The 576,716-nt window shown below is 44.7% G+C and overlaps 4 protein-coding genes, 1 non-coding gene and 1 pseudogene across 30 annotated transcripts; 2 read left to right on the forward strand and 4 right to left on the reverse strand.

Moving 5' to 3' along the window:
* Positions 1–1,683: 1,683 nt before the first annotated feature.
* Positions 1,684–9,793, reverse strand: SH2D5 (SH2 domain containing 5). 2 transcript variants are annotated; one of them, XM_056123340.1, is made up of 10 exons: positions 9,714–9,793; positions 7,540–7,665; positions 7,250–7,330; positions 6,797–6,871; positions 5,937–6,083; positions 4,174–4,422; positions 3,826–4,000; positions 3,366–3,474; positions 2,747–2,906; positions 1,684–2,141 (listed from the first exon to the last, which is right to left on the reverse strand). In XM_056123340.1, the coding sequence occupies exons 2-10, from the start codon at positions 7,624–7,626 to the stop codon at positions 1,938–1,940; spliced, it is 1,287 nt and encodes a 428-aa protein (XP_055979315.1). In that variant the 5' UTR covers positions 7,627–7,665; positions 9,714–9,793; the 3' UTR covers positions 1,684–1,937. The 2 variants fall into 2 exon arrangements, with proteins under 2 accessions (XP_055979315.1, XP_055979316.1); XM_056123341.1 differs by lacking the exon at positions 7,250–7,330.
* Positions 9,794–16,951: 7,158 nt separating this feature from the next.
* Positions 16,952–50,655, reverse strand: HP1BP3 (heterochromatin protein 1 binding protein 3). 5 transcript variants are annotated; one of them, XM_056123199.1, is made up of 13 exons: positions 50,525–50,655; positions 44,691–44,887; positions 44,145–44,244; positions 40,504–40,657; positions 37,995–38,154; positions 35,801–35,944; positions 34,195–34,269; positions 32,372–32,526; positions 29,922–30,012; positions 25,457–25,616; positions 23,105–23,216; positions 20,305–20,433; positions 16,952–18,715 (listed from the first exon to the last, which is right to left on the reverse strand). In XM_056123199.1, exons 2-13 carry the CDS (start codon positions 44,784–44,786, stop codon positions 18,442–18,444), a joined length of 1,650 nt encoding a protein of 549 aa, XP_055979174.1. In that variant the 5' UTR covers positions 44,787–44,887; positions 50,525–50,655; the 3' UTR covers positions 16,952–18,441. The 5 variants fall into 5 exon arrangements, with proteins under 5 accessions (XP_055979174.1, XP_055979175.1, XP_055979177.1 ...); XM_056123200.1 differs by lacking the exon at positions 50,525–50,655 and adding an exon at positions 49,945–50,053; XM_056123202.1 differs by lacking the exon at positions 44,691–44,887 and having other exon boundaries at positions 44,145–44,241.
* A 12,471-nt stretch (positions 50,656–63,126) lies between these two features.
* EIF4G3 (eukaryotic translation initiation factor 4 gamma 3) lies at positions 63,127–419,100 on the reverse strand. 20 transcript variants are annotated; one of them, XM_056122555.1, is made up of 38 exons: positions 418,667–419,033; positions 418,555–418,636; positions 341,462–341,537; positions 293,526–293,654; positions 262,424–262,519; positions 260,972–261,085; positions 257,506–257,538; positions 244,471–244,491; positions 243,072–243,251; positions 241,873–241,987; positions 229,149–229,246; positions 225,729–225,851; positions 200,580–200,688; positions 192,927–193,754; positions 161,658–161,746; positions 151,439–151,685; positions 149,708–149,841; positions 147,117–147,236; positions 146,622–146,732; positions 139,701–139,871; positions 133,993–134,190; positions 119,075–119,221; positions 118,137–118,373; positions 116,909–117,013; positions 114,702–114,834; positions 108,499–108,593; positions 104,264–104,357; positions 101,698–101,815; positions 97,485–97,705; positions 95,043–95,158; positions 93,854–94,026; positions 86,198–86,323; positions 82,920–83,001; positions 80,485–80,583; positions 73,952–74,098; positions 72,157–72,238; positions 67,816–67,962; positions 63,127–63,754 (listed from the first exon to the last, which is right to left on the reverse strand). In XM_056122555.1, the coding sequence occupies exons 1-38, from the start codon at positions 418,764–418,766 to the stop codon at positions 63,573–63,575; spliced, it is 5,478 nt and encodes a 1,825-aa protein (XP_055978530.1). In that variant the 5' UTR covers positions 418,767–419,033; the 3' UTR covers positions 63,127–63,572. The 20 variants fall into 20 exon arrangements, with proteins under 20 accessions (XP_055978530.1, XP_055978531.1, XP_055978527.1 ...); XM_056122556.1 differs by having other exon boundaries at positions 101,698–101,758; positions 418,555–419,035; XM_056122552.1 differs by having other exon boundaries at positions 200,580–200,685; positions 418,555–419,033.
* On the forward strand, positions 387,292–387,584 carry LOC130031340 (peptidyl-prolyl cis-trans isomerase A-like; annotated as a pseudogene).
* Positions 400,283–400,420, forward strand: LOC130032256 (small nucleolar RNA U109). The gene has a single exon (XR_008793800.1). It is a non-coding gene; the product is annotated as a small nucleolar RNA U109 (small nucleolar RNA).
* Positions 419,101–448,727: 29,627 nt separating the features above from the next.
* Positions 448,728–559,139, reverse strand: ECE1 (endothelin converting enzyme 1). Of its 2 annotated transcripts, XM_056123310.1 has the most exons (19): positions 559,017–559,139; positions 500,674–500,760; positions 491,826–491,971; positions 485,706–485,914; positions 475,237–475,358; positions 473,898–474,044; positions 472,076–472,141; positions 470,449–470,640; positions 466,320–466,462; positions 464,544–464,658; positions 463,019–463,129; positions 461,856–461,954; positions 461,362–461,439; positions 459,771–459,874; positions 458,281–458,391; positions 456,326–456,393; positions 455,370–455,560; positions 451,558–451,653; positions 448,728–450,833 (listed from the first exon to the last, which is right to left on the reverse strand). In XM_056123310.1, the coding sequence occupies exons 1-19, from the start codon at positions 559,017–559,019 to the stop codon at positions 450,657–450,659; spliced, it is 2,265 nt and encodes a 754-aa protein (XP_055979285.1). In that variant the 5' UTR covers positions 559,020–559,139; the 3' UTR covers positions 448,728–450,656. The 2 variants fall into 2 exon arrangements, with proteins under 2 accessions (XP_055979285.1, XP_055979284.1); XM_056123309.1 differs by lacking the exon at positions 559,017–559,139 and having other exon boundaries at positions 485,706–485,918; positions 491,830–491,971; positions 500,674–500,802.
* Between the last annotated feature and the right edge of the window lie 17,577 nt (positions 559,140–576,716).

The raw sequence follows: 576,716 nt of genomic DNA on the forward strand, positions 1-576,716 counted from the left end.
GAAAGTCTGTATTAGACAATCTGAAGAGATGGATTTTCTTTGTTTCAAGCCCGACAGTAAGGAGAGCAAGGTTACCCAGGTGGCGCTGGTTTGGCACAAAGAGAAGACTGATCTCCACAGAACAAGGGCTGAGGCATCTACACGGGTGGGTCAAAGATCTCACTATTTGTACCATGGAATCTTTAAAGGTATCAAGGAATGTTAAAGTGCTCTGGGAATATTCCCCATACCTTGTCCACATAGAGGACTTGCACAGCAAAACTAATCGCTTCTAAGGGGAGAAAATTTTGGCCTAAACCCAGCCCATTGAAGTGTGAATCTCTGGTGGTGTGTGCCCCAGCCCAATTCCAAGCCCCCTCTGTGAGAAATGTGGGGGTGAGGCCTCCCACCAGGAAGCAGACCTTTGTCTAGGGAGATGGATTCCTACAGGGCTCACTGGCAGTGGGGACCAGATTCCCGCCTGTGCATGACCAGTATAAAATGGTCTTCAGAAGAATGTGTCTGAGGGCATCAGAATTTCCTCCTGTCCCTTTGAGCAAGTGTCAAGGTTCCTAGCCAGGGCCATTTCCAGATCAGGAGGGCTGTAAGATGGATGAGGCCTGAACTCTTGGAGGCCCTCCCCTCCTCCTCTAGAAGTTCCAAAATCACTCCTTAGAAGGTCCTTGGCAGTGGATCCCCACTCCTCTGCTGGTGGTAGGGCAACCTCCAGACTCATATCCAAGAATCAACTTGAACGTGAAACTGCTAATAAGTTAACTCAGTATGCTTTCTTATAAAGGGGCTGTCCCACAGGACCACCCTAGATGAGCGCTGTCCCCATGAGTCCCCTGCTCCCTGACGACAAGCCTCCTCTGGCCAGACCCACATCAGTTTTCTCCTTGGATGGGTCTTCTCAGACCCCATTTCCCATGGGGCTGGTCTGGGGCCATGGCTTCCGACGGGCAGCATCACTGTGCACTGCCCCTCCACCCACCCCAAGAAAATGCCAGCACTGGATGATTTCACAAACAGCCCCAAAGCGAGTATGCTGGTAGAATGTGTGGGTCAGGGCCCCAGTCACCCCTTTAAGCCTACTGCTCACCACCGGCTCTTCCCATAGGACTAAATAAATATGGCTGGAGCACACGTATTCAGAGTGTGTGTGTGTGTGTGTGTGTGTGTGTATGTGTGTGTGTGGTGAGGGTTATGTGGGAGGTTAAGAGGTAAAAAGAGACACACACATGTATGTGTGTGTCTGTCTGTCTGTCCGTCTGTTCCTGGGCTATGCAGGAGGGAATGAGGTGAGTTCCTCTCTGGTCTCTGGCTTTCACTTGACATGGGCTTTGGGCCCCGTGGCTCCATCCCTGCTGCCTTTTGCTGTCCCCAGGACTCAGGGACTCCTTTAATCTCAGATGACCTAAGCAACCAGTCATATTCTATCCAGCAGCCTGGAGAGTGCATCCCAGTAGTCATGCTTGCCCACGAACTCTGAGATTTCTCTTGCGGAGAGACACTGTCCCTGGGCCTTTGCCCAAAGTGAGCCCTCTCTCTTGCCTCCCCAAACACCACTCCCCTAAGGACCTGGCTGTTCTGTTAGAAGTGCTTTCAAGATGCCCACCAGGGCCCCAATCCTGGCCACCCCACGACTATCCTTCAGAATAGAAATATCCTGCCTCTGCCACCAGAAACTCTGCCCAGGGGCCCAACGCTGCCCAGAGGTGACGCACGTCCAAAGTGGCCTGGCCCTTCATGGGAAGTGCTGGTGGGCCATGTGTGTGAGAAGTGACCGGCAAACCCCCATCTCAGGGCTGCCCCCACAGGCAGGGAAGCGATGGAAGGTGGATCTGAGGGGCACACTGACAGGGGTAAGCAACCAGCAGGGTGGACAAAGGTCAGAGTGGCCTGCTGAGGCCCTAGGACCAGGGTGAGGTGGGGCCTGTGGGCACGGGGCCTGCCCCCTAGCCCAGGCCCTGCAGTTCTGCCTCGGACTTGGCATGGCCAAGTGGCCGGAGTGTCCGGGAAGGCCTGCCTGGAGGTCCATAGTCCTGCTCCTCATAGCCGGGATTCAGACGGCCCATGTCCAGGGAGCAGAAGAGGCTGCGCTCGGTCCCGGCGTGATGCTCCACCAGTGCCTCCAGGCTGGGGAACTCAGCCGGCAGGTGCTAGGGGAGAAGGAAGGAGCATCTGTTGCAGCCACCCATCGCTGCATGGGCAAGGTGCCCACCGTCCCCTCACATGGGTCCCCCACCCCCAGCCCCCTTCAGAGAGAGGGATCTTTGTCCTAGCAGGGCCAAATACCATTTCCTCTTTTCCTCCAACTCTGGTCTGGGCTGAGGTCTTCCGCACCGCTGGTCCCCTGCCCAGGTCCCCAGAAAACCTGTGGTCAGGTCTCCAGACCTGGAGACTTAGCAGCGGTGCTAGCTTAGGAAAGCCCCAGCCCTGAGTCACTTTCCGCCTCAACTGGAAGACAGATTAGGGTGTGGGAAAGCAAGGCTTCAAGACTGGGTGCCTACAGAAATGAAGGATACGCCCCATGCCCAGCTATAAGCATACCGGTGCTGTAAGCATTTTCTAAAGGGCGGCAGGGATGACAGTCAAGAGGGCACACACAGGGTGGGGCCAAAGAGAGTCAATGAGGGGGCAGGAAGGCGACGGGACCAAAGAGCTAATGATGGGAGGGGGAGGGGGAGGTGGGAAACGTGTAAGGGGCAGAGGCACAGGAGCTGCTCTGCCCCTGGAGGGTTTTCCGGGAGGGGTGCAGCTTTACCTCCACGCAGTAGCGACCCAGGTGGTTCCTGAAGACCTGGTGAGGCACCACCCCACACTGGGTCCGCACAGACAGGCACCACTGGCCACTGGCACCTGGCTCCGGCCACATCAGGAAGGCCCCAAGCACATCTCTCCGCAGCAGGGCGAGGGCGCAGGGCCTGCAGGGCAACGGGGCAGGCTGAGGTCGGCAGCCAGCCTCAAGGGGAGAACAGCCCCGACAGCAAGGGGACACCAAGGGCTGGCTAGGGATGCTCCCCGGGGAAGGAAGCCTTTACATGCCTTTCCTAAATGCTTCCAGGGCGCCAGGTGCCAAGGGCTGTGCCCAGGACCTCATTTGTGCTCTCCTCAGCCCCGAGAGGGAGGTTCTGTTCTTACCTGACATGAACACTGAGACCCAGGGACCGGCGTGTGACCTGGCCTAAGTGAGGCCCTGAGTTCCCTCCACGGCACCACATTTCCCCACCCTCACGTGTACCAACAGGCGTGAGCCTGGTGATCCCTGAGCACTGCTGGGTATGACCCCCATACCCACCCACAACAACTGCAAACAAAAACCAGACCTGAGGCCCAGAACGACAGAGTCCCAGGGGGGTTGAGCCAGGCCGAGGGCCTCCTACCTGGAGAGGCCTGCAAAGGCCCAGATGTTCTCCATCAGGCTGCCGTCTGTCTCCACCAGGCCCGAGGGCCCACTGGTCCCATGGGGCCAGGCGTCCCATGCAGCAGGAACTGTGGAGAGCACCCAGAGGTCAGAGGAGCTGTCCCCTCTGTCCTCAGCCTCCCCCACCCCCACCCCAAGGGTCCCAGCTCCCCTGCCAGTCCCACAGGCATTCACCCCACGCCCCAAAGACGCACCCACGCACAGGCACCCCCCCACCCCCCGCTCACTGCCACCCACGGGTGAGGCACCCCTGCAGCTCTGTGGTGGCCCAGGAACCCCCAGTCTCAGGCCTGATGTCTCAGGCACTGTCATCACTTTGCAGACATGGACTCTTGGGCCCAGGCGCCCGACACACTCCAGGGAGGGCACCCGGGAGCCAGGCTGGGTGCCCGGGGGACAGGCACGGCCCTGCCACTCACGGGCCTCCCGAGCTGACAGCTGCAGTTGGGTCTCGTAGGTGCAGCAGCGGTAGGCCCCCGAGCGGATCACCTTGCTCCGAATGGCCTTCTTCCGCACCAGCGTGGGGGAGCAGTAGGGGTTCCCCAGGCGGGCGTGGCGGGTGCCCCCTCGGCCTTCTGACTCCAACAGCTCCTTCTAGAGCACGGAAAAGGGGGTCCACGGGAGAAGGGGCTCAGGCCTGGCTCTGCCAGGTCATGCAGAGTCCCCCCTCCCCACTGAAATCCAGCAGCCCCCACCTCAGGCCAGCCCGAATACTGGCCCAGCTGCCTTGTCTCATGCCCACCCCTGACTGGGGGAGGACTGCGTACCCCACTGCCCGCAGGCCCTTCTGCTGGGAGCCGCCGGAAGGAGACCAGTGCGTGCACGTTCTGTGAGAGCTGATCCCGGCCGAAAGGTTCCCGGATAAGGCCTGGGGGGCCCTCAGGGCTGGACAGTGGTTTTGGAGGCGTCTCCCCTGCAGGCCCTGGGCTGGGCTCAGGTTGTGCCCGCTCCTCAGGGTGCTGCAAGAGGTAGGAGAGCTGGAAGGAGCGGCAGAGCAGCAGGTGCAGGAGCTGGACCTAGGGAGGAGGGGGGAGGGAGTGGGAGACACAAGAGGGAACTCCTGAGACAGCATCCCGCACCCCACTTGCCACGGCATTGTTGTTCCAGGCCTGGGGCGCTCCCCTCTGCTCTTCCAGGACAAACTCCCACTTAGCCCTCAAAACCTCACCACCTTGCAGCCTTTCCTACCAGCTTCCGCAGTCATTTTAACAAATACCGAATGAGGACCTGTTCCGTTCCTGGCCCCATGCCACAGAGATGGGAATGAGGAGCTAAATGCCCTGCTGCCATGATGCTCCACCAGCCCCGCTCAGGGGCAGCTAAGTGTCCAGCCCTGGCGTCGCAGAACCTGGCGCGCAATCCTGGTTTGGTCACCGAGGAATTGCCATGTGACTCCGGGCACAGCACAGCATCCCTGTACGTACATGTCCCCACCTCCAACTACCCGCGCTGCTTCAGTGAAATGGAACACAGGAGAGGCCGGTACACTGGGGCCGGCACATTTGACCTATGACACACACCCGCCCGCCCTCACATGTCAGCACCATGCGTTCCAGGGGTCAGTAGTAGGGCAGGGGAGGTAGTTCAAAGGGCAGGAACAGGTATGCACAAGTCTCAGGTAAGTCCCTGACACTGCCTGAGGGGAAGCCTCGACCCTCCCCAAAAACAAAACCCAGAAGATCAAGGACCATGTCTCGGCAGCCTGTCACCCAGAGGGGGTGATGGTGAATGTTTGCTGGACAGAACCAAACCTTCTGCTCCCCAGAGACAGGATCCTGGAGCCTGCGGTAAGTGGTGGTGCGCTGGCTTTAACTGTCCACTCCCCCTGCCCAGCTGTTGGCCTCGCCCCCGCCCAGTTCAAGATGTGGGCCCCACATGTGCCCTCAGAGGACTCCAGGTTCCATGCTGAGGAGCGGATGGAGGATGGAGTCAGTGCAACTCACATCTCAGGACCCCAGGGGGAAGGGGTGCCCTAATATCCTAAACTGTCGGTCCTGAGAAATTTGTCAATAGTAAAAGTTTTCTGGACATGCAAGGATCCAAAATGAATTCAAAGACAAGTGCATGATAAATCTGGAGAGCTTCTGGTAGCCCTCACCTGGGGTTTCATTTGTTTGTTCTGAAGGGCTTGGGACTACCTTGTAATCCGGACTCTGTGCTCAGGGATTACACCTGGCAGGCTCGGGGGAACATATGGGGTGCTGGGGATTGAACCTGGGTCTGCTGCATGCAAGGTAAGCACCCTTCCTGTTGGATTATCACTTTGGCCTCTCAAAACCCAAGTTTCTTAATTTTCTTCCACTCACACTCCCTTTTTGTTGCAACATGGGCCACCAGTCCCAGAAACACCTTGGGTTCATGATGCTTTTAGTTTAATTTCTGGCCACTGCAAAGGCCACTGACTCGCTTTTGTGACAACCTCAGTGGGCAAAGCCAAAGAAGAAGCCACTGGTGGTGAGGGGGTCCAGGCCTTAGCCCAGCACTGCCCCCCCAATCTTCAGGGACGGTCCCCTGAAGAGGCCCCACATACCTCTCCAGGCTGGCTGCCCACAAAGAGGTGGCAGAAGAGGCTGCTGGGCGGGCTCCGCGGGTTCCGGGCCAGGACAGCAAACTGGCAATCGGCCGGGCACCAGGTGGAGAAGAGGATGCGCCGCAGGGCGTGGGCCATCAGCAGCACCTGAAGGGGCAACAGCCTCAGCCCTGGGGAACCCCCTGCCCACAGCGCCCCTCCCCCACACACACACTGCTGGGCCTCCCGGGGTGCCAGCCCCCCAAAGCTCTTCAGGTAAAGTAAGTTTTCTCTCCCAAGCTTTGCCCAAATCCCACTGTCAATTGGAACCCGCACAATCCCAGGGCTGCTGGGTTCCCCCTGCCTCGGCCAGGGAACTTGGGGCAGGGCAGAGTACCCACGGGCACAGGGCCACCAAGAAAGGCAACGGCAGCAGGTCCCTGCTCACACGCCCGCGCTCTGGCGTTGGCTGAGCGGGGTTCGGATGCTCCCTGTCTAGCTGGGGTGAGCACTGCCCCATGCATGCGTGGAGATGAGTGTCGAGGGGCAGTGCCTCACGGGGGGTGGCGGGTGGTCAGTGAGTCTGCCTGCACCCATCTCTGGGGGTGGCTCGGGAAATGGGGGTCCACTGTCAGACATGCACACAGCGTGGGGTGGGGGCAGCATCTAAGCAGGGGCAGAGGTCTTAGAGGAGGGGGAGGTGCAACTTGTCAAGAGCTTGCCTGGGAGGTGGGGAGAGAGAGAGAGCACCCCAAAGCCATAGCTTCCTGGACGCCAGGGAGACGCCTAGGGCAGCAGGGCGAGAGGCTGGGGCTGAGCTGGGGTCCCTAGGAGGGGAAGGTATCCGTCCTGCCAGTCAGCAGCTGCACCCAAGCTCCTACCTCGCCCTCCCCACTGTAGATCTTGAGACCCTGAAGACTGAATTTCAGGATGACAGCCCGGCGTCGGGGACAATCCTAGGTGGGAGAGACGGGGCAGGGGTGGCATTAGCTTCCAGGGCCTCAGCACCGCCTCTCCTCCCCACCCTCCGGGCAGGCCCCCTGAACTGGGGAAGCATGCGTGGCTCCCCCACCCCGCTGGGCCCACAGGAAGCTGTGAATAAACACCCTCTGCCTAAACCCGGGGGCACAGGTCACTGCTCCCAAGGTAAGGGGGTCTGGGAGCCTGGCGGAGGGGTTCACCTCTTGACCTGCCTCTCCTGCGCCTCACGGGAGCCCTGCCTGTCTTTATTCCATGACTGGTGGAGACAGGTGAGACCGTCTCCAGGGACAGGCCCCCTGACATTTCCAGGTCTGTGCTCCCCACCAGGAGCGCCCCCGTGGCACAGCCCCTACCTTCAGCGCCCACAGCTGCTGCTGCACCAGCCACACACTCTCCTGCGTGCCCAGGTCGTGCACAGGGAAGGAGCCCACGTACTGCATGAACGAGGAGATGCTGGGCTTGGTTCCAGGGCCCGTGCTCCAAGTTCATCCCCCCTCCCCCGCAAACACACAGACAGGTACCCCAGGCAAGCCACGAAGCCCCTCTGAGCATGCTCAAACCCCAGAGTCTGGTCAAAGGAGGGAAGATGCAGAAACAGGTCCCTCCACCCCCCACACACTCTCTGCAGGGGGAGCCCACTCACCTGGGCAAACTTGGTGATGCACCGGGGGCGGAGAGTAACAGGCCCGCAGTCGGATGCCCTCCGGGCCCCTGCCCCCGGCCTCTGCATGGCCCCTAAAGCCAGGGTTCACGCCCTCACAGGAGACGCCTGCAGGGCGGCAGAGGACAAGAGGAGAGATGCTAGAGCAGCTGACCACAGAGCCCAGTGCGTCCCTGGACATGCACGTGCCAGGCTGGGTCCAGGCCCTGGAGATGTGGGGATGGCAGCCCTCTGGCCCTCCCGAGACCACATTCAGACAGGAAGTGGGAGGACAAGGGGGCTACTGAGGCTCAGAAGCTCTGAAGGAAAGAGCCCGGCAGCCAGGCTCCCGTCACTGGCAGCACCTCTGTGTTCTGGGCTGGGAAGAGGGGAGGAATGCATGCAGCCAGCTTGGGCGCAGGAGGGCAGCCTGGGAGGTACCCCGAGAGGAGAGAGGGGTCTACAGCGCTGGGAAGTCGGAGCAGGTTCCTAAGGGTGGTCGGCTCAGCCTGACCCCGCCAAATGCAACACTGGTGAATTGGGGTGGGAGGGAAGGGCAAGAGTGGTGCTTCCTGGGGTCCCCTCTCCCCGAGGTACTGGTGAAAGGGAGGTGCCCTCCCTTGCTGGACTGGGCCAGGCAGGGACCCCACCCCCAGTGGGTCTCTACATACACTGAGGAGGGGCACCAGGAGGAAGATTTCCCCCACTCCCCCCGCCGCCCCGTTGCTCCTACTGGCCACCTCTGTCTCACTGCACGTGGGGCCAAACAATCCTGCAGCTCCTGTCAAGCCCCTCACTATTCTGCACTCCACCAGGGAGGACTGACAGGAAGGGCAGGTGTCCAGCATGCTGCCAGCAGGATTCTGGGACTGGGGCTTCCAGAGGCCAGGTTCCATCCCCAGCAAAGCACAGTGTCGCTGAGCGATCCCTGAGCACCAAACCGGGAGCAGCTCTCAATACCACCAGGTCCCAAAACTAAACACAGATTCACAGGAGAGAAGGACCCCCCTGTGTCTTCATTCAGGAGGGTGCTGGGGAAAACAGGGCAGACCAATTTCAGGGTACTCCTGTAGCAAGTCATACTGACAGGAGACCCTCCCCACCCCAGCTCAGAGGCCTGCCAGGAGAACGCAGGGGTCACACAGGGTAGGGGGAGGAAATGGGGGAGTCCTAGATCATCTGCCTTCAGGAGCCCTGAGAGCAGGCAGGGGGCCTTTCAGGCTGACATACAGAACCCGGGGAACATGAACTCTGCTGGCCATGGCCTTCAGCCTTAGGCTCAGAGCAGCAGGACACATGAAGTGACAAGCATAGAAAGAGCCAGAAAAATAAAGGCTGCACTGTCCTCCGGCAAACTTGCTGGTTTCCGGTTTCCGTCCCATGTGCCCTTATTCCTGTTTCCTGCCTAGGTTGGCCTGTTCCCCGACACACACACACACACACACACACACACACACACACACAGACACACACACGTGCTGCAGGTAAGGGAGGCATTTAACTGGCATGGCAGCTCTGTGACCCCCTTCCAGGGATGTGAAGGGGGTCCCAGTGAACTGGGTGTCCCCTGTCCCTTTAGGAACAGGGTTGTCCAGTAAGGATCAGAAAACTTGCTAGACAAATCTTCAAAGCACTGCAGTGCTTGAACTCACCCTCTCACTACAAAGTCACATCAGGGGTTGCCCTGTACCTGCGGGCACAGGGGACAGAGGAGGCAAAGACTGGCAGAGAGTAGAAGCGGGGCTGGAGAGTGAGTGCAGCAGGCAGGGCACTTGCCTTACATGGAGCTGACCCCAGTGTGATCCCTGGCTCCACACATGGCCCCCTGAGCACTGCCAGGAGTGATCCCTGAGTGTGCAGAGCCAGGTGTAAGCTCTGAGCACTGGCACAGGTGGCCCGAGGAGACGAGAGAGAGATGGGGTGGCAGGAAGAAGGCAGAGGGGATGTGCAGGCACATCCTGGGGACAGCCTGTAACTAGGTGGAAGGGATGGGGCGGACCCTCACCTGAGAAGGCAGAGAATCTCTCTTCCTTCCCCGCCCTCCCAAGCCTGAGGGACACAAACCTTCAGGCTCAGACCTGCCGCCAATGGGAGCAGGAGCCACCCGGGGCCACTCAGCCCTGAACAGACACTATCGGCACTTTCTCACCAACCACTTCTCTCTGGGGGGGCCAGACCTGGCTTTCTGTAACTCTGCCAGGAGCACAGCGGGGCCAGCGGTGTCCCAAGGGGGCAGGTTTGAATTGTGGCTCTTCTCCGGCTGCTCAGAGCTAGAATGGCTGGGTGCACTGCTCCGGACCTTTGTGTGCGCAGAGCAGAGCCGCCGGCACTTCACAGCCCTGCAAAGAGGAGTGGGGGTGACATTGGATGACATCGCTTGTCCAGAAACACACAGCATGGGGGCAAGGGGGATGGGGGGATCTGGGATGGACACTCTGCTCTCGCCCCAGGGCAGGGAATGCCTTCTGCCCAGACCTCCTTCCCTCAGTAGGCTCCTCGTGCCCACCGGGGGCACGCAGGTGAGGGGGCATCCAGGTGAGGAGCACCCAGGTGAGAGAACATCACAGTTGAGGGAGCACCCAGGCGCTGGGGAGCATCCAGGCGAAGGACATTCAGATGGGGGGAGCACCGCAGGTGAAGGGGCACCCTGGAGAGGGGCGCTGCAGTCTGCCGGGACAGCTGGGGAGGGGCTGCCGCTGCCACTGACTCCCCAGCATTCATTTCCTTCCCCGCAGCTCCACGAGGGGCCCTCCTGCCACCCCCACCTGCACTGCCACCCCCACCTGCACCAGAACACGAGGAGCTGGTACCGCTCGCAAGTGACGCGGGGTGGGGGCGGGAAGGGGTGCCGTTGGGCAAGTTCCTTAACCTCTGGGCTCCTGCTCCGAGCCAGTAAGCGGGGCAGGATGGGGCCAGCGGAGGGGTTCAGCGACCTCCAGAGGGATATTGCCCTGCGTCAAACCAGGTGCCCGAGTCCAAATCCGCCTCCCCATCCCGGCAGAGCCCCGAGCCAGGGCTGCCCCGGAAACCAGCCTCTCGGGGTCGCCGGGACCGTGGAGGGCGACACAAAGGGGCGCGGAGGCCGGCCGGCGCGTGCAGGGAGGTGGCGACAGCGAGCACCAAGTGCCGATCACAGGCCGAAGCCCCGCACGGGACCAGCGCCCCCGCCCTGGGCCGAGCAACTCCGCGCAGCGACCCAGACCGCGGCCGGGCGACACGCACCGAAGGGCCCGGCCCCAGGGGGCCCCGCGCCGGGTCGCCCCCGCCCGCGTCACCCACTCACCGCGCCCGCACCGCGCCGGTCCCGCCGCCGCCGCCGCTCCTGCCGCGACCCCCGCGCGTCCCAGCCGGCCGCCCCGCCCCCCGCCGCCCCCGCGCCCCGCGCCCCCCACGTGGCCGCGGGAACCAGCTCCCCGCATCACCTGGTGGCGGCGCCGGGCCGCGCCCACCAATCGGCGTCCGCGATGCGGCTCCCCGGGGGCGGGACGGGGACGCCTCCCCAATCAGCGGCCGCGAGCAGCCGTGGCCCCGCCCCTGCCTGCTCGGGCCCGGGCGCGCCGCCGCAAGGGGTCGGAAAGCGGTGCCTGGCGCCGCTGCCCAGGCTGGGGGTATCCTTCGCGGGTCGGGGCTTAGCCGAGGGGTCCCTCCTTTTGAAGAGCCCTTCCCTCCCGCTCCTTGGCTTGCTGCGTTTAGACGACACAGTGCGATTCCAGAAGCTCCTCCTCTGAGTAGCCCTCCCGGCTCACCAGCCACTCCACTCCCTGCAGCCCGGTGTGGGCTCTTGGCTGGGGTTCTCGCCCTCACTGCAGCGCGAGCAGCGTTGCCCAGAAAGCACCGAGGCAAGCCCGGGTCCAGGTCCAGCCAAGTACCCAGGATAGTACCCCGGCTCGTCAGTCCGCAGGCATTCAGTGATATCTTGGTGGGGGCGGGGTGGGGTGGGGTGTTTGAGCCACATCTGGCTGTGCTCAGTTTACTCCTGGCTCCGCGTTCGGCTGTCACTGCTTGTGAGGTTCAGGGACAGCGAGAGGGCAGGTCTGCTGACACCGATTTGTCTCCCTGAGCATCTGTCGCGGCCAGCAGAGTGCCGGCCACGTTAAACACCTGGTCCCAAATCTGGCTGGGGCCTGGAGCAAACGCCTTCCTTGATCAGGTACATCAGTCCTCCGGTGCCTCACCTGTGTTACTAACACCCGACTCACGATGTGAGGATTCCCATGAGCTACTGCGGGCAGCGTGCTGGGCACTGTGCCTGCTTGCAAGTCAGTGGATGTTCATCAGAGTGTTACCTAACGGGAGGTTTAGGTTTACCCCTGAGTTTCCGGGAAACTCTTCTCATGAGGCCATTTGAGCCTCGAACCCTATGGTGAGAAGGATCCAGATTGTCCTGCTTCCCCCAACTCTCATTCATGAAACTCACAAAGAATAAAGGGCTCCTTCTTACCAACTTTCTTAAGGAGCTGGAGCCATAGATATAGCACAGGGGTTAAGACTTGCTTTGCATCCCACTGTGAATTCCAGCACCACAAATGGTCCCCCCAGAACTGCCAGGGGTGACCTGGCACAGAGCACAGAGCCAGGAATAGTAGACCCTGAGCACCACTGGGTTCAGTCAGGAAAATCAATAAGTGACTATATAATTTTTCTAGTAGAGGAATTTCGGACTAGTGGATTCATACTTCTCATTCTGACAAAATTGTGAGAAAACAAAGCAATCCCATAGTCTTAACTACTGGCTCTACAGGGTCCACTCCCGGTTAGACTCAGCCAACTGGGCCAGCTGTTCAATACAATGGCCCAAAGATAAGGTGCTGCTCAGGTCCTGTGATGCCAGGGATTACCCTGGCCATTCAGGCAGTGCTTGGGGTGCGCCCTTAGCTACACCAGGCAATGCTCAGGCAGCCATGTAGTACTGGGGATAGAACCAGATTGGTTGGAGGCAAGAAATGCACCTTAATCCTTATACTCTCTCCCTGGCTCCCAAAGACCCATCTTTATTTATTTTCATCATACACAGGAACACAATGCTTTCACCCCAAATGCGCTTACACAACCTTCACTTCTATTTATACATCAAAGTTCAGTAAGGCAAACTTAGTCCTATACTAAGTTCCTTCCCACAGGGGGAGTTACTTTTCCTCTGTCTCTTCCAGTTTCTAATCAATTTTCCTATTAATAAAAAAAAAAGTTCAGTAAGTTCAAAAAGGAGAGATAATAAAGGCCAATTTTACCAATGACTAATTGATATAAAGAGTTAAAGGCTGGCACAGTAGTACAGCAGGTAGAGCACTTATCTTGCAAATGGCCAACCTGGGTTCGATCTCTGTTCGAGCTCATGTCTCTGAGCTTACCAGAACTAATCCCTGAGCATTTCCGGGTCTGGCCCCAAACAAAAACAAACAACAACAGCAGCAACAAAAACAAAAAAATTTAAGTTCCTATGACATCTCTCAAAACAAAATCATACTGTTAAATGAAGATCAAAATAATATGGAACATGGTTTGGAGGCCAGCCACACATGCTAGGGGAAAAGGTAGCTCAGATAAAGAAGCTAGCACCAAATAAAGGGTGTTGGGAGGATCTTCCCAGGATGGGAGAAGCATGCTGAAAGTGAACTATAGACCAAACATGATTGCCACTCAATGCCTCTCTTGCAAAACCACAACACCCAAAAGGAGAGAGAGAACAAAAGGGAATGCCCTGCCACAGAGGCAGGGTGGGGCGGGGGGATGGGGGGTGGGAGGGATACTGGGATCCATGGTGGTGGGAAATGGGCACTGGTGGAGGGATGGGTATTAGATAATTGTATAATTGAAACCCAAGCACAAAAATTGTAAGTCTACAACTGTACCTCATGATGTCTCACTAGTAAAAAGAAAAATAACATGGAACAGTATGCAATAACTAGCATTCATTCATTCATCTTGCAGCATAGAGGGCAGAGGCCTACGCGGCACAAGGTGAAACAAGGGGAACCAAGCTTGAGCCACAGCCTATAACTGCCAATGCTCTCACACATCTGCCCACCCTCACTCAGAACGGGACAAGTTAGACCCACAAAATGAAACAACTGCACTTCTTTAGGATGTGGGAGGCAACCTGCCCTTGTTGAAGAAAAAGCCAACTCCACATAGCCTGGGGCCCTGGCTGCAGCCTTCTTTCTTCCATCATCCGTAGAGAATGCAGTGCTAAATGTAAGGACCGGAGAACCTGCTCAAGTGTGATTGCCCTCCTGAGCTAGTCTCTAATTCTATGGAAAGCACAGAAACTCTAGGTTCCTACTCTGCACATGTAAACTTATTAAAGGTACACAAGCTCAGAAATTTGTGTCAAATTAAAAAAAAAAAACTTAAAAACTTTTTTTGTCAGCCACCTGGGCAGCGAGTGGGGGGATGGAGAAGGCTCAAAGGACTAGTGTATGATAGCTGGAAAAGATCACTCTGGCCAAAAGCTGAGTGCTGAAAGGAGGTAAAGTGATATACATGATAACCTTTCAGTACCTGTATTGCGAATCACCATGTCTAAAAGGAAAGGGAGGGAAAGGGAGAGGAGGTGTGGGGGGAAAAGTGTTTGCTATAGAGGCAGGCTGGGGTTTGGTGGTGGGAGGGAAACTGAGAACCTTGGTGGTAGGAAATGTACACTGGTGAAGGAATGGATGTTGGAACATTCTATGACTGAAACCCAATCGTGAACAAGTTTGTAACTGTGTATCTCCATTGATTCAATTAAAAAAATCTTTTTAAATAAAGTACTAGTATGCACGCTTTACACACAGGAAGTCTGGTGAGAGCATCACATGATCCCCCAAGTACTGTCAGGTGTGACCCCCCAAAACCCTACAAGCTCCACTAAAGAAAAGGCAACAACTATTTCCCTAGCAAAGCCAGACCTTAAAATAACCATGCCCTTCCCTGCCTCCTGCAGGTAACCACACCCAAGACAGCACAGCCCTGTGAGCCATTCTCGCAACTTCCATCAAGTCTCGACTGACTCACTTTTTGCCAGAAGCCCAATAAGTTCCTCTATTAAGCAGCAAATGGGGTGAAAGGAACAAACAAAAAAAAAATGGGGTGCAGTTGGGGGGTGGTCCTGAACATGCTAGGGCACATGGTCATGTCAGGCATTTCCTGATGAGTCAATGACAATGACTAAATCCCACAGGTGAGAGTGTTAGTCATTTACTCAAAGCTAACCAGCTTTTCTCTTAAATCCAGAATCTGGTACTAGTGCTGCCAGCTGACGAATGTGAGTGGGAAAGAACACCTCATCGTTTCTAAGCTTCTGTCCCAAAAGAGGACTGCAAGCTGCCAGGCTGACGAGCTAGGACCAGGCTTCGGCACCGTGCTGGCCACATCCGGTGTTCCTGCTTCGCACACGCCCCTCATTTCCTCAATAATGCCCCACTCACGGTGCAGTTACTTTACACCTGAGCAATTTCATTGTCTTAGGTGTCCCTGCGGCTGACCATGCAAGGTATCCTAATACTCCAACTCCCCAACAAAAGGGACTTAAGAGAAAATTGCTTATTTAGGGCTGCCCAATGGTAGCTAAAACCCTTGGGTCACTCTCTCTTATGGATGCCTTATCATGCAAGCATGAGTCTGACAGTTTAGTGCCTGGACCTAGCGATGGTCATGTCCTACTTGTGGGATTGGGCCACACCTGGAGGTGCTCAGGGGTTATTCCTGGCTGTTAGCAGTGACCTCTAGAGGTGCTTGGTAACTATGTGTGGTACCTGAGATTTGAACTTGGGTCAGGGCAAAGCAAATGCCTTAACCCCTGTACTGTTCACTTTGCCCCTAAAGTTCTTCTGTACTCCGATGTTTTTGCAAATAGGAATTTTAAAGAATTCAGATTAAGTCACTAGTGGGTTCTAATCCAGTGTGATTGGTGTTTTCCTAACAAGGGGAAATTTGGGCTCTGTGAACATACAGGGAAGAGAAAGTCATCCACAGCTAGGGAGAGGCAAGGGACAGAGCTTTCCTGCATGGCCCAAAGGTGCTGCTTCACCTTCATCTCTGACTTTTTTTGTCACACCCAACGACATTCAGAGGTTACTCCTGGCTCTGCACTCAGGAATTATTCCTGGCAATGCTTGGGGGACCATGTGGAATGCTGGGAATAGAACCCAGGTCGGCACATGCAAGGCAAACAACCTACCTGCTGTGCTACCACTCCGGCCCCATCATCTCTGACTCCTAGACTTCAGAATTATGAGAAAATTTATTTGCTTTTTGAGGGGTGAGATTCACAAGTGGTGCTCAGGAGGTCCTGGAGCCCCACTGGGCATTGATTCAATACAGGACCCACAGGTGCAATACTATTTAGGACCCCAGTACTGCTGAATACCCAGCTCATCCTGGAGGTACTGGGAGTGATGCCTATGGGAACATATGATAGTAGGAATCGAAGTGGGGTTTGGGACTAAGTTAGTGGCTTATTAAGCCACTAACAATATTGAAGTTACTGGTTCATGCTGGAAATCGCTAGGATTATTCCTTGGGTTTGCATTTTTCCCTTCTGGAACACAGATGTGAAACCTGTTTTCTATTCCTTCAGAATAACCAGAAAGAAAAAAACATTCCTCATCTCAGCCTAAATAAAGTCCGTCTTTTTTGCAGCTGTTATTTATAGAGGGTGGGGGGAAACACCTGGAGGTGCTCAGGGCTTACTCTGCACTGAAGGACCACTCCTAGTGGAGCTCAAGGGACCATGAGATACTGGTGATCAAATCCACCTCAGCTGCACGCAAAAAAAGCGCATAACCTGTTATACTACCTCTCCATCCCAAATCTTTTGTGGTACCGCATTTATTTTCTAGTCGAAAAGCGTGTTAGATCAAACAACAACAACAAAAACCCCCTGAAATCTATGATCTAAAAATTAAGGACCCTTTAAATCCCAAATGCTTTTAGAAGGTGGGGTTTTGGGTCACACCCAAACAGAGTTCAACAGTGTGCAAGGCAAGCACCTGAGCCCTTATATTATCTCTCTGATCCTACTAAAGGACTTTCTACACTTCTTATTCATTAAATAAGGTTCAATGCATCTTGAAGACATCTATCCATATTAACATTCAAAAGCAAACTGGAGAGGCTAGAGCAATGGCACAGCGGGTAGGGCGTTTGCCTTGCATGTGGCCGACCCGGGTTCGATCCCCAGCATCCAATATGGTCCCCTGAGCACCGCCAGGAGTAATTCCTGAGTGCGTGAACCAGGAGGAACCCCTGTGCACCACCAGGTGTGACCCAAAAAGCAAACACATCAGAACAAAACAAAAAAGCAAACTGGAGCTTATTATTTAACCAGGAAGTACACAGTGGCTATTGCGAGGAACAGTAAAGACCCACAGTGGGGGCAACATCTAGCTACCTCTGAGGATATACTAGAGACTTTATAACATAAGCTACAGTTCAGCAGCTTTTAAAATTTCATGTTTATTTGTATTTTTCAAAATATATGTACATAAAAAAAGGAAGATTTACAACAGGAAAGATTGCCTTACATGCAACACAAATTCCAATGAAGTCATGATGGGATCACACATGATTATGGATCTAGTTTAAGCGAATCTTCTTAAGTCCATTTTCCAGCAACACTTTGAGGCTGCAGTCGGGATCCCAGGAGACAATGCAAGTGGAATGAATGAAACAAACATCTTTTACTCTGGCAGCACTGAAGAGGCCAGAAGTACACCGAAAATTTTAAGACAATTAAAATGTCAAGTGCCACAGGGAGGATAAATGATAACCGCAAATCAGTATTTCTCAAGTAGAAAGCTAATACTATTTAACACAACTTCACAATACTAAAACAAATACAAATATGAAAGGGTTAGGTAGTTGGGCTTCAACTGCTTTTCTTTTTTTAATATCTCGAAAAAAGGAAGCCACTTGCTTGATATCAAAAGTGCTATGGAAAGAAAGGAGGGAAAAACCCAGATGAATCTGGAATCATTTATTTTAACAAATTGCATATTTTTCCACTTAACATTTCTACATAAACAATGATGTTGACTCTCCAACTTTTCCTTATAAAAAAGGTAAATAGGAAGAAACAACTCATGCTCCAAATATTAAAAAATATATTTAAACATTTTTATCGAGACAATTTTATATGGTTTTGATTCTTGGTAACATAGGTGACACCAGAAACCACAAATTCAATATATTCTTATTTTTCCCCCTTCAGTCAAAAAACCAAGTGATGAAGAGAACTTGTGCTTGCTGTAGAGGGAATGCAATGCCCTGGGCCAGTGAAAAATGCCTGGAAACCGAGCAATGTGGAAAGTAGCCTAAAAGAGTGGTGCAACTTTAGAATCTAATGTGATGTTTTTTGTTGTTGTTGTTGTTCTTACTCCCAAAGCTACGATGTCTCTGTGTTCACAGCTGGAGAGAAAGGATTAGTAGAGTGGTTTTATAAATAAGATGAACCGTCATAGCTAAAATTCAAGCCTCCAAGCAGGAGGCATTACAATTTAGTCAGTTCTATCTTAACCCCTTTCTACTTATAGCATCTGACCTGACCAGCATCTTAAGTCTTGATGCTTTCTACAAATATAAAAACCTTTGCAACCGTTTAGATACAACTCAAAGTCGGGGGTGGGGGGAGGGCTAAAGGGATTGGTGGAGGGAGAAAAAAAGGCAATTATAGATTATACAGTTCAGGAAAGACCCAAATTATCGCAGTAACTTAAATGAACAAGGAAAAAAAGCAGGTACCAAGAATAGCACCTAAAGCTAAAAAATGCCTAAAATGGTTTATTTATATTCCTTCCCCACGATGTTCACAGGTGAGGAAAAAAACAAAAAAGTAACTTTAAGAGCATCAAAACTACAACAAATGCACGCTGACCTCAGAAAATAAAATTTTCAATTTTCTCATGATACCCTTTTCTCCTATAAAATTTACTTTTTTGCTCTGAAGGATTTTTTCATGGTGGATTCCACTACCTTTCTCACACTACCAGGCTTCTTTGAAGAGCCACCACTAGGTTTCTTGATGACAGAGGGTGAGGGTCTGGCTTTTTTGGCGGGAGTTTTGGCCTTAGGAGGGGCTTTCTTCGGGAGAGGCCTAGCTTTCCCTCGCTGGGCAGCTGGGACTTTAGGTGCAGGCTTGGACCCTCTCTGCTTCACTGCTGCAGCTCTCCCAGATGCCTTGGCTGGGGTTTTCTTCTGCAACCTGTGAGAACCAAAGAGGAAAAGCAATCACTTAGGTCAGGAGATACTCGCTTTGCCAAAAGAATATGCTGAGAGTACAAAAAGACTATTTAAAAACTCTGTGTATGTCTTCCCCTTGTTGTCACTGTGATGACTGGGGGGAGAGGGGTGCGACACATTTGGCTACAGTGCTTGCATCTGACTGTAGTGCATTGGAGATCACACCTTTTTATTTTTTGAAATTTGCCTGGCGCTCCATATGCAGGAAAGTGCCAGGTACTGAACTTGTGCCCTCAGGTGGGCAAAGCAGGAAATCTATGACCAAGTCATCCCTGGGCCCTAGTATTTTTTAATTTTTGTTTTTTTTTTGGGCCACATGGTGGTGCTCATCAGGGCTTACTCCTGGCAGAGCCCAGGGGACCACAGGGGGCACTAGGGATCAAAGGGCGATCACCACATGCAAGGCAAGGTTCCTATCCGCTGTACTATTGCTCCAAATCCCAAGATTTTTTATTTCTTGATTAGAAGCTTCACTGAAATCACATTTAAAATAAAATCAGTTTTACTACAGAATTGAGCTTGAAAGAGGGGCTAGAGCAGTAGTATAGAAGGTTGGGCACTTGCCCTGCACAGGCCTAACCTAGACTGAATCCCCAGCATTGCATAAGGTCCCCTGAGCCCGCGAGGAGTGATCCCTGAGCACACAGCCAGTAGTAAGCCCTGAGCACAGCTCCCACACCACCCAAAAGAACTGAACCTGTGGGAGTGACTGAGAGGGGTCTCTGGGATGAATGCCGGAGGGACGTGCATACTCTGGTAACAGGTATGGTGTTGGAATGATGCATGCATGATATTATCATTAAAAAGGTAAAGGTAAAGGCCCTCCCATTGATCGTCGATTTGCTCGAGCGGGCCCAGTAACGTCTCCATTGGAGACTTTGTTGTTACTGTGTCTGGCATATCGAATACTCTCGGTAGCTTGCCGGGCTCTCCGAGAGGGGCAGAGGAATCGAACTCGGGTCGGCCATGTTGGCCGCTTGTAAGGCGAACGCCCTACCCGCTGTGCTATTGCTCCAGCCCTTATCATTAACAGTATTATATATTATGGTGCTTCAATAAAAATGGGGGAAAAGAACGAAACCAGGTTCAGGGATAGTTCAAGACTTGAGCACATGCTTTGCATCTAGAAAGTGCTAGGAATTGAACCTTAGCACTGCATGGCCCGTTGAGCACTGTCATGAATGACACCTGAGCAATGAACCTAAACTAGTGTGTGCCACCCAACCCCCCATGCCGGATGTAACTGAACCTCATCCAATCTTCTCAGGAAAGGAACCAATTCATAGAAGCCCACAAGTAATCCCATCCTGTTATTCCTAAGAACTCTACGAGCTTATTTTCTCTAAATAACCAAAATATGAATAGATGTTTATATGTTTCACCAAAGTGTTAACTAATGTTCATAGTACCTCCTGATATTTTAGTTAAGCTCCCAAATATTCAAAGATAAGTTCTCATGTTAAAGAATTTGAGTTGCTAAGAGGGCTTGAGTTATTCAAAGTCTCTTACTAATGCCATTGTCAGCTCTAATAATTGAGGTTCTTCACATACCTTCTCTTAGGTGGTGGTTCTTCATCTTCAGACTCCTCTTCTGATGAGTCTTCATCTTCATCATCATCTTCGTCTTCATCTTCATCTTCAGAATCATCTAGCTCTTTTTTTGGAAATAGAACTCCTGGGCTATGAAGAAATTTTAAAAGTCCATGAAATAAAACACACATTTCATAGAAGAAAATAGAATGACCCTTGATGCTCTCCCCCAGACTTTTCTACTTCTTTCAACCCTCCTCCTCTCTCAAACTTTCAAGTTACTACAAGGTTATAATCTATTTTGAACACACAAGTTTCTAAAAATTCCAAACCAAATCTTATCCTCTTCCCTTTTAAAACTTTATTTTTCTGGTTTTGGGGCTACACCTGACAATGCTTGGGAATTGTTCTGCACTCACAATTTTTTCCTGGCTGACTATGGGGAGCTGGAGATCAAAGCTGGGTCATCTGTACTGAGCATAGCTACACAGTAGTGAATGGTTGAGTGAATGGTCTGTAAAATAGTTACATTTTGCCCTCATGATATTGGCAAAACAATACAAAGTATTCAAAAGTGTGAATTCCTTCAAACTTTGAGAGCGCATGCCTAGCACATGTGAAGCCCTGGGTTTGATCCCCAACACTCAGAAATTCAAAAGGATCTCGATTTAACTGTCTAACAAGTCTTTAAATTATGACATGTTATGTGACGACTTTGAGGTTTACTGTCTGAAAAATTCAATAAATATACGTACAATCATTTTATATTTGCACATAGAGACTATGGGCTTGGATGATAGCATAGCGGGTAGGGCATTCGCCTTGCACGCGGTCGGCCTGGTTTCGATTCCTCCGCCCCTCTCGGACAGCTTGGCAAGCTGCGGAGAGTATCCCGCCCACACGGCAGCCTGGCAAGCTACCCATGACTTATTTGATATGCCAAAAACAGTAACAAGTCTTCCACTGGAGACATAACTGGTGCCCGCCTAAGCAAACTGATGAACATTGGGATGACAGTGCAGTGCAGTGCTACAAATAGAGTATATATTTTTAAAAAAGATATTATTCTCTTGCTAACAATGGTCGTGGGGAAGGTGTGTGTTATTTAGCCCACACGTGGTGGTGCCCATGGGCTACTCTCAGCTCCATTCCCTAGTGGTGCTTAAGAGACCATGAAGTGTTGGGAATCTAAGTAAGGTCAACAGCAGGCAAATAAGGGCCTTAACTCCTGTACTATCTCTCCAACTCTAAAACACTGTTGTAATGGTACATGTTATGACACTACTGACATTAAAATATAAGAAGGCTATAATGTTAGATCATAGAACAATGGCTGGTTCAATGCTAGGAGGTGCTCAACATTTTTTTAGGAATCAATGAATAAAGTATGTGTAAGAAAAAGATTTTCAAATAAATGTTTCTATAGTAGCACTGTCCTCCTGTTGTTCATGGATTTGCTCGAGCGGGCACCAGTAACATCTCCATTGTGAGACTTGTTACTGTTTTTGGCATATCCAATACCCCACAGGGAGCTTGCCAGACTCTGCTGTGAGGGCGGGATACTCTTGGTAGCTTGCTGAGCTCTCTGAGAGGAACGGAGGAATCAAACCTGGGTCGGCCGTGTGCAAGGCAAACGCCCTACCTGCTGTGAAGAATAAAATTAACTTATAGAATATAGATCTGCCTTAAATATATTCACATATGGAAAAGTTAAAGTTGAAAAAGAGTCGATCTATCTAAAATGTCACTGTACTACTGTCTACTTTAAAAAGCTCAAATGCTTCAGAATTTTTTTTTTCGTAAATAAATCCTTAAAAAAATAGTTCAGGTGTAAACAATATATTATTGTTTAAAATTCAAATTTAACTGAAGTCCTACACTTAATCTCCTACATACGTATAAATAACATCAAGCAATCTATTCATGTTGACTTGCATATTCTGATACACAAATTTCAGTCACTGTGATGACAAACACCTCATTACAACATATAGTATGAAGGTGAACAAAGGTTGGAAAATTACAACATACAGAATTACAAAATATAATGTATTTAATGATTCAGAATAACAAATAATCACCAATTTTATCATTATTATTTACTTAAAAGGAAGGAATAAACACAAAAACTGGCCAAAGATTCCAATGTCTTAAATTTCAGGGATGGAAGGCAAAAAATGAGTTTTAAAAAAATCTTTTCTTTTGGGCCACACCCGGCAATGCTCAGCGCTTACCCCTGACCTGGCGGTGCTCAGGGAACCATATAGAGTGCCAGGAACTGCACCTGGGACTGCCACATATAAGACAAATGCCCTACCCGCTGTATTAATTGCTCCAATCTCAAAACCTTTTTTTGGGGTGTGTGTGTGTGGGGGGGAATGCCCACATCTGGTGGTACTTAGGGGCCGCTCCAGGTAGTGCTAGGGGATCATGTGATACGGGGTTCAAACCCATCTCTCTCACAGGACAGCATGTGCTCCAGTCCTCTGAGCTATCTTCCTGGCCCAAACCCCTCTTGTTCTTACATGAAAAACTTTTTTGCTCTAAAATAATGCTTTGCCAAAAGATAGACTAGAAATAAGTGCTGTAAATGGTTTTTGGCCCACTGGTAGTAATGAAGATGGAAAAACCTTGTACAATGAAAATATAAAACTAACATTATTGTAAATTGAAAGTAGAAAATAAAACTTTAAAAAAATAAAAGCTCAACAATGTCCAGTTCGATGTAATTTTAGAAAGGTAAACTCATTCAGTTCTATAAAGTACAATCAAATCTTAAATTTACCAGGACCAGTATTTCACATTGTGGCTAAGTGCTTACCTGGGATAATAGGGAAAACAAAGCTGGAAGGTACCACTGAACCCTTTACCAGAGATCTGTTCCATCCAACCATTCTTTTCACATTTCTGCAGGGTTTTCTTCAGCAAATGCACTGAATAAAAAAATTTAAATAATGAATTCATCAAAGTATCTCAATCACAATCAGTTGTACATTAATGTAGTGTCCCATCACATATAGTAATTGACATGGGCTAAATGACTCCTTTGAGGTCAAAGGGATAATTCATTATGCAATTAATTTAACAAGAATGACAAGGACTTCAGAGATCACTGAGTCAAGTTCTTCATTTCACAGAAAAGGAAATAGGGGCCCAGTGTGGTTTCGAAACTTGCCCTATGAGCCACTACAGTAGTACAGTAGGTAGGGCAGTTGCCTTGCACTTGGCCAGCTCAGTTGGATCCCCTATATGGCCCCCCGAGCACCTCCAGGAGTGATTCCTGAGTGCAGGGTCAGGAATAACCCTTGGCATCAATGGGTGTGGTCCAATCCCCCTCCCACCCCACAAAGAGAAACAAATTTGTCTTATAGCTGCATGTAAACAGTTAAGCATGACCTAAGTCTAAATCACTCATTATTTCTATTTATCAATTAATGAGTTTCTGTAAGCATTACTAATAAACAAGAACATCTATAAAGATATATGGAATCAGTTTCTAATGAATCAACACAAATTTCAAAGCTTTGAAATAACAACCCCCAAAACACAAGCCCCAACAATTTTCAAGGTTTTTAAAAGATCTCACCAGCTCGCAATCTTTCCTACAAAAATCACATTAATACAAGTGCATACATATTAGCCCCTTTTTGTTTTTCTAGGCCATACCATGTGATGGCGTTCATGGGTTTCTCCCTGTGGTGCTGAGGGATGGGGGGAATGACTATATGGTGCTAAGGTTCAAAATGTAATTTATCATATGCAAGTCAATCACCTATGACTGCAGCCCCTCAAAAATACATTTTACAATTCAATGTCTAGGGAAATAGACTGAAAAATGAGGGAAATTAAAAATATTAATAACTAAATCCATCTCTCTTAAAATAGAAGAGAAAATCATGGATCAAATCTCTAATAGTCAATATACAATACTGAACAAATTTTTTTTTTCTTTTTTGGGTCACACCTGACGATGCACAGTGGCTACTCCTGGCTCTGCACTCAGGAATTACTCCTGGTGGTGCTCAGGGGACTGTATGGGATGCTGGAAATCGAAGCCGGGTCGGCCACGTTCAAGGGAAACGTCCTACCCGCTGTGCTATAGCTCCAGCCCCATGAACAAATTATTTTAACTAAGGAAAGATAAAAGATCACTCAGTTTTCAAAGAACATAAGGATACAATGAGAAAAATCTTCAGAAAGTAAAAAAAATTACCCTGAATATAAATTATTAAATTTCCAAACTGTATACTTATAATGCTCTAAGCGTATTTTTATTTTTTAATTACCGTATTTCTGATACTATACCACTGCACCTATTCTAGCAGTCAGTCAAGAAACAATCTCCCTAATGTGATGTGATTACGTTGCTTATAAAGAAAGGTTTCAGATCTCAAACCTTCATCTCACAGGGTAAACATATTTCAGAGGGGGGAAGCATTTTTGCTACAAAGTGAACAGAGAAAGAGAAAGGCTGCTCTCATGCAAGAGGCCCAGGTTCTATCCCTAGTAGTGCTAGGGATAATACATGGTCCAACTACATGGTCTCCGGAGCACCAATGGAGGTGACTTCCACTCACAGACGTGATCCCCAAGCACAGAGCTACTAGTATTCTTCCAGCAACACCTGGGTGTGGCCCAAAAGCCAAAAGAAGAATCTAAGTAGCAGCAGAAATACACAAAAAGTATTATACTGAAAAAAAAAAAAAAAAGTATTATACTGATATTAAACGGTAATAAAAATACCATGAAACTATAGTAAAGTAAAATCAACTTCTGATCTTCAGCAAACATTTAAATGAAGATAAACCTTGATTATGTGTTATTGTTTCTGTAAATAATGTTTTCATTTTGTAAACCAATTGTTTCATTTTTCAGTCTAGTTAAAATGCTTTGTGAACAGCATGATCTTTATATATCCCCTTTGGTCCCCCCCACCCAAACAATTCTCTGCACTGCACTGAAGCACTGTCCTCCCATTGTTCATCAATTTGCTCGAGCAGGCACCAGTAACATCTCCATTGTGAGATTTATTACTGTTTTTGGTATATCAAATACAACACGGGGAGCTTGCTAGGCTCTGCTGTGTGGGCAGGATACTCTCGGTAGCTTGCCAAGCTCTCCAAGAAGGATGGAGGAATAATCCAGGTTAAATACACACAACTCTGACTCTTACTTTGATAGTTAGAATTGGTCCCTGGGTGGTTCTCCAGGACATACTTCTTCAGAGCAGTGGTAGAGCAGGTCTTCGGCTCATTCATGGCAGCAATGGCAGATAAGATTGCATATTCCATCAGGCTTCCACCAAGCAGGGGTTTCTCCCCTGTCTTCTTCAGCTGTTTTCCAAGGAGGAAGAGAAAAGCATCAAGACAACACTCTCCCAAAGCAGGTCAAGACAAGACTCCTCTGCACCAGGTGGGTCGGAGTTCCTGCATTAGCACAGATATGTTTTACAGTAAATTGTCAGGTTAGGGACTTTCTCTTCCAATTACCAGGTCTTCGATCTAACTGAGGAGTCCCAACCCTCCTATGGATATTTCTTCCACCTACCCCTCCGTTCAGTCTAGTGCATGCTAACCCAAAGAGAACAACTGCCCTTCCACAATAAACGATTTACTGTTATATACCCAATCAAGACATAAAGGTACTTTTGAGGATATTTCCGTTTTCTGAATCTGGAAAACAGTTTAAAAAATAATAGCTGCAAAGGGAAAGGACAAAGAAAAAGGTTGCCAAATATTTAGTGCAACATACAACAGTTGTACAGCATGTTTCTACAACAAAAGGCTGAAGAGCGAAGATTAGCACCAGAAGGCATGACAGTGTAAAAAGATTAAACCAATTATTGCCTAAAATAGTGGTTCTCAAAGCATAATCAACAAATCTGTGGGAGTTTCCAGAGATACTTCTGGAAAACTTACAAGGTCAAAATTATTTTCATAGTAACTCTAATATTTAACTTTCACTCGGATGACATATTGATGAACAAAAACTGCTACCACCTTAACATATGAGAGGACAAAAATGTACCACACTTGTTTCTTTTTAATTTTTTTAAGGTTTTTGGGTCACACCTGACGATGGTCAGGGGTTATTCTTGGCTCTGTACTCAGAAAATCACTCCTGATAAGCTTGGGGTACCATATGGGATGCTGGGTATTGAACCTGGGTTGGCTGCATGCAAGGCAAAAGCCTTATGTGCCGTACAATCACTCAGGCCCAGCTATTTTATTCTTTACTGTTATGAAGTTAAAGGGAAAAACTGAGTTTCACTTAGGAATGTGTCTCTGATGTGGCAATAATTACTTTTAAGGGGGCCAGAGAGATAGTACAGAGGGAAGCGTGTTTGATGGGCATGCCATCACTGACCTGGTTTTGATCCTTAGTAACCCATGTCACCCTGAGTCCGCCAGGACTGATTCCTGCACACAGAGCCCTGCGCACCACTAGGTGTGACCAAACACCAAAACATATACATGTATGTTTTATTAAATTTCAACTGAGTAGTTATGTCTTTTCAGTCCTTTATGAACAAAACCACAAAACTGGAAGCATGATAAAGCACACACTAGCTCTATATGGAGGTAAGATTTGAATGCTGGGCTAAAAACTAGCCAAATTTTTCAAGAAATACCCTTTTTTACCTGGAGGAGCAACAGATAAAGATGGCTTATTCAAACGGGCATCTGTTAGAGACTTCTTGAAAAGGAATTAAACAAGCATGTCCTTTCAAGGAAAACACTAGCAGAATTTGTTAAAGGAAATACCTAATTTTTCAATGGTAAAATTAAGATAATGTGAAATTTGTAAATACACTAAGCTTACTTCTTAGTATTTAAATATTCTGATGCAATTAAAGGTGATATATAATTTTTGTTATTTGATGAAATATGTCAATTATTAAAAAAAAACTCTTGAGGGGGTCTGGTGCCGCCAGCAGGTCAATCTGTACCTGTGAGGCGAGTGCATCTGCAGCCTGATGGCGCCTTCAGACTTCCAGATACCCCAAAATTGCTGCTGTGCCTTTGGCCAGATCCCAAAAACTTGGGGCCAAGTTTACCAAGAAAGTAAATGGCCAAAAGTTAGGTATGTGGGAGATACACCCACAAACCACCTCCGGCTCAGCTATATAATTGGAGGCAAGGCCTCTCTGGTTCCTGATCAAACTGCTTAAGGGCCATGATCCTAGAGACTCAGACAAATCTCGGAACCCAGTGGCTTTTGGCAGAGATGCGTCCGGTCCCCACAATGGGTTACCAGCACCGGTCCACCCCAGGGGGGAAGGGTACTGTCCTTCTGCCTACTCTCCCTTGGTGGCTCGGTGGTCGCCATCCTCCAGAGGCCATTGAATGGACCCACAATGATGAGACACACAGGACCTCGTGGGATGAGGGTGGAGCTGGCCCTTCCCTCCCTGCCTCTCTGGCTCCTGATCAAGCTGGTTAATGGCCATGATCCAAGAGACTCAGGAACAAATCTCGGAACCCAGCAGGTTTTGGCAGAAATCCTTTCAGAGTTAATTGTTAGAATTTCGGAATTCCAAAATTGCACGGCCACTACTGCGGCTGTGTGACATCATGTTATTCACAACCAGCAACAGAAAACAAATTGTCTACGGTTGCCTTTTCGGCATATCTGAGTATTGGGGTAAAATCCCAAATAATAATGGTGGGTCTGGTGTCGAAATATTGAATGTAATCAAAGCAGAGAGAGAGTAATGTGGAAATCATCTGCCCCACAGGTAGGGGGAGGTTGTGGGATGGGGGTATACTAGGGTTTTTGGTGGTGGGAAATGGACACTGGTGAAGGGACAGATGTTTCATTGTATGACCGAGACTTAAACCCCAAAGTTTTGTAACTGCTCTCACGGTGATTCAATAAATAAAATTATAAAAAAAGGAAAAAATAAAAAAATATATATACAAAAAAACTCTTCAGGCTGGTGAGACAGTTTAGCAGTCACATTCAGGAACACAGGTTCTGCATCAGACTTGAGTTTGAACCCCAGCACAGTACCACATGGGACCCCCCTGAGCATCACTGAATGTGATCTTGGTAGCCCACCGCACCACAGAGCATAAGCAGCTATGCCTATTATAGCTAATATTAGGCCTAACCACAATATTTCAGCTATCAAGTATCACTAGGAGTAGCTCCTGGGTCTACTGGGCACTATATGGGAGCTGCTCATCCAACCCGCTTCCCTACACCCACCTCATCTGTGATTCAGTAAACCTCTTATTTTTCACATGACAGTGGTACAAACATGACTAAATCAGGCGCTGGAGTGATAGCACAACGGTCACGGTTGCCTTACTTGACCAACCCGGTGTTCATCGATTTGCTTGAGCGGGCATCTGTAATGTCTCCATTGTGAGACCTGTTGTTACTGTTTTTGACATATCGAATACGCCCACAGGGAGCTTGCCAGGCTCTGTTGTGAGGGCAGGATACGCTCGGTAGATCACAGGGCTCTCTGAGAGGGATGGAGGAATCGAATCTGGGTTGGCCGCATGCAAGGCAAACGCCCTACCCGCTGTGCTATCACTACAGCCTAACGGCACAAGTAATTTTAAAAAATTCAACTTTATCTAACTCAAACACATATGCTTCAAAAGACATCACCGAGGTGGTCAGAGAGATAATATAGAAGTTCAATCCCTGGCACCACATTGTCTGCCCCAAGCACTGCAGAGCTGATTTGACACTGCATCCTTGGGCCCACTAGCCCGGCTGAGTCTCTAGAAGTGCTGTGTATACCTAAGCACTGCTTGAGATGTCTCTGCTTTCTCCCACCACCCCTCCATCCCCGCAAACAAACAAATATTTTAAAGACTGATTAAGTGGGAGCATGAGTCACAGGAAGAAACATTTATCAATCCTGTATCTCCTGAGGAATGTCTATTTATCTGGGGGCTGGAGAAACAGCTCACTGCATGATTTTTGCTGTTTTGTTTGGGGGCCACACCCAGCTGTACTAGGGGTACTCCTGGCTCTGAACGCAGAGATCACTCCTGGAGGTCGCAGAGAATCACTTGGGGTGCTGAGGATCATAACTGGGTCAGCAGCTTACAAGTCAAGTGCCCCACCTATTATTCTATCTCTCCAGTCCTAATTTCCATTTGTGCTGAATTTTCATCACAGATTAATCCAGACTATACAGTAATACTCTTATTAAACTAGACAACACTTCTGCAAATAGGTAATAGTACCCCCTTTCTCATTAAAATTTGCTTTGAAAATATATTTTCCATTAAAAATGTTACTTAACATGTATAAGGTTTATCATCATTCGTATTTAAAAATAAGTAATAAATTTTTTTTTGGCTTTTTTAGTTTTGGGCCACACCCAGGGAAACTCCAGTCTTATTCCTGTCTGTGCTTAGGGATCACTACTGGAGGGGGTTGGGGGAACACGACACATTGGGCACTGAACCGAAATCACCTGTGTTTAAGGCAAACGACCAACTTCTCTACTAGCTTTCCAGCCCCACTTTAATATCTAATAAGTTAATATTAATAGGCAGAACCACATAAACAGAAGTTTTTGATGTCCTTAGAAGTTTTTATAGTACAATGAGGTCTGAAATAAAAACTTTTGAGAACAAATTCTCTATAAACAAGCTTTTCTGGCCTCTAACCTGGAATGTCCCAGAAGCACCTTTGCCAGTTATTTGTTCTAACTGGCCTCTCTCTACTGCTCTCTGCAGAGCATTCTTCAACAGCTGAGGCCTGCAGAGAAAACAGAAAATAGTGACACATTTTAACAATTACTAACAATTACTAGATTAATGTCCAAGGAGCAGGGATATAATCAGCCCATTTAAAATTGTCCAGATAGGCCAAAAACCAGTGGGGCAGCCCAATCGGGGCAGAATCAAGAGAGTCAAAACTATTAGCAACAGAAGTGTTTCATTCAGCTTTGGTATTTTTCTTCAGAGAAGAAACTGAAATTTTTTTGTTTGGGTGCCAAATCTGGTAATGTTCAAGGGTCCCTGGCTCTGCACTCAGGGATCATTATGGTGGGGCTTGGGGGACCATATGGAATACTGGAAATTGAACCCGGGTCTATCGTGTATAAAACAAATGCCCTACCTGCTGTACTATCTTTCTGGCCCCAGAATTTAAAATTTTTTTATGTAACCACTAAAAGTATTACAGGCTGAAATGGCAGTGGAGTTATTAAATACATCATCTGTATGCTTAAGAGGGAGAACAGGGTGGGTCTGGTTCCATATTACAACTATAAGCCAAAGAATAAAAACTATATGATCAAATTTTTACATTCCTAACACTCCAAATAAAAAAACTCCCAATAAAAATTTTTCTAGGTCAGAGCTATTCCACTCAGGATATAATTTATGCCATGACCCTCCTTAAAGAGTCACTTTGTAAACATACACTACTGTGATTAAACAAAATTAAATATATAAACCTGACATTAAACTCAAATTTAAAGATAATGAATGTAAAAATAATTACTGAGTCATAAGAAAGAAAAGAGCTGGGAAAGGAAAGTTGTCTCTAGACACCAAATAAAGAGTAAACAAAAACAAGAGTGAGTGTAACTCCATCTGTGTGTCTAACGGGAGGTGAAGTGGGGGTGCACAACTGGAAGAACTAAGGGTCTCCGACATTGTTGGGTTATCAAAACCTATGCTCCCAAAAGCAAAGCATCAGCATTAGTCCTCTGAGCTATCTCTTCATTTTTGTGTTTCTACCCTGAGCACCGCTGGGTGTAGCCCCAAAACAACCCACCCCCACCCCCCAGACAACCAAACCAAAAAACAAACCAAAAATAAAACCCCAAAAGGTCCAGGAGGCCTAAGAGAGCACATAGTAGGTAAGGCACTTGCCATGCTTCTGACGGGGGTTTGATGCCTTGCAGGACATACGGTTCCCCTAGCACTGCCAGGAATGATCTTTAGATACAGTCAGGGGTAAGTCCTGAGCACCTTTGGGTATACTTTCACTCCAAAAAAGATCCCAGGCTGGAGAAATTTGCACAGGAGGGAAGGAGTTTAATTTGCACGCTGCTGACCCCACACTACATGTCCTCCAGCATTGCCAGGAGTCACTCTTGAGCATGTGGTCAAAGAGCCCTAAACTGGGGCTGGAGAGACAGTGCAGCAGGTAGGGCGTTTGCCTTGCACGCGGCCGACCCGGGTTCAATTCCCAGCATTCCATATGGTCCCCTGAGCACCACTATGAGTAACAACCTCTGTGCATCGCCAGGTGTGACCCAAAAAGAAAAAAAAAAGAGCACTGTGTGTGTGTCCTAAACAACCCCACACAAACACCACACTTTTTTGGGCTGGAGCATAATACAGTAAGGTGCTTGCCTTGCACATGGCCAACTTGGGTTTGATCTTTGCATCCCTCTGTGCTCTTCTAGCACCTCTAGGAATAATTCCTGTGTATGAGTACAGAGCTGGAGTAAACCCTGAGTATCAACAGGAATGGTTCCCCCCCCCAAAAAAAAAATTAACCCTCACCCCCTGAAAATGAGGCACCAATGGTAAAAGCTGATGTGTACTGGGGCTGGAGTGGTAGTATGGCAGGCAGCAGTGCTTGCCTCGAATGTGGCCAACCTGGACTCAACCTGAGTGCAATCCCTGGCATCCCATCTGATTCCTTGAGTACCACCAGGAGTAACTGCTGAGTACAGAGCCAGGAGCAAGCCCTGAGGACCACTGGATGTGACCCCAAAACAAAATCAAAAATTTTAATTACAATAACTAATGATGTAAGAGTTTAATGGCAAAATTTTGGCAGCTGACAAAAATAATTACTCTATGGGAATCTATAAAAATGTACATAATTTGGGTTTCAACAAGAAATTCTATATGAACATATGAAAAGGAAACCACTGGGCTGGAGATACAGTACGTGTGTAAGGTGTTTGCCTTGTATGTAGCCATTTGATCCCTGGTAATATTTATGGTCTTGACTAGCAAGAGAAATCCCTGAGTCCAGAGCCAGTCATGAGCATTGCCAGGTGTGGCCAAACACTCAATACGAAGAAAACAGAAAAGAAAAAAGGAAATAACAAACGTGTTTGTACTTTCAAATACAAGTCAACAGCTCATACCTGATGTCCACTCTAAGTTTAGGATAATACTGAGATACATATTTTCTGATGAGACTGTAGGAAGCTTCTTTAGGTTCACAAAGGCGAGTAAAGGCCAGTGGAAGGATATCCTCCAATTTTACTTGTGGTTCTGGCTGCACTGCAGAGCTCCTGTTCTGAAAAGTAGTATCAAAAATTTCATTATTACAGGATATACAGTTTTCTATTCAAATGCTTCTACATTTAAGTTGACTACCAAACCAATTACCTATCAGAAGACTATTATTTTCCCCCACATTCTTATCATGATGGTACAAACTGTGATGTGTGGCAGTTTCTTTGGTAAGAATTTCAGACTGAGGGGCTGGAGCAATAGCACAGCAGTTAGGGCGTTTGCCTTGTTCGCCGCCAACCTAGGTTCAATTCCCAGCAAACCAAATGGTCCCCCGAGCACTGCCAGGAGTAATTCTTGAGTGCATGAACCAGGAGTAACTTCTGTGTATCTCTGGGTGTGACCCAAAAAGCAAAAAAAAAAAATTCAGAATGAGGGGAGCTAAAAATTAAATGAGGAAGGTGCCTGCCTTGCATTTAGTAGACCTGGGTCCGACCCCCATTACCCCATATGATCCCTTGAGCTCCTCCAGGAATGATCTCTGATCAGAGCCAGGAGTAAGCCCCAAGGAAGGCTGGATGTGGCCTCAAAACTTAAAACAAAAACACCACCCCCCCCCCCAAAAAAATGAAGAATTTCATGCCGAGTTTAAAATATTATATAAACAGAAATGGTTGGAGGCTGGAAAGAATAGTACAGCAGATTAGGGCGCCTGCCTTATAGGCAGCCAACCTGATTTTGATTCTTGAGCAGAGCCAGGCGTTAGCCTTGAGCCCCGCTGGAGCGGATGAAACGTACTAAACATTTTATTACTTTGTGTTTTAAAACATTTTTAGATTTTAAAAACAATAAAAGAACCAAGTAGCACCAAAGCACTACATTAAAGTTCCATTTTGAGTAAGTTTGGAAGTTTTATGGAAAAAAAAAAGTACAAGTTCAAATTTATAGAAATACGCGTTTCAATTCCTGACATGGGAGAAATACTAGACACTGCATTTTCAAAAATAAAACATTCAGGGATGAGAAGTGTTACCACTAAAAAACAAACAAACAAACAAAACCTACATGTACATTTTGGGGATCTAATCAATGCGTATTTCTGTGCTGCTTCTAGTTTAAAAGATACCTCAGGGTAGGGGAAGGGGCAGAGAACTCGCTAGCACAGGAGTCAAAGTGCTTGCTTTGCATGCAGCCAACGCCAGTTTGATCCCAAGCATCACACACGATCTCTTGAGCACTGCCAGGAGCCCTGAGCACTGCTTGGTGTGGGCCAAGCTGTTCTCCCTCCAAAATAACAAACAGAAAAACAATGAAGGATACTCTGGGCTTGGAATATGGTTCAGGAAGCAGAATAAATGACATATATGAAAGGCCCTAGGTTCACTTGTCAGCACTGTAATGGACTCTTCTTAAGCACAGCCACGTGTGGCCTATATGATGAACACTTAACACAAAGCAGTGTATTTCATAGGGCTGCCCATAACTTGTTACTTAAACAGATTAAAGTAATAAAAAGCACGAAATATGGGGCTAGAGAGTCTGGGATTGTACATTGTCTAGACTACGCACTTTGTGTGTTAATGTGCTAGTTAATACGAACTTACTAATACTTCTCTGGGTCAGCAGAAAGGCTGCACTTTGCGCAGGTCCCTGACACACTTCAATCACTCAACACTATTTTCAGGAATAAGAGTATTATATAGTGTGCAAACTATGGCATAGATTTGCTTACCTTTCTGGACTTCTGCGATGTTTTTCTTGATTTTTGAACTACAACAAAACTCCCAGAAGCACCTTTCCCTTTTACCTAAAGTAAATTAATTTTAGTTGTAATAGGCAGTTTTTTATTGTAAATTATTCTATATTCATATCTACAAGCTGATTTTGCTATAACCTTATACTAGCTTTAGAGTATGTGAACTGTAAGAGATGGTGATGCCAAATGGGCTGAACGTCATGTAATGCATGAACTCTTCAGATGAAAATGAGCAATCACTGGTGGAGGGATGGGTATCTGATCATTGTATAACTGAAACCAAAGCACAAAAAATTGTAAATCTACAACTTAAAAAAAAAATAAAATAAAATAAAGGGAAAAAAAAAAAGAAAATGAGCAATCAAAGAAAGAGTCAACAACTTGGGGTCAAATCGTACTTAGGGTACCATCTGGTTATTCAATATAAGATGAGTCTCTAAGCCTTTTTACCTGTTTTACACTATCTTCAAAATTGGGGAAGAATGATACTGTGTTTGTGTATGGTTGAAGAGTCTACTAAAATGGCTACTTGATCTCACGTGACTAAGATTACAATGTATCCCAAGGTTACAATATATCCCACTGTTTACCTTTTACTGATTACTGTATTTAGAAAAGTTATCAAAAGATTTTCTTTAGATAAAGCACATAAAGATGTGTAAGGCTTACCACGTTTCCAGTCTACAATGCACTTTCCTTGAACTTTTTTAAGGTTGATCTGAAATTACCTTACTTCCCCACTTCAATGAATAAGGCAATTTTCAAGCTGAAAAACTGTCTATTAACTGAGGGCAGACTAGGAAGCAATGAAGTCACAAAATATATTTTTATGAAGGAAAACATGAAGTCAGCCTATAAACTATGATGAATAAACCATGACACAAAAAAGGACTTTGTTTTCAATTATACTGATTAGTAAACTTTTTTCACTCACAACCCAGGTATTTAGGCATATTAAATTGGTATATATTCACTTATAAATCACAAATTCATTTAAAAAATATTTTAAAAGTTACTCCACCTGGGGTCATGATCTACAGTTTACGAAAGAAAGGGCTAGGGGACTGGAGAGACAGTGTTGTATGCAAGGAAGGCTCTTGCCGTGCAAACAGCTGACAAAGATTTAATTTAATCTCTGGTGGTTCCAGACCCACCAGGAGTGGTATCTGAGCGCAGACCCAGGAGTAAGCCCTGAACACGCACTGCTGTAAGTGCCTAAACCCTTTGTACCCAACCTCCTAAAAAGAAAGTAAGTTGGTATGAAGAGATAGTACAACAGGTCAGATGCTTTCACCTTTCATACAACTGACCTGAATTAGATCCCTGACACCCCATATTGTTCTCCCCAACCTTAGGACCCCTGCCCCCCTACAGAGCATAGCTGGGTGTGGCCCAATAAAAATAAAAAGCAAAACAATTCTCCTCCCCATAATAATAGTAATTTTGTAATCCAGACAGAAACTAGGCTAAACATTTCACCATCTTAATTTTAACAAAAATGATACAAAAAAAAACCCGTTACTAAATACAGACTTATACAATTAGCACTATTAGTGATCTTATTATAACAACTCTTTAATACCTGTTTGATGACACCTCTATTTAATTCTCTTTTCAGTGCCTGTTTAAGGAGGTAGCCCCTTCTCTCCAGTTCCAGAGAAGGGTACTTGTGGATAATATATTTCCGAATAGCAACCACTGAGGCACCACTCTTCTGGAAGCATGCCTAGGTAAGAGGTATCAAACCATACATGTTACTTGAATTCTTTCTCATTAATTAACCTGACAATTTATTTTAAAAACAACATGTAATATTATTTTTGAACATGATCATTGATAAACATGGCAGGAAGAAGGAATAGTATTTCAGGTACAGTATTTTATCTTGGCTGTGCAGAAGAGAATCAGAGAATTATTCCAGGGAAGAGTTCCCATGTGAACATCTTATGTGTTAATGAAGTACCTTTTTCCATTTAAATCCTACTTTATATCTGAAGACAGATCTGTAGTGTTTACATGAGTAAAGCAGAACATTTCTAACACTTGTAGGATAATGGAATTTGTTCCATTTTATGTAAGCTTTGTCTGACATACCACAATCAACATTTTTTCTACACTCTCACTGCCTAAATGTCACTGGAGAACATAAGCAAAAGTAATCTGAATAAATGAATACTGGGTTTACAGATGGTAAAGTCTTAAGATTCTGCATAACAATGAGGGCACCTAATTGCCCAATTCTATTTCCATTTAACTTATCTATATTCCATTTATCTAATGCCAATGGAAGATTAAGCAGGTCACTATGTCATAAAGGCAGTCACAAAAGCATCTGCTTTTTCAAATGCTTTACTGAAGCACATTACAGTTATTAAATCTAATTGGCCAGAACAAATTTTACACTATAATTGAATTTAAAATAAAATTTACTCACAATGAATTAAGAATTGAATGTTATTTTATACAATGACAATAAAAAAAAAAACACCCAAAAAACCCCACAAAAACACCTCAGTCTGATTTACCAGGAAAGACACAAAAGTAGTTGTGTCATATTGGGTATTTGCTTCAAACCAATGCCCTGAATGAATTATCCTGCCCTTAAAACAAAAAGGAAAAAATCCACAGAAAAGAACTTTCTAATTCTGTAACTATCCCTTCTAATAACTGACTACACAGAAGTAGGCAGCAGGAAAACAATGGTATAAAATATTAAGTACTCTACATGACATATATCATATATATCATACTGTACATGACATATATCATACAAATGTTCGTATTATACTCAAACCATGCATTATGTCTAATTTACATTGTTTTAACATTTTAAAATTTAGTCCATTTGCTATCCCCACAGTAATCATACAGTCATGAAGTGAAGTTCTTGAAAAAAACTTACAGAAAGGTAAGAGATCTCACCGGCTACAGCTAAGCTATCTGGACCAAGAAAGAAGGCGCAGAGGGGCCAGAGACAGTACAGTGGGTACTTGCCTTGCAAGTTGCAAATCCAGATTTGATTCCTAGTACCCCATATGGTTCCCTGAGCCCGCCAGGAATGATCCCTGAGCACTGCCAGGTGTGTTCAAAAACCAAATACAAAGCCAAACAAAAATAGGGTCGGAGAGATAGAACATATGATTTGCATGCAGATGAACCCAGCTGGCTTCCTGGCACTGTGTGGGGAAGCACCAATGGGAGTGACCACTGAGCATCAAGTCAGAAGTAGCCCCTAAGCACTTTAGGATGTGACCCAATACCAAACACAGTAAAAAGGAGAACCTCTTAAAGGGCTAGAAATAAAGTATGGGGATTAACTTGCCTTGCATGCAGCTAATTCCATTTGGATCCTGGCACTACATATGATTGATTGCTTAGTACTGCCAGGAGCACTGAGTTCTGAGCACTACTGGGTATGGCCCCCAAACCAAACAACATCAAAAAACACAAACTTCCAAATGGGTTTCCTCTATTTAAGTATCTTGAGAGCCAGAGAGATAGTACCAGGTCTTGCAGAAAACTGACACTTGTCTGACTGCAAGCACCACGAGTCTCTCAACACTATTGGGAATGACCCCAAATATAGAGCCAGCAGTAGCCCCTAAGCACCACCAGCTATGGTCCCCAAACCAAACCCATCCACTCTTCCTTTCCTCCCAAAACAAACTATTAGGAAGCTGAACAGTATTTCTGATGTCTGGATAAGAGTATGCCTTTTAAATAAACAAAAGATGAAGTGAATAAATATAAGATGAATTGTCTGAAATAAAACTTGCCTTAATGGCCTCAGTCAGGATTGCATCCATCTTGGGACGTGGAGAGGAAGCCATCGTGGTTTGCTTCTGGGCCCTGGCAAGTTGGCTGGCAGAAAGAGTAGCCCAGGAAGGTATTGTTTTTTTCACTTTCTTCTCTTTCTCTTTAACTTGATCCTTCTCACTATAAAATAAAGAATTATTTTTATGCAAAATAAATTCTCCAGGAGGAGGCATGAAAGCAGAAACAGAAAAAGATAAGGGGATTAAAAACTGCATTTACACGCCAAGAGCGAAGTTTAAGATGTGTTCTAGTAACAACTACAACAGGTACAATTTTTGGTATAATGGAAAGAACTCAAGGTTAATGAAAGGAAACCTGAGTTTGAGTTGCAGCTCTGACACTATCTATAATGATCTTAAGCAAAGAATCTGAGTCTCTGCAACTGTAAAATAATAACAAACACCACTAAGTAATAGTTTTTCACAAATTTGTTATACATAGGCTAAGTTTACGTTTATCAAAACACTTGTTTATAAGTTTATCAAAAACTTGCATTTATACATTCCACACACCTAAATACAGGGTAGCTGCTAAAAATTCCTTAGACTTTACTTATTAAACTTAAAAAAAAAAAAAGATTCTTTGAGAAATATATCTAGAAAGTACAATTTCTACTAAGTTACTTTTATTTAAAAAGTCACTAATGTTCTGACCAATTATAAAGAAAAATGAAATAGGGCTGGAGCAGTAGTATAGTGGATAGGGCATTTGCCTTGCATGCAGATGACCTGGGTCTGATCCCCGGCATCCCTTATGGCTGTCTGTTCTGGCCCCATGAACCTCCAGGAGTAATTCCTGCATGCAGTCAGGACTAACCCCTGAGCACTGCCGGGTGTGATCCAAAAAATAAAAGAAATGAACGCTAACATCTGGGTTGCCCCCCCTCCCCAAAATTGGGGCATTTTAGGCCACACCTGGTAGGGCTTGGTAGCCACTCTTGTATCTGTGGTCAGAAGGTACCCCTGGTGGCCTGGGTGACCATCTGCAGTGCTATGGTCAAACTGGAATCAGTAGCAAGGCAAGCACCCTATTACCTATACCATCTCTCTGGCTCTGGAAATCAAACTTTAGTAACAAATTACTGGGCTGGAGAGATAGTATAGTGAGCCCGGTGCTTGTCTTGCATATGGCCAGCCCACGTTCAGTCCCTTGCAACCCATAAAGTTCCCTGAGCACTGGTAGGAATAATTCTTGACTGTATAACCAGGAATAAGATCTGAGTACTGACAGTATGCCCTCTGCAAAAACAAAACTAAACAAACAATGTCCTCCCGTTGTTCATCAATTTGCTCGAGTGGGCCCAGTAACATCTCCATTTTGAGACATGTTGTTACTGTGTTTGACATACTTAATTTGTCATGGGTATCTTGCCAGAATTTACCGTGCAGGCGAGATACTCTTGGTAGCTTGCTGGGCTCTCCAAGAGGGGTAGAGGAACGGAACCCGCGGCCGGGCTGGCTGCGCGCAAGGCAAACGCCCTACTGCTGTGCTATTGCTCCAGCACAAACCAAAAAACAACAAAACCAAACAAATAAAAAAACACCAAAAAAACACCACCAGGACAGTAGGACAGTGAGGTGCCCACTTCAGGCAGTGCTCAGGGCTTACTCCTGGTGGGCTCAGGAGGCCATATGGGACACTGAAGATTGAATCTGGTTGGCAAGGCAAGTGCCCTACCCACTGTACTATCTCTCCAGCCTCTAGAGTATTTGTCTTACAGGTCTGACACTGTAGGTTCAATACCTAGCAAAGTAATTCTGGACACTTTAGCCATGGCCTGTTATAGACTAGTGTTTCTTAAATAGGTATGTAAGTACCTAATGAACTCTTTTTTTATTTTTTGGCAGGGGGTGGGTGGTGTGTGGCACATGTGGCAATACTCAGGGGTTATTCCCAGCTCTGCAGGGATCATTCCTGGTGCTGCTCTGGGATCAAATGGGATGCCAAGGATTAAAACCCAGGTGAGCCATGTATAAGGCAAGTGCCTTACCTGCTGTACTATCACTCTGGCTCCAACTCACTCTTGGGGCTGGGAATATGGCTCTGTGATAGAGCAAGTATCTTATATTAGAGATTCTGGGTTCAGTTCCCGGAACCACAAAATAAAAAAAGCAAAAACTTAAACATTACTCAATCGAGGCACAATGGTAAATAAAATGGTAAGGTCTTCCAAGTCAAAATTTCACCTCTTAGTGAAATTTTGTCAATGCTTAATATTAGATACACCCAAAATGAATTCTAAGCACAAAAACACATTCCAAATTTAACTTTCAAATCACTGCTGTGCTGAATACTACAAATTCTAACATGCCATGCAATTCTGTAATAAACTGACCTCAAATAATTTTGAAAAGTATATTCAAACAGAAAATATCTAGCATAGCCAATTTCAAACTTGGTAAAATACTGATCTAAGTTCTTTCATATAGTCTTCAACAATAAACAATAGCAAGAAAGCTAACTCCTTACTCCTTTTTGGTATCTTCAGAAGATTTGTTTTCTTCCTTCTCTTCATTTTCAGGTTCTCCCTTCGGCTGCTCTGTCTCACTTGATGTAGCAGGTGGAGTTTCATTCTCTTGTTCTTCTACAGTGGAGACAGATTCCTCTGAACTTACATCTGGCTCTAAAAAAAAAGCAGGTGGGCAGAATTACATCAAATACATATATTAATGCCCAAGTCAACAAAAGGGTAAAATGTGATCTTACTAAAACAAATTAAATCAAATGCTTTATCAGATAAGTTAAAAAATGAATAACAACCGAGCATTAGTTTTCTTTCACTTTTTGTCAAGATGCCTTTTCTAGTGATTGTTTACTCAGAACATAAAGGAGATGAACAAAGACACTACAGAAAAGAAACTCATTCTACCCAAACCAAGTCCCTTGAGTTTTACTCTAAATGTTTTTGGAGATTGGGGGCCTCACATCCAGTGGTGCTCAGAGCTTACTCATGGCTTTGCACTCAGGCATCACTTTTGGTGAGGCCCACATATGTGGCACAGGGGACTGAATCCAGTCCCTTATGATGAGATTCATAACTAATAAATTATCTGCTTTATTACTTGACAGACAAATCTCAGTAACAGAAAATTAGTATGTATTTTCTAAGTGAAACGACTGGGGTAAAGGTAGAATATGAAAATAAAAATACTGTGGTTTGCAGTTATTTTTAATCTTGTCTGCATGTTCTCCCAGCAACTATAAAAACAAAGTTTCAGAAATGGTTACACTGTGACTTTAGAAAAAGGACTATGGGGGGGCAGAGCGAAAGTACATATGCAGCCAACCTGGGTTCAACTGTCTACACCACATTAATGGTCCCCCAGCATAAAAATTTTGTTCATTTGGGGCTGGAGCAATAGTACAGCGGGTAGGGTGTTTGCCTTGCATGCGGCTGACCCGCGTTCAATTCCCAGCATCCTATTCGGTCCCCTGAGCACCGCCAGGGGTAATTCCTGAGTGCAGAGCCGGGGGTAACCCCTGTGCATCTGCTGGGTGTGACCCAAAAAGAAAGAAAAAGTTTGGTCATTAAATTCTGTGAATAACAAGAACAATGTATTTTTAGAAGTTGGTGAGGTCAGAAAGATCATACAGATGGTAAGGAGGCTGAGATGGCACCAAAGAGGAGCCCCCCCACCCCCACCCCATCTCCAAGCACCACCAGGAATAATCCCTGTGCACAGAACCAAGAGTGACCATTGCTGGAAGTGATTTAACGCCTCACTCCACTTCCCCCGACTCCCCCTTTAAAAAAACTGTAAATTTCAGTATGGTCAACTATCCTTTGTGAGCTTCATCCTGGATTATGCTCTACAACCAGATTTATACATGTATTTAAAATCCCCTCATTGTGTTCAGCCAAAATCAAGGTTTGAGATTTGACAATACACCTGGATTCAAGTTAGTCTTTTATTATTTCTCTGCTTATCTCAGGGCAAGTTACTTGACATCCTCAAGTCTTACTAATCTGAGCTCATAGATGGAGATTATATAAAATCTTTAAGGGATGACTGTATGTAAGGCAGCCCTTTTACTATGTGATTATCATCTCAGGGCTTCTAAACTGCTTCAAAACTATTTTGCAAAGTATTAAGCTAAAATTTCAGCCTAACAATGCCACCTGAAAATACAGATAATTGTTAAAAATTATTTATATTTCACTGTCTCTTATCCCAAATGATTTGACCTAATTGGCTGTGTGGGTGTAAGAATTCACTATTACTCATGATTATTTACTGCTTTATTTCTTCTTGAGCATAATTGCTTAACGGTTTATAGTTTAAATAAAGGCAGTCACTCAAGTTATTAATTATGTAGTATGTATAAGACAGTTCTCAATTCATTAAACTGAGTGTACCTGCTCTAATTTTAGAATTGACAAATTATTAAAAAATGAGTAAAATACTATTATTTCCACACACAAAATATTGTGATGGGAAGAAAGATTAAAAACACATACAGGGGCTGGAGCGATAGCACAGCGGGTAGGGCATTTTCCTTGCATGCAGCCAACATGGCCGACCCAGGTTCGATTCCAGCATCCCATATGGTCCCCCAAGCACCACCAAGAGTAATTCCTGAGTGCATGAGCCAGGAGTAACCCCTGAGCATCACCGGGTGTGACCCAAAAAGCAAAAAAAAATAAAAAATAAAAACACATAAAACCTGCAAAGTACTTTACTGGTCTCTTCCCAATTCTGGTTTACAATCTGATATTTGCACCCTTTAGTATGTATATAATCTAAAACTGGTATTATTCATAACTTAGTGGTTTCAACTGGCTATTAAATACATGGAAAAAGATGGGCCATTGAGTGGCTTATCACACTGCTGAACAAGATGACTCATCTTTCAGTTCACCAGTACTTATTTTTTCAATATGATGGTTCTTACATCTCCCAACTACCTCAGGCCAGGCTATCCAAACTGCTTCCTCATTTGAGGATTTTGAGATAAAACCCAGACTTAGTTGGATAAGTCATATCCCCAGAACACCCAAGGAATAAGAACAGAAGCTGCATGTTCATCTTATTAATAATCTATGTGCGTCAGTAATGCTTCTAAAATCCCTGACAGAGAGTACAGTGAGACTGGAGAGAGTAGGGCCATGCATATGACTGATCAGGAGTTCAATCCCTAGCATCCCAAATGGTTCCCAGAGCCCCGCCAGGAGTGATCCCTTAGCACAGAGCCAAGAGTAAGCCTTGAGCACAGATGGAGTTGCCTGCCACCCCACCCCCTTGCACTTAGCTGATGCTGGTTAAACTTCCAGCACCCCATGGTCCTCTGGCGCTGCCAGAAACAACCATGAGCATCTGACTAATGGCTCAGGTATGCTCAAACCTTCCTTTTCTGCCCAGCCCAAAAGGCAAGAAAGGAAAAGGTAAGGATAGAAGGACAGAGAGCAGAAAAAAGGAGGTCGTGAGAAAAAAAAGCAAAACAAGGAAAAAGAAAAGTGGTTAGAGGTGCCTTAAAGGAACATTAATACTCCAGGCTGGTGTTCTACATTCATTATGTTCCATCTGCTACCAGCTACCAGACCAATCTTCTCTCCACCTACAACGAAAGTCATAAACCAACATTCTAACTTGCTCCATTAAGGTCTCTGGATGGGGGCTGGAGTGACAGCACAGCAGGTAGGGCATTTGCCTTGTATGCGGCTGACCCGGGTTCAATTCCCAGCATCCCGTATGGTCCCCTGAGCACTTCCAGAAGTAATTTCTGAGTGTAGTCAGAAGTAACCCCTGAGCATCACCAGGTGTTGTGACCCAAAAAGCAAAAAACAAAACAAAAAAAAGGTCTCTGGATGAATTCTGGATGTGCCTTTCTCTACTAAATCTCTTCTCTGCACTGTACTATCAACAAGCTATTTTGCTGCTGTTGTTAACCCCTTTTATTTTCTTCAAACACACTACGCTATTTAATTCCAAGAACACTGAAATTTCTACCTTCCTTTACCTATCCACAAGGTCTGAAGATAAACCAGCCAGTTTATCTCTTAAAACACTCCTCCCAAACAGCCAGAACAAAATAATTAAATGAAAAGGAATTTACAGGATACTTCAGAGTAGAAATCTGCCATTTAAAGTTGTGCCACTGCTTTACTTTACCTGGTTTTTCTTCCTTCCCTTCAGCAAGTTTGCTTTTGGGAGGCGTTTCCCGGGTAGAATTCATAGATCGACGAATCGGCATGGTGCTATCCTCTACCTTCTAAGAAAAAAGATGGCCATGATCATACAGGAATAAAAAATTATTTTTTCTCCCTCGGGGGTGGGGGGATTGGGGAGGTGGGGCCCGAACTGGGTGTCAGGAGATATAGGAGAATTTGTCAAGTTGACTCCAGAATATGATACAAATGATCTTTAACACTTTTTTGGGGAAGTAAAACGTGATAATTTTAAAGAATTTTTCAAAACATTTAGGCTAGATTTTCAAACGGGAACAAGCAATTACACTTGATTTGAAATAAATTTCAAGGTTTTTTTTTTCCAGGAACTTGAGGGGAAAGGAAAGCAGAAAAGAACATTTAGATATTTTTCAGAATCATAACCCAGAATCCCCAAAGAAGGGAAAGGAAATGTACCAAGAAGGACCCAGCAGGGCCTGAAGTCAGGGACTGATCCAGAAGTGAGCTTCAAGAATGTGTCAGCCCCTACCTCACCTAACTTGTCCGTGTGGATCAGCTGAGGTCCTACTGTAAGAGGGAATGCCTTAGGATGGATGAGTTCACCTTGAGACGTATCAGTTGCCATTTTAAAATAATTTTTGGGCCTGAATACAGGTTACACTCTGAAGCCTCTGCTGTTTACCACAAGAATTTTTCCTAATGTTTTCAGTGTGGTGAAGAGGCAACCTAAAGCACAGAAAAGACCTGGTGTGAAGATTAACAGAAACAAAACTAAATTTAAACGTCTAAATTTAATACACATCCAAAGGAGAAAAAAACGTAAATAAAATTTAAAGTTACTTGGTTAGTTATCATTTAGAAAGACACAATTACTAACAAAATAATGAGCTATATAAAGCAGCGACTAAGACAAATGCACAAGCCACAGCAGCTATAGCACCTTCCCATGAATAAAGGACAAGAAAGCTCGTAAGGAACCCTATTCCCTCCTGCTACCATCAGGAACTTAGAATGGGTAGGAGGATAGTAAGAAACACTTCAGTCAAATGTTTACTGAAGATCAACTTTGAAGACTTTTGTTGTTAATGATAATCTCAAAGGAATCAGGAAAATGAACTGTAACCATAACTCTATCTCTGCTAAAGAAGTATATCAAGGACAAAAAAAAAAAAAAAAAACCTGCTGTGGAACATGGCATGCTAGAAGCCTCCAGACCCAGAGAAGCAAATTTAGACAATGTCTTGGAAGAAAAGTACGCTTGTCTTTGTTTTAACGCAAGCAAAACCAGTACAAAACAAAGAAATAAGTATTCAAAAACAAAACCCATAGTCACACAAATTTACCTATTTTAATACCCACACCCCTCAAAAATCTAATCTGGAACTTGGTGATATTTTATAAGAACATGAAAACATCGAAGTATGTAGATTTCAGTGCTAATGTTTACAAAGAGGCGGGGAATGGTAGATTAGTCATTCAATTTGTAATTTCGGATCTATACCTGTGTAGGACTTGCAGTTTTCAACTTCTCAGACAATAATTCCAAGCAATAATAAGTGGGGGTGGCAGGAAAATCAAATGTATTTAAGGTTTTCAGGAGACCAGAGAGAAAGCACAGTGAGTTATGCGCTTGCTCTCTATGTGCTGGCCTGGGTTTGAGCCCGGGCACCGCGTATGGTCCCCTGAGCATAGTAAACCCTGAGAACCGCTAATAAAAACAAATCTAACAAATTTAAATGGGCTTTCATATACACAGGAAAAATCTTTTTATGACCAAGACTTTTATGCCAAGACTCCTGAACTGTTTGTTAATCAGCTGCAAGGAAAGGCAACTGGAAAGACTGAAGATAGTGTGGCACACTAAAACTTATGGAAAAGAGTAAGGCCAACAGATAGTACAGGAGACAAGTTGCTTGCCTTGCAAGGACACAACCCTGGTTTGATCCCCAGGCCCAGAGAGCTCCCTCAAGCACTGCCTGATGTGATCCCTCAGCACAAGCCAGGAGTAAGGCCTGAGCGCTGGGCTGAGTGTGGCTCCCAAGCTAACAAACCCCCAGAGAAGAAAATCTTTTAAGAGTAAATCAGGAATAGCATGGATATTTAAAAATTATCAGAGGCCAGATAGTACTGCCAGTAGGGTGCTTGCCTTGCATGTGGCAGACCCAGATTCAATTCCTGACAACCCGTATGTCCTGAGCACCTCCAGGAGCAATTCCTGAGCACAGAACCAGGAGTCAGTCCTAAGCATCACCAGACGTGGTCTCAAAAACAACAACAACCACAACAAACCCAACAGCTATAAAACTACTTAAAACTAAGAAGTTGTCTGTGCTACAAAGGACCATGATGGATTGAAGGGCACAATTTAAAGTCCAAGTGTTGGTTTAATTTCAATATAATAAAACTGCTCATTCATCCAACCACCATCACAAACTGAACCTGCTGATGTTACATAACTATGCTGTACAGTCACAATATGAACATTATGCAAAAATGAAACAATCACAATCAGGTGATTCTTGGTACAGTGATGCTAATCTTAACCCACAGCACTAGCTAGGCTGAAACGCTACTCTGATACCAATAGAAATTTCAGGAGTTCCTGTTCATCTCAGATTTTCTCAGCGTGCATGTGTTGCCAGTTCATGCTGCCCATGTCCATGCTGCCCGAACACACACATGCCACCAGCATCTCCCCTCTTGAGATGTGGACCCTCAGCTTTCTCCACCTCTGGAGAAACCCATGTTCTCTCTTGAGTACGTTACTCTCTCTCTCACTCAAAAATTCAAAATAAAACAAAAGCTATTTTCACTTAAAAGACAGACCTTCTTCCCAGTTTGGCCTGGAGATTGAAGCATAAACTTTGCATGTAGAAGACCTGAATTCAATCCCTGGCCCCACATGGCCCCTGATTATCTCTGGGAGTGACCCCTATGGGTTAAACACTATAGGTGCAGCTCCCAGGTGTACCATTAACCCAAAGACAAAAAACGGTAAATTTAAATGAGCCCACCTTAAAAATATACTCAGATTGGAATAACTGAGAAGTTTGTTTGCCAATCTTTTGGAGGTTCTGGCATTCTCCTAAACTTTTTTTAAACCACCATTCCACTCTGGCTCCAGACACAGACCACCTACCTGTGATAACCCTGGGACCATGATGCAATACCCCTGCCTTAGGTTTGAACTTTTTTTTTTTTTAAACTGGGGTCCTTTTCAACCCGGTTTCTGATCAGTATCCCACCCTACTCCTGTGCACTCATCCTTACTTCAGGTTTCTTTGAACACTTAATACTATCTGAAATTCAACATACATGTTTTCATGTTGAGTTTGTCTCTTCCAATGAAGTGAATGTAGGCATTACAGGGGCTACCAACAAATTCCCTGCATCTATATCACTAATATATAAATGGACATTTAACAAACAATGGGAAAAGAAAAAAAGGCTGATGGGGAGGGATAGTATAGGGGTTAAGGTGCTCGCTTTGCATGCTGCAGACCATGATCCAAATCCTGGGTATTTTGGGGGTGAGGGTGGGGGAAGGCTGTCATTCCTGAGTACAGGGTCAGAAACAGCCCAGGTCCCTCTGGATGTGGTCCAGACCTCATCCTGAAAAGAAAGTTGAAGAAACAATGGCGGGGCTGGAGCAATAGCACAATAGTTTGCCTTATATGTCGCCAACCTGGGTTTGATTCCCAGCATCCCATATAGTCTCCCCAGCACCGCCAGGAGTGATTACTGAATGCAGAGCCAGCAGTAGCCCCTGAGCATCGTGGAGTGTGACTCAAACAGAAGAAAAAAAAGAAAAATAAAAAATGGCATTTGCAGTACAACTTAACATATTCAGTGTTCATGAAAAATAAGGAAATGATTGTGGGTCAGGAGGTGGCTTCAAAGGCATGTTTTGCCTTCAGGAGTCCCTAGTTTGATCCTTCAAGCACTACACAGGGAATTGTAGGAGGAAAAAGGTAAAGTAATAAATGTTCTGCCTCAGCTCTGAATTTCATAAAGGTCATGGATCTTAAAACACTGACTTTGTACATGAGTCTTTAAATATGTCCACTTCACAGAAGGGCTAACCAAACTACAGGATGGTTAACTCACGACTTTAACACCATCAAGTATCTATTCTTTGTTGTTGCACATCTGACTGATTACTTTTAGGTTCCCACAGTTGATCCTACCAAAAACGTTAAGTAGCTTGTTCACCGGGTAAGTATTTGGTGCCTAAGAACACAAGAGGTGCTCAATGATGGTCAAGTCTAGTGAAGAGATGACACTTAATGGAAAAGTTTATCACTTGGGTTCCTGTTTGTGCCTGAAGTAATCTGAATCAGAGTTTATCTGCTGAGGGGTGTGTACGCTGGGACTAATTCCCAGTGATGTTTAAGCCAGCCACTAATGAGATCTGTTTAAGAGGGATCCAACAGAGGGTCTTGCCACATGAATCCCATAACCTCTTATTTCATTTTAAATTCTATTGGAATAACAGTACAAAAATTTGCTTACATCAAGAAAAATGCTTAAATTGCTTTTATGTAGGTGACTTTAGAAATTTAAAAAGTTTCAGCATTTTAACGTGCTTTCTTTTCATCAAGAAGGCAACAGAAAAAAGTTAAACAACGCATTTCAGCTTTAAAATATATTTGATAACATGCAATTTAGGTAAAAGTACTTAGATAAGTTTTTTTATTTTGGGGTGTGACTGGGATTTGGGCCACACCTGGAAGTGTTCACGGGCCATTTCTGGCAGTGCTCGAATTTCAAGTGGGATTGGCTGCATGCATGCATGGCAAGGGCCTGAACTCCTGCACTATCGCCTTGGTTCATCATTTCACATTTACCATAAAAATAGATGCGATCTATTACTATGCCACCAGCGATGCAGCGAAGACATCATCAACTGCTACCAATCCGATGTTTCACAATTCTCATCCCTGATGGGTCACGTCACTCAAAGCACACCCGATCAGTCCTAGCCGCTTTCCTCCCAGATTCCTATGTCAACACTGGAGTGTGAGTCTAACTCCTGTCCACCCTGGGCACAGGGTACGACAGGGAGACGACTGAGCCCTCTTGTGCCGGACCACACGGGCAAAACTGGCCAAGACTTTCTTCCCTCTATCTACCTTTTAAGTGCGGCTTCACGCCCTTCTCCGACTTCAACTGTCCTCAAGCTTTCAAATACGCTTTAAAAGAAAAACACAACTAAACTACAGAAGCACAAAAAAGAATACTCGACACCGAAACCCACTAGGCTGCGTTGCGGGCCACACCCGCGGGCGCCCGGGCCTCGCTCCCGGAGGCGGAGGGGACCGGGAGCCGCGTGGGTCGGGCGCAGGAGCGGTCTCGGGCCCCGCACGCGCCGACGGGCCGAGCGCCGGGGCCGGTCCCCGCGGGCCGCCTCGCACAAAGCGCGGCCGGCCGACTCGGCCCCGCGTCCCCGGGCCACCCCCGGCGGCCTCCCGCGACCGGGCACCCGCCCCCCACCCGGGGGCCTATCCGGAGGGACCCCGGCCCGGGTCCTCGCTCCTTCGGCAAGGGCGGGGAGACGCGCCCTGGGCCGTCACCTCGCGGCTCCCGCCTCCCACCCTCCACCCGCGAGCGGACAGACCCCCTCGCCTGAGCGGCGGCGGCAGCAGCGGCGGCGGCGGCGGCGGCGAAGCCCACCCGGTGCCCAGCGGGAAGCGGAGACAAAGCGGCAGCGCGAGGCCGGCGCGCGGCGCGGTTGGGCGGGCGGGCGGGGGCGGCCGGGGCTCCGGGCCGGGCGGCGCACTCACCCCCGGGAGCTCCGTAATGGCGGCGGCGGGGGCGGGGAGCCGGGGGGCGGGGAGGCGGGCCCGCCGCAGCCACTCACGGCCGCCGGCATCCTTCAAACCGGCTGCGGGGAGCGCCGAGGGCCTGGGGGGCGGGGCGGGGCGGGGGCGGCGGCAGGGCCGGCGGAGCGCTCGAGCGCATGCGCCGGGCCTCGGCCAATCGCAGCGCGGCGGAGGGACGCCGGCGCAGGCGCGCTGGGCCGCGGGGTCGGGCCCCGGGGAAGGCGCCCCCCCACCCGCCTCCCCGCTCCCTCCCCCCTCCCCCCGGGTCCAAACAAAACAAGGGAGGGAGCGCGCGCCGCGGGGCCCCGGAGCGGGCGCCAGCGAGGGGGCAGGGGGTTCGGCGGCGGCGGGGCAGGGGAGGGGAGGCGGAACGGCCGGGGGCGGCAGACAAAAGGCGCCACCTCCAGGGACCGCGCGCCCCGCCCCCTCCTCTCGAGGAGCGGCGTCGGCAGCCCCGGGCGAGCGGCCTCGTCCGCCGCTCGTCGGCGGGGCCCGGCGACCCCGCACCCACTCCCTGCCCGTCGGCTCCGCAGCGCGTTACCTCTGCGCTCCCTGTCGCCCGGGTCCCGCAAGGCCGCTCGCCGCTGCGCGCACCGACGCTCGCTGCCTTCGCAGCCGCTGTCCTCCAGGCCCAGCCGCTGAGCTCTGCCGCCCCGCCCCCCTGCCCGCGGCCCCGCGCGCGCGACCCCGCGCAACGGCCCCGCCCCCGCCCCCCCCACCGCCGCGCGCGCGCGCGCGCTCACGCGGGCCAGCGGCCGCGCCCCCAGCCCGCCCGAGCCGAGGGAGCGCGGGAGGCGCGCCGCCCCGGCCGGGCGCGCGGGGGCGCTCGAGGGCGCTCCGGGACGGGCTGCGGCCCCGGGCACGGCCGGCCCAGCTCGGCGGCGGCGGCGGCGGGAGTCGGGATGCCTGGGCGAGGACGCTGTTTCGCACTCCTCGCCCACTTTCCACTCTCCATCCCCGTCTCCGGTCTCCACCAGGTGACCACTGGAGCCACCCCTCTGCCTCCAGCAGGCTTGGCGGTTCCCGCTTCCAGCCGCGGGCCCCAGACCACCCTCTTGGAGGATGCTGTTAGAACTGCAAAAGCAGATAGCGGGTAATTCAGCTGTACCTCGACTCGTTCCCATTCAGTAGTCCTGAACGTCCAGAGTACAGGACTGAGTCAGGAGAAGAAACGGAAAAGTTGCTTTTCCAGCCTATGAAACCGTCTTTCCTTACCTTGCCCTATGCAGTGTGTTCTCAAAAGGATAACCCTGGGATCCGGAGTGATAGATAGTACAGCAGGGAGGGCACTTGCCTTGCATGCAGCCCCCCTCCCCGGGTTCGATTCCCGGTACCCCACACGATACGTTTCCCCGAGCCCCTCCAGAAGTGAGCCCTGAGCACTGTTCGGTGTGCCCCTCTAGCCCTGGTAAAGGTAACCCTGGAGTTAGAATTCCCTATGAAATTGTTGTATTGGTGCCAGGGTACTTAGGCACCCACCTATATATATTACTGGTAAAAGCTGGTCTGGAAAAGTTCTAATTGAAATAGTCTTCTTTTTTTCCGTGGTGGGTGTGGTGTCTAGAGGTGCTAGTCACAAATCCAGGGAAATACGCACTGCAATTGCCTCCACACTCACATCATGCCAGTATGTCTGAAGATTTATTATGAAATCATCCAGGTCCTTGCTAGCCCAGATGCCAACCAGCTCTTAACAGAATATATGGAGGTAACCGTCAGGGGCCAGGAAAATAAGGTCCTTTAACTCAAAGCCTCTGGCACTGATACCCAAGTCCCTGAAATGCCACCATTCAGAGACTTGATTTAAGCCTCTCTAGTTTTTTAAAAGTGTTAATACTAAGGAGAGCTAACAATTATCAAATTATCATTGAGAATTTTTTTAACCTCTAAATTTGAGAATCTAAAGTTTCCCAGTTTATGTCGGGGACCAGATGTGTAAGAGCCCTACATGTCACCTAAAGGAGGAACTTCTAGGAGAGAGAAAAGGGGGTAAAAAAAAAAGTCAGTGATGACTGCATAGCTCTGTCCAAGGTCTCACAGGTTACCGGAGTGACTAGGGAATATTAGAAACATGAGCAACTGAAGGGTTTTGCACAGTGAAAATTTATCTTCTTTAGTTTTCAACACGGCTGGAGCAGATAGCACAGCGGGTAGGGCGTTTGCCTTGCAGGCAGCCCACCCAGGTACGATTCCTCCCCCCTCTCAAAGAGCCCGGAAGCTACTGAGAGTATCTCATCCACACAGCAAAGCCTTGGCAAGCTTCCCATGATGTATTCCATATGCCAAAAACAGTAACAAGTCTTACAATTTGTTGTGAGACGTGACTGGTGCCCGCTAGAGCAAAACGATGAACAATGGGAGGACAGTGCTACAACGCTACAGTGCTACAGTTTTCAACAACACTAACAACAAATATCCCACCTTTCAAAACTCAAGTTTCTCTGAAAACCTGAGCACACAGTGACAAGATTTGGCAGGTTTCACAGACTATTTTTTGTAATAGGTTGGTTGTTTTCTGCTATTCCTCAAATTTAATGTCAACAAAGAGGTCTTATTTTGCATGGGAAAGCAAAATATGTGACTTTGGAGTTTTAAGTGTAAGGAGAGAGGAAGTCGAAGCAGATTGGAAGTTTCCTAGGCAAGAGCCAGAACATGGCAGTCCCCGGGCTAAGCAATGCAAGATCTCCTGACTTGACTCACCTCCCACCTTTGTTTTAGCCCGGAGAAAGCTGAAGAATAATTCTGGACTGTTGGAATGGGAAGGAATGTTTCTGTTCTTGCTAAGTCTAATCTTTATTTCCCCCACAAATCAAAGTTGAGAAACTGCAGTGTCAGACAGAACCAAAAGCCAGACCAGGTTTTGGAGCCTTTGCATGTTCTGGTAGGGACTGGAGTCACTTGCCTTTTCTGGTTTCCAGCCAGAGAGACTGGAAATAACTCTCGACTTAGCTCAGTTTGGAAAGGGATAGCAATAGAGTGAGTGATTACATTATTGGGCAAAAAAACTAAACAAAAACACAACCTTTACAGTGGAGGCTGATGATAGGAATTTCAGTTTTGGGGTTACCTGGCAGTGCTTGGTGGCTACTCAGGCTCACTGCTGGCTGGGCAAGGGGGCGGGCGGTCACTTCTGCTGGTTTTGGCCGAGGATCAAACCCAGCCTCCTGTATGCAAAACACGTGTTCCAGCACATTGAGCTCTCTCTCTGACCTACTGATTTAAAATTACTTCTCTGGGGTTACCATTTTGGATAAAATGTTGTGGCCCAGTATATAAAAACCAAGAAAGCTTTACTAACTTTATGTTCTATTCATCATCATTATTATTGTTTTGGGGTGTGGGTCACAGGGTGCTCAGGATCAGTAGAAGGTATCTTGGGGACCATGCAGTGCCAGGGATCTAACCTGGGCCTCACACATACCTTCACAGCATACAGTCACAGCTCTCTGTCTCTGTCTCTCTCTCTGACCACCATTGTTATTTTTTTAATGCTATTTACAGCCCACTAATCTTACCATTCAGTTTGAGACCTCTGTCCTAGGTGTCATTATTCCTTTAGTATTCTGTTGGAGTTCACATTTCCAGCCACTGGAGGGGATCTAATGTTAGTGACAAGAGTTTTTGTAAGAAGGGTTTTAAATAACAATTGTCCCTTGGTTGGAAACTTCTGACCTGTTGGGTGCAGTTAAAATTCAGCCCTCAGGGGAACAAAAGCATCTGGAATGTTGTTACAGGTGTCTTAGACTTGGGAATAAACTTGGAAAACCAAATTAAGGTATTTAGTCCTGGCGTCTTGGGGAGAGGGGAGAAGGCGGGAAGCAGGATTGACTTTCCAACCGGTTTTCATGTCCTGTTCTAGGATTTTTATGTATCGAATTACCTCTTCTCCCTGTTTTGCTGTGGTTTTGGGGCCACACAAGCAGCGCTCAGAACTTACTCCTGGCTCTGAACTCAAGGATCATTCTTGGTGGGGCTCAGGGGAACAAATGAGATTCCTGAGGTGGAACCCAGGTTGGCCAAATGCAAGGCAAGTGCCCCCTCCGGCCTCTCTCTTTTTTAACACCCAAATACAGACTACATTGCAGATGGACAGAAAGCAAATAATTGCCAGGTTTACAAAAAATAAAAAAAGCAATATAGTTGTTAGTTTTGGGGTCACAACAGGCAATGCTCAAGGCTTACTCCTGGTTCTGTGCTCAGGTGCCATTCTTGGGGGATGCTGCAGGATCATACTGTGGTGCTAGGGATCAAACAAGAGTTGGCCATAAGCAAGGCAAATGTCATAACCCCTGTGTTCTCCCCCGCATTGTGCCCTTCGGTTTTTAAACCCGAAAATTCCCAGGAATGTGAGTTGGTCACTGGAAGGCATCTCTTCTTGTGGTTACGAGGAAGAAAACATCTGACATCTTAAAAAGGTTTAAGTACGAAGGAGATTATACTTTTCAAGTCATAATTATGAAATTGAATCCATTTGTTTAAGAAAAAAAGAAAAATGAAGTTCCAAAAAGGTGGTGGTGATAGAAAGGAGTCTTTCCTTTTCATAATTAAATCTTTAAAAATTGTTTCTAAAAAAATTGTTTCTTTGGCAGGAGATGGAGGGGGCGGAGGAGAGGGGTGCATTCTTGGGGATTCTTGGTCTTTCCACTTACAAAGCAAAGTAAAACTGTATGAGAAAATGGAATCTTTTCCAAAAGGAAAAGCCAAGAAATATTGGCTTTGAGTATTCTTGAAGTGCTCTTATTCTTAAAATACTTGACTGTAAAAGTTTTAATTTAAAGTGTAGAAAAAGTAGCATAGTTTTTGAGAGCTATACAGATAAAGACTTAAGATTGTTAGTTTAACTTTAAAAATTATTCACTTTACCATCAGTGATGCTCCTGCTCTTCTCATTAGATAAAATATTTTGACTGAAATGACCCTAAATGGTGATATTCAAATTGAACAATTTTGTTTTATCTTCTTCTGTTTTATCTTCTGCTTCTATCTTCTGTTTGGTTCAGGCTATTGGACTTCAGGGAAAATAAAAACCTGAAGCTAGCTTTAAGGAAAAAAATTGGGGTCAGGATGTAGTTGAATTATTAGAGCATTTGCATTGAATGTGTGAGGTGGTAAGTTTAACAGCACCACCAAAAATAAATAAAAAGTCTAATCAACTGGAAAGTTTCTTTGGTAGGACTGTCTTGTTACCTAAAGTAGTTGCCATTCCCTATATTAGAAAAAAGATCAGAGATGGATGTAACAAAATATACATTTTAAAGTTCTTAGTTCATGATTTTATAGTAAAAGCTAGATAATTTTTTTCCTTTTTTAAATTTTTTTTTAGCCACACCCAGCAGTGCTCAGGGCTCACTCCTGGTTCTGTGCTTAGGGGACTCTCCTGGTGGTACTTGGAGAACCGTATCAAACCCCAGAGGATAACATGTAAGGCAAGTGTCTTACCTATGTATTGCCTCTCTGGTCTTCAAATATTTTTCTATGTAGGGCAATACATAAATGATAAAGGATACTAATTGTTAGTCCTGTGCAAAATAGGATTTGGCAATGTCTTACTGCAAATCCTAGCAAAAGTGGCCACTAAAAGCTTCACTCGGGTCTAGTAGCTGTTTCAGACTTCAGAATGTGTTAGGAAAAACAATAATTAAGATGTTTTTAACAATACAAAGAATATTAAAGAGTTCTCGACCACAGCACCATCTTCCTAGAAGCTTCCACACCGTGAGCCAAGTGGAGGAGGCTAAGAGTAAAAGCTAAAAGACGAGGCAGAGGCCAACTGCTAGCCTGTCCAATGGGCACAGAAGTGGACACAAGGAATGAGAGGTCAGGGATGCTGGTACAAACCAATACTGCACGCTGTCCAAAATGTGTCTCTGTGGCTCTGGAAAACATCATCTCATCGGATCTCTGTGACAACCTTTGAGAGACTCTCCTTGCTTATATCAAAGCAGTTCCTTTTTGGTCCTTTGCCCTGGACCTGACTTTCTGGATGAATATGTCCTTGATTGTGGCTGAAGATAAGACAAGAACAATAAATGATCCCTTCTGTGTTGGCTGAAATAAGGAGAAATTTGCAGATAAGCTATGATCCCCTATAGTTCTGGAGATGGTGTAATCAATTATATGTGGCTGAATATGACAAAGTCAGACAGTGATAGAAAAAGAACACTGGACAGCAACAGAATGTGTCATAGATATTCTAGGCAGCATGCTGAGTGCTTGCTCAGACGCCTTTAGTAAATCCTCACAACTCAACTGAACCTGGACTGGCCACACTACACACTACCCTGCCCTCGCCGGTAGTAACATTTTGTTTAAGATGAAGCTTATTAAAGTATGAGTCTTAGGCCAGCAGCAACATTTGCATCTGTGAAATCATGAGAAATTCAGATTCACAGATCTCCAACCTACTAAACCAGAACCTGAAGGAATTGGGACAAGAAAGAGAAACATTTGACAAGTGTTTCAGTTGATTTTTCGGCACACTGGAGTTTGAGTACCATTGCCTAGGAGTATTCATCTCCCTGCCAGTTTACAGTTTTTTCAAAAGTTAACTAAAATTTGCTCGAGCGGGCCCAGTAACGTCTACATTGGAGACTTTGTTGTTACTGTGTCTGGCATATCGAATACTCTCGGTAGCTTGCTGGGCTCTCCGAGAGGGGCGGAGGAATCGAACTCGGGTCGGCCATGTTGGCTGCGTGCAAGGCAGACGCCCTACCCGCTGTGCTTAAAGAACCTTTTTTGAGCAGGTCATGCTCTTCAGTGGTAGAGCTCATGCTCATGGTTTTTTTTTTGTGTATGATGTCTGGAGTCTGATCCTCAGCACCACAAAAAAAAACCCTTTCATTTTCTAATCTATAATCCAGAAACAAGTGCCTCCTACATAAGTATCCAGTAAGAATACACATTATGGGCCCAAGCGATAGTACAATGGCTAAGGCTCCTGCTTTCCTTGCACGCTGCTGACCCCTGTTCTATCCCCAGAACCACGTATGATTCCCTAGGCAGTGTCATAATGATCCCTGAGGGCAGAGCCAGGAGTAAGCCCTGAGCACCAGTGACCCCCAAACCAACCAACCAAACAAAAAGAACAAGAAGTTAAAGACAGAAAATTTTTGAGTCTCTGTTTCTGATACTGTAAACACCAATGGGGTTTGCTAAGTGCTGGGTTGGAGTTCAAAGTGAAAAGTAATTCCATGTATGAGTTCACTTATTTGAAATAACCACAACAGACAATCCACAGAAAGAAAACAGTAGATGTTTATTTCTCAGGTTAAGGAGAGTGGCCAGACAAGGAGCGGCTGCTCAGGGGCATGTTCTCCCCTTGGCCCTCTAAGATGAAAATATTCTGGAATCAGATAGCGGTGATGACTGTTTACTGAAACTTCTGATGTGCACACTGTATTCTCTAAGAGGATGCCTTTCATAGAATGTGGAAAAAGAAAAAGAAGAAAAAGAAAAAAAAGAAGAAATGCAAAGGAAAAAGAAAGAAAAAAGGAAAAAAAGCAAAAAAACAATACAAGAAAGCAATACAAATGTTATTTTCTACAACATGGGGATTATCAGGGTAGTTAAAAAAATCAATGGCTGTTGGCACTGGTGGAGGGATGGGTACTGGATCATTGTATAACTGAAACCCAAGCACAAAAATTTGTAAGTCTACAACTGTACCTCATGGTGTTTCACTAATAAAAATTTTAAAAAAATCAATGGCAAGGTCAAATTGGAAAACTGGATCCTCATTGTATTATCATCTTGGGAGGTGGTATGGGGTCCTACCCAGGGGTGCTTGGCGGGGGAAGCATACCAAGTGATGCCCAGGAACTGTTCCCAGGTACTGGGATCAAACCCGAGTCAGCAGCATGTGAAACAAGCTCCTTTACTCCTGTACTAATTCTCCAGCCATGTGTCTTTCTTTCTTTCTTTTTCTTTCTTTCTTTCTTTCTTTCTTTCTTTCTTTCTTTCTTTTCTTTCTTTCTCTCTCTCTCTTTCTCTCTTTCTCTCTTTCTCTCTTTCTTTCTTTCTTTCTTTCTTTCTTTCTTTCTTTCTTTCTTTCTTTCTTTCTTTCTTTCTTTCTGGCATATCCAGCAGTGTTCAGGGCTTACTCCTGGATCTGTTCTCAGTAATCACTTCTGGCAGGTTCAGGGGAATTTATGAGTTGCAGGGAACCGAACTCGGGTTGGCTGTGTGCAAGGCAAGTACTCCACTGGCTGTACTATCATTCTGACCGACGGATGTATTTAAAAAAAAAAAACATGTATTTTTATAATGGAAATACATAATTAGATCTGATAGGTGGAGTATTTTGCTGTCTAGAATTCTTTTGATTTAAATGTAGCAGTGTGAAACCAAATATGAATAAAAGTCCAAGGGCGAGAGAAAACCATGTCGGTTCCTTTGTGCCTTGAGCACAGCCAAAGTTCCTCTTTGAAGCCACTAGAAGAAACTCAGGGAGAGCTCCACATGGAGAGCCTGGAGCCAGCCCCAAACATGGAAGCTTCCACATGCAGGGATGTGGCCATACAATCCTCAGTCCCAGTAGGATTTGTACAGGATGTGCAGGTGGAGAACCAAGGACATCTAGTTGCCGTGGGTATCGCTAAATGTAAGCAATATCGAGTTATTTTCTTGGAACAAATTCAGGATCCTTTGGATGTGAAGAGAAAGGAAAAGGTAGCCGGATACTCAGGAGTGTTTTCCCGGTGGCTGCCACTTTGTCTGGTGAGAGAGACTGAATGTGCAAATAGCCTATTTCACCATCAAGATGACATCAGCCCTCTATGATAACTATGTGAGCTAAAAGAAATATTTTCTGTGTGCATTCTTTAAAATACATTCCAAAAATCTGGACTTAGATATGTTGATTTCTTTTTATTAATATTTTGGAAAGGGTTTGGATTTACTAGTTTCTTGTTATCCTACTAATATGTTCCTATTTTTCTTAGTGTTTGCATATGTATTTAAAACATCCCATCCTTTTATTTTTTGAGGAAAAGGCACCCAAGAATAGCAAATTCTTTGGAGAGTATATGGAGGTTAGATAAGACTACCTTTGGATTTCATTGTTGCAAACAAGTCTACAATGGTTCTAAAATAGAATAAGACAACCACTAAATCAAAGATTAACGAGGGCAACTGGAGCAGACTCTTCTGAGACGCCTAGCATGCCATTTTTTTCCATAAAAACATGTGCCTGAGAGAGTAGTGGCTGATTCACTGCTACGCTCCCTAGGCAGTTGATGCTCATGATTTTAATCAGTGAATTAACCAAGTTCATGAAGTCCAGGCAAGAATTGAAATCGGTTTATTTTTAGTTTGTTTTTGGGCCACACATAGCTGTGCTCAGGATTTACTCCTGGCACTGTGCTCAAGGGATCAGTCTTGACAGGCTCAGGGGACCATCTGGGATGCTTGGGATTGAACCTGGCTTGGCTGTGTGCCAGGCAAGCACCCTACCCACTGCACTACCAGTCTGGCTCCCTGGGTTTATTTTTAAAACTGACATGTTTCTTTGCTAGAAGAGGAAGAATTCAAATTATTTTACCAGACAGTTTACTGACTGACTAGAACAATTTGATCAATTTAACCTCCAGTGATGAACCTGCTTCTAAAATTTAAATGGGAGTTTTCATGATACATTGAAAGACTTCAGACATGTCCACGGAGCCTATGCATTTTTCTTTCCCTCTTTGCGTGAGGAGAGAACTCCCAAGCAGCACTCAGGAAGCACTAAGGGGCCAACTCCTGTCATTATACAGTTAACTGGCAATGTTGGGGCCCAGGGATGTGCTGGAGCTGGTTGGGCCGGCAGTGCTCAAACCTTCAGGGTTACAATGGGGCTATATGATACTGGGGGTGGATACCAAATAGGGCTTTTTTTTTTTTAAATCCCTGAGCTATCTTCTGGGTCTCAGATAACCCATTTTAAAACAAAAAATAGTAAGCCAAACTTTGCTTTCTAGTAAGAAGACTGTGAAGAGGGTATCATGACAATGTTCTGCAGGTCAGTTGTCATTAGTAGCGGTCACTGGTCCCTTTATGCTTATATTTTGTCCTTAGATTCTTATTGTTGTCTTATCCAACATTTCATGTATAAAAACTAGGCATTTTCAAAATTATTTTGTGGTCCATTACATTCATGCTGTGTGTCTGATTTCAAACTATTTTTTGGTTGTTTTGTTTTGGGCCACACCAGGTGGTGCTCAGGACTTTCTCCTTACTCTTGGCTCTGAGCTCAGGGATCACTCTACCCAACTGTACTATTGCTCCAGCCCGTCAAACACCATTACTGTTATTGAACTGTATATTTATAGCTAAAGTTTCTTTCAGCCCTTATAAATTCCCCTCCCCAACCCCGCCCTGCCCCCAAGAGTCCTTGCTCTCCAGGGCTGATTGCTCAAAGCTAGAGTGCATGCTTGCATGCAGAAGCCAAGGGTTTGACCACCAGCCCCACATGGTCTCCTGTGCAACACACACGGAGTCTGGAATGGCACTCCCCGCCCCATGTCTAAGATTCTTTCTCCAATTCCTTATTTTGAAGAATATAAATGAAGAGAATATAAAGAATATAAAAGTTATATGTGTTTTGTATTTGGACCACACTGGGCTGTGCTCAGGGCTTACTCTTGGCTCTGGGGTTATTCTTGGTGGTGCTCAATTGGCCGTAAGTCATACTAGAGATTGAACCCTGGGGTAGCCGCTTACAAGGCAAGCATTCTACCTGCTTTATCCTCTCTGGTCCTTACTTGTTCACATTTAGAATACCACGAACAGATTCTCCCTACCACTTTAAACTTTTTCCAAGTGAGATCTCTGCAAACAGCTTCGAGGAGGCAGCCATCACCCTTTCCTCGGCCTCACCACCCTTCACCTCTTGACAGTGCTGTCACCCCCTAAAAACCTCCATGCTCAGCAGGGATCAGAATTCTTGGCATCACAATTCTTGGATTCTGGTAGCTGCTACAAACCAGGGAAATCAATTCTTCCAAATCAAAGACCCAGGCAGAGCTTGTAGCCAAATCCCTGAGTAGTGTCCCATTTTTTATGACAGATACTGTCACAAGACTGTCAGAAGGCTTTCAGGACGTGGGTCTTCAAGAATGGCTCTTTTTCACTCACAACATCTATGTGGGCTCAAGCAGGGGAAATCTTGAAGCTACTACACTCTGAGGATACTTTTTTTTCTGCTATGGAAAATTTGTCCTTGCGCTTCGGAAATCTTGCCAAGTCTGTTATTTTGGAAACTTCATTGCAGATGGAAGACAGAAGCACTCTTTGGTTACTCAGATAAGTTTATTTGGGAGCAGCCTGGCTTTCTTCAGAAACACATTTTATAGGGTGAAGGCTGCAAACAACTAAAATGGAAAACTATCTGTAAAAACTGCAATTTCATTTAAAAAAAATCAAAGAACCAAAAAACTAAAGTCAAAATCCAAACACAGCATGCCATTGTCTGGAGGAGAAAAAGGCCCAAATCAGAGCCTGTTTTATACTCACCAGAATGACCTGAGTGAAAATGAAGACAGGAAACAATGTGATTTTCACACACATGGTATTGGTTTGGTTTAAACCATGCTGACTTTCACGGAAGTGTAATTTAGGGCTGTGGTTTTCAGCTTTATACACCAGCACCCATCCATGGAAAAGTGAAAGCCACCGACTCAGAAGGCCTAGAGACAGCGGAGTGGCGAGAGTGTGCTGCATCAGGGAGTCAGTGAAGCCATTAATACGATCCCTGCACACCCCATGAGCCTGAGTGTGACCTCAGCAGCTGTATTCTCTGTGCTCCCTGGTGCCAAGACAAAGGATGCAATCTCTGAAGTCCCACTCCTAAAGTGTGCAAACCACAGTGAGCCCCACAATCAGAAGCATGTGGACCCTCAACCCAGTGTGTGTGAGAACCCTGGCCCTCGCACAAACAACAACAAAGGGAAAGAATGGAGAAAAAAAGAACTCGGTGTATTTTAGCCTGTTTCTTTTATTCTTCTTCTGGCCACTATTGTTGTGGAGGACACACCTGGTGATGGTCTGGGGGCCCAGGACCTTCCAGGGTTGCCCTGGAGACCCTGAAGCGTGGAGGATTCAATTCAGCACCACCCACAGGCACTGTGTGTCCTTGACCGCATGAGCCACATATCCTGGGCTATGTTTCTTTCACTCGTTTTTGTTTTCTTGGCCACACCGGGTAGAGCTCAGGGCTTGCGGCTCTGCACTCGGGGATCACTCCTGGCAGGAACTGGGGGATCAAATGGGGTGCTGGGGATTGAATCTAGGTTGGCTGTGTACAAGGCAAGTGTCCTACCTGCTGTATATGGCTCCAGCCCAGGTTTCCTTGGACTCTAAGGCGTGGGTGGCAACTGATGACTTTAAAAGCAGTGGTGGTAGTGGACTTAAAGTGAACTGGTGTCCTGATCTCTGACACGTCAGGGGGAGCACTTGCTCACTTAAAACTTAGCACTTAGTCTTCCTCCCACGCTAAAGGTATTCCTAGCAGGCTGGAAAGAAGCTACTCCCAGATTTCCAGAGACGCTTCCCCCAGGGTCCCCCTCCCAACAAGAAACTTTGCCTTTTCCAAGTGACGGCACATAGATGAATACAAGTTCACACCACATGCGTACACACACGTGCATGCACACACACGCCTCAACAAGTGACCTGGATTAGACCACGAGTAGCCGGCAGCACCCCCAGGAATGGTGCCCAGGCAGCAGCTGTCAAAAGGAGAAGTCACTTTACTTGCTTTTAAACTTGCAATGTTTGTCTTTATTTTGTTCTTTATATTTTGAAAGTGAAAAGAAATAGTACTGAGTCAATTTCTTTTTTGTTTTTTTTTTTAAATATTTGTTCTATGTATTTACAAGCCTTAAAGTTGCTCTAAAGTTTTCAAAAGTATTAAGAGTACTTTTCCCCGGGTAGCACTTTTTTTTTTTTTAAACAATTCTTGGAGTTCTCTGGTCCACAGCATTTCCTTCTGTTCCAAGGTTATGTATATTTTGATTACTATTGTGATTTTAAATTTTCTGAAGCAAGCTGAGAGGCAGGCAGAAAGACTTGATGCCCCCCCCCAAAAAATCTTTCTTACCTTGTTCACCCCAAGCCTTCTTAAATCTGGACTAACTACTATGCTTTAAAACAAACGTGAGGTGCATCTGAAGGGGAGGGAAATTTATTTCTCTGCTTTTCTATTATACAAGTTGTTTACAGAAACTGCAAATTAAAAAATTACACTGACATTTGCAGTCCTTAAAATAAATTAAAAAGTTCTCAACTTTTTTTTCTTTTTTCTTTTTGCTAAACGGATGTGTTTTTTAAAGTATGAGTCCTTGTTTAAAAAGAAAAGATTAAAACAAAATATTTTCTATAAATAATACATGTATTTTGGTTTTGGTGCCCCCGCCCTCAGGTCTGAAGTTTGCTTTTTTCCAGTACCTTTTTCCTCCATGATCACCTTTGTTCTCTTTCCCCTCTCCCACTCGTGCACTCGTGGGGGTTTCTGCGAGAATTGGCCTTGCTGCACTGTGATTGGCGAAGACGTGAAACTTTTTAAAAAAATACTTAAATTGTTTCTTTCGTTTCTTTTTTGTGTATTTGAAGACTTAGTTATCCTCAGACTCCTCTTCTGCTTCCCGCAGCCACGTGAAGAATGCGGTGACAGATTTCAGAGCCACACCCTTCCCGTTCTGCTCTGCAGGGTCCTTGCTGCTTTCCCATTTGTAGAAGGCATCCTCGGAGATCACCTCCTCGTCATACAGGCAATCAAAGAACATCCGCAGCAAATCTGCAAGGGAGGAGGGGGAAACACAAAAAGCCGTCAGCCTGGGGGGCACGTGAGGGAAAGACTGCATTTCCAAGCAATGACTGAACGCTACGGTCATTCCCATGGAGGAGAGTGCCCGGGAGAATTCATCACACTTCCCCTCTTAAAGGGATGATAGCGAAACACCCTGTTGAAAGAAAGGGAAACAGAACATAATTGGATGACTGTAACGTTGTTGTATGAGAAACAGAAAGTCAGTAAGAGAATAAATTTCAGGGCAGGGAGATAGTAACAGTGGTAAGGGCACACGCTTAGCAGGGGTGCCTGACCCAGTCTGGCTTCAACCCCAGCACCACAGTCTCCTGAACATTGCTGTGTGCAGCCTTGGAGGTCCTCCAGCACTGTCAAGGGTGGCTCCAAAGGCCCTTGGCATCCCCAGGGTAGCCTGGTATCACCAGCGTTGCAGAGCCCCATACCATAGCATCCTCCAGGCCTTGTAATGACCTGTTGGGAACTGCTGGTGGGGTTCACAGGCCTCCTGAGCACTACACAGTAGTCCTCTGCAACCTCACAAAAAGGAGTAAATCCTAAGGGTTCTTTTTTGGGGGGGGCGGGCTTTTGGAGGGAGGCCTCACTCGGCGATGCTTAGGGGTTACTCCTGGCTCTGCACTCAGAAGTTACTCCTGGTGGTGTTCAGGGAACCATATGAGATGCCAGGGAATGAAACTGGATCGGCTATGTTCAAGGAAAACGCTCTACCTGCTATACTATCACTCTGGCCCAATTCTAAGAGTTCCTGTCTCTGAGAATTTTAAAATCCTTTTAATTCTTCTCTTATTCTGGCTATATGAGAATGTGTAAGTTACAAAATGTGGCCACCATTTCATAATGTATATAAATCAAACCATCAGGGTAAGTACCTAAAACACACAGACTAATGTATGCCGATTATTTCTCAATAAAACTAAGAGGACTGGAGAGACAGTATGGCTCATGCCACTGACGCTTCTTGAATCCCATCATGAATCCGTGGAACCATGTATGGTCCTGTGTGTACTGAAAGAGGTCCCTCCTGAGCACTGAGCCAGGAATAGCTCCCAAGTACCATCGGGTGTGGCCCATCTCCTCTCCTATCGCAAATAAACAGTGAACTAAACCTTAGAAGAAAAATTTTTAAGTCTATGTTTAAATTACTTTTTAATTTCTACTTTATTCAGTTTCAACTATTTTCTGGTAATGTTGATATGCAACTTTCAACCTAAACACTTCAAAAATTAAATATAGGAGGGCCAGTTGAATAGTGCTGCTGGTAGGGCATTTGTCTTGCTTGTGGCCAACCCAGGTTTAATCCCCAGCACTTCTTATGGTCCCCTGAGTCTGCCAGGAGTGATCTCTGAGCACAGAGCCAGGAGTAAGCTCTGAGCACTGCCAGGCATGGCCCCAAAACAAACCAAAAAAACCCAAATGTGAGTAACTTTCTACTTGTGTCTTTATACATTTTTCCATTTGGAGTTTATAATAAAAGCATATTATTTACATAAATTTGGAGGAAAAGGCAGGACATACTTAATCCACCTTTGAATGTATTTTCAAATGAGGAGTAATAGCACATGTGGAAAAGAAGGATAAGCCTCTCTCCAGATTGCATCTAGTGAAATGACAAATGTTGACGTATTTAATTTTTGTGCCAAACCCAGTGGTGCTCAGGGCTTCCTCCTGTCTCTGGGTCAGGCATCCCTCTTAACAGGAACTGAACCTGGTTGGAAACATGCAAGGCTTTACCAGCTGTACTATCTCTCCAGCCCTGATTGTTTATCATTATCAGTGACCAGACTATCTGGATATTTTGTAATATTCTCACAATATAAGCCTACCTTACATTATTGTCAAAAAGGGAAAGTTTACTAGTAGAGATATTAAGACTGGATAGAATTTTATATTCTTTTTATTGTGAGGTGAGGTTTGGGACACACATGGCAATGCTCTGGGGTTATTCCCAACAGTGCTCAGGGAGAACAAGTAATGCCGGGATCCAACCCAGATTTCTGATAAACAAAGCATGTGTGTAGATTTTTGACTGTCTCTACTGCCCTTTGTTCTCTTTTTAAAGAAATTCCTCGACTGGGAACATAGCTCTGCAATAGAATGCACGCTTTGCTATATATAAGGTCTGAGTTTCAAATTCCAGAACCAAAACACAGCAAAATAAAAGGCAACAGAAAAAGGGGAGGAGAAATAGTATATCTGGCAGGATACTAGCCTTGCATGTGGCTGACCCAGGTTCGAGTCCTAGCACTCCATATGGTCGCCAAGTCTCCCTAGAAATGATCCCTGTCTGAGTCCAGAGCCAGGAGTAAGTTCTGGCCACTGTCCTGAGCACAGCTGTGGCCCAAAAACAAAAGCAATGGAAACCTTCGAAACTCCAAACCTTTACTTATTATGGGCTCTAAAAGATCACTTAATGTCAACTCACTGATCATTCACGTTAATGGAAAGAAGTGGAACAAACAATAATTTCAAATAAATACTGGTTTAGATAGTCACGTTGAAATTTTTCTTCAGATTTAGCTATGTAATTGTATTAGTCAATCAAACACTAAAGTTAGTTTTTGTTCTCTCTAATCCTTAGTTTACGGAGAAATAAAAGCAAGTAGCCAGGATCCTGTGGGTGATAAATCTAGGATTAAGAATCTTTCTAGAGATTACTGAAGCGGATAATTAAGGACAATGTTTCAATTTGGCTAAACAAACAGCACCAACTTCATTCAATAGCTAAACCATCTTTTTCTAAAATGGTGCTCAGGGCTTACTCTTGGCTCTGTACTCAGAAGCCAATCTTGGTGGGCTTATGGGTGCTGAAGATTGAACCCAGGTTGGCTGTGTGCAAGACAAGCGCCCTATCTGCCGTACTCTTACTCTGGCCCCAACGAAGATAATGTTCTGATTCAGATTTAGATGTCTGGTCAATTATATCCTAAAAATTGCTTGTTTCAATATTTACCTTTTTCTCTCAGAGATGGATTCATTGACATTAGGAGAGAAGAAAAACTTGCAAATGCCGTAACTTGAAAAAGTGCCAAAGAATTACTTCAGGGCCATCTCTCCAAGAGTTATGTGCCTTTTCACAAGTTTATTACTTTTTATATTTCTGGCTTAAGGGCCACACCTGGCTGTGCTCAGGACTTACTCCTGGTGCTATGCTCATGGATCCCTAATCCTGGCAGGACTCAGGGAACACATGTGATGCTGGGACTAGATCCACATAGGTGATTTGCAAGTTCAATTCCATAACCTTTGTATTATCTATCTGGCCCCTGAATTTTCAAGATGTAACGAAATACAGTTAATTTACTGATATTACTAAGACTTGGGTGTTTGTAAAGATTACTTTATCTAGCTAGCCAATTAATTATAGACCTTAAATTAAAACTAATTTATAATTACTTCATGTATTTGTTATATCTCTAAGGATTCTGATGAGTACCATCCTGTTTCATGACTAAGACCGATATCAAAGGAGGTCAGACTAATGTCAACAAGTTAAGTACTAGCTGCATGTGGCTATTTAAATTTTATTTATTTATATATTCATTTATTTTGGATTTTTGGATCACACTTGGCGATGCCCAGGACTCTGCACTCAGGAAATCACTCCTGACCATATGGGTTGCCAGGGATCGAACTTGGGTTGGCTGTGTGCTAGGCAAACACCTTACCTGCTGTACTGGCCCCTTAAATTTTAATAAAATTTCAAACTTAATCCCTTAGTCACAACAGTCACATTCAAGTAATCAACTGCCACATATCATTTTATTGACACCTTACTGCAGGACACTTATTTCCATTGTTGTAGACAGCACTGAAATTAGTGCTAGAATGAGGTTAAATGTCTATTCCAAACCAGCATCATTTTTTCATAAAAGTTCATGCAAAACTCAGGTTTATTAAAGTTACTGACTGTCTGTTACTGGTGATGTTTTATTATTACCCACCATGGATGCCTGAAACCATCTCTAAGGTTGAGCCTGGTGAAATCGCACCTATAGTCTGATTAACTGTTTCAAGAGGTCAACTCAACTTACTGGCAGGTTGATCAAGTTTTACTATGGATGCTTGTAGTGCATAAAGTGCTTGTAGCTCCTTCTCTGTGTCAGAGTCTAGGTACTTGAGTAAGATCGGCACTCTCTGCTTGATCACAGTAGTGTCCACTCGGAAGGTAGAGCAGTCAGCTAGAGGTGACAGAAAAGCAAAGTAGGATATTTAAGGAGTTCATCCAAAAAGTTCACACAATCTGTTTGAGTTGATGGGACACAATGACTGTCAGTGGAAGTAATGAAAAGAATTTGAAACCCGGATGTTCTGAAGTTTGTAAAGAGGCATTTTCTCTGAAATATGAATAAAACATGGAGAGTAATGTGTTTTTAAAAAAGGTGGGTTCTCGTCAAGACTATGAATCCCATCCTTTACCTCTAGTCATAACAAAACAGAGACCGTGGTTTTATAACATTCCAAACTACAAAAGGAACACTGAAAAGGAAGATTAAAGCAGTAGTTCATGGTCCTCTTTTCTAAAGTTTAAAATATTCAAATCCACTTTATTTTCACTAGGACGGTGAGGACTGACAGTGGTAAACAGGGCTAATCATAAATCAAACATATATGAGTATAAGGCAAAAATTCTAAAGAAACAATTATTAGTCTTATTAGTCCACGAAGGTCAAATGGATACCAAAAAACACATAGAAGAACAAGTGAGCATTCTTTATGCCAAGACGCATAAAGTTTGGGGCCTTAGAGATACAGCACAGTGGGTAGGGTGCTTGCTTTGCACATGACCGACCTGGGTTCGATCCTTTATATCCCATGTGGTCCCCAGAGTCTGTCAGGGGTGATCCCTGAGCACAAGCCAGGAGTAAATCCTGAGCACAGCTCGTTGTATGGCCCCAAAACAACAACGATAAAAAGCATAAGGTATAAGTTCTTCTTTAAGTTAGCATTAGGACACAAAATGGTTCTTCTGTAAGTTAATACTAGACCACAATATATTTTTCTGGGGGGGAGGTGGTACACCCGGCAATGCTCAGAGGTTACTCCTGGTTCTGTACTCAGGAATTACTCCTTGTGATGCTCGGGGGACCATATGAGATGCTGGGGATCGAACCTGGGTTGGTTGTATGTAAAGCAAACGCCCTACCCACTACACTTTCACGCTGGCCCAAACACAATTTTTTTTTTTTGCTTTTTGGGTCACACCTGGCGATGTACAGGGGTTACTCCTGGCTCTGCACTCAGGAGTTACTCCTGGCGGTGCTCAGGGGACCATGTGGGATGCTGGAAATCGAACCCGGGTCAGCCGTGTGCAAGGCAAATGCCCTACCCTCTGTGCTATCTCTCCAGCCCAAACACAACTTATTTTTTTTATTTTTTAATTTTTTTTGCTTTTTGGGTCACACCCAGCAATGCACAGGGGATCCTCCTGGCTCTGCGCTCAGGAATTACCCCTGGCGGTGCTCAGGGGACCATATGGGATGCTGGGAATCGAACCCGGGTTGGTCGCGTGCAAGGCAAACGCCCTACCTGCTGTGCTACTGCTCCAGCCCAAACACAACTTATTTTTAAAAGCAACTTTTAAACCTTGATTTTAAAAACACCTAAGTTTCAAAAATCTGAACTAGCTTTGAGCTGATGGAATTTTTCCTCATCACGTTTATTAACAGAAATATAGATTCTACCTAGATTGAGTGGTCTAGAATGAATAATTTCATTAAAAACTATTGAAGACTATATTCAGTTAGAATATTTAGGATTTTCACCAATCCTAATCCCCTTTCCATATATATAAAACGCATAAACATTTAATCATATAAGAAATCAAATTACCTTAGCATACAATCAGTATTAAGCAGGGAAGCAGTTTTGGTATTTTCATTCCTCACTTTTGTATTTGTATTAAAATGAATTTTGCTGAAATTAACCTTTAAATATCAGGTTAATAATATTCATTACATTCACTCTAAGTCTTGAAAGGAAGAAGGCGGCTTCAAAAAAGTGAAGGTGAACAGTTGTATGGTGCCACTAGGTCAACCTGTACCTATGGGCTGAGCATCTGCAGCCTGATGGGGCTTTCAGGCTTCCTAATACTGCAAAACTGCCGCTGTGCCTTTGGCCACTCCCGAACAACTTGGGATCAAGTTTACCAAGAAATTAAATGGCCAAAAGTTAAGGTATGTGAGAATCATGCCCACAAACCACTTCCAGCTCAGCTATACAAGCTCATTTATCAGCCTCATTTTGAGGACCCATAAATAAATAAAGCTGCAGTTAATCTTGGACCCGTGCATGGCTGAATAAAAACAACTGTCCTGTCCTCCCGTTGTTCATCGATTTGCTCGAGCAGGCCCAGTAACGTCTCCATTGTGAGACTTCTTGTTACTGTGTTTGGCATACTGAATACTCTCGGTAGCTTGCCAGGCTCTCCGAGAGGGGCAGAGGAATCGAACTTGGCTTGGCCGGGCTGGCTGTGTGCAAGGCAAATGCCCTACCACTGTGCTATCACTCCAGCCCACATGGCTGAACAAACCCGGTTAAATGAGAGCGGGGCGGGTCAGCCTGGAACCCACCCAAGCAGAACCCCTGGCAGAAGCTTGCTCTCACAATCCAAAAGTCGCAGCCACACTCCCAGCCTGACTCCATCATCTCCGGACGATCTCACTGAGACATAATCTGCTGAAAATTCTGGTATGCGGGTTTTGTGATTAAGATCTCCAGGCTTTCTCAGGGTCTGGATGGGCTACCTCCCCCCAAGCTCCCTGTACTTCTGGAACTTTGACAGTCACATCCACACCCCAAAGCTGCCATCCAATTGAAAAGCTACTCCAGACTTACCGTCCTGATAAAAATACCGAATGCCCTGAACAAACCATAACCTCTTCGCGCCTGTATTGCAAATCGTAATGCATAAAAGGAAAAGGAAAGAGAGAGAGCAAGACGGAAAGTGCCTCCCATAGAGGGAGTCTGGGGTGGAGGTTGGGATGCTGGGGGATGGCGGGAGGGAAACAGGGGGCATTGGTGGTGGGAAATGTACACCGGTGGAGGGATGGGTGCTGGATCATTGTATGATTGAAACTGAATTATGAACAGCTTTGTAATGGTCTATCTCATGGATATTCAATTAAAGAAAAGTCATGTGGAGTTCATGCTGAATTCAGTCAGCTTAATCAATGGGTGAATAAACAGCAGTACATTATAAAAAAAAGAAGGGGCTGGAGTGATAGCACAGTGGGTAGGGCGGTTACTTTGCACTTGCCCGACCCGGGTTTGATTCCCAGCATCCCATTTGGTCCCCTGAGCACTGCCAGGGTTAATTCCTGAGTGCAGAGTCAGGAGTGACCCCGGTGCATCACCAGGTATGACCCAAAAAGCAAAAAAAACAAAACAAAACAAAAGAAAAAAAAGAGAGAAATATGTGTATTTCTTTTTCTTTTTCTCTTTCTTTCTTTTTTGCTTTTTGGGTCACACCCAGCAATGCTGAGGGGTCACTTCTGGCTCTGCACTCAGGAACTACTCCTGGCGGTGCTTGGGGGACCATATGAGATGCCGGGGATCAAACTCGGGTCGGCCGCGTGGAAGGCAAATGCCCTACCCGCTGTGCTATCGCTCCGGCCTCAATACGTGTGTTTTTGAAGTCTGTGTTGTTATGAAAGAGAAAGATTTGATAAACAGATTTCACTTTTATTTTTTAAAAAAAGTTAAGGTGAAAAGGAAAGAAAAGGGGCGGGAGCAATAGTACATAGGGTAGGGTAATTGCCTTGCAAGTCGCCCTCTTGGGTTCGATCCCTGATACCCCATATGGTCCTCTGAGTACTGCCAGGATTGATTCCTGAGTACAGAGCTAGGAGTAACCCCTGAGCATTGCTGGGTGTGGCCCCAAAATCAAAACAAAAACAAAAGTAAAGGAAAAAGCACAAACAATAGAGTATAAAACCACCCAAGAAGCATCACGATCCTTCTGCTAAGAGCTCAGGGCATGCAGTAGCTGCTCAGATAGGGTTCTATGCAAGAAAAACAGTTACATTTGCCTCCCTGATCAAGACAGCCAGGCTGAAAAGAAAGAAACTGTATCCAATAGTACATAAACCTAAGAAATTTTGTTATCTTTTTTTTTTGGAGGGGGGGAGAGGAGCGGGGTACAACTGGCTCTGTGTTCAGGAATTACTCCTGGCTCTGCATAAGGGACATATGGGATGCCAGGGATTGAACCCAGGTAGGCTGTGTGAAAGGCAGCACCCTACCCGCTGTACTACTGCTCCATTCCCAGAAACCCAAGAAGTTCGAAAGACAATATGAAGTCAGACCTGTAACATCAGGAGTTGACATACTAGGACTTCGGATGTTAAAGAACTGCTTTCAGAAATGTTACTTACCTATGATAGCTGCTTTACAAACCGCTGTCATTAAAGCTCTAAGGAATGTAGGTGAACTCATCTGGCTTTCATCTAAATTAGCCTGAAATCAAAAGTAAAGTAATAGTTAAAGTTTCCCTTGCATACAAGAGAAATTAAACCCTTTAAATAAATTTCCATCTGGCACTAGGACAAACAGGGCCTATTTTAACCTTCTTGCAAAAATCAGTTTTCCTAGTCAGTGAAAAATACTTGAGGGCTGGAGAGAGGCTACAGGAGATAAGGTGAGAAGCAGAAACCCCAGTTCAATCCCCAGAACTGAATATTGCAAGCACTGCTAGGGACTGTTCCCTGAGCGCAGCAGAGTCATGACTGAGCCCTGAGCACTGTTATGGGTGGTCCCCAAACAACCCTCCAGTTTGAGCTCAGTATGGTAAGTCTGCTAGCAGTTTCCAACCACTGCCTGGTATGGCCCTAACACCCCTCCCAACTATTTTAAGAACGAATGAAAGATCCTAGAAATGGAGACAAGAGGAGAAAATGGATCCTAGAAAAGGAGACAGACTATTATGGACAAGCGGAGAGGGCCCTTGCCTTGCATGTGGCCGACCTGAGTTTGATCCCCAGCATCCCACATGGTTCCCTGAGCATCACCAGGAGTAATTCCTGAGTGAAGAGCCAGAGTAACCTCTGAGTATCACTGGGTGTGGCCCAAAAAACAAACAAAAATAAAACAGACTATTTCAATTAAACTATTTCCAACTAGGTAAAAATATTATTATCCACAATAGACATAGAAAAATATTTTGAAACCCTCACAAACCATCAGATGTTTTATTGTTCCTCCATGCTTGGAAGTGTTAAAAACAACAACAACAACAGGGCCAGAGATTTAAGTCAATAAGCTGAGTGCATGCTTTGCATGTGGGAGGCCTGTGTTTAATACCTGGTACCACAGAGTCTCCCAATACTATAGGGAACAACCCCGAGCACAGAGCTGGGCATAGTCCCCAAGCACAAGTTTGGGGTGGTTCAAACCCCCAAACAAACAAATAAATAACCTATCATAAATACTACAAAAGATTTATGTAACTAGACGAGTCCTCCAGGGCTTTAAAAAACAAATTTGTACAATTAATGAAAACAAAAGAACTGTACACAAACCACAGAAACCTACATAAAACCTACATAAAAAAATTTAAGGGACTATAATCACAGATTGAAAATGAACATAATAAACAGATTCTACAAGATAAATCTGGAACAAAAAAGTTTTCAGAAAGGAGTGTTATAAAAATGTATTTTTATAACATATTTTATAACTACATATATATATACACACTGCTTATTAATTTTTAATGAAACCCTCAGAAAAATGGCTTAAAGTTCTGAACATTTTTACCTAATTTCATAAAATACTGTGAATTTTTTAGAAGTAGGAAAATAATGAGTTTTAAAAACCCATGTAAAAATGAAAAGAAAACCCATGTAAGAATAAAAAATTCATTAAAGCTTAATGAAAAAGCTTTAGGTTAAGAATGTGAATTATGGGGTCGGAGCAATAGCATAGTGGATCGGGCATTTGTCTTGCACACGGCCGACTTCAGTTTGATCCCGGCATCCCATATGGTCCCCTGAGCACTGGCAGGAGTAATTCCTGAGTGCAGATCCAGGAGTAACTTCGGACCACTGCTGGTGTGAACCAAAAAAGCAAAATAAAATAAATAAATAAAAGACGAAAAGGAATGTGAATTAAGGGAATCCCACTTGAGTCTTTCTTGCAGAGATATTACTGAAGGTGACATAGTCTTTATACCTCTACCCAGTCAAAGATCTGTTCATCATTTGCTTTGTCCTCAGTAATGAGCTTCTCAAGTCGCTTATATAGCTCTTCAGCAGAGAGTTCTTTCTTCAAAAGTGCTTCAGAGGAACAGGAACTGTCAGACTCGATAAAGTCCAACTTCTGAAATTTAATTATGTTAAAAATATTAATATAATTCAATATCATTATCACCATGGGAGGACAGAAGATCTTTATCCCAGGTATCTTATTTACCTGGGATTAAAAATAATCAGAAATCATTTTACATTTATCGTTTTGAAGGATCCTCATTTCATTACCCTCCTGAAAGTTTCTACAACTTATGCCACAGATCTTAAAAAAAATTTTTCTTAAAAACAAAACAGAGACACCAGCAGCTGAGTTATCTCAGGAGGGCCTTGTCACCACTTGGCCAAGATCTTTGGACCCTAGGCCAGATGGGGGAAGACCGAGTCCCTGCCCTGCAAAGGCCGGGAGCTTGGTCACCCGCATCAGGCTCCTGCTGCTGCTGCTGCCAGAGAAATAGCCCAGCTTCACGACTGATCTCAAGAGAAATCAGAGAGACACCTGCAGTTGATCGTCCCAGCTCCAAGGAACAAGAAAATGTGATGGAAAGCACACTAAGCTCAGTGGGTGAAAACAGTAACACAGAAGGCCCAACTTGCACCTAAAAGCTCAGTAAATCTTCAGGCCAGGACTTTAGCGACATCATTATGAGATATATGCTGTAATAAGCAATGTAAAGTAACTTAGTTAGTGCCTGCTAAGGGAGTAGGGCGTGGAGGGTGAGTAGGAACCTAGGGAGGGAAGAGTCCACACTGGTGGTGAGGCTGGTGCTGGAATACTGAATACCTGAAACAAGTGTATTGTGAACAACTTTGTAAATCATGGTGAGTAAAGTCAAAAAAACTCAAAACTAACCAGGGGTCCTGAGATGTGGCTCAGTGATGGTAACTGCCTTGCATGCATGAGGCCTCTTCAAGTCTAGTCCCTGGCACTACACCATACTGTTACTAATACCAGAGTAGTGATGAAAAGGCAAGGAAATGGAATAAAATAAATTAAAACAACTCCTCCAGTATGATTTATCTGGCCATATTTACCTCCATATCCCTGAGTTTCAATCTAGCTTTTAGCTCTGACATAGCCCTAAAGAAAGGCAGAAATACTGTAATAAATTAATTCCTTCTGTAGCCCATGGTTTAGTTTAATATCAATACTGCCACAGGGAATCTGTCAAAATTCTGTAGTTTTTATTTTTTTAATCCTTTCAAATACCTCCTAACCATTCTGAATCGAAATGTGAAATTGTATTTTTGGGTTTACTCCTGGCTCTGTGCTCAGGGATCACTGTTGGAGGACTTTGGGGAACCATATAGAGTGCTTGGGATTGAACCAGAGTTAGCCGTGTGCTAGGCAAGTACCAGACTCATTACTAGAGCTCCAGTCCTCTCATTTTTCAAGGACTTTTCAATGGACAGACACAAAATCTGGGTTGACATTTTTCAGAGGGAGACTGTCACACCCTATGGTGAATAGGGGCTATTATTCCTGGCTTTGCACTTGGGGGCACCCCTGGTAGCGCTCAGAGAAAGAATGAAGCTGGGGATTAAAATGAGTCTCCTGCATGCCAAGCATAGGTGCTAGCCCTCTAAGCTATCTCTCTGGTCCTGGGTTGACATTTTTAAAATTTCTTTTGACCACAATGGTTTTTGATGAAAAGTTCCCTGTTAATCTTATTGAGAAATCTCTGGATGGGAGAAATCATTTTTCTCTTGCTGTTTTTAAGGTTTTTCTTTGTCTTTGAATAATTTAATACAACTTGATTGTATGGACTTATTAGACTTAGTAAGTAGGGCTCTTGACTTGCACAGTGGTCCCAGGTTCGGTTCGATCCCTGGCACCACAAATGGTCCCTAGAGTCTTGCCAGGAGTGATCCCTGAGCACAGAGCAAGAAGGCAGCCCTGAGCACTGCTGGGTGTGGCCCCAAAACAGAACAAAAAACTATACACACGCACACACACAATTACATGTCTCTCTCTCTCTATACTGGCTGTGAATCTCTTATTTTATTCTTCTTGGGCCAATGGGAGGTTCAATGGGCTAGGGCATGATTGCATGTAGGCGAACTGAGTATGAGTCTCAGCACCACACGGTTCCCCAACTATTGCCAGGAGCAACCCCTGACTATTGTTGAGTGTGAGCCCCTTCAAAAACAAACAAAAAAACAAACAAATAAATTCATCCTGTTTATAGAGTTCAATAAAATCCTGGATGTGCAGATTCAGATCTCTGAATAATCCTGCGACGTTTTCAGCAATTACCTCTTCCAATACTTTCTTCTGTCCCACTCCACAGGCTCCATGATGTAAGGTAGAATGTTTGACAAGTGTCCCGCAGGTCTCTAGGTGGGATTCACTTCTGTTTGTTTTTGGGCAACATCTGGGGCTGCTTAGGGTTTCTCCTGGCTCTGTACACAGGGATCACTTTGGGCTGGGCTCAGGGGACCACACAGGGTGCCAGGAATAGAATCTGGGTCAGCCATGTATAAGGCAATTGCCCTACTTGCTGAACTATCTGGCTCCTGGCTTTTTCTTGTACTCTTTGTACTCTTTGTTTCTCAAAATGAACAATTTATTCTTTTAAAATCAAAAAAATGAGATACTACCTCACACTAGAGAGACTGGCACTCATCAAAAAGAACAAAAACAACCAGTGTTGGCAATGACGTGGGGAGAAAAGAGACCCTTCTTCAATTCTGGTAGGAATGTTGACTGGTCCAGCCTTTTTGGAAAATAATATGTACATTCCTCAAAAAGTTAGGGATTGATCTTCAAATGATCCGGCAATTTCACTTCTTGAAATATACCTCAAGAGACCAAAAACACTGTGCAGAAAAAATATTTGCAACCCTATGTTCATTGCAGCACTACTCACAAAAAACAGTGAAACAGTGAACTGGGTTAAAAAAAAAGTATGGTACATATACATAATGGTATACTACACAGTCATCAGAAAAGATTAACCCCTTACTTTCTCGGCACTTTGAGATATTCCATCGTCTTTGACTTTTATTGTTACTACTTGCCCTTTTAGGCAATGTTCTTTAGCTCTCCTGCTACTTTAAAAGGATTTGTCTTTAATGTTATGCAGTTTCATTAAATGTAATCACCCTCTGTGGTTTCTAGCTAGATCATATACTTGATCAGTTAAGGAAGTCTCTGATTCTTCTTCTCAAATATGACCTCTTCTCCATTCTATTTTCTCTTCTGGGACTTCAACTGATCTGTACTGTTGTTCATTCTTAGAATTTACATAGTTTCCCTGCTTACCCCAACTACCACCTTATCCTTTGCCTTCCCCCATACCGCTAAATCATGTAACTAACCTTTTCTTGATTGGTCAATTTTGTGATGCCCATTATGCGGGAGGGGCTGGGCCATACCTGGAGTGCTCAGGGGCTCAGTGCTCAGGAGTGACTCCTGGCTATACTTGGGGGTCCATATTGTGATGCTGGGACCCTTACCACAGTGGCTGGAGGGATTAAGTGCCTTAATTTCTGCACCATTTCTCTATTCCAGTGATTCTCATTTTAAAAAAATGTATTATTTTATATTGAGTGACAATCCAATACACTGATCTCAAATCTCTGCACTTATTATTTAACCCTATCATTTATTGTTTGTTTACTCTCAGTTATGGTTATTTTATTACATGTCCAATGAATCCTTAAGTATTATCTCAACTTAGTAATTTACAGAAAACAAAGGGATAAATGTTCAGGATGCATAAAGCATTTGGTTTCTTCACTGAGAAATACTGAATCTCTAACAATTTTATCAATTCCAAGATGTCTGATATTAAGGTAAAGGTAAAGGCCCTCCCGTTGATCGTCGATTTGCTCGAGCGGGCCCAGTAACGTCTCCATTGGAGACTTTTGTTGTTACTGTGTTTGGCATATCGAATACTCTCGGTAGCTTGCCGGGCTCTCCGAGAGGGGCAGAGGAATCGAACTCGGGTCGGCCATGTTGGCCGCTTGTAAGGCGAACGCCCTACCCGCTGTGCTATCGCTCCAGCCAATTCCAATTTATCAATTCCAAGATGTCTGATATTATATGACCAAATATATGACACTTGCCCACTGGGCATCAGGTCCTTCAAACATGCTTGCTGTTTATAATAAGGGTTTTCTCTTGTTCCTCCCTCTCCCTACTATTCTTACCGTTCTTAGGAAATGTTGCCCACTTCTTGTATGCCCAATAATACAAGATAAAATATTCTTTATTGGTAAATTCTTAAATTTTGTTTCTTTCTGGGCTACATCCAGCAGACCTAAAAGGCTATTCCCAACTCTGTGCCTGGCGGCTGCTTCCAGTTTTGGGGTTGAACCCAGGCCTCTTTGCATGCAAAACATGTTCTCAGTTCTTTGTGCTGGCTCTTTGACCCCTTAATTTTTTTCATTCGTTTTTCCCATTTAAATAAAAAATAAGAGGGCACATCAGGGGTGGGGAGGCTCCATGCCTGGCCTGTGCTCACTCCTCTGAGCTGTATCACCAGCCCCTTTGTAAAAGGATCTGATTGTAGCAGGAGCAATGTGTGTTGCAATATATCTAAACTGCAATTAAAAGGCAAGCAAAATTCATAGTAATCTACTATAATGCCTTCATCCACTGACTTTAAAATCATTTTCAAATTTCTTTACTATCATTTGCACTTTGAGTGATTTTCCCTTCTATCAATGCTGATTTCACTGGCTGTCTCACCTCTGATCTCCCTCAAATGTCTGACGTTTTGATTTGTAGGACTGTTGTACAAGTGAGCTGGCGTCCTGTTACTCTTCCTGCCTAACAGTTTTATTGTTGCCTCTGATGCCCCAGGTTCTGCATCTCGCTCCCAAGTTGTCAGGTCTCCTAGCTAAGGTTCTTCTGCCCTCTCTCAAAAGGACACATGCGTACACCATTGCTCACTGATGCACTCAGTACAGTAGCTACGATACGGAATCAACCTAGGCGGTCAACAGCAAATGAATGGATTATGAAGATGTGGTATAAATATACAATGGATACTATGCAGTTGCAAGGAACGATGAAATCATGCAATTTGCTGCAGTGTGGTTGGAACTGGATGATATGTTGAGTGAAATAAGACAGGAAAGAAAGACAAACACAGGATGATCTCACATATCTATAGTATACGGAATATTGGAAGGGGAAATGCACTGTAGTAAAAAGGGGGATGTCTAGATTCCCCTTGATGCCAGTGTTTAGAGAGGAGACGGATAAAGAAAGAAATCAAGGGGGGAAGAAGAGAATGGGAAGCAGTGGATGACCAGGCATCAAGGCTTTAGTTATTCAGTTACACAGGTGATATGGGTGAGGGGTATAGTCATACATCCAAATCATAAACTCAGCAAAACCGGAAACATGAGATCTAAGCTGCAACCAATGGAACTCTGTAATGTGCCTGTCAAGTTGACGTGGGGGGGGGAGTGGTGTGTGGAGAGGGAGGGAAGGGTGGGAAGAGAATATGGGAACAATGGTGGAAAGAAGTTGACGATATGCCTAAAGCTCAACTTTCAATAACTTTGTAAATCACAATTCTTTAATAAAAAAAATTAAAAAATTAAAGAACTGTTAGGAATAAAGGTTGTTTTCATATCCTTGTACTTATCTGTGGCCTATACTGACAAATGAAACAGTTTCATGCATTGAAGCTATCTACAATCTGCTACCCTGAAAGGCACATTCTATCTTCTGTAACAATGTAGAAAAAAAACTATCACTACTGACAAACCTACAGAAAAAAATCCTAGCTATCTCTACTTACTTTTAAGCTCAGAGTGCTGAAGAATTTCAGCTTTAGCTTATTACTCCTTTGTTTATTAATTTCATTTCAGGTTCATGGAGATATGTAGTTCATTTTCTAAATGTGGTTAAGTATCCTTTTTTAAAAGTAAAGTAAGTAAAGGCCCTCCCGTTGATCATCGATTTGCTCGAGCGGGCCCAGTAACGTCTCCACTGGAGACTTTGTTGTTACTGTGTCTGACATATCGAATACTCTCGGTAGCTTGCCGGGCTCTCCGAGAGGGGCGGAGGAATCGAACTCGGGTCGGCCATGTTGGCTGCGTGCAAGGCAGACGCCCTACCCGCTGTGCTAATTTACTTATTTTTGTGTTTCGGGCTACACTGGTAGTGCTCTGGGCTTACTCCTGGCTCTGTGTTTAGGGATCACTCCTGGTAGGGCTCAGGAGAACATATAGGGTATTGGGGTTCAAACTGGGGTCAGCCATGTACAAGGCAAGCACCCTATTTGCTGTATTATTGCTCTGGCCTTTTAATCACTTAAAAAAATCATCCAGTAAGTGCATACCAAGAGAGGCCTCAAAGCATAGACTTTAAATGACATTTTACCTCAATTCCTATTTTTGTGTATAATAATAATAATAATAATAGTAATAAAATTGTCTTAACATCCTCTATGAAACAGACCAATTGCTATAAAACATAAAGGCATGAGTCTTACTCACCTGCTCCAAGAGAAAATTATGTACATCTTCTCCTTCTGGTAGAAAGTCCTTCCAGCTCAGGTCAGCCTCCCTCCATAAGGCTCCCACTTTCTTATGGCTCTAAAAGAGAGAAGAGCTGAAATCATTGGAGGAACAGAAAACAGATTTGTCTGAAGATGAGTATAGAACAGTACAAAATAAAAAATTATAAAATTTCCATTGTTGATAAAAAATAATTTCTTAGGACCCAGCCTTCCAACTAAGATGTCTAAATGTGCATGAAACGTAATGGAGAGTGACTGGAGTATAATTACCTAAGGCTCAATTATTTATTTACCAGAGACTGATTTGGGATTTATAATTACAATGAGCCAAAATGTCCAATGCATTGAGTTTATAACTTTTATTTATAACTTATAAATTATATAGTAAATGTTTTTTCCCTACATACTGCTGTATTCATTTGTTGTTAATGTAATTCAGTAATCCTTAATGAAATCCTTCATCTTTGTTGAAGATGACAACTATATTGCCCAATAGGAGAATGACTAAGGAAGTTTTGCTTATCTGGAACTAGCGACAAATAGCATTTCAAGGGCAAGATGCACAAATTGAGCTCAACAGTCAGTACAGAAAAGATATGCTTGTTGATAAACTTATGAGGAAATGCAAATTCACTGCCTCAACAAGGTCACAGTGATGAGGAAATTCACAAGCTTTGAGGCTGAAAATGTTACTAATTATGCATTAATGACTTCACAGAATAATTTGCCTATGACACAGGTAATAATTTGAAAGAGCTAAGTTGATTTAAACTCAGGTTGTCTGACACCGGAGTTTATGCTGTATGGCAATTTACTTTTGGATAGGAGAAGTAAAAATTTGGTTTCTGTTCTTACAAATAAAGTTAAGAAGAATTTGGGTTTTAAATAAGGATTAAAGTCAAATAAGCTAGAGAGCGAATTTTGGATCTACAAATTAGGGGTCAACAGAAGTACTAGTGCCATAATTCTAAGGGCATTAATAACAGCTATCAACCAGAACTAGAGACCAGTCTATTTAATATACCTCTATGAAAGAGCATGGTATAGGACTTCTGTACAGGATTTAGAGGAAGAAATAAAACAGTGAATCCTTTTTAAATGAATGATTTTATAAAATCTATCATATCAATATTTTGGGCTCTGATTTAAATAAGTCAAAAAACATTCCCAGGGGCCGGAGTTGATAGGGCATTTTCCTTATACCACAGCCAGAGTTTGATCCCCAGCATCCCATATGGTCCCCTGAGCACCACCAGGAATAATTCCTGAGTGCAGAGACCAGAAGTAATTCCTTAGCAATACTGAGTTTGACCCCCCCTCCAAAAAAAAATCATTCCCACATTCTCATGGATGATTGTTCTGATTTGTCATCTCATGGCCCATGCATTATTTCACCTTTATGAAGCTACATAGTTTTACCAAAACCTTCTGACCTCAGTAGAGCACCGATACACTCTTTTGAAATTACTGGTTTAGATTCCACCCCCCCCTACTTTATAAACTTAATTTTTGGTGGTGGGGGTCAGGAGGCCTGGAATGTTTCTGTGACAACTGGCAATGCTTGGGGGGCTACTTCTAGCTCTGTGCTCTAAGCTTGCTGCTGGTGGTTCCTGGAGCCTATGTGGTGCCAAGGATCTCAAGAGGGTCTGCTGCATGAAAGGTAGCAACTTAATCCCTAGTGCTATTTCTCTGGCTCTCCAATTCAGTTCAAGAATTGAACTCAGTAAATTCTTTAAAGACTTAGATATCTTCATAGACTTTTGCTGAAAATTGTGAACTATTCATTAAACTAAAATAAATTTGACTTTAACATAAACATGCAATCCAGAACAATTTTTAACACCTTTTTCTACCACAGCCAAGATCAAGGAAAAGAAAGAAACTAACAATTCTATAAATTCTGCCTTTCTGTGAAAGTAGTTTTCACTAAAATGAACACAAAGTATAAATAGGGCCGGAGAGATAGTACAGGAGGTTAAGTCCTTGCCTTGTACATAGCTGACCTTGGGGTTCAATTCACACTGCATTATGGTTCCTCAGGAACTTCTAGGGGTCATCCTGGATACAATGTTAGGAACAGTTCCTGAGAATTGCTGGGTGTGACCCTCCCCACAAAAGCATGAATAATAAAGTTATTTTGTACATAATATTACTAGTCATAAATAAAAAAATGTTTTGAGAGTCACTAGAATACACAAAATCCAGGCACTCAGATAATTACTTCCTAAGTAAAAAGAAGGGTGAATATATGTCTAGAAGAAATAAGGCTGAAACAGAAAATTAATCTTTTCTTTCTAATAATAAAATGAACATAAAATTGCACAGGGATACTTATGCCATTTACAGATAATCCAAGATCAAAATTACTGTGTTTCTAACATGCTTGAGTCTGGCACTCAGTTCAACACTCACCATTTGTTTGCATAGAAGGTGCAATATTTCAGAAAGCAAGACCCCAGCTCTTCCAACAGGAAGCAAAGGTTTGCTAAATTCTCTGTAAGATATAGAAGTGATTGAGTACCTCTGAACAAAATTCACTTTTGTACAACAGTAACAACGAATACTGAAACAACAGATACTGTGCAACATAAACAGTATGTCAGGCCAACTCTAGGATATGTGTGAAACAATTTTCAGCAGAAGCAGATCAGGGATTTCAGGTTTACTTCATATTGCAGGAGACACCGAAAAGGGACTTGAAGACTACAATTTTCTTCAGTGCTTCAGTGACAGAAGCAATCCAAGAAGCAGTCTCAGCCAGCACCCACCCAAACAAAGCCCTGGCAGCTGCTGGCTTTCACACCCCAAAACTGCCGCCATGCCTCCAGCAGGACTCCGTCACCTCAGGACTACTGAGCCTCACTGTGAACTTAATCCTGCTGAAACCTCAGGTACACAGATCCCTGTGGCTGAAAGCCCTGCACCTTCTTGAAATGGGATGCGCTACCTTCCCCCACTACCCTGAACTTCCAGAAGCCCCAGCAGTCACACCCATGAACCATCTCCACTGTCATGTAAATTCAGCAGAAAAAAGAAATTAACTCCAGCTGTTAAAAACTGGATTTTCTGGAGCACACAGCCACATTTGCAGCTGAGCAACATCTCTAAACTCTACAACACTGAAAATTTGGTAGCTGCTCACCAGACTGGGTGAGATGTAATGTAGAGGCCAACTCACCTCGACTAACAAAAACTCAACTACTACAGAAGCTTAACTTGCAACAACATTTTAGTAATTCCTCAGACAAGGACTTACTATCCACATGGTGATGGACAACAATTTTCACTAATTTTCTTCTAAGGAAATATTTTTTGATCATTCTTTTAGCCATTTAGTAGTAATAAGCAATATAAAATAAATTACTGTGAGCCTGCCAGGTCGGAGGGGTGGTGGGAAAACAGAGACAGTGGTGGAGGGAAGGTGACAGTGGTGAATTGGTGTTGGAATATTGAATGCCTGTAACAATCATAAACAGCGTTGTAAATCATGGCGATTAAAGTGGGTGGGGAGAAGAAACAGTTTCAATAAAAATATTTGTCTACTGGTGCTGAAAGATAGTGCCAAGGGCTGGAATGCAGACTTTGCCTGCAGGCAGCCTGACTTTGAGTGCCAAGATTAGAAGTCCTCCAGGTGCTGCCAGGAGCTACCCCCTGAACAGAGCTGGGAAAAGGCACCTGAGCACCTGCAGGTGTGGCCCCTGAACAAGAATAACACACACACACACACACACACACACACACACACACACACACACACAGAAAAAAAAAGAAAGAAAAAAATCCTATTTACATGAACTTAAATTTGAAGGAAGAAAAGCACCTTAGGTAAAAAAAAGAGTTGTGAAAATAAGTTATGAAGTGTTTTTAAGAAATAAAATGCTATTTTAGATTACAAATAAAAAACAAAGGGAGAATTAAAAAAATCAGCATTTCCAAAATTGCATCTCATAGATTATCAATTCCTCAAAACAGAATTCTACAATCAAATTAAGTGAAACACTGCTGAATTTAATAAAGCCAAATAAATTTTGCTTCTATTTAGGATTCCTATAACCTCCGTTGTGCTATAATTTGTGAATCTCAAAGAAAAGAAACATAATAGTATACAGTTTGACTACATTTTTTTTCCTTTTTGCTTTTGGGGTTATATCCAGCGATGTTCAGGGGATACTCCTGGCAGTGCTCAGGGAACAATGTGGGATGCTGGGGTTTGAACCTCGGTTGCTTGCATGCAAGGCAAATGCCCTACCTGCTGTGCTACTGTTCTGGCCCATTGACTACTTTTTTTTTGGTCACACTCTATGTTGCTCATGGGGTACTCCTGGCTCTGCACTCAGTCAGGAATCACTCCTGGTGGTGCTTGGGGGACCACATGGAATGCTGGGGATTGAACCTGGGTCAGCTGTGTGTGTCAAGGAAAACATCCTACCTGCTGTACTCTTGTCTCAGCTACTTTTTTTTAAACATCATTTTTTGTGGGGGGAGGGGAGAATCATAGCTGGTGATGGGGGGGATTATTTCCAGAACTGCCTGGGGACTATGGGGGTACTGAGGAGCAAGGTGTGCAAAACAGCACTTTTGAGCCATCTTCTCAGTTCAAATACCAACATTTTTTTTGTGGATTTGATTTTGGGGCCCTACCAGGCAGTACTTAAAGGCTACTCCCAATTTAATGTTGTAGTGGCATGCAATCTTGGGGAGTGAACCTGGGCCTCTGGCATGCAAATCATACACTTCAGTCCCTTTTAACTAGCTCCCCAGTTCCCATATATCAATGTTTTAAGGAAATGTTTGAGAAATACTATTCTATCAATATAGCAACAATGTCCCGTTCAAGTTCCAATCTTGAAATGTCCAACATCTCATTTTCCAGTATTATAACCCAGGTGTGGGCCAGAAAGATAGTACAGCAAGGCTCTTGCTTTGCATGTGGTTGACCGGGATTCAATCCCTGGCATTCCATATGCTTCCCTAGCACTCCCAGAAATGATTCCTTAGCACAGAGCCAGGAATAAGCCCTGAGCACCACCAGGTATGGCCCAAACAGTCCCCCCTTCACCTTAATAATAACAACTCAGGCATTCACCATGCAGGTGATAAAACAGAACTTCTCATGGGGCCGGATTGATCAAAGTCAGGTTAAACTTTCCAGTTATGTGATTCTGGAGCCCTACAGTCACTGTTAACTTCAGTGTACCATAAAGGGGATACCAGAAGTACCCCATAATCCATCTAGTGTAAATCCAGTACAGTGAAACTTTTTTGGGGAAGAGGATATTCCCCAGTAGTACTCAAGAGGGTCTGGCGGCTACTCCCGGCCATTCTTGAACAACAGGGCTATCAGTTGAAAACTAAAGCCTGAGGATGTAGTGCTGCTACTCAGGGCCTGTGGTACTAGAGACCTCAGGGCTGTGCTCAGGTGCCTCCAGGGCCACACTTGGGAGGTGCTCAGGGGACCATGTGGCACTGGTGATCAAATCAGGATCAGGTACATAAAAGAAATGTGTTATCATTCCTACTCACATAGTATCACCCTGGGTCCAAATATAACATTTTTATAACTGAATATGGAAGTATTAGAGCGTCAAGTTCCAACCATGACTCTCAAAAAGGCACTTAGACGAGAGTCAGTTGGAGTGTTCTGTACCAGTTTAATTTGATACACACCAAAATTAATTAGCAGCACTTACGTGATAAGTTCTCTCATGGAGATTCCGCCTTCTTTTAACATGGGAGTCACTAGTTCAGCAAGGTACAACCAAATATGGGGAATATCAATGGCCATATCATCTGCCAGTTCCAATGTTTCTGAAAAACTAAAGAACAAGAGAAAAACTCACATGCAAAGGTAATTCAGAAGATTGAAAAAAAAAGTCAACAAATACTGATTAAGCATCTGTTACATACTGTTCTATAGTGTGGAGAGAAAGAGAAAGTTTAAAAAAAATGCTATTTGCCGACAGGACTAATACTACTATGTAAAGAACAAAGCATGATGAATCACAGTATCAGGACATCCCAAAACAGAGGATGATCAGAAAATACCTGAGTAAGAAGGTGGTATTTGAAAGACTAATGAAGAAAATGAGGCAGTCATGTCAAGGTATTTTTTGAAGGGATACAGCAATTTAATCTTTATGTTCTTTCATAAAGGTTTTTTTTTTTTTTTTGGCTGAGGGTGGGGGCACACCCAGCAATGCTCAGGAGTTAGTCCTGGCTCTGCATTCAGGAATTACTCCTGGCGGTGCTCGGGGACCACATGGGATGCTGGATCAAACCTGGGTCAGTAGCATGCAAGGCGAACATCCTCCCCACTGTACAACTGCTCCAGCCCTTTCACCTTATTTTGTATTATTCTGTTCTGTAGTTTTCAATAGCATAACAAGGTGTACATTTAGATTTATTTTGAGGCTTAAAAAGAAAGTGTGACTTTTCACAATGACCAGGGGCCACACATGCTTCTGGCTCCGGTGCTTGCTGTTGGTTGCTGTGCTCACCTACTGTTGTACTCTTTACTCTGCTAACACAATCTGGGCACACTGTATGCCAGGCTGTGGTACTCAAAAGGCATTTTAGTTTTGGTGCTCTCTGGGTTACATTCCTGTGATGTGGTGCTTGCACACCATAACTGGAAATCACTTGCAGTGTCCGGGATCCCAGACAGCCCTGTTCCAAGCACAAAGACATACCACGGGGACCCTTGGCACACGCAGTGGCACTTGGGATTGCGTTCACAGCCATATGCCTACGAGGCAGCTGTTCGACTCCCCTGAGCTATTTGAGCCACACCCAGCTATGCTCAGGGCTTACTCCTGGCTCTGTGCTAAAGGGACCATACAGCGGACCAGGGATCAAATCTGGGTTGGCCACGTGCAAGGCAAGCACCCTATCTGCTGTACTATCTTTCAGGTCCTTTATGACCTTTAATATTTGGGTGGGGTGGAGCGATAGCACAGTGGGTAGGGCGTTTGCCGTGCACGCAGCCAACATGGCCGACCCGAGTTCGATTCCTCCGCCCCTCTCAGAGAGCCCGGCAAGCTACTGAGAGTATCTCGCCCGCACGGCAGAGCCTGGCAAGCTACCCGTGATGTATTCTATATGCCAAACAAGTAACAAGTTTCACGATGGAGATGTTACTGGGCCCACTCGAGAAAATCGATGAACAACGGGAGGACTGTGACCGTGACCGTGAATATTTGGGTATTTAGTTCTGTGCCTAAGTTAAGAAAGTTCTCACATTTTTGTTGTTTTGGTTTCCAGGCCACAACTGACTGTGCTCTGGGCTTACTCCTGGCTCTGGGCTTACGGGGAGAGGCTGGGGTGCCAAGGATCAAACCCGGGTTGAAGATCTGCAAGGCAAGCACCTTACCCACTGTACTGTCTCTTCAGTTCCTCTCACATATATATTTTAAGTAGGGGTTTTTTGATCCCACATAGAAGTTTTACTTTCTCTTCCTCCTTCTTGAACTCTTATAAGGCAATATCGATCCTGCTTTTTATTCTTCGAGTGGGGTCAAACTTGTGTTGTTTGGAATTGGGGTATGAAGTGCTGAGGACTTACTGAACTCACAGACTTTTTAATGGGGTGGTGTTCTGGGTTACTCCTGGCTTAGTGCTCAGGCAAGACCCCTAGTAGTAACAGGGATTAAACAGGGTCTGCTGCATGCAAGATAAGAACCTTACTTCCTGTATTATCTCTCTGGCCCCTGAACTAACAGTCTTACTTAAGCTACTTCCCTGGCCCCTCATGCCTCTTAATATTTATTGTTCCGTAGGCTCTTTTGTTTTTACTTTTACAATTCTATTTCAATTTGCTGTTCTATGTGCATATTTTACACTACTATAATTTTTTTGGGGAGGTCACACCTGGCAATGCACAGCAGTTACTTCTGACTCTGCACTCAGGAATTACTCCTGGCGGTGCTCGGGGGACAATATGGGATGCTGGGAATCGAACTCAATGATCGGGGAGATGGACAACATCTGGTTTTGATGCTTGCACTTTTTTTTTTCTGAAATAAGCTGGGAAGCTTCTGGAGGTCCCACCCCAGGTCAGGGCGCTTGCACAGTGGGCTGCAGAGCTTACTGAGGCTTATCCTCCTTTAGGAGAGGGCTCTGCTGTCCCAGTCTCACACACGTGCTTGTCACAGGCCCTACTTGGTCACAGCACTCCACATGCTGCTGCTAGAGGTTAAACCCTTTTTTTGTGGTACTGCAGTGATGCAGATCAGACAGCAGACTGCCAGGCACAAACAACAGAGCTGCCCAGATCTGGGGCAGGAGGGGCGGACAGCAGGCAGGGTATTTGCCTTACGTGTGGCTGACCCAGATTTGATCCCTGCATCCGTGCAGTCCCCATAGCCTGCCAGGAATGATCCCTGACCACTCCGGACGTGGCCCCCAAACCAAACCAAACCAAACCAACAAACAAAAAAACTACTGTTTTATGTTAGTCTGAAACTCATGACCACAAGCTTCCAAGGAAGGTGCTCTAAAGCTCTGTACTATTCCTCTAATTTTATAAAGTGGTATATTAACAACCGTGTTTTGAGTTGAGCCACGACTGTTCTTTGCTTGCTGCATAGACCTTGTTACAGGGAAGCTGACTTTAGGATGTGGTTCTAGGACAGTCACTCAGGATACTGTGGTGTAGTCCAGACTGACATACTACACCTGTTTAGATGAGCAGAGGCTAGTGCTCACACAGGAAAGAAGCCCAGATGTTGGAGTTTATGACTAGTGCGGACAGGGACAAGCACTCAGGCCTCCCTTGAGGTCACTAGCTACCGAGCTCCCTGTCCAGTTCTACAATGATCTGTGCTTGCCCAGCTGCTTCGTGTCACTGCTCGTCTCTCGGCTGCAGCCTTCTCCCGGTCTGTAGGTATTGCGGCCCGGTTCTTCCAGAGATGCACACAAGAGCTAGAAGCTGGGGGCGCAATCTCTGATGCAGTAGGCATCTACAAATCTGTAGATGGCCTCACAGAGTTCAGGTGCTTTACAGCACTGTTTCCCAAGGTGGGCACTACTGCCCCTGGGGGACTCTGGAATGAAGGAGGGCGCAGTCTTAGCCTCGGCTGTGACTGGGAGGGGCAGTTTGTTAGCTTAAAGAAGATACTGGGGGGTGGATATCGAGGCCAATATTGGGGAAGAATTCAAGAGTGGAACCTGTTCAGGGGCCACCCCTAGGCTCCAGGGGCATCCCGAGGCCAATGGGTCATTCCACACTGGCAGCTGGAGCAATGTCAGTTCCCCCACCCCACCCCCAGCACCTGGGGTTATCAGTGTCTCCCAGTGGTAGTAGCCTGCTACAGTGTCCAGCTGCTCTCTGTGTACTCGACTCAACCATGCTGGCTCAGCTCCTCCACTGCCTGCTTCTTTGTCAGGGCGTATATTTATTTCTTTCTAAAACCTTTTTATTTTCAGTACCACGCACTGTAGCACTGTCCTCCCGTTGTTCATCAATTTGCTCGAGTGGGCACCAGTAACGTCTCCATTATGAGACTTGTTACTGTTTTAGGCAAATCAAACCATGGTTTACAATATTGTTGGTGGTAGGGTTTCATGCATAACAGAACCCAGCACCACGCCCTCACCCACAGTGTCCACTTTCCTTCACTATTGTTCCAGTGTCCCCATCCATCCTTGGCCCCCTCCTAACCCTCCCTGTGGTCAGTTTCCTAGTGGAGACCAGTTCCCGGTTTCTGCTGCCTTTGGGCATTTGTTATTCCCCTACTTTGTTTCTTTATGTGTCACATATGAGAGATCTTTCTATGTCTGCCCCTCTCCTTCTGAGTATACTCAGGGTCTATATTTCACTTTCTTTTTTTGCCGGGGGTGGGGGGGCTACAGCCAATGATGTTCAGAGGTTATTCCTGGCTCTAGCTCAGACCATGCACGGCATGCCCTACCCTCTGTACTATCTCTCCAGCTCCCATATTACACTTTCTGATCACTGAATAGAAGCAGGAAGGAGGAGAATCTGGCCTCACTACCTGTTTGCGATTTGGCTTTTCTTGTTCATGGCAACTCTGGGGTAAACAAGTCTTTCAAGCACCAGTTATACAACTGGTATGTGGCAAATCATTTAACTAAGTAACTTTACAGGCAGTGCTGTTGCACTTAATCTATTACAATGTAAGTAACTTTCACATACAGTGGAGAACAAAAAATTTACTGTGGGGTCCGGAGTGATAAGATAGTACAGCGGGTAGGGCGTTTGCTTTGCATGCAGCCAACCCAGGTTTGATCCCTGGCATCCCATATTATCTCCCAAGCACCGCCAGGTGTAATTCTTTATTTTGCTTTTTGGGTCACACCCGGCGATGCACAGGGGTTACTCCTGGCTCTGCACTCAGGAATTACTCCTGGCGGTGCTCAGGGGACCATATGGGATGCTGGGAATCGAACCTGGGTCGGCCGCGTGCAAGGCAAACGCCCTACCCGCTGTGCTTTCACTCCAGTTCTGCAGGTGTAATTCTTGAGTGCAGAGCCAGGAGTAACCCCTGCACACTGCTGAGTATGATCCAAAAAAGAAAAAAAATTATTGTGACATCCTTTTTTCGTGGTGGCCTAGAATGGATTTCACAGTTTCTCTAAGAGGCACCTATACTATATTGGTATAATAGATAGTCTAAATTTTCTGTTGACTGACTGAAATAGAGCTACACCATCAATTTGCTTATACCCATTCCCTCAACCTAGTTAAACTACAAGTGTTTAAGGGTCCAGGGCGTATAGGGGGTAAAGTGTTTGCCTTGGGTGCCGTCAACTCCAGTATGAATCCTGACACCACTTATGGTCTGAGCACCACCAGGAGTGATCCCTAAGCACAGAGGCAGGAGTAAAAATTGAACACTGCTGAGCATGGCAAAAAAAAAAAAAGTCAGAATCAACTACAAAAATTCTTTTATTTATATACTGGCTTCTGAGCTAAAATAAATATGTATAAGTTAAAATTAAATAATTTATTTCAGAGATAGCACAGCGGGTAGGGCGTTCGCCTTACAAGCGGCCAACATGGCCGACCCGAGTTCGATTCCTCCGCCCCTCTCAGAGAGCCCGGCAAGCTACCGAGAGTATCTCGCCCGCACGGCAGAGCCTGGCAAGCTCCCCGTGACGTATTCGTTATGCCAGACACGGTAACAACAAAGTCTCCAATGGAGACGTTACTGGGCCTGCTCGAGCAAATCGACGATCAACGGGAGGGCCTTTACCTTTACCTTTAATTTATATTTAGGTGCTAGGGACTTAACCCAGAATCTCATACATGAGAAGCATACATTTTATCTTTGGCCTACATCCCAAAAATTTAAAAGAAAAATGTGCATGTTTTAAAAAATAATTCATATCACTAATGTGATAAGAAGGTAAAATAATCTACCACGACAGAATTAGACTAGTCGCAGCTTCTAAAATTTGCATTATATTACAAATTAAAATATAAATCTTATAAGATAAACAAGTAAAGCTATTTAATTTTTTTTTTTAAATTTTTGCTCGAGCGGGCCAGTAACGTCTCCATTGGAGATTTTATTGTTAATGTGTTTGGCATATCGAATACATCACGGGTGGCTTGCCAGGCTCTGCCGTGCGGGCGAGATACTCTCGGTAGCTTGCCGGGCTCTCCGAGAGGGGTGGAGGAATTGAACTCGGGTCGGCCATGTTGGCTGCGTGCTCAGGGGACCATATGGGATGCTGGGAATCAAACCCGCGTCGGCTGCATGCAAGGCAAACGCCCTACCCGCTGTGCTATCACTCCAGCCCCAACTGAAGCTATTTAAAAATCGTATTGGTCAAGTATGACCATTCGTAATAGAACCTACACATGTGTAGAAACAAAAGGTTAAATGTACTCTTGTACGCTAGTCTTCAAAGAATTACTAAGAAAAAGAACTAAATTGGCTCTTAGGTAGGTGAGCAAATTGGGTTTTCTCTGTTAGTAAGTACCCATGCAATTTTTTTTTCTTTTTGCGTCACACCAGGAGATGCACAGGGGTTACTCCTGGCTCTGTACTCAGGAATTATTCCTGGTGGTGCCCAGGGGACCATATGGGATGCTGGGAATCAAAGCCGGGTTGGCCACATGCAAGGCAAATGCCCTACCTGCTGTGCTACTGCTCCAGCTCCACCCAGGCAATTTTTACACTTGAAATTTTATTTCTGTATAAGCACAAAATACTGTCCCTTCTTTAAATCAAGATGCAGTACCACCTTTGAATAGATGTTTGGAGCACCAAACCAAATCCACATGATGCTGATGTAGCATTGTTCATGTGCCACCAGGATTAAATCTCCAAGTGCTCAGGGGTCATACAGTGCCAGAAATCAACTCCAGGGTTTCATGTATTCTCACCTGATGAGTTATCTCTTCCTGGACCAGAATAATACCTTCTGAACTAAAACAGAATTATCTTAAGTACCAAGGAAAATTTAAAATAAGGAGAATTTGTTCTCCAAGAAACATCTCCCAAAGAGAAATGCTCATGTATGCAATGTGGTTCCTGAGACAATTTTTTTTTTTTTGCCTTAAACTCTTAAACTCTTTAAATCTAAAACTGGGTACAGTTCGGATTCTGTGACTGCTATGACCAGGATATCAGAACTTGAATAAATGAAGAGTACAGCACAGCAGCCAGACTATCAGATAAACTAGTCATCCATGGCAGTAGCAAAACAACTTGAAACAAAATGTCATTAGCAATTTGGAGTTACTATCCGTTTATATGGTTTGAGTGGACAGACCTGTTTCATAGATTGTTTCTTGGCTAACCATAATCATGGTTTACTGAAAAGATAGGCTTCTAGATTTATTATTTATTTTTTTGCTTTTTGGGTCATACCTGGCGATGCACAGGGGTTACTCCTGGCTCTGCACTCAGGAATTACTCCTGGTGGTGCTTGGGGACCATATGGGATGCTGGGAATTGAACTCAGGTCGGCCGCGTGCAAGGCAAATCCTACCTGCTGTGCTATCGCTCCAGCCCCAGGCTTTTAGTTTTAAATCTCCATGTCCATATTCCAGGGTTTCCTACCCTCAGTCCCTCCCTTCCTCCTTCCCCCAGAAAAATTTTATTTAAAGGAACATGCATGGGTGCTCATGTAAATGACCTGGTGACCCCCTTCACTGTAGCTAAGGGGTCTCTGCTTCTTTAAAATAGAAGAGAATCTTTATGCCCTTGTACAATCTACAAAATACCATCATACCAACCAGCATATTATCAATGTATTATCAAAGGCACAATTTAATGTGTGACAAAAGCTACATACTTAAAATGGTTTGTACTTTAAAAATTAACTGGTATTCAAAAACCTAGGCACTGAAGACCACTCTGGAGGAGGATACTGACCCTCGGAAAAAGTCCTGCTTGCTGAGTTTTTCTGACTGCACAAGCTGATACAGTAACTGGCCCATGTGGTCCCTGGTGATCTGGCTCCTTTCCAGGGTGGACTCCACTCCCATTCTCACAAACACATGTAGCAGGCCTTGGGCATTCAGTTCTTCTACACACTGCATGGCTTCCTGTTCAAATAGCAAATAAAATCTTACTCCAAAATCTAGATAATGGTTTTACTGAGACCGACCTGTAAGGGAGGGATATGATGGGTGTCATGCTTAGAATATAGTTACCCTTTCACCCAACTACTGTTGATTGTGGGAACCAGACAGCTATTAGGAAATCAGATGACATGACACTTTGGAGAGCCTCATGTTACCTAGAGAGCCAGATTACTTCCTGGGCTAAGCTACCTTTACATGTGAGAGTATACTTTTCACAATAGCAATCTCTGCATTGGGATCTGTCCTGGCATTAAGTATATCATGAACAAAACTGTGTCATATTAATGACTGGTGTTTTCCTCTGAATTATTCAAACAAAAAAAGGTAATCCTTTAATCTCATTCTGTACATATTTTGGAAATTTTATAGTGTCTGGCTGGCTTGAATTAATCTAGTTGGAATTTATTTTGAAGAATAATTCACAAGTTAACTTCCATTTAGTCCATTATCCTTTATTTTACTGAAATGTTTAACTTAAAGAAACAATTGTTCTTGGGAGTATGTTATCAAAACATTTAAAGAGATTTCCCTTAATTTAATCTAAATTACTGTTTTATAGTCTAGTCTCCATATTTCTGCGTATTTGTCATTATAGGACTTGAATCCTACTTGAATAAACTTTCCATTTAAAACAAAAACAGTGTGTTTAGTTACCCTGAAGTGGGGATAGATTGGCTTCTAGTCTCTCTTCCTACCACTTGATCTTGTGCATTACATTATCAACGGAAAAGAGAGTACTTGGCAGAAACTCATCAGATTTGTGTAAACTGAAGTTGTAGGATTTGAATCAGTCTCTTTTAGTCTTATCAGTTCAAGTACAAGTGAATGTAGACCACTTTTGTTTTAAGATTTTTTTTGCCTATTGACCTCTGCTAGGCCAGCAATTAAAAAGACCCATTGATTAGACCTTAATCAAGTTACTATGTCTCTCTGTCACAAAACTGTACTGTTACTTCCTTTTTGTAAAGAACATTTACCTTGAAATCATTAATGTGTAGAAATTCATCAATAATGGATTTGGACTTTCTCTCCATCTCCTCTTCTGTCAAGGTAGGCTTGTCAGAGGCTGATGTCACTGGAATTTCTGGTTTCACTACTAATTTTAAAAGGTGAGAAAGTAAAAATGACAGAGTATCAATGAATATGGTACAATTATGATTGATATTAAATGTGTTATATTTTCAGTAAGGGCATTTGAAATAGACACAAAATTGATGATGCAAAAACCAGAACACAGAAACATTAAAATTTTAAAATGGTAAGCACTGGGCCTAAGGGGGCAGGTTGGGATTGGGAAGGGAACAGGGACACTGGTGAAGGCAAAGTCACATTGATGGTGTTGGAAGACTCAATGCTTGAAATAACTGTATAATGAACAACTGTGTAAATCATGGTGTTTTTAATAAAAAAAAAGGAATCACTAAACTTCGTAGTGTGCAACAATCAAAAAGATATAAACTTTCCAAAATGATATTTTTAACTAAAAAATATTTTTGTTGGGTGGGCACACCTGGCAATATGGTGCTAGGAACTGAACCCAGGTCTGCCACATGCCAAGCATGCGCTTTAGTCTGCTGCACAGAGATATCATGGTTCTCCCCTGGGCTTCAATGATACAGATACAATAAGAAACAAAATGATAAAGACGTTTTGGCCACGTTAGCCTCTGGCAACTGCCTGACCATGCCAATTTGACAATGGCGATCCTCCTCCTTATTGAAAAGCTTTAAAATTCCAGGCTGGAGAAACAGTATAGGTAGCAGGGGCTTGCAGGGCCCAGCACCTGCCACCAGGGTCGGTCCCTGAGCACCGAGCCAGGAACCAGCCCCAGCACCACTGGTGTGGCCCAAAAAACAAAACACAGAAACTTTTCTTTCATCTTCTCTTGAAAATTCTTTCCTTGTGTTCTCTTACTGTCCCTCCCTGTTCTAATCTCTATTTTAATTTTTTTTATCGAGTCACCCTGAGATACAGCGTTACAAAGCTTATCACGGTTGGGGTTCAGTCACACAGTGTTCCAACACCCATTCCTCCACCAGTGTATGTTTCCCTCCCTACCCCCTCCCCTCAGCCTGTCTCTATGGCAGGCACTTTCCCTCTTTCTCTATCTTTCTCCCCCTATGCCCCTTGGGGCATTATAGTTTGCAATACAGGTACTAAGAGGTTATTATGCTTGTTCCTTTACCTCCAATCTCCATTGATAAGTTGTAACTGTCTTAATTTCTATTTGTCCTCAGGACTGAGAGTCTTCTTCAGTGATCAGCCTTCTGAACTAATTCTAGTGTTCCTTTAAGTACTCATGGATCTTGCTCCTTTCCTTCAGAGCATTTTTCTAAGTTTTACCTTTCAGCCTTGTGGCATTATATTTTACTTACAAAATTAATTTCCTCTTTATTGTTGTGGGGGCCATATTCAGTGATCTGGGGCCCGGAGGTGCTCAGGGGCCACCAGGGACACACGGTGTGCTAAGGGAAGAAGTATGGGATCATCCTAAGAGTCTCATACAATGGAGGCACATGCTCTATTGCTTGAACCACATTACATCCCTTTGTGGAATTTCTTGCTGAGAGTCTTCATGACCTCAGCAAACTGAGGCTGAGTGAAAAGATGGGATACCCAGAAGCAACCAAATGCTCGGTAGGTGTGTAGTCAATGCACAAATGACCCCGACAATACAGACACAAAAGAGTGGCCGGTCTACACTGTTAATACAAGGTATTATTATAGTAAACTAGTTAATTTTGAGAAATGTGATGAAGAGGAAGCAAGAAGGAGGAACACACCTCAGGTAGAATTGTGGGCGAATCTCTAGGTAGAGAATGTGCCACAGGTATTTAAATGATCAACTTAGTGATCCAAAGTCTTTATCAGTTGAGGAACTGGTAAGAAATTCAGAATGCTTAATAGACACGTGCACCATCTCATTGTAAGTTCCAATAGTAAAGTAAAAGTAAAGGCCCTCCCGTTGATCATCGATTTGCTCGAGCGGGCCCAGTAACGTCTCCATCATGAGACTTGTTGTTACTGTGTTTGGCATATCAAATACGCCACGGGGAGCTTGCCAGGCTCTGCCGTGTGGGCGAGATACTCTCGGTAGCTTGCGGGGCTCTCTGAGAGGGGCGGAGGAATCGAACGCGGGTTGGCCATGTTGGCTGTGTGCAAGGCAAACGCCCTACCGCTGTGCTATCGGATAAGTTCCAATAAGAAAGAAGAAAAAATTACCAGCTGCTAAATAGGTTTTCATTCAGGGGAATCAGAACTACATTCTATAAATCTGTGAAGATGCCTTTTCACTTTTCATGCACTGGGGGATATGTTGTTGCAGCACACTGACTGTGAATTCACCCAGGCATAATGTCTCCTCTGCACTTTTCCTTCTGAATGTAAGGCACCAGTCTTTATCTGCATGTGAATCTCACCGGACTCCCTGGCTTTGCTCCGGTCCGCGTCGGCGCTGTTCCTTTCCATGTCCATGCCTCCTGTGAGTTGTTTCACTGTCTCTAGCATCTCTCTCCGCTGCTCTTCTTGAGACTGATTGTCTAACAGATCTTTACTGCTACTGCCCCTCATGAAAGTGTTTGGACGAGCTGCTGCAGATGGAAGGGGCTTGTCATTCTTCTCCCTGCCCATGCTTCCACGACTTAAAAGATAAAACAACACTTTTCAAAAGAACGACCACCCTATCCCCAGAGTATAAAGAAAGCAGCACTAGAGATTTCTAAAAGTACACAGAATAGGTTTTCACAGAAAACTTTAATATGTGAGGCACCAATTGCATCCCAAAGTGTAATTATTTATATAAACAAAATGGGTGCTTTAAAGGGAATACTGAATACTAAGATATGATAACACTTTCTCCATAGATATTAAAGTGAATACGTAGAAAGTCAAATGTCAATGGCAATTCCTTATTTATTATTTACTCATTTGATGGAGGGGTCAAATCCAGGAATTCATAAATGCAAGACGAGTGCTCTACTGACACATTCCTAGTCTTTATTTAGAATAGATGGATGAGGACATGCAATGGTGTAAGGAGCGGGGGGATGCCTAGATCACCCTTGGTCCCCGAGTATATGGAGGATAAGGAAAGAAATAGAGTGAAGAAAAAGGGAAAGAAAAGGTAGACAAGAAGCAACGGGGGCAGGAGTCAGGAGGATTCAGGCACATCAGTGGTGGCAAGGAAAGACACAGCTGTATATATATAAACCAGAGTCAACAACACTAAAATCCCGAGACCCAAACTTTATAAAAGGTGCCTGTCAAGATGGCAGGCTGGGGGGGCTGGAACGATAGTACAGCCGATAGGGCATTTGCCCTGCACGCGGCCGACCCGGGATCGATCCCCAGTATCCCATATGGTACCCCAAGCATCACCAGGAGTGATTCCTGAGTGCAGAGCCAGGAGTAATCCCTGAGCATTGCTGGGTGTGACCCAAAAAGGAAAAAAAAAAGATGGCAGGCTAGGGCTGGGGCAGGGGGAGGGCAGTAGGAGAGGGAACCTAGGAACACTGGTGGAGGAAAGTTGACACTGGTGGCAGGATCAATACTAAGATGCTGTATATCTAAAACTCCACTATGAATAACTGTAAGTAATGGTGCTTAAATAAAATAAAAATTTAAAAAATTTAAAGAAAAAAATGGGATGGGGGCACCATTGCTTACTCTTGGCTCTCTGCTCAGGGATCACTCCTGACAGTGCTTGGGGACCATTTAGGTCGCTGGGGATCAAACCTGGGTCAGCTGTATTATATCTCTGCCCCATCCCACCCCCATTTAATGTTTTAGAGGTCACACTTGTCTGGGTTATTCCATAGATGCCGGGGACTGGAGACATATGATTCTAGGGAAGTCAAACTTGAAGCCTCAACCACTTAAACTATAACCTTTTAATTATGGTCTTGGGCCACACCTTGTGGTGTTTAGGAGCTACTCCTGGCTCTGTCCTCATGGTTAGTCCTCAGTCACAAGAAAGGCAAGTCTTAATGCCGGTACTATCTTTTTGGCATAAGCTAACTTTTTAAAATTTGTGGTACCAGTGATAAAAGAGAAAAACAAAAGTCTCACACAGGCAAAGCCTGTGTTGTCCTACTACTTAGTCACACCCAGGACCTGTTAAGCTTTTAAAAATCAACTAAGAACACATGGGGCGGGGGCAATATACAGTAGGGAGGATGCTTGCCTTGCATGGAGCTGACCCAGGTTTGATCCCTTACATTCCATATGGCTCCCTGACTGAGCACCATCTGTTGTGATCCTTGAGCATAGACCCAGGAATGAGCTCCAAACACTGCCAGGTGTGACCAAGAGAAAAAAAATCACTTAACACAAAAGTGGGGCCTGGATGTTAGTATGTTAGTACAGAGGGTAGGGCTGACAGGATTGAATCCCTGGCACCCCAGATGGTTCCCTGAGCCTTGCCAGGAGAGATTTTTGAGTACAGAATCAGGAGGAACCTTTGAGTATCACCAAATGGGTGACCTCAAAATAGAAAATAGAAAACACAAAAAATCAAAAACAACAACAAAAAAAGAAATTTAGAAAACAAACACAGAGGGCAGTTATGGCTATATGAACTAAATGAGTGAATGGGAAACAATACCAAAAGAACATGGAATTGCTATTTTAGAAATTATATAAATTTACTCAGAAACCTCAAATATATAAAAAATATCTGAGAAAGAGTAGAAGTAGTCTCTGATTAGTCAAGTTACACTTTTCAAGCTCATTTTACATTATTTACACACCGTGTTTTCACACTGTTCATTTTAAGGGAGAATCTTCCTGTATTTCTTTTTAGTGTCCTTTTAGACACTTCTAATTCCACAGTTTCTTGATTCTCATTATTGAAGAGGAACAACAAATTAAGGAACGAGAGAGGAAAGAATTGGACAAAGGACAACTGTGTAACCCTTGTGAAAGAATGCTCACAGGTATATAAGAAGTAGAGCCACCAGTGGGAAATTTGCCTGCTAGGCAGTGAATCACAAAAACTTCTATAGCACAACTAATGGCATCAACAGCAATCTCATTATTATCACTGAAATCTGACCTGTGGAAAATATAGACAATCTTGGGCAGGAGAGAAAGATCAGCAATAGGGAGCTTGCCTTGCACATCACAGAACCAGGTTTGATCCCCTGCACCACATATGGTTTCCTGAGTCCTACCCTGAGTGATCCTTGAATAAAGAGTAAGCCCTGTGCACTCTGTGTACAATGGGTGTGGCCCAAATACAAATGTTATTTGAACAACCAAAAAAGACAAAGTCTGCAACTGGCCACACTGATTACAAAAATCAAAAATGGGCTAGAGAGCATTCAATGGGCTGAAAACATGCTTTGCATGAAGGAAGTCTGGGTTTGACCCTGGTACCATTTTGGTCCACCATATACTCCTCGGAGCAATCCCCAAACACTGAGTCAGGAGGAGTCCCAGAAAACTGCTAGGCGTGGCGCACAAAACAAGATAAAAAAAAATCTGAAAGTAAATTAAAACAAAAAACAAAAAGCTTAAGAAATCTTAAAGAAATTTCAGCTTTGAAAGTACTTATATAACAAATTTTGTTTTCTGCCAACTACTACATGTCCTCATCCATTCTCCACAAGCCAGCCGATAGAAAACTTGACTATATCAATTCTACAACAAATGGAAGACAGATGTATTTAACAAGTAGTGAAAAACATCAAGATATGCTCAAATATAACTTCAAGAATGTAACAGAGAAGTATAGCATGACACTACACTCAACACAGTGTTATTCTAATATTGAGAGAAAAGAAATCCAGTAACACTGAACAAGTGTTATTTGCAAGTGCTGAATCCTAGCCATTTGACTACCAGGCAGTACCAAAATGATATTGGAGATTCTGCTTCTGTATCATTTTGCTTAAATTCACAGTTTCTGAAAAACTATCATGGATTCCATGAGAACTGATTGTACTGAGCTGCCATGCCCTTCAAGTAAATGCCTGAGTATCTTCAGCTTTAGTTTGGACAGTTCTACATATGTCTCCACAGCTCTTTGGGTAGGCCTGATATTCATAAGGAACAGACTATTAGACATTTGCCAGGTAATTTATTTCCCTTCAATTCCAGTTCAAATCCACCAATCCACCAAGGCTTGTTTGCTTTTTTTGTGGAGCCTGGGATTGAACCCAAGGCTTCACAAACAAAACGAATGATACACCTCTATACCATAGCCCTACTCCCAAATCATGTAATCTTGGAAAGAAGTGTGGAGATTAAATGTCACAAAGGTAATCAGGGGCTGCAGAGATAGAACAGTAGATAAGGCACTTTGTCTTGCATATGGCTGACCTGGGTATAAACCCTGGCATCCCATCTAGTCCCCCAGAGTCTTCCAGGAGTGATCACTCAGTACAGAGCCTGAAGTAAGCTCTGAGCACAGCTCAGCATGGCCCCAATTCAACAAAACAAAACCTTTAGAGATTTAAAAAATTCATTTGCAGAGATTATCATTTTAATCTGAATGAATGCAAGAAGAGGGAAAGGTGGAGAGAGGGAGTGGGAGAGAGAAGGGAGCAGGAGAAGTGGAGAGAAGGAGAGGGAGCGGGAGAAAGATGGGCTAGCAGAACAGACTTGTGCTAACAAAGAGAATCAGTTTCTCACCTGGTTAAGGTCCTTCTGGAATCAAACTCTAAAGGTGTGGATGATGCAGAGCCTGAGGGTGCTGGTGGTTGTAAAGCAGAGAATCTGTTTAAACTGGAAGCACTTGATCGTAAAGCATCTATAGTTATTAAGGATTGAGAAAAAATATATAAATCACATGACTAAAGTGAAGCTTTTAATTACTCTGACTCTCTGAGGTGGGGCCCGTGGCTAGGCATTTCCTACAAGTCTACAAAAGTGATGCAAATCTCCTTGTCCACAGACTACTTTAAGAAATGAAACACTGAAAGTAATTTATAAAAGAGAGTTTAGAAACCTTTGTTCATTGTAACCATTTACAACCCTTTGAAAATTATTTTGGTAAGCAGGGGTCAGAGCAATAGTACAGTAGTTAGGGTGCTTGCCTAGCACATGGCTGACCTGGGTTTGATCCCCAGGATGCCATATGGTTTCCCAGTTCAGCCGGGAACGATTCCTAAGTGCAAAACCAGGAGTAACCTCTGAGCATCACTCATTGTGGCCCCAAAACAAACACGATCTATTCTAGGTGCGCATGGTAAGTGGAAAGGAGAGAGGCAAGTGAAAACAAAATAATTTAACTTAAAAAGCTGGTTAATAAAAAGGTTATGATCTCATTTATATAAAAGCACATGGGGGGTCTGGAGTAATAGCACAGCAGGTAGAGCGTTCGCCTTGCATGTGGATGACCTGGGTTCAATTCCCATACGGTCCCCCCGAGCACTGCGAGGAGTAATTCCTGATTGCATGAGCCAGGAATAACCCATGTGCATTGTGGGTGTGACCCAAAAAGAAAAAAAAAGCACCTAAATTTAAGCGAAAAAGGTTTATTAAAAGAAAAAAAGGTCAGAATTACACAGTAGAAGGGAAACATGGGAATGAGAATAACATTTAAGTTTCCTCCCACTGGATAATTTTATCAAAAATAACTGTAAGGGGCTGGGGAAAGAGATAGTAAGTAGGTAAGGCACTTGCCTTTCACGTAGATGACCAGTGTTTGAACCCCAGCACAGCATCTGGTCCCCCCAGCCTCTCCATTGATGCAAACATGAGTTAAGTTTCTATTGTGTCCACCAAAAAATGAAAAAATGATTACAAACGTAATCACATTACTCTCCAGGAGTAATCTCTGAGTACAGAGCCAAGGATAATTTCTAAGCTCAGCCAGGTGTGCCCCCAGAGAAACAAAAAGCCAAAACATTTTGGCGTGGGCATTGTCAATGGAACTCAGTGCAGAGCTTATGTTTTGTATGTTTAAGACCTTGGGTTTGGACTGGAGAGATACTACAGTGGGTAAGGCACTTGCCCTGTTTACAGCCCCCTGGAGTTCAATTCCTGGCATTCCACCTGGTCCCTCGAGCACAGCCAGGAATGATTCCTAAGCATAAAACCAGGAGTAACCCCTCAACATCACTTGGGGGTGGTGGTGCCTTCCCCCCAGGAAAAAAAAACAAAAGAAAAAAGACCCTGGGCTTAAGGGAAGACAGAATAATGTGTAAGTACTGGCCTGATGCTGCAAACCCTGTTTTAAATCCCCAGCACCAGATATGGTCCCTGATCCACACCAGGAGTGATCCCTGAGCACGGAGTCAGGAATAGGCCTTGAGCAAGGAGGGGTATGCAACACCTCCCTGAAGGAAAAAAAAAAAAAGAAAGAAAAAGAAAAAAGAAAAAAGGAATACACTGGGACTATGGGGGACACAGATTGATTTTTCCTGACACACATCTGAAAGTTGCTTTCAATGCAGTATTACTTAAGTGTGAAATGTTCTGGGAAAGTGGTATTTCTGTGCATGTGTTTCTGGGTACAATTGTGGTTGTGTTGGTGGTGGTCTTTGTGTGCTTTGCTAAGGAAAGTAGGCAAGGTCTGAGCTCTGCCACTGAGCCACATCTCAATCCCCAAATGTTATGCTTTAATGAAATGCTTGTGATGATACAGGCATGATACTGTCTTCAGGACAAGGTCCCTAAAACCTGACATTCAACAAAGATTTTAATCCAGGTCGAGGGCGACAGTGCAAACGCTACCGTACATGATTCACATTAAGGAGTTCCAAGTTTGATTCTTGACATCACATGGTCCAAGGAACACTGCTGGGAGTCACCTCCAAGCACTGAGCCACGCTCAACCCCACTGCCAAAATGATTTTTATCCAATTATTTATCTTTTTAAAACTCCCTGAAATGAAACAGTTCTGGGTATTCACATTCTTTTTCTCAGTAAAGTGAATTTTCTCTTTTTAAATTTCAGGTACCAGGAGTCTCTTTAATTACACCTAATTTGTGATTAAAAAGGATTCCATCAGATCAAAGTTTTAAACAGCTTAACTGAATTGAATTTTAAAAAACCACTTAAAATATCTAAGAACCTTATTGAGAAGGAAACTCTCAACTAATGTTAGTCAAAGACCCTGGGCCATTAATATACTCCACATGATTAGTCTATAGGTCTTTTCTAAAATCACTAAGAAGTGAGCGTGGGCACACAGTGTAAGGTGAATGGGAGCAGCAACAGGCAGGCCTCTGAGGAGAGATGTGCCCAACTCACCAGTCTCGCTCGCCTTTGCTCCACCACTACTGCCTTTCCCCCAGCTGCCCAGCTGTGCCTTAGGTACCAGTTGAATTTTCTCATCAATTGTGGGCTGCAACAAAAGTGGCCATAATTCAATCACAGGAAATATTCTAGAGCAATCTATCTTTCATTTTTTTTAATGCAGCAGAACTAATTTTACAAATACAGTTTTGCTTACAATGTCGATTTATGAAACTTAACTCAGCTATTCATGCTAAAGAGGACGCTCTGTGGCTCCTGAAGCACTTTCTTCAAATCCAGCTCCCAAAAGAACAGTCTGAAACCACTGGAATAGTGCATGCATTTGGGTGGTCCCATTAATACTCAGCAAGGTTTGCTGACTGTGAGCTGTCTATTCCTCGTTTATGATAATGTCCAATTATTTGAAAAACAAACAATACTCTATTACTATAAAATGTGCCCATTAATCTCTTCATATTACTATCAGGATGAAGGTTAAAAGATATGAACATGTCACTTTTCACGCTGGGGATGGGGATTAAGGTGCCCGAGCTTAAATCTTTAAACCAAGGTTTAATGCAAATGAAGAGTTACTACAGTACCATACAACACAAAAAGTTTATAATGCAGCTCTTTAAAACAAAAGATTTCTTGCTCTCTCTCATCTGTGAAATATAAAGAACTTTAGAATAAGAAAATGACAAATGGCCATTGGTAACAGACCTGAGAGCCGATCTATAGAACTGAGTTTGCCTGGAGGTGGGGTAGAGTAGGTGATTTTGAGACACTGGTGGAGGAATGCAGACACATGGTAGGGAGTGTGGAATGGAACACTAGTAGAACAACAGTTTTTGAAAGTATTATAAACAGTAATAGTTATCCGGCACCTGATTATAAACTGAAATAAAAAGAAGAGAAAGAAGGAACCTCAAAGATATTTCTATCTTCTGATGATGCTGGCCTTGTTATAATGACATGCAATTCACACAAATCTCTTCTAGTTAACAATGAATTTCACTGATGATTTTGAACTACATCTATATACTCACATTGAATAATTATAGTTTAAATATCTTAAATTTTATTAACTAAATATATGTGTATATATATATATATATATATATATGGTTATATATATATAAGTTGGTCTGGTTGTGCTCATCGTCTCTTGAGTTCTGTATTATTCCTAGAGGGGATTAGATGACCATATGCGGTGCTGGGGACTGAACCCAGGTCGGCTGCCTATCAGGCACTCTAGCCAACAATTTACATATTTAAAAATATTAAGAAAATAATGTTTTAGGTTTAATAGCACTGTTCCACAGGAACAATATTTAAAAATATTTCAAGTATTAGTGGGTACGACGTTTGCCTTGCACATGGCCGACCTGGGCTCAATTCCTCCGCCCCTCTCAGAAAGTCCAACAAGCTACTGAGAGTATCTCGCCCGCACGGCAAAGCCTGGCAAGCTCCCGTGACATATTTGATATGCCAAAAACAGTAACAACAAGTCTCACAATTTGTTGTGAGACGTTACTGGTGCCTGCTTGGGCAAATCGATGAACAACGGGAGGACAGTGCTACAGTGCTACAGTATAGATATAATTTTCAAAATGTTGGAGGAATTAAGTATAGCATTTTGGTTAAAATTCTTGGTTCAGAAGCGAGAGTGCTTGCCTTGCGGTGGCCAATCCATGTTGGATCCCCAGCACCACATGTGGTCCCATTTGGTCCCCTGAGACTGCCATGAGTGATTTCTGAGAGCAGAGCCAGGAGGAACCCCTGAGCACTGCCCGGTGTAGCTCCCAAACTAAAAACAAAACCAAAAGATTTTTGGTTAAATTTCCCTCAAAAAAAGTACAAGGGAGATAGCTCAAAGAGCTGGATCACATGGATTGCATGTGGGAACTGCATGGGTGCCCTAAGTACTGCCAGGAGTTACCCCCAAGCATTACACTGGGAATAGCCTCGAGGCATAACTAGGTGTGCCTCAAAACTAACAAAAATGGAGGAAACTAAAAGACCAACAAAAATGAAATCCATAAAAAAGTGTATTATAGGTAAGGAACAAACTAGCAAATGATTCAAAAAATTACTGAATCACAATGAATTACAATGTTTCAAAATTATTCATGAATAGGGCTGGAGCAATAGCACAGCGGGTAGGGTGTTAGCCTTGCACGCGGCTGACCCAGGTTCGATTCCCAGCATCCCATCCCTGAGCACCGCCAGTGGTAATTTCTGAGTGTAGAGCCAGGAGTGACCCCGGGTGTAATCCAAAAACCAAAAAACAAACAAACAAACAAACAAAACCCCCCAAATTATTCATGATTGAGTTCAAGTGCTACAATGTTTGAGCACCCATTCCTTCACTAGTGCCCAGTTCCTTCCACCAATGTCCCTAGTCTCTCAAGACCCCCAGCCAGCAGGCACTTTTTTCTTCTTTCCCTTTAAGCACTTTGTTTTTGGATCACACCTGGTTCTGCACTCAGGAATTAATCCTGGTGGTGCTCAGGGGAACATTTGGCAGGTGCAAGGCAAGCAAGCACCTTGTGCCCTATAATATCTCTCCAGGCCTCCTCTAGGCACTTCAGCAAAGGATTTTCATTTGACATCTACATTTTTTTGGTGTGTAATGTTAGGATTCAAACCCTAGGGCCTCACTCATACATGGCGAATACTCTAAAAGTTAAGCCCATTCTCAACCTTAAATGACTTTAAAAACCGACTGGTCCACTGACTTGTGGGTCTGTCTTTATTCCAATACCAAGCTGTTTTAATTACTACCGCTTTGTAGTAGTTTGAAGTTGGGGAAGGTGATGCCTCCCATCTTCTTTTTCCCAAGGATTGCTTTAGCTATTCACGGGGGTTTGTTGTTCCACATGAATTTCAGAAGTAGTCGATCTATTTCTTTGAAAAATGTCATGGGTATTCTTATAGTGACTACACTGAATCTGTATAATGCTTTGGGGAGTATTGCCACATTGACAACGTTAATCTGCCCAATCCATAAGCAGAAGATGTGTTTCCATTTTCTCTTGTCCTCTTATTTTTTGAAGCAGTAACTCTGCATCTCATGGTGATTCAACCGAAACATACAAACAACAACAACAAAAAAAACCAAATCACCGGGCTGTTTTCAACAGATTCCTTTTGTTTTGTTTGGGGGTCACATCAGGTAGTGTCTGGGGACTAATCCTGGCTCAGTACCAGGGAGCTCCTTGATTGAACTAGGGCTTCTACACGCTCTAGCCCTTTGAGCTACCTCCCTAGTCCAGAAGTTTCTCACTTTTACAAAATCACTTCTACTGCTAGGAGAAATATCTACTAGGAGAAGTTTTTCCTTCTTACTGGAGTCTCAAGAGAGAGAAATAGAATATTAAAGCTCTTCTGTCACAGAACGGTTTCTAGCAGGTTCTCTGTGCTTTCTTTTATGTACTGGTTATGGCAAACCATTAATCCTTTTACAGACAGACAGAGGTTAGCTGTTGCTTCTCCAGCGCTAAGAGAACACTGTATAACAGCTTCCAAATGACCCTGACTTCTGAAATATCTTTATTATGCCTCTTAAAGGAGCTCAAAATTTGAAGAATTAACTGATTCACTTTCTCTTTAGTACACATACACTTGTAGAAATAAAAAGAACTCCAGGAAAAGTATCGATTGATAATTTAAAAAATCTGCATTAAAATACAACCAAGCCCTAAATCATATCATATAGCTATTTTGTATGACCAGGGAGTTATTTTGAGATTCTTCTAAGATATTTTAAGGTTCTTACACATTTGTTTTATTTTTAATTATTTTATGTATATATATATATATATATATATATATATATATATATACACACACATAGGCTTTGGGGATCACACCCAATGATGCTCAGGGCTGACGCCTGGCTCTGCACTCAGGAATTACTCCTGGTGGTGCTGGGGGACCACATGAGATGCTGGGGATCAAACCCACACCAGCCGCATGCAAGGCAAATAAATGCCCTACCCGCTGTACTATCGCTCTGGCTCCACAAGTTTTATTTTAAATATCATACTGGGTCCAGGGAAGTAGTACGGGGTAAGCTACTTGCATTTCATGCGGTCAACCAGGGTTCAATCCCCAGCACCACATATGGTTCTCCGAGCACAGCCAGGAGAGATTCTTGAGTGCAGAGCCTGAGTAACCCCGGAGCACTGCCGGGTATGGCACAAAAATAAAAACAAAACAAAAAAAGAAAAAAATGTTATACTCACCTTAGTAATTTTCAAGAATTTTGAGGGGTCCAGGACACGGCTGTTCTTGGCCCCTTGTACGGTATTCCACCCGCCTTCATCTACTCTCTGAACACCTGCAGGAAGAAGAGTCAGTCAGAATGGAGGAGCAGAGTACACTGGTGCAGTGCAGGGTGCTGAAATCCAGGCACGAAACCCTGTTAACAACAGTACTGCAAATCATGCCACTTCAGATTAAAAAATATGGTTAAAAAGGGAAAAAATATGTCACTTTAGTGTTTCATGTTTTAAGAAAACTTGACAATGAAATGGTGAACAATTTTTTTTGGTTTGACTTTTGGATTTTGGGCCATATCATGCTGGGCTCAGGGCTTATTCTAGGCTCAGTGTTCAGGGGACATTTTCAAGTCTGGTCTTTTAATAAAAATCAAAGAACACCCACCCTCCACCCCACACTCAAAAAGGTGTCATAGCATTGCTGACGATTTCTTTAAGAGACACAGATTATAAAACAAATTTGGCTCTATTGTGTTTCTCACAAACATTACTGATGGAGAAGAATCTAATTGACACAAATGAATAGATCTGGTGCCAACAGGAGCATGCAAAATTTAAAGCTTGTAGAGTTAATGATTAGAACATTTGGGGAGAAACCAGATGGAAATAATTTATTCCAAAGTTTACTTCATATGAGGACCAGAGAGCACAGGAGCCAAGAAGCTTGCTGTGCATCCTACTGCTCCTGTTTTTTTTTTTTATAAATTGAATCATTGTGAGATACAGTTACAACCTTTCATGATTAAGTTTCAGTCACACAATGACAGAGCACTCATCCCTCCATCAGTGTGCATTTTCCACCACCAATGTTCCCAGTATCCCTCCTGCAGCCCCCCCCCCCCCCCATCCTACCCCCTGCCTCTGTGGTAGGAACCTTCTTTCTTACTCTCTTCTTTTGGACATCATGGTTTGCAATACAGATACTGAGAGGACGTCATGTTTGATCCTTAGTCTACATTCAGCATGCATCTCCATTCCCAAGCGATTCCTCCAACCATCATTTTCTTAGTGGTCCCTTCTCCATCCCAATTGCCTCTTCCCCCATCATGTGAGGCAGGCTTCCAAACAGTGGAGTGATCTTCCTGGCCCTTATCTCTACTGTCCTTAAAGAGTTAGTCTCATGTTATGTTACCCACTGGTTCTGGTTGGATCCCAAGCACCACAATATGGTCCTCTGAGTAAAGTCATTGGTTATTCCTAACCATAGAGCCAGGAATAGCCTCCGAACACTGTGGGGTGTGCCCTGCCTCTAAAAATAAAAACAAACACAAAAAAGCCCACAAAATTTACTTCACATAATGGTTTCAAAGGGCAGTTTGTTTCAATCATTTTCTGGTGGAAAATACTGAATCTTCTTTTCTTATACTTCATATCCAATTTGTCAGCAAATCCTATTATATTAATATTTATATTTTATTCAACATCTGACCCTACTATCAATATATGTGACTAAAATATATATATACGTATATATATATATATTTTGCTTTTTGGGTCACACCCGGCGATGCACAGGAGTTACTCCTGGCTCTGCACTCAGGAATCACTCCTGGCGGTGCTCAGGGGACCATATGGGATGCTGGGAATCGAACCTGGGTCTGCTGTGCGCAAGACAAATACCCTACCTGCTGTGCTATCACTCCAGCCCCTAAAAATATTTTTGATATACAAAATATATTTATCAATATAAAATAATTGTATTGGTAATACTTATATTATAATTGACAGTTATATTAATAACGTAATATAAAGTATCAATATAACTACCTTATATTATATTCAAAACATATTTATTAATATATTTTATTCAGCATCTAGCCCTAATTGATGCCAGATAATGTAGCACCTACTACCTACTATCAATACTACCAATTTTATTTAAGACAGCAATATTTCCTGGATTGGTACACAAATTTCATTGGATTTTTTTGCTTCTACTCTTAACCTATTTGCATCATGACAGTCACCATGATCCTAATAAAGTTTGAGTTAGGTCCTGTCACTTCTGTTCAAAAAGCTTCTAATGTGTCAGCATCTGACTCAGAGAAAAAGCAGATTATTTATAAAAGGTACACAAACTACATTATCTGTTTCCCTACCACTCAGAGTTCCATCTTGTTCAAATCTTCTCCTATTCCCTTTGCTCTATCCATATTTGCCCACTGCTATTTCTTGAAGATGTCACTTCAGAGTCTTTGTACTAAATATCTCTTTACTAAAACCTTCTTCAGTCAGATAGCCACATGACTTATTTACCTCAACCACTTCAGTTCACTTTTCAAGCAACATCAATTTCTCTGGGCTCCCAAATCCGTTTGAAATTGTAACCTCAACCACAAAGCTTTTTCTCACTTCCTCTCTCTGCTCTTCCCCCCACTGCAGTACAAATTTCCCTGACAAATCATGCATTTATTACCTTTCCCTCTGGCAGGTGTAACAAGACGCAAAGGACTTTGACATTCAATATGCTTGTTGAATAAATGAATGAAAAACCATGAAACTTTCTATCCAAAAGCCTTTCTCATCTCCAGGTTAACGTTTTGCTTTTCTCCATGCTACCTGGTCTTACTATTATAAATAGAGGCTGTTTCTTTGTATATTTCACTTGTGTCCTATTCCTTTCTGCTTGCTCATCTGTTACTCCTCTAAGAGTTATTTCCTTATCTGTGGACATCTTCATGGGCTAGATTTTCATCCTTTCCTCTCATCCATTTCACGATAAGTCATTTATATATTTTTTTAGTTACAGAGGAAGGATTCAAATCCTACTTTTGTGATATTAGATTTGAGAGCTCATTTTTGTTGTAGTTTTGGGACCATATCTGGAGTAGGCTGAGGGCTGAGCTCATGGATCACTCTTGGTGGGCTCAGGGGACTGTACGGGGTGCTGGGGATTAAATTCGGATCATCCACATGCAAGGTCTGCTGTACTAGACCTTGTGCTCTAAATACTTCAGTTACAACTTTCTGTCTGTTACTTACAAGAAGCTGTTACTAAAATGACTTCATTAGATGGATGCTTGAAGTTGCACTATATATATATATATATATATATATATATATATATAGCACAGCGGTAGGGCATTTGCCTTGTGTGCAGCTAGCCCAGCTGAGCTGGGTTCGATTCCTCCGCCCCTCTCGGAGAGCCTGGCAAGCTACCGAGAGTATTCAATATGCCAAACACAGTAACAAAAAGTCTCACAATGGAGACGTTACTGGGCCCACTCGAGCAAATTGATGAACAACGAGAGGATAGTGTTAGTGATAGTGTTATATGTGTATATGTATGTATGTGTGTGTGTGTGTGTGTGTATATATATATATATATATATATATATATATATATATATATATATCCTCCCATGTTCTGGATGATGACTCTAAACTTGGGTTGAGACAATTGCCTTCAGGCCAGGAAGAGAGTTTAAAGGGTTCAAGCATATGCTTTCCAGGGGAGAAGGCAGCTGGAATAGAGAAGGGATCACTAAGAAAATGATGGCTTGAGGAACCGGTCTGGATGGGAGATGTGTGCAGAAAGTAGATAAAGGACCAAACATGATAACCTCTCAGGGTCTGTATTGAAAGCCATAATGCCCCAAAGTAGAGAGAGATTATGGGAAATCATGTCTGCCCTGGAGGCAGGGGGAGGGTGGGAAAGGGGGGGAAATACCTGGCATATTGGTGGTGGGGAATGTGCACTGGTGGAGTGATGGGTGATAATTGTGTGACTGTAACCCAAACGTGAAATCTTGTAAGTATCTCATGGTGATTCAATAAAATAAAAAAAAAATTAAAACTAAAATCCTCAAGCTCCAGCCCTAGCACTGCAGTCTCATCTTATCTCCCCCTGCTCATGCCACCTCCAGCACCACTGGGTAAAGCTCTGAATATCCCAAACCCTGTTGGGGGCTCCTTCTTAAAAAAAAAAAAAGACATCATCTGAGAAAGAATGTGTGTAAGGAGTAAGGAAGGTGTGTAAGCAAAAGTACATTTTTCTTGCTGAAGGAATAATCCCACAGGAGTAGAATATAAACTCTATATATATTATAAACACATAATAAATAATTATAAACTATTATGTATTATATTAATTCATATGTAATGAATAGTATGAGCTAATGGTTATGGTTATTAAACACTGACTACATAGTAGAGTATGTGGAACTTTTTATATATAACTTCATTTTATAGTCACATAAATCCTAGGTACTATTATTAGATCTACTGTATAAAATTGGTTTGTCTTTGATCCTCCCTCATGACTCCCACCACAGTGCTCCCAAGGCACACTCAATTCTGTCAGACACTTCTAAATCCTATATTGCTTTTCTCTCTCCTCTTATGTCCTTTGCATGGTCTAGCAATGTCCTTTTTGTATAGACATAGGCATAGTTGATGCTATGCATTTGTAAGATGGAAGTTATACCATAGTTTGGTTGCAGGAGAGCTGAAAATCCAACAGCTGGATTCAGAGATTATGCTCTAAACCAATATTTATCATCTTAAGTTATCTGTCCCTCTGTGCACCCCCAAGTTTTTTAAAGGGGGCCAGAAGCGAAAATCATAACAATAAGTAAGCACATAAGGAGCTAAAAAAAAGAAAGAAAACAAAAAAGAAACAAGGTCGGACAGGGCCAAACCCTAGATTCTAAAGACCAGGAGACATTAACCTGGGTTCCTAAGTGCACAGTGGGTATAGGAGCATTCCAATGTCATTGAAAAAGAAACAGACTTAAGGAAAATTTATCATTGCTCTTCCAAAAGTTTTCCTATACTATTGTTTCTAGTCGGAACTCAACTCAAGTTAAGATGTCATGGGTGGGTTTTCTGGTTTGTTTTTGGCCATACCCAGCAGTGTTCAGAGCTTAAGCCAGAGAATGCATGAGGGACCATACTGGTGCTGGGGAAAGAACCTGGCTCAGCCAAATACAATTTACCCACTCTATTATCTTTGGCGCCTAAATGTCTTGTTTAATCTTTCATATTGAAAAAAGTTTCTTCCTTTCTGTCCTTACCTGCTACTACGTCTCAACACCTTTAATGCAGGCTCTCAGCAGTTATAATACTGCTGAGTTTAGTGTGCTCCCTTGATTGGAAGAACAGGCTGATCACATACCTCTAGCATATTACCGTTTTACTCCAACACTTACCCTGTATCTTTAATGCCTATCAAGTCAAAAGTTCTTAATCTCATGTCATTCTTCTAGACAGACATTTCCTACTTGTTCTAAACACGTCAATTTTACCATCAAGTTTGTTCACTCATCTTTAAAATATATATTTAATTTCATGATTAAAATTCTTCCTTCTCCAAGTAGCCGCTAAAATCCTCTAAGAGACAGTGTAAGTGCTGCCCAATTCTGAAACAAAGGTCTATTTTTTATCTCTCTATCCTGAAAAGAATTCAAGAGGGATTTGCATCACAACCAGTGGGTCTCACTCCTGATGGTGTTGGGGGGCCATATGTGGTGCTGAGAATCAATGAAACCAGGGTCAGCTGCATGCAAGGCAAGTGTCTTACCTCCTGTACTTTCTCTCCTGCTCTTTATGAATTTTAGTAACATTAATGGAGAATGTCGTTTTCTTTTTTCTTTTTTTGGCTTTTTGGGTCACACCTGGCAATGCAGAGGGATTACTCCTGGCTCTGCACTCAGGAATTACCTCTGGAGGTGCTCAGGGGACAATATGGGATGTTGGGAATCGAACCCAGGTCTGCTGCTTGTAGGGCAAATGCCCTACCCGCTGTGCCATCACCCCAGCCTCCAATGGAGAATATATTTTATAATCTATCATCTCTCCCAAATGTTTCTACATGTTCCCTTTAAAAGTTTTACATCTCCAGATAAATTAAGCTTTTGGAGGGAAGGAACTATATCTTCTGATTCTTTTTTATTGAGTACACTAAGAATACAGCAGATTCTCAGAATTTTATTCAGAATAAAACCTTGATTACTGACTTTGCAGTTGTGGATAAAATCATGTCTAGTCCCCAAATTCTCTTTTTATTCAATGACCCACGTCTCCAGGTGTAACTCTATCACTTAAATTACCGCTCTGTTCTCTGGGCTATTCATTCTGATAACATTTTACATTCAAATACAAGTCTTAGACATCTGTCATGAGTAACACCCAACTTCTCCAATGTTCCTGTGGATCCCACCCCTCACCTGGTCTTCTCTTTTCTTTGGTCATGAGCTGCTGGACCTTTCTCTGTTCTTCTTGTTCTTCTATTTTAGCTTCTTTGTGAATCTGTTCAATAGTTTTAGGCCCTTGATCTGCTCTTCGAGATACCCAATTACACTATAAAAGAAAAAAAATGAGGTTACAACCTAGTTAACTATGAGTTTTCTCTTTTTCTTTTACTTTTTGGGTCATACCCGGTGATACTGGCTCAGGGGCTACTCCTGGCTCTGCACTCAGGAATTACTCCTGATGGTGCTTGGAGGACCATATGGGATGCCAGGGATTGAACCCAGGTTGACCATGTGCAAAGCAAACACCTTACTTGCTGTACTATCACTCCAGCCCCGATAACTATTAATTAAAAAAAATTTAAACTGTTATATCTCTACAGGAGAGATTAGAATATAATAGGTATATGGCTGTTTTTCATCCATTTCTAAATGCTACAGTGTGCAGTTTGGAAACTAGTGATCATTAAAATCTCAATGAACCTTGAGGTACTCTATACAAAGCATTTCAATAGTCAATGAATTAAAAGACAAGGTCAAATACTGGTTATAAGGTTTTATTTTAGAGATTTCCTAATTTCAAATATTTGCAAAGAGAGAAGAGGAATAAATACTGATTAAGATTCTCTGGTCTTGCCTTAATCTTCATTAAAAGCTTGTGGCTGAGCTGCTGTTTAGTTCCTATCATCCTTGACAAGTATTATAAATAGAAGATGACTAGCATTTTTCTTTCTTCCATATTCTGCTTTTGGTTATTCTTTCTACTAAGGAGAAAACAAACCATCTCCTTATTATACCTCCTAATTACTTCACTGAATCTTTACACTCTCTGTAAGTAAGCAACATTTCCATTTTAAGACATTAAAAATGTCAAGTTCAGGCATAGGAGGTGGCTCAAAGGGCTGGACTGCATGCTCTGCATGCAGGAGCCCTGGGCTTAGTCCTTGGTGCCACACAGATCCCTAAGCACTGAAGAGAGTGAGGTCTAAGCACTGTGCTGGGAATAGCAGTCCCCAATTACCTCCAGGTATGGCCCCAAAACAAACAAACAACAAAAAAACTAAGGCTCAAGAAAGTTAAAAGAATTTACTGAGAACATGAGACTTTCTGAATATTTAGCATACTCATACTAAATGCAATTGATAAATTTGCATTCAAAATGACTGATCTGAAATTGCAATGTGGTTGATAATCAGAAGAAACACCTAGCAGCAGCTATGAAAAACTTTCTATCTTTTTTTTTAATTGGGGGTCATACCTGGTGGTGCTCAGGGATTACTCCTGGTTCTGTTCTCAGGGGTCATTCCTCGAAGGGCTCAGGGAACCTAATGTGGAGCTGGAGCCTGAGCTGACTACGTGCAAGGCAAGAGCCTTACCCACAATCCTGCCTCTCTCTGGCCCTCACTTCTATCTTTTTTTCTTTTTGGGTCACACCTGGCGATGCACAGGGGTTATTCCTGGCTCATGCACTCAGGAATTACTCCTGGCGGTGCTCGGGGGACCATATGGGATGCTGGGAATCAAACCCGGGTCGGCTGCCTGCAAGGCAAACGCCCTACCCGCTGTGCTATCGCTCCAGCCCCCACTTTTATCTTTTGACACTCCTCATGAAAGCCTGCCAGTTTAAGTCCTGAGAGTCCTAGAGCGAAAGCATTGCTTTTATACATGAAAATACTAGAGGTCCTTCTTACCCAATTCTTTATTTTTTAAATTTTTTTAAATTTATTTTTTATTAGTGAAACACCATGAGGTACAGTTGTAGATTTACAAATTTTTGTGCTTGGATTTCGGTCATACCATGATCAAATACCCATCCCTCCACCAGTGCCCATTTTCCACCTCCAGGATAATATCCCTCCCCCCCATCCCCCCCCATCCTCCCCTGCCACTGTGGCAGGGCATTCTTTTGTTCTCTCTCTCCTTTTGGGTGTTGTGATCAGCAAAAGTGGCATTGAGTGGCAAACATGTTCAGTCCAGTCTACTTTCAACCTGCATCTCCCCTCCTGGGAGGATCCTCCAAACACCCTCCATTTGGTGCTCCCTTCTCTATCTGAGCTGCCCTTTCCCCTAGAATACCCGGCTGGCCTCTAAGCTATGGAGTAATCCTCCTGGTGTTGATCTCAGCTATTCTTGTTACCCAATTCTTTAAAAGAACAGTAAACATATTATTTTATTCTACTTACAAGCCTTAAGTCTATCACATCCTGAAGCATAAATCGAATCCTAGATGAGGTCTTCCTTTCTTTAACAATCTTTTCCATCTGATTAAAATACTGGTCCATACGTGGCTATGAAAGAGGAAAACATTAGTATTACTACCAGAGGAATTCTGATGCAATTTTATCAGGAACATTTTTAAAAGTGAACAGGAGTACAATTTACAGCCAAAAGGCACTGTGTTCAAATTTTTTTTCTTTCTTTTGGTGTTTGAGGGGAGGCCTCAGGTGTTATTCCTGGCTCGGTGCTCCTAAGTGACCCTCTTGGTGCACTTGGGGGTTGTATGCGGTACCAAACCAGTGATTGGGATGCAAGACAAGCACCTCACCATCTGTACAATCTCTCTGGTCCTCACATTGTCTCTCTGAAATCTTACTTACAGGAGGGAAGAAAAAGCCTCGATCTTGTATAAATTTAGTATGTGGGGCTTTCCTGTCATAGTAATATATTGTTCCTTGCAGATTCAGATGCTAAGATATATATCTGATGTATTTCTTTGAAAATTTCTAATTTTCCACCACTTAATCTGAAGAGTACCACATTATATCATAATTACAGTATTTTGAATACTGTTTAAATTGTGTCATTTTTTAGAGTAAAGGTTGTCAAAATTGGCCTAAAGACTCTTTTCAGAAAAAAAACTACTCACGATTACTCCCAGAAATCTACCTTCTTCTTTTTTTCCCTCTGTATGTGTGTGTGTGTGGAGGCCACAACTGCAATGCTCAGGGGTTATTCCTGGAGGGCTCAGGGGAACCATATAGAATGCCGGGGATTGAACTGGGTTGGCCGTGTGCAAGGCAGGCACCCTTCCACTGTACTCTCTCATAGGTCACTCAACAGGGCTTTTTAATATATCACCTTCAGGCCTGACGCACACATGACAGCCGTTTTCTCTTATGTTGGGTCCAACAACTTGCCACAAATAAAAATGACCCGTGACATGGTCATGCAGAAAACAGATAAGGGACAACTGAACAACTGATGAATAGGCTTTCACGTAATTTGAGACCCTCTTCACCTCTGAATCCAATGGAAATATGTAAGGAGTATGACAGTCAGCCACTGACAGTGAGAAGTACATAAGAAGAAAATAAGCAGCTTTGACTGCGGGGGCAGTCTGTTAGTGGTTCTATTTATTTTGCAGCTTCAGCACAGAGTCACTTGGCTGGAGGTTTGAATTTGCGATTTTACCTTTGCTTTTTCAAAGTCCAGGTCTTTGCCAATGGTGGTGAGCAGACGACACAGGCACTCGAGGGATTCTTCATCATGGTTCTTTAGCAGCTTCACCACACAGTCATGCATGATGGCCTCAGTCAGCATTTTGAGTTTAAAGAGTTCGCCAATAAACTTGATGTTACCTATGGATCTCCGCCGGGCTTTGTCCTTGGCTTCTTCCAGTTCATCGTGAAGTCTCGTCCTCTCCTCTGGCTGTTTTATAGGGAGAACAACAGTATTTTGATGATGAAAAATCCACTACATCAAAGGTTTTAAGAACATCTCCTTAAATTCATGGTCCTTACTGTACCTTTCTTGGAGTCAGGGATACTCTTTGCTGGTCTGATAGTAACAACAGATCTAAGTCTTGTCAAAAGAACTAAACATATCCCCAAATTTGCATTCATCTGAGGCGGTATCTGGAACTTCAGACTTCTCTGAAGGTTCTGAATACCTTAAAAGGTTGAGTTGCAGCACACTAAAAGGAATGATGCATTCCTCAAAATATCAATATGTGATCTGCATGTCATAAAAGGACACAGGGGCGGAGAGACAGTACAGTGAGTAGGGTGCTTGCTTTGTATGTAGCCAACCCGGGTTGAATCCCTAGCACCCCAATCCACACCAGGAGTAAGCCCTGAATACTGCAAGGTGTGGTCCCAAAACAAACCAAACCAAAAGAAAAAAAAAACCCAAAAACCAAAAAAAAAAAAAAAAAACCCAAGCCCCCAAACCCAAAAAGCTATAGACTGAATTAACAGAGGGTACTGAAGAAAATATCTAAAAAAAATTATATACTTATAATTGTCAATAATATTGTAAATACGTCACCTTAACTATAATAAATCAATCATTTTTAATTAAAAATGTTAGTAACTTTACAGAGCATAAACACTTTATGTAAAAATACTTACAGCACTGGCAGCCTCAAGTTCTTTCTGCTTCTTCTCAAAGACATCATCATCTGCTTTATCTTTTTCAAACTCCTTCTGGCAACGGTTCAGTAGTAGCTTCCGGAAATTCACTGTGTTACCAGGTTTGTCTGCCATGGGTACTTTCAGCTGCATCCAAACAGGAAATGCAAAAGCAGTACAATTTAAGATATTCTATAGTTTTTTCAAATATATATATATTTTTTATTGTACAAAATATTGCTGATTGAGCCACAAGGAAGAATTCTTCAAGAGGCAGACAATATAGTTTTAGATATTTCATGACTTGATGTGTAAAGATGTCTCACATTTTATTTCTTTGAAGAGACACATATTTCTCTCATACAATGTACTCTATTTTTATGGAAGGATGTGCCTTAAGTTCACCTCAAAATCCTTGAAATATTTCTATAATTATAACCACACACTTTTTTCTTGACCTTTAAAACAATAATTATACTCTGTAGGGTAATTAGTTTTGGTTTTCTTACTACTGTTATAGGTAATTTGATTTAAAGGAACATATGGAAAGACCATAAAACAGAGAAGAATTAAATGATAATTGAAAGACTATTAGTGTTGAGATTCTTATTCTAAGAAAAAGCCGAAGGGTGAACACATTTGGGGATTTTTGAGATCTCTTTTCCTCAAGGCAATATCATAATGCAGTAATGCCAGTATTTACCCTGACTATCAATAGTTTGTTAAGCATTTCCTATGTGTCAAAAGGCAACACTAGCTTTCCAAAAGTTCAGTATAAGAAATGTTCACCTTAGAAATATTCTTTTGATATACAGAAAGACCCAGAGAGGAGGGAGAAACCACAGGAAGGCAAGATGTATATAAGGTTCCATTCAAATCCAGTAACAATTGCTTTCACTTAATTATTGCAGATCGTATCTTCAAGGTTACTTGTAACCAGATAAATTCTTATGACATGTTTAGAATATAAAAAAAAAGAGATTGGGGTAATGACAGACAAAATCCCCAAGTACCATTTTGAACAATTATTCTATAACATGATAAATGGTTTTTCTGAAATTATCCAGTAGCTCCCAAAGTTCTGAGAAGTATGCATGGTCTTTGCTAGATTTAGTGGGAGAACTTGGTAAAAAAAAGTAACAATGCATTGTTTATATTTACAAAATAGTAAATGTTATCAACTGTTTGAACAAATGCTCATCAAGATTAAGTGCTAGAGAAACATTTTGAGAACTGAAGACCACGATATCATGATATAGTTGTACTAGAACACACGCTGTGCGTGACTGATGGCAAATTCTCCAACATACTGCCTATGACATATGAAAGATCATTTAACAATGATCTCATCAACCAAGGGACTAAATAGTTTCATTACACAATTTTTTTCAGCAGGAAACACTAATTTAGAAAAAGAGAAAGACTGTCAAATACTTCTACAGACAACAAATGAAAAGCTAAAATGCCCAACTCTAATTTCAGACTGTAAAAAAGTGAGCAATTACAGATAATTTTATAGTCAGGTCTCCAAATAGCTTTCAAGAAAAAAAAAACTACATGAAAACAAAGACTTTCAAAAGCAAAAAACAAAAGCAGACACTATCTCTTGCATACAGAATCCAAAATGCACAGCAAGTAAAATGCACCACAAATGAGAAGCAAAAAGCATATCCATGAAAAAGATGGTATACAAGAGTACCAACATGACATTACATTCCAAAATAAACTATAAGCTTCACTTATAGCTGCTAAAAATCAGCATCTGTATTCAACTTGCTCTTCTCCAAGAATTACTAAGTCCTATTCAGCTTCTTGGTATATTCATCAGCACCATCAATTGTAACACTCTGGACAAAATGATCCAATAAGATAAAAATTACTTGACTACAATCTATATTAGGCCTAAGGAGATGTTCCCTAATTACGAGTTTAATCTATAGAAAAGGCAAAGATTGTGGACAATTTGAAAAGCAACGTGACTATCTTATGGGGAGAAGAACCAAGTTTGAAATAAGACCAGGGATATGGCTCAGTGGAAAAGCACATGGTTAAGGACCTGTACTTGATTCCTGGGACTTAAAAAAAAAAAAAGAAAAAGAAAATGCCCGACAAGCAAACAATGAGCTGGAGAGAGAGTCCAGCTTGCCTTGCAAGTAGTTTACTTGGGTTTGATCCCTGGTACCACATATAGTCCCCTGAGCAACACCAGGAGTGACCCCTGGGCACAGAGCCAAGAGGTAGCCCCGAGTACAGCCAGATACAGCCCCCAAATAGAAACGAAACAAACAAACTAACAAATGAGCCACAGAGAAAGATAAATAAATACATGTCAGGGCTGGGAGATAATTCAAAGGGCTAGAGCCCATGCTTTGCACTTGTGAGAACAAGGTTTAATTTCCAGCACCACATGCACCCCAGGAAGCAGTCCCAGAACAGAGATACAGTAGTCTCCAAGTGGCACTGGATGTAGTTCAAAAACAAACTCTTTCTACCACACACTGAAGCCCTACATACATGGACTGCTAAAAGACATTGATAAGTGGAAGGCTGTGGCCCAAAGCCATTTTTGCTGACTCTAAATGGGTCTCCAGAACCAGAGGGAATACATACTTCTTAAAAATGAAGGTATCTGGGGCCAGAGAGCTAGTATAGTGGGGTAAGGCACTTGCCTTACATGTGGCTGACCCTAGTTCCTGGCACCACATATGGTCGGTCACCCTGCTGGAAGTTTGTGCCCACCTCCCTCTCCCCCCAAAGAAAAGCTGAAGATATTCATGCTCAGGATGAAACTGAACTGAATTCTGTCTGAAACAGAGATGTGCTTATGTGTACACACACACATACACATACACACATCCCGGGAGATTTTGGTGGCAAATCAAACAAAACCAGAGCAATCTGGGGAAAGGTAACTTGTGCCCAAGGAAACACTAGCATGGTTTAAACCAAATTCTGAAGCAACCTTATTGCTAAAGTCATAAGACATAAAGTTCTTGTGATCCTGTATTCCTCAGCCATTTAAATGCAATTAAAAAGTAGATAAAGTGCAGATTTTTTTCCCCAACAAACAAAGAAAACACCCCAACCCCCAACTAGTGATAGTTTGATTTATAGAAATAACATAAGGGATAATTTCTTAAAATCAAAGGTATAACTGAAACATATTAAGAGACAGCTTTTTCACCTTCTGTGCAGCTAATATTGTGTTTAACTGGCTATGTTACATCAAGATCAAGAGATTCTCTTGAGGGCTGGAGCCTCAAGAGCAGGTAGGTTGCTTGCCTTGCATGTGGCTGACCCGGGTTCGATTCTCAGCATCCCATATGGTCCCCCAAGCACTGCCAGAAGTAATTCCTGAGTGCAGAGTCAGGAGTAACCGCTGAGCATCACTCGGTGTGATCCAAAAAGAAAAAAAAAAAAGATTCTCTTGCGAGATACTTCAGACCTTGCTCCAGGCTGAGCCTACTACCTACCCAAACAGCCCCAGCAGCTGAAAAGCTCCACACTCCACAGTCTCTTCCATGCTCATGGCTGGAATTCATTGCTAGGGTAAGTCTCATCAAGAAATTGATATGCTGAAAAACTCAGGTATGCAGATTTTTTTGACTGAAATCTCCAGACTCTCAGAGTTGGGGATGGGCTACCTCCCCATCTCCCTGTTCTTCAGGAAGCCTGGCAGTCACACCCAAAAGTGCTTCTGGGCCAAATAAGTTCACTAACTAGCCATGACTCAGAGACTCATAAATAATTCTCAAAAGAGATCAACAAGTTGCAGAGATGCTGCTGGACCCCATGCCAGGATCTACTGCCCAGGACACCCAAAGTCACCCACCATCCAGTTAGAAATTTAACTCCACTGTATTACCCCATTCAAAAAATTTGAATTCCTGTATTACAAATGTGGCTGCACAACATTTCAAACTCTTCACGACTGATGAACCAGGAGTAGCACCACATTGCATGGGATTTAAAGTAGAAGGCAACCAATCTCTATTAGGAAGATATAAACACACAAGGGACTGGAGCAATAGCACAGCGGGTAAGGTGTTTAGCTTGCATGAGGCTGACCTGGCCGACCTGACCAACCCAGCTTCGATTCCTCCGCCCATCTCAGAGAGCCTGGCAAGCTACCAAGTGTATCTCGCCCACATGGCAAAACCTGCCAGGCTACCCGTGACATATTCGATATGCCAAACACAGTAACAAGTGTCACGAGGGAGACTTTACTGGGCCCGCTGGAGTAAATCGATGAACAACAGGAGGACAGAGACAGTGAAACACACAAGGCCTAATGAGTAACATGTTAGTAATCTCTTCTACAAAGGTTTAATTGCTCCATGATAAGATACAACAAAATCCACACACCTCCTTCTAAGGAAATATTTTTTGATCATTTTTAGTGAATTATAATAAGCAGAATAAAATATTCAGAGCCTGCTACAGGTGCAGGCTTGAGGGGTAGTTCAGAAAATTGGAAATAATGGTTGTGGGAAGATGTACTGGTGGTGGGATTGGTGTTGGAATAGTAAATGCAGTAAATCATGAACGTTATAACAATTAATAAAGTGGGGGAAAAGATATGCTTACTTGCTTTATAAACAAAGGTTTATAAAGGTTTCAGTCTCATCCATAACAAGGGAGGCACAATACCTGGATCTAACCTGGAATGCAACTTTAAATATCCAATGAAATAATTTTGGTGAAATGTCCTTGTAAGTCACAGACAAAAGTTGTAACTGTAATATTTAGAACACAGAAATTAAAAGAGCACTTGAACCTAGAGTAACAGAATCAAGGTCTGAATTCTAGCTCTATAATTGATAATGTAAATTTGAGCAAGTTGCCTCACTGAGCTTCAGTACCCTCATCTGCAAAAGGAGACATTCCAGTGATTGTAGATTGAGGGGCATTATTTAGTAGCTCTTGAAATAGGAGCAAGTTCAAGACAGTGTTAATCCTAGCTCTGTCACGTGACTGGCAACCTTATTTAGCTTCACCAATCTGAGTTTCTTTGCAAAATGGGAATGGTAACATCTATCTCTTAGGATTGCTGGAAGGATTAAATGAGATTCTAAGTAAAGCAAGGAATAGTGATTGGCACAAAGTAAAAGGTCAAGCAAATAATACAGATATAGTTGAACAATTAGAGCTATAGTATTCAATGTTTCTGATTAAAATTAGAGCGATAGCACAGCATTAGGGCGCTTGCCTTGCACGCAGCCAACATGGCCGACCCGAGTTCGATTCCTCCGCCCCTCTCGGAGAGTCCGGCAAGCTACCGAGAGTATCTCGCCCGCCCGGCAGAGCCTGGCAAGCTTCCCGTGACGTATTCGATATGCCAGACACAGTAACAACAAAGTCTCCAATGGAGACGTTACTGGGCCCGCTCGAGCAAATCGATGATCAATGGGAGGGCCTTTACTTTACTTTCTTGGTGCTAAAGTGATAACACAGCAGATAGGGCATTTGCCTTGCATGTGGCTGACCTGGGTTTGATCCCCAGCACTCTATATGGTTACCTGACCCACCAGGAGTAATTCCTGAGCATAGCCGAGTGTGGCCAAAAAATATATATATATAACAACCAAAACATTGATTCATTTATATTATAATGTATATAAATCAAAGTAGCTTACAAATAGGAAGAAAATCACAAAAGGCAAGAAAAATGAGTATCTGCTATCCCAAAATGATGGTCATACAGAACACATGAAGAATGTGATCATGTATAAACTTTTCAGATAAATTCACTTGGAAATATTAAAATGAAATAATTAGCAGAATGAGCATGTATCCATAGTTAAATGTGTCTCTAAATGAATGCCTAGCTCAATAATTCCCTAAAGTCTTGGGTGTTATGTGTATGTGGAGTGATGGGGGGTGGGTAGGTCACACCTGGCAGTCTTAAGGTGTACTTCTGGTTCTTATTTAGGGTATTGTACATGGTACTAAGGATCAAACTCTTGTATCTCTGTCCCTAAAGTCTTGCTTTGGATTATGGTTTTTATGTCATCTGGGGATGGTTAACAGGGTTGTGGAAATAAGGAAATAGGCCTATGAGATCATATATTTTGGGATGAGAGATGCGTGGTAATTTTTTTCTTCTAAAGAGATGGCAAATTCATCAAGGTTATATTAAGTCAGCACAGGCCTGCTGGATATTGACTGGGCAGGAGAGCCAATAAAACTGTTTCATTAGAACTGTACATGGAGAGTGATGTCTTAGTCTGCTAGGGATGCAATAATATTAGGGACTGGTGACTTAACACACACTTCTCACACTCAAATGTAGGAATATAACATATGAATTTTAGGGAAACACATACCTGAGAGATATGGCCACAGGTAAGAGAAAAAAAGAAAAGGGCCATGTGTAACAGTGAGAAAAATAACCCCTTTAATTGCTATGATTTTCATCTACTGGTAGTCTATGACCAAAACTATGTTATATGTTTCCCAATGGTTGGTTGACTTACTGCCCCCATACTAACTTCCTCCAGGGAGTGAGGGAGTCACTGGAAACCAGTGGAAACAAATAAGGCAGCCTGGTAACTTGAGATTCATTAGAGAAGTTCTAAATCTGTATTTTTATGGTTAGTAAATGAACAGGGTAACATGACATGCCCTATAAACCAGCAGTTTATCATGCCATACTGTGATGGTGATAGGTCAGTCAACACTAGACATGAACACTGACACAAGCAGGTAGTTCTGTTCTTCAGAAACATAACTATTTTCTGCTAAAAAATTTATTAATGTTGAGGGCAGATACTTCCTATAGGTAAAAAGACCACATTTCCAAGGAATCATTAAGAGAAGTCAGTGGTATTGAGTACTCAAACAGAATGCTAGAATCGGGAAGAACAAGCCATGGCTTTGGCTCGCAAACTCAGATTTTTCAATGCTACTGGTTGGGCTGGAGAGCTAGGACAATGGGTAATGTACTTGCCTTGCATGTAGCTTACCTGGGTTTGTTGTCTGGCACTGCATGTGATTCCCTGAGCACCACCAGGAGCTGAGTGTGCTGACTCCCCCAAAAAGATGTTAGTGGTGACGTATGCTAACTTTCCTTCAGAAGCTTTACCAAAACAAGTGGCGTCTCCACATAAACCCTAAAATTCTGGTTTGTTCTTAAATGTTAACAGCAATAGATCCACTAAAATGTGCATGTCTATGGTGTCATTAAGATTCTAAGTGGATGGTCTTGGTCTTAGCAAATCATTTGATATACATGATTATAATATATTCTATACACTATGAACACATCTAGCAAAATCATCTCCTTCAGATGCAAATGAAGTGGCATGGAGTGCCGAGGGATTCAAAAGAGGATGACAAAGGTACAAAAGGGTAAGTCATTTCCCACAATCTTTTCTTCAAAATATTTTTCATCTTTCATCAGATAAACTGCAATCCTTCTTCCTACAGTTGATTCCAGCCATGTGCTGTTGCACAGAGAGGACTCTGTGCTTGTAATTCCAGATTTCTTTTCTGGTGAGATTCAACTGGGTCCTCCTTTCTCTACTGTTTTTGCTTCTTTTGGCCCACAGCCAGGTTAAATGGGGAGTTGCCCCTAATGTTGCTCGGCGACCATGCAGTGCCAGGGTTGGAACCCAGGCCTCTGTTGTATGCAAAGTAGACTTTCTAGCCATGGTGCACTCGCCAGCTGTAGCGCCCTTATTTTCCTAGTGTGTCTAAACTCCATTCTAGCACTCTTTTCAATCTTGCTTTAAAGCACTGAAAAAGTGGTGACAGTGAAAAGCTCTGGATCCTATAACAAAGAATACTAAAAAAAAAATCTATCTTCACTGCTCTTCTTAGTAGCTGAGGAATTCATGCCTGATGCAACAGAGATTTAAAAAAAGGCAATGAAGTACAGTCTGAGTACATAAAACTCTTTAAATTTCATTCTTTCATTCATGCATTAACTGTTTACTCATATCATGTGTTGTGCCAGGAGCCATTCCAGATATCACAGATGGAGAAAGGAGAATAAACAGGATGAAGTCATTGTCTTGGAAGCAAGCATTATGGTAGGGTACTAGGATAAGGGTTTTCAATGAAGTCATGATTAAATAAAGAAAACACAGTTAGTTAAAGCTACCAATAATGAGATTCAAAATTTTATTAGGGTACAGTATATCAGTCTCTCATGTACTCTTCATTAGTCGCTTAATTCATATGTCCTTCTAAGAGCAATATTGAATTCTAGTAAGTGTTTCACAGTTTGTAAAAATCCTAAAGGACTTCAGGTCTCTTTAGTGACTCTGAGTTAAAGTAGTAGGAGGAGGGGCCAGGTGATAGTACAAAAGGGCCGGAGTGCTGCTTGGACCTGAAGCCCCAGGATCATCCCTGGAGTCTCATAGCTTGCTCCTCCCCACTGCCCTTGAGCACTGGGTATATCGCCCCCCCCCTTCAGAGTGTTGGGGTGATAGCACAGCAGTAGGATGTTTTTGCCTTGCATGCAGCTGACCTGGTTCGATTCCTCTGCCCCTCTCAGAGAGCCAGGCAAGCTACTGAGAGTATTTCGCCCTCATGGCAGAGCCTGGCAAGCTACCTACCCATGATGTATTCGATATGCCAAACACAGTAACAACAAGTCTCACAATGAAGACGTTACTGGGCCCGTCAAGCAAACCGATGAACAATGGAGGACAGTGCTACAGTGCTACAGTCCTTAGAATTTAGATAATCATGGAAAATAAAGGAGCTTTTATTTTGTATTTATTGGAGAACTGCATGTCCATCCAGGAAATTCTCAGTCAACTGGGTTAGCAGTTCAAGGTGAGGGCATAAATGCGATGCTAGGAATCACCAGAGTCACTCTGACAGTGCTGGAGGGGTGGGGTCTTCAGGGCGACACCCAGCAATGCTCGGGAACATATAATGCCAGGGATAAAACAGCTGGTCACACACAAAGTATGCATCTTAAGTTCTATACTTTCTTTCTGGCTCCATGAAAGAGGTTATAATTATTTTTTTTGTATTTTTGGGTTACATCCGGCAATGTTCAGGAATCACTCCTGGTAGGGCTCAGGGAACCATACGTAGTGCAACTGAACCCCTGGTGGCCATGTGCATGACAAGCACTGACCCACTATTCTGGCCCCAAATGGTGGTGTGTGATGAAGGTGAATGGCATGGAAGTATAAAATACAGATTTGAACCTGCTATAAAGAACGAGAAAGATATTCAAAATCTCAACAATCTGAGTCTGTTTCTCAGCCTCAAAACTACTGACATTGTGGGAGGATAATTATTTGTTGTGGGAGGACGCCAATGCCTTGTGCTTTAGAGCGTCCTGGGCCTATATGACCCAATAGTGATTAATTGAAACATCCCTGGGCCTGAGTATCCCCAAAGAAATAAAACTGTCCCTGGTTTAGAATCATTAAACACCACTGTTTGCTCTAACAAGTAGTGGGAAAAAACATTATCTCAAGCCACAGAGACTGGTACACATCAAAAAGAACAAGAATCAATGCTGGTGCAGATGTGGGGAGAAAGGAACTTTCATGCATTGCTGGTGGGAATGCTGACTGGTCCAGCCTTTTTGAAAAAATAATATAGACATTCCTCAAAAAACTAGAAATTGAGCTTCAATATAACTCAGCAAAAACCACTCATGGGAATATACCAAAAGGGCCAGAAAACATAATGCAGAAAAGCCACCTACACTTCTATGTTCATTGTAACCGCCAGAATCTCGAAATAATCCAAGTGCCTGAGAACAGATGACTGGATAAAGAAACTACAGTACAAATACACAATGAAATACTACACAGCAATCAGAAAAAATGAAGTATGAAATTTGCTTATAGGTGGATGAGCTTATTACTGCTGAGTAAAATGAGTCAAAGGGGGAGGGACAGACATAGAACGATTGCACTCATTTGTGGAATATTAAAAAAGGAACATAATGAGAAAGGTTCCCAAAGATAGTAGAAATGAGTGCCAAGGCTGGTCCATGGTAGGAAGTCTGTCCCAAGGTGGGGAGTGCAGTTAGGACAAAAAAGAATCACTATGACAATGGTAAATGGAAATGATTGCTCTGACAAGAATAGTAAAGCCATGAAATTTACATACAAGTGGTACTACATGGAAAGTATCATGCTAAGTGAAATGAGTCAGAAAGAGAGGGACAGACATAGAAAGATTGCATTCGGGGCTGGAGCGATAGATAGCACAGCGGGTAGGGCATGTCTTGCATGCGGCTGACCTGGGTTCGATTCCCAGCATCCCATATGGTTCCCTGAGCACCGCCAGGAGTCATTCCTGTGTGAAGAGCCAGGAGTAACCCCTGTGCATTGCCGGGTGTGACCCAAAAAGCAAAAAAAAAAAAAGATTGCATTTATCTGGGGAACATAAAGTAACAAAATAGGAGATCAACATCCTAGAATAGTCGAGATAAGTTACAGGAGGTTGACTCCATGGCTTGAAGGCCAACCGCACATGCTACAGCAAAGGACAGCTCAAACGGAGAAGGGAACACCAAGCAAAGGGTGTTGCGAGGATTCTCCCAGGATGGGAGATACATGCTAAAAGTAGACTATAGACCGAACGTTTGCCACTCAATGCCTCTTTTGCAAACCTCAGCATCCAAAACGAGAGAAAGAACAAAAGGGAATGCCCTGCCACAGAGGCGAGATGGGATGGGTGTATGGGAGGGTTACTGGGACCATCGGTGGTGGAGAATGGGCACTGGTGGAGGGATGGGTACTCGATCATTGTATAACCAAAACCCAAGTACAAACACTTGTAAGGTCAACAACTGTACCACATGGTGTTTCGCTAAAAAAAAAAATAGTAAAGTGATGTATATAATAACCTTTCTGTAGCAGTCAGTATTGTAAATCATAGTGCCTAAAAGTGGGGGTGGGAGAGAGAGAAAGACAAAGAGGGGAGACAAACTGGGGGTAAGTGGGTGGGGATGGGGCGGGGGGGGAAACTGGGGACATTGGTGGGGGGAATGTACACTGGTGAAAGAATGGGGATTGGAACATTGTATGACTGAAATCCAATCACGAAAGAAAATATACTTATCACCTCTGTAAGTATAGAATCTTTATTAAAATAACACCTCTATAAAATCCTTATGAAAATAACACCTCTGTAAGTATAAAATCCTTATTAAAACAATTTCCTCCCTTTCAGAGAAGTTATGAAACTAAAATAAGAGAATGGTTCAAAGGATTGTATGAGTTTGCTGTGACCAGTTAGTATCTAAAATATATATATAATGCTGTGACTTCTATAATTACTCTTACTTTTGTGGTGGTTGTTGCTTATGGCCTGCACCCCACAGTGCTCAGGGATTATTGCTAGCTCTGTGCTTAGGGATCATTCTTGGCGGTGCTCTGAGAACCATGTGCAGTACCTAGGTATCAAAGCAGGGTTGGCTCTACGCAAGGCAAGTACTATCTCTGTGCTATCTCTCTGGCCCTCACTTAAAATTTTTAACAATGCTTTGTTATAAACAGTTACTGTTATTAGTATGAAACCTTTAATTTTTACCTTTGTATTTAAAAATCTAAAATTCAAGCTTAATGTCTGCAAAAAGAATCTGAATCTGTTGTTTTGGCACGTGACCAGTTTTCCTATTGTGATCCATGGAGGAGCAGTTCCAGTGACATACCTATCAATACCAGAAGCCCCAAACTTAACCTATGTACTTTTCCTTAGTTTTCTTCTTTCTCTTTGACTTTGACTTTTTCTTATCATCTCCAAATTGTATAAGCTTATTATACGTGTATGTAATGAATACTTCTATTCAGCAGAATATAAAATTTCATTAAGTGGTAGCACTGTAGCTCTGTCCTCCCGTTGTTCATCAATCTGCTTGAGTGGGCACCAGTAACGTCTCACAACAAATTGTGAGACTTGTTGTTACTATTTTTGGCATATCAAATACGCCACAGGGAGCTTGCCAGGCTCTGCCGTGTGGGCGAGATACTGTTGGCAGCTTGCCAAGTCACAGCATTAAGTATATTGCTGTGCTATTGCTCCAGCTCTCTGAGAGGGACAGAGGAATCGAACCTGGATCGGCCACATGCAAGGCAACGTCCTACCCACTGTGCTATTGCTCCAGCCCATTATGTGGCGTCATCTAATAGTATTCAATTCTAGTTTTTGCTACTGAAAGCATTACATACCTCTGAGTGCCACAAGGTGTGACTCAGACCCACTGCCTTCCAATCCAAAAAAGAGGGGAGGGGTTAGAAATGAAAACCATTACATTCTTTTCCCCCGTTTTTGGAGATAGAATCCAGGACCTTCCACATGTAATCCAATTGTTCCAGCACTGAGTTACTCCTTGGCCAAATAAACATCCATATATATGATTTACTGTATACATCTAATAATTTCTCTGTGTCATAAACCAAGAAGTGAATGCTATGCAATGACTAAAAAGTATTAGCAAATCTATCTGTAATTACTCAGGAGAACACCCAAAACAAGTGGGGAAAACAAAAGCCATACAAAATAATGTATGTAATTCAATTAATGCAAAGCCAATATCTGTTTTTATAAATGTAAAAAATACAATGGGAGAACACCCAAACCATTCACACCAACTGCCTTAGAAGGAAGGGATGCTCAACAGGTCACCAGTGAAGAATATTAGCTCTTTTTCTGTGTATACCTCTAAATTGTCTGACTTATTCCACTGCATTATTTTATAATCTAAAATAATCCAATAGAGTTTAAATATGTTATTTAGGGCTGAAGCAATAGTACAATGCGTAGGGCACTTCCATAGATCCCCAGCATTCCATATCGTCCTCCGAGCACTGCTAGGAGTGATCCCTGAGCGAAGAGACAGGAGTAAGTCAAGCACAGCCAGATGTGGCCCAGAAATCAAAAACATAATAAAATATTGTTTAAAACTGGGTAGATCACTACAACCATCACAAATGTGAATGACTTGTCTATAATTTCATTTTACTCCAATCCAACATAATTATTCCGATGTCTTTTAACAAAGTTCAGTTTCATCAAGATATTCCTCTATTAACAAATACTAACACTGGGAACTAGAGAGATAGTACATCAGGTAAGGTTTTTGCCTTGCATGTTACTGACCTGGGTTCGATCCCTGGCACTTCATGTAGTACCCTGAGTACACAGTGAGGAGTAAGCCCTGAGCACAACAGTTGTGGCCCCAAACCAGAAAAACAAATCCCCCCTCCCCCCACAAAAAATCAAAACAATAACCAAAACACTAACACTACTTCTCAGCCTAATTAGCTAAATACAAACTGGTACATATGTGAATAAGAAGATCTGCAACTTGCAGCCAGTTCTAAAGAGTGACTATCGGATATCATGGCTGCCACAATGAAACCATGTGGGAAGCGTAAGAAAGAGAATCAGCTTTTTTTTCAGATTCTAGGATTAGAGTTCACTCAATCATGTGCTATATTGCCTTCTGTAAAATTCCAGTCAAATTCCAGTACATAAGAATGCAGTATGGCACGACTGAGGGAAACATAACCCTAGATATGTAACAATGGCACTTAACTAGTACCAGCTTGGCTTAACTAGTACCAGCATGGCTGTGATATAAACTGTAAGTTCTAAGTCACTTAACAAATTACTTATCCTTGGTTAGGCCTCAGTTTCTGAAACCCATGAAGGAGAGTAATGATAATTGAACATTCATGGTTGTAAGAACCATTACAAACAATATACAGAGGAGGAGATGGTGCAGGCTGGAGAACGCGTGTACCTCCCACGAGGAACACTAGAAAGCAACTGTACGTTACTACAACCCAGTAGTTACTGAAAAGACAGATTCTGCTGTAATCATCTTCATTCTTTAGTCATTTAAAAAGCAGCAATCTTTTCCACCAACAATATTTACTGCTTACTATATGCCAAATATTGAACTAGGAATTTTACAATCGCATTTAATCTTACTATTATAATAATAATAAATTGTACGAGCTGATCTTACTTTATGGATTACAAAAATCCCTAAGCTTAAAGAGGTTATGAAACTGAGATTATAATAACTGTAAGGTACAGAGTAAGAATTGAAATGGAAATTTTAGGATGTAACTATGTTCGCTGCTCCCAGACTTACAACTGCCCTTACGGATAATGCTGATCTCTTTTGTAAGATGAACTTTTAGTTCCTTAAAGACAGAAGAGTCAACTTTTTCAAGTCTCACCAAACTCACCTACCTCTGACAAAGATATTCAAAGAAATCTGTAGAATGACCGAATTTTGCATTTTCACAGTGAAGCATGATGAAGAATTGTGGTGAGAAAAAGCTCACATATTAAAGGACACATACTTCAAACACAAGTACCTTGGTAATGGTAACAGAGAAAACAGATGGTACATGGCAGTTTAGTGACTGCGAAATAGAAGACAATGAACACTAACCAGGACTTCTTTGGTCTCTTGTACTGTCTTGCCCTAGATTTGACAGGCTGTGGAGATTAAACAGTAATGGAAAATTTAAAGAGAGAGAATCTAATAGTTTCTAAGAGCTGATCAGTTTTGAACACTTTGGGCCACAACTATACTATCATTTCAACAGAGGATAGACTTAGATAGGTCTTTTGAGTCTGAATTTAATTAAGTTTAATAAGTATCCGTTTAATATTAATTAAGTAACATTCAAGAAAGCTGATTTCTCACAACAATAATTTCACGGTGAAGTTTAATGAGACATTCTTATATTGGATGGGACCGTATCAAGTCCACTTCAGACTAGTCTTTTTGTCCCCTCCACAGGAGAATGTGTACTTTTAATAAGGCATGGTTCTTTTCATATGAAGATATTTTATGTGCTAAAAATATATTCTCCCCTGTCCATTGCCCCAATAACACTTCTGGGAAGAATGTGTAGAGCGGGGAGAATATACCTCTTGGAGATTTCTGGTTTTACTCCTTCCTCTCTTCTTACCGTTACTAGACATCGACACATGTTTGCGTAAGCCACAGAGAAACTCGGTTCATCAATAGCCTTCTCAAAGACCAAGTCGATGACTCCTTTCAGCCGCTCCTCTGTGTCAACAGTAAGTCCTGAAACTTGCTTCATCAGTTGGTTGAACATCTGTGGCGTCAATTTATTTAAGATACTACGAACTTTTCTAAAAAGTTCCTGGAAGGGTAAAAAATAAAATAAAAAAGCATTAATTATGTAATTACTACAGCATATGATGCTTTTTCTAAGTGTGGTGTTTTTCTTATAATTTATACATTCAACTTCCACAGAAATAAATACATCTACTAGACAAACTCTTCTCAATACAGCTGAAAATTATGAACTAGGAATATTAACACTTTACCAGTGGCTATATCATGCTTTAGTTTTTATTTTCGTTTTACTTGAGATATTGATTTATCTGGGACATATCTGTGGGAAGCTCAGAAATTTCTGCAGGTGTAATACAAAAAAATTGATTTGAACAAACACTTCTCAAATACTACATAAAGTCAACAGTCATATGTGAAAATGCTCTTTACCAATGATCAGGGATATTAAATTAAGAACACAATGAGACTCCTAGGATTGTGAGAATGGCTTACATTAAAACTTTAAAATGACAAATGTTTTAGAAGGGGTGGAGGAAAAAACCTCTTATGCATTAATGGTGGGAGGGTTAGCTTGATGCAATAATTTTGGAAAATGCTATGAACCCCCCCTCAAGAAGATAAAGACAGGTGAGACGAGGGGCAGAGATAGAACAGGTGGTAGAGAATGTGCCGTATTAGATTCTGGGACCCCATATGATTCCTGAGCCCCACCAGATATGATCCCTACGCAAAGTACCAAGAGTAAGATCTAAGCACCTCAGGAACTTCATAGACTCAAAACCACGGTTACAAGAATAAGTAAATGGGCTACTTTAAGACAACACAGGCCCCTCAAATACACAAAATTTCAACAGAAAAATGGGACAAAACCCCATAACAATAATTTCTCTCAACGTCAATGGGCTAAACAAACCAATTAAAAGACAGAGTGGCAGGATGGATTAGAAAATTGAACCCAACATTCTGCTGACTGCAAGAAACACATCTCAATAGTCAGAGCAAACACAGGCTCAAAGTCAAAGGCTGGAAAACAATCCTTCAGACAAATAACTCCCATAAAAAAGCCGGGGTAGCAATCCTAGTATCAGACCACATTGATTTCAGACTGAAGAAAATCACAAGAGACAGTGAAGGCCATTTCTTATTGATCAAGGGATCTGTACAACAGGAAGAACTTACAATACTAAATGTATATGCACCTAGTAAGGGACCAGCAAAGTACTTAACACAACTACTCATAGACTTGGAGAAAGACATCAATAGCAACACAATACTAGTGAGAGACTTCAACACCACTTTATCACCTCTTGATAGATCAACCAGACTCAAGCTTAGCAAGGACATACTTCATCTGAGGGAAAAAAAATGGAAGAAAGGGACTTAGTAGATATATACAGGACACTTCATCCTCAAAAAGCTGAATACACATTCTTCTCAAGAGTGCATGGAACATTCTCCAAGACAGACCACATGCTGAGCCACAAAATGCCTCCTCAAAATTAAGAAGACAAGAGATTGTATCAACAATCTTTTCAGACCACAATGCACTGAAATTAGAAGTAAATCACACACACAAACAGAAAACTAAATCAAACAGCTGGAAATGAAACAGCTCGCTATTGGACAACGAGTGGCTTAGAAAGGAAATCAAAGAGGAAATCAAAAGATTCCTGGAAACGAATGAAAATGAGGACATGAGTTACCAAAACTTATGGGACACAGCAAAAGCTGTGTTAAGAGGAAAGTTTATCACTCTACAAGCATTCCTCAGGAAGGAGGAGCGAGTCCACATAAGTAACCTAACCTCCCAGCTTAAGAGCTTGGAGAATGACCAACAAAAGGAGCCCAATTCGAATTGGAGGAAGGAAATAATAAAACTCAGAGCAGAGATTAATGAGATGGAAACCCAAAAAACAATCCGAAAGATCAATGAAACCAAGAGCTGGTTCTTCGAGAAAATAAACAAGATCGATAAGCCCCTAGCAAAACTCACAAAGGGAGAGAGAAAACCCTAATAAACCAAATCAGAAATGAAAAGGGGGTCATTACAACAGAAAATACAGAAATTCAAAGGATCCTCAGGGAGTATCTGAGAAGCTTTATGCCACGGAAAACGAAAACCTCGAGGAAATGGATAAATTCCTAGATTCCTATAGCCTCCCAAGGCTGAATCAAGAAGACCTGGAATACCTGAACAGACCTATCACCATCAAGGAAATTGAAACAGTAATAAAAAGTATCCCCAAGCACAAAAGTCCTGGCCCAGATGGATTCACTAGTGAATTCTTCCAAATCTTTAAAGAGGACTTACTCCCAATCCTCTTTAAGCTTTTCCATGAAATTGAAGTATCAAAAACACTTCCAAACAGTTTATATCACCCTGATACCAAAAGCAGGCAGAAATACCACAAAAAAAAAAGAGACTTACAGGCCGATATCCCTGATGAACACAGATGCAAAGATCCTCAACAAACTATTAGCAAATAGAATCCAATGACTCATCAAAAAGATCATACACCATGACCAAGTAGGATTCATCCCAGGGATGCAAGGATGATTTAACATTCGGAAACCGATCAACATAATTCATCATATCAAAAGATAAAAACCATTATGATCATATCAAAAGACACAGAGAAAGCATTTGACAAGATCCAGCACCCGTTTATGATGAAAACTCTCAGCAAAATAGGCATTGAAGGAGCTTTGCTAAATAAAGTCAAAGCCATATACCACAAGCCCACAGCAGGTATCATTCTCTATGGAGAATAACTCAAAGCCTTCCCTCTAAAATCAGGCACAAGACAAGGTTGCCCACTTTTGCCACTCCTATTCAATATAGTATTGGAAGTCCTGGCCATTGCAGTTAGGCAGGAGAAAGGTATCAAGGGAATACAGATAGGAAAGGAAGCGGTCAAACTATCACTATTTGCAGATGATATGATACTATACTTAGGAAACCCTAAAGATTCTACAGAAAAAACTCCTAGAAATAATAGGTCAGTTTAGTAAAGTGACAGGCTACAAAATCAACACCCAAACGTCCACGGCTTTCTTATATACAAATAACAAAAGAGAAGAAATAGACTTTAAAAAAAAATCCCATTCACAATAGTACCTTAGAAAATCAAGTATCTCGGAATCAGCTTAACCAAAGAGGTGACGGACCTATACAAGGAAAATTACAAAACACTGTAGCACTGTCCTCCCATTGTTCATCGATTTGCTCAAGTGGGCACCAGTAACGTCTCCACTGTGAGACTTGTTACTGTTTTTGGCATATCGAATATGCCACGGGGAGCTTGCCAGGCTCTTCCCTGCGAGCAAGATACTCTTGGTAGCTTGCCAGGCTCTCTGAGAGGGATGGAGGAATCGAACCCGGGTCAACCACGTGCAAGGCAAACACTCTACCCGCTGTGCTATCGCTCCAGCTAAGAAGTAAAAAGAGAAATTATGCACCCTAATACAGGATCAACCTCAGAATAAAATATGCCTAACTCCTTTTCTTGTTTTAGTGTTTGGGGCACCAAATCAGCAGTCCTCAGTAACTATTCATTATTCTGTTCTCAGGAGGGATTCTGCCAGTGATAGTACGTGATGCTGAAGGTCAAACAGGAGTCAGCCACATGCAAGGAAAGTGCCTCTTACCTGCTATCCTATCTTTCCAGTCTTCTCTCTCTCTCTCTCTTTCTCTCTCTCTCTCTCTCTCTCTCTCTCAAAAGTAGAATCATTTTATGTGAAACTGATTTTTTAATTGTAGCAATTAATTTTATTTTAAACTGTAGAGATCACAAAACACTACTTCAAGAAATAAAAGAGGACACTAGGAAATGGAGACACATCCCCTGCTCATGGAAAGGGAGGACTAACATTAAAAAAATGGCAATACTACCCAAAGCACTATACAAATTCAATGCGGTCCCTATCAGGATACCCATGACATTTTTCAAAGAAATAGACAAAACACTCCTGAAATTCATATGGAACAATAAACCCCCACAAACAGCTAAAACAATCCTTGGGAAAAAGAAGATGGGTGGCATCACCCTCCCCAACTTCAAACTGTACTAGAAAGCAGTACTAATTAAGACAGCATGGTACTGGGCTAGAAACAGACCTTCAGACCAACGGAAAAGAGTTGAATATTCTGTCACAGACCCCCAAATATATGACCACTTAATCTTTGACAAAGGAGCAAGAAATGTGAAGTGGAACAAGGAAAGCCTCTTCAACAAGTGGCGCTGGGAAAACTGGATAGCTACCTGCAAAAAAAATACCTGGTTCGAATACTGGCACCATATATAGTCTCTACTTCTGCTAGGCACCCCTGAATACTGAGCACAGAGCTAGTAATAGCCCCTGGGCACTGCCAGGTCTTCCCTTTCCTACACAAGAACTAATCTAATAGTCAGCACCTTGTCTCCTCCAGAGGCGAAGTTTTGACTACTACAGTGAACTCTTGTAAGATTAAAGGTATACAAGAATCACACATTTCAAAGTCAGTATGTAATCTGTATATATAGGTGCAAATTTCAAGAAGAAACTCTAGTGAATGTTGTCTAAAAACATAAATATTAAAAGGAGAACTAATGCTGTGTATACAGCAAAACATAAATAAAGGGACGAGGAAAATAGTACAGCGGGTAGGGTGCTTCCCTGGCATGTTCAACCCAAGTTCAATCCCCAGCACCCTTTATGGTATCCTGAGCTCGCCAAGAGGGATCCCCACGTGAAAAGACAGGAGTATACCCTGAGCACTCTGGGTTATGACCCAAAACCAAAACATAAAACTACAAGATAAATAAAGGTTTTTCATCATTTAACATAAGGAATTTAAAGGAATTCAGTTTACCCTAAGGAGGTCTGTGCACAGGGGAAAAAAAGCTGCAATATTTCACTTTCATTTCAAAAGAACATAAAATAAGATGGGTTGCTACACTCTAAATAAAGCACTGGTGTCATAAAGCATGACTACAGAAATTCTTAAAAAGGCAAAAATTTACTAAACTAAAAGTTTAATTACTGAGCCTCTAAAAGTACACTTTTTAAAGAATAAAAATGATCTGTGCCTGAATAATACACATCCATCACATACGAACTCTCTAGAAAATAACTCTTCTTTGAAGAAACACACAGAATGTAATTTTGTTGCTGCTGCTTTCGGGGTCTCCTTGCAGCAGTGCTCAGAGGACCATGTGGTACCAGGGCTACTACCTAGGTTTCCTCCCAGGCCCCAGAGAGCAACTGTAAGAAAAAAAAATAGGCTGTCTGGCATTCAGGGTAGCTGTTAGAATAATGCTTTTAGTAAGAAAAAATGATTTAAAAAAATCTTAACCTATGGGCTGAAGTGATTGTACATTTGCCATAAACGTGGCCAACCAAGATTCAATTCCTGGCATTCCACATGGTCCCCTGAGCACCACCAGGAATAATTTCCAAGTATAGAGCCAGGATATGGTCCCCAAATAAACAAAATTTTAGCCTAAGATCCTACAAATATCAATCAGTAGAATAGATGACCAAAAAAAAAAAATCAAAATAGTGGGATAAATCTAGCATTTTTTCTACTCTTACCTGTGTTTTAATGTTTTCAGGATCCTCAGCTTGGCTGTCTCGTTTCTGGCTGGGCTTCCAGGCATTCTCTGCCTTCTTCAGGTGGACGTCTTCTTTGACAGAGACTGTGATGATCTTCCTGGGCTCTCTCCTCTGGCCAGGTTGCGATCTTCGTGGTCCAACGTTTAACAGCTAGGACAAGAAATTCTTTATTATACCTACACAGAGTACTTACAATTTATTGTCTCTGCTGTGCTGCTGAAGTCAAGCCTGATGGTCACACCAAACGCTTCTAGAGGCAAAGATGGGCATTCAGTAGTACGCTTATTAGAAATTATCTTCTTAGGTGAGGAGCAAGTTAGAGAATGAGACACGCCAGCAATAGAATTTAATATTCTGCATTGCTACGGACGTTTCTGGTATGGCAGGGATCAAACCCAAGGTACATAAGGCATATACTCCTAATTGAAGCTACACTCCCAGAAGGAAAATTACGCTTGACAGTTAATTTTCCTAACAATGAAAGACTACCCCAAGCTAAAACTAGTTGTTTAATTTTGCACTGGTCAAATAACTACAATTGAGAGCAGTAACCATCAGTTATATACATGTTTCAAAAATTAGGTTTCTTTGACTGGAGAGACAGGTATGGCACCTGCTGCACATGGCAGACCTGGGTTTGGTTACTGGCACCCGATATGATTCGGAGTCAACCAGGAATGACCCCTGAGCACAGGGCCAGGAGTAAGCCCTAAGCACCACCAGGTGTGGCCTCCAAACAAAACAAAACAAAGTAGGTTTCTAAACATGTTCTGCAAAATGGAAATTTAACATTATGAAAAATTTTTGAAGCATAGATCCAAACCTTCCTTAGATCGCACAGCGGGTAGGGCGTTCACCTTACAAGCGGCCAACATGGCCGACCCGAGTTCGATTCCTCCGCCCCTCTTGGAGAGCCCGGCAAGCTACCGAGAGTATTCGATATGCCAGACACAGTAACAACAAAGTCTCCAATGGAGACGTTACTGGGCCCGCTCGAGCAAATCGACGATCAACGGGAGGGCCTTTACCTTTTACCTTTACCCTCTAATAAATGTGCTGGGACAGAAACCCTACCATGTCGTTTTCATAAGGAACAGTCAAAAAACTGCTCCTTGAAAATAGGTTTTCCTTTCTTTGTCAGCTATTTGCTGCTACTGGAGGCCCACTACACTCATTCTATGAAAACCAATGTATGGTGGCTTGTTACACTGTTTATCAAATTAAGTATTGCTGTTGTAAGAACTAATAGAGAACTAATAGAGAATTAAAAGCCATATTCTGTATATAAAATTACTTTAAATGCTTGAAAATATTTTTAACACATTTAACATTTGGGTTGATACTAAGTTCTTTACTTCCCAGCTCTGCTTAATATGTCAATTCCTAAATGCGGAATAAATGTTGCAGAATAAATATTAGATCTCAAGACAAAGAAAAAATACACATAGTTTACAGATAAGAATCACATTTCACTTAATATTCCACTACTGCCTCTTTTTTCGGTTTTGGGGAGTCACACCTGGTGGTGTCACGACTTACACCTAACTCTGTGCTCCGGGCTTAAATCCTGGCTGTGCTCAGGGGACTATACGAGGTGCCATGGATCAAACCCACGTTGGCCAGATGCAATGCAAGAGCCCTATCTGCGCTATTGTCTCTTCAGCCCCAATATTTCCCTTATAACTCACAAAAAGCTTCTAAGAACTAGAAATTTAAAATACCGTATTTTAATAAAAGACAGGTTCTAAGAGACATACTCTATGGATTAGGCTGAAGAGATTCAATGTATTTTACACATGGCTTGAATTCTAAGACTTATTCACTTGCACTTCAACATTTCCCCTAATTATAAATGGTGTTATCAAATAAGCATTAGGATCAGAAGCTAAATTTCTGGACAATGGGGCCAGAGCATAGTACAGTAAGTAAGGTTTTTGCCTTCTATGTGGTCAATCCGGGTCTGATCCCTGGCATACCCTATGGCTCCCCGAGCCTGCCAAGAGTGATCCCTGGGTGCTGAGTCAGGTAAGTCCTGAGCGCCACTGGGTGTGGCCCCAAAACAAAACAAAACAAAAATTTCTGCACAATACTCATTAATCTTTCAAATGTATCTAGTTTTAAGTATTTGATTTTTTAAATATGATCTTAAATGATTTGACAAACATTAAAAAAACAAAACAACATGGGGGTCACATAAACCCAGATACATCAGTCATGGAATAAGTGATGGAAATAAAAAAGATTTTAAGACTGAATAAGTACCAGGAGGGAAGTTACTAGACCAGACAGTACCACATTCTGTAAGGGCACTGAGTAATACAGAAACTTTAATATATAGCCTAGAAAAAAAACAAATTCTGTTACAAAAAATGCAGTGCAACAACTGTTCCCTAGCTTCAGTAGTCTGGGTCTGAGGGTGGAGATGACTTTAAGAACAAGCGTGCATAGCTATCTGCTGAGCACAAGCTGGAAGTATCCCTAACCAATGTTGGGTGTGCCCCTGCACCCCAACCCCCGAAAAGAAAGCATAAAACAGAATTCAGGCTTATCTTACTGACTTATATGGGTTAATTAATTTTGATTTTGGGTCATCCTCGGCAGTGCTCAGAGTTATACTCTTAACTCTGCGCTTAGGGGTCATTACTGGCAGTGATTGGGGGACCATATACAGTGCCATGGACTGAGTCCAGTCTGCAGTGTGCAAGGCAAGAGCCCTACCCACTATACTATCTCCCTGGCCCCTGGGTTAATTTTTTTAATGTTTCAATAAATTTCAAATAAATTAACACAAAACATGCAACTTAAGCCACACTATCTAAACATTCAATTTTTGTCAAAAAGGTTGCTAAGCATAACAAAAGGTAATAATGCCAAATTAATATGAACCATAATATGTGTAATTTGGAAATGTAATTTTAATAATGTTTGAAATAAATGTCCAGTTCCAAAAAGTACTATAAATACCAGCGAGTGAGCTTTTCAGATTTAAATAGCAAAGTAATGGGGCTGAGGAGACAGCGCTGCAAAGGACTGGAGCACATGTTTTGCCACTGGAGCCTAGCTTCAAGCTCCAGCACTGCATAATGCCCTGAGCATAAATGGGAGTAGTCCCCAAGCACTGTACTGGGAGCAAGGTCCTGAGCACCGCGAGTTGTTGGCCCTCAAACAAAACAAACAAATTAACAAAAAAGATTTACGCCACATGTTTCTCTTCCTTCCCACTTGGTGATATGAAAAGTAGTAATAAATTAGTAACAGATGTAGGTCCAGAATTAAAATAATAAAGCTGAAAATAAAATCCAGGTGTAAATTCCCAAAACAAATCCAAAAACTGTATTTTATCTCTGGATATAATTAAGATGTTACTGACAAATAGCTATCCAAGCTTACTGAGTTCTCAATAGAAACGCTTAAAATGATTAATTAATGTCTAAAGTTTACGCTCTGTTTACACTCCGAATAAATTCACTATCTGGAACATCAATGCCTGGAAGGACTATGGTGCTCTGGAGAAAAAGGCATATTCGAAGATGAAAGAAATGGACTCATAAGTCCAATACTGTAACTTATACGTGAAGTTACTGTAAACAAACCTCAATTTTGTTGAACTTAAGCTTCATTATATATATACATATATACATACATATATATATACACACATATATATACGTATGCATATATATACACACACACTCACACATATAAATTTGTCCCACCTACAAGAGTTGTAAGGATTATGGGACACAAGGCAGGTAAGAGGACCTGAAAAGTAGACAATGTAGGGGGCTGGAGAGATGGTACAGCGGGTAGGGGGCTTGCCTTGCATGTGGCTGACCCAGGTTTCATCTCTGGCATCCTGGATGGTCCCCCAAGCACCACCAGGAGCAATTCCTTAGCACAGAGCCAGGAGTAACCCCTGAGCATCTCTGGGTGTGACCCAAAAACTAAAAAACAAACAAACAAAACAAAACTAGGCAATGTATCACCGTCAATACCAAAACAAAAATGAACTTTTAAGCTGCAAATGGTATAAAATCACTAACCATTTCATTTCCTCTTTGTGTGTGAGAAAAAATAGTTGATTTACAGTATCCTCCAAAAGTTGTAACATACCAAGAGTGACCTATTTACAGTGGTTAAGGCACTTGCCTTGCATGTAGCTGACCCAGGTTTGATCCCCAGTAGCCCACCTAGTTCCCTCAGCCTGCTAGCAGTGAGTGCAGAAAAGGGTTAATCACTGAGTACCACCTGGTGTGGCCCTCAAACAAAAACAAAAATATTGGGGTAAACGAGGTGTTTTTTAAAAATTTAGTTTTAGGTAAACGGAAAGTTCCAATATTTTAACCATTCTATTTTATTTTTTCTTAAATGTACTAAGTAATGAATTATACTCATCTCTTTTAGAATTTGATATACATTTGGTTCTATCTCATTCAAAGACAAACCTGAAACTTGTCTGCTTATCTAGGTAATCAAAAAAAGAAAACAGGATTAATATTCCTTCTAGTAAGTTTTCGTCCAATGTTCATTCTAGCAAATAGAAGGAAAGGGAAAAAAAGGCAGGGAGATAACTCACAAAAGGCAGGAGTGCACCTTTCGTTGACCCCAGGTTTGATCCCTAGTACCACACAGTTCCCACAGCACCACAACGAGAGACCTCCAACCAAGCACTGAGCCAGTAGACCCCAAGCCCTGCCAGATGTGACCCTCACCACCAACCCCCTCCCTCGCCTTAAAAGAAGGGATGGATGAATAATGTGATTTCAGGAAATCTTTTACTCCTAGGACTTCAACAGGTCAGCTAAACTCAAAGTTAGCTAAAATGGAATAAATGTCAAACTGTGTCCAGGAACACAGACCCTTTCACAGTACATTTCTTTGGAAACACTTCCTGTGATTTCTGTCAACAAATTACTACTAGAATTAATGCCACGACTGCAAAGTAATTTGACTTTTAAACACTCAGAAAAATGATGCTGTTTGGAAAATATTATTATTGTACTTGATTTTTAAAAAAAATTTCTTTGTATTAAAAATATTTTGTACTGGGGGGACAGAGAGATAGTACAGTGGGCAGGGTGCTTGTTTTGGATATGGCTGATTCCTGGCACACCATATATTCCTCCAAGCCTCTCCAGGAGTGCTCTCTGAGCACAGAGCCAGGAGCAAGCTCTGAGCAAAGATGAGTGTGACCCAAAAGCCAAACCAAAATAAAAAATTGCACCTAAAAATATTCATGCTATTTCATATTATAAATTATAGCTATTTAAGCCATATTATGAAGCATTACTGAGATATATTAATTAGTATCTTTGGGTGGTAATAATTTGTAAGCTTTTTTTTAAAGAAAATATGATTAGAACCAGAAGCTTTGAAAAATAGGGTTCTTTTTTCTTGTAACAAACAGCACTATTTATTGTTTCTATGGATGTCTGATATATATGTCCTACAAAATTCCCATTTTTATTTACACAAACATACCAAATTAAGTGGAGGACGTTAGTTATGAATGACGAGATTATAAGAATAATATGCTTTAAAGCCTTACAAAATCAATATTACCATGATAAATCATAATTTCAGTTAAAAATTAGCTTGTGAAACGTGAAACATTTTAAGAGTGCATTAAATAAAGCTGAACTTTTCTGGAGGCAATACTAATTCAAAATAATTAGTTTCATTGAACAAAAAAATGAACTCATTTGATGTATGTAGGCATTTAGATTAGTGAGCATTTTTTGTGATAATGGCTTTCAAATTCATTTTTATAATTTCCGTATTCTATGACAGTGTATCATCAATTCACATTTCCTTTTGCTATCCCTTATTACAAGAGAATGGCAAGCAGATAATTAAGAAGTGACAAAATACACTAGTAGAGAAGATGCGGCAATGCAAACCTACTCAGTAACATGAACAAAATTAATATGATAATCAAAGTTTCTGTTTCAGAATAATCAAGCTGGCATCAAAATTACTTCAAATGCTTGGGAAAACACATGTAAACCAGAACCAAAACTAAAATTTAAACAACATAAATTAAAGCCATCAAAAAGGGGAATAATGCTAAGAAGACAAATTACAAAATGGTTTCTAGAAAGCTGCTTTCTAAGACTTTATGGTGAGGCAACACAAACTTTAGAAACATTTTAATTTTGTACTTAGAGAAAATAAAGGTCAAATTTCAAACCTGTGTGAGAACAAACTACTTCACACAGGACCTTAGGACGGTAAGCTTAGAAACAAGTAAACTTCAAATTAATAAAATTTTCTGTAGTTTTTACAAAAGCCTCCAACATAATGCAGGTGTTCAAGTATTTTTCAATAAGTTTCAATCAACTAACTGAAATGTCCACACAGTGACATTTGTTTGCTTTCAGATGGTGTAGAGTCTTATTTCAAAGCAGGTTTCAAAAGCTGCTATTCCAGAAATAAAAAGGTGACGGGAAAATAAGAAAGTGCCACTTATGTAATATTTTTACATGCAAAAATAAAATGGTCTTAACAGGGTGATCTGCAAATGTTCATCAAACCCCAAGATCCTCCTGTCCTTTAAAGTATTCTCTGTGCCATTTCACCTGGGAAGAGGAGGTATTAACATCATTGGCAACTTTCCTCCATGCTTTCTGCAAGTCTGCGAAGCACGGAGTAGGCAGAGCCTGCCCTATCCTGCACAGTGCAGTGCCCCAGCGTAACTCCATTGGTGATGTCACGTCCACCGCTGAAGAGCCTGCCACTGGGGGTGTAAAAGGCAAAAAGCATTTTACCAGTACTGCACTCTCTAATACGGGTCATTTGTACATATTTTGACTTCACAGCCTATCATAAGCGAGGAGAGCAAAACAGAAAATATTAGAACACCAGAGATTATTGTTTAAAAAAAAAAAGGATTCAGCGCACCCCTAGAGGCAGGCTCTTCAGGGGGGGGTGCGACATCGCCAGTGGAGTGCAAGCTGGGGCTTTGCTCTGTTCCAGAATTGGCAATCCATGCCTGCTCTGCACTTTACAAATCTGTAGAAACAAAGACAAAGAGGTGACCATTAGCTGAAGGCCATCGGAGATCTCTAGGAAATCAGGACACCTCACACAAAATAGTCCTATTCAAGTGTTGGCTCTATTTTAAACCCATTTGCAGGTCATTTCAACTGAAAAACTAAGGGGGGGTGGGGGGAAAACAAGACCAAATTAATGCAGACCAGCTTTGTTCAAATAAAAACAACTCAGATACGTTCTTTATTTGTTTTAATGTTAATACGGAAAAGATAGTCTTTGCCTCTTCTAATTCTTCTTCTTGGTTAGAGGACTCAATGGATAAATGATGCTGCCTTTAGACAGGGTGTCACCAGAGTCTATGACAGTTTCTAATTAATTGGGTTGGAGGGAACTTGCACTTACAGGTACACCTCTTCCACCAGGGGTTTGCCTTCCAAAATCTGCAAAGGCTGGAGTAAAGTCTGGTCCACGAGGCAAAATCCGAGGATCTAGAGTTCGCATTGGCAATTTGGGTTGGTTGATCTGCAATTTAAAAAAAGTAAAACTTAATACAAGTTCAGCGCCACAAAGATAACAACAAAAACAAAAGAAATTGAAAACTTGTGATACCTAAGAAGGTAAACACTGACTTCCAGCACAATACAAGTCAAATCCAATTCTGGGTAGCTTCTACTGGGTTAGTCTTTTTTGTTCTCAAGTCAACAATGTTTCTTTTTTTCCTTTTAAATTTGGTTCAGGGGACTAATTAGTTCTAAAATTCCCAAAAGGAAGACTGACACAATCAGAAGACAGGGAAATTAGATACTTAATAGCCACAGAATGAACCAAGAAAAATTATACTGAGATCCTATGCATTACTGACAAATATTACAATTTTCCGTAGGATATTCACAGGATGTCTGAGCACCTGTCTTGAATTATGGTTAGTAACATAATTATTTTGAGTTGGATATCAGGTCTCAAAAGAATACATTACAATTCTTACTTTGCCTTGCATATAGCCAACCCTGGTTCAACCTTGGCGTTGTTCCCTGGAGCACCTCCAGAATAATCCATGAGCATGGAACCAGCAGTAAGAACTGAGCAGTGCTGGGTGCTGGCTCTCAAAACAAAAAACAAACAAAATTTTGTCTGCCTGTTCACTTCTGCTCTTATAGGCATATAATGTGACTCAGGAGACTCAGTTAGCAAATGGTCCAAGTCAGAAAGAATATTGGCTGGGAAACAGAAGAAAAAAAATTTTATTTTCTGTTTCTTTTTGGATCATACCAGAATGGAAGAATGGGGGTGGAGGGTGGGAATTCTGGGGGACAGATCATGTGGTTTTGGGATAAAATGGGAATCAGTGACAGGTAAGGCAAACACCATAACCTGGTACTATTTCTAGGCCCTCAGAAATGTTTTAGGAGGACAATCTAATTCAGTGGATACTACACTGTCCTCCGAAGCACTGAAGTCAGTCCAAATGATCACCACCATTATTCAGTTGCCCTGACATTAAATACCTAAAAGAGAAGACTTTGATATCACGAGAATTAAGACCTGTAGTTGAGCTATCAAAGAGTAAACAACAGAGAGAGGGTTTAGATGGCTGGCTGGTATAAATCTCAGGAAGATGTGGCTCTAAGGCCACAGAGATAGTACAGGGATTAAGGTAAATGCCCTGCATGCAGTCCATTCTGGCTCAATCTCTGGCACCACATGATCTCCCCAATATCCCAGGGTGCAGCCCTGCAGGCCTCTGAGCTGTCTGGGGCGATCCCTGGCACTGAAAGACCCTCACAGTAGCACTGCGTCCTTGAGTCTTTTACTGAATTGTTGGCCCAATTGATTGAGAATCACTGGCAGGGGATCCTAGGCCTCCTGAGCACTACCCAGGAAACCACACTCCCCCCACCCCCCCCCCCCAAAAAGGTCTCATCCTATAAGTTATACTCCATATTTATTTATTTATTTATTTATGCTTTGGGGATCACACCTGATCATGCTCAGGGGTTATTCCTGGTTCTGCGCTCAGAATTACTCCCGGTGGTGATCAGGGGACCATATGGGATGCTGGGGATTGAACCCGTGTTGGCCATATGCAAGGCAAATGCCTTATGTGCTGTACTACCGCTCCAGCCCCACCCTTAATATTTTTAACTGGAGACTTATAGTGGCTCTTCAAAGCAGACTTCAAGTTTAGTTACCATCTCTAGTCCATCTTTTATTTACAGGACGATGCTTGAGTATTTACACATCTTATTTATCCCTTCTACATTTAATAAGTGCTGGAACGATAACACAGTGGGTAGGGCATTTGCTTTGCATGCGGCCCACCCTGCTGACCCATTTTCGATTCCTCTGCCCCTCTCGGAGAGCCCGGCAAGCTACAGAGAGTATCTTGCCCACATGGCAAAGGCTGGCAAGCTACCCGGGACGTATTTGATATGCCAAACAAAGTAACAAGTCTCACAATGTAGACGTTACTGGGTCCACTCGAGCAAATCAATGAACAATGGGAGGACAGTGCTACAGTACATTTAATAAAAAAAAAAAGTAACACTTCTGTTTGCACCATTAAGATAAGAAATAGAGAAAGGGTGCTCACCTATTTGCAGAACTAAAATTAATTCTACAATTAACAGAAAAAAATCGCTAATTACGGAGATTCTGAGATCTACAGAATTTAAGAATTCTACTACAGAATTAAGCAGACTCCCACTTAAACACCTCCTAGGTCTCAGACCTATCTTCAATGCAATACTAATTCCATACTTAAAATTTCAGAATAGTGAGGAAAGAACTATGCATTTCTCTAGCCATATTAGTCAATGTCTCCACTCCAATTTTCACCACATCATTAGGAAATTTTCTTAACAGGCAGATGTTTAAATTTAATTCAAATACCAGCTGGTCTAACTCTTGCTAAAAATTGCTGAAACTTCATGCATTTGAACTGAAAAAAAAAAAGTTCTACCACAAAATCAGTTTTCTTTAGTCATGCAGCTTACTTTGTCAAGAACAACATCACTGATGGGAGGCAGGCCCTCTGGTTTCTGAATACAGGCTGGCATGAACTGGAAGTCTAGTAGAAACTCTCTATCATATTGCTTCTTGCCTTCAGTATCAGAAGGCTTCCAGGAATCTAGAAAGAAGGATGTTTGTAGGCAACTGTACATAGAACCACAAATTTATACACAGTAAGAGTACAAAATGCATCCCAATTAACCTCGACATAAGCAAATGAAATCACGACTAGTGAGCAATGATCAGAAAATGTCAGGGTGAGAGACATGGACTGGTCCTCACTAAATAAACTATCAAGTCTTTAAACACCTTAGAAGTAACGAATTTGATATTTTTCGTTTCACAGCAATAGATCACTATTTGAAGTAGAAAGGCAAGGGGCACAAAAGCAACTTATAACTGATAATAAAAGTTTAACAACAAATAACATGTAAGATTGTGAAAATCGGAGAACCTATGTATAAAATTCCCCAGCCTCTAAGTAGTATCTGCTTGCTGACTGGGCCAACTAAAGTAGAATGCACATTATCTTTTCCAAACAGTAACTGTACTCTTAACTAATATTTTCAATATAAATTTAAAATTAGTTTCTTGCTACACTACTTTGCTGGTTATGACTTCTCAAAATCCTACTTATTACATAAAATATTTATAAAATAACAACTTAAAAAATTAACAAAATTATCTTATTAGGCCTCCATATCACTTCTGACAGCATCCTAGATCCTTCCATGTATTAGTGGTTCTTATGCATAAGTCAGTCATAGCCTTTGATAATTCTGCAAATATTTTTAACTAAATCTTTTATTATTTTAAAGAATATTTTTTAAAAGTTTATTGGGATCTAATCATATCCGTCAAAATCAACCACAGTTCACATAGTATTGGACAGGAGGTTTAATGCATTTAATCTACCTCAAGATGCAATATCCTCCAGGATTTATCATATATTTCACAGGCATTTCCCATACTGCAGGAGTTCAACAACTCAGACATAAGGCTTGTGATTATTAGAGTCCAGTCCTACAAAACAATTTCTGTCAACAAACTGAGTTCAAGGCTTGTGTCATGATGAATATTATCTCAAAGGACATGATCATGGAGCGGAAAGATAGTACAGGGGTTATGGCAAGTGCCTTGCATGTGGCTGACTCTGGTTCAAATCCCCACCACCACACGTGGTCCTCAGAGTGTTGCCAAGATCACTCCTGAGCAGGGCCAGGAAAAGCCTCTAAGCCCCAACGGGGGTGGCCCCAAAGTAAAACAACATAAAGAAGTGAAAGAAAACGACATGATCATACCTGAAACAGAACCCTTTCAATTAAAATGAATAAAATAAATCCCAGTCTAGCATAGACCGACACTCTTTGACAGTTTCAGTTCCAATGTCTGTAAAGGCAGAATTCTTTTTTATTTTTTTATCCTTAATGCTATTTTTATTTTAACATTAAAATAATGTTTTGTTTTGTTTTTTGATTTACCGTGAGATAGTTACACAGCTTTCATGGTTGAGCTTTGGTCATACTAAGGCAGAATTCTTGACTGGTATACATGATTATCATTTCCACTAACACAGAATACTCTAGATGTGCTAATCTGTTCTGCACATATTATACTACCATTGACCCTTTCTTCCACTTATGAGGCAGCAACACTTTGCAATACAGTCAAGGGAAGAAAGGAAAAGGTACATAGGAAGAGAGTGATAAGCTTACCTGGTTTAAATGGGAACACGACCCCTTCACCAGAACTATCAGTGGAGCCTGAATTAGCATCTATGCCTTCGCTCTCAGAAACACTCTCAGCACCGTTATGCACAGGCTCAGCTTCTTCTCCATTTTCTTCCACAGCTTTCACTTTTTTCAGGTCAGAGGGTTCTCTGTCAGGATGAAACCCTTGGTTCATTTTATCATTTTCAGATTCAAGTACTTTGTCACCTGAAAGCTCCTCTTCAGCTTTAGGCTAAAACATAAATTAAACACAGATTTTATTTTATTTTCACTACCTGTAATACATAAGTAATACAATATATACCTATTTCTCCCCTGGGGCTGGAGCGATAGCACAGCAGGTAAGGCATTTTGCCTTGCACACGGCCAACATGGTTGACCCAGGTTCGATTCTTCCACCCCTCTCAGAGAGCCTGGCAAGCTACCGAGAGTATCTCGCCTGCACGGTTAAGCTCCCTGGTTAAGCTCCCTGTGATGTTTTCAATATGCCAAAAACAGTAATAACAAGTCTCACAATTTGTTGTGAGATGTTACTGGTGCCTGCTCGAGAAAATCAATGAACAACAGGAGGACAGTGCTACAGTGCTACCTATTTCCCCCCAAAGCATAGGAAGTCACTCAAGAATGTCTTTGTTCAGCATATGTACTAGGTTGGTAAGTTTTAAGACACATATCTCTGGCTGAGGATGTGGCTCAATAGTAAAGCACACACCCTGCATGCTTATGGGCTGGATCCGAGGCACTGACTCCCCTGCATCCCCAACCAAAAGTCACATATCCTGAGTCAGAGCTAGAGCATGTGCTTCGCACTGGGTGCACCCTGCCAGGAATGACCCCTGTGCAATGAGCTGGAAATGGTCCCTGAGCACAACTGGGTGTGGCCACCACCCACCCCTGAAATAAACAAAACCACTATGTTCACTTCAACTCAAGGAATAGAGCAACAATTCCCTTAATATAAATAAAATAATAAATAAAGGCCCTCCCGTTAATCATCGATTTGCTCGAGCTGGCCCAGTAATGTCTCCATTGGAGACTTTGTTGTTACTGTGTTTGGCATATCGAATACATCACAGGGAGCTTGCCAGGCTCTGCCGTGCGGGCGAGATACTCTCGGTAGCTTGCCGGGCTCTCCAAGAGGGGCGGAGGAATCGAACTTGGGTTGGCCATGTTGGCTGTGTGCAAGGCAAACGCCCTACCGCTGTGCTATTGCTCCAGCCCTTTAATATAACTATGACTAATATAATCTAAATAAACCAAAGATTAAAATGGGAAAATGTAATCCATGGAATTTAATGAACAGAAGCGAATCCTAGTGAGGAATCTAAATCGAGCACTCCTACCCTTGCAACTGAACTTCTGCAAGTAAAGACACCAGAGGGTTATCTTTTATAATGTACTATAGCTGAGAAAGAAAATTCAATAATGGTTTCAATACACAAGGTTAATCATCTACCATTTTACAAGGAGACCACTAGGTAGTTAATATCAATTTTGCTTACTGGTTTGTAGAATCCTGAGGATGCAATTTTATTGAATACAGAAATCATTTATGGAAAAATGCTTGTAATATATTCACCTAGAGACAGCTAGGTTCTAGCATAGTTTTTTTTAAATGATTAAAATAGAATTAGAGTTATTCATCAGAAAATTTGTAACCATCTCAGTTTCAGATATCAAATATGGATTTTTTTTGGCTTTCTGGGTCACACCTGGCGATGCACAGGTGTTACTCCTGGCTTTGCACTCAGGATTTACTCCTGGTGATGCTCGGGGGACCATATGAGATGCTGGGAATAGAACTCAGGATGGCTGTGTGCAAAGGCAAACATGCTACCTGCTGTACAATCTATCGCTCCAGTCCCTCAAATGTGGATTTAAGAGTCACATAAACACTAAAATTCCCTGAGGCAAAATTAACCATGACCTTTAAAGTAAACATTCTGAAAACAATCCTTAAGAAGAAGCACTCAGAAGAAATAGACTTCCCAATGGACAAATTCATGCAAAGGGGGGAAAATATTGTTGAATTTGCTTAAAAGGACTGCATCTGAGTACCACACATGGGTACTCAGATTCTGGAGTCACTTGCATCCCCAGTTTGGGGTGTGTAACTGCTCTCTCTTTACTGCACAGGACTTGCTCCTCTCATGGTTCATAAATAACAGGCTTAGTAGACCAGAGAGACCAGAGCTGAGGCCAGGCTGCCGGCTGGACTGTGGAGAGGACTCTGGAAAGGGCTCGCTTCTCCCCTTTCCAACAAAGTTGCTGGTCAGTGAAAACTAATGCTGATTTCAAATCTTTTAAAAATATACTGAGACTTTTTATAGCTGAAATCAAAAAGAACATGCTATTGGATAAAAAGAGATTACATTAATTGAAAATTCAATTTCTAAGTGGAAAAAGAATTAAAAATCCTGTCCCATGAATGACAAATATAATTCAGAACATAAATAATCACTGAGGTATATGTGAGGCTGCATTAAATAATTATGATGATTTTTTACCAGCAGAAGAATCGCAATTCAACTATTTTGTATCAAATAGTTCCTTCTTATAAGAAAGCTTATCAGAAAATTTTCAGAAATTTATCATGAAATCAGTTTATCAGAAAATTAGACTGAGGAAAGGCCTAATTGGGTGTTTCCTTCAAGATGAACCTTTTATCAGCACCATTTAAGCAATAATTTGGCAGGCTGGAGAGACCGTAAAGTGGGTAGAGAGCTTGCCTTGCAAGTGTCTGACTCAGGTTCCATCCATGGCATCCCTTATGGTCCCCTGAGCACCATCAGGAGTAATTCCTGAGCACAGAGCCAAGAACAGCCCCTGAGCATTACCGGGTGTAGCTCAAAAACCAAACCAAACCAAACCAAACCTAACCAACAAAAATTTTGGGCAAAAATGTTAAGGTGCCAAATTAAATTGTCTTAGGCAGACGGGTCTCAAGGTTGACAACTCTGAGGTCTTCTTGGAAAGGAGATGGGCCGATTCTACCTCTCCCAGGAAAGTCCAATAGTCTCTGGTATTTAAATGGCACAGTTCAAAAAGAAGGACACTCTTTCACTGTTGGTGGGAATGCTAACTGGTCCAACCTTTCTGGAAAGCATTATGGACATTCCTTCAAAAACTAGAAATTGAACTTCCATATGACCCTGCAATACCACTTCTGGGAATATATCCCAAGGGTACAAAAAAGCACAGGAGAAATGACATCTGTGTCTATATGTTCATTGCAGCACTGTTCCCAATAGCCAGAATCTGGAAACAACCGAGTGCCCGAGAACAGATGACTAGTTAAAGAAACTTTGGTATATCTAAACAATGGAATAGTATGCAGTTGTAAGGAGAGATGAATCATGAAATTTGCTTGTAAGTGGACAGACATGGAGAGTATCATGCTAAGTGAATTAGTCAGAGAGGGACAGACATAGAAGGACTGCATTCATTTGTAGAGTATGAAATAATATGAGACTGACACCCAAGAACAGTAGATACAAGGGCCAGGAAGACTGCTCCATAGTTGGAAGCCTGCCTCATGGCAGGGGTGGGGGGGTGGGGGGGTGGGGAGAAGGCAGGTGGAATAGAGAAGGGTAAAGTAAAGTAAAAGTAAAGGCCCTCCCGTTGATCATCGATTTGCTCGAGTGGGCCCAGTAACGTCTCCATTGGAGACTTTGTTGTTATTGTGTTTGGCATATCGAATATGTCATGGGGAGCTTGCCAGGCTCTGCCGTGCAGAGCGATAGCACAGTGGTAGGGCGTTTGCCTTGCATGTAGCCAACATGGCCGACCCGAGAGAAGGGACCATTAAGAAAATGATGGTTGGAGAGATAGGTTGGGATGGGAGATGTGTGCTGAAAGTAGATAAAGGGCCAAACATAAGAGCCTCTCAGCATCTGTATTGCAAATCATAATGCCTCAAAGAAGAGGGAGGGTATGGGGGAAATTGTTTGCCATGGAAGTGGGGAGAGGGTGGGAAAGGAGTATATTGGGGAGATCAGTGGTGGGGAATGTGTTTGGTGGAGGGATGGGTGTTTGATCATTGTTATGATCGTAACTCAAACATGAAAGCTAGCAACTGTATCTCATGGGGATTCAATAAAAATAAATAAATAAATAAATAAATGGCCCAGCTCCACAACCAATCTCAAAAAGATGCCAAGCCACTAAATCGTCCCAGGTAGACTGGTCTCTGGGCTGAGAACTCTGGGGCCTTCTCATCCTAGCTCCACAGTTCCTGGTGCACGTGGCCGATACCTCCAAATTTCATAGTGCTACTATCCATTCGTTTGAACGTCCTGTTTGGCTAGAGCTTCAGTGACCACTTCAATCTCAACAGAATCAAAGGCCTTCTTTAAAATGATGAACATTAGACAGAGTGGCATCTTGAACTCCCAAGAAACTTCAATGAGCTTGGTGACCATGTGGATATGGTCAATTGTGCTGAATCCTTTTCGGATCCTGGCTTGATCGCATGGTTGACCCTCATCTAGTGTTCTGCCAATCCTATTCAGGATGACTCAAGTGAACAGCTTGTAGACGATGCATAATAGGCAGGTCAGGCGATAGTTGCCAATGTCATGGATGTCTTCTTTCTTGTACATTGGAACGGTGCTGCTGGTTTTCCATTGGGACAGAACCTTGCATTCAGACCGATAGTGTGTGAAGAGCCGAGCCAGTGTATTGATGAATACTGATGGCAGATCCTTCAGGTGTTCAGGTCTGAGCTTGTCTGGACTGGGTGCTGTACGCTTCTTTACCAATGAAATAGCACGTCGGATTTCAGAAGGGAGAACATTGGGAATAACGTATCCATCCTGCGGAATTTAGTAAGTGTGCAGGTGGACGTGGCTATGGAAGAGATCCGAGAAGAAGTCCTGGATAATCTTCTCCATTGCTCTTCTGGAAGATGTGATAGATCCATCAGGACATTGGAGGGCAGTCATCTTGGTCTTGTAGTTGGTGAAGGACAGGCGGGTGTTGTGAATACTTTTCCCGGCTTCTGCCGCATCTGCCAGCACTGCTGCTCTTCTCTCTTTGAGGTCTTCCTTTATTGCTTCTCTGCACTGCTTTGAGAACTCTGACATTAGCTTGTGGTTGCCCGAGTGTCGTGCCGAGCCACATTGGCAAATGAGCTCAAGAGTTTCCGAAAACTGGCGTCTTTTTGTGGCTATCTCTCTCACGGCATTCCTTGCACAATCACGGAGGTGCTGAACCAGTCAATTGTATTCCTCATCGATGTTATCTTCCCATGTTGCCATAATAGTGCCAAAGAGCTCCCAATTGGCGGTCATTCTGGGAGTTCTCTACTTAAACTTTGCAACCTTTTCTCAACAATTCGTGAAGTAGAATTTTGCATGAAGGAGATGGTGGTCCGATCCCACTTGGAATTTTTGGACAACAGCGACATTGGTCAGGCAAACCATCGATTGCATATGATGTGGTCAGTTTTGTTGTGGAACTGTCCACCAGGAGACTCCCATGTCCAAAGTTTAGATTCGGCCTTCTGGAACTGTAAGTTACCATGGATGGTCTTGGTCGACATGATGAACTCGGATAGTCTTCTCACCCTGTTTGTTCCATTCTAGGCCATGAGTCCTGATGTGGAATTCTTTGGGAAATCTTCTCGGTCCTATCTTGGCATTAAAATCACCAACAATGATCTTGTAGAAGGTGTGGTCTTCTTTATAGAACTTCTCCAGCTCCATGCAGAATTTCTCAATTTCTTCTTCATTGTAGTTGGATGTTGGTGCGTAGATAACAAAGATAGAAACTGCCAGCAGTGAGCCACATCTATTCAAGTGTAAGTGTCTGATTCAAGATGTTGGGCATTTAAATGAATCAATGCTCATGGCCAAGTTCATGTTGACGAGGACACCGACACCAACAGCGCCTCTTCTGTTGCATATTCTGAGGAATAGTTCTTCTCTAGTGTCAAAAGTGGCGTGATGTGGTTGATGCCATCTTGTTTCGGTCAGACCAATGATGTCGTACTTGATCTTCTGTGCTTGTACCATCAGGTCCTCGATGGATGCACCAATGCCAGCGTACGTGATTGAAAGTACAGACAGTCATTTTAGTCCTTCTTCATTTTGGCAGCCTAGTTCAGCCCTGAGATTTTATCAGCCTCTCCTTCCTCATCCTTGTTAACACTGCCATATTGGGGGCTCTTTCAGAGTCAGGGGAATGAGGTCCATTGTTTTTACTGGTTTTGGCATGTCAAATACACCACGGATAGCTTGCCATGCTCTGCTGTGTGGGCAGGATCAGGATCCTCTGTGAGCTGTATTACCATTCTACAAGAAAGTGATCATCGAAGAAAAGAGAGTGGTTTGGCAGGGCGATACCATTTCACCAAAACTCTTCAATGCCACCTTCGAGAATGTCATGCGATGACTGGAATGGGAAGGAATGGGAATGAAGATAGACTGTTGGCAACTACACCACGTCCGTTTCGCTGATGACATCATTCTAATTACACCAAACATTACACCAAGCGGCACAAATGCTGGTTGACTTCAACCGTGAGTATGGAAAGATCGGACTGCAGCTGAATCTCATGAAGACAATGTTTATGAAAAACAAACTAGTTCCTGACATTCCATTTGCTCTCAATGGAATGAACATCTCCGAATGCAGCAGTTATGTGTACCTAGGTCGAGAACTCAAGATGACAAACGACCTGGCATCTGAGCTGTGCAGGAGGAAGAGAGCAGTGTGGAATGCCTTCAAGAGCGTTGAAGAAATAGCCAAGAGGATGAAGAACCTACAGCGCCGGGGACATCTCTTCAACTCCACCATTATCCCTGCACTAACATATGCCTCAGGGACCTGGGCCCTACGAAAACAGGATGAGAACGCTATTTGGGTCACCCAAAGAGGAAACAAAAGAGCTATGCTTGGAGTATCATGCTTCACTCAAGTGAGAGAAGGAATCCGGAGTTCTGACGTCCATCAGTGATCGAGAATCAGGGATGCTGTCTCGTTTGCCAAGGCATGAAAAACTAGAGCTGTTACTCATTGGATTCCATATGTCTTCAAAAGAACGCATGCCCGCCCACCTACAAGATGTTCAGACTTCTTCGTCAAGACCCTGAATGACTGGTTTGAGGCTCTTTGTGTTCCTGTAGTGAGCAGACACCACTGGGCTACACTAGCACGTGACAGGGACAGATGGAGACGTTACTGACACCTGCTCGAGCAAATCAATGAGTAATGGCACATCAAGTGATCAAGTGACCACCCATTAGAAGCACAGCCAACCTGAAGGGAAAGTGCCTAGAAAACCACAAGCTCAGTGAATAAAAATAGTAACACAGAATGCTTAATTAGCATCAACCGTCTCAGTAAATCTTCAATGCCATTAGTAACATTATTGTGAGATACAGTAATGATCACAAATCAATTTTTATTGATCTATTTTATTGTTGTTTTTTTGTTCATACCCAGCAATACGCAGGAGTTGCTCTTGGCTCTCCACTTATGAATTACTTCTGGTGGTGAGCAGGGGATCATCAGGTATGCCAGGGATTGAACCAAGGTCAGCTGTGTGCAAGGCAAGTGCCCTACCCACTGTACTATCAGTTCCAGCCCTGATCTATTTTTTGACAGTTCCATTTGCCATGCTGTTTTAACCAGCAATATGAAATAAATTTGTGCCTTCTAAGGGGGTAGGTTTCGGGGGTGGGTGGGAAGCTGGGAACACTGGTAGAGGGAAAGGTCACACTGGTGGTGAGATTGATTTAGAACAGTGAATGCCTGAAACTGTATTATAAATAAGTTTGCAAATCATGGTGTTCAAATAAAATCACAGAATGTTTAAAAAAATAATAATTGGGGAGTCTGGAGAGGGTAAAATGCACGATTTGTGTGTATGAGGCTAAGTTGAATCTTCAGAACCAAAATGAAAAAAAAAGCTAGAAATCACATAGATAATTATTCGTGTGTTGATAAACTATGCTAAAAATTTAAACAAATTTCAAGGTAAGTTATTCTTGATTTTGTGTAGTGATAAAGAATCTACATATTTGTATTGATGTAACAACACAATATATACGCTAAAATGCTGATAACTAGAACACTTTTTAATTAGTAGGGTTGAAGATGCTGGGGACTATGGGGGCCACTCTGGTGGTGCTTGTGCTAAGGGATGCTGGAGACTAAATTCCTGGTCTCATACATGCAAAGCATATGATCCACCAATTGAAACACATACTGGTCCCTGAAACATAGGCTTTCTTTTTAAAGACATAGAAAAATCTAGGTAAAGGAGACCTTGTGAAAATGACAGCGAATATATTAACAAGACAAGGTATGTCTTTATATTTTTTACACTAAAAGATAATTTTTGTATTTTTACACTAAAAATTTAAGAAAAAGCGATTGCTTTCAAGTGAGTCAAAATAAATCTTAAGTGCAAAGAATAATAAAATGTGAGTTTCAGGAAAATATGATCTGTAGACCAAATCTGTTGTAATCCTGTTTCTCTCTAGTGTGCATGGTATGGATAATTTCTACATTTTGCAGCAGATGTTAAGAATTTCAAAGAAGAATATTTAATGATGTGGCTATGATATAAAATTCAAGTTTTAATAACAACGTTTTATGAGAATACAGCTATACACATTTATTCTCCTTCTAATTAATAGCAGCAGATTTGGAAAGCTGTGACAGTTATATATAATCCCCAAAGTCCAAACCATGTATTATATAAACCATTATAGGAGAAGTTTGATAACCTGTGATATAAAGAACAGAATGAGTATCTGAAGGCACAGGAGCAATGGCTAATCCATTTAACATTCAATAGCACTGTAGCACTGTCCTCCCGTAGTTTATCGATTTGCTCAAGTGGGCACCAGTAACGTCTTCATTGTGAGGCTTGTTACTGTTTTTGGCTATCGAATATGCCACGGGGAGCTTGCCAGGCTCTGCCGTGCAGGCAGGATACTCTTGGTAGCTTGCTGGGCTCTCCAAGAGGGACTGAGGAATCGAACCCGGGTCAGCCATGTGCAAGGCAAACGCCCTACCTGCTCCAGCCCCTAACATTCAGTAATACCTAAAAATCTACTGAAAGAAAAAATGAATATGAAGCATGATAGAATAAAACAAAAAACTAGTTAAATCTAAAGAGAAATCAATTCATGAGGATCTTACAGCCATACCAGAAATGTACGTGAGTCCCCTGTCTCTGGAAGATATTTTATTCTCTGCAGGAGCAACATTTTCTTGTTCAGCAACAAGAAGAGTGCAGTAACCGTCTGCACCCCTGCAACTTACTGCTAATTCTTACTCCAAATAATCACAATGAAATAACACCTGTGCAAATGTTTAATGGTTGCCATGGGAGGAACTGTGACATCAATGAAGCATCATGAAAAAATAATGGCAGAAGAGAGTACAAGAAACAAAAGGACACTGGGAGCTACTTAACAAAGGTAAGAATTATAACCAGCCAGAAAAGGCTTGTAGTAAATGCACTTAAATTTTTTTACAAAGAACTTCTGTTTTAATATTTTAAACATCAATTATTTCAGCAAGATAGGAGTTAAAAAAACAGAATCATAAATACTAGATTATCCTCATTTATAAATTTCAGCATGTAATATTAAGAGTATTAACTCTATAAAGTTGCTACAGTATTCGTCAGACTAAATCTGTACTTGTTTTGTCTTCTTATCACTTTCTGAATGTACTATTCTGTAACCTACAGCAAATTCTGGTATGGCTTAATTCTGACAGACATACTTATGTGAGAAGTTGCTACTGGATTACAGTTTAAAGATGACAAATTAAAATAAAATTCAAAATACTTTCCCCTAAAATGTACTTTACTAATGGTTATTTGAAAAGGCAGTTTCCATTTTTCTTTATAAATGTCTTTTCTTTTTCTTTCTTTTTTTTTTTAGATGTCTTTCATTCTAGTTCACAAGCGAAAACTCAATGACAGGTCTTGATTAAGAACTGTTAAACCAAAGTTAAAAAGCTATTAACTTAAAGCCTTTGTTTTTGTCATTAGAAAAGCTATTTTGAGAGTAAGAAGAATACTGTGTTAATTTTTAAAAGTATGCTTAAAAAAATTCAGACTCTGAGTTGGCTGTATCAACTTAGACTCAGAAGACATACTAAAGAGTATAAACTCATTTGTTTTAAGGAAAGGTATTAATACTCCAAGGTTATGAGAAAGGTATTTACTGATGCCCCTTACCTCCAATTCTGCCTCTAACACCTCTTCAGTGGCTCGGTTTCGATCTTTTGGTTTCTTCCACATCTTTGGTGCGGTTACAGCTGTCTGAGCTGAAATATAAGATCAAGTACATTATTTCCCACTGTGAAGTTATGTTTGGAAATATTAGGTCTAAACGATACTTGTTATATAAACGTATCAGAGCAAAATGGGATTCACCTATACTGAGGCAAAGACGGCTGATAAAATGAACAACTGTGTCACTGTGGCCCAGAGGCTACAATAGCAAATGACTTGGGGAGATACCTGTTGGCATCAGTTCTTCCAACCCGTGTTCTTCCTGTTATTGTCAGGCAGACCTAGGCACATAATTCTGCATGTGGTGAGTATCTAAAAAGGAAACTGCTCTCACAGCAAGCTGGAAACCTGCTTCTGTTTCTAAGGTTAAACAACCATGTGATCTTAAGTAAATCATACTTCTCAGATCTCTAACATCTTCAACTTTTGATTTGAAATGAGACCAGATATAAGATTCTAGTAAGCTAGAAAACATTTTAATATTCAAGTTAGACAAAATGATACTTCAAAATTTTCAGAGATGGTCATTCCATTGAGAGCAAATGGAACGTCAGGAACGAGACTGTTTCTCATAAACATTGTCTTCGTGAGATTCAGCTGGAGTCTGACCTTTCCACACTCACAGTCGAAGTTGGCCAGCATTTGTGCCGCTTAGCTAATGTTTGGTGTTATCAGAACAATGTCATCAGCAAAGCGGAGATGGTATAGTTGCCGACTGTCTATCTTCACTCCCATTCCTTCCCATTCCAGTCGTCGCATGATGTTCTCGAGGGTGGCACTGAAGAGTTTTGGTGAAATGGAATCACTCTGCCGAACGACCATCTCCGAATGCAACAGTTAGTGTACCTAGGTTGAGAAGTCATCATGACGAATGACCTGGCACCTGAGTTGCGCAGGAGGAATAGAGCGGCTTGGACCGCCTTCAAGAGTGTCGAAGAAATAGCTAAGAGGACGAAGAACCTCCAGCTCCGGGCACATCTCTTCGATTCCACTGTTCTTCCTGCATTAACATATGCCTCAGGGACCTGGGCCCTACGAAAACAGGATAAGAACTCTATTCGGGTCTCCCAAAGAGGAATTGAAAGAGCTATGCTTGGAGTATCACGTTTCATTCAAATGAGAAAAAGAATTTGGAGTTCTGATCTCCGATCTCCGTTGACAGTCAAGAATCAGGGACGCTGTCTCATTTGCCAAGGTGTTGAAAATCAGATGGGCTGGTCACGTAATGAGACCTGGAGATGACCGCTGGACTAGAGCCGTTACTGACTGGATTCCACAGGATGTCAAAAGACCACGTGACCACCCACATACCAGATGGTCAGACTTCTTTGACAAGACCCTGAATGATCAGTTTGAGGCTCTTCATGTTCCTAGAACGAACAGATGCCATTGGGCTACACTAGCACACGATAGGGACGAATGGAGATGTTACTGGCGCCTGCTCGAGCAAACTGATGAGTAACGGGAAGTCAAGTGATCAAGTGATCAAAATTTTACTGAATAGAAAGCTCTTGTGACACCTGGTGATTCCTGGGGGTTACTCCTGGCTCTTCACTCAGCAATTACCTCTGGCGGTGCTCAGGGGACATTATGGGATTGAACCTGGTTTGGTTGCGTGCAAGTCAAATGCCCTACCCACTGATTATCACTCCAGCCCCTAGCTCTCATTTCTGATTGATAGTGTTGGCCTGACCTCCCGTTGTTCATCGATGTTCTCGAGTGGGCCCAATAACTTCTCCATTGTGAGACTTTGTTGTTACTGTGTTTGGCATATTGAATACATCACGGGTAGCTCGCCAGGCTTTGCTGTGTGGGTGAGATACTCTCGGTAGCTTGCCGGGCTCTCCGAGAGCGGTGGAGGAATCGAACTCGGGTTGGCCATGTTGGCTGCGTGCAAGACAAACGCCCTACCTGCTGTGCTATCGCTCTAGCCCTCTATAATATCAGAAGTTCTAAAACAAAAATTGAGCTTACAGATTATTTTCTTCAGGGGCTGCTTCCCAAGTAAAAAGGTTAAAAAAAAACCCTTTTTTTCTCATTAAAGTTATGTTATTTGAACAAAATGGCATGATCCAAGGACAGACTGTACAAAGGGAATAGTCTCTTCTTACATGTCTTCTGATTTTATATAAGCAGTCAGTTTATGTGCCTCTCTCCAAAATACTTCTTGTTCTTTTTATACTCTCGGCAAGCTACCGAGAGTATTTAAAAAATTTAAAAAAAATTTTTAGGGCATAGAGAAACAGTAAAGTGGGCAAAATGCTTGCTGTGCATGTGGCCAAACCAAGTTTGATCACTGGCGACCCAAAGGGTTCCCTCCCCCTCACCCCTGCACCATCAGGAATGATTCCTGAACACAGAGCCAGGAGTAAACCCCTGACCAACCACAGGGGGTGGAGGCCAAACAAACAAACAAAAATCAACAACAACACAACTTAGGAGGAACTCCCAAGCAATACTCATGAGTTTTCTTGGGGCTGTTCCTGGCAATAATTAGGTTGGGGCAAGAGAGACAGTAACAGTAAGCACTCAGATAAGGCACTTGTCTTGCATGCTACTGACTCTCAACACTGTGTATGGTTTCCTGAGCACTGCCAGAGGCCACTCCTGAGTACAGAGCAGAAACAGCCCCTCACCTTCCACTGAGTGTGGCTCAAAAAACAAAAATAAACAGAAACAATCAGTCAGATTATCCAGGCCTGACAGTTCAAGCATGGTCCTGTTGATGTGGTGAAGCTTAGGCCCAGTGGTACTATGGTGATCTGGGTGAACCCAGCAGTCTCAGCCCAACAGTTTGGGTCTGATGGCTCAGTACTGAATGCCTCAAGGTCCATAACTTGCTTGAGAGAGGGGGCTACAAGGGCTCTACCTGGAGGTGCTCAGGGGAAACCGTGTGCATGAAAGGCATGCGCTCCAGCCCCGAGTTATCTTCCTGGCCCTTAGCAGAATCCTTTAAAGAGTTACAGAGTTTGGGGCTGGGAGCTAGCCCAACGACAAAGCAACTGGCTGGGAAGTTTGAGGCTATACCAAATCTGATGCCAGGAGCAGCCCTCATGTACTAAGCATGGTGCAGGTGACTGTGGTCTAGTCTGGGATCCTTGTATTACGGGATTCCCATAACAGGGTATGTGATCTTCAGTATATTACAGTCAGGTGTGTGTCACCACCAGCAAGTAAAGGTAAAGGTAAAGGCCCTCCCGTTGATCGTCGATTTGCTCGAGCGGGCCCAGTAACGTCTCCATTGGAGACTTTGTTGTTACTGTGTCTGGCATATCGAATACTCTTGGTAGCTTGCCGGGCTCTCCGAGAGGGGCGGAGGAATCGAACTCGGGTCGGCCATGTTGGCCGTGTGTAAGGCGAACGCCCTACCCGCTGTGCTATCGCTCCAGCCCCAAAAAGGCCCTCCCGTTGATCATCGATTTGCTCGAGCGGGCCCAGTAACGTCTCCATTGGAGACTTTGTTGTTACTGTGTCTGGCATATCGAATACTCTCGGTAGCTTGCCGGGCTCTCTGAGAGGGGCAGAGGAATCGAACTCGGGTCGGCCATGTTGGCTGTGTGCAAGGCAAACGCCCTACCCGCTGTGCTATCGCTCCACCAGCAAGTAGTGCAATTAAAAATATACAAGCACAAGTAGACAGTAGACAAGTGAACCTCATGAGGACAAATGTGTGAACCTTAGCGATAGCATATAAACTCAGGAAGTTTTCTCTTAATGACAAACACCAGAGACAGAATCATAAACTTTTCCTTTTAAAAATATACAAAATGGGCGCATATGCTGCCTGAGCCCTTGTGCTGCTTGCGCCCACGTGGCCGAGCACATGTGGGCTGAGCACATGTGTCGCCCACATCTCCCCTCTTGAGATGTGTACTTTCATGCTTTTGTGTCTAATGCTAGGATGTGTGTAGGGGCTCTCTCCGCCCTTGGAGAAGCCCGTGTTCTCCCTTGAGTACGTAACTCTCTCATTCTCTTCCTCTCCAAAACCCCCTAATAAAATCTATTTACTTCAAAAAATATATACAAAATGTACCAAATCCAAAAATATTAAACATTACCTCAGAACATGGGTATCATAACAAATCTGGAAAAAACCTGAGTGCTCAAGAACAGATGACTGGTCAAGGAAACTTAGGTACATCTACACAATGTAATACTATGCAGCTGTTAGGAAAGATGAAATCATGAAATTTGCATTGAAGTGGGTCAACCTGGAGAGTATCATGCTAAGTGAAATGAGTCAGAGAGAGAGGGACAGACATAGAATGACTACACTCATTTGTGGAATATAAAGTAACATAATGGGAGACTAACATCCAAGAATAGTAGAGATAAGGGCCAGGAGTATTGCTCCACAGCTTGGAAGCCGGCCTCACATGCTCGGGGAAAAGGCAGCCGGCCTCACATGCTGGGATAGAGAAGGAATCACTAAGTAAAGGATGCTTGGACGGCAAACTCGGGATGGGAGATGTGTGCTGAAAGTAGACTATGGACCAAACATGATGGCTACATATTACCTTTATTGCAAACCATAACACCCAAAAGGAGAGAGTAAAACAGAATGTGCTTGCCACAGAGGCAGGGGTGGGGTGGGGTGGAGGAGAGGATGCTGTGGGGGTGGCAGGAGGTGGCGGGAGGGGATACCGCGAACACTGGTGGTGGCGCATTGGTGGAGGGATGGGTACGAGATCATTGTATGACTGAAACGTAATCATGAAAGTCTGTAAGTCTGTAACTGTATCTCATGGTGATTCATTAAAAAAAAAAAAGAATTTCAAGTAGGAAAAAAAACACATTCATTTTTGAAACATCTTTTTTTCCCGCCTTTGGGGTCACACCTGGCAATGCTCAGGAATTACTCCTGGCAGTGGTCGCGAAGGACCATATGGGATGCCGGGATCAAACCTGGGCAGATCACGTGCAAGGCAAATGCCCGAACTGCTGTACTACTGCTCTGCCCCCCCAAACAGCTTTTTTAAAGTCAGGGAGATGGCTCAAAGGATTGGATCACATGCTTCACATGTGGGAACATCAAAGGGTTGGACCCCCAGCACTGCATGGTCTTCTGAGCACTGACAGAGGGGTGAAACCCTTCAGGAAGTAGCCCCTGAACACTATCTGGAATAGTGAAAAACAAAAGCAAAAGCTTTTGACCAAGGATACAACTTCCTAGTATAGTACATGCTTTCTATTTATGAGAACCTGGGTTTCAATGTGGTGGTGTTCTACTTACAGCAGCAGTGCCCTGTAAATTATCACTAACTTTCACCCCACCCCAAAGATATGCCAGTCCTATGAGACCCATGTTAATACACTACAGGACGAGTGATACTCTGCATGTGACTCATAATTATCTGAATCTGAGGTGCTTATGTAAAACAGTCTTCCCTGTAAGAATTCAACTCTTTAAAAGAATTTTTAGAAATTCAAACTAGGTCAGTGGTTCAGTGCAAAGATACCCAAAGAAAAATTACTCAGGAACCTCCCAAGGCTCAACAAAAAAATGCTTGTGGCACCATGTGGTGCTGGGGATAAAACTGGGATCTCCTCCCAGGAGGGGAGATGCATGTCGAAAGTAGACTATGGACTGAACATGTTTGCCACTCAATGCCTCTTTTGCAGACCACAACACCCAAAAGGAGAGAGAGAACACAGGGGATTGCCCTGCCACAGAGACAGGGGGGATGGGGGGATGGGGGTGGGAGGGATATTATCCATGGTGGTGGAAAATGGGCACTGGTGGAGGGATGGGTATCTGATCATTGTATAATTGAAACCAACGCACAAAAAATTGTAAATCTACAACTTTAAAAGGTAAAAAGGTAAAGGCCCTCCCGTTGATCGTCGATTTGCTCGAGCGGGCCCAGTAACGTCTCCATTGGAGACTTTGTTGTTACTGTGTCTGGCATATCGAATACTCTCGGTAGCTTGCCGGGCTCTCCGAGAGGGGCAGAGGAATCGAACTCGGGTCGGCCATGTTGGCCGCTTGTAAGGCGAACGCCCTACCCGCTGTGCTATCGCTCCAGCCCAACTTTAAAAAAAAAATAAAATAAAATAAAGGGGGGAAAAATAAAAAATATGAATGAATAAAAAAAAAAAACAAAAAAAACCTGGGATCTCCTGTATGTAAAGCGTGGACCTTAACCCCTGTGCTACCTCTTCACCTCAACTCTGAAAAGCAAACTTCTACTACATGAGATTTCTAAATTGAGAGGAAAAAAATACCAAGTTTTCCTTTAGAGTTCTCTTTATGAAATGACTAAAGCATAAAGTTAGATACTGGGTTCATAAATAAATCTAATCTCTGGGTTTTGAGAGATTTGTTGTCTTCTTTCTGACAGGGGTTTTAAAAGTTAAGTCAGGGATTGTATTAAGTTAGAAATACTTCCATTATATTTTTTCCGTTGTTCATTGATTTGCTTGAGTGGGCACCAGTAATGTCTCCATTGTGAGACTTGTTGTTACTGTTTTTGGCATATCAAATATGCCTCGTGGAGCTTGCCAGGCTCTGCCGTGTGAGATACTCTTGGTAGTTTGCCGGGCTCTCCAAGAGGGGCGAAGGAATCAAACCCAGGTTGGCCACATGCAAGGCAAACGCCCTACCTTCTGTGCTATTGCTCCAGCCCTGCTATCACTCCAGCCCATAAAGATATATATATATATATATATATATATATATGTATATAATGTTACTGTTCCCAATTTCAATTCTCTCCTCCTGAATGGAATCCAGACCATAAAACTAAACATTAAAAAAGTGTTACAACTGGTGGGGCCAAGAGATAGTGAGCAGGTAGGGTGCTTGTCTTGCATGCTTGTCTTGCACGCCAGTATTCAAACTCAGGTTTGAATGCTGGCACCTCCATATATTCCTGAGAGTCCCACCAGGAGTGAATCCTGAATGCAGAGCCATAAGTAGGCCCTGAGCACTACTGGTTGTGGTGGCCCAAACACAAGAAAAAATTTAAATAAGTTACAACTCATAATTTTATTAAAGGAAGTACATGCAGTTACATTTTCCACGTATGCGTAAGCTATCTGATAAATCATCCCTCTAAGTAAGCATACTTTATTTTTCATGTATCTTTTATTTATTTTTAGTGAAGCAAGAGAGTTTCAATGGAACAGAACTTAGATGCTGGGGGGGGGGGGGGGCAGGCAGTGTGGGGAAGAGGAAATAAATACATGTTCAAGAGAGAGCATGGGTTTCTCCAGAGCAGGAAAGGCAAAGAAAGACAGAGACAAGCAAAAAAAAGGTACGTGTTGAAGGGAGCATATAGGCTTGAAAAACAAGCCTTCATTTACCTTTTAATATGAGCTGTACTGGAGTTAAGTTGCAAAGTAAGTACTAACAATTTTCTCTCTGTTATCTAAAGTTATAGCTGCTGGACCTGAAGAAGAGGCTAATACAAAACATCCATAAATGTATTAAGTGTTATTAAACTCATGTGAGTTTGCAGAAAAAGTTTCCCAAAGCCCAAGGCAACTGGAATATACTGAGAAAAATTACTAATTAAAATGAATGAGAAAAATTACTAATTAAAATGGTAGGGACAGTATCTCATGGTGATTCAATAAATAAATAAATGAACGAATAATAAAATGGTAGCGACAGAAAACTCTGGAGTATTTAAGAGACAGTGATAAAATGCTACAACGAGGAACTGTTTTCGTAAAAATACCTAAAACATATATTCTTTTGTTCTCTGGAAGAATATTAGCTATAAGTAGTTTAGTAATGACTTACAGTCTGAAATCTTTACTCTGAGAGTTGGAAAAGATGTTGTAGTTAACACAAGATCTAGATCATTAACACAAGTTCTAGCTTCTCTTCATTATTCTTTCTTTTCTTTCTCTCTCACACACACATACACACATACATAGAAGCAGGGCAAAGGACCATATACTTAGAACAGGAAGTGATTAGCTGGTTTACATGCTTTCTAACAAGCAGCCTTTTTAGAAAAAATATTTATGATATTAAATTCTTCTAATCACTGGGCTGGAGAGATAGTACAGCAGTTACAGAGGATAAGGCGCTTGCCTTGCGTGTCGTTGGCCCAGGTTCAATCATGCAGTCAAGTCTATGATTTTTAGGTGCTGGGATCAAATTAAGGCCTCATGCATGCAAGACATGTACTCTACTACTGAGACATATTCCCAGTCCTTAAAAATGAAAAGCCTATAAGAGCAATTTTTCACTGACTCTGTAGTTGTTTTAATTTCTTTGGGGGGGGGGGGGGCGTGCATAGGGGTGGCGGTGCTGAGGATGAGACTGAAGTTGCGCATATACAGGACAACTGAATCATTAGCTTAGCCACATCCCCCACCTTTCTTTTTCCCTGGCCATTCCTGAAAATAGTGAGCCGTGCCTTCGAGTTTGAGTGAGAGTTTAGCCGGATAGAGTATTCTTGGTGAAGCATTCATTTCAGTGAGTTTTTTCACTATATCCCACCATTGCCTCCATTGCCTTCGGGCTTGGAGGGTTTTCTCTGATAGGTCTGCTGTGAATCTAAGGGGTGTTCCTTTGTATGTGATTTCCTTCTTTGACCTCGCTGTTTGCAGTATTGTGTCTCTATCCGTGGTATCTATCATTCTAACTATGATATGTCTTGGAGTGATTTTGTTAGGGTCTATTTTAGCTGGCACCCTTCGGGTTCTTTGAATTTGGATGCCTGCATTGTCCAGCTCTGGGAATTTTTCAGCAATGATTTGTTTGACCGTGGCTTTTTCATTGGGACTGTTTCCCTAACCTTCTGGTACTCCAATGATTCTAATGTTGTTCCTCTTGGAATCATCCCCTAGGAATCTGATTCGCTCTAGGGCTATTCTGAGGTCTCTTGCCATTGTTTGTTGTTGCCTGTAGGCTTCCTGCAGCTGATCTTCCAGCTCACTGATTCTGTCTTCAGCTGTAGCCATTCTACTGTTGAGGGCACAGACTGAGTTTTTTATTTCCTCTACCGAATCTTTTATTTGTGACATTTCTGTCCATAGCTTTCCAATTTCTGCTCTCATTTCTTCCTGTATTTTCTCGATTGTTTCTTTCATATCCTACTTTAATTTACTGGATATTTCTCTCACTGTTTCATTGAATTCATTGAACATCTTCATTACTTCATATCTGAATTCTTTATCAGAGAGCTCCCTTAGGTAAGTAACACCTAATGAGGCTTCTGGTCTTTTTTTTTTTTTAATTTTTATTAGTGAGACACCATGAGGTGCAGTTGTAGATCTACAAATTTTTGTGCTTGGGTTTCAATTTTACAATGATCAAATACCCATCCATGTATCCCAGAGAGGCAAAAAAAAAAGCGTTCATTGCAGCACTCTTTACAATAGCCAGAATCTGGAAAAAACCTGAGTGCCTGAGAACAGATGACTAGTTCTGGTCTCTTTTCATCGTCCTCTCCTTGTGGTGGGGATTTTCACTGTTTTTTCATGTTGGTGTGGTGCTATGGAGACTGAGACTGCTGGGTATGAGTAATTGGTATGAGTAAATGGGTATGAGGTGGCCTCGAGAGCGCCCGCAGGCCCAAAATTAGGGCACGCCCACTTCTGCAGAGGCAACACCCCCTACAGATACCTGGAATGTGTGGGGGAGTAGAACCTGGGGGAGGAGAAAGCCAGCCACAGTGTTGGCAACGAACAGGAAGAGGTTCAGGGATGGAGGGCAGCCCAGGGTCCTAGAGGACGTCTGGGGCGCCTGCGCAGGGAAATTGGAGTCCCAGTTTCAAATAATGTCCCTGGCCATTCCTAATAGTGTTCAGAGAATGATACGTGTTATAGGGGATTTAAACTAAAGTCTCAGCAGATAAAACTGTTCAAGGCAAGAGTCTGACCTTGTGGACCATCTCCCTGGCCCCATTACATCCCTGACCTCTCATTTTACTTTGTATGACTTAAGTATTAGTATTTTGTCCCATATTTTAGGTCTGGAGCGATAGTACAGCCGGTAGGGCATTTACCTTGCACGCAGCCGACCCAGGTTCGATTCCTCCATCCCTCTCGGAGAGCCCGGCAAGCTACCAAGAGTATCCCGTCCATATAGTAAGCTCCCCATGGCCTATTTGATATGCCAAAAACACTGACAAGAAGTCTCACAATGGAGGCATTACTGGTGCCCATTCGAGCGAATCAATGAACAACGGGAGGACAGTACTATAGTGCATTTTAGGTTAAACTAATGTGTATAAAAATATTACGGAATATTTTAATGTAGTAACTCTGCTGGGAATATTATAATTTTGGATTTTTTTATATCCACAAGAATTGGAGAGCTTACAGAACTCTTATAAGTTTTGCAGCAAAAATGAAAACTACCATTTCACATGGGTTAAAAAGACAAGGAATTCACTACATATGAGGTACTCTAATAAGCAACTATTCTAGGCTGGAGAGGGAGTGGGGCATTTGCTTTGCATATGGCGGGCTTGCTTTCAATCGCCAGAACTCTGGAGAGTTCCCTGAGAATAGCCAGGAGTGATCCCTGAGTGCAGAGCCAGGAGCAACCTGAGCGTCACGGGGTGTGGCTCAAAAATCAAACCAAAACAAACTGTTCTTCTAACTATGCAACATAAAATTTTTACTAATGATAATATTGGCAAACTAATGCTGCTTCTCTTTATTGAATCATGTCCCTTTTTTACTTATTCTACACTAATCAGGGAGGTGCCAAGTAAATTTTCTAATGAAAGTTTCTAAGTTTAAATCCTCCTATACTTTTTTGATGTGTGAGGCTCGTCCGAACGTGTGGAGAGTGGTCTTAAGCATGGCTGTGGCTAGAACCGGAGGTCTTCAGCTGCAGGGGCTCTGCTTGGGGTGGGGAGGGAAACTCAAGCCGCCCTCCTCCAAGGGGCCCCAGTGAGGACAGCCAGGCGTGGAGGCAGAAGACTCTGCGCTGTTCTCTTCTGGGAGCGGGGTTTTATAGGCTCTGGGTCTTGGCCGTTGATGGGATTACACAGCACCAGGGGCAGTTGGTGGGTGTTAACACCTACACACTGGAAGATGGGGGATCTGGGTGGAGGAGGCCCAGTCCTGATCTGAGCATTCTATTATCTAGTTCTTACTCTGGAGAACCTGGCAGGCTACCGAAAGTATCCTGCCTGCACGGCAGAGTCTGGCGAACTCCCCATGGTGTATTCAATATGCCAAAAACCAGTAACAATGATGTCTCATTCTCCTGACCCTCAAAGAACCTCGAATGTGGCACTTTCTAAAATCTCAGGGCTAGGACGAAGGAGACGTTACTGGTGCCTGCTCGAGGAAATTGATGAACAGCAGGATGACAGTGATACAGTGATACTTTTTGATATATGTGTCAGTTATTTTTTGTTTTGGGGCCACATCTGGCTGTGTTCAGGGCTTATTCTTGGCTCTGTGCTCAGGAATTACTTCTGGCAGGGTTCAGGGGACCATATAGAATATCAGGGATCAAACCTGAGTTGGCTATGTGCAAGGACAGCCCCTACCTGCTGCTCTATCTCTCCTTTACGTGTGAGTCAATTTCATTAAAAAGTGAAAGGGTCAGGGGGTAGATAGCATAGGGGCTAAGGGGCTTGGATGGCAGACAGCTGACCCTGGTTCAATCCTGCTCACTTGTAGAACCCATCCCACTGAATACCCAGGGCACTGCAGGATATGGTACACACCACTCTTCTCCCTCCCCCAAATAGAATGTGAAAGAAGCCTTGGACCAAGAGCCAGGAAGGAAGCTGTTGCAGTCACCATGAGCATTTTGCCTAATAACTGTTTCCTCTAACTCCCTGTTTGCCATAAAACAAAATGGTTGATTTTTTTCCCTTTGGGTAAAGGCAATTAAAATAGAAAAACACCCCAATAAAAAGGAGAATTTAGGATGTACTAGATATAAAATCAACAGGTACTGAAAGTCTGATTACACGGGAACAAATTATCATTAGCCTGAGAACTGGTATGCAAAGGACTATATATGCCTGACTCTCAAGGTTCAGCTATTCTTTGCAAATTCATAAGTGGGCTGCCTGAATTCCTCACTGGAGTCTTGGTTAAAGCCTATTCAACAATAACGACTTTCTTTCCCATCTACTTTTGTAAAGGTGATTTTCTGGATCAGAAGAAGACTTTAATGTTTTTCCACAACAATCTGTTATCAAGGATTAAATGATCTGAAGAGACCAAAATCAACAAACAAGCTGAACACAGTGTGGCAACAAGGAGCTCAGGTAAGAAACAGAATTACAGACTCGTCTAATTCTTTACACTTTTGTAATGTAACATAAACTAATCTTCAGGATTTAATTTGTATTTTTGTTTTTGGCTCACACCCATTGGTGTTCAGAGACTACTATTGACTCTGAGGTCATTCCAGGTGCTGCTTAAAGGACCACTCGGGGTTAGGAACAAACCAGGGACTCCCTCATACAAAGCATGTGCTTCATTCTGTTGAGTTCTCTTCCTGACAGAATTTACATGTCTGGGTCCGCAGCCTGGATCTCTTGACTAAACTGACACAAAACAAGTTATGAGATTTATTAAGAATATTAACTTCACAGGACAGAAGATAATACAGCAGTTTAGAGGATATGCCTAGCATGTGCTTGACCTGAGCTCAATCCCTGGTACCACACCACCAGGTGCTACCTTGGGACTCCCCATATACTGCCAAGGGTGGCCCTAGAGTCCCCTGAGCACTGCCAGGATGGCCTGGGTAACCCTCAGCGGCAAGGGACCTGAGCAGCACTGCATCTTCAAAACCTTGCACTGAACCACCAGCCTGGTTTGTCAAGAATTTCTGGTGGGCCCTCGTCCTCCTGAGCACTGCTTGGGAGTCTGCCTCTTGCCAACAAAAAGGAAAAAGTTAAGAGAAGAAACTTGACACTGGTAAGGGATGGCCGAAGTACATTGTTCCAAGATCGTAAACAAAAAATGAGAAAATGTTTCAATAATGGACATTCAGTTGGAATTTCCACTCTTAACACAATGTAATTCCTTCTCTTACATTTATTTCATTAATTACTCTTTTTCTCCTGGCTTTGATATCCTAAAAGTTGGCATTAAATCATTCTTTCTGGTGATTATACTCAAGAATTTTGTATAAGGGGCAGCAAGATGGCAGCCGCCTTGGAGCTTGTTGGAAAGCCAGGTATGAGCCAGAGGTGACGGGGTAACTGATACCTCATGGGAAGGGGGGCATTCCTGTCTCGTCCTTCACGCCCTACCGAGGTCAGGAGTTGCCCCCTACGAATGGCTCTCTGGCACGGCCATGGCTCCAGAGGCACAAGGACTTAATGCAGAGCCCAACAGCTTGCAGCAGAAAAGTGAATGGACTATGCGTTAATCCATGGTAACATGCCTCCCCGGGACGGAAGGGGTGTTGCTCCCTTCCACCTCTTTCCCCCTGGGTAGCGAGATGGTGGCCGCCACAGAGCTTTATGGAAAGCCAGGTATGAGCCGGTGGTGATGGGGCAACTGGAACCTCATGGGAAGGGGGGCGTTTCCAGCTCGCCCTTCATGCCCTACTGAGGTCAAGAGTTGCCCCCCACGAGCGGCTCTCCAGCACGGCCATGGCTCTAGAGCCACAGAAACCAATCTTGGAGCTATCTGGCTCTTGGCAGAAATCCTCCAGGCTTAATAAGTAAAATATCAGAAATCCAAAATCACATGGTCGCAACAGTGGCCGCGTGACATCATATGGTTCTCATAACCAGCTGTAGAGAACAAATTATTTCACAATGTCTTTTCAGCAGTTCTAATTGTTGGGTGTAAACTCTAAACAATAATGGTGCATCTTTTGTCGAAATTATGAATATAATCAAAGTAGATAGAGTGCTAAGTAGAATTCATCTGCCTCACAGGCACTGGGAGGGGTGAGAGGGGGGTATATTGGGGTTCTTGGTGGTGAAAAATAAGTACTGGTGAAGGGAAAGGTGTCTGATCATTGCATGACTGAGACTTAAACCTGAAAGCTTTGTAAGTTTTCCCACAGTGATTCAATAAATAAATATAAAAAAAGATGAAAAAAATAAGAATTTTGTATAGCTAGAAATCCTCTTTTATCCTTTTTATCTTTCCACAGAACCTAAAGGAATCTAATAACATCTCAAACAAGAAACTGCACCATAGCAAAGACACTAAAAGAACTTCATTTTTTAATAACAGATATGTAAATAACTGGGAAAGGATATTGATGATGATGAAATATATTAGCGTTATGTTACTGAAGTAAAGCTATAGAAAAAGTATCAGAACTTTCCAAGATGTTGACTTGAGATACCTTCAATAAGTCAAGTCAGCTAGCAAAGAAAACAGGAGTGAGTCCTGAGAGCAGAGCCAGCAGTAACTCCTGAACATTGCTGGGTGTGACCCAAAAAGCAAAAAAAAAAAACATTTAGCGTAAAACCCTAAGCATTGTCAGGTATGGCAACAAAACAAAACCAAACCGAGCCCAATAATTTGTCAGGCCAAGCTTCACACTATACCTTGGAAGTTTATGAGCCTTCACTGCACAAAGTATCATATTTCCTTCCGTACGAGTAAGCAATCTGACAAATGATGTCCCTTTTGGTTATGCAAGACTGTCATCCAGTATTTTGGTATGTTGAACTTATTTTTATCCTGGATTACCAAATGTTTCTGAGCATAGTAATCAGTTTTGCTTTCTCACTGACTTCTAAAGTACACGTGGTATGCCTAATTCCTTGACAACTCTAATAAACCCTGTCCTGCTGTAGACTACTGTCCGTGGCTTGACACAGACCTGTTTTAAATTTTTAAAGAAACTTTCGTTCTTTTTCCCATAGAGTTTGTTTGGATTTTCCTTCCCACTGACAGTGAACTTGGGTTCTACTGATAGTGCACTTGGGTTCTTTTTTCTCCACACCGTCATCCAACTCTTGTTGTTTCTAGTCTTTTTTGGGCCAGGCTATTCTCACAGGTAAGAGATAGTGCCTCACATTATTTGTTTTGTTTTGGGGTCACACCATGGTGCTTTAGAGCTTACTTCTGACTCTGCTCAAGGGTCTCTCCTGGCAGTGCTCAAGGGACCATAGGTGGTCATTGGGATTGAACTTCTGTCAGCCAAGTGCCCTCCCTGCTTTATTTATTCTCCAGTCCCTCATTTTGATTTTTTGAGATGTCTTTCTACTGTTTCCCACAGAAGCTAGTTAGACGACATTCCCACCAGCACGGATGAGGGTTGCTTTTTCACAGCATCCCTCCCAGTACCAGTGGTTTCCAAATTTTTTTTTATATATAGACCAGCACTGGCGGTGCTTGAGGACCATATAGGATGGTGGGGATCTAACCTGGATCGGCACATGCAAGGCACATGCCCTATCTGCTGTACTATTGCTCTGGCCCCAGCACTAAGTTTTACTAAGGTTTTACACCCAGCTCTACACTCAGGAATCACTCCTAGTGGTGCTAAGGGGACAATATGGGATGCCAGGTATTGAACACAGGTCAGCCAGGTGCAAGTCACTCCCGGTCACTTACATGCTATATTATCTCTCCAGCCCCCAGGAACTGAAACAGTATGCTTCAGTTTATTGTTATGGCCTGCTTCTAGCCTGCAGGATTCTGAACCCACACCAAGCTGAGCCTATCACCCACCCAAACAGAGCCCCAACAGCTGACAACCTCGACACTCCACAATCTCCTCCATACTCACAGCTAGAGTTCATTGCTAGGAATAATCCTCACCAAGAAATTGATCTGCTGAAAAAGTCAGGTATGCAGGTTTTGTGACTGAAATCTCCAGGAGCTCATGGAGTCAGGAATGGGCCACCTCCCCCATCCCCCTGTTCTTCTGGAAGCCTGGCAGTTATGCCCAAAATTGCCTATGGGCCAAATAAGCCCATTAACTGGCCATCACTCAGAGACTCATAAATAAATCTCAAAAGAGATCAACAAGTTGCAGAGATGCTTCTGGACCCTGTGCCAGGTTCTACTGTCTGGGGCACCCAAAGTCACCATCCAGTTAAAAATTTAACTCCAGCTGTATTATCCCATTCAAAAAGTTTGAATTCCTGGATAGCAAATGTGGCTGCACAACATTTCAAAGTCTACATGATTGATGAACCAGGATTAGCACCACAATGGATGGATGTAAAGTAGAAGGCAAGCAATCTCAATTAAGAAAATATAAACACACAAGGGCTTAATGACTAAATCACTCTCATCACTGGTGACTCTTATCACCCCTGGACAGTGCAGGACAATTTGACGCTTTACTACAAGCACTGCTCTGGGTCCAGAGTTGGACTGAAATCTAATGAGACAGTTTTGTGTTTGGAATTGTTCCTCTGTTTCAAATTTTGTGCTTTTGTAAAAAGAAAAAAGGGGAGATGTAAGATAACACTGTTTTTGTCCTTCCTGCATAGCCTCAGGTAGTTTAGGTTTATTGGGTTGCTCCCATCACAGTGCTCCCATTCCTCCAGAGCAATCAACAGAGCACAAAGAAAGAAGTTACAAATAAACACGGAGGAATGGGAGCACTGTGATGGGAGCAACCCAATAAACCTAAACTACCTGAGGTTATGCAGGAAGGACAAAAACAGTGTTATCCTACAAATGGGTAACATGTTTAGTAATCTCTTCTACAAAGGCTTAATGGCTCCATGGTGAGATACAACAATATTCACACACCCTCTTCTAAGGAAATATTTTTTGACCATTTTTAGTGAATTATAAAAAGCATTTATAAAATAAATTATTCAGGGTCTGCTATAGGGGCAGGCATTGGGAAAATTAGAAATAATGGTGGTGGGAAGGTGCACTGGTGGTGGGATTGGTGTTGGAATATTAGCACTGTAGAACTGTCCTCCTGTTGTTCATTTATTTGCTCGAGCAGGCACCAGTAACATCTTCATTGTGAGACTTGTTGTTACTGTTTTTGGCATATTGAATATGCCATGGGGAGCTTGCCAGGCTCTGCTGTGTGGGCGGGATACTCTCGGTAGCTTGCTGTGCTCTCCGAGAGGGATGGAGAAATCGAACCTGGGTAGGCCGCGTGCAAGGCAAATGCCCTACCCGTTTTGCTATCGCTCCAGCCCAGTGTTGGAATACTGAATGTAATAAATCATGAACAACTTTATAAAACTAAATAAATAACCAAGAAAAACCCAAATGACCTTTAAGGCTAACCTGAGACTCTTATATCTCTGAAATAAATGTATAAAAAACAACTCTTTGTAAAAATCTTTGGACAAATACATACATATTTTTCTTTGAAAGACTTCTGCAAAATGTACAGTGAGAAAATATTTTTTTCCTTTGGACCACTTTCTCAGGAGAACATACTGGGCCAGGAATAATGCATGCTCTATCCCATTCAGTCATCACAATGGCACCTGAAAATACTGTTTATTTGTGTTGCTTTGGGGCCACACCAGGGGCTCTGGGGACCATAGGTGGTGCGAAGGATCAAACCAGGATTGGCCAAGTGGAAGGTAAGTGCCCTAACCTCTGTACCATCTTTTCAGCCCTGAAAATACTTTTAAGTAGAAGTTTCAGAGAGAACTGCTGGAGCTAATGTCTATAAAAGACAATTAGAAAAAAAGTGGTTTGAATAGATGGGTGGATTAAATGAATGAGACAGACAGTAGGAAGAACATTGGCCCCTGATCAGAAGTTGTAGTATGATTTAAAAGAGGAAGACTTAACTGAGCTAAAAACAAAAAAAACCCAAGAACTGAGTTACAGAGAAAGAAAATGCTGTAATGACTAAAACACAAATCTATGACGTGTTTCAACTACAAAAAAAACAAAATGAAATAAAATAAAAAAAGCCATGCTGTCAAGTGTTCCACAATTGTGACATCAAACAATGCTCTTAGAATGGTTACTAACATGCACATTCACTACCTAGCTGAGAATACCCTCTCAAACACCGGTAAGATTCAGTAAATAGTAAGATAAAATTTAATACACAAAATATTTCAAAAGACAATCTGCTATATCCAATGCTGCTATACCAAACACTCCTCCAATACTTGTTGAGACTTGTTGTTACTGTTTCTGGCATATCGAATATGCCACGGGGAGCTTGCCAGGCTCCGTCGTATGGGCAGGATACTCTTGGTAGCTTGCTGGGCTCTTGGAGAGGGACGGAGGAATCGAACTCGGGTAGGCCGTATGCAAGGCAAACACCCTACCCATCAATTATGTGTGTGTGTGTGTTTTTTTTAAAAAACCCTGAAATCTAGTCACTAAATTTATCAGTTTTAACTTAGACTAATTTATTTCTACAGTTGGGATTTTCAGTATTAAATTTTTTAACGGATGTCTTTAACAGAACCTTGTACATAAGCCGCCAGCCCAGCCACTGAGTCTTGTTCAAGTTTTTAAAATGACAGTTATATTGAGATACAATTTGTGTATTATTACTAACCCTTTAAATATTTAAAATTTAGTAGTTTACAGCATTTTAAAGAATATGCAACACTTACCATTAAGTTTGGAACATTTTCATCACCTCCAGAAGAAATCCTGTATCCTTTAGTACTTCCTTCCCTTACTCCTCTTTTACAACTAATGTGCTTTGTAACCACAGATCTGCCTTTTGTGGAAATTTTATATAAACTGAATCATACTATATGTGTTTTCTTGTAGTTGTTTTTTCAATTCCCATAGTGTTTTCAAAGCTCAGTTACAGTGTAACAAATTAATTTTTTTCAATTCCTTTTCATGACCAAATAATTTTTCATAGTTTATACATACACAAATACCACACTGGTCATCTGATCATCTGCTGATTCATATTTAGGCTACTTCCATTTTCAGAGCCCTATTCTTTATTTATTCTTATTACTGTTTTCATTTTGTCTTTCCCCGTAATTTTTACTCCCGAACTAACCAGGAAGCTATGTTACTACTGTTTTCCCTCCATAGTAATGAACACTGAGTTACGTCTCTAGCCCTGTCCTTGAGAAGTTTTGATGAGAGGAGAAAGTGTAATGGTAGCTAAGTAGACCTGTAGAATTATGGGAGCGCTTCTAGTATATGAAAGAATCTAATGTACTTACAGGTCTGGGGTATGGCAATGAAAATAATTGGGTTGCAGGAAATAATAGAAACGGATGAATATTTGAAGAGAGACAGGTTGTAGCTCAAGCAGAAGGCTGAAAGGCATATTTGGTACTCTTGTTTCTCTTAAATAGAGACAAGGTCATTGGTCAGGTGTAAGGGTAGGCTGAGTGAAAGGTTTTATAACAGCATAAAGAAAGGAATGGGTAGGGGTGGAGAACATGAATTTATTGAGGCACTTAATTCAGTGTTGTGCTCTTGTCCTGTAGTGCTCTGTCTATTGGAATTCAAGAAATAAGATCAGGCATGGCACTGTGTTTCAAGAGGAAAAACGGAAAGGAAAAAAATTACCATTTTTGTTAAGAAGGTAGCTCTGTATTCTTCTTTTTCTCCCCTAATTTTAATATACATTGGTTTATTCTTTCTCTAGTCTCCTTAAAAAAGGAATAAATTATTGAAAAGAAGGAGGCAAAGCATCAATTTCTTTTGCCTCTGCCTTTTTCAGTGTATTTAAAAGTTGTAGATGCTGGACTTAAATGGACAGTCAACATGAAAGAGAATAGGGAGATCTTTCCATGATCAAATCCCTCAGCATTCAAATGAAATGCAAGACTTGTACTAACAAGGTGTATTTCAGTGAATACAATAACATGAGATGAATGCAGTTCTGTCACCTAATTGTGTAAATCCTGGATTACCTTAATTCATTGATATGCTTTATTGAAATGGGCACATAATTTTTTAATTTTAATTTTTCAGTCACTGTGCGACAGAGTTACAAAGCTGATCACGGCTGGGACTCTGTATTTTTCATCTCTGCTTAATCTCCCCCTCTGTGAATACTTATAATTTTAATCATGTTATTAAAACATTACACCCTGTTCCCCTTACAGCATTCCTTATTCCGCTTATTATTTTGGCTGGTAAGGGAACGCAGGCAGGTTGGGGACATTTCTTGGCTCTATGCTCAGGAATGACCCCTGCTGGTGCTTAGGGGACCACATGAAGTGCCAAAGACAGAAGTGTCAACCACAAGCAAGTCTTACCTCCCTGTACTCTCTGTCTGGCCCACACGACTTGACTATTGTTACAGCATTTGAAAATTTTAAATATACAACTAAGGGAAGGTCTTGGATTCTTCATTGCTGAATTGCAAGTCCCCAGAACTAAGACTGACTCAATCTAAAGAACCCAGAAATAAGATCCACCAGCTATAGAAACTCATAAACTATTTGGGGTGGAAAGTAGGGGGCTTCCACACTTCTTTGAACCTGGATCATATATAAAAATGCAATATAGCACTCCATGGATTTTTGTTATTGAAATATGAGTATGTCCCAGGAATAATTACTTAAATTATAAGATAAATACTGGAGATGCCAGAGGAAAAAATTTTATATGAACATAAAAAAAGTAACCTGAATATTTTGAGTACGACTAAGTTACCAAGGAGTGTTATAAACACAGCAGCTGAAAATAAAGGCATATTAAAGAAAATGTATTTTGAACATTTGCTTGCACTGTTTTCTTGCTAAAGGTACTGGAAATAATTCTTAAGACTACCACGTGCAAAGTGAAAATAGATAGTGAAAAAAGAGAAAAAGCTTTGTTTGGGAGCCACATCTGGAAATGCTCAGGGCTCACTCCTGGTGTGCATGGCTGGGGTAACTATATATGGTGCCAGGGACTGAACCGAGGTCAGCTGCATGCAAGGCACACATCCTACCAGCTGTAATATTTCTTTTACTGAAAGAAAAAAGACTTAGCAAGACTAGGTTTTACTGAAATGACTTTTTGCGGTGTGTGTGTGTGTATGTCGGAGGTGGGGGGGTATGCACCTGGCAGTGCTTTGGGGGACCATATATGGTGCCAAGAATGAATCAGGGTCAGTTACATGTAAGGTTACTGCTCCAGACTCAACCTTTTCCTTGATTTTCTCTAGGAGCATTTATCCTTTGGTTTGATCAGCTGAACTCAAAAGGGTTGAAACCTATAGTGACAACTCTTATTGGATTGCACCTGGGAAATGCAATCCTAGAAAAGATAAATTTTAAAGAAAGTGGCTTAAAAAATGAAAAAAAAAATTAGTTAAAAAAATAAAAAGATTAGGTCCAGAGAGCGTGACATATTTTGCATGCAGCAGGACTGGGCTCAATTCCTAGCACTGCCAGGAGTAGGCCCCTGAGCACCTCCAGGTATGGCCCCAAAACTTTAAAAATTAAAAACAAGCAAATAAGTAAAATTTTGCACAAAGGAGACGGTGGGCTGGACATGTAATGCGATTTGGAGATGACTGCTGGACAAGAGCCATTACTGACTGGATTCCACAGGACATCAAAAGATCGTGTGACCGCCCACCTATGAGATGGTCAGACTTCTTTGTCAAGACCCTGAATGATTGGTTTGAAGCTCTTCATATTCCTAGAACGAGCAGACGCCATTGGGCTACACTAGCACGCGACAGGGACAAATGGAGACATTACTGGCGCCTGCGCAAGCAAATCGATGAGTAATGGGATGTCAAGTGATCAAGTGAAATAAGGTTTTCAAGGAAACATTCTATCTTCCAATTTCCTGAAAGAATACTGCCCTGTGAAGACCTTACTTTTAGAAAGTGTGATCTTGGGGCTGGAGCAGTATTATAGCAAGTAGGGCACTTGCTTTGCATGTGGCCAATCCAGGTTTGATCCCCAGCAATCCATGTAGTCCTCCTGAGCCAGCCAGGTGTGATCCCTGAGCACAGAGACAGGACTAAGCCCTGAGCACTGCTGGGTATGGCCCCAAATCCAAAAATATTAAATTAGATTAAAATAATATTCCTGGGGTTGAAGAGATAGTGCAGCAGGTCAGGCACTTGCCTTTTACCTGGCTGACGTAGGTTCAATCTCCAACACCGTGTAAGGTTTCCTGAGCACTTCCATGAGTGATCCTTGGGCACAGAGCAGAAGACAGGCTTGGGTACCAATGGGTGTTCGACAAAGCAAAAACGAAACAAATACAACATTCCTTAAACTGGACAGCCCAGTCTGGAAGTAGGTAAGTACAATGGTTATTTTAATTTGGGGAGGTAGTTTAATTACTGAGACTGGGGGAAAATTTAATCTGAAATTTAATTTTTAGAAAAGAACGGTTTAGATAATGGTTAGGTAACATGCTTATAGGGCTGGAGCGATAGCACAGTGGGTAGGGCGTTCGCCTTACAAGCGGCCAACATGGCCGACCCGAGTTCGATTCCTCCGCCCCTCTCGGAGAGCCCGGCAAGCTACCGAGAGTATTCGATATGCCAGACACTGTAACAACAAAGTCTCCAATGGAGACGTTACTGGGCCCGCTCGAGCAAATCGACGATCAACGGGAGGGCCTTTACCTTACCTTAACATGCTTGTAACTGTTGGGCTAAATTTTTGAACAAAAACTCTATCCATGGAGACATTTGTGCTTAAGTTACTATCCAATGAATGAAGTATAGAGGTTCATTCTTAGAAGAATGGGCAAGGACATGTCATATTTCAAGGCAAGAAAACACTATGTCAGGTGCTTGGCATGTAACCTGGCATCTGGGCCTGTGAGGTCCGACTATCTGCTGGAATCATTCTGCTGTCTGTGAAGGACATAATTTGACCCAGTACTGGTATTCTTTAAGGAACAGAACCCTTAGAATTCCCCTGTGGAAAGTGACAAGGAAACAGGAATATCTAGAACCCTACCTCTCAGGCAGCTCTCTTGATACTATTTTTTACAAATGAGATGGAAAGGAAACAATAATTTTAACTTACTCATACAGATTACTCTAATACCACCCTCTGAATAAGTAAGTCACAAGTTCTTGGGTCTTCTGTTGTTGTTTATTTTTGTTTTGGGGCCACACAGATGCGCAGGGGTAGCTCCTGACTCTGCATTCAGGAATCACTCCTGGAGGGCTTAGGGCTTAGGGTGCTGGGGATCGAACCTGAGTGGATCACGTGCAATGGAAACACCCTAGTGCTGTACTATCACTCTGGCCCAAAAGATTTTGTTTTAAGGATTGCTCTGACGTTTTTGATAAATGACATTAAACCAGGAATATGTAAAAAATTCTGTCCCCAAGATTCCAAAAGTTTTACTTAAAAGAATCTAAAAACTAAATGTAAGGGTGCATACAGAGGGAGGGATTAGGTTTATGGGACACTCAACCACTGTTGATCTATTTTTATCCCCAGTAACTAAATCTTCCAGGGACATTTTAAATGGTTTATATAATATGCAAGTGAAACAAAAGTGAAAATGTTAAATTCTCTATTCCCAATGCTGACCTTCACATCGTTTTAAAAATAAGTGATTTTTATATTAGAGTACACAAAGTGAAAGACCTTTATTTCTCTAGTTTCATATTTACTTATTTGATCTCTTTTAAAATACTTTTAATATTCTCAAAGGTAGAATCAAAGGTACTATTATCACGCTTTCCCTGAATTAAACTTTGTTGCCTTTACACTAAAGTAAACTGAAATGGAAAGAATGGCAATTTGCTTTATGGGTCAATTTTATTACTATCTTGCAAAATGTACAATTATATCTTCATTCAAGGAATAGAAGTCTCATCTTGCAGCCTGTAGACTCTGGATTGCCACCTTCCCTGAGCTTACAAGAATATAAAGGTACATGAGATCAGCTGCAGTAGCCATCTATCAAGAATATGGGTACTATTGGGGTTGGAGCGATAGCACAGCAGGTAGAGGATCTGCCTTGCATGTGGCCGACCCGGGTTTGATTCCCAGCATCCCATATGTGCTCCCCCCTCCCCACCCCCAGCACTGCCAGGAGTACAGGAGTAATTCCTAAATGTAGAGCCAGGAGTAACCCCTGAGCATCGCTGGGTGTGACCCAAAAAGCAAAAAAAAAAAAAATGGGTACTGAGTGAGCCAACATCTCTAACTGCTGACTTTATATGTTATTAGCCATGTGGGAAGATAGAAGTTCCTGGATCCATGCAAAGTGAGGACTTGGGACTAAGATGACTACAAAAAGCCCAACTTATTTAAGAGACAGCTTCAGAAACTAGAACAAAGTAAGACAGCCAACACAGTGATGACTACGTAGAACGGTTTCAGCTATTTTGAAAATCAGTATACACTATGAACCTAGACTTAGGACATTAACTCAGATTTAGTTCCAGCTAAAACTCAGATTTACTTCATCTACATCGATTCCACTGTTCTTCCTGCATTAACATATGCCTCAGAGACCTGGGCCCCACACAAACAGGATGAGAAAGCTATTTGGGTCTCCCAAAGAGGAATTGAAAGAGCTATGCTTGGAGTATCACGTTTCACTCAAAAGAGAGAAAGAATCCTGAGTTCTGAACTCCGATGATGCCTCTTTTGCAGACCACAACACCCAAAAGGAGAGAGAGAACACAGGGGATTGCCCTGCCACAGAGACAGGGGGGATGGGGGGGATGGGGGTGGGAGGGATATTATCCATGGTGGTGGAAAATGGGCACTGGTGGAGGGATGGGTATCTGATCATTGTATAATTGAAACCAAAGCACAAAAAATTGTAAATCTACAACTTTAAAAAAAAATAAAATAAAATAAAGGGGGAAAAAAAAAAAAAGAATCAGGGACGCTGTCTTGTTTGCCAAGGCGTCAAAAACCAGATGGGTTGGACACGTCATGAAATTTAGAGATGACCGCTGGACTAGAGCAGTTACCAACTGGATTCCACGGGATGTCAAAAGACCACATGGCTGCCCACCTACCAGATGGTCAGACTTCTTCATCAAGATCCTGAACGATCAGTTTGAGGCTCTTCGTGTTCCTAGAACGAACAGATGCCATTGGGCTACACTAGCACACAACAGGGACAAATGGAGACGTTACTGGCGCCCACTCGAGCAAATCGATGATTAACGGAAAGTCAAGTGATCAAGTGACTCTCATAGTAAACAAGGCAAAGAAAATGACTGCAAATACAACTGTAGTTATTAAGAATGTAATTTCAGGGCCAAAGTGATAGTTAAAAGTAGTGGGGCACATATGCTTGGATCCCATCCCCAATACTGCATGGTCCCTTGAGCACGAGAGGGACAACCTCCTCGCACTGAACTGAGGTGGCCTGAACACTGCTAGAAGCCCAAAAAATAAAACACAATTTATAACATTAACAATACTAACAATATAGCTCAGAGAGATAGTATAGGGATTAAGGTGCCTATCTTATATGTGTTTTGACCCAAGATACGATCTCTAGCACTGCATGTGGTCTGAGAAATGCCAGCAGTAATCCTTGAGTACAAAAGCAGAAGTAAGCACTGAGAATCACCAGTGAGGCCTCCAACAAAACAAAACCCCAATACTGATATTAGATATTGTTATATATTATTTAGTGTCAATATACTATACATCATGTTATATATTAAATATTAACAATATAATAACCAAAAGGGCTGGAGCGATAGCACAGTGGTTGGGCGTTTGCCTTGCGCGCAGCCAGCCAGGCCGAGCTGGGTTCGATTCCTCCACCCCTCTCGGAGAGCCCGGCAAGCTACTGAGAGTACCTTGCCCGCATGGCAAAGCCTGGCAAGCTACCTGTGACGTATTCAATATGCCAAACACAGTAACAAGAAGTCTCAAAATGGAGATGTTACTGGGCCTGCTCAAGCAAATCGATGAACAACGGGAGGACAGTGCAATAACCAAAAAGAAAATTCCAGGTTATTGCCTTCCCACGAAAGAAAGTTCCCGAAATAGTGATAGTAATATGAATGCTGATATAAAAAGGGCTGGTCAACAGAGAGAGGTCTGTCTGTTTAAGAACCTGATGATTTATAAACATCTATTGATAGATTTCCAAATTCAAACTTTCCTGCACTATTTGTTTTTCTCTTGTAGTTGACTATGTTGAATTAGATCAGAAGTTCTACAATTCCAAAAAACAAGACATCTCCCAAATATTCAGAAAACTGTTGTGATAACTGAGCTGGATAAGAATGCTACATCTTATAAGTAAAGATATGCAAAAATACAAAGTGGTTGGACTGATCAGGAAACAAAACCCAATCATCTGCTATCCTAGGAGACTTACACTTGAATTCCAATAAACATAGGCTTGAAGAGAAAGGCTGAAAAAAGCAAAACAAAACACAAAACACAATCACAGAGGCAAAAAATAGCCTAAGAAAGGCAAGAATGGCCATAGTACATCGGAGAAAATAAATTTCAAACTAATAAAGGAAATGATAGAGATGGACAGTATATAATAATTATCGATACGTAAAGGAACTTAATACTCATTAACAAATAGACACCCAACGAAAGGGTATCAAAATATAAAAACCTACTACTGGGCCTGGAAAGAGACAATGTCAAGAAACTAGTAGCTAACACTTCACTCTAACCAAAATAAATAAATAAAAATTAAAAAATTAGCAAGGATATATAGCTTTAAATAAAGAGTTGGAAAATGTGTCAACTACAGTCCTCTCTCGTGTACATGAAAAACATTACTGAGAACAGATAACATGCTGGGATGCAAAACAAGTGTCAAAATCATGAAGATTGAAATGTTATCAAGTTTTTTTCAGACCACAATAAAAAATAAAGAGAAATCAACCATTAAAAGAATGTGTGAAAATCCAACCATCTGGAGACTAACCAACAAGCTATGAAATTCAGTAAGTGAAGAAATCAGAGAGGAAATAAGTCCTGGGAACAAGAAAGAAACTCCAATAAGCTTTCAGAAAGCATGAGGTTCAGCAAAAGCAATACTAAGAAGGAAGTTAAATGCATCATAAGCTTACATAAAGAAACAAAGCTAAAATAAAAACCTAACCTTAAAAATCAATGAAACCAAGAGTTTTTTCTGGAGGAAAAAAAAAAAACCCAAAAAGCAAAACTAAGTTGGACAAATCCTTATCAAGGCTCTAAAAGGAAAAAAGGAAAAGAAAACCTTCATAAATACGATCAGAAATGAAAGGGACGATGTAACAGATATCACCAAAATTACCATGGATCATAAAGACTACAATAAACAATTTTATGCTACTACATTGGAGAAACTAAGTTGAATAATTTTTTAGAATCATGAAAACACTGAAGATTGAATCAAGAGGAAATAGTAAATTTCAATATGCAACAAAACTGAAAGATCAAATTAATCCTCAAATAAAATCTTGGGTTCCTGATTCAACTAGTCAGTTCTACCACGCTTTGAAAGGTGACATCCTTCTTATTCTTTCAAAATAGTTGAAGAAACAATTTTCCCAGATAGTTTCTATGACATTGAAGGCTGAGGTGTCACAAAAAATGAAAATCACAGATTTTCAAGTACAGATATGGAAAGCCTCAACAAATCTTAAGAGAACAAAATTCAACAATATATTAAAAGAATAATGACCAAGAGGGATTTAGAACAAGGAGACAGGATGGTTCAATATATAAATCATCGTAAACAAACCACACATCAGAAAAATGAAAGATAAAAATCATATGGCCATATAAATAGCTGCAGAGAAAGTTTTAGTCAACACTGAACTTTATGATAAAAACTTTCAACAAAATGGAAACAGGAGGAAGCTAACATAGTAAAGGCCGTATACAAAAAACCCACAGCTAACACCATACTCAAGGGCAAAAAAATTAAAGTTTTCCCTCTAAGATCAGTCTCAAGACAAGAAGGTCAACTTTCAATGCTATACTTAATAGCACTACAAGTCCTAACTAAAGCAGGTAGGGAAGAAAAAAATACAAGGGGTCAACATTGGAAAAGGTATACTATCACTTTTTGCAAATGATCAGATTATTATTACAGAAAAATACTAGACTTCACCAAAAACCTTTAAAAAAAGGCAAGGTGTACAGTAAGGTAAGGTGAGAGGCTACAAACCTATACATAAAAATCTGTTGCATTTCTATCTGCAAATGAGTGCAAGAAAAATTAAAAGAACAATTATAATTATAAATGTGTCAAAATAAATTAAGTACTTAACTACAAAAACACATAGATTCTATGTGGAATTATATGTAGAGTCCATGTAATATAAAATAAAACACAAGGACATGAAAAGTATTCACATTCACAGTAGAAAGAATTGGAAGAATTAACAAGGTACCATGACCATCCTCCCCAAATCATTGTTTAGATTCACTGAAATTTCTATCAAAATTCCAATGGCATTCTTCAAGAACATAGAACAAACATTACTAAATTTCTATGGAGCCACAAAGTTCCTGAATAGCTAAGCAACTCTGAGAAAAGAGAAGGGTGGCATCACATTCCCCAACATTAAAATACATTATAAAAGCTGTATTAAACATACATACATGAAAGTAATCAAAACAATATGATATTAGAATAAAAGTACTGAGATTAATGAAAATTCTGAATCCATACATAAATAAACCCACACATAAATAGACCATTAATTTATGACAAAAGAGCCAAGGGCAAAGTCTCTTCAACTACTGGTATGGGAAAACTACACAACCATGTGCAGAAGACTATGAAATTGGACAACTATGTCATACCATACATAAGACTTAATACAAATGGGACCAAAGACTTAGATATTAGGTCCAAGCCCAGAAAGCACACTAAAGAAAAGACAGGCAGAATACTACACGATAATGGCTTCATGATGTATTCAGGAGTTTGATGACAAGAACCAGGGAAGCTAAAGCAAAAAATAAAGGGATTATGTCAAGTAAGAAGCTTCTGTACTGTGAAATAAACTACTGTTGAAACTATAAAGACATCCTACCGAACAGGAGAAATTATTTACACACCATACTTTATTAGATGTATCCCATCTAATTAGAAGTATTCCCATACTTCAATAGATACAAAGATCTAAAACAACTCCATAAAAAAATGGGGAGACATAAACAGACATTTCTTCAATGACTTAGAGATGATCAACAGGCATATGTAAAAATAACCATAGATTATCAAGAAAATGCAAATCAAAATGACAAATGAGATATCACTATACAGCAGTAATAAGAATGGCTTTTTTTGGTGGGGGGAGAGGGTTGGGTCACATCCAGCAGTGCTCAGAGCTCTACACCCAGGAATCATTCCTGGCAGGCTCTGGGGGACCATATGGAATGCCAGGGATTGAACCCAGGTTGGCCACATGCAAGGCAAATTCCCTACTCATTGTATTATCTCTCCATCCCCCAAGAATGGCTTTTTTAAAAAAAAATGTTTTTCTAGTTTGTTTTTGGGCCATACCTGGTGATGCTCAGAAGTTACTTCTGGCAGTACTTGAGGGACCATATGGGATGCTGGAGATTGAACCCAGGTTGGCCACGTGGCAAGGCAAATATCCTACCCACTGTACTATTGTTCTGGTCCCCAAGAATGGCTTTTGGGTTGTCTTGAGAATGGCTTTCATCAGAATGTCTAGAAACAACCAGTGGTGATGTGGATGTAAAGAAAAAAACTCTCCATTGCTGGTGAAGATGTAAACCAAAAATAAATTTTCCAGATTTTGCTTGCATGTCATTAACCCTGGGTTTGAGCCTTAGCACCCTGAGCATAGAGTTAGGAGTGGCCCCGGAGTACCACTGGCTATGGCCCCCAAACCCAACCATTAAACCCTCAAAATAATATTTTTAAAGTAGGAGGGTCAGGGTCAATAATACAGTGGTTACTGGGTTCAAACCCTGTTATCCCACTGCCAAGAGTAACTCCTGAACACCAGTGGGTGTAGCCCCAAAACTAAAAAACAAAACAGAAAACAAAAAACAACCCATAAAGTGGGAAGGTCAGAGAGATAATGCCCCAGTTCAATCTTAGGCACTATGTGGTCCTAGGTGCAGCCCTGGAGACATCTACCACTTGCTAGATGTGGCCTTTATGGCCCTAGAGCAAGCCAGGGTGGGTCAAGTAATCCCCAGCACTGCTCAACCCAGCCAGCACTGCTCGACCCAAGCAGCCTCACATATATTTGAGCCTTTGCATCCCTAGGAAGGGCCTCCAGGCTTTCCGAACATCACTGGACAGGCCCCCTGGGCATGGCTACTTACTAGTCATGTTTTTCTGTTAGACAGCTAGAAACAGACACATACAGAGGATGATAGTGGCTAAAACTTTATCCTAGGGCACATCCAGATAAACTACCAGGGGAGCACTCATTTGCCGAAGAGTGTAACTTAGCCTGGCAGATATATAGAAACTAGAGCGTATAGGCAATGTTCCAGAAGGTGGGCTACGCTACCTGCTAAAAAGACATATTCTCTCTCTCTCCCACTCCGCCCCCCACCCTTGCCACCACCCACCTCTCTCCCACACCTGGTGGTGCTGAGGTGCTACTCTGGGCACTGTCTGAGGGACCATGCAGTGCCAAGGATCGAACCTGCAAAGCATGTGCTCCGCCGCCCAGGGTACACTCTTTCCAGCCCAAGACATTCTCACTGTTATTGACTCTAAAACATGGATAAGCCATACATGACTCATTAAAATTATGAAAAGAGAGTGGCTAGTTCCTCAGGTACGAAGTGATTAAAATAATTTTGAACTTTCAAGAATGTTTGGAAATATAAATATAATATTGAGGGGAAAAACTTGTAAAATTTATAACTTATCTAGATATGCAGTATGTGTGGTGCGGGGGCTAGAACCAAGGACATCATTCATGCAAAGCACATTTTCTACCTCTTAGTTGTATCCCCAACCCAAAACTCTTTTAAAAGAAAAGAATAAAACGGAATTAAATTTATCTGCAAATTAAGTAAGCCACTTTTATAGAACTAGGAATTTTTGACATTCTGATGGTTATTTTCCCAAATCCTAGATTAAAGGAGAAGTACAGGAGTATCCCTTAAATTGAGGATTAGCTGGATTTTAAAATTCTGAGAAAACAAGATTAGGGACCACAGAACACGCTGATTTGACTGTTTTCTAGCCCCAAAGCAAGAAAAGCAACAGTTTAGGAACCACTTCATATGAACAAGCCAAAAACAAAAACAAAAACACATGTACAGTGACATATACCTTGGAGGCATTTTGTATATTTGAAAGTTTCATTTGCAATTTTTAGACAATGTAGTAACTTTTGCAGGTTGCACTAAAACTTAAACACACCATTGAAGAAATCAGACTAGGAATTTCAGCATTCATTTGACGTTTCTGGAAGTTAAGGAAAGTAGCCAATTAAAAATTTACTCAAGCACTGCTTCTTTTTTATGTTCAGAAAGCATACAATCATTAATAGCAAAAACAGCTTACCTGGGAGAGGGCTCTTTCGTGAACTTATGTTCTGAGAATCCGTAATATCTTCTGTTTGCCCATCTGCTTCTACCTCTACTTTGTTTGGAATCTCTTTTGCATCCTCACTAAGGCAAGTTCTTATGTTATCATCCTCTTCTAAGACTCTCTGCACTGTGATGGGGGTACTAGTAGTACCAGCATTAGTGGAAGCAGCAGGAATGATGACTGAAATGGAAGGAGAAGCTGGAGGAGATGGAGGAAAGGAAGGAACTGCAGATGGGGTGATGGGGACTGGAATATGCTCCAAGTTCATGTCTTCTGGGGTACTTTCCAGAATCTCCAATTCAAGAGTCAATGGCAATACTTCCTGTTTTTCTATTTCTACAACGCTTTCCATGGCTGGTAATTTTTCACTCACTCCATTCATTTCATTTATTAGGTTAGTACTAGCAATCAGTGGAATATCATTAGGAGCTACATCACACGGTTTCTTGAATATGTCATCATCAGTTTTATCTGTTGGGGAAGAATCTGACGTTTCTCTGCAAGATGCTGGGCTGGGTACAGAAAATGCATCTTCTTTTGAGGAAGGAAGTTCACATCTGTCATCTATTGCAGTGGTGAATACAGGTTGGTTGCTGAGAGCAGCAGAGATGGGAGAAGTAACTGTATTTCTAGCAAGTGGAGAAACAGTGGCAGGTGACGAAGGCAGAGGAAGCTCTGGTAATGGTTCTACTGCAGCAGCATCAGATGTCTGGCCTGCTTGTTCTTTCTTCTCTCCACTAAGGACTAGCCTAAGGACTGGGGAAGGAGACTTTAACACTGCATCTAGTTTTGTCTTCTCTTCTGGGAAAGGAAAAAAAAAACAACTCTTGAATCACAGATATTGTATAGCATTATCTTACAAGTCAACTATTTTCATTTCTTGCCCTAAACTATAGACAATAAGAGACAAAAATATTGCACTTAATATTTAAAGAATACAATACATAAAAATCGTATTTTTGAGCAGGAGCAAAACTCAGTTTACCACTTAGAATACAACAGATAAAGTGAATCAAAATGGAAGTTAAAACCATACTTGGGATGAAACTGCGTTTTGTCCGTAAGTTAGACACTAGTTTTCTACCAATGTCATGTTACAATGACAGAACAGATACAAGGAAAATAACAAGATGACATCATTTATTATCTCCATGTCTGCCACTGTGGCACCTTCTTTTAATGAGCACATATTGCTTACATTGAAATTCTTTTTCTTTGGGGTCAGGAGGATTGGGCCACTCCTGACAATGCTTAGGACTTACTCCTCTGTGCTCAGGGATCACTCCTGCCAGATTTGAGGGAAAATATGGGGTGCTGGGGATCAAACCCAGGCTGCCACATGCAAGGCAAATGCTCAACCCACTGTACTAGCTTTTTGGCCCTGAACAGAAATTCTTATTAGAAGTTTCTTAACATAAAAATTTTAAATGAACTTTTAATTTCTCAAACAGGACATGTAAACAGTAATAATGTTAAGGTAATAAAAATGGAATTCTATCTTTTTTGGTCTACTTTGTGCGGGAGGCCATATCCAACCGTACTTAGGGACTAACTCCTGGGTCAGTGCTCGGGGATCACTCCAGCAGTGCTTGGAGATCATGTAGTGTTAAGAGATCAAATCCAGGTCTTCCCTATGCAAAGTATGTGCTCCAGCCCAAGGAGCTATCTCCCTTGTCTTTATTCTGTATTTACTTAAAAAATAAAATGCATTAAGGGGAACACACACACACACACACACACACACAAGCACATAACATATATGACTCAAATATCTGATAACAATACATGTGTTTTTATAGACAAAGAGTCATAATTAAGGTGCCAGATAATACAAAGAATATTAATTCATGAATATTTGCATATTTTGAAAATTCTAGGAAATCTGATATAATGATTCATTCCTGGTAAGATGAAATCAAAAAAGATTTAAACTGGTCTCCAGCCTTTTGCACAGCATGATAAAATCCACAAATACTCAGCAGTATGCCCATCTAATGAAAACAAAATTTAAGCACTACTAAAAGAGACTTTATTTTCTTTACCAAAAGTATCTTTACGCCTCAAAGAAAATGAGTTTTTACAATGAGTGTTAAGTAAATTTGTAACAGATTTTTTGGGGGAGGGAGTCATACCCAGTTATGCTCAGAATTTACTCCTGGTAGGTTCAGGGAACCATATGGGATGTTGGGGATCAAACTTGGGACGGCTGCATGCAAAGCAAGCGCTTTACTACTGCTCCAGAATATTTTCTTTTAAGCAGAGAAATAGTACATAATTCTATTAGTCTATTCTATTCTATTCTATTCTATTCTATTCTATTCTATTCTATTCTTTAACCTTTCTAATTAAGTGGTTAAATTAAAGGTTAACTTACTGCAACTACATTTGCTCCAACTACATTTACTGATCTTAAAATTCACTTTAATTTATGAAAATAAATAAGGATAGGCTCTCACTGCCAAATCCCTCACACTAAGAAATAAAACTATCTCACAGAAACACATGTCTATGAATTACACATCTGTGACATACATGTAATAAAAATATAAAGATAGCCCTGGTAAATATTATTTTAAGCTTTCTGGAGTAACTTCTACAGCGGTCACCCGGGGTACATGATACCCCTATGAAACACATCAGAATAACACCCTTTATGACCACTGAATGAGGCCTAGGTGCATTAAAGAGCAGAAAACAATGATTTTCTCATTAACATTCTTCAGTTATTAATTTGGGGAAATAAAAAATAGGTTGCTATAAAAAATAAGCACATCTAGAACTGAAATTCTATACATTCTCAGAGAAACTACCACTAGTGAAGAAATAAGAAACCAATAAAGTCAATTATTTTGAGAGCTTCTCACACTAAAACAACTCCTTTACAATTTCGTAAACCTTTAATATAGAAATCTGAAAATTCTTATATAGAGTAAATCTAAATAAAGAACATTTAATTTACCTCCCTAAAAGTTCTATGATTATGAATAGGCTCTGTAGGGTCAGGCATGTGATTCAGTGATAGAGCGCTTTGCATTTGTGAAGCTCTAGGTTTGATTCCTGGTACCACGTGGTATCCTGAGCACTGTCAAGAACAATCCCTCCCCATCAAGCTGGGAGTAGTTACCAAACATATGTGAAACAACAAAAAATGAGTATATTTTGCAGATACACTGATATACTATACTGTAGTGTTCTAGAATCTTAACATTCTGCATTTGTTTATATCATTTGGTCATCTTTAGGAATGTATGGAAATTTCATCCTTGAGAATATTTTTCTAATATTGTAGTCATGAAGAATGAATAAAGATGGAGGCTAGAATATTTGAGGCAATACTAGCTCTAACAGCAAAGAAGGGGAGAAATAAATGTTTAACAATGAGGGCTTCAGCACAATGTTGTATTATGCAATCACAGAAAACGGGTTTTTGAAAGAGTCATTAAAGATAGAAAAATCAGTTGAAATGTGTTCTCTAAAAAATGATACAAAATTGCATGCAGAGAATAAACAATTTACTAACAATAAAAACTAGCTTATATGTATATGAAAAAGTTTGAAATTATATAGTTTATTATAACAGCTCTGACTAGCAGTAATTTTTTTCTTCTTAACTTATCCTCAACTTCTCTAATGAATGTTGTAAGAAAGAAGGACTGGGGGTGTGGCTCAATGGTAACATGAATGTCCTAGGTCTGATACCCAGGAGGAGGAAAATTCTACTCCCATTAGTATCTTCTGATACTGAAACCAACCATCTGATGGGTGTCTTTTGGCTACCATTAGTCTCACAATTCAGTGGGACCAACTGTCACTTAATGGGGAGAGACCAAGAATGCTAAGAATATAGGCCTGTCCTGAATGCCAGAAGAGCCCCAACTGAACTACATTACAAAAATTGATTGAATTAAAACAGAAAGCAGTTGTTGAATATTTCATGAATTTTTAAATCACTGAATATTTAAATTACACCAAGTGATTTCAAAAGGCACTCAGACTAAGGTACAAATAATACTGATTTGAATTTAATTCCATATTATATCAGTATACTACGCTGAATACATTTTTCTCAAATAATACCTGAACAATTATCATCTTTAACTATCTACACATAATCAGTATTAATTGAAGATTTTATAATTCATTCAGTAATCTTTTTATTAACTAATATGCGGTCTCCTTGTGTCTTCATAAAGAAATGAATGGATTAATGTTACATTTGTTTGGAAATTTGATATCCATGCAGCCATTACAGCTGTTCATTATTAAAAATTCTGAGAAAACCAGAAGCCTTAAAATGGCAGATAACAAGGACAGAGAGAGTGGAGAGTTTAGGGCGCTTGTCTTGCATGCGGTCAATTCTGGGTACCCCATTATGGTCCCTCAAGCACTACTAAGTATTATGTACTCTTGAAGTACACTTGAAGTACTTTTGAAGTATACCCAGGAAGAATCTCTGAGCATCACTGGGTGTGTCCTCAACACTCCCCCAATAATAATGTGAGATAATAGTTATTAAGCATGTAAGTACAACGAATTAGGTTAAGCAACATACACACAGAGCCTCCTATAATTTTTAGAACCACCACTATGGTAGAAACTACTATGGAGTTGGGGAAGTTTATGGAATAAAGGAGGATAAAATGGAATTCTGATACCCAGTACAAACCTTTTCACTGAAAGTGAAAAATACCATCTTACTGCTTTCTGCAGTGTTTCTAGGGGAGTAATAAAGGAAACTTTTAAAAGTGCATTTTTTATCCTACTTTAATTTCCAAAGTAATCTACAATTAAAAATATAAAAAAATTCTTAACTATAAAATAAATTGGAAAATGTAAGACCTTTCTAATGAGGTATGAATCCTTCCTTCCTTCCTTCCTTCCTTCCTTCCTTCCTCCCTCCCTCCCTCCCTCCCTCCCTCTCTCCTCCTTCCCTTATTTACTTTCTTTTATAAAGCAATCTGGGTCAGAGAAAAGAGAGTGCAGAGGTTACGGGGCCTGCTCTGCATGCAGTTGATACCAGTTCAATTACATTCATTACATGTGCTCTTCCCAGCTCTGAAAGGAGTGACCCATAAGCACAGAGTCAGGAATTAAACCCTAAGCACAAGTAGGTGTGGCACCCCCAAAGTAAACAATTAATAATCAAAAATAGCCTAACTTTGAAAACAATTCTATATTACCATAATTAGAAGAAAAGCTTTCTGGAGTAAAGCTGGTACTAAAAAGACAAAATAGTCTCAAACATTACTTATAAGTTTTATAAAATACAATATATAAGTTTTTCATCAAGATAACCTGGAATATTTTCTAATTCTCATATCTATATCATAATCAATTTTAAATATTCATCATTTAAATTTCCACTAGGCATAAAAAACTGAGAGAAACCTAAACTGCATTCTTCACTGTAGAAACCTAGACTTAAATATAACAAAATCTAGAATGCCTAATCATATAAAAATCTTGGCAAGTCAAAGCTAGGATCATCGAGGCACATTATAAATTATTTAAACTCTGGTCTGGTGACACAGAAAGTCTTTGTAGATATAAGTCAAGTCCTTTCTGCATAAAAAGTATTCAGTATGTTTAGCATAATTCTACCTTCATAAGGACTGCAAAATCAATGAAATAAAGTTTTGAAGGAAAACCCTGAAAATTATTCTCCACTCATCTGAAAACATTCTTAATTTTGACAAAAACTGCTTAATCACTGGGATTAGAAACTGGCTTTCCACTTTAAACAGTAGTCCTGTTAATAAATCATTTTAGTATAAAAAATTTAGAAGGTAGTTTGTTAACTCAGTTGTTACTAATAAAGGGATGTAGCTCAATGGCAGAGCACATGCTTCACATGTTTGGGACACTGGGTTTGATTCCAGGTTTTATTCGGTTTTGTTTTTTTGGTTTTTGTCTTAAAGCAGTCACCTCCAACTCTGAAGACCACCAAAAGAGGTATTTGACAGAGCAACTTTTAGAAGCATGCCAAATTAGGATTCAGTGTCCTATACAACAAAAATAACATACAATTTGCCTCTGGTTCAAATTTACTAGGCTCCTCAGTACTCAAGGAAACAATGTATTATCTTGATTATGTTAAAGAGCATTGAAATCATACTTTAAACATTTTAAAGTGTGATTAATTTAAATACCTCCACTCTGATTTTGTGGCAATTCCCCGATTCTTTTCATAAAACAATTCTTAGAAAATATATTTACTAATAATAGCCAGTTACAGAACTTTGAGTTCTGGAGGAAAGATTAGTTCAAGAAAATAGAAAATATATATTACTTCTACTCAGTCTTAGAATGAAATCAGAAACACTATAAAACCATGTTGAAAGTCACTTGTGTTCCCCTACACCGAGTGAGCCATATTCCTCAAATTTAGCTGAGATAAATCTAAATCCAACTGATCAATAAGAAGAGACCGCGATATCCTACTTTCTGGCATGAAATTTCCCTTAAGAGTTTTCTATTTGTAGTCCAAGAGGAAGTGTGTGCCCTTAATTTCAGTAAGGAGTGAAAAATCATACTGTTTTTACACCTGCTGACAGTGACACTTCAAATGTTCACGGTCAACAGGAGTGGGGAAAAGGTATGATTCTTGCAACAACAATAATGGCTACAATTTACTAAACACTTTTCATTTCCTAGGCATATCCCCACAATAGCTCTGTGAGGTAGGTCTTCTATCTGTAAGTAAAGAAACTGAGATAGACAATATGAGAATTCACTCAAGACAAAACATCTTGATGGAGCAAGAATGTGAACTCAATACTTAACTGAGGCTATATACAAGCCAAATTCATAAAAAGAAATAAATATAAATTTGTTTAATGGCAAGACAACACAGGGCCACATTGAATCCATCAATAAAAGCATGCTGTTCTTTGTAAAGCAACACATACTTCAAGTGGTTCCCCAAACCATGTCCTTTATTTTTAATTGACTTTTTGGACCAAACCCAGTGGTACTCTGGGGTCACTCCAGGTGGTGCACAGAGAGACATGCAGTGCCACGGTTTGAACCTGGGTCTCCGGCATGCACTGTGCTCTTGCTCTGTCCCCCAACCTGGTTTTGTGATTTTCCAGTTTAATGCAGCTGAACTTTTACCTGTAAGTACATATTGGTAGTAAGGCTTTAATGCAATAGGGAATGATTTTACTTTGACTTTCCATCTCAAAGATTTAATTTAATTTTCAATTGAGGGCTTCCCCAGCAGACCATTTGGGGATGCCACACCACGCCAGCAGTGCTGGGAGGCCACTAGAGTTAACACCCGGAGGTGCTCAGGAGGCCATGTGGTCTGGGTCCTGTGCACTAGCCAGTGTTGTTCAACCACTGGTCTGCAGACCAGTGTGCTGTCCTGCAGATGAAGAAGGCTGAAAACCACGGAGTCCACCGCCTTGGCTGTAACTACCGGTCCACGAACAGGGCAGATATCCACAGGTGTAAAAAGGCTGAAGAATTCTGTCTAGCCCTTTGAACTACCTCACCAGTCTCCAAGTCTTGTTTACAAGTGGGTACCTAAAGAGTTTTCAAATGCTTTACTCTTAAAATCTGAGGGCAACATATTAATTAATAAAGAGACTAAAGGTAAGAGGGAGGAAACAGTCATACACAAACCTTGCTTCTGGTCGCTAGCTGCAGTGACAGGGGTGCTGGCAGCAAGATGAGCGCTCTCCACAGTCCCATAAACCACAGGGCTGTGCTCAGGGACCTGGCTGGGCAGCTGCTGGGATTTGAAGTACAAAAAAGGGTGATAATGAGCGTGCGAACATAAAAACTAGCAACATGGAACCCAAGCAAGTGGGGAAGACAGAGTAGGGCAAGAGATTAAAAAAAATTTAAAGGAAAGCAAGGGGAAAAAAACAGACAGACCAATTTAATAAATTCAAAAGTACAATGAAAAGACAGGGAAGAAAAGGAAAGTAGCAGCAGGAAAGGGGAAGGAAAAGAAATGATTACTATTAACCACAGCAAGAGAAGACAGCACAACAATCATTAGTACAATGCATCTTCAGGTGTTCCTTCTAAGGACAAACATTTAAGCTAACATAAGTGTCTCCTCTGAGAGGGAATATAACATCCTCAAAGGGATTTGGTCAATTTCACTTATAAATTATCCAGCAGAGTAATCTGCTGAATGAAAAAACAAGAAAATGTGGTAGGTTCTAAAACCACTTATTCAAGAAAATAATAATGAAGTGAGATTCCTTTCATTTGCCCATATAATCACAGGTGAAAAGCAACTTGGATAGAATAATTAAAGGTACTTTCACCTTAAATTGTTAGACTTTGGGTCAAGAATAGTATCTTTTCATTGACAGAAATCTAAGAATAATGTCCTTTTTTTCAACACTAAGAGGAAACTCTTGTTTTCCCTCAGCCAGTATAATGTAATAAAAAATTCCCATAAAACTCCTAGCAAAATAGGTTGAAAAAATTAGTCACTGTTCAACTTAGAGGGAACAAGTATAACACAAGAAAGGACAGGAACATTCACGTTTATCACATTCCAGGCAGGTATCTGTACAGGATTTGAGGGTTACACAAAAGCCACAAAACAAAGCAGTGTCTCTCCTCGGAGATCTAAGGTCAGTATCTGAATAGCTAGACCCTTCCATTTATTGAATTATATCAGTGCTATCAAAGCAAATTTCCCGTACACTTATAATTTTGGCTTGTTTTTGTTTTAGACAGGAGGGGAAAATTAAGGTCTGGGTAACGGGGTGAAAAGGGCAATTTAAAATTAGAAACTGACAAAAATGTTTTTATCAGTAGAAACAACATTCTCCATGTCACCAAATTAACAAAAAAATGTTTTCCAAAATGTACAAGCAATTTGTAATTGACTATATATATGCAACTTATACTCAACTATATACATGAGGAATAGAGAAATGCTATTTCATCTATTAGCAAATCACTAAAGTACTCATTCCCACAACTTTTTATAAATATTACAAAAATTTTATTTTCACATAAAAATACTGGTTATTTTAAAATTTTGAATCATGGAAAAATAATTAGTACTGACATTGTTATTCTACTTTGAATCCTTAGTTCCAGTGGAAAATTATTAAAATGCAAATCTATAAATGAAAATACAGACTTACTTCAAGTCTAAAACAGCTCTAGAAGAAAAAACTTTAAATTGGTAAATTAGTATTTGTTTAGCAATTATTCGCATTTCAGGGAAAATGTTCTGTAAAGTATCATTTAACTGAAATAAAGGAAATATTATCAATTCCAACTGCTTGGGAAAATAACCAAAAAATGGGTAATGACTAAGACAAGATATCAAAATGATGCCTATATAGCTAAGGTATATATCTATATATATACACCTGGCAAGCTCCCTGTGGTGGTTTCGATATGCCCAAAACAGTAACAACAAGTCTCACAATGGAGACATTACTGGTGCCTGCTCGAGCAAAACTTTTTGTTTTTGAGCCATATCTGGGGGTGCTCAGAAATGACTCCTGACTTGAGTGCTCAGGGGGGTCACTCCTGGTGATGTTTGCGAGATCATGCAGAGTCAAAGATCAAACAAGGCTTCTGACTATAAAACATGCACTCAGTCTGTTGAGCTATTCTCTCTCTGGCTCTGGACAAACATTCTTAGATTAGCAAAATACTGAATCTATATAATATAGATTCACAGAGGATATAACAAGGTTAAATCATAGTTCCAAATCCAAGTACACAGTATATAGTTAAATAGCCACAAAATGCTCAGTTTCCTTGACCATGGAATGAAAAGGAACTAAATCCCTATGTCGCCTTTCAGTGATCTTTTTCTATTTTTGGTGGTGCTGGGCATCAAACCCAAATCAATTTTACCCCTGCTAAGCGTGTGCTCCACCGTTGAGCCACAACCTCTAGTTCTCTTTCAACTTAGACATTCTAAAAGTCCATGCAACCAAAAATGATAGTATAAACATACACTTTAATACTTTTAAACTAATTTAAACTTAAAATATATTCTCAAATATTAGCTTATCCTTTGATTTTTGAGTCATACTAGCACTGCTCAAGGGATCACTCCTGGAGGAGACTAGGAACCACCTGTAGTACCAGGAATAGAACCCAGGCTGGTCACAGGCAGGGCAAGGCCTACCTTGCTGTATCATTTCTCTGACTCCAGTTTATCCTCTAATTTCATCTCTGCTACTTAATGAAATAATAAGAAGTCACTAATAAAAGACTTATTATTACAAAGCAGAATCATTATTTATCAGTTAAGTTAAGAACAAATCAGAAAACACTGATACTATGACTGAAAACATCACATCCAATGTTGTATGCATTTTGAATCTTATAAGGAATAAAGCTTTTGGGAAGCTAGACAATTTAGAGGTAAACTAGCTACACCATCAGGGATATGCTTAATGGATTTCTATGGCACTACAGTTCAGTCACAACCATTAATGGTGGGAACAAAATTCACAAAATTTGGAAATAAAAATTTACAAAATCCTGAAGGAGCAATTAGTATCAGAATAAAAAATAAGTCAACAAAGATGGGAAGCCAGAGTTAAAAGGATAGAATTGATGCTGCAACTCCATGTTGATAAAGCAGTTCGTAATTCATTTTAATGATATTCTCTACTCCCTAATGTTTTCAAAATCAAGGCTTTGATTTGCCAAAGAAAAGAAAAACCCATCACTTTTCAACTACAGAGATAAAACTGCTTAATATATGGCATGAGGTTAGAATCTAAGACATGGATTTTCTTTATAAATTCTACCTGAATCTATATAAGGATACAGAATCTATATAGAAACAGAATCTATTGAAGATATATATGTTAACTTGGAGTACTGACTTAAAGGGTTATAGATCTAAGACCAAACACTGAAAGATTCTTCTTTCAAGAATACTGGTAAGTATCTATTGGCAAATAGATAAAACTGGCAACCTTTAAATACTGCTCAGCCCAAGTTAACATCCAGATCTTTCTATGGCCCACACTGTTTCTGCCCAAAAGGGGGCCTCTTCCCTTTACTATCAATTTTGATCTACTATGACAGATGCTTAACTACATAGGAAGACTCAGCAAACTGAACCAGAGACTATATTTATTTTTTTACTGCCTTTGTTACCTTTCACTTACATTTAAAAATAATTATGGGAAGGAATCAAATCATAAACTTGATATATGAAGATTATATTAAATTCAAATTTTAAAGTCCATAAGTACTTAATGGAACAGCCACACCCATGCATGTACATACTCTCTATGGCTGCCTTCACGTTAAAGTGGCAGATTAGAAAAATGAGAGAGAGAGAGAGAGAGAGAGAGGCTGCAAAGTTAAAAGTAGCTATTATTGAAACCGGAGTGATAGTACAGTGGGTAAGGCATTTGCCTTGCACGCAGCCGACCAAAGTTCAATCCCCAACATCCCATATGGTCCCCCGAGTACGGCTAGGAGTGATACCTGAGTGTAGAGACAGGAGTAACCCCTGAGCACTGCATGGTATGGCCCAAAAAGCCAAAAAAATAAAAAATAAATAGTTATTATCTGGTCCTTTACAAAGTCTTCTGGGTGGGAAAGTAGTTCAACAGCAGAGCACTTTTTGCATGTGTAAGGCCCTCAGTTCCATCCATTTGTAATTCACCGAGAACCAGAGGTTAAAAATAGTTATAATACCATGGCAGTAACCCTACTGCCTCTTAGTAGAAGAGGTTATTTGAATGCTTCACTTTAATTTTAGGTATAACAGACTTTTCAGAATGCCAGTGACTATGAAATAATCCTTATAAATAACTCATGAGTTTACACATATAAGACTAAAGTGTTTATCAATGAGAGATTTCTCCCAATTCATCCCTTAGTGGTATGTGTGGACTTGTACTTTATCAAGGGATACATAAGAAAGAGTACACTACCAAGTTTATCATTTAATCAATAAAAACAATAGGAATACAGGGATTACAAATATTGGTTGTTGTTTTTTTCTTGATTTTGTGCTGGAATTGAATGCAACGCTTCACAAATGCAACACAAGTGCCCTACCACTGAGCCCCAGCCCCAGTGTATTCTGGGGTTTTCCCCTTTATGTGCAGGAGTATTTTGAAGAAGCAACAATAAGCTTTCAAAGAACCAATGTGCATATGGGCATAAGGCAGGCACAAAAGAAAACAGTGGAGAGAAGCATTTCAGGCGAAAGGAACAGCACACATGGAAGGCCAATGGAAAAATGGGAAAATTATACTATAGGATCAACCAGGTGGAGGCTTGGGGAGAGGAACAGAGAGATGGTTGGGGAACCTAGTTCAGAACAAGGCAAGCAGGCATTAGGGTCGACAGTGTATTACAGGCCACACCAAGGGATTTACTTTTTGTTCCTACAGTTATGAGAAGCCCAGAGACAGGTTTTAAATAGCACCGTGACATGATTCCATTTATGTTTTTAAAAGACCATTCTTCTCAATCAAATGTGCTGTATAAAGAAACATACTGAATAAACAATGGGATCAACCATGGCTGATGATATATGGGAATAAACCATGGCCTAAGAATCTGGTTGTAGAACTGAGTCCATGGGGGCGGGGGGGGGGGGGGGTGGACCAGAGGACCTAAGCGAGAGATGCAGGTTAGTTAGTGAGTTCTGTGGAGAAACAACACTGTACTCTTGAAACAAATATTCGAAGTGAGCACTATTCTAAATACTTAGAAGCTTTTGCCTAAATAATTAAAAAATAAATCCTGGGGCTGGAGTGATAGCACAACGGTTAGGGCATTTGCGATCCCCCGGCATCCCATATGGTCCCCTCTAGCACCGCCAGAGTAATTCCTGAGTGCAGTGCCAGTGCTTTTTTGACCCAAAAAAGCAAAAATAAAAGAAAATAAAACAAAAAATAAAAAATAAATCCTTTGTGGGTGCGGGGGTGGTTGGGTGTTGGGTCATACCTGGAGGGCTCTGTGTTCGGGGGAACATATGCAGTGCTGGGGATCAAACCCAGATAGGCCACAGGAGAGGCAAGCACCTTAATCCCTCTACTACTTCTCCAGTCCCTTAAATAAATTTAAAAAATTAAAAAGTGGTTCCAACTACTGCATGGAGAACTACCAGACTGATTACTACACGACTGACCTGGATTTGATCTCTGGCACCCCATATGGTCCCTGGAGAACTACAGGAGAGAACCCTGAGCACAGACCCAGGAGTGGCCCCAACACAAACGCCTCCCAACAAAAATATTTTGGTTGGCAATAAAAGGGAGATGTTAATAAAATTTAACTCAAGCTCTTTCGACACTCAGCCACTCAGTCAAGGGCACCAGCCCCCATCCCCATCTCCCATGACTTCTGAGCAGTCTATGACCTCTATCTGGGTTGCCCAGACTGAAGAAGCCCTTCCCAAACATACTGTGAGGACACTAATGCATTTGCATGACAGCACCAATCCATCCCTACCATCTTCAAGGGTTGTTGGGTTTTATATATATTTTAACCCTTCTTACATGTATAGATGTATTAGACACTAAACTGCATGACCAGTGAAGTAACATACTAAGGGAACTGACACTGTTAGACTAATATAAAGGGACTGTTTGCTGAAAAACAACAAATTGATCAGATCTCAGATATCTGACATCTGAAACTCGTATCACAGCACCCAAAAGTCTTTAGGAACAATGGAAAAACACCTAGACTGACAGACAGGAACAGAAGTCCTAGAAAATCACTGAGTTCAAATCAATGCCCTATACAATGATCATGGGACTAAGCAATCACAGGAAGAAAAATTCAACCAACTTGAAGATGAACTGATCTAGTGTATCAAAGAGTTTATACAAATGGAATTGAAGGAATTAAAAAATACAAAAACAAGTCACAGTAAAGACTTCAATATGCAGAGCACCTTATCAGTGATACTGAAGAAAAAAAATACCATCATTAACAATGAAGAGAAAAAGTAAACAAAGGGAAGAGAATGTAAGATTCTTGATAGAAAATTCAAAGAGAAACAATCTTTGAACCAGCAATACCAGAAGGAAAGGGAAAAGGTAAAGGGGAAGAACAGCTAGTCAAATAATAACTGAGAACTTTCCTTGTATCTTGAGAGAGACGCCCGCAAGATTCAAGAAGCCCGAAAAGTACCAAACAAAATAGACCCAAACAAAACGATGCCAAAACACATATTAATCAAAATGGTAAAATCAAAAGACAAAGACAGACAAACAGTAAGAGAGAAGGAAAATCCTTAACTATAAGGGAAACAATACAAGAGTATCAACAGATCTCCCATATGATATAAGCCAGGAAAGATGGAATGACATATTCAAAGTAATATGCGGGCGCCAGTAACGTCTCCATTTGTCCCTGTCGCATGCTAGTGTAGCCCAATGGCATCTGTTCGCTCTGGGAACATGAAGGGCCTCAAACCGATCGTTCATGATCTTGACGAAGAAGTCTGACCATCTGGTAGGTGGGCGGCCACGCGGTCTTTTGACATCCCGTGGAATCCAGTCAGTAACAGCTCTAGTCCAGCAGTCATCTTTAAATCTCATTACGTGACCAGCCCATCTGATTTTTGACACCTTGGCAAATGAGACAGCGTCCCTGATCCTTGATCATCAACAGATGTCAGAACTCCGGATTCTTTCTCTCTTTTGAGTGAAACGTGATATTCCAAGCATAACTCTTTCTATTCTTCTTTGGGAGACCTGAACAGCGTTCTCACCTTGTTTGCATAGGGCCCAGGTCTCTGAGGCATATGTTAATGCAGGAAGAACAGTGGAATCAAAGAGATGTGCACGGAGCCGGAGGTTCTTCGTCCTCTTAGCTATTTCTTCGACGTTCTTGAAGGCGTTCCAAGCCGCTCTCTTCCTCCTGCACAGCTCGGGTGCCAGGTCATTTGTCATGTTGACTTCTCGACCTAGGTACACATAGCTGTTACATTCAGAGATGGTCGTTCCGTTGAGAGCGAATGGGGCGTCAGGAAAGAGGCTGTTTCTCATAAACATTGTCTTCGTAAGATTCAGCTTTAGTCTTACCTTTCCACACTCATGGTCAAAGTCGGCCAGCATTTGTGCTGCTTAGCTGATGTTTGGTGTTATTAAAACAATGTCATCAGCAAAGCGGAGGTGGTGTAATTGCCGACCATCTATCTTCACTCCCATTCCTTCCCATTCCAGTCGTTGCATGATGTTCTCGAGGGTGGCACTGAAGAGTTTCGGTGAAATGGTATCACCCTGCCGCACCCCTCTCTTGACATCAATGATCACTTCTTTGTAGAATGGTGAGATCCTGGTAGTGAATCCGCAATACAGCTCACGGAGGATCTTGATGTATTGGGCTTGAATGCCCTGATTGGCTAGAGCTTCAATGATCACTTCCGTCTCAACAGAATCAAAGGCCTTCTTTAAATCAATGAACGTTAAACAGAGCGGCATCTTGAACTCCCAAGAAACCTCAATGAGCTTGGTTATCGTGTGGATATGGTCGATGGTACTGAATCCTTTGCAGAACCCGGCTTGCTCGCATGGTTGTCCTTCATCTAGTGTTCTGCCAATCCTATTTAGGATGACTCGAGTGAACAACTTGTAGATGACAGACAATAGGCAGATTGGGCGATAGTTGCCAATGTCATGGATGTCTCCCTTCTTGAACAGTAGTGCGGTCCTGCTGGTTTTCCATTGGGACGGAACCTTGCATTCAGACAGGTAGCGAGTGAAGAGCCGAGCCAGTGTATTGATGAGTACTGACGGCAGGTTCTTCAGGTGTTCAGGTCTGACCTTGTCTGGGCCGGGTGCTGTTTGTTTCTTTACCGACGAAATGGCGTGTCGGATTTCGGAAGGGAGAACGTTGGGAACGACATACCCATCCTGTGGAATTTGGTATGTCGGCAAGTGGACATGGCTATCGAAGAGATTTGAGTAGAAGTCATGGATAATCTTCTCCATTGCCGTTCTGGAGGATGTCATGAATCCGTCGCCACACTCCAGGATGCTTTCCGGACCCAAAGCGGCCGCGCGACACATCATAAGACACTAAATACCCATCTTCCGGAATTGTCGTACCATATTTGATAGGGTTCAAATATGGTAACACCTACAAGGGTGATTAGAGGTCGCCCCAAAAGCCTCTATCCCTCTCAGAAAAACTGGCAAACTACCGAGAGTATTCCGCCCACACGGAAGAGCCTGGCAAGCTATCTGTTGTGTGTTCAATATGCCAAAACCAGTAACTACAACTGGTCTCATTCACCTGACCCTGAAAGTATTCAAAGTACTGACTGAAAAAATGTCCAGTCTAGAGTCCACTGCCCTGAAAAGCTATCACTTCGACTTGAAAGAGGCATAAGAACTTTTTCTGAGACAAGAGCTGGCAGCATTTACAACAACTAAGCCAACCTTGCACCAGATTACTGAAAAGGCTGCTTATGGAAAAAAAAAGTGACTTGCAAAAACAACTGGATCTCTCTCTCTGTGTCTCTCTCTGTCTCTGTCTCTGTCTCTGTCTCTCTCTCTCTCTCTCTCTCTCTCTCTTTTTCTCACACACACACACACACACACACTTTCACACGGCAACATAGCCGTTTATGTCAATAATGTTTCTTAATGTCAATAAGACTAAACCCTCCTATAAAAAGGCACAGAGTAGCTGGATGAATCAGAAAAGAAAATCTCAGGATAAATACAGACTTAGAGTGAAAAGATAAAAAACAATCATAAGCCAATGGAAGGGGGAAAAAAAAGCTGGGATAGACATACTTACATGAAACCAAATTCCACTCAACATACAGAAAGTAATCAGAAACAGTGATGGACTGTTGGATGGATACCACTGGACAAGAAACAATAGGCCAAGAAATACTGTCATCAACATTTATGCACCAAATGAAGGCTCAACAAACTTCATAAAGCTTCTGCTGACAAACCTAAAAAAACACACTGAAGGAAACAAAATAGTAGTGGGAGACTTCAACACACCACTTACCCCACTCAGATCAACTAGACATAACATTAGTAAAAAAGACAAGAGCCCTAAACAAGGAGCTGAAAGAACTGGGATTGTTAGATATATACAGGGCTCTAAATCTCCTAAAACAGGAACACAGATTCTTCTGTAATGCACATGTAACATTCTTCAGGAGAGATCACATACTAGGACACAGATACAGTTGCAGACTTACAAATTTTTGTGCTTGGATTTCAATTATACAATGATCAAATACTCATCCCTCCACCAGTGCCCATTTTTCCATCACCACGGGTCCCAGTATCCCTCCCACCGCCCTGCCCCCCCAATCTCACCCTGCCTCTGTGGCAGGGCATTCCCTTTTGTTCTCTCTCTCCTTTTGGGTGTTGTGGTTTGCAAAAGAGGCAATTAGTGGCAATCATGTTTGGTCTATAGTCTACTTTCAGCATGCTTCTCCCAGGCTGGGAGGATCCTCCCAACACCCTTTATTTGGTACTCCCTTCTCTACCTGAGCGCCCTTTTCCCCTAGCATGTGTGGCTGGCCTCCAAACCATGAAGCAAACCTCCTGGTACTAATCTCTGCCACTCTTTGGTGTTAGTCTCCTATTTTGTTACTTTATGTTCCCCAGATGAATGCAATCTTTCTATGTCTATCCCTCTCTTTCTGACTCATTTCGCTTAACATGATACTTTCCATGTAGTACTGAAATCATTTCCTTTGACAATGGTGAAAGAGCCCAGAATGAGTCGCTGTATGATCCAAGATGGTGCCCTATTTTTTGGTTCTGCTATTTTAACTTTGCTCCCAATGCACAGAGCTAATCTTGCAACACCCACACCCAATTAGAAGGGCTGGGTCTCTATGGTGAGTTGGCATCTTAGTCACAATCCAGCACAGCACTGATATGATAGGATCCCTGGAAGGCATCCTCAGTCTCACCTCCATTGTAATCCAGGTCACTGTCCTGATCCTCTAATGGAAAGCCTACTCTAAGGAGCTATACCGGAAATTCAGGAGGTAGAAGATGATGTGGATCAATACACAGTTATCAAAAGATAAGCGACATTCTCCTGTAATATATCCTCCGTAACTCTCAACCAGGGTTGGAGCAATAGCACAGCAGGTAGGGCATTTGCCTTGCATGCGGCCGACCCGGGGTTGATTCCTCCGCCCCTCTCAGAGCCCAGCAGGCTACCAAGAGTATCCTGCCTGCACAGCTCATCCTAGTAAGCTCTCTGTGGTGTATTCGATATGCCAAAAACACTAACGACAAGTTTCACAATGGAGACATTACTGGTGTCCACTCAAGCAAATCGATTAACAATGGGATGATAGTGCTAAGTGCTACCTTTCTAAATTTGGACATATAAGGTGTCTTCAATGATCTGACACCACTGGCAAAGGCAACACAATAAAAAGTAAACAAATGGAACTACATAAAATTAAAGAGCTTCTGCATGGTAAAAGAAACACAGGCAAAAACTAAAAGACAGGTAACTGGCTGGGAAAAAGATATTTGCATTCAACACATCAAGTAAAGGTTTATACAAATACTCACAAAGATCAACAACAACAATTTCAAAAATCCTATTAAAAAGTGGGGAGAGGAAATGAAAACAATTCTCAGAGGAAAACAGGTGAATAACCAGTAGCAGGCACATGAAAAAATGTTCAGTATCACTTATCATTAGAGAAATCCAAATCAAGACAACAATGAGATACCATTTCACACCAGTGAAAATGGCACTGTCAAAAATAGTAGGAACAATCTGTTTTGGGGCTATGGTAAAAAGGAACTCTCATCCATTGCTGGTGGTAATGTTGTCTGGGGCAATCACTGTGGAAAACAATATGGAAAGTTCTCAGTAAATTTTAGAATTGAAACAGCACTTTTGGGCCTCTATCCCCAGGGCATAAAAGCACTCTCTCAAAAGGAAATATGCACATCATTATTCATTGCTGTGCTCAATAAAATAGCTAAGATATAGAATCAACCTACGTGATCAATAAGAGATGAATGGATCATGAAGATGTGGTGTACACAATGGGCTACTACACAGCTGCAAGGAACGATTGAAATCATGCAACTTGGTGCAACATTTTGGAACTGGAAGAGAGCATGCTAAATGAAGTCAGAATCAAGACAAAACATAGGATGGCCTCACTTATTTGTGGCATACAGAACTCTGGATGAAGAAATGTATTGTAGTAAAAGGAGGATGCCTAGATCACCCTTGATCCCAGTGTTTAGAAAAGAGGACAAGAGAGTAGGAAAGAAATGAAGTGGAAAAGATGAGAATGGGAAACAATGGGTAAACAGGCATCAGTTATACTGGTGGTACAGGTGAGTTATAGCATGTATCCAAAACACAGGCTCAACAAAAGTGAAAACTTCCCAGAGGGCCAGAAGGCCAGGTTCTGGATCCTCTCGATCTTCTGGACAGAGCAGTAGAGCAGTATTTGGCTCAACAGTTTCCAGACCTACTGATACTCCTCAAAGGATGAGATCTAAGCTGCAACCACTGAAACTCTGTAATGTATCAAGTTGACAGGTTGGAACTGGGTGGGGTTAGGGTGGGGAAACACTGGTGGATTGAAGTTGACACTGGTTTGGGACTAGTGCTGAAATATTACCTGCCTCAAACTCAACCATCAATAACTTTGTCCTTTAAAAAAGACAAAAAATTTTACTCAAACATAGCAGCAAACTGACAGGATTTGGTTACTGATTAGCTATGGTAGGAGGGGAACAACGAGATTAAACTTAAAAATAAAGATTAAGCCTGAGATGGGGGTGATATAGTACACGCCCTGAAAATGTAAGGCGCTAGGCTCCAATCCCAGAGTGAAAAATAAACTGACCCGATTCCTGGCCAATGGGATATGTGCCTGTCACTGAGGTGAACCACTAAAGGAGATATCAGCTTCTGGAAGTTAAGAAGCAGGGAAGAGGCAGACCATGAGCTTAGGTTTTGAGTCTGGTACGTGTATGAGACACTGGAATATAGAGATCAAGTAGAAATCTGACAAGCATGCAACCTAAAACTTAGAAATTACTCCTTGACTAATAATATATGAAATGACATAACAGATACTTCCTTTATTTAATTTTTTTCTGGGCCTCCCAAGCAGCAGGGGCACGTTCTAGCACTACTCAACCAACCTGGATGGTGCACTGGGGCGTCAGGGCTTTCCCCAAGATGCTCAAGAGGCATGCATGCAGCGCCAAGCATCAAAGAGGAGCTGCGTGCATGCTCCACTAGTGCTGTCTTTCCAGTTCCTGGAAATCTCCTTTAATAGAAGGATGTATTAAATAATTCAAAAGAACGTAATGTCAAATAGCTCATTGACTTCTAATGCCAGAAAAACAGGTTATAAGGGTTAGAAGAGAAATCAATCACATGCATCAATTTCCTACTATTTTTCTGAAAAAGAAAGAAGGAAAGAAAGAAAGAAAACAGTTCTGTTCAAAACCTTAGAACAATATAAACTTACTGTTTCAATGGTAGAGCCTAGTCTCTCAAGAGTTTAATAATTAAAGTTATTTATATCCAAAAGGGTAAAACCAAGGTTTTTGGTGGCTCTGAAACATAAATTTTCTCTTCCATCAAACAGCTTTCACATACTTTAAACTGGCAAGTATCAGAGGCTGGAGCGATAGCACAGCGGGTAGGGTGTTTTCCTTGCATGTGGCTGACCCGGGTTCCATTCCCAGCATCCCATATGGTTCCCTGAGCCCCGGCCAGGGTAATTCCTGAGTGTAGAGCTAGGAGTAATCCCTGTGCATCGCCAGGTGTGACGATGCAAATAAAAGAAAATAAAAGTAAACTGGCAAGTATCTATTGTCAGGACCTAATTATCAGGTATTAAAGGAAATTAGGTGCTAGAGTGCCTTGCTGAATAATACAGGCTACTCTCTGCATTTCTGTTGGAAGTAAACATCCAGTGATGGACACATGTCAGAAATAAGCGTATAACAAGTAGGCAAAAATGAACATTATGAATAAAATTAAAGCAGGGTAAAAAACAAAGTGAAATGAAGCTGTAACGACAGTATACAGCGGGAAAGGAGTTTACCTTGATGCGGCTGACTGGGGTTTGGTCCCCAGCATCCCATATGGTCCCCCATGCACCACTAGGAGTGATTCCTGAGTGCAGAGCCAGGAGTAGCCCCTGAGCACAACTGGGTGTGACCCAAAAAGCCAAAAAAAAAAAAAACCAACCAAACAAAAAAGATACTAACCAAAAAAGAAAAAACTCTCCAAACAAACAATATACAAAGCAAAGTTAAAGCAGTATGCAAGGGCTACTACAGAGTGGTCATGATTGCTTTCCTTAGACAGTGTTATGGAAGATGCCTGCAAAAGGAAGAAGAGGGAGACTTAGAAAATGGAAAAGCATTATAGCCAGAAGCACCAGGAGTGGCAAGGGAGAAGCACAGACCACTGGAACAAGAGCAGTGTAGTATGCCATGAAGGAAAAAAAGGAATAAGAGCAATGGCCAGAACTAGGAGGATCTATGATGTCATAAGGATGACAAATTCCATGAGTGTGAATTTTCCTGTTTCAGTTACTATAGGGAGGCAGTGGATAGGTTTCAGTGAAAGAGGGATGTGGTCTGATTTGTGTTTTCAGATTATCACTCACTTCTGATTTCTGTTTAGGAAGACAGAGCAAGGAAATGAGTAAGAAGTTAATGTAGTCAGGGACCTAGCTTCTTATGCGGGTCCCGACACCTGCGAGGCCACGTAATGGAATTTTTTTTTAAATAAACTGCCAAGTAAACTTTTTATTTGTGTACTTTTAAAATATACATATACTGGGGCTGGAGCAATAGCACAGCGGGTAGGGCATTTGCCTTGCATGCAGCCAACCCGGGTTTGATTCCCAGCATCCCATATGGTCCCGAGCACCGCCAGGAGTAATTCCTGAGTGCAGACCCATGAGTAACCCCTGTGCATCGCCAGGTGTGACCCGATTCCAAAAATCCAATATATATATTGGCAAGCTCCCCGTGACTTATTCGATATGCCAGACACAGTAACAACAAAGTCTCCAATGGAGACGTTACTGGGCCCGCTCGAGCAAATCGATGATCAATGGGAGGGCCTTTACTTACTTTTACTTACATATATATATATATATATATATATATATATATCGCCTTTACTTTTACTTACATATATATATCTCACACACACACACACATATATATATATATATATACATACATACATACATACACACTACATAGAGGAGAGACCTCAAGTCAAGGTGAGTTGGACTTCCATTAGGAGCAGTAAAAGTGGTAAGGATGCATCAGAGAACACATCCATTAAATAATGGTGGAAGAGGAGATTTTAAAAATGACTTCTAGTTAGGAAGCAAAAAAACTAGTTACTAATTTCTAATTAATTACCAATTTCACCATCTGTGGACTATAAATAACCAAAGCAAATGGACTGGCAAAATGCAAGAAAAATCATTCTTAGACTAAGTATGGTTACCAAAGTATGGAAATGAGTAAAGTGGTCATTTTGATAGTGTGATGGCATTAGAACCTTGGTGGTGGGTATGGTAAATCAGACACACATATACAGGTGTGAACCTGTGTACTCCCAAGAATTTTAAATCGAGAGCAAATTAATACAAAATTATAAAGACTAGAAAACTTCTTTCTAGATTATCTGAGAAACCGGGATCCACTGCAGTATAGTAAAAACTCACTTAAAGAAATAAGGAGCCACAAATTCAATTGTTCTTTAGTTCACATAATTGACAAAAAAACAAAACAAAATAATAACTATAGAACATATGCCCAGGCTAAAAGAATTCAGAATGACTGAATCTTTTTCATTACATATTAACCTGAAAAAAATACACATCCATAATAGATAGTCTCTTCTATGAAAGAAAATAAAGGTTGTCATGGTGTCATAAATGAAGGAAACTTATGAATTAAACTAAAAGCTGTCAGGGAAACTACAGCTTAGAGTCTAGAGAGACAGAACCTTTGGCAATACCCTTGTCTTCCACGCAGCTGACCTGGGTTCAATTCCCAGCACTGCACTCAGTTCTTTGACCATGCCATTCCTCAACATAAAGAGCCAGAATTAAGTCCTGGACACTTTGGCCAACCCCCAAGAAACATAAACAAACAAGAGTCTGACTTCTCTGACACCATCTGGGGCCAGATTATTTGTAAAAAAAAAAATAATAAAGTCTTTATAAATTAAAAAAAATTAAGTTTATGGGGGCTGGAGCAATAGCACAGCAGGTAGGGTGTTTGCCTTGCACACAGCCGACCTAGGTTCGATTCCCAGCATCCCGTATGGTCCCCCGAGCACCACCAGGTGTAATTCCTGAGTGCATGGACCAGGAGTAACTCCTGTGCATCTCCAGGTGTGACCCAAGCAAAAAAAAAAAAAGTTTATGACTTATTACCAGCAAATGTTTGACACTTGTGTATCTATATACTGAGGGTTACCTAAATGTTTCTCAGGTTTAAGAAATGCTTGCGATGGAAGCCTGCCTCATGAACGAAGGGGAGAAGGCAGCTGAAATAGAGTAGGGATCACTAAGAAAATGATCGCTTGAAGAAACGGTCGGGATGGGAGATGTGTGCTGAAAGTAGATAATGGACCAAACATGATAACCTCTCAGTATCTGTACTGCAAACCATAATACCCAAAAGTAGAGAGACTATGGCAAATATTGTCTGCCATGAAGGCAGGGGGAGGGTGGGAAAGTGGGGGGGGGGGGGGGTTATACCGGGGATATTGGTGGTGGGGAAGGTGCACTGGTGGAGGGATGGGTTTTGGATGATTGTGTGATTATAACCCAAACATGAAAGCCTGTAACTATCTCACAGTGATTCAGTAAAATTAGAAAAATAAAATGAGCACGAGTAGAAAAAGTTTAAGAAGCTGTGAACTAGAGGACTTAAAATGTTCAAGTCATTCTGGACAAGAACTGAGTGCTGAAAAGAGGTAAGGGGATACACATGATAACATTTCAGTACCCGTACTGCAAATGGAAAGGGGGGCAGACAGGCAGGATGGAGAAGGGATGGAAAGAGGGGGAGGGAGAGAGAGAGAGAAAGAGAGAGAGAGAGAGAGAGAGAGAGAGATCGAACACAGGTCAGCTGCATGTAAGGCAAGCTCCCTACTCACTAAAAGGAATTTAACCAGTAATGAACGTTCACAAATCAGAGAACAGTATTCACTCCCAAAAATTCTACCATAAAAAAGTACAATAGGTGTGTGCATAAGTGAAACAAAATTCTTAATTCCAGGTGTGATGGGAAAACAATATATCAAATTAAAATCAAATAAGCAAAGAAATTAGGAATGAAATTTTTGCACAGCTGGTGAGAGATAAGCTGATGTATTAATGGTAGCTAGATAACAAAACCATACATAAAATATACGTTATTCATCATACCACTGCTAATATTAGCAACAGTAAAGAATAAAAATATCTATCAAAGTAAAGGTACATCCAAGTATCCATTAAAGGGTACAATATACCTATTACAATATGCATGTGTAATATACATATATATGTATACATATAGACACATGTAATATACATGCAAATTGTAATATACACATGAACATTTCTGGAAGATCACTGAAAAGATGGTAATTATAAGATGGCAAGAGGGAAACTATCAAAGTGGTTTGGATGTATGTCAATATATACAATTAAAAGCTGTCTGGAAGAATACTTACCACAAAGTAAATACTGGTCTCTTATTAACATTTAGAATTACAATTTCTACTTCTATGTAAAACTAAAATAATGTTAACTGAAAAAAATCTTCAATGATGGAATGAAATTGAGAAGGTTTTGTGATCTCTTACAAAGTCCTGTGGTTCCATTATAACTATCAGCACTATAGTTGCTAAGTGACTAAAAGTTACATTATCACTATTCACTGCAGGACTGGCAGTATGTGGAACTGAGCAACAAAAGCAAAGACTGAACTCCCACTATCCTTGAAACTAGGATTTACATATAGAATTAGAACACCTATGGTAAAAATCATATCATACATTGTATAGGTTTTCATAAAACTTGGTGAAGGAGAATTAAAAAAAGCTCAAATAAAAACAATATTTAAAATAATCCAAAATTTAGTGCTACCACTGTGACTTTTAACTAGACCTTCCTTTATCAGCATGCCTGAACAAGTTAACGCAACACCAAAATGACTTAAGATTTACCTTTGGGAAATTCGTGAAGCTGCAGAATCTTTCTTTTATTTATTAAAATTCATACATTTTTGCAAATCCTATCTGACTGTATACATTCATTTTTGGAGATTGGGCCATACCCAGTGATGCTCAGAAACTCCTGATGCTGCACTCAAGGATCACTCTTGGAGGGCTCATGGGACCATATGTTGTGACAAGGATCGGACCCAGGTTGGCAAGTGCCCTACCTGATCACTAGCTCTCATTTTAAACTATGGAATAGCTTAGCCCTTGCCAGCAAGGTTCTTTTTTTCATAATGGCATTTCATTTGAAATCTCTAATACTCATCTCAGCACAAATAATTGCTTAAAGTCTACAAAGCTTAACATGCAATTGAAAAGTACTATTTCTTAATTCATAGAAGGTTACTAGTGAGAATGGTGAATTATTTTATTAAAGATGAAACACAAGGTTACTAATGATAATGATATATCATTTTATTAAAGATGAAACACAACTTGATTAAATTCAACAATCACTCTTCATTGCAGACATCACGAAATCAAAGGCATACTCATAATGCTTCAAGGTGAGAATAATAGTAATTCATCAGTACCTAAGACTGAGATGATAAAACAACATTTTAAAAGTGAAGATGGAATTTGTTTTATAACATAGATATCAACTTCAAATTCTTTCTACAGGAATTTATCACCAGCATATTATTTATATTAGCATATGCTAAAACCATAAAGTGAACTAATAAAAATAGTCAGAATTTGTTATTTCTAAGTATTAAATATATATGACTCTTCAAAAGACTGAATAACTGAATGACAATGGGTCACTTTTCTAAGTCACAGGCAAGGAACTATCTTACATATGATATGCCAGCAATCAATAGCTTTCTACCTGGAGGCTTCCTACCCCTGTGACAAAGAAGTTATAATAAAGTTTAACAGTGATTATTAAAAGAGAAATCCTTAAAACAAAGCACCAAGGGAGGACGAAAAGGAGGAGAGAGACATATCAGTTCTATAAAATTGTAATAAACTTTAAAGTAAGTGGTTTTCTACTAAGGGAAACTTGATTTTGTATTCTCACTTCAATATTCAAGACTTAAATTCTAAGAGATAATTAGTGGAATCATATCTCATTTACAGATGGAAAAAAGTAGGAAAACTTAAAGAGCATGAAATTCTGACCCACCATCAGAAATAAAAGTTTTTTAGTACTCTACAATGTCTACCCATACACCTTTTGTCTAAGTACTGTGATCATCTATATATATCATGTGACACATATACACATTTTTATATATTAAAAGTATGTATTTTGAGATATAAAATCTCTAGGAGTTATTCAATAGATCATCTCAACTCTTAAGAAACAGAACAGATTCAAAATCAACCAAGTCTAGGAAAGTTGTCTTTTTTCTGGGCCGGAGTGATAGCACAGCAAGTAGGGCGTTTGCCTTGCATGCAGCCGACCTGGGTTCAATCCCCGGCATCCCATATGGTCCCCCAAGCACCGCCAGGAGTAATTCCTGAGTGCAGAGCCAGGAATATCCCCTGAACATCGCTGGGTGTGACCCAAAAGGCAAAAAAATAAAAATAAAAAATAAAGAAAGAAAAAAAATAATAAAGTCAAGGGTTCTTCTTTTAGTTTTGGGGCCAAATCTGGCAATGCTCAGAGGTTATTCCTGGTTCTGTACTCAGGAATTACTTCCGGCGGTGCTTGTGGGAACCATACAGAATCCTAGGATTGAACTTAGGTTGGCTACATGAAAAGCAAATGCCCTTCCCACTGTACTATTGCTCTAGCCCCAAGGGTTTAATTTTTCAATATTGTTTTCTCCCCCTCCCCCCTTTCTTTCTCACTATATTCCACAGATAAGTAGTTCATTCAGCATTTTGTCCTTTTCCTTTTGTCTTATTGTGGTTATCAAGATACCCTCCAGTTCCATCCATATTGTAGTGAACTGCATGATTTAATCTTTTCTTAGCTGCAAAGTAGTCCATTGTGTACATATATCACAACTCTTTAATCCATTCGTCTGTTTTTGGGACATTTAGGTTGATTCTATACCCTGGCTATTGTACTAAGTGCTATATGATGAACACAGGTATGCACATATCTGTTTGAATCAATGTTTTTGTGTTTTGGGGATAAATGCCAAGAAGTGGAACTGGTGGGTTATATAGAAAGTCTATTCTTATTTTTATGAGAAATCTCCAAACTGCTTTCCGTAAAAAGTTTCTGGCTAAACCAGACACTGTTCTCACCACAGCAGCAGATGGGGGTTTCTGTTTCACCACATTCCCACAATTGAGAAACACTATTTTTTTTTTAATTAGTGAAACACCATGAGGTACAGTTGTAGATTTACAATTTTTTGTGCTTGGGTTTCGATTATACAATGATCAGATACCCATCCCTCCACCAGTGCCCATTTTCTACCACCATGAATAATATCCCCCCACCCCCATACCCCCATCCCCCCTGCCTCTGTGGCAGGGCAATCCCCTGTGGAGAAACACTTTTTTATATTCTTCCTTTATAATACTCCATCCATCTTTGTTGGGAGAAGTGTGTAATTATCTCTTTCTGCGTTTTGTTGTTGTTATCCATTATCTCCTTCTTCAAATATTCCAAATTTGTACTCCATGTCATGTTTTACTCCATGTCTAAGGTTTAAAGAATGACCTCTCATCTTTCCCTCCTTCTCCCTCCCTCTCTCTCTATTAGAGAAGTTATTGATTTTATTTACTATTTTTGTACTCAAATATAGTGGCTTTTCAGTTTCTTTCTTTTTTTAAAAATTAAATCATGAGACACACAGTTACACTGTTGCACATGACTGGGTTTCAGTCATACATGTTTCAACATCATTCCCTTTACCAGTGTACATTTCCTATCACCAATGTACCCAGTTTCACTCCTTCCAAGCCCCACAGCCAGTCTGCCTTTACAGCAGGCACTCTCCCCCCACCCACTCTGCCTTTGTCTCTGTCTCTGTCTCTCTTCCCTTTTGGTCATTATGGTTTGCAATACAAGTACTGAAAGGTTATCATGTACATTCCTTTACCTACTTTTAGCACTCAATTCTTGTCCAGAGTGATCATTTCCAACTATCATTTCATACTGACCGCTTCTCTATCCTAACTACCTTTCCCTCGACTTGTGGCAATTGTGGGCTGGGCCATGTTGGGTAATAGTGTCATACTATGCTTTTTATATCCACAAATAACTTTCCTCTCTCTTGAAACTAGGGAAACTGTGATTTCCCCATTAAAATAAAGAGGAACTGTATTATCTCTTATGTCTCAGAATATGATTAATAAGTATCCTAGTTCATTTCTAAAACCAACCCAGTATGATCAATTACATGGCTATCATTATAATTTTTACTTAGTAACTAATTTATGACTATATCTATAACTGGCTTCCTCTCCATCAATGGATTTCCTGATTTCTCATTTGGAATAACAATAACCTCCCTTCATCCAATTTCCCATCTCTATGTACCTTTTTGCACATGTTCAGAATAACTTGATCTCTATCTCTCTCTCTTTGTGTCTCTCTCTCTCTTTCTCTCCCTCCCTCCCTCTCTATTTTTTGAAATACAAGCTGGAACTCAGATCAAGTGACAGCTCTGCTCAGCTTTCCCAGATTCTTCTAGTCATTCTTTGTGCCTACTGAAATAATAACTGTCCACTGTCCTCCCATTGTTCATCGATTTGCTCGAGCGGGCCCAGTAACGTCTCCATTGGAGACTTTGATGTTACTGTGTTTGGCATATCGAATACGTCACGGGTAGCTTGCCAGGCTCTGCCGTGCGGGCGAGATACTCTCGGTAGCTTGCCAGGCTCTCTGAGAGGGGTGGAGGAATCGAACTCGGATCAGCCATGTTGGCTGTGTGCAAGGCAAACGTCCTACTGCTGTGCTATCGCTCCAGCCCTGAAACAATAACTGTTAATACTAATAGGTAACATTGAATTTTCATTATTCTCTGCATGTAAGAAATTTTAAGCTTTTATCTAATTTATTCCATAAACTAATTCAAAAACACTATAATCTATAAAATAAAAATATATGTATCTGATTTTTTTTAACAGATGGAAACTAAGGCTCTGAAAGATTAAGTAATTTGGCTATTATAACAAAATCAAATGGTGAAATTGGGAGCTGAAACTAAGTGTGTCTGATTTTACGACAAAGTTTTAAATCTCTCCCCCCTGTATTATCTGACCTGTACTTCCATTAATATAGTTCTAAAATCGCAGACATTTAATCTGTGCTCCAATCTGTTCTACTTGGTATCTCTGAGCTTTCATGAACTCTTTGTATATAATTAAAGACAGATCAGTTATATATTAGTGTCTTCTCTCTTCCTTATTTTGTTTGTGGGCCATACAGGGTGGTGCTCAGGGCTTACTTCTGGCTCTGCACACAGGGACGATTCCCGACAGGGCTCAGAGGACCATATAGGTTGTGAACCCAGGTTAACCGCATGCAAGACATGTGCCTTACCTGCTGTGTATTGCACTGGCCCCTCTCACCGTTATTAAAGAGACTGAGATAACCTCAATCCTAGAGAAAGTTTTTTCAACAAATAGCAGACACAATCAAATATGGCTTAGACTAGGTATTCCATAAAGTAACAAGTAATACAGTATATACTATTCTGTTATAATTCTAATGCAGAAGGCTATATCATTTGGTTAGTAGTATGAAACAAATTGTGGATCAGGATCTATCAAGAAGTTTGACCTATCAAACTAAAAACTAGTCACCTATAGATTAAACCTAATGAATTTTTTTTTAAAAAAGCAAAGTTAGAGCTATTAATAGAATTAGTTATCAGTATTTAAAACTGGTATATTTTGGGGGGGGCTGGAGCGATAGCACAGCAGGTAGGGCACTTGCCTTGCATACGACCGACCCGGGTTCGATTCCCAGCATCCCATATGGTCCCGTGAGCACTGCCAGGAATAATTCCTGAGTGCAGAGCCAGGAGTAACCCCTGAACATTGCTGGGTATGACCCAAAAAGCAAAAAATAAATAAAAATTAAAAAAAAACTTGCATATTTTTTGTCTGATGGTTTGGTTTCAGGTTCTAGACAACACCCAATAATGCACAGAGGGACTTGTGGGTCAGCGCTCAGGAGTCCTCCCAACAGTGTTCTGGGGACATTTGGTGCTGGAGGCTGAACTGCAGGTTCCTTCATGAAAAGCATATATTTTTGTTCCCTGTTTTAATGCTTGCAGGTATTTTTTAAAAACGAAATTAAGGTATTAACTTCTTGAAACAGTGGGTCAGTATTTCTGTGCGATTAGTATTTTTACTATCAGTAAAAATGAAATAGCAATGAGTGTTTCACTTAACTGGGGTTACCTGTCACTCTATGCAGAACAGTTTATGAATTTGTAAAAAATGAAGATAAGTGTCAGTTGCCATCACCACATCGTGCTATTGATTTTCTTAAAAGGAAAAAAGTACTTTTTTCACACAAGTCTCTATTAATAATTATTAGAGCTGGTGATGTGGTTCAGTAATAATGCTCGTACTTTGCATGGTCAAGTTCCTAGGTTCAATCCTTACTATTGAAAAAACAAAACAAAACAAAAAAACCCTGTGCATTTGGAAAGACAATCTAAGAGTGTAGTTTTTAATATATGGGTTTAAATGCAAATAATCTAATGAAATAAGCCAATACTTTGTGATGATACTGCACCTTCAAAAGAACTACCAATATGACAATTACTGACTGGACACACGAGCTTTACCAACTAAAATTATATAAATAATGTGCTTTATAGTTATGCAGGACATATACTTGCATTAGGCCCATGTTTTCTAGGGATAGATAAAGAGCACAAGTATTTCTGTTGGCTAAGGACAGAGGAGTAAGCAGAAGAGAGGAATCTTAAAGGTTAAAGAGTATGATTAAAGAGTAACAAATCAACTCTAATGGGAATTTAAATGCAAAACCATGTACTTATTTATGTTTAAGTTGAGGATTTAAACACATAGAGACAACAGGTCATCAGCTATATGATTTGACAATAGTATTTTGAGTAACATGAATAATACAGAAAAAAATGAACTTTCTTAATCAACCAATCCCCTATTTTGCTATAGTGCATTATTTACCTAGTAGATCCCCTAAGTAGCAATGTAATGTATAAATGCTGCTTTTCTCAAATTCATTTCCAGGGAAGAGACTGGACTGAATCTAAAGATACTTAATTCATTCTAGACTTGGAGTATTTCTAGGAAAAGAACAGAAATGCTCTACAGCAATATAACCTTACAACTCACATATTTACATGACCACACAGTACTGGATATTTAGATAGATGATGGGAAATTGAGATTAATGTCAGAGGCTACTATTATTTCCAAATAAAACATATCACTACAAAAAAAGGCACAAGTATATAGGTTTACTCCAAATTTATGTATCTGTTTGGTGTTCTAAACTCTACTACCTATTTGTGATCTCTATGTGGGTGGGGTGGGGTGGGGTGAGGTGGGGAGCCCTCCCAAGCACTAGTCAGTCAGGAGGTCTAGGGCCCAAATCTTACTGACACACAGGCCTGAAAATGCAGCACTGGGGATCACAGGGTGACCTGCTGGTATTTGAGGGACTCCAGGGGTACACCTAGCAGTAGTTTGGGGCGACTCAGGTCCCTGTGCATAGAAAGGGAAGTGTGCCCTACTCCCTCTGATGTCTCCAGTCCCCATGATCTCACGGTTTAAAAGCACTTGTTAACCTACCTACAAGATTGTTCTGAAAGGCCTTGTATTTATTTGACCATAAATATAACGTGTTTGTTAACTGGGCTCTGAGGTATCTATCAACACCATCCAAACACAAGATGGGAAAGAAAGCTGCATCCATCAATAACTTCGGGTTTACCTGTCTTAAATGCTGGGCCTACTTGTCATCAAATTTGAAGTGACCCAGTAATGAAATAAAAATCCTATCAAATTTGGGCAATACCATTCTCCATAAGAGTTTACCAAACTCAGCTCTTTTCAGAAGTCTTGATTGCTAAATATAAGAAACTGAACTCTTAGAAAACTCTAATAACCACATTCTGCATTTGGAATAAAAAGCTGACAGAATTTATAAATAGGTCTTTGAAGACAACACTCTCCACTCAAAAAGCTCACTTATGCAGTAAGAGGTACACCTGTAACACATCGAAATTGGCTTTCAGTAATATAAGCAATCATATCAAGAAATACCACTTAGTAAAAAAAAAAATCTCAAAATTCTCAACCTTAAATGTTGAACTTAGTGTACTGCCTTTAATCCTAATGACTCACATAAAAATATAAAACAGGCTTCTAAAGGAATGAAACCCTGGGTGTCATGCAATATATCCCTTTAAAAGTAGCAGCTGCTATGCTAATGTTCTTTATGTGAATCTCAATAAAAATTTGGAAATAATAACAATAGCTAAAGAGAAACAACATGTCTGTTTAAATATCATTTAGATATTCGAGGCTGTGAGACAACTGGTGAAAACGGAAATTACAGAAAGTGGCTATAGAAAATAGAAAAGTTCTGTAGAAGTTAGTGAACGAAAACTCCATTGTCAAGCATGGCTCCCTCTATCTTACCTGGGGAGGAGTAGGTGTTGACGTGGGTCTCCCTATGGGGGGAGTAGGATTTCTGCTGCCACCTCCAGACATAATCTCCTCTGTTATGTCTTTACCTCCCTGGTTTGGATCCCGAATTCTTATCTATAAGGTAAAACAGCATATTTATGGACAAACATGTGGTAACTTCATAGGTATGATTTATTAAATGTGCAAACTGGGAAACCTATCAAATATCAAAATTGATAAACACCATTCTTTTTTAAATATAATTTATTTATTTATTGAATCACTGTGGGAAAAGTTACAAAGCTTTCAGGTTTAGGTCTCAGTCATGCAAATATCAAACACATTTCCCTTTACCAATACTTTTTTTTTTTTTTTTTTTTGCTTTTTGGGTCACACCCGGCGATGCTCAGGGGTTACTCCTGGCTCATGCACTCAGGAATCACTCCTGGCGGTGCTCGGGGGACTATATGGGATGCTGGGAATCGAACCTGTATCGGCCATCTTGGCTGCATGCAAGGCCAACGTCCTACCCGCTGTGCTATCACTCCAGCCCCACCAATACTTATTTTTTACCACGAAGAATCCCAATAAAACCCCACCCCCTACCCCTCCCAATGCCTGTGAGGCAGATGAATTCTAGTTAACACTCTATCTACTTTGATTACATTCATTGTTTCGATAAAAGATGCACCATTATTATTTAGAGCTTACCCCCCCCCCAAATCAGATATGCTGAAAAAGCATTGTGAAATGATTTGCTTTCTACAGCTGGGTTGAAGAATTAAATGATGTCGCGTGGCCTCAATAGGGGCCGCACAGTGATAAACACCACTCTTGACTTTAATTCCATCAAGGAACCATATGGAGTTGCTCGAGCTCGAGCGGGCCCAGTAACGTCTCCATTGGAGACTTTGTTGTTACTGTGTCTGGCATATCGAATACTCTCGGTAGCTTGCCGGGCTCTCCGAGAGGGGCGAAGGAATCGAACTCGGGTCGGCCAGGTTGGCCGCTATTCAATGAAATTTAAGGTTTTTCCTTCTGACACCAAATAAGAATAACAAAATAAAATGAGAACCAGTTGGCTGAATTTCTAAGTCAAACGTAACAAGCTTTCTCTTCACTCACCCCAAACTCAAAGTTTTCTTTTTAAAACACTGTCAAAACCTTTAATTTTACTTATATGGGCTGGAGCGATAGCACAGCGGGTAGGGCGTCTGCCTTGCACGCAGCCAACATGGCCGACCCGAGTTCGATTCCTCCGCCCCTCTCGGGAGAGCCCGGCAAGCTACCGAGAGTATTCGATATGCCAGACACAGTAACAACAAAGTCTCCAATGGAGACGTTACTGGGCCCGCTCGAGCAAATCGATGATCAACAGGAGGGCCTTTTACTTTACTTTACTTTATAGTACTTGACATGATGTATAAGGTATAAATTTTTTTTTTTTTGCTTTTCTTGGGGGGGTCACACCCGGCGATGCTCAGGGGTTACTCCTGAGTCTGCACTCAGGAATTACCCCTGGCGTTGCTCAGAGGACCATATGGGTCTGGGGATTGAACCTGGGTTGGCCGCATGCAAGGCAAAAACCCTCCCTGCTGGACTATCACTCTGGCACCCTTATAATATGGTTTTAATATAGACAAGTTTTTCTGGAGAATAAAAGTGTAAAGGTCTTAAATGGCTAATAGCATTAAAAAAAAAAGGTATCTTGTCCCTTAGAAAAAGGAGTTTATGCTGCTGATAATCTTATATTTAACTATATATAAGGATGTTCATTGAAGTTAACTCTATGCATTCTAAAATGAAATGACTGTCAAGGTATACTGAAAAAATTTTTTTCTTTTAAATACAAGATGTAGAACATATATGTACTAATAAAACTAGATATTCTCACAGTATTTTTGAGAAAACCTTTCTCTTTCCCAGCAGGATTTTTAATATCAGTTTTTATAGGTATGGAAATCTAAGATGCTTCTAATTACCTCATTCTTTTTCCTTCTTTACATCTATTATAACTGTCATCCATGTTTATTATCTTATTTATTCATTTTTCTGCATTCTGAGAGTATTCTTTCTAAACTCAACATAATATACCATTATTTCCCAACTGTAAGGTCATGATACATTGGCATGTCCTGTTTATTATTTATGTAAAAGGCATCTATTCCTAATAACAAAGATTCAAAGTTTTGAGCCTAATTTTTATATTTAGTCTAAGTAATTCAAGAATATTGCTATAGGAACTAGAGCCATAGTACAGTGGGTAGGGCACTTGCCTTGAATGTGGTTAACCCGGGTTCAATACCTGGCATCCTATATGGCTCCCTGGGCACTGCCAGGAGTGATCCCTGAATGCAGATGCAGGAGTAAACATTACCAGATGCGGCCCCAGAAACAAAACAAAAAGAAGAATATTGCTATAATGTCACTCCCGTTGACTAGTTTATCTGTGTATATGAAGGAACCTCTTATACTCCAATTCCCAAATTTGCTTGTTTCAATGAATAAAAGACTGTAAGGTGTTTTCTACAAAATACTCTGCAATGTGAATATTATATCATTATATTCTAATTCTCTTGGGCCTGCCTTACTAGACAAAGACAAAGCCTTTGTAAATTATTAAAAATAAAATTATTTTCTAAATTTACATAAAAATAAATCTATTTCACAGGGATGGTTTTATTATTGTCCCTAATATTTTGCTCCTTTTCCTTGTTCTATTTTTTTTTCCCCATCAGTTCTTCTCTGTATGTAAAGCTGATTAGCAAAGAGGTAAAGAACCACTAGGTTCAGCCTTCAGAGAGGCCTTTGAAACTAAACACCTCTTCCAATTCAAAAACTGGAGCACAGACTGTCACTTAGCAGACCCAGCTCAGTGAATATTGAAACTGAAGTTAAGTAAATGGTACTTGCAACTCCCACTTACTCATACCAATCCTCCGAGTCAAGCAGTGTTGATATAATGAAGGAACAGAGAGCAATCATTTGCGAACTGAGATGAATAAATAATGACGATAGCTTATTTAATGAGTAAAGAGACATTCAGAAAACTTTCTTTTTCATTTTTTGTTTTAGGGCCATATGCAGCAGTACTCAGAACTTACTGTGGCTTTGCTCTAAGGGACCACTCCATGTGATGCTTGAGGGACTATATGTGGTGCCAGGGATCAAAACTGGGTCGGTCATATGTAAGGCAAGTGTCCACCCCCTGTATTGTCACTCCAGCCCAGGATATTGAATTTTGAGACAAAAAGTGGAGTACTCTATTCAAGTCACCCATATCCCAGCTAATGATGCATAATTTGTCTTCCTTTCCTTTCTTTTTTCTCTCTCTTCTCATTGCCCTTTCTCTTACCCACTTTCTCTCCTACTTCCTGAAAACAAAAGAATGAAAAATAAATTTAAATTAAATCACTAACAAAGAATTCTTACTGTTTTTTTTTCTCTCTTGGCTGGAGGGGGCTGCTGCTGTGTAGGCACTATGATAGGTGCTGACTGGTACACTGGCTGACTTGGGTAAAAAGGTGTTCCTAAAAAATAGGAAAAGAAAGAAAGAAAGAGAGTAATCAGTTATTTTGTCAACCATTTTAAGACTACTATGCCACTATGACTTTAACTACTTAAAAAAGAAGTAATAACCAGTAAAAACAAGCATTTGTCTTATTCAGCGCTATGTATTAGCTCTTCTCCTACTACTGAAAAAGTCTGATGCAACTTCCAAACATTCATAAATTCCTGTTGTTTTCAACAGCATCCAATATGAAAACAACTATATGACTAATTTCTGAGAGCAGGTAAGGCGTTTGCCTTGCACGTGGCCGACCCGGGGTCGATTCCTCGGTCCCTCTCGGAGAACCTGGCAAGCTACCGAGAGTATTCCACCCGCACGGCAGAGCCTGGCAAGCTCCCCATTTTCAATATGCCAAAAACAGTAACAACATGTCTCACAATGGAGACGTTACTGGTGCTCGCTCGAGCAAATCGATGAACAATGGGAGGACAGTGCTACAGTGCTACCGCTAATTTCTGCAGACTAAAACTTGAATTACCTTCCAAAAGCACAAACCATGCTATAATACTCCTTTTAAATAAATCTGTTCTGGGGCCCAATACCTGCAACAAATATTCTCAAGCAACACTTAATGAGAGTAAGTTTTGTGTGCAGTGTTCACAGGAGAATATATCTGATTATCTTGGAAGGTTGGCAGGAGGGGGCAGAAAGGTAGTAAAAGAAAGAAACTTGCCACTGGGGAGGTAGGGGTGGAGAGTGAGGGAAGGGATCACTATGAGAATGATAGAGGGAAGTGGTCACTCAGGACGAGGACTGAGTGCTAAAAGGAGGTAAAATGATATGCATGATGTCCTCTCAGTAACATCATTGTAAACTGCAGTGCCTAAAAGCAGAGAGGAAAAGGAAAAAAGCAAAAGAATAAAATGTCTGCCTCCAGGAAGAGTGGGACACTGGTGGAGGAAAGTGGACATTGGTGAATAGATGGGTATTAGAACACTATGCGCTTGACACTCAATTATGAATAACCTTCTAACTATGTAATTCATGGTGACTCAATAAAAATTGTTTTAAAAAACATTAATTCTCCTTACGGAGGAACATTACCATATAAGTCAATATACAGACCTGACTAATATTCTACTACAGAGAAGAAAAAAGCTTAGCTTAAGGATTCTAAACAAAGTTCAGAGGCTAAGAATCCAGCTTCCAGTCCAGGTTTCTTACTACATTTTCCAGACTCTTTAACCCCACATTTTTTTTTAATAGTGAGACATCATGAGGTACAGTTGCAGACTTACACATTTTTGTGCTTGGGTTTCAATTATACAATGATCAAATACCCATCCCTCCACCAGTGCCCATTTCCCACCACCACGGATCCTAGTATCCCTCCCACCCCCCATTCCCCCTATCCCACCCTGCCTCTGTTGCAGGGCATTCCCTTTTGTTCTCTCTCTCTTACTGGGTATTGTGGTTTGCAAAAGAGGCAATGGGTGACAATCATGTTTGGTCTATAGTCTACTTTCTGTATGCTTCTCCCATCCTGGGAGGATCCTCCCAACACCATTATTTGGTATTCCCTTCTTTATCTGTGTATAACCCACATTTTTACTGTAGATATAAGCTATTCCTAATCCCTTGACTATACCTATCTTTTTAATACTATTCATATTTTTGTATATATATTTTTCTTCCATATGAAAATATATTCATGCACAAATCTTTTATATTCTCATTAAATCTTTATTTTGCTTCTCAAAACTTTACCATAATTATCAAATCAGTTGGTAACACTGGTTACCAAATGGACTCCACGTGACGTCAAAAAATCATGTGGCCACCCACCTATGAAATGGTCAGACTTCTTCGTCAAGACCCTGAACAAACGGTTTGAGGCTCTTCCTGTTCCTGTAGCAAGCAGATGCCATTGGGCTACACTAGCACTCGACAGGAACAAATGGAGACGTTACTGGTGCCCACTCGAGCAAATCGATGAGTAACGGGATATCAAGTGATCAAGTGATCAATTATTAAACCAGACAGTTTAAAGTAGCAGTGGTAAGACAGGATCAGTTACTGGATATTTTGAAGGTAGAAGCTATAGATCTGTTGGTGGACTAGATGTGACTTTAAGAATAAAAAAAATCAAAGAAAAACTCTTCATATAATTTGTGAAGAGTTTTGGAAAGAAAATGCTATCTGGAGTACTTTTTCAATTAGCAAAAAAAACAGCAAGGGGTAAATAAAGTTTAAGGTAAAAATAAATTCTCTTTAGGATATATAAAGTTTGAGATTCATATTATACCTTCAAATAGAAAAAATAACAGCAAAAGAGAAGTTTAGAGTTAGGGAACAAATATCCATTTTGATATTAATACATTATAGACAATATTTAAACTGCAAGACTATAGGACACAGGGAATAAAATTTTAAAAATCATACCGAGGACAAAATCTTGTGATACAGTATACTTGGTTAGAGAACACAGATATGATATGAGGATAAAAAGAAAACCCAGCTTAAGAGACAAAAAAAGAAAGAAAGAAAGAAAGAAAGAAAGAAAGAAAGAAAGAAAGAAAGAAAGAAAGACAGACAGACCAAGATAGGAGTTGAAGAAAATAAGTATGACTTGGTCAGAACCATTTCAAAGTTCAGATCCCAATTAAAACTTATTAAAGTAGAATTCATTGATTGACCTTATCAAAAGTTGTCTGGGTGGACATGGGGATATACATCCTGATTGGGGTGTTTTCAATACTGAATGAATGAAAGGAAAGAAGACAGAGAATACACACAAGTCTTTCTTTTCTTACAAGTTTTGCTATGAAGGGATGCAGAAAAATGGACTATTGCAGTTAAAGAATGTGGAGGAAGAAAATGGGAATTAAAACAGTATGCTTACTGGGGCTGGAGCGATAGCACAGCAGGCAGGGCGTTTGCCTTGCACACAGCCGACCCGGGTTTGATTCCCAGCATCCCATATGAGCCACTGCCAAGAGTAATTCCTGAGTGCATGAGCCAGGAGTAACCCGTGTACCACCCAGAAAGCAAAAAAACAAAAACAAAAACAAAAACAAAAAACAAACAAACAAACAAAAAAACCTAGTATGCTTGCATGTATGTAGAACTACTCAGTGTATAGAGATGAATCTATAGAAGGAGGAGGAAAGAGAACTACTGGAGAAACAGCTTTAAATGCATATATAGTGGAGTCTAATATACAAGTTGAAGATTGGCCTTTGGTAGGAGCATGTATAATTAAGCCACAGTAACCAGAAGGAAGCAGATATGTATGACAGTGATTATCACAGGCAAAGTCTATGATACATGTACACTAATAAACATTCAAACAATGTTGGTTTAATCATCATCATTATCATTATTAGCCCCACTACTAAAATAATAATAATCTTTAGATAAAAATTTCTTAGAAACATTATTATCTACAGGAAAAGAACCCATAATCAAGTTTTACAGTGTCAGATTTGGAAAAACCTGGATAGAAGCATGTGTACGAATTCAATAAATTTAATGTAAAAATTTTAAAAAAGTCCACCTTAGCCATTCTCCAATAGTAATGAAACTCTTCCCAAAGTTGAGGTAAATTTAGCAATTCTCCCTTTACTATGTCCCTAGTTCCAAATTTCAAAAGACCCTAAAATTATGACATGAAATTTTGCTAAGCAGGCAACACAATAAAATCACCTTGCAATGATTATTAAGCTAAATCAAAAGAATATCCAAAGGTAAACCATCCTTTAAAATAAAAACAAACAGCAGACAAAAAAAAAAAAAAAACAGGGACTGGAGAGGTATTACGGGTGTTATAGTGTATCTCAGTATTACACAGGTTAAAGTGCATTCCCAACACTGCATGGTCCATTAAACAGAATTGGAAGCAGTCCTCAAGGACTACAGGGAAAAAAAAACAAAAATTACACACACACACACACACACACACACACACACACACACACACACACCTCTCTTCCAATGAAAATGAAACATTGGGGGGGAGGGGGGAGTGTGGCAGTTTGGGCCACACCATGGTGCTCAGGTCTTATTTCCTGGTTCTGTGCACGAAGATCATTCCAGGTAGTGCTTAGGAAGAATCATATGCAGTGCTGGGAATGGAAACAGAGCTGGTCACATACAAAGCAACTTCCTTGTACTATCTCTCCAGCCAAAACACTTTTTTAATCACCATGACTGGGGCAGAGGTTGGTACCTAATTATACCCATTACAATAAGTATCAGCTGAATAAACTTGGAAGAATAGGATAGTCTCAGTTTACAGTAATACAACTAATAAAAAGAGTAAATTAACTGTGGACGCAGTAAAGCAGTGGAAGCACTTAAGTAAATTATCTTATAAACTTTTATAAACAAATTCAACTTCTTACATAAGAGCATTTAAAAACATATTATCTGACAGTCAGAGAGAGTACAGGATTGGGTAAGGGGCTTGTCTCACATGTGGCCAGCCCAATTCAATTCCGCAGCATCATATACAGTCCCTGGAGTAACTCTAGACATCACTCCTGACCAGAAATACCCACTAAGCATTGCAGGATATGATTCCCCCCCCCCCCCCGCCAAGCCCAAAAAAAACAAAAATGCCATTTATCTTAGGGGTCTGGAGATGTGGTCCAGTGATAAAGCATATGCCTTGCATATATGTAAGTCCCTGGGTCCAATTCTGAGCTCTACTTCCTATTACTCAGTATAATTTCTGGTGCTTCAACAAGTGTGCAACCTCCAGAGCCACAGGAGCAACTGTCCTCCTGTTGTTCGTCGATTTGCTCGAGTGGCCCGGCCCAGTAATGTCTCCATTGTGGCAATTGTTACTGTGTTTGGCATATCGAATACGTCACGGGTAGCTTGCCAGGCTTTGCCGTGCGGGCGAGATACTCTCGGTAGCTTGTCGGGCTCTCCGAGAGGGGAGGAGGAATCGAACTCGGGTCAGCCATGATGGCTGCGTGCAAGGCAAACGCCCTACCCGCTGTGCTATCGCTCCAGCCCACAGGAGCAACTACAACAACAAAAACATTTGTCCCATTCTATATTTAAATATAGTATAATCTGGGGCCAGAGAGATAAACAGCAGGTAAGGCACTTGCGTTACACATGGATGGGGGTCCACATTCAACCCCAGCATCCCAGATGGTCTCCCAAGCACAGCCAGGAGTGAGTACTGAGCATAGAGATAGGAGTAAGTCCTGAGCACTGCCAGATATGATCTCCACCCCCCAAAAAAAATCATTAAAAAATATGAATAACTTTATCAAAAAAGACTGAACTGGGTGCTCTAAATGTGAGAGCCCAAGGTTCAATTCCTGGCACTGCATGGTTCTCTGGGCACCATACAGAGAGTAACCCAAAGTACTGATATGCACTCCCTCCCAAAAAGGACAAGTTTTTCATACAGTAATTTACCTACTATCTATAGCTACTTTATCACTATAATAGAAGAGTTCAATAGCTACAACAGAGATTCTGGCCTTCCAATCAGAAGATACCTAATATCTAGTTCTATACAAGAGAAAACAATGGCTAACTCCTGTTCTGGACCTGTGGTTTCTCAAACCTAGTCTGTTCAACAGGTATCAACAATTTACAGCCAAATTTACATAACACAGTGTGAAATACACTCATGTTGACAGGCTTGTCAATTGGACATTTTTGGAAAGGAACATTTGTTATTGTTTGAAATTGTTTCAGCCCTACTCTTGGTAAAACAGTCTTCCTATATAGATGATCCTGACAGTAAACAGCAAGTTTCTTTGAGCCAGGAAAAAGACTTACGTGGTAGAGGGCTTGTCTTCCATGGACAAGGCCCTGGGTTCTATACCCAGCATCCCAGGGCCCCCAGAAGTTTACCAGACAAGACAGCCAGGAGTAGCCCCCAAAACAATAAGAAATATCAATTTACTTTAAAACTCTGACACTTAATCATGAATAACTTTGTTTTTTACATATATTCTAAATGAATCACCATGAGATACTGGCTGGATAGCACAGGGGTAGGGCATTTGCCTTGTGCGCGACCGGCCTGCCTGAGCCGGGTTTGATTCCTCCGCCCCTCTCAGAGAGCCCGACAAGCTACCGAGAGTATCTCGCCCGCACGGCAAAGCCTGGCAAGCTACCCGTGTCACATTCGACATGCCAAGCACAGTAACAACAAAACTCACAATGGAGACGTTACTGGCCCCGCTCGAGCAACTCGATGAACAGTGAGAGGATGGTGCTACATTGACAAAATTAAAAATGAATTGTTCTGTGTATTTTTTCCTTTATTTTGTCTTATATTTACTTTATTTACCACCCATAGTACTGGAAGAACTAGGAAGTAGTTTTCTACCTGCAATTTAATTTTTTTCCTTACCGGTAAAATGTTAAGCATAAATATTCAACTAAAAGATCCTGAGGGAGCTATGGAGCAACAGTACAGCTGGTAGTTGCTTAACTTGCACACAGCTGACACAGGTTCAATACCCTGACTCAGGTTCAGTGCCCAGCACCACATATGGTCCCCTGAGCACTGTCAGGAGTGATCCCTGAGTGCAGCTAGGTGTGGCAAAAAATAAAAGATCTTGAAGGGCAGGGAATTCATCTTAACATGTACACTCCACAAAATACCTTAAACAGTATCTTTTCAAACTTGTTCAAAACTTGGAACTGACATGGGATGAGGAGTAAGGAGGATCCACAGGGCAGTGCCAGAAACTGAACTCAGGGTCTCACACACATCTACGGCAATAACACCATCAAAAAGCTACATCTCCTACCTCAGTCATTAATTTTTTAATAGAAAAAAGAGATACAGTAAGTATTTAGGCTAGCACATCACGAATTACAAACATCCTGTTATTTGTCAATTGCCTAAAGCAGGCCCCAGTAACGTCTCCTTCATCCTAGCCCTGAGATTTTTAAGAAAGTGCTATATTCAAGGCTCTTTAGGAGAATGAGAGCCATCATTGTTACTGGTATTTGGCATATTGGGTACGCCACGGGGAGTTTGCCAGACTCTGCTGTGTGGGCAGGCTACATTCGATAGCCTGCAAGTTTGTCCAAAGTAGGAATGAGATAATAAGATGTCATAATAAGAGGCTAGCACATAAACATCAATTTCTCTCATAATATGCTTAGAGCAATAATATTGTCTGTGTACAATCCATATCACCAAACAGTATTACCTCTCAAGAAAAACAGTCACATTCAGTTTGGGCTGCCAAATTGTTTGCCACCTCTATTTACTATGAGGAATAATGACTCCTTCAGCATTTATAAACTGACTACTCAAGCCCCCAAGAAACATAGGAAGGAACTGGAAGATCATGGGTAAAATATATGGTAGAGTGAGAAAAGCAAACAGTTGAAGGAAGGGAAAATGCAATCTTTTACCACTACCAATTCTTAACCTTTTCCTTCATACTTTTTTTTTTTTTTTGCGTTTTGGGTAACACTCGGCAATGCACAGGGGTTACTCCTCGCTCATGCATCAGGAATTACTCCTCCTGGTGGTTCTTGGGGGACCATATGGGATGCTGGGAATCCAACCCAGGTTGGCTGCATGCAAGGCAAACAACCTACCCACTGTACTATCGCTCCAACCCCTTTTCTTTCATTCCTTTTCATCATGACCGCACCACTAGCCATAACCCTTTACTCCAAAACTTTAATTTGTCATCTTGGGCCAATACTCCCTTGGACTTGACCCTAAAATTAATTTTTTTAAATCTCCCTTGTTTAGGTATTTTTAAGATATAAGTAAAAAATACTTAAGAAACACTAATCAGAATTTTAAAAATCTAAAAAGTTACACACCAAGTCACTGTCACTGTCTTCCCATTCATTGATTTACTCAAACAGGCCCAGTAACATTGTGAAACTTGTTGTTACTGTGTTTGGTATATTGAATCTATGTCACAGGGTAGCTTGCCAGGCTTTGCCGTTCCAAGTAAACACTCAATTACTCTTTCTCAGCACAACAGAAATTTATTGCAAGCATTGATATTTTACAGGGGTTAGAGAGACAGTAAAAGATAGTACAGGGGATAAGGTACTTACTATGCAAAGATGAGAAATGATGCCTGAGCACAGAGCCAAAAGAAAGAAAGCACGGAGCATCACTGGGTGTAACCCAATCTTAGCCAATCCCCCCCCAAAAAAGTATTTTTTTTTAATATTATACTTTATAAGCAGAATTCCATGATCCTGATTATCAAATTGCCACACAGGTTAAAATATACTTTGAGTTGGGAAAGGGAGGTACCAGCTCGTCCTTCACACCCTACCGAGGTCACGAGTTGTCCCCCCAAGAAGCGGCTCTCCGGCACAGCCATGGCTCCAGAGGCAAAAGGAATTAATCCAGAGCCCGGCAGCTTGCAGCAGAAAAGTGAATGGACCATGTGTTAAACCACAGTGCCATGCCTCCCCAGGAGGGAAAGGGTGTTGCTCCCTTCCGCCTCCTCCCCCCCTCCAGACAGCAAGGGGGCCGCCACCTCAGAGCTTATAAGAAAGCCAGGTATGAGCAGGCGTTGACGGGCAACTGCAGTCTCATGGGAAGGGGGGCAGTACCGGCTCATCCTTCGCAACCTACGGAGGTTACGAGTTGCCCCTTACAAGCAGTACCGGCACAGCCATAACACCAGACACATAGAAACCAATCTCGTATTTGTCTGGCTCTTTGCAGAAATCCAAAATTGTGAGGCCGCTAGCAGGGCTGGAGCGATAGCACAGCGGTAGGGCGTTTGCCTTCCACGCAGCCAATATGGCCAACCCGAGTTCAATTCCTCCGCCCCTCTTGGAGAGCCTGGCAAGCTACCGAGAGTATCTCGCCCACACGGCAGAGCCTGGCAAGCTCTGTAATGTAATGTATTTGATATGCTAAACACAGTAACAACAAGTCTCACGATGGAGACGTTACTGGGCCCGCTCGAGCAAATCGATGAACAACGGGAGGACCGTGACCATAACCAGCTATAGAAAACAAAGTATTTCACAATGGCTTTTCAGCAATTCTGATTGTTGGGTGGGGAGGGGATTCTAAACAATAATGGTGCATCTTCTGTCGAAATAATGAATCTAATCAGTGTAGAGAAGAGTTAAGTAGAAATCATCTGCCTTGCAGGCATTGGGAGGGTTGGGAGAGGGGTATATTGGGGTTTTTGATGGTGTAAAATGAGTACTGATGAAGGGAGAGGTGTTTGATCATTGTGTGACCAAGACTTAAACCTGAAAGCTTAGTAACGTTTTCTACAGTGATTCAATAAATAAATATAAGAAGAAAAAATAATAAATAAAATTACAAAAAAAAGTAAGATGGAGTTCATGCTCAATTCAATCAGCTAATCCATGGCTGAATAAATAGCAGTACTCCTACATATATAAAATATATATATATATGTATATATATATATATTCTTTGAGAATCAAGATTTAAATCATGTACAGGAGTGTTTGTATGCCAGAATACACCGTAGAGCTAAGAAGAAAAACTATGAATTCTGGGGAAAAGACTATTCAATTCATCAATTCTAGCACCATGGACAGAAGGACCATGTAAAAATTCATTCGTTAGTCAATTCATCAAGAGGAAGTTCCTATGACTCAAGAGAACATTCTAGAACGAGTATACAGAACCAGGATCCCTTACTCATAACCTACTTCTTTTCGTTTGTTCTTGTTTGGGGGCCACACCAGGAAGTGCTCAGGGGACCGTATGGGATGCAAGGGATCCAACATGGGTCAGCTCTAAGCAAGGTAAACACCCTACCTGCGTACTATCTCTCTGGCCCCTCTCCACATCTATTCATTTTAGTGGGGGACTCTGGGAGTCATTTTCCATGATACTCAGCCAACTGGGCTAACAGTTCAGTGTTAAGGCCCAAAGACATGGTGCTTCTATGGCCTGGCAGTGACAAAGACCACCATGGCCAGTCCAGAAATTCTTAGGGTCCATCGAGCTCACACCTAGCCATGTTGGGGCAGACAGAGGGAACACGAATCATGTGATTCCAAGGATCCAACTGGATCAGGCACATGCTCTATACTAGTACACCTGTACTAGCTCCCTGCCCCCACACTACCCCCTCCCCCTGCCATTTTAAACTGGAACTAAAGTTAGGACAGGAGAGATGTTAGAGGAAAGTAGAGGCACTGAGATCAGAGGAAATGAAAACTTGAAAGTGAAAAGATAAGAGACTACTCTAAAAGATAAAATAAGGACTAGATATAATAGTACAGCTGGTAGGACCTTGCATGAGATCTACCTGGATTCGATTCCCAGCACCCCAAATGGTTCTCCAAATGGTTCTCCGAGGATTATCAGAAGAAATTTCTGAGTGCAGAGCTATGAGTAAGCCCTGACCACCGCCAGGTGCAGCCCCAAAATTAAAATAATTAAATAAGTAAATAAAACAAGAATGTCAATGTTTGTGGTTTCTAGACCAGGTAATATAGTTGCCAGATCAAAATAACTACAACAACAATTAATTAGAACGAATGAATTAGAACTTCTAATTAACTAACGGCACACACAGAGAGAGACAGAGTATGGAAGATAACTGCTTGCCTTGACATGGGCTCAATCCCTAGCACCACATATGGTCCCCAGGACTACCAGGAGTGATCACTTGAGTGCAGAGCCAGGGGTAAGTCCCAAGCACAGTGGGGCTGGACCAGGGGATGGGAGAGGGGACTTGAAACAAGAAAAACACCCAGTGGCATACTTTAAAATTAAAATATCTATCCAAATCGGCCACCGTCCAAATCGCATACCCTTCTCTCCTGGAAGGGCACATAACACGATGCTCTCCATAGCCATGCCACTGGACCCTGCACCAGGCTGGTTCACTCAGGATGCACCAGAGGCGTGGCGGGTGAGCCCTCCCCGCCCCAAGGGACCCAGCCCCAACAGTTGAAAACCTCCAGAACCCAACCACCACCATGCCCATGGCCACTCCCCACACGCTCTGGCCAAACCTCACGCACAAGTGAACCTATTACTGGACCACACACCCTACCCATTCTCCAAGAGTAGACACTATATTTGATGGGGTTAAAATAGTAGGCAACCAATCATTGAGGGAAATATATCTTATACAGAGAGATAGGTAGATACTTACAGATACATATACATGAAAGTTCACAAGGCTCAACCTTTAACAACTATTAGTAATATCTTATAGAAGGTCTTTATGACCCCTGCCAAAATAGAACAATCTTTACACCCTTTCCTCTACAGATACTTTTTGTAGCATTTTCAGTGTTTTTTTCGTAACAAACAATACAAAGGGGCTGGAGCGATAGCACAGTGGGTAGGGCATTTGTCTTGCACATGGCCAACCCGGGTTCGATTCCCAGCATCCCATATGGTCCCCTGAGCACTTCCAGGAGTAATTCCTGAGTTCAGAACCAGGAGTAACCCCTGTGCATCACCAGGTGTGACCCAAAAAGCCAAAAAAAAGGGGAAAAAAACTATATTTTTTCGGTTCTGCTTTGGGACAAGAATTGGGGTTTGGGATGGAAACATCCCAAATATGGTGGTGGGAAGTTGTAATGGTGGTGGATTTGGTGTTTGAATATTAAATGTAATAAAATACTGTGAACTACCTTACAAAATAAAAAATTTTCAAAAATAAAATATCTATCCAAATGATGAAAATAGTACAAATTTTTATCAAGAGAAGCCAGATTAATAAAGTATGGCTCATTACTAATATGGAACACTATTTAAGTTGAAATTCTATAGATCAACAAAACAGAAAACTGTCCATGTGTATCATGTGACATGGAAACACAGGTAAGTTATAGAATCCCATACTTGTATTTTTTAAATAATACTTTCTAAATAAAAACTTAGTTTCAGATCATTTTTCAAATCTTGTTTTACTCTACAAAAAAACTATATAACATAGAGTAAAACACTACTTTAAATTTAAGTACTGTTTTAATCTATGTTATAAACTGCATGATATCTATTTGATATGTCAAAGAATTTTCTGGAGGAGAAAGACTATCTCATGATGAAAACAGACATTAACAGTGTCTAGGAATTGCAATATTATAATATTCATTATAATATTATGTATATAAATCAGTAAAACATCTCCCTACAAATAAACTAATTTATAATGTTCTAATATACATGCAATTATAATATTTGGGATCTGGGGGGACGTGGGGCCACACCTGATGATGCTCTGGATTTATTCCTTATTCTGTGCTCAGGAGTCACTCCTGGTGGTGGTTGGGGGCACGATATGGAGTTCCTGGGATCAAACCAGAGTTGGCTGCATGCAAGCCACACTCCTTAACCCCTAATAATATCTCTCTTGCCCCTACATCAGCAATATTTAGGGCAATAAGCCTGGGAGGCTAACAACACACTTTAAATGTCGTGACATTTTATCAGTCTAAAAACCATTCAAATACCTGAAATAACCAGAATTCACTAAGACACCATTTAAAATAATTTTGTATTAGGAAAAATAAGTGCATTCCTTTTGCAATAAGGGAAAGGGAAAAACTGTAAATTTTAGAATACTTATTCTGATAATTTCACATTATAATTCTTTGATTCAATAATTCTATGTAATATCAACACTGAATTTAATACTTGTTCCATTTTTCATAACTTACCATAAGCACTGGGGAAGTCTCCAGGTCCTGGGCCAGGATAAAAAGGACCTGGCCCTGGTGGCTGAACTGGATACTGTTGTGGGGGACCAACATAAGGCGGCCCACTATGCCGGTACTAGAAGAGATAAATTATAGTTATTTATCAGTAATAAAAGGTAACTTAAAAGGAGAAATAAATTTCTTTGTGAATGATTTATTTATTTGCTTTTTGGGTCACTCCCGACAATGTACAGGGGTTACTCCTGGCTCTGCACTCAGGAATTATTCCTGGCGGTGCTCAGGGGACCATATGGGATGCTGGGAATCGAACCCAGGTCGGCTGTATGCAAGGCAAATGCCCTACCTGCTGTGCTATCACTCCAGCCCCATCTTTGTGAATGATTTAAATGAAGTGAAACCACTTGGTTATAGACTTAATTTTTAAAATTATTTTTACAATTTTTATTGGTTATGCACTTTTAAAATGTCTGATTCCCATTAAGATGCAATGAGGATGAACAGAACGGTACATCTCAAGTAAAGACATCTGGCAGACCCTGAGCGGCTTCTTTTTTTCTGGGGGGGGGGGTGGGTGGAGAGTGTGGGTTGCATGGGGGAACCACACTAGTCGGAGCTCAGCTTACTCCTGGCTCTGCTCAGGAGTAATCACTCCTGGTGGAGTTCAGGGGACTATATACGATGTTGGGTATAGGACCTGGCACAGTCCACGCAACTGGTGTCCTAACCCCTGTACTATCTCTCTAGCCCCACTACTAGCCCTATCTGATTTTATTTTATTAAATCACTGTGAGATACACACTTACAAAGTTGCTCATGATTTGGGATTCAGTCATACAAAGTCCCAACACCCATCCCTTGCCCAATTTCCCTCCACCAATGTCCCCAATTTCCCTCCTTCCTCCTCCCAAAGCCCAACTTCTCTCTCTCTACTAGGACTACATTAAAGAAGTTGGATGAGAGGGAAGAGATAAGAAAAGGAAAAGGCTGGGAAATAAAAAATAACTTCTTTCACAAAATTTTCAAGAGAAGAGGTATTCAAATATCTCCTTGTAACATGAATAATGAAAAAAAAGACTAGACTATATTTCATACAACACTAAAAACCAATATAATCATCATTGACCTTCCTGCTCCCTGTGGCAAGAAACCACATCAATCCCCACTGCACTGTTGGATAGAGTGACCTGAGAGCACTTTACCTGTGGTATACAGTACTGAGGGCCCTGGGGCACTGGGTACGGCATGGGCAGATGGTTAACCATCATGATGTGCTGATTGGCTTGATACACGGCGGTGGGTGTCTGTGCACCAGGACGAATGGAAGGACTGCTGTTTGGGATGGTAGCTCTAGGAGGCTGTATTTGAGGCCTCTGAAAAAACTGAAGAAAAAGAGAAAAACACTCTTTTTTAACAAAAAGAAACATAAATCTTGTTTTCCCCTTTCCCCACTGATAAAAACTTAATCAAAGTTGAAACAGAAATGAAACATACACACAAAAAGAAGAGTCCAAAATGTTTTAAGGTGGCACATATTTAAAATCTTCCACACTAGACATAGTAGGTCCAGTTTTGAGTAATGCATTTACACATTTAAAAAGGGTAGGGTATTCTTACATTTAAAATGAAATCTCAAACTCAAATAAAAATGGGAAAAATAGAAAATTATGTCTCAGTTAATTTGAACTAAAAATTTCATGCCATAATTACTAATTTTTAAATATATAACATAAACAAGAAGAACAGGTGCAATTTTTTTTCAGTGTTTTCCCTGCTTCCCCACTGCTGTCTCTTTAAAAGTTGCTTTGTTGTATAAATGTTTTGATCTTAAATAGGTGGCTAGTTATCCACTTATTAAAAATAGCCCTCCAAAAAACTATCACTCAACTGTCACTGTCCTCCCGTTGTTCATCGATTTGCTCAAGCGGGCCCAGTAATGTCTCCATTTTGAGACTTGTTGTTACTGTTTGACATAGAGAATACATCACAGGTAGCTTGCCAGGCTTTGCTGTGCGGGCGAGATACTCTTGGTAGCTTCCCAGGCTCTCTGAGAGGGGCGGAGGAATCGAACCCGGCTCAGGCAGGCTGGCCGCACGCAAGGCAAACGCTCTACTGCTGTGCTATGACTCCAGCCCATCACTCAACATCACTAAAAAATATTTAAAAGATCAAGAAATTTCTCTAGATATAAAAGATTCATCTCAGTCTGTTAGGGACAAGTTAAACTGAAACTATCTGTAGGGTTTGTCACATGCTAATTATAAAATGATATAAAATTATCTTCCTTGTTTTAAAAAAGGAGGCAATCCTTTCCTAAATTAAAACCAGTTTTGCTTTTTTCTGAAGATTTTTCAGTAAAACGGTAGAATTTAGACAGACTTAAGCATGGTCTGGAAGAACAGAGTTCAGATCTCTAAAATAGTAACCAGTACTTGTAGTTACTTATGGTTCTACCATAGGATTCTTACATGCCTTTTAACAAACATCAATAGCAAATTCCCACCATAAAATAGCATGTGAGCAATCAGTAAACATAATCTCACTGCAATAATTAGAATACAGAGTTATGAAAGAGGCCATGCAGAACCAGTAGTTTGTTACCTGGATGGGTCTGAATCCTCCCTTCAATTATGAAGCAAGAAAGCAGCAGGAAATAGAAAGAAAGCCAATGGAAAAGCTTATAGATCAGTAGGAAGGGATAGGAAATAGCATGCAGGCTCAACAAAAATATCTTTCTATTTGGATATTTGTAATAACAGGAGAAGAAGGAAGATTAGAAAAATCAGAATATCAATTCACTTGAGAATTCAAGAACATGTAGAACTAAAGAATAAAATCATATTTAATTGAAAATTAACAAATCTAGTGGCAAAGATATCCTAATTGTAGCCACATATTAAAAAAATCCAAAGGAAATATGTCTGGTGGAACATAATGATTCCTATTCTTGGCTCACTGATGTCTATTATGTGCCTTTTTCCCCCCCAGTGCTGGGGGAGGGGGGTATCAGCTGTGCTCAGGATTTACTTCTGGCTCTGAGTTCAGGGATTACTCCTGGGAGGTTTGGTGGCCATACGGGGTGTTGGGGTGCAAACCCAGGCTGGCCAGTGCAAGGCAAGCACCCTCCCTGCTGTACTATGGCTCCATCCTATCGTGAGATATGACACTAGCTACTTCGGTTTTACATAACCTACCCTCCATCTTGAAAGGAAGCAAATTAATAAAAACGCCACTTGTTATTTTAATGATTGCCAAAGTCCTAAGAAATAACTCAACTCTTCAATATATTCCAGGCTCACCATAATCTCACTCTTTTCAACTAACCAGACATAGAAAGAGGTCATTTACAGCTTAAAAATGGGAAAAATATAGTAATAGCCTAATAATGTAGTTTTAATACAACCCCTACCCCCTGCCCTGACTTGCCCCACAGTTTCGGACATGAGTATTATTATTGGTCCAAATAAAGGAAAAGTTGAGCTTTGAACTTGGGGTCCATTCAGGTCTTACCCCATCCTATTCTTAAGCACCATGCTACCCACTGGTGGTAGAAAAGAAAATTTTCATCTTGTACTGAACTGGAAGAATTGTGACACAGTACCCAAAGCACATCACCATTCAGCTTTAAGACATCACCAAAGAAGTCAAGTGAGAAAAGCAATAAAAACAGTAAGGTATATGGCAGGAGAATGGAATCAATGGTGGAACCAGAAGGGGAAGGCTCCAGGAAATTGATGAACATGAAAAGGAAGCACAAGAAGCAAACTGGGCAACACCAGAACCTGGGCTAACTGACAATAGCAGCAATAGTCCTCCAGCTATCTCAATTAACATATCAAAAGACATAAGAACTTGTGTCTGCTGCCAGCAGGAATATAAATCTAGTAAACTTTCTACACTAGACTTCACTTCTGTTCATTACAGAGTAGGTAGAATCTGTTTTTAATCCATGTATATGAGTTGTAAATACATTTCATGAACTAATACAAGCACTTTCATAATTGAGTTAATGTATCAAAACCCACAAAACTGGCCTCAAGGAGAGAAGAATCAGCCATCTGCTCCACTTTCTGTGCATTACTAGGTGTTAGACAAAGCCAATGAAAAGCTTAGCCCTGGACCAGGGAGATCGCTCAACAGGCTGGTGCATATTTTTGCATGCTGGAGCCCCAGGTTTAATCCTTGGCACCACATGGTCCCCTTGAGCACCACTGGGAGCAACCCCAAAGCACTGAGCTGAGTAGCACACTGTGGGTATGACCCCAAAGCAAAAAAAACAAATCTATTAATTCTACAAAATCATTTTTCAGCAACTCCAGAGGGCAGAAAAGAAAAGAAGAATATTAAAGAGATACAGGAGGGTCCAGAGTGGAAGTAAAGTGAGTAGGGCACTTGCCTTGCACACATCTGACCTGTGAGCCCTGCCAGATGTGACCTCTGAGCACTGTCAGATGTGGCCCAAAAACAATCAAAGGAATAAAAGAAATGATTGAATGTGCTCATATTATCATCACACTTTGTCAAAGTACTTACTGCCTAAAGAGACATGACATTACTGGGGTGGTCTGGGGCTAGTTATTGCTCAAGCAAAGCCAAAAAAAAAAAAAAAGAAAAAAAGAAAAAACCAAAACAACCAAAAAACATATAGGTAATGTCTTCTTGCCATCTCAACTAACATCAAAGACAAGAATTTCTGGGGCGGGTGGGAGGAGAGGGAAAGGGAGAGGGAGGGGGAAAGGGAGGGGGGAGAGAGAAAAAGAGAGAGAGAGAGAGAGAGAGAGAGAGAGAGAAGAATGTTTGCCATAGAGAAAGGCTGGAGGAGAAGAGATGGAAGGGGAAGGAAACTAGGAACATTGGTGATGGGAAATGTATATGGGTGGAGGGATCGGTACTGAAATACGTATGACTGAAACCCAACCATGATCAGCTTTGTAATTCTATCTCATGGTGACTCAAAAAAAAAAATTGTGGGGCTGGAGCGATAGCACAGCGGACAAGGCATTTGCTTTGCATGCAGCCGACCCGAGTTCGATCCCCAGCATCCCATTTGGCTCCCTGTGCACCGCCAGGAGTAATTTCTGAGTGCAGAGCTAGGAGTAACCCCTGTGTATTGCCGGGTATGACCCAAAAGGGAAAGAAAAAAAATTGTGTCTACTGCAAGCAGGAATATAGATCTAGTAAGTTTTCTACATTAGAACGTCCCCTCCCAATGTTAAGCTTGCTATGCATGAATATTTCTCTTAAAGATATACCTTCAAATGCTATGCTGAGATTTTAACTAGCCTATCCAAAATAACTAATTTCATCTCATTCAAAGGTTTCTGAATGGTGTAAGATTTTTCTGCAATGGTTATTCTCTTGAAAGAGAAATACGTATTTTTAATGATAGTTGTATTGCCATGTAGAGCCAGTAAAATAGGATTTGTGGTCGTTTTAAAATTGTTTTCACAAACTAGGATTTCAATTTGATGTTATGCAGAAAAAGATATTCATATAGGTATGTTAAATGTAACAAAGATCTTTACAGCACTGACCAGGCACCTCTCTAAAAATGACAGGTACCTTCTATCCTACCCTTCTCATAATGAACCTCTAAAAGCAGGTATATTAAATATAGGGAGAGCGAGTCATTAGCTGAAGGTCTCCCATCTGTAATGTAAGCCAGATCCTCAGGGCATATTTATAACTGTTACACACTCTAGCCTGTTATGAAATTGAATACCCCTCTATTTTCAATAAAGTACTGCCTGAAGAAATCTTTATAAAGGCTGAAGGGTGTGGGTGGCACATTCCTTAACTGGGGGAAAAAATGGCTCCCCATCATTTACTACATAAAATTCATGTTCATCATTCTAAGCACACACAAAATTCTTTCTACATAGCCTTCTGAAAATAGTTGAAATTTGTTTATATGTTTCTTAGTACTTAGTAAAACATCTCAACTTCACTGTATTAAGTTTTTGTTTTTTTCTGTTTTTTTTTTTCTTGAGAGACACACAGTGTGCTCAAAAGGTTACTCCTGACTTGGAAGTGCTCTTGGGATCACAGGCTGTTTTGGGGATCAAACCTAGATTGGCCACTTACAAAACAAGTGCCTTACCCACACTGTGTTATATCTCGGGGCTCTGTACTAAGATTTTTTTAAAAGACAAACTACAAGCCAGAGAGATAATACAGCACGAAAAGTGCTTGCCTTGCTTGCAGCCAACCTGGGTTGGCACTGCATATGGTCCCGAGCACAACCTGAGCAAAGAGCCACGAGTGCCCTGAACACAGTTGGGTATTACCCCCAAATTAGGATACATCTATTTCAGTTCTAAACTAATCATCATTCTCTACCTCTTAATCCCTCCAACCAGGATCCTGAAATAGTTTCTTTCAGTCTGCTCTCAATGTTCAAAGAGAAGCAAACACACTCTCAATGTTTGTTAAACGAAAGAGCAACATATTGCTCAAATTCTGGCCAACCATATTCCTGTCAGTGAAACCAAGGGTCACAGGAGCTCTTTTGTCAACCACATTTTACTACTGATTGTTGTTGAGTAGTAGTAGTCCTTTAAAACTGTCAATACTCTTTATATGTAATCTAGCAATAAGTCCTATTCTTCATTTCTTTGTGTACATTTATTTTCTGTTTTAAAGTATGAACATTTAGGAAAACTTATTCAGCTCGTTTGAAAGTAAGTCTGGCTAATTTTAACCTCTCATTTCAGATTGCACAGGTTTTTGCTTTTGTTTTTCAAATTCTAAATATGTTACCCAATGTCAAAACTACACAAGATAAGCAAATTTGACAGGCATGTCATTAATCCAAATCTCTAGCTTTTAAAAAATTGCTAAAAAAGACTGAGTAGAAAAGAATCATTTACAATCCTATACAAACTCCAGTTCGATCTACTTTAAGACTCTTGTCTTTCATAGGCCCGCTTGTTTGCAAGAAGAAAGGCAGAGGAAGGTGATCATCAAAATTTGAATACTATTTTGGACAGTTCTACAGAAAAGGGAGGACAGAGGCCAGGGATACGGCTCAAGTGGTAAGCAAGGTACTGAATTAGCTCTCCAAGCCACCGGGGTGGCCCGTATTTAGAAAAAATAAAATTTAAAAAAAAAAGGATGGGCACTAAAACTTAGGGTTCACATAATTACTAATTTTCAAACACTCTAGAAGTTAGAAGGAAAATGTAACCTTTTAGGAAATCCTAAAGATGTAACTGTATCATTATACAAAGCTTGCAGGACAATAGTGTAAGAAATGCTTTTTGAAGATACAGATCATTGTAATTATACTGTATCAATTTATGACTATGGTTATCTTGGGGCTGGAGAAATAGTACAGTGGGTAGCATCTTGGATGCTTGTCAAGCATGGATTGATGGCTTGATCCCCACCACTTCATACAATCCCATGGGTTTTGCCAGGAGTGATCCCTGAACGGAGAACTAGGAATAAGCCCTGAATACAGCAATACATGGCCCAAACACTGAAAAAAAAACGTATCCCTAAAAAATTATAATAATCACTGGGGCTGAAACGAGAGTTCAACACATGTTTATATGCACAAGGCCCAAGTTCCACCTGCATGTTTCTCTGAGCACCACTAGAAACTAGGGCTGAGCTGGGAGAAGTCCTTGAGCACTGCCAGGGACAAAACAAAACAGTGATTGGAAATTCTTAGAAGACCATCTATCATTTTAAACAAGTATGAAAAGCCTTTTCAGTTAGCTGTTCTTGCTATGTGGGCAAAAAAAAACTGAGTACTCTTGACTTTGCAAAGCATTAAAAACCAACTCCAAAATATACTCCCAGGCGAGGCATGCAGCTCACCAGTATCTTTTGCAAGTCGAGGTCCTGGGTTTGATTCCCGGAACTACCAAAGAGCAAAACACCAACCACTCACATCCAATATTATACTCCTGAAATCCCTCTTTTTTCATTATAAAGGTAGCCTACAGGAAGGATAAGCTGTAAGATTTGTAATCACTACTTTCTTTTTAATCTCAGAATCTTTTAAAATTTTCAAGTGCTCTTGAGAAAAAAGATAGTTTTAGAATTTAGATTTAAAAAGGATAGATTTATGATCAAATATTGTGCTTATTCATAATTTATAATGAGTGATTTTGCATTCTATATTTCTTCTGTTTTCCTGCATTTGGCCAATGTGATATAAATTAAACATGTAATCCCTAAAACTTTTAATTAAAAACTCAGCTTTACTGGTGAAGGGACAGGTGCTGGAACAGTATATGACTGAAACCCAATCATGAACAACTTTTTAACTGTGTATACCACAGTGATTCATGTAAAAAAAAAAAAAACTAACTCAGCCACACTGACTATTTCAAGTTCTCAGTGAACAGTGATACAGAACATTTTCATCACCACAGAAAATTCTACTAGACAGAGCTGCCCCAGGGGTTTATGTCAAGTGGAGGAAAGAAATCCCTTAAGATACTGTCAGAATCAACAAGTTGTTCTGTCAGATCATACTGCAGATTTCAGGAAATGAGCATTCCTGTAGAATACTTCATTCACATATTAAAAATAGCTTGGAAGATGGGTCAGAGAGATAGTGCAAGTGTCTACCCCAATTCAATCCTTGGCATTTCATGTGGTACCCTGAGCAACACTAGGTGTGGCCCAAGTACCATCAAAAACTCCACCTCTAGACCCCCTTTCTACATCCCCCACCTCCCAAAAAAAGCTTGGGAGAAAGGGAAAAATGAACTGGCTCACTACTTATAGAAACTGACACTAAGGACCTCCAGAGACAGGTATTGATATTTATAACACCTCAATATTAATATCACTTAGGAGTGTATTTATCTATTTCAAAAGTAAGAGTACTAAAACCCAAGGTTAGCTTTGTCATAAAGCTGAGACTGAACTTTAGCTATGCCAACTTCCCAGCTGTATTTTCTTAAATAGTTCAGCTATAACCCTGTAGCTCATTGTGTCTAAGGCACCAGAAGAAACTACCCATGCCTTACATAAGCTCTAAAAAATCCAAAGACTCTTAGCAAACAACTGTGTACATGTTTATCTGATTTCCCATTAATATCCACTAAACTCTGATGTTTCAAGTCTAGTCCCAGAGGCAAGCCAAAGTCTTCATTTATTTCATTTTCCAAATCTAAGAAACTGCTAAGAGCTATACAAATATATCTCAAACAATGAACTGGAACTTCAAATGTAACAGCACAATGTTTGAGTAAAGATCCTTAAGAAATCATAAGAAAAAAAAAAAAACAACGCAAGTCAGCTATTGGTTTGCATGGTGTTTAAATCACTTCAAAAAGAACCAAACTAGAATAGGAAACATACCATTTCAATGTTTGCTAGCATATAGTGCATTTTAGATGCGAAATACTATTAAGTTTTATAAAACCTATTACTGGAGAGGCCAGAGAGTTAGTACATCGATACGGGGCTTGCCTGGCATGCAGCTGACCCAAGTTCCATCCCTGGCACTGATTATGGTTCCAAACAGTGATCCCTGAGTGCACATCCAGGAGTAAGCTCTAAACACAGTCAGGAGTGGCTCAAAATACAAACAAGCAAACAACGTTTATTAATTGTGGACACTAACCTCAAATGCTTTGATATGGCATATTCTTCAGTTTTGGTAACACTGTTAATAAAAACATAACTAAATAAATTATAAAACGGCCATGATCCAGAGACACACAAATGAATCTTGGAACTGAGCAGCTAGCGGCAGAGATCTCTCCAGACCCTAATTATTAAATTTTAGAATTCCAGGAGCAACATTACATGCTACTCATAACAAGCAATACAAAACAAATTGTCTAGCATTGCCTTTTCAGCAGGTTTGAGTGGTGGTGGGAAAATTCCAAATAATAATGGTGGGGACTGGTGTCAAAATAATGAATGTAATCAAAGTAGAGAGAGAGTATTGTGGAAACTGTCTGCCACACAACAGGGGAAGGGCTGGAATGGGGGGGATACTGGGAATTTTGGTGATGGAAAATGTGCACTGGTGGAGGGATGGGTATCTGATCATTGTATGACCGAAATTCAAACATAAAAGCCTTGTAACTATCTCACGGTGATTCAATTAAAAAAAATTTGCTCTTCTGTAGAAAAAAATTATAAAATGCTTTTGTCCTAAGAACACTGTATTTTGGTTTGGGGGCAACCTGGCAAGGCTCAGGATTTACTCCTGGTAGTACTCAGGGATGAAACCAGAGTTAGCCACACAAAGGCAAGCACCTTAATAACTATACTACTTCTATGTCTCACTTTTAACTGGCTTTATGCTTGCCTGTATGTTCTGCTCTTTGAGATTCTAATTACTTTAAGATTTTCAAAGATCAGAGTGATATGTACTTAAAACCAACAATGTTTTGCACATAAAATTATTTAGGACTTCCTTCGCCACTAAAGAAAACTATTGCTCTAATCAAAAGCTGATGTGCAAAGAACAGAACATGATTCGTAATCTGAAGATTTCCTGCAAAACAAAGTAGACATAATTCTAATGGGAGCATGATATCTCTGACGTAAAGGACTCAAAAAGAACCCTCACTGATCACATAGTTGAAGATCTTCTAAACAAAAATTGCCCCAAGAAACATCCTATAGAAACTATTTGGTTCTATTAAACTAAGAATGTTTACCCAGTCTTTTAATTTAATTTCAATTCCAATAAATTCCGTTTATAAAGAAAAAATATAGTTTCTAGTTTTTATTCTTTCCATAAGCAATTAACTCCAAATAGCTTATCTAAATAATATAATGAAACGTTTTGTAATGTTTATAAAACCAATTATTCTTGAGCATTTACAGTAAGTTATATATTTACTGTGCACTGTGGCACTGTTGTTCCATTGTTCATCAATTTGCTTGAGCGGGCACCAGTAACGTCTCCATCGTGAGACTTGTTACTGTTTTTGGCATATCGAATACGCTACTGGGAGCTTGCCAGGCTCTGCCATGTGAGCAGGATACTCTCAGTAGCTTGCCGTGCTCTCCAAGAGGGGCGAAGGAATCAAACCCAGGTTGGCCACATGCAAGGCAAACGCCCTACCTGCTGTGCTATCACTCCATCTTAGAAAATATCATTGAGCAAAACATCAGCTGGAATCTAATTATTTTGTGAAAAAAAAAAAGCCAGAAAAACTATTTGATCCTAGGGGTAGTCACTGATGAATTATGCAATAAAGAAGAAATGAGATCTGTTCACTAGTTCTAATCTCAAGGCTAATTCTAGCCCTTGATTTAATTCTTTCTGGCCAAAGCAAATAGTCATAGACTTTAAAAAAAGTCTGGCCCACATTCAAAAGAACAAAAGCAACCGATGCTGGCGCAGATGTGGCGAGAAAGGGACACTCCTTCACTGTTGGTGGGAATGCCGACTAGTTCAGCCCTTTTGGAAAACAGTATGGACGTTTCTCAAAAAATTAGAAATTGAGCTCCCATTTGACCCAGTGATACCACTCCTGGGAATATACCCCAGAGAGGCAAAAATGTGTAGTCGAAGTGACATCTGCACTTGTTTGTTCATTGCAGCACTCTTTACAATAGCCAGAAACCGGAAGAAACCTGAGTGCCCAAGAACAGATGACTGGTTAAAGAAACTTTGGTACATCTACACAATGGAGTACTATGTAGCTGTTAGAAAAGATAAAGTCAAGAAATTTACATACAAGTGGTACTACATGGAAAGTATCATGCTGAGTGAAATGAATCAGAAAGAGAGGGATAGACATAGAAAAATTGCATTCATCTGGGGGATATAAAGCAACAAAATATGAGATCAATACCTAAGAATAGCTGAGATCAACACCAGGAGGATTACTCCATAGCTTAGAGGCCAGCCGGATATTCTAGGGGAAAGGGCAGTTCAGATAGAGAAGGGAACACCAAATAAAAGGTGTTTGGAGGATCCTCCCAGGAGGGGAGATGCATGTTGAAAGTGGACTGTGGACTGAACATGATTGCCACTCAATGCCTCTTTTGCAGACCACAACACCCAAAAGGAGAGAGAGAACAAAGGGGAATGCCCTGCCACAGAGGCAGGGTGGGAGGGGGGGTGGGGGGAAATGGGCACTGGTGGATGGGTATTTGATCATTGTATGACCGAAACTCAAGCACAAAGATATGTAAATCTACAACTGTACCTCATGGTGCTTCACTTATTAAAAAAAAAAAGTATTCAATTTAACTTTTGGGGGGGAGGGGGGAACGGGTAGGGGGTGGGGAAGGGCACACCCAGTAACACTCAGGACTTACTCCTGGATCTGCACTCAGGAATTACTCCTGCAGTGTTCAGGGATCATGTGGGATGCCAGAGACAGAACCAGATTCAGTGGTATGCAATGCAAGCTCCCTACCCACTGTACTATCTCTTCAGTCCATTCAATTTAACTTTTATTATTATTTTTTAAAAAACCTGTTTATTTTGGGGGGAGGTTATGACCACACCTTACTGTGGTCAGGAATCGATCTTGGCAGCGGTCAGTCCTGGGATGTCCAGGGGATGACATGGGGTGCTGAAAATCGAATCCAGGTCAGCCACATGTAAAGCAAACTCCGTATCTGTGGTACCCTATGGTACTACCACTCTGGCCCTTTCAATTTAACTTTTAGTCAAAGGCACAACAAACCAAAAATATACCAAGGCAAAGATGTCTTAAAAATGCATTCACTATAAACTGCTCAATACTTGCTTCTCTCTGTTCTGGCTTCATTACCCAAATCTCTGTTCTGTCTCTGTGAGCATCGCCTTCTCCATCAGTGCCTTAGGTTTTAGATTTATTCCTATCCTACTTTAGATCTGAGCAGCACTGTAGCACTGTCCTCCTGTTGTTCATCGATTTGCTCGAGCAGACCCAGTAACGTGTCCATTGTGAGACTTGTTACTGTGTTTGGCATACAGAATACATCATAGGTAGCTTGCCAGGCTTTGCCTCCTCTGCCCCTCTCGGAGAGCCCGGCAAGCTACCGAGAGTATCTCACCCGGACGGCAAAGATCTGAGTAAATTCTTTAAATATAGACTGCAGTCAGTGACATTAAAGTAGGAAGTATTGTTTCCATTGAGGGTGTTTGGAAATGAACAGAGGTGTCTGAATATGTTCATTTTTAAATTATCACTGGGGGAAATGCTATTGTACTCACAGATGAGTGATTGCTAAATAAACTGCAATTTACAGGATAGTTTTTCTTAATCGGCAATCCCATTCAAAATAGCGATATTCACTCCACAGTAGAACAAACTAAACCTAGGTTTACATTCCTGAATACAGAGCAGCAAAGTCTCCCCGACAAGCTACTGTTTCCCACACACAACATGCCTTTAGCTACCACCTGCAAGCACTTCCACTTCAATCCCTCTTCATTTTTCTCGAGTAACACAACTACTGCTTCTGCCTGAGCCCAGGAAGGGTATGTTTCCTTACCCACTCATTATCTATGGGGTACTATAGGAGAGATTTAATTAGCATTTAAAAAATAAAAACTAAAGAGTAAAATGTTCCTGACGTTTTTGTATGCAACATAAATCTTGAGGATTTACAATGATCTTCAAGAATCCATCAAAAAGAACAAGGCTGGAAAACAGCAATTTTTAATTGATGAATATGTCATAAGTATATACACATACAGTGTTAAAGCGTGCCTTAATTTCATGCCAAAAGAATTTTAGTGGCCTGGGATCATATTTGAGTGGCCTGAGGACCACAGAGGTAGGTCCCCAGGAGCGCTCAACACTTTCTAAATTGAGATTATCTCTGGTAGTAGTAGTAATTTTGCACCTAGATTTCTTAACTATGAACCACACCACTAATTATTTTATTTGCACTGTTTACTCTTCACATAAGTCCTGAGATAGGTCTCAATACTATTCTACTTCACAGATTAGAAAACAGATCTAAGATCTTAAAGTACCTTGCCATCTCTTGAGATTAAAGAATACCTGTTTTGCTTTTTTATCAAGACTAACTGCTCAATACTTTATATGTGTGTGTGTATAAATATAAATATATATATATATATATTTTGTTTCTTGCAAAATATCCTGAACATCTTAGAATTCAGTTTTACCTACGTTTTATTTATTTTTGCTTTTTGGGTCACACCCGGCAATGCCAGGGGCTACTCCTGGCTTTGCACTCAGGAATTACTCCTGGTGGTGCTTAGGGGACCATATGGGATGCTGGGAATCGAACCCAGGTTGGCTGCTTGCAAGTCAAACGCCCTACCCACTGTACTATCGCTTCAGCCCCTACCTAAGTTTTTAAATCGAAAAGATTTTATTTTGAGAAATAGTCTTGTACAAAATCACTCGACAATGAAAGTATTCAATTAACTATATCCATTTACTCATTAGTGAGAATTTTAAATATAAAACTGGTTAAGAAAATGATAACATTTCCCTGATTTTACCAAACCATAAGGTAAAAGGTAAAGGCCCTCCCATTGTTCATCGATTTGCTCGAGCGGGCCCAGTAACATCTCCATTGGAGACTTTGTTGTTACTGTGTTTGGCATATCGAATACACCATGGGTGGCTTGCCAGGCTCTGCCGTGTGGGCGAGATACTCTCGGTAGCTTGCCGGGCTCTCCGAGAGGGGTGGAGGAATCGAACTCGGGTCGGCCATGTTGGCTGCGTGCAAGGCAAACGCCCTACCGCTGTGCTATCGCTCCGGCCCACCAAACCATAAATATTTTTAAAAAATAAAGCTCCCATTTATTCACTGATTTCTCTCAGATAAAGTACATGAACTATTTCTAATGTAGAGTACTTATTTCCATTTACATATGAGGAGACCGATTCAGAAAAAGACCTGCCTCACTCAGCTACTTACACAGTAAAGCTGTGTAATATGAACTATTAATTCATTGTATCTTGGAATCAAAAGCCTATGCTCTAATATAGAAGGAAAAAATATTTCAAAACAATTTATAAAAGGTTATTTTTGGAAAAACACTGTCTTCCTCCTAAGCTACCCTCCCTCATTGTATATTCCTACTGAATAAACTAGTTGTTACCATATATATACATTTAAAAAAATTTAACTCATGTAACTGTCTCATTTCAAAAGCTTGATATGCTTAAAACATTAGAATTAAACAAAATATCTATTTCTATATATCCTAATAGGTAAAGATCATTCTATGCAGCAAATAAGTATACATTATTGTTAATCAGCTTGTTAAGTCTACATTAGTAACTGAGAATAACTTGTTTTAGAAATACTGTTATTTTTTTCACATCAATATAAGTTACATTAGGATGCTAACAGAATACCCTTAGAATGTTGCCTGTTCCACTTAATTAAATTTAAACTCAACAGAGATAGATATCCATAAAATATGTGAAGACTTACTATATTAAATTTTTTTAAGTTTTTCTAAATTCAGAGTGTTTTTTTTGAAAGATAAAAGAGCTACTTATAAATTGTGCTATCAGCTTACAAAGGACTTTATAAGCAAACCAGTTTGTAATAGCAAATTGCAGTGGAATTAGTAAAGGACACTGAGTGAAATCAGACTTAGCTACTCCTGAAGAGAGTAGTTTAAGCACTTCTATGGAGTGGCAGCATTCTAAGAGTTGGCAGCTACTAAAGCCCCACCTATTAGTTAAAGATGATAGTGAAGGGGCAAGGGTACAGTACCTGATGATGGGCAGGTCGAGGCCCCGCTGCAAACTGAGAAAAGGAGGGAAAACAAACACAAAAGGAAAGGCACAAAGAGTCAGAAACACCACAAAAACCACAATGTCGCACAATATGCCAAAAGAAAATAAAAACCCACAAGAAAAAAAGACAAAAAACCACAAACAGTCAAAGCTTTGCTGCAGGACAGTGACAGACAGGTACTAAGATTCAACAGGTTAACACCACTACCAAGAATAGTTTGCCATTTATCAGCTGGGAGACAAACAGCTAAGCTGTTAGGCGTGTAAAGGTGTTTAACTCATAAGGCTGTATTTTAAGAACCCTACAATAAAGCAAAAGAAAACTGGAAACACTATGTAACTTAATTATATTAAGACAAACATATGAAAAGTCCAGTATGTTGATGCAACTGATAGAGCTAAAGGGAATGAGAAATGCTTTTATATAACAAGAACTAGAAAGGAGGGTAACTATAATGTCCATCAGGAAATAAGGAATGTATCAACTGATTTCAAGTTTGTTTAAGTGAGATATCTCACACATGAAAGTTAGTTTTAATATCTTCATTGACTTCCTGGAGTTAAGGAATGTTATTTATATTTATGACTATGTATTTGTTTCTTAAAATGTATGTTTAAGTACAACTAACTAGTAATTTTTTAATACCAAGCATGTCAAAGCAAATAGCTAAAAAAAAAAATCACTCTAAGATAATTCAACAGTGATATTACTATAAACCTAAGGGAAAAAGAGTGAAAGTCAAACCTCCCAATCACTATTTATATACAACAGCACAGTACTATACTTATGTACCTAAATGCTATGTGATACTTCGATTAAAAGCAAAAGCAAACAACGTCTCAGCAAAATCAAGGTACTTGAAAGCAAATAATACACTTTCCCTAACTTATAATAAACAGCTTTTCATACCCATAAAACTTTAAATAGTAAATCTCTGAAATAGTTTTTCATCAGAGCAAAACTGGACTCCCAGCGTGATTTTGCTATAAAAGGATAAAGAAAATCCTTTATATTTTGCTATGAAGTAGAAAGAAAATCACTTGACTCCTAATGTCAAATGATGGCTACTAAAACATTACTATTGTCATACTAGTCACCCTTTTTAAATAGTAAAGAGAAAATAGCTACGAAAAGATTTGAATGCAAGCCATACAGGGTCTTTATGTAATCTACTTAGAAAGCTAAAATACACATTTTTATTTGTTTTATTTCCTTTACAGCTTTCTGTAAACAGAGGTGAATCAGACTGAAGAGCAACTAAAACAAATCCTGCACTCAGCATTTAAATTATATGCAATCACTTTTGCAAGGGATTTGGAATTATTTCCAAAACTGTCATTATTTCATAAACACTTTTTTTCAACAAACTGCAATGGGCCACATGCCACAATGGAGATGGTTGGAGAAAGCGCTATCAATAACTCACCTGCAAAACTAAAATGTCACTTATTGTTCAAGTAATAAAAAAGTGCCTTAAAACATCTAGCAATATCCAGTGTAACTTAATGAGCTCTTGCTGACCTATCAGATTAGCCGTATTTGCTAATCACAATGAAACAGTTGTTTAGAATGATGATAATACTGGCAGCTTTAGTTCCTGCATAAATTTTCTCTCCAAAGAAACTGAGGTAATATATTTTCAGTTTTCCAATTATGAAAAGAAAACAGCATACCTCTACTACGGACATCAAGTTTCAAGAATAGGCAATACCACCCATGTGGTATGAAAGTAGGGGGTGGAAGTGAGATGTTTCTTCATGACACTTTTGAAGAAAATGGGAGAGAAGGGCCATGTTAAAAATTAACCTGAGTATAGCAGTACCTGTCTTATCACTGTTCCACAGAAAGGTCCCATTTCTAAGGCTCTAAAACAAAAGTTTAAACTTTATTTGGAATGGTCCAGTCAAGAGAGAACTAGCTATGAGCAAAAGGAGTACCTTATAAAAATAAAACATATATTAAGAACAACACAATTTACGTTAGTGAGAAAGTACCCTAGTCTATTTTGCACTAGTCACCATTGGCTATTGAGTTTTTCATTTGGAATGACAATAGTCTTAATCCTATGGGTAACTGTAAGCAACAGAACAAACTGTAGTCGCTGCTGGCTCATATGAAAAAATAGGAAATTTCTGTTTATTTTCAGTCCCCCCCCCCACCCTTAATAGGACTCTTTAAGATGGTGAGGACTGTAGATATAAAGAAAATCGGCCTTTTGTGAACTTGGGTTCAATGCTAATGCCACCCATCCACCCACTCGCTCAGTCTTTGTGCACAGTTTGGTTAACTGGGCATAGCCAACATAACATGATGCAACCTTGGCATTTGACATCACAAAATACAAAAAAAAAAATAACCAATGGTTACAAGTTACAGAAAAAGCCAAACTGTCCCCCTCTCCCAATTAAGCATGTAATAGCTTGCTATTTTTGGAAGCTATTTTAAAATAAGCCATTGCCTTAAGAGTTCCAGTACAATCAGAAAACTGGAACTGATTATCAACATGTTTTTAAAATAAAACTTTCAACAATACAAATTTAAGATACTGAGTATCAAATAGAAATGCAGGCAGAAAGACAACCTGAAGGAGGGAGGGGGCCACTTGAAGCCAGTTGGATTGCAAAGGCAGCTGTCCAGGGAAGAACAGAAAAGCCTAAACTGTGCAATTGCCAATGGCCCATTAATGCAGAAATAGAATGGAGTAAGCTTTAGCTGCTCTACAAAGCCAGGGAAGGGGTCCTTCCTCAGTTCAACAGCTTACCTCTCCTCACCAGTTGAGATAGCTGTGGGATGGATGAGACTAGACTATGGAAACTTGGGTATGTAAAAAAGAAAATGCATTCCTGCAATTTCCAGACCCCAACTTCACCCTCCCGGCACCAACACAAATGAAATAAAGAAAACTGGACCCAAAACAACAAGCAAGAGTAGTCTGCAACCTTCTAGTCTTGCACTTGTTTTGGGATATGTAATGGAATGTTATATGTGTTGATTTTTTAGTAATGGGGGTGGCAATGGTCGCTAGCAGAGTGAATGGCAAAAATTGCATAAAGGATAGTATCTGAAAACTTTATGACCACAGAAAAATGGCTGACAACTACAGATAATCTCCCCTTTGTTATTCAATTACATAATGGAAAGGGGGATAAGGAATCTTTGAAATTTATCCTTTTAAATCAAATTTACCTAAAAGGGATATCAATCTTCAAGTTTAAAATAAAGAAAATCTAAATCCCAAATTATTCCTGTCTATTTCCCAATAGAGAAGACCCACCCAATTTGTTATGCTTTCCCCCATGATGCCTGGCAGAAATTGCCATGCTAGGTTAGAGGAAGCAATCAATGTATTTCTGTTCATCAGCCAATAAATGGATGTGGTCAAAAATAGTAAGTGCCAGAGGCACCACTGCCTGCAAGAAGTACAGTTTGTTATATTGCTTACAATGCAGTATTTTATCCAGCCTCTTCCAGCCAAGGACCTGTAAACGGGAGTCTGTTCCAAAACCTTCCTCCTCTTCCAGTTGTCTGTGCAATGTATTGGCACTGTTCTGCTGGGCTGTCAAAAAAACTGGTTTAGAGATGCAGCTCTTCAGTCAGGTTTTGCGCCAGTTCTAACCATGTATATTTAAATTTTTAAAAAAAAAAATAAGTATAACGGGATGGGGAAGAAAAGGTCCAAAGAAATCTTTTCAATGAGAGCTTACCATAATGTTCCATGTTTAATGATTAGAACCGGGGCCTATCTAAGTTAATCAGGAGAGATCTCAGGCCCACTCCAAGTAGTCAAGTGTCCACATCCCCAAAACAATCAGAATAAAACTTGCATCAGACATCTTGTTGACCATTTCAGCAAAAAAAGAGATAAGCAAATAGGCAACTGGGACCAAAGTCCCACCTCTTTAGAAGGGTTCCTCGACCCCCTGGGGAGAACCAGGATCTAAGAACAGGTATTGGAGAAGAGGGCAATAGGGAAAAGGATGATAGGAAGAGGGTAAGAAAGAGATTACGTATTGGTGCAGTCTATCCCCTCCTAGTTCTTTGAGCAATTATTTCATACATTTCACCATTTCTAAAATCATGCATAAAATCAAATGAATAGGAGCTAATGCAATGAAATACGTCTTCACTACAGGCAAAAAAGCAGGGGCAGAGAATCAAAAGAAAGAAGATCCCTGTTTCCTGAGCAAAACACAGAGCCAAGGTACAAGTAGGGATGTGAGACAGAATGAGATGTTAAAGAAGCACCTTATAGCCAAAGCTAATCATGCAGGGCAGGAAACGACGTTCTAAGGAATGGACAGCTGAAGCCAGTGTACACTTTCATGAAACAGAAGGATGAACCTTGAGTAAATACTCCATCTTGGCAGTTCTTATTGCAATCCGTGTAAAGAATGAGCAAAGAGGATGAAAGCATCTATATTTATTTGACTATCATCTGAAGAAATGAATACACCATTTCTTTATGCATGCACAACTGTCGATGGTAAGAACTGATCTAATGACAGATTCACAAGTCTTCACAAATCACTGGAATTTGAGTCTAATTAATGAAACTTAATTTACTTTAAAAAGTATTAATTTCACACCCTACTTATTTTTGAATATTACAATAAAAATGAAAACTAAGTGAACCTGAATGCAACCAGAATCTTAAAAAAATTCATGTCATTAAAAACATTAAAGATAAAAATCTTCATTTCTTCTTTTTCTTAAGAAATTTAGTCTTATGGGAAAGGTTGAAAAATGCAATGTAAACAAATATTGATAACAATAATCAATCTTTGGCAAAAAAAAAATCCCAAAATTGATTAAAGTGTTAGTGAAAGGAATCCAACCTACTACATACCAAAAGTGGCTGAGGAATATTATCTAAGACAAGTTTCTGCTTACTTACCGGAGAACGGGTTTGAGGTTGTGAATTCATTGTCTGAGGGGCTTGAGGATATACCAACGTGGTTGGACCTGCATTCTGTCCAGAGGGATAAGGGGTCTGTCAAAGAATGGCAAAAATAATATCATATTTAAATAAAATGGCATGGTAACTTAAATTAATGTTTTTCTTCAAAAGTAGATACTAAAGTGATTTCCAGTTTCACATTAAAAATTTTATCTTTATGTAAATTACACCAAAGGAAAGCTGACATTTTAAGCAACTACCATAATATTCAGCTATTTAGGACATAACAAAGCTTTAATTTTATAAAAGACTATGTAAAACCTCTTGGGAAGGATACAACTGCAATTTAAAAACTAGGTGCAATTATTCAATACCAGGAATACAAAGAGTAATCAATGCAAATTTATCTCTTTCTGACATGAACTGCTCAAGCCAGAAACAAAATCATCATGGATGAGGGAACTTGATAATGTTGTGGTTCGCTTCACCAAGTAAAAGCAGGCACTGACAGAGTCGATTAACTGTCAGTAATAAATGTCACAATTAGCTGTTGACTCATTAGCGGTTAAAAGCCCACAAGTACTCTTCTCTTCTGCTGTTTATACTGAGAGCCATGGACATCTACAATCAACATAAAATTTTAGATATTAGCCTAGAAAAAGTGGTAACATGGACTAACTTACCAGAGGTTTTCAGAAAATAAGAATAGGTTTTTCATTAACTGTAACAGGCTACCAATTAAAATAATGCGTGCTGGTGATTTCAGAAGATGAAATACAACATATTTAAAAAGAATGTTAACAAGAGCAATGAACACAGAATCCTAACAAGTGACACTACTGTTTTTTTAAGTCCGGGCAAGTAATTTACTTGCACTACAAATGTAAAATAGTATACCTATCTCAAAAGACAGTTATTATTAAGTTTTTAAAAAGAGCAGTTATTTAGATTGTTAAGTAAAATCATTTCCTGCACAATCACTTTTAGCTTATCACTGTGCCTACTTTACAAATAAGGAAACCAGGAATCAGAAATTTAAGGCATCTTACCCATAGCAAGATAATAATGTGTCTAGAAAGTACTGTAATATTGCTTTCAAAAAAAGCTGGTGGAGCCAGAGAGAGTAGAGTAGGTAAGGTGTTTCTGATTTGGTACCCCACATAGTCCCCTGAGTGCTACCAGGAGTGATCCCTGAGCACAGAGCCAGGAGTAACCCCTGAGCACAGCCAAGTGTGGTCCAAACTTCCAAAATAAATAATGTTCTATTAAAACTAAAAAATGGCATTTGCTAATAACCATTTGATGGATTCATCATAATTCTCAAAGAAAGCAAATTAATTTTAACTTAAAAGCAAGATTCTTTGCAATCTTTCAACATGGTAACCTATACAGTCACTTGTATAACTGACACTAGATTCCATATCAGATTGACTTCCTTTCTTACTTGAATTCTATTTAATTTGGTCACAAACTGAAACACAGAGCAGCAAATATCCCAAATCTTTCAAACATGTGAAAATTGGACCAAACATGACCTTGAACTTATTTAGAGATTTCTCAAAAAATCCCCAACAATTTTTTCAGATAATAAGTTTATGCATATATATGACACTCACACTTAGGATGGCTGGAAATATCTCAATTTAAGAAAACAGTGGGGGGAAAAAAGAAAACTCAGTGAAAGAAATTCACTATCAAATCTGGCAATACTCAGATTCTGAAAAGTATTTCACTATTTGATTACTGCTTTTGGATATAAAAAAAATACAGAATCAATGCCATTAACAAATTAAATGTTAAAAAAGTAATGATCTCTGTTCTTCAGCAGGAAGCTTACCACAGCGGGGTGGAGTGGGCAGCAAGGACACCAGGAGGAGAGACACTGGGAGGGAAACAGTGGAGGAGAACAGACACTCTGTTGCAGGGCATGGTGTGGGAATGCATGAAACCCCACCATTAACAGTATCATAAAGTATACTGCTTTGGGGGGGGCCCTGTTCTCAGTGGTGAGGAGCAGGTCAAATAAATTTGGGAACCTCTGGTGAAAAACACTAATTAGTTAACTTAGTTTCTAGAGTGCTAATGTAGGTAAGTCAATTAAGATAGCCTTCATGCTGCATATATATGTCTTAGCAGTCACGTGAATATAGAGCTAAGGCGAATTCGATCTTGGGGAAAAAACATAGTAAGCATCTTCAGCTGAGATTTAACTTTCAAAATATAGAAATATGAAACCAGAGAGTGTAGCAGATAAGGCACTTGCCTTGACCAGCTAACCTGGGATCAGTCTTGACACCACACAGGGTCCCCAAGCACCGGCAGGAGTGATATGCGGCAGTGCATGCAGCACTGATGCAGAGCCAGGAATAATCCCTGAGCACAGACAGGTGTGGCCCCAAATATATATAAAGATACATACCGAAAAAAAATGGCATGGTTTTTCAATTTTTCATAATACAATGTACTTAAAATCAGAACAGTAACAGGGATATAGTTTACTGGGACTTAAACATATTCAAAGGCTCTCGGGTTTAATCACCAGTACATGACACCCCTTCACCTCACAAATACACACAGCTGAGTGGACCCAAAGCACTGCTAGGTGTGGGCTTAGTAGCCTCCTTTCCTCAGTACCTTTAGGTAGAGTACCACTGGGGGTGGCTGGCTCCGTATTAAACAAATCTGTTAAGTGCTAACAAAAAACATATACAGCTTCCAGTGTATTTCAAGCATTATTTTAAACACTTTACATATGAGGTACTTGCCTCATACATAAAAGGTTATTTCTTTCATTTTAACACTGGTGGGGCCAGAAGAATTACTGCAAAGAATATGAGCATGTGCCTTACAAGCACACTCTGATGAGTTCAACTTGTGCTGTCCCAATGGTACCAAGTACAATCCTGGAAATTCTACTACTGCAATACCTAGTGCCAACAAGCAATTCATACTCATGCCATAGTGAAGTCAATGTAAATGCCACAAAAAAAAGGGGGGGGGTGCAACACTTCAGCAAACATTCCAACTAGATATGTGAACGCCACAGCCAGGAAGTGCAACCACAGCAAGCCCCGTTAAACAACCAAAATCCATGTGCATCAATAAAGAGTACAACCCCTGACAACCCCTGACAAGCACAATCAAAGGGGTGCACAGCCTGGTGGACGAATGGGTGTTTGATCATTGTGTGATTGTAACTCAAACATGAAAGCTTGTAACTATATCTCAAAGTGATTCAATAAAATAAAACTTGAAAAAAGAAAATTTAAAAAAAAAAGGGAGTGCACAACTCAGGGAGGCCCGTGAATAGTGTGCAAGCACCACAACCTGGGAAGATCAGAGCTAGGGATGTGCGAGCATCACAGTCAGGCATGTACGACTCTCTTGTCACTGCAACAAAAACATCAACAAGAGCAGTAAAGGGAGGGGTGAAGAAAGAGGAAAAAGGACAAGGTGCAATAAAATGCTTGCTAGAGAAATGGTTAATATTCCATTAACGCTTATCTGCTTCCTGAAGTATCTAACAAAGGACATCAGTTACACTGTGAACAAAGAACTCCAGGCCTTTAATCCTCTTCCCTCTGTGCCCCCCTCACCCCCCCCCAAAAAAGACAAAACAAAAACAAAAAAATACCAATTGAAACAAAATTTCAGACCAGTTGCTTTGTGGAAGCTAAGAACAAAGGATCTAAAGCAACTAAGTGTCTCATCAAGAAAAGGTCTTCACAGTCAGAGCAAATGTAGCAATATTCCTGACCACCCCTCTCCTCATCACCCTCTGCATTGCCTGGTCTGAAAAAAGCCACCCAATGCCCAGGTACTCCCTTTACAACAAAAAGAAAAGAATTTTTTCTCAATCCCTCTAACATTCTTTTTTTTTTAAATTTATTTATTTAATCCCTCTAACATTCTTTATAAAAAACTGATAAATGGGCCAGAGAGACAGTACAGTGGGTAGGACATTGGCCTTACATGCAGCCAACCACAGTTAGATTCCCCAGCACTCCTTATGGTTCCCCAGGGTGATCCCTGAGCACAGAGCCAAGAGTAAGCTCTGAGAACCACCAGGTAGGCCCCCCCAAAAACCAAAACCCCTGAACAAGAAGTAGAGTTAAAGAAGTGGTTCAGTGATAGAGCATGTGTCTTGGATGTATAAAGCTCTGTGCTCAATCCTGGATACCCCAAAACTATTGAACACGAGGGAAAGCGTCCATATTGGAACTGTAAGCCTAACATTATCCTGGTTTTAAGATGCTTGCCGTGTATGCCAGTCAGTTACAGATGGATTCCTTCCACTGCATATGGCCCCTTAAGCACCACTAGGAGTGACCCATGAGCACAGAGCCAGGAGGTAGCCCTTGAGCACTGCTGAGTGTGCGCAAAGCTGGCCCCCTCTCTAAAAAGTAAGCTAAAGATCAAAAACCCTAATAAGTACTGATGAAAAAAAAATCTGTAATAAAATACTAGAAAATAAAATTCAACAGCACATTTCAAGTGGTTATACACCGCAATCAAATGTAATTTAATCCTGAAGGGCAAAACAGTTTCAATGAAATACACCCTACTGACAGAATAAAGGGAGTGATTTTTTTTTATTTTATTTTGATTTTTATGTAGGAAAGGGGGTGATTTTAACTGAAAAAAATATACATCATTTGATAAACTCTAAAACCCTTTCATGGTGAAAATATACTGAGGAACTAAATAAAACTACCTTGATATAATAAATGTCATAAACTAAAAGTCGACAGCTAACAGCACCCTGAGTGGTGGAACACTGAAAGCTTTACCTCCAAGATCAGCAATCTGCCCCTCCGAAAGTTATGTAAGCGGGTGGCTGGCTATTCTAGGGAAGTGATCCTTATGTCTCACCATGACACGGCACTTTCCAATTTTCCTTTCTGTTGTTATCTACTACTTCTGGAGGTGAACAGTATTTAATATTGCTGAGCTATAGACTTTAAACTTTATAAACAATGAAATTTCATTGTTATGTGTATTTTACCACACTGGAGTTTTCTATCAGACTCTGCAGTGCACAGGATTCCTGGTGGTGCTCAGGGAACCATAATGCAAGGGAAGTGCCTTAATCCCTGTATTGTTTGCTTTGTACATACTTAAATATACATACTGACACCTTGTATTGATTTTGATCAGTACTTGATATAGCAGAGTGCCAAAACACTGAAAAAAAACATGATCCCTTGAAACTCATTCTATATACTTATTAGTTACACAAAACTATCTGATTAAGATTTTTTCTATTCTTAATGAATACTCCCAGCTCGAGAGTGACTACCAAAGTGTAGAGGGGGCCATCTGGTGCCGGGGGTCTCAATTGGGCTTCCTACAGGAACAGCATACACTCCAGCACTTTGGGCTCTCTTCTCCAGTCCTGGAATCATTTTTATAAGGTGGCACCCAAGTCAGGTCCCGTTTACATACAGTAAATTACAAGGCAAGATTTTAATGTATCATTCTAGGCACAGCAAATTTATGATGACTATTCCAAACAAAAAGATGCTAAAACAGAAATGCCAATAATCATTCAAACAGCAATCGTGAAAACTTAAATCTTCTGCGTTGCATTTTAAAAATACAAAATAATAGTCTAGTATCTGCTTGATTATAAGTCATTTTTATTCACCATAAAAGTATGTATTTCCAATAATTATATATCTATAAAATGTGTATAAAACACAAGAAATAGACTGCTATGGACTATTAAACTGATAAATTATCACCATTTTGTAGAAACAGCACAGCAGGCAAGCCACTTGTCTTGTATGCAGAAAATCTTGGTTCAAACCTCAGCATCACAAATGCTCCAACCCCCACCCCAAGACCTACCAGGAGTGATCCCTGAGCACAGACTCAAGAGTAAGATGTGAACCCTGCTAGGTGTGGCCCAAAAACTAAAAAGAGAATGCTGTCATTATATCTAGTGTTCTTTTCATTTTAAAATAAACTAAGAACTAAAAAATTTAGAGCAAAAATACTCAGATACGAAAAGAATAAATCAGTGACTAAATACTTTCCAGACAAGTCAGATTATTACTACATACACCCAGGATTCCAAAAGTTTTCTCCTTCAGTCAAGCATATAAACAAATACATAGGGTAACAATAAGCCTATTTTTGACACAATGACTCAAAGTACATAATGGTGTAAACCTCGAATAGAAGGTAATTAAATAAAAAAAATCAAGGAAATACTACTAGATACATATCATAAACGTAATATCAATGTAAGAAAATTTATACCACTAACATTTCCACTTCAAAAAACATTTGCTATATAATCTCACAAAAAGGAAAAAAGTTCCTATACAAAAATTTAGCAGACTAATATATCAATTACTACCCTAAATGCACCCAAATTCCTACCTGTCCAGAACACAAGCTAAAATGTGTTAAATTATTTTCTGGGAAAATTCTGGAAAAATTATTTTCTAGAAAAATTAAAAAATTTTTCTAACATGCTACATAAATACCAAACCTTTCATCTTATTATTTCGTTTTGCTTTGGGGTCACACCTGGTATTCAGGGCTTACTTCTGGCTCTGTCCTCAGGGATCACTCCTAGCAGGCTCGGAGGACCATACGGGATGCCAGGGATCAAACCTGGGTCAGCTGTGTGCAACGTAAACACCTTACCACTGTACTATTGCTCCGGCTCTCCAAAGCTTTCTTTCATCTTTACACTGAAAGAAGGAAAACAGTATTGGCCAACTACATATTTAAAGTGGTCTGTATGGGAAAGCCTTCATCACGAGTCTTTCCTGATAATGTTTCTATCTTATAGAGTTAAATGTAATTTTTTCCAAGTTGAACTATTTTTAGATCATCATCACTAAGCTGGTTAAGTAAACATTATGCTTTCTGTGTAATGTGACTCCTAGTTTTACTTTGCCAAGAATAAACAGATATAAACACTCAATCACAAGACAAGTTTTTTTTTTAAATGCTGAGTCATCTACCAATAGTCTTTTACTTCCCACTCCCAGTAATTCCGCAGAAATTTCTGTCTCACCACAACATGGTTGCTTTTCCCATTTTCACTAATAAGTTACAGTTCCCTGAATCCTTTCCTTCGAAAACACCAACAGTTTAACACAAACCTCAGTTTAAGCATCACATGGTTCTATCCCCTCCCCAGACAACACACACAGTGTTCCTAACCACACCAAAACAAAGGCTAGCAAAAGCAGGATGCTAATTAGTTAGACTGTGAAACTTCATCTCAACTAGGCCACTTCTTGGAGAAAAATTGATGTGGAGGGGATGTTTATTATCACTACAGTGATAAGACAATACAATGTTTACAACATCTTGGCTATAAATGTGAAGCTGACAATAAAGGAACAGAGATTTGAGTTGCCTGGGTTCACTCCCTGGCACCACCTCTGGATCCCCTGAACACCACCAGGAGTATTTCCTGAGCTCAGAGCAAGAAGTCAACCCTAAGCATTGCTAGATGTGGCCCTCAAAACAAAAAAATACAAGCAAAAAATGTTTTGATCCCTAAGCACAGCCCCAGGAGTAAGACCTGAGTACTTATTTTATTCAATAAATAAATTAAAGGTTCACAGCATTAAAAAAAAATAAAGATCACTCTGAGTATGGCCCTAAAGCAACAACAACAACAAACAACAACAACAAAAAAAAAACCACCACTTTTCACTCAAATTGAATGAAACAAACCCTCAAAACATGTATTAGAAGTCTTGGAATAATAGAAATTGGCATGGTTCAGCAATACCACTTCTGGGAATATATCCCCAGGGTGCAAAAAAGCACAGTGAAAATGCACCTGTATGTTCACTGCAGCACTGTTCACAATAGCCAGAATCTGGAAACAACCCGAGTGCCCAAGAACAGACAACTGGTTAAAGAAACTTTGATACATCTACACAATGGAATACTATGCAGCTATTAGGAAAGATGAAGTCATAAAACTTTTAAGTGGATGATCATGGAGAATATCACGCTAAGTGAAATGACTCAGAAACAGAGGGACAGACATAAAATAACTGTACTCATTTGTGGAATATAAAATATCATAATATGAGACTGACAAGAAAGACAAGGGCCACAAAGATTACCCCACAGCTAGAATCTGCCTTATGAGCTGGGGGAGTAGGCAGCTGGGACAGAGAAGGGATCACTTAGTCAATGATGGTAGGAGGGATCGCTCGGGATGGGAGATGTGTGCTGAAAGTAGATAAAACAAACATGATGATCCTTTCCATGTAGTACCACTTGTATGTAAATTTCATGACTTCATCTTTTCTAACAGCTACATAGTACTCCATTGTGTTTGCTCCATGGCTTGGAGGCCAGCCACACATGCTAGGGCAAAAGGGAGCTCAGATAGAGAAGGGAGCACCAAATAAAGGGAACTGGGAGGATCCTCGCAGGATGGGAGAAGCATGCTGAAAGTAGACTATAGACCAAACATGACTGCCACTCAACACCTCTTTTGCAAACCACAACACCCAAAAGGAGAGAGAGAACAAAAGGGAATGCCCTGCCACAGAAGCAGGGTAGGATGGGGGATGGGGGGTGGGAGGGATACTGGGACCCGTGGTGGTGGTGAATGGGCACTGGTGGAGGGATGGGTACTTGATCATTGTATAATTGAAACCCAAGCAAAAAAACTTGTAAGTCTCCAACTGTACCTCATGGTGTTTCACTAATAAAAATTAAAAAAATAAATACATAAAATAAAACATTCCTGGCCAAAAAAAAAAAAACCATGATGGCCTCTCACTATCTGTATTGCAAACCATAATGACCATAAGTAGAGAGAAAGAGGGAAATTATCTACCATGGAGGCAGGAGGAAGGGTGGGACAGGACAGGTGAGGGTTACTGGGAACACTGGTGGTAGAAAATGTACACTGGTGGAGGGATGGGTATTCAATCATTGTTTGATTGAAACGCAAACATGAAAGTTTGGTAACTATAGCTCACAGTGATTCAATAAAATATTGACATGTTCTATATTCATAACTTATAAGTCATTTAACATGGTATTAGATAGGACAGCATATAGAAAGTAACGGAGTATAAACAATTTTAAGGGATGAAGAATAGTGTTGGTTGCCTTGCTTGCAGCCAACCCAGGTTTGATTTCTGGCGCTATATATGATCCTCCAAGCACCACCAGAAGTGGCCTTTGAGCACAGAACAGAAGAAAACCCTCAGAACCGCCAATTGTGGCTCAAACAACGGCCCCTTACACTTACACTTACACACACACACGCACGCTCGCACGCACGCATGCACACACGCACGCACACTAGGGATTAACATGTACAGAAGCTAAGAAGAAAGTGATTACTTCTGGGGGCCAGAGTGACAGTGATAGCACAGTACATAGGGTATGTGCCTTTATGCAGCCGACCTGGATTTGATCCCCAGAACTGCATACTGTTTCCTGAGCCATACCTAAGAGCGATTCCCCGAGCACAGAGCAAAGAGTAAGCACTGAGCAACAACTGGGTGTGGCCCCCAAACCAAAATTTAATAATTAGCTCTTCTATAAAGAAATCATTATATCCACAGAACTCCCATAGGTTACAGCTCAATAAGGGATGGATAGGTGAACTGGCATAAAGGAAAACAAACTGTATAAGGTGAAAGGAATTGTGTACAGTTAGAACAAAGAGTATAAACAGAAACAGACCTTGGAAAGCAGTCCACTGAATTCTGAATAGGTGAGTAAACCCAGAGCACTGGAGTGGGTAAGGCAGAAAGAAAGGAAACAGACAGAATTAGACTTGGAACAATGTAAAAAGATGTCTCAGACCAAGAGATAGCAAAGTGGTTAGGGTGCAGACCTGCCTTGTGCCCTATTCGGGTTCAATTCCCAGCATTCTATGGTGCCCTGAAGATCACTGGGTAGAGTCCAAAGGCTCCTGTAAATATCTCAGTGCAGCCTTGGAAGCCCCCAGGACCACTGAGTGACCAGATAACCACAGCACTGCAGGACCCAAGTAGATCCCATCCTCAGATTTTAACTGCTGACCCAACTCGCTGAGTAACCCTGGCAGGGCACTCACAGGCTACCTAAGAATGCTTGGGAGGCCCCCCAAATAAATAATTAAAAGAATGGTTTTAAGATTGATAAAGATTTGTTACTTTATTTACTCCTAGAACACTAAGACCTATTCAACAGCACAGCAGTATCACCAGATCTGTTTAATATGAAAGAATTAGTGCAACAATAAATAGCAGTACTCCCACATTAAAAAAAAAAAGATTTAGGATTTAGTGCAACAATATGAAAAAAGATCTGAAAAAAGATCTGAATCAAGATACATAACAATGAGGAAACTAATGTAACTGTTTAGGCATATGTGATGACAGTACCTGACTATCATAATGGATCTAAGATCAGAAATGGGGATCCTTTTCTGTGCCAAGGGCCATTTGGTTAGTTACAGCATCACTTAAGAATCATCTAACACAGGCGGATGGGCTGCAGGCAGGCAATGAGAAGCATACACGTCTCACCTGCCGTGGTTTCTAGTACCTTACACAACCTGCAGGCCTGACACTCCCACCCCTGATCGAGACAAAGAAGGCAGCTATGAGAGAAAATTAGTATAACAAAATCCCAGAGTTTAGAGCAAGCTAGTTGTAAGGGGTGAAAAATTTGATGCTGCAGGCTTGCTCTTCAAGCCATGCTCTTCCTAAACAAACATCTCGCTCACATGTCTCAGTTTCTTTGCTCACCTATTTCCACTTGGAAAAAAGCTTGTGTTTTCTCCTGAACACTCCCTTTCAACTTCTCCTTTTCTCTCCCCTCACATCTTTCTAAATAAGTTTATCAATAAAAATTATCTTGCTTCACACACACACACACACACACACACACACACACACACACACACACGTCAATGCTGTAAAGTTTGAGAACTGGGTGGCTAAGGATGCTTTCAGAGCCAAAAGAGATCAGGCCCTACGCCACCTCTCTCAGATCTTACACCTTATTCCATTACATTGTAGTCGCATAGCTTAATTTTCCTTACGCACTTACAAGTATCCATTTCGGGATAAGGGTTGAAGGGATAGGGCCACATTTGGTGATGCCTAAAAGCTATTCCTGGGTCTGTGCTCAGAGGATTATAAGTGATGCCAGGAATTCAAAACAGTCCCAGAGGTATGCAAGACCAGTGCCTTACCCTTCACTATCCCTCTGGCCCACCAAGTGTCTTTAGTTCTTTAAAAGCTTCTTCTTTAATTATTATTTTGGACACAAGGGTTTAGAAACGGCTATTATAGGGTTTCATACATGAACTAACCTAGCACTACACCTTCCACCTAAGTGTTTGCTCCCTCCACGATCGTCCAGGTCCTCACCCACCTTTCCCTCCTCATCCCTATACCTATGGTAAGCTTCCTACTGAAGACAAGTTCTCAGTTTCTGTTGCCATTAGACTACATTAGCTCTTTCTTACAGCTCTGATGAAATGGTGATAAATTCACTGAGTAATGTCAAGTTTTAACTGTTAAAGAAAGCCCCACATACAAAAGTATAGACATTACTCAGACGTGTGGGAGCAAAGTCAAGTTCAGAGCACAATTTAGGAATCAACATGAACCCTCCTTTTTCTGTAAGATGATCGCAAGACCAAACTCCAGAAAATTACTGAAAATGAGCATTCTTAAGACATACCAAAGAAATTAATCTTTAAAGCAGAAAGATGAAGAGTTTTTGAAAGACGCAAAGAAACTACAGTATGCCTGAGAAACTACGGCCAGACTCATACGTACTTTAATTATACAGAATGCCAGAGGTAAATCTTTTTCTTTTGGGAGGAGTGGGGGGAGGGGCACTCTTAGTTCTACTAGGTTCGGTTCAGTGCATGGGCCTAGAAGTGTTGGGGACCACCAGAACCATACCTAGTGATGTTTAAGGGTAAGGGATCACACATAGATAGGGATCAAACTCAGACCTCTCATGCAGAGCATGCACTCCAAGCAACTTAACTATCAACTCAGGTTTAGAATGAGAAAACAGAGGGAGGAATCAAAGATATAGCACAGTGGGTAGGGCACCTGCCTCACTCATATCTAACCTGGGTTCGATCCTGGGTAGCCCATACGGTCCCGAGTCCACCAGGAGTGATCCTTATGTGAGGAGCCAAGAGCAGTCCTGATAATAGCAAGGTACGGCCTCAAAAATAAATAAAAATAAATCAGGGCCAAAGAGACAGTACAGTGGGCAGGGCTCTTGCTAGGCACATTGATGATCCCTAGTGGTATGTCTACATCTTCACCAGGAGTGATCCCTGAGCACAGAGTCAGGAAAAAGCCCTAAGCACTGCTGGATACAAAAATCAAAGAGAAGAAAAATAGGTTTATAGGAAATGAAAGTAATCAGAACAAAATAGCATATAGAAAACCTAATTCACAGCCATAGCAATAGTTTAGGAAGTGGGGTGCTTGCCCTGTACACAGTCAGCCTAGGTCTGATCCTCGGCACCACATATGCCCCCCAAACAAGAAAAAAAAACCCCACCTAATTCAGAAGTGAACCTCAAATAGCTGATACCATTAAAAGTTTAGGGAAACAAAGATACGTAAAACTTATAGGTTAACATAAACCACAGAATAACAGCTCTTGGAAGAAAGAAGGGGGCTACGGATAAATGAAGAAAGTACAAGAGCTTCAAAAATACTCACAATTGACTTCTCAAGGTGAGTGATAGCTGCTTTTTGTATTTAAATTTTTTATTGTTGATTTTTTTTTAAATTTTAATTAACAGAGGTTCTGTGTTTTACAGGACTGTTACTGGTGTTTTCCCCATGCATGTAATTGTTGATTACTATTCTTATGAATTGACTACATTCACATAAGAATGCATTATGCAGCGGTTGGAGCAATAGGCAGGGCGTTTGCCTTGCATGCAGCCAATCCGGATTTGATCCCTGCACTCTATATGGTACCTCAAGCCTGGCAGAAGTAATCCCTGAGCAAAGACCTGGGAGAAGCCCTGAGCAGTGCCAGGTATGGTCCAATAAAAACAAAAAAAAAATGCACGTTTCATAATAATTTTTAAATTATTTAAAGTGTTAAATAATTCGTAAATTACATCTAAAATGTGCTTGAAAAAATAAGAAGAATTAGAAAAGTCTTCTTGTGACCCGCTCTCCAAAAGTCACCTCTCATCTTCACAGCCAGCCTGGGAATATAACACAAGTATTTTTCCGGAGAACATCCCATTTCTGATAAAGTCTCATTCTCACAAGAAACTAACAAAATGGTACACATGAAAGATAACAACAGTAATATCTCTCCAGAATCTAATTATTCTTCTCTTATTGACAGAGAATGCATTATTTTTCAACCCATTCCCTTCTTCCCGTTCTTGTTTTAAAGGTAAACAATTCTTCCCTTATTTGATTTAGTTAAGAAAAAATAATTTAGTTATCAAAATATTTCACGATATTGACTCATGAGGTAAAGGCCCTCCCGTTGATTGTCGATTTGCTCGAGCGGGCCCAGTAACGTCTCCATTGGAGACTTTGTTGTTAGCACAGCGGGTAGGGCGTTTGCCTTACAAGCGGCCAACATGGCCGACCCGAGTTCGATTCCTCCGCCCCTCTCGGAGAGCCCGGCAAGCTACCAAGAGTATTCGATATGCCAGACACAGTAACAACAAAGTCTCCAATGGAGACGTTACTGGGCCCGCTCGAGCAAATCGACGATCAACGGGAGGGCCTTTTGACTCATGAGAATGAGCAATAATAAACTTGGAACAACATCTTGGATTCTATGAAAATATTTATTAACAAAAGGTAACAGCAATGCATCAGATGTCACCTTTATTTCAACAGAGGATTCAATAGAGAAATCAACAAATAGTAAAAAGAAAAGTAAAATGATTGTAGGAGAAAAAAAAAACAGAGAGACCACTAATACACTTACTTAATGAAGGACAATACACATAATACAAAAATTAAAATTAAAAACCTGTTTTACCACTTGATTTATTTTTTCTAAAAACATCATAACACAATGAGGGTTGCATCTCAAGGCAGCTAATAATTTATTTTTTGTATACCAATGTCTGCTAGACAGTTAAACACTGCTGAGTAATTTGTGGGTTGAGGATTGTAATTCACAGATAAATCGCGGTTTCTAAATAGTATCAAGGTTAGCACCATTACTTTCTTTTTTGTTTTTGGTTGCCTCTCATTTTTTTATTTTTTCTAAAATTTTTATTAGTGAAACACCAAGAAGTACAGCTGTAAACTTACAAATTTTTGTGCTTGGGTTTCAATTATACAATGATCAAATACCCATCCCTCCACCAGTCCCCATTTTCCACCACCAGGGGTCCCAGTATCCCTCCCACCCCCCATCCCCCCGCCCCACCCTGCCTCTGTGGCAGGGCATTCCCTTTTGTTCTCTCTCTCCTTTTGGGTGTTGTGGTTTGCAAAAGAGGCGTTGAGTGGCAATCATGTTTGGTCTATAGTCTACTTTCAGCATGCTTCTCCCATCCTGGGAGAATCCTCCCAGCTCCCTTTATTTGTAGCACCATTACTTTCTACTGGTTACCCTCTGGGATTCTTTAACCACTCTATATAACACCTTTGCTTGAAGTGTCAGAGTTTTAAAAATAATTTTACAAGGGAAATAAATCAGACATCAGTTTACTGGCACTCCAAGTAACAAAACCTTTTAACGATATAAGGCAGTAACACTGCTATGTAGAATATAAAAAAATACATGCCAATATAGGAAAATTCCCAGAAACTTGATTCAAAAGCAATGCCAGGGTAGATAAAGAATTCATTCTTTAGAGCTTAGGATGTGGCTCAGTGGTAGAACCTTGACGTGGGTAAGAATCAGGGGTTCAATCTAAGCACAGCAAAAAAGAGAAAAAAGAAAGAAAAGAAAAAGAAAAGGAAAAAAAAGAGAACCTGTCTCCCCCAAATTAATTCAAAGAGTGAAGTTTAATGTTCCAAAGTTAGTATGACCTATGACTTTCAATAACTATTTATTAGGGGCTGGTGAGCCAGCACAGCAGGTAGGGTGCTTGCTCCGCACCCTCCTTGGGGCTCTCTGGAGTCACACACCTTTATGTATTGAGGGGCTGATGAGAAAGAACAGCGGTAAGGTGCTTGCTTTGCACACTTTCGTTGGGCTCTCTGGAGTCGTAAGTGCAGCCAACCCAGGTTTGATCGCAAGGATCCCATATGTTACCTGAGCACTGACAGGAGTGATTCCTCGTGCAGAGCAAGGAGTAACTCCCGAGAATCAATCACCAGGTGTATCCTCCCTCCCCACCAAAAATTTAGTGAACATGGTGCATTTGCTAAGGTTTTTGCTTGTTATTTAATTTAATTCTCACATCATCCAGAGATAACTGTACTGTTTATTCCCACTTATTACCTGGCAAAATTTCTACTTGGAAGGATAGCCCAGAGTTGGGCTCAATCATACAGCAGCAAACCTGGAGCCTTAAGTTCGATTTCCAGCACTATCCCACATGCCAAGTGTTATTCAGGTAGGTATATGGCTTGTGATCCCCAGTGCCACAACAAAGCATATATCTCTGGTGTCCCCAACAAGTATGCCCCAAGCTTTACCACCAAGTATCTGAGTCCCAGTAAGCATGGAAACAAAAGCGTCAACAAAAACCAAAACTAAAGCGTGACTCCAGAGAGCCCAACAAAAATATGCAAAGAACCACCACCAAGTGTGCATGACCACGTTGTGTTGTCACCACGGAGGGAAGGGAAGGTTGGGGTAATAATAAATATGTTTAAAAATAATTAAGTACTGGGTTGGAGAGAGTACAGTAGGTAATGTACAGGCCTTACCTGTGGCAGGGCTCCATCCCAGGCACCCCATACAGTGCCTGGAGCACCACCAGGACTCATTCCTGGGCTTAGAGCCAGGTGTAAACCCTGAGTGGCCCCCAAACAAACAAAGGCAGTAGCTAGGATTCACAACCAGTTTTATGTTTTCAAAACGAAACTTTACTTTCTACAATGCAATCTGACTAGAGTTCTTTACTTCATAAAGAATACAAGAGGACATTATGACCAAACTTTTTAAAGTTAGACCAGCAAAAAAAAGATTTCCAGCACTTTTATCATAGTGCAGTTGTTGGGCTGTGCTTAAGGCCTCTTCAAATAGTACTCAAGAGGCTATTCATTTCATATAATCCCTTTAATGCCAAAAACAAAATTACTTGAAAATTTAAAGGACAACATTTTAAATGTTACTTAGCACAAAATTTTCTCTTATTCTTAAATGAATGTTTTATGCAATTCAACCATCTATTCAATCAGTATGTTTTATACTGCATTCTAATCACCCAATTATTCTGCTAACAGCTATTTAATGAGCATTAACCAACATTAATTAAATAATATATTTTGTTTTTTTGGGGATCTATACCTGGAAGTGCTCAGGGGGACCTTCTGTGTTGTCAGGGCTCAAACGAGCAGGCTGTATCCACGGCAAGTGCCTTACCCTATATTATCGCTCTGGCCTGAATTACAATTAATATCAATCTTTACTACTCTCGAAGGCTTTACTTGTCATGCCACCTTTCTACCAACCCAATCTAGAAATACTTATAAAAACAGAATTTCAGAATGTGTTAATTTTGGCAAGTAAACTGATTTTACATCATAGCACTGTAGCACTGTTGTCCCGTTGTTCATTGACTTGCTCAAGTGGGCACCAGTAATGTCTCCATTTGTCCCAGCCCTGAGATTTTAGCAGCCTCTCCTCTCGTCCTTCCCTTCCCAACTCTGCCGTATTGGAGGCCCTTTCTGGGTCAGGGGAATGAGGCCCGTTTACATCATATTAAACGGAAATATACATAAATGAATCTCAACCTCTTTCGCACATTTCTTCAAATACATGGAAAATTACTTAGGGCTGGAGCAGTAGTACAGTGGATAGGACATTTGCCTTGTACCCAGTTTTGATGCCCATCATCCCATGCGATCCCCACAACACCACCAGGGTGATCTCTGAGCATAGAGCCACGCCCAACACGGGGTAAACACACCTGGGGTGTGTCCCAAAAAAAAATCAGTTACTAAGCAGCAGCTTCTTTATACCTAATTACAACCATGACTCTATATAAAAATTATTTGTATACATAACACTATATAAAATCTATTGTGAAAGCATACAAACTGTGAACAAAAAATGCAACCACCTCAGAAGTAATGAATTATTTATTCAATGTATGTATTGAGAGTCAAAGAGATCAGATGCATGTTTTACATAGGATCTCTGATACCATAGTTCCTTGAGTACAATCACAGAGTGACCCATGGCCTCTGAGTTAGGAGTAGCTAAGTACTTTTGGATGTGGCCAATTAAAAAAAATGTGCACACGTCCTTCCTGCCCTGCTGAAACCATGAGTTGCCCCCTACGAGCAGCTCTCTGGTACAGCCATGGACACAAAAGCACACCAACCAATCTTGGAACTATACAGCTTTCGGCAGAAATACCTCCAGACTTAATTAGTAAAATATCAGAAATCCAAAATCATATGGTCTTCATAACCAGCAATAGAAAACAAATTATTTCATGATGCCTTTTCAGCAGGTTTGATTGTTTGGGGAAAATTCCAAATAATGCATCTTTTTTTGAAATAATGAATGTAATCAAAGTAGGCTACAAAACCCAGCTCCCGGAAGAGAACAGCGCAGAGTCTCCTGTCCCCGCGCCTGGCTGTCCTCGCCGGGGCCCCTTGAAGGGGAGCGGGTTGAGTTTCCCTCCCTGCCCCAAACAGGGCTCCGGCAGACGAAGACCTCCAGAGCCAGGCACCACCATGCTGACACCACTCTCCACACGCATGAAGGTACTGGCAGAGGAACAAAGGCATGCGGGTCCCGGGGATGAGATCTCCAAGCCTGCTCGGATCGGGGCTGAGCATCCTCCACCCAGATCCTCCAAATTCCAGTAGGCAGGGGTCACACCCACCAACTGGCCCCCTGGCATTTGCGGCCATGCGACATCTTATTATGACATCTTATTATCTCATTCCTACTTTGGACAAACTGGCAGGCTACCGAATGTAACCTGCCCACACGGCAGAGTCTGGCAAACTCCCCGTGGCGTACCCAATATGCCAAATACCAGTAACAATGATGGGTCTCATTCTCCTAACCCTGAAAGAGCCTTGAATATGGCACTTTTTAAAAAATCTCAGGGCTAGGACAAAGGAGACGTTACTGGATCCAGCTCGAGGCAATCAATGAACAACAGGATGGTCGTGATCGTGATCATGAATCAAAGTAGAGAGAGAGAGTTAAGTTCATCTGCCTCACAGGCATGGGGAGGGGTATAATGGGGGGTATACTGGGGTTCTTGGTGGTGGAAAATATGCACTGGTGAAGGGATGGGTGTTTGATCATTGTATGACCAAGACTTAAACCTGAAACCTTTGTAACTGTTCTCACGGTGATTCAATAAATAAATTTTTTTAAGTGTGCATATATACGTATGCACATATATACAATACTGACCTTATTTAAAAAAAAATAAAAAACTAAATTCCTGGGAAAAAACTTTTCCAGTTTGGAATTTCAATCTTAATTATTTGATTCATGATAACAGTAGAAACATAGAGTAAGGATCTGCAGACACTTTATATTAGCCTTCCTCAGAACAAACTCTCTCAGAATATGATCTTAGCTTTTTCTTTAATAATAAGCTTTTTGTCTATAAAATAAACTGTTAATGAACTGCACAAAACAACTAACAGAATTCACATAGACCAGGTGTGCCCTCTCTGTCCACTCCAGATGGAACCCCAGTGGCCAAGAGCTTCCAGAAGCAAGGCTCAGGTGTGGGGGTTCCAGGACTAAGACACCAGGCTTCACGGCAGTGGCACAGTAGTCAGGCCATCCCTCCCCATCTCCCCACTTTCTTGGGGTCCTGGCTGTCACGCCCACAATCTGCCTTCAGGTGCACATCTCAGTGCACCAACGCCTTGCCCCAAAGACTCCCAAATGAATCCCAAAATGGATTAGCGTCCTACAGAGATGTCTCTGGACCCCAACAATTTACAATTTAGAATTCCAGAAGCACACGGCCACATGACCTCTCATGATATTCGAAGTGAGCAACAGAAAATAAATTATCTAGCATCTGCCCCTGGCAGGCAGACTAAAATGGTGGTGGGGAAATTTGAGAAAACTGTAATGCCCAAAAGTACAGAGAGAATATGGGGGAAATTGGGAAATTATTTGCCATAGAGTCAGGGGGAGAGTTGGGATGGTGGGAAAGATGCTGGGGACACTGGTGGTGGAGAATGTGCATTGGTGGAGAGATGGGTGTTCAATCATTGTATGACTGAAAAACATGAAAGTTTTGTAAGTGTTTCTCACGGTAATTCAATTAAAAAAGAAAAGATTCAGTCTGGAAAAAATTCCATCCAAATAAAGCACAGCAAGCAGCCACAAAATCAAAGTTTTAGAAAATTTCATTTAGAGCTATTAACATCACCATCATATTTAGGGACTTACTAAAGATCAGGGACTGTGCTGGTCCTATGGGAAAATACAATTCTTCCTATTAAAGAAAAAATCTTTTAGACAGCAACTTTAAATCCTAGAGATTTTATTGACAGAAGCCAAAAGTATGTACAATGTGCTCTCATTCTGCATGTATCAAAGGTTAACTATCCAACATGCATCAGTATAAAATGTCATCCTACCATGAAAATATATGTCAGTAATACACATAAACTGATAATGAAACAACATCAATACTGTGAAAACTGAGCACAAACTGTGATACAAAATAAATTATCTATAAAAATATAACTCAGCTGTAGACACCAATAGGAAATGGTGTTTTGATGCAAAAACCCTGAATCAATATTTGCATGTCCTCTTAGGATGGGGGCACTCCTGCTTCTCGAACTGAAAACCACCCCTAGGCAAAGACGGCTGGCGTTCTCTGTTGCCCAGCATTTAGTCTCAACCCTGGCTGCATATTAAGTGTTAACTGGGTACATCCTAAGCAAATAAATGAGATGCTCTGGGACTGGCACCCAGAGATCAGAAGATCCTATGGCATGGAAACTGAGAACAACTCTCGTTTTTGAGTAGTGATGTACTGAATTTACCACTATCTTGGTACATTTTAAATTTAGGCCAACATTTAAAGGAAGAGGTTTTCTGCCTTCCATTATCCAATGATGGACTAACATAACAGGATGTTTTTTCACAATACATAGGCTACCTGTATTCCCACAACAGCAATTATGTATAATTCAAAGCTTAGCTTTTTCCTACACAGCACCATAACCTACTTCTTTTTCCAATCCCAAGCCCAGTTCCCCCAATGGGATTAAAAATCACACATCTACCTATTAGGAGAAGCAGCTGGTTCCTTGGCAGCAAAATGTTCTTATATTTTACACTGTTCTCTCTTCTCCTCTCCTCTCCTTTCCTCTCCTCCTGTTTCTGTATCTTTCTCTCATATATCTCTCAGTCTCTCTCTCTCTCTCTCTCTCTCTCTCTCTCTCTCTCTCTCTCTCTCTCTCTTTTTCTGGACCATACCCACCAGTGCTCAAGGCTTATGCTTAGGGGTTACTTCTGGCTCTGCACTTAGGAATTACTTCTGGCAGAGCTCAGGGGACCATATAGGATGCTGGGGACTGAACCCCGGTTGGCCATGTGCAAGGGAAGTGTCCTACCCGCTGTTTCTAATGTCACTGATTCTCCATCTTCTACAAATTAACTACCCCATCATCTCTATTCTCCTTCTACTATTGCTTCCCCCAGCATCCTTTCATTGAACTGATTTCTCAATCATTTCTTCTACTTCTCTTTTCAACCATCTTCAGAGCTGAAGATGTACCACTATGGTAGAGCGTTTAAGATGCTTGTGTGAGGCCCTACGGTCATCCCTGGCACTGCAAAAATAAATTAAAAAATAAAATTTCCTCAGCCAAAGGGCTGGAGCGATAGCACAGCGGGTAGGGCGTTTGCCTTGCACGCAGCCAACATGGCCGACCCGAGTTCGATTCCTCCGCCCCTCTCGGAGAGCCCGGCAAGCTACCGAGAGTATTCGATATGCCAGACACAGTAACAACAAAGTCTCCAATGGAGACGTTACTGGGCCTGCTCGAGCAAATCGACGATCAACGGGGAGGGCAGCCAAAGTTCACATTACTTTCATTTGTCACACTAGATATACTCTAGGCTCCACTACTATCCTGTTAAGATCACCCTCACAAATGAGTCAGAAAGAGAGGGACAAACATAGAATGACTGCCCTCATTTGCGGAAAACAAAATAACATAAAATGAGACTGACACCCAAAGTCAGTAGACACAAGGGCCAGGAATACTGCTCCATAGTTGGAAGCCTGTCTCGTGAGCTGGGGGAGAAAGCAACTGGAATAGAGAATGGATCACTAAGTCAATGATGGTTGGAGGGATCGTTCGGGATGGGAAATGTGTGCTGAAAGTAGATAAAGGACCAAACGTGATAGCCTCTCAGTATCTGTATTGCAAACCATAATGCCCAAAAGTGGAAAGAGAGTATGGAGGAAACTGTCTGCCACAGAGGTAGGGAGAGGGTTGGGATGTTGGAAGGGAATACTGGGGACATTGGTGGTGGAAAATGTGCACTGGTGGAGAATGGATGTTCTATCATTGTATGACTGAAACTCAAACATGAAAGCTTTGTAACTGTATCTCATGGTGATTCAATAAATTTTTTTAAAAAAGTCACCCTCACAACCACTACTTCCTTACATTCCCAATTTTGATATATGGGTCCTACCTTATGGAACCAGAAGTTGGGGACAGAGAAATAAAATACGGGGTTAAGATATTTGTCTTGACACAGATGCTGGTTCAATCCCAAGTAACACATATGGTCCCTCTCAAGTACCACCAGGAATAACCCTAAGCACAGAGTCAAAAAATTGTCTCTAAGCACTGCTAGTGTGGCTTCTCAGAAAACAGAAGTTCAAAACGTGACCTAGAGATATGATTCAACAGCAAAGCATCTGCCTTGCATGTAAGTGCCTTGGTTCAATCCCTAGCACCACAAAAACAAAAAAAGCAAGCATACTGTTTCATAAAAATAATGGCATGGCTTTCATAAATCATTGTTTTATTTCAAACTATGTTTTGGAGGCAAGAGACATAGTTTAGCAGGGAGAATGCTTGCCTTGCATGCGGTCAACCCAGGTTTGGTCCCTGACATCCCATATAGTCCCCTAAGCCCACCAGAAGTGATCCCTGAGCTCAAAGCCAGGAGTAAGCCCTAAGCACTACCAGGTATGCCCTCAAACAAAACAATGTTTGAAAAGTGTTTTACAGAAAGTGCTTAAGGAACCATGTCTAACAGGAATCAAACAGACCTCTCCCTTGCAAAGAATACTCTTCAGTTATTTTAGTCATAACTTCAAAACCATAAAAACAATGTTACAAATAGTATATATCCAGAGTCATTTGTGAAAATTTAATTGTAAAAAATGTAACTGAAAAAAAGTACTTCAGTAAATAAGAAGCTGAAAAAAAGTACTTAGGTAAATAAATACAGTAAATAAAAAAGTACTTAGTCAAATAAGCTTTCGACTACTTAAATCAAAAGCTAGGCTCTGGAATTTTGAACTAAGTCCGTTACCAATGGTGTGATCTAAAATAGCTGAAAGCAAACCATTTCACTTTCATACTCTACTTTCCCAATCATATTTAACTTATAGGGTTATAATAATATAGCAAAGTTATATACAGTAGACAGCAAACTAGTGAAATGCAAAATGCTGTGAAAACCCTAATCTAGTTTTTAAAATGTGATCTAGGGTGCCAGAGAGACAGCATGGGGGTTAAGATACTTGCCTTGCATCCCATCCGCCCGTGTTTAGTCCCTGACACTAATTCCCTGAGTACCATCTCAGGATCATTCTTCTTTTTTTTTTTTTACATTATTTTTAATTTTTATTAGTGAAACAACATGAGGTACAGTTGTAGACTTAAAATTTTTGTGCTTGGGTTTCAATTATACAATGATCAAATACCCATCCCTCCACCAGTGCCCATTTTCCACCACCACAGGTCCCAATATCCCTCCCACCCCCGATCCCCCCACCCCACTCTGCCTCTGTGGCAGGGCTTTTGTTCTCTCTCTCCTTTTGGGTGTTGTGGTTTGCAAAAGAGGTGTTGAGTGGCAATCATGTTTGATCTATAGTCTACTTTCAGCATGCTTCTCCCATCCTGGGAGGATCCTCCAAATACCCAACACCCTTTATTTGGTGCTCCCTTCTCTATCTGAGCTCCAAAGATCATTCCTGAGCACAAAGTCAGGAATGAACACCTGAGCACTGCAGGGTAAGAGCCAGACATTTCTGCCCCTCTCGGAGAGCCCGGCAAGCTACCGAGAGTATTCCGCCCACACAGCAAAGCCTGGCAAGCTATCCGTGATGTATTCCATAAGCCAAAAACAGTAACAAGAAGTCTCACAATGGAGACAGTACTGGTGCCCGCTCAAGAAAATCGATGAACAACAGGAGGACAGTGCTACAGTTTCCAGTTACAACGTGCCTTACTTGCACAAGAGTTGATAAAAAGAATCTGTGTTATTTCTACAGCATCAGATTTACTTTTTGTCAGAGAGATATATTCTGGGATAACTATATTTCTCAAAGACTCACTAGTGATGTCAATTCTTCAACAAGCATGTATTCTTGAAAACTTTCAGAGTAGGTCAAATTAACACAAATAATAGGTGAAGGATGATTTTGGGTGGGGAGGTGGGGTGGGGCTGAAGTCACACTGGCAATGCTCAGGGCTCACTCCTGACTCTATGCTCCAGGAACCACAAGGAATGCCAGGGACCAAACCCAGTCGGCCACATGCAAGGCGAGTGTCCTGCCCGCTATCCTATCATTCTAGTCCCATGAAGAACGGTTTTTATAAACACCCAGCTCTGAAAGCTTTCTTTCTTCAAAAAAATAAATAAATAAATTGTAAAGTTTTATAAGTCCTATTTCTCAAAGTAACTTCATGTTTTATATATCCTAACGTTATTTATGTGAATTAAGACAGTCAAATTCTCTATATATCTCAAATACAATTTTAAAAATTCTTTTATCTTTTCTCCTTAACAAATTACTCCACTCTAATCATTGCTGCCAAGTCATTTCCTATGTATTTAAGTGGATCGTCCAGCACAATGGCATCTATGTATGAAAAAATTAATCCTAAAAGTACTGGCATAAGGAATGCTTCTAGGCCAAAGGAAAAAGAACCGAAAGAAAAATTGCACCCCCAAAAAAGAGAATCTCATTCAAAATAAAATACAAGGTACTGCCTTATAGAGCCTTCATACTTATTTTAAGCCCCAGTTCAGTTCTTTTGCAACTTCCCCCACTTCCGAAATATTGCCAGTTACGTAAACAAGCCAGCTGACTTTTGAGTCATCGCTTCTGTATTCCACTCATCTCTTAATGTGAACCTTGAAAGATTTATAAACTTGTAACTGTTACTCACACACTAATTTGGGGGGGGGGGGTTATTATTGTTATGGCACATGGAGAAAAGCTAGGGTTGGAGCACGAGGGCTACATCTGACCGCACAAGGGGATGAGGGGGGTTTAAAAAAGTACCAGATAGAACTCAGGGTTTCACACACAGATGTCAGGCATGTACCCTGCCACACGGAGTCACCTTTCCAATCAAATATTAATATTTCTAGTATTTGTATTACTTCTCATGTGACTGTCCTCTTGACTAAAGGCATTTTTCTCTAAACATGCTATTGATTTTGGTTTTCACTAGTTTTTAATTTTTTTAATTTTTCACTTTTACGGTTTGGAGGCTATAACAGACAATGCTCAGGGATGACTCCTGGAGAGGCTCAGGGAACCATATGCAGTGCTGAGGATTGAACCTGGTTCAGCCTCTGGGCACCAACAAAGGTCATCCCTGAGAAGCATCAGGAACAGCCAGAGCTCCCTGGGTGTGGCCCAACTCCCTCCCGGACACACACACACACACACATACACACACACACACGGAAAAAGTACAGTATTTATTTTATTCAGTGTAAACAATTCACTGCCAATGTTGCAATGGTTTCTTGGATATGGCACCAAAAGCAAGGATAAAAATCAGGTTGGAGATGTAACTCAATGATAGACCATGAGGAGGATTGAAGAGAAGGATAGAAAAAAGGGAAAGGGGAAGCAGGGAAGTAGAGGACAGAGAAAAGAAGGGGATGGAAGGAAGGTTCTCCAGACAAATTATACTTCATCAAAACTAAAGCCTTCTGTCAACTTTCACACATAAATGAAAAAGACACTGGGAAAAAATGGAAAAATATTTACAAATTAAGGTCAAGAAATATTGCAGGGTTAAGGCGCTTGTCAAGCATGCTGGAAGGGTTAGATCCAGACATCACATATAGTCACCAAGCACCACCAGAAACGACTCATGAGCACAGAACCAGGAATGGACCCTAAACACTGCTGGATATGGCCCAAAAAGAAAAAAAAAAAGAAAAAAAAGCCAACTGCTGCTCATGTATTTAAGGAGCACAGAATGAAGAACTCAGGAATAGAGAGAGAGAGATCAACTGGCTCGAGTGTAGCACACAGGAAATATGAGTTCATCCCCAGCATCACAGATGATCCCAAGAACTCTGGTAAGTGACCCCTGAACACTGCAGTGTAGATACAGTAAAAAAAAAAAACTGTTAAAAAGGCAAAATAAAGAACTACATCTCAAAAGAAAAAAATTCCAATTAAAATATAAGCAAAGCACTTGAACAGACATATACAAATGGTATAGGAATGCTAAAAGAATAAGCATACAAACAGAAGCTTAACACGGTCACTAATAACATACAAATGTTTTGCATTCACACATATAAATTTTGACACCACCATCAAGTTCATTTTCCAAAGGGGCATATTCTGAATGACAGTGGATATGAGTTGGCCAATTCAAAGTTAAAATTAAGAGTTACTACAAAAATGTACAAGCTCCTGGTTCCTGTTATCACAAAAAAGTTCTGTGGCAATTTATAGCTAGTACTTACAAATCAACAACATCAGAACAAGAGATAGCCTTAGAATGAAGATGAATTAAAGAAAATCTATCCTTAAATTACAATGTAACAGCCTCTCTATTCATATCACTGTCTTACTTATTTTCAATTTTTCTTGTCTACAAATACACAGCAGTAGGCGTTTGCTTTGCACGCAGCCAACATGGCCGACCCGAGTTCGATTCCTCCACCCCTCGGAGAGCCCGGCAAGCTGCCGGGAGTATCTCGCCCGCACAGCAGAGCCTGGCAAGCTACCCGTATGCCAAACATAGTAACAACAAAGTCTCCAATGGAGACATTACTGGGCCCGCTCGAGCAAATCGATGAACAACGGGAGGACAGTGACAGTGACAATGACAAATACACATATACCCTTAAGGTGATTATCAACTGAGCAATATTTTATTTAGATCATACAAGTTCTATTATAAGAGCTATTTGCCATTTTCTATTTTAATTTCATCTTGAAGTCAAAATTTTTTAACATTCCACTGAGCTATCCTGGGACTCTGGGAATGGATTTCTTTAGTTATCAAAACTGCCACAATGGGTTTAAAAAAAAAACTGTGTATACACATGAAACAAGTAACTGAACACAAAGTCTCAAACATGCAAGGTAAGTGCTCTAACACTAATCCACACTGCCAGCCCCAAAACCTTAAATTCAGAATTCTTTAACTTTTCCTGAGTTTAAAAACCATTTTAACTAACTTTACTTAGAACCTAACAGGTTTTACTCAATGTCAAGCATTGACTCGTTACAAACAGATAATTACTTGAGACCAAAAAAAAAATAATAATAATAACGAAAAAAGAATTCTGATTCACAGAAGAGTAAACCATGACAACAAAAAAGGGCATGTGGCAAAAGAAGTGTCTTTAATCTGATCTTCAGTAGATTTAGCAGACTTGAATCCAACTGTGTGCTACTGCAGATAGAAAATGGATCTTTACTTTTATCTTCATTATCAGGGAAAGATAACAACCTGGAAGACATTATAAACTAAGAGTAGAGTCTAAATTTCACACTAATTTTAGTCTAATTAGGAGAGTTGGTTGTCTACATACATGTAGAAGTGCATGCACACACAAACACAGTAAGTCTGACGAGCATGAAAATAATAAATTCTACTTATTGGAAGCATTTACATTCCTGTTCAAGGAAGGATATTTTTATAACAATCTCTTAAAAAGTAGCAGGATTCTAAATTCTCTCTATGTAACAGTAGAAGAAACCAAGAATAGAGAAATTCAAAAATTTATAACCGTCATGTAAACTGAAAGGGATAGACCAAAAACAAAACAAAACAAAACAAAAACTCATGATCTGGCTGACTTGAGTCGTAACCATTTTATCCTTTTCATTTGATTTGTGTGTAGGTTTTAGGTCACACCTAGAGGTGCCCAGGGCTTACTTCTGGCTCTGTGTTCAGGGATCACAGTTTGCAGTGCTCAAGGGACCACATCGGGTGCTGAGGGTGAAACTCAGGTGGACAGAATGTAAGGCAAGTGCCTTACCCACCATACTCCCACTCCAGGCCCCTTTTATTCTTTTTGGTTTTGAGCCACACCCAGCAGTGCTGGAAATAGAACCGTGGCATGTAAAGATAGCCTGCTGAGCTATCTCTCTGGCCATTTTTTCTTTCTTTCTGTTTGACTTTTTGGGACATACACAGAAGTGCTCAGGGGACCATGCAGTGTAGGAAATGAACCCAGGGTCTCCTGCATGTAAAGCATGTTTTTCAGCCCTTGGAGCTATCTCTCTCTCTCTGAGAGAGATATTTTATTCTATTTTTAAGATTCTATTTTCTATTATGATCCATAACTATAAACTGTTTGGCCAAAAAATACAGAGTTCCAAAAAATCCTCCCAATTCTGCAGACATACCAGTTTAAGAAAAACTTCAACAGATGTAATGTTAAGACACTGTTAGGATACAAATGAATCTAAATCTGCGTGCGTCTCTCTGAAGTAGGAAGCAGAGGAGGACAGTGGATTACTGGCTTCATTCATTGGAAGGAAAAACAGACCACAATGAAAAAAGCAGGATTATATCTGGTGACCCTTCTCCCTAATACTCATGTATTCTCACTTCTAAAGACAAGTGATCAAAAGTACAGAAATCCACTTGTGGACACAATAACTGTGACCACAGATGAACCATTCTTTAACACAAGCAATTGTATCCTTTGGAACACTAACATGCTTGGATGACCGCTTCAATCAAATCACAACCCAAAACATTAAAAATCTGAACAGGCGGGAGAGAAAGCAGAGCAGGTAAGGCATTTGCCTTGAATGCACCTGACACGGGTTCAATCCTTGGCACAACGTGACTCAGAGTTAGGAGTTAGCCCTAAGCAATGTTGGATATGGTCCCATGCCAAAACCCAAAAATAAAATAAAATAAAAATCTGAAATAGAAAACCAAGTTCGTTCCCTTATGGGATGGCTATTGACTGCTTCACTTTCCGCTCAGACATCACTTTGTTTTTCTCTACAATGAAAATGGATGTGGGCTTTTATGATAGTTTTCCTTTCGGTAAGCACATTAAGCTTTGTCAGTAGAGGACACCTTAAGGATACTGCAGAGAAAAGGATCATGCTTCCATTCCTGAGGGCTTGCACAACAGGCTCCTGCAGCACAGGGAGCCTGTCCAGATTCCGGCGTCCACAGCACCCGGCTCGCCTACAGTGCACAGCTTCTTCAGTGCCAGGCTCCTACTGCACTGTGCAGCAGTCAGCAATACCTAGTGGTCAACAGTAACTCCGGCCACCCTCTCAGACACGGCTGCAGTAGAGCACCTCCACTAAGAAACCTCCCTGTGAATAGCATTCACCGGGCAGAATGCTATCAAGTTCCGGAGAATGGATTTCTACAAAGTTCCATGCATCTGCCACCACAGCAACTTCTCTAACATTCCACACCAGACACTTCCTGCACTATCCAACCAGGTTGGGTATCTCAGTCCCAGGTCGGGTGAGGGTGAGGAAGACAATTTCTTACACAACAAAATCTGCTATGGGAAAGAAAAAGGAAAAATAAGGGGGGTGGGGGGGGGATAAGGTTTGGCAGGAGTTTCTTGGGTAGTGGAGGCACATAAAATACATTTGGGTGTACTATGTAGTCCCCTCTATCTCAAATCTCCTGGAAGGTTTCCAGTCCTGAAGAAGGAAGAAAATAAGAGAAGGCTCTGCAGCATGGGGAGGTTACAAAATAAGCTGCTCTGACGCACAGGTCTTACGATCCAGCAGATCCAGTCAGTTGCTGCATCTGTAGCTAACAGATGCTGTGAGGTATAGTCTTTGATAAAGAAGACTGGTACTAAAGAACCCAGATTTCCCTATCTCACAACAGGATTAATGTGCAGAATTCCTCCAGAGGAAAGATTTTTAACCTACCATACTGGTATGATAGCACTTCTAAACCATGACTTCTAAACCACTCAATGAGCCACCTATTAATTCGATATCAGCTCTACACAAAGGTGCTCAACAGCAGCTCCTGGGGAAGCATTTGTTAATCATATTTGCCAATTTCCTAATTTTTGCGTTTCTTAGGATGTCCTAATTTTCCCTTCCTTTTATTATTGCTGCTGCGGAAATGACAAGGGGCCCCGGCACCCTCACCAGGGCTCAAACACTGTCAGAGTAGTACTGACTCACATTCAGGTCGAGGGCTGTCAGGGATCAGACTCTTGGCCACGGTGTACCAAAGGCACAATATTTGTGGGAATAGACTCCAAAGAGTAGAACTTCTGTGCTGGTGCTCAGCACATGTGGTTAGCACCAAGAATCACACTCTGGCCCTTAACTAACAAGGCAGGTACCTAAACCACTCAGCAGCCTCCAGCCTCCACCCCAGAACCCCAGTAGATTAAATTTATTTATCTATTTATTTTGGTTTGGGGGCCACATCTGGTGATGCTCAGGGGTTACTCCTGGCTCTGCAATCAGGAATTCTTCCTGACAGTGCTTGGGGGACGATAGCACTGGGAATCAAAACCTGGGTCAACTGCATGAAGGCAAGCACCCTACCTGCTATACTATCATTCCAGCCCCAATTCTTTTAAATTCTTATTGTCCAATCCTCCACTACTTGAATCCACTGTTAACAATCCACTACTGGGCATCCAAAAGGATACAAAAGGATCCAAAAACTCAATTTAGAAAAGATAAGTTGGGCTGGAGCCATAGTGAGCCGCAAGGTGCTATCATGATGAGTGAAGTCAGTGAGGAGTGAGAAAGACGCAGAATGATCTCAACTGAAGAAACTGAACAGGAGAATAACAAACTCCCAGAAGCAACAGAAACTGAACTTGTCTTCAGAATGAGGCTGACTACGGGCGGGGAGTGGGGAGGGGTGTTCTGGGGCAATGGGGAAGAGAAACAGACTCCTGGATAGAGGATGTGGTGCTGTATACGCTCATGTATGAGTTCCGACTAACAACTGTGCAAACTACGATACCCAAAATAAAAAATGAAAAGAAAAAGTTGTGATACATACACACAATAAAATATTATGCAGCAGTAAGAAACAATGAAACTAGCTGCAACAGGGATGGAATTGGAATGTATCACGTTAAAGCAAAGTTAATCAGCGGGAGGACAAATACGATAATTTCACTGATCTTGAAATATAAAGAGACAAAACAAAGAAACAAGAGTACTGAACAATGATAAATCCTTAGCTTTAGATTATAAAACTAAACACCAAGCAATGGGAAGAAAGGGAAATGAAGACTGAGCCAGAGGTGACATACACGGAGAGTGGCAAAGGGTCATGGGCACCATGGTGGTGGTGGGGTGCACTGACTTTGTACATCAATACCGTAAGTTTTAACACTACTATAATTAAACTATTAGTAAACTGCAATTGAAAATTTTAAATAAACTTTACTTGGACTGGAGAAATAGTACAGAGGTTAAGGGACAGGGATGAGAAAAGTCCTAAAGCACCACCACCACATGTGGCCCCAAACCCCTACCCTACCCACACCAACAGTCTCAAAAACAAAAAAAAAATCTTACTTGAGAGAGTCCAGGGGACGATGCATGTCCCGGGGGCGTTGCTGCAAGATTTGGATGCCCCTTGTTTATTTCATGTGCTGAGTAAGGGGAAGGGGTCGGGGGTCCCGGCTGTCTTGCTACTTGTGTGACCTGTAGGAAATCAATATTTATTAAGAGCATTGTATTAATAATTCAATCTTAATAAATATAGCTAAAACTGGCTAAATTTTACAACTTGAATACTCTACCTCATAACATATGCTAAATAAAGTGCAAGGTTGATGAAAAGCTTATTTCAAAAATTTGAACAACAAAAAAAATCTTGAAAAATAAACATTTTCATCAATTTGATAATACATTCTTTTTATTTTTTACTTTTCTTTTTGGCCACACCCAGAGGTGCTCAGGCAGTACTCCTGGTTCTTCACCAAGAGATCACTCCTGGCAGGACTTGGGGTACCATATGGGGTGCCATGGGTCAAACTCGGGTCAGTCGTGTACAAGGCAAGCACCCTGCCCACTGTACTATCTCTCCAGCCCCCTGATAATAGATTCCTGCAGCGTCCTTAAAAAAACACCAAAAGCCTTAAAAGGAAAAAATACTAAGTAAAACATGAGTAACTTTGTATACTGTATCAATGCCATTTATAAAACACTTTGAGAAAGAAACAAAAATATTGCAAGGGGGGAAAGAATGTTTATAAGAGGGGCACAATAAGATACGATGGGTAGAATCATATCTTGACTGCTCTGAATCTTGACTGCAGTTGGAATTAGGTGTCTGTCAAAATTTGCATAACTATACACTAAAAAGAGTAAATTTTACTTTATATAAATTACACCTCAATAAAACCAAATCCAAAAGACTATTTTTAAAAGTATAATCTTATTTTGCTTTTAGAAAACCCTGAGCATTCGTGTACATATATACTACATAATTTCACCTGTAAAACCATGTCTACATATTAGCACACAATGCATAAACACATATTACTTAGTTCATATTTTAAGAATCTACAAGGAGATATACAAAAATCTCTTCAGCACTACAGCTATTATTTATTTCCCTTGCTTAATTTTTCTAGATCAACAGTTAAGAACTTCTATTACAGAAAAATAACCAGCCTATTTTTATGTAGACAAAATTTTTCCATATTTTGCTAAGACACGTTTTAATAACACTTTATACAGACTCCTTTCCACACTCCACAAATAATACTAGTCATTTACTTAGTTTCATTCTCATGGTCTACGCCAAACTAACACTGACAATAGGAATAAATCTTCGGTCAATATGAAGAATGCTTTTTACTTAAATATGGAAGAAGCGGCAAAAAAGAAGGCATGAACACTTTCAAAATCCAGTTGAAGTTATAGACCTCTTCCTAGTAATATGTTTTTGATCTTAGTTTTAGATGCTCATTGGCTGCTCTTGTCAGGACTCATGAGTCCACGGAATACAAAGGACTGAACTTGGGCCTCCCATAAGCAAAACACATTCTAAGTTCACTGAGCTTTCTGGTCGAGAACCAAGTTTTTAATTGCATATAATATATATATATATATATATATATATATATATATATATCGCTGTCACTGTCCTCCCATTGTTCATCAATTTGCTCGAGCAGGCCCAGTAACATCTCCATTGGAGACTTTGTTGTTACTGTGTTTGGCATATCGAATACACCACGGGGAGCTTGCCAGGCTCTGCCGTGCGGGCGAGATACTCTCGGTAGCTTGCCGGGCTCTCCAAGAGGGGCGGAGGAATCGAACTTGGGTCGGCCATGTTGGCTGCGTGCAAGGCAAATGCCCTACTGCTGTGCTATCGCTCCAGCCTATATATATATATATATATATATATATATATATATATATATATATATATATGAATTGACAAATCCAACTACATATTGACAAATCTACATACATATGCATATATATGTATTTTTGCTTTTTGGGAGCTCACACCTAGCAATGCTCAGGGGTTACTCCTGGCAGTTCCTGGAGGACCATATGGGATGCCAGGGATCAAACCAAGGTTGGCTGAGTGCAAGGCAAACACCCGATCTGCTATATTATCACTCTGGCCCCTAATTAAAATACATGCATCAAAGACAATAGGAATGAATATCCACTGTAACCTACATTTTTATTTGAAAGAAATAACATTCCGCTAGATATTTTTCGATCTAAGTTCTTAGATTTCTTGAACTTTATCATAGAGTTAGCGGTTGCCAAAGAGAAAGGAATGTTATCTCCAAACAATGTTATATTTTCCTGGAATTTACTCTCCAAGAAGCTCTAGAAAACATCTACTTCAGGTTAATCAAACTGTCTTTCTAACAAACATAAATGCCCACAGGCTCAGCTACTTGATCCTGATTCCAATACTAAAATAAAATGGTCAATCTATAGTCTGATGGTGCCAAATGTAACAAAAGTTTAAGTCTTAAACTTTGCTTCTAATTTTGAGGGTTTTTTTAAAAGTACATTTATAAGAACTTGAAGTTCACCATGAAATATTAAAGCATTTATAAAACTCTTCAGGAAAATTTTTCAAAGAGTGAAAACTGAATTGCTATTTAAGCATCCACTTTAAAAAATGGAAATGCAAAAATGAGTTCTTATAAGCGAATTTCTCATGACCAAGTATACATGAACTTATTTCCTATTTTCCAGTAATTTTTTTCCTCTTCTGAAGTAAACCATCAAAATAGCTCATTTTAACATCAACAACTAATTTGGAGGGCAAAGAGATAGTTCAAAGGGCTACAGGGTATGCACGCTATGGATCCTAAGTTGGATTCCCACCGGCCCTAACAGCACTGCAAGGGACAGCCCTTGTAATCCCCACGCTGAACTGGGCAGCACACCAATGGGCCCCAGCACTGAACTGTCCAGGCAGTACCTCAGAAAATGGAGCCTTAGTCCTATAAGCACTGTTTGGGAGGCCCAACCTTCACAAAGGATGGGGAGAGAGGCAAAGAAACATGTATTATAAAATTAAGTTAATAGGAAAGTTAGATAAAACTGATGTCGTGCCATTCTCCAATGTAATCTATCTAATGAAAACAAATATTTAATTTACCCATGATTGCACGAGCGGGCCCAGTAATACCCATGATCGATTTCCTAGAGCGGGCCCAGTAACATCTCCATTGTGAGACTTGTTGTTACTGTGTTTGGCATATCGAATACGTCACGAATAGCTTGCCAGGCTTTGCCGTGAGGGCGAGATACTCTCGGTAGCTTGCTGGACTCTCCGAGAGGGGTGAAGGAATCAAGCCAAGCTCGGCTGGGCTGGCTGCGTGCAAGGCAACGGCCCTACCGCTGTACTATTGCTCCAGCCCAATACCCATGATAATAAATAATAAATTAAAATGCTACTGGACACAAGTTCAACTATATTACTAATTCAAATAAATGTGCAGGTTTATTACTACAGTCATCAAACAAAAACAAATTTTTATTAAAATATCTCACCAGACAGGAACCAAAGGAAAAAGGATATACCCAAGATACTGGGAATTGGTTTTCCAAGTCCATAGAACTACAGAGTAATGTACCATAACTAACTTAAAACTCTATCTATAAAAAATTCCATTTGGGGAATTATTCATATTCAATAAAAAATTTTGTATCTAAAATCAGGAACTTAGGAGCTACAGAGATAGCACAGATAGCATCAATTCAATTCAATTCCTGACACCCCAAAAGGTCTCCAAAGCCCCACAGAGAGTGATGCTTAAATACAGAGCCAGGAGTAAGCCTTGAGCACCACCACGAATGGCACCTGAAAATTAGGAGCTTATAGTTATAAAAGAAGTAGCAAATAATGGAAAAATGAAGTAGCACAATTGGATTAAGACATTAAAACACAAAGCTAGGAAATAATCATAGAAATGAATATATAAAATAATCATAATATAAAAAGTCTCTTTTAAACTAGAAATTTGAATATTGACAAAGGTGAAAATAACAAAGTCAATACTTTCAGATAGAATGTATATATATAAATTGCTATCAATAAGAGAGTTGAATGGGAAAAGAGTTTTTATTTTGTCAAATATACCCCAATTTGAATGTTTCCTGGCTTTAAAGAAAAAGAAAACAATGTTATGTAGAGCCTATTGTTATCGGGAGAGAGTACTGAAGGCACAGAGAACTGAGGCACAGAATACCTATCAGAATTTACACATCAACTCAGAGAGAAAGTGAAGGAGAAAAATTAAGCCCTCTGATTCTCATGACCATGACTCCATTGGTTAAACTCAACTTGAAGACGAGGGGTAAGTGAACTTGAAGGCCAATGGGGCCTGTCTTACAAGTCACAAAGCAGGAAAAGGAAAGATAGAGAACGAGTGTGTGGGACATAGTAGTGAAGAAAAACCACAATGTTTATGGCTCGGCTTAAGTTAGTCACAGGACTTGATCATCATAACTTAGAGAGTATGTGACTGATCTCCAGTGCCTAACATATTGTATAACAGAATGAGTATTAAATAATGTCTGCTGAATTAATGAAGTTATTATCTTTCCTGTAGTGAAAGGGTGTTTTCAGAATTTGGAGTCACTACTTATATAGGTTCCTTGCCTTCATAAATAACCTCCAAACCTTAAGCTTATTTGACAAAATAAAAAAATGCTTCTTTCATTTAAAAAAAAAGTTTTTGCAGTACCTAAAAAGAAAAAAAGAAAATGAGAGAGACAGAGACAGACAGAGGGAGACACATACACACACAGATGCAGATGGGAGAAAATATTAGTAGCAGGAAATGTGCACTGATGATAGACCAACGTGGTAACATTGTATGACTGAAAATTAATCAATCATAAACAACTTTGTAACATTCAGGATCTTGATGAAGAAGTCTGATCATCTGGTAGGTGGGTGGCCACACGGTCTTTTGATGTCCCATGGAATCCAGTCGGTAACAGCTCTAGTTCAGCAGTCGTCTCCAAATTTCATTACGTGTCCAGCCCATCTGATTTTTGACGCCTTGGCAAATGAGACAGCGTCCCTGATCCTTGATCGTTGATGGAGGTCGGAACTCCAGATTGTTTCTCTCATTTGAGTGAAACGTGATATTCCAAGCATAGCTCTTTTGATTCCTCTTTGGGAGAGCTGAATAGCGTTCTCATCCTGTTTTCGTAGGGCCCAGGTCTCTGAGGCATATGTTAATGCATGAAAAACAGTGGAATCAAAGAGATGTGCCCAGAGCCAGAGGTTCTTCATCCTCTTAGCTATTTCTCTGATGCTCCTGAAGGCGTTCTAAGTCGCTCTCTTCCTCCTGCGCAACTCAGGTACCAGGTCATTCATCATGTTGACTTCTCGACCTAGGTATACATAGCTGTTGCATTCGGAGATGGTCATTCCATTGAGAGCAAATGGAGCGTCAGGAACGAGGCTGTTTCTCATAAACATTGTCTTCGTAAGACTCAGCTGTAGTCCGACCTTTCCACGGTCGAAGTCGCCCAGCATCTGTGCCACTTGGCTAATGTTTGGTGTTATTAGAACAATGTCATCAGCAAAGCAGAGGTGGTGTAGGTGCCGGCCATCTATCTTCACTCCCAGGACGTCAAAGGGCAATTTTAGTCTTACAGTTGGCAAAGGACAGGTGGGCATTACGAATGCTTTTCCCTGCTACTGTCGCGTCTACCAGTACTTCTGCTCTTCTCTCTTTGAGGTCTTCCTTGATCACATCTCTGCACTGCTTTGCGAGCTCGGACGTTCGCTTGCGGTTGCCTGAGGCATGTGCCAACCACATTGGCGAATAAGCTCAAGAGTTTTCAAAAACAGTCGTCTTTTTGTGGCTATCTCTCTCTTGGCGTTCCTCGCACAATCATAGAGGTGCTGAACCAGTCGATCGTATTCCTCATCAATGTTGTCAACAATGGCATCTTCCCATGTTGCAGCATTAGTGCCAAAGAGCTTCCAGTTGGTGGTCGTTCTGGGAGTTCTCTTCTTAAATGCTTTGCAGTCCTTTCTCCCCGCTCTGTGAAGTAGAATTTTGCACGAAGGAGATAGTGGTGTGATCCCGTTTGGAATTTTGGGACAACAGCGACATTGGTCAGGCAAAACCATCCATTGAATATGATACGGTCTATTTCGTTGAGGAACCGTCCACCGGGAGACTCTCATGTCCGACATTTAGATTCGGCCTTCTGTAACTGTGAGTTACCATGGATTGTCTTGGTCGACATGATGAACTCAGACAGTCACTCACCCTGTTCGTTCCATTCTAGGCCACTGGTCCCGATGTGGAGTTCTTCGGCTGATCTTCTCAGTCCTACCTTGGCATTAAAATCACCGACAATGATCTTGTAGAAGGTGTGGTCTTCTTTATAGAATTTCTCCAGCTCCAAGTAGAACTTCTCAATTTCTCCTTCATCATAATTGGATGTTGGTGCGTAGACAAAGAAGATAGAGACTGCCGGCAGTGAGCCACATCTATTCAAGTGTAAACGTCCAATTTGGGTTGTTAGGCGTTTGAATGAATCAATGCTCATGGCCAAGTTTGTGTTGACAAGGACACCAACGCCTGCCACACCTCTTTTGTCACATGTTCCGAGGAACTATTCTTCTCCAGTGTCGAATACGGCGTGATGTGATTAATACCTTCTTGTTTCGGTCAGACCAATGATGTCGTACCTGATCTTTCACGCTTGTACCATCACGTCCTCGATGGATGAGGATGCATCTGATGCTAGCATACATGCATTGAAAGTACAATCATTTTTGTCTTCCTTCCGGCTTTGAGATTTTATCAGCCTCTCCTTCCTCATCCTTCTCAACGCTGCCATATTGGTGACACCTTCAGGGTCAGGGGAATGAGACCCATTGTAATTACTGGTTTTGGCATATCGAATACACAACGGATAGCTTGCGAGGCTCTGCCGTGCGGGCAGAATACTCTCGTTAGCTTGCCAGGCTCTCCGAGAGGGATAGAGGCTTTTGGGGCGGCCTCTAATTGCCCTTGCAGGTGTTCCCACAGTTCAAACCATATTTGAACCTTATCAAATATGGTACGGCAATTCTGGAAGATGGATATTAAGTGTCTTATAATGTGTCATGCTGCCACGCGATCCGGAAAGCGTCCTGGAGCGTGGCAGCAGCTAGGTAGTGGAGGTAGTAGAGGTAGTGGAGGTCTGCCAGTGAGGAATTTATCTGGTACTAGTACTAGTAGGGGTAGGGTGGGTCTTCTGTGTGCAATCCAATCCCTGGGTCTCTGGCGGTTGGTGGAAGCAGACAGGGCAGGGTAGGGTGGGGCTCCTGATTTTAATCCCACCTGTGGGTGGTGGGAGCAAGCAGAGAATCTCTGTCCCCGGGTCCATTAAGCCTGCCTGGAGTCCAAGGTTTCAGAGTTCCGCTTATCTTGATCTGTGAGGCTTCAGTCTTGCGTGAGTCTCAGCCCGAGCATCCAGCAAGCATCCTAGAGCGTGGCGGCAGCTAGGTAGTGGAGGTAGTGGAGGTCTGCCGGTGAGGTATTTATCTGGTACCAGTAGGGGTAGGGTGGGTCTTTTGTGATTCAACTTAAAAAAAAAAAAATTTAATGCTGTGTTTGGAGCCAGATAGTAAAATGGGCAGAGCACTTGCCTTTCAAGTGCCCACAGGTTCAACCCACACACATGCTTGTAATCCCCCAAGTCCCACCAGGTGTGATTGTTGAGCACAGAACCAGGAAAACCTGAGTAGTATGGAGTGTGGTCTCAAAACAAAAACTATGTGGTCTCAAAACAAAAACTAAAAATACTTTATTACCGGGGCCAGAGAGTATAGCAAATAGGGCAGTTGCCTTCCACAAAGCTGACACAGCATGCCATATGATCCCCCAAGACCTGCTATGAGTAAGCCAAGTGCAAGTCCTGAGCACTGGTGGGTGTGATCCAAAATTAAACAAAAAACAAAAGAGGAAAGCCATTTTGCAAAGCCAGAAGTACTGATACCACAGCAGTAGTACTGATATCACAGTACTACCGCTCCAGCCATATAATAGCGTTAAGTGCTAACTGGGAATTAAAATCAACAATACAAAAAACTTTGAGTAATTCCTTCAAAATATTCTGAAGTTAGGGGAAGAGAAAGCTCAAAGGGCTGAATACATGTTTTGCCTGCAGGAAGCCTGCTTCAACCCTGGGCACCAAACAGGTCTTCTGAGCACAATAGGAGCAATCCCCGAGCACACAGCCATGAGAAGCCTCCAGGAGCAAAAGTTGTATGCCTATTCTCTCCTGACAGAATTCTTAAATTAATGACATACTGAATCTTTTCATCTCTAGCTAATGCTGCTCCAGTTTGTCAAAATTATACCATTGCAGATGATACTATTGAAATCAATGTTCTTTGAAGTGATAAGGAAAGATAAAAATGTTTCATATCACTTCAAAGATGCTATTACCATACCAATCAGCAGAACATGAAAGCAAAGGTATAAGATAACAAATTATAACAAGCTAACCACATATAAAAGTCAAAATATCTTTGTCTTCATGTAATATTAATTCTAAGAAAAATTAACCATTTCTTAAGAATGGTACGCACTTTGGGGGTGGGAGGAATACTGGGATCAGTGGTGGTGGAGAATGGGCACTGGTGGAGGGATGGGTACTCGATCATTGTATAACTGAAACCCACGCACAAAAATTTTTAAGTCTACAACTGTACCTCTTGCTATTTCACTAATAAAACTTTTTAAAAAATAAATAAAAGAGTGGTATGCACTTTGTGCTTTAAGTTTAAAGGATAATATGTTCAAGAAACTTTTTTTGGCAATGCCAGGAATTAAAGCTAAGGGCTCATGCATATAAAAAAAATAGGCACTCTTGCTGACTCAACTTCTTCAGCCTCTTTTTACTTTTTATAGGTGCTATACAAAAATGCAGAACTTCCAGAAATATCTTTTATTTCCTGGAAGAAATGTAAATTGATACAATTTGGGAAAGAATTTGAGAATAGTTAGTAACTTGGGAAAAACACATCACAGCCATCCCACTATTAATAACATAACCATGAGAAACAATGAAATATAAACCAAGGAAAAAATTCAAAAAGGTTCAGGGGATATGCCTGCCAACAGGTCAATCTGTACCTGCAGGGTGAGTGCATCAGCAGCCTGATGGTGCATCATGCTTCCTGATACCCCAAAATTGCTGCTGTACCTTTGGCCGAACCCCAACAACTTTTTTTAAATTTTACTGAATCACCGTGAGATAGTTACAAGCTTTCATGTTTGGGTTACAATCACACAATGATCAAACACCCAGCCCTCCACCAGTGCACATTCCCCACCACCAATATACCCAGTATACTCCCCCTCTCCCACCCTCCCCCTGCCTCCATGGCAGACAATATTCCCCATACTCTCTCTCTACTTTTGGGCATTATGGCTCACAATACAAACCCTGAGAGGTTATCATGTTTGGTCCTTTATCTACCTCCTGCACACATCTCCCATCCTGACCAATTCCTCCAGCCATCTTATTCTTAGTGATCCCTTCTCTATTCCAGCTGCCTTCTCCCCTCTGCTCATGAGGCAGGCTTCCAGTTATGGAGCAATCAATCTGTCCCGTGTATCTACTGTCCTTGGATGTCAGCCTCATATTATGTTAATCTGTGCTCCACAAATGATTGCAGTACTTCTATGTCTGTCCCTCTCTGACTCATTTCACTTAGCATGATAGTCTCCATTTACAAGCAAATTTCATGACTTCATCTCTCCTGAAAGCTGCATAGTATTCTATTGTGTAGATGTACCAAAGTTTCTTTAACCAGTCATCTGTTCTGGGGCACTTGGGTTGTTTCCAGATTTTGGCTACTGTGAACAGTGCTGCAACGAACATATAGGTACAGATGTCATTTTTACTGTACATTTTTGCATCCTCGGGATATATTCCCAGAAGTGGTATTGCAGGGTCATATGGAAGCTCAATTTCGAGCTTTTGAAACTGTCCATATTGATCTCCAGAAAGGCTGGACTAGTGGGCATTTCCACCAACAGTGAAAGAGTTTTTCCCCACATCCATGCCAGCACTGGTTGCTTTTGTTCTTTTGAATGTGTGCCAATCTCTGTGGTGTAAGATGATATTTCATTGCTGTTTTGATTTGCATCTCCCTGATGGCTAGTGATGTGGAGCATTTTTTCATGTGCCTTTTGGCCATTTGTACTTCTTTTTTGAGGAAACTTCTGTTCATTTCTTCTCCCCATTTTTTGATGGGGTTGGAGGTTTTTTTTCTTGTACAATTCTACTAGTGTCTTGTATATCCTGGATATTAATCCTTTATCAGATGGGTATTGGGTAAATATTCTTTCCCATTCTGTGGGCTTTTTCTGTATTTTGGTCATTGTCTCTTTTGAAGTGCAGAAGCTTCTTAGTTTCTGTAATCCCATTTGTTTATGTTTGCTTCCACTTGCATGATCAGTGATGTTTCATCCTTAAAGATGTTTTTAGCTTCAGCCGGTCTTATTCCCCTCCCAGTTTTAGAATCCAGGACATTGCCTTCTCACTGCAAGCGCCCCAGGCATCCTCTAGGGCCCTGGGATGACACCATACCTGAGCCTCTTCCTGTTCCTCCCCAACGCTGTGCCGGTCTTCTGCCCCTCCCAGGTCAGTTATTCCGCCCGTATTCGAACCCGGGACTTGGCCTTCTCCCTGCAAGCGCCCCAGGCATCCTCTAGGGCCCTGGGATGACAGCATCCCTGAACCTCTTCCTTTTCGTCCCAAATGCTGTGCTGGTCTTCTTCCACTCCCAGGTCAGTCATTCCGCCAGTATTCGAACCCAAGACTTGGTTTTCTCCGCGAAAGCGCCCCAAGCGTCCTCTAGGACCCTGGGACAACAGCATCCCTGAGCCTCTTACTGTTCGTCCACGATGCTGTGCTGGTCTTGCCCTCCCAGCTAGTACCCCCCACACATACCAGGTACCCATGGGGTGTGGCCTTTTCAGGAGTGGGCGTGGCTTCTGTAGAAGTAGGCGTGGTCTAATTTTAGGATGGCCAATGCTCACGGGGCCACAGGTAATTTAGTCATACCAAGAAATCTAATGTAACATCTCATACCTCCCCACCAACATGAAGAAACAACGCAAATCCCCACCACGTGGAGAGGACAATGAAAAGAGCTCAGAAGCCTCAGTAGGTGCTACTCACCTAAAAGACCTCTCTGAGAAAGAATTCAGATATGAACTAATGAAGATGTTCAATGAACTCAATGAAACAGTGAGACAGATATCCAGTAACATAAGAGAAACAATCGAGAAATTATGGAAAGAAATGAGAGAAGAAATTGGAAAGCTACACACAGAGATGTCACGAATCAAAGATTCCGTAGATGAACTAAAAAACTCAGTCTGTGCCCTCAACAGTAGAATGGCCACAGCTGAAGACAGAATCAGTTAGCCGGAAGATCAGCACCAAGCCAACAGGCAACAACAAACAATGGCAAGAGACCTTAAAATAGCTCTAGAGTGAATTGGAGTCCTAGGAGAAGATTCCAAGAGGAACAACATTAGAATCATTCGAGTACCAGAAACTCAGGGAAACAATCTCAATGAAAAAGCCACGGTTAAACAAATCATTGCTGAAAAATTCCCAGAGCTGGACAATGCAGCCATTCAGATTCAAGGAGCCTGAAGGGTGCCAGTTAAAAGAGACCCTAACAAAAACACTCCAAGACATATTATAGTTAGAATGATAAATGCCTCCAACAGAGACATAATACTGCAAGCAGCAAGGTCGAAGAAGGAAATCACATACAAAAGAGCACCCCTTAGATTCACAGCCGATGTATCAGAGGAAACCCTCCAAGCCTGAAGACAATGGTGGGATATAGTGGAAAAAACTCACTGAAATGAACGCTTCACCAAGAATACCCTATCCAGCTAAATTCTCACTCTAACTTGAAAGAAAGTTACACTATTTTCTAGATAAACAGCAGCTCAGGAACTTCACAGACTCAAAACCAAACCTCAAAGAAGAGCTAAAGGGGCTACTATAAGACAAGACAAACCCTATAAGCACAACAGACCCTTACAGAAAGATGGCACAAACCCTGTAACAATCATCTCTCTCACATCAATAGTCTAAATTCACCAATTAAGAGACACAGAGTGGCAAAATGGATTCAGAGACAGAACCCAACAGTCTGCTGCCTACAAGAAACTGATCTGGTCAGAGCAAACAAAGACTCAAAGTTAAAGGATGGAAAACAATTCTACAAGCAAACAGCTCCATTAAAAAAGATGGGGTGGCCATACTAGTATCCAACAACATCAATTTCAGGTTGAAAAAGATTAGAAGGAACAGCGAAGGCCATTTTCTATTCATCAAGAGATATGTACAAGAGGAAGAAATCACACTCTTAAATGTATATGCACCTAATGAGGGAACAGCTAAATATTTAAAACAGCTAATAGATTTTAAAGAGAACATTGCTAGCAACACAATAGTAGCCAGAGACTTCAACATCTCCTTATCACCTCTGGATAGATCAACAAGAAGAAAACTCAGCAAGGAAACACTGGCTTTGAAAGAAGAAATAGAAGAGAGAGGGCTTACACACCTACACAGGGCTTTACACCCCAAAAAGAAAGAATACACATTCTTCTCCAGTGCACACGGAGTATTTTCCAAAATAGATGATGTGCTAGGACACAAAAGATACCTCAATAGAATCAGGAAGATAGAAATAGTATCAACAATCTTTTCAGACCACGAAGCACTGAGAATAGAAGTAAATCACACACAGACACAGAGAACCAAATCAAACACCTGGTAAACAACTCAATGTTGAACAACAAGTGGGTCAGGAAGGAAGTCAAAGACAAAATCAAAAGATACCTGGAAGCAAATGAGAATGAAGACATGAGCTACCAGAACCTATGGGATGCAGCTAAAGCCGTGTTAAGGGGAAAATTCATAGCTCTGCAAGTATTTCTCAGGAAGAAAGAAAGGGCCCAATAAACAACTTGATTTCACAACTCAAGACCTTAGAAAAGGATCAACAAAAGGAGCCCGAATCAGGCAGAAGAAAAGAAATCATAAAACTTAGAGCAGAAATCAACAACATGGAAACCAAAAAAACAATCTGAAACATCAATGAAACCAAGAGCTGGTTCTTCGAGAAAATAAGTTAGATAAACCACTAGCAAGACTCACAAAAAAAGAGAGAGAGAGAACCCTAAAAAACTGAATCAGAAATGAGAAGGGGGATATCACAATAGAAACCAAACAAATTCAAAAGATCTTCAGAGACTATTTTGAAAGTCTGTATGCCATGAAACAAGAGAACCTAGAAGAAATTGATAAATTCCTGGATTCAAAAAATCTCCCAAGGCTGAATCAAGAAGATCTAGAGTACCTGAATAAACCTATTAACATCAAGGAAATTGAAACTCTAATCAAGAGACTTCCCAAAAACAAAAGCAAAAAAAAAAAAAAAGTCCAGATGGATTCACTAGTGAATTTTTTCAAACATTTAATGAGGACCTATTGCCAGTTCTTCTCAAGCTTTTCCAGGAAATTGAAGAAACAGACACTCTCCCAGTTTCTATGAAGCCCATATCCCTCTAGTATCAAAAGGAAACAAAGACACCACAAAAAAGAAAACTACAGGCTGATATCCCTGGTGAACACGAACATGAAGATTCTCAACAAAATACTAGCAAACAGAATTCAACAACTCATCAAAAAGACCATAAACCATGATCAACTGGGATTCATCCCGGGTATGCAAGGATGGTTTCACATTCGGAAATCAATCAACATAATCCATCATATCAACAAAAGAAAAGATAAAAACCACATGATCATATCAATAGATGCAGAGAAAGCATTTAAGAAGATTCAGCACCTGTTTATGATGAAAACCCTCACCAAAATGGGAATAGAGAGGACTTTCCTTAATATAGTTAAAGCCATCCACCACAAGACTACAGAAAGCATCATCCTCAATGGGGAAAAACTGAGACTAAGAGCCTTCCCTCTAATATGAGGGATGAGACAAGAATGCCCACTCTCTCCACTGCAGTTCAATAAAGTACTGGAGTACTTGCAATACCTTTGCAATACCTAAGAAAAAGATATTAAGGGCATTCAGTAGAAAGGAAGAAATCAAGCTCTCACTATTCGCAGATGATATGGTACTATACTTAGAGAACCCTAAAACATCTACCAAGAAACTCCTAGAAACAATAGACTTATATAGTAAAGTTGCAGGCTATAAAATCGATACCCAAAAGTCCATGGTTTTCCTATGCGCAAATAGTGAGAGAAGAAAAAAGTGGCATGAAAAAAACAATCCCGTTCACAATTGTGCCCCAGAAAATCAAGTACCTAGGAATCAGCTTAACTAAGGAAGTAAAGGACCTATATAAAGAAAACTACAAAACGCTACTTCAGGAAATAAAAGAGAACACGAAAAAATGGAAAGATATCCTGTGCTCACGGATCGGGAGAATTAATATTGTCAAAATGGCAATACTTCTCAAAGCATTGTACAAATCTAATGTGATCCCTATAACGATACCCATGACATTCTTCACAGAAAAGGAGCAAACACTCGTGAAATTCATATGGAACAATAAGCCCCCACAAATAGCTAAAGCAATTCTGGGGGTAAAGAAAATGGGAGGAATCAACCTCCCTAACTTCAAACTCTACTACAAAGTAAAACAGCATGGTACTGGAACAAAGGCAGAGCTGCAGACCAATGGAAAAGGGTTAAATATACTGACATTTCCCCCCAAGCATATGATAATCTAATCTTTGATAAGGGAGCAAGAAATGTGAAGTGGAGCAAATAAAGCCTCTTTAACAAATTTTGACGGCAAAACCGGACAGCTACATACAAATAAATGGGCTCAGATCTCTGCCTAACAAAATGTACAAAAGTAAGATCAAAATGGATTAAAGACCTCAACATCAGACCAGAATCCATAAGGTACATTGAAGACAAAGTTGGCAAAACCCTTCATGATGTTGAAGCTAATGGTATCTTCAAAGATGTAACGCCACTGGCCAAGCAAGTGAAAACAGAGATAGACAAATGGGACTATCTTAAAATAAGATAGTCTGCACCTCAAAAGAAACAGTGACCAAAATACAAAGACAGTTTACAGAATGGGAAAGGATATTCGCCCAATACACATGATAAGGGGTTGATATCAAGGATATACAAAGTACTGGTTGAACTCCACAAGAAGAAAACATCCAACCCCATCAAAAAACGGGGCGACAAAATGAACAGAAACTTTCTCAAAGAAGAAATCTGAATGGTTAAAAGGCACATGAGAAAATGCTCCACATCATTAATCATCAGGGAGATGCAGATCAAAACAACAATGAGATATCATCTCACACCACAGAGACTAGCCCACATCCAAAAGAACAAAAGCAACTGGTGTTGGTGGAGATGTGGCGAGAAAGAGACCCTCCTCCACTACTGGTGGGAATGTTGACTGGTTCAGGTCTTTTGGAAAATAGTATGGACGATTTTCAAAAAATTAGAAATTGAGTTCCCATTTGACCCAGCAATACCACTCCTGGGAATATATCCCAGAGAGGCAAAAAATTACAGTCGAAGTGACATCTGCACTTGTTTGTTCATTGCAGCACTCTTTACAATAGCCAGAATCTGGAAAAAACCTGAGTGCCCGAGAACAAATGACTGGTTAAAGTAATTTTGGTACATCTACACAATGGAGTACTAAGTAGCTCTTAGAAAAGATGAAGTCATGAAATTTACATACAAGTGGTACTACATGGAAAGTATCATTCTAAGCGAAATGAGTCAGAAAGAGAGAGACAGACATAGAAAGACTGCATTCATCTGGGGAGCGTAAAGTAATAGGAGACTAACACCCAAGAATAGCCAAGATAAGTACCAGGAGGATTACTCCATGGCTTTAAGGACAACCGCACATGCTAGGGGAAAAGGTAGCTCAGATAGAGAAGGGAGCACCAAATAAAGGGTGTTGGGAGGATCCTTCCAGGATGGGAGATACATGCTTAAAGTAGACTATAGACCAAACATGATTGCCACTCAATGCTTCTTTTGCAAACCACAGCACCCGAAAGGAGAGAGAGAACAAAAGGGAATGACCTGCCACAGAGGCGGGGGGCATGGGGGGTTGGGGGGTGGGAGGGATAATGGGATCAATGGTGGTGGTGAATGGGCACTGGTGGAGGGATGGGTACTCAATCATTATATAACTGAAACCCAAGCACAAAAATTTGTAAGTCTACAACTGTACCTCATGGTGTTTCACTAATAAAAATTTTTTTAAAAAGATGTTTTTAGCTTCAATGTAATGGAGATTTCTGCCTACATTTTCCTCTATGTACATTATAGATTCATGTCTGATATTGAGATCTTTAATCCACTTTGATCTGACTTTTGTGCCTGGCATTAGACAGAGGTCAGAGTTCATCTTTTTGCAGGTTGCTCTCCAGTTTTTCCAGCACCACTTGTTGTAGAGGCTTTCCTTGTTCCACTTCACATTTCTTGCTCCTTTGCCAAAGATTAAGTGTGGATCCCAACAACTTGGGACCAAGTTTACCAAAAAAATTAAAACAGCCGAAAGTTAGGTATGTGGGAGCCACACTTACAAACCACCTCCAGCTCAGCTATTAAGCTCATTTATTGGCCTTATTTCAGAGACCTATAAATAAATCTCAAAAGAGATCAAAAACCACAGTTAATCTTGGACCCACGCATGGCTCAACAGACTGAGGTAAATTGGAGTGGGGCAGGTTGGCCTGGGGCCCGCCCAAGCAGAGGCCTAGCAGCACTTGCTTCCACAATACAAAACTGCTGCCATATCCCCAGTCTGACTCCACAGTATCAGGACAGACCTCATCAAGATATAATCTGATGAAAATTATGGTATGCAGGTTTTGTAACTGAATTAGTCATGTTAATGTTGACAGTACATCAATATTAAAAGTCACTTAGCAATGTAGCACTGTCATCCATTGTTCATCAATTTGCTTGAGCAGGCACCAGTAACGTCACCATTGTGAGACTTGTTACTGTTTTTGGCATATGGAATACACCACAAGGAGCTTGCCAGGTTTTGCCGTGTCAGTGGGATATTCTCAGTAGCTTGCCGGGTTCTCCATCGAAATTGAACCCCGGTCGGCCGCATGCAAGGCAAACGCCCTACTTGTTGTGCTATTACCACTCCAGTCAAATAAACGTAAAAAAGTAAATAAAACAGAAAAAGAAAATAAATAATAACTTGAGAGAAAAAACCTCAAAGCTTTTAACACAGTGAAAACTCTAGCTAGTGAATTTTCACTGAAATAGGTCTACTTATAAATTTTCTCTTGAGCTAGAGAGAACAGGGGTTTAGGCTCTTGCATTGGTTTTGGCAATGCAATTCTGGCCATCTAATCCACGTGGCCAACCTGGATTAGATCCCCAGTAACACATGTGATCCCCCAAGCATCTCCATGAGTGATCCCTGAGCACGAGTAAGCCCTGAACACTGCTAGGTATAACTTGCTCCTAACCTCTCCCCGCAAAAAAAATATTCTATTAAAAAAAATCAATGATACTGGAAGTCCAGAGGATAGCTCAGGGATAATTCATCCCTTATAGGAATGAAGCTTTGAGTTCAATCTCAGTTTCCACTTGATATATCCAGTTGACATTGCTATGTGGGGTCCCAGACACCACAACTGATTGTGAGACCTCCAGTTTACCATAAACATGTGTGTAAAAGTGCTAAAATCAAAGTGAGTGATCATCGACCCCGGTTGCCGATTAAGGCGATGTGGCTCATTCCTTCCCTGATCCTGTGAGCTGTGCAACTAGGGTGTGTGATGCCTCTCAGCCCTCACCCCAAGCACAACTAAACCAAAAATGTACTCTGGATTCAAGACTTAGATATCAGGCCTGGATCCACAAAATATATCAGAGGCAAAACACACCACGATATTTACTTCAGAGATGATTTCTATGATTCAATTACCATGGCAAAGAAAGAAAACTAAATAGAACTACAACAAAGTTTCTGCACTGCAAATGAAACTACTGATAAAAACATTCTAGAGGGGCTGGAGAGATAGCACAGCGGGTAGGGCGTTTGCCTTGCACTCAGCTGACCCGGGTTCGATTCCCAGCATCCCATATGGTCCCCTGAGCACCGCCAGGAGTAACTCCTGAGTACAGAGCCAGGAGTAACCCCTGTGCATCGCTGGGTGTAACCCAAAAAGCAAAAAAAAAAAACATTCTAGAGAAGAAAATATACCTTACATCTTACAAAGGGCTAAAGTACGAGATATATAAAGAACTCACAAAATTTAACAGAAAAAAAAACTGAAGTACAGGGCTTGAGTTACACGTGGACAACTCTGGTTGGGTCCCAGGCACCACAAAATCCCGAGTACCTCCAGAAGCAACCCCTGAGCTTGATCAGGTATGGTTCACATAAACCACCACCCCACCCATCCCCCAGAAAAATAAGAAAATCTGTAACAATTACTTGAAAGACAGATAGATATCTAGCCAAAATCACACACAAAAAAGTGTTGATCGTTAAATGAATTGAGGTTACCAAGATGGGGGAGTGGAATTAAAGATTTCAATGAACACTGCTAAAGAAATACTGGCACAACAGTGGGGAGTGTGGTATGGTAACACTGTATCCCTAAAGTAAGCATGTACTTTGGTAAACCAAAATTATCTCCATAAAGTGAGCAGCACCTCAAAGACCGCACAAAGTGCTGGGGTGCGTGTTTTTTATGCAAGAGGCCTGAGCCTGGGCAAGCAACACTAAAACAAGTAGAGGAAAAGGAAGAGTTGTTGGGGGGCGGGGGGTAATGATTGCACATAATAAACTCGTGATATTTAGTGGTTGCTAACTGAAATCCAACTTAAAGGGTCTACTGAAAGTGTTCAGTAAACCATAAAGAGCATGCAAACTAAAACCAGCCAGTAGATATAAGGTTTATTTAGCACTACTGATCTGATTTAATAAAATATTTAGTCAATTAATGGCTATGGATGCAAATGTTCAAATAATCAAATAATTAAGAAAATAGAGAAAGGGGGCTGGAGTGATAACACAGTGGGTAGGGCATTTGCACTGCATGCGGCCAACCCGGGTTCAATTCCCAGCATCCCATATGGTCCCTCAAGCACTGTCAGGAGTAACCCCTGTGCATTGCTGGGTATGACTCAAAAAGCAAAAACAAAAAAGAAAGAAAGAAAGAAAGAAAGAAAGAAAGAAAGAAAGAAAGAAAGAAAGAAAGAAAGGAAAAGAAAAGAAAAGAAAAGAAAATAGAGAAAGGATCATTTTCTTATGACACTCCAAAGCAGGAAACATATGGTCAGAAATAGGCAGAAGGGCATAGAGGCTAGGCTAGGAAGCACGGGGGAGAGTAGCCCCTATCGCCCCCTAAGAATAGCAGATACTCAGTTAAGCTGCTGTCCCAAGTGCTGCCATTAAGAATTCCTGAGGGCTGGAGCGATAGCACAGCAGGTAAGGCATTTGCCTTGCACGCGGCCAACCTGGGTTCGAATCCCAGCATCCCATATGATTCCCTGAGCAACGCCAGGAGTAATTCCAGAGTGCAGAGCCAGGAGTAACCTCTGAGCATTGCCGGGTGTGACCCAAAAAAGCAAAAAAAAAAAAAAAAAAAAAAAGAATTCCTGAGAAGTATACCTTCCAAATTTACAAGAAAAAACAAAAATAATAACTTTTTTTTTTTTGGTTTTGGAGTTTTCTCTTGGCTCTAATCTCAGGGTTCACTCTTGGCAGCACTCAGGGGATCATATGCAGTGCTGGGATTGAACCAGGGTCAGCTATGTGCAAGGTGAGTGTCTGAACTCCTGAGCTATTGCTCTATACCCCCAAAATAACGATTTCTACATGTAAATTTTCTGATTTCCAAAACACTGTACAAGTCAAATAAAAAACATCTAGGTATTCAGCACATAGGCAACCAGTGTATGAATCTAGATCTCAAGGTACCTTATGATGATCAACTATAAACTCCGTAGTTCAAGAAAGCAATTATATAAAGATGTTAGTAGAATAAAGACAAACAGGCAAAAATGAATACACATACAGCTGTCTGTCTTATTTTGCAGTGCAACTCAAACCCACAACCTCACACATGCAAGACAAATAACTCTACAACTGAGCTATATCCTTGACCCTAATATTCTAAATATTAATCACTGTATCACTGTCATCCGATTGATCGTCAAATTACTCGAGTGGGCACCAGTAACGTCTCTATTCCTCCCAGCCCTAGATTGTAGCAGCCTCTTCTTACTCATCTTTTTCCAACAATTAGAGGCCCTTTCAGGGTCAGGATGAGACCTGTTCTCGTTACTGTATTTGGCATATCAAATACGCCACAGGGAGCTTGCCAGTCTCTGCCTGTGCAGGCGGGATATTCTCGGTCACTTGCCGGGCTCTCCAAGAGGTATATATTAATTAAATATTCTTAGTTTGGCCATAAATAAGTATTATTATATGCATATATAAACATGTTTGTATTACTGAAAATATAGCACTGTAGCACTGTTCTCCAGTTGTTCATCAATTTGCTCGAGCGGGCACCAGTAATGTCTCCATTGTGAAACTTGTTGTTACTGTTTTTGGCATATCGAATATTCTTGGTATCTTGCCGGGCTCTCTGAGAGGGGTAAAGGAATTGAACCCGGTCGGCCGCGTGCAAGGCAAACGCCCTACCCGCTATGCTATCGCTCCAGCCCAATATATAACATAAAATAAAATTCAATACTTACAAGCTCTTAATAATTAAATATTTATAAAGGAATTAGAAAACTTCAGATTCTTTTCAAAAAATATTCATGATATCAGCAACAAATGACTAATACAAATGTAAAAACACATGGCTTGTGTTTGAAAAGTCATCCTCTACTTTTTATCCCAAGATGAAGTTTATTTATTTAGTGAGATCATCGAAACACATTCTGCCAGCTGCAGTTCCCTCATGGAAAAGACCAAGTTCAATTTGGGGTAGACTGGAAATATCCCAAGGCTTCTCTTACTTGGCTAACTGCAATATTGTGCTCCTCTGGCAGCTGAATGGGTTGGTAAGGTTTTCCCCTTTCATGAGTTTTTCATACCATCCTAGTTTTTTTTAAATTTTTTTAAATTTTTATTAGTGAGACACCATGAGTCATACCATCCTAGTTTATCCTTCAGATCATGTTTCCCCAAAATCTAGAATAAAGGTTGAACCACGTGAAATTTCAGATATTTGAGTAATTCTTACATTTTAAAATAAGGCAATTTTAAGGCTGGAGAAATAGGACCTTGGTTCAATCACTTGCCAGATATACCCCGACCCCTGTATCATGACTCCATACCTAGTGGCCCCTGGCTTTTTGACCTGAGCAGCCCCTTAACATCAGTGGTGACCCCCAGCCATAAAATAGTAATTTTGTATAACTTCAATATCTAGAAAACACATGCACTTACAGGCTGTTCTAACATAGACTCCAGTCACTGAGTTGAATTCTGGGGATTAATCATTTCATATTATTTCAGTTTAATTTTTTCTGTTTTGTGACCACTCAAAATGGTGCTCAGAGAATTATCCTGGCTCTGTACTATGGGTGATGCTCAGGAAGCCATGCAATGCCAGGGATCAAACCCAGGTCTCTTGCATGCAAAGCATACATTTAGCTCACTAAGGTAACTCTTCACCCTCCAGCCCTTATTTCTTTCCATATTCAGTAACTATAGAAACAAGAGAAAGATTCACAGTTTTTTCAATGCCTAAATGCCTACAATAGATCAAAATTAACACTAGCAATATGAAATAAAAATAAGAACACCTGTCCTTTAAAAATGTGTAGGTAAAGAGTGCACCATAAGTCAACCTGCTGTGGCCAGAGGATAAAGTCACTGTCACTGTCCTCCCGTTGTTCATCGATTTGCTCGAGCGGGCCCAGTAACATCTCCATTATGAGACTTTGTTGTTACTGTGTTTGGCATATCGAATACTTCACGGGTAGCTTGCCAGGCTTTGCCGTATGGGCGGGCGAGATACTCTCGGTAGCTTGCTGGACTCTCTGAGAGGGGCAAAGGAATCAAACCCAGGTCGGCCGGGTCAGTCGCAAGGCAAACGCCTGACCTGCTGTGCTATTGCTCCAGCCCAGAGGATAAAGTAATGCATGCAAATTTTAAGATGGCTCTCAAATATTAGTCTTTATTAGTCAAATATTATACATGCTACATAATTCCCTTCTCTTATGAATGAGTAGGGCTGCAAATAAACAGGATATCATTCCTGAAATGGATTAGACAGTTGATCTCCAGTTAATCAATACATTAGTCTAGATAAATATGCACTTATTACGTGAGTCCTTTAAAATACAGTAATCCAACAGAATTCTACACAACTTTAAAAAAAATATGAAATCTTGCTTCTGCCACAACATAGACAGTGCTAAATGGTATTATGTTATGGGAAATAAGACAGGGAGAGAAGGACAAATACTAGCTCATCTCACTCATACGTGATCATAAAGAAACAAAACAAGGGAAGTAGATTGTATCAAATGATAACAAATGCCTGCACTTTGACTTAGGTGGCCAAGCAGTGAGGGAGTGGGATGATGAGGCAAATGAGAAGTGACACAGGACAGTGGTGAAGATTCTGGGGACACTCAGGTGGTAACAAAAGCAAAGTAACTTGATATGCCGAAGGCATAAATGTTAACACTATTTTAAAATGTTCCCTGAAGTACAATTTAAAAAATAAACGTAGCAAATCATCAGAGATACTCTCTAGTCTATCCCTGAAGACTGAACAGACTTCTAAACAGTGAGGGGACAGTAAAGACATGAGGACAGCTGCTCAGAGCTGGAAGCAACTGCTGACCAACAGCCAGCAAGAAAAGCAGGAACCTCTAGCCTACCACCAAAAGGAAATGGAATTCTTGCAACAGGCAGAGCATGATAGGATCTGATGGCTTTCCAACGATCCCTGTGGTTCGTCTGTGAGAAAGAAGGAATTGGAGAATACAAAAACAAAAACAGAGGTAATTAATTTAAAAGTTATGGCAGATTATCAAGGACTCAATGACTGGCTAAAAGTGACAAGGTCAGAGCAATCGCACAGTGTGTAGGGCATTTGGCCTTGCACACTCCTGACCCAGTTTTGATCCCTGGCACCCCCTAGAGTCCCCCAAGCCACCAGGAGTGATTCCTCAGTGCAGAGCTATGTGCGGTTCAAACACACAAAAATAAACAAAAGTGCCTGCCTTGCAAATATGACACCATGAGTTTTATCCCCACCGCCACCCACCAGCACCAAAGCACATAGTGGTGACTCTACCGTCTGGGATTCACAGGCTCTCAAAAGAATGTGCAATCCCTGACACGCCAGCCTAGAACTCAAAGCTATGCAAGAACTGCAATCAGGAGTGCCTGTCCCAACACCAAAACCAAGTGTGTGCAACTGTCAGTCATCACAATAGGAGCAACAAAAGGAAGAGAAGGTAGGTGAGGTAGTAACACAATAAAGCAAGACCAAAATTGATGGGGGCTTAAAACAGCAGTTGTCAATGCTGTTGAAAGGAAGCGAAAGATTTAGGTTGTATCTATCTTGGAAGCAGAGTCAACAGAACTTGCTACTGATTTTACTGGAATCAGAAATAAGAATTCATTCATTTAATAAAATGTTTTGTTGAGAATAAACATCATCACAGGCTGTTTCAAGGAGTGAGAAATGCATTAAAGAATCTGAATCTAAAATCCCTCCCCTTATGGAATTGTTTAGTGATCTTTTCCTATCAGAAGAAGAAGAAGAAAACTGTATGAAATACAGTAAGCTACATAGTATATCTAAGTGAGAACTGTTAATAAAAATCAGGGATGGCTTTTAAAGCTTACAATATTTCATTACTGTTGAGAAAAGAAAATTATAGAGGGAGGACAGATTTGAGAAAAGAAGTATCAAAAATAAATATATAGATGCCCTTAGATATCCAAGTGGAAATAAGGAACTAGAAGAATACATGAACCTTAGCTTAAGAGAGGAATTAGGGCTAGAGAGAATCAACCTGAGGCAGATTCATTATCAAAGTTCTAGAGAGCATCTAAGTAGCAAAACTAGCATTTAAAAGATGAATTTTATAATTCACAAACCAGGGAGAGGAAGGCAGAAACAAAGCTAAAATGTATTTCTGAATCAATCTGGTCAATGTTAATTGTATACTCAAGGCTTTGCTTGCTCATTCTATAGAATATGTTCTATTTCTCTGCTTATAATTTCAAAAGAAAAAGCAAAATAATAATAAAATAATACAATATTTTAGGGTACAGTAATAACCAAAATTAAAATTAACTCAGAGTCAGGAATTTCAAAGTGAAAAGCCGTAACTGAAGCTCAGTCAACCCAAATTCAACAGTACTAGGATCAATATGGGCCAAGAACCATGAGAAGACCAGAAAAAAAAAATTAATACAATAGGTCTGCTGCTATTAGGACAAAATACAAAAGACAAGAAAGATAACTCACAGTGATCACAATATAAATCAAGTTAATATGACTCCTAATTTCACCTTCTCTGGTAAAACAGTGAACAGTGACTAAGCAACCATGCTGACAATGAATTAAGCTCTCAAAGTAAAAATAGCCCTTGTCCTTAAAGAGCTTCGATAGAAGGGAAATAGCAGGTAAAAAAAATGAATCATGAAACAAACTATAGAATTTAGACTTAAAAGTAATGTCAACAACAGAAAGAGCTATCTAATACATTCTTAAAGGTATAACAGTATTAGAGTTGCACTTCAGAAATTGAAAAACACCACTTCTGTGGTCAGAGACAGTACAGAGATTACTGTGCTTGCCTTCCACATGGCCAACCAGAGTTTGATCCCCAACACCACATATGCTCCCCTCAACACTGCCAGGAGTGATTCCTAAGCACAGAGCTAGGAATAAGTCGAGTACCACCAAAAGTGGTCCCAACATCCCTCCTAAAAGTAAATAAAAAAGGTTTTAAAAGCAGTCAGTCCAGGGGCCGGAGCGATAGCACAGCGGGCAGGGCGTTTGCCTTCCACGCAGCCAAGCTGGGTTCGATCCCCGGCATCCCATATGGTCCCCCACGTACCACCAGGAGTAATTCCTGAGTGCAGAGCCAGCAGTAACCCCTGACCAAAAAGCAAAAATAAATTAATTAAAATTTAAAAATAAAAAAAAAGAAGTCAGTCCAAATCAAGAATTAGAGACAATATTTAAACAAGAAAACTGACTGGTTTAGAAGAAGGCAAAATCTGCGGAGATAAGAGATGGGACTGTCTATGGAACGGGCTGCAGGAGAGCGCTTTTAGTGCGATGAAAGATGTGATGCTATACAACTGCAGCACAGTAACAATCAGATTCTAATGCTACCTTTCTAACCAATACACTTTTACCTGCTGACTCTCAGTACAGAGGAGTTACTGAAATTTCTAGAGGAATCCAATCTTACCTCATTAATATACTGTGAGAATAAGACAAAGACTAGAGCAGAGATTCCCAAGCTTATTTAATCTCATGTCCCCTTTTCAATAAAAAAAAAAATTACTGCATCCCACCCCTCATAATTCTCGCAGCCCCAAAACGAAAACGACAAACAGTAATTCCCATACTTTGGAAGAGGCAGGGTACAGAAATTTGGAGACACACAGGCACTGCTCAAGGGCTGCTACTGGCCCTGTGTTCAGGAGTGACCCCTGGTCATATTCGAGTATCCACATGGGGTGCCAGAGATTGAACCAAGGTTGACCATATGCAAGGCAAACATCTTAGCTCCCTGTACTTACTTATTCCAGCCTGACTCCCATACTCTTTGGAGTATTACATTTTCTCTAATACTCTTTTTGTTTCCTCTTACAAAAGATTCCCAGACTGTGGAACTATCAGGATGTCCTGAGCTGACACAGCAGCACTGAGAGTTGAGTTCATGGCCTCATACCTGCCCTGAAACGTTTTTTCTTTTAGTTTTATTAATAATTATTATTATTTTGCTTTTGGGTCACACCCAGTGATGCTCAGGGGTTACTCCTGGCAGTACTCGGGGGACCATATGGGATGCCGGGGATCAAACCCCAGTCAGCCACATGCAAAGCAAGCGTCCTACCTGCTGTGCAATTGCTCCAGTCCCTTCTTTTAATTTTTAGTCCCCATTACTTACAATACCGTTTTCATGCTCAGTTTCATGTTCAGTGTTCCAACACCACACCTTCCATCAGTGTTCATTTCCCTCCACCACTGACTTAGAGCTCCCTCCCAACCACCCTCTCCCTCTGCCCCTGCCTTGATAAGCTCAGTTCTACGGACCACTTCTCATGTTCTATTGTCTTTGATCACTGAATATTGCCTGTGTTCGACCCAGGTTTGATCCCCAGCACCAGGGTCAGCCATGAGCAAGATAAGCACCCTACCGACTGTACCATCATCTCTCCAGCCCTGAATCATCTTCTGAGCCACCCTTCCTCCCTTTCCTTTCCCCCCCCTTTCTCCTCCTCATAATTATTGCTCCCGCAACAACCTAGGAGCAATAATATGCTTAGCTGTAATGTGCCAGAAATCCTGTGGCACCTGGGATCACCAATGGCAGCGCAACCGGGATCACACTCAAATTACGTGGCAGGATTCAAGGATCAAATACCTAGGCTCAAACCTATAAAACAAGTGCTCTGTCATATGATCCAGAGCTCCTGCGCTATTACTTTTAATGCAACTCATGTTCAGACAGTACAAAGGGAAACAAAAACCCATGAGATAATATGGTCACAATGCCCAAAAACCACATTTGGATTAGATCAGAAATAGGTTTCCTAAGATTTTGTGTTTTACTCAAAAGCCACATGAAAACTCCTGGGACTATCACAAGAGTACAAGGTTATCATTCTTTAATAACTGGGACGGGGAGGGATGAGAATAAAAAAAAGGTGAAAAGGCAAAAAAAATCAGTTAAGGAAAGAGGGGGACAGAGAGATAATACAAGGGGGTTAAGGTGCTTACCTTGCATGAAGCTGACCCTAGTTCAATTCCTGGCACTGCCCTGAGTACCACCAGAAGTGACCCCTGAGCAGAGTCAGGAATAAGCCCAGAGCATCGCTATGTATAGCCCAGAAGACCCCCTCCCAAAATAAAAAGGAAAGGGGATTAAGAAAATAAGAGTGTTTTATTTTAGAATATGACTTTCACCATGAATCTTAATTGAATGCTCTATCAGTTCTCTTGGTTGTTAGGAAGCCAAGGACAGTGATCTAGCAATATTGAGAGGGAACTAGAGAAAAGAACGGGAAAATTATGTGAGAACTGAAACATCCATCAAAGCTACGAGTTAATAGGTAAAAACAAATCAACAACAGTAGACAACCGTATTATTTAAAGATAGATAATGTTGGAGGAACTACAAGCAAAAATTGGCTGCCTCTGAAGAGCAAGACTAAATGGTGAAGAGTAGGGATGGAGGCTTTTTCTTTCTTTTCTTCCTTTTGTTCATTCATTCTTTTGTTGTTGTTATTTTGGTTTTGTGACATCTTGTCAGTGCTGAGGGCTTAATCCTGGTTGTGCTCAGGGATCACTCCCATAAGAGAGCCACATGTGGTTCAAACAGGGTCAGTGATATGCAAAGCCAAGAATCTGCACACCATACCATCTCTCTCAAGCACCATTACACCACATTTGTAAAAAATTATTTTATTCATTGAGATTGTGATTTACAATACTATTAATGTTGGTTTCTCATCAAATATTTCAACACTACACCCTTCACTAATGTACTCAGTTCCCAAAGGACCCCAACACCCTTCACTTTTAACCCCTACTCCATCACATTATTTTTAAGGGGCTAGAGAAAGAGTAGGTAAAGCTTCCGTCTTGCAGGCAGCCAACTTAGGTTGGATTCCTGGTACTGCATCTGGTATCCTGAGCACTGTCAGAAGTGATCCCTGAGTAGAGTCAGGAATAAGTCCTATTCACTACCACATGTGGCACCAAAATAATAAAATAAAAACAGAAATAATCATTATTTTTAAAAACAAATGTCCATCAACTCATACAACTTACATAAAGCACAGTATTAAAAGAAGGTTACAACCAACTCTACTGGTAAAAATGCTTTCCTCTCCCTCAATATAGTCTAAAAACTTATGATATTTGGTTTTATATTTAATGACACAGGTCACAGTTCACTAAAATGTAATTCTATAATGACATTAACTTGACTGCTAAAATAATAATGCAACTTATATGCAGGGCATAGATGTTAAATTTTTTAAATTTTATCTTTTTTTCCATTCTTATTAGACTGATTCACAATACATCTAAAGTTTCTGGCATACAATGTTCTGCCACCACACCTTCCACCATAGCTGTGACTGTGCCCCACAAACAAGGTTTCAAGAGTCTGGACCCCCAGACACATACATACACACACACCTTGTTTGGGCAAACTCAGTTCTGTAGGCCATCTCTCAGAGTCTGTTACTATTGGTCATTTGCTATTCCCTTCCCACGTTTCTTTAAATTCGATATACGAGAACTCATTCTGTACTCATTCTATTCCATTCAAGTAGGAACAAACTGCATGACTTCCTCTTTTCTTATAGCTGAGTAGTATTCCAGTTTATATACATGCTACAGGGGTTTTTGGAATTTTTTTTAACCAATTAACTATTCTTGGACGCTCGGGTTGATTCCAGATCTAGGCTGTTGCAAAATCATGCTGCAATGAACACTAGAGTGCAAGTATCTTTTCAAAATACCATTTTGGGGCTCCTGTAGCAATAGATGCTAAGAAGTAAAATTGCTGGGTCATGTGAAAGCTCAATTCTTACATTCTTGAGAATTCTCCATACTACTTCCCACAGAGGAAACACCCCCACCAAAAGTGAATGAAGTCTCCTTTACCCCGCATCTTCACAAGCATGGACTATTTCCCTTTTTGATGTGTCAGTCTCACTGATACGAGTTGTTATCTCCATGAGGTAACAAAAAAGTATATTATGATTTGCATTTTCTTGATAAATGAAGAGCACTTTGTATGTCTTCTTTGAGGAAGTGTCTGTTCAGCTCTTCTCCACATTTTCTAGTGGAGCTGGGATATTTTTAAAGTTTTTGAAGTGCTTTGTACATCTTAGATATTAATCCACTGTCAAATACTTAAAGAGCAAGTATTTTCTCCCAGACACATAGCATGTCTTTTTATTCTATTAACTGTTTCCTTAACAAAGAAGAAGCTTTTTATTTGGTACAGTCCCAATTATTTTTGCTTCTATTAAAAATATTTACATAGAACTTTCAAAATTATGCATGTACATATCTATGCATATAAAAATATAAAGCATATGGGAAAATTTTACATGAAAGTGTTCCACTGGGTTTTTCTTCGCTTCACAATGCTATTTTCTAAATTTTTAGTAAATCTTACAAGAAAAATATCAAAGCTCTGTGTGTAAGTGAGAGACAGAGAGAGAAAGAGAGAAAGAGAGAGAAGAAAAGTGCCTGCCACAGAGGTGGGAGGCTGGGGTGCCACCAGGAAGGAAACTGGGGACATCTGGGGACACTGGTGCTGGGAAATGCACACTGGTGAAAGGACAAGTGTTGGTACATTATGTAATTGAAACCCAATCATGAACAAATTTGTAACTGGGTATCTCACTGTGATTCAATTTTTTTAAAGTAATATCAAAGCTATGCATCAGCTGTTTGAAAGTGTATCTGTAATAACTTGAAAATTGTGAGTCATTAGACAATGGGCAACTAAATCTTTAAAATATATGTTAGAGGGGCTGGAGAGATAGCACAGCGGGTAGGGCATTTGCCTTGCACGTGGCCGACCCGGGTTCGACTCCCAGCATCCCATATGTTCCCCTGAGCACCGCCAGGAGTAATACATATATATATATATGTACATATATATATATGAAAAACTTAACGAGTTTTATAAATTTTATTATAAGTTACTCATACAATTACAAAAAGGAGGATATAGAATTATAGTACTTAATTTCAACTTTTAAATACACAGCAAAACAATCCCAAGAATACATATCAAAAGAAATAGCATAACTCTTCTTGTAGCAAGATCGCAGGTCATTATTTTCCTATTACACTGCTCCCTGGGTTTTGTTCATTCTTTTGAAAGTCATATATTCATAGTGAACAAAATTTGCTATTTGGAATTTCAACAGTTTTCATACTGACCTAAAAAACACTACATAATCCAGGACTGGAATAATATTACACCAGGTAAGGGCATTTGTCTAGACCCAAGTTCAATCCTTAGCATCCCATATGGTCTCCTGAGTCTGCCAGGAGTGATCCCTACATGCAGAACTAGGAGCAAACCCTGAGAACTGCAGAGTCTGGCCTAAAAACAAACAACAAAATCCTTTGTAATATAAAAAGATAGCTGAGGAAGCCAATTTCATAATATCTTTTGTGCCCTTTAGTCAAACTAATAGCCACTGTGGTTCTCACTCTCTATTTGCCTTAAGAGTTTTTATAGATAGGAACAGGAGGCAAAACAGGACTTATGACAATATTTATAGATATGTAGTCATGAAAATATTTTAGTATAAATAGCATTGTGGCACTGTCTTCCCGTTGTTCATCAATTTCCTCTAGCAGCACCAGTAATGTCCCCACTGTGAGACTTGTTATTTTGGCATTTCGAATACGCCACGGAGAGCTTGCCAGGCTCTGCCGTGAGGGCGGGATACTCTCGGTGGTTTGCCAGGCTATCCGAGAGGGACAGAGGAATCGAACCTGGGTCAGCCACATGCAAGGCAAATACCCTACCAGATGTGCTATCGCTCCAGCCTGTCATATGACTTAGACAATTTAAATGTTTAGAACGTTTCAGAAAACAACACTACCTGAAAACTTAAAGACACTTCAAGCTACGCTAGAAAAATTTCAAACTATTTTTTTTGTGGACCAGGAACTCATCTAATATAGGGGAAAAACAAATTAACATAGGAAAATACTTATAAAAAATATTTCAAATACTTGATGTGTATTTCTGATTTCTATTCATACCAGAGCTAACCACACAAATGTACCCTTAAGAATAAATGCAACTGAATAAACATCCCAAAATTACCTTTAACCTTTCAAATATTATTTTTTAATATTGCTATCATTGAAGATTTTCCATAGCACTCACAAATATGAATACAGATGTTGCAATTATGCAGCTATGTTAGCCAAATACTGACAGATGGGACTAATATTTTAACTGGAGATGTGCAAATCTTCCAGAGTCTTCTGAGAATCACTGGCTATTTTCTTACAAGACAGTATACTGATCTTAAAGTAAAAAATTTGCAAATAGGGTTTTGGAAAAGCTGTACATTCAATTGCAGTGGAACATGTGCTTTACTGAATTTCTGCTTAAAGCACATATATGATTTTGGAATCTACTACTGCCATAGTATAACTGTACTAAAAATTACAGTGATAGTATAAATAGACTTAGTATAAATAGCACTGTCCTCCCATTGTTCATCGATTTGCTCAAGTGGGCCCAGTAACGTCTCTGTTTTGAGACTTGTTGTTACTGTGTTTAGCATATTGAATACATCATGGGGAGCTTGCCAGGCTTTGCCATGTGGGTGAGATTACTCTCGGTAGCTTGCCGGGCTCTCCAAGAGGGGCGGAGGAATCGAACCCAACTCGGCCAGGCCAACCACGTGCAAGGGCAAATGTCCTACCACTGTGCTATCACTCCAGCCCCAATAAATAAATAAACAAATAAATAAATAAATAAAATAGGGGCCATATATCCAGGGCCCAGAAGGACTATTAATTCCACCAAATCTCACTATAGGCAATAAGTCTATCTGGAAGTAAAACTGATTTAAAATATGTTAGTAAATACCAGGAGCTGATATGGTCAGAACTATATTTTAGTATAAATGAAACAGGTCAAGATGGGATTTGTTCTTTTATTGATAATAGTGATAGAGATTTCAAGGCCTAGAGGAAAGGGAATACAGCAGGTAAAGCATTTGCCTTAAATGCAGCCACACAGGTTCAACCCTAGGCACAACATATTATGGTGGTCCCCTGAACACCTCCAGGAGTGATCCCTAAGCACAGACCAAATAATGCTGACCACAGTGTGTGGCCCAAAAACAAAAGATCCAAAGGTCCACAGGGCTAGAGAGATAATCTTGCCTTGCATGCACCTAATCCCAATTCCATCCCCAGTATTATACATGGACCCAGGACTGCACCAAAGGGTCATTACTGAGCACAGAACAAGTAGTTCCTCAAGTACCACTGGACCCAATCCCCACTCTAGCCTCCAAAAAAAAGATTCTGGAGTCAGCGAAATAACATATACATTCGTGAGCTGAAATTTCTTATGTCCCCTACGTACTTAGTACAATACTGGAAGCATTTGTGTTGTTTGCTTTTGTGTGAGATGGATCAAACACAGGCAAATGCTTTACCACTGAGCTACATAACCCACCCCTGAAACTCTGCTGTTGAGTGTGGCTGCCCTGTTGGCTAGAAACCCTGTGCAGCAAGTGATTTCCTATCACACTGCAGTCAGCAGTATAAGCCAAAGGAGGAAAAAAGTGTTCAAGGTCAAAGACAATGCCATTGGCTGAGCACATAATACCACTGGGAACATCCCCCCAACAACTAAACCGGAAGTCCCTGAGTAGAGGGAGGGAGGGAGGGAGGGAGGGAGGGAGGAAGGAAGGAAGGAAGGAAGGAGAGAAAGGAAGCAGGCAGGCAGGCAGGCAGGAAGGAAGGAAAAAGGAGTTCAACCCCCGGGAGCACAACAAGAAAAAAAAGATATGCAAGTACCAAGCTAGGAAGTGTAACCTCTGAGTACCTCAGTGACTCCCAACTGTGCACTAGGACCCTGATTTGTGTGTCCCAACTCAGAGTATATATGAGGCACAGTAAGTAAATGCAAGCACCACAATGTAAGGAGTGCAAACGTCACTGAGCACTGTGGCACCACAACCTGATTTGTGACCTGGAAAGCCCAGAACTAGGCATGTGCAACTCACCCCTGGTCATAGTAACAATATCAGCATCAGCAACAATGGCAAGAAGGGGGCAGGAGAGAAAAACAATAAATAAATTTAAACGATTAAAATTCCTTTCCCCAAAATACTGGTTGAAGTCCACAAGAAGAAAACATCCAACCCCATCAAAAAATGGGGCGACGAAATGAACAGAAACTTTCTCAAAGAAGAAATCTGAATGGCTAAAAGGCACATGAGAAAATGCTCTACATCATTAATCATCAGGGAGATGCAGATCAAAACCACAATGAGATACCATCTCACACCTCAGAGACTGGCCCACATCCAAAAGAACAAAAGCAACCGGTGTTGGCACGGATGTGGTGAGAAAGGGACACTCCTTCACTGTTGGTGGGAATGTCCACTGGTTCAGCCCTTTTGGAAAACAGTATGGACGTTCCTCAAAAAATTAGAAATTGAGCTCCCATTTGACCCAGCAATACCACTCCTGGGAATATATCCCAGAGAGGCAAAAAATTATAGTCGAAGTGACATCTGCAATTGCTTGTTCATTGCAACACTCTTTACAATAGCCAGAATCTGGAAAAAACTTGAGTGCCCGAGAACAGATGATTGGTTAAAGAAACTTTGGTACATCTACACAATGGAGTACTATGCAGCTGTTAGAAAAGATGAAGTCACGAAATTCATATACAAATGGTACTACATGAAAAGTATCATGCTAAGCGAAATGAGTCAGAAAGAAAGGGGCAGACATAGAAAGATTGCATTCATCTGGGGAACATAAAGTAACAAAATAGGAGACTAACACCCAAGAATAGCCGAGATAAGTACCAGGAGGATTACTCCATGGCTTTGAGGACAGCTGCACATACTAGGGGAAAAGGCAGCTCAGATAGAGAAGGGAACACCAAATAAAGGGTGTTGGGAGGTTCCTCTCAGGATGGGAAATGCATGATGAGAGTAGACTATAGTCCGAACATGATTGCCACTCAATGTCTCTTTTGCAAACCACAGCACTCAAAAGGAGAGAGGTAACAAACGGTAATGCCCTGCCACAGAGGTAGGATGGGATGGGGGATGGGGGTGGGAGGGATACTGGGATTAGTGGTGGTGGAGAATGGGCACTGGTGAAGGGGTGGGTATTTGATCATTGTATAACTGAAACCCAAGCACAAAAATTTGTAAGTCTACAACTGTACCTCATGGTGTTTCACTAATAAAAATTTAAGGAAAAAAAAATTCCTTTCCCAATTCAGTACTAAGACCTAAATTATTAACTAAGAATGACTGTCTCTGGGAAAGGTACCGAAAGCACAGAGGACTATCTACAAGTCAAATAATTGGCAAAACTGCTTTACACATATATCAGTAACACAAATGAGCATAAGAAATAAAATTCTGGGGCTAGAGAAATAGTACAGAGGGTAAGGAATTTGCCTTGCCCATGGCTGACCTGGGATCTGTCCCCAACAATACATGTGGTCCCCTGAGCACTACCAGGAGTGATTCCTGAGCGGAGCCAGGAATAATCGATGAGCACTGCTAAGTGTCTCACTCTACCCAAAAGAAAAAATTCCTTACTTTTCCAAGGCAGCCTACTTCTGTAGGCAGTTTGCTGTCCTTATTCTCAGAAGTGACAACTGACCTACTAAAAGGGAGTGACTTCTGATATATTCATTCTCATTTATTTATATGCTCAAGTGTCTACGTTTTTGACATGGTTATTGAGAGTTGGAAAATTACTGTTATAATTAAAACAATAGTGATAATGTAAGTCACTACATTAAAAGAGTATGAATTTCTGTGTTCTCCTGGGATTAAATTCTGGCTCCACTAAAGAACCCATGTAAGCAAAGTATTTAAATTTCTTCTGTTCTAAAAGGTGAATCAAGGCCATCCTGGTGATTCATTAAACATACTAAATGAGTTAAAATACATCATAATCCTTATATATAATAAGGGTTTAGGGCTGGAGCAATAGCACAGCAGGTAGGGCATTTGTCTTGCACATGGCCAACCAGGGTTCAATTCCCAGCATCCCATATGGTCCCCCAAGCAGTGCCAGGAGTAATTCCTGAGTGCATGAGCCAGGATTAATCTCTGTGCATTGCTGGGTATAATCCAAAAAGCAAAAATTTAAAAAAAAATTTTTTTAAAGGATACAAGGAGTCAAGGAGCTAGCTCAGAGGGTCGGAGCCTGACATGAAGCCCGATTTGATCCCTACCACCAATGTCCCATGTTTCCCTTATTGCCCCAGATCACTATGTCCCTGGTGCCCACCCCTGGGACCCCCAGGCCTCACCAAGCACCAAACTGACAGGACACACACTAGTAGGGCCAAATATCTTAAGCATTGACTCCTGGGCTGGGCTCACGCACTGATATGAAAGCCTTTACCTACTGCCCTTGACATCCAAAAAAAATCTTCAAAAATAGTTGCTATCATAAAATGTGATGGTTTACAATTTGGTGGTGGTTGGTTTTTTTTCTTTTTTTTGTGGGGGGCGGGTCAGTTCTCAGGGATAACTCTTGGCTCTGTACTCAAGGATCATGGCTGGTAGGGCTCAGAAAACCATATGGGGTGCTGTGATCCAATCCAGGTTGACCAGGTACAAGGCAAACACCCTACATACTGTACTATCTTTCCAGCCCTATTTGCAAGTTGGTTTTTTTTTTTTAATTTATTCAATCATGAGATAGTTACAGGCTTTCATGTTTGGGTTACAATCACACAGTGATCAAACACCCATCCCTCCACCAGTGCACATTCCCCACCACCAATCTCCCTAGTATACCCCCCGTTCCTCACCCTCCCCCTGCCTCCATGGCAGACAATATTCCCCATACTCTCTCTCTCTACTTTTGGGCATTACGGTTTGCAATACAGACACTGAGAGGTCATCATGTTTGGTCCATTATCTACTTTCAGCACACAACTCCCACCCTGACTGATTCCTCCAGCCATCGTTTTCTTAGTGATCCCTTCTCTATTCCATCTGCCTTCTCCCCTTTGCTCATGAGGCAGGCTTCCAGCTGTGGGGCAATTCTCCTGGCCCTTGCATCTACTGTCCTTGGGTGTCAGTCTCATATTGTTATTCTATACTCCACAAATGACTGCAGCCCTTCTACGTCTGTCCTTCTCTTTCTGACTCATTTCACTTAGCATGATACTCTCCATTCTACCCATTTACAAGCAAATTTCATGACTTCATCTCTCCTGAAAGCTGCATAGTATTCCATTGTGTAGATGTACCAAAGTTTTTTTAACCAGTCATCTCTTCTAGGGCACTTGAGTTGTTTCCAGATTTTGACTACTGTGAACAGTGCTGCAATGAACAGATAGGTACAGATGTCATTTCTACTGTGCTTTTTTGCATCCTCGGAATATATTCCCAGAAGTAGTATTTTGGGATCATATGGAAGCTCAATTTCAAGTTTTTGAAGGACTGTTCATATTGTTTTCTAGAAAGGCTGGACTAGTGAGCATTCCCACCAACAGTGAAAGTGTCCCTTTTTCCCCACATCCATGCCAGCACTGGTTGCTTTTGTTCTTTTCAATGTGTGCCAATCTCTGTGGTGTAAGATGATATCTCATTGTTGTTTTGATTTGCATCTCCCTGATGACTAGCAATGTGGAGTATTTTTTCATGTGCTTTTTGGTCATTTGTATTCCTTTTTTGAGAAAACTTCTGTTCATTTCTTCTCCCCATTTTTTTTATATGGTTGGAGGTTTTTTCCCTGTACAATTCTACTAGTGTCTTGTATATCCTGGATAATAATCCCTTTGCTCGTAGGGCGTTCGCCTTACAAGCGGCCAACATGGCTGACCCGAGTTCGATTCCTCCGTCCCTCTCGGAGAGCCCGGCAAGCTACCGAGAGTATTCGATATGCCAAACACAGTAACAACAAAGTCTCCAATGGAGACGTTACTGGGCCCGCTCGAGCAAATCGACGATCAACGGGAGGGCCTTTTTTTTTTAATAATCCCTTATCAGATGGGTATTGGGTAAATATTCTTTCCCATTTTGTGGGCTCTTTCTGTATTTTGGTCAATGTTTCTTTTGAAGTGCGGAAGTTTCTTAGTTTGATGTAGTCCCATTTGTTTTTGTTTGCTTCCACTTATTTGCAAGTATTTTTAACTGTTTGCTTAAAATCCTACTAGACCTTTTTCCTCTGTGTGTGTGTGTGTGTGTTTTGTTGTGGGGCCACACCAGTCAATGCTCAGGGGTTACTCCTGGCTCTGCACTCAAGTAGCATACCTGGCTTTTTTTTTTTTTTAAATAAGAGGTGGAATCTTTATTTCACAAGTTTCAAGATAGAGTACAAAATGAATCTGTACATCTCTCTATTAACAGGATTTTTTTTACATAATTATATTACACTTCAACCAGCCTTTATTCTGCATTTAAATAGATACAAAAAAAATTACACAAAATATCTACCATGGTGTTCCCTCCAATGCCAGCTTATGGTCTTTTTAAACTTCTAAATATCGATAGTGGTTATATCTTGATCATAGCAACATTATGAGTTTTCCTTTCTTAATTAAAAGAAAATGGTGTCAGCTCGCTTGTCATTCGGGTTGTCGAAGATCCCTTGCACATGATGCTCAGGGAACTATATGAGAAGCCAGGCATAGAACCCAAGTCAGCTACACACAAGGCAGGCATCCTTCCCACTGTACTACCACTCTGGTCCCATCTTTTCTTATCTTATTCTTTTACTTATTAGATATGCTACGTGTAAACCAAAATTTTGGGTTCAAACAATTCCTATTTGAATTTTCACTGCATAACTAAAGGAGAGGGACAGAAAATAATGACACTAGAACTGAAACAATGGTTCTCAGAGTGTGATCCTAGACCACTGGCACCAATGTCACCTGAAAACTAGTTGAAAATAAACATCATTTGCTTACCCAGACTTACTTACTCAGTTACTCTAGAAGCTGAGCCCCAGCAACACATAAAGCCACTGTCAAGCTGATACAATTGAAGTTTAAGAACAAATGATCTATATCCAACAGCAACAAGTTTTCACTAACATTACAGTATCCAAATGTTGAACCTTTTTACTTGGCCCATCAAATTGCAAAACAAAGCAAAAGGCAAACAGAACATATATACAGCTACCTATAGTATTGCTGAGTATAATGATACTTTAGTAAGAGAACACTGTCACTTATATATAGACTGATCATTAAAATGTATTTCCTTTCCAATACAATTAAAAAAGCTCCTTGGGCTCAGGGAAGAGAGCTCAAGGGGCCGAGCACATGCTCTGCATGCAGAAGACCTAGATTCAATCCCTGGTACTGCATGGTCATCTGAGAACAGTCTGGTGAAGCCCTTAAGCCCCAAAATAAAAATAACCAGCTTGACTTCACCAATGCCGTCTCTTCTCTCCTGTACTCTATATTCTCAACACACTTAGCATCTTAACATAAGGTTATGATTACACCCTCCATTTTGTAGAATCCCTAAAGAATGTTTTCTCTTCCATAATTCCAGATTTTTCAGTTATCTAGGAATAAACTCTTCATGTAATGAAGTCTTTTGTAACTGTTTTAAATGGAAATCTTTAGCACTGTACAATTTATTTAATCTACATCTTTTCTTGGTCACACAATTTCACTATGATGAACAAGTGTTACGGAAAGAGTACTGAAGAGCCATGGAGTGTCATCAAGCCCTTATCCAGCTTGTACACTTTCCTGCATCCATGTCTGCTCTCATTGTTAGCTATGGTATCTAGGAACTACCAGCATTTCAATCAGATACTGCAATTCCGGTATCTCATTTTTTCCGTTCCCCAATATTCTGTAACTATATAAACACACACAGCTTTTTATCTCATATCCCTTTCCTTATTTTTGAACTTCACCCAAAATCTCAGTTCTCAAGGGATACTTCCCTCAACACCCCATCTTCCTGGCTGGGTCTCACACTCCTACTCACTACTTACAAGAATTACAAGACATTCCCTTGCCTACCTCTTCAGCATTTGTCATACTGCATTTAAACTATCAATCAAATTCCCACTTGCTTATAAGCATCTACAGAGCAGAAAACTATCTTCTGTGTTGTGAAAAATGCCTACCAAGCCAGTGCTTAAAAAAAAAGTGTAATTAATGAATAGGCAGTGGTCTTAAAAAGCAGGAGTCCCAGGGATGGGTTTTATCTCCAGCATAACAAAGTTCTTGTGTATAGACCCAGTTGTATCCCCTGAGCATTGGCAGATGGTCCCAAAAGCCAACAAACAAAATAAGAGATGAACACATGGGTTTTATGTACAGATATGGTCTCTGCTTTGTGCAACTGAGGATTTTATTTTATTTAATATTACTTTTGGACTTGGCATTCTTAATTTTTAACTACTCACCAATTTTTGTGAGTACATTTTGTCTCCCAGTCGAAGAATAACGAAAAAGCACACAAAATAGTCAAACATTCTCACCTATATTTTCCTACCATATGACCCAGACCAGCATTTAATAAAAATAAAGGAATCTACCCCAAAAACTTTTCCCATGCAATAATCTATTAGTTTAAGGAAAATCTTTGGCACCTTGATAAAATGCTGTGTAATTTTCAGAAAAGACTTATTGAAATTAAGACCTCTTCTAAAAAGCTTTCCACCCTGAATTATTTAATAAGTCATACATTTCACTTAATAAATATCATTATAGCTTTCACTTTGCATCAATATCTTTACAAAGAGAAATGTCCTTAAACTGACCTGAAAAAATATTTAACATAAATTTTGTGAGTTCATTTTTTAATGTTGCTATATTCTACTTCAAACGCTATTCGGGTCTCCCAAAGAGGAATTGAAAGAGCTATCCTTGGAATATCACGTTTCACACAAATGAGAGAAAGAATCCGGAGTTCCAACCTCCGTCGATGATCAAGAATCAGGGACGCTGTCTCATTTGCCAAGGTGTCAAAAATCAGATGCGCTGGTCACGTAATGAGATTTAGAGACGACCGCTGGACTAGAGCTGTTACCAACTGGATTCCACCGGATTTCAAAAGACCGCTTGGCCGCCCACGTACCAGATGGTCAGACTTCTTCATCAAGATCATGAACGATCGGTTTGAGGCTCTTCGTGTTCCTAGAGCGAACAGACGCCATTGGGCTACACTAGCACGTGACAGGGACAAATGGAGACGTTACTGGCGCCCGCTCGAGCAAATCGACGATTAAAGGGAAGTCAAGTGATCAAGTGATTCTACTTCAATGAAGAATTAAAATACCCACACTCCCACTCCACAGCCTCCACCATACAAACATCCCAGCTTTACAGTTTCACAATTCATCTCAGAAAAGTTGACGAACTGATAAAACTCCAAGATATACCATTCTTCAGGCTGAAAACTCTGGGGCCCCTCGAGAGGGTAGCAGGCCAAGAATCCTCCCAGTTCTACAGTTCCTGGAGCATGTGGCCATGTATGCAGCTGTGCAGCACCTCCAAATTCCACAACACCGACAGCCCAGTAGGAGCACAGCAAATTAGATGGGAAGGTAGCAGAGAAGCCTACTAAGCTCAGAAAGCAAAAGCAGAACACAGAAGGCTCAACAGCAACAAAGAGCTCTGTAAATCCTCAATAACTCTGATAAATGAGACATAACAGTTTTCACAAATTTTCTTTTACTAAACTATTTTTTGACTATTCCATTTACCATTTTGGGTAACAAGCAATATAAAATTATTTTGAGTCTGCTAAGGAGTTAGGCGTAGGGAGAGAGTGGGAAACTGGGGGCAATGGTGGCGGGAAAGTCACAATGGTGATGGGACTGCTGTTGGAACACTGAATGCCCAAAAAACAACTGGATTATAAACAACTTTATAAAACAGTGTTTATGAAGTTTACACACACACACACACACACACACACACACACACACACACACACGGGCTGGGGGAGAGGACAGATGGGATGGAGAAGAGACCACTACAACAATGATGGATAGAAGGGATTGCTCTGGATGGAAGATGTGTGCTGAAAGTGACAGGAGAAAGCGTAACGGCCTCTCGGCATCTTATTGCAAACCATAATGCCCAAAAGAAGTAAGGGGGGAAAGGGAGGGAGGGAAGGAAGGAGAGGGCAGAGAGAGAGGGAGAGAGAAGAAAAGTGTCTGCCATAGAAGCAGGCCGGCGGGGGTGGGGGTGGCATGAGGGATACAGAGGGTATAGGTGATAGGAAATGTACACTGGTGAAGTGATGGGTGTTGGGACATTGTATGACTGAAACCTGATCAACTGCAAAAGCTTTTTAATAGTATCTCATGGTGATTCATTAAAAAATATAATAAATATATATTACATATTATAATATATCACTGTATCACTATCATCCCATTGTTCATCAATTTGCTCGAGCAGGCACCAGTAATGTCTCTACTCGTCCCAGTCCTGAGATTTTAGCAGCCTCTCCTTACTCATCCTTCCCAATGCTGTAGTATTGGAGGCTCTTTCAGGGTCAGGGGAACGAGACCCATTATTGTTGCTGTTTTTGGCCTGTCAAATATGCCACGGGTAGCTTGCCAGGCTCTACCATGCAGGCAGAATACTCTCTAATATATAATACATATTTTTTTTTGCCAAAAACAGGGCGTTCAAACTCAATACATGAGGATCCTCTGTGAGCTGTATTACGGATTCACTACCAGTATCTCACCATTCTACGAGGAAGTGATCATCAACATAAAGAGAGAGGTTCGGCAGGGTAATACCATTTCACCGAAACTCTTCAGTGCCACCCTCAAGAACATCATGCGACGACTGGAATGGGAAGGAATGGGAGTGAAGATAGACGTTCAGCAACTACACCACCTCTACTTCACTGATGACATCGTTTAATAACACCAAACATTAGCCAAACGGCACAACTGCTAGCCGACTTTGAGCATGAGTTTGGAAAGGTCAGACTGCAGCTGAAACTCACAATGTTCATGATAAACAGACTCGTTCCTGACGTTCCATTCGCTCTCAACGGAATGAACATCTCTGAATGCAGCAGTTGTGTGTACATAGGTCAAGAACTCAACATGACGAACAACCTGGCACCTGAATTGTGCAGGAGGAAGAGAGCAGCATGGAAGGCTTTAAGAGCGTCAAAGAAATAGCTAAGAGGACAAAGAACTTCCGACTCTGGGCACATCTCTTCAATTCCACCGTTCTTCCTGCACTAACATACACCTCAGAGACCTGCGCCCTACGAAAACAGGATGAGAGCACTATTCAGGTCTCCCAAAGAGGAAATGGAAGAGCTACGCTTGGAGTATCACACTTCACTCAAGTGAGAGAAAGAATCCAGAGTTCCGAGCTCTGTTGACGTTGGAGAATCAGGGACGCTGCCTCGTTTGCCAAAGCATAGAAAATCAAATGGGCTGGACACGTATTGTGATTTGGAGACAACCGCTGGACTAGAACTGTTACCGACTGGATTCCATGGGACATCAAAAGATTGCGTGGCCGCCCACCTACAAGATGGTCAGACTTCGTCAAGACCCTGAACAAATGGTTTGAGGCTCTTTGTGTTCCTGGAGCGAGCAGACGCCATTGGGCTACACTAGCACACAACAGGGACGGATGGGGACATTACTGGTGCCCGTTCAAGCAAATCGATAAGTAATCAGATGTCAAGTGATCAAGTGATTTTGAAAACATAAAAGTTGACAGGGCCACCAGCCCCGGATCAATTCCCCATACCCTGTATGTTCCCCTGAGCCCACAGGGACTGATATCTGGGTGCAGAGTCAGGAATAAGCCCAGAGCACAGCTGAGTATGTCCCCCGATCCCACCAAAAAAAAAAAAAAATTAACACAGGTCAGCAGTAGAGCATTTGTCTTGAAGATCTGAGATCATAGGTTCAATCTTCCAAGTCCCATCACCCTATAACACGCACAGAAGAGCAACAAAATCTAAAGTTTCTTGAAATTTGTAAGAGCTAATGATATTGAGCAGCTTTCTATTGAACACTGCATTCTATAAGACAATAAAGCAACCATAAAATAAAAATATAATTGAAATAATCCTTTACAATCTATACCTTATAGGAGCCTCCTGGTAATTTGATGTGTGCTATTAAAAATATTAAAAGGGTGGCCAGAGAGGTAATAGAGAGGATAAGGCACTTCTTTCATATAGACACCCCAAGAAAGATCCCTGACACCATATAATTCCCCTGCACATCACCAAGACTGATCCCTGAACACAGTGCCAGAAGTAAGCCCATAGCATGGCTAGGTGTGGTCTGTAACACTGTAGCACTGTCCTCTAGTTGTTCATCAATTTGCTCAGTGGGCACCAGTAATGTCTCACAACAAATTGTGAGACTTGTTGTTACTGTTTTTGGCATACTGAATACGTCATGGGCAGCTTGCAGGCTGTGCCATGCAGGCAAGATACTGCCATGCAGGCAAGATATTCGGTAGCTTGCCAGGATCTCCGAAAGGGGCCGAGGAATCGAACCCGGGTGTGGTCTAAAATTCTCAAATAAATAAATAAATAACAAAGGGATGGAACACAAAACAGTAGAAAGGGGTGGGGGTAAAGTGACTGTCTTTACCCCAGACCATCTTGGTTCAATCCCAGCACCCACACATGGTTTTCCCAAGCACCACCAAAAGTGATGCCTGAACAAAGAGTCAGGAATAAGTCCTGAGCATAACCAGGTATGGCCCCAAAACCCAAAGAAATAAAATTAAAAGACAGGATTACTGTTCAAACCAGTATTCTTCCTTACACAAGCATCATGTTTGCCTGACTATATGTTTCTTTGCCCACTCGAGAAGCCTGTGTTCTCTCTCAAACATGTATTTCTCCCTTTCTCTCCCCTTTCTAAACTAGTTTCAATAAAACTTTCTTGCTTCATTTAAAAAAATTAAAATATTAATTGTAATGAAAAAATTTTAAAACATAAACAGGGAATCACGTAAAGTACAAACTGAGTACCTCCACAGATCTAACACAGTTTACAAAAGCAACAAAAAAGACTTCTATTCATGTTACCAACTTTTCAGCAAAAGCAAATCTTTATTCTCTTTCTTCTTAAATACAACTCCATTTACTACATAATTACTTATAAGAGTTCAATTTCCTATTACTCATTTTATTTTAAACTGGTCTCTATAAGTTGTTTTGTTACCAACAATGATACCTTTAATATACTTTATGTAATGGTCCTGAGGGAAGAATGTTCTAGTAAAAGAAACATTTTCAAGGCAGGAAGATAGCACAGGAATTAAGGCCCCCTTGCAGGCTGGAAGATAGCACAGGAATTAAGGCCCCCTTGCAGGCTGCCAACCCTTGTTTTAAAAAGAAACATTTTAAAAGCTTTCTATCATAAAAAAAAACTTGCTTATTGTTTCTATTCTCTACATCTTTTTTTGGCTGGGGGGAGGGGGGTACCTATACTTGGCAATGCTAGGAGAACTACTCCTGGTTCATCGGTTGGGGATCACGCCCAGCAGTGCACCAACAAGCACTCCAGCCCTTTGAATGATCTCTCTGGCTTCTACCATTTGGAGGGGGTCGGAAGATATGGGAGGGTACATCTAGCAGTGCTCAGAGCTCATCTCTAGTTCCTCTCAGAGTTTACTCCTAGTGGTGTTCAGGGGGCCATCTATAATGCTGGGGATCAAACCAGGGTCTACCAGTACAAGGAAAGTCCTTTAATACCTGTACTATCTCTCCGGCTCTCTGGTCCTCTGCTATTTTCTTATCTGAAAAAATTCAAAAGCCACTTATGCTGACACTTATCAGTAGAACACTCTTTGTATCTTTAAAGTTAATCCCTTATATGAAAGAAGAAAAATCAAGTAAGTAAACATCAAACAGTATTTAATTAGGAATGCAATTTAATTTAAAAGTACATTAAATGTTGGGGCTGGAGCAATAGCACAGCAGGTATGCCTTGCACGCGGCCGACCTGGGTTGGATTCCCAGCATCCCAAATGGTCCCCCAAGCACTTCCAGGAGTAATTCCTAAGTACAGGAGTAACCCCTGTGCACTGCTGGGTCTGACCCAAAAAGCAAATAAATAAATAAATAAAATGAAAGTACATTAAATGTTATTAATAAGGAAAACTAGTTTTCGCAAACATCTGTCAGCAGATACCAAGATGGGCAGAAAAGGGACTCAGAATTTTTAATAACAATTATTAACAATTTCATAACTCAGACTTTTAATAACACTTTTTATATCCTGGGATATAAATGAACTCTTGGGAGAGCCCGGCAAGCTACCGAGAGTATCTCGCCCTCACGGCAGAGCCTGGCAAGCTACCCGTGATGTATTCGATATGCCAAACACAGTAACAACAAAAGTTTCCAATGGAGATGTTACTGGGCCCGCTCGAGCAAATCGATGAACAACGGGAGGACAGGACAATAAATGAACTCTAACATATGTAAATGCTGAAATGTAAAGTTACTTCCAGGTTGAAAGGCAGATAAAATCTTACTAAGGCATCTGTCTGTTTAACACATAATCTACAAAGTCACACTTGAGCTCTCCCCCACACTAAAGAATCAGGGCCAGAACACTGCAAACTTGCAAAAGAAATAGTCTAGACCAGAGCAAGAAGTTGTTCTGTTTTTTTTTTTTTTTGTGGGGTGGAGTAGGGGAAGGGGTTGAGGGGAATTCTCCAAAATGGTGTTCAAGAGGTCTGAGGAACCCTGACAATCCAAAACCAACCTTCCCGTTGGTTCAGTACAAGTGACACTGGATGCAAAGCTCCTCAAGGGATGATTCGGTGCCAGCAATCCAACCAGCGTTGGCATGTGCAAGGCCAATGCCTTGACTCCTGCACCATTTCTCCAATTCCCTAGAGAGCAAGGAGGTTCTTTAGATCTGTTATATGCCTGGATAGTTTGGGAGCCACACCAGGCAGTGCTCAGAGGGGGATTACTCCCAGGCTCTGCAGTAGGGGTGGGGTATTCCAGGGACTATGCAGTGCTTGGAATAAAACCCAGGCCTCCTGCCATCTCTCTAGCCCAATCGAAAGGTTCTTGAACTCTCATAATACTGCAGTAAAAATGTTTGTATGATCACAGTTATAAACAGTAGAGCCATAAAACTTTCATATTACCAGGAGTTCTACTTTCAAAAAAACTGTGTATAGCTTTTTACCTAGTATGTGGGAGTTTTAACAAAAAGCAGGCAACATCCCACATATTGAAACACATCACTTCACAGTAGCTATAAAATCAGAGATCTATGTTCAAATTAGGTACCTCGTTTGAACCCATTTACTTGTTTATAAAAGAAAGTTACTGCAAAGACTACACAGTATAGGGGCTGGAGAGATAGTGAAGGTGCTTGTCTTGCACAGTCAACCCAGAGTCAACCCTGACATCTGGTATGGTCCCCACGCATGGCCAGAAGTGATCCCTAAATGCAGATCCAGTAGTAGCCCTGAACACAGCCTGTCATTATTCATCTCCCCCATCAAAAAAAAAAAAAGTCACATATAATAATGTGTGGAACTTAGTAGGCATTGAACACTGTTCCAGTTAGGAAGAACCTAACAGTGACTGGAATACAATAATCAATAAATGTAAAAGATTATCTGAGTTCAAATTTAGCTCTACCGCTAAGCAGATGGGCAATAAGGGGCAAGATACCACACAACTATGCCAGCTTCTCTCACTGGCATATGAGATATAGTTATACTTCATTACCTTTGTAACAAGGATTAAGTGAGTTAATGTAAGTGAGGCACTCAGAATAATAATTGAGACATACTGATAAGCTCACAGTAATTGTTACTGATGATAAAATATATGTATATAAAAACAATAAATTATTTTGTTAATTTCCCATGGCCAAGTACTCTCATGGGTTTGGTCAATTTTTATATACAATTCATGGTTTATTATGGTACAGAGCAGCATTCTTACCATCCAACTCAAAGGCTTTAACTACAACCTCTTCAGTATCCCTATCACACAAAATACAGCACAAACTTTCCACCCATCTGTATTTTATTACTTACTAGAGGTCATCTAAATAAATATTTTCTCTGTTGAACAGTATCAGTCACAATCCATTCCCACAGCTAATTCTGCCTAATACATGACAGTAACTGGGTCATTATCTTATCATATACTAGTAATAAATGTTAACTATTTATTTACATATATGTGTTCTAATTTATATAATCATCAATTTGTCATCCTCACTGTAAAAACAAGGTAGTAATAATCATCTCACATCTGGTAAAAGAAGAACTCTTTTAATGAGTCAGAGAGATACAGTGGGTAGAGTGCTTGCCTTGCATACGGGCCAACCCAAAAAGGACTATAGTTCTGGAGGTAAGGTGTGCAGTCTTGCATGTAGTCAACCCTTTTCAAATCCCTGGTACCACATTAAGATCCACTGAGCACAGGTAGGGGTTACTTCTGAGCACAGAGCCAGGAGTAGCTGTTGAACACTGTTCAGTGTAGGTCAAACACCTTCCTGCCACTCCCCCCACCTACCAAAATAATAATAACAACAATAATAATGGACTAAAAGGTTTAGGGGATAGAGAGGTAGTGCAGGGATTCAGGGACCTACTCACATGCAGTCATCTCTGGCTACATACCCGGCACCACAGGGTCACTACACGATAAACATCACCGTCCTCAAGAGGTGCAGCCCTGGGGGTCATGCCGGGCCACACAGGGTCTAAGCAGCACCGCATTCCCCGTCCTTCACATTAAGCTGCTGGCTTAGTTGCCCAAAAATCACTGGGGACATCTGAGCTGAGTCTGGAGGCCCCCTTCCCCACAAAAAAATTTCAAAGCGTCTACCCACCATATTATTAAAACACAACTAGTTCTTTCTGGGTTTTACTAACCCTTTGCCACAAACACATTGCATGCTGCTCAAACACTACCTGCATTATCAAAGGCTGTAACAGCAGACACATAATAGAAGAAGCATCGCGCAGTACTCACCGTGCTGTACACTGCGGAGACAGTAGGAGTGAAGATCCTATCCTCAAGAGGCTGCTGCACAGGTCCTCGAGGAATTCTAGAAGAGCGAGTTAAGGTAAGAGAACTCAAAATTGGATGGCCTTAGCGCTTTAGAGAAAACTGCTACCACATAATCCTGTCAGCAGTCCAAGCTGTGATACCAAGAAGGATTATACCCTTATTTTCCGAAACCGAACGTTTTTGTATTTTAAATGTCCTGTGATTAGATCCACCTCTTCAAAAGGAACTTCCATGAAAACTCAAAAATCAGTGAAATTAAAAAAATGTTTTAAGTCTCTGAGCTTTAGACCCATAAAGAGAATCTACTGCCTCTACTTTCTAGAGAAATACTAGTGAAGCATTAAGTAGGATATTCAGGAGAGAAAAGTCACATGGAAACTACTTACAAAGGTCAAGTCTGCTCTGTCTGTTAAGCATATAGACAGAGAAAACATTAATTCCATATTTTTCTATTTTAGCTGCTATTTTCGTCCACCTCCCTACCCACCTCCCATATCTACCCACCAATTTCCCATTTTTAAAAAGAGGCTCTTCAGCGATAGGACAGTAGGGAGGGCGCTTGCCTTGCACGCAGCTGACTTGGGTTCAATCCCCAGCATCCCATATGGTCCCCCGAGCACTGCCAGAGTGATCCCTGAGAGCAAAGCCAGGAGTAAATCCTGAATGCTGCTGGGGTTTACAAACAAATCAAAGTAAACCAAAACAAAAGAGGCTCTTCAGAATAATTTAATTTTGTTCTTTTTCAAATGTTTTTATAATAGTTTAAGTAACATGGTTACTATGATGTTAAAGCTTATGGTTTTAATATACTAAGTTAACTGCTGTCTACCACAACCAAAGTGTCCATGACCTTCTGCCACTGTCTCTATCCCACTTCTGGTAGCATATGTAGTTTAAAATTCATCAGGACATTCTGCTAAAAGACAAAAGACCATCATTGTGTTTTACATATAAAGTGAAAGTTGTAAACTTGTCCACCTAGTAAAATGATATATTTACCTCTTTAAATATGACCATCATGTGGTGGAAAGATACGTGGTTGTGGGATTGGTGTTTCAATGTTAAATGCAATGAATTATTGTGAACAACTTTATAAAAATAAAATAAATTTTAAATAAATATGACCATTATGGGCCAGAGAGACCGTACAAAAGGTGTTTGCCTTGCATATAGCAGAACCCAGATCAATGCCCCCCCTCTTCTTCCAACCCCCTGTCCCCTTCCCCACACACAGAATGGTTCCCAGAGCACCATCAGGAGCATCTCTCCAAGCAAAGACCAGGAAGAGGCCCAAGCACCGTGGATATGACAAAAGAAAAAAAAAGGAAAACATGAATAACCATAAGACCAGCAACAAAACACTGATAGTACTTATCTCTAGATAGTGGAATTACTTTAATAAATATAAATCATGTGTATAAATGTAACTTTAAAAGCGTAATAAAAGCAGTAAGGTAGGGGCTGGAGCAATAGCACAGCGGGTAGGATGTTTGCCTTGCATGCAGCCGACCCGGGTTCGATTCCCAGCATCCCATATGGTCCCCCGAGCACCGCCAGGTGTAATTCCTGAGTGCACGAGCCAGGAATAACCCTTATACATCACCGGGTGTGACCCAAAAAGCAAAAAAAAAAAAAAAGCAGTAAAGTTGAGATTCCTTCGTCAACCTAAAATATATTTCCTATTTTCATAATATGTTTCTAAGTATTTCAAGTAACTGGAATAATTTGAAAGACAAAGTAGCAGGGCCAAAGCAATAGTAAAGGGGGTAAGGCACTTGCCTTGCACAAACCCAATGTGGGTTTGATCCCCAGAACCATATATGGTCCCCTGAGCACCACCAGAAATGATCCCTAAACACAGAGCCAGAAGCCCTGAGCATCACCAGGTGTGATTTGAAAAATTATATTAAAAAAAAAAGTGAAGTGACAGGAGCTACAAGCAGTAAGGTTTTGTATGAATGACACTGAGTTCGTAAGTTTTGCATGAATGACTGTAAGCTGTGAGTAAACCTTAAGTCTGAGTCATTAAAAATAAAATTCTGATTTTACTTAAGTACAAGGGAGTTTTTTTTTAAAGGGGACTGTTTTACATCTTTATGTCAGCAAATTATTTGAGAACATTTCTCAAAACTCTGTCTTTATGTTTAAAAAAAAACAACAAAAATGGGGTCAGAGAGTTAGTACAGTAGGAAAGCTTACGTCTTGCACTCAGTTGCACTCAGTTGACCCAGGTTCCATCTCTGGTACCCTATATGGGAACCCTGAGCACAGAGCCATGAGTAAGCTCTCTGTACTGCCAGGTATGACCCCAAATCCATCCTCTCCTGCCCACCACACAAGTATAATAATAACAAGTGCCAAATGGAGTTGTTCACTGGAAAGGGGGAAGGAAGGAGAGGGATACTCAGATTTAATATATAATCTAACTATAGTTTCAACTCTCCCAAAATGTAATCATGATCAATTCCCAGATTTTATTCTTGTAAGGTAATCTGCATACGAAACCTCTATTATGTTAGAACATTATATGACTTAAATCCAATCATGAACAACTTTGTAACTGTGTATCTCATTGTGATTCAATTTAAAAAATAAAAAAAATAATTTTTTAAAAACCCTATTATTCATAGAGGTTATGTGGCTTTACCTGGAATTATGCTTGCTTAAAACCCTTGTCTCCCCTCTTTCCAAAACCTATATAATCTTTTTTTATTCCCTTTCTCTTCGTATTCCTCCAGGCTGACTCTTCTACTTCTTAGATGGAATATTGCTCAATTTATAAATCCTCTAACAAGGCAAATCAGTTACCTGGGCATCCCCAAAAAGTATTTCAAAATGAGTCACTCAAGATTATTAACACTTAGTCTCTAGACAGTTATTTAAGCCAGCAATCTCAGAAAATTCAATGCACTGCCATTGTCCCTACACAAAGAACTGATTTTAAATGCTGCGCTGAAAAATGACAAAGCTATAAAATTTCATAAAGAAATTGCTTCATCTAAACAAAGACGCACATAAACAATGTAAAAAAAAGCCTCACTTTTTAGGACAAAAGTACATTATATTAATGCATAGATTCTTTAAGAATGGACACTACACCTGGCTAAAATAAAACTTGTAGCACTGTCCTCCCGTTGTTCATCGATTTGCCCGAGTGGACGCCAGTAACGTCTCCATTGTGACACTTCTTATTACTGTTTTTGGCATATCGAATATGCCACGGTAGCTTGCCAGACTCTGCCGTGCGGGCAGGATACTCTCAGTAGCTTGCCAGGCTCTCTGAGAGGGATAGTGGAATAAAACCCAGGTCAGCCACATGCAAGGCAAAAACCCTACCTGCTGTGCTATCACTCCAGTCCAAAATAAAACTTACTATGAATAACAGTTTTGCACCACGTTAAGATCAGTGGAAATTCTTCAACAATGCCAGCTGCTATTGCTTTTTCTTGTTAAGGCTAATTCTCACTGTGTGAGAACAGTTTTCAAATGAGTTCATCAGTACTATCCTGAAAAAGCAAAGTCACTCCACTTAACCTTACAAAGGGAAGATTACAAATTTTAATCTCTTTTATTTTAGTGGCTAATAATGTTACCACAATTATAAAATTTCTAAGGAGATAATCATCTAGTCAGTAGTCCAGAAATATTCTTTCTCCTTGCCCACAAAAAATATTGATTTTATTTAGTTCACTCCATAAACCACACAAAATATTGAGGACTGATAAATTAGCTTTCCTAAAGGATCACAGAATTTTTTTAAAAACTTTGTTTTTTTGTTTGTTTGTTTGTTTGTTTGCTGTGAACCTGCTAGCTGGCCATCAACATAAAGAACCAAAAGTAAATTACAGATGTATATAGATATATTAATTAGTGTGACTTGATGAGTTTAAGTTCCTAAAAATGTCCCTGAAATTTACAACACCCCTGAAAGATACAGATAGAATGAGAGAAGAAATGGATGGAAAAGTACTATTTTATACAAGGCTCGGACCAGAAATGAGATTGGTAGAATGCCTCTCAAGTGTGAGGTCCTCACACTCAATTCCCAGCAACACGAAGAAAATTTTTAAATAAAATACTCTGTGTTGCTGGAGTGATAGCATAGCGGTAGAGAATTTGCCTTGCACACGGCCGGCCCAGCTGACCCGGGTTCGATTTCTCTGCCCCTCTCAGAGAGCCCGGCAAGCTACCAAGACTATCTCACCCAAACGGCAAAGCCTGGCAAGCTCTCGTGGAGTATTGGATATGTCAAACACAGTAACAACAAGTCTCACAATGGAGATGTTACTGGGCCTGCTCAAGCAAATTGATGAACAATAGGAGGACAGTGCTACAGTGCTACTTTGTTTCTTACTTTAAGGCCACACCCTGTGGTTCTTAGGAACTACTCTTGACTCCTGTGCTTAGGGATTGCTCTTGGCAGTGCTCAGAATCAGTGCTGGAGGCATATAAGCAAGCACCTTCACCCCTGTACTATCTTTCTGGTCCCCTGAAATTGTTTTAAAAGAAAAACATACTTCTGGGGCTAAACACGCTGTACAAGCTGGAGGCTCCCAAGCACCGCATTTGGTACCCTGAGCGCCAACAGGCGTAGCTCCCACAAAAAAATATTGTATCTTCCTATAAGATCAATGTATCCAATGGCAGAATAAACCATAGCCTAGTAAAAACCTTATCATTACTCAAGTCAAAATATAGTTGCCTTTATCTGCAGGAAAAAAAATAATTTGCAGTTCATCTAAAAAAATAAATAAATGACAATCATTCCAAAAGTGCTTCCCAGCAAGAGATTGTTACAGGAGTCATGGCATCTGTCTTGCAAATGGCCCCCTAGTTCTATCACCAGCACTGCATATGGTGCCCCTGACAATTTTCAGTAGTAAACCCACTGGGTATGGCTCAAAAACAAACAAAAAAGTTAAGGTTTGGGCTGAAGAAATGGGCTGTACAGGAGTTAAGGTTTATACCTCCTTGAACAAGGCAGACTCCTGAACACAGCTTATGGTCCCTCCAAGAACTGCTGGGTATAACCCCCATAACCCCCACCCACAGCAAAAAGTGAAATGAATAAAACTGTGTTTCCCAAACTGAGCTCTACCACCTCCCCCCCACCCCAACCCCCAGAGTGCTGGAACAAACCAAAGGGTAGGTAATAGCCTCAGTTCTCATGAAATCTGGGGATATGTATCCTTTTTTGTTCTTAAAGAAGCTACTTGAGGGGAGGGGTCACTAAGTAGCTTTTTTTCTGAAGAGAAGGCAGTAGGTAAAATAACTTCCGGAAACTGTACTACAGCATACTTTAATTGCTCTTAATTATGCCTACTTATTACCAGCACCAAAAAAGTCCTGTACACCTCTAGCCTAAACCACTGGATATGTGTGTTCCTATATGTTCGAAGGAACAAGCACCACATAAAATTCAAATTCAGGGTCAGGGAGAAAGCTCAAATAGTAGAGCACAAACCTAGGTGTGCTCCATCCCCAGCATCACATGGCCCCACTGGGCGTTGCTATTAATCTGAATAAAATTTAAATAAATTGAACCAGAGAGATAGCACAGCAGGCAAGGTGCTTGCCTTATATTCAGCCAATCTAGATTAGATCCCCACCTCCCATATGGTACCCTGAGCACCGCCACGGGTAATTCCTGAGTGTAGAACCAGAAGTAACCCCTGAATCTCATCAGGTGGTGGCCCCCAAACAGAAACAAAACACAACAAAAAATACTATATAATTTTATTATTTCTGAGGTAATATGGTGTTGTTTTTTTAATTATGTTTTTGGGTCACATTGGCAACGCTCAGGCCCTGCACTCAGAAATAATTCCCAGTGATGCTGAGGACCAAACCCAGGCGGGCCATGCGCAAGGCAAAAATGCCCTATCTGCTGTGCTATCATTCCAGCCCTGGTAACATGGCCTTAATAGTGTTAATGCTTTTTGGTGTACAAAATTACTGTACCTCTACCACCACTGGTGCCAAAGCCCCTCCACCACTGTCCTTATGTCACTTCCTATAGACCCCATCCCCCTCCCAGATCAGCCCTTGGTAACCTTAGTACTGTTATTATTGTCCAAGGGTTTGTTTTCATTGAATACTATGAATTCTCTTTAATCTAAATGAAGTGTTAGTAAACACTGAGCTAAGTGTTTAAGAATTTAAAATGTCGGAACTAAAAATGAGGTCTGAAATTCATGTATTTATAATTCTTTGTTCATGTGTTTATCATTTAGATTTTGTCTTGGGTAGAAATATTACCTGCATGATGAGCAGACTTTTCTTTGATAGTAAGGTGTCTGTTTTTTAAATTTTAGTTTCTAGGAAAGCTTAAATATACCTGCAGGAAAATCAATATGCAGCTTGTGGTGAGTTGAGTTCTCAATTAGTTAAAATAAGAATAGTAATAACAGAGCAGGAACCAGGTTTGTTCTGAAATAAGTTCTTTGAGACTGAAAATTGCTTTTTAAAAAAGGAGGAAGGAAGAGAGGGAGGGAGGGCAGATGGGAAGAAAGGCAGGAAGGCAGGAAGGCAGGGAGGCAAGGAGGCAAGGAGGCAGGGAGGGAGGGAGAGAGAGAGGGACCTCAAGTAGGGTGTAGCAGACTGGGTTTGATCACCAGCACCCCATGTGGTCCCCCCATCAAGCCCCTCAGGAGCAATCCCTGGGTGCGGAACCAGGATTAGGCACTGAGCACCGCTGGATGTGGCTTAAAGACCAAAAATAAGGAAATAAAATGTTTTCTGGGTTTGTTAACATTTATAAAGTGTTTTCTGAGATTATGGGGTGAGGAGAGGGGCAGGAGTCTCCCCAGTGGGAATGTTCTAAGCACTGGGTTTTAACTCAGGCCATACACTGCAGCCCCTACCAATCCTTAGCAACACCTATGTCCCCAACACCTCCCCCCACCAAAATACCTGAAAAGCAGGTCACTATGTTATTGTGAAAGGGAGACAAACAGATCAACTAGCAATTCAAATATGTAGTCACCCCAGAGCTTGTCTCTATTGTCCTTGTCCTTGGGTGTTAATCCAATTATCTGCCATAGAGGCAGGGGGCAGGGAAGGGATATTGGTGGTGGAAAATGTACACTGGTGGATGGATGGGTGTTCGATCATTGTATGACTGAAACTCAAGCATAGAAGTTTTGTAACTGTAGCTCACCGTGATTCAGATAGTCACACAAACCTGAGGAACTCATTTTTCACAAAACTGCAAAGACAACTGGAGAAACAATAGCTTTTATCAACTGGAACTAATGTTCCAACTGGAAAACCATATACACGACAATGAGTCTCTCAACTTATACCATACCACTATGCAGAAAGTAATCAAAATGTGTCACTGATCTATTATAAAATCTTAATATAAACTTTTGGGTAGACCCCAAAGGAGGAGGGGCCCTGAAGCCAATATCAGCAGAGGTTTAGACCTAACAGTGCTTAGTCTGTCAATAGAGTACTGCTCTGTCCAGTGGTGCTCAGAGCCACCAGGGCAATCCTGTGATGGTCCTGGGTTCACCAAATCTATATCCACTGTATCACTGTATCACTGTCATCCCGTTGTTCATCGTTTTGCTCAAGCGGGCACCAGTAATGTCTCCATTCGTCCCAGCCCTGAGATTTTAACAGCCTCTCCTTATTCGTCCTTCCCAACGCTGCCATATTGGAGGCTCTTTCTTCTTTCAGGGGAATGAGACAGTAGAGAGTTCTTGAGGAAAAGCAGCAAAACTGGAAATCTAACATTATATTTACAAAGTAAAAAATAGCATAGCATACTTTGGAAAAAGTTTAGCAGTTCTTATAAAGTAAAACATACATTTTTAATATGATTCAGCAATCCCACCTATATACTTAATCAAAACAAATGAATACTTTTATTCACATAAAAAAATACAAAGGTGGGGCCGAAGTGATAGTACAGCAGTTAAGGCATCTGCCTTGTGCGCGGCTAACCCAGGTTCAATCCCCGGCATCCCATATCGTCCCCTGAGCAATGCCAGGAATAATTCCTGAGTGCAGAGCCAGGAGTAACCTAAGCATCACCAGGTGTGACCCCAAAGCCAAAAAGAAAAAGAAAAATGCAAAGATCTATAGTACCAGCTTCTTAATCTGCAGTAATACTATATATATTACATTTCAGATATTCATAATTATAAGACAAAGCCTGCATATCATTAAGTTTATGCACTTAATAGTTTAACTCTATTCTTCACTATAGAATTTATGTAATTTGCCTTCATGAAACTTAACAACTCCTCCCTGATGACAACCACTAATTTGATCTTGTAGTCTACAAGTTTTTATTTAGATCAATCACTTTGTATATTATTGAGTAAAATCAGAAAGGTGTATTTTTTCCAACATATTTCTCAAACCAAACACCACTGAATCTTCTGTTATTGAAAGTGGCAGGATATTATTTTATAGTCAAGTTGAATTCAACTTTGTGTATATGCATATATATGTATATCTAATATACATGTGTGTATTTGTGTGTGTGTAAAACATCTTTATCCAATTATTAGTTCACGGGCACTTATACTGCTCCCAAGTTTTGGCTGTGATAATGACACAACGGTTAGTTAGTGCTTTTATGTTCTTCAGATAAATTACCTAGAAATAAAATTAATAGGCACTGCAAAATTTCAATGTGTTGTTGTTATTGTTTGTTTGGGGGCCATATTCAGCCATGCTCAGAGGTTACTCCTGGATCTGCCCTCAGGAATCGTTTGTGGTGGTGCTCGAGGGACCATATGCTGTACCAGGGATCAAGCCCCAGGTCGGTTGTGTGAAAGCCTATTGTGCCCAAGTACCCTACCGGCTGTACTATTGCTCTGACACCATAAAATTTTAATTTTTAACTTTTTGAAAAATCTCCTAATGCTTTCCATGGAGGACACATCAATCTACATTCCTAACAATATCCCAGGGTTGCTTCCTCTCCGTATCTGCAATATTTTCTGTTGCTTGGTATTAAGTTATTTCTATTTTCCAAATGAGAAATAATGAACATATTTTCAGGTGGCTGTTGGGCATCTGTATGTCTTCTTTGGAAACTGCCTATTCAGAGCCTCTGTCCTTTTCATTTTATTTTGTGTGTAGTTTGGGGTTACTCCTTGTAGTGCTAAGGGGATCAAAATGAGGACAGCATAGAAAGCAGTGGTCTTAGCCACCCTGTACTATCAGCCCATATTTTTTTTCTTTTTTCTTTGTTTTTTTAATTTTTATTGAATCTGGGTTGGCTGCATGCAAAGCAAACGCCCTACCCGCTGTGCTATAGCTCCAGCCTGAGCATGGAATTTCTTTTCTTTCTTTCTTTCTTTCTTTCTTTCTTTCTTTTCTTTTCTTTCTTTCTTATTAGTGAAACACCATGAGGTACAGTTGTAGACTTACAAATATTTGTGCTTGGGTTTCAGTTCTACAATGATCGAGTACCCATGCCTCCACCAGTGCCCATTCTCCACCACCACTAATCCCAGTGTCCCTTCCACCCCACAACCCCCCAATCCCACCCTGCCTCTGTGGCAGGGCATTCTCTTTTGTTCTCTCTCTCCTTTTGTCAGCCCATTTTTTTAAATTTTCTGAGTTTTTTGAGTTTTTGTTCTCTTTGGGGCCACATCTGATAGTGCTCAGGAGCTATGCCCAGCGTGTCAGTGCGGTCACTCTGGTGGTACTCACACAGATATGAAGTTTAAGGGACTGAACACAGCCCTCCTTGTGTAAAGTATGCACTAAGCCCATTAGTACTTTCTAGTCCAAGTCTGATGAGTTCTTTATATAGCTTGGACGCTGACCTTTGTCAGAGACCATGAGCTTCATATATTTTCTCCCATTCAACAGGATGTCACCATTATAATGACAGTTTCCTTCACTTTGTCATTTGTCTAACTTTTGTTTGCCTAATTTAAAATGCTATAATGTTGCAAAGACATACTCAAGACTGATATTAAGGAGCACATTACCTATGTCTAAGTTCGCCTGAATTCAGGTCTTATAGTCAAGTCTTTAATTCATATGGATTAATTTAGTCTGTGTATTTATTAATTTATTCTGTGTATTCAGAGTATAAGATGGAGGTTCAATTTTACCCATACCACTTACTGTAGAGGGAGAGTCTCTCCTTGCCCCACTGTACATGTCCACTGCTGCTTACAGTTCCATCATAAACTGTATATATGTGAATCTATTTTTTTGTTGTTTTGGGGGGGCCACACTCAGCAGTAGCTAGAACCTACTCCCAGCAGTACACAGCAGAACATGTGGTGCGAGGATCAAACGCAGGCCTCTTGTATGCAAAGCACTGAGCCATCTCTCAGGATCTGTGTGGATTTATTTTTGAGTTCTCAATTCTGTTCCACCTATCTGTTTTTTATTCCAATAATATGCTGTTTGATTACTACTGCTTTGTAGTACAGCTTGAAGTTGAAAAGCATGGCATCACCATTCCTTTCACTTAGGATTAAATATTAAGTTTTTTATAATAAAATATAAATTTGAAGGCTTTTATTTCAAGAATGGCAGTAGGATTTTCAAAGGCATTTCACTGAATCTGCACAGAGCAGAGCAGATTATTTAGATTTTTTTTTTTTTTGCTTTGGAGGGCACACCCAGCAATGTTCAGGGATTACTCCTTGCTCTGCACTCATTAATTACTTCTGGTGGTGCTCAGAGGACCATATGGGATGCTAGGGATCAAACCTGGGTCAGCTTTATGCCAGGCAAATACCCTACCAGCTGTACTATCGCTCCGGCCCCATTAATCTGCATTTTTTCTGCAATTTTCTTTTCCTTGGTGGGGGGGGTGGGGGGTGGTCTCACCCAGCGGTGCTCAGTGCTTACTCCTAACTCTGTACTCAGAAATGACTCCGAGCAGGCTGAGGGGAACATATTAGATATCAGGGACCAAACCCAAATTGGCTGTGCGCAAAGCAAGCGCCTTACCCACTGCACTCTCTCTCCAACCCTACACAAAACTTTTAACCATTAATTCTTCCAGACCATGATTAACTTGCCATTTTTTGTGTGTGTGTCTTCTATTTTGTTTACCAGTGTTTTTCAAGTTGTCAGTGTAGAGATACTATTTATCTCTTTGGTAAGACATATCAGAAATTAAATTCTTTTCTGCTGAATTATAAATGGGACTGTTTCACAATTTCCCTATCTACAGCAGCTTTATTAATTTTTTTACTCTCCCATTCCTTCCCTTTGTTGTTGCAATGGGACACTTGGTTGTGATGCTCCCTAGACACTGCACACTTGTTGGCCGTGCTCACTAGAGGTCACACATTTGATTGTGGGGTTTGCCAGAATTGCACTCAACTTTAGTTTGTTATAATGTCCTAGACATGACAAATTTTGTTATGGCACAGGAAATCCCAAATGAAATCAAGGCAGAAACATTTGGTGGGTGGAGCATGCCACGAGAGCCTCATGCCTGCTAGGAAGGCACTCCACAAATGAGTTGTCCCCAGGCCCAAGCAGCTTTATTCCTAATGACTAGAAAGGAGAAGGAACCCAAATAACTTCAACACAGGCAGGGAAATACTACAATGATTGGAATATAAGGCTTGCATGAATGGGACCCCGGATTGATTCCCTGAAAACACAAGGTGCTCTGAGGATTTCCAGGAGTGTTCTGGGTGGGCCCTGGCACCGTAAGGTCAGAGAATCACTAGTTATCTAAGAATCACCAAGAGTAGTCTGGGGTCCTCTGAAAACCACTCGAGAGGCCCAAATACAAATTACAGAATATAGGAATAAGTTTTAGTTCACCCAAGCTTTAAAAAGTCTCAATTACATGCAGCATATTTTAAAGAGATTCAATCCTAGAAAGAAAAACTAAATCTGACTACTTGCTATTTTAAAAACTTCTTTTAAAGTAATAATCATGATGTAGTTTGAAAAACACTAAGTGGCACTTGCTTTATCAGTATATAATCAGTCTCTATATATAGAATATACAATCAACTCTTTACTCAAGAATGATGACATATAGATACAGATATATAGATATAGATATATACAAGTACCTTTAGGGGCCAAGAGTATAGCAGGGAAGCACTTGCCTTGTATGTGGTCAACTGAGTACAATTCCCAGCACCACAAATGGTCCCCAGAAACTGACAAAAGTGAATAGAGCAATCTCCGAGCAACATGCCAGTAGTCCCTGAGCACCACCAGGTGTGGGGCGAAAACAAACAAAAATTAAAAAATTCCTAGGTCATTCTTTGAGAACATGGAACAAATATTGTTAAAATTTCTGTTGGAAAGATCAAGAGAGGCAAGAGAGGCACCAAGGGGTCAAAAAAAGGAAAGATCTGAGAGAGTTCCCGTAGCATCAACACAGAGAACGCACAAAACTTGAATTAAACTCAGAATCCCGAGAGGCTTCTCTGAGGAAATCCACGTTAAGAACACAAGCATGGTCTCAGAGAGATCTGCTTCTGTGGAAAAAAGAACAGCAGCCAGTTCAGAGCTAAGAAGTGCTTCCCTGGGGTGGGAGCGTGTAACAGACTGAAAAAGAAAAGGAGACCAGCAAGCTCCAACAGGACTTAAAACACCACTAAAGGCAGGGGATGCTGAGCACAAAGGTTTTAAGACTTTCAACTTTGTGGCCACAGCCTCCAAACAGGGAAGCCAAGTCAGCAGATTCCTATGGCCCTAGCTAATAGCTAGAAACAGCCATCCAGCAGGAGAAATCGGCCCAATGGGTGTGCAGCTGCAGCCATCTCAGGATTAAGCAAGGACACCCTTCCTCGGGTGGGTGGGAGAACCAGCTCTAAATCTCCAACCTAATGCAGGAGCAGCTGGAATTAGCTGAATTCCCTAACAGTTATAAACATCAGCTTACTGAACAGTAGTTATCAGTTACCCAATGATCATTTGGGCTCCCTAAGTCAACTGAACTGTGACTCCTCATCAGAAACTGTGAAGCTTGGGCCAGAAGCCAGGCCAGCTGGACCTCGGAGTTAGAGCAGCTACAGGGCACTTGGAACCACAATCCCCACCTGTATCCGGGCTACACAACTCAAAGTCACAAGCACCAGTTTGATCTTGCAAGTGTGAGCACCCATGCTTGCTCATACTTGGATCACCACCCCTAGCTCTCACATAACATGAAAACATGGATGAATTCAACTGCTTTGATGAGGAACAAAAGCTCAACAAGGTCTTCAAACACACTAGAGCTTTCTAAACTACCCAAGAAACACATCAAAGTAAAAAACCACCAACAGCCAATGAACTGAAGAATTAGTGGACCAATAAGCTTGAAGAAAGGTTGACGGGGAAAAAAAGTGGGAAAACAGAAGTAAGGAAGTTAAAAAACATAATAGTGAGCTTTAAAAAAAAAATTGCACTGGGGGTATGGTGCCGCCAGCAGGTCAGTCTGTACCTGTGAGGTGAGTGCATCAGAAGCCTGATGGCAACGTCAGACTTTCAGATACCCCAAAATTGCTGCTGTGCCTCTGGCCAGACCCCAAAAACTTGGGGCAAAGTTTACCAAGAAAGTAAACGGCCAAAAGTTAGGTATGTGGGAGACACACCCACAAACCACCTCCGGCTCAGCTATATAATTGGAGGCATGGCCTCTCTGGTTCCTGATTGAACTGCTTAATGGCCATGATCCCAGAGACTCAGAAACAAATCTCGGAACCCAAAGGCTTTTGGCAAAAATGCGTCCTGTTCCTGCAGTAGGTTACTGGCTCTGGGCCACTCCAGGTGGGAATAGGTTTCGTGCCTTGGCCTGTTCCCCCTGGCGGCCCAGTGACCACCATCTTCCAGAGGCCACTGGACAGTCAGGTTTGGGCCTGCAGTGACGAGACACATGGGGCCTCACCACATGGGGGTGAAGCCGACTCTTTCTCCCCATCCAACGAGATCCCGAGTCACCACCTACAAACGGCCTCTCTGGCTCCTGATGAAGCTGATTAATAGCCATGATACCGGAGACTCAGAAACAAATCTAGAAACCCAGTGACTTTTGGCAGAAATGCATCTGGACTGCATACAAGGTGGCCGCCAGCTCAGAGTTTATTGGAAAGCCAGGTATGAGCCGGCAGTGACGGGGCAACTGCAGTCTCATGGGAAGGGGGGCAGTACCAGCTCGTCCTTCTTGCCCTAGCGAAGTCATGAGTTGCCCCCCACAAGCAGCTCTCTGGCACGGCCATGGCTCCAGAGGCAAAAGGACTTAATCCAGAGCCCGGAAGCTTGCGGCAGAAAAGTGAAAGGACCATGCTTTAAACTATGGTGCCATGCCTCCTCGGGAGGGAAAGGGTGTTGCTCCCTTCTGCCTTTCTCCCCCCTGGCAGCAAGGTGGCTGCCACCTCAGAGCTTATTGGAAAGCCAGGTATGAGCCGGCGGTGACGGGGCAACTGCAGTCTCATGGGAAGGAGGGCGGTACCGGTTCATCCTTCACACCCTACCGAGGTCACGAGTTGCCCCCCACAAGCGGCTCTCCAGCACGGCCATAACACCAGACACACAGAAACCAGTCTTGTAATTATCTGGCTCTTGGCAGAAATCCAAAATCGTGGCCACGTGACATTATATGATTCTCATAACCAGCTATAGAAAACAAAATATTTCACAATGCCTTTTCAGCAATTCTGATTGTTTGGGGGCAAATTCTAAACAATAATGGTGCATCTTTTGTCGAAATAATGAATGTAATCAATGTAGAGAAGAGTTAAGTAGAAATCATCTGCCTCACAGGCATTGGGAGGGGTGGGAGGGGGGTATACTGGGGTTCTTGGTGGTGAAAAATGAGTACTGGTGAAGGGAAAGGTGTTTGGTCATTGTATGACCGAGCCTTAAACCTGAAAACTTTGTAACTTTTTCCACAGTGATTCAATAAATAAATATAAGAAGAAAAATAAATTTATAAAAAAAAGTAAGGTGGAGTTCATGCCCAATTCAATCAACTAATCAGTGGCTGAATAAATAGCAGTACTCCTACAAAACAAAACAAAACAAAACAAAAAACTGCGCGCACACATGCGCACACACACTCACACACAAGAAAAGTAACAGAAAACAGCAGAAAGGAAGAAGCTGAAATTCAAATTTATGAACTCAAGTGCAAGGTATATCATTAATAAAGAACAGGCCGGGGCTGGAGCTATAGTATATATATAACTATAAGTAATTTTTAATAAACAGTTAAGTTGCACATATTTCTAAATATATGAAATGCCTCAAAAATGTCATGATGTAGAGGCAAACGTTAAAAATTTAGATTGGGGCTGAAGCAATAGCACAGCAGGAAGGGCGTTTGCCTTGCACATGGCCGACCCGGGTTCAATTTCCAGCATCCCATATGGTCCCCTGAGCACCACCAGAAGTAATTCCTGAATGCAGAGCCAGGAGTAACCCCTGCGCATTACCGGGTGTGACCCAAAAAGAAAAAAAAAAGAAATAAAAAGAAAAATTTAGATTGCCCAAGGTTACACAGCTTTGAAGTCATAACCAGAATTAAAGTCTATAACCAGTGGCTTGAGCCCCTGGCATCCCATATAGTCTCAGTCTCTGAGCCCTGCTAGGAGTGATCCCCAAGTGAAGAACTAAGAGTAAATCCTGAGCACCTGGATGTAGCCCAAAAACTTTTTTAAAAATCGGAGGGAAAGTCCATTACCAGTTTCTTCATAAAAATTCATTATATACTTTTTTTTTTTTTGCTTTTTGGATCACACCCAGCGATGCTCAGGGGTTACTCCTGGCTCATGCACTCAGGAATTACTCCTGGCAGTGCTTGGGGGACCATATGGGATGCTGGGAATCAAACCTGGGTCGGCCATGTTGGCTGCATGCAAGACAAACACCCTACCCACTGTGCTATCGCTCCAGCCCCCATTATATACATTTTTAAAGGGCCAGGAACACTTTTCTCTATCACTTGGTATACCTAGGAATATTTAATAAATGTAATGGCTTTGCAGATTTTAAATATTTTTAAAGCTTTGTTATGTCACCACGAATATTAAAAAAAAAAAAAAACCATCTCCAATACCTAAGAAACTGACAACAGAACAAGTGGCTGAGTGGTAGAGCGCAGCTGGCAATTGTGTGGTCCTGGGTTTGCTCCCCAGCACCACAGAAAAACAATAGCAGATTGACAACAGTAGCTGTCTCTAAGAAAGATAATGATAAAACTGATCAGGGAAAGAAGATACACTTTTCACAACAGATATCATTTTGTGCTGTTTGAAACTCCCAGCAAGACTCACGGTCCAGCACTGTGTGTCTGATGGTTCAATGCTCAGGCTGGCAATGCAGTACTTTGGCGACTAGTGCTGGGAGCCATGAGGGCCACTCTGGCATCTTTATAAGTTAAAAACTTTATTTGTGTGTAGACACTTGTATAGTCTTGTCATGACTTCTTACAGAAATTCAACCATGCTATGGGGAGGACAAAATGTAAAGTGCAGAAGGCTGGAGAGATAGTTCAGAAGGTCGAATGCTTGCCTTGCAAGGGACTGACCTCGGTTCAGTTCCCATCACCCTATCTGATCCCCCAAGCACCACCAGGAATCATTCCTGAGTGCAGAGCCTGGAGAAAGCCCTGAGCACTGCTGGATGTGGTCCAAATCCAAACAAACAAGACCCTGTGAAGTGCTGACTCTTGACATTCTGCTCAAGCAATACGATCCTCCAAGTCAGCATGAAATCTGAGGACTAAGATCTAAGTCTGACTGTAACATTTTGTTAAAACCAGTGAAGATTCAACTATTACCATAGAGATAGTTAAAAGGGCTGGGGTGTGTGTGGAGAACCAGGTTCTGTCTTGAGCACCATCAGAGCCAGGAGTTGCCTCTGAGCACCCACTGCACAGTATGGCCCCCCAAAACAAAACAAATTCAGTAACTTAGTATATTATAGGTGTTCACAGTTTTATGAGAGTTCTCTTCACTTTCTAATTATTCTTTACGTTAATATTCTTTGCCCAACTAGACAAAAAGACTTTATAAGAATCCCTGCTTAAAGACAAGCTAATTAGAAACTAAAATTGCTTGCTTCTCTTTTTGTCCTGATATAGACTTTCGGGGTAGAAATTATTCTTCCACAGTTCAGATTGATCTGAATGACCAAAAGAAGATTTTCTCATATGAAGGCCAGAAAAGGCCAGAAAAGGAGTACTGATTACTTTGAACATCAAACCATCGAAATGTCTATATACCTCATCACAGTATCCCAATCCTAAATATACTGGCCCCTGTCAAGACAGTTTACCACTGAAGTCAGTGGTAAGTCAAAGGAGGCACCTAGATGTTCAAGAGATGTTCCATGTTCAAGAAAGAACTCTATAGGTATGCACAGAAAATGCTTACAAGTATCCAGAGAAACGGTGGCAAATAAATATGGGCTGATCTTCCATTTTTCTCTACCTGCTCAAGTTGCTTGTGATGAAGCAGATACAAAGGAAAATGCACAACTATTTTTAAGCAAAATAAGACCTCATTTTGTTGGTTTTTTGTTTGTGGGTCATACCCAATAGTACTCAAGGCTTACTCCTCCTGGCTCTGAGCTCAAGGATCACTCCTGATAGGGAGTGATTGGGGGACCATATGAGACACTGGGTTCAAGTTCTGGTCAGCTGAGAGCAAGATAAGTACCCTACCTATTGAACTATCCAGATCTAAGACTAACTTCTTGATTCCTCTACTTAATAACTTAGGAAAGTCACTTCAACTCTTGGGGCTGGTTTCCTGTTGAATGGTAACAGCTATTTAAAGAATTATTATCAAGTTTAAGTAGGATGTACAATTCCTAGAATAAAATATACTCAACTAATAGTTTCTGTCCCCCTATGCCACTGACTTTCCTGCTATAAATTAGAATAGAGAACAAAACTTTATGAAGAGAAAAAGCTGAAAGTATACATATTTTATAAACAAATGCCATCTTAAATGCAACTATTAATATTTTAGTTAAATCTGAGAAAAAGAATCCCTGACAAAATATCTTCTCATGTGATTAAGAATGTTAGCTCTATCAAAAAGAACGAGGGATACTGGTATCCATGGTGGTGGGAAATGAAGGGATGGAGGAGGAGGGAGGGAGGGAGGGATAGATATTTGATCATTGTATAACTGAGACCCAAGCACAAAATTTGTAAGTTTACAACTGTACCTCATCGTGTCTCACAAATAAAAATTAAAAAAAAAAAAAAACAAGAACAACCAGTGCTGGCACGGATGTGGGGAGAAAGGGATTTTTATTTATTGTTGGTTGGAATGCCGAGTGGTACGGCTTTTTTGGAAAACATATGGGCATTCCTCAAAAACCTAGAAATTGAGATTCCATATGACCCAGGAATACCACTTCTGGGAATATATCCCAGGGGTGCCAAAACACACAGAAGAAGTGCCACCTGCTCCTCTATGTTCATTGCAGCACCCGAGTGCCCAAAACAGGCAGTCCTGCTGGGCCCCAGCACTTCTAGGCCCAAGCAGTATCACACACCAGACATAGGATTGAAACGTCTGGTCTGACTGGCTGAGTACCATCCAGAGTTGTCCCAGGGTCCTCTGAGTACTTCTCAGATACCTCCCCATCCTAAAAGTGTTACATGTATCAAGATACCAGATCCAAACTCTGGTTCCAATACAGATTAGACCTTAGGCAAGTTACTTAAATTTTCTCAGCCAAAATTTTCCTATCTGTACGTGAAAATAATGATAGTTTTATAAAGAATAGGACCCCAGAAAAAAATTATGTACATTATGTAGTACATTGACATAAACCCTAAGAAATCATTTTTACAGAATGGGAGATGTGTGCTGAAAATAGATAAAGGACCAAACATGATAACCTCTCAGTATCTGTATTGCAAACCATAGTGTCCAAAAGTATGGGGAATATTGTCTGCCATGGAGGCAGGGGGAGGATGGGAGGGAGGATACACTGGGGAGATTGGTGATGGGGAATGTGCATTGGTGGAGGGATGGGTGTTTGATCATTGTGTGATTGTAACCCAAACTTGAAAGCCTGCAACTCTCTCATGGTGATGCAATACAAAAGACAAAAAAAAAAATCATTTTTATTCTAGCACCTAAATCACTGCTGAATTAGATCAAGTAGGTCTGGGATTTACCTGGAGTTCAATACCCAACATGGAATGTTCCACTAAGCTCTGGGCAAAGGGCACCAAGTCACTCCCCAAAGACTTAAAAATAAAATTTAAAAATATATTACTACAGTGAAAGTCTACTTCTGATTTAAAAGAATTATTTTGGCAGGTAGGTCACCTGTCTTGCATGCTGCTGACCCAGGTTCTATGTAAGCACCCATATGGTCCACAAGTTCAGCCACAAGTAACCCTTGAGCACAGAGTCAAGAGTAAGGCCTAAGTACCAACAAGAATGGCCCAGAAACAAAAAATAAATGGAAGAATTATCTCAGGTCATGAGTATAACTCAACAGTAGAGCACTTGTACTGCATGTGTGATACCGAAGGTTTGTTTCCCAGCATTGCAAAAAAAAAAAAAAGAGAGAGAGAGAGAGAGAGAGAGAGAGATGATAAGGGGCCAGAGCAACACAGTACAGTGTGGAGGACATTGGCCTTGCATGAGGTTCGATCCCTGTGCATCCCATATGGTCCCCTGAGGCCGACCAGGAATAATTCCTGAGTGCAGAACCAGGAATAATACCTGAGCATCACCAGGTGTGACCCCCAAAAAGAAGGGAAAAAATATATGATAGCTTTATTTGTTCAAATTATCTAATTTAGTGGATTTTTAATTTATTTCTTTTTTAATTTTTATTAGTGGTGCTGGAGCGATAGCACAGCGGTAGGGCGTTTGCCTTGCACGCAGCCAACATGGCCGACCCGAGTTCGATTCCTCCGCCCCTCTCGGAGAGCCCGGCAAGCTACCGAGAGTATCTCGCCCGCACGGCAGAGCCTGGCAAGCTCCCCGTGACGTATTCGATATGCCAAACACAGTAACAACAAAGTCTCCAATGGAAACAATGGAAACAAAGTCTCCAACAAAGTCTCGAGCAAATCGATGATCAACGGGAGGGCCTTTATTTAATTTATTTATTAGTGAGACATCATGAGGTACAGTTGTAGACTTACAAATTTTTGTGCTTAGGTTTCAATTATACAATGATCAAATACCCATCCCTCCACCAGTGCCCATTTCCCACCACCACGGATCCCAGTTAATTCAGTGTTTTTAAACTTAATGGTCTCAGAACCCCTTGTACTCTTTTTTTTTTCTTTTTGGATCACACCCAGTGAAGCACAGGGGTTACTCTTGGTTCATGAACTCAGGAATTACTCCTGGCGGTGCTCGGGGGACCATATGGGATGCTGGGAATCGAATCCGGGTCGGCCGCGTGCAAGGCAAATGCCCTACCTGCTGTGCTATCGCTCCAGTCCCACCCCTTGTACTCTTAAATACTGAGCAACAAGGTTGGAGAGATAGTATAGGGAATAAGGTACTACCTTGTACATGATCAACCCTAGTTCGACTCCTGCTACACAAATGGGCCCCCAAGTTCTGCCAGGAGTGACCTTGAACAAAGAGTCAGTAGTAATCCCTGAGTACTGCTGGGTGTGGCTCCAAAGTCGAACAAATCAAAACCAGTGTCTTCCATTAGAGTATTTTTTTCTTATACTGCAGACTGGGATCTGTCCTGCACACTGTCCAACTAAGTTAGCAGAACTGTGGTTTTCAGTCTTTCTTTACCTGAAGTCTGGAACCGAGCACTCCTTTATAAGTCTTTATTAGAAGTGGTTTCACGGGCTGGAGCGATAGCACAGCAGGTAGGGTGTTTGCCTTGCATGTGGCTGACCCTGGTTCGATTCCTGCATCCCCCTCAGAGAGCGTGGCAAGCTACCGAGAGTATCTTGCCCGCACAGCAGAGCCTGCCAAGTTCCCCGTGGCATATTCAATATGCCAAAGACAGTAACAAGTCTCACAATGGAGAAGTTAGGGGTGCCCGCTGGAGCAAATCGGTGAACAATGGGAGGAGAGTGCTACAGAGCTACAGTACTCTTAGACGTGGTTTATGGTACAGCTGATGGGGAGCTTGCTTTGCAGGTGGCTAAACTGGGTTCAATCCCTGGCATCCCCTATGTTCACCGGAGCCCCACCAGTAGTGATCCCTAGGCACAGAGTTAGGAGTTAGCCCTAAGCATGGCTGGGTGTGACCCCGAAACAAAATCAAACCAAAAAAGTGGTTTACTGAATGTCTACCATATCACAGACACTATGATATGGTAGATATACCACAAGTACAGCCTTTAAAACTATAAATCAACTCTGAGGATAGTTACTGTTATTATCCTCATGTCCAAGTTAAAATAGGTATACTTAAGAGTTGTAACTCAGAAGTCACACTGGAAGCAAACAGAACAACCGGAATGCTGAAGTCAAATTTGTATTCTAGATTACAGATCTGAGTCAGCTACCTGCTGAATTCAATGTTTTCAGAAGTGATGTAATAAATCTCTATGGCCTGTCTGAAATTGATCTTTTTCAGTTAAATTCAGGAACATCAAGTTAAAGTACACAAAATTCACTGAGACCTAAATGTTGATTCAACTCAGAGATGGGGCTGAACTAGCACTGGGCACTAATGGCACTGATTTTGTTGCTCTTAGTTGGTAAACTATTTCCAAACAGACTCATTTCCAGCTGAACTAGGTGCTTAGCTGCTTAACATGTTGACATTAATGCAGCTATTTGTGATAACTCAGGCACATTCAAGTGTGAGCCACTAATGTACATACCTGCGTCGTGTGCTAAACCTGAATCTAGAGAAAAGGAAAGGGGATAGAGAGAAAAGAAAACAGTCTTGTTTTTCTAGTATTTTTTTTATTTATTTATTTTTTAATAGTGAGGCACCATGAGGTACAGTTGCAGACTTACACATTTTTGTGCTTGGGTTTCGATTATACAATGATCAAACACCCATCCCTCCACCAGTGCGCATTTCCCACCACCTCGGATCCCAGCATCCCCCCCCCCCAGCCCCCATCCCACCCTGCCTCTGTGGCAGGGCATTTCCCTCTCTCTCCTTTTGAGTGCCATGGTCTGGAAAAGAGGCATTGAGTGGCAATCATGCTTGGTCGACAGTCTACCCTCAGCATGCTCTCCCATCGTGGGCGGATCCTCCCAACACCCTTTATTTGGTGTTCCCTTCTCTTTCTGAGCTCCCCCTTCCCCTAACATGTGTAGTTGTCCTCCGGGTCATTGAGTAAAATTCCTGGTACTAATCTCTGCCATACTTGGGTGTTAGTTTCCTATTTTGTTACTTTATGTTCCCCAGATGAATGCAATCTTTCTATGTCTATCCCTTTCTTTCTGAGTCATTTCGCTTAACATGATACTTTCCATGTAGTACCACTTGTATGTAAACTTCATGACATCGTCTTTTCTAACAGCTACATAGTATTCCATTGTGTAAATGTGCCAGAGTTTCTTCAACCAGTCATCTGTTCTCGGGCACTCAGGTTTTTTCCAGATTCTGGCTATTGTAAAGAGTGCTGCAATAAACAGACAATTGCAGATGTCACTTCAGCTATACTTTTTTGCCTCTCTGGGATATATTCCCAGGAGTGGTATTGCTGGGTCAAATGGGAGCTCAATTTCTAGTTTTTTGAGAATCATCCATACTGTTTTCCAGAAGGGTTGAACCAGTCGGCATTCCCACCAACAGTGAAGGAGTGTCCCTTTCTCACCACATCCGCGCCAGCACCGGTTGCTTTTGTTTTTCTAGTATTTTGAACTAAACTGATGCGTGATGGTACTACTGGAAAGGTCTACACTGTTAAAACCTAAATCCAAAATTGTAAAATCCTAAGGATGAGTGAGGTGAGGAAGAATTATGTGACTATGAGTTGATAAAACCCATGAAATGGCTACATTTGGTAATAGCTAAGAAGGCTACCATTGCTGTGTTCATTTTGGAATTTTATTAAGTTTGGGGAAAAAACTTAAATGGCTGGAGCATATGCTATGTTATATGTTAGCCATTTGAGTTATTTCCCCAAACTTAATCAAATTCCAAAGTGAATTTTACCTCTTAAAAATATATATTTATGTACATATATGTATTATATATATATATATATATATATATATATATCACTGTATCAGTGTCAACCCATTGTTCATCGATTTACTCAAGCAGGTGCCCGTAATGTCTACGTTTGTCCCAATCCTGAGATTTTAGCAGCCTCTCCTTACTGGTCTTTCCCAATGCTGCTGTATTAAAGGCTCTTTCAGGGTAAGGGGAATCAGACCTGTTATTGTTACTGTTTTGGGCATATCAAATACACCACGGGTAGCTTGCCAGGCTCTGCCGTGTGGGCAGGATACTCTCAGTAGCTTGCCAGGCTCTCCAAGAGGTGAGTGTATATAGGGAGCTGGAGCGAAAGCACAGCGGTAGGGCATTTGCCTTGCACGTGGCTGGCCCGGCCAAGCTGGGTTCGATTCCTCCGCCCCTCTCGGAGAGCCCAACAAGCTACCAAGAGTATCTCGCCCGTACAGCAAAGCCTGGCAAGCTCCCCGTGATGTATTCAATATGCCAAACACAGTAATAAGTCTCACAATGTTACTGGGCCCGCTCGAGGAAATCAATGAACAACGGGAGGCCAGTGATAGTGATAGTCTAGTGGGTAAGGCACTTGCCTTGCACATGGCAGACCCAGGTTCAATCCCTTGTATCCCATGTGGTCCCCTGAGCTCACCAGGAGTGATTCCTAAATACAAAGTTATCTCAGGAGTTACCCCTGAGCATCAGAGGGTGTGCCCCCCCCAAAAAAAAACAAAAAAAACTTTTTGTATATCAGGACCACAGCCTGTGGTGCTTGGGAGCCTTCCTGGTACTACGCCTTGCACATGGCTGACCCAGGTTTGATCCCTGGTTCCTCCCAAAACCCACCAGGAGTAATCCCTGAGAACCACAAGGTTGCGGCCCAAAAACAGACAAAAAGGTGGGGGAGAGACGGGATGCCTTGCATGCTAGAGTCCTGGGTTTGATTCCTAGAACTGAATGGTCCATGTGTTTACATGGAGTGGCCTCCAAGCATTGAGCCACGAATAACCTTTGAACAACCTTCAGTGTGGCCCAGTAACAAGTGACAAACAATACTGAGTAATTTAAAAACCATATGACACATTTGAAAAAAAATTTTCTGTCTGTATTTCATGAATGAATTTCAAACAGTAATAATAAACATTTTTCCTTTTAAGTTACAAGATTATCTGGTTACAAGATAATCTGTATCACTGTTTTAACAAAGCACTTAAATTTTAAAAGCACAGAAGAAAATTAAGCTTTCCTTTTCCTTAAGAAAGTAAATTTGGCTTTCTGCGAATGTTGATTTTTAAGAGGTAAAATTCTAAAAATGATAATGATGCTACTGTAAAGAAAGTATAAACAATAAGACTGGAAGTGGTGGAAGAGAAAGGGCCACTTCAAGCCCTAACAAAGGCCCAGCATACCACTGTGGCTAAACCCTGACCACGAAAAAGAACTCTTTGTCTTTCTGCTCAATGCAAGACCACTGAATGTCCCAGTATAGAGAGAGACAGAGAGAGATAGAGACAGAGAGACAGAGAAAGACAGAGAGAGAAAGGAAAGAGAAGAGGGAAGACGGGGAGATCTTGAGATCTGTCTCTTTGGGGGACAGCTTTTTAACTGCCAGGCTACAATAAGGATGAACAAGGATGAACATTTCTTGGACACAGAAAAGCTTTCCAAGCATGCAGCTGTCCAGTCTTTGTCTATGAACAAAAAGAACTCATATGCCATTTTTATACTACATCTCATTACTATTAAACAAAATTCCAGGAGCTGCATTTCTATTTCACACTGACCCTTTCAATCTAGTTCATTCAAAAAACTACAAAGTAAATAGTCTTTGAGCTTAGTCTAGTGTGGGACTCCAGCAATGACAATCCAATTCTTTTTGCTTGAGGAGACATCAGAAGAGTTTAAACTAAGAAAGACATTTCATTTTTGTTCAAGTTTTCAAAAGACCAAGTAATCACAGAAGTTCTTTAATGAAGGCAACAGCTTACTATTTAACACAGATTCACAGCAGACAGTCTACATTTCAATTTGGAAAATGAAAATACTCTTCAATTTATTTGCTTTGAAAAAGCTCCCAAGCTATGATTCATAATCATTTTCCTCACTGATTATGAGAAAATCATAATCAAAATTTACTTAATGAAGTAAAGGTGGTGAATAAAGTTGCCGTGACAGTATTTTCTGATAATCCACTGTATAATTATCGATAAATCTACAGTTAGCTCAAGACATTATTTCCTTTAAGGTTCTAAACAAAGTAAAGGCTCATTCTCCAAAATAGAGGGCCTGGCTGTCTTCACCAGGGCAACTCAGAGGGAGGCAGAAGGGTTTCCCTCCACAATTCAACAGAACCCCAGCAGCCGAAAACTTCCAGAACTCAATCGTCGCCATGCCCACAGCTGCTCTCCACAGGCTCAGAGGAGTCTCACCCATGAGGGAATCTGCAGGAAAACCCAGGTATGCGAGACCCATGACTGAAATCTCCAAGCTCACTTGGAGCAGGAATGGGCCTCCTACACCCATCTTCCAAGTTTACCAGTAGCTTGGCAGTCACACTCACAAACTGCCCCTGGCGCCATATAATCTCATCAACAGTCAAGAACCAGAGACTCAGAAACAAAGCTCACAAAGAGAGCAACGTAAGCCTCACCCATAAGTGTATCTGAATAATTGTATTCTAAATTTTAGAATTCCTTGGGGCTGGAGCAATAGCACAGCAGGTAGGGCATTTGCCTTACACGGGGCTGACCCGGGTTCAATTCCCAGCAACCCATATGGTCCCCTGAGCACCGCCAGGAGTGATTCATGAGTACAAAGCCAGGAGTAACCCCTGAGCATCGCCGGGTGTGACCCAAAAAGAAAAAAAAATTTAGAATTCCTGGAGCACGCTCGCGATCTCTAATACTCTACACCACTGATGTACCAAGAGTAGCACAGAACATTTGACTGAGTTTAACAAACATGTTAATAATCTCTTGTACAAGGGCTTAATAGCTCCCAGATGAAATTCAACAATCTTCATACACTTTCCTCTAAGGAAACTTTATTGGACCATTTACAGCAGATTACTCATAACAAGCAACACAAAATAGTTTCAGTTCTGCTTGGGAATTCATGGTTTGGAATTTGGGTTTGGGAAACATTCAAAATATGGTGGTGGGAAGGTGCAATGGTGGTGGGATTGGTGTTTGAATATTAAATGTAATGAATTACTGTTAACTTTATAAAAAGGTAAAGGCCCTCCCGTTGATCGTCGATTTGCTCGAGCGGGCCCAGTAACGTCTCCATTGGAGACTTTGTTGTTACTGTGTCTGGCATATCGAATACTCTCGGTAGCTTGCCGGGCTCTCCGAGAGGGGCGGAGGAATCGAACTCGGGTCGGCCATGTTGGCTGCGTGCAAGGCAGATGCCCTACCCGCTGTGCTATCGCTCCAGCCCAACTTTATAAAAATAAAATTAAATTAAAAATAATAATAAAATAGAGGGCCTGGGCCCAAGAGATACTACAGAAGGTAGGACGCTCACCTTACACATTACTGACCTGGGTTCAATTCTCAGCACTACAAATAGTCACCTGAGCACCTCTAGGAGAAAATACTAGGCATAGAGACAGGAATAAGCCCTGAGCAATTCTGAGTGTCACCCAAAAATAAAAAATGTAAAAATTGGAGCACATGCTTCACATGCAGGAATCCAGGTTTGATCCCTGGCAAGACACTGTCCCTCCAAAAACAGTGCTGGGAGCAATTCCACAAGCACCAAAGAGAAGCCCCACAACAATGCAAAGTAGGACCAAAACCAAACCAAAACAACAAGATATTAAAAACAGAATACTGACTAAATAAAAATGCAAGGGAGTCAAGGGAGCTGGCACAGAGGGCTAGTACACATGCAGGAGTCTCAGGTTCAATCCCTGGCATAGTATGGTCCCCCAACGCAGCAGTGGATGTGGCCCAAAAACCATAAGAAAAATTAAAAAACACACCTACATGCACATACACAAAGTTAGTATGACTTCATTACAGAAAATTTTCACTTTAAAATATGACTCCATGACTACGATTTAATTTATGCATATAGCTAATTAAATTCAGAGCTATATTAGAATTCATTTAGGAAGACAAGCAGATATTTTTTTTAAGACAAGCAGATTTTAAGTGCAATTTTGTTTGTACTTCTTTGGGTGCCACATCAAGTGGTACTAGGGGCTACTATCAGCAGTATTTGGCATCATACAGTACCAAGGGTCAACCCAGGGCCCCCTGCAAAGGAGCCATGCACCAAGTCCTCTGAGCTATCTCTCTGACCCCCAGAAAGAGTTGTTTTTGGTTTTTTTTTTAATTGAATCACAGTGGGCCAGAGCGAGAGCATAGCGGGTAGGTCGTTTGCCTTGTACACGGCCGACCTGCGTTCAATTCCTCTGCCCCTCTTGGAGAGCCCGGCAAGCTACCAAGAGTAATCTGTCCTCAAGAGAAAGCCTGGCAAGCTACCCGTGACATATTCGATATGCCAAAAACAGTAATAACAGGTCTCACAATGGAGACATTACTGGTGCCCGCTCGAGCAAATCGATGAACTACAGGAGTAAAGTGCTACAGTGCTTGAATCACAGTGAGATACACAGTTACAGAGTTTTTCATAGTTGAGTTTCAGTCATATGTTTTAACACCTGTCCCTTCATCAGTGTATATTTCCCACCAGCAATGTCCCCAGTTTCCTTCCCATCCCCCACCCCACCCCTCGATGGCAGGCACTTTTCTTCTTTCTCTCTCTTAAAGAGAGTTCCCAAACAGAAATTTTGCTTATTGTAAAGTTGGGTAAACAGTATAGCAAGTAGAGCACTTGCCTTGCACATGGCCAACCCAGATTCAACCCCCACAACCACCACATATGATTACTGAGCCCTGGCAGGAGTGATCCCTGAGCACAGAGCCAGGAGTCAGCCTCCAGCACTGCCATGTGGCTCAAAAATAAAAACTCCTCAGTTCTTCTATTTTCTTTTTCATCAATGTCAATGATATAACTTAGGTCCTCACATATGGAAGTATTATACTTTTGAGATAAATGCCCAAGTCAAAATTACTAATTCTAAGCCAGAAGGAAAGTGGAAATTAAAATGCTTGCTTCGCATGTAACTGACCCCAATTCGATATCCAGTACCGCTGGAAGCAACTGAGCACAGAGTTAGGATTAGCCTCCAAGCATCATCAGATGTGGCCACTTCCCCCAAAAGCTATGCAACTCTTAAGGCCCAAGAATGGCTTGATTATAATGTCTGCCTGACAAGCATGAAGCCACCAGTTCAATCCCAGAGACCAATATTTCCAGTGCAATCCAGGTGGCTTTTCCATCTGGGGTACCCCTCAGCACAGGAAAGTGTGAGATCTTGAGCACATGGCCCCAAATGAGTGCCAAAACCACAGCTAAGATATGCAAACATCACAGCCAAGGGTCAGAAACCCAGTAGTCCCAGCAACGATGGAAGAAAACAAAGAGAAGGGGACAATTAAGAGAAGAATTAGAATGAATATTCAATTTCATTTTTTAACTGAAAGGGGTATGAAATTATATTATCAGAAATTGAAAAGACTCCTGGAACATAATTTAAAAAATTAATGTCTGGGGACCAGAAATATAGTACAGGGATTATGGCATTTGCCTTGCCGCCCACCAACTTCAGTTCAAATCCCTGGCACCACATGTAGTCCCCTGAGCATTGTACTGTCAGGGGTCACTTGGAACCTAAAGCCAAGAACAGCCCTAAGCACCGCAGGGCATGGAAAAAAAAAAACAAAAAAGGAGGATGGAGGGAAGAGGGTGCGTCTAAGAAGGGAGATAGCTCGAAAGACTAGAGTGCATGCTTTGAGCCCTTGCACACACAACCCCCTGAGCACTACTCACAGCCAAAAACAAAAAAACACCAAAATGAATGGCTCACTAAACAAAAAGGGAGAAAGGTCCATAACTGATATGTTAACAGTCACACAGTAAAATTTCCTTTAAGACAAAAAAGATTAAAAAGCCAAATTCGGGTGGCCTGAGTGATAGTGCAGCAGGTAGGGCATTTGCCTTACAAGTAGCCAACCTGAATTCAATCCCCAGCACCCCATATGGTCCCCCAAGCCGTGCTAGGAGTGATCCCTGAGCCAGGAGTAAGACCTGGAGTAAGACCTGAGCATTGCTGGGTGTGGCCCAAAAACATAAATAAGAATAAACAGTCAATAAAATTTTAGAGAATAAATAATCAAATTTGCAGGCCAGAAAGATAGAGTTGACGTACATCTGCCTTACACACAGTCAACCCCAGTTCAATCCCCAGTACCATACATACATGGTCCCCCCAAACCCCCAACAGGAAGCACAGAGTCAAGAGTAGGGGTGAACCCTGAATACCACTGGGGGTAGCTAAAATTCACTCGCCCCCCCCCCTCCCAAAAGAGCAAATTCAGGGCCAGAGAGACAGTACAAGCTGAGCACTTGCTTTGCATGCAGGAAGCCTAGACCAACAACTGAGGAAAGAACCAGGAGAAGGCCCTGAGCAGCCAACAAATGTGGCACAAAAAGAAACAAAGAAGTCAATGATTTAAAATCAATTAAAAAGGCCAAAGAGATAGTACAAGTAGTAAGGCACTTGCCTTCTCTGTCAACATTGCATATGATCCCCTGAGCATTACTGGGGATCACTCAGATCACAGATAAATATTTTGAGTACTGCCAGGTAAAGCCCCCCAGAAAAAAATAAGAACTAAAATTAGATAAAATAAAATCCAAATTCATAAACAGCTTCTAACTTCATTTTTTTTCTAATTCATAATTTACAATTAAATTGTCTAGGCTCCAGAGTAAGTAAATAAACAAAATTTATTTACAGAGCAGGTAAACAAAAAAACAATTTTGAAAACTATATTATTTCTGAAACAAAATATCAGAATTTAAAAAATACAATGAAAACAAAATTGTATTTTATTTGATAAAAAGCACTGTGTACTTTGAAAATAAGGAAGAGAAAACTACAGTTATAACATGCTTTATAGGTAAGTAGCAGCTATGCTATTTACAACTAGCTTTAATACCACTAGATGTTAAATCTTTTTTTTAAACGAATTAAAAAAAAAAAAAGCAGCCAGAGCTGGGACTGCAGTTCAGTGATGAAATGTGTCCTGTGTATGAGGTCCTGCGTTTCATATCAGGCAGCACCCTCCAAAATAAATAAATAAATAAATTTCAAATGGTACAGAGGATACAAAGGATGAAGTATCAGTAACAAAGATTTAGGCAGAAAGTATCTCCCATCATCCAATCTATTTTTCCTAACAGTAACTTCTGTTAAGTTTCCTTAGCATCCAGAAACTTTCTAAACACATACATACATGTGTATGTATGTAGGAGGCGGGGGGAGAAAAGTCAATGGACACAAATCTAATGTTATACACACACACACACACACACACACACACACACATCAACTAAGTCCTATTCGACATGTATCTCTAGAAACCCATTTTAAATGTGTTTGATCAGGGTTGGTTGTTGTTAGCAAAGATTTGCACTACTGAATAAGAATCTCAAAAACTTACATATTCCCAAATACTTCTCAGTATCAGAGCAAAAATACATATTGAACCCAAACCCCATGTCCACTATCAGTATTGGTTTTCTAGTCTACAGAATGGTATTCTTTAGTTTTCATTAGTTGGTTGTGCTCAGGGGACCATGCAGTTCTGGGGATCAAAGCCAGGCCTTTCATACACAAAGCATGCGCTCCAGCCCTCTGAATTATCTCCCTGCCCAGAATGGTATTTTTAAATATTTTATCAATGTATTTTACAGTCCTGAGGAGCAAACCCAGGGCCCCTCTTTACCAATGAGATATTACAGGTCCTAAAATCCCAGTAGGGCCTTCACGCTGCTTCGCAAAGCAGCTAGCTTTTATGGGGGCTGGAGCGATAGCACAGCGGTAGGGCGTTTGCCTTGCACGCAGCCAACATGGCCGACCAGAGTTCGATTCCTCCACCCCTCTCGGAGAGCCCGGCAAGCTACCAAGAGTATCTCGCCCACACGGCAGAGCCTGGCAAGCTCCCCGTGACGTATTCGATATGCCAGACACAGTAACAACAAAGTCTCCAATGGAGACGTTACTGGGCCTGCTCGAGCAAAAATGACATCTGAAGAGAGTGGGAGACTGGGTAAAACTCAATGGTGCTCAGAGTTTACACTGGGCTTTGTGCTCAGGCATCAATCCTGATGGTTCTCTGGGATCCTAAGCAGTGCTACTGGGATTAGTCATGAGCAAGGCAAGTACCTTACCCACGGACTATCTCACCAGCTATAAAAATGATGTTCATAACAAACCTGCCACCTGGCAGACATTCTAAAAACTATAGTGACTATTGCTACTGCTATTTTAACAGAGAGCTTCCAGGTATAAAACATATACACAAACTCTTCCTTTAAAGATTCAAAACAATTTTTGAAGGTGTTTTTAATAAACCCATTTTACAGATCAGAAATCAAAGAAATGACATCACCACGATCACAAAAGCTGCTGAGAAATAGACAAAGATTCAACCAAGATTACCTAAGCTCCAGTTCCAGTAAAGCCTACGAAACCTAGTCCCCAACTGTATTTCTATCCAATGAGTTGAAAGACCTTTCAAAGGGGGTATGGTGCCGCCAACAGGTCAATCTGTACCTGTGAGGTGAGTGTATCGGCAGCCTGATGGCGCCTTCAGACTTCCAGATACCCCAAAATTGCTGCTGTGCCTTCCAGACACCCCAAAAACTTGGCGCAAAGTTTACCAAGAAAGTAAACAGGCAAAAGTTAGGTATGTGGGAGACATATCCACAAACCAGATCCGGCTCAGCTATATACTTGGAGGCATGGCCTCTTTGGTTCCTAATGGAACTGCTAAACGGCCATGATCCCAGAGATTCAGAAACAAATCTTGAAACCCATTAGCTTTTTGCAGAAATGCGTCCTGTCCCTGCAGTAGGTTACCGGCGCCAAGCCACCCCAGGTGGGAATAGGTTTCGTGCTTTGGCCTGTTCCTCCTGGCGGCCCAGTGGCTGTCATCCTCCAGAGGCTTGGGCCCGCAGTGACGAGACAGGCAGGGCTTCATGGGATGGGGGTGGAGCTGGCCTTTCCTCCCTACCCAAACCAGACCCTGAGTCGCTGCCCACAAGAGGCCACTCTGGCTCCTGATCAAGCTGCTTAACGGCCATGATCCCAGAGACTCAGAAACAAATCTCGAAACCCAGTGGCTTTTGGGAGAAATGCATCCAGACCTCGTAGTAGGTTAGTGTCTCTGGGCCACCCCAGGGAGGAAAGGGTGCTGTCCCTCCCTCTGGTGCCCCTTGGCTGCTCGGTGGCCGCCATCCTCCAAGACCATTGGACAGTCAGATTTGGGCCCTCAGTGACGAGACACGTGGGGCCTTGTGGGATGGAGGTAGAGCCGGCCCCTTCCTCCCCATCCCAAAGAGACCCCAAGTCGCCGCCCACGAATGGCCTCTTTGGTTCCTGATCAAGCTGTTTAACAGCCATGATCCAAGAGACTCAGGAACAAATCTCCGAACCCAGCAGGTTTTGGCAGAAATCCCTCCAGATTTAATTGTTAAAATTTTGGAATTTCAAAATCGCACGGACACTACTGCAGCCGCACAACATCATATGTTATTCTTAACCAGCAATAGAAAACAAATTGTCTACTGTTGCCTTTTCAGCAGATCTGAGTTTTGGGGTAAAATTCCAAATAATAATGGTGAGTCTGGTGTCAAAATATTGAATGTGATCAAAGTAGAGAAAGCATAATGTAGAAATCATCTGCCCCACAGATAGGAGGAGGGTGTGGGATGGGGGTATACTGGGGTTTTTGATGGTGGAGAATGGGCACTGGTGAAGCTACGCGTATTTCATTGTATGACTGAGACTTAAACCCGAAAGCTTTGTAACTGCTGTCACTGTGATTCAATAAATAAAATTATAAAAAAAATGAAAAAAAAATAAGGTGGAGTTCATGCCCAATTCAATCAGGCTAATCAGTGGCTGAATAAATAGCAGTATTCCTACATTAAAAAAATAATAATAATAATAAAATAAAGACCTTTCAGAAGGAGTTTAGATATCCTTTGTATTGAAAAATAAATAGTAACAAATTCAAAGTATAATCATGTAAACTTTTTTTTTGGAGTCACCATGAGATGGTTACAAAGCTTTTCATGATCAGACTTCAGCATGTTCCAGTTCCAACACCCATCCCTCCACTAGCTTCCATTTCCCACCAATAATGTCCCCAGTTTCCCTTTCGCCACCACCCCTCCCCACCGCCTATGGGGAGAAATGCCAGAAATTGAGGTTTCATATGATCCAGCAATAATACTTCTGGGAATATACCGTGGGGGAGGGGGTTAGAAACACAGCAAAAATGCCATCTTCACTTCTATATTTATTGCAGCACTATTCACAATAGCCAGAATCTGGAAACAACTTGAGTACCAAAGAACAGTCAACTGGTTAAAGAAACATAGTCCATCTACACAGTGGAATACTATGCAGTTGGAAGGAAGAATTAAGTCAGAAGACGCACTTATAAATGGATGGACATGGAGAATATCATGCTGAGTGAAATGAGTCATAAGGAGAGGGACAGACACAGAATAATTGCACTCATTTGTGGGATATAAAAAAACATAATGTGAGGGGCTGGAGCGATAGCACAGAGGGTAAGGCATTTACCTTGCACGCGGCTGACCCAGATTCAATTCCCAGCATCCCATATGGTCCCCCAAGCACCGCCAGGAGTAATTCCTGAGTGCATGAGCCAGGAGTAAACCCTGTGCATTTGCCGGGTATGACCCAAAAAGAAAAAAATAAAATAATGTGAGACTAATACCCAAGGACAGTCAAAACAAGGGTCAGGAGGACTGGTCCACACTTGGAATCCTGCCTCAAGAGCTGGGGGAGAAGGCAGTTGGGATAGAGAAAGGACAATGATGTAAACATTTTTACAAGCCAAATAACTTCTATCTTCCCATATAATAGGAAACCATAATTTTAAAAGGCTATTTCAACCTATATAACACCTTTTTGTTAACTTATTATCATGAAAGTACTACGTGAGAATGGCATTTGCAGGGGGGGGTGCAGGGGGAGGGGCACACCTGGCAGTGCTCAGGGGTTATTTCTGGCTTTGCACTCAGAAATCACTCCTAGTTTGCTCAGAGATGTCAGGGATTGAACCCAGTTGGTCACACACAAATCAAGTGCCCACTGCCCTCTGTGCTATCACTCTGGTCCTGAGAATGTCATTTTTTATGTCAGAAATTAGTTGTAGAAACTGGAAGAAACCTGAATGCCCAAGAACAGATGACTGGTTAAAGAAACTTTGGTACACCTACACAATGGAGTACTATGTAGCTCTTAGAAAAGATGAAGTCATGAAATTTACATACAAGTGGTACGACATGGAAAGTATCATGCTAAGCGAAATGAGTCAGAAAGAGAGGGATAGACATAGAAAGATTGCATTCATCTGGGGGATATGTAAAGTAAAGTAAAGTAAAGGCCCTCCCGTTGATCATCGATTTGCTCGAGCGGGCCCAGTAACGTCTCCATTGGAGACTTTGTTGTTACTGTGTCTGGCATATCGAATACTCTCGGTAGCTTGCCGGGCTCTCCGAGAGGGGTGGAGGAATCGAACTCGGGTCGGCCATGTTGGCCGCTTGTAAGGCGAACGCCCTACCCGCTATGCTATCGCTCCAGCCCTAATATGAGATTAATACCCAAGAATAGCTGAGATCAGCACCAGGAGGATTACTCCATAGCTTAGTGGCCAGTCGGGCATTCTAGAGGAAAGGGCAGCTCAGACAGAGAAGGGAACACCAAATAAAGGGTGTTTGGAGGACCCTCCCAGGAGGGGAGATGCATGTCGAAAGTGGACTATGGACTGAACATGTTTGCCACTCAATGCCTCTTTTGCAGACCACAACACCCAAAAGGAGAGAGAGAACACAGGGGATTGCCCTGCCACAGAGGCAGGGGGGGATGGGGGCATGGGGGTGGGGGGGATATTATCCATGGTGGTGGAAAATGGGCACTGGTGGAGGGATGGGTCTCTGATCATTGTATAATCAAACCCAAGCACAAAAAATTGTAAATCTACAACTGTACCTCATGGTGTTTCACTAATAAAAAAAAAATTTTTTTTTAAAAATTAGTTGAAACATTAGCTACATATTTAAATTTTCTTCTTTTTATATAAGCATTTTATTATTTAGTGTGCTTTCACACACCTAAAGTTCCAATACTTTTAGCAGTTAGCAGATACATACGAAAAAAAATTTCCTCCAGATCAAACAACAGATTTTCAGTTTGGACTAATTCAAGTTCAGCTGTGATTCAATTACTGTTGTCCAGGCCAGTAATATTGAGCACTTCTGTGTAAGGAAAATAACACAATTTAAATGTGTGAAAAACCTCTTTCCAGAACATTTAACACATCAGCTGGGGCTTAGTCTGCCAGTTTGCATTACACATGCATTATACATGTGAATGATGTATAATGCACTTACACTAGTAGCAATGCTGAGATTCAAGTAGTTACAAATTCAGACTACAGCAATCTAAATCACTATGATTTTAGAGGCTAGAGCTTTACAAGTCAAAATCATGTATAAAAGCAAAATCATGGAGGGAGAGAGAGAGAGACTGAAGAGCATGCTTTGCATGCAGGAGGATCAGGACTGATTTCCAACATGGCATGATCTCTGAATCACCAACCGCCGAAAGTGACCCTGAGCACAGAACAGAGAGTAGCCCATGAGCACTGCCAGGTGTAATTTTTTTTAATGGAAGGCAAAACTACAATTGGGGGCCAGAGAGATGGTACAGGGGATAAGGCACTTGGCTTTGCATGTGGTCCACCTACAGCACCACACACATATGGCTCCCCTAGCATCACTACAAATGACCCCTAAGCACAGATTCAGAAATAACACCTAAGCACTGCCAGTGTTATCCAAAAGTCACCAAAACAAAAAGAAAACACAATTGGGAATGTGAATGTAAATAAAAGAGTAATATAATCCAATCCAAATTAAAAATAAAATTCTCTAGGGGCTGGGGAGATAGCACAGGGGTTAAGGAGCTTGCCTTACATGCAGCTGACCCCGGTCTGATTTTCAGCACCACATGTATGGTTCCCCTGAGCACAGCCTGGAATGATGCCTGAGCACAGAGCCAGGAGTAAGCTCTGAGCACTCCCTGGTATGATCCCAAAACCCTGAAAATAAATAAAATTGGGACTGGAGCAATAGTACAGGTAGGTCATTTGTCTTGCAGATGGCTGACCTGGTTTCAATCCCCACCATCCCATATGTTCCTAAGTCCTGCTATGAGTAATTCCTGAATGCAGAGCTAGGAGTAAGTCCTGAGCACCACCACTACAATTTTGTTACTGTAGCCCAAATAACAAAATTAATTTTTAAAATATTATCAAGAAACTACTGTTTATATTAATAAGCAGTTTTCTTTTTTCTTCTTGAAAGAAGTCTTTAAGATTCTTCTCATTCTCTCCTAAAGGTAAATTACCAAATATTAAAAAGTTGTAAACCATGCTTTATTTGGTAGGGGCCAGGGATCAAACCCAGGCTATCAAACATGCAGAGCAAGTAAGCTATCACTGAGCTATAAACCAGGCCCTGTAAGGCATAGTACTAAAGGCTGTAAGACAATCACTTTGAGATGGTCTAGAGGTCAATCCAGAGATGGGAAAAACATTGTAGTCCCTATTAATCTCAGTAACAGTACAAATTTTATTTGGGAGGAAGAGGCCTCACAAGGCAGTGCTCAGAGGTTACAGGGGCCACTTCCAGTGATACTTGGGCCTGGGTTTGCAAGCCTGATGATTCAATGCTCAGGCCCAGTAAAGCTAGGACATAAGGGCTACTCCCATGGTGCCTGGCAGGAGTGGAGGGTGGGAGGGTCTTCGGATCCTAGGAATCAAACTCAGAGAGAATAGAGAATGCAAAGCATGTGCTACAGTCCTTTGACCTATCTCTCTGACCCCCCAAGATGTACAAAATTTTTTTTGTTTTTGTTTTTGCTTTTTTGGGGTCACACCTGGCAATGCACAGGGGTTACTCCTGGCTCTGCACTCAGGAGTTACTCCTGGCGGTGCTCAGGGGATCTTATGGGATGCTGGGAATCAAACCCAGGACTGCCACGTGCAAGGCAAACGCCCTATCCACTGTGCTATCTCTCCAGCCCCAAAATGTACAAAATTTTATCTGCGCTAACCCACAACAATGCTAAGATGGTGATGCACTTAAAAGACAGACATGGGCCAGAAAAAAGGACTGGCTAAAGAAACTACACATACACAATGAAAGAAAAAAGTGAAATCATGTGATCTGCTATGATGTGGACATATCTGGAGAGTATCATGCTGAGTGAAGTGAGTCGGAAGGAGGGGGCAGACACAGAAGGATCTCTCTCATATGGGGGGTGTGTAGTGCTTACAAACCTAGCTGTGTTTGCTGGGTTTCACACCTGCTTATGGTGCCTGTACACAACTGAAATGAGATTTGCTGGAGACTGCACACTTCGTTTTGCTCAAGGTTCCAACCACAAAGCCTTTAGATAGTATTGGCAATCACACTCTTGGCTTCCCCAGCTTCACACTTACACTGAGCCATTTCTTAGACCCTGAAGGTTGTTTTGTATTTTTTGTTCTGGTTTGGTTTGGGGGTTGTTTTTTGTTTGTTTTGGACCACATCCAGTGGGCTCAGGGCTTACTCCTGGCTCTGTGCACAGGGATCACACATGGCAATGCTCAGGCGACCATATGCAGCACCAGGGATTGAACTGGGGTCAGTCATGTGCCTTGCTTTTATGAAGCCCTTGGGTTTCCCAAACAATGCCAGGGGTAACTTCTGAGCACAGAGTCTGAAGTGACCACTCAGCATTGCTGAATATGGTCCAAAATTTGTTTCATAAATTTTTATGCTTCTTGTTCGGCTGGAGAGATAGCACAGCGGTAGGGTGTTTGCCTTGCACGCAGCCAGCCTGGCCGAGCCAGGTTCGATTCCTCCGTCCCTCTCGGAGAGCCCGGCAAGCTACCGAGAGTATCTCGCCCGCACAGCAGAGCCTGGCAAGCTACCTGTGACGTATTCAATACGCCAAACACAGTAACAACAAGTCTCAAAATGGAGACGTTACTGGGCCCACTCGAGCAAATCGATGAACAACGGGAGGACATGCTTCTTGTTCATGTTGATTTCTATAATTTATTTCAACATTCTTATCTTACACCCACTAAGTAATTCAACAGCATTAAATACAGGGTCAGCGATGTGGCTCAGTAGTAATCCCACCTTACTTGTATATGGCCACCCAAGAAAGAAAGTGAGGAAGGGATGAAGGGAAGGAGAGAAGGAATAGATACCTCAATCCTCTACCTTTTTCTTTCAAGCTGGAATGCAAACTCAGTGGCTAGAATTGAGAGCCCTAAGGACAATCAAGTTTACTTAGCCAACAGATAACAAGCTAAAAAGACAGAAACTCAGGACTATGCCTTAGTCATTTTAACAGGGCTAGCACAAAGGAAGGCACATACCCTGAATTAGCAAAACTAATTTCATAACAGAAAACAGATTTAAAATGCTGTCAATGACCATTAGTTTTGTCAATATGACTAATGAGCCATCATAATGAAATAATCTTAAGTTCTAGGAAAGTATTTTAGGTTCTAAAAAAATCTTAGGAGCAAATAACTACTATAATTGTACCAGTCAGAGAAGGAACTTATTTCAAAATGAAAGAACATCTTCAAGTCATCTGCCAAAACGCTGTATTTCAATGTTAATCTAAAAAATAACTCAAAGAACATGGCCACTAAAACATAAATAAATCATCCTTTCTTCATTATAAATCAAGAATCCTAACAAGGAATAGACTCCAAATCAACAATAAGAACACTCGGACCCAAAGTCTGAGACAAGGTATTGTCTAAATAATTAAGAATACACTAATTAAAGTCCCTTTTATAATATGCATAATCAAATTAACTCATAATTGATCATTTCAGCTTTCTAGGCTAATTGCTTACCTAAAAGTTCTATTTAAAATCTAATTAAAATATCTGTACTAGGCAAGAGAGATAGGACAGGAGGTAAGGTATTTGCCTGGCATGCAACTGACCCTGGTTCAAATCCTTGGCATCACACTTGGTCCCTTGCAAGCACTCCAGGGATCATTCCTGAGCAGTAAGCTATAAATAGTCTCTGAACATCTCTGTGGCCCAGTTCTCCATCCCCCACTACTTTTGTGTGTAAGGGGCTCACTGCTTCCAGTGAGCAGTTAAGACTGCATAGCATTATAACTTCCCTGAAATTATGCTAAAATAGCATTTTTCTTCCAATTTAAAAAAAAAGAAATGCTTTTATTAAGGGCACCCAAGTCTAATAAAATGTAAATTAATTTTTATTCAATGACTCAAATGTTAGCAAATATTTCTCATTCTTCAAAATATTGGAAAAATCAAAGTTGGGCTAGAGCAATAGATAGCACAGCGGTTAGGGCGTTTGCCTTGCACACGGCTGACCCGGATTCAATTCCCAGCATCTCATATGGTCCCCTGAGCACCACCAGGGGTAATTCCTGAGTGCAGAGCCAGGAGTGACCCCTGTTCATTGTCGGTGTGACCCAAAAGGCAAAAAAAAAAGAGATTTCAGCGACAGATAAAATGAATACCACTTGATAAATAGATCTACAAATTGCACAAAACAGTATCTGAGAAAATCTGAAGATTCCTTGTTTTATAAAGGCTTTGAAATCTCAAGAAAAGATGAGGGGGACAGAGAGATAACACATCGGGGAAGGCACTTGATTGCATTATGGCCAATTCGGGCTTGATCCCTGGCATCCCATGTGGTCCCCAGAGCCCAGACAAAAGTTACTCCTGAGCACAGAGTCAAGAGCAGACCCTAGCTGAGTTTGGTGTGACCCCACTCCCCAAAAAAAAGAGAAAACAGAAAAAGACAAGGATGACACCTTTGACTTGACTACTGTGCAATGTAGTTTTGGAAGTCTAAAACAAAGCAATTAGGCAGCAAGAAAAATTTTAAAAACCTATACTCAAAATAAGTAAAACATACTATTTGCAGATGACATGTAACATACTACTGAAGTCCCAGACTCTACTAAAAACAACTAGAAATAATAAATTTGTATGGTAAAGGGGTAGAGTACAAATCCATGGGGTTGCAGTGATAGTCCTGAAAAGAGGGTGTTTGCCTTATATGCAGTCAACCAGGGTTCAATTCTCAGCATCCCATATGCTCCCCTGAGCACTGCCAAGAGTAACCCTGAGCATAGCCAGGTATGACCCAGAAAGAAAAAAAAAAAAAAGGAGAGACAGGATACAAAACCAATATATAAAACTTCATTGTGTATCTGTACATGAACAATAAATTAACAGAAAGATAAATAAAACAGAAATATCCCACTGACAATCTCTCTTAAAAGGACAGAAGTACCTGGGAATAAACTCAGTGAAGAAGGTCAAAGTTACCTTTACAATGAAAACTAGAAGGCAATGTCAGTTTATGGAATGCACGGTAAAATGATCATGTTACCTAAAGCAACCTACAGATTCAACACAATCAATGCCATTTCAAAGTCAATGCCATTTTTCATAGGAATAGAAGAAATATTTTAAAATCTGTGTGAAAATACAGAAGACCCCCAACAGACAAAAGTAACCCTGCAAAAAAAAAATCAAGCAAAAGTTAGCAGTATCTTCTCTATGAATTCAAACTATACTACAGTCCAAGGATAATCAAGACAATATATTAGAACAGAAACAGACACAGTCAATGGAAAAGACCTGATTCTACAAATCAATCAACATACATATATTTAAATTACAATATGGCACCAAGACCATACAATGGAGAAAGAAAAACTTCTTAAATAGTGCTAGAAACATGAAAAAACCACATGCAAAACAAAAAAAAAAAGAAAAAGGTCTACAAAAATTAACTTAAAATGAATTCGAGAGTTAAATGTTGGGACCAAGACCATAAACAAAATTGAAATAAGAACATTGGCAATGAACTCATTGAACCTACAACGGAGATGTCTTTGAGTCACAATACAAATGGCAAAGGATGGGGTCTGGTGCCGCCAGCAGGTCAATCTGTACCTGTGAGGCGAGTGCATCAGCAGCCTGATGGCGCCTTCAGACTTCCAGATACCCCAAAATTGCTGCTGTGCCTTTGGCCAGACCCCTAAAACTTGGGGCAAAGTTTACCAAGAAAGTAAACGGCCAAAAGTTAGGTATGTGGAAAACACACCCACAAACCAACTCCGGCTCAGCTATATAATTGGAGGCATGGCCTCTCTGGTTCCTGATGGAACTGCTTAATGGCCATGATCCCAGAGACGCAGAAACATCTCGAAACCCAGTGGCTTTTGGCAGAAATGCGTCCGGACTCCGCAGTAGGTTACTGTCACTGGGCCACGCCAGGGGGGAAAGGGTGGTGTCCCTCCGCCTGCTCCCCCTAGGCGGCTCGGTGGCCACCATCCTCCAGAGGCCATTGGACAGTCAGGTTTGGGCCCACTGTGATGAGACACGTGGGTCCTCACAGGATGGGGGTGGAGCCGGCCCTTCCCTCCCCACCCCAACGAGACCCCAAGTCGCCACCCATGAACGGCCTTTCTTGCTCCTGATCAAGCTGCTTAACAGTCATGATCCAAGAGACTCAGGAACAAATCTCAGAACCTAGCAGGTTTTAGCAGAAATCCCTCCAGATTTAAGTGTTAAAATTTCAGAATTTCAAAATCACGCGGCCCTACTGCAGCCACGCGACTTCGTTATGTTATTCTTAACCAGCAATAGAAAATAAATTGTCTACTGTTGCCTTTTCAGCAGATCTGAGTGTTGGGGTAAAATCCCAAATAATAATGGTGGGTCTGGTGTCAAAATATTGAATGTGATCAAAGTAGAGAGTAATGTGGAAATCATCTGCCCCACAGGTAGGGGGAGGGTGTGGGATGGGGAGATACTGGGGTTTTTGGTGGTGGAGAATGGGCACTGGTGAAGGTACGGGTGTTTCATTGTATGACCAAGACTTAAACCTGAAAGCTTTGTAACTGCTCTCACGGTGATTCAATCAATTTGCTCTAGTAGGCCCATTAACATCTCCATCGTGGGACTTGTTGTTACTGTGTTTGGCATATCGAATACGTCACAGGTAGCTTGCCAGGCTCTGCCGTGCGGGCGAGATACTCTCGGTAGCTTGCCGGGCTCTCCGAGAGGGGCGGAGGAATCGAACTCGGGTCGGCCATGTTGGCTGCGTGCAAGGCAAAAGCCTTACCCGCTGTGCTATCGCTCCAGGCCCTGTGGTGATTCAACAAATAAAATTATAAAAAATGAAAAACAAATGGCAAAGAAAACAAAAATGAAAATAAACAAAGAGGACCACATCAAACTAAAAAGCTTTCAATAATGAAATTTAAAACCTACTCACTGTGCGATCATACACTAGACATAACCTCCTAACATCCTAACACCATAACGAATTCGCACAACCAAAAGCAATATAAGCAATCCAAACATGGGCAGAAGATCTGAAAGATACTTCTCCAAAGACATACAGATGACCAAGAGGAACAGGAAAAAGTCTCAACTTCAGTTATAAGGAAAATGCAAATCATCAACTCAGATCTGAGAATGGTCTAGATCAAAAAAGGGTGTAAGAGTCTGAAGAAAGTACGGTGCTTGCCTTGAATGCAGCCAACTCCAGCTGAATCACCAGCACCAAGTATAGTAGTCCACTGAGCATGGTCAGTGGTGATCCCTGTGCATAGAAACAGGAATAGCCCTTAAACTATAATCCACCCTGCCAAATGTGGCCCCAAAACAAAACCAAAAAAATGAAAAGATGAAAGCTACGGCCAGAGAGATCCATCACTCTTAGGGACAACTTATTATGTGCTGCATGCTGGAGGCCAAGATTTAATTTCCAGCACTGCAGAGTCCCCTAAGCACTACCAGGGGCTGCTCCCGCATGCCCATAACCCAGATGCAGGAGTAACCCCTGAACTCCTCCAAGTGAAGTCCAAAAATATGATAGTGAGAGAGCATGAAAGTAAGAGAGTGAGGAAGCTCACATAGTGAAAATGGCTCAAAGAACTGAAGGGCCTGCTGTGCAATGCAGGAAGCATGGATTCAGTGTCCCAAACACTCTCAAGAGTGACCCCAAAACCGAAACAAAAAGCATGTATGTTGGCCACGGTTTGAGAAAAAAATAAATTTTTGTATAGTTGCTGAAGAGAAATCTCTGCAACCTCTAATGAAAAATATTATTTTTTCCTCTAAAAACAAAACGATTAATAACATAAAACCAAGCAATAGCACTCCTAAATATTTATCTATAAATATAAAAACACTAATTTAAAATATATCAGCACCCATATGTTCATAGCAGCATTATTCACAACTGCTAAGTCACAGCAACAATATGAAATTCTCATCCAGAGAATTGCTACGTAAAAAAAAATGTGGAACATATACTCAGTAGAATTCTAATATTTGAAACTACTCAGATATTTAAAAGATAAAAATCTTGCCTTTTTTAACAACGTGGATGGAACCTGTGGAGTTCATGCAAGAAGAAATATATCATCAAGTGAAAAACAGTTACAGGATAGCCTTTCTCATATGTAAAACATGTGAATAAACAAATCACAATAAAAAATAACAGACAACCAAAAACTTATAGTCACATGAGGTGGGAAATGGGGACAACAGAAAGAAAGTGTAAAGCAGAGGCAATGGCACTGGGTGAGTGCTCGGTGAGATGAGGCTAAGAGAGAGATGAAACTATACTCTGGAAATTCAAGGAGCATAGTTAATCTCTCACCCAGTGGACAGATGGCCCTCTATGGGTCCCCAGGGTATCACAAGTGGGTAAGAGGACAAAACAAGGTCAGAGGGGGCTATGGACAGAAAAAGGCTAGGAAATACTGGTGTAAACCAATCAAAATTTTACTTGATTGAGACTTGATTTGAGACTTGAAAAAAGAAAGCTTCAGTGTTAGTCTCCTATTTTGTTACTTTATGTTTCCCAAATGAATGCAATCTTTCTGTGTCTATCCCTCTCTTTCTGACTCATTTCGCTTAACATGATACCTTCCATGTAGTACCACTTGTATGTAAATTTCATGACTTCATTTTTTTCTAACCGCTACATAGTACTCCATTCAATGCCTCTTTTGCAAACCACAACACCCAAAAGGAGAGAGAGAACAAAAGGGAATGCCCTGCCACAGAGGCAGGATGGGATGGAGGGGATGGGGGGTGGGAGGGATACTGGGACCCGTGGTGGTGGGAAATGGGCACTGGTGGAGGGATGGGTATTTGATCACTGTATAACTGAAACCCAAGCACAAAATTTGTAAGTTTACAACTGTACCTCATGGTGTCTAATAAAAATTTTTTAAAAAAAAGAAGAAAAAACTTCAATTAAAGCTAAACTTCAAGTTACATCAATGATGTATGTCAACAGCCTCTAAACTGTTTTCTCTCTTTTAAAAACATATTTAGGGGATGGAGCAACAGTACAGCGTGTAAGGCTTGCATCGACCCGGGTTCGATTCCCAGCATCCCATATGGTCCCCGGGGAATCCCCAGGAGTAATTCCTGAGTGCAGAGCCAGGAGTAACCCCTGTGCATCGCCAGGTGTGACCCAAAAAGAAAAAAATATATATAGAAAAACATATATATACATATAAAATAAAAACATTTAGTTATTTAGATTCTTTTTCTTTTTTTAAAGAAAAATATACACATTAGGGCTGCAGAGATAATGGGTAAGGCACTTGCCTTGCATGCAGCTGATGTGGATTTGATCCCGGGCATCCCATATGGTCCCCAATTTTCACCAGGAATGATGCCTGAGCACAGTGCCAGGAAAATCCCTAAACACCACCAGATGTGATTCAAAATACAAAACTGAGTAAAATTAACTCATGCACATCAAATACCAATATTCCTCCTCCAATGAGAATTGGACTCCCCAATAACTTTCTACTCTCCTTCTTCATTTCATACTATAAGATTACTTTGATTTTTTTGCTACTTTGGGGCAGGCTGTTTTCTTTGGTTTGCTTTAGGGGGCCAGGGTTTACTCCTGATTCTGCTCTCAGGGATCACTCCTGGTGGTGCCCAAAGGACCATGTGGGGTGCTGGAGATCAAACACGGGACAACAGTGTGTAAGGCAAGTGCCCTACCCACTGCACAGCTGCTCCAGCCCTACTTTCTTATAAATAAAGTTGAGAGCACACATGGCACTCAAAGGCCAAGGGAATGACTTCTGGCACTGCTGCCAATGCAGCACTCAGCCAAGTATACCCAACAGTGGCCACCTGGTCCTTTACTACTTGGGAGACAAAATAAATAAAATTAAAAATAATTATATTGATATTTTCCCCAACAACTGAGCAGAAGAATAATATATTTTCAAGAAAATTTCCATTTATAAAAAATTCATCAGGCCTTGTAGACACCACCAGTGTCTAATTTCCTGTGTCCTGCAGCCATGGTCACCAGTTCACATTCTCTGTTCGACAATGCTGTCAGTGGCAAGCCTTTGGACCTCGTCTGCAAAGTTCCAAAGATAGCAGAAAGTTTTTGTGCTGAGTACTGTCTATAAAGGTTCCTGCTTCCACAAAATTATCCCAGAATTTATGTGCCACAGTGGGAACTTCACTTGCCTCAATGGCACCGGCAGCAAATTCATCTACAGGGAGAAGCTTTAGGAAGAGCATTTCATCCTGACACACACAAGTCCTGGCATCTTGTCCATGGAAAATGCTGGAGTCAACACAAACAGCTGGCAGCTTTTCAACTGCACTGCCAAGACTGAGGAGTTGGATGGCAAGCACATGGCATGAATACTAGCGAAGCCATGGCGCGTTCTGGGTCCAGGAATGGCAAGAACACAAAGAAGGTAACTATTTCCGACCGTGGACAAGTCTAATGGCTCTGGCTTCTCTTTCAACCATTAGCCCAACCTTCTGGGGGAACCTGTGAAGAGAGAGCCCCTTCTGCCCATGTGCTCAACATGTCCTCTGTTCCTTGGGCTATCCCTGCAGTTCTTTCAGTTCCATATTTTCCTATCCTGCCCCCTCCAACTCTAGCTGGACTCAGAGTTGTTTCTGATTATGAAATTTAAAAAACTGTCCATTAAATTCTTGCTAGGACCTATAACTATCAGTATAGCAGAAGCACAAGGACTGGAGTCTTTCCAATAAGCTCACACTCAAATAACTTTTACTTATCTATATCTGCATATTTTATTCCAAAGGACCAAATCATATTCAAAATAAGAGTGAAATGATACATTCACCAGCTATCACCTAAGCAAGAGGGTTCCAAACTTATTTGGCCTACCAGTCCCTTTTCAGAACCTCCCTGAAATTCTACCGTCTTTAAGCAAACAGAAAGCAAGTGTGCCCCCACAGCTGTACCCACAGCTACCAACATTGCCTGGATTATTCCAGCGTTCCCCAGGGAGCAGAAACACCCAATTGAGAAAACTGACCTAAAATATACTCAAGCTTTTCTTAACAATAGCTGTTTCTACATGTTTTTATTTTGAGGGGTACTGAGTATTTGAGTCACACCCTTTAGTGTTCAGGGGACACTTCCTTACACTATACTCTGAAAAGAAAAAATTTTAAATGGCTGATTTCAGGATCAATCTCAAAGGGCAAAGCTCAAGGGGCTAAAGCATAGAATGTGTAGACAGGAGCGCTGCGATTGATCCCCAGCACTGCATGGCCCCAAGAACTGCCAGGAGCATCCCTTCCATCCTCTGCACAGAGCAGGGAGAAACCGCTAGGCAACACTGGATGCTGCCAATAAATAAATAAATAATAAATAAATAAATAAATACATGTGGGGAGTCCAATTCCAAGGGGTCAGGGGAATAGTTTCAAGGGTCAGAGAGTACACTTTGCATGCAGGAATTCTGGTTTGATCGCTGCCACTTCTCATGATTTCCATACCCACAGCACTGGCAGGTGTAGTCTCCCTTCTCCCTCCACAAAAAAGCTGATTTTAAAGAAATCCTTGGAAATCTCTTGAAATCATCTCAAAATACTCACATATACTGCTCAGGAGCACAAAAATGCAAAATCTAAGGTTAAAACACTTCATACATCCACTTCAAGAGGTAAGTTCTAGTTTCTGTCTCATCCTATATTCAGTTTAGCAAAATCAGACTTTTCAAACAAAGAAAGGCAGTTGCAGAGTCTGGGAGCGAACTAAAAGCAATTCCGTAAGTAAAACCATGATCCAGGATCCTATTGGGACATATCTGAAGTTCACCTTCAAACTGGAAGATGGAGTGATAAAAATCTGAAAAGATTCTAAGGACTCCCAGCACTATCATAGAACCAAGTATTCACAAAGAGAGGTCAGTCATATTCAAAAGTACGCCTACACAACCCATCATAGAAATTCCTTTGGGTTAACAAATTTATCTGAATATGCCAAATATTTTCTGGGCCTATATTCTTTAGACAGAATTAATCAAACCTGTTAACTCTAGGAAATGGAACAAGGACAATAGTAAAATGCCCCCTTTTTGAAACCTTCAACAAAGAGCTTCTTTATAAAAATGAAATCCATTTCCCTCCAACCCAAAGACTGGTTCCTAATCTAACTTCAGTTATGCTTCAAACATTCATAAATCACAATTGAGCTATTATCTACCATAACGCTCAACTTCCCGAAGGATTTTTCTTAAGCAATGAGTAGCCATATGAGCCAATACGATTTTCACTTTTAGAATTTATTTATTTGGGGGTTTTTGCTTGGGAGGCTCCAAAGTGCTAAAGATCAGTCGTTTGCCTTGTATGTGATTTAATCTTTATACCATCTCTTTAGCCCTGATTTTTCTTTTTAATACTATATAATAAATCTATCAACATTTTAAAAACTATGCATAACTTAACAAACCTCTATGTTCTAAACTGATACATGGTAATGATGTTACAAAATCATACCTGGATAAAAGATACATTTTAAGTGCAATATTGGGGGAACAGAGTAGAGAGACAGTACAGCTGTAAATGCTTCCCTTCCATGAACTCCAGACCAAAAAAAACCATAAAATAACACTTCCAACAGTACAGGGGTTATGATGCTTATCCTGCATGGAGACGCACTGGGTTCAATCCCTGGCACAGCATAATATGGTCCCCCAAGCACCACCAGGAGTGATTCTGAGAATTAATGGATATGGCCCAACTCCCCCAGTTAAATTAAATTAAAATACTCCCCTACCTCCTTGTATCTAAGACTAGGTTTTCTCGAAATGTAGAGCAAAATGAATGCTGGAGAATGAGAATCCAGTTATCTTTGGATTCTATTTTGCAAAGTGATTTGCAAGAATAGAAAATGTCACTTTCATTTGTGTGGGGGTAGAAGTTGGGCCACACCCAGCAATGCTCAAAGCTTACTCCTGGCTCACTCCTGGCAATACTCAGACCAGTAATTAAAACCAAGTTGGCTGCCAAGCAGGCAAATGATTTACCCTACTTTTTCATTTGCTGTTTTAGAAAATGTTTTTATTTTGCAAATTATAGTAATATAAAATGGGATTTGTTTTTTAGTTTTATAAATTATTTCATTATCTAACTTATGTACATATAACAGATCTATCCCACACAGCGAAGGCTCCCTGAAATTTCTCAATAATTTTTGTTTTGAGGTCATAACTGACTGTGGTCAGGGTTTACTCCTAGTTCTGTGGTCAGGAATCACTCCTGGTGGTACTTATAGGCAAGATGTGGTGCTGAGAATAAAACTCAGGCCAGCCATATCCGAGGCAAGCACTTTATCTACTGTACTACCTCTCTCGCCTTCGTCCATAATTTTTAATGGTGTATAAGAGTAACTCCTTTTTTGAATGGGGGAGGGGGGACATGGCCAGGAACTGAACCCAGGGTCTAACACACGTAAGGCAAGTGCTCTACTACTGAGTTACATTCCAGGAACAGTGTAAAGGAGTTGGGAAAAAAAAATATGAAAGACAGTGCGGAAAAGTAAGTGCTTTGCCTGTCAAAGCCCTGGCTATAATGCCTGGTACTGCAAGGTCCCTGCAGCAACACTAGGAGCAATCCTACAAGCATGGGCTAGAAGAGACTTGAGTACCACTAGGTACAGTCCCAAAGGCCCAAGACAGACAAAATCTGAGAACAAGTTTTGTGTTAAAAGTTTTCACATATTGGGGCCGGACAAATAGTACAACAGGTTGAGTGCTTGCCTTGCCAAATGGCTGACCCAGGTTTGATCCCCGACATCCTATATGATACCCCAAGCACCACCAGGAGTAATTACTGAGTGCAGAGCTAGGGGTAACCCCTGAGAATCACTGGGTGTGACCCAAAAAGCCAAAAAAAGTCACACAAAGTTTTCATATATTGTCTATGACACAAATGTATCAATTTAATCTTTGCAATTTTTATTTCTGCAAGTGAGATATCTCTCTCTCTCTCTCTTTCTCTCTCTCTCTCACTCACTTTCTCTCTCTCCACTGCCTCGCTCCATCCCCAAAAAGTACATCACAGACTCCTGGATATAAAAAATTTTATGTTGCCAGCGATAGAATCCAGGGCACCATATATGTGAGAAATGTACTCTGCCATCTCTGACCCACTGACATTTCTTTATGATAACCGAAGTCATCTGAGAAGCAAATTAAAAGATTTCTTTCAGTCATTCCGACCCTGGCATTCTAAAACTCTGGTTCTTTTTTTATTCTCATTCCCACCATTAAATAAAGCTGGCTATTAGGTTTGGGAATAGAAGATGAGTCAGCAGTCAGGCAACTGTGAGAAGCAATTTCATTATACTTCAAACAACAGAGAAAGTAAAGACAGCTGCTATTGTGTATGTTGCTAAATAAACTGTCCAGTTTCAGAGGGCTGCAAAACCACCTATTGTCAGCAAGACCCATTTTTCTTACTAAAGGTTGAGGAGTACCAGATTTAGCTATAGGTCCTAAATCACAGCGAATAATCTCTTTACACAACACATAATTAATACAAGTGCCTGAAAAAAACATTAAAACCCATTTGTATAACTAGGATTATGACTAAATGCAATAATCTGGGTCTCTTAGGACTATTACCAGAAAAAAGTGCTTCCAGCAAAAAGAATAGGGCTTTTAAAAATTCACAAAATGTTGTCAATGAACTATGAAGATAGCTTAAAAGGCTGGAACATTTGACCCCTGAGTTTGATTCCTGGAACACTGTGGCCTCCCAAGCACCTCAGGGCACTGCATGGCACCCCAAATCACTGCCCAGAATAACCCTGGAGAAGTGAATCGGCAGTAGTTTATAACCACAAACAGGTGTGATTCCAAAACAAAACAAAACAAAAAGGATACAGGAGACAGTTTGGTGGCAAACTTCCTGCCTTGCAGTATGTGGAAGCAAGTTTGTTATTCGACATCACATTATATGCATTAAGTGTTACACCAGTGATCTCTAGTACATTACAATCAAGTAAGTACAAGCCCACAATTTAAGTGTATGATTCCCAGCAAGTACCAAACTGAAGTATACATAAGCATTAAGTCAGACTTTAATCCCTGGCCCCAAAATTTTGTTCAAAAATCTATGAGCACCCTGAGGCACACATGAGAGCACTACAACCAAGTGTGGTGACCCCCTCAGAGGTCTACCACCAAAAGATGCATGCAGGGCCCGAGTGATAGCACAATGGATAGGGTGCGTACCCTGAACACAGCTGACCCAGATTTGATTCCTGGCATCCCGTATGGCCCCCTAAGTACCAACTGAAGTGATTCCTGAGTGCAGAGCCAGGAGTCAGTCCTGAGCATCGCCAGGTGTGGCCCCAAAACAACAAAAAGATACATACAGCTACCACAACTGAAGAGCACTGTACACACACTACAATAAAAGTGTGCAACTCCCAGTAAGCACCACAACCAAGTGTGGAACCCCGGGTCAACAGAGAAACAAAAGGGAAAAGGAGGAGATTAAATCATTTAATTATTTCAAAAAATGTTGTTAAAACCCAGTAACAACCTCTGAGCAACCAACAGCGTTATCTTAATGTTTTATGATAAAATATTATAGAAATCAAATAAAGTACCCATCTAAAATTTTAACTCCCAACTGTACTCATCTGGGGAATATAAAGTAACAGAATGGGAGACAAACACCCAAGAATTGTTGAGATAAGTGCCAGGGGGTCTGCTCCACGGCTTGGAAGCTGGAAGCAGATGCTGGGGTAAAAGGCAGCTCAGATAGAGAAGGGAACACCAAGTAAAGGGTGTCTGGAGGATTCGCTCGGAATGCGAAATGTGTGCTGAAAGTAAACTATAGACCAAACACGATGGCCACTCAATACCTCTACTGCAAACCACAACACCCTAAAGGAAAGAGAGAGCAAAAGGGAATGCCCTTCCACAGAGGTGGGGTAGGATGGGGGGGATGGGGGGGTTGGGAGGGCTACTGGGTTCGTTGATGGTAGAGAATGGATACTGGTGGACGGATGGGTACTCAATCATTGTATAACTGAAACCCAAGCACAAAAGTTTGTAAGTCTACAACTGTACCTCATGGTGCTTCACTAATTTAAAAAAAAATTAAATTAAATTTTTAAAAAATAGAATTTTGGGGCTGGAGCAATAGCATAGGGGGTAGGGCGTTTGCCTTGTACACAGCCAACCCGGGTTTGACTCCCAGCATCCTATATGGTCCCCCGAGCACCGCCACGAGTAATTCCTGAGTGCATGAGCCAGGAGTAACCCCTGTGCAATGCCGGATGTGACCCAAAAAGCAAAATAGAATTTTAACTCCAAAACCGAAGTCCATTGAAGAGTAATCTCACAAAGACAGGAAGACATTCTTTTCAGTCCCAACTCTGCCTTAAATTGCACTTAGGCTGAGTTGCTGAGTTGAGTGTGTATGTGTGTGTGTGTGTGTGTGTGTGTGTGTGAGAGAGAGAGAGAGAGAGAGAGAGAGAGAGAGAGTGTGTGTTTTCTTCAGTTTTTAGAATACACCTGGTGGTGCCTGACACACTATGCAGTGCTGGGAATTGAACCTGGGATCCATCTCAGATTCCCAGCATGCAAAGCATGAGCTCCAATCCCATGCTACCTTCCAAGCTGAGTTCTGTTTAAATCCAAAGAAGAACTGGCTGAGGAAGTAGTTCAAGTGGTAGTACACAGGCCTAGCATGTGAGACCTTGGTTTCAATACCTGGCACGGTATGGATGCCTACACACCACAGGGTGTAGTCCTGGTGGCCCTTGAGCATCATACCACCAAGCCTGAGGACAAAACGCTCAGGTCCATACTACAGAGTTAAGCATCAACAATAGTGGGCCTGGCATGTCCTCATCTTTTGCCCCAACACCAATGGGGATGGGTCCCTACAATCAATCAGTAAGATCCCTGACAAGTATTACATGTCATTTTCCCTAATGATAGGCCAGTGAGGTAACTCGATGGGCTGAGTGACATGCTTTAGCATGCAGGCGGCCTTGGGTTCACTCGCAGGCACAACAAACCTGGTCCCCCATGCACCACCAGGACTGACTCACAAAGCCAACAGAGCCCTGAGTACTTCTGGGTGTTGCCCAAGGACAAAGAAATGTCTCACAATCTCATAGAGACCACTGTGAACCTAATCTGGAAAGAGAAAAGAACCTTCCTTAGCTCTCTTTCCTCTAAGTAGCAACTACTCTTTTCTACGGCTTCAGTCTCATCTAATCCCTAGACACTGCATGCATTACTGGGAACCTGTTTTTTTCCTGTTCACTCCCCCACTTATCCTTCTACTCCATATTCTTTATTTTCGAAGTATGGGGGAGAGCTCAAGAGTCTGGGGGTCACTCCCAGCTGTACTTGAGCAAGTGGACCAGACTGAAATTCAATGCTAAGGAATGTACCTAGGGATTCTCAGGGAATGACACCTCCTTTCAGGGCTTCTTTCCCACATGCCAGGTATAAGTTCTATCACCTGAGCTACCTCTCTGACCCTTATTCCACATTCTTAATTTTTAAACTTATTTCTAAAGTCCTTTCTGCTCATCTGATTTCCATTAACCTATTTCTAAACATCTTCAGTTATCTCAATATGTTGAATAAAATACTCTATTTCCTTCCTATCCATTATGTCCTAAATCAAATTTATCTGCCCGCTATCTCAAAACATGATATTAAAATTAAATCCCCAAGGGCCAGAGAGATAGTATAAGAGGTAAGGTACTTAGATGTGGCTGTCCTGGATCACCCCCAGGATCACCACCACATATAGTCCCCTAAGCACTGCCAGGGATCACTTCTGAGCACAGAGCCAAAATTGCCAGGTGTGGCCCAACCCTACCCCAAAAAAACCTAAATCCCCAAGCACTACTAGGTACGGCCCAAAGAACAAACACATACCTCTATACATCATCATTTTCCCATTTCAAAGTCTTATGGACCCAACTTAATTCTTTTTTGTGTTTCGTCAAAAATGAATGCTCAAGTCTTTAACTTCCCTTTTTGGTTTCTGGACCCATACCCACAAGGTTACCTCCTGGCTCTGTGCCCAGGGATTACTTCTGGTGGTACCATATGTGGTGCCAGGGAGTCTACCTTTAACTTTCTTGATATAATCAATATATACATATATAAATGCAAAAGAGAATTTCTCCTCACAGAAGGTTTTCAATTAATAAATACAGGAGCAAGGCGAACAGGAAGCTCAAGGGATTGTCTGCCTGTATGCAGGTGGCCGACATTCCATCCCCAGAATGGCACTGTTTCCCAGTTGGGAATGGTCCCCAGCACTACCAGGTGTAGCCCTAAAACAGGCAAACAAAACACAGAAGCAAAGAAACACAAAAATCCAACTTGATAATCATTCATTCATTCATTCATTCATCATCCTGTTAATCGTCGATTACCTCGAGCAGGCCCCAGTAACGTCTCTTTCATCCTAGCCCTGAGATTATATTCAAGGCTTTTTAGGAGAATGAGACCCATCATTGTTACTGGTATTTGGCATATTTGGTGCACCACGGGGAGTTTGCCAGACTCTGCCCTGTGGGCAGGCTATATTCGATAGCCTGCAAGTTTGTCCAGATGTTCTGATAAGATGTCGCGCGGCCGCAAATGCGGCCGCGCGGTTCCGGGAGCTGCATTTTGTAGTCTCTGAGTCTTGGCCGCTGATGGGATTACACGGCGCCAGGGGGCCAGGTGGTGGGTGTGACCCCCGCCTACTGGAATTTGGAGGATCTGGGTGGAGGATGCTCGACTCCAAAAAAATAATTTTTGCAATAGCACAGTGGTAGGGGGGGGCAGTCAGTCTCCTGCCCCTGCGCCTGGCTGTTCCTCACCGGGGTCCCTTGGAGGGGAGCGGGTTGAGCTTTTCTCCCCACCCCGACCAGGGCTCCGGCAGCCGAAGACCTCCAGGACCAGCCACCACCATGCTGAGACCACTCTCCGCACACATGAAGGTACTGGCAGAGGGACAAAGCCACGCGGGTTCCGCGGCCAAGACCTCCAAGCCTACTCGAATTGGAGTCGAGCATCCTCCACCCAGATCCTCCAAATTCCAGTAGGCGGGGGTCACACCCACCACCTGGCCCCCTGGCGCCGTGTAATCCCATCAGCGGCCAAGACTCAGAGACTACAAAATGCAGCTCCCGGACGAGACCAGTGCAGTCAGTCTCCTGCCCCTGCGCCTGGCTGTTCCTCACCGGGGTCCCTTGGAGGGGAGCGGGTTGATAATCATAAACTGAATAAATGTACATGTAATATCTACCAGTTACTGAAATTAGCAGGGAACAGTCTGAAGAGAAACAATATATGCAAAGTCTTCCACAAGATCCTAATCAATTACAAACAGTTCTAATCAACTGGAAAAAGAAAGCTAGTAACACTTCAGCGAAAGACCTGCAGAAACCAACTTAACCAACTAATCAAAGTAATTGTCACCATTTCTATATCAGAAACTTTCTGGCATGAAGAGAAGAAATACATTTTGGTATTCTTTTTTAATATAACCTCAAGATTTAATTTTCTTCATTAATAAAGATAAAGCTTAGAATTGGATCACTTAGCCCTTTGTCTTTCCCCAGTTAAATTCATTTGCATCTCTTTTAATGTTTTTGGTTTTGGTATGTAAACCACACCCAGCAGTACTCAGGTCTGACTCCTTTCTCTGCACTCTCCAGGCAGTGCTCGGGGGACTCTACGGGGTGTCAGTGATCGAACCCAGGTTGGCTGTGTGCGAGGCAAATCCCCTCAACACTGGACTACCGTTCTGGCCCCTGTTTAATAGTCATCGTTCTCTTAGATCTGCAGTAGGGTGCAACACATTCAATCCTCAGTACAATCTTTCTTTCCAGAAGACAGCTTAGCCTGACCTCCATAATCACTCTGCTTCCTGTCATAATGCTACCTTCCCTGAGCATACAGAGACTCCTCCTTGGCATTCCTGTGTGTGTATCTTTTGTGGGCTGATGGTTTATTTCTAAATTTCACTGAGGGCCCAAAAATAAAGTATAGAGGGGGTTAAACTGCTTACCTTGCAGGTGGCTGACCCTGGGTGATCCCCAACACACCATATGCATAGTATTCCTAAAGCACCGTCAGGAGTGACCCTTGAGCATGGCCACATGTGGTCCAAAGACAGTATAAGGGGTAAAGCACTTGCTTTATATAGGGCAAATCCCCACTGCTAACTATAGTCCCCAGGCACTGCCAGGAGTGACCCCTTGCTCACAAAGCCAGAGTCAGGAGTAGTCCCTGACCATTGCCAAGTGTGGCCCAAAAATTAGAAACAAATTTTAAAAAGTCCAGTGGGATTAAGAAATATTCACCATGCTTGTGATGGATAAACTGATGAACAGTCTATAAAATAGTTGTGACTAGCAACCTTAAGTGTCACAATCATCAAAGATAGAAGCCAGAGTAATAGGACAAAAGGTAGTATTTGCCTTGCACACTGCCAACCCAGGTTTCATTCCTGGTACTATATATGGTCCCCCAAGCTCCACTAGGAGAGATGTTTGAGTGCTGAGCCAGGAATAAACCCTGAGCATAGCCAGGAGTAGCAAAAACAAAACTAAACAAAACCCCCCCAAAAAAATCATCAAAGAGTGACTGAGGCTCAAATACAAGGTAGAAGAGACTATAGAGAAACAACAACTAAATCTAATGTGGAATCCTGGAACAGAAAAAGGACATTAGTGGAAATACTGGTAAACCCTCTTTAATAATGTAGTTATTGGTACTATTCCATCTATGTTAATTTCCTGTTCTTCGTAGTTATGTAAAATGTTAGTGGAAGGGTGTGAGAAATACAAAGCCATGCTTCTGTTTTTTTTGTCAAGTTTTCTTTAAGCCTAAAATTAGTTCATTTTAACCACCAGAGAAAACAGTATGGAGGTTTCTCAGAAAAAGTAAAAATAGAGCGGCCATATGACCCAGCAATTCCACTTTTGGTATCTACCCTAGAGGACACAAAAACATTCACCCAAAATGACATGTGCAAACCAGTATTCATTTCAGCACCCAGCATGATAGCTAGGATATGGAATCAATCTATGTGACAACAGATCCAACTGGATAATTTTAAAAATATGGTATATACACATAAAGAAATGCTATGCAGCTGCATTAAATGATGAAATTATGCAATTCAACAGCAACCTGAGTGGAACTAGAGGATATATTAAGTGAATCGGAAGGATAGATACCAAATGATCTCTCTTATTGGTGATATACAGAAGAGTAACAGGAGGAAAGGCTTGGTTTCAAAGTGGGGATACCCACAGTGACGGAAATAAGAATCACGGAAATAAGAAGGGCAGAAAAGTAAAGAAAATGGGAGGTGGGGTGTGCCTCGTGGGGAGGGAGGGGGAAAAGAGAGGAATGGGAGGTAATGGGTGGTGAAGAGGTGAGATTTATGTGTATATCTAAACTACGGAGCTGACAATACTGTAAGCATGAGGAGGTATGATGCCGCCAACAGATCAATCTGTTCCTGCTGGGTGAGTGCATCAGCAGCCCGATGGTGCCTTCAGACTTCCTGACACCCCAAAATTGCCACTGTGCCTTTGGCCAGACCTCAACAACTTAGAACCAAGTTTACCAAGAAATTAAACAGCCAAAAGTTAGGTATGTGGGAGCCATGCTCACAAACCACCTCTGGCTCAGCTATAGAAGCTCATTTATTGGCCTTACTTCAGAGACCCATAAATAAATCTCGAACGAGATCAAAAGCTGCAGTTAATCTCGGACCCATGCAAGGCTAAACAGACCAGGGTAAATCACAGGGGGGCGGGTTAGACTGGTGCCTGCCCAAACAGAGTCCCAGGAGCCACTTGCTTGCACATGACTCCACCATCTCAAGATGGACCTCACCAAGATATTATCTGCTGAAAACGCGGGTATGTGGCTTTTGTGACTGAAATCTCCAGGCTTTCTCAGGGTCAGGATGAGCTGGCTACCTTCCTATACTTCCAGAAGCCTCGGCAGTCACATTCACACCTCAAAGCTGTCACCCAACTGAAAAGCTACTCCAGCCTTACCATCCCAATAAAAACACTGAATGCCCTGAAGAAACACCATGACCCCTTGGCACCTGTACTGCAAACCAAAGTGCACAAAGGGAAAAGGAGAGAGAGCAAGAAGGAAAGTGCCTCCCATAGAAGGAGGCTGGGGGTTCGGGGATGGGGTGCTGGAGGATGGTAGGAGGGGAACAGGGGGCATTGGTGGTGGGAAATATACACTGGTGGAGGGATGGGTGCTGGATAACTGTGTGACTGAAACCCAATTATAAACAGTTTTATAATGGTCTATCTCACAGATATTCAATTAACTTTTTTAATTAAAAAAAAAAGTAATGTGGAGTTCATGCCCAATTCAATCAGCAAATTCAATGGCTGAATAAAAAGCAGTACTCCACCATTAAAAAAAAAATACTGTAAGCATGAGATTTTAAACTACAATAACCAAACTTAAATATGTGCCTGTTAAGGAGAAAGGCTGGAGGGGGGTGGGTTTGGTAGGAAACTGGGGACATTGATCAAAGTCAACACTGGTGACAGAATTGGTGTTGGTACTATATGCATAAAACTTAATTATAAATAGTTATTTAAATCAAGTGTCTTAAAATGTTTAAATTCGTTTTTAATATAAAATGTTTAATGTATAAAAAATAAAGTAAAATCAGTTCACAGAGTCAGAGAGACAGCTCAAAGGGCAAGAGTGCATGCAGGAGACACAGGCTGAACTGCTAGCACCACCTAGGTCCTGATAACCACTGGAAAAACCCCCAAGCTCAGAACCAGGATTAGCCCTTGAGCACCACCAGGTGTGGCCCATGCTCTCCCCACCAAAAAAAAAAGATAGATAAAATTAGTTCAAATAAAGTTTTTTAAAAGGGAAGGATGACAATACTGTTTCTATTTAGTACACATGCTAATATCAAAGACCATTTATACATTATAGGACCAAATACAAATTGATGAATTAAGAAATGTGAAATGTCTCCCAAAGTATTGTAGTTACACAACTAGAAATAGCACAGAATCCTAATTTTTTAAAGATGTATAACAGTAGGTACAAACAGGTCATTATAGGCAAACAGGACCTTTGGTCACCCTATTAATATAGAGCAAAATGGTCTGTGTTATTTTCATGTGGAAATGCCTGCTCCCTCTTCTTTTTGGGGCAGGAATACATCCATAACATGCTATATTACAAATTTTTAAAAAGTAGTCCAGTGCTACCAACCTTCTATAGAGGTTAAGTAGTTTATTTCTCCTACACACACACACACACACACACACACAAAGTGGTATATGTTATTAAAGACCTCAAGTCAGTATGATTAATCATAAGCCTGATGCTGATCCTCCTTCAAGCTCTGGAACAAACATCCCTAGGGAGAGAGCCAAAAAGCTGGCCCAAGTTTATCCCTAAGTAGGCTATGAAAAGTCTATATAAAAGAAACAAAGCCAATGTATTACTTATAGGCTTGGATCTTTTAATAGCTGTCACTGTCATTGTCCTCCCATTGTTCATCAATTTGATCAAGCGGGCCCAGTAATGTCTCCATTGTGACACTTGTTACTGTGTTTGGCATGAATGCGTCACGGGTAGCTTGCACGGTTTTGCTGTGCAGGTGAGATACTCTCAGTAGCTTGCCAGGCTCTCCGAGAGGGGTGGAGGAATCAAACCTGGGTCAGTCAGGTAGGCTGTGTGCAAGGCAAACGCCCTACCTGCTCTGCTATCGGCATTTAAAGGAGACCAAGAATGCAATCACTGATTTTCCAGAGCAGCTTTCAGTGCCTTCCCTAAACAGGACCATACTCAAGTCCACTCTCCCAATCACAAAAGGTAATAAGGTAAGGTCAAATACTCTGCTGTGTGCTTCTGAGATCGCATTTATTTCATAGAGCTGCCAAAGTCTAAAATTTCTGAAAAAAGATCAACATTGGTATCAGTCTCAAGGTATCAGTCTCAAGGACTCAACATTCGGTACTTGATGACATTGTAATACTACATAGGTAAGCTATGGTCTTTTGCTTATTTAGTAAGTCATACTAAAATATAGTCATAACTTTTAAAAGTAGTTATCATAAAAAGTCAGCAATTCTGAGACTGGGAAGAGGGCTGGATGCAGTGCATGACTAGTATGCACAGGGTATTAGTTCAATCCCAGTCACCAATGCCTCCTGAGCACCACCAAGTGTAGTCCTGGTATACCCCAGCACACTGGGAAGATTTCCCCCACCACTACCACCAAAAATTAAAAACCAACCCCCCCAAATTAGCAACTTTATTCCCACATTTTAAGGGAAGGTGGGGGGGTTGGAGTTTGAGCCACACCCACCAGTGCTCAGGGCTTACTCCTGCTGTGTCCAGGGACCACTCCTGGTAGGGCTTAAAGGACCATATGTGTGGTGTCAGAGATTGCATGGGGTCAGCTGCACAGGAGGCAGGCACCTTGAACCCATACAATCTCTCCAGTTCCACAATTACATCTTCAGAGAATAGCACAATAGTTACATGTCTTTGCTTTTGATGGATTTTTTTTTTCTGTTTTTACTTTAGGAACACTTCTGACAGTGCTCAGGGGTTGAGTCCTATCTCCGAGCTTAGAGAGTCACTCCTGGCAGTGCTTGAGGGATCAAAGAAGCTCAGTGATGGAACCAGGGATTACCACTTGTAAAACAAGCGCTCAAGTCCTCTCAACCATCCCTTCAATCTTTATAGCTTTTGTACAAGATTATCACTAATATGAATCTAATCTGGTTTATTTTTATTTTTATTTTTTATTTTTGGTTATGGGGCCATAACCAGAAGTGCTCGAGTTACTACTGGCTCTGAATTCAAGAATCACTCCTGGTGCACTCAGGGTACCATATGGGATGTGTGCCTGGGGACCAAACCCAGGTCAGCTGCGTGCAAGGCAAGCACTATCAACCTGGTCTCTTTATTTTTAATTTCTTACAAAAATTTTACTAACAAGAGGTAAAACCTTCTTGAGTGGTTTTCTAAGCATTATTCAAAAAGTGAAAATGACTGGCTATTGATCACACAAAAGACTTTACTCAATAGGTCACATTTTATAAATAGCACCCCTAAATTTCAACCCACTTAATGGATTAAAACACCTGACATGGGGCCACTTGTCTTACTTGCAGCCAACCCTGGTTCAATTCCCAGCACCATATATGGTCCTCCAAGCACTTCCAGAAGTGACCTCCAGCACAGAGCCAGGAGTTAAATCCTAATCACTGTTACAAGACAGACAGATGCGGATGCTTGTCGTCAACTGCCTGTGGCCTGTCTGACCATACTGTATGGCCCAAAAAGGATGCTATAAATATCCAAATGGCCCATGGCAAAAAGAATGTTCCCCTGGAACCAAGGTCATGGTTACTCTTTTGTTTTCTTTCAAAAGTTTTATAATCTTAGTTCTTACATTTAGTTTTCAAATCCTTTTTTAATTTTTTATGTACAAGTTCAATTTTTTTTGCAGTGCCAGAAATTGAATATAGGGTTTCATATATGTAAGGCATGTGTTTCACTGCTAAACCACATCCCCAGTCCCCAACCAAATTCTTTTACTTGCGGATATGTAATTGTCACAGTACCATTTGAAAGAGTATTGTTGCCTCTTTGAATTATTGGCACCTAGTCAGAAATAAATAAATTCCATTTCATGTGTATGTTTGTGTGTATGTTTGGGTCACAACCGGAGCTGTTCAGGTCTTACTGCTCCTAGCTCTGTACTTAGGAATCAGTCCTGGTCAGGTGTAGGAGCCTGGGTGTCAGGGATTGAACCCAAGTAGGCAGTGTACAAGGCAAGTGCTCTCTCAAAAATACCTAAGTCTCCTTTGTACTCTCTCTCTCCAGTATCTCTCTGCTCTTATTTTATTTTCTTGTTGTGGTGCTCAGGGCTTACTCCTGGCTCTATGCTCAGGGATCACTGCTGGTAGTGTGGTACTTGAGAAGACCATATTTGGTGCCTGAGATTAAACTGGAGTCAGTCATATGCAAAGCAAATGCCTTACCCTTTATACAATCTCCCATCTTTGTTTGTTTTCTATTGGTAAAATGATATGAAAATTGTACTGGGGGTAAAGACTGGGCTAGAGTCAGAACCAGTGCTCAGCACTACAACCAACTCTGTACTCAGGAGTGAATCCTGGCAGTGCTCAGGGGACCTATGTGCTATCACAAATCAAACTGGAGTTGGCTGCGTGCAAAGCAAGCCCCTTATCTCCTGTCCTCTCTCTCCAGCCCTTAAGACAGTTGAAATGACACTCTAATAAAAGTGCAAAGTGGGGCCTAGGAACAAGAGAAGTGACACCCAAGGACTAAGCTTGGAGTAGACCATAAGCACCACCGGGCATGATCCATAAAACAGTAATTTTTGTTTGTTTGGGGGTGATACCTGAGTCTGCACTCAGGGATCACTCAAAGTGGGACAGGGGGTGATCTGAGGTGCCGGGAATCAAATTCAGGTTGGACATGAGTAAGGCAAGTAACCTGCCCACCTGTCTCTCCTGCCCCTAATTTTGAGAAAGACAACCCTGGGCCAAGGAGCTGGCTCAAAGGGTTAGAGTACATCTTCGCTCAGGTTCAATCCAAAGTACTACATGATCCCCAAAGCACTGCCAGAACAACCTCCAAGTACCATGCCAGGAGAAGCCCCTAAACAGCACCACATGTGAACCCCCAATTAATAACTGTTAAAATTTTTGGAAAATATGGACATTTCTCAAAAAACTAGAAACTGAGCTTCCTTATGACCCAGCAATACCACTCTTGGTAATATACTCCAAGGGCCCAACAGCACACTGCAGAAAAGTCATCTGCACTCCTATGTTCACTGCATTGCAGCACTATTCACAATAGCCAGAATCTGGAAGCAACCAGAGAGTTCAATAACAGATGAGTGGATAAAGAAACTATGGTACATCCACACAATGGAATACTAAACCTGCTAGAAAAAAATGAAGTCATAAAATTTGCTTATGGATGGACATGAAGAGTATCATGTTGAGTGAAGTAAGTTAGAGGGAGAGGGACAGACAGAATGATCACACTCATTTGCAGAATATAAAAGCACAATATGAGAATCCCCAAAGACAGTAGAAATGAGGGCCAGGAGGACTGGTCCATGGTAGGAAGCTTGCCACGATGGGTAGGGGGAGTGCAGTTAAAACAGAGAAGGAATAACTTCACAATGATAGTTGGAAATGATCACTCTAGACAAGAACTGCTGAAAGGAGGTAAAGTGATATGCATTTTACCCTTTAAGTAACATAGTAACAGTACTGAAAACCACAGAGCCTAAAAGAAAACCAGAAAGTATCTGCCACAGAGACAGGCTGGGGAGGGGGGGGGAGGGAGAAGGGGGAGAGCAGGGAAACTGGGGACATTGGTACACTGGTGAAGGGATAAGTGTTGGAACATTGTATGACTGAAACTCAATCATGAACTACTTTGTAACTGTGTATCTCATGGTGACTAAATTTTAAACTTTTTTTTCAATAACAGGGCAAAGAATTTAGAAAGACATTTCTCCAAAGACAAATAGTGAATAAAATACAAGGAAAAGGTAGATATTCAAAACCATCTGTTATGCAAATAAAGATCAAAACCACAACAAATCAAAACCCAGCGAGGTATTCAAGGGTCACTCCTGGCAATGCTAAGGGAACTGTGAGTGCCAATTATCAAATCCAGGAACTTGCAAGTGCCTAAGTTCTTTGAGCTATCTCCCAGGCCCAACCAGTTTTTAAAAAGAACTGATATAGATCCAGCTATGTGGTTCAAATGTAGAGCATTTATGAAGCTGAGTTCAATTCCTAGCACCTCAAGATCCCCCAAACATCAAGGCACCACTAGGGTTTTTTTGGGTTTTTTGGTTTTTTCTCTTTTGCTTTTGGGTCACACCCGGCGATGCACAGGGGTTACTCCTGGCAGTGCATGGGGGACCATATGGGATGCTGGGAATCGAACCCGGGTTGGCCATGTGCAAAGCAGACGCCCTGCCCGCTGTGCTATTAGTCCAGCCCAAAAATATTATATATATATATATATATATAAAATGTGGCCTGAGCGATAGCACAGCGGGCAGGGCGTCTGCCTCGCACACGGCCAACCCAGCCGACCCAAGTTCAATTCCTCCGACCCTCTCAGAGAGCCCGGCAAGCTACCAAGAGTATCTCGCCCACACGGCAAGGCCTGGCAAGCTCCCTGTGACTCTATATGCCTGTATATGACTATATGACTATATGACTCCCTGTATTCAATATGCCAAACACAGTTACAAGTCTCACAATGAAGACGTTATTGGGCCTGCTCAAGCAAATGGATGAACAGTGGGAGGAGAGTGCTATAGTGCTATATATAATGTATATACTACTGAACCTTGAAAATATTATGCTAAGCAAAAAAAAAACCCAGCCATGAAAGGCCACACAGCATTCCATTACATGTGATGTCCAGAGCAGGCAAACCTCTCGAAGCAGAAGATTTGTACTTGCCTGCTACAGCAGAGAAAACTGAAAAATATTTTAACAGGTTTCTTTTTGTTCTAAGGAGACTCCCAGAAGTGCTCAGGGCTTATTCCTAGCTTTGCACTAGGAGATCATACCTGATGGGCTCGGGGGACCATAAAGAGTTCCAGGGAAAGGGAATGAATCATGCAAGGCAAGTGCCTTACCTGCTGTACTCTCTCCGGCCTCAGTTTAACAGGCTTCTTTTGGGAAAGATGATAATGTTCTAAAGCTAATTGTGCTGACACCTCTACTGTTTTTTGCATTTACTTAACTATACTTATTAAAATAGTTTATTTGAATACTTAACTGTATATATTAAATAGGTAACTTTTAGAACATGTAGAGCATATCTCAATACGGACTTTTTTTTTTAAAGATAATGGCTGCATACAAGCAAAGCCTAACTTCTTTGTGGTGCTGTTTTCCTTTCTGTTGTTTTACTGGGTCACACTCCCAACCTGATACTCGGGGGATCACTTCCTGGCAGCACCTGGGGTACCACATAGTGTGAGGGTCAAAACTAAACCTCCAGTTGAAAGGGAAACTAGAGAGATGGCTTGCCTTGCTGCCACCCAGTTTAAATACCCAGTTTAAAGCACTGTGCTTTAAAAAATACTTTCCTGGGCTGCAGAGACAGCACAGGGGTGACGGGGCATGCCTTGCATGCAGCTGCCCCCAGTTTAAAGTCTCCCAAGACATTGCAGGGTGACCTAGTAATAGCCAGCACCTCACCATCAGGTCTTCATGTTGAATTGCTGCACAAGTTTGACCAAGAATCTGGGAGGGGTCCCAGGTAGGCCAGTTTGGGAATCTATGCTCTGGAATCTGAGCCCATTATCTGGAGCCCATTATCTGATGGGGAACAACTGGCAGTGGTTCTTCTCACATGGTCCGGTTTTGCTACATGATGGTGCACACACTGACACCCATGGCCTGTGTGCTACCATGGCCTGCCTGGCCCATGAATGATGTTACAAATACATAAATAGCCCTGGCAGAAAAATGATTCTCCATTCCTGTCTAGAGTCTACCACAAGAATCCTCCGCTCCAACAAAGGGGAGGAATGAAAGGAAGAGGCAGAGATAGCTGAGCCGAATGAGCACATGTTCTGCATGTAGGTAGCCTTGGTTAGATCCCTGAGCACCACCCAGAAGTGACTCCCAAGCACAGAGCTGGGAGCATCCTCTAAATACCTCTTAGTATGGCCCAAAACCAGAAAGAAAAGGAAAAATCCTCCAATCAGCCTAATGATGATTCTTACAACCCATTATACAACATATTTATACCACAACAAAATATGTTTATGCTAATAACTCAGCCACCAAATCTACTCCCCTCTGCTCATCCAAAATTTTATCTTATTCTCAGTATTCTTCCATTGTTTTAAAATTCCTTTTTCTTTACATTTCTGGTTTCTATTTTTGGGCCACACCTGGCAGTGCTTGGGGCTATTCCCAGCTTGATGCTCAGGGAACCATGGCATGTTCTTCAGCATGCAAAGCCTGCTCCAGCCCTTGGTGCAATCTCCTCCAGCCCCATCTTTTTTGTCTGTGTTTGCTTTGGGGTCACACCCAGTTGTGTTCAGGGCTTACTTCTGGCTCTGCGCTTAGGGATCATTTATGGTGAGGATCGGGGTACCATAAAGGTGTAATTTATGAATCCCTTGTGATTTTTTTCTCTTTTTCTTTAAATCATTTCTAATTAAACTAATATGCCTTGAAAATCAATTTTTAAAAATCAAAGTTAAAGCCAGAGAGTACAGGGTTAAGGCACTTGCCCTGCATGTGGCAAAGCCTGGTTCAATCCCCATCCCCACATAGAATCCCCTGTGAACCATCAGGAGTGACTGTGAATACATCACTAAAAATGAGTGTCCAAACCCTCCCCACAAAGACACAAACCAGGAGCCGGAGCGATAGTACAACGGGTAAGGCGTTTGCCTTGCATGCAGCCAACCCGGGTTCGATCCCTGGCATCCCATGTGGTTCCCTGAGCACCGCCAGGAGTAACTCCTGAGTGCAGAGCCAGGAGTAACCCCTAAGCATCGCTGGGTGTGACAAAAAAAAAAAAAGACACATACCACAATGTTAAGTGTTATTTGAACACATTAACATACTGAGTGGCTTTTTTCTATGCATTTTTTTCTTGACTTGCTTATCTTAAAAAAATGTTTAATAGTAACATTTGACAATAAATGTTTCCTCTCTTTGGCTTTTATCAACTCTAAACCTCAGAATTTATACTTTTTATATTATTTTTGGGATTTACACTTTTAAAAGCAACTCAATCACTTTAAGACAGCTTTGCAAACTAGGCCAATGCTATTTTATCTCAAAGGACACTATGGAACTATTCAATTACACATCAGTGCAAAAACAATTTTAGGACAGCTTTATATGTTAACAGTGAATTGTGGGAGTATATGGAAAGAGACAGTACAGATAACAATGTGCTTGCCTCAAATGCAGCCGCTCAGGGTTCAATCTCTGGCACCCCATAGGGTTCCCGTGTATCACCTGGAATGATCCCAGTGCAAAATGCAAAGTGCAAAGTGCAAAGTGCAAAAATTTATGAATCCCTGGCACTGCCCTTTTTGCCCCAAAATTAAAAAAAAAAAGAAAGAAATTTTGGGGTGGGATTCACAGTAAAGAGAAATAAAGTGCATGCTTTGCATGCAGCTGACCCATATAGTTCCCCCCAAGTTCCAATTAAAGTGATCTCTGAGTTGTAGAGCCAGGCATACGTCTTGAGCACAGCTGGGTATAGCCTCCCCCCACCAAAAAAAAAAAAAGTGAATTATGTAGATACTTCTCAATAAACAAACCACTTTCACATGTCCCAAAAATTCCACTTATTGGCATCGATCCAATACCCCAAAAACACTATTTCAAAAAGACATTTGCTCTCCTATACTCCCTATAGACTGGAGCAATAGCACAGCAGGTAGGGTGTTTGCCTTGCACAAGGCCAACACGGGTTCGATTCCTCCACCCCTCTCGGAGAGCCCGGCAAACTACCAAGAGTATCTCGCCCACACAGCAGAGCCTGGCAAGCTCCCTGTGGCGTATTTGATATGTCAAAAGCAGCAACAAGTCTCACAATAGAGATGTTACTGGTGCCTGTTCAAGCAAATCGATGAACAACAAGAGGACAGTGTGACAGTGCTATAATCCCTACAGCGTTATTCACAATAGCCAAGATCCAAGAACAGATTCAGACAGAGAAACTGGCATATATACACAATGGAATACTACTCAGCCGAAAGAGAAAACAAAATTATGTTGGGGCCAGAGAGACAGCACAGCAGATAAGATACTTGCCTTGCAAACAGTCAAGCGAATTTCAATCCCTGGCAACACATATGGTCCCCAAGGCCTGCCAGGAGTAAACCCTGAGCACAGAGCCAGGGCTGAGCAGTATCAGGTGTGGCATCTCCCACAGCAAAAAAAAAAAAAAAGTTTAAACCATGCAATTTGCCACTATATGGATGGAACTGAAGGTATCATGCCAAATAAAGTCAGGAGAGGGGCAGATACAAAATGCTCCCCCCTCATATGTGTGGTATATTGCATGGGGATCCAATGGTAATACAGTGGGTAGGGCAGTGTGTAGGTTCACATCTTGAATGTGGTGAACCCCAGGTCAATCCCCAGCACCCTCTATGGTCACCCAAGCCATTCATTCAGGAGTGAGTCCAGAGCACAGAGCCAGGAGTAAGCCTTGAACCCTGCTGGGTATGGTCAAAAGAAAAAAACTAGTATGGGAACAGCAAATGACCAAAGCCAACAGAATCTGAAAACTGATTTATAGAACTGAGCTTACCAGGCGGATAAGAAGGTATGGTATGGAGACAATGACAGAAGGGAGCAGACACTCGTGGCATCTGCCAGGGTACTTGCCTTGAAAGACAATTTGGAGGGTCTAGTATTAGAACATTGTACACGTGAAACCTTTCATTAACAGTATTGTAAATCATGGTGCTTTCAAAACACTTAAATATTGAGGGAAAGAAAGTAAATTGAGGGCTGTGGACATTGCTCAATGGTAAACTTGGCTCATATGAGGCCCTGAGTCTGTGCATGCCACCATCCCCACTTATTTGAGTGGGTAGCCAAAAAAATTCATTTTGATGCCAGCACTATGTTAGCCCTAAAACATCTTAAAACTGATTCCCAGGGCTGGAGAGATAGTGTAGGGATAAAACCACTTGGCCTTGTATGCAGTTGGCACCAGTTCAAATCTCTGGCAACACGAATGGCCCCCCAAATTCACCAGGGGTCACTCCTGAAAAGAGCCCCTTAGCACCTCTGGGTGTGGCCCCAAAATTTAAAACACAGCCAACAAAAAAAGCAAAACAGTTTCCCAACTCTAACTTAATAATAAACAAATCACCTCCAAAAGTATTTAACTTCTTACTATTTGCCAAACACTGGCAAAGGGTTGGCAATTCAACAGTGAACAAAATAGACAAAAATCTCTGCCTTCATGGTACTTACATCCTATTGATAGCATTTAATGGAATTTAACTCATACAAGTTAAGCATCAGAGAACACCATACTGGGCTTGAAAAAGTACAAAACTACTACGAGTTCTAAAGGCCATAAAAACTGACAATTTTCAAATGTACTTAACACAGCTTAAACTACCTCAAATTTCAGCAGAGGCTTTAGAAGAGTGAAAATCTTCTGGCTGGCAGCAAGCCAAAAAACTAGGAGCCATTTGAGAAGTCAGAAGTAAATTGCAATCCTACAAAAAAAGTACTTCATGGACATGCCTCTCAGTTGCAGTTTAGACAATGAAGCCCTGTGCATGGCGAATAATAAGGACGTAACTAATTTCCTATTACATTAACTCAAAGTATTGTTCCTAAAAATAAAGATATTGTCTTATCACAGAAGTCCATTTCAGAACTTACTTTCCCTTCAACCCCCAAATAAATTATCATCACGCAGAATATGTCAGCAACTAACCATCATCCTCACTGTTCAATTCAGTTAGAAATTTCAACACGTTTGGCTAAATCTAACATTAACGGGGGGGGGAGGGGACAAGAGACTTTCCCCCACTTTTCCAGAGGCTTCTTATATGAATAAACAGTCTTCCTCTGATCCAGAATAGCAGGCTTCTATTGTCTTTAAGCCATGACAGACACATCTCTGAACATCAAACAGAAAAACAATAGGTATCTATAAATCCTTCCCTCTCCTGGCAAGAACAAATCTCAAACCAAAACCTTCAAAACACAAACCATTACGATACAAAGGAGTTATTTAATAAATGAGTCTAATCACTTTATTTTAGAGCAGCGTTCTACAACCAGTTTGCCCCTTTGGACCAGTATCTGTCCTGTATAAAAATCCACAAGACAGCAGTTACATCCAAGGCAGAAGACCTGCATACTGGCACCATTCCATAGACCACTGGTTGAAGTACACTGTTTTAGAGAAGGTAAAACTGGTTATCTAGAGCAATTATGAGACTTGTCCAAAATAACAGAGCTATTACAAGGAAAGAGCTGGGACTGTAGATACAGTAAGCAAGTCAATCACCTTACAATCTGCAAACTGGTTCAATCCCTGGCACAACATATGGTCTTTTGAGCACCCCATGAAAATCCTTAAGAACCACCCGGTAGGTCCCAAATACCAATAAATAAAATTAAAAGAGCCAGTTCCAGAGAAATAACTTAAAGAGGTGAAACACATGCTCTGAATACAGGAGCCTCAGGGTTGATCTTCAGCCTGCAAGGTCCCCCAAACAGTGACCCCAAGCACCAAGCTGGAGGTAATCTCTGAGCACCAATGGGTGCAACCAAAACAATCTCACTTAAAGAAATGGGGACAGAAGAGAGTACAGAGATTAAAGCACTTGTCTTACATCCCTTCAACACTGGTTCAATCCCCAGCATTACATATGACCACCCGAGCACCACCGGAAGAGACCCCTGAGCAGAGCCAGTAGTCGCCCTTGAGAACATTTGGCTATGGCCCCAAAATAAATGAATTTAAAAAGATAAGGAATCACCTCTTCCTCCCATTCCCACGTAAAGAAGCAAAGTGAAAAGGACATTCAGAGATTTTTTAAGCCTGCCATGCCCTGGCCTGAAGAGCAGACCAACACTTGGGCAACCTTAGGAATTTTCATCTCTGGCTTCAGATTCCTCTTCTGTAAAAGGACAACACCCTGGCCGGAGCAATAGTAAAACAGGTAGGGCATTTGCTTTGCACACAGCTGACCCAGGTTTGACCCCTAGCACCCCAGAGAATCTCCTGAGCACCGCCAAGAGCAACTCTTGAAGTAACCCCCGAGCATCGCTGAATGGTAATCCAAAAACAAAAACAAAAACAAGACAGCACCTACCTCATTAGAGCTTTAGTTTAAGGTGAGAGGCTTCCCAGATGGCTCTTACTTTAGGAGCCACTCCCAGTGAAAACCTGGATATGTGGGCCAGGAAGTTCAATGCTCAGCTCAAATGTGTGAGGGGGAGGGGAGGAGAGGAAAAAGAAAAGATGAGAGAGAGGGTGGAGAGATAATATAGAAGGTAAGTGCTTGTCTTGTACACAGACAACCTCAGTTTAAGTCCCAGCACCCTTTTTTTCTCGGGGGGGGGGCAGGGGTGCTGTCACACTAGGCGATGCTCAGGGGTTACTCCTGACTCTGACTCAAGAATTAATCCTGGCAGTGCTAGGGAGATGACTATATGGGATGCCAGGGCTCAAACCCTGGTTGGCCACATGCAAGGCAAACACCCTACCTACTGATCTATCACTCCAGCCCATTCCCAGCACTCTTTATGCTCCCCAAGCACTGCCAAGGGTCACTCTGGAGCACAAAACCAGGAACAGCCCCTGAGCACTGACAGGTGTGGCCCAACCACCTCCCCCTACCCCCCACAAAGAAAATAAATGACTGAAAAACAGGCAGGCAGGCATGCATTGTGAGTGTGCATGTGCGCGTGCACGCACACACACACACAGAGTACTTTTTTGTTTGAGGTTTGTTTTATTTTTCTTGGTTGTTTTGTTCTGTTAATTTTGGGGCCACACCCAGCAGAGCTCAGAGTTTATTCTTGGCTCTGTACTCAAGGATCACTACTGGACGTGCTCAGGGGATAATATGTGGTCCTAGGGATCAAACCAAGGTCAGTCACATGCAAGTGCCATAATCCCTGTACTATCTTCTGGCCCAAGGAACACCTGTTTTTAATATATGTCACAACTAAGGCAAAAGAGCTGAGGACACAGGTCATTTCGAGATCAACACTGGCCTTCTCCAAATTTAGTTCTTTCAAACAACCCAGTACCCTAATTTTCAAAACAAAATTGGCAGCCCCAAAAACAGTAACTAGACTCCCCAGAAGTATCCACAGAAGTCTGAGAGAAACTAGATCCTGAAGGTTTAATATAAAGAGACCTCTATGTATCCACAATAGCTAAACTGTTATGTTTAAGTCAAAACTATTTGGACACTTAAATTTAGGTCATCCGAAGGGTGAGCAATCACCATCAAAAGGGCTAAATGTTTTTTCCCTTTGATTTTTAAACCTTATTGGACAGTGCTCAGGGCTTATTCCTGGCTCTAAGCTCAGGAATCACTTCTGATAGGTTTAGGGGACCATATGGGCTGTGGGGGATCAAACCCAGATTGACTACATGCAAGGAAAGCACTATACCCACTGTACTATCGCTCCGGCCACAAGGACTAAACTTTTAATGGGTGTCCAAGAAATATAAAATGTATATAAAATTTTTTATGCGTAGAAAGTTTTCTGTGAAGAGGGTTTATCACTTCCTCAAAAGGTCAAAACTGGGGGACTGGAGAGACAAAGAACGGTTGCCCTGCATGCAAAAAACCCAGGTTTGATCCTCAGCACCACGAGTTAACCCTGAGCTCTGCTGGGTATAATCCAAAAATAAACCCAATAAAGTCAAAACTGAGGGCCACAGAGATACCTCAATAGGATGAGTACAAGCAGGAGATCCAGGTTCAGTCACCCAGCAACACATGTTGCTACCAGCGCTACAGGAAGCAACCCCCGAGCACCAAGCCAAGAGTAGCCACCAGCACCACCAGGTGAAAAAGTCAAAGGGTCAGGCATGGAGGAATGCAGGAATACTCGGCCAAAGAGTACTTGCCAAGCACATATGAGACTCCAGGTTCTTCTACCCCTGGCACCACAAAAAAAAAAAAAAAATCAAAGTTGGGCAAGGGAAATAGCTCAAGCTGTACAGCAAGTGCCTAGCTCGTAGGAATCCCCAGGTTCAATCCAGCACCACAGAGGATAGCTATCACAGTATCACTGGCCCTGCCTAGTATAGACGGCTTTGTGGGCCCTGAGCACCAAATCCCTAAGTCCCATACAGCTAGGCTGAGGATGTATGGGCGTAGCTTACGGAGTGCCTGAGCACTGCTGGTGATAAACCCCCACTTAAAACAAATCCTCAGAAAGGTCATCGTGGTCCTTTACACAGAGAAAGTTAAGAATCATTCTTGGTGAGCCAGAAAGATGATTCAAAAGACTGGAGTACATACTCTGCATGTACTCTACACCTGGACCACATGATTCCCCAGCTCCCAAAAAAGAAGTCACTCTTTCTTGGGGAGAGAGAGACGGCGCAGCAGTGAAAGCTCTATGCAAGAGTGAGGCCTGAGTTTAAACCCCCAATTCCAACAATACACTGCAAGTGTCATCTCTGCATCTCTGCTTTTGGGGCACAGCAGCTCTGCCGCTCAGCTGTCTGTAACCCCCGACATCATAAGCGATACCTTAGCTAGGGGAGCGCACTAAAGGATGTGACCCCAGGTGAGCACAACTAGAAGATGTGTGAGCACCACCGCTATGTGTGCCACCCAAACTTGAGCAACCGTGAACACCACAGGTATGCAACCCCTGGTGAGAACCATAACCAAGCCTGTGTCTATACTGCATATTGATGGAGGCCAGTCAACAAACAATAGCAAAACAACCGGAGAGTTAGTGCAAAGGGTAAGGCTCCTACAGTTCATGAGGCCAACACTGAAAAGAGCCAGGGGAATAGCCCCTAAGAATCCAGGTGTCATCAAGGGAAAGGGGAAGGGGAAGGGGAAGGGGAAGGGGAAGGGGAAGGGGAAGGGGAAGGGGAAGGAGAAGGGGAAGGGGAAGGGGAAGGGGAAGGGGAAGGGGAAGGGGAAGGGGAAGGGGAAGGGGAAGGGGAAGGGGAAGGAAACTCAACAGAGGGAAGGGAGGTTGAAGAATGGCTTGGACCAGGAAGATAGCTCACAAATCTGGATACCATGCTTTGCATGCAGAAATCCCACAGCACAGGGTCACCTGAGCACTGCCAGATGTGCCCTGGTTGCTGCCAGCACCACCGAGTCTACGAAGCACTCCACTGCTGGGCCAAGGCACTAAACTTCAGGTCCTCTTAGCCAGGCCCCAAGCACTGTCTGGGAGGCCCCCCTAATGCCCCCTGGCAAAAATAGATTCTCAGGACCAGAGAAATAGACACAAGGTGCTTTTCTTGCATATAGGTTAGAGACCCTGCACCATATGGTCCCCTGAGCACCTCAGGAAGTCCCAGGAAGAGAGGCAGGAACAATTCCAGAAACTGCCCCCCCCCCAATACTGTGACCCAAGAACAAACCAGAAAATTCTCAACAGGAGCCAGGGCAATAAAGCAGCAGGCAAAAATAAATAAATAAATAAAACAGCAGGCAGCGTGCATACCTTGCACATGGCCAACCCAGGTTTGATCCCTAGCAACAAATACGGTTCCCAGAACCCCATCAGGAGTGATCCCTAGGCGCAGAGCCAGGACTAAGATCTGACCACAGCAGGGGGTGGCCCCAGAAAAAACAAAAATAAAACAAATTCTCAACAGAGCCTCTTAAAATTTCATCCTGAAAAGCTGGGCTAAGCAGGGCTGGAGCAATAGTTTAGGGTCTTGCATGCACCCCATATAGGTCCCCTGAGCCCTGCCATGATTAATTTCTGAATGCAGAACCAGGAGTGACCCCTGAACACTACCAAGTATGGCCAAACAAATTATTTTTTTTAAGTTGGGCTAAGCATATCTCAAGGCAAGTATTCTGAAGTGTCAATGTCATGAACAATTCACATTAAGTTATGAGATGAAAATTGAAGTACATTTCTCCCTTGCCATTAGCACATTTTATATCAGCACTTTTCATCTCAGGGTTTATCACAGTTCCACCCTTACTATTCCTTACCCATCCTCCACCAAGCCTCAACTCATGCCAGACCCCAGCCCTTGACTCTTCCCAGTCAAAGGCCTTAATGAGCTTGTCTTGCTATACTGGCGCCTACTTATTAAGCAGGTTTCCGTTTATATTCAAGTCTTCTACACAAACATTTCCCTTACTGAGCACAAAGTGCGAATGAAGGACACATTGTTATGTTAATCTCTTTCTAGTTTTTGTTTCTGTTTAATTTACAAATTTGAAACACTAGCTAATGGGGTGGAGAGATAGAATAGGAGGGAAGGTGTTTGCCTAGCACGTGGCGGAAGCTAGATCCCCTCTAATCACTAGAAAGTCATTTCCATCAAATAAAAATTCCCACACTCCCCCAGGGTAGAAAAGCAAAATTGCTGTATTTCTATTTTTAACCAATTCTCCATTACCACTGGTATCATTTCACCATTGGTACATTCTAATAAAATCTAAGTTACTACAGAAACCTTTGTATTTCAACAATCATCACCTTTCAGTGTGTAAAGAGATGGTAACAGTGATGAAATACATCAAGAGAAAAATTAATTTTAACTTGGATGAGGTAAAGTCGAAAGTTAAGGCCACAAAAAAACTAGTATTCTATACTACAAGTAGGTTTAAAATTTATTTAAACCTATTCCAGCACTTGAAATGTACATCAGAAATTACATTTTATATTTATTATCTTTACAAGTGTTTCTTTTATGCAAGAGAAAATTAACTTTTATGTTGCAATCAACTCAGAGCTTTTTAATAAGCCCTTCCTTTGTAAAATATAGAGAAAAAGCACACTTGAAACTCAAGTCACAGCTCTTTGTGCCCAGGGAAATGCCACTGAATTCACCAAACATTGTCATAGTCAGTACTGTGGTCCTTATTACTTTTATATCAAAAATATTATGAATTCCTTTCATTTCTGCGTAACTGCCAAATCATTTCAAGGATGCAAGGCAATTATAGGTCATTTAATTGGTGGCAGTATAGAAATGTACAGTCCCAACCAAGCACTTCGCAATTAATGAGAAAAAAACAACGTCATTATTAGGAACTTATATTCACAAAGCACTAAGTGAAAATATACTTTAGGAGAACCAGCAGTGAACACCACTTTGAGATAGGAAACCAGCCATCCTCTTTCCCCTCTAGTTTTTTTAAAAAAAAAAAAAAAACAGCAAAACTAACCCAATTCGCCTGCAACAACACGAGGGTATCACAAAGCATTCGGTCAGCAAACAACTCCTCACTGAACAGAATCACGCAGAATAAAAACATTATGAAATCAGTACACACATCACACTGGAAAGGAATGTATCTTCACTGCACCACTCTCCCTGGAATGAAAAATGTAGACTAACAATATTTAAAGAACAGAGAAAATGACACTTGAGAGAAACCAAAAGGATGACCTGAAATAACTCTGGAAAGGGGATGCCTTTTCCTTCTCAAAGTACTGGACACAGACAAGAATCAAACGCCAGGCTGTGAAAGGATCTGTGGAACTCACAGCAGGACCAGTGTTTGTCAAACACCCTACTGTCCAAAAGTCAAACACGGTGACACAAACACAAAAACACAAAACAGCTAACACTCAGTGATCACTTACTGATTTACACAAATACAAGCAAGGGGGTGGGGGGGATTTGTATGAGCTTGATGAAATGTCATTCTCTGATGGAGAATGCCTCTAAATTTCCAGACTCAAGCAATGCAACACTTTCCCTTCACGGGCGATTCTCAGATCAAACAGCAGTTTAGGCTACCAAGTCTTGAAATTCATCAAAGCCCTGTGCTATTCCACCGTGGAGCAAAGGAACAAGCAACTGCACTCACCACCATCCCAGACTTCCCCCAGGGGCCCGAGTGCCCTGTGGGCATAAAAATCTAAGCGCAAATTAAAGCCCTTCTTTACACTGTCCTCAGCAGCAACACCAGCCTTCCAAGAAGTGAGACTTTTTTGGGGGATGGGGGGAGATTTGGGGGGTGGTAATGGGTAAGGCCAGTAAACTTCCTTTTCCTCTCAAAAGGTCAAAGACGGGGAAGCGTCCGGTGTCCCATTTCCTCCCGAGATCGTGTTCCACCCCAAACCACAGCACAATCCCCACCCCACCCCCCGCCCATCCCCAAACAACACGAACCCGAAGGGAGTGCTTTCTGCATTCGCCGGCGGAGATTTTAAAAAGCCAACTTACCTCGGCGAGGAGCTGGTTCGTTTCACACAGGAAATTTACCAATCAAGTTTACTATCTACTCATGATCACCAGGGGAAGCCCACCGGGCCCCGCTGCAAAGGGGGAGCGGCCGGTGGGGAGAGGGGTGGGGTGGGGTGCAGAAAAGGGAGTTGCGGGGTGAGGAGGGTGCAGTGCTCACAACATGGGGGGTGGGGGGGGAGGAACCTTCCCTGCAGGGCAGGCACCCGCCAATGCGCCCTAGTCAAGCGGGGCTGCGGGAGGAGGGGGGCTTGGCGGAGGGAGAGGCGGGCGCGGGTCCCCCGGCTCTCCCAGGGAAGGGCCGCGGCCGCCGGCGCCAGCGCCGGCGCCGGGGGACAGCTCGTTTGCACAGTCCGGCCGAGGGTCCCAGGGTCCCCCCGCAGTGCCGCTGCCCGGGAGCCCCGGCACCCCCCGGCCTGCGGCGCGGCGAGCCCTCGGGCCGGCAGGAAGGTGAAAAGGATACTGTTGGGGCGCCTGGGTCTGGAGGGCCCTGATGTTCGGGTGAGGAGGGGCCGCTGCCGCTGCCGCCGGGTGAGGAGGCGGTACCGCCGCCGCCGCCGCCGCCGCTGCCGCCGCCGCCGCCGCCGCCGCCGCCGCCGCCGCTCCGGTGCCGGGTCCGGTTCCTGCTGCAGCCGCTGAGCCTGATTTCAGAGCCGGTTTCTGCGGTAAACTCATGGCAAAGCGAAGCCACCAACCCCCCCAGAGCGGGACCGGGCGCGCCGGGGTGCAGGGGCCGGGGGCGGCGGAGGGGCGGGGCGGGGGCAGACCCGGGGAGGCGGCGGGCGCGGGGGGCCGGGGGGAGGCTGGGAGGAGGAGGAGGAGGGGGCCGGGGCCGGTCACACACGCCCTCCGCCGCCGCCGCCGCCGCCGCCGCCGCCGCCTCCGCCGCCGCCGCCGCCGCCGCCGGCAGCAGCAGCCGCCCCGCGGGCCAGCACCACCGGCTGCCGGTCTCCGTGACAACGCGACCCCAGGGGGGGGGGCCGGACCCGGCGGGGGCAGGAGGCGGAGAGACCGGACCTTTCACGGCAATATCCTCATGGGCCGGCGGCGGGGGGTCTTTATCCCCCTCCCCGGGGGAAGCGGCGCCCTTCTCGGTAGCGGGGCTCAGGCGATGCCGGCGGATTTTCTTCACTCAACGAGCAGAGCATCCAACATGGCGCTGCGGCCGCCTCCAGCAGTCCGGCAGGACGGCCGCTCGGGAAGCTTCGGGCCTTTTCGGAGCGGCTCGGGAGGCCGAGGGTGGGAAGCCCCTTCGGCTCTTTCCGGAGACGGCGAGCGGTCGGGGTTCTTCGGAGACACTCGGGGGCGTCTTCGGCCGCCGTTCGGGAGTGCGCTGAGGCTCGCTCGCTCGCTCGGGAAAGATCGGAGCAGGGGGGCTTCCCAGGTTCGCTGCGGCGGGGGTGCCGGGAGGAGGGCGAGACCAAAGGCGAGGTCCGGTCTGGGAGAGCCCTCCCCTCTCGCCGGGGCTGGGAGAACAATGGTGAGGGCCCTGCAGCCTGCGGTCCGCAGAGGCGTGGAGCCTGGGAACCTCGGTTAGGGTAGCAGGCACCGCTGCAGCCGCGCGCCGCCCGCAGGGTAGGAACCCGCCCGCCGCGGGCGCTATTAGCATAACAAACACCGCTGGCCGCCCTTAACAACGCAGTTCAGGCCCTTTGTGTCGACACGTCGCCCTCGTCCACTCTGCCAAGTGGAATTCGGAGACCCCGTGTCCAGGGTTCACGGAGAGTAAAAGTGACTGGCCCAAGGTCACCCAGCCGGGAAAGGGCAGACCCAAATCTGGATCTAAATTCCACTTTGGTCTGGATGACTCTTTTTTCTGCCTCCCAAGTTGCCTGGGAATCTTAACGGGCAGCCAGACTGAGGGTTCTGTGGGTTCAGTTGGATGGATTCTGTTTTGTTTTGAGGGTTTTTTGGTTTTACCCCCTTTAGGTTTGGGGGCCACACCCAGCGGTGCTCAGGGCTTAGTCCTGGCTCTGCACTTCAGGAATCACTCCAGGAGGGCTCGGAAGCCCATATGGAGTGCTGGGGAATCAAACCCGGGTCTGCCGGTTGCAACTGTAGTGCCCCCTGTACTATCCCTCGGGCCCTGTGGGTAAATTCTAACAAAGCCTGACCCACCACCGAATGCCCTTTCCCCAGTCTCTCGTTTCCCATGCCATAACGTCCTTTTCTCGCCAGATGAACAGACCAAGACCATTCACAGATGGTGAATTAAGTTGTACCTAGGAAACGGAAGTTCAGGAAGAAAATAGGAAATAATATGCTGGTACATCGTACAAGAAAAGAGTTGTACGATTTGAAATTCCTAACGAGACAGATCTTTCCCAAGGTCACATGGAGCTTGTTATTGGCAGGATCAAAACTAGTACTGGTTCCTACTCCTACAGAGTTTCACGCTGACTTTTTTTTAATTCACTTAGAGCTGTGAGCATAAGTGGGTGCTTGATTCTTGACTTCCTAAAAGTTCCAAGTGCCCTACTGCATTTTTATAAAAGAAGATTTTGGAGATCCTCACTATCTCGTAAGAATCTAGCAAATTCACACCCTAACCCATTGGGTGTGTAATATCTGATGACTCAGGATTAGATTTACTCCAGGGAAGATTCTCAAGTGGTCCTTAGTTTCCCAACTTCTCGCTCCTAATACTGAGATCTCAGGCTTCCTTATTCCAATCACAACCTGATCCCAGGAGAAAATCTAACTTCTCATTTACACTAGGGTGATAACAGGATGATAATTACTTAATTGTTATTCTTTTCTGAGCTAGTTTCACTTTCTAACTTAATAATAGCTATCACTTTGTGCTAAGCATTTTATGAGTGTTATCTCTCTTAAAACAGATAGACCTTAGGCAAAATAATGTAAAAGTCCCTGATAAGATTCTGGCTCTAGGCAATCAAAGCAGAGATTCTCAATAAGGAGCACAGCAAAAAGGCAGAGTGCTCACCTTTCCTCAAAAAGCAAGGCTCTAAGAAAAAGGGGAAGGGGGATGGAAAATTCTTTTTTGAATTTTGGGCCACATCCAGAAGTACTCAGGCCTTACAACTGGCTCTGTGCTCAAAGATCACTCTTGATGGATTCAGGAGACTATTTGGGGTGTCAAGGATCGAACCCAGGTCAGCTTCATGCAAGGCAAGCACCCTACCTGCTGTACTATCACTCTGGCCCCGGGGGGGGGGGGGGGGAAGGTTTGTAAAGAAAAAAAGCACAGCACTGGCCAGTGCCTCCCCTCCCACATAGACCAAATGGTGTTCATTAAGCACCTACTATGTGCCAGAATACACTGATAGACACTTTACTTAGAGTAGATTATTCCCATTAATAGTTCTCCAAAGTACAACATCCCATTTACAAATAAAGAACAGGGCTCTTTCCACTTTGGAGAAGCCTGTGTTCTCTCATCAACACATATTTTTCTTTCCTCTCACATTTCTCTAAGTAAATTTCTTTTAAAAAATTATTTTAGGGCTGGAGCAATAGCACAGAGGGTAGGGCGCTTGCCTTGCACGCGACCGACCTGGGTTCGATTCCCAGCATCCCATATGGTCCCCTGAGCACCGCCAGGGGTAATTCCTGAGTGCAGAGCCAGGAGTGACCCCTGTGCATTGCCGGGTGTGACCCAAAAAGAAAAAAAAATTATTTTATCTTGGGGCCAAAGAGGTAGTACAGCAGGTAGGGTGCTTGCCTTGCACATCCCGGCATCCCATATGATTTCTGAGCACAGAGCCAGGAGTTAACCCTAAGCGAGCACTGGCAGGTGTGCCTCCCCCCCAAAAAAATTTTGTCTTCCTAAGACAAAAATAAAAATTCAGAAATGTGAAGATATAATCTATATAACTTGGAGGGAGGGCTTGAGACCATGCAAAATTTCTCAGGGAAAACTCCTGGCTCCCTGCTCAGGAAATCCTCCTGACTCAGTGCTCATGGATTCCTTCCAGTGGTGTTCAGTAGATCTTGTGGTGCCAGGGATTGGGCCTGGGCCTCCCTCAAAGTGTGCCCTCATCCCACTGAGCTCTCTCTGCCCCAGGGTCCGAATAGTTTTTGTTTAGTGGGATGACTGGGGGTCAAACACTGACTCACGCCACCCCCACACGCTTGACTGTGTTGCTGGCAGAGGGGACACTCTTCTGTTGTGGCTCTGGGGACCACACAATGACAGTGCCACTAGGTTCTTGCTTAGCACATGAGGTGGAACAGAGGTTCTCCTTTCTGTCTCACACCTACCTGCAATGCTGGCATTCTGCCACTGAGCCTCAACCCCAGTCCCCCAGTCTGTCCAACTTATGTAGAAGACCAGAGAGAGCACAAAGGTCTGGAGTTCCAGCTTCGCATGCAGGAGTGCCAGCATGGGCCTGGCACAGAATGGATCTCCAAGTACCACCAGGAGCAAGCCCCCAGTACAGAGCAAAGAGAAGCCCCCTGAACACCCTGGCACGTGGGCCTTTCCCTTCTCCCCACCCACCCCCAGAAACGCTGGCATGGTAGCCGACTTCAGGTGTGATGTGCCACATTGCATTCCTTCCACATAGCAACCACCCCCAGAGGCACTGATAATAACAACAAAAAGCTAATTATTGTGAATTTGCCCAATTCTGCTCCCCCTTTGCCATCAAGATTCCATCTAGGACCAATTTTGTAACTTAGCAGTAAAACACACTAAACAGTAAAACAGTAAAACACACGAAAGTGTGAGACCCTAAAAGCCTCATGCCTAATTTAAGATTCACCAGCCTTCAGAAGCTGAATTCTGCTTCCATCCTACCACACACCATCTCAGATGAAAGCAGCACATACCATGGGCTGCTGTAAACAAAGGCATCCTCCTTGCAAAGGGCTGTGTAAGTAAACTACTGATAACCCCAAACCATCGTTTCTCCCCCTAACCAACGGGCTGATTTCTGCACATACTTCAAAGCTAATTTAGAATTTACCTCCTCCAACAGCCCTCCCCATCTCCCCAGGCTGTCTCCCTTGGTGGATATTTATTTAGCTCTTGGGGCATTCTCAGCACTGAGCAATTTAGACCACAGACATTAAGGGCTGGAGAGATAGTACAGGGGTTAAGGTGCTAGCCTCGTCTCCTACCAATCTTGTTCAAATCTCCTGCACTGTATATGGTCCCCTGAGCTCTGCCAGAGCTCGTTCCTTAGCACAGATCCAGAAATAGCTCCTGAGTACTACCAGATGTGACCCCCCCCAAACCAAACAAAAAACTACGGAAATTTTTTTTTAAAAGAGCACAGACATGTGAATTAAATTTCCTAAGTTGGATTCTCAGCACTCCTCTGTATTAACTTTTAAGACCTTGAAGAAATCACAACCTCTCCAAACGCATTTGGGACAGGTTACGATTTTCTCATCTATATGTAAAATGATACGCTATCTCGTATCATGATAAATAAAACAACAAATACAAAACATTTACCCAATCCCCAGCTCAAGAAATTGTTGAATACTTTAGCTATTATTCACTTATATGAGAACATCAGTCATTTAAAATATCCCTGGTATCCAGTAGACAGTAAATAGGAAGTGAAACTTGCTGAAGGATGAAGTAAATTCTCACTGCCAGAGGGCGTCCTGTGAGCCCGGAGAAGCTCTCCGTACAGAGAGGCTCAGTGGAGCCCCGTCGCTCCTGAGGAGAACAAGAGTATCCTAGAGCAGACTGTGCTATCCCCAAAAGGAGTTGTTCATCTTTGGCTAGCTGCTATCCCCAGAGCCTCCCACACTGCCTCCAAAAATCTGTATCACACACATATCCCACCCCACACATAAATACTGCTGCCTCCTCTTTGAAGAGATGAGAGCTGAAAACTTGGTTTATTTCTATGGCTAGGTAATACTGCTTTGCTTATTATCCATGTGAGGTTCTTGCTGTTGTGTTTTGTTTCGGACCACACTGGCAGTGCTCAATGCATACTCCTGGCTCTGTGTACAGGGATCACTCCTGGCAGGCTCTGGGGACTATATGAGATGTGGGGGATCAAACCCAGGTCACTTGCATGCAAGGCAGATGCCCTACCCACTAGGCTGTCGCTACGACCCTGCTTTGTTTCTTTCAGTGGAAGATTGGGCTCTGTAGATTCTTTAAGTTGAGATGGAGGGAGGGGGCATTCCTGGCAGTGCTCAGGTAACACCAGGGATACATCTGGTGGTGATAAGGAATCAAACCCAGGTCCTGCTTCTCCTGTACTAGCTGAGCCACATCCGTGGCCACACCCAACTGCATTTCTTAACTAATCCAGGTTGTTTTTGTAGTGTCTATGTAAGCCAGATGCCCTGGTCATCTCAGCATTCTACTCCCTAAAGTTCAAAAACTATTTTTTCACAAATCACAAAATCACAAATCATCCTGTTATTCGTCGATTGCCTCGAGCAGGCCCCAGTAACGTCTCTTTCATCCTAGCCCTGAGATTATATTCAAGGCTCTTTAGGAGAATGAGACCCATCATTGTTACTGGTATTTGGCATATTGGGTATGCCACGGGGAGTTTGCCAGACTCTGCCGTGTGGGCAGGCTACATTCGGTAGCCTGCCAGTTTGTCAAAGTAGGAATGAGATGTCATAATAAGATGTCGCGCGGCCGCGAAAAAACTATTTTTTAATTTCAAAATTTAATTGTTGCAAGCTTGGAACCTCTAGCCCCTTCACATTTCGTCCTTGAGGAGACTGGTCTTTCAGCACAAAGATATTTTTCCCAACAGAAACTATCTCTTAAGTAGTCACAGGGATTTGCACCTTGAGGTATGCAAATATTCCCCAAATCCTGAGTAGGTATGTCTGAGTATGGACTCTAGTGGTCAAAAATCTGGACCCTAGGTAGCTGAAACATAGAGAGGCCAAAAGGATTTTATTTGTGCTAGAAATTGAACCCAGACCCTCATCGAGGCAAAATATGTGCTGTATCATTGACTACATTCCTGGAATCACAAAAGGGTTTTTGTGAGCTTTGAGCAGGCATGGTCAGGGAGGGGAGTCATACCCAGCAGTGCTCAGGGACTGTGCTCAGCTTAGGGGTCACTCCTGATGGTACTCAGGGACCACGTGGTGCTGTGGATCAAACTCAGCCTTCTGCCTTTGAATTATATTCAGTCCTGCTTTTTGTTTGTTTTTGGTTTTTGCCACGCCCAGCAGTGCTCAGGACTTACTCCTGACTCTGAATTCAGGACCACTTCTGGCAGAACTCAGGATCATATTTAGTGCCTGGGATCAAACCCTGGTCAGCTGCATACTGATCCCTGTGCTATATTTCCAACCCCTGGTGGTGGGAGGTGGGGGTGTTCTTATTTGACTTTTCTTTTTTTTTTTTAATTGTGGTAAAACTGGAAACATAGTAACAAATAAGGCACTTGCTTCAACCAAGCATTCCCAGGAGTGATCCCTGCTGATAACCTGTAGAAAACCCTGCTTGCTGCTGGATATGCCCCCCCCCACCACCACCAGCCCCCTCTAATGTGTGTGTATTCATACATACATTAGCAAATAAGCAGTCGAGTCAGGACTAAAATTCACAATCTCTCTTCACTATGAAGTCACTTAATGTCCTCATGTTTCTCACTATCTAGTGCCATCCTTTCATTAAGAATCAGAAATCCGGGGCCAGAGAGATGGTACAGCAGGCAGAACACTTGCCTTGCACGTGGCCCATTCAGGTTCAATCCCCGGCATTCCAGGAGTAATTCCTGAGTGTAGAACCAGGTAATGCCCAGCACTGCCAATTGTGGCCCAAAATCCATTAAAAAAAAAAAACAGAAATCCTGGGCTGGAGAAATACTGCTGCAGGTAAGACACACCTTCCATAAAGCCAGCCTCTGTGGTTTTGATCTCCGGCACCACAGCAGTTCCTGGATGCCTGCCAGGAGTGATTCTTCAGGGACTGGCCCTGTAGAGAGGTACGTGAGACCCTATCCTAATGGAAAAGGGAAATATGTGGTTGGAGCCACAAGCTCAGAACTCCCCATGATTTTGCACAATCAAAAGTTAAGACAGAGCTGGGGAGAGGCTCAAGGAATTGGATCACGTACTTTGCAGGGGGGGTGGGGGGAAAACCTGGCTACAATCCCTACTATCACATGGTCCCCAGACACCACTGGGAGTATCCCGAACTTTTTTGTAGTTCCAAAAAAAGTTAAGAGTATGACACTTCTCTGTTGACAGTCCTCCACTTGGACCAGAGCGATAGCACAGTGGGTAGGTCATTTGTCTTGCACGTGGCCGACCAGGATTCAATCCCCCGCATCCCATGTGGTCCCTGAGCACTGCCAGGAGTAACCCCTGAGCATCAATGGGTGTGGCCCCAGAACAAACAAACAAGTCTCCTTTCAGCAGGAGAGTAAAAGCGAAAAGATGTTCAAAGAAAACAGGCTCTACAATACCCAGCCCCACATAGAGAGATTTACCTCTCTGATGCACTGTTCTCCCTCTTGGCACTTAAGATGTTTCCAGATCCTGAACACATTCCCAGCACAGGTCCTGTGTACTATGCACTTCTCTTTCCTCTCCTTCCCTAATTTCCTCCTTGTCCCCTGATAAGAAAGACTGTCACTAACCTTCCTGACCATCCCAAATTAGCAACTCAATCTCCAGCCCCAGCATTTCCTCCCTATTATAATATCCTCCCTGAACTTAGCAACCCCTTCATATTTGCATACTCATGAGCTCATCTCTCGGAGAGCCCGGCAAGCTACCGAGAGTATTCGATATGCCAAACACAGTAACAACAAAGTCTCCAATGGAGACGTTACTGGGCCCGCTCGAGCAAATCGACGATCAACGGGAGGGCCTTTACCTTTACCTTACCTTTACCATGAGCTCATGGTCCATCTCTCCCCATTCAATTTTGGCCCTAAGAGAACTGTATATTCTTTATTCTTGCTGTATTTCCAAGTTCTAGACTAGTGCCTGTTGTATACTGTCTGCTTATGATAATGTGATATCTTAATTTACACACACACATACACACATACACACACACAGCCTTAATCCCTTTCTTGGCACAGATGCTCCTAAGACCTTTAGAATTTCCTGTGTGGAGAGCAGTAAAAATGTCTTTTCTTAAGCTAATGAGTGACTCTAGCATAAAGAAAGCCCCTGTGTTATTTTATGTTGGATGGTTGTCTGGGAACTAACCTGGTAACTAGGAGGTCGAAACTTTCAGCATCACCTGCTGAACTCTGGAAACAGGAATAGGACTAGAAATTGAATTCACTAATTATCAATAGGCTACCAAAGTGCTGAACTCTCCATAAAGTCCTAAAGCAGGGCTTGGGGGATAGTTTAGGGATTCCAGCATTCATGCCTTGCATACACAGGACCCTAGTTCAATCCCCAGTACCACATGATTCCTGAGCACCACTGGATATAAACCTAGAGGTCCCTGGCACTTCTGCCCTGAGCAGTGCAGCATCCTTGGCCCCAAGCATTGAACCATCAACACAATTAGCCAAATATCTTCCAGTGTGACCCCAGAGCTCCCTAAATGCTGCCTGAGAGCCCACTAGACCCCCAGCTGAAAAAAAAGGATTGGGTTTCAAGAACTTCTGGATTGGTGAACACATGGGGATTCTGAGAGAGTGGGCACTGACAAAGGACAGGGAAAACTCTGATCCCCTTCCATATTCTTCCTCCCCTCTGTTCAGCTGTTCTTTTATAATGAATCAGGGATCTGCTAAGTAAACCATTCCCCAAGTTCAATAAGCTGCTACAACAAATTAACTGAACCTAAGGATATGGTATGGGACCCTCCAATCTCCAGCCAGTTGGTCAAAAACATAAGTAGCAATCCAGATTTGGATCTGACATCTTGCAGTGGGAGAAACTCAGCCTTATAGGAGGAGCCCTTAAGCTGGTAAATGGTGTCAGAATTAACTCACATTACAGGGAAGCCAGCTGGTGTCTGACAAAGAAAAATATATATGAGAGTGCCCAATAAATGTTTGCTGACTTACTGAACTCAGATTGATGAATGCTATGATCTTGAGAGTAGAGGATGATGACAAGGATGGAATATACTTACCATGTTCTTATTCTTCATCATCCACTCCTGACCCAACCCAAACCTGTCCTTCAAGTTGGGTATCACTTGCCAATGCCTTATTGGAAAAGAGGGTTAATTCCATCTGAAATGCATCCACCATTACCACAAAACTGTTTTCCTCACCGCTGGTCAGTTTTAAACAAAAATAGGGAAATATTTTCCTAGAGGGGGAAAGTGGGTCCAGGGAACCTGGAGACAAATAAACATGTGAATTGATCCCAGCTGATCACCATTCTATGTTCAGTGCTTGGGGCCCATGGGGAGACAGGAAGCAAACTCAGGCCTCCCACATGCAAAGTATGCTCTTAGTCTATTAAGCTACTTCCCTGGCCCAATCACTTTTAAGTGTATGATTCAGTGGCACCTACTAGCATTCATATTCAGTGGCAATCAGAATATGCAGTCACCTCCACGGCTCACATCCAGAGATTTTTCTAGTCTCCCGAATGGAAATTCTCTGCCCATTCAATAGTCACTCCCCACTGTCCTCTCTTTCCAGCCCCTGTCTGCTTCTGCTATCAGATCAACTCTATTCTTATATAAATAGAATCATAGTATACTTGTCGTATAGCATAATGTTTTCAGTATGAGAATTTAATTCCTTTCCAAGACTGTATAATAGAGGCTGGAGATATATTACAATGGACAGACCACTTGCCTTGCACATGGCTGACCCAGGTTTGATCCCCAGTACCAATATAATCAGTCCCATGAGAATCACCAGAACTTATTCCTGAGCACAGGGCCAGGAGTAAGCCCTGAGCACCACTGTATGGGGTCCAAAAACCAAAAGAAAAACAAATTTATCCTAAGGCTATATAATAATCCATTTTATGGATAATATCATAAAGCCCAGCAAGCTACCGAGAGTATTCGATATGCCAGACACAGTAACAACAAAGTCTCCAATGGAGACGTTACTGGGCCCGCTCGAGCAAATCGACGATCAACGGGAGGGCCTTTACCTTTACCTTTTACCATGTATAAGTGGATATTTGAATTATTTCTTCCTTTGGTCTGTTATGAATTATGTATTCTGTAAACATGGCATACAATTATGAGTTCCTGCTTTTAATTCTATAGGATATTATACCTAGACTAAAATTACTGAATCATATTCCTTTGTGTGTATGTGGGGGGCGGGGGGTCATGTGTGCACATGCACGCACATGTACTTGCTTTTTGGGCTATGCCCTGTGGTGTTCATGCTTTGTTGGGAGTGGAAGGGTACAGGTGCACCCCATTGTGCTCAGGAGACCATGCAGTGTGGAGATTGAATTGGGGCCTCCCACATGCTCAGCATCCGGATACTCAGCCCCTTGAGACATCTCTCTGACCCTAATTCTTTCTTCTTTTTATAGGGGTAGCTCCCAGCACCCTGGGAGGGAAAGGCAGAGGGCCCAACCTGCCCAGCAATGTGGGTCTGAAATCTTGATTCTCAAACCCAGCAGTGCCAGGAAAAAAAAAAGGCAATGCTTGGGGATCACCGGCGCTATATTGGGTAGGACTGGGAGGAGAGCCAGGGCTGTGCAGGGAAGAACTGGCGGCGTGGGAGACACATCCTCAGCCACTCAGCTCTCTCACCAGCCCCATGTGTTTATTATTTGCTTTGTTCTGTTTTGTTCCAATATGCCAGGGCTAGTCCTGGCATAGTGCTCCAGGGTTGCTCCCAGCAGGCAGTGCTCAAGGGACTATGTGGCGCTGAGGATCAAACCGGGGCCTCCTACATGCAAGTATGCACACTAGTCCTTTGTCCCAGTAAGTAATTTCACCATGTGTGATCTTACTGTTGTCAGTTTTGCTTACTTTTGATTGTCTTTTTGCACTGCTGGGGATTGAACCCAGGACCTCTCACATGCAAGTCAGGCTCTCAACCACTGAGCTACATTCCTAGCCCTAGCAGTTCTTTTCTGGGGGAACTACCGTAAGGTTTTCCCACAATTGATGCCCCATATTACAGCCCTAATAGCATAAGCAGAGGTTCTTATTTCTCTATACCTTGGTCAATACTTCTTTGTTGTAATAATAGCCATCCTAGTGAGTGTGAAGTGGGGTCATGCGATATTGAACCCTTTTCGTGTGCTCACAGACCATATGATAGACGCTTTAGGGATATTTCTATTCAGGTCTTTTACCTCTGCTTAATTTATTGTTTGTTTTGTTTTGTTTTGTTTGGGGGCCACACCTAGCAGTGCTCAGGCACTATTCCTGGCATTTTACACAGGGGTCACTCCTGGTGGTGCTCAGGGGAACTATATGTGGTGCCATGAATTCGACCCAGGGGTGCCACAAATTTATACAAGTATGACAGTTGCCTTAATGCCTGTACTATCTCTCTGACCTAGAAAATGGATTTTTTTTAGTTTTCTTTTCTTTCTTAAAAATTATCATTGTGCCATAGCCATGCCGCCAGACCCCACGTCAGGCTGTTTCATCCGGGGCACCCTGGAGGAGTGAGTGAGGCCCCTCCCCGCCCCAAGGGACCCAGCCCTGGCAGCTGAAATCCTCCAGAACTCAACTGCCATCATGCTGAGAGACACTCTCCACACACTTAGGCCGAGCCTCACCCACGAGTGAACCTATTCCTGGACCACGTGGCCATGTGACATCTCATACCTCACACCACTCATACTCCAAGAATCGTGCACCACATTAGATGGGATTTAAAGTAGAAGGCAATTAATCTTAGACAGAAACATATTTTTACAAATATATATATATGTACAGCTACCCATGACGTATTCGATATGCCAAACACAGTAACAACAAGTCTCACAATGGAGACGTTACTGGGCACACTCAAGCAAATTGATGAACAATGGGAGGACAGTACTACAGTGCTATATATATGTATATATATATAAGCACACAAGGCTCAAAATTTAACAGCATGTTAGTAACCTCTTATAGAAGGGCTTAATGGCGGCTGGGTGAAATACAACAATCTTCAGATTATCCCCTAAGAAAAGTTTTTTGTAGCATTTTCAGTGGTTTATTCATAACAAACAATACAACATAAATTATTTTGTTTCTGCTTTGGGGCAGGGATTGGAGTTCGGGATGGAAACATCCAAAATATGGTGGTGTGAAGGTGTAATGGTGGTGGGATTGGTGCCTGAATATTAAATGTAATCAAATATTGTGAACTACTTTATAAAAATAAAGTTAAATTTTAAAAAATTATCAAGTATCATCATTGAAGGGGGCCGGAGCAGTAGTACAGCAGGTAAGCAAGGAGCATGTCCTCCAGCAAGTTACATAACCCCACTGGTTATTTACCTGTTGCCAACTTTTATTTTTTGATGGTACAAAGAATCACAGACAGCAGGGCTGCCAGGCTCCAACAGCATAACTGCCAAGCCCTTTTCCAGCATAGATGGGATGCTAAGGACTTGAACTCATGGCCATTTGACCGCAGATTGTAATGCAGGTGCTCTATCTGAGCCACAGAGCTATTCCTTCCAGCCCAAGGACAATTGTCTTTGATTTGAGGGCCACACCCAGCAATGTTCTAGCCTTACTCTTTGTTCAATGCCCAAGGATCATACCTGGTGGTGCTCGGGGACCATGTGCAGTTCCAGAGCTCAAACCCAGATCAACCACATGCAAGGCATGGCCTTACCCCTGTACCATCTCTGCAGCCCCCAAACTACTCTTTAAAATCTATTAATTCCTACTTCTAGAGCCAGTGTGATGACTAAATGAACTAGCAAGTGGAAACTAGCCTTGGGTACATATAGTTGATTAAAACAACAGTAAGTATGGGACAGGGAGGTGGCTTAAAGACCTGGAGCACATGCTTTGCATGTAGGAGCCCTGGGTTCTTGTCCCTGGCACAGCATGATCCCCTGCAACTGCCAGCAGAGACCACCAAGCATCACCCAATATAAATCAAAACCGAAGAGATAGTGTAGCAGTACCACTGGGTATAGCCGACAAAACAAGACAAAGAAGCAGACTCCCAGAAAGACCAGTAAGTGGCATTTGTTGAGCACTCTCTACATGCCAGCCACTGGGTAAATCATTTTACAAATAGTAACTCATTACCATGCACACAGAGTAACCCTGTAAGGCATGGATGCTCTGAGTACTAATACTCCCTACACATAATAGGGAATGGAAGACACCTTCTTCCATTGTCTGGCTAATCATCCAACATATTCAGGAGGTGACTGTTGGGCCTGGGGGTAGAGCAGCTTTTGATGTTGCCATGCCAAGCCTTATTAGCAGCCCCCCTCATCTAGGTCTCTTGAGCTGCCTGTTACTGAGATCAACCTGCACTGTCACTGGGCCTGCCCCTTTATAAAATCACTAATTAACCTGCCTTGGCAGCCTGGCCTCCGGCTCTCTGCGCCAAGCCAGCAGCACAATGCCCTGCATACCCCATCTGAACCTGGGGAGCACAGCCTTCTATCCTGGCTTTCTCTAACTCTTGTCATGCCTATTGCCACTAAATCAGCGTTCCAAGTTTCCTGCCCTGGGAAAATCCTAGATTCTGATTCTCCCCTATCTAATGATTGGAACAGGAAGCTAGAGTTCCAGATGTCCACAGCTGGCGCCAGGCTCTTGGTCTAGCTCTGATGACCTTAGGAGCCTGGCTTCCTGTTGACCAGACACCTGGAAAGAAGCTGAAGTGTGTCACTATGCTCAGCCTGTCCTCTCACAAGAGGAGGGAATGAAAATAGCAGCAATTTCAAATTAGTCCTGCAGATGATAGTTCTTCAGTTGCCATATTTGGCTTCCAGTTCCCCAATTCCTATTTTAGCATGCTTTTATACCCACATGAATAAAAAAAAAAGTTGAAGAAGATACTTGAAGTTGAAGAACAAGCCCTTACCTTTAGGCAGGATTTGTTCCTCAGCAGGTACCTGGAATCCTATTGCAACTGGGTCCTGCCACTGACATGCTCCCTGAACATCCATGCACTTCGTGTCCCCACATTTGCCCATGCACTGTTCCACTTACCCCGCGTGTCTGCTGCTCCTCGGCTGGCTAGTAAGCTCCTATTTATCCGATAAAAACCATTGTTAATCACGTTCTGATTCTTTATCATCCACACTTTAAACCAAACCCAGCGTAGGTACAATTAGCTTGTCCTTCAGGCTGAATGCATTCTTGTGATTGTTTGAAACAGTGAATTAATTCCATCTGTATCTGTCCATCATCACAGCACTGCACCATTACCAAGGCATCTTAAGGGACAATAATTCTTTGATTCCACTTCTTGAGACAGAATTAATTCATCTCTGCCTTCTACTGCTTCTATTCGGAGACACCATTTCCCTTTTTTGGAGGGTGCGGATGTTAGGGATGGAACTCAGGGTCTCATATATGTGAGATTTGACTGAACTCTACCACTAAGCTGCATCCTTAACACAGGACATTCCCTTCCTTACTTTCTTCCATTCTTTCTTCCATCCTTTCTTCCTTCCTTCCTTCCTCTTCTTTCCCCTCCCTCCCTTCCTCCCTTCCTTTCTTTACTCCTTCCTTCCTTCCTTCCTTCCTTCCTTCCTTCCTTCCTTCCTTCCTTCCTCTTCACCTAGAAGTGCCTAGGAGCCACTTCTGGTGTTGCTAAGTAATCTATCTATCTATCTATCTATCTATCTATCTATCTATCTGTCTGTCTGTCTGTCTTTCTGTGGTGCTGGGAATGGAACCGGGGTCAGCAGCATACACTGTACCTACCTCTCTCCAGCTCAGATGTTAGCTTCTTTAGGTCTCCTGTGAAACCAGAAATGGCTTAGGAATAAGCATTTATTCCTAATTGCAACTTGCTTTCTCAAAATAAGAAAACAGAAACCCTTGAGACTTGCGTTGTGACCTTTCCTACTAGAGATGAACTCTAAAACTAAGACATCCACACTACCCAGTACTCAGATGGAGCGTGGAACCGAGAGGTGCTCCAGGAAAAAAATGGAGGAAGGGAGAGATTAGTATGTTTTATGAGGGTGCTCCTAAGCATTGCTTGGGGAGACTGGGGGCCATTCTGGTGATACTTTACCCAGCAGTTCAGTGCTCAGGCCTGGTGAGCTGGTGCCGCTCAAGTCCAGGAATGTTCAAAGGCTTCCAGTGCTACACCTGGTGGTCTGTGAGGGGGCTTGTGGTGCACAGGATCCAATGCATACCCCTGACCCCTGAGCTATGCCCCCAACCCTGGAGGGATTGCTGCTGGCTAAGTTACTAAGGTATCCCTACTCCACGGGCCTGGGGGACACTTCTGTTTGGAAGGTTCTGGGGAAGGTGTTTGACCAGTCTTCTATGGCCCAGGTTTCTGGAGTGGCTCCCTGTTCTCAGGAGAAGCCTGAATTCTTCTCTTTGGCTTCTCCGTAGTTGGCTGTAACTGAAAAAGGCAGGCGAAGGAAGGCTCAGGGCTGTGCTGTTTGAATTCAGCAGCACAGTGCTTGGGTTTCGGGAACCAGGAAGCCCCAGTTCTGAAACCAGAGCTCACTCGGTTCTTCCTGGGCTTGATTCCTCCCATCCACATGAAGAAAATTAAAATTCCACTAGTCCAGCACAGCTTGGGATAGTGGGCAGCCTAGCGCAGTCCTGGACACAGGAATTGTTAGTGAATGCAGCTTCCCTTCCCTCTACCCTTCCTTCTCTCACAGCAGAAGCTGTCTAAGGCGGAGTCAGTCCATAGTGCTCAGCCGAGGGACATGCACACAGTTGTTATTCATGGGGCAAAAGAGCCATAATAATAGTTAACACCTCACTGGGGGCATAGCTCAGCAGGCTGAGTCCAATCTTCCTACACAGAAAACCTGGGTTTGATCCTCAATACCGGATGGACCCTCAGACACTGCCAGAAATGATCCTCGAGCACTGAGCGAGGAGTAGCCTAAGAGCATCTATGGGTATGACCTCCAAAGAAATAAAACCACAATATTAGTCACAGCCTGTAAGTCTGGAACCAGGTGCCCTAGGTTCAAATCTCAGTGAGTTAACTACGTGATTTGGAACTAAACATTTATCTATCAGACTGGAGAGATAAGGTGCTTACAGGAAGTATGGTGCTTGCTTTGCGGGGGCCTAGTTATATCCCCGACACTGTATACGGTCCCCTGAGTACTGCCAGAGTTATCCCTGAACACAGAGATAGGTATAAGCCCCAAGCACTGCTGGGTGTGTCCCCCAACCTGCCTAGAAAAAGCCCAAACATCGTAGTTCTCTAAGCCTCATCTTCTCTCTAAGTAATATAATGAGAATAATAACAGCAATCTCATAGGTCTTTCTACAAAGAAAGTGAACGGGTGCCTGACATACCACTAAGAAACCAAATTACAGGGCAGGAGAGGGTACTGTAAGTAGGGAAGCCCCTTGCCTTGCACATGGCTGACCCGGGTTCAATCCCCAGCACCATATATGGCCCCCTGAATCCCACCAATAGTGATCCTAGAACTCAGAGCCAGGACTAAGCTCTGAGCACTGCTAGGTATGCTCCCTTCTGCCCCCAAAAGAAATTATGTCAGTTCTTATATTCAAGGTGAGCATCTCTCTCTCTCTTTCTCTCTCTCTCTTACACACACATATGTATCATTGTAATATGTCATATATTTTATAGGAGCCACATCTGCTGGTGCTGGGGATTGTACTAAAGGTCTCATAAATGCAAGCCGTGTATCTACCATGAGAACCACATGCCCAGCCCAAATATAGTATATGACTGACTCAACTTGGCCATCTCACAAGTGCCCATAAGAGGATGTACCACAGCAAATTTGGGTTCAAAAGGACTTGGCTCTCGGGGTGCCATTGCTGGATACCATCAGCCCAACTTCTGCTCTGGAAGGGAGGGGAACCTGGCTGCAGAAAGTTGTCCAGGGGTGGCAGGTCAAGCCCCAGCTCTTGAGTTGGGCCCATGCTGGGTTTGTCACTTCCGAGCTGGGCTACATTCTTCCAGGGTTCCACTACACAGCAGCGTGACTGTCGCAGAGACGCCAAGACCCTGGGACACAGCACGTGTAAAGCACCAGGGCCAGGCCAAGGTCCCAAGGGGGCTGCAAGTGCTTCTCTCCTCCCCAGCATCCCGTGCTCCAGCCCTGACGCTGCTTACCAAGTTCAAAACATCTGCAACTGTCATTTCTGAAAATACATTCCCTGGCTGCTTTTGCTTTTAATCCAAGTCTTTCCCAACGCCTTAAACATGCCCCAATCTAGGATTTCCAAAGACAAAAGGCCCAAGCTGACCCATCCTTGCCACTCCTGGCAAATGTCCCAGAGGGCCTTGCTCCGCCTGCCACTGAGCTGACATTCAGTTCCCTCATCACATTCACTCACATCCGACACGATCAATGAGAAAACTTGGCAGCAATGATCAAAAGGCCCGACAAAGGCTCTTGGGGGAACTCTCCCAGCAGGATTTTGCACCACACAAAAGTGCATGCAGGGGATGTTCCACAAAAGCTCTGCTGCTCACAGGCATCCCTCGTGCCCAGAGACACCAAAAAACAGTTCCCATGGCAACGTGGCTGCAAACGTTATATATATAAATGTGTATGTGCACAGCCACAGAGATGCACGGAAATAAACTCTTGGCACCATTTTTTCCCCCATTTCAAACATGAAATAACCTGCAAGAATTGATTACTGGAAGAAAGAACAAAGAAGGACACAATCAAACATACCCCCGTGCTTCTGAGAGGCTGGCTCTCTGTGATTTAGCCCATTTTGACACGAGTCTGTTTCGTTTCTGATGCTTGGAATACAGTCAGTCAATGAATAACTGTTGACTGAATGAGTACATGATGGATAAATGGAAGAAAGAAAGAAAGAAAGAAAGAAAGAAAGAAAGAAAGAAAGAAAGGAAGGAAGAGAGGGAGGCAGAAGCAACCAAAACTGTCTGGGACAAAGGAGCTGAGTCTGCCCCCTTTCTGTTTATGAGAAAAGCAGACTCCGGTGTGGAAAGGAATCCTATGGATAGAAAGAGAAGACTTGACTTGCAGAGTCCTGCCCTGGGAAGTTCATTCAGTAAATGCTCCATATGGTCGCCTTTTTGTCTGAATGACCATCACACTCCCAGCAATCGTTAAAAGCCAGCAGGTGTGTGAGTTGCTCAGAGACCTCATCTTATACTATGCCACCGTGGGATGGAGAGATAGGACAGGGCTTAAGACTCTTGCCTTGCATGCAGCTGATCCTGGTTTGATTCCTGGCATCCCATCTGGTCCTCTGAGCACTTCCAGGGAATCTTAAACAAAGAGCTAGGAATGCCCCCGAGCACCCACCACACCACCATAATAAACTGCCACCATGAAAGAAGGGTGAGAGTGCTTAGAAGGCCATTTAACAGAAGGGAAACTCGACTCTGAGGACAAGGCCATTGACCAAGTTTGTGTGGATGGAATGAGGTTAAAACCCAGCTCACTGTTAGAAGAGATGAAATCATGAAATTCGCCTATAAGTGGGTAGACACAGAGAGTAACATGCTAAGTGGAATTAGTCAGAAAGAGAGGGACAGACAAAGAATGACAGCTCTCATTTGTGGGATATAAAGTAGCAGAATGTGAGACTAACACCTAAGGACAGGAGAGATAAGGGCCAGGAGGATCACACCACAGTTTGGAAGCTGGTCCCACATGCTGGGGGAAAAGGCAGTTGGGATGGAGAAGAAACCACTAAGTGAATGATGATTGAAGGGATCGCCCGGGATAGGAGATGTGTGCTGAAAGTAGACCAAGGACCAAACACAATGGCCTGTGCATATCTGTATTGAAAATCATCACTGTCACTGTCACTGTCGTTCATTGATTTGCTCAAGTGGGCCCAGTAACGTCTCCATTGTGACACTTGTTACTGTGTTTGGCATATCGAATACATCATGGGGAGCTTTCCAGGCTTTGCCGTATGGGCGAGATACTCTCGGTAGCTTGCCGGGCTCTCCGAGGGGCGGAGGAATCGAACCTGGGTTGGCCAGGTCGACGGCGTGCAAGGCAAACGCCCTACCCGCTGTGCTATCGCTCCAGCCCATAATGCCCAAAATTAAAGAGAGAGTAAGGATTTTACCTGCCACAGAGCAGGGAGTGGGGTGGGAGGGGGGTGGCGGGTGGGACGCTGGGGAAAATGGTGGTGGAAAATGTGCACTGATGGAGGGATAGTGAGCATTGTGTGACTGAAATGTAATCATGCAAGTTTGTAACTATATCTCAAGGTGATCCAATAAAACTTCTTTAAAAAAATAATAAATAAATAAATAAATAAAACCCAGCTCACAAACCAGGTTCTGAGTCCCTCCAGGGTACAACCTCTCTCTGAAGTGAGGAAAGGGAGCCTGGGTCACAGGAAAGCAGAAGGAGAAACAGTGGCAGAGACAGTGAGCTACATTCTTGCAGATACTGGGGGGGGGGGGGGGGAGGGGGGGAGGGGGCGGCGGTCAGAGTCCTGATACAGTTTGTGCAAGTTAGAGCTTTGGGGAAGGGGACCTCCTATTTTCAGGCTCCCAATCCAAAAATCTTTCAGTTATTGTTTTTTAACCAAAACTTCACACCACAACCCTACCTCTGGGACCAGAGGCAGATCGGTAAAGGTAAAAGGTAAAGGCCCTCCCGTTGATCGTCGATTTGCTCGAGCGGGCCCAGTACCGTCTCCATTAGAGACTTTGCTGTTACTGTGTCTGGCATATCGAATACTCTTGGTAGCTTGCCGGGCTCTCCGAGAGGGGCGGAGGAATCGAACTCTGGTCGGCCATGTTGGCCGCTTGTAAGGCGAGCAGAATATATGCTTCGCATTTGGGAGCCCTGGGCTACATCCCTGGTACCACATGGTCTGCCCTGCATCACTGAGAACAACCTCTGACCCCATGAACACTGAGCTGGGAGTAGCTCCCGAGTACTGCCATCCGTGGCCCTAAAACCAAACTAAACAAACAAATACTAACCCCCAGGGCCAAAGAGATAGTGCAGGAAAGAAATCATTAGCCTTGCATGAAGTCAATGGCAATTTCAACCCCAGCACCTCTTATGGTTCCCTGAGCATCGCCAGATGTCACTCCTGAACACAGAGCCAGGAATAAAGCCTGAGCACTTCCAGGTGTGTCCCCCAAACAAACAAAAACTGAATTTTATTAACCCCAGAGTAAGCCATTTAATTGATCTTGGGGAGAGGACCCCCAAGATTTCCTCTGAGTCCCAGGTTCTCCTGGCAAGGTGGACCCAGGGTTGACATTGTGTCTCTTTGGGGTTTTCTGCCCACAGAGGGGAGGGGGGAGGACACAGTTTAAATCTTGGAGGACATACCTGCCCTGAATTCTCCTACAAGTTCCACATCACGAGAACTGCTCTCATGATGTGGAAGGAAATGAAAACAGTAAACAGGATATGCTTTGCTCCTCCTTTTACTTAACTTTTTTGTTTCTGTTTGCTTGTCTGGTTTGTTTTGAGGACATTTCCGCCAGTCCTCAGGACTTACTCCTGGCTCTGCACTCATGGATCACCCCTGGTGATGCTTGGGGGACCACATGGGGTACCAAGGATTAAACCAGGGTCAGCCCCGTGCAAGGAAGGCACCTACAGGCTGCACTATCTCTCTGGCTCCTTCTGCTTTCTTTTTTTATTTTTGGGCCACACCTGGAGACGCTTGGGGTTATTTCCAGTTCAGTGCTCAGGGATGGCTCCACCAGTATTCAGGGAACCCCATGATTCTAGGGATGGAACCCAGGCCACTGATGCATTGCCCGCCCTGCAGCCCTGAGGTATTTCTCTGGCCGTTGGTTTCCTGACTCATCTCCCTGCCGCCCTTCTGGGCCTCTAATTCATTCTCAGCCGACCCAACAGAACAGCTTGAAATAATTCAAGGGGTTGGAGCTCATGATTTAAAGGTGTGAGGCCCTGAGTTCAATCCCTGGCTCGCATGGCCTCGGCCACCACTGGGTGTTACTCTGGTGTCCCCGAGCACTGCCTGGGTGGTACAATTCTGGTGGTCTTCATTACCACCAGCCCCAGAGCACGAACCAGCAGGTCTGCATTGCCAGGCTCAGTATGGCCTGAAGTGGCCTCCATGCCCCAATCATACTGGGGAGACCCCCAGAAAAAGAATTTTTAAAATAGAGAGCCGATTGTGTCACTCCTCAGTGAGTACTCTCCAAGAATTTCCCATTGCCCTTTGGGCATACTGGATCATCTCTTATTTTTTTCTTTATATTGTTTTGGGGGAGGTGGGGGGGACACAGGTGGTGCTCAGAGACTTCTCCCAGGTCTGTGCTCAGAGGTCATACCCGCAGTGCTCAGAGAACCATGTGGGGCCAGAGACTGAATCCAAGACTCCTGCATGCAAAACATGACCCTTTGAGCTATCTCCTAGGCACTAACCTGAATCCTCTGTAAGAGCAGGGGACATTGCCAGTGGCCTGTCTTTCTCCTTCCACCCTCTCCCTGAGCTCCAGTCCTACAGGTCTTTTCCCAGTTACCTGCACATATTTCAACTTCCTTCTTAGTAAAGTAAGTAAGTAAAGGCCCTCTCGTTGATCATCGATTTGCTCGAGCGGGCCCAGTAACGTCTCCATTGGAGACTTTTGTTGTTACTGTGTCTGGCGTATCGAATACGTCACGGGGATCTTGCCAGGCTCTGCCGTGCGGGCGAGATACTCTCGGTAGCTTGCCGGGCTCTCCGAGAGGGGCGGAGGAATCGAACTCGGGTCGGCCATGTTGGCTGCGTGCAAGGCAAATGCCCTACCGCTGTGCTATCGCTCCAGTCGCTTTGCTTCGCATACTTTTCCCCTGCTCTTCACCTCGCAAGTTCCTGCTTATCCTAGTTTCAGCTCAAAAGTGACTTCCAGGGATGGAGAGATAGTACAGCGGGTGAAAGCACTTGCCTTGCACGTGGCTGGCCCAGGTTTGATCCCCAACACCTCATAGGGCTCCCTGGGTCTCCCTAGGAGTGATTCCTGAGCACAGACCCAGGAGTAACCCCCGAACAGTCAGGTGTGCCCTCACTCAACAAAAAGTCACTTCCAGGGCCAGAGTGATAGCTCAGCATACTGAAGTATGTATGAGTAAACTTTATGTCAGAGGCTTGCATTTGACTCCTGGATAACTGGTTCCCAGAAGCACTAGCGGAGACTCCTGAGCACCTTGTCAGGAGTAATCCTTGAGTATTATGGGGATAGCCCAAAATGTTACTTCCAAGGAGAAACTATTTTCCTCTGGTGAGTCTGGGTATGAAACCCCAGCCCTCATACATGTGAGACATGATCTCTCCCCTTGAGCCGCCTTCCTGGAACCCTGGGAGACATACTTTCAGATTTCCCTGCACTTTCCAGGTTTGGGATACTCTTTACAATGGCAATTTATTGTCCACTGACTGCCTTTCTTGATAGCTACAAACCAGAACATTCGATATCATTCAATATAAACTTTCAGTATCAATATTGCAGACCACAATGCCGAGAGAGAGAGAGAGAGAGAGAGAGAGAGAGAGAGAGAGAGAAGAAAAGCATTTGCCATAGAGGCAGGCAGGGGTTGGGGGAGTGATGGAAAAAACCTGGGAGACTGGTGCTGGGAAATGTACACTTGTGGAGGGATGGCTGTTGGGATACTGTATGACTGAAATCCAATTATGAATAGCATGAGACTAGAATAAGCAGGAGCTTGTGAGGTGAAGGGCAGGAGAAAGTGTAAGAGGCAAAGGGAATCGTGTGTAAAGAAAGACTAAACTTGAAGGAAGCTGAAATATGTGCAGGTAACTGGAAGAAGACCTGTGGAACTGGAGATCGGGGAGAGGGTGGAAGGAGAAAGACAGTGATTCAATAAAAAAGTTAAACTAAAACTAAACTAAAGGCCCTCCTGTTGATCGTCAATTTGCTCGAGCGGGCCCAGTAACGTCTCCATTGGAGACTTTGTTGTTACTGTGTCTGGCATATCCAATACTCTCGGTAGCTTGCCGGGCTCTCCGAGAGGGGAGGAGGAATCGAACTCGGGTCGGCCATGTTGGCCGCTTGTAAGGCGAACGCCCTACCCGCTGTGCTAATAAAAAAGTTAAAAACAAAAAATATCATTCGGTAGTCATCTAATGCTGTATTTCCTGCGACCTGTACAATTCCCAGCACATAACAAATTTGAGTATTTGTTGAATATGTAAGTAAGGGAAGAAATAAAGAAAAAATGCTTGATACATATTTTTGGTTTGGGGGCCACAGTCAGCGGTGTTCAGGGCTTACTCTTGGCTCAGTGCTCAGTGATTAATCCTGGCATGGCTCAGGGGACTACATGTTGTACTGGGGATCAAACCCCGGTTGGCCTCATGCAAGGCAAGTGTTTTCCCACTGTACGACCTCTCTGGTCCCTAGATATTTATTAAGCTCAATATGCTGGCACTATCGTACTCACTGAATGCTCACATACTTCAAAACCTTATTTTTAAGATGCGAAAAATGAGCTCCAAAGGGATTACATAACTTTTCCCAATTAACACAGAGTTTATGAAGGAAACTAGGGTTCAATCCAGAGTCAGCTTAACTCAGATCTGAGCTGAGGCTACCCCGTTTCTCACAACATCCTTATCTGCTGCTCTGTGCTGGTCTTCCGCACTTCTCAAGCTTCTCTGTCTCTGGTCTTTGCACAGCGAGGATGCAGAATCCCAGGGATAGCTCCTTTTTCAATGTGCCTGCTGTTCTTCACTCAGCAAAAGCCAATTCGCAACCATTGGCTCCTCTGAGTTTTGTGTGAGATGGGCTGGTGTCCCCACAGACAGGTGCAGAAACGAACACCGGCAATTTCAGCGCTTTCCTCCAAATGCCCAGGAAGCATGATCTGTTCGTCTACCATGTGCCAAGTAGGTAAGGTACTCAGTAAAAAGTGTGAGAATTTGCTCCAGTGGGGCCCCGCACTCAGTACAGGCTTCCTCGTGCTACTCACAGATTTGCTCCGTGTACACCGCTGCTGCAGGCTTAGAGCAGGGGAGTAGCGCCCCCTGCTGGGGAGATGGGACTCTCCCCTCCCCTCCCGGGGAATCTTCTCAATTGTAAAACCCTGAGAGACAAGGGACAACATGGCAAGGGGCACAACATTGGGTATAAAGATACTCCCCCACCTCCTGCCCTCTACCCATTAGGGTAAGATGGGGGGAAGCTCTATGTAGTAGGATCCTTTGCCTGCCCCTGGGGAAGGGGCAGAAAAGGCACGAAGTCAAGTTCACGGACCCCCATGAGCTAGGTCCCATCCACCAGGAGGGGGCATATGTTTGCCTGAGACTAAGCCGGACCCCAACACACACATACGCCATCCACCAGGACAGCAGCCGGAGTTGGGAGGCAGGGACTGAAGGGTTAACAGGAGCACCTGCAGCCCCACCCCCCACTCCCTCCAAGCTGGGAGTGATGCTAGAAGGTTTGGAAGCCAGTGGTGCAAAGAAAGTAACCATGGCAACTGCAAAATCTGAACCAGCTCGACCCTGGCTAAGCTGGCTAGAGCCCGTATACTAATTGTCTGGCAGAAGATTGGTGCTCATTGGGGGGGGGGGGGGGGCTAAGACTATTAATTTAGTCCTCATTGTCCTACACACCAGTTCTGACATTTCATCAATAATGAAACAGGGATTGAAAAGGAAAAAATAACAATAATAACAGCAACAAAAAGGAACAAAGCATTTTTAAAGAAAAAACAAATAAACGGGCCGGTGCCTAGTACAGTAGGTAGGGTATTTGCCTTTCACACGGCTCGCCTAGGTTTGTTCCTCAGCATCCCATACGGTCCCCTGAGTACTTCCAGGAGTAATTCCTGAGTGCAGAGCCAGGAGTAATCCCTGAGCACAGCCAGATATGCTCAAAACCACGCTCATACACATACATACAAAGGAAAACATTGTAGATCAGGGCTGAGTCCTATACTGTTTCTTTTACTTTGTTCTATACTAAGTTTCTTTTGGGCTGGGGAGTCCTTTCTCTTCTACTCTCCAATAAGCATATCTTTTCTATTAAAAAAAAAGTGGAGGGCTGAGTTCATGCCTCTGGGTGGGGAAGAGCCTGTCCACTTGGTGACGGCAGAGGGGTTCAGTTGGGAAGGCAGGACCTCTGTGGGAGAAAGGGGTCCCCTCAGACCTGCAGCTCAGATGCCTGTGTGCGTGCAATGTCCCTGAGTGGCATTGTGTGTGTGTGTGTGTGTGTGTGTTGTTCCTGGATGGCATATATGCATATTTGTTACCCAGTTGGCATGTGGATGTATGTGGTGCCCGAGTGGCACATGTATGTGTGTATGTGTGCATGGTGTCCCAGGTGGCACATGTGTGTATATGTGTATGTATACGTGCATGTGTTCCCAGTGGAACATGTGTGTCTGTGCATGAAGCCCAGGTGGCATGTGTGTGTATATGTGCATGGAATCCCAGGTGGTACATGTGTGTATATGTGCATGGTGTCCAAGGTGGCATTTGTATGTATTTGTGTGTGTAGATGTGCATGGTGTCCCAGGTGTCACATGTGTGTATATGTGCATATGGCCATGGAGTCCCAGGTGGCACGTGTGCACGTGTGCAGCCTCCCAGGCAGCACTTGAACATGAGTACGGCATCCCTGATCAGGCTTTCTCTGTCCTTTCTCCATCAGCTGCCTGGGTCTGAGCCCGGGCTTCTTCTCCAGCTTGGGTCATCTGTCTCAGCCACCGTGCAGCTCCTTCAGGGAGAGAGTGCAGCATTGGCAGTCCCCCCCAGAGGAGGCACCCAGGCCTGGCAGCTCGTGTTCATCTGCAGGGCTGAGTGCTGTGTGATGCCACAGGGACCTGCGGGCAGGGCAGGGCTGCCACTGTTGAAGAAGGAGGTTCGTGGTGGGAGGCAGTGCCCATGAGCTGGGGATGAGTGAGGGTGCCTGGCCAGGGGTGGATGCTGAAGCTCCTTCACCACTGTATCTGGACAGCCTCTGGAGGGGATGAGACCTTAGTGTCAGATTTTATAAGCTATTGAGTCTGTGGCTTGAGTACTGATGCCCTCTGGCAAGAGAGGGACGCCTTCCGAGCCATCTGACATGAACTGGTGATCAGGAAGGGCTTTCCAGAGGAGGGAATAACAAGTTGGTCACTGAAGGGTATATAGTAATTTATAAGGCTGAAAAATCAGAGAACATTCTAGGTAGAGAAGGTACAAGTACATATTGTCAGAGATTCTTCTTGTGCTTCTTCAGATTCCCATACTCTTGCCTTCCCTGTCCCAGAGGACCAGATGTTTCAACATCTGCTCCAGGATAATGATTTATTGAGAAGGCCCTGGTGAAGAAATGCCTCGTCCTGGCCAGCAGGGGGTGCTCACATAGCCATAGGAAAGAAGGCAGGGGTGCAGGCAGGGAAACCTTCAAACTTGAGGGTCCTGGCATCTATTCCAGGAACACTGTCACTGTTCTCCTGTCGTTCAATGATTTGCTCCAGCGGGCACCAGTAATGTCTCACAAGTTGTTGTGAGACTTGTTACTGTTTTTGGCATATTGAATGCCACATGGGTAGCTTACCAGGCTTTGCCATGCGGGTGAGATACTCTCAGTAGTTGCTGGGCTCTCCAAGAGGGGCAGAGGAATCGAACCTGGGTCAGTCACGTGCAAGGCAGACGCCCTACCCGCTGTGCTATTGTTCCAGCCCAATTCAAATATACACACACAAATATGCACAGCCATGGCCACTGCAGTGGTAACTACAAAAGCAGGGTGTAGAAACAGCCCGAGTAAAAGAAGTTGTGGCATCATTACAGCGATGAGTGCTACTCAGCTCTAAGATTAAAGCATGCAGTTTTGCTACAACTTGGGTGGAACTGGAAGGCTTCACTGTTTTGTTTTGATAATTTTTAAATATTGAACCACTACTTCACAGAGCGGGGAGAAAGGGCTGCAAAGTTCAAAAAGAGAACTCCCAGAATGACCACCAACTGGGAACTCTTTGGTACTATTGCGGCAACATGGGAAGATGCCATTGTTGACAACATTGATGAGGAATAGGATCGACTGGTTCAGCACCTCCATGAATGTGCGAGGAACGCCAAGAGAGAGATAGCCACAAAAAGTCGCCTATCTTCGAAAACTCTTGAGCTAATTCGCCAGCGTGGTTTGGCGCATGCCTCAGGCAACCGCAAGCTAACGTCCGAGCTTGCAAAGCAGTGCAGAGATGCGATCAAGGAAGACCTCAAAGAGAGAAGAGCAGAAGTACTGGTAGATGCGGCAGAAGCCGGGAAAAGTATTCGTAAGGCCCGCCTGTCCTTCGCCAACTATAAGACCAAGATGACTGCCCTCCGACGTCCTGATGGATCCATCACATCCTCCAGAACGGCAATGGAGAGGATTATCTATGACTTCTACTCAAATCTCTTCGATAGCCATGTCCACTTGCCAACATACCAAATTCCACAGGATGGGTATGTTGTTCCCAATGTTCTCCCCTCCGAAATCCGACACGCCATTTCGTCGGTAAAGAAACAAACAGCACCCGGCCCAGACAAGGTCAGACCTGAACACCTGAAGAACCTGCCGTCAGTACTCATCAATACACTGGCTCGACTCTTCACTCGCTACCTGTCTGAATGCAAGGTTCCGTCCCAATGGAAAACCAGCAGGACCGTACTACTGTTCAAGAAGGGAGACATCCATGACATTGGCAACTATCGCCCGATCTGCCTATTGTCTGTCATCTACAAGTTGTTCACTCGAGTCATCCTGAATAGGATTGGCAGAACACTAGATGAAGGACAACCATGCGAGCAAGCAGGGTTCCGCAAAGGATTCAGCACCATCGACCATATCCACACAATAACCAAGCTCATTGAGGTTTCTCGGGAGTTCAAGATGCCGCTCTGCTTAACGTTCATTGATTTAAAGAAGGCCTTTGATTCTGTTGAGACGGAAGCGGTCATTGAAGCCCTAGCCAATCAGGGCATTCAAGCCCAATACATCAGGATCCTCCGTGAGCTGTATTGCGGATTCACTACCAGGATCTCACCATTCTACAAAGAAGTGATCGTTGATGTCAAGAGAGGGGTGCGGCAGGGTGATACCATTTCACCGAAACTCTTCAGTGCCACCCTCGAGAACATCATGCGACGACTGGAATGGGAAGGAATGGGAGTGAAGATAGATGGTCGGCAATTACACCACCTCCGCTTTGCTGATGACATTGTTTTAATAACACCAAACATCAGCCAAGCAGCACAAATGCTGGCCGACTTTGACCGTGAGTGTGGAAAGGTAGGACTACAGCTGAATCTTACGAAGACAATGTTTATGAGAAACAGCCTTGTTCCTGACGCCCCATTCGCTCTCAATGGAACGACCATCTCCGAATGCAACAGCTATGTGTACCTAGGTCGAGAGGTCAACATGACAAATGACCTGGCACCCGAGCTGCGCAGGAGGAAGAGAGCGGCTTGGAACGCCTTCAAGAACGTTGAAGAAATAGCTAAGAGGACGAAGAATCTCCGGCTCCGGGCACATCTCTTTGATTCCACTGTTCTTCCTGCATTAACATATGCCTCAGAGACCTGGGCCCTACACAAACAAGATGAGAACGCCATTCAGGTCTCCCAAAGAAGAATAGAAAGAGCTATGCTTGGAATATCACGTTTCACTCAAATGAGAGAAAGAATCCGGAGTTCTGACATCCGTCGACGATCAAGGATCAGGGACGCTGTCTCATTTGCCAAGGTGTCGAAAATGAGATGGGCTGGTCACGTAATGAGATTTAAAGACGACCGTTGGACTAGAGCTGTTACTGATTGGATTCCACGGGATGTCAAGAGACCGCGTGGCCGCCCACCTACCAGATGGTCAGACTTCTTCCTGAAGATCATGAACGATCGGTTTGAGGCCCTTCATGTTCCCGGAGCGAACAGATGCCATTGGGCTACACTAGCACGCGACAGGGACAAATGGAGACGTTACTGGCGCCCGCTCGAGCAAATCGACGACTAACGGGAAGTTAAGTGATTAAGTGATTAAGTGATTGAACCACTGAGATAGACGAAGGCATCAATGATTTTTTAATTTAACTTTTTGGGTTTTGAGCTACACCAGCTGAGCTCAGGAGTCACTCCTGGTAGGACTTGGGTGGGCATATGTGGTGTGTCATGGATGGAACTAGATCAGCTGCATGCAAGTGCCCTACTGACCGAACTCTCTCTCCGGACCTGCAGGCACTGTTTTTAAATAAGTGAGAGGAGAAGCACAGACACCAGATGATCTCACTCCTCTGTGGTGTATATAGAGACGAAACAAGGTAGGCAGATAGCATCAGTGGGCTTGGCCTTGGATTCCAGAGCAGTGGTGACCAAGGAGACTGGGCAGTGGCTGGAGGGCTGGAGGCGACCCTGGGACAGTGGTGGAGGCTATGGGTACTCTGGCGCAGGTGATACATCAAAACCAGGAGCATGAGTGTTACTGCAACTGTTACCTTAACTACAGCAGATACAGTAAGAACATGAATAGAAGCATGTGAATGTGAGGTCTGAGGTCTCAGCTCTTCCTCAGGACAGCCCTTGGAGACACCTAAGGGTGGCTGGAGACCTTCCCATCCAGCTGGTGGCAGACACACGCGCTCAGTCACGAGGCCCTTGGAAAGAGTACTTTATTTCCATGACAAGAGTGCCACACCCAAACTACAGTAGCACAGGACATGATAATACAAAAAAAAAAAAAAAAAAAAACAGATTCCCAGCTCCAAGCCCCGTCCACGTACCCATAGAGGAGACGGCCCCGTGGGCAGGGACTGGCGGGGGCAGCTGCCCCTGCTCCGCTCAGTTTCTTTCTCGAGGATTCGGGGTGAGGAGGGGTACCAGCAGGGTGGCCGTGGCTTCCGGCCCTGCAGCTGGCGTCCTCCTGGGCCCTGCTGGCACATCCTGAAGCAGGAATGCGGCCCACGATCTCCTGGGGGACACTGGCTTCTGGCTGGGGCGGCGGGAGGGCTCCCTGCCACGCCATGTGCCGACACCTGCTCTCCTGGGCGGTGGTCTTCCACGGGGATGGCAGGAGGGTGGGTGACAGGGGGCACAGCAGGTGCCCGGGAAAGCCTACTTGGGAGCGACTCTCGCTTTTCCTTCTGACCAGCTGAGGGACAAGGCGCCTCATCCTCCGCAGTCCACTCCCCACAGCCCCCCTCTGCTCGGCGGCTGAGCTGCAGCGGGCGAGGCCGTCCCTGAGTGTCTCCTGCTCCTCTGGGCGGGGAGGGTTCCCTTCTGGTGAAGTGAGGGAGGTGGCCCAGGCTGCTGAGGTGGGAGGGCACCGGCTTCCCCAGACAGGGGTGGGCTATGCTGAGCACGACCTGGGCGGTTCCTCAAGATGCTGGGGGAGGACGTGTGGCTGTCTTGGCACCCCACCTCATGCCACACGGATGAGGCACAGCTGCCTGGGGCGGGCTGTGTCTCCACTGAGGGGACTGTCCTGGTCCAGCCCAGGGGCTGGGGTGGTTCGGAACGCTGTGCAAGTTCAGGAAGCCGCCCAGACTTTGGGCCTCCAGGAAGGCCACTGGTCCTGAGGCCGGAGCTGCTGGGGGCTGGAGGGGAGCAGGGTGGGTGACGCGAGGAGGGGGGGTATGGCCTTGAGTTCCAATTAGGTCACTTGGGGGCTTGACTGCAGAGGCCACAGGGCCCCTGGGGGCTGGGTGGGGGGAGGGTCTCCTTAGCGGGGAGCCCAAGCCACAGCCTCAGATAAGGCACTGGAGGGTGGGGGCGGGGCTGGAGCTGAGGGTGGATTTCCTGGGGCTGTGGTGCATTTTTACTTCTCCATCCCCTGGGGAAGAGGCTGGGCAAGGCTGACCCCTCAGAGGCTGGGATGGGGGGGTGGCGATGCTGCAGGAGGGCAATGGGGCCCCCAGAGCAGAAAGAAAAGGGCTCAATGAGGCATCTACTGCACAGGGTGGGGGGTGGTGGCGGGGGGTGGGGGGTGGGCAGTGGCCCGGAGGGCTCTGGGTGCCCAGGGCCTACAGACAAGTCACCAGGGCAGGCGTGCCAGTGTGTGGGCCACTCCCCGTGCCAGGCCTCCAGGCTGCCCGGACCCTGGGGGAGCAATGGCAGTGAGGGGAGGGGGCTGGTGGAGCCCAGGGGCCCAGCACTAGATCTGGGGCCTGCTCAAAGCTCAGTTTCAGTCTGATGCGGCCGTGAGGCAGGGGAAAGGGGGGACTGTCAGGGGCTTCCCTTGTCCACAGGTTACTTAGAAAAACAAAACATAATAAATATACCAATTCTTCCCTTTAAAAAAAAAGTGTTTTAAATGTCTTATTTCCCTGAAGATTTCCAGTGTATTCCACAATGTTTAAAAAATAGTTTTCCCCAAAAATATATCTTTAAAACATTTGACACAGTGGCGTCTGTGGTGCTTCTGGCGCTGGATGTGGGCGGGGGCCGTGTCCTGCCCCCCTTGTCGATGTGGGACCCGGTCTGTCCCCCTAGAGCCTGTCAGAGCTGGCACAGGGTCTGGGGGCGACAGGGTCTTTGCGGGGACCAAATCTCAGACGATGCAGAGACCCCCCTCCCGCCTAACCCCGGGCTCTGCTGGCCCCGGGAAGCCTGCCAGTATGGTGGGGGGGTGAGGGGCTGGGCAGCGCCTCACGGTGCCAGCCCCTGTCTTGGCTCTTGCTCACACCTCACCAGACTTCACACTTGTGAGGCGGGTTCATAGGGGAGCCCAGCGGGCAGTGGAAGTGTTCCGAAAACTCCTTGGAGTTGGAGATGGAGCCGATGACCCGGAAGCGGGAAGGGCTGTGAGGGTCCGTGATGAGGCCTTCGTGGGAGCTCTCGGGCGTGCGCACGGAGCACCAGACCTGGGGAGGCATACGCACAAACACACAGACAGATGAACAGACAGACGGACACAGGCAAGGCTGGGGTCACTGCAGGGCCAGGAGATGGGGGGAACGAGCCCTCCCCACCACCCCGACCATCTGGTTCTGAGACCCCCAGGAGGCAGAGGCCCTTATGCCACATAAGGAAGGCCCAGGAAGGGGGTGCTGGTGTGGTTCCTCCCAGGGTCTCCCAACCCGCACCCTTTCCAGCAGAGCAGCGCCCTGCCCTGCCCTGGGCAGGAGATACCATCTGGGTGGCCACCCTGATTTGAAAAGCTGGAATTCAGTCTACATCATTCGCTTCCTGTGCAAAACAAATGACCTAAGGACTGATAGTTCCAGAGCCAACAGGGGCTCTAACTCCAATGTAGGCTGAGAGGCAATCTGGGGCCTCTTGTACTTAAGAAATTTCTAGACACTCACAGCCAGAAGGACCCTTAATGATCACATTGCCTGCCCAACCTTGATGCTGGGCAGAGCCCTGGAGGCTGGCCGGACAGGCCAGGTCAGGGCTGTGCCACTTCCTGGCACTAGGGCATCCTGTACCCACTCAAACCTCTCTCGGGGCCAAGGGTCCTGTCTTGGGACAGGCCAACAGAGTAGGAGGTTATCGATGGCAGGAACCTGCCTCCTGGCCTCTGGGCCCCAGGAGCGCCCACACGGGACAGTGTCTGTGAGCCAGGCTCCCGCCTTCCCCGCTCACCTGTGCAAAGCCCAGGAAGAATAGCTGGTTGTTGGAGAGGCCCAGGGTGGGCAGCGTCTGCTCGGGCCCATTCTTCTTCACCCAGTTCTGGTAGGCCTGGGAGGAGGAGGAGGAGCTCAGGGTGCCGGAGCAGGCGGGGAGGGAAACGGGGGAAGCTGCTCCTGGGGATGGGGGGTGCGCAGCAACAGAGTCCTCGGCTCTGCTGCCCACCTGGCAAGGAGCCCCCTCCTCTCCCGCACTTAGCACCTGTCGCCTCTGCTCTCAGGGGGACATTGGGCTTCTGCTGATGGCCACACTGCCAGCTGCAGCCATCCCGGCCAAACACCCAAGGGGCACCACAAACTTGCACAAGGAGGGAAACAGGCTACATGCATGTGCTCGCACACACACTCAGACATACATGCACACACACTCAGACATACATGCACACACATGAACATACACACATGCATGCACGCAATACAACCATACACATACACTCATACTCTCTCTCTCTCTCTCTCTCTCACATACACACATACACACACACACTTTCTGTGTCACAGCCTAAACCCCAGGACTCTGAGTTTTTTTCTTTGGTGGTGGTGGGAGGCAGGAGAGGGGAGCACGGGTCACTCTTTTTTTTTTTTTTCCCTTTCTGATCACACCCAGCGATGCTCAGGGGACCATATGGGATGCTGGGAATTGAACTCGGGTCAACCGCCTGCAAGGCAAACGCTCTACCCGCTGTGCTATCACTCCAGCCCCATGGATCACTCTTGAAGGTATCAAGAGGCTTTGTGCTCCCTGCTTTGTGCTCGGGCCTCTGCCAGGGCTACTCAGGGATCAGACCCGGGTCTCCTGCATGCAGAACTTGCTCAGCCTGTGAGACATCTCACTGGCCTCTCTGACTCTTTTGATCCAGGCAGATGCCCGGCTCCGACCCCTTCACTGCTCTCCCTCCCCTCCTGCTGGGTCTCCTCAGTGGTCTGCAACAACCTCACAGCACTTTTCTCACTTGTCGCCTGGACCCAAGTGGGTCCAAGTTCAGTTCCCTCCTGACTCCTCCATCTAATTCCTCCTTAATGAAGCAGAGTTGGCAAGCTTCTCCATGAAGAGGCACAGAATAAATACTGTCAAGTTTAGAGGTCAAATTTCCCCCGTGGCCAATGTTCAATTCTAAGGAAACAGCGGGAAACACGGAGAAATCCAAAGGCATGGCTGTATAAGTGCCCCCGAGACCCCAGCCTGTACTGAGCGACCCAGGCTGAGGGTGAGACTTTGTCCATGTGTTTGCTGGCGTTTGTTCATTTCCTTTATTTTTACAGGGTCCAGGTTCAGCAGTGTTTGGGGGGCCAGGGCTAGAAACCGGTCAGGGCCTTGGATATGCAGGGCATGGGCTGGACCACGTGAGCCGCATCCCTAGCTTCTTCAGACCCTGGTCTTTAAATTTTATTTTGGGGGCTGGAGAGGTAGTACAGCAGATAAGGTGCTTGCCTTGCACATGGCTGAGCGGGATTCAATCCCCAGCATCCTATATGGTCCCCTGAGCCTCACCGAGTTGGGTATCTTCGGGTGTGGCCCACAAAAAAATTATTTCTATTTTCAGGTCATTTGGGGGCCTCTCCTGATGATGCCCAGGTGGTGGGTGTAAGGGCTAGAAGCCAGGCCTCCCACACACAGAGCCTGTACTCAGGCCTGCCCTGTTTGGTTTTTGTTTTTGTTTTTGGTTTGTTTTTTGCTTTTTTGAGGGTCACACCCAGTGATGCTCAAGGATTACTCCTGACTTTGCACTCAGGAAGTACTCCTGGCGGTGCTTGGGGGACCATATGAGATGCTGGGAATCGAACCCAGGTCGGCCATGTGCAAGGCAAACGCCCTCCCCACTGTGCTATCGCGCCAGCCCTCTGTCCCCCATTTTAAGATAAACAGGGTCACATCCTTCTTCTGTTTAAAACTGAGCTTCCCCCATACCCCCATAAAGCCAAGTGCCCTGTTCTGGCCGCTCAGACCAGCCGTTCCCCTGGACCCGCGCTCTCTCTACTACACCTGCCTCTGTTCTTGAACGCGTCCAGCTGTGTCCATCTCCCGCCTCTCCGGGTCCAGTTTTCCCTGCCTGGCTCTAGGCATTAGGTCTCGATTTCAAGGCCGGTGCCTCCTAGCTGCGCCCCTCCCCTTCCTTTTCAGGCCCCTGCCCTATGTTCTCTTCAGTAGGCCAAAGCCTGATGTCATCTTATCTCTACAGCTGCTCTCCCTTCCTCCCTTTCTTCCCCCTCCCTGAGCCATCACATCCGCAAGCTTCTGTGGGAATCACTGGTGGCAGTGCCTGGGGGCCACCAGGACCACACCCAGAGAAGCTGGGGAGGGGGAGGGCCCTGTGGTGCTGGGGGTCCAACCCAGGACCTCACATCTGCAAACTCGGTTCTCAGCACTTGGGCAGAATTCCTGTCCGCAGCATAAGCTTTGTGAGACCCAGCATGCCTCAACGTCTCCAGCATGGCCAGCATGGCCTCGGGCCAGTTACCAAATAACTGTCTCTGGGCTCAGTTTCCTCATCTGCAAGATGTGGTTATAAAGAACCCAAGGAGCTGAAAAGGCTGAGTGCAGAGTCAGCATGCTGAGGCCCAGGGTCCCTCCCCGGAAAACCGAGGTCCCCTTACCATCACCAGCGTGGCCCCAAACCCACCCAAAGTGGCCTGTGAGACCTTGTTATAAGGCATCCGGGTACGAGTCAAGCCCAGTGCCAAGAACAGGCAGAGGTGGGGAAGGGCCCCTGCAGTGAGGGCCCTCAGGCACTGCCGCCGCTTCTCCATGGCCTCCTCTGTGGCTCATGTCCACTCAGCCACACCCAGGGGTGCTCAGGGGTGACTCCTGGCTCTGTGCTCAGGATGGTTCCAGGCCATCCCTGCAGTGCGCGGGATGGGACCTCCCACGTGCAATGCCTGCACTCCTCCATGAACATTTCTTGTTCCTTTTGGAGTGGGAGGTCTGGGCCACACGGGGTGGTACTCAGGGAACCAGAGAGGGTGCTGGGGATCCGAACTGTGACTTCAGCTACCTAGTCACGTGGAGGGCATGTGCCTTACCTCCTGTGCCTCTCTCTGGCCCCTCGACTAACACATCTAAAGGCCACTCTGTGCCCAAGTTTCACCCCCTTGACATGCCAATGGCGTGGGGGTCCATAGCCAAGCACACAGAGGCTCTAGGAGGCAGAGGCAGGACCTGAACCAGATGGATCCTGGCCTGGTCTCCCTCCACTCTCGGGCCCTTGGCTGCCTGGATCTGGGTGACTCCATGGCAACGCTAACAAGAGATGGGCCAGGGCCTGAGAGACTGGGCAGCAGGGAAGGGACCTGCTGGGCACACGGCCTACCCAGGATCCAGGTTCCACGGTTCCAGCACACCCCCAGGAGTGACCCCCAAACACAAAGGCAAGAGCAGTGCCCGAACATGGCCAAGTGTGGCCCCCAAACCCCATATTAAAAAAAGAGGAGGCTGGAGCGATAGCACAGCAGGTAGGACATTTGCCTTGCACGCGGCCGACCCAGGTTCGATTCCCAGCATCCCATATAGTTCCCTGAGCACCGCCAGGGATAATTCCTGAGTTCAGAGCCAGGAGTAACCCCTGTGCATCACCAGGTGTGACCCAAAAAGGAAAAAAAAAACCTAAAAGAAAAAAGAAAATCGAACAGATGGATCTTGGGGGTGGGCTGCGGGGGGTTCCCTCCCAAGCCCCTTCCAGTCTCCCATCGGGTCGAACTCCAGAACAGTCTTCTGGGAAGGGGGTCAGGCTTCATGGAGGGGCCCCTCCACGCCACCCATGGGGTTCCTACCCGATAGGCCGCCTTGAGGCCCCCGTTGTCGGCGATGTTCTCCCCGAGCGTGTGCCGCCCATTCACGGGCTCCCCGTTCACGCTGTAGTTGCCGTACTGCTCCACCATGCACTCCGTCTGCTGCTTGAAGGCCTCCACCGACGAGTTCTTCCACCAGGGCCGCAGGTTCCCGTCCTTGTCATACTCCCGTCCTGTGGGGCAGTGAGCGGCAGTGGGACCAAAGTGAGGGGGAGGACGGTGGAACTGGAGCTGGGGTGGGGAGGGGGCTGCCAGGTGGGCCTCTCCCCTATGCTCCATCCTGCAGCCAGCACTCGGGGGGGGGGGGGGGGTGCTGGGCTGGGTCCTTCAGCACCCTAAGGGGTGGGGCCAGAGGAACGAGGAGCAACAAAGGACCAGCACAGGTACAGCTTCGGGAGGGCTGGGTCCACATCAGGGCTGGCTGAGGGCCTCCACACCATGTCCGGGAGCAGTAAATGGGGCCACACGGGACAGCCTCTGGCGTCCTGCCTCTTCCTTCTTGGCCCTGGGGTCCCCAAGGCAGACTAAGGCAAGCAGGCAATGGAGATTCTGGACCTTAGCAGGTACAGGAGGGACAAATGACATTCTTCTAATTGTGGCCCTTGTCGTACTCCTGTCCAGTGGGGGCATGTCCCCCACTGACTGTCCCCACCTCACGCCCAGCCACCAGGCACCTTTCAAGAGCAGGAGATGCCACATGTGATACAGCCGCCACACACGAGCTGGAAGCTCTGGCCCTTTCATGGCTAAGTGGTGTGGGGAGAAATGGTCTCCCGGACTCTCTAAGGCTTATGAATTGGCGGAGGGCAGAGTCTGAATCTGACCCCACAGCCATCTGTCTCCGATGCTAAGTTTCCTGGAAGCAAAGGGACCAAAAGCAGAAGCAACGGGATCAGGAACCCGATGGCCTTATCTGAAGGAGTCCCCAGAAACTGTACCTTGATCGTCAAATGCATGAGTCAGCTCATGGCCCACGACGACACCAATGCCACCAAAATTTAAGGCCCTGGGGTGGAGGACAGGAAAAGGAGGCTGAAGCTGTGACAATGAGGGGGATCACTAATCCCCCAGCACTGGATGCAGCCCCATCCTGTGAGGGGCTGTGGGGATGTGGCTGCAGCCGGAGCTTCCAGTCAGGTTGCAGAAACCTGTAGGAGGCCGGGGAGTGGGCTGGGGCTGGCCTATTCCACGGATGCCAAGCACTGTGCCTGACGCTCCACATAACTGTGCACCATTGTCAGCCCTCTTGGTCATCACAAGAGTCTCTAATATCCATGTAACACATCCTGTCTATCCACCATCTATCCGTCCATCTGTCTATCCATCCACCTATCCATCTGTCCATCCATCCACCTATCCACCCATCCATCTGTCCATCTATTCGTTCATCTTTCCATATCCATACTTATCCATGTATCTATCCTATACCATCCATTCATTTATCCATCCTCCTATACCATCCCATCCATCTACCCTGTGGGAAGCTGGCCCTTTGGCTGACCAGGGGCCTACGTGCCTGTGCTATGTATGGTTGTCTTGGCCCTGGGCAGGCGGGTCCTGACTAGTGCAGATCTGGTACTGTGTCTGCTCTGACCGCAGCCTATGAGCTATGTATGGTTATCTAAAAGAAAACATTTGTCACAGCTAGCCCAAGAATAAGAAGTAACTGACACTGACTAATCAAGCACATGTAGTTTTTGTAACTCTCCTAACAATATATGATATGACCTAGTGATGTAATTGCCTTCTGTGATGTAAGCATAGTTTCCTGCGTTGCAAAGTATATTATACCCCTGCTGCCCTGAATAAAGTCCTGTCCTGTCCTGTCTCTTTATCTCTGTTTCTAAACTGTACTCTGTCTCTTGTGTCTTGTGTCTTCATTCGGTTGGTCCCTCCTTGCACCTATGGATCCTAGGGCCACCTCCACGGGCCGGAGAGTGGTCTGGCGGGGCCCCCCACACTACCCCACATATCCATCTGTCCAATCCTTTCATCCATTGTATCCCATCCCATCCATCCATCCATCCATATCAATCTGTCCATTCATCCATTTAGTCGATCCCATTCATCCCATCTACCCTATCCCATCTATTCATCCATGTATCCATCAACCCATCATCCATCCATCCATCCATCCATCCACCCATCCATCATCCATCCATCCATCCATCCATCCATCTATCCTGAACACCACTTAACTCTTCTTGTTTTTTTTTTTTTTTTGAGCCACATTTGGTGGTACTCAGAGGCTACTCCCAGCAGTGCCTGAGAACCACCTATTGCCAGGAATTAACCCAGGGCCCCTACATGCAAAGTTCATGCTTCTACACCTAAGGTATCACCTCTCCTCCCTGCCCCGCCCCCAAATCCTTAAGTCTACATGAGCCCCAACAGAAGCCAGGAATAAATGAACAAAGCCTTTTTCCGCTCCCCTTTGGGCCACCCCTGGTGCTGTTCAGGGCTGATTCCTGGCTCTGGTCTATGAGCCTTAACCTCTGTATTATCTCTCCAGCACCTTATGAGCAAATTCATAAGTGGATTAAACCAAACCTGAAATGGTTCAATGCTGGAACAGAGCAAATAACAGACTTGGGATTCAAACTCAAGACCGAGGGGTCTGCATTTCAGACAGTGCCCACACCTTTCCCGACTACTCTGCTGCAGCTGTTCTGAAGCCCGGCCAGAGGAATGTTCCCCTCAGGGGCTCCTAGCACCACACTACAACCCCCAGCGCCCGCTGCTGCAGAGACCACAGGATCCAGGTGCCTCTGGAGAAAAGCCCAGGAAGCAAGGCTGCTCCCACAACGATTTCTTGGATAGTCGCAGGTTGCCTGGCCAAAGGGGCTGGGCCAGGGTCAGCATTAGATGGGCAGGAGTGCCAGGAGCTGCGTACTTGGGTGAGGAGCGGGTGTAGAAGGGAGCCTGCAGGATTCCGGCTGGAAACACGATCTCATTCTTGGTGGGTGAGTAGTAGGCATTCACCATGGGTGGGGTCATGCTCCACCTGCAATACACACACGACACCCCAGGGAACCCCCTCAGTCCAGCTGCAAGCATCTCAACCAGACCCTTTAGATCACTCCCGGTGATGCCTGGCCCAGCTCTGTGGGTCAGAAGGTTCCATGCTCGGTGATGTGACATTGCTCAGGGTGGAGCTATTGAAAATATTTATAATGAGGGGCTGAAGAAACAGTACAGCAGGTAAGGCACTTGTCTTGCATGCGCCTCACCCAGGTTTGGCATCCCAGATGGTCCCCTGAGCACCACCAGGAGTGATTCCTGAGTGCAGAGCCAGGAACAACCCCAGAACATTGCTGGGTTTAACCCCAAAACACACACACACACACACACACAACAACAACAACAACAAAAACCCAAAACTACAAACAAAAACCCTAAACTATTTATAATGAATCACTTAATCACTTATAGACACACTCAAGGACAAGAAACCAAATCTAAATGAAAACTCTTAAGCTAAATCAAGAGACTTTAAGTAAATCTTCAAAGTATGCTGGTATCTCTGCCAGGCGTTGGAGATAAAGTTCTCCTTGTGAATTCACAGGAAAAGGAGCCGCTCAAACCCTTACGTTCCACAAGAGGGCGCCAGAGGCAAAGAGATGCTGTTTCCTCCAAGTTAAGATTGATGCAGCTCAAGGCGCACATGAGGGCTGGCTGTTGGCTGACCACACCTGTGTTCTCCGAGAATATCAAAAACAAAACAAAAGAACAACTGGTACTAAGTCACATTCCAGATGAGTCTGATTTACAGAGGTCTGGAAGGCCAAGAAGGTATATACATTAAAAAAAAAAAAAAGGTTCCTTGGAGGATTCAGTGAAGCTTTGACAGCACAGAAGCCTGAGGGTCCCTCCCCAGCCCCTGCCTGGGAGAAGTCCCCGAGAAGCTGATGCTGCATTAGTGGAACGAGGCTGGGAGAGGGGCTGGCTGCTGCCTGGTGCGAGGCTGCCCTGGAGCACCCCTGACCCGGCCACCAGCTCTGCAGACTGCAGTGTGTGTGAGTCACAACACAGGGCCGGGGTGGAGTAGGCGGCAGCTGGGGAGGGCTGCAGATTCACAGTGATGCCAGCTCCTGGGGGGTACCACTTCCTTTCTTTTCTTTGAGGTAAGGAGGCACACCCCATGTGCTCAGGGCTTACTCCTGGCTCTGCGCTCAGGAATCACTCCCGAGGGTGGCTTGGGTAAGCACCCTACCTGTTGTACTCTCTCTGGTCCCAGAGAAGCACCCCCCATGATATTCTCCATTGGGATGTGGGGGTAGCCACGGCTGAGGGCTCTCCCGGCCATTCCCTCCAGCATGTGGTCAGCCCCCCCCCCCCCCCCCGAACCAGGGTGCCCTCCCCACCGGGCCCCCAGGGACTCACTGGTCTCTGTTGGGAGCTTTCCGGAGCTGGTCGGCAGTGACCCTCCAGGAGAAGTTGAAGAACCGCATGGCATTCTCGAAGTAAAGACCTGGCACTGTGGAGTACTGACGAGAGAAACAGAGCGCAGGGGTGAGAGCCGGCCCTGGCCAGGCTAGAGTGAGGGCCAAGAGGCTGGTGGTGGAGCAGACACTAGACGGCGGGGCTTGGGCAGCATCTGGGGCACATCCCCGAAGCCTGCTCCCCATGAGGACTGGACCCTCGCCCCCTCTGCTTCAAGATCATGCTGGAAACCCACACACGGCAGCACTTGGCACTGCAGCCATGCTCAGTGCCGAGACGGGAAGCACGGGCAAAGACCAAGGGAACCAACTCTGCGAGGGTGCTGGGCCCACAGTGGCTGCGTGGGGCCATCACAGCCAACTCCATATAGGCTTTGACTGCTGAGGGAGCTGCCCACTGGACAGCACAGCCCTCCTCCAGCAGGCTCGGGTCTTCCTGGACTTCCTCAGGATGTCTCAGGTCCTGCTTCCACTCGGCCAGCCCCCGGCTCCACCCCACAGCTCTCGGTCAGAGGTCCAGGCAGGCCTGGGCCAGGGGTTCGAGTGGGCTGTGTCCAGGAGGCTCTGACTCTGGAGCCCCCTGAGTGATGCTCCAGGAAACAGACCATAAAATACAGACCAAAGACTGAGTTCCACGTTCTCAGAAATAGTCTTCATATTTGTAGTTTTTTTTCTTTTTTTGGGGGGGGGCAGACCCAGTGATGCTCGGGGGTTACTGCTCGGGGGTTACTCCTGGCTCTGCACTCAGAAATCACTCCCGGTGGTGCTTAGGGGATGCTTAGGGTGCTTAGGATCCCCATGTGGGATGCTGGGGATCAAACCTGAGTCAGCGATGTGTAAGGCAAGCACCCTTCCCACTGTACTATTCGCTCTGGTCCGTATTTGCAGGTTTTAAACAGAACCAGCACGAGAGGTCATGGTAACTGCAAAAGGCTCACAGATCTCAACCACAAGAAGACACAGATGCCGAGATCTTTCGGGGCAAAAGCAGGATCCACACAATGGACTGGTGCAAAAGCTTCGCCACCAGGGAGCCATTCGAAATTAAGACAAAGTATCTACTTGGTGTTTCTGTCTCCTTCCCACGAGCATGTCAAGATGTCTGTGAGCAGCCTGGATTTCTCAGGGAAGGCTGGGGGACCGGGGATAGGATGGCACTCTGGGGCCTGGGAAGGAGGAGGAAATACAAGAGACCCCATTCTCTGCTCTGCTGCCTCGTGTTTTTGGGGCCCACTCTCTGCACCAGACCCACTGCCCCCAACCTGGGCCCCCTCATAAAGAGCAGGGCTGCTTCTGGTGGGGACGGCAGGTGGGGCAGCTGAGGGACCAAGGCTGGGAGTCAGAACAGGGCATTCGACTGGTCAGGAGAGGGCTGAGCAGTGGCCCCTGGACGCATGCGCACCCCTCCCCCCTCTGGGCTGCCAGACCCCAGGATGCCTGACGCTGCTGGCCCCCCACGTCTTGGGCCCCCGCCCACTCTGCTCCCCACAGTGGGGCTTGGAAAGGCCAGGGACGGGGTGGGAGCCACTCACGTCATTGAAGACCTTGTCAAGCTCCTTGGGGTCCATGATGAAGTTGGGGTACCCGATCATGTTGTAGATCGCATCCGCCTGGGCAGGGGTGCCGAGACAGCAAGTGAGTGCCTGCTCAGGTGCTCCTGGGGTCCCGCTCAGCTCTGGAGTGTTCCTCCTCTGGGCGCACCTGACTGTCCTCCCCCCCCACCCCCCCCCCACACACACAAAGGCATCCACTACACCAGCCATGCGGCCACCCATGCTGACTGCACGCCCTGACAAGGCGGCACAGGCCGAGCTCCCCTCTAGCCCAGTCTCCTCTCTCTGTGACCCCTGTTCCTGGCTCTCCCCACCACACCATAGCCCCTGCTTCTCCTTCTGTTGGTGGTCCCCCCATCACCTCTTCTGTGAGGCCTCCTTGCTCTTCCAACCTCTGGGCAAACTGGGCCCTCCACCCAAGCTCCTGTTGGGGGCTCCTGCTTCCCCCCGCCCTTCCAACCCTGGGTGCCCACCTTATCCTTGGCTGCCTTCCGAGTGTCCTCGTCCATCCACTTCAGCGTGTTCAGGCTTTCCTCAAATGCCTTCTTGATCTCCAGGATGATCTCACTGGCCTAAGGATGGACACACACACACACACACACACACACACACACACACATACATACACACACAGAGCAGTGGTCAGGCCACTGCTGGATGACCTTTGTTCTGGCCCCCTGTGCAAGCCAGAATGTGGCACTGGCTCCAGATGCCGGGCCAAAAAGGGTGCAGTGGGGGCTGGAGACATGCACAGCAGGTAGGGTGTTTGCCTTGCACGTGGCCGACCCAAGGTTCGATTCCCAGCATCCCACATGGTCCCCCGAGAACTGCCAGGAGTAATTCCTGAGTGCAGAGCCAGAAGTAACCCCTGTGCATCGCTAGGTGTGACGCAAAAAAAAGGGGGGTGCAGGGGCAGCTGCTGCTGCTCCCAGGGGCAATCATGTCACAGCAGACCCAGAGGTGGCAAATGCTGGAGCAGGAAGCATAGGTATGAGGGCTGTGGGGCCCCACCCCTCTCAGAACTCAGACCGGCACCCCCAGCACTTGCCTGGCCCCTAGGTCACCTCTAACTCATATTAGCACCAAAAACAGCATCAGTAGGACAGCAGCAGCCTGGGAGCCTCCGTATAACCCAGGGGCTCTTTCCATGGGTGTCCCGGCCTCCCCTGCAGCCAACACCCCATTCCACACGACAGGGAAGTGAGACACTGACCCCCAAGGGTCCTGCCAGGAAGGGGTGCACCCAGGAACAAGCCGGGGCCCACCATCACCTTGCCACGGCAGCTCCACCAACAGTCAAGCTGGGCCCTGGGGAGCTGGCAGAGGAGAGGGTTGGGCCAAGGAGGCCACAGGGAGTGTGGACAGAGAGGGCCAGCTAAGGAGGCCATAGGCAGTATGGACAGAGAAGGTGGGCTAGAGGCCACAGGGAGCATGGAGCGGGTCAGTAAGGAGGCCACGGAGAACGTGGACAGAGCAGGCAGGCTAGAGGCCACGGGAGTGCCGACTAAGACATCAGACTAGAGCGGTCACTCACTGTGAGCTGCAGAGAAGGGAGGGGGCGGGAAGGCCAGGGTCCTGGCCTTGGACGGCGCACCAGCTGGTGTGATGTCACAGCCACGTGGCGGGAGGCACTTACTATGTTCTTGCTGTCCTCAGCGAAGGTCGCTTTGACAAACATGGGGCCCAGGGCGAAGCCCAGGTTGTTTTCCGTGTCGCTCACGCAGAACTTCCAGCGGGGAAGGCAGGTCTGGGAGACACGAGCCAAGGTGGTTACCCAGCCCCGGCCCTCTCTAGTGGTCCCCCGCGTCCTTCCAGAACCACAGAGACCTTTCACACGGTCACAATTACTGTTGGTGGACCCGGGGTGGGAGATGAGGACTGTGGCTTCCTGCCGCCATATTCCGTGGCCTGACCATGGGCTCCGAGATCCAGCATTTCACCAAAGGCACCCGCCTATGTTGGGTGGCTGGGGTGAAGGGCCCTAAGGTAAAGCACCTCAGTGCCCTGGAGGCAGAGCTTGTGAATAGAGAAGGGGGCCTGCAATCACCAGCGCCCAGACACGCCCAACATTGGCCCAGGCTCCACCCCCACAGGTCCTGCCTGCCCAAGCAGACATGATTCCTGGAGGCAGAGAATTTAGGGTGTTACTGGGTGGAGGGTGGGGTTCCAAACTTGCTGGGAGCAGTCAGTGTCTGCAGCTCAGTGGACCTCACGTCAGATTCCCTCTTGGCTCTTGGCAGGGCTGCTGGCAGTGGGGGTTCAAGCAAGACTCTCAAATAGAGGGCCCAGGGGGCATGAGACGTGCCCTGCCACATCTGAAGAGGAGGAGCAAGGGCCTGGCTGGGGGTCCACAGCAGGGCCGGGAGGAAGAGCCTTGGGCAGGAGCGAGCCCTGCAGGGTCAGGTGGGCACCCGAAGGTGGTGCAGGCTGCTCCGGATCTGGGAGAGTGGGCACATCAGCGGGCACCTGTGTGGTGCTCCCTGAGCGCTGGGTGCTGCTCTGGGTATTTTCTGGGGAAGTGGGCACTCTTGGACGTGCTTGGGGGCCCATGCAGAGCTGGGACTGGAACCTGGGCCCCCCCACCCACCAACTCTTTTTGGTTTTTGGCTTTGGATCACAGGTGCCAAAATGTATCTCTTTTTCACTCTTGGCTCTGCACTTAGGAATGACTCCTGGTGGGGCTTGGGGAAGCATATGGGATGCTGGGAATGGAACCAGTTTGGCTGCATGCAAGACAAGCGCCCTCCCCACTATTCTATCTCTCTGGCACCCAAACTTTTCTTTTTATACAGGGCCTACTCCTGGGATGCTCAGCCCAGCAGCATGGGCCTGAGGGGTCTGGTGACGCATCTGTGCTGGGCTGGGCTGGGGACACCAGAGTCACACCCACTGGTGTTGGCAATAGAACCCAGAGCCTCACATGTCTGGCATGCGTTTTACCATTTAAGACATATCTCTGGGTGCCTATTCACCCTCATGAACATCTCCTTCTGGAAGCTTCTGTGCCTCAGCAAACTCAGGTCCTCTCCTTCCTGCATGCTCAGGGCCACCGGGTAGACTCTCCAGAGGCTCTGCACACTCTCTGCTTAATGGTGCACCGCGGCCTGCCCAGAACCTGCCTCGCAGCTGGCTCTCAACACCAGGACAGAGACCAGACTCACCTTCTTGGTCCCGTACATGACCTCCATGAACTTCTCGTCGGCATCCTGGAAGCGCTGGTCGAGGAAGGAGCTGGTCTTCCGCACCAGGTTCCAGATCATGTAGTTGTTCAGCAGGCTAGGCCGGGGAAGAGCAGACGGGTTGGCTGGTGTCCGTGCTGGGACGGAGCAACACTTCCCCCACCCACCTCGGGGTGGGGGTGGGGGCGCTCACACCTGGCCCTTTCAGCACCAGGCTCTCGAAACCAGGAAGGTCAAGGCCTTCAAGGCCAGGGCTGGGGTTTTCTGCAGGAAACCTTCAGAATCTGCGGCCGGCTGCTGTGTGTACCTGCTGCTCTGGAAGCCACCGCCAGGTGGCGCTGCCGTCCCCCAGAGCTTGGGAATGTTCTAGACACATGGCCAGAAGCTAGACTGGGACCGGGGAACAGTGTCGGCAAGGTGGGCCCCCAACCCCCTGAGACAGGAAACATATCTGGAGCTCTTGTCACCTGCACAAAGAAGTCGCCTCAGAACAAGGAGATGGCCACTAGGGACATCCAGCCTCGACCTGACCCAGGCTGCAGGTCTGACACCAGAGGCCAGGGTGTGGGTGGCTGTGCCGAGAGACCGTAGGATGCTGCAGACTTATGAAAAATAGGGGCTGGGGGGCTCTGGGTGACTGGGGGCACGAGCTGGGGTAAAGGTCAGAAGGAGACTAGACTTCCAACCACGATGACGAGAAAAAGGGTCAGCCCCGTCCTCCACCCATCTTTTCTCTCTCCCATTCAACCTCCCGGAAGATCGACAGCAGATGATTTGGGGGACAGTTCTGTTTATTGGGGACAATGAAGTCTGGGGTAATTTTAGTTTTTACTACTTTAAAAAAAATGGTCTTAAACTAAATGTCTAAACTAAACTAACTTTGCCGTGTGGGTGATATTTTATATCTTTCATGGGGATGGTTTGTTTTGGGGTCACACCTGTGCTCAAGGGCTCCCCTTGGCTCAGTGCTCGAGGGACTCTATGGAGATGGAGCCAGAGACAGACCCGGAAGAGCTGTGGGCAAGGCGAGTCCATGAGCCCCGCACACTATCTCTGGCCCTTTTTAAAAAGTAAAAAGGTGGGGCTGGAGCGATAGTACAGCAGGTAGGGTGTTTGCCTTGCACGTGGCTGACCTGGGTTCGATTCTCAGCATCCCATAGGGTCCCCCAAGCACCGCCGGGAGTAATTTCTGAGTGCAGAGCCAAGAGAAATCGCTAGGTGTGACCCAAAAAGCAAAAAGGGGTCAGAGGAGGTAGTACAGTGGGTAGGGTGCTTGCCTTGCACACGGGCAAGCCCGGTTCAATCGCCATAACCCTGCAGTGTCTCCTGAGCCCTGCTGAGAGAAAAACCCTGAGCGCAGAGCGGGGAGTAAGCCCTGCACATCACCAGGTGCGACCCCAAAAAACAAACAGAAAGTAGAAAGAAAGATGAAAACGTCAGTTGACATTTACTGAGTCCCATTCTGCATTGGGCAGGCACGACTCGAAAGCCACCCCACGGATGGTCTCACTCAATTCTCCCACCAGTCGGGCCTGTGCTACTCATCATCCCCCCCTCCCTTGGACTGCAGGTGAGGAGACAAGCCTTAGGCCACAGCACCTGGAGACAGAAGGGGCGGGCTGAGAACCTGGCCCAGGGTGGCCCCTGCTGCGTCCCCTGGCCCTTATCTTGCTCACTGGGGCCTCCGCCTCCCCACCCCATGGGAGACCCCCAGAGGCTGCTTGTGGGAGGAGCCCACCCAGGCTGAGGGACACTCACCACTTGTCGGTGTTGTTGATGAGGGTGGACACCTGCCCCAGGTACTCTTTGTCGTAGACCACGATGGGCTCTGACTCGTTGATCTCCACGGGGTGGAAGATGGTGTTGAGGAAGGGCAGCCAGTTGATGGCAGGCGCCAGGGTCTGCAGGATGGGGACAGCATGAGTTGGCCGCTCTCCTCAGAGCCCAGGTCTCCAGGGCGCTCTGAAGAAGGCGCCACGGGACCTCAGCCCTGGGAGAGGCAGAGAGCTGAGTGCAGATGGGCCTTGAGCAGGTGTCGAGAGATACTTTCACCAGAGATGGAGACTATTTTTGGGGGGGGCAGGAGGCTCCCAGAAAGTATCTGGGGCCTTACCCATGACAATTCAATGCACAGACCCGAGTGTACAAAGCCGCACAGGCCCTGCAGTGCCGGGACACCCAGTCCAGCCTGGAGGTGCCGGGGGACCCCAGGACCACACGAGGTGGCACTCGGGTGCCTCTGTGACTCGGATGATGCCCAGGAGACCCTGTGGCGCAAGGAGCTGAACCCAGGTTGGGTGCACACCAGGCACATGGCAGGAATGGAGGGCACAGCACCGCGTCTTGGGGGCAGACTCACTTCATTTCCCACCAAGAGTTGCAAGAGTTTGAGTGGCCTCCTCGTTCTAGGCCTCGTTCCCCCAGAGCTGCTATTATTTTTAGTTATTTCTTGCCCTGTACTTTTAGAGACTGCAGCATTTTTCAGGGTGACATACACTCTGCTAGCGCAGAAGCACCGTCTGGGCCCGTCACGGAGAAAGGGGCCGGGCGTTGGGCAAGCACGCCGTCAGGGATGGCTCACACGTCCCCCGGGAGGCCTCCTGAGCCCACCCACACCAAACTCCACTCTCCATTCCCTTGACAAAGGAAGTCAAGAGATGGAGTACAAATATTTTTCACAGAGCAAAATCAACCACGTAAAACCCACCGGCAATATCAGATGAATCTCTTTTGTGGTTTTTGTTTTGCTTTTCGGCAGAATCCCCAAGGGGCCATGCTCAGCTCTGTGCTCAGGGTTGGCTTCTTGGGACGCTCAGAGGCCCACGCAGTGCTGGGGATCGAGCCAGGGTCAGCCACATGGAAGGCAATGAATGACCTTATTTTCTAAGGGCTTGATTTTCAACATTTGGAGGGCTGGGGTGGGCATGGTGGGAGCCACACTCTGCAGTGCTCAGGGATCACTCCTGGTAGTGCTCAAGGAACTATATGCAGTGCCAGGGACCAAACTCAGGGCTGGCTGAGTGCAAGGCAAGCGCCCTTACCCTATACTCTCTCTCCGGTGCCTTATTTCCAATTTTCACTACTTTTTCCAATGATATTTGATCCGCCCGTGCTAGTTTACAAAGTGAGATCTCCAGGGCTGGAGAAGGCTCAGTGGCCAAAGCACCAGCCAGGTTGGGGGTGGGGAGTATCGAGGCTGGGAGTTCCACCCCAGCCCCACCCTCATGCACTGAGCCAGGCCTTGGTGGTGGAACCCCCACGTCTGAACCAGCATGACTGCCATCAGGCAGGTGTGAGCACTGTGCTGCTGGGTGCGGCCCCAAGTCACCAAGGTGCAACTTACCACTGTCACAATGACAATCATCACAAAGAAAGGGGGAACACGGAACAGAGCGAGTAAGATTTCAGCCCAAGCCCATGTGGGTCAGGTGGACGCTCCCTCCAGGGCACAGGGAGTCTTAATGCTAGAAACAAGCATCACTTGTTTTTTTTTTCTTTTTTTGGGGTGCCAAACCTGGTGGTGCTCCAGGCTTACTCCTGGCTCTGTGCTCTGGGGCCACTCCTGGCAGAAGGCAAACACCCTCTCTTCCCCACTTCCTCCCTCCCTTCCACTTGATTTTTGAGTCACACTCAGTGGTACTCCAGAGACCATGTGGTACAGGGGACTGAATCCAGGCCTCCTGCATGTGAAACACACACCCATACTCCCCAGTCCCACATAACTACTTTCTTCCTTCCTTCCTTCCTTTTTGTCAACGTGCCTGCCCATCTCTCCTGAGGGACACTCTGGAATTTCCAGCCCATTCTCAAAGGATACAGTGACTTAAAAGACCCACAGCCCCCAGCTGGACAGACAGGACAGGCAGGAAGGGGCTTGCCTTGCATGCAGCTGCTTCGGCTAACTTGGGTTTGATCCCTAGCACTGCATATAGTACTCAGAGCTCACCCCTGAGCACTGATGGTTGTGAACCATCCCCACGCCGTTTAAAAACAACAACAACAAAAACAGAGTCCCTGACCATTTCTGTATTCTGGCCCAGGGCGGGTATAAATGAATGAATGACCAAGGAGGGCGACTAGGGCTCAAAGTGGCAGGCTATAAGACCGCTCCAGGTCATGATTTCCTGGCAGGGTTGGGCCACCACACAAGCTGAGGGCTTAGGACATTTCCAGGCTCTGTCTTGGCTAAAATGCCCCCCCACCCCATTTTCACCCCCTGGGCAGCTGGGTGACCAGAGAGAGAAAAAGTCTTTCCTTCTGTGCCTAGAAGAAGGTGGCAGACACAAGCGCACAGGCCTCAGTGCTGTCTGGTCTCTCCAGCCCTGCCCAGTACCAGCCCTGAGCACCAAGCCTTGAGCCCCAGGTGCAGCTCCCTAACCAACCTAACCAACAGAAAAGGGTGAGAGGCCCCTGGGGGCAACGCCTAGCAGCCACAGGAGGCTTTCTTGGCATCGTGGACACTTGGGGGTGCTCTTGTGCTGAGAACTGGGCAGCTGGAGCCAATTACGCTGCACAATAGCATCTCCCTGACCTCCTGGCCTCGGAGTAGAAAAACAGAGCCAGATGGTGCCTGCCAGGCTGTGGATGACCGTAAGAAGCTGCCAGTGGCCCCCCTTCCCTAGTCTCTCCTTCCCTGTCCCCTAGACCAGCATTTCTGGGGACCAGAGCAAGTGGGGGCTGGCACCCAGGAACCCCAGTTGGGAGCCGAGATGTTGGCTGCTCCTCACCGTCAGTCTCACTGTCCCTGGCTTGACCGTGCCCCCCTCCCAGAGTCCCGCTCCTACCAAAACGCCCTGTCAGTGGACGGGGCCGTTTCCACCTCCCCGCACCCCCCCTCGCCCCCCATCACTAGCCTGCGGCTAGTCAAGAGCCAGGCCCCAGGGGCTGGAGCAATAGCACAGTGGGTAGGGCGTTTGCCTTGCACGCGGCCGACCCAGGTTCGATTCCCAGCATCCCATATGGTCCCCTGAGCACCACCAGGAGTCATTCCTGAGTGCATGAGCCAGGAGTAGCCCCTATGCATAGCCGGGTGTGACCCCAAAACAAAAACAAAAAACAAAGAACCAGGCCCCAGGGTGGTCCCGGGTGCCTGCTGGATGGAGGCATGGAGGGAGAAAAGGCAGAGGACAAGGCTGGTCAAAAGGCAGGGGGGAGGGAGGGAGAGATTCCCTTGGAACCTTACTCCAAGGCCTAGAGATGCCCCCATGTGAGGAAGTGAGGCCTGGTCAAGAGTTCCCGGGCAAGAGTAAGAAGCAGGAAGCCAGACCGAGGCCACTTGGGAGCCTGACCCCTGGGAGACGCAGGCACCACACAGCGGGGCCAGAGGAACTGGGGTGACCCGCTGCCCACCAGGGGCCAGCCGACTTTTGGCGGAGTACAACTCTTGTTCTTCAGGGTTATGCCCCAGAGGGTGGCGGAGTTCTCAGCCCGGCCCACTGTGCCTCCAAGGGGTCCCAGGACAGGTGGTCAGGACAGAGCCACCACCTGAGCTGATGTCCGATGTCCATCTCCCCAAGCGCACAGGAGCCTCAAGACCTTGAATGTGTCCCGGGGGAAGACAGAAGACAGGAGAGCCGGCCCTCCCCCTTCCACAGCCTGTCTGGTGCTGGAGAGGTGGGAAGTGTGCCCCCTGCTCCCTCTCCTCACCATGGCAACCCTGTAGGACTGAGCTGTTACCAGAGCACAGTCTGGCAGGGCTGTCATCAGCCCTCTGGGCCTTAGTCTTCCCATCTGTGAGCTGGGTACAACCACCTCCTCCTTCCCCAAAACTTCACTGGGTTGCTCTGAGGACCTGGTGAGTGAATGCCCAACCGCCCCACCCACCTGCCCCTGCCCAGCGCCCTGTGCCACCAAGCCCCGTAGCTGGCCCTGCTCCCAGCCCGCTCACCTGCAGCTCAGCTGCCGTCACTTTGTGGTAGATGAGCTCCTCGTCCCGACGCTTCTCCTGCGGGATGGTGATGTTGGCCAGCGCCGTCTCGAAGTCCAGGATCTGCTGCATCTGAGACCGGATGGCGTCCTCGTCCCCGCCGCCTAGCAGCTTCCCCAGCTGGACCATGTAGTCCAGGTATCCTGTCAGCACCTGTGGGGTCAGGTGCCCCAAAGCGGTCAGTGGCTGCTGGCCACACCCATGCCAGGCACAGGTGTGGGGAGTGAGGAGGCGGCGGGCCCACCCCAGCTGGGAAGCCAGCTGCAAGAATCACTAGGGTGCTGCCCCCCAAGCCCTCCTGTGCTGTCTGGGTTGGTCCCCGCTGTCCCGGATGCTCGTCACAGGGATGTCACCTGCAGGATGGGCCTTTAGTTCCTCAAACACTCTCTTTCTCCCCTGTATCCTGTGGTGCTAAGAAGCAAACCCAGGGCCTCACACACGCCAGGTCTGGGCTTGGTGGCTGAGCCCCAGGCCAGGCCCAGACACAGGCCTTCTGTTGGATAGTTTTGGTTTTTGGGCCACACCCAATGGTGCTTAGGGCTAACTCCTGGCAAGGCTCAGGGGACTCTAAGTGACTGAACTCTCAGGGAACTGAACCCAGGCTGCTCACATACAAGGCAAGTGGTCTGCCCAGAGAACTCTCTCTCCACCCCCACGGCTTTTCTTTTTTAAAATTGGGGTCAGGGGCCGGAGCGATGGCATAGCAGGTAGAGTGTTTGCCTGGCATGCAGCCGACCCGGGTTCAATTCCAGCATCCCGTATGGTCCCCTGAGCACCGCCAGGAGTAAGTGCTAAGTGCAGAGCCAGGAATAACCCCTGTGCACTGTTGGGTGTGACCCAAAGAGAAAAAATAAAAGAAACCAAAGGAGGTCACGTTATTAATCTCAGGGCTACTGTAAGGGAAGCACCTACCCGCTGTGCCATCTCTCTGGCCCAGGAAACAGGCCTTTTGGGCCGCCTGCCTCAACGCACCCCCAGATCTGCGTGTGATCCGGTGTTTTTCTCCACTCACCATTCACTTGCCACAATGTTCCACGAGGGCAGCGTGAATGTCCCCCTCCCCTGCTGGCCCTGGGGACCCCCTGGGCAGGAGCCATGTGGGGTTCTCTGCTTCCGTCTACTGGGCATGTACTGCAGGGGTGGGTGGGATCATGGGTGAGGAAGAGGAAGGCTCCCGCAGAGGCCCCATCACAAGGCAGCCAGGGGTCGCCTGGAGTCCAGTTGGCTCAGCTTCCCCACCGCTGGCTGTGTGGCCCCAGGCAGGCCTCTGGGCGTCTCTGAGTCATATTCCTCCCACTCAGGCAAGGTGAAAGTGACACCCAAGTGACAGTCAAGGGTCAGATGGGATGGATGGGGCAGGTCGCCAACACCTCGCTCTACGGGGCAAACGACACCTGCACCCTGACAACCTTGCTCCCGTGCCCGAGCAAGTCTGGTCACCACCGAGGGGCAGCTGGTGACTTACGAAGGACAGGAGCCTCAGCACGGGGGGTGGGGGGTGGGCGGGAGGGGACAGAGGGTCACAGAGGGGGTTGGGGGACAACCATGGGGGGGGGCGGGGAGAGCGCACTGCTGAGGACGCACTCACCTTCTCATTTTCGGTTTTGTTCAGGTAATAGTCCCGAGAGGGTAAGCCCAGGCCAGACTGGTCCACCTGGAAAAAAAAGTGGGGGTGAGAGGCCCCCCACACCACTCCCACTGCCCAGCAGCAGGGACGGGGGTGGCTGCCCAGGGCCCCAGGGTAGCAGATGCAGCCACTGTGAGGATAGACAGGTCCACCGAGAAGGGAGAAGACACGTGTGGTCAGCTGTAGGGGTACTGGCCAGAGCCGGCCTCCCCTTGACGCTCTCCTCGCTCAGCAAGGCACCTCTGCGGCATCGAACCCTTTCTGAGACAGGGCAGGGGCTATGAGCCATTCACCAGGGTCAGGGACATGACACCCTCAGGGATGAGGCCCTGGGCCGGATCCCTGGCACCACATGGCCCCTGAGCACTGAGAACCCCAAAACAATGGCATTTTTTTTCTTTTGTTTTTTGGGCCATACCAGGCTGTGCTCAGGACTGTAAACTCCTGGCTGTAAATTTGGGAATCATTCCTGGCGGGGGGCTCGGGGGACCTTATGGAATGCCAGGGATCGTTAGCCACATGCAAAGCAAGTGCTCTACCCGCTGTATTATTACTCCAGTCCATTTAAACAACAACAACAAAATGCTACCAGGGGCTGGAGAGCTATACAGCAAGTAGGGTGATCCCTGGCATCCCTTATGGTCCCCTGAGCAATCCCTGAGTGAAGAGCCAGTAGTAAGCCCTGAGCTTACTACTGAGCACAGTCCCATGTGCCCCCTCAATCCCTGCAAAAAGCAAAACCAAAAAACAAAACATAGTAACAATAACAAACACCCACACTCCTGGAGCCGAGGGTGCGGCCTCCCCTGTGGGGAGCAGAGAACTTCCAGCTCATGGGATTCATGGGGAAAATGCAGCTCGGGCTGGCCTGAGGCTCCTGTCCAAGGTCACACGCTAAAGCAGTTGCAGAGATGGGTAGAAATTCATGACCTCAGCCAGGGGCTCTCACTCCTGTGTCTGAGAGTGCGCAGGGGGGTGCTGGGGCTCCCCTGGATATGCTGATGCTATGGGGTGGGGACGTTCGAGGAGGAGACGGACTCCCGAGTCCTTCTAAATGGCCACAAAGATTGGACGCAAAGGCAGGGGTACCAGGAGGAGGGTCCATCTGAATCACAGTTGGCATCACTCTGGGACCAGCGTGACAACACAGCAGAGAAGGGTTTGCCTTGCATGCAGCCAACCCGGGTTTTGATCCCTGAGCACCCCTAGGAGTAATTCCTCAGTGCAGAGCCATGAGAAACCGCTCAGCACCGTAGGATGTGACTCAACAATACCCCCAAAATAAGAGTTGGCATCACTCTTGGGGTCCCTAACAACCAATCAGAATCCTAAGGGTCCATCTGTCCAGCAGTGCCCTGGCCTGCCCCGGTGCTGCAGCTTCTCCCTGTCCCTTCCCCTCCTTCTGCGGATGGTGTTGTGATGATCCATGGTGGCGGTGGCGGGGTGTTTGGCATCAAGTTGGGGGCACGCACACTTGGGTGAGCGGAAACTGTCTGCAGTGCCAGGGAACCACAAGACAAGAGCTGTCGGGCTCAAACAGCAGAGCTGCCAGGATTGTCCTCCACGGGCAACCCTGGGGACTGAACTCAGGGCCTCTTGCCTGCAAGCCGGGTGACTTAGCCGCCGAGCCTACCTCGGCTTCATGACTGGGAGCTGCCAGCAGTAACCCAGCAGAAACAGAAAGCTGTGGCCCCCCGTGTCCCCTGAGGCTGGTGTGTGCCAAATGCCCACCAGGCTGCCAGCTCACGGCCCGTCCTCCCCTCGCAGCCCCAGACCAGCTCACCTGGATCACGTTGCTGTTGGAGTTCTTGGAGTCGGCGCTGACATAGACGGAGAAGAAGGGCGAGGTGCGGTAGTGGGAGGTGACCACCTGCAGGGTGTCCTGGAAGTTGTCCTTGTCCCAGGGCCCTGTGATGTTCCAGCCCCCAAGCTGCAGGGAGGGGAGGGAGGGAGGAAGAAGTCAGGGGCCAGTGAGACAGATTCTGCTTCTGCATCGGCCACTCGGTTTCTCTGAGTCCGATGAGCCAGCGAAAGAGAGGGGGAGTTTTCAGCAGGGGTTTACAGCGCACTGGGGTCCCAGGCAGAATAAAGAGGAATCAGATAGCTGCTCCCTGGGGCTAGGCACAGGGATGGGAGCACAATTTTCCCTGCTCACTCTTTGACGATAGAATCATGTGAATTAAATCCCGATAGATCACATTTACCTGGAAAGAGTACGTATATATTTGGGGGGGTAGGGGTCAGAGGGAGCCACACCCAGTGGTTCTCAGGGGTTACTCCTGGCTCTGCGCTCAAGGATCACTTCTAGCGGGGCCTGGGGGACCACATGGGATGCTGGGGATCAAACCCTGGTCAGTCTAGTGCAAGGCAAATGCCCTGCCTGTGGTACTATCACTCCAGTCCCAGGCGTGTACGTCTCAGAAGGGCTGTAAGTTAGGGCCTGCTTTGGTTTTTCTCCGAGTTGGGGTTTTATTTCAACTTCTTGGTCTTCCCTAGTTTTGGGTTCATGTGGGACGTTGTGGGGCTTGTGCCAAAGCAATGGGAATGGTGTGGGTCGTGTGGCCTGGGAACAGCCCAAGAGGAAAGACACCTCCCCTGTAGGGGAAAGGGGAGGATGAGGTGGGGGCTCGCCTCACTAGGTGCCTTTGAATCTTGACCAAGACTTTCTGCTGGTCCTTCTGGAATGTGCCCTCACCCCCTCTCAGACACAAACTCATCCTCTAAGGAAGAGGAAGCAACAACACAGAGGAACCCATTCCCTGTAAGGACAGGCCCTGTCCCATACAGAGGCATGGGTGAAAGCGTGCACACACATGTGTACATGCACACACACACACAAGGACCCTTTCCAGATGTATGCATACATGGTACATACAGACACACACACACAAACACTCACATGTACACACATGCACACACACATACACACACACACACCCCTCCAGATGTATGCATAATAGCACACAGACACAGACAGCCCATTGCACAGACAGGCAGACTGTACCATCCCACCGTCAAGGTGATCGGAGGGAGAAGTGGCCAGGTTCCGGGACTCCCAAGAACTGGGGAGCAGGGCGAGGAGGGGGACACTGGCACGGGCCGCAGATCTGGGAGAAGCTCACCCGCTCGATCAGCTCCATCAGGGGCTTGGCCTTGAGCTCCTCGATCCTGGTCTCGTTCATACACGCGTGGTAGTACACCTGAGCCTTCCTTTCTGCCTCGCTCACACTAGCTGTGGAGTTCTCTGGAATGACAAGAGACGGGGCTTGGCTGGGAGCGCTCACCCTGATTTTATGGGGGGAAGAGTTTGCTGCTCCCCGCTTGGCCCCCCTGGCTAAGTAGGAGAAGCATCCACAGGAGGACAGCCTGTGCTCCTCGCCAGCCAGCAGATGGCCACGCGCCCTGCGGCTCTGTGCGACAGACACCTGCCTGGGCTCCCGATGAGCTCTGACACCTGGACAGAGATGGAGGGAAGCAGCAAAGAACCTACACGGTCCTTACCAATGGACTCTCCACTTCCTCCTCCGAGGGACCAGGGGCCTTCATCGGGCTGTGAGTTGCATCTCCTGCCAAGCCCGTGGCACCTCTCCCTCTCCCTCACCAGGACTCCAGGAGGACTCGTAGGCCCCATCCTCCTGCCCTCGGTGCCCTGGCGAGCCAACAAGTCAGGTAAAAGGGACCAGTTACATGGTGAGGGGGGAAATGGACCTTCTGCGGTGAACTCGGCTTGCTATCGACAGCTGCAGATTTGTAATGATACACATCTGGGACGTGGATAGTGTGGCTTCAGGTAAAGCTATGAAGGGTCAGGGGAGATAATACAGCGAGGAAGGCATTTGCCTTGCATATGATCAATGCTGGTTCAATCCCTGGCACCACGCTTGGTCGTCAAGTCCTGCTAGAAATGCTCCCTGAGCACAGAACCAGGAGTAAGCCCTGAGCACCACCAGGTGTGCCAACAGCCCTCCCCCCCACTACCCCCACCACCGCCAAGAGCACAGCACTCCACATGCACACAAGCCTGGCGCTTCCTATCCTGCTTCCTGGGACCCAAATGCTCAAAGGATCTGTGTGCCTGAATCTGCAGCTCCCTCAATCCCACCTGCTCCATGCGCTCCCCCCGGGCTAACTCCCTACCTGGGACTCTCCGTGGCTCCCTGTTTGTTCCTCCTTCCTTCGAAGACCTCTCTCTCTCTCTCTCTCTCTGTCTCTCTCTCCCTCTCTCCTCCTTCCCTCCCTCCCTCTCCTCCCTGCTTGTTTATTTTCTCTATGAACCTCACAGGAGCTGGAACGATAGCAGTTAGGGTGTTTGCCTTACACGCAGCCGACTCAGGTTCTAGTCTTCTGTCCCTCTCAGCAAGCTACTGAAGAGTATCCCGCATAATGGAACCTGGCAAGCTCCCCGTGGCCTATTCCGTATGCCAAAAACAGTAACAACAAGTCTCACAATGGAGACATTACTGGTGCCCGCTCGAGCAAATCGATGAACAACGGGAGGACAGTGTCGTGCTACAGTGCTATGAACCTCACAAGTAAAATCAGACAGCAACTGTCTTTCCCTGAGACCCTCTGTCCAGGAGGCCTCTTCTGAGATGTTCGTGGAATCCCTCACACTGAGCAACTCTGGGTACCATGTGGGCTGCACTCACAGTTTGTGGACTCTCCACTTCCTCCTCCAAGGGACCAGGGGCCTTCCCCCTACCCCCAAGGAACTTGTGGCCCAACAGTGACATATACACACAGAGAAGACCAAAGGTACCCAGGGGCTTTGATCTGGGAAAATGGGGAAATTTGGTTTCAGAACCAAAGATAAGTTGCACCCCTGGATGGGTTGGGTTGGGTGGTCTCCAGAGGATGTTCTCTTCAAGATGAAGTTATTCAGGCAGAAGTGACAGAAAAGAACACTGGGTTTGGGAGAGTGAAGAAAAGCAAGGAAGTCCAAAGGGACACACTGTTTGGAGAAAAGAAATCTGTTTGGCATAACCAGTCCATACAAAAGGTACGAGTCATTTCCTGGCCAGCCTAATCGGCTCTTGCAGCCAACATCCTGAGAGCCAGCCTGCTGGCCCACGTCTCCCCACAAACAGCATCGTGGGGGGCCGGAGCAAATGTCTAGAGGGTAAGACCTTGTCTTGCATGCGACTGACCAGGGTTCAATCCCCAGCATCCCATGTGGTCCCCTGAGCACCGCCAGGAATGATTTCTGAGCACAGAAGCCAGGAATAATCCCTGAGCATCACTGGGTACAACCCAACAACCCCCAAACAAACGAACACTAAATCCCAGCATCCTGACTACCACTGGTCAGAGAGCAGAAGTCCCCAGGCCAGCTGAAGGCAGGGGCATGGCTCTGAAGAGGAGACAGGACAGGCCTGAAGCCAGTCTGACGGGTGACAAAGAGATTGCTATCCGGGATCTGAGTGATGGGAGTCAGGCTCCGGGGTTGCCACACACTGAACACACTTGAGTGTCCCTGGCTCTCTATAAAGGGGGCTCCCAGCACAGGGCCGGAATGGGGCGCATGGGGACCCCTCCCTGCTCCTCAGCCCCGGGAGGGGAAGCACATGGAAGCCCAGCAACGGGGCCGCACCCAGCAGCCAGGTTCCCGGCAGGAAAGGCCATGAGCCATCGGAGCCAGCCAGAGCCGGCTCTTCATTGTCCATGCTGGACCCCAACAGACAAGCAAGGCAGGGGAGTGGGGGAGAAGCCAAGAAGGAGTGAGGGGGGAACTGCACGGGAGATCTGGGGCCTGCCACCCCTGCTCCCCTCTAGGGCCCTCCCACGTCAGCCTGACACCCCCCTCCCCAAAACCTCCCCAACTCACTGAATTCAGAGTTTTGGCGTAAAAGTGCCACTCCATCTTTTCCCGACTCCTGGGCCTTCAGTGGTCTCTTTCTGGCCCCATATCCTGCTAATTTTTCAAAGCTTCAACATTATTTTTTAAAATTTAACTTTATTTTATTTGGGGGGAGGGTGTTTACTCTGCTATTTGTTTACTCTGCTTCTCCTGCTGGAGCGATAGCACAGCGGGTAGGGCGTTTGCCTTGCACACGGCCCATGCAGCCGACCAAGTTCAATTCCTCCGCCCCTCTCGGAGAGCCCGGCAAGCTACCGAGAGTATCTCGCCTTCACGGCAAAGCCTGGCAAGCTCCCCGTGACGTATTCAATATGCCAAACACAGTAACAACAAGTCTCACAATGGAGACGTTACTGGGCCTGCTTGAACAAATTGATGAACAACAGGAGGACAGTGCTACAGTGCTACAGTGTTCCTGCTGGAATGTGTAAGAAGAAATGAGTATCTTTGGTTTTGATTTTGGTTCTGGTTTTAGTGGTGGTGCTCAGTGTGGCTGCTCCTGGCAGTGCTCATTGGGCCACTCAGTGCCAGGAATCAAACCCAGGTCTCCAGCAGGCAAAGACTGCACCTGAGTCCTCTGCATCATCTCCCCAGCCCGAGAAGAAAGCCAATCTTAAGTCTGACACCACCCCTGGACTCAGTGTACCACATACACTACAAGTCTGTCAAATGAATGAACAGATGGAATGTTCTAGGAGCTCCCCAGAGAAAAGATGGCAGTCACTGGAGTCTGAGGGAGAGGGCACGGCCACCAAATGAACCTGGCAGCACTTTTCCCACTGGGAAAAGCTTAGTCTCCTTTAAGATCCTCCAAGTTGCACCCTCCTTCCCGAAGGTTCCACGGGATGCACAGAGAGGAACTAACAGAGAGGCTTCAGGGCTGAGCTGGGGGTCATGTTTTGAAGACATTTTGGACATGGCAGTTTGAAAATAACTTGGCAGCCCTGGGTCCAGACAGCACAGCTCCCAACTGCCTGGGCACTTCCTTCCAGGGACCCTGCGTTCCAGAAACTTCCTCAGTCACTTCCCCACACTCTCAGCGAGGAAAGACAGCACACCACTTAATCAGCCCGCTTCTTCCTCTGGGAGTTTTTACTAGAACACACTCTCCCCTGGCGCTCCCTGGGCGGAAATGAACGCCCAGGCGGCAGGGCAGGGTGGTGAGGAGGGGGCTTCTGAATGCTGCAGTCAGGAGCACTGGTGGGCTGGTCCAGCTCCCCGCCAGGGCAGGCCCCGCGTTTGTTTTAGATAAATGAGTCGGTGGTTGATTTCCTTCAGTGACAGGCCTCAGAGACCTCACCCTGTGAGGGGAAGTGAACAGCAGATAAAGGAGGCGCCCTCTTGGGCAGAAGAACAAAAAATGACGACAGCACCCCTGTTCCAGGGGGCCTACCGCAGGCCAGGCCTGAGGCTGACACTAGTACCCCACTTCCTTTCTCGACAAGAGTCCAGATGCTTTTCTGCTTGAGGGGTGCAGTGTGACCATATCACACTCGCCACCACAATGTCAACATCCCTCACGACTGTCTATCGATCACCCCCACCCCCTAACTGACTTAGGCTAACTTCAGTTATCTTTGGAGTCCAAGGGCTTTGCCCATTCCCATGGTTTGCCGTTTTGTTTGTTTTTGTTCTGGGCCACACCTGGTGATGTTGGGGGCTCTGTGTTGGGGGACCATGTATGGTACTAGGAACTGAGCTGGGCTGAGTCACACACAAGGCGGGTGGCACCACGACTCCTGTACTATCTCTCCGACCCCTTCCTTTGTTTCTTTAATGCCATCGATGAGATCATCCAGTGTTTGTCCTTTTCATTTTGACTGATTTTCCTTAAAATGACAATCTCTCATTCCATCGATGTTAAAAAAAAAAAGGCAAGATTTTATCTTTTCTTATAGCCAAATAGTAGTCCATTGTGTATAGATACCACAATTTCCCTCTTTTGTGTGTGTGTGTGTGTGTGTGTGTGTGTGTGTGTGTGGTTTTGTTTTGGTTTTAGCCTATACCCAGTGATGCTCAGGGATACTCCTGGCTCTGAGTTCAGGGGTTACTCATGGCATGCTTGGGGAACCATATGCAGTGCTGAGAGTTAAACCCAGGTTGGTGGTACGCAAGGCAACCCTAACGTTTACTGGTCCAAAATAACCACGATGTCTTTATCCATTCTTCCATCACTGGGCACTCTGGCTGTTTCCAGCTCTGGTCTATAGTACATAGCACTGCTACAATCATACATGTGCTCATGTTGTTTTTGTGGGGGTTCTCGGGATATATACTAAAGTGTGGAATTACTGGGTCACAGGAAGTTCTATCTTCATTTTCTTTAGTTGTTGTTTCTATGTTTATGGCTTTCGAGTCAGGACTTAACTCTTGGCTCTGTGCTCAGAAATCACTCCTGATGGGGCGTGAGGGACCATATGCAGCGCCACTAATTGAAACCAGGTCAGCAGTGTGCAAGGCAAGTGCCCTAATTGCTGTGCTATCTTCCTGAACCCCATCTTCAGCTTGAGCCAGTTTATTTTTCCTAACCACAGCAAAAGAGAGTTCCTTTCTCTTTACATCCCCATTCACTTGTTGATTCTCGTCATTTTGATACAGGTCATTTTTACCAAGCCTTCCATTAACCATAGAGGCGGGGAAGGAAGGCCCAGGGAGGTGAAGGAGCTTTCCCAGGGAAGCAGAGCTAATATGTAATTCTGTGGAACTGGAACCCCAGCATCCTTAAGGTCCCTGAGAAAAGGAATGTTTTGCTCTGTGTGTGGGAATGGCACTGTGTGCTTCTCATCATAATACCCACAAGTGGGCATTAGAACATCACGCCCAACTTACAGGCAGAACGTTGGGTAACGCCCAAGGCCACACAGAGAAGTGGCAGCGGCCCGGGTTGGAGCTGACATTCCCTCTGCTTTCTCTCTGTGAGAGGATCCCAAAGTCCACCTTGAGACCAGAAGCAGTCCTGCTGCCCCTAAGAAATCCTGGACGCCTACTTCCATCTCTGAATCACAGGGACACTCTCCAGATTCGAAGGAAGGGTCCAGTATGACAGATGGGGTCCTGGAGAGAAAGTTTCCAGACACTGTTCTTGTACACAGTTACCAGCGTGCACAGGAAGACGGAAACCAAAACAGGACACTGGAAAAACCAATCACAACACAAAGAGGAGAGGCCAGATGAGCCTGCCCAGGAACAGCCACGGGGAGGCTGGACGCTACTGGGAGCGATTCTGTGTCCTTCCCAGGGAGGCTGGTACCAGGACGAGAGGGAAGGGACACAAATAACATTTTCCTGTGTGGAATCTGAGTGGCTCAGATTATTATTACAGCTAGCAGGCATTAACTTTTTTTTGTCTTATCACTTGTAGATAGTATGCACGCACACGATGTATGTACAGTTCAAGCAGAGAGTGAGGCCTCTGGGTGGCCAGGGAAGGCATTTCGGGGAAAGCACAGGAGGCCTGAGAAAATCCTGCAGGTAAGGGAGCGGGTGGAGGAAGCGCTTCAAATAGCAGAAAAGGGGGAGGAGGAACTAGCTCAAAGGGCGGGGGACATGCCTGGCACACACAGGAGTTGCTTGTACTCTGCGACTGCTCACTGGCCCCGCAAGGACTCCCGAGCATTGATGGATGCAGTTCAAGTGGCCCCTGGCACGGCTCAGAAACCCCCAAATAAAACCTAAACCCAAATGGAAAAGTCTGCGCTCAGAGCACAGCGGGAAGCCCAACTAGGCCTGGTCTGAGGGGTGACAGGTCTGGCCTGGTCTGAGGGGTGACAGTCTGGCTGCATTGCTCCCCAAAGAGTGTGAGGAAGGCCACACCTTTACCTCCTCAAAATCGAGAGAACCCCCAGGGCTGGCTGATCGATGGGCAGTCGATGGTCTCTGGGTGAGGCGTCTGAGGTCATCCTTTCCACCCGCCGGGCTGTAAGCACATGGCCTGTGGCATGCAGCCCCCTACATCCCTCTCCACAGAGCCCTGAAGGGCCAGAGTTCACTCCAGAGAAAGCAGCCGACTGCCAGAGCCCCAAGATAAGCTGCCAGGAGCAGACACAAGCCCCAGGGACACTCAGAATGCTCCTTCTTGCTCACCATCAGGCCAGCCTGGACAGCCGGGTGCCCGCTGCCCGCCGTTCAGATCCCCATCTACTCCAGCTTCCTCCTTGCGGCCTGCTGGCTCGCCCCTTTGTCTGCGGAAGCTGAAATCAGCCTGGCCTTCAGCCCAAGAATACACAGGCCCACACTCCTGCATTTTTGGTCACCCACTCACCTGCCTCCTGCACCCTTAGGGGTTTCCAGGTATCAAGGCCTACAGGTGAGAGGCCATTCCCAGAACCAGTTCCCAGGGAATGGGGAGATGGAGTGTGTGTGTGTGTGTGTGTGTGTGTGTGTGTGTGTGTATGTGTGTGTGGGGAGGGGGTGTCAGCAGGTGGCCTTCCGGGGATGGATGCTCAGGTCGGGATGACCTGGGGGTGACCTGAGGCACCACACCCACACGTTCATTCCATCTAGGTCGGATCTCAGTTGGCCTGGCAAGCTCCTTCATGCAGTCAACAGAGAGAGGAAGTTGGCGGCCAGCACCACGGGTCGCTCTGAAGTGTGTCTGCGCTCAAGGAGTCAGAGAGAAAGAAGACAGTTCTACCTTTCCCGGAAAACACCACGCCTTTGGAATTTCACAAAATGAGCACGGGCTGGAAGCAGAGAGACAGCACAGTGGGTAAGGCGTTCGCCTTCTGTGCAGCTGACCCGGGTTTGATCCCCAGCACCCCTATGAGCACCCGAGCCCCACCAGGAATGATCCCTGAGCACAGGGTCAGGAGTAAGCCCTGAGCACGACTGGGTGTGGCCTAAACACCAAAACCCTAGAAACAGGCACCGCCTACCCCGTGACATAACTGAGCAACCCACGTCAGGGAGCCCGCGTGGGGTGAGACAGGCTCCAAACGGCCTTTCCTGATAACAGGGTGCATTGTGAGCTCCTCGGGGAAACGGGGAACCGAGCTAAGCACCGAGGAGTCTTCTCCCAGGTCACTGGCCGGGGAGAGGCAGCTGGGCCCGTGCTCCCCGCCCCCACTGTGGCGAGCGGGACAACCCAGCCCTAAGTCAGCTGAGCGCTTCCCGTCCCTGGCAAGTGTCTGCTCACAGCGACCTTGTGTGCTGGCCGGTCCCCTCTCACTGACAATGAGGCGAAACAGAACAGAGGCGGGCCCCTGCTGCAAGGCCGCACAGGCGATAAGCCAGCCAGGCAGCCATGACCACAAGACCTCGCAATCCAGCTTCTGACCTTTTCCCCTGGCCCCTTGCCTCATGCGACTCAGGTAGAGCGCGCAAGCCCCTAAGGGCACCACGACAACAGGTGTGGCCCCCAACACTGCAACAGCAATAGCCACCTATGGAAGGGAAGGGGGTAAAAAACAAAGGCATTTGAGATGAAAAAAATTAAACGCCCAAATTGTTTGCTTGCTTGTTTTGGCGGGCTTTCGGTTCGGTTTTCGTTTGGTCTTAGAGCAAGGTCTGTGCCCTACTCACTGTACTATCGCTCCAGCTTCTGCCTGCTTGTTGTGAGCCTTTATCTAACGGTGCCCGGAGCTGCTCTGGCCGCTGGGCCTGGGGGTCACTCCTGGTCGGGCCTGGGGGATCCTGTGGTGTCTGGCACTGAAGCAAAGGAGGTGCTCTAGCCTACTGAGCTCTCTGGCCTGCAGATACGTACATTATGTAAAGAGAATGAACAGTGACTGATGAGACTGCTCAAAGGGCCAGTGTACTGTATGAGGGAGGCCCAGGTGTCCTCCCCAGCACCACATGGTCCCCTTAGCAATGCTGGCAGTGACCCCAAAGCCGGGAGCACCCCCAGAGCATCACTCTAGATGTGACTCTTTAACAACAACAAAAAAGAGTAACAGTAACACCATCATAAACAGTGACCACCATGACATGGCAGACCTGAGCAAAGCACTTCAGTAGTTTTGGGTGGGGGGCACAAGTGGCAGTGCTCACAAGCTCCTCCCAGCTACTTCTGCCCTCGGAGTTGGCTCCCAGCATTGCTGGAGGGACTATGTGGTGACCAGTCAAACCCAGGTGGCTGAGTTCCCTCTCCAGCTCTAGGCAAAGCGCTTTACGTGAATTTTCCCACTTCACTTTCATTCCCTGGTGGAAGCGTGGTTTCTCCCACTGCACAGGTGGGAGAACCCCAGAAAGGTTATGTAACTGACCCAAGATCACACAGTAGATGGCAGAGTTGGGGAGTAGAACCCAGATCCTCGTGCCTGATGAAGAGGCATCAACTTGTCTTACGTACAGTCTCGGGACTGCTGCCTGCTTTGGCAGAGAGGTCCTGGCAAGCACCTGCTGTATCTCTAGGCACCGGGAAGAGACATGCTTCAGTTGTGCTTTGGCTCTCCCACACTGACAGCCTTCTAGCTCTAAAGCACCAGGCTGGGCCCTTTCCAAAGGGGACATGAACAGATGCGGGCGAGGCTGCTCCTGACGGAGTGCTCCAACCCCACCTCCACCCAGCACCTCTCTCGACCCGCACAGACACACACACAGGGGGCCAAGCTGCTCAGGGGTTCCCATGGACACTGCCAAGAGCAGCCGGGAACAGGAAAAAATGGCAAAACTGCAGAAAGTGTGAGCCTGGGGGCTAGCAAGGGAAAAGAAAGGGCCCCTCCACTTGGCTTATTTTCACTTTCATCTCAAAGACACAAATCACTTCAATTTCACAACTGTCAAAGGAGAATCTTTCCCTGTTGCACCAGAAGGCTTCTGTTGACCTACTTTTGAATAGCTGAAGGATTTTCATTTTGTTTTCCTTTTTTGGGGGGAGGATCTCTTATAAGCCGTGCCTACAGAGCCTGGGGGCCACACAGTACTCAGGGGACCATGCCATGCTCTGGCTAGAACCCAGGCCGCCCACATGCAAAGTGTGTGCTCCAGCCCTTGGGGTTACCCTCCCCACCCTTTTGAGGGTTAAAAGAAAAAAATCAATAAATAATTTTGACTCTCAGTTCTGTCACTGATGGGTTAGCCAACTGAGCTTTCATGATGTGGTCTCTCCCAGCAAGAAACAGGAGTCAGTAAGAGAGAGGAGTAGCCAAGTTCCTGGCTGCTGAAAGGTTTGAACTGGCAGGCGTCACCACAGGCATATGGTGATTTCACAGGAGGACAGGTGCTCAGAGGACAGGTGCTAATTCAGCAAACACTAACTAGAGACACTGGCAAGGAAACACAAACTCACTGCATGCAAGACAGATGTGAGATTCTCACCTAGGGAGAAAAACCACCAGTACCAAGGCCATCCTGGAGACCCCAGACCTCAGAAGGCGCACCCATGTGCGAAGAGCACTTTGGTTAGCTGATTTATCAGGCAATCCCAAGAACTTCAAGGCCCAAGAGGATTTCTGTGGGCAACGAACAACTCTGGGTTGAACTGCTATTATCACTTTCACTGGACTGCAACAATAAATCTGATTTTTCTAGCACAGCAGATGAGGCGCTTGTCTTGCAGACAGCCTATATGGGTTCGATCCTCAGCATCCCATATGGTCCCCTGAGCACTGCCAGCACTGCCATTTTACAGATGCAGAAATTGAAGCTCAGGGATAAGTAACCTGCTCTGGATCACAGAAGTGATAGGGTTGACATTCTAACCCCACTTCATCTACATCCACATCTTCCCTAGACACTCTTCTTATAACCAGCTGGACAGGCCCACCGAACACGTTCCCCATGCTGGGTGCTTACCCAGGAGGTGCTTGATGATGGCTTGGTTGTGTTCCCAAAGGTTACTGAAGGTCCCCCAGCGTGAGTGGCCATCAGGCACAGGGTTGGCTTTGATCCAGCCACCGCAGGCGTAGGTGAAGAAGTCCTGGCAGGGGTCTACTGTGGGGTCCATGGAGCTCAAGATGGAGCTGGTGACAGAGACACAGGCCTCGCTCAGGCACACTGGAGGGCTCCCTGGCAGGAGAGAGAGGAGGAAAAGAGCCAGTGAGAGCGGGGCAGAGGCAGCACGCAGTCTAGGGCCCCGGAGCCAGGCCCACTCCTGCTCCTCACCGGGGTGGGACCGGGCAGTCGCTTGCCCTGAGACAGAGGCTCCCAGCAGAATTCACATTTCCTGACTTCTGTTTTACCCCTGTGGCTTAACCTACGCAGAACCAAGGTGCTCAGCGTGTTCTTTCACACATCTTCATCTACTTTTTATTATTCCTTGATGGTTAATTGATTATTCATTCACTCATTTGTGAAAGAAAATTATCACCAAGTTTCTGCCATGTTCTTTGCTGAATGCTGTGTGCATGTGCGTGTGTGTGTGTGTGTCTTTGTGTGCATGCACACACATGCATGCATGTGCTTTAGAAGGTAAAAGTCTTTTTCTTTAGGAGTCAGCAATTTGGGGGGGTGAGAGATTGCACAGCAGTGACTACAGCCTACAGCCTAGCATGCACCTGGCCTGGGTTCAATCCCCAGTGGCACATGGTCTTGAGAGCACTATCGAACACAGCCCTGGAGACTCCCACACAGTCCTAGGGAGACCTGCATCTTTGGGTCCTGGCACTGAACCCAGGGCCAGGTACATCAACAATCCCCAGGCCTTCGGAGCACCTCCAGGGTCGTTCCTCTGCAACCTATGCCCCCAAATTAGTACTTTGGCTGGGGATTTACACATGATACCAGAGAAGTCAAAAGGCAGGGGCCAGGGGCTGGAGCGATAGCACAGCAGGTAGGGCGTTTGCCTTGCATGCGGCGGACCCGGGTTTGATTCCCAGAATTCCGTATGGTGCCCTGAGCACCACCAGGAGTAATTTCTGAGTGCAGAGGCAGGAGTAACCCCTGAGCATCACCAGGTGTGACCCGCAAAGCCAAAAAAAAAGGCAGGGGCCAGGGATGTGGCTCAGAGGCAGAGCACATGATTTCCAAACGGGAGGCCCCAGGTTGGAACCCAGCACCGGCAGGAAAGTCAGAGACAGTGGAGGGAGAGATGCTGTCAGGCTCCCGCCCACATACACGGAGTGCTGGAGGGAGTGAGGGAAAGACGGAGGAACGGGTACCGCTGGGAAAAGCCTTTCCCTGATGCAGGAGGGAGACCTCACTGAATCCTTGTAACACCCGAGAGGAAACAGCTCTGAAGGTCACTCGGCCGTAGGCCCTTTTCACACCAGAGCACACTGAGGGACAGGGAAGCAAAGCCCAGTGCTCCTGGTCAGTGGGATGTGAGCCCCTCCTTCTCCCACACACCTGCTCTGGGCCTAGAGGATCCCCCAGCCCACACCTAAGAGGCTCTAAAACCTCCTGTCACCACAGGGCTGCAAGGAGGTTGGCTGGATCCTACAGGTGCCCCCCCCAAAAAAAAAACACCACAAGGGAAGATTAGCCCCCTCTGAGCACTCTTACAGGATACCAGGGACATGGGCTGTCCAGGAGACATCTGACTCAGGGAGGCCTGTGGCTTCCAGTCCAGGAACCGAACCAGGAGCAGCCTCGGCCAGAGCCCAGCCTGGGGGGCGGGAGATGGACCTGGCCACAGAGTCAGGCTGGCGGCTGGGAAAACACGCATGACAGGCCCAGCTCAAGGCTGACCCTATTCCAGGGGATGCAAGTCTGAGTGATGATGGGAAGGAGGTTGCAGGGCTGTGAGGAGACTCCGCCTCTGCGTCTGCTGCTGCACTGAGAGGCTGGGCTCTGCCCTGGCCCCTCACCCACCCGCAGAGCCATGCAGGGGCTCTTCTGACCAGTTCTTTCCTCCTGCCAAACCTGGAGGAGGTGGGGCAGGCAGGCTTTCAAGGCTCTTGGATCTGGACTTAGATCCCAACTTATTTATTTTTATTTTGGGGTTACACCCAGCAATGCTCAGGGGTTACTCCTGGCTCTACACTAAGAGATCATTCCTGGTGATGTTTAGGGGACCATATGAGGTACCAGGGATAGAACCGTGGTAGGCCACATGCAAGGCAAAAACCCTACCCGCTGTACATTGCTTTGGGCCCCTCAATCCCAACTTTCTGCCTCTTGTTGTGGGCCTTGAGCAAATATCACTCGGAGATCAGTGTCTCCATCCAGAACTAAGGAAGCACAGTGGGGTCTAGTTCTCTGACATGACCTCAGGATTAGGTGTGTGGGCTCAGCTCCTGTAGTCTGAGGGCCACTGCTTCTGAGAGAGGACAGAGGGGACCGGAGAGGGACAGGTGTCACCTCACTCAGAAATAAGGCATGGTCAGTAGGCTTGTTCATAGTTGGTGACCAACATAAAGTCCTGGAGGACAATGAAGAGTTCAGAAGAACAGCATAGGAGCACAAGAATGAGCATGATTTGATTTGAGGTGACGACATGGTTATTGGTTATTGAGCCATTAGGCATGGAAAGAAAGAAAGGAAATGGCAGAGAATACAATCCCATGGTCTCTATCAGATCATAGTAATCAGAGTAGCATGGCCTACTCTCCACCTCAGAGAGGGTCCCACAATTTTTATGGGGATTTGACTTGGATGCAGAGAATTTCTATCTTTGAAAAGTCTATAAATATTGTCTGTGTCTAACAGGCAGGAATCAAGTCTAGGAAAAACCAGAAGACAGATGTGATAGGATGGTGTCTTCAGGGAATGAGATACATGAGATATATCAGGTGTGTATGTGTGTGTGTGTGTGTGTGTGTGTGTGTGTGTACGTGTATGCACGCGCACGTGTGAGAGAGACAGATTTTTATAGTTATAAGGGAACTTGAGCTTAGAATAAGAAGCCTATCCCTAGGAACTTGTCTGGAGTTTAAGTTTTCACTAAACTGCAAGGTACCTAGGTGTGCTGAAGTAATAATCACTTGATTATTTAAGCATCTATTTATTGTTTTTGGACAGCACAGCAGTAGGGCATTTGCCTTGCACGCAGCCAACATGGCCGACCCGAGTTCGATTCCTCCTCCCTTCTCAGAGAGCCCGGCAAGCTACTGGGAGTATCTCGCCTGCACGGCAGAGACTGGCAAGCTACCCGTGATGTATTCGATATGCCAAACACAGTAACAACAAAGTCTCCAATGGAGACGTTACTGGGCCCGCTCGAGCAAATCGATGAACAACGGGAGGTCAGTGACTCGGTGACTCAGGCCACGCCTGGTAATGCTCAGTGTTTTCTCCTGGCTCTGTATTCAGGAATTACTTCTGGTGGTGCTCCGGGTTTATGGGGGACCAGGAATTGAACCCAGGCTGACCACACGCACGGAAAGGAAGGCCACATGCAAGGCTGTACTCTCTCTCCCTCTGGCCCTGTTAAGTACCTCTTTAATTTTAGGAATGTTACCAACTATTCTTGGCCTGGCCAGTGCTTAAGCTATCTCTGATTGATCTATAACTTTCTAGACACCTGCTTCTAATGCTAAAGTCAATACTTCCCTAACTTGGCTCGGGCCCCATCTCTGCAGAGAAGCCTTCCCAGACTCTCGTGCCTGTTTAGGCCCTTGGCTGCCAGGCTGTCTCTCTGTCTACTCCTCCACAGACTGGGAGCCTGAGAGCTGGGAATTTTTTTATTTCTTTGCCCAGCACTGTATCTGGCACCTAGCAGGTATTCAACACATTTGTTGAATGAATGAATATATAAATGAATGAATTTATGAATGAATACATCAAAGAACGCTGACTCGACCTGGGCACCACCGGGAGAGGCAAACACTCTGCTGCTTCCCTTTGTGTGACCAATGGAGAAGGCAGCACCTGGAGGCCCAGATCTAGGTAAGACCCCTAGTCTGGACACTTGCCTAGTTTCACTGCTGTATTTCTCAGCAGACTGTATTGTTTGGTTTACTGCCACTGTTTGGAAAGCGCTGGCAAGTTTCTGGAAAGGAGGGTGTAGCAAGAAGGTGGACAAATATGTGTTTAAGTGTCCAGACATAACTTGGAGGTGAGCCTTTTAAACTCATCAGACTTGCTTATGACCTCATGTTTGCTCCCCTGGGGCTGATGCCAGCCCCTGGGGCTAGGAAATGAGGCCACTGTCAATATCTGCAGCGGTCACCACATTCCTAAACCAAGTCGGCCAGCAAGACTCATGGTTACCTGCTCAGAGGTTACCTGCTGCCCAGCCCAGCTCTACCAAGGGAAAGCCTGAGGGGTCATCCTTCCTGCGGGCCCCACTTGGAATGACAGGTGGAGCGCTTGGGGCCCATCGGCCAGGAGCCCAGCCGTGGGGATCCCTGTATCTGGGCAGAGCTGGCCACAGGGAGCTTAGCAGCTCTCCAGACACAGGGCCCAGAACAGGGGGCACTCCCAAAGAACACTGATTTAGGATAAGACAGTAGCTGCAGGACAGGGTGACCGGGAGGTAAAAACTGTTCCCAGCATAGTCTTCCGCCAAGTCATTGTGTGCACTCTAGTCATCTGCTCATCCACCCTGCAAGTCACAGGCACACCGAAGGCATGCAGGGGTTAGCTAAGCACATAGGGTGAAGGGCTTGGCAATGATTACTTTATTAAGCAAAAACTTGGGAGGCACTTGCTACGCCTGGCATATTTGGTAAAACATCTACAAACCGTTAAACAGGCAATGAAATAATCAAGCAATTATTTCTTAAGCACCATCTGGGTGCCCATGCATAGCGTCGACACTCCTGCAACGCTTGTGGCATGAAGACTGACAGAGGGGGTGCCACAAGGGTGAAGACAGGAGGGGTCGAAGAGGAGTCCCCTGAAGTCCTGCTCTCTCTCCGTCCACCACCCCCACTCCCAACCCTCCATCGCCCTCCCCACCCAGCCTGGCCTCCCCCACACGCACACAGGCCAGAAGCTTCCACAGGGAGTTCTCGGAGAAGCCAAGCGGGTATTTCCTGGTTCACCAGAGAGGAGCGGGTGAGGAGGTCAGTGGGAGAGCCCCCCAGGCTGCTCCAAGGGTGAGATCCCGCTCTCGGAAAGCAGGATGAGACAGAGAGAGGCTGGCACGGGGGGTGGGCGGGGGGGGGCTGGCCATGCTCATTCTGAACCCGGACCCGCCCTTCCTGGCTCCAAGAATGCCTTGCAGCCTTCTAAGGCAAGAAGGAGCCACACATTCAGGACTGGGGGATAGGGGGCAGGGTGGGGGCGGGAGTGTTGGGGTGCGGGTGGTTGATCCTATAGCTCTGTGGGGTCAGACACAGGAATGCGATGACAGAGGTCCACTGGGACAGTCGGTCTTTATGGGTGTCCGGCACACACTGGGGCGCACCGTGATGCAAAGGGAGGGGGAGCCTGGGCTCTGGGGTCCACCAAGTTACAAATGGGTGGATTCCAGACTTTTTTCTCCCTCCCACACAGGGCAAGGCCCCCTGTCCCAGGGATTCGGTTTCCTCAGACAGAAAGCAGCCAACGTCACCCCCGCCTCGGAGATGAGGCCCCATCTGCAAGGGAGGGGAGGCACAGTTGGCTCATGGAAACGACTCAGTAAACAGAAGCTCTGACGGCTGCCTTGTTGCCTCAAAGGGTGGCGGACAGTGCTGGCCGTGTGTGACCGGCCCCCATCCTAACTGAGCCCATAACTGAGGTCAAAAAAATCACTGGGCACCAGCTCTGTGACACTCGTCTTAATCCTTGGAGTCGTTCCCCAAAATGGCATGGTTTTTCTCCCTTTCCAGGAGGAGGAGAGAGAGGCTTTGGGAAGCGAAGTGACTTCTCCAAGGTCACACGGGGGATCGGGGGACGTGTGGCTAGGCTAGGGCTTGGACTTACCTTATTCATGTCACCTGCCACACCCACCTCCCAAGGCTTGCCCCTTTCTCACACTCGAACCCTCCCATCCCTGATGCTCTTGTGGGCCTTGGAGGCAGCTTGGGGCGGCAGGGCAGGCCCTAGCACAGGCAGGCAGCTGAGGTGTGGGTGGGTTCCTAAGCCCGAGAGGCAACGCAGAGGTACCTACTTGTCCGGTACTGGACGCCCAGCGCTGCCAGGCTGATGAGCAGTCCTACTGCCAGAAAGGCCACCAGCACCACCAGCCGCTTCTCCACCGGGGTCCGTGTGGCCCAACATCGCTGGCCCGTCCGGGAGCTGCGGAAGTTCACCTGCAGGGAAGGAGGCAGGAGGGGTGGGGAGGGTGTGAGCCGAGAGCTCCCCTTCCCCAAGAGGAAGGGGCTCGGGGGCAGACCCAGGCCCCGAGGCGCCATCAGGGGGTGGTCCGGTTCCCACAGGCTCAGTCCTAATCCAGGAAAGGAACCACCGCCCGGCTCTGCAGCTTGAATTCGCTCCGAAACATCAGCGTTGAGTGGCTCTCAATCCAGCCAGAACTTGTGTTTTTTTGTGTCACCCGATCCGGGTGGAAGGGGAAAAAAATTTAAAAATAAAAAATAAAAAAGCCTGCTTTTCCCTGCTTCTCCAGCAAGGAGCTCACAAAAAGAACAGGATGTTTGGACTTGCAGGCCTCCGCTGAGCGGCCAGCTGGGCACTCCCCAGAGCCCTGGAGTCCACGGGGCCGGATGACGCAGCCACGGAGTCACGCCACAGCTTGGGGAACCCTTACGGTTCCACACGAGAGGAGGGATTCATCCTGACCCAGGAGCAGTTCCCGGCAGGAGGGAACTGAAGTGCACTGAGGAGACCCTGGCTGCTGTCTCACGCTGCTCAGTGGGCGGTGCCGGGCTCTGGGCCTGAGGGTGTCAATTCCGGAGCCCACAAGTGGGGCTTTGAGACCTGGGAGATGCCCAGGAGAAATAGCTTCACACAGGCAGGTCCTCAAAGGGAGGGAAACGGTCTGCAGCCTCGCAGTCTAGCTAAACAGGAAAGGAGGCACAATGAAAGGAAGGGGGGGGGGCACAGGTCAGAGGAGGGCCGTACCAGCCTTCAGCCCTCACACCTCAGGCCCTTGAGGGACGCACCAGTTCTGCCCCAAGAGGTGCTTCCTGCAAAACCCTGGGCCACGGCACAGAGCGTCTCCTTCTGGCTGGGTGTAGTTTGGTAACTTTTTAGTCGGGGACAATCAACCTCGGTATCAACCCAGGAGGAATGCAGGGAAAAATGAGGGCAAGACTCTGGCTCTTTACTGCTGCACGGCCCAGCGGGGAAGCAGAGAGGGAAGAGAGCACAGTTGGTGGTCAGGGTAGGCTTCCTGGAGGTGGGGAGACCCAGATGAGGTCTTGGAAAAATAAATAGGTGAGGGCCAGGTGAATGGGGGAAGGAAGAGGTGAGAGTGAAAAGGGGCAGAGACTGTAGGGCACTATCTATCAGTCAGGGGAAAGGACTCAGGATGCTTCTGCAGGATGGGAGTCCCACGTCTGCATGGGACCACTGGCCAAGGTGAAAGAATAAGGTTTAAAGGCGGCCAGGCAAGGAGGTGGCCAGACTGGTAGTGTGTAGGGGTTCCCAGGGAGGAGAGGGCGCCCCACGGTTGTCCTGCTGGGAGCCAGGCCACTGCTCTAGGGGCATCTCATGACCTTGAAGAGCTGCAGGGCGAGCACTGAGTGTCCTCATGCTCACCCGTGGGCACTTTCTGGACAGGAAGTGATAGAAATGTCTGTACCAGAGAAAGGGGGAAATCAAAGCAGGTTCTAAAACTGAGAGAAGGAACTTGGGCTGGGTGACATTTCCTCAGAGGTTGAGGAGGCTGGACACCAGGGCAACGGTGTCAGATTTGGGTAGTAGTGTTAGTGGTGGTGGGGGCGGGGGCGAGGGGTTTGCTGTCTGCTGAAATCCTGTCCGAAATCTTCCCAAAGCAAAAACCAGAGCGATAGTACGGAAATTAAGAGGCCTGCCTTGCATGCAGTCAATCCGCTGCATATCCTAGAACCCCAAAATTCCATTCCAAGCTCCCCATATGGTTCCCTAAACCCTGCCAGAAGTGATCCCTGAGGGCAGACACAGAAGTCCTGAATACTGCTGTATCCCCAAAACAAAACAAAAATTTTTTTTTTTTAAAAAAAAGGGAGATAATGGGTTGAGAAGCAGTGTGGATCTTGCCTTGATTTGGCTGGCCCAGGCTCAATTTCTGGCACCCTGAGCCTACCAGGAGGGTCCCCTGAGCACAGAGCCAGGAGTAAGTCCTGCACACCGCCGGGTGGGGCCCCAAATCAAAAACCAAAAATCAGCAGAGATTCAAGAAACAAGGGCCAGGGATATGTCTCAGGAGAGCAGCGTGCGCTTCCCTCTCTGAGGCCCAGGGTTTGACCCCTGGCATCACAAAACTAAGATCACAGGTCTCCCCTTTCCCCACCTCTTTGGTAGCTCCACCCCCCTCAGTCCCCCAATGTGAGAAACAGATCCTGACAGCTGCTGGCCTGACTGACATCAGGGCAGGGAAGGCAGAAGGCAGCCTGGTACCATAGATGCTGGCATGGCCACAGCCCTTGAAGGTTTCAGGGCACCCCTTCCCGTGACAGGTCTATCTGCCCTTCTTGGCTCCTGAGGGCTGCAGAGCACCAGCTGCCTGGGCAGGGTCCCTGGTGTGCACTCAGCCTCCCTGCTCTTCTGCCCCGGCCTCACCCTCTGCCTCCTGCTCTGGGCCTCTCAGTGCCTCCGTTATTACAGCTCAGCTCTAATGGGGGGGGGGGCTGGGCACCCCTCTGCCCAGTGCCGACTCAGGAAATTGAGGAGCATAGTGATTTGGGGGAAAAGGGAAGAAAAGCAGGAAGATGATGAAAGAAACAGGGAGGGAAGGGAAAGGAGTAGAGATGGCATCCGAGGCTCGAGTACTTGCCATGTGGGGCTGGCATCCTGGAGCTTCTGTGCTGCTGCTAACTGGGGTTAGTCTATGGCCACAATGTCCTGGAGAGGGGGTACCAGTACTGGCTCCGGGAGAGGCAGAGGAAGAGTGGCAGGGCGGAGAGAGAGAGGGGAGAACAGGGAGGAAACCTTCCTCTGCAGGACCCGTGGTTACAGCCCCAGGAGGCCACGCTGGCCTTAGAGTGGAAAGCTACACTGAGCGCCACTGGTGCTGGGCAAACAGAGTGCCCTTGCTGCCAGAGGGCATTAGAATCAGGTCAGGACTAGGTTAGAAGCCAGAGGTCAAGGCAGAAACAGCAAACAAAACTGGAAAATTGGCTTTGTAACCTTTGTCATGTTCTGCTCCCGACTGGCACTGCCTGGCTGGGGGTCTCTTGGTTTCCGGACAAGCCTGGTCCCAGAGGACAGACGGGTTGCTGAGGAATTCCCCCCTGGAGCAGGAGACGTCCGTCACCTCGGAGGCCCTGGCGGGGACTGTCCAGTTCTGGTGCCCGGATCTGGGTTAGGGCTTGGAGTCCCTTCTCCTCTCTGAGCCCCTTGTCCCGCCCGGTCTCCTTCTGAGGCTCATGGAGGGGGGAGGAGGAGGAGAGGGCTTCTCCCATTTCTAGTGGGAATGAGGGCATGCTGGTCACCAGAGACCAGGCTGCAGGGACTCGGAGGGCGGGATGGTCAGCAGCGGGGCCGCCCAGTCCCTCTCGGGAGAGGTAACCGGAAGCACCTGCTGCCAGTGAGCAGCATGACATCTCCGGAGTCGGTAGGGAGCAGCCACGGTTAACACCTGGTCCCCGGGAAGGTGTGCTATCCCAGGCGAGGCAGAGAGAGGATGAGACGGCAAGAAAAGGATGTCCCAGAAAGTCGGCGGGACAGGAGAGACAGAGTCAGAGCTGGAGGCACAGAAGGAGGGAGGGAGAGACCCAAGGAGCAGCCGGCCCAGAGGTTCCCAGGGTTCCCACAGCATAGGGAACAAAGCCCGGAGGAGGGATAAATATTCGGTTACAGAAGTGAGTGCTGAGCTCATCGACCAGAACAGGAACGAGTTCTGCAGGGGAGCACACAGCGCCCGGGGCCCAGGAAGACAAGCCAGCAGCAGAAGGGGGGTGGGTGGGGGGATCTTTAGAGGAAGCAGCAAGGCAGAGGCTTTTCCTGAACCACCACCATGTCCCCCACCATCTACGGAGTGAGGGGCATCAAGAAAGGAGCCAGCCTGGCTGAGCTGTGGCGGGGAGCCCGCCCCCTGCAGCTCGAGAGCCAGCCACCCCACGCGGGTGGGCAGGGTGACTGTTTTTCAGAGCAGATGGACCATGACAGCTCAGCTCAGCATGGCCCCCCAGTGCCGTGAGGCCGTGAAGTTGGGGAAGTGTCTCTGCTAGTCAAGTTTCCATAACAGACTTCTGGTGGCAGCTACTGGGACCAGAAAGCACGCCGGCCAGCACACCAGCCATCCCAACACACACACACACACACACACACACACACACACAACACACAACACACACACACACACACACACACCCTCTCTTCTTCACCGACTGAAAATGACTTAAAGTAATACCAGTGTTGTGTGCATGGACCGGAAAGAAACAATACCTGTGTGGGAGAGGGGGATGCCTCCGATTTTTAGTTGTTGTTTTTTGGGTTTTTTTTTTTTGAGGGAGGACATCATATCTGGCAGTGCTGGGGTGGGAGGGAACCATAAGGTGCCAGGAACCAAACCCAAGGATCCCAAATACAAAGCCCTTGAGCAATCTCTCCAGTCCACGGATCTCAACAGAAATCAAAGGCAAGTATTTAGAACAAGCACTTTCCAGATCTCTCTGTTTCCGGAAGGAACACCCAGCACCTGAAGGCACAGGGGCAAAGGGGCCAACCTGGGCGGTCGAAAGACTCAGCGAAATCAAAGTCATCTTTGATTTCACTGAGACCCGTGAGGCTCTCTGTCTGCCAGTCAGCCTCTGGGTCTCAGGTTCTCTGTTTTCTGTTTGTTTTGTGGCCAGACCCCGTGGGGCTCAGAGCTTACTCCTGGCTCTGCATTCATGTATCCAGGCAATGCTTGCGGGACCATATGTAGTGCAGGGAACTGAACCCAGGTTGGTCTTGTGCAAGGCAAGTGCTCTTTCTGCTGAACTCTCTCTTCAACCCAACACCGTTCTTTCTTTAAAAATTGGGGTTCCTGTTAATTAATCCACATCTCAGAGCTATTGTGAAGATTTAAGTGAAACAAATAAAGGGTTTCCAGAGTGCAGGGAAAGTGACTTGGGTTGTCATGGAAATTCTTATGGGAACTCACCAGGCGAGATGGCCCAGAGATGGTCCTTAAATATAGTGGCATTCCTTTCGCAAAACCTCCACTCTGCTTAGACAAGCTGCCTGACCTGTGTTAATGCCAGACCCGCGAAATAATGAGCTCTATTTCAGACGGATTAGATGGAAATAGCAAAGTCACACTTACAAACTAAACTGGGGTGCAGTTGGCTACCCTTATTAACCAAACCTTTTTCTTTCATTTGGGGTCACAACCAGTGATGCTCAGGAATACTCTGCACTCATAATTACTCCAGGCGGTGCTTTGGGGACCATATAGGATGCCAGGTATTGAACCCAGGTCAGCCATGTGCAAAGGCAAATGCCCTACCGGCTGTACTATCATTCCGGCCCTTTTAACCAAAACTTTTGAAATTCAACTAGGTGCTTCTAAAAATCAGTGTTTAAGAAAAAGGAACGTGGGGCTGGAGAGACAGCACAGCGGGTAGGGCGTTTGCCTTGCACGCGGCTGACCCAGGTTCGATTTCCAGCATCCCATATGGTCCCCTGAGCACCGCCAGGAGTAACTCCTGAGTTCAGAGCCAGGAGTAACCCCTGTGCATCTCCAGGTGTGACCCAAAAAGCAAAAAAAAAAAAAGGAACGCTGACACTGTTCATTCTTAATAGTGGCTTTATAATTTCTTCCCAAGTTGTGCTCAAGCTACAAGGCCTCTGGTGTGACTACAGTAGATTGAGAAAACTTTTTTTTGGGGGGGGGTAATGGGGGCTATTCCTGGCATTGTGCTCAGGATCACTCCCAGTAGAGCCTGGGGGACCATTTGGGATGCTGGGGATTAAACCTGGGTCGGCTACATATAATGCAAACGTCCTACCTGCTGTACTATTGCTCTGCTCCCCTAGGAAAACATTATGTTCTCAGACTATAAGTTGAAATTTTTAATTGGTGGCATGTTTGGGAAGTTTCTGACAAGAGAGGCAATGCTTATGTAGTGCCATTAAATAAAAATAAATAAATAAAAACAGGAGACAACTTGGTGTACTTACAGCCAGTTCAACTGTGGCTCAAAAATGTACACAAACAAAGGTGAAAAATTATAAGTGGTTACCTCTGCCTTTCCCCTACATCCCCTTTTGCAATCATTCAGGGGCTGAAGAGATAAGTAGAGCAGGGAGGGCGACTACCCTGTATGCAGCTGACTCAGGTTCGATTCTTGGCATCCCATGTGGTTCCCGAGCCTGCCAGGATGTGCTTGCCCTCCCTCAAAAAAATAAAGTTCAGACGCTATTCTCAGTGGCGCTGTGCTTGGAGGCACCATTTAGAGGATCATTCTGAGAATTGACCCAAGGCTTTCACAGGCATAGTACGTGCTCTAGTCTCTTGAAGAATTTCCCTGGCCACTATTTTCTTTAAACTTGATTTGGGGGGAGTGGGGCATACCCATTAGTACTCAAGGACCGTATCTGTCTCTGTGCTGAAAAGCCACTTGGCAGTGTTGTGGGGGCCCATATGTGGAGACCAAATTTAAACCAGAGTCACAGTCATGCCACAGATCAGGCAAGTGCCTTCACCTTTGTATTATCTCTCTGCCTCCCTTGATTCCTTTAATGACAACAAAAACGTCAAGTCTTGTATTGAAAAAAAAAAGCCTCAGTTATTAAAAACAAAAATAGAAAATTCTACTCCATAGCCCATGGGGTATGTAAGTTCTTGACTCTTACAAGAACAAGCACTGGCAAAGTCAATTCTCTGTGGAAGAAGTTATGTGTGTTCGAGGCACGCTAGTCTGGATACTCACAGAATGCCCACATCCTGAGGGCAACCTCTAGTTTTTAATCCTGCAGGAAAAAGTGGACAATAGATCCAGTTTGACGGTTTAGTGCAGGGGTGCCAGCCTCTCGCCCCAACCCACAGGAGAGGTGACCACAGGAATGTCTCTCACCACTGCATCATCCGGAACATGGCCATGGGGGCCCTTACCTCATAGGTTATGAAAACAACGGTCCCAGCAGGCCCTGCGCTAGGCAGCACATTCACTTTCTCTCATCCCCATTTTGCAGAGCCGAGAATGTGGTTTACAGAGATGAAGCATGCGGCCCGAAGTGATGGTACAGTGGGTAGGGCACTTGCTTTGCACACAGCTGACCCAGGTCCAATCCCTAGCATCCCATAGAGCCCCCCACCAAGCACCACTGGGAGTGATTCCTGAGTGCAGAGCCAGGAGTAACCCCTGAGCAACACGGGGATGGCTCAAAAACCCAAAAATTAAATAAAAAAAAATAAAGAGATGAAGCAGCCCACCCAAAGGGCAGGAGTGGAGTCTAACTCAAACCTAAACCCTAGTTTCACAGGCAGCCATGGTCTGGGGGATGAGGAGGGCTCACACACTCAGGGAGCAGGAACAGGCTGCTGGGGTGATGAAAACCACCACCCAGCATATTATTTTGTTGTAAATTCTGAACTGCTTTTGTGCTGATATATTTAGAACCTCCCCGTGAAAGACGAGACTGAAAAAGAGTGCTGATTAGATTGTTTTGATTTGTAAAGGGAGGGGAGGGGAGTGCCTGCCACAGGAATCTAATTTCCTGCTGGATTTAGCATCTTCAGAAGGGTCTCCAGGCAGGAAAATGGCCCTGGACAGACTAGGGTTGGCTTCTTACTCCTAGCATTCCCTATGACCCAAGGCAAATGGTTTCCCTTTCGGAGCCTCAGTTTCCTCATCTGTAAACCCGCACTATATGTTTCGGATCATACTATATGTTTATGATCCTGAACATTGGTCGGGCTGATATGGGAAATGAAGTCAAACCAATGGGGCAGAACATTAGGAATCATGAGCTCGGTCTTGGGGGGGGACCCCATCAAGGATGTCTCCCTTTCTGAGTACAAGTATTCCCTCTTGAAGAGGGCACTTCAGGTGGGCTGGGCCTGGTAGCCAGGGTTTCCATCTTCCTTAAGTTTGCCTTCTGTGTTAGATAGGGTTTGGTCTTGATGCACTGGGTGGTCCCAAGACTCTCCCCAGTGCTTCTTTTGGTCAACCTAACTGAAGTCCTTCTGGATGGAGGTGCCCAGACCACAGCCACATGCATGGGTCCCTCACATTTCCAGTTTGCTCCTGACTGCCAACCTGGAAGGGGGACCAAACTTAACCAGGGCTATAACTAAGGCAAGAAGAACAGAAGCAGGGAGGCACCGGTTCTGCTTCGAGACAGGCGAAGTGAGCACCATGGCAGAGCTGGGAGATGAGAAACGCTGAAAAGGGGCAAGGCAGGAGAGAGAGAGGTGGAGGATGGGTTGTGAGCGCTGGCCCCAGGAAATTCAGGTATGGGAGAAAGAGGAAGAACCAGGTAACACCTACCAGATAGGGTGACCAGCCTACTGGGTTTGCCTGGGAGGGACTGCGTGGGGGGTTGTGTGTGGGGGGGTGTCAGGCACACAGGATCTTCCCCAGGGAAAAAAAAAAACGAGGCGGCTTTTAGGCTCGGCGGGTAATGCGCTGGGAGATGCGGGGATCTGGCCTCTGATTCGGCGCGCCCACGTGCCCTGGGCTGTGGCCCCATCAACAGGTGGTCGGAAGGCTTTGGGGATGGGCTTAGGGGAGGCCACTGGGGGGAGCTCAGCGCGTCAAGGCTGTCCCCAGCCCCAGCAGGGGCGGAACGCCCTCGCCTTGGCCCTCTCCCTCCCTCGGGGGCGGACGGCTGGGGGTGCGGGGGAGGGGGCGCGCGCATGCTCAGCGGGCTGGGCCCCTCCGGGGCGGGCCGGGGGCGCGCCCCAGCCGGGCCGGCGCTTTACCTGCAGGCCGTTCGGGTAGCCGTCCCCCTCGGAGAGCGAGTCCACCAGGTCCTCCTCGTCCAGCGTGGCGCGCTTGTAGGTCGACATCTGCAAAGCCAAGTGCAACACAGACTCTCTCAGCGCCTCCATGGCTCCGGCGCCCGAATGGGGAGAATGGGGAAGCGGCCCCGGCGCCGCCGCCGCCGCCGCCGCCACCGCGCCCCGCCCCGCCGGCCGGCCGGGACACCGCGCCTGGCCCACGCGCCCGCGGAGGCTGGGGGACGGGGTCCCGCCTCCCTCCGGCCCCCTCCCCGCCCCCTCGGCGCTTATGCAACGCCGCGCCTCACCCCCAGCGCCCCCGGCCAGGCGGCCCAAGGGTGCGGGGGCCACCCGCTCCCCACGCTGCGCCCTGCGACGACGTCAGGGACCCCGCTGCCAACGCAAGTGAGACAGTGAGACGCGGGCCCCGCTGGGCTCGGGGATAAGGGGTAGGGTGGGGGGCGCAGGCGGGCGCCGGAGCGGAGACTCCTGCGCCCCAAGGGGCGACCCTAAGGTCCCAGGAACCCAGAGCACCCCTCCCATCCCACGTCACTGGGAAGCCCCACCCCACCCCCTGCTCCCCAAGACCAACCCCAAGAAGGCAGGAAGAGCCCAGGATGCGGGCACTCAGCCTAAGAACTCAAGTCCCCTCCAGTAAGGGGGTCCCTGGAAGCAGATGCAAAGAGACTTGTGTTGTATTACGGTGCCCTTAGTTGGCCCTGAGTTGCATGGAGGTGTGTGTGTGTGTGGGGGGGGGGGGGGTCTCCCTGCTCATTTCCCTGGAGCCCAGGGGCATTAGCCAAAGTTCAAGAATGAGTTTCAGAAAATTCCTGAGCACCTCCTCACCTAGAATGGAAAGCGCGGTGGGTATGCAGTTGGGTGTCAGAGGAGATCCCAGCGTATCTCCATGCTTAAAGGCAACAGCATAAGCTTGGGGCTAACCAAACCCGAGGCCTAGTGCACTCTCAGCCCCTCAAGCACCCATTCCCTACCCAGCCCCCTGGACGCTGGGCCATGAGAGGGTGGGCTGTCACCCAGGGTGGGGGCTGTCAGCTGGAGGGGTGCTTCTTTAGGGGGCGGGGCAGTTTCAGAGATGCTCAGGGGTTACTCCTGGCTCTGCACTCAGGAATCACTCCTGGTTCAGGCCACCATATGGGATGCCGGGGGTATAACCCCGGGTTGGCAGTGTGCAAGGCACATGTCTCACCGGCTGTACTATTGCTCTGGTCCCTAGAAGGGGTCTTCCACCCAGGACCCCAACCCTCAGTGCAAAATTTCCTCACAGGATCCTCCACCTCTAGTGAGCCCAGAAACGCCGTGTGTGTATGCATTTGTTCATATCTGCAAAGTACAGTCCTGCAGCTGGAAGGCACTTGCTCTCCATGCAGCTGACACTGAGCACAGAGCCAAGGAGTAAGCCCTGAGCACACCACCCCCCCCACACACACACACACAAAGAGCCGAACCCAAGTACACTTCTGCTCATTCTCCGGGTTCCCACAGTCACATGTGTGCAGGGACAGGCATCCTGGGGCGAGTGCCCAGTCACCGCCACAGCCAGTGCTCCTGATGGTTCCGACTTCGCAGGCCTGCCCTCGGCCAGCCCTTCAGAGCCTTTCCAAAGCAATCCCGACTTGACCCTCCAGGCCCAAGACCCCTGAAGGTACCGTCACTATGCTAGCCACCAACCGCCCCAGCCTCATCTAATGCTGCTCCCATATCTTATCCCTCACTCCTCGGGCCTGCCAAGTTTCCTCTTTCTGTGTCTTTCTCCATTCCATGTAGGGGATCGAACTCAGGGCCTAAGACCTGCAAGGCAGGTGCTCCACCACTGAGCCATATTCCCCCTGACCTACCAAGTTCTCCCGTTCCCCAAGACCTTGGTAGCTGTTGTTTCCTTTATCTGGAACATTCTTCCTCATGGTTCAGATCTCGGCTTAATTGTCACCTTAAATGTCCTGACTGCCTTCGGTGGTGACCCCTCAAATTTTCTAGTATAGCACAGTTCCCCCCACCCCTATACAGTTTTTACTAAGTTGGTGATTTGTTCTGATTTTAGTTTTAGGTCTGCCCCTCCCCAGAATAACAATCTGTTATCAGGGTCGGGCCCCTATCTGGGACAAAGAGCCCAAAGTCTGCCCCATCCTGCAGGTGCCCCCAGACCCTCCATGGCCTGGTGGCATAGTGGAGGGGAGCAGCAGTGACCCTGGGCCACAGTCCCGTCCTCTAAGCAGAGCACTTCACCGTCCGAGGACCAAAGGGGTGCATATAAGGAGCACAGGTCCTGAGGTAGGGGAGAAGGTGAATTCTGGGGTGCTTAGTCTCATACCCGCTGAGCCAGACAGAGCCCCAGACACATCACCTCATGCTGGGTGACCTGCTGCGCTTTTTCTGAAACCAGTAGGACCACTTGCTTACGGTAAGGAAGAAGGGGTGCCCCCAGAGGAAGACATCTGAAACCCAAGTTTCACTCAGCAGACATCCCCAGGCCGGGGGCACACACACAGGGAGGTGAGAGGCAGTCGCCTTTGTTCTCTTCCACCCAGCGTTGTCTGCCACCCTGGACAGCCCCGCGCCTGGCCCCTCTGACAGTGCCGGAAACAGGCCTGGGGGAGTATGGAGACCGAGGGCCGGAGAGCCACGGCTTCCCTCCCCTCCGTCTCATTTCAGACACTGCCCCCCTTTCCTGGGAAGTTTACCTCTCCACCCTCCCCAGGCACAAGGTAGATCTGTGTTCCCACCTAGTCCCCACATGAGAAGACCCTGAAGGCTGGGGGGTGTGGCGTTTCCCAGAGCCAACAAATCAAGTGTGAAGGTGAGAGGGACGAGGAAGGTGGAAGCCCCCTTGAGGGGCCAAGGCCAGCCTGCCCAGGCCTACACGGGAATATCCGGGTCTCTGCGGGAATATCCCAGCCTATGCGGGAATATCCCGACCTGTGAGGGAATATCCCGGCCTACCCTTGAGTACCCTGGCCTACCCCAGCCTATTCCGGCCTATCCCAGCCTACGCTAGCCTACCCCGGTCCACCAAGCCAGCCACTCACAGACTGTCCCAGCAAAAAGCTGCAGAGATGAAAGCAGATTATTTTTTGGCACAGGGAGGGTGAGGAGTTCTCCCCAGAGGCCTGTCTCCAGCCCAGGAGTGACAGTGAGCCCACCCCATCCAGGGCCGGCTCGGCCAGCTGGGCTCAACCATCCCCTGAGGCCTCTGGCAGCCTAATCTCTGCACCAGCCTCCTAGGCAAGATTCCCATCAGCCCGCTGAACCCCCTCTCAGCAGGTCTCATTTCTAGTTTATGTTCTAGAGTCACATCCAGCAGTCCTAGGGGGGGTTACTCCCAGCTCTGTGCTTGGGAGTCGCTCCTGACAGTGCTCAGGGGACCATGTGGTGCCAAGGATAACATGCCAGCCTCCCACAGCGGGTACCTTTGAGGCATCACTGCGGCCCATCCAGGCCAAACAGCTACTAACAGACACTTGGCTGAACATCCCTGCCGAGGAGACTGGAGACCAACAAGGAAGCAGGACAAACCTCCCGGGTCCTCCAGGGGAAGCCAAGCCAACCTGGTCTACAGGCGTGGCAGGTCAAGCTGCTCTCCAGGGGGGACAGCACCGTCAGTCTGGGGGAACCTGAGCTGACAGGGCGGTGAGCACTTAGGCTCCCTAATTGCCTCATTTGTGGTTGTGGGTGCCACACCCTGCGTGGAGAGCGCCAGGGAAAGGGGAAGAACAACCACTGCTTTGTGGGGAGTCCCTGCCTTGACTGGCACATGTAAGCCTGCAGTCAGGGAGGAGGGCGGGGCGGGAGCCACCCCTGCTGCCCAGCCCTGGCAAGTCCACCCTGGGGCCACGGGTGAGCGGGGAGCTGGGGCCAGTGCGGCTGCGTTGCAGGTGACGCCAGCACCGGCAGGGTCCCGTCCACCCTGACTGTGCTAGTCACGTCAATGGCATTCCCAGTGGGTCCATACATAGGCCCAGGCTCTTCCCAGAATCGGGAGCACATCAGAAGCAGGAACAAGCAGGCTGGGAGTGACACTCTGGGCTGCTGCTCAGAAGTGGTGTCAGGGCTTTTTCCAAGCCTCCGCTCCTCAGGGGTGCAGCCCCTTGTGGCCCAGAGAGGCTCCCTTCAGCTGCTGCGTCCAAGCTCAGGAAGTAGTAGCTGGGATCCGTGACTTCTTCCCACGTCATCTAATAGTGGCTCTCACAGACGTGATGCCAAATGCTGGTTCTAACAGACACGGCACTCAGGGCGTGTAGCGCGCTCTGGAGCCAAACCTCAGGTCAGATCTCCATGCTTTTCCAACTATGCGACCTCGGGCCCGTGACTCAGCCCCTCAGGACCTCAGCTGTTTCATCAATAAAACGGGGATGATGACAATAGTACTTTCCTCATAGCATAACTGTTACCTAAATGAGTAATAAAGCGCTTACAACACTGCTGGGCACATGACAAGTGTCATTTAAGTGTTCGCTGTTACTATTTGCATCATAATTATTACTTATAAAATGTGATGGTGCCCGAGGGACGCTCAAAGGACCGAGCGTCTGCCTGGCATGCGGGACGCTGGATTAGATCCCTTGCTCTGCATGGTCACTTGAGCATCGAGTCAGAAGCAGACTTTGAGCAATGCTGGATGTGGCCCTCAAACCAAAAAAAAAAAAAAAACAAACACCAACCCCCCTCCCCCAAAGTAAAATAAAAATTGTGGCTGCTTGATCTAAGAAATTTATTAAGACAATTATGGGCAAGATAGTAAAAATAGGGCCATTCCGCTAAAAGACGATGCCCGTGACCTCTGTTACTCTGATTACATCACCCTTTATATTGCTCAATGCCCTTCACATGAGAAATTCCCGCGTGAGTCATTTCTCTTTAAATTTACTACAAGGGTCTGAGAGATAGTTCAGCACGCTGAGTGCAGTCTTTGCATGTGGGAGGCCGGGTTCAATGCCTGGTGCTGCATATGGTCCCCAGGGCCCTACAGGGTGTAACCCCTAAGCAACAAGCTGGGAGTTGCTCCTGAGTGCCACTGGCATGGCCTGAAAACCGGGGGGAGAAACAAAAAAAAGACCAGTGCTGATAGGTAATAGAGGAAACTGGTGTGAGCTGTATAGGAACTATGTGCTATCTTCTTGGGAATTCTACAAATCCAAAATTGTTCTAAAATAAGATACTTTCTTTTAAAATGAAAAAGATGACTGCCTTCCAGAGAAGTCACTGACCTTGACTCAGCCTAGCACCATCGGCTCTCGAGGTTCTTTGTCACCCTGATATTATCTGGGTCTCATAAAAAACCTATGGAAGAAGCCCTGGGAATCCCCATTTTACAGATGGAGAGATGAGGGCTACAGGAACAAGGCTAGTTAATGGCAGGCAGCATGGGGGCTCAAGCCCAGATATTCCTGACCTCGCAAAGCTCTGACTTCTTTCCGTGAGCCACCTCCCTGGGGTGTCAACCTCCCAATACTTCTTTTCTTTTCTTTTTTACTTTTTTAATGTCTTTTTATTTTTATTAGTGAAACACCATGAGGTAAAGGTAAAGGTAAAGGCCCTCCCGTTGATCGTCGATTTGCTCGAGCGGGCCCAGTAACGTCTCCACTGGAGACTTTGTTGTTACTGTGTTTGGCATATCGAATACTCTCGGTAGCTTGCCGGGCTCTCCGAGAGGGGCGGAGGAATCGAACCTGGGTCGGCCATGTTGGCCGCTTGTAAGGCAAACGCCCTACCGCTGTGCTATCGCTCCAGCCCAAGGTAAAGGCCCTCCCGTTGATCGTCGATTTGCTCGAGTGGGCCCAGTAACGTCTCCATTGGAGACTTTGTTGTTACTGTGTCTGGCATATCGAATACTCTCGGTAGCTTGCCGGGCTCTCCGAGAGGGGCGGAGGAATCGAACTCGGGTCGGCCATGTTGGCCGCGTGTAAGGCGAACGCCCTACCGCTGTGCTATCGCTCCAGCCCCGAGGTAGACTTACAAATTTTTGTGCTTGGGTTTCAGTTATACAATGATGGAGTACCCATCCCTCCACCAGTGCCCATTCTCCACCATCACTGATCCCAGTATCCCACCCCCCCCCCCCCCCGCCCGTGGCAGGGCATTCCCTTTTGTTCTCTCCTTTTGGGTGCTATGGTTTGCAAAGGAGGCATTGAGCCCCTAATACTTCTTTTGGAGCTTTCTGGCTGCCTCTCTTGAGAGGTACGAAAGGTGCCGGGCGGGGGGGGGGGGGGTAGGAACTGGGGTTGTGGGTGAGAGACCTCTCTCTGTTCTCCCCGGGGCTCAGATGGAGCTAGAGGCCCATCATAGAGTGGCAGAAGCAGGGCAGGAGGTAGGAGTGCAGGGGAGACCCCGAGGGGAGTCTAGGGGGAATGGAAGGTCAGAGGCTGGGTGCATGTGGGAGGTCGGAGCTGCAGGCCCGCCAGCCCAGGACCTGACCAACCCGCTCGGGACCAGAGTCCCAGGCCGGATTCCCCAATCTGTTGGCCGCGGGAGATGCGCCCACACACGCCAGGAGCTGAAAAACACTCACTTGGCGTTGACTCACCCAGCCTCGGGGCCCGGGGAGGCTCTGCCCGCCTCACCTCGTCCTGCCAACCCACTGTCTGAGCGCCCACACGGAGCCCCACACCTGGCGCACCCCTCCCCCACACCCTGACTCATCCGCAGACCCAGCGATGGCCACACCCTTCAGCACCTCGCAGGGTGCCCACCCCGCAGCCACCGTCTGTCACCTGGGTTCCCTCCATCCAGGCCCCCTCGGCCCCTGGAAGCTGGCCCTGGCTGATTCCACTCCCAGTCTCCCGGCCACCCACCGCAGCTCTCCCCATCTCTCATCCCGGGGGGATTCCCAGCAGACCCTTCTCACCTCCGTGAGAGGATCCCGTGAGGCTTCTCACACACTCTCTGATTGGCACAGGAAAGCGTGCGCCTTGGCCTGGCTTCCCATCGCCCTGGGATGGGCTTCCTGGACCCTCTCCCATCTCGTTTCTCACCACACCTCCCTCACACACAAGCCACAGGCGAACACGTACCACAGATTCCCCTAAATACACCGTGCTTCCTGCCTCCAGGACTCTGAGGCTTTTCTCCCCCCTCCTCTGGCTAACCCCTCAGCTCAGATGTATCCTCCCCCAGATGTATCTTTGTGGATTCACTGGACCCTTCCCCCATGCTGCGCCGCAGACCCCTTGCATAGCCTCCAAGCGGCTTATGCCAACAATGGGTGGCCGCCAAGTGCCGCAAGGTGGCCTCAACAAAGGCATTTCATGCTGTAGTTTTCTCATCGGGGGAGACGGCAAGAGCTCCTCCTTCCTCAGAACTCTGGACGTGTTAAAACAAAGGGAGACCCACATGTTCAGCCCAGCACCCTGCAGAGAAACAGCAGTGGGAACACGTGCGTGTGGAAAGGGCCGCGGCTCTTTCTGTCGTACAGAGAGTGATGGAGATGGGGAGGAAAGGGCCCAGAAGGCCCTATGCCATGTCAGGTGCGGGGCACATACTGGCACATAGGAATTTCCTCACCTCTTCCCCTTTGCACAGTGTAAAACATCTGTGAGACAGAGAGTGGCTGTAGCGTTCCCAAAGTCAGACATCTGCTCAGCAATAAAGCTGGAAATGGGGTGGAGAGAGAGAGCACAGCGGGAAAGAGCCTTTACCTTGCATGCGGCCAACCTGGGTTCAATTCCTGGCATCCCATATGGTCTCCCAGAGCACCACCAGAACTAATTTCTGAGCACAGAGCCAGAAGAGCACTGTCTGCTGTGGCCCCCAAACAAAAGAAAAGCTGGGACTGGAAGTTGGGTCTGTATACCCCTGCCCACACAAAGTTCATGGTTTTGCTATTATAAAAAATCGAGATAGTGACCCGTCCCCACATGCTCCATCCTTACCGTCCCCGGTTTCACCAGCTTCAAGGGGCTGAGTTATCCGCACTAACCATCTCTGAGCACCAAGTTCAGGACCGACCAGAAACCTGCAGCGGCCCTCAGGTGTATGGGACGGGACAACCAGGCTGCTGAGATCCCGCGTGTGCCTGGGTAATTTGCTGTTCTAATCACATAAAACCCAAGACAAAGTTAATCTGCCTCACTTAGCGATATTTATAATGGTGATGACTGTGCTACCCCGTAATTAGGCCCAACCAGGAAGCAGCTCGTGGAAATGGCTGTAATTAGTATTTGTGTTAAGCAGGAGGGGGAGAAAGAGCTGGAAAGAGGGAGGAGGAAGCAGGTGAGGCAGGGAGCTTCGGGGACTCCTTTGCTCATGAGCTGAGCACAGCCAGTCCCCTGCCTACATCATCCTTGTGCATGATGCTATTCAAGTTTCCCAAGAGCCCTCTGATAGGGGAGCTGGTATCCTTTTTCTTCTTGTGTTTTTGTTTTGTTTGGGACCACACTCAAAGGTGATCAGGGAACGACGTGATATAGGGGATTGGGCCTGGGGCACCCACAAGCCAAGCATGTGCTCCAACTCTCTGAGCCATGCCCCCAGCCCTGCTCTCTTTTGTCCAGGTCCAGATGGTTCATCCACTTCTCCCAAGTCACACAGCCGCTGAGCAGCAGAACCAGGCTGCACAGAAGTCTGCCCATCAACCCCCTCTGGCCCAGGGGGCCTCCAAACAGCAGGAGGCAAAGAGGGCTGGGGTTGGGGGCCAGGAGGTCTTTATTCTGGCCTCAGCTCCAAGACCGCCTCAACCTGGGCTTCAGCAGGTGGAAGCCTCCTTCCAGGGCACAAAGAGAAGGTGGACAGATCAGGCTGGGTGGCTAAGGGTGTGGACTTGAGAAGTCTGTTCTTGGATTCTAACTCTTGGCCACTTCTCCACCTGAGCTTCAGTGTCCCCATCTGTAAAATGGACAGAAGAGTTGCCCTCTCAGGGCTCTGGGCATTAAAAATGATAAACCATTTAGGTACATGCCAAATATTAGTATTATTTCTGAGGGAAGCATGGGCTTTGGAGTCAGGTTTTTTGGGGGGGCCACACCCGGCAGTTCTCAAGAGCAACTTCCAGTACACATGCTCAGGGGTGCCTCCCTGTGACGTCATGGGACCATGTGGTGCTGGGGATCAAGTGGGGAGCAAAACCTGTTCCCATGTCCTTTGAGCCAAGCAGGTGAAGATGCCCCTCTCAGCTCCACAGGATCTGCAGCCTGGCCTCTGAAAGCTCTCCTAGTGGAAGCTGCTGGAAGGCTTGTGAAGGCCCTAAAGGATCAAAGGATTCCCCAGCCTAGAAGACGTGTTTTCCGTCTGTGAAATGGGGGAGTAATTGATGGACCAGAGCAGAGTTTTGCAAATGTATGTATTTCTGTAGTCCTATAGAACTTTTTATTTTAAAAACATATTACGGGAGGGGGCTGTAGCAATAGCACAACGGGTAGGGCATTTGCCTTGCACGTGGCCGACCTGAGTTCGATTCCCAGCATTCCTTATGGTCCCCTGAGCACCGCCAGGAGTAATTCCTGAGAGCAGAGCCAGGAATAACCCCCGAGCATTGCCAGGTGTGACCCAAAAAGAAAAACAATATCACGGGAACCCCCAAACATGAAAGAAACAGAAGTAGCCCCTGATGCTCCCCATGACCCCATCCATGCCCTGACCATGACCCTGGTTCCTCAGGGACCGCACACGGGAAGTGCTCAGTTGGTGCTTCTTGCTCTTGGGTTTGGGAGACGATACATGACATCCTTACCCCTGCCGCAGTTGGTGCAGACACAGCCGAAGAGCTGTGAGCACAGTCCGACCCCTGACAGCAGGGGTTCCTGAACTGATTTGGCCTACTGCACCCATTTTACAAATAAATAAATAAAATTATTCTGCACCCTCTGGACATCTACCTTTCAGCAGAGGAGCCCCAGCAGCCCCAGTGGCCAAGACTAACTGAGGCCCTGTATCATATTAGCACCAGCTGAGTAGAAGGATGTGGTATCGCTCCTTTTCGGACACACTATTCCAAGGCACGCAGGTTCCAGTGAGGCAGCTGGAGGGTGGGGGTAGTGAGTGAAAGTGTGGGCCATGCACTCCTGGAGTGTGGGCTGGAGTCTGTCCTCCGTCCCTCAAAGGTCAATCCAATGCAACAGCGATTCCCCAGAGGTTCTCTGGTGCCTGCTGACAGAGCATCCACCACACACCAGGCCTTCCTCCAACTCTGTCAGGCAGGCAGTGCTGCTCCCATTGGACAGATGAGGAAGGTGAGGCTCAGAGTCAGGCATGGCCCAAATAGGTCAAGATGCCCCTCTCCACTCCACAGGGTCTGCAGCCTGGCCTCTGAAAGCTTTCCTAGTTCGGAAGCTGCTGGAAGTCTTATGAAGGTCCTGAAGGACTCTTTAGCGTGAGGAGACACAACGGGTGTAAGGAAAACAGCCTCAACCCCAGGGCAATGAGCAGCCTTTACCAGGCTCAGAGCCATGTCCCCCCCCCCCCCCCAAACACCCCCCCAGGGAAATCTCCTTGGTCAGTCCTGCCATCTCCTGCACACACCCACATCCTAGCTCTGCACGCAGAAGGATGTTCAAGCAGAGCTCTCTTCACTCCTCACTCATTCCACCTGGCACACAGCTTTCTGGCTAGCCACAGCTCCCTCTCTGAGCCTCCTTGGCCTTCTTGTTGGTCAAATGACAACGTATCTCAAAAGCGGGTGTGGAGATGGCATTAGGGGGAGGGAAAACCAGTAATTAGGGCACATTCTTATTTAGCACTTGCTGTGCGCCAAGGCCTGGCTGCTAGACAAGGATCAGAGAGGGGAACCTCTGGCCCCTCCCTGCTCTGCCCGGGTCCACAGACTCTTCCTCTGAAACCCTGGGTCCTGCAGAACACGGCCGGGTGGGGCTGAAAGGCCACGGAGGGAAGCCCGGCCTGGTCTGGGTCCTGACTGCGCCCTCAGGCCTCGGTTTCCTCTCCCGGGCCTTCTAAGGTGCAAGCAGGTGGTAGAAATGCAACCCCACCCTCTCCTTCAAACAGGCCTGGGAGGCTTGTCTGGGCAGCGATGGGGGCGAGCAGGCCCAGCGTGCCCGGCAGCCTGGCCTGGCCCTGGGCCTCCTCGGCTGCTGTCACCACCCCTCCACTCCCTGGCTGCAGGCTCCCCCCTGCCAGCTTCCTGCTGCTCCTTCACCCTGCTCCCTGACGCCCCGGGCGGCACCTGGGGCTCCCTTCTTCCACCATGTTCCCGCCACTGGCTGCTCTCCCAGCATCTCCCAGGGTACAGCCTCTGCCAACAGACAGCCAAGGGAAAGCTACCCGCACTGGGCGGGGGTAGGGCCGAGGCTCTCTCATGGCCAGGTCAGAGGGGGCAGCCCTCATGGCCTGGCAAAGCAGCACCCAAGGGGCATTACCATCTGTGGCAACCGCACCCCTCGGCCCCAGGCCCAGGGCATGTCCTGGGAAGGGTGAGGAAGAGCCACTCAGAGTTCAAACCCCAGCCAAGCACTCCCTTCTGCAACCTCAGGCAAGTCACTTAATCTCTCTCTGGGGCTCGGCTTACTCATCTGTGAAATGGATTTATTAATAAACAGTTAGGATTAGATGATTTAATAACACCCAGCAGCTAGGAACGGGCCTGAAACAAAGGAACCGCTCCACAAACATCAGCTCTTACGGTGATTACCGTCTGAATCAGCCCAAGGTAGAACCCACAAACCGGCTGTCCAAAGGTCAGCTCTGGCCCACAGGTGTGCATCAGGGGGCCTGAAGTGACAGAAAATGTTTTCAAAAAAATGGCAACTTGTCAAGTGGACACTTTACATGAAAATCAGTATTTTCAGCTTTCCTTTAAAGACGTGGGTCCAGAGAGACAGTACAGCAGGTGGGGCATTTTCCTTGCAGGTGACCAATCCACAGCACCCCACATGGTCCTGAACCTGCCAGGAGTGATTCCCCAAGTGCACAGCCAGAAGTAATCCCTGAGCATAGTCAGGTGTGACCCCAAACCCCCAAAATAAAAAGTAATAAAAAAACCAAAATGAAAGATGCCGAGGCTGGAGACAGAGTTAAACCAGCCAAATGCATGCTTTGCTTGCTTGTTGGAGGCCAGGGTTTGATGCATGTCATGGTCCCCCAAGCATGGCCAGGACCCCAGCTATCTCCAGGTGTGGCCCCAAAATCCAAAACTAAACCAAATAAACATTGGTAACGCTGGACCCACTGTGAGTCATAAGTTGACAATCGGCTGGAGCTGAGCGTGGCTAACCCTGGACAGACCAGGTGTCCCCCCGGCACCACTGTCCCTTCACCCTGCCCCTCACAGTACTTGAGGATGCTATTTTGCATAAAGAAAAATAAAGAAATTATTTCTTGTCTCCTTGTCTCAATCAAAATTGGAGAAATGATTTATGGGCAGTGTGGAAACAGAAACTGTAATCCGTGGGGCCCAGGGGCCTTTGAAGATGGGATCTACTCCAGGGGGTCACCAGGGAATTTTCAGAGGGAACAGCCATGTCCTGGAAAAACCTAGGGCATGATTCCACTCCGGTGACACAGGAGGCTGGGTTTGTCAAAACTCATCAGACTGGTACTAATCTCGGCCAGTCTTGGGAACTGGTGGAGGGATGGGTATTTGATCATTGTATAATTGAAACCCAAGCACAAAAATTTGTAAGTCTACAACTGTACTTCATGATGTCTCACTAATAAAAATTTAAAAAAAAAGAAAAGAAAGAAAATTCTGCCGAGAAACAAAACAAAACAACAAAAAAACCCCTCATCAGACTATTTTTGGCCTGACCATTTGTGGGGGAAGGGGGCGCCTCAGGCAGTGCTGGGGGGCTGTTCCCAGCTGTGTTAGCTTTGGGCTGTGCTCAGGTGGGATTGAACTTGGGCCTCCTGCATGCAAAGCATGTGTTCAGTCTGCTGTGCCCTGTGCACCCTGGAATTGTTCTTAAATTGCACTCTTACAGGAAAGCAAAAGCGAAAATGCTGAGAGATGGTTCAGGCAGGATTTCTTAGACTTTTCCATTCACAACCCTTTTTTATTGGAGAAATTTTCATGCAATCCTGGGTATCTTGGTATATTATCCAAGTATGTAGAGCAAACTTTAAAAAGTCAGATAGGAATGTTTTAAAACAAAATTATAAGAGCTGGAGCAATTGCACAGCAGAGAGGGTGTCTGCCTTGCACACAGCCAACCCGGGTTCGATTCCCAGCTTCCCATATGGTCCCCTGAGCACTACCAGGAGTAATTCCTGAGTGCAGAGCCAGAAGTAACCCCTGTGCATCGCCGGATATGACCCAAAAAAGAAAACAATAAAAATTTTTTTAAAAATTTTTAATTATGTTTTTTGGGGTCACAGCCAGCAGAGCTCAGGGCTTACTCCTGGTTCTGTGCTCAGGGATCACTCTTGGACTCCTGGTGATGCCAGGGGAATACATGTGGTAGTGGGCGGGGGGAGGGGAGGGATGGAACCCAGGTAAAGCACATGCAAGGCAAACCCCCTACCTGCTGTACTATCTCTCCAGCTCCTAAAACAAATTCTTAAGATTTTTCCTGACCGGTTACAAGACCCCATATGAGGGGTGGGGGGGGGGGGCTGAGAAGAGTCTCACGTTTCAAAGAGAACAGTAGCAGAATCCTTTGGGGGGTGGGGGCTGGGAAGGTCTGTGAGTGAACACACCGGCTGCTGGCAGAGAAGACTGAAAGAAGCCAGTCCCTCAGTTCACACTGGAGCTTTTAAAGAGCCACCGTCTACGGCCCTGGTAGTTGATCCACACATGTGGCCCCCCGAAACCCCACCACAGTGATCCTTGAACACAGTATGGTGCGGCTCAAAACATAAACCCTCAAAATCAGTAAGTGAAGAAACAGTTCCTTTGCTGTCCTGGTCACATTTCACAAGCTGGACAATACGCGAGACCTGACAACATGGGCAGAATATTTCCACAGACACAAAAATTCTGCCAGTGCCCGGTGTGTAGCCAGGTTCAAAGCTGGGCGATGCACCCCAGAGCCAGCGGAAGGGCTCTGTGAGGCGGAGCTGGATGGGCAGAGGGAGACAAAAGCAGCAAACGGGAAGCCTTGGTTTGAATCCTGAGGCTGGCCTTTTAGCACATCTCCTCGTGGAGCCCCTCTTGGCCTTATCTTGACAGAGGCCAGCATGCTAATCTCTCCTTCCTTCTCAGGCGGAGCTCAGAAACCACATCCTTCGCTCTCACAGGACCAGAGGCCCCAAAGAGGCGTAGGGGGTGATATGGGAGCCATGGTAGGGCATGTAGGGGCATTTTTTTTCTTTTTGGGTCACACTCTGCAATGCACAGGGGTTACTCCTGGCTCTACACTCAGGAATTACTCCTGGCGGTGCTCTGGGGACCATATGGGATGCTGGGCATTGAACCTGGGTCTGCCACATGCAAGGCAAACGCCCTACCTGTGGTGCTGTCACTCCAGCCTACGTGGGGGCATTTCTGTCCCAGAGCAGTGTTGGAAATTGAGGGCCTAGGTGGCAGAAATCAAGCTGGCAGCCTGACACTGCACGTTCTGGAGGGACAGCTGTTAAATGCTGGTGACCCGCCGGCCCCCATGTCTGGCCACTGGAATTTAAGGCAGGAAACGGCAGCAGACACCCACAGACACTGCTGTGGTCAGAATGGCTGGGCCGGGAGCCACGGTCAGTCCCGGAGTGAGCCCTCAGCCATCCAGGGCCCGGACACAGGCTGCTGGGAGCAAAGGACTATCGGCGGCCCCCATAGGGTCTGGTCCAGATTCACCTTCCTAACATCCATCCCCTCCAGATCCAGCCAGACAGAGTCTCATTCCTTTACTCCTTTGGGCAGTGGCAGTCAGACACCTTCTGTGGGTGCCAGAAAATAGGCGATGGATGATATTGAATGAGACAAAAATTCCTGTTCTCCAAGTGAATTTGGGTAGAAGAGAGAAAGTCAGCAAAGTGGCTAAGAATAAACATCACAACAGCATCTAACATTCAATGAACACTTTAGTTGAGTGCCAAGCACTACATTTAAGTGCTCTGAAATGCTTTCTCATTTAATCCTTTCAACGAGATGTACTACAGTAGAATCTACTTAATTTTCCTTTGTTTAATTTGTGTGTTGGTTGGGGTCAAATCCAGGGCCTCACACACAGCAAGGCACGAGCCACTGATCTGTTCTTTTTTTTTTTCTTTTATTCATCTTTGTTCTTTAAAAAGAATTATTTTTTTTTTTTGTGGGAGGTTGACATCTTGTGGCTCATGGGAGGCTGCCTCCAGTTCCACATCTATCCGGGGGATGGGGATGGGGGGGTTGGGTCATCCCTGGTGATGGTCAGGAACCAAGCCTAAAATCCAGGCGAAGAACGTACCCCAACCTTGTGAGCTATCCTGGTGCCTGAACCGAGTTTAAAGGTGAGGAGTTTGAGGCCCACAAAGGTTATGGCCAAAACCATCTGTCCCCAAGTGGTAGCCTGTGGGATCTGGACCCTGATCATTGACTCTAAGATCCCTGACCTGGAGCGGTCCACTGCCCGCCTGACTGCTGAGGGCTAGTTAAAGTCTGAAGATGGCAGGGTGTGGTGGAGAAGGCCAGCACATGGCAGCTGAAACCAGAATAATGAGGTGTCTGTCACGAGAGGCCACTCCAGGGATGCAGCGGACGAGAGCACTGGCTTGGTTTGCAGGAGGCCAGGGCTTGGTCCCTGCAGGATCCTCTGAGCAAGCACAGCTAGGAGCCACTCCTGGGCACCAAGCTGGGAGTGTTCCATCCCCCACCCCCCAACACTGCCGGGTGTGGCCCAACAAACAACCCTCCCAATGGTCACTGATATGAGGAAGCCAGTGGCAGTACAAAGTCCCCAGGAGACCTGGCTGGCACACAGTGGCCGTCCTACTCACCTGTCTCCTCCAGATCAGGGCTTAATTCCAGAGTGAAGGACTTGGGGCGCTTTGTTGCTATGGAGAAAATAGCTGCGGGCTTGAAGTGAAAGCCTGGCTTGCCCGCGGAGACTGTCTCTGCAGGGTGCATCCTCTCTACGCCTGCAGGGAAGTGCTGCTCATGAGTGCTGGACCGGGCAGGAGGGGGGACGGGACAGAGAAGCCCCCATGGAACTGGCCACAGCCAGGTACAGGGGAGGCACCGCCTAGGAGGGGACGTAAGCTCAAGCTCGCCCTGAGCAGCCTCTTCAAGGGTGATGATCTGGGCAGAAGGGAGGGAGCCTGGCTCACTAATCCTGTAGTCCCCCAACAGCCACATTCTTTCTGGACATGCCATGAAGTCCAGAGCAGGCTGCCTGGTAGCACCTGTCCAGCCCACTCTGGGGGCTCCCCTCTGTGACAGCGTCCCTAGTTCTCTGCTTCAGGTCTTCCTACTCAGGGGGCTTCTTCACCCTGAGCCTCCTGCCCATCTGCCTCAGGTATGACCAGACTAAGCTGCATTTCTTAGCTCCCTGACCCCACGTGAAGGAGCTTGGACCTCAGAGCTCCAGCTGAAAGCATCAAGGGCGGAGTAGACGCTGGAGCATCTACTGTGTGTGTGCGCAGGAGTCCCAGGTCTCATTCCTGGCACCTGGACCCCGAGCACTGCCAGAAACGATCCCTGAGCATGGAGAATGGAGAACTCCCAACCCCAGCACCACTGAATATGGCCCAACCCTACCACCCCCAATAAAAGGCGAAAGCATCCACCGAGGTTCTCATGGCCAGCAGGGCGTCTACTCTACATCCTGCAGGGTCTGGATCAGCGGGTGGTGATGGCCAGAAGCCTCAGTCCCCAGGCTCCCAGGGGCGGCTAAGATTTTCCTCACAAATGGGAGTGCACCCACTTATTGGGGCACAATCCCTTCTCTGGAACTGGCGGAGGAGCGGGGGGGAGGACCAGGAGACCTGAGGGAGCCCTGGGCTGTGTTCCAGAAACCTCTTAGGGAAGGGTGAGCGCTTCAGCTCCACTCCAAGCTGCCAGGGCTTCCTGGCAGGAGGCTGCGCTGACAGCTCCTCTCTCCCGCTTGCCCACAGAACTCCCCAGTCCCTCGGCTAGAAGCCAGAGCTTCTTAAAGCTCCTGACCTCCTGCCAAGGGCTGAGCCTGTCCATTCTGGACTTTCTGGAGATTATCACAGCTGGAAGAGAGCAGCTGCAGGGTGCCTAGGCCTGGGCTGGAAAGCTCCCCACTTCCTTTAGGAGAATTTACAGGGCCTTCCCTCTTGCCTCACCCAACTCCTGAGCCATAGGGGGGTGTCAAGGTTCTGGGGACATAGCCCAGGGCCATCCCCCCTGAGCGGCTGAAAAGAACCGTACTGTGGGCAAGAGTTAGGGGGTGGGCATTCTCAACACCATGGTTAGAAAACAGATTCCCAGTCTGACTACTGGGCTTCCAATCCCGTTATTTCAAGTGCTACAACCTCGAACAAGCAAGGAAACTTTCAGTCTCCTGTTCATCACCAGAGAAGTGATAAAATAATAGTACCAATCTCTTTGGATTGCTGGGGGGTGGAGTGGGGGAGGGAGTAGGGTTCTCTTTGTAAAATGTTTGTAATAATGCTTGGTTTCACAGCATGTGCTAGACTGGTTGGATGGATGGATGGATGGATGGATGGATGGATGGACGGGCGGACGGACAAATGAGTCAGTGTGTCTGAGTTCTGTTCCATAGCTTATAGGGTCCTTCAGAAAGTACCCAGACATCCCAACCCCCAGGTCTTAAGCATGATCTCCCGCCAATTCCTGCGAACCTGGCCACTATCCTGAGAACTCCTACACATGCCTCAAAGGCCACCTCCTCCAAGATGCCACCTCCATCAGGACCCAGGAGACTGTGACAGAAACTGTTATAAGATTTTGTGTGTGTGTAGAGCCATACCCAGTGGTACTCTAGGCTTACTCCTGGCTCTGTTCTCAGGGACCTCTCCTGGCAGGCTTGGGGGACATATGGGGTGCCAGGGGTTGAACTCAGGTCAGCCACATGCAAGGTAAAAACGCCCTACTTGCTGTACTATCTTGTCAGCCCCAAGTTTTAGCCCCAAATGCCCAAGTGGACACTGGCACCACACAGGAGGAGGTGCCCTGGGCTGGGCTTTGGCTCACCAGCTGGGTCTCCCCCTCCCTCGACTCCATCCTCGCTCCCCTATGGAGTGACCCTCCCTCACCTCCCTCCTGGTACAGACCGCATAGAGCAGCGCTTCCCAAAGGGGCAATACTGCCCTCTGCGGGGACGCTGGACCATCCAGGGGTGGGAGTTGTCTCAGGGGCAACTGAGGGGCACTAGGTGAATATTTTTCTGAGAAGCAGGCAGCACATCAGATAAATCTAGGAATCTCTGCTCTAGAGAAAAGAACCCTCTTTCCTGTTGTGTCTAATGATTATCATCATTTTTGCAGTGCTGGGAATCAAACCCACATCCTTCTCTTGCAGGAAATGAGCTGAACTGCTGAGCCCCCTCCCTGGCCCCCTAGGTTGAATTCTTCAGTCTCTGAAAAGAACCAAGATCTGGGTGTTGGGCCTTGCTGTGCACAGGCAGAATGAGAGGCCTGGCCTGGAGGACCATGAGATGTGGAGAGGGGGCAGGGCCCAGAGAATGGAGTGACATGACAGCACAGCAGGAATGGTGTTTACCCTGCACGCAGCCCACCTGGGTCTTATTCCCAGCACTGAGCGAACGGTCCCCCGAAACCTGCCAGCAGTGACTGCTGAGTGCAGAGTTGTGCAGAGGAGTAAACCCTGAGCACAGTTGGGTATGGACCAAAATTTAAAATAACAATAAACAAAACGGTCAGAACAGCGTGGAACCACTCCTGCCCACGCCACAGCCCCCAACACCCCAGCCTCAAGCTTCTCTTCTCGAAGCTCCTCAGCACAAGCCCAGCCCCTGGCCCACCAGGCCCCACCCACTAGGCCGGGAAACCTCTGAGACAGAGGTTATCACCTTCGCGGCCCCCCAGAGTGAACCTCTGCCCCCTGATCCTGCACCATTTCCCCCCAACCTGCACCAAGGAACCTACAGCATAAAGCAATCCAGATGATCTTGAAGTGTAGGTGGCACCAGGATCTGAACTCACAGCCTTGACTTTGCCAGGCAAGGGCTGAAGGCACTGAACCATTTTCCAGGCCCCTCTCATGAGAGACCACCAGCAGCAGGCGTATCCCAATCACCTTGGCACATGGTGGTCACATGACCTTGAACTCATGACTTTGAACTTGCTGGACCCATACTTGAAGCCATGGGGCCATCTTCCGGGCCCCGCAAGCCACTTTATTTTGCAGTGCTGGGCAAAGAGCCATCCCATCCATGCAAGGCAAGTGCCCTGCTGCTGAGCTGCGCCCCTGCTCCCCCTTAGACCACTTTTAGCCAGAAAATCAAGAGTCTAAGGAAAAGGGGGTCACCCAAGGACCAACAGGAAAAGAAAATCTTAGTCTGGGCTCCTTCAACCCCACCTCATGGCGCCTGCCCTCGGCCATAACCATGGAACTGTTTTTCTGATCAGAGGATGGTTACCCACCCTGTGCGAAGGAGGTGGTCCTCCACGCTCCCCCGGGGGAAGTCAGCACCAGACCCAGGCTCAACACCAGCTTCTGCCAAGCACACAAGCCGCGTTGGCCACGCGGGTGGGCATCCCCAAGCTGAGGGCAGGCTGCAGCGGGGGGCTCATGAAGGGCAGGAGGAGGGCGGCCAACTCAGGGCCTGGACAGTCAGCATGTCCCTCGGCTCGTGTGCGGGAAAGGTCCAGGCTCTGTTCCCTCCTCCATCCATTCCTCCTTGTAAACTTATCACCATCAGGACGCCCTCAGCAGGGACTACTGGGGGCAAAAGAGAGAGAGACTGAGAGACAGAGACAGAGAGAAAGAGAGAGAGAGGACTGCAAGCTGGACCAGCTGACGTCCTGCCTCTCACACTAGCACAGAAAAAGAGACAGAGAGACAGAGATAGAGACTGAGACAGAGAGACAGAGAGACAGAGACAGAGAGACTCCAAGCCAGGCCAGCTGATGTCCTGCCTCTCACACCAGCACAGAGACAGAGAGAGATACAGAGAGAGACTGAGAGAGACAGAAAGAGAAACAGAGGACTCTAAGCCGGGCCATCTGACATCCTGCTTCTCATACCAGCACAGAGACAGAGAGGGAGACAGACTGAGAGACAGACAAAGAGAGACAGAGACAGAGACTGAGAGACAGAGAAAGAGACAGAGAGAGACAGAGACAGCGAGAGAGAGAACTCCAAGTCGGGCCTCTCACACCAGCACCCCATGACAGAACAGAGGAATGGTGGACAGCATCTGGGAAGCCTGGGCTTGAGTCTCGGCTCTCTCCCCAACTCCCTGTCTATGCAAGAGGCGACCTTCTCCAGGCCTCAGTCTCGTCAGCAGTGAGCAGATAAGGACGAGTCTTTCTCCCAGTGGCCAGGACAATGAAACATGCAAAGCTAAGGGGGGCCCAAGCGACACAGCTATGAGGAAGAGTGCCTGCTTTGCATGTGTGAGGCCGCAAGTTCGATCCCCGGCACCGCCTCACATCCCCATTGATTTGTGATAACTGCAACCAGGTGCGCAGCCACTGGACATGACACCAACTAAAATAGACGGGCAGCCTGGGTGAGGCACAGAGAGGAGACATAGAAGGCCCGGGGATACAACACTGCTGTTTACTGAGCGCTCAGTGCATCTGGAAGGCGGGACGCCCACTGCCTCAACTGCTCCAAGACAGCCGCAGTCCGGAACTGAGGCTCAGCTGGAGAGCACGAGCCTCACAAACCCACACCTGCAGCCCAGAATGGGGCTCCAGGGCTGAGATTCTGTCTCTCAGGAGGAGCTCGCCCCCACCTGCTGGATCTGAGGGCCCGCACCACCCACGTCCAGCAGCGGCCAATCAGAGTGGGCCCATGGCCCGTGCCAGATAGGCGTTGCTTCAGGGACCAGGAATGTCCGCCCCAGCAAAGCCCACCCCAGGCCCAGCGTCCCATCTGGTCCCCATTACCCCCTCACCACACATGTGTCACGCTGGCCTGGGAGGAAATGCCTGGTGGGGAGACGAGGCAATTCCTGCAGACAACAGGGACAGCCGTGGGCGTCCTGGCGCAAGAGGACTCAAGGCAGGACCAAAGGGACAGAGCATGACTAAAGAGGGGTGGCGGGGTGGCTGGAAGGTGTGCCAGGCCCGGAGTCCTGGGGAGTGGGCCACTCATCCCACTCTGGAGCAGAGAGTGGGGCTAGAATCCCTGCTAGTTACTGCTGCGGGACCTCTGACAAGTGGTTCTCCCTCTCTGAGCACATTTCCTCGTCTATAAAACGGGACCAGGACGCTTCTTCCAAAGGGTAGGGTGAGAATTAAGGAGACACACAAAAGGGTTGGAGTGATAGCACAGCGGTAGGGCGTTTGCCTTGCAAGCTGCTGGCCCAGTCGAGCTGGGTTCGATTCCTCCGCCCCTCTCAGAGAGCCCGGCAAGCTATTGAGAGTATTATGCCCGCATGGCAAAGCCTGGCAAGCTCCCCGTGACGTATTCGATATGCCAAACACAGTAACAACAAGTCTCACGATGGAGATGTTACTGGGCCCACTCAAGCAAATCGATGAACAACGGGAGGACAGTGCTACAGTGCTACGAAAGGCACGTGGAGATTCCACCTGGTGTGTTGAGACACCAAATGGGAATATCATGGCCCAGGAAGTCCTGGTTCCTGGCGGGAGGGCATGGGGCTTCCACCTGAGCCACAGCGCATTCTGGGTCTGGACGGAAGTGGTGACAAGGCACTGAGGCCGGTAAGTAATAACCACCACCATTTTTTAAGGAATTACTTCATTGCAGGCCCCGTGCCAGGTGCTTTCATGCGGCCTCTGAGTTATCCTTCACAGAAACCCCTTGTGAGAGATGTGGGAGCACAGAAAGGTTAAGTAACCCATCCAAGTTTGCACAGCTGGTGAGAGGATCCGTTCTCCTCTCCTGCCTCTCCCTGCCTCCCTCCACTGCAGAGTTTCAGTGCCAGAGTGTCTCACCTCTCTGTGTGTACAGGATTCACCATACCCCCTGCCAAAGTTCCAGTGGTCCCCACCACCCAAAGACCCCTCTCCCCACTTTTCTCTCACACACACACACACACACACACACACACACACACACCTCCCCAGAGGATACATTTCAAGCCCAAGTTTGCCCAACTCAGACTTGGAAGTCTGCAAGGAACCAGGGGCCCTTGCCGAAAGTGGGGGCATTGTGGGCAGGGAGGCCTGGCTGGGGCTAGTGGGGAGGGACACCCACACAGCAGCTTTTCTAACCCCCTGCAGGTCCCTAGGGCCCTCCAGCAGAGCTTCTCCCCCCTCCGGGGCTTGGCTCTGGCTGAGCTCAGCTTTAAGCCAACCTGCAATTGCACAATTAACAATTCGGACGTTTCTTTTCTTCCAGAGAACAGCACAAGCCTTGGTGGCCAGGACAAGGAGCAGTGAGGCTTCTACCAAAACCAGTGGGGCCATCCCCTCCTCCCCAGCGAGATTCCCTGCCAAGATAAGGGGGCAGTGGGGGGGGGGGCATCCCTGACCCAGCCCAGTCAGAAAAGCAGGCTTTAGGCAGCCCAAGTCTTTTTTTTTTTTAATTTTTATTAGTGAAACACCATAAGGTACAGTTGTAGACTTACAAATTTTTGTGCTTGGGTTTCAGTTATACAATGATCGAGTACCCGTCCCTCCACCAGTGCCCATTCTCCACCACCACTGATCCCAGTATCCCTCCCACCCTCCATCCCTCATCCAACCCTGCCTCTTTGGCACAGCCGCACGTGCTAGGGGAAAAGGCAGCTCAGATAGAGAAGGGAGCACCAAATAAAGGGTGTTGGGAGGATCCTCCCAGGATGGGAGATGCCTGCTGAAAGTAGACTATAGACCAAGTCTCCCTCTTGTCCCGGTCATCCTTTCTCATCTACTGTCCAGACTGTCCAGTCCAGCTCTTGTACAGATTCCTTTGACCAGACACCACAGACCGTCTCGTCAGCCCCCCTCTGCAGTCTTCACAGGACTGTCTCCACCAAACTAAGTAACTTCAGTTTGCTTAACGTTTTTAAACTTTTTTTTTTGTAAGCAACACTATGATTTATCACCAAGTAGATTAACATAGAGCACAGAGAAGCAGCTTCACCCAGAGCCTAATCCTTGGCTTAGGGAACTTCTACGCATCCTTCAGAACCCAGATCAAACATCAACTCCTGCAGCAAGTCCTCCTCCATGTCCTAAACTGCACAATCCTGTGCACTGCTAGGATTTCTCTGCATCTCTAGTAAAGAGCCTTTCCTTCCACACGATGGTAACTACCATCCAGGCACTATGCCTGCACTGTGCTTTCTAATCTATCAATAACCACGCCAGGGAGAGTCAATATTCTCCATGTAACAGCTGGGAATGGTCTGGTTTGGAGAGGTTTAGAGACTGACTAAAAGTCACAGCCCTGGGACCTCTTCTGTTTTGGTGCCATAAACAGTGGTGCTTGGGGGGGTCCCTCCCAACAGTGGTCCGGGAACCAGGCAGTCCCAGATAGCTGAACCTTGCCTCGGGCACACAAAGTCAGGCTATGTCGCTGGCCCAGGCTGGAACCGAAACCCAGTTCTGTTCGCATCCTAAGCAAACTATTCTTTGGTTGGCAAATAATTCTCTAGCTGCCTCCCTCTAGCCTAAGTCAAATTTTAGCAGTTCTCCCCAGAGGCTCGGTCCCAGAGGCACTGTCATTCACCCAGCCCCGGGTCACATTCCAGGACAAAGGCAACCAACCAGCTCTCGGTGCCACCTCACCCTCCCAGACTCCAGGAGAGTCCTGAGAGCCCCTGACACTGGGACCAGGCAACGGGGCACTAGAGGGGGCTCTGAGAAGCCACTCCCTTGGGCTCCCCAGGAAACCCAGGGCAGGTCTCAGCTCAGGAGAGAGCACAGATTCCGCCATCGGCCATTTGTCAGCAACTCTGGGAACTTAACCTCTCCAAAGGCTTCTGGGGCTCAGACACGAACTGGGGCAAAACCCCCAACCTGGAGAATGAGTATGAGTGTCCACCTGTTGCAGGGACAGGTACTGAGCCCAGCTGTTGGTGCTGATCAAAGCTGCCAACAAAACAAAGGAGCAGGGGCTGGACTGATAGTCCAGTGGGTAGGGCATTTGCCTTGCACGTGGCCGACTGGGGTTCGATTTCCCAGCATCCCATATGGTCCCCCAAACACTGCCGGGAGTAACTCCTGAGTGCAGAGCCACCCCTGTGCAATGCCAGGTGTGACCCAAAAAGAAAAAAAAAAAAGCTGCCAACAAAACAAAGGAGCATTCCCACCGGTCAGGGGTTGTCATGGTAGCAGAGCCTTTGCCTTGCACAATACGAGGGCCTGGGTTCGGTCCCCGCTGGGATGGCTGACCCAAAGCAGGACCTCCTCCAGACTGCTGGTCCATTCTCAGCAAAGAATCCTAGGAGCCAAGGGCTGATCACGTCCACCCCTTAATCGATGCCCAAACTCTCTGTGGTCGCTGAGGACAGGAAGCAAGGAAGGAGTCACCCAAGCTGTGAGGGGGCTGGTCTAAGAGGCCAATGGGCAGGCTGGTTAGAAGGGTGAGGCTGACCGTGAAATGCTGCACAGCAGAGACGCCAACTGGTCACAACGCAGACACAACATGGGCAGGGAGGTGGCTCCACAAAAGAGCACAAGGGCAGGGTGTGTGTGTGTGTGTGTGTGTGTGTGTGTGTGCGCGCGCGCGCGCACGCGCGCACACACTCGCACGGCTTGGGTTCCACCCCGTGGACTACAAAACAAGTCAAGAAACCAAAGCAAACCTGTGTGTGTGTGTGTGTGTGTGTGTGTGTGCGCGCGCGCGCGCGCACGGCTTGGGTTCCACCCCGCGGACTACAAAACAAGTCAAGAAACCAAAGCAAACCAGTGCATGAAAGGAGCAGAGCAGCTGCCCAGCACACGGCCCTGGACCCCCGATGTCCAGCTCTAAAGCTGTCCTGCAGCGGCAGGCACCATGCAGGCAGGAACCTCTAGCCAGGGCATCTGGCCAGTACGCACACAGGAGTTTCTTCTGGAAGAGGGGGCAGGGATGGGAATGTTTTGCTTCTTAAGCTGATGGCAGGTTCCCCCGCGACTGTTTTTACTGAACTCTGTACTCAAAAAAGGGCCTAGAACTTGGCAGGCAGAGGGACAGGGGCTGAGAGCCAGGCCAGTGCTTTGCTCTACAGTTACGAGGGCTCAGTTTGCCCCTCTGTGAAGTGGGGCTCATAACAAGCCTTCTTCCTGCTCCCTGGACCCCTCGTAGAATAAAGGTCTTGTTTGTAAAGAACTTGATACATGGTAGGGGGCCTGGGAAAAACCTGTAGCTGTCCATGCCCCTAGCTGGGGGTGGGGGGAGGTGGGCATGGCTCCCACAGGGGACACAGAGGAGAAAGGCAGTAAGTCAGGTGGCAGACTCTGGCCTTGGTGATTCTTGTTTTTGGTTGGGTTTTTTTTTTTTTTTTTTTTTTTTTGCTTTTTAGGTCATACCCAGAAATGCTCAGGGGTTACTCCTTGCTCTGCACTCAGGAATTACTCCTGGCAGTGCTTGAAGAACCATTATGGGATGCCGGGGATCGAACCCAGGTTGGTCGGCTGTGTGCACTGCAAATGCCCTACCCACTGTGCTATCACTCCAGCCCTGGCCTTGGTGATTTTTTTTCTTTTTGGGTCACACCCGGTGATGCACAGGGGTTTCTCCTGGCTTTGCTCTCAGGAGTTACTCCCGGCAGTGCTCAGGGGACCATATGGGATGCTGGAAATCGAACCTGGGTCGGCCGCATGCAAGGCAAGTGCCCTACCTGCTGTACTATAGCTCCAGCCCCAAGCCTTGGTGTTGGTGATTCTTAACTAGTGATGCAGCCAAGGCTCCAAGGACCCATGAAGTGGCATGCTTAGCTGGCTGGGGTCCCGCCACAAGGCCCCTTTTTCAGACTTTGGTCTTTAACTTGTGGGGACCCTTGTGGGCCAGGCAAAAAATCAGGGCTCCAGGGCCAGAGGGATAGCACAGTGGGTAGGGCACTTGCCTTGTACGTGGTCCACCTGGATTCAATCCCCACCATCCCATAAGGTCCCCTGAACTCCGCCAGGAGTGATTCCTGAGCACAGTGTCAGGAATAAGCCCTGAGAACAACTGGCTATGCCTGCTCTCACCCACCTACCCCTTGCCCCCCCAAAAAAAAATCAGGGCTCCCTCTCTGACCCATCTTGGACCCTGAGACTCCGCTGCTCACACTTCCAGTGGGGTCTCGGGCTGGAGAAGCGACTCAGTGCCCCGGAGCTGAAGCTTCCTATGAAGGAGGCCCGGGTTCCACCCGACAGGTTCCCCAAACAGTACCAGGAACCACCCCTAGGCGCCAAGTCACGAGCATTACTGGGTGGGGCCCCAAAACACAAATGGAAAAAATCCAACAAATCAGAGAGGAGTTGGGCCTGGGTGGCCACCAGGTGAGTCCTCTGCTGGTCTCTACAGGACGCCCCGGGTGGGCTGAGCATGGAGCCCCGGCGCCTGGCTCAGGCTCCAATCCCGAGTCAGGTGCTGCCGCCTCCTCTCCTGCAGGGCTGAAGGATGTCCACAGGAGGGTCGGCACCGTGTGAGGGCGGCATCTCCAGGCATCAGAGGGCAGGTGCCCAGCCATTAGCTGAAACCATTCCTCCCCCCTGTGCAAAATGCGGGGGGTTGGCTGCACTCCAAGAAAGGGTGAGGTGGGGGAGGTTCTAGACACCCAGCCGGGCAAGACTTGGGAGAGGGAGCAGTGGGGTGGTCTCCACAGGGGTTCCCTGCCACCCTGCACGCACTGAGCTACCCAGCTGGCACAGACACAGGAATGTAGCAGGGCTCCCCAGCCCAAGGGCATTTGTGGGGCAGCAGGAGGCAGTGGGCGTGGCTGTGAAATTCGATTTCAGATTGTGACGCATCTGGGGAATGCGATTTACTTCATCTCTGCCCTTTCCTCATCCTGCCCCACCCCCGTTATCAAAGGCCAGCCCGGACGAGGTGTCCTGCCCGGAGACCCAGTTCTGCCCTGGTCACTCGGATGGGAAGAAACATCTCCTCCCCCAGGTGCCGGCATGTCCCTCTATGACGCGACGATGTTATTAACCTCTCGGAGCAGTGCCATAGCCTGCACGAATCCTGTCCCTCGGCAAGAATGGGCCGGAGCCCTTAACCCCAACTGGGTCAGTGGGGCTGTGCCAGCCTAGAAGCAACTGGACACTTGCACTAGAGCGGCCAGGGCGGGCATCTGGAGGCAGAGTAAGCAAGCCCGGCTTCTGATGGAGTTGGGTCTGTGTAACTCAGTACTCTCATCAACTAAGGGAAAATAATAAGGTGCTCAGGGAGACGGCTCAGAGGCTGGAGCACCCGCTTTGCTTGTGGGAACTCAGGATCCTGTTCCTGGAACCTCCTGGTCTCCGCCGAGCATGGCCAGGTATGCCCCTGGCAAAATAATGAAGACTCAACATAGATGGTTCTATACAAATGCACGGAGACACTGGGTGCCCAAAGAACGCCGGCTCCATGCCACTGCCATCCCCCACTCCCTACCAGGATGCCTTTGCACCACACTGACATCAAGAGGTCCTGGTAGCTGGTTCCTGGCTAGCCTCAACCCTCCACCAGGCCGACAAGCAGCCGGATGTTTACACTGGCCACTTGGGGGGCCACCCCTGGCTGCCTGGGACAGGCTGAACAAACACATGCGTCCCCCTGGCTCCTGGCCTCCAGCTTCCCGCAGTTGGCTCTTACCCCAGTGGCTCTTCATCACAGGGATGCTTCCCCCAGCCCACACTCAGGGGCCTCCGTTCAGAGACTCGGATCATGTTCGGGTTGGCTGCGTCCAGCTGATACCTGCACAGACGCCCTAACCCAGTGCATGACTCCGTCTGGAGCACAGACCCAGCACCAGCAGCCTGTCCCAGTGGGCTCAGACAGGCTGAGCTTCCCCAGCTCTAAAAGGGGGCCACTGGGGTCCATTCCACAGGCAACAATTCCAAACTGGTCCCGGGAGGAAGGCCCTCAGTGCAGAGCCTGGCATGCAGAAGGCGCTGGAAAGGAAGCTCGTAAATGATTTTTATGGCTGTTTTATGGGTAATCGTGTTTGGCCAAGAAGTGAGTGGGCCCCCAGAGCGTATGCTCAGAATAATAGGGAATTCTGGGCCAGACACTTTGCATACATAAACTCATCACCTCTGCACGGCATCCCCAGGAGACGAGGTGCATCGTTAACATGTCTCCTCATGGGAAGCGAGGAGCAGAGAGGGCGAGTCACTTATCTGTGGTCACACAGCTTGAGAGCTGGCCGCCGTGCAGCAGCCTGCAGCACAGGCCTGTGTTCGGCACACCCCACGTCCTGAGGTTGCCCTCGGTCTCTTCCCTTCACCCTCCCTTTACTCCGAGAGCCAATTCCTGAGGTCCTGGCCTTGCCCTGGTTACGGGGAGTTGGAAGCTGCCTGCAGCGGCCCTGGCCTGGTCTGTGACGCACTTCCTGGTGAAAGCCATCCCTGACACCTCCTCTGTGGCCCTGCCAGGCACCCTGTTGGGCGGGCTTGCATGGAAATGTTTGTGGCCACTTGGTACTGGACGAGGAGACCGAGGCTCTGAGAAGCCAAGTCGGTGCCCAGCGCCCTGCTGGCAGTGAAGGGCAGAGCTGCAGGTCAGGTCCAGGTCCCTGCCTGGAGGCTCCAGCAGTGGCTTGCCTTCTCCCGGCAGGAAGAGTGGACAGAACGCAAACAAACTGACCCAGACCAGAAACCGCCAAGGGCCTGGAGTGGTGGTGGCAAGCTGCCTGGGCCATCTGCATCGCGGCTGGGCCCTTCCCAGGACAGTCTGAGTGTGAGCATGAGAGGAAGCCCCACCCGCCCAGTAGTGCATCCCCCCCACCCCCAGCCCCAGCCGTGCCCGGGCAGGGCATCTGCCAGGGCTTTGGGCCTGGCCCGGCAGGGCCGAGCGCAGGAAACAGCTGTGCGGGCCAGTGCCGTCCTGACCAGGGTGAGCCACACTCACGGCCCCCGCTTAACCCGCCCCTGAGCTTCTTAGTCTGTTTCCCAGCAATTCTGTCCCAAGGGAGGAATCCCTCCCATTTCAGGGAAAAGGAAACTGAGGCTTGGAGTGGAAGGGATGCTCTCCAAGATGGCCCTGTGGGAAGGGGAGGGCCTGTGATTCTCAAATCCATAGCCCACCAACCTCCCTTCCTCAGCTCCCGTGCTCACCGGGGTGCAGAAAATCACCATCAAGGGGGCTGGAGCCAGAGAACAGGAGATAAGGCTCTTGCCTTGCATACAACCTACCTGGGGCAATCACCAACACCCAATATGGTCCCCCTAGCCCTGCCAGCAGTGATTCCTGAGCAGAGCCAGGAGTAAGCTCTGAGCATTGCTGGGTATGGTATAAGCCCCCACCAAAAGAAAGAAAGAAATTCTTCCTCCCTCTCAGGCCAGTGACTCTTCCTCCTAGCTATAGGCTGTGGGCGGTTCTGCCCTCAGCATCAGGTACAGTGAAAAGAGCTCTGCTTTATCAGCTCCAAGTCCAATCCCAGCCCTGATGCCCACTTGCTGTGTGCCCTTAGGCCAATCGTCTCTTTTCCCTGGGCCTTCTCTTTAAAATGAGAGCACGAAGGGGCCCGAGAGATAGTACAGTGGGTAGGGCACTTGCTGTGCATGGGGCTGACCTGAGTTTGAACCTTCAGCACCACATATGATCCCCTGAGCCTTGTCAGAAGTAGTCCTAGAGCACAGCCAGGTGTGGTCAAAAGAATAAATCCAAGCAAACAAAAGCCCCACAAAAGTTGCAAGGTGGGGCCAGAGCGATAGCACAGCGGGTAGGGCGTTTGCCTTGCACGCGGCCGAACAGGGTTCGATCCCCAGCATCCCATATGGTCCCCTGAGCACTGCCAGGAGTAATTCCTGAGTGCAAAGCCAGGAGTGACCCCTGAGCATTGCTGGGTTTGACCCAAAAAGGGGAAAAAAAAGTTGCAAGGTTCCAGGGACCCACTCCTAAAATAAAGGAAAAAGGAGGTCAGGAAAGGCTATGTCGCTGAAACCCTGCTTGAACTGGGTGGGGGTAGGGGAAGCCCAGGGCTGCTTGGCCGAGGTCATTTCCCAAATCCCAGAAGCCCCCAGAGAATAAACCTCTGAAGTCTGAGGACACAGCTAAAAAAAGCCTATGCTAATGCCTCATTTTTTTTTTTTAACCTTAAAAATTCATGTCAGGGCTTGAGAGAGTACTGCAAGGAACTTGCTGCTTGCCTTGCACGTGGCCAGGTACAGGTTCAATTCCCAGAACCCCCTAAGATTCCCCTGGGTCTCACCAGGAGGGATCCCAGAGCACCCGAGCCAAAAGTAAGCCCTGAGCACCACCCAGTGTGGCCCCAAAACAACAAAAATAGAATTGAGATAAAAACTTGCGCCAATTCTGCATCCCACGCCTGAACAGCATCTTTTCATTTCACAGTGAAAGCAGCCCACTCGACTCCCCGGGCGAATCTTGTGCCCTGGTAAGAACCAGCCGACCGTGAAAATTAAGCATGAAACCTCCAGAGTGTGTGCTGCCCTGAGCACAGGGGATGAGCTGTCTAGAAAAACTCAGCTGGAGGAGGGGAGGAGGAGGAGAAGCGAGGTGGGGGGAACAGAAAAGGGAAGTTACTTTCAAAGGGGGGGCAGGGCAGGAAGGCCTCTGGGGGGGGGTGGCAACTGAGAAACTGAGTCAAGATTGAGGCTGCCCTACCAGCACTTTCTCACCTTCCGTTGGTTCCACTGGATCGCAACAATGTGCCTGGTTTCCAGGTAAGGGAAGTGACTCTCGGACAGGAAGAAAATTAGCAGGAGCAGGAGTTTGCCTTGCCCATGGCTGACCCTGGTTCGATCCCTTGCACCCCATTTGGATGACACTCCTCCCCCCACCGCACCCCCATGCACCACCAGGAGTAATTCCTGAGTGTAGAGCCAGGAATAACCCAAAAAGTCAAAGGAAAAAAGTAGCAGGCACAGAGAGCTGCCCAACGGTGGGGGGGTGGGGGGACCCCTGCCCACCCTTTGCCCCTGGTGTGGGGAGGGTGGATCTGCACTGATGGCACCCACCCCGCCTCTCTGGGAAGTCCGATTCCCAGATCCTCAGAGGTTGCAGATGGCCAAGAAGACCTCAGTTGAACTGAGAAGGCTGCAAAGGGGAGGCTCTGGGTGGGTAAGGACAGGCAATCCCCATCCTTCCAGGGCAGAAGACAGCTCAGGGGAGAACGGCCCTCCAAGCCCCCTGGGGCTCACAGTGGGCAGAGGAAAGAGGTGGGTGGGCACTGGCCCCAGGGAGGGAGTGTCCACCTGGTGTGCCAACACAGCGCTGTGGAGGGTGAAGCCCTCAACTGTGGGAAGAGTTCTGCAGAGCTCGGACCAAGCCTATATACATGCTCCCCCTCGCCCCTTTCCCTCTTCTTCACACATAAAGAGAAACACTGAAACACTTCATGGTGGAAGAAATGACTCATCCCCCCCCCACACACACAGAGGACCAGGGCTAAGCTCAGTCAGCCTGGGGGGTGGGGGACGGCAGGAGCACTAATCTGCCTGCCTGAGTGGCCTGAGATGCTCCAGGGGCTGGAAAGCCCAGGAGGGGGCACCAGCAGGGCAAATGGCTCTGGGAAGAGTGTGCCCGTGCCAACCACGGGGACTCACTGGGAGTCACCCCAGCCCTGCTCTAAGGAAACGTGACAGGGAAGAGAAACTTCTCGGAGACTTTCCAGAACAAGCTTGCTGGCTGACTCACCTGGGGACATCAGGAAAGCACCAAAGAAGGAAAAAACAGTTCTGAGTAAGCTACCCCCTGCATGAAGGGACTCGGGAGCACCAGTTGACAGGCTCACTTGACCTTCTGTTCTAGAAAGCAACAGTTAATCCAAAGAGGAGGTTGGCGCTGGACGCAAGGGACAGTTCAGAAACTAGATGGTCTCCCCGTCAGCTAGCATCAATGGTGCCAGCATCCTGTTGTGTCCCGATGACAAGGGAACCCTAAACTGGCCCCAGAACTGTCAGCCTGGTACAGGGTGGGGTCACCATGCAGGCTCCTTCCCTAGTCCAGCCTGCGAGGCTGCTCCCTCCTCCTGTACTGCCGGCCTGCAGGCATGTGTCTGCCACATGTGCCCGCCGAGGCCTCTGTCCTGGAGGACTGCCCCAGCAGGAGACAGCAGTAACAGCTGCAATGAGAGGGCAAAAGTGGCCAGGACAGAACTTCTGCCAGTGCCAGTTCTTTGTGTTTGTTTTTGTTCTGAGGCCATATCCGGCGATGCTCAGGGGTTGCTGCTGGCTCTGCACTCAGGAATCACTCCTGGGGGTGCCCAGGGAACCATATGAGATAGCAAGGATCAAATCTGGGTCAGCCATGCACAAGGCAAATGCCCGACCCACTGTACTATCTCTTCAGTTCCCTATCAGTTTTGTTCTGGATTTTTGGTTTCGGGGCCACACCCAGCAGTGCTCAGGGCCTATTCCTGGCTGTTACTCAAGAATTACTCTTGGCAGTGCTCGGGCGACCATACGGGATGCCAGGGATCAATCCTGGTTTGGCCATGTGCAAGGCAAACGCCCTACCCGCTGTGCTATCGCTCTGGCTCCACGGTCAGTCCTTTGCCCAGCTCCAAGCTTGCTCCCAGCTGTCCGGCCCCTCTCCAGACAGTGCCATCTGTTCCCCTCCAACGGGAACCCAGAGCAACCTTCTCATCATCGTCCCTGGCTGGTTGCCTCTGTCCTCACTGCCAAGGGCCTTTTGGAGCTGCAAGCACCCCCAGCCTCACCCGAGATCAGACCCTACACAGCAGTCTGCAAAACCCCCACTGGTGTGGCTCTATGAGCCTGTCCTCTGCAGGCTTCTGCCACACTGCTACCATTATTTCAGACTTCCCCTGGGCACGCATGAGCTGATGCACACAAAACCGCAGGGCCCAGCCCAGAGCTAAAGGCTGCCTGTGAGCTCCTGCTCCATGGAGCAGCCAGGTGAGCCACCGGAGAGAAAGGGAGCTGGGGCCGGCGTTAGCAGTGAAGGGCTCCTCCCGGTGGGAATCAGGTGGGCGTGCCTCCTTCACGTGCCTGCCCCCAATGCTGAGTTCCCCCCACAGCCCACAGCCCCATCTGCACGCTGAGTGCCCTCCCTTTCCCCACGCTCACCCTGGCCCTAATCGACCCAGCAGGCTTTTCAGGGGCAGAGCGTGCTGCAGGGCGTGCCTGCCTGCCCTTCTGGGCCCTCAGCGCAGAAGAGGGATGTCTTTTTTGGGGGGGTGGGGGTGGGGGTGCGTGCTTCTGCTTGGACCTCACCCAGCTCTGCTTACTCCTGCCTCAATGGTCAGGAATTACTCCTGGTGGTGACCATATGGGACACTGGGGACTGACCCTCAGTTGGTCACGCACACAGCAAGCACTGACCCAGCCTCAGTTCTGACCAGGAATGGGGAGGGGGGTGGTAGAGCCCTGTGGAGACAGTGCATGGGAGGGACCACTCCCAGGCCATCCCCCCCACCCCAACCAGCACCAACTGGGGCAGAAAGGGGGAGTCAGCAGTCTGAGGGTGAGGGAACCCATGGTGCAGGTTCAGGCGGTGGGTCCTGCCTTCCTCTCCATGGCAGGGCATCTCCTCACACCCTAGGTCTGGGAGTTCCCTGGGGAGTCAGTTGACACCCCCATCCCACCCCCCAACACACACACACACACACACACACACACACACACACTCAGTGGCACAGAAAATGCACTCAAGGGTCCGAGGGGGAAGCACAGGGGCACTGAGCATCTGCCTTGCTAGTTTATGGTTGTGGACTCAGTTCTGGTACTGGCACGTGTGCCAAACACAACCCCGCAGCTCTGCAGCAATCCTGGAGGCTGGAGGTTCTGTGGTTCATAACCTCGGCGCTCCAAGCAATTTCTGCTCCCACCCATAAGTGTGAGCTGCGTAACTAAAGGGGCACAGGCCCTACCCCAGCCCCGTGAACACAACAACTTAAAAAAATTAAAACACTGTGGGTATCACATCGAGAAGCGCACGCGTGTGTGTGAGCACCGAGCCCCAGAACCAGAGTGTGTGTGAGCGTGACCAAGCGGCATGACTCCCAGGGGTGTGCGTGCTGGGGCACAATGAGAGGAAGGAACGTGGACCTCAGAGGGGACCGAGCTCAGCGTGAGCACCGCAGCCCGAGGAGCAGCTCCCAGCCAGCCCCACGGCCCGGCACCATCACAACAATGAGGGGAAGGAGGAAATGCATTAAAAGAAGGAAGGGAGGAAAAAAAGACACTCAGAAAAGGTTGGTTCTGAGGCCGGGCAGGCAGCGAGGAAGGCACTTGCCTTACACACGGCCGATACAGGTTCCAACCCCGGCACCCTATATGGTCCCCAAAGCACCACCAGGAATGATACATGAGCACTACAAGGTGTGGCCCAAAAACCAAGATTTAAAAAAAAAAAAGTAAATAAATGTGGTGTCGCTTAAATTTCAACTTCTTCAGTCTTCTGCGTTCTGTCTACACTAAATGCCTCGTATTCTGATCTCTGCTTCCTGCTGCACCCTGAATACAGGATCTTAAATATTAATTGTTTCACCTTTGCCAGCTGCATGGAAGCCCGTGGAAGGGACCAGAGTCTGAGCACACTGGGGGGCTGGGCCAAAGGACAACAGGAAGAACAGTCCGGGCAGTGTGCAGGAAGCTGGGCTCTGCCCAAGCCCACTGAGGTTCAAACCCTGTTCTGCCACTGACTGAGAGACACAGTACTTTGTGACTCAGTTTCCCCACCTATAAAACTAATAGAATAACAAAGACCTCACAGGGTAACTGGCAAGATCCAGTGAACTTATAATAACACATTTAGCAGCGACTCAACACTTATCAGCACACTTCACCTTTATTGCATGTTTCAGCTTTTGTGTGTGTGTGTGTGTGTGTATGTGTGTGTGTGTGTGTTTTCTTTTTCACAAATCAAAGGTTTGTTGGAATTCTGGGTAGTGGTGAGTCCACTGACATCATCTTCCTAGCAGCTTGAGGCCACAACTTGGGGATTCTCACAATATTGCAGGCAATTTTTTATCCTAATCCTATCAGGTGGGCTGGAGCAATAGCACAGCGGGTAGGGCGTTCGCCTTACAAGCGGCCAACGTGGCCGACCTGAGTTCGATTCCTCCGCCCCTCTCGGAGAGCCCGGCAAGCTACCGAGAGTATTCGATATGCCAGACACAGTAACAACAAAGTCTCCAATGGAGACGTTACTGGGCCCGCTCGAGCCTTTACCTTTACCTAATCCTATCAGGTACGGAGAGCTGTGATGTGGGATTTCTGATGCTCCTATTGGAATTTTTGGGAGGCACCATGACCCGCATCCCTCTAACAGTGCTCACTTCACAATGGAAGCTGCGGGTGTCCTGCTGCTCCCCTAGCTGCTCCCCCATCGCTCCCCTGTGCTCCCCCTCTTCTCCGCCTCCTCGTTCCTGCAGACACAACAGTGAGACCAGGCTGGCCTCACCATAAGCCTCCAATGGCCCCTGGTGCTCAGATCAAGGAAGAATCTCACATCTCACTGTAAGCCAAAACTAGAAATAAATGATTGAATGCGGGAGCCCGAGACAGGCTGCAAACGAGGCCTTGTGCATCTATCGACCCAGTGGCAGACGCAAAGGAAACGTTCCTGGAGGAAACGGAAAATACTCCATGGTGAGCACGTGAATGATGAGGAAGGAAACAGCCTTACTGCTAAAATGGAGAAAGTTTTCAGTGGCGCAGACAGAAGATCAAGCAAGTCACCATATGTCCCGAGGGAAAGGCCCTGGCTCCCTTCAGTTCTAAGAAGGCTGAGAGAGGTGAAGACGCTGCGGAAGAAAAGCTTCAAGTCAGGCCTGAATACAAACGGGGAGGAAATTTGCCTTGCACGTGGTCAGCCCGGGTTCGATCCCTAGCATCCCATATGATCCACTGAGCATCGCCAGGAGTGATCCCTGAGTGCAGAGTCAGGAGTAACCCCTGAGCATCGCCAGGTATGACCCCCCCAAAAAAAAGTTTCAAGTCAGCAGAGGTGGATTTGTAAGGTTTAAGAGGGAAAGGCAATGCTATAGCATAAAAGTATAAAGCGAAGCCACAGTGCTGATGTAGAAGCAAGAGCAAGTTCCCCAGATCACTGACGAAGGTGCCTACACCAAACCACAGGCTCCCAAGGTACCTGGGACAGTCTACATCCCACCTAGGACTGTCAGAGAGAGAAGCCAAAGTCAGTCTTCAAAGTGTTACAGGACAGGCCGAAGCGGTAGTATGGCAGGTAGGGAGTTTGCCTTGCATGCGGCTGACCCGGGTTTGATCCTCAGGCCCCATACGGTCCCCCAAGCACTGCCAGGAGTAATTCCTGAGTGCAGAGCCATGAGTGCCAGGAGTAACCCCTGAGCATCGCTGAGTGGGACCCAAAATGAAAAAAAAAAAAGTGTAACAGGACAGGCGGACTCTTCCAGGGGCTACGGCAGTGGTGGCTTCTCATTAAAGCCAAGCCTCACTTACCATGACTAGGCAAAGGGGGAGGGAGGGAGAAAGAGATGGAGGGGGAGAGAGAAAGAAAGAGAGAGAGAGAGAGAGAGAACGCATAACAGACAAAGTACACACTTTGCATGCAGGAGACCTGAGTTCGACCCCCCGCACCATATGGTTTCCCCAAGTACTGTTGGAGCCACCCCCAAACACAGAGCTGAGGGGAGCCCCCAAGCACCATAGGTAGGGTAAGAGCCAAAAAGAAAAGAAAAAAAAATCTGGGGTCCTAAAGAATCATGCTCAAGTTCTGCCCGTACATAAGCAGACAAGCCCAGATGACAGCACATCTGTTTACAACATGGTTTAGTGAATATTTTAAGCCCACTGTTGAGACCTACTGCTAGTAAAACAAGGGTTTCTTTCAAAACATGACTGCTCATTAACAATGTGCCTGGGCCCCACGAGCTCCAGCAAAGCCGCACAGGAAAGCCACGCTGCATCCATGCCACAACCACGGCATCACAGTATCACAGTGCAGCCACGGAGCGTTTCTGCTTTCAGAAACAGTCACAGCGATTAGGAAAAAAAAGAAACAAAAGAAATGCAATTTGAAAAAAAAAAAAGAAATGTGTTTTGGAAAAGATATTAAATTATCATTACTTGCAGAAAATGGGATCATCTACATAGAAAACCCTAAATAAGCAACCAAAAATAAACTACTATGAGTTTATTATTTCCAAGTTTAAAAAAAAACTTGGAAATAATAAAACTGTAAAGTAGCAGTAGCAGGTTATAAAACCAATATATACTTTTTTTTTTTTTTTTTTTTTTGCTTAGGCCATACCCAGCAAAGCTCACGGCTTACTCCTGGCTCTCCACTCCCAGCATGGCTCAGGGAATGATCATGGCACACTGGGGATAGATCCCAGGTCAGCTGTGTGCAAAGCAAGTGTTCTGCCCATTGTACTATTGCTCTGCCCACATACACCCAATTTATTATATTTCTATATTGAAACAAAAAAACTGGCAATTAAAAAAAATCTCATTTAAATTGCATCAGAGAACCTAAGAATTAACAAGGGAGATTTAAAAAAAACTTATATGCTGGGGGGGAAAAATAAACTTCCATGCTGAAAATGTTAAGTTACTATTAAAAGAAATAGGCATAAGGAAATGGAAAAATACTACATGCATGAGATGGAAAAAATTAACTTTGTAAAAATGACCACTTCACTCAAACCACACAAAGCATTACACAGATTTGGTGCCATCCTTATCAGAATTCTAATGGCACTGGAAATGGGGCTCCCCGGTAGCCTTTTCCTTGAGTGTATAACGCCCTGGGTCTCATCTCTGACAATGCCCAGAGGAAGAGAACAGTGGCTTGGAAAACCTGCCTTGCAGTGTTGCAAGTATATATCCTGAGTTCAAACACTTGGTGTCTTGTATATACCAAGAACAATTCTTACAGCTCTGTTGTTTGAGCCCGAGAGTCCTAATGTCTGTGACACCACAAATGGGACAGAACAAAAGTAAAATTCCAGTGGCATTTTCAAGAACACAGAACATATACTACTGAAGTTTGTATGGAACCACGAAACCACACTGAAAAGCCAAGGCAATTTTCTAGGGTGAAAATGATGAGAGGCGCTGTGTTCTGTTCCCCGACTTTTTACTATAAAGCTACAGCCATCAAAACCATGTGGTACTGGAACAAAGCAACCACTCAACCCAACAGAACTGAATTGAGAGCTCAAAGATAAACCCTCACATACACGGACAGTTAATTCATGACAAAGGAGCCAAGAACTTAAAGTCGAGGAAGGAAAGCCTCTTGAAGAAATGGTGCCGGGAAAACTGATTAGCCACAAGCAAAATACTGAAATCCGACCACTGCTCACCATGACAAAGGATAACTCACAACGGATTAAAGGCTTAGATGTTAGTCCATAAAATACACTGACAAACACATGGGCAAAACCACTCCTCGATGCTGACTTCAGTGGCGTCTTCACTCCTCTGGCAAGGAAAACAAAAGAAACAAATGGATTACATCAAACCAAAAACTTTCTGCATGGCAAGAGAAATCATCAAAACTAACATTAGAACAGAAAAGGCATCTGACTGAATGGGAAAAATAGTCACCCGCCATACTCTGGCAAAAGATGAATACCTAAAACATGTAAGACATTCAGAAAGCTAAACGACAACTCACAATGAAAAATATAACCCCATCCAAAAAGTGGGAAGAAGAGCTGAACAGGCATTTCTCCAAGAAGAAATACAGATGGCCAACAGACACATGAAAAAAAATGCTCATTATCACTCATTAGCTGGGCAATGCAAAGCAAAACAACCATGAAATATTGCCTCTCACCAATAAGAATGGTCTACATCAAAAATGGTCTACATACAAACAACCAGAGCTCGTGGGGGCAGGGGGGGTAGAAATCCTTAGGGCCAAAGAGACAGTACAGGGGTCAAGGCATCTGCCTTCAGTGTGGCTGATCCCAGTTCAATTGCTGACATCACATACGGTTCTCTGAGTATTGAGCAACACCAGGGGTGATCTCTTGAGTGCAGAGCAAGGAGTAGCCCCTAAACATCACCAGACATGGTCCAAAACACCGCCCTCAAAGGAAAAAGGAGTCTTCGTGGGGCCACAGAGAGAGTCCAGCAGGTAGGGTGCTTGCCTTGCATGCTTCCAAGTCAGCACCCCATATGGTCCCCTGAGCCCTACCAGGAGTGATCCCTGAGCACAGAACCAGGAGTAAGCCCCAAGCACAGTCACGTGTGGCCCCCAAAATAAACAAACAAAATAACTGTTTTAATTACATTTAAATTTTTGTTCTATTAAAAAAGGAGCCAGTGGGCTGGAGCGATAGCACAGCAGTAGGGCGTTTGCCTTGCACGCAGTCAATATGGCTGACCTGAGTTTGAATCCTCCGCCTCTCTCAGAGAGCCTGAGAAGCTACCGAGAGTATCTCGCCCGCACAGCAGAGCCTGGCAAGCTACCCGTGATGTATTCAATATGCCAAACACAGTAACAAATCTCATGAAGGAGACATTACTGGGCCCGCTCAAGCAAATCGATGAACAACGGGAGGACCGTGACTGTGACCCAGGCAGTATCTATATAAACCACTAATAAAATATTAAAAAAAAAAAAAAGGACCTAGTGGTACATCTACACAATGGAGTACTATGTAGCTGTCAGAAAGGATGAAGTCATGAAATTTACATACAAGTGGTACTACATGGAAAGTATCATGCTAAGCAAAATGAGTCAGAAAGATAGGGACAGACATAGAAAGATCGCATTCATCTGGGGAACATAAAGTAACAAAATAGGAGACTAACACCCAAGAATAGCAGAGATAAATACCAGGAGGTTTACTCCATGGCCTAGAGGCCAGCTGCACACTCTAGGGGTAAAGGCAACTCAGATAGAGAAGAGAGCACCAAATGAAGGGTATTGGGAGGATCCTCCCAGGATAGGAGAAGCATGCTGAAAGTAGACTATAGACCAAACATGATTGCCACTCATTGCTTCTTTTGCAAACCACAACACCCAAAAGGAGAGAGAGAACAAAAGGGAATGCCCTGCCACAGAGGAAGGGGGAGATGGGGGGGAATGGGGGATGGGAGGGATACTGGGACCCGTGGTGGTGGAAAATGGGCACTGGTGGAGGGATGGGTATTTGATCATTGTATAATTGAAATCCAAGCACAAAAATTTGTAAGTCTTGGGGCTGGAGAGACAGCACAGCGGGTAGGGCGTTTGCCTTGCACGCAGCCGACCCGGGTTCAATTCCCAGCATCCCATATGGTCCCCTGAGCACTGCCAGTAGTAACTCCTGAGTGCAGAGCCAGGAGTAAACCCTGTGCATCGTCAGGTATGACCCAAAATCAAAAAAAAAAATTGTAAGTCTACAACGGTACCTCATGGTGTTTCACTAATAAAAATTAAAAAAAAAAATGGAACTAGTAAATGATCCAGCGATTCCACTCACAGTATCTATCCCAAGAACACAAAGACTTGAATTCAAAAAGACACGTTCATTCACTGCTCATTCATTGCAGCACAACTTAACAACAGCCAAGACCTAGAAACCACAGTGTACAAAACAGATGAGGGACAAGGGTATGGTATATATACACAACGGGACTCAGCAGCCTGAAAAGACGAAATCCTGCCTCCTGCTGCATCACGGATGAAACTGGAGGGGCTCATGCCATGAGAATGAAATCAGAAGAAGAAAGGCAAATCCGAGGTGAGCTCACTCTGAGGTGGGATAGGAAGAAGCAAAGCAAGGGATGAGACAGTGTCCACTGAAAACAAACCCTTGGACTCTGACAACAGAACTGAGCTGACCTACATGAGAAGAGGGCAGTGGGAAGGGTCTTATGAACTGTGGTGAGTGGTGGCTGGCACTTTGGTGGTGGATGTGGTGTGGAAACACTGTACCCTAAAGTATGCCAACATCACATTCCTGCAAATTAATAAACTAACAGTTGAAAAAGGAAATTCCATACACATATACCTGCATAGACAGTGATTCCTGTGCCAAATCTGGGCAAGGTCCATTGAGATGGATTTCCTGGGGATTCTCCATTCTAGGTGCCATTAAGAATAATCATGACTTGAACTTTGCTTATACATTGATAGACAGGGAGAGTATCATGCTAAGTGAAATGAGTCAGACAGAGAGGGACAGACACAGAAGGACTGCACTCATTTGTGGAGTATGAAACAACATAACATGAGGCTGACACCTAAGGATAGTAGATACACGGGACAGGAAGATTGCTCCATAGCTGGAAGCCTGCCTCATGAGCGAAGGCAGAAGGCAGCTGGAATAAAGACGGGATCACTAAGGAAATGATGGCTTGAGGAGCCAGTCGGGATGGGAGATGTGTGCAGAAAGTAGATAAAGGACCAAACATGAGAACCTCTCAGGGTCTGTATTGCAAACCATAATGCCCAAAAGTAGAGAGAGAGTATGGGGGATATTGTCTTCCATGGAGGCAGGGAGAGGATGGGAAAAGGGGGGTATACCAGGGATACTGGTGGTGGGGAATGTGCACTGGTGGAGGGATGGGTGTTGGGTCATTGTGTGATTATAACCCAAACATGAAAGCTTGTATCTCACGGTGATTCAATAAAATTAGAAAAAAAAATAGTCGTGGCTGGGGAAAGAGAGATAGCACCAAAGGTACGGCATTTGCCTTGCACAAGGCCAACCAGGTCCAATCCCCAACACCTCTTATGGTCCCCAGAGCCCCATCAGCAGTGATCCCTGAGCACCGCTAGGTGTGGCCCAAAAAGCAAACAAAAAATAGTGATGTGGGTCAGGGCCAGAAAGAAAGTACAGCAGGAAATGCCCTGCCACAGAGGCAGGGTGGGATGGGGGGATGGGGGGTGGGAGGGATACTGGGATCAGTGGTGGTGGAGAATGAGCACTGGTGGAGGGATGGGTATTCGATCATTGTATAACTAAAACCCAAGCACAAAAATTTGTAAGTCTACAACTGTACCTCATAGTGTTTCATTAATAAAAATCTAAAAAAAGTAAAAGGTAAAGGCCCTCCCGTTGATCGTCGATTTGCTCGAGCGGGCCCAGTAACGTCTCTATTGGAGACTTTGTTGTTACTGTGTTTGGCATATCGAATACGTCATGGGGAGCTTGCCAAGCTCTGCCGTGGGGGCGAGATACTCTCGGTAGCTTGCCGGGCTCTCAGAGAGGGGCGGAGGAATCGAACTCGGGTCGGCCATGTTGGCTGCGTGCAAGGCAAACGCCCTACCGCTGTGCTATTGCTAAAAAAATAGAAAATAAATAAAAGAAAGTACAGCAGGTAAGGTGCTTACCTTGCACATAGCCAGTCCATGTTTGACCCCAAATGCCTCATATGGCCCTCCAAGGCCCACCAGGAGTAATCACTGAGCACTGCTGGGTATGCCTCTTCCCCTCACCCCAAAAACAGAAAGTGAGCATTAACAGGAGTTTGGAAGAAGTTGTTTCTAACTCTCTGATGACACTGAGCGTTCAAGGCTTCAGAGGAGGAAGGAAGCACAGATGTTGCAAGAGCAGAGACCCAGGCTGAAAAGCAGTACAGATGAGAGACGGGATAGCGGCAGTTCCACCATCAGGCTCGCGGAGGAGGAATCTTTTTTTTTTAAATATTTATTTGGCGCTTTTGGGTCACACCCTGCAATGCTCAGGAGTTACTCCTGGTTCTGCACTAAGGAATTACTTCTGGCATTGTTCAGGGGACAATATGGGGTGCTGGGGATTGAACCTGGGTCAGCTGCACGCGATGCAAATGCCCTACCCACTGAGCTATCACTCTGGGCCCAGGAATCACTTCTTTGGGAGTTTTTGCTTTGCTGCTTTTTTATTTTGGGTTTCTATTTTTTTCTCTTTTTGGGTCACACCTGGCGATGCTCAGGGTTACTCCTGGCTCTGCACTCAGGAATTACTCCTGGCGGTGCTCAGGGGACCATATACCTGGGATCAAACCCAGGTCGGCCGCGTGCAAGGCAAACACCATACCTGCTATGCTATTGCTCTGGCTCTCAACTTTTTATTTAATTTTTAATTTTTTTTTCTTTTTTTCTCTTTTTATTCTCTATTTTTTTAAATAAAACATTAAAAAATAAAAACATTAAAAACATTTTTAAAAATCCTTCCTGTTTTTATTTTTATTATTTATTTTATGCCAGAGCCTGGCAAGCTACCCGTGCTGTATTCGATATGCCAAAAACAGTAACAATAACGGGTCTCATTCCCCTGACCCTGAAAGAGCCTCCAATGTGGCAGCATTGGGAAAGACGAGTAAGGAGAGGCTGCTAAAATCTCAGGGCTGGGACAAATGGGGACGTTATGGCACCCACTCGAGTAAATCAATGAACAACGGGATGACAGTGATGATAGTGACAGTAAGTATTTATTTTACTGAATCACCATGGGATACAGTTACAAAGCTGATGAGTTTCAGTCATTTGGTTTTGGGTTTCTGAGCCACATCCAGTAGTGCTTGGGGGCTACTCTAGGGGCACTCTGGGAAGTGCTCCGGGGACCATACAGCACCAGGAAACTACCCTAGGACTCCTGCATACAAAGCAGACCCTTCAGGGACTAGAGTGACAGTACAGCATGCCTTGCATGCGGTCAACCAGGTTCCATCCCTGGCAGCCTATAAAGTTCCCCAAGCACCACCAGAAGTAATTCCTGAGTGCAGATCCAGGAGTAAACCCTGAGCATCACCCAGCATGACCAAAAAAGGCAAAAAAAAAAAAAAAATCAGGCACACCAACCCTTAGAGCCATCTATGCAGACTGTTTTACTTCTTAAGCAAGAAAGTGTTTTTTTGAGATGAAACCTAGTCCGGATATAAGATTCTACGAATACTGTTGAAATGACAACAAAGGATTTAGGATAATACAAAGGTTAGTAGATAAAGCAGTGGCGGGAGTAACACTGATCTTTAGAGTTTTACTGTGGATCAAACACTCTCAAACACCACTGCTTGCTACTGAGAAAGCTCTCATGAAAGCTGAAAACCTGAAACTAACAGTCACCCCAACCTTCAGCAGTCACCAGCATGGACGCAAGACCCGCCACCAGCACAAAGATTAAAGAACCAGATGACGGTTAGCAATTTTTAGCAATCAAAAACTTTTCTGGGATTTCTGGACCATATCCGTTGTTACTCAGAGATTACTTCTGGCTCTGTGCTTTGGTATCACTCCCAGTGGTGCTCAAGGACTGTGCAGCACTAGAAATCGAACCTGGGCCTCCTGCATGCAAATCATATACTTTGGCCCATTGACTTCTCTCCCCAGTCCAATTAAGCACTTTAAATTGAGGTATGTACACTCTTTCCCAAGCACTTTTAAATTAATGTATATACACTCCTTTTCAAGCACTTTTAAATTAATGCATGTCACTCCTTTTTTTAAGTCACAAAGCTATTTAGCATATGAATAATTAAGACATAACACTCATTAGACTACATGTAAACTTAATTTTTATTTGCACTGGAAAACTGAAAAATTAATGTGACTTGCTTTATTATTATACTGGCTTTATTGCCAGTGGTCTGGAACCAAGCCAGCAATTCTGCAAGGTGTTAATAGTGAAGACCAGTAAACTCTCTTGGCAGGATAAAAACAAAGGGATTATTGAATAAAATACGATGAGGCTGAAGTGAATATTACATCATTTACCTCAAGGCATCATGGCAACATCAAGTGTCACCAACAACCCCAGGAAGTCCTCTGAAGAAACTTGCGGGGGGGGGGGGGGGGGGGGGCGGGGGCAGGGGCAGGTGAATCACTTCTAACTGCATCTATTGGACAATGTGACCTGGTTTCACTATGGGTGATGAGAGTGTGAAGAGCACTCTTGGTCCATCTCTCTCATCCCAGGTCCTGCCTTCAGGACCATGAGTCTCCTCTCCAGGGGAGGGGCAGAGGAGATGCCTGCCTGCAAATAAATAAATAAAAGTAAATAAAATGGTGATGCAGAAACGGCTGCAAGGAAGACTGGCCAAATAAACAAACTAACAAAGGCACCCGAGTCCTTGACTGAGGTCCCCAGCGTCCTTCTCCTTTCTGGAGAAGCCCATTCATTTCCTTGGTAATGAGATGCATCCCTTTCCTTTCTGGAGAAGTCCATTCATTCCCTCCAGAAATCCCTTCTCATTTCATCCTTGCCAGGGGCTCAGAAGACAGAGTGGAAAAGGCAGGGGCTCACTCAAACAGAATTCAAGTCAATAAATCATTCAGGGGCTGGAGCAATAGTACAGCAGGTAGGGTGATTGCCTTGCATGTGGTTGCCTGGGATCTAACCCGGCATCCCACATGGCCCCCCAGTACCATCAGGAGTGATCCCTGAGAGCTGAGACAGGAGTTACCCCTGATCATTGCCCATTATGCTTTCCCTCACGTGAAAAAAATATTGGTTCAGGGACTGGAGCAATAGCACAGCGGGTAGGGCGTTTGCCTTGCACGCGGCCGACCTGAGCTCAATCCCAGGCATCCTATATGGTCCCCCAAATACTGCCAGAAGTAATTCCTGAGTGCAGAGCCAGGAATAAGCCCTCAACAGCTGGTAGTGGCCCACAAACAAACAAAAACAAAAGACCAAAGAAATCAGTTCACACTTTCTGGCCACTTCCTGGCTGACAAACAGGGACCCCATCTCTAGTAAAATGATACTGTTTGCTTAGACAATATTACAAGTTTGGTCCTATTATTATCCCCATTTTACTTACACAGAAGCAAAGGTTCAGAATCAAGGCAACTGCCTAAGGTTGAGCATCCAAAAGAACTGGGACTCAAACTCTGGAAGATGACCTCAGCATAAGTCAACGCAGGGAGAGAGGATAGAAGGGGAAAGGGCCTGAGTGATAGCACAGCTTCGAGGGCGTTTGCCTTGCAAGTGGCCAACCCTGGTTCAATCCCTGACAATCCATATGGTCCTCCTAGCACTGCCAGGAGTGATTGGTAAGTGCAGAGACAGGTGTAACCCCTGACCATTGCCGGGTGTGTCAAAAAGCCAAATAAATAAATTGGGCTGGAGCGATAGCACAGCAGGTAGGGCATCTGCCTTGCACGCGGCCAACATGGCCGACCCGAGTTCGATTCCTCCGCCCCTCTCGGAGAGCCCGGCAAGCTACCGAGAGTATTCGATATGCCAGACACAGTAACAACAAAGTCCCCAATGGAGATGTTACTGGGCCCGCTCGAGCAAAATAAATAAATAATTTTAAAAAATACAGTCGGGAGTTTTATCCAAAAAATTTATCTTTTCGGGGAGGTGGGGAGTGGCTTACCTAGAGGTCTTCGGGTCCACCAGGATTCTACCTAGCAGTGCTCAGGGGACCATGTGGTTTCAGGGGCCATACCCAGGTCCTTGAGTACGCAAAGCATGTGCTTCAAATTCCTGCCAGATATGCATCTAATATCAGGTTAAAGTTGGAGAGGGCTGTGCAGGGATGGTCAGTGCTGTTTCCAAAAAGCCACTGACAAAGGTATGGGTTTGGGGCACAGGCCAGTGTAGTTGCCAAAGACCTCCTCGAGTTGAGCAGGTACCACATGGGCTCAGAGTAGATGTTCTCTCATATAAAACTTGGGACCCAAGGAGAGGTTTTATTAACCGTCCTCTGCAAGGCAAGAACACCAGGGCAGAGAGGAAAACGTAACTACCCCAAACCATCTCTGAAAGGATTAAGTGGGATCCAGTCGTCAAGTTAAAGTTGGTCCCACGGCCCCTAGTTTGTTTCTTTTTCTCTGTTTCTGCTGCACCTCTGCACATCTGTTTCTGATGCTCGGGGGTTACCCCTGGCTCTGCACTCAGGAGTCACTTCTGGCAGTGCTCAGGGGACCACATGGGATGCTGGGGATTGAATCCAGGTTGGCAACATGCAAGGCAAACACCCTCCCTGCTGTACTACTGCTCCAGCTCTGGCACCTAGTTTGTTTGTTTTATTGTGGGGACACACGTGCCTCACACATGCACAGCCACGGCTGTACACTGCTGAGCCACATTCCTGGTCCCTGGCCCCTACCCTTAGCTGCTGGATCACTAGGCACAAACCATGAGTGTGCAGCGGGGACCTGGAGCCAACGATGCGGAGCTGTGCACTCGCCACCTGGGGCCGGTTTCAGGGCTGTCTGCCCCATCCAGGCTGAACGTAGAGGAAGAGCTCCAGCCCACAAAAGCCTGCCACGCATGCTGGCACCGAGGGGGTGGGGAGACGGTAATAAGCGCTCTCCCTGCTGCAACAGGGAACTTAAACAAGCTGGGGGGAGATGAGCTAACAGCGGGACTTCCTCAAACACACCCCCCCATCCCAACCAAAGGCCTTCACCAGAACCAGAAAGCCACAGAAGCGGAGCCTAAGTGAAGTCTGACACACAGCTGCTCTTCCCATCTGCCCGGGAAGCCGAGGGCAACACAGTAGTAAAGCAGTTCATCGCTCCCATACTCACCACATGCATGTTAAGCTATAAACGTTAAGCTCTACCCGAACTGTTGCAGCCATTCTCTGTAACACATGAGAATGGCGTTTCTATCCACCCATTCCACAATCCACAGCAATCACCACTGGCCCAAGATCACCCACAAGGGACTAAGTCGTAGAACGCGAACAAGAACTGCAGTCTGGCTGACCCCAAAGCCCACGTTTTAACCTGACAGAACACTTAAGTTTGACATTCCAGAGGTCTGGGACCGGTGCGATAGTACAGCGGGTAGGGCATCTGTCTTGCATACGGCTGACTCAGGCTCAATCCCCGGCATCCCAGATGGTCCCGAGCATTGCCAGGAATGATCCTTGAGTACAGAGCCAGGAGTAAGCCTAAGTATTGCCTGGTGTGGTCTCAAAACAAAAACAAACAAAAAAAAAATGCAGAAGTTCCGGAGGTCTGTGACCTGTTTTAAAACCTACTGTGCAGGGGCTGGTGAGTTGAGTACAGGGTTCAAGCACTTGCTGCACACACGGCCGACCCAGTTCAGTGCCCAGCCCTGCCTGTGGTCCCCTAAGCACAGAGCTGGAACAGCCCCTGAGCACTACCAGATGTGACCCCCACACAAACACATTTAAAGAATCTTACTGTACAGTCTGAGGCAGCTCTTTCCTTCCCAAGCTTCTGGCTCCCCACAAGGAGGCTCTCATGACCTCAGCTCTTCCCCCACTCTGCCCTTGTGGCCTGTGAGCCTCCGTGCCCAGCCCTCTCCCCACCGGTCATACCTGCGAGCCCAGTAGGATGCCGCAGGACCCACCGGGCACTCAGGGACGGAACAAGATGAAATGCCACTTTCTCATAGCTGCCTCCTGCCCCAGACCAGGCTGAGACACTCAGGAACCACAAAGCCACAGGATTTCCTGAGGCTGGGGCCGTGGGAACAGCAGCCCAGAGGGCAGAGGGCTGGGCAAACCGCCCCCCCCCCTCCACGCACCCCTCCAGCCCGAAACATCACTTCCTCTGTCCTCGCTTCTGGGCAGGGAATGTGGAAGCAGGGGGTGGGGAGAGGTACTCTCTGGCCTCTGGCTCGGTGCCTTTCTGGCCCCATTTCTCTAGATCCCCAGGGCCTGGGGTGGCAGGAATAGGGTTGCTTGGGGAGAACGCCAAGTTCAAGCAAAGATGTAAGACAGGTCTGCCTGGCCCAGACTTCCGTGCATCACGGACCCTGCTGCCAGGATAACCTTGCTGATCTGATGGGCTCCTCCCTCCCATCCAATGGAGCGGCTGCTATACCCCAGAGTGGGGGGGGGGGGGGGGGCGGATATCAGCCTCCTGGCCCTCCCTCTCACCCAGGTCCCCCTTGGGGATGGGCTCCCTGCTTCCTGCTGCTTCACTTGCGCCCCCTATGGTCCACTCTCCATGGTGCAGCCAGAGTCTGCCAGTCAGTGCCCAACATGGAGCTGGGCAATGATATTCCAACACTCCAAGGATGAAATGCCAACCTTGCCCCCCACCCCAAGTCGGTCCCGACGACACCACCTGGTGCCTCTATGCCTGCCTCTTCCGACCCCCTCCCTTTCATCTCTCCGACCAACCAACCAACCGACCCTAAGGTCTGAGCTATCTGCCATTCCCCGCCCAGCTGTCACCCCCTCCCCACCTCAGGTCTCAGCTCTTGGGTCACCTCCTGGCCCTGCTCCCCTGACACCACACACATACACACACACACACACACACACACACACACACACACACAGAGCCTCATCATTCAGTTCCACTTTCTCTCCTGCCTGCGGGTCATCTTCTGGAGCGTGGGTGCCCCTGCGACGTCTCCAGCTCTGGCCCTTTCATGGGCAGCGGCTGTGAACTCCCTGTCACTGTCAGCCCCAGGATGCGGTAGGACCCCTTTCCTGCCTCCCACCCCTCCCCATGAGGTCTCAGACACGAGGTCAGGAAGGGCGCGATTCAGACCCAGGTCCACAGAATGCCAAGGGTGGTCTCCGTACAGCCTCTGCGGGCAGGATTTCGGTGGCCTGGGGCCCACTTTGGGGGCTCTTCCGAGGGAGGGCCGGTTCACAGGGAGGCTTCTGGGGAGGATGCCAAGAGTGATGAACCCACTTCACTTCCTCAAATGACACTTCTTTAGAGATAAGAAACAGCTGGGGCTCTCCAGCGAGACGAAGCCACGTCAGAAGTGGAGAAGCCCAGAGCAAGTGGATGCTATCAGGGAGGTGACCTGGCAGTGGGCAGCTGGGAAATTTCCTATTCACCCAGTATTCTGCAGTGGAGAAAGCAAGGACCAGGAAACGGAAGGGACCTGCCTGCGGCCACACAGCCCATCAGGGTAGAGCCCCATGGCCTGGGTCTCCAGCACCTGGTCTTCCTCCTCACCAGGCTAGCCCAAATCCTAAGGGCCAGATTAAGAAGCTCAGCCAAGCTCCAGGTGCTGAGGGCAGGGCCAGGATCTCACAGGGATCTGAAGCATGAAGACAGAAAAGGGACTCAAATTCCTTCCTTCTTAAAAAACAGAAAAGAGGGCCCGGAGCAATAGCGGGTATGGCACCTGCCTTGCGTGCAGCTGACCTGAATTTGATCCCCGGCATCCCATATGGTCCCCTGAACCTACCAGGAGTGATCCCTGAGGTCAGAACCAGGAGTAACTCCCTGAGCACCACTGGGTGTGGCACCCAACCCCCCCCCAAATAAATAAATAAAATAATTAAGAACAGAGAGGGGGCTGGAGCAATAGCACAGCAGGTAGGGCGTTTGCCCTGCACGCAGTCGACCTGGGTTCGATTCCCAGCATCCCACATGGTCCCCCGAGCACTGCCAGGAATAATTCCTGAGTGCATGAGCCAGAAGTAACCCCTGTGCAATGCCGGGTGTGACCCAAGGGGAAAAAAAAAAAAGAACAGAGAGGAGAGCCAGAGGATGGCTCTAGGGGCAGGCTGCTTGCCTTGCATGGGGGGGCGTCTGGGTTTGATCCCCGGCACTGCAGGAAGCATGCCATGCCCCCTACCCACCCAAGCACTACCAAATGTGGCCCCAAAAGTGAAAACTAAAATGACACTTAGTACAAGGAATAAGGGAGCTGGAGAGATGGTACAGTGGGCAGGACGCTTGCCTTGCATGCAGATCTGGGTTCAGTCCCCAACAATCCATATGGTCCCCTAAGCCCTGCCAGGAATGAGCCCTGGGCACAGAGCCTATAGTAAGCTCTGAGTATCATCAAGTGTACGCGACCCCACCCCACCCCCCCAAAAAAAGAAAAAAAAGCAGTAAGACCCAGAGAGATAGTACAGGTGGTAAGGTACTTACCTTGCACATGGCCAACGATAGCTAGTTCCCCAGAACAATGTATGGTCTCCTTGAGCACTGTGCGGGGTCATTCCTGACATAGATCCAGAAAGAGCCCCCGAGCCCTGCCCCCAAAACCAAAATCAATAAATAAAAATTACAACAAGATCAAAGAGAATATTCCAGAGCTCCCCGAGGAGTGCTGGCGAATGGAGCGGCCACCTGGGGGAGTGTGCAGAAGTTTTTCTGTGAAAGTTAAACATACAGCAATCCCCTGGCCCAGCAGATCCACTTCAAGGCAGTCACCCCAGGAAAATGAGAGACCCCCGCCCTCAAAAGGCACGTGCCTGTCACTGCCACTCATATTGGAATCCACCAAGTGGCAGACCAGTTCGCTGACTGTCACGATCCCAGCGGGATTTGACGCAGCTTTAAAAGGAGCAGGAACTGGTAGAGGTGGTGCCCCTGAAACCCCAGAAGATCAGGGATGGATGCAGACAAAGGCAAGGAGATGATGATGATGATGATGATGATGACGATGACGACGATGCCGCCACCCCGTGCGTGTGAGCACAGGCAGACGGTGGCCCAAACCCAGCAAGAAGCGACAGAAAGTAGGTCATCGCTGCCTGGATGACAGGGCGGGGGACCCAGGGAGACTTTTGGAGGGTAGAGATGCTCCATATTGTTCAACACGGTGATAATGCTCAGATGTCTACACTGTCAAATTCCAGCTGTATGGGATGGGCGGAGCGGATGTAAATTGAACTCCAACTTTGAAAAAAAAAAAAACACATTACCTTGCCCTCAAGGAGGGCAGATGAGCAGACCCAGGCCCTGCACACGCATGTGTTTCTCATTATCTTGATAATAAAAGGCTGCTGTCAGCTGAGCTGCCTGGAGGTGGCTGGCCTGAAATGGCATCTGAGGTTGGAGAGATCAGCACTTGGGGGCGGGGGTGGGAGGGAGGCAGTTTAAGGTAGTTAAGCCTCGTACACCGCCACTCACATCACATGTGGTCCCCTGAGCACCGCCAGAAAGGACCTGAACAGAGTCTGTGACCCAGAAAAGAAATAGTATTTGATGAAACTCTTCCAAGTTCTCTATGAAAAAAAAAGCAAAAAGCTCAGAGAAGTCAAATAGTCCACAGCGACAGAGCAAAACCCTCCGGAGGGATAGCCAGGTTTGACGGGTCCTTCTGCTCTTCTGGGGCCAGACGATCCACCATCCCACTCTCCTCTCCCCACACCTGCAGGCTGTCACCCGCCCCCCCTTCCCCCCGCACCCCTCCTCCTCAGGGCTGGAGGGAACAGCTCTGTGTGCAATGAACTCTAAAATAGCTGCCTAGGAAATGTGTCCTTCCTCCCTGTTCCCTGCTGTCAGTGTCACCCAGCTGGGAGGTCATTCCAGCCCTGGGTGTGAAGGTAACGCAGAAGCTGAGCGGCTCTGTGGGCTATGGGGTGGGGTGGGTGTGAGACAGCATTAAAAGGTTTGGGGGGGCTCCCACAGTGCCTGGCAGTTAACCCTGGAGCTCCCTTCCCCCCCACACACCCCTTCAGGGGCTGATTCCCAGAGCTCCAGGAGGGCTTGAGGTTAAAGTCCCCACCCTTGGCTTCAGTTCCCAAGTGACGCAAACATTTTATGATTTCAGAGAATCATAAAATGTTTATTCGGAACGACGGCTTGCTCAGTCCTCCGCCTGTGCCAGAGTGAGCACCTGAGCCCTCACCAATGTGATCCTCCCAGGGTCACGGGTAGGATCTCACTTGACACAGGAAGAAACCAGCACTCAAAAGGGAAGCGTGAGGGGTCGGGCTGAGGCTCAGGAGTCAAGCACCTGCCTCACACTTAGCAAACCCAGGTTCGATCCCTCTCAGCACAAAAACAATGGTGGAGGCGGCAGCAGCAGAATCCGGGAGAAGGACGTGTGGTATGCCTGCACCAAGTGAGGAAGGGGCAGGGCTGGGATTCGAACCCGGGTCTGCCCAATTTCACCTCTGTGCTTCCATCAGCCCAGTCCACAGCCCCCCTCCGGCGGGCTCTGAGATTTTTAAGGATGGGAAAACCCAGAGCCAGCCAGAGAGCGCTCACGCCCACAGCAGAGGCCTGGGGTCGAGCTGAGCTGGCGGCTGCAGGCTGACCCTCACCCTTGGTCTTGCTCAGTCCGACCACATGCACCTGAGGAGCTTGCGCAGGCCTGGGGGAGGGAGGCTCTGGTTCCAGGCAGAGGTAAATATTGACATAATGGTGTTTACACTGTAATCCTACTCCTCCTGGCTGCCGCCCAGGGCTGGCTGTTCTCCTGCCTTCCCCCGCCAGGGAGGCAAAGGAGAATGTGGGGCGCAGGAGGCAGAGGAGGGGGTGTCTGGGCAGGAGCGGCCCCACAGGCTCCCAGAGGCACAGGTCAGGAAACCTGGGGTACCTCCGACCAGGGAGGGGGGGGGCCAGTGGAGACCACACCCCTTGGCCTCCCCAGGAGTTCTAGGAGCTGGGTGTCTGTCCGGGCCAGGAGTCCCCGGCTCCTGATCAAGTGGGAGATCTGCCACCAACTGGCAGCGGGATGCAGAGCGCTGATGGCCGGCAAGGAAAAGGCTTTGCTGTCAAGGGCCGTGCAAAGGTGAAAGATAAATAATTAACGCTCCAGCCTGGCCCACATCCCAGCCCCAACCAGCTCCCAAAGCCACTGGCCACTGCCCAGGAGTCCCATCCCTGTCCCCAGGGGTCTTCCCAGGAAGGCTAAGTTGCTGCTACAGTGAATGGCAGCTCGGGCACGAGGCCAGAACCTTGAGGAATCAGGAGGCTGCTGCCCAGATCCAGGCCCCAGGTCCTGTGAGCACTGGGCCTGGGCTTTCACAACTCTCCGACCTGGGGAAGCAACTTCCCGGGGTTGGTGTGACAACTGAAGAGCGTCGAGGACAAGGTAGGGGCTCGCTCTGTCCCTCAGTCTTCCCACCTGTAAAATGGGGGTGGGCTGTTGCATTAGATGGCAAACAAACCCTGCCCAGGCCCACCGCCCTGCCCCAGTCGAGTTCCCGCACGGTTCTCCAGGAAGCTGCTCTTCTCCTCCCCCCTCCCCTTCAGAGGCTTATCAGGGAGCTGAGATAGGCCCCCTCTTCCCCCAGCCACCCACAGAGTCAGAGCCCCTGGGGAAAGGGCAGAATCCTCACGCTCTGCCTCCCAAAGCCCCACAGATGGGGGTGGGGGGCCCGTTACACACCACCCCCAGATTATAGTTCTTTAAGGATAGAAGAGTGTCTTGTTTTGCTCTCCCCAGAGCTTGGCTCCTAGGCGACATTACATTCCACTAACCCCTGCCATATGCCACCTCTTCTGGAAAGCCTTCCTTGATACACACCTGTGGCGAGGGTGACTCTGGAAAACATCTCCAAGTGGGTCTGTATCATTTTCCACCTTGGAAACTTGGCCTTTCCATTAGATAAAAATTTCTTGGGTTGGGGACATGCCTCACGTGCAAGTTGCCTTGGGTTCAACCCCAAAATAAATAAAACAATAAAAATCTGAGATCAGGTCTTTTTAACCAGCTCTCTGCATGAAAGCAGGATGGGAGGCAGGCCAATGTCCACAGGGAAAGGAGGGTCACAGCCTCCTTCTCTCTTCACTGCCCCCCAGGGGTGCTGGCAGGGGCGCTGCCCACCACAGTCTCCCCCAAGTTAGTGAACCTCTAACACTGCACCATGGTGCTGCCTCACAACCCCTGAGACCTAGCTCCCCTCTGCCCTCAGGCAAGAACCCCCAATCTTTAGGAGGGCCACAGCCCGTGGTGTTCAGGGGTTACTCCCACCTCTGTGCTCAGGAATTGCTCCCAGTGGTGCTGGAGCTAGAACCCGGGCCTGCCCGGTGCCCTCAGCCCGTTGAGCTCTCTGACCCTCGACCCCCAAATCTCTAACATGACTCTCCCTGCCGGCACCTGCCCTGGCCATCTCCTACGCCTCACTCCCCCCTGCCCCCAAGCCTGGCACCCAGAAAACACTGTGTTTCGCCCCGTCTTGCTCAGACAGCTTCCCTCCGCCCAGAACGTGCTTTCAGGCTCTGCTCCCTCCTGAGGCAACAGTTTTAATGTCGTGTCCTCAGGGAGCCTCTCTGATCCCGAGGCCAGGCTCCCGGCTCCGCTCCCCAGCACCCTGCATGTCTCCTAGGTAACCGTAATTGCACTGGCAGTTTTCTGCTCCGAATCGGCCTGGTTGGTCTGTCAGTCTGTGAACGAGACCCATCAGCCTCACTCCCTGGCACGGACTGCACAGCCCAATGCCCCCCAGGTGTGGTGAATGAACTAACGAATGACTCTGACCACAGCAGGCCTGCTTTCCTATTTAACAAAAAAAGGAGAATTTGGGAGGAAACACAAGATGTTGTCAGAACTACCTGCTGAGGGGTCCTCCCTGCTGGGAACATCAAAGCCCAATTCAGCTGGGTCGGGGTTGGCTGATGCCAGGGTACAGCCCAACCCACCTGCAGCCCTCTCACTCCTGCAGTTAGGTTTCTCCCCTGACCGGGTTTGCACGCTCCAGTTCTGCCGGGAAGGATCTGTTCCTTAACAGCATTGAACAACATGCCTCTTTACCCAAGATGGCAGTGATGCAAGGAAATGCAGCAAACTAGGTCCTAGCATAGACACTGACTCCCCCAAAGAGAAAAGGACCCCTGTGGGCTGAGAACCCCACACTGTTTGAGACCTGGCTGGCCTTGCATTTTCAAACAATAACTTCCCCTTAAGCTCTTAATTCTATATGCCAGACACAGTAACAACAAAGTCTCCAATGGAGACGTTACCGCTGGAGCAAGCTCTTAATACTTTGCAAAGTATCTCTACATTGTATCCTAGATTGTAAGTCTCTGATAGGTTGAAGGAAATCAACTTCCCTTGTTAGGAAGGGAGGTTCAGAGAGTGGGTTTGGCGGACTCAAGGTAACACAGCAAATGGTGGCACCGCCAGTGTTCAAACCCAGGGACTGGTCGCCCTTTCCTCCTTGGAGCGCTTAAAGAACAATCCCACCACTTGGTCAGGGTTTTAAGCTCAGTCCCTAGTGTGGAATATGATGGAACATATTCAGGGGACCAAAACAGACGGGGAATGCTAGGTCGGACCTCTGTCCCCGATACCCACTACCCTCCAGAAACAACTGTCTGCCTGGTATCCCTCCAAATATCCCAGAGATTTGAGCCTGCTCTGACATTATTTTGCTGAGTGACCCTGGGAAATCTTTACCTCTCTGGGTCTACTGCTGAGAATGAGGACAACTGGAGATAGGATATCTTTCTTCCTTAGAGACCTTCATCCTCTAGGGGATGTGCTGGGGGTTCGTTTGAAGCTTTTAAGAACAGCACTGACTCCCTGCCAGAGTTACAAGCTGGGTAGGGAATGAGGGACCAGGGGGAGACACAGCCAGGACAACAGGAAACAGCCCACATGCTCTCCAAGCAGCCCTTGAGGAACAGAACCCGGGGGCCAGGGGAACTCGCTGGATTTGTTTAAAACCCCGGAAGCAGGAGCTCTAAGGAATAAACACGTCAGCAGCCCTGCGTCACCCCCACCTCAGGAATGAGCACAGGGACTGGGAGTCTGGGGAAAACCAGAACCACAGAGCCCTCATTCCCCCCACCAGTGAATTGGGTCCAGAGTCCCAGGGGAGCAGCACGCATGTCCCTTGCCACTGGGTCCCTTCCTCAGGTCTTTCAGTCCCTCTCTGACCTCCCAGGGGCCCTAACCTGCACTCCTCCTTCACTGACAGCGAGTTCCCATCCTGGGATCGTCTTTCCCCTCCAGATACATCTGCCAAGTGTAGCACTCACTGAGCTCCCCCGTCCCAGCACACTGTATCAACCTCTCTCCAAGGGGGAGCACCCACGGCCTGAGAATCCACAAAGACACAGAGGGCAGCTCTGCCTCATGGGGCCTGGGTCAGTTCTGATGGGTGAGTGATGACACTGAAGGCACTAAGGGCACTGCCCCCTCTTCTCTCGGACACAGGCTAAGTCCTTGCTAATGGGTTGGATGTCGGGCAGGTTGGATGTCAGGCAGAAGGTACCACTCCAGCAAGATGCTGCCAGGACACCCAAGCAAGGCTTTGTCCACGGGTGATCCTCCCGTCTGACCTCCTGTCTGCCCGGTCAGACCTGCCTCAGCGCCTCACTCTGCTGGGACATGCAGTGAGGACACAAATGGACCAGCCAACGACCCTGAGCAGCCGCCTTAGAGCTGGGGCTCCCACCCGCACCTATCTGCTACCAAAACCCAGGGTCTTCCTGCCATTTGTCAGGCTCCCAAAAAAACATCACCAAGGGGATGGAGCACAGTGGGTAAGGCATTTGTCCTGCACTCAGCTGACCCGGGTTCGATTCCCAGCATCCCATATAGTCCCCCCCGAGCATCGCCAGGAGTAATTCCTGAGTGCAGAGCCAGGAGTAACCCCTGAGCATCGCTGGGTGTGACCCCCTCCCCCTCCCCCCAAAAAAAACCACCACCAAGAGGATGGCCTCTGACTCAGGCAGTGTTTAATAAGGAAGAGGTCCTCTTTCGGAGTAATTTTGATCCCCCCTGACTTGGAGGCAGAGTGAATTTTCCCACTTTAAAATCTCAGTCCCATTCATGACCCCAAATCCTGAGGCCTTCCATGCAGGGTGGCTCCACCGGCAAGGAGCTCCAAGGAGCTTGTAGCAGCCAACACTACATGCCACACTCAGAGGACGTCAGAGAGCAGATTCCTGACCTGGGAGGTAAGAGAGGCCGCTGCTCTCTTAAGGCCTAATTTCAGGCTCACTCTCTAGTGGTAGGAGTGGGGGGTCAAGTGGACTAAAGACAGCCCTGCCCAGAGGAGTGGGAAAGATCGAGGTGTGAGAAGCCCAGACCTTGGCAGAGCAGGAGAACTGGTCTTAGTGAGTTAGGGCAGGCACTTCTCAGGGGGAAAGGGGTCCATCCTGTCCTCCTCCATCCCAGCCCTTCCCGCTGGCCACTTAAAGAGAACTAGAGGCGCTGCCCCCTGCACCCAGGGCACTGGCACATGCCCGCTCAGGTTCAACCTGGGGCCTTGCACCCCCTGAGAGAGGGTCTAAGAGAGGCTCCTGCAGGGGGGAAACCGCCCAACAGACTTGGTCTCTCTGGCGTATAAGGGAACTGGAAAACCTTGGCTTTTCTTCTAGGGACAACCCCATTCCCGAAAACGGTCACGCAAGCCCTGCCTGGACAAAACGGGTCTCTCTGGGCGGACATCAGAAACGTCCCGGGACGCCCCTTGCCCAGCTCCCTTCTCCCCGGGGCCAAGGCCAGCCCGTGGGCCCCCGCGCTCTGACAGCGGCCGACCCGGCTGCCCCGCCTCCACTCTCCACGCACCGACGCCACCGCTGGATCCACAGTCCCCGGGGGCCGTGCCGTGCCTCGGAACGCGCTGGGCGCGGCCACCCACGATGCCGTGAGCGCAACCTCAGCCCACCACCGACCTCAGAGTCGCGGGACGCTCGGGTCCAACTGCACCCAGCCACTTGGGTGCCCCCCTCCCGACGCCGGTTCCGAGCCCAGCCCAGGGTCTCCTCTCCCGGCCCGGTCCGGGGACTCTCCGAGCGCCCCGACGACAACCGCACCGACTGTGCGCGAACACACTGGCCGCCGCCCCGCGCGCTGCCCCGGACCGGGCGCCCAGCCCGCGCCCCGGGCCGCACTCACCATGCTCGCGCTCGGGCGCCCGCCCGCGCCGCTGCTCCCGCCCGACCCGCGCCTCCGCTCGGGCCGCGCTCTCGGACGGCGGCGCGCGCGCCTCTCGGCGGGCCGGCGCGGCTCGGGCGCCGGGGCCGGGGGCGGGCCCGCCCGGGGCCAATGGGAGGGCGCGGGGGCCCGGGCCGCGCAGCCAATCGGGCCCGGAGCTCCGCTAGTACCCGCCCCCTCCAGAACACGCCCCCCCACCCCGCCGCGCCGGCCGCTTAACCCTTGGCGCGCGGGGGCCGAGCGGGGCTGCCCGGACGACGAGCGAGGCGGGCGCGGGGGCTGGGCTCCCGCTTGGGGTTGGGGTGCAGACCTCCGGGAGACCGACCTCGGGACACCGGCCTCGGGAGACAGACAGGCGCGCCCCGGGGAGCGGGCCAGCTGCGTGCGGGGGAAGGTGCGGGAGACCCAGCGACCTTTGTCTCCTGCCTGGCGCCTGCACGGGACTATGACACCAGGGCACTACGGCGGGAGGGGGGGGCGGGGGAGTGTGTGTGTGTGTTGTGTGTGTGTGCATGTGTGTTTGTGTCTGTATGCGAATGTGTCTGTGTGCGTGTATGTGCTTGTGTCTGTATGTGTCTATGTGTCTGTGTTTTTGTCTCCATGTGTGTCTTTGTGGAAGTCTGTGTGCGCGTGTCTGTCTGTTTGCATGTCTGTGTGTGTGTTTGTGTGTGTGCAAGTGTATCTGTGTGCACGTGTGTCTCTGTGTGTGTCGGTGTGTGTGTAAAAGGGAAGAAGACAGAAAAAGCCAGGGGTGGATCCCGTGTGCCAGTATGTTTATGTGGGGGAGGAAGGAAAAATAGAAACTGGCCATATTTGGGATTTGTTATTGCGCACTTCCATGTGTCTCTGTGTATCTGTATCTGTGTGTGTGCATGTGTGTGTGTATGTCTGTGTCTGTGTGTGTGTGTGTATGTGTGTGTGAAAGAGAGAGGGAAGGAGACGGAAAAAGCAAGGGGTGGATCCCAAGTGCCTGTATGTTTATGTGGAGAGAAAAGGAAAGACAGAAACTGACTATATTTGGGATTTGTTAGTGCATGCTTCCGTGTGTGTGTGTGCATGCGTGCATGCTCAAGTGAGAGAAAATAAAGAAGCAAGAGACAGGATGGCTTAGAGACAAAAAGACTGATGTCTTCCCAGATCTGTGCAATTAGAATGCCCGTCAAAGAAACTGTACATGTGTGTTGTTTAAGTGTGTGGATAAAGAGGAAGGAGAGGGTGGCAAGTGTGTGTCTGCTTGTGTAAGATGTGTGAACTGAAGACTAGGAAAATCATTCAGCAAATAAAGCGCTTGCCCTGCACACAACCCGCGCAGGCTCCATCCCCGATACTGCATATGGAGACTCCCAAGCCTTGCAAGGAGTGATTCCTGAGCACTGAGACAGGAGTAAGCCCTGACAGCCTGTGGGTGTGGCCCAAAATCGAAAGAAAACTAAAAGTGTGACATGTAAACTGTATGTCTATGGTCCATTGTGCCTTGGTCGTTGGAGAGACTTTGTGTCCCTGTTATAAACACTTAGAGACCAAATCCTGCGGTTTTGTAGTGTGGTGTGTGCACATGAGCACGAGGATTATCTCTGACTGTAACTCAGTAAAACAGTATCTGCAGCCGTGTATGTTTGTGTGTTTGTGTGTGTGTGTGCATAAGAGAGAGAGAGCGCTTTGTGTGTCGTGAAAGTATGTCTTTATGTGTGTATGTGATAGTATGATAATGTGCTGAGAAAGAGAAACCAAAGTGCAGGGGCCAGATGAGTATATCGTTAGCCAAGACAGACTTCCTGAAGGAGGTGGACTGAATCATTGAAGGAGGAGTGAGAGTTCTTGAGTCCAGAAGTTCTTGAGTCCAGATCTGGGGTGACTTGCCCAGCTGCCATAAAGCAGGGGCACGAGGATACGAGGGCAATGCGCTGGCTGGGGACCGAGGTGCATTCTGGGACAGGTAGCAGGAGCCCCTGGCAGCAGCTGTGCTCCTGAGCTGGTTCAGAATAGTAGAGCGTGCAGAGGAGAGAGATCTGGCCAGGACCCAAAGGACGGTATGTGTGGCAGCCTAGAATGGGGAGACGCTCTGGGATGAAAACGCTCCCCTCTTCCTATCAACAGCACACAGTTATGCTGTATAGAGGGTTTGGAAGGCTCCTCAGAATCCACGAGGCTGGCTGAGTGTGGCTTAGAAGAAGAGGAGAGTAGAGAGTAGTGGAAGTTTGGCTACACCTTAAAAGCAACCACATCTGAAATCAGAGAGGTAGAACTGTGGGCAGGGTGCTTGGCTTGCACATGGCTGACCCGGGTTTGATCCTGGCATTCCAAATTGTCCTCTGAACCTGCCAGGAGTGATTCTTGAGTGCAGAGCCAGGAGTAAGTACTGAGCATTGCTGGATGTGGCCCCCAAATAAACAAAAGTCACCACATCTTCTCTGGACCCCTTCACCCCTCCAATAGAGGGTGTGACTTATCCCATGAGCTGCCACTCCACTGGGGTCTTTCTGATGCTTGGAAAGACCTTCTGAGTTGCATGAGGAAAAGAAATTGAAGCCCACCCCAGTCTATTCTCACCCGCAGTGGGGCTGTGAGCACCTCGCTGTTCTCCTCTGTAAATGGGATCTGTAATCCTGCCCACCTCTCTGTACGAATGTGAAGACTGAACAAGTTAACACACAGACAGGCCCTTTGTAGGCTACAAACCACTAGGTAGTGTCACATCATCAGTGCTTCGTGCATATGAAGTTCTAAATAAGCAAAAGTCATCATGTAGTCAGAAGATAGCTTTGTCCCTTACCTTGAGGGACAGAATGGCTGGAAGGGAGTCACAGGTGAGGGGAAATTTCTGGGAACTGACGAAGCTGTTTCCAGAGGAGGGGTTGGGTACAAGGGTGTGTCAGGTATGTTGAGGTTCTTCGTTTCTGTGTGTTTTTCTGTGGATGTCATATGAAAACCTTGCTTCAGTTAATCACTTAATCACTTAACTTCCCGTTAATCATCGATTTTCTCGAGCGGGTGCCAGTAATGTCTCCATTTGTCCCTGTTGTGTGCTAGTGTAGCCCAATGGCGTCTGTTCACTCTAGGAATATGAAGAGCCTCAAACCGATCGTTCATAATCTTGATGAAGAAGTCTGACCATCTGGTAGGTGAGCGGCCACGTGGTCTTTTGACATCCCATGGAATCCAGTCTGTAACAGCTCTAGTCCAGCGGTCGTCTTTAAATCTCATTACGTGACCAGCCTATCTGATTTTTGACACCTTGGCAAACGAGACAGTGTTCCTGATTCTTGATCGTCGACGGATGTCAGAACTCCGGATTTTTTCTCTCATTTGAGTGAAACGTGATATTCCAAGCATAGCTCTTTCAATTCTTCTTTGGGAGACCTGAATAGTGTTCTCATCCTGTTTGCGTAGGGCCCAGGTCTCTGAGGCGTATGTTAATGCAGGAAGAACAGTGGAATCCAAGAGATGTGCCCGGAGCAGGAGATTCTTCGTCCTCTTAGCTATTTCTTTGACGCTCTTGAAGGCATTCCAAGCTGCTCTCTTCCTCCTGCGCAACTCAGGTGCCAGGTCATTTGTCATGTTGACTTCTCGACCTAGGTACACATAGCTGTTGCATTCGGAGATGGTCGTTCCGTTGAGAGTGAATGGGGCATCAGGAACGAGGCTGTTTCTCATAAACATTGTCTTCGTAAGATTCAGCTGTAGTCCTACCTTTCCACACTCACGGTCAAAGTCGGTCAGCATTTGTGCCGCTTGGCTGATGTTTGGTGTTATTAAAACAATGTCATCAGCAAAGCAGAGGTGGTGTAGTTGCCGACCATCTATCTTCACTCCCATTCCTTCCCATTCCAGTCGTCGCATGGTGTTCTCGAGGGTGGCACTGAAGAGTTTCGGTGAAATGGTATCACCCTGCCTAACCCCTCTGTTGACATCAATGATTACTTCTTTGTAGAATGGTGAGATCCTGGTAGTGAATCCGCAATACAGCTCACGGAGGATCTTGATGTATTGGGCTTGAATGCCCTGATTGGCTAGGGCTTCAATGACCGCTTCCGTCTCAACAGAATCAAAGGCCTTCTTTAAATCAATGAACGTTAGACAGAGCGGCATCTTGAACTCCCGAGAAACCTCAATGAGCTTGGTTATCGTGTGGATATGGTCGATGGTGCTGATGGTGAGAAGGATGAGAACCTTGCTTCAAAAAGAAAAAAGACCCCACCTCAGATTCACCATAACAAGGCACCCAGCTCTGCAATTCCTGAACTCTACATGCCCCGACAGCATCCTAGCTCCTAATTTCACTCTTCTAACCGCACAGAGTAGAACCACAGCAAGCCTGATGGGGAAGACATGTAGAAGCCCACCAAGCTCAGTGAGTGAAAATAAGAACACAGAGGGCTCCAACAGCACCAACCAGCTCAGATAATGACTTTAGGACACTGCTGTGAGGATGCTCAATGAGATCAAAGAAACAATAGCACAGGTAGTCAGGAAAGCCAGCAGTGCAGAAAAAAAGAATGAAAACCACAAGCAAAAATGAAGAGCATGGTAGGTGGTTTAAAATACTCAATAGAAGCTCTGAACAGCAGATTAACAGCAGCTGAGCAAAAGATCAAGGAGCGCCAAGATAAGATGAAGGAAACTGCTAGAAAACAACAGAAGGTGGGAAATACACTGAAAAAAAATGAACAGCATACCAGAGAGCAGCATACCAGCTCACTCTGGATGAGCTCAAGGAGAACAATATAAGAATCATCGGAGTCCCTGAATGAGTGACAGGAAGGAAAATTGGATGAAGCAGCAATATTTAAAGAAATCATAGACAGGAATCTCCTAAACTTGAGGATTATGGCCACCAATATCCAAGAGCCCTGAAGGGTCCCAGAGAAAATAGACCTAACAGGGAAAACTCCAAGACACATCATACTCCAAATGAAAAACTTGGAAGAAAGAGATAGAATATTAAGAGCCGCAAGATCAATAAAAGAGATCCCAGAAGAGTCACACCAGATCTCTTAAGTGAGACTCGATAAACTAGAAGGGATTGAAGGATACAGTATAAAAACTCAAAAAACGAGTACATCACTAAGAATACTCTATCCGGATAGATTATCATTCAGATTTGAAGGAATAATCCAAAGCTTGAGAGATAGGTGACAGCTTAGGGAAGTCATTGCCTTAAAACCAATTTTACAAGAAGCATTAATAGAGCTTCTTTAGGTGGGGCAGAGTGCTAGTATAGCAGGTAGAGCACTTGCTTTGCATGCATCTGACCCAAGTTTAATCTCCAGGCATCCCATATGTTCCCCTGAGCACTGCCAGGAGGAATTCATGAGTGCAGAGTCAGGAGCAAGACCTGAGCATTGCCAGGCATGGCCCCAAAAATAAACAAAAAGAAATTATTTAGCACAGTGGGTAGGGCGTTTGCCTTGCATGCAGCCAACATGGCCGACCCGAGTTCGATTCCTCCGCCCCTCTCGGAGAGCCCAGCAAGCTACCGAGAGCATCTCTCCCGCACGGCAGAGCCTGGCAAGCCACCCGTGGCGTATTTGATATGCCAAAGACAGTAACAAGTCTCACGATGGGCCCGCTCTAACAAATTGATGAACAATGAGAGGACAGTGACAGTGACAGTGACAGTGACAGTGACAGTGATTTTTGTTTCTGGCTGAGCTCACATCTGGCTGTGTTCAGGGCTTTTTTATGGCTCTGTGCTCAGGAAGCATTCTTAGTGGTGCTCAGGGGACCAGATGGGGTGCTGAGGATTGAACCTGAGTTGGCCACATGCAAGGCAAGCACGCTACCAACTGTACTTTCTTCCACTAAAGTATAGGATAAACTTCTCAGCACATGGCATTTAATATGGCATTCACTCTCAGTGTTCATGGTTGCCCTCTACTAGGTTAAGGAAGGTATGTTTAGTCCTAGTTTGCTAAGAGATTTTATTCATTTTCAATAATAAATTTATGTCTCATGTATAGTGAATGTGCTGCCTTATTAGTCTTTTCAATATACCCTTTCTTAGGATAAAATACTTGGCACTTTTATCGGCTTATTCAGATATTTTCCTCTTTACGTTTTCTTAATTCGTTCACTCTTACTAAATTTTACCATTGTAGGCTTTCCCTTTTTCATGTAAACTCTAAAATATATTAGAATTAAAGATGATAGTTTTATTAATGACAGCGAAGACAGAATTATTACCATAATGGGACTCAAGTACAAAATAAAAGTTAATGCAATATATTTTAGATACCAGAGTTGAAACTTTATCTATGTAAATGAGTGTAGGCATTATATTATATATTATATTGTATAAGATTATTTTAATTTCTTTATGTACATAGGTTAAAAACATATATGAGAGATTATACAGAGGGTAGGGCACTTTCTTCACATGCAGCTGATCTGGGTTCGATCTTCAGCAACCTGTATGGTCCCCCAAGCACCACTAGGAGTAAATGCTGAGCTCAGAATAAGTCCTGAGCATCACAAGGCAAATATACATATATATACGTAGAGCATATACATCTATATGTAGCAATCAACCCTCACAAATTGACTATTATTGCTTTTTTTTCTGATCATTGCATTTGCCATTTCTAAGTTGTCTTGAAGCAAGCAATATAAAATAACTTTATTTTTTTCCTGCTAAAGGGGCAAGCTGGGGTCGGGGAGGGACATGGTGGAGGGAAGGTCACACTTGTGATGGGATTGTTGTTGGAACATTGTCTGCCTAAAACAACTATATGGTGAACAATTTGGTAAATCAGTGTTTTATAAACATTTTTAAATGTTATTGAATTATCATGAAATGGATCATTACAAAGCTGTTTTTGATTGGGTTTCAGTCATACAATGATCCAACACCCATCCCTCCACCAGTATACTTTTCCCAACACCAGTGTCCTCAGTTTCCCTCCCACCATCCCCCAACACTCCTCCCCACTGCCTGACTCTATGGCAGGCATTTTTCTTCTCTCTCTCTCTCTCTCTCTCTCTCTCTCTCTCTCTCTCTCTCTCTCTCCTTTTGTGCATTATGGTTTGCAATACAGGTACCAAAGGGTCATCATATTTGTTTAGGGAGGTCATATTTTTATCAGGAAGGTAAGGCTGGAGTAACTTTTTTTTTCTTTTTGGGTCACACCTGGCAATGCACAGGGGTTACTCCTGGCTCTGCACTCAGGAGTTACTCCTGGCGGTGCTCAGGGGACCATATGGGATGCTGGGAATCAAACCCGGGTTGGCCGCGTGCAAGGCAAACACCCTACCCGCTGTGCTATCTTTCCAGCCCCTGGAGTAACTTTTTTAACTGGGTGGCAGCATTGGGGTGTGGATATGACTTCTGGAACTTCCAGAATTACAGGGAGGTAGGGAAAGGTAGCCTATCTTGACTGCGAGGGAAGACTGAAGAGCCAGCCAGGGGAATAATACAGCAGGTAGAGTGTTTGTCTTGCAAGCAGTCAACCTGAGTTTGATTCCTGACACTCCATATGGTTCCCTGAGCCCACCAGGAGTAATTCCCAAGTGCAGAACCAGAAATGACCCTGAGCACTGCTGGGTGTGCCCCGAAGCAAAATTAATAATGATAAAATGAATGAAAACAAAAAGGAAACGAGACTGAGGAGATAGCTCAAATAGCTATAATACAAGCTTTGCAAGAACTTAATCCCTGGGAATCTCATGTTCTCTAAACTCTCCCTGAAATGACCTAAGCACAGAGGTAGGGGTGGCACCTCTCCCCCAGTACCACTGCTGTGACTCCCAAAACCAAAAATGGCGGGGAGGCATACTATAAAGGTCAGGGATACCGACCATCCTTTATTCACTCGCACAATGGTATGCTGGAATGCTCTATCCACAAGACAGGAACTCGACTGAGTGCTGAGAACAGAGCAATGAACGGAAGTGATCCTGATCGCCTGAAGGAAATAACAGAGAAAATTTGTGGTTTTCTCACTTCTGAAAGGTCACAAGAACCACCGTCCAAGGCCACTCTGACAGCAGAATCGGTGTTAGCACCCATGCCTGTCAATATCGGTTTGGTTTCAGGGACACACCTGGAGGCGCTCAGGGGCTGTTCCTAGTGTCAGTTCCTAGTGTGAGTGTCATACCTGGCAGTGCTGGGGGGGAGCTTGAGGTGCCAGGGATTAACCCACAGACCTCCAACATGAGCTCAGCCTATTGAACTATCACTCTGGTGTGTGAAAACAGAAAACATTACAGTTAATGTTTCCATCCAATTGATATCTTTAAATGGCCTCAACTTTATCTTTTTTTTTATGAACAGAGCAATTAGTTTAAATGATAATGACAATACAGCAACAACTTCTGAAGTGTATTGCCCAATAAATATATGCCAGGCACTATGCCAAGTACCCTCGTATATTAATATATTCCATTCTAGTAGCTCAATGAGGGCATCTACTACTGGTATGCAAGTGAGAAAGCTGAGGCTCAGAGAGGTGTAACTACTTGCCCAAGGTCACACAGCTTGTTTGGAGGAGCTAGAATGATATAATTTACCTATTATTTTAATTTTCTGGTCAATGTAGTTATATAATTTTTATTTTCTATAAACAGCTTCAAATCCCTTTCTGCTATGAGCAGGTGGAAACATATAAATAACAGTCAGCCATATATTTCCATTGAACCCACTCACAATTCCTTGAAATAACCATTTTCAATATTAAAAAACTAAAGTTAGGGGCTGGAGCAATGGCACAGAGGATAGGGCGTTTGCCTTGCATGCAGCTGACCCGGATTCAATTCCCAGCATAACCATATGTTCACCCGAGCACCACCAGGAGTAATTCCTGAGTGCATGAGCCAGGAGTAACCCCTGTTCATCGCCAGGGGTGACCCAAAAAGCAAAAAAAAAAAAAAAAAAAGAAACTAAAGTTAAAAGAGACTGGAATGACAGTACAGTGGTTAGGGCACTTGTCTTACAACCATCCCATAGAGGTTCAATATTTGTCACCCCATATGGTCCCCCGAGCACTGCCAAGAGTACTTCCTGAGTGCAGAGCCAAGAGTAACCCTGAACATTGCTGGCTGTGGCCCCTTTCTCCCAATAAATAAATAAATAAAACTAAAGTTGAGACATCAGAGAGATAGTTCTAAGGGCTGGAGCCCATGGTTTTCATGAAGGAGCCCTGGGTTTCATTCCTGGCACCATATGGTGTCCTGAGCATCAATAGTTATGAATCTGAGGAGGACAGGTCACTGATCTAGCATCATGCTAATGTTGTATTGATGGACTTAAAGTAAACTGAGTTTTCCTTAAAGGATTATACAGATGTTGGAGTTTGGGCTGCCATCTGCAAAGCATCTAAGCTACCCAGGAACGAGCTCATAAGCCCTGACAGCTGTGCCGAAACCGATGTGTGAAGTTCGCTATTTCACTGTACACAGTGTAAGTTGAGGTGTGGCGCTGTGCTCCCAACATTAATGCAGTATATAAAGCAATGGGGAGGGGGAGAATGTCACACCTGGCCTCACCCAGTGGTGCTCAGGAACTACTCTTGGCTCTGTGCACAAGAGTCACCCTGAACAGTGCTCAAGGGGTCAAACCAGGATCAGCTGCTTTGGAAGTAAACTTCTCACTTCCTGTCTCAGATCTAAGCAAATTAAATTGTATTTATTTATTTATTTATTTATTTGGGAGTTTGGGCCACACCCAGCTGTGCTCAGGGCTTATTCCTGACTCTGAGCTCAGTGATGACTCAGTGCTCAAGAGACCATATGGGGTGCCGGGGATGGAACCGGGTCAGCCACATGAAAGGCAAGTGCCCTACTTACAGTACTATGGCTCCAGCCACCAAGTGTTATGGTATTTTTGTTTGTTTGGGGGCTACATTCAGCAGTGCTTAGGGCTTACTCCTGGCTCTAAATTTTAATTTTAAAGGTTGTCTCTTGGGGTTGGAGCGATAGCACAGTGGAGAAGGCATTTGCCTTGCCAACCTGGGTTCAGTCCTTGGCGTCCCATATGGGCCCCTGAGCACCACTAGGAGTCATTCCGGAGTGCAGAGCCAGGCGTTACCTCTGAGCATCGTTGGGTATGACCCAAAAAGCCAAAAAAAAAAAAAAAGAAGTTATCTCTTGAGACCAGAGTTATAGTACAGAAGGTAAGGTGCTTGGGTGCTTGCCTGTGTGTATCTGAGCCCATGTAGGTGTCCCAGAGGTGCAAATGGCCTCCCGGGCACTGCCAGAAGTCAGAATGTAGAGCCAGAAATACCACTGGGTGTGACCCAAGGAAACAAAAAACAAAAATAAAAATAAATGTTATCTCTTCCTGTCCCTCTTCCAGTCTATTGATTTTGCTGTTTCCTCCGTGGACGGTGTCTGGCCCAAGTTTGAAAACCTCTGTCACTGCTGCAGAACCTGGGCCACACCCAGGGTGTTGGTCAGGAGGGGTGCCAGGGTTTAAACCTGGATCACAGCACATGCCAAAGTATATGCCCTGACCGCTGAACTAACTTCTGGTCCCTGAGAGTGTGTGTTTGCAGTTTTGGTTCGTTCGATAGCACAGCGGGTAGGGCGTTCGCCTTACACGCGGCCAACATGGCCGACCCGAGTTCGATTCCTCTGCCCCTCTTGGAGAGCCCGGCAAGCTACCGAGAGTATTCGATATGCCAGACACAGTAACAACAAAGTCTCCAATGGAGACGTTACTGGGCCCGCTCGAGCAAATCGACGATCAACGGGAGGGCCTTTACCTTTACCACAGGTGCAAAAGATCCAACACTGAGTAGTTGCTCAATTAATGCTCATCCACAAAAAACAGGGTATTAGAAAAAAGTCCCTGGGTGTAGCCTCCCAGAGCAGACGGATTCAAGGGTCCGTGGGCTGCACATCTGCTCTCACAGCCCTGCCTGTGTTACTGCTACTGGCACCTCTTTCTCTGTCTTGTTTGTTTGGTTAGTGGATTTTGGTTTTTGGCCACAAGACTTACTCCTGACTCTGTGCTCAGGGATCACTCCTGAGAATGCTTAGGAAAACAGATGTGGGCAACTGGGGATTGAACCCAGGTCAGCCATGTGCAAGGCAAGCGCCCTACCTACAGTACTATCTTTCTGGCCCTGCCCCGCCCCTTCTGGCATGCCTGGTTTGTTTACTCTCTTCATGGGGTGCTCTCCCTGACTGATCCCAGCTTTGTAGCTGACACTCCATAAACATCCATCGGACAGCACAGCAGTGTAAATAGAGACGGATACATATAATGTGTGTTTTTAGGAGTCACACAGTGGTGCCAGGGAGCGACTCCTGGCATGGTGTTCAGGAGTTATTCTCTGCTTGGGGGACCATGAAGTGCTAGGAATTGAAACTAGGGTTTCTGCATGCACAAGACATACACTCCAGCCTTTTTAGGATCATTTCCCTGACCCTTAAAAAAACATGTTTTCAGGGGCTGGAGAGATAGCACAGTGGGTAGGGCGTTTGCCTTGCACGCGGCTGACCCAGGTTCGATTCCCAGCATCCCATATGGTCCCCTGAGCACCGCCAGGAGTAACTCCTAAGTGCAGAGCCAGGAGTAACCCCTGCGCATCACTGGGTGTGATCCAAAAAGAAAAAAAAAAAGCATGTTTTCAGTATGAGACTATTACCCAAGGACAATAGAAATGAGGGCCAGGAAGACTGACCCATGGTTGGAAGCTTGTCACAAGTTGGGGATAGGGGAAAAGGGCAGTCAAGATAGGAAAGGACCACAGTCAGAAATGACCACTCTGAACAAGAACTGAGTGCTGAAAATAGGTGAAGGGATATGCATGATAACCTTATAGTGTCTGTACATCAAACCATAATGACCAAAAGGAGAGAGAGCCAGAGGGAAGGGGGGGAGAGAAAGAAGGAGAAGGAGGATGAGGAGGAGGAGGAGGAGGAGGAAAAGGAGGAGAAGGAGAAGAAGAAGAAGGAAAAGAAGGAGAAGAAGGAGAATAGTTTGCCATAGTGGTAGGCTGGAGGTGGAGGGTTGGAAGAATGGAAATTGGGGACATTGACGGTGGGAAACATATGCTGAAGGGACAGGTGTAGGAAAATTGTATGATTGAAACCCAATCTTCAACAACTCTGTAACTGTGTATCTCATGGTGATTTAATTTTTCAAAATTACATGTTTGGGGGGCTGGAGTGATAGCACAGCATGTAGGAAGTTTGCCTTGCACATGGCCGACCCCGGTTCGATTCCCAGCATCCCATATGGTCCCCTGAGCACCGCCAAGAGTAATTCCTGAGTTCAGAGCCAGGAGTAATCCCTGTGCATCACCAGGTGTGACCCAAAAAGCAAAAAACAAAACAAAACAAAAAACTTACATGTTTTGAATGTACATCGTAAATGGCCTGGGCCCCATATCAGGTCAATCACACCTGAATCTCTGAGGGTGGGTGCCAACGTTTATAATGTGTGTTGATGAGGTGGGTTTATAAGATGAGTTGGTTACACGTCAGGGCCGAGGATCTCACCTTGCCCCTCTCTTCTTATTCAGGCCGTTGTAATACAGCCATGACTCCATGACTCCAGAGCTTTGGAGTCATGGGGGAGGAGGTGCTGCCCCCATCAGCTCTTTCCTTCTCGCCCAGTTGCTAAGGAGACTGAGCGCGAGGTGGCCACCCTCATGACAGACCACCCAACAGCTCAGGAATGGCACCGCAGGGGTTCAAATCCCATCTGCCCACAGGAGCAGGAGGCGAAGGCGTTGGCTGGCTGGCGGCCGTGCTTGGCAGCTGTGGCTCCCCAGGGCCCGGGGCTGCCTGTGCCTGGGCAGGGCCGTGGCAGGGGGACCCCGAAGCCATCCCTGCCCTGTGACTCACAGCATAAGCTGGGCAGCCACTCTCGAAGTGACGTGAGATCACCCACCCGCTGTCTCCTTGCCCAACACGTGCCCAGGCAACTCCTTACCTGCCGGGTTCCCAGGCCTGGGCAGGAGGCCAGTGTGGACACACCAGGCAGCTCGGGGCAGTGGGTGAAGGGGGCAGCATGTGACATCAGCAGGGAGAGTAAGAGGGCAGGGAGGCTGATGCCAACATGAGGCACAAGCAGACCTTGTGTTTAAATACGCCTTGTCCCTCATGTGCCGTGCCGGTCACCACACCCCTTAGACACACTGAAATGGGGTGGAAGTGCCACACCCCTGGGCTGGGAGGGCACAGAGGTAAAGCACCTGCCTTGCATGGGGAGCCCTGGGTTAGCTTTCTGGCGCCAAACGCACAAAGTTCTGTTCCCCATGAAAAAGTTCTGATCCCCTAGTAAACCAAAAACGGGATGATGGGGCAGCAAGTGTGAGGAGACTTGAAGGAACTCTGCCATGTGGTGGGCAAGCCCCTTAACCTTTGCACCCTCTCTTTGATTACCGCGTAAGAATATTCTGTCACACCATTCATAAAAGTGGTCATCTGTGGATTATGTTTATTAATTCCACTCATTCCTGGAAATTCTATGCATGGGCAAACTATAGTGAGGCGGGTTTTCATGAACATGCCGTATAAACAGTGATTGCCACTCAATGCCTCTTTTGCAAACCACAGCACCCAAAAGGAGAGAGAGAACAAGGGGGAATGCCCTGCCACAGAGGCAGGGTGGGGTGGGGGAGGACGGGGTTGGGAGGGATACTGGGATCAGTGGTGGTGGAGAATGGGCACTGGTGGAGGGATGGGTACTGGATCATTGTATAACTGAAACCCAAGCACAAAAATTTGTAAATCTACAACTGTATCTCATGGTGTTTCACTAATAAAAATCTAAATAATAAAATAATAAATAAAAAGAAAACCCAAAAGCAAGTTACAGAAGGATTTATGCAGAACCATGCTGGTCACTAAAAATTTAACAACATGCAAAGCATGAATGCAAGTACTAACCACGTCCGTAAGAGAGACTGACTGGGGAGGGATGCAGGATAGGGATTGCAAAGGCACACAGTTGGTAGGAGGGGCGTCAACCATCCTGTTAGATTCCATATTATTTTAATTAATTAGTTTGCTTATTGATAGTTGGACTGATGAGGAAAGAGGCCCCTTCCTGCCCATATTTCAAACAGGCTCCCTTCAGGCAGGCTGACCCCAGAGAGCGGGACCTGCCAAGGGGCTGCTGAGTCTAGGAGACATAAGGTCACCGTAGAGTGCATCCGGGAGGGCCTTGAGATGGTCAGAATCCAGCTTTGTGACCTTGGTAACCTGGGAGCCTATGCCAAATGTGTTCATGTCCTCGTCCAGATCCTGCTTTGCAAAATAACGTGCTCTGGAATTTCTCCTGGCAGCTGCCTGCAAGTGGCCCAGCCCCTACCAGATATTCCATAAAACGGAGCTCTCGCCTTTGTTCTGAACCCAGTTCTGGCACGCAAGCTCAACTGGATCTTCTAGCAAGCGTAACATGCCAGTGTTCTCCCACTTCTCAAGGTGCGCTGCGTGGCTTCTCACTAGCATAGGGTGGGAATTTCCATACCAGGACAAACTCCTGGCAGTGTTGGGAGACAGGTAGCACCAGAGCTTGAACCCGGGCCTTTTGCAACCAAAGCATGAGGTCCAACCCATCGAACCACTGATCCAACCCCAAGAAATAAAAAATGTTGCCAGGGATCAAACTCAGGGTCTTACACATGCAAGATACGCATTCTATCCCTGAACTTCCAGGAGTCAAACCTGGGACCTCTCTTATATAAGCCTCCTGCCCTTTGAGCTCTCTGTCCCTTGAGGTTCCCCAAAACAACTGTGTGTGTATGATACGTGGGTCCCAGATAGGGAGGGATAGGAAGAAGATAACTGGGAATAGAAGCAGACATAGGGTGCACAGAACTTAAATACCAGACCAGGGAGCTACGACTCGACCTTGACCTTAAAGCCTCTAGCTGGCAGCTCTGGCCTGCCAGGTCTCAGAAGTGCTCCCAGGAATCTGCCGGGTTTAGTTCTAATTTCATTTTAGCAGTGATCTAGAAAGAATGGCTGCAGAGATTTTGCTTCTTCCCAACGACCCAGGGCTTGTATCCCAGGGCTGCCAAGGGCAGCCTGTTCCAGGGCCTGTGTCAGTCTGAGCTGGGGGTCTTGGCGCCTCGTGCCTCAGTTAATTGTCTCAGGCTGATGAGGAAAGTAAGAAGCAGGTCTCAGCTTGGCCAGTGTAGTTTCCAGCACCATGAGCTCAACCCTTACGCCTGGAAGAATTCCAACAGTTCAGAAGATGTTTCAGACATTAAAAAGAAAAGTAATTTTAATGACTTCAACGTCATAAGAATGACAACCACCAAGAGAATACACACATAGGGCTGGAATGATTGTACAGCAGGTAGGGCGTTTGCCTTGCACTGAGCCAGGAGTAAGCCCACGCCCACACCACCAGGTTCGGTCTCTGTCATCCCCTAGGGTCTTCTGAGCACCACCAGGAGTGATTCCTGAGTGCAGAGCCAGGGGTAAGCCCTGAGCATCGCCAGGTGGTGAAAATACAAAACAAAACAAACAAAAATACATACATACACAATTGATAGGATATCATTTCAGTTACAGCATTATAGAAATGCCCTTTATGACAATGTATTGCTAGTATAAATATAATATTGATGTGGAAGATAGGGGCATTTTATTTTTATTGATTAAGGAGGTTTTGGGACCATTCCCAGCGGTTCTCAGAGGCTATTCGTGAGGACAGTATTTGGTGCTGAGGATGGAACCAGGTCCGTCAGGAAGCACCGTAAGCCAGAGTGCTGGCGGCCTGAGAAGGTCCTTGAAGCAGAGAGTATAGGACGTCCCAGCCGGAGTGTGGAGTGATAGGCCAGGACCTACCTGATGTTTACCCTCATGCAAGTGGGCAAGGGTGTGGGCACACAGACTGGGACCACAGCCGAGTGAGAAAGCCTGAGTAAACGCAAAAGGCAAAGGAGAGGCATCACCCAAGCACCATCAGTTACAAACCTCAGGACTGCAAGGGGTGATTCTGATTTTGTAAAACAGCACCATGGAGCGTGTTAAACAAAAGGCGTTGTTCTGTGTGTGCTGGGTTTGTGATCCAACTGTGGCTTGGGCTGTTGGAGCTCATATGGGAGCCCATAGGAACCCAGGGTGTCTGGATCTTGCGCGTTGGCTTTTATTCTTGACTCTTTGTGGGGTGGGAGTTGCGGGGGGGGGGGCATACCTGGTGGCCTGGTGGTGCTCAGGGGCTACTCCTGATTCTGAAGTCAGGGTCAGGGGTTATTCCTGGTTGTTCTTGGGGGAGGGCCAGGGATCAAACCAGTGTTACCTTAACATCTGTGCTATCTTTCTGGGCCCGTGACCTTCTTATTTTTGTTTTGGGGTCACATCCAGTAGTACTCAGGGACCATTCCTGTTCTTTTTTTTTCTTAGAGTGCCAGGTCTTTAGGAGACCATATGCGGTACTGGGGATTCGAATCAGGGCTGGCAGGATGCAAGACATCGACCTTAGTCCCTATCTGGTTCAGCAGCGGCAGAGTGAGGTTGGCCTGAGGTGTAAGCCTTTTCTTTGTTTTGGTTCATGTTTAGGCCTCTCCTGGTAGTGCTCAGATGCTGCTCTCAGCTCAGTGTGGGGGACCTCGCCATGCTGGGGACTGAGCCTGGGGCCCCTTGGGTGTGAAGCGCATGCTCAGCCCAGTGACTTTCTCTGCCTCCTGGGCTTGAGCTCTCCAGAGCAAGAACGATGGTCTTCCCGGCCAGCCCCGAGCCCAGTGCGTGAACAACATAACCAGACCAGATGTGTGAGCTCAAAAGGCCCGAGGGGGCAGCACGAGGGCCTCTTGAGCCCGCAGTGTCATGAGTAGGACGGTGGATTCCCTGGAGCTGGCCCAGTGCCCTGCGTTTCCCAGGACGGAGTGTTCTGGGCCTCCAGGCTGGAAACGAGGTTCCTGTCCCATCCCCGTGGCTCAGGGGGCAGTGAGAACACAGAGACCTCATTGTGCACTAAGGGACAGTGGCCTTCCTGTCGCCGTCCTTGCTGCCCCTCTTACAGCAGACTCCTGGCCCCTGAGAAGGCAGGGCCTCCTCTGTCCAGCACCTGGAGGTCCCCTGAGGGGACTGTGGCCTCACACTGTCACCGGGGAAAACACAAGACGGTGGAGAAATAAGAACTCGTCCACGTCACAGATAGGCATATAAAACGGGGCTGTGGATTTGAGTTTTTCTGCTCCTAAGAGGTCAGACAGAGTGACCATGTGGCCCCTCCTAGCTAGGCAAGCAAGGGTCGGGCAGGCCGCTGTTTTTTGTTTTGTTTTGTTTTATTTGTTTGTGTTGTCTCTAAGGTTCATCACATTTCACGGAGGGAACCACCCACAAACAGTCTGTGCCTGGCTTCCTTCCTGCCCACCATGTGCGCAGGGTTTGTCCCCTGAAGCCCCTGGCAGGGTCACCCATCTGGTGAGGGGATGCACATCAGCACTCAGGGCCTGGGGGCATGGAGGACCCTGCTGTGCTGGGGGTTGGACCTGGGACCTGCCTGTGAAGCTCCAGCCCTTTGAGCTACTCTTGGCCCAGTCCTTTCCTTTCTTTTATTCTATTTTTTTTTTTTTTTGGTTTTTGGGCCAAACTGATGATGCTCAAGACTGCTCCTGGCTCTGTGCTCAGGGATACACCTGGAGGTGTTGGGGGGGACCATCTGAAGTTCTGGGGTTGAACCTGGCTTGTCTGTACCCCACCCACTACCCACTATACTATTTCTCCAGCCTCCAGTGCTTCCTTTTTATTGCTGAG

This window comes from Sorex fumeus, unplaced genomic scaffold (genome assembly GCF_029834395.1).
Source record: "Sorex fumeus unplaced genomic scaffold, SorFum_2.1 ptg000047l, whole genome shotgun sequence".
Taxonomy (NCBI): domain Eukaryota; kingdom Metazoa; phylum Chordata; class Mammalia; order Eulipotyphla; family Soricidae; genus Sorex; species Sorex fumeus.

Coding starts and splice junctions, on each gene's coding strand:
- SH2D5 (XM_056123340.1), bottom strand. CDS start 7,626: ATGCAGAGGCCGGGGGCAGGGGCCCGGAGGGCATCCGACTGCGGGCCT. Junction 4,001..4,173: donor AAGGGCCTGCGGGCAGTGGG/GTACGCAGTCCT, acceptor TCCGTGCTCTAG/AAGGAGCTGTTGGAGTCAGA. Junction 2,907..3,365: donor GCCTTTGCAGGCCTCTCCAG/GTAGGAGGCCCT, acceptor GTTGCCCTGCAG/GCCCTGCGCCCTCGCCCTGC.
- HP1BP3 (XM_056123199.1), bottom strand. CDS start 44,786: ATGGCAACTGATACGTCTCAAGGTGAACTCATCCATCCTAAGGCATTC. Junction 30,013..32,371: donor AAACTTAGAGTGGACATCAG/GTATGAGCTGTT, acceptor TTTTCTCTGCAG/GCCTCAGCTGTTGAAGAATG. Junction 25,617..29,921: donor GTGCTTCTGGGACATTCCAG/GTTAGAGGCCAG, acceptor CTTGGAAAACAG/CTGAAGAAGACAGGGGAGAA.
- EIF4G3 (XM_056122550.1), bottom strand. CDS start 418,766: ATGAGTTTACCGCAGAAACCGGCTCTGAAATCAGGCTCAGCGGCTGCA. Junction 241,988..243,071: donor CTCAGTACTGTATACCACAG/GTAAAGTGCTCT, acceptor TATCTCTTCTAG/TACCGGCATAGTGGGCCGCC. Junction 149,842..151,438: donor CGTGTTCCCATTTAAACCAG/GTAAGCTTATCA, acceptor CCTTCTTTCTAG/ATTCCTGGAAGCCTTCTGAT.
- ECE1 (XM_056123309.1), bottom strand. CDS start 500,802: ATGGAGGCGCTGAGAGAGTCTGTGTTGCACTTGGCTTTGCAGATGTCG. Junction 466,463..470,448: donor TGACGGCAGCTGAGCTGCAG/GTGAGCGGGCTG, acceptor CCCATCCTGCAG/ACCCTGGCGCCTGCCATCAA. Junction 459,875..461,361: donor TTGACAAGGTCTTCAATGAC/GTGAGTGGCTCC, acceptor TTCTCTCGTCAG/TACTCCACAGTGCCAGGTCT.